The sequence below is a fragment of the Aedes albopictus genome, chromosome 2 (assembly GCF_035046485.1).
Source record: "Aedes albopictus strain Foshan chromosome 2, AalbF5, whole genome shotgun sequence".
NCBI classification, from domain to species: domain Eukaryota; kingdom Metazoa; phylum Arthropoda; class Insecta; order Diptera; family Culicidae; genus Aedes; species Aedes albopictus.
In genome coordinates, this window is record NC_085137.1 from 177,887,443 (window position 1) to 178,319,942 (window position 432,500).

Below are 432,500 nucleotides of genomic sequence, written 5' to 3' on the forward strand. Positions count from 1 at the left end.
TGTCCATTTCGCCCCGTACCTTTCTTGCCAGCCCCAAAAAAACACAAGATTTAAAATTCGTTATTTCTTCACAATTAAGACATTCTACCGGCTGTAAATGATTGAAATACGTAGAAAACAAGCTAAAGTTGTAAGCCAACTGATAATATGTCATGTTTTTCTTCGTTATACAGGTCTAACGTACCCGTTTGCTTAGGGTGTCCATTATGCCCCTAATCCCCCTACCGTGAACTAGGTTCAATCTATGCGAACAAAAATCATAGATATACGAACACAGTTCACGATAATATGATTTCTGATCTTGAGCTGGTCCGTTACTTAGGCGTTACATTTTTGTGGCTGAACAGGGTTCACGAGAACGCGATTTTTATTCATGGTGTATTTTCGTAAACGAAAATCGTGCTTGTTCCGAATAACGTGACTGGTTGTGGACGGTTTTCGGAACGGATTTTTATGCGTGAAGAGATTAGCTGTTCAGAAAAAAATGTTAATGATGTCACTAAGAGAAGCTTTTAATATCTTTAATAAAATGTACGTCAATGTAAAAATAGGGTTTTCATCATTTGCAAGCCTCCGGCCAAGGCAATGTAAACTATTGACTATCACAGGAACACATAATGTTTGCGTTTGCACTACGCATGAAATTGTCAATTTAATTCTACAAAGCTTAAAAAAATACAATGTTTTGAATGATCTAAAAACATTAACGAATAGATTACTTTGCAAAAATAAGACAACTCATTGCCATCTACGAATATGTAAAAACTTCCCAGATACCTCAGTTTTAGAAGACAGTTTATTGAAACAACTGTAAGAAAACTTTGTTGAAAAGCTTTCGTCCGAACAATGGTTTACCACTGACAGATGTGATTTAGAAACTATTGTAAAGCAAACCGATGACTTTGTTACATTTTTCAGCTCAAAATTAGAAAGTTTAATTCCGCATGATTTTGTAAAAACCGAACAATCCAATTTTTTGAAAACTACAAAACAAAACTTGCAAGATGGTGAATTTTTAGCTATTTGTGCGTTTTGCAGGATGAAGTTCAATCACACCATTGGAACGTGCAACAGGCCAAAATCCATCCTTTCGTAATATATTATACTGAAAATATGCAAATTAAACATTTTAGCTTCATTATAATTTCAGAAGAACTAAGACACGATTCAGTCGCTGTTAATTTGTTTATTGATAAAATGATAAACTTTTTACAAATTGATCAAAACAAAAACACGAAAAAAATATATTTTATGTCAGATGATGCTGCTTCACAGTATAAAACCGAAAAAACTTTTCTAGCCTTTGTAAGTTCAAGTCGAAGTATGGTATTGACGCTGAATGGCATTTCTTCGCAACATCGCACGGAAAAGGTCCATGCGATGCTATTGGAGGTACGATAAAACGCATGGCTACCAGAGCAAGTTTAGCCAAAGAACGCGAACACCCGATAAAAACTGCAAGAGAGTTGTTTAATTGGGCAAACAAACGAAAAGAAGAAGAACTTACAGAGTTGTCATTTTGTTATTCTACTACAGAGGAATACGAAAATATGTCTTTGCAGCCAAATAATCAATATAATAATGCAAAAACAATTCAAGGAACTCAAAAATTTCACTCATTTAACAGAAAAATTCTACTCCCCTATCAGAAAATACAATAAAGGCAAAGCTTTATTCAAACTGTGCTGACAATGATACCAAAATATTCGATATTGTTAAGAAAGTTGTGCAAACAATAATTTGATAAAAATACAGGAATAAAAATAAACTGATGGACAACATATAATGTTATTTTTCATTGCGCACAATCACCATTCCTGAAAAATAAGCCTTATTCGCTCTTTTGAATCTTGCTAATTGAGGAGCTTGCGATATGCAAGAGTTGAATGCACATTTTTAACAAAATACACCAAAAACCACTGGAAGAAATCATTGTTCCTGATAGTGGGATTTTGTAACTTGATTTTCAAAATATTTTTAAGGCAGAGAATTTCACTCAAATCTTTAAGCTGTCAGTGTCATTTTAACTCAAAATTTTCCAATCTTTCCGAAAAAAATACTTTTGAAACTGGAGAAACACGGAGTACATCCGAAAAGGGCTAAAACTTATTAAGTAATCAAAAAATCAATATTAAATTAGTAATATCTTCTAAACGGTGCATCTTAGAAAAATGTTACCGAAGTACTTTTTGCTTGCAAATTTGATGTACTTTCATAAAATTAGGGCGACAAACTTTTTTGACTTTTCTTAAAGGCTTTTTTTTGAAAATCGTAATTTTTTATAACATTTTTTTTTTCATTGTAACCTATTTTTCTCCAGAACAACCCACTGTGCACTAGATTGCATTTTCAGTCAGCTATAACATAAGGATAATTAAAAAATATTGACATGCCACTTTTAAGGGAAAATCTATATATTAGTTCAAATCACTAATACTAAACTTTTTTTTTACCGTGCATATTTTCTCCATATAGCATCATCAATTGTCTAAATCTTCGCCGAAAACACCAAACCGATCGGACATACCGTTTTCGAGATTCAATTTTTTGAAGATATCATGTGCATTTTTCATAGGCCTTTCTCATAAGTAAGGCTAGATTCAAAATGGCGAACCAAGTATGCAAAACGGCGTTTTTGTTCCCAAAAAACTTGTATGCAAGGTTTCATACAAATAAAAAAATACAAAAAATAAAAACTGGAACAATTTCCCACTTGTTCGTGGAATCGCTCTATTGTGGCTCATATGGTTAAGGCACCGCACAATGGGAAAAAATAGGTATAAAACGCGAATAAATTCAATATCTCCGCTCGGAGTGGATGGATTTGATTGAAATTTTGACACAAACTGCAAAAAACTCTACAGTTTCAGATAAGGAGGGGGTCATTCGCCGCACGATGCTGGAAATCAGTGTACCGGACCCGTTTTACCCTACTCTCTCTCTTTTTCACCTTTTTGGAAAAATCCTGGAGTACAAAATAAATGATTTTTTTGATTCGTGTTTGTGTTAAGACTTCTGTAGTATCGAATGGAGCAGGTTTGGCCCACCGCACGGCCTTAAAAATTGAAATATCTTCAAATAACCCCGACATCCCCTATTTTAACATGCATCTCCGCCCGGAGTGGAATGCAATCGACAAGAGAAGGAGCAACCTTATGTCAAATTTCCGATACTATGGAAGTTTCTACACAAAAACGAGTTAAATAAGTTATTTATTTTGCACGCCAGTCGGGAATAGATGAGGATTTTCTCAAAAAGGTGTGAAAAAGAGAGCGCGGGGTAAAACGAGCTCAAAACACTGATTTCCAGCATCGTGCGGCGAATGACATCCTCCTTTTATTAAACTATAGAAATTTTTGCCGTTTGTGTCAAAAACTCATTCGAATCCATCCACTCCGAGCAGAGATATTGAATTAATTCGCTTTTCATACATATTTTTTCCCACTGTGCACCGGTCTAACGAATACGGAATCGTTGGTTCGAATCCCACCAGAACGCGATTTGTTTTAAATAGATTTATTTTTTTTTTTACAAGTTGTCAATCAATCAACATTCTGTGTCTTCCAATTTCTGTTTTCTGGTATATGCCTGTGAAGGATATAGACATGAGTTCAATTTTCAGTTAATTGTTTTATGTATAAGCGATGTAATCGCAACACATGCTTCTCTTATATATTGATATTTTGTTTATTATCTTACATCATCGGTTACATAGTTTCAATCAAATTTTATCTATTTCTGAAAGGAAATGTCAAAAAGTATGCTTTCTCATAGTGACCCATAGTGACTTGAGAATGTATGCTAATATGTTCAATTCATCATGATTTTTTTCCTTAGAGTAACGTAGCAATTTTACAGCCCTTGAAGCGCATTTCACTAAAAACGTCCCTTAGCTACATCACGAGACGCAACCATTTCGCATGCTCTCATCCATATCCGCTTTATTCCGATTCCTTAGAACCACCGCTGCCACCATCTTCCAAGCTTAATCGAATCCAAATCCATCATCGATGGAGCCAAAATGGCAGTGGCACCACATAAAATATAATAAACTTTTATCCCTTTTTCTTCCGCCTTCCACCTAGCCCGGGTCTTTTTATTTCCACCGACCACGTGACACCACGAGAGTGCGGTTATCCGGACTGTTGCTAGTACGACGACGACGATACGGTGTGGTGTGGGATCTAATGGCGACGCTTTCGAGCTTGTCCGAGAGGTAATAATATTTCACTCCCGGATATGGACGGGAGGTATATCCGCGTCCTCTCGTCTCTAATGTGGAGTTGCCACACAGTTGCTGTTGTGTCACTGAGTGGCATTTCGAGTGGTTTTCCACTGCCCGTCGTCGTCGTTCGAGTGACCGATGTCCGATACGCTTCCAATTGATAGGGGGATTAGGGGCATAATGGACACCCGGGGCGAAAATGACACCCCTGTTTTTGCCGAAACCATTGACTTTTATGTAAAACTTTCAATGCGTAAGTGTAAAGGAACAAGTCTTTATTCTATTTTTCAAAAGTACCTTATATATTCCTTCAAAATAACCAAAATATCATTGAAATTGAAGTATGTTTTTCGTATGGTGGATTTCTTATTATTTCGAAGCAGCAGCAAATAAGGTATTACGAGTGATTGAGTGTGTCCACCATACAAACAAGTGAATTGTTAGCTTATCTACGTGTATACGTAGATTTAGTAATGCATGAAGTATTATATTTTTATTCAGAACACACTGAAAATAGCAATTTCAATGTTGTAATCTATTCGGGGCGAAATGAACACTGGCAATTATGAATGGATGTACGCGCGTTGCATACTGTTAGGCGTTTAAGAGAGTTTGAAAAAATTCAATCCGATTATTATAGCCTAAAATTTATTTAATTAACTTTGAAGTTATATAAACTCGTCTAAGATGGAGTATTATATCTGTCGTATTGATCTCCGTTGGCAAATTACTTATCTCTTCGATATTCTCAAAGATACAGCATAAGATATGCAGGGGTGTCCATTATGCCCCAATGGGTGTCCATTTCGCCCCGTACCTTTCCTGCCAGCCCCAAAAAACACACGGTTTTCAATTCTTTATTTCTTCACTATAATGACATTCTACCAGCTGTATATGATTGAAATACGTAGGAAACAAGTTAAAGTTGTAAGCCAACTGATAATATGTTAAGTTTTTCTTCGTTATACAGGCCTAACATACTCATTTGCTTAGGGTGTCCATTATGCCCCTAATACCCCTACCTACCAACATACCCCTTGCTTCTGTGGAGTTCGTGTATTGAATTGAATAGGGGTATACCGGACAGACGGTTATTGATATGTATTCGGGGAATGGGTCTGGTGTCTAACCGTAGTGGTTTATTGAATTGTGGCTAAATGTCACCGGTCGGGTTTGTTGGTGGAATTGTGCTAAAGTTCTGCTAGAAAGTGAAAAAAAAAATTCATGGAACTGGATCAGGGATGTGAAGTTTAACGCTAAACGAAAGTGAAATGGTTCCAATGGGATTGGTGGTAAATAATGGCTAGGTGAATCGATTGTCCGCTTTGTGGTCGCAAGTTGATCAATATATAACACTTTTCAGAACTTAATCTATTGGTACCAGCTTTGATGCTTTATATTAATATCAGGTGTTTTTGCAACAATTATCACAAAAGGAATTGCTCAAGAAACTTCTTGACCGGTTCCTGGAAGAAACTTTCTTCTATGAAGGCCATTTGAACTGTCATTCGCAACTTCGTTCTGCGATCGAACAAAAACGGTTTCTTGAGCTATTCAGGCAAGAAATTCCCCATGCATCAAGATAGACTGAAAAATACCTTTGAATCTGCAAATAGCCCTCAACATTATGTATGATACCTATGAGAAAAACCGTTTTTTCTTCTGCGAAAAATATGGCTGGAAAACGGTTTGTTGGATTGAAATATGTAATATCTTCAAAGATGAGTATATTTGAAGGACTTTTAGAAAAATATACATTGCACAGATAAAAATAATGAGATTTACACGTCATGTAAACTTCATTTTAGTCATGTAAACTTAGTGTTATGATGGTTTACATGATATATCATGTAAATTTGTGTTATATGTCATGTAAACTCTCAGAGTTATGCTGAATTACATGACATATAATGGAAGTTTACATGATATTTCATGAACTTTACATTATATGTCATGTAAACTTCTATGATATCCCACGCTCCAATCATGTGCATCATTTGTCACAGAATTTTACACTCTTTTTTTGATCTGTGTGGGAGTAGACCTGTGCGCCGACTATATTTTGCTCAGCGACGGCGTGAGGGCCATTTTTGGCTGGCGGCGGCGGCGGCGTGAATCGACGTGACCATAAATGTAAACATTGGCAAAGCAAAGAAGTTGTCATTACGCTTATGATTTTTAGTCTGAGCTTTTTCATGACCATTGATGACATAAACTATTACGTTTAAATGAATACCTCTTTTTACTTCTGTTCGGGTCCGTCACTGTCACCACATTACCTGCATCCTTAGTGTAGTGCATGTTGCATTACTTCATTTCAAATAAAGGGCAATAAAATATCGGTTTTGCTACAGTTTTTGTTTTGTTTTCATCGAACCTTCAGAAGGTATCACATTTGATAATAAGGTCGCATTATTTACACTGAGGAATCCCCGAATGATTTCAGGGAGGAACCTCAAAACCCAAGTCACACACATGTTATATAAATGTTACGACAGCGCAAGTTTTGGTTGTATATAAGTTTATTTTACGTTATTTCAACACAATGTTAGAATTACGTAAAATAAACTTCTATACAACCAAAACTTGCGCTGTCGTAACTTTTATATAACATGTGTGTTACTTGGGAAGGTATTCCAGAAGGAGTCTTAAAGAAACTCCTGGAGGAAATCATGGAACAAAATTCTGGACTTATCTCTGCAGGAACTGCTCTATTTAACCCTGAAGGAGTGCTGCAGGAATCTCTGCTGGTTTAAAAATCTCTCTTGGAGAGATCCCTGCACTTCTGAAGAAATCCCTGATTTTCGAGGAATTTCAGAAGGAAATCCAGAGAGAATCATCGAAAGAATTCCCGAAGGACTCCCCAATTGAACTCAAGCAGGAATTTCAGGAGAAATCCCCGAAGGAATTCTAGCGGGAATTTCTAAAAGAATCCAAGAAGGATTTTTAGGAGGAATGAATGTAAAATATCCAGGACGAATCTCTGAAGAAAGTCCAAGAGAAATCCCTGAGAGAATCCTGAGAAGAATCCGTGAAGGAATACTAAGAGGAATTCCCAGAGGAATTCCGGTAGGGATCCCCGAAGGAATTTCAGCAGCAATCTCCGAAGAAATTCGTAAAGGGATCACCTAAGGAATTCCAAAAGGGAGTCCCGAAGGAATTCCAGAAGGAATCCCGACGGAATATCTATTTCATGACAAACACCTGAAATAATTCTAGGAGGTATCCCCGCAGGAATTCCAAGAGGAAATCCCGAAAAAATCCAGCACGGATTCCAAAGGAGTTCCAGCTATAATACACAAAGCAATTTCAGCAGGAATCCCCAAAAGAATTCCAAGGGAACTCGAGAAAGAATGCTCAAAGTGTTTTTAGGAGGAATCCACGAAAAATATCCGGATGAAATCTCTGATAGATTTTCAGAAGACAACCTCGAAGGTATTCTAGGAGGAATCCTCGGCAGAATTTCATAAGGAATTCATTGAGGAATTCCACGAGGGATCCCCGAAAAAATTCAAGGAAAGAAATCTCCGAAGAAATTCTAAGAGGAATCACCAATGCAATTCCAAGACAAATGCCCGAAAGAATTCCAGGAGAAATCCTCCAAGGAAATCCAGGCGGCAATCTTGAAGGAAGTCCCGAAAGAATACCCGGCGGAATTCCTGGAGGATTTTTTTTTATCCTTGAAGATAATTCCAGCAGAAATCTTAAAAAAAAACTACATGGGAAATCCCTGCAGGAATCCTAGGGGGAACCCCTGAAGGAATTCTAGGAGGAATCTCCGAAGGAATTCCGAGCGAAATAATCGAAGGATTTTCAAGTGGCAACCCCGAAGGAATTTCAAGAGGAATCCCCAAAGGAAGTCTAGAAAGAATCTCCGAAGGAATTGTGGAATCCTCGTAGGAACTCTAGGAGGAATTCCCGAAGGAATTTCAAGAGAAATCCCCGAACGAATTCCAGGAGGAATCCCCTAAGAAATAGTAGGAAAAATCACCGAAGAAATTCCAGGAGGAAATCCATGAGGAATTCCTGAAGGAAATCTAGAAGGAATCTCCGTAGAAATTCTAAGAGAAATCAGCAATGAAATTGCAGAAGGAAACCCCGAAGAAATTTCAGGAGATACCCACGACAGAATATCAGGAGGAATTCCCGAAAGAATTTCATAAAAATCCATGAAGGAAGTCCAGGTGGAATCCCGAAGAAATTCCAGGAGAAATTCCAGAATAAAGTATAGGATGAATCTCCGGAAGAATATACATATAGAGGAATCCCCGAAGGAATTCCAGGAGAAATCCCTAAATGAAGTCCAGGAAGAATCCCCGCAATAATACCAAGAAAAATCTCCAAAGGAATCACAAAAGGAATTCCAGGAGAAAACCGCGAAGAAATTCCAAGAGGAATCCACGACGGATTATCAGGAGGAATCCCCGAAGTTTTTCAAGAGGAATCCTAAAAGGAAGTTCAGGGGAACCCCCGAAGAAAGTCCAGTTGGAATCCCCGAAAATAATGCAGGATGAATCTCTGCATGAATTACAGAGGAAATTCCCGATGGAATTTCTTTGGTGAACTTGGATTCTTCTATAAGATTTTCTGAGAGACTCCTGTAGCAATCCCTGAAAAAAAATTAAAGGAGGAATCACTGAAGAAACACCCGCAAGAACCTCTGAAACTCCTAGAGGAATCTCTGAAGGAACTCCCGGACGAATTTCTGTAAGAACTCCTGTAGGAATTTCAAGAACTTCAGAATTAATCCCTGCAGGAACCCCTACACTAAGTTCTGAAGACCTCCTGCAGGAATTCCTTTAAAAGCTTCTTACAAAATTCTTGATGGATCTCCAGGAGACATTTAAAAATCCTTCTGAAAGCCTCTGAAGGGACTTCTGGAAGGACACCTAATCGAACTCTTGTTGAAATAGTTCAGGGAGTTTCTGAAGGAATTCCCAATGAACACCTGGTCGAACTCTTGTGAAGATCCTCGAAGGAACTTCTGGAGCAATCCTTGAAAGAACTCTTGTAAGAATCTCTGAAAAATTACATGAGGCATTCCGAAGTCATTCCAAGAGGAATCACTACCCAAGTAACAATTATACTTTTGTGGCAATCCTGAAGTAATTTCTAAGATTGAATAATAAAACTTAGCAATAAAGCTCTTTGCTCTGCAAATCCGAAATAAAAAAGGTATAAACTATCCATAAGACTAATCTGGCCCACTCTTCAGGAGATCTTCAAGACTGGTTTTGAAGACTGCTTTGAAACTAGTTGTATTTATGTATTAACACTGATGATTGGTTATAAGAACTTCATAAAACTTTAACAAGAATAGCTTGAAGCATGTTGATCTTTTTGCTGTCTTTTTCAAAAATTCTAATAGTGCATGATAAATGAAATCTTTTACCTCAGCATTATGCAGATGTGAACTAGTTTTGTTTCATGGATGAAATTTTAATTGGACTGCGAATTAATTTTCATCAAATTGAAATGGCTAATGCATCAAAATTGCCTGACAGATCATTGATGACAAGGAACCAAAATTTTCCGTGCCATACCCACTTTGTTGTTGATATGCCACCCAAAACATACGAAAATAACAAAGCGCCTTAAAAATAATATCATTCATTAATATACGAAGACATAAATTTCCTGTAAAAACAAAAAGCTACGCCACTTTTTCAATTCTTTCTAAACATGGCTGCCGTTCCAAGCGAACAAAACTCATGCAGCCGCCATCAATTGTTATTACCTTTAATCCAAACCACCTCAAAACAATGATGGAACCAAGTCACCTTGCATGAAATCTACAGCATTTATTGAAGATTGTTTTTACTAGTGATGATCTTAAGGCAGATTTGTTCGTCTTAAATGAAACTTATTCGTTTTATTCAAGAGTAACAGCCTTTGACAATTGTTTGTTTACCTTTTTGGAGCTAGAAAGTGGTTTCTGTACATTTTGCTTCAGAAAGTGCCAATTCTATTATAGTTTCGTCTATTTAATAAGTGCATTTCTAAAACTTACTAGTATTACACTATTTAGCATAAGCACGAGAAGAGTCACAGTAAGTACCCATTTCATTTTCGATTCAAGCTGCTGTGGCCTGTGTGAGTAACTGGCTGAAGGTTGGACGACCTCAGCAAGCTACTCGCATTTTTGATTGGCTATAAAATGAATATTTCGTCGATATGATTACTTTTGAGCACCAAAACGGCAAAATTAACAGTGAGCAAAAATGTTTGAGTGTTTATATTTGCATAAAGAAGTCAATTTATTGCATAATTCATTATTTGAATTAATAAGATTTTATTATTCCGCTTAGTTCTTATTCCAGACTAGTGGCTCTAGCTCAAGAATTGAAAGCTTTAAGAAGTTTTTAAAGGAGAATAACACAGATGAATTGTACTTGAATAAACGAAGCATAAACTTTTAATAAAGTTTGTTGATGTTATGTGTTGAAAATAACTTCAAATACGTCTTAAAACTTATAATAAGATCAAATGCCTTAGGGAATCAAGTTGTTTTATGCGGAGTTTTCAAAATTAACTTGAAGAAAACTTAAAAACCGCATACGAACGGAGATTATTTTCTCTTGATAAAAACAACTATAAATGTTTCATGAATTCTTCATGCTATGATAAAGCTTCCATAAAAATAAACAAATCTAAAAGGAATTTAAATTGTTACTTGGGTAAAGCAATTTTAGGAGGGATGCTAGAAGGAATTCCTGTAAGAACCCTTGATATAACTCCCGGAGTGATCCCTGAAGGATCTGTTTTAGGATCCCTACAGAACGTCAGTAGAAATACATTGTTGGAATTCTAGAGTAATTTCAGATGGATCTCCTGGAGGAATCTCTGAGGAAATTCTTTGACTAGTTTCTGAAGAAACTCCTGTAGGAATTCCTGAAGGAGCTTCAGAAGGAATGCCTGAAGGATCTCTCAGACTAATCTCTGAAGGACCTCCTATGAGAATACCTGAAGGACCTTATGGATGAATCTTCGATGTATTCCCAGGAGGCATCCCTGAATCCTATTTAAAAAATCTAAAGGAACTCCTGGAGTTTTCCCTGAAGCTTCTCCTTTCGAAATCTTCCTAAGAGATCGTCTGAAAACAATCAATCCTGGATCAATAGAAAAAACCTGGAGGCATCCCTGAAGGACTTTCTGGAGGAATCCCTGATAAATCTCCTGGCGGTATCACTGAATCATTTTGGAAGAATCTTCGGAGAAACTTCTGGAGAGATGTGAATGATGAATAATGAATGAAATCTAATGTAAAAAAAAAGTTCTAAGAGTTTCGTATTTGAATGGACACCCAGAAATTGCATTAAAATTTCTTCAGGCTTTCTTATAAGAGTCTTGTGCAGAGTTTGTCCAAAACAATAGAAAGACAAAAAATAGACAGACCAAAAATTCAATGACCGGATTTCAAATTGTTAGAACGTATTTTTTTTGCAATTTTAATATTATAAGGGCATAACTTTAGTATGTAATTGAATTTTTTATTGATATTCTCTTAATAGTATTGAGAAAATCGATGATGAGAAATCAATTATTGCAGTCAAATTCTTATGATAGTGACCGTGAGATTTTTTTTATCTCAACTTTATGTTAACTTAATTTTGTTCGTGCACTGATCACCGGCGCGAAAAATGAAAAACGGCGGCGTGACAAACAGCGGCATATGGCGCGCCGCAGATATCTTGATCGGCGTCGGCGTGGGACAAAAAGTGTCGGTGGCGGCGGCGTAGCGCGGCGGCGCACAGGTCTAATTGGGAGCAATATTTAACGTGTATGTTAGTTGTCATACAATTTACCTCTAGCTTTTCATTATTTTTTTCTGTAGAAAGCTGACTTCCAGCTTCAAATTTTCCAAGTAGCTCGGGATGTCAAATGCTTCTAATGATTTTTTTTTAATTTATTAGTTTTGAAAGGATTTTTAAAATCAGAAAAAAAACAAACAATGTTTGAGATTTTCTATATCAAAAATAGATTTAAGGTACAGGTTCAAATGTAAAAAATGTGCACTTTTTTTCTCTAACATAAACTACAACATAAGTTACAGCGAATCAAAAAAAGAAAAAAAAGAAAATAGGAAGAATATGTGGGACTATGTGAAAAGTTTTTCGAGATTTTTTTGCAGTTTTTATTATTTATGTTTTTTCCTCCCCACTGTTAGGAACATTACGCCACTGCCTCCAATGAGCTATACTTTTGTAGCATGGTCGACAGTTTTCATATAAAAAGGATCAATTATTTCTCAGATATGAGATTTTCAGATTCTCAGGCCGTCTAGAATATCATTTAACAACATCCATTTTTTATACACGTTTTTATCATTTGAATTCGCTGTAGCTTAAGTAAAAATAATGTAATACCCTAATGGATTCTTTCAAAAAAAATCTCCAACTTTTTTTTTAAATTTTTATTTTTGTCTATTTTAACTTAGATGCTAATTCTACACTCAAATTCTCCAAAGGTTTGCTAAGTAATTCCTTTAAGCAATTCTTTGGAATTCCTTTTTTAGGATTGCAGCTTTAAGGATTCCTCCAAGGATGCCTTCAGAATCTTTCCCAAGAATCTCACCAGAAATTTTTTCACAAATTTGATTGAGAACTGAGTTAAAAGCTCATTTCGAAACTCAATTCACTTGTTCATAAATATCTACATAGATTCCTTCACATATTTCTCCAAGAAATAATTAAAGAATTTCGGTAAAAGTTTCTTAATGCATTAGTTCAAGTGTTCTCCCGAGAATTCTTCCAAGATTCTAACAAAATTCCTTCATTTGTTTAGTAAATCTATTCGATTTTTTTTTTAAATTTTGAATGTTTCAAAAATATGCAAAAAATCGATCAAGATTTTTTTTAGAAAACTTCTTCGAAATGATATTTTGATTTTTTTTCCAAATACGACTCGATACAATCGGCAAAGACCTACGCTATGAAAAAAGGACTATCTTCCAAAAAAAACGGCTATCCCAGATCATCTTCCGTCGTCTTTCACCTAAAGTAAATGAGTTCGTGGGAAGTTACCAAGCCGATTTCATCGACGGCCGGTCGACAACGGACCAGATCTTCACCGTACGGCAAATCCTCCAGAAATGCCGTGAACACCAGGCTCCAACGTATCACCTGTTCATCGACTTCAAAGCGGCATACGACAGTATCGATCGCACAGAGCTATGGAAAATTATGGACGAGAACAGCTTTCCCGGGAAGCTGACTAGACTGATAAGAGCAACGATGGACGGTGTGCAGAACAACGTAAGGATTTCGGGTGAACTATCCAGTTCATACGAATCTCGACGGGGACTACGACAAGGTGATGGACTTTCTTGCCTACTATTCAACATCGCTCTGGAAGGTGTTATGCGACGAGCCGGGCTCAACAGCCGGGGTACGATCTTCACGAAATCCAGCTAATTTGTCTGTTTTGCGGATGACATGGATATTGTTGCTAGAAAATTTGGAACGGTGGCAGAACTGTACACCCGCCTGAAACGCGAAGCAGCAAAGGTCGGACTGGTGGTGAATGCGGCTAAGACAAAGTACATGCTGGTAGGTGGGACTGAGCGAGACAGGACAAGCCTTGGCAGCAATGTTTCAATAGGCGGGGATACTTTCGACATGGTAGAAGAATTCGTCTACCTCGGTTCCTTGCAAACGGCTGACAATAACGTGAGCCGTAAAATAAGAAGGCGCATCATCAGTGGAAGTTATGCCTACTATGGGCTCCAGAAGAAACTGCGGTCAAAAAAGATACACCCCCGCACCAAGTTTACCATGTACAAGACGCTAATAAGACCGGGTGGTTCTCTTCGGACACGAGACATGGACGATGCTCGAGGAGGACCTGCAAGCACTCGGAGTTTTCGAGCGACGGGTGCTAAGGACGATCTTCGGCGGCGTGCAGGAGAACGGTGTGTGGCGGAGAAGGATGAACCACGAGCTCGCTGCACTTCACGACGAACCCAGCATCCAGAAAGTGGTCAAAGCCGGAAGGATACGATGGGCAGGGCATGTTGCAAGAATGTCGGACAACAACCCTGCAAAGTTGGTGTTTGCTAACCATCCGGTTGGTACAAGAAGGCGTGGAGCGCAGAGAGCACGATGGGCGAACCAGGTGGCGAGTGTTGGGCGTGACCGACGTTGGAGAGCTGCAGCTGCAAATCGAGTATTATGGCGGCAAATTGTTGATTCAGTATTATCATGAATTTGATGTTATCTAAATAAATGACTTGGTTTCGCAGGATGTAACAGGATAATCTACAATGAATTACATCCCCGCAACTTCGACATGTTGGACTGGACAGAAAGTGCGGAAAAGCGGGCATCGAGCGGCTACCTTCTACCAAAGCAGTGACACCACCAATGAACTGGGAACAGGATTTAGTGTTGGGCAAGATGCGACAACGTGTGACCGGGTGGAAGCCGAATCAACGCAAGGATGTGCATGTTGAGAGTAAAGGGCCGTTTCTTCAACTACAGCATCATCAACGTCCACTGCCCACATGAAGTGAGACCTGATGACGAGAAAGAAGCCAGGTAGGAAAGGAGGAAATGTTCAGACCGGTAATCGGGCGAAACAGCCTGCACGCCGTATCGAATGATAACGAGCAGGGATGCGTAAACTTTGCAACCTCCCGTGGTATGATAGTCCGAAGTTCATCAAACAGAAAACCTAATCGACGGTAAATTCTTATCGGATATAACCAGTGCTCGTGTTATGTGCGAATATAGATTCGGATCATTACCTACACTGAAAAAAGTTTTCACATTATTTTCATCTAATTTTCACATGGACTGTTTCCATACGCGTATCCATTGAATTATATGGGAATGTCACATAGATTTTGCGAAGTTATGTGATTTTCCAGTAGAAGTAATGTGATTTCCTAATGTTTTCCATATACCGTATCGATTTCATATGAAATTTCCAAAGAAATTTTCATCGGAAAATTCAATAGCAGTTCTATAGCCAAACTAATGGGAATTTTCCATGTGATATGTGATTTATTTTTTCAGTGTAGTCGCTGTATACATGCGCCCAAAACTTTCGACGATTATTACCACGCGTCGAAGTCGAACGTCGCGGCGCAACATCAAGCAGCTGCGTAACGTATACTTCTATAGAAGTGGATCAAGACTACACGCAGCAGTTAGCAGTGGCCCTACCAACGGAAGAGCAACTTGGCGCAGCTTCACTTGAAGATGGCTTGAGAGACATCCGATCCTCCATAGGTAGTATCTCGGCTGCAGTACTAGGCTTCGTGACTCCAAATCACAGAAACGACTGGTACGACGGTGAATGTGAACAGTTGGAAAATGAAAAAAATGCAGCATGGGCGAGTTGCAACACCGTACGAGGTCGAATGAGGCACGTTACAGACAGGTGTGGAATAGACAGAACTCAATCTTCCAGACTAAGAAGCGGTAGCAGGAAGAACGAGATCGCGAAGCGATGGAAGAGCTGTACCGCGCTAAGGACACATGGAAGCTCTACGAGAAGCTGAACCGCTCGCGCAAAGGCTTTTTGCCACAAGCCGACATGTGCCGAGACAATCACGGGAATCTTCTCACGAGCGAGCGTGAGGTGGTCGAGAGGTGGCGGCAGCATTACGATGAGCACTTCAATGGCGAAGTTGCAAGCACCGAAGGTGGCGTGGTAACAGATCTAGAAGAACGTGTGCAGGACGAATGATTTCCAGCCCCTAACCTTCCAGAAATTGAGGAGGAGGTTGGCCGGTTGAAAAACAACAAAGCCACTGGAGCAGATCAACCACCAAGCGAGCTTCTAAAATATGGTGGAGGAGCACTGGTGAGAGCACTACGCTGGGTCATTACCAAGATTTGGGAGGAGGAAGTATTACCGGAGGAATGGATGGAAGGTATCGTGTGTCCCATCCACAAAAAGGGCGACAAGATGAATTGCGGGAGCTATCGCACGATCACACTACTGAGCGCTGTCTACAAGATACTCTCTCACATTTTTTGACGCCGTTTATCACCGATTGCAAGAGAGTTCGTGTGGCAATATCAAGTTGGATTCATGGGTGAACGTGCTACAACGGACCAGATGTTCGCCATCCGCCAGGTGTTACAGAATCGCCGCGAATACAACGTGCTCACCCATCACTTGTTCATCGATTTCATATCGGCGTATAATACAATCGACCAACACCAGCTATGGAAGATTATGCACGAATACGAATTCCCGGACAAACTGATACGATGGATCGAGTGATGTGCATAGTTCGAGTATCAAGGACACTCTCGAGTCCCTTCGAATCTTGCGGAGGGTTACGGCAAGGTGATGGTATTTCGTGCTTCAGAAGTTGTAATAAGTAGAGCAGGGATAAACACGAGTGGAACGATTCTCACGAAGTCCATTCAGCTGCTTGGTTTCGCTGATGATATTGATATTAGGGTGCCTGTACCAATTATGACACTACCTATGGAAACCCGTTTGTACAAAAATAACGAGAAATCGACCGAAACATCCGGACAGTCTGGCGAATAAGTTTTTAACATCAACATTAACATTAACATATCAAATCGCGGCGATTAAAACAATAATCACATCGGAAATTAAAAATGAACCCCAAAGCCGCAAGTCTCTCAGCAATGTGTGTGCACAATGCTCTTCGCTTCTCAGCGAACGTGAACGTGGCTGACCACCAAGTTGGCCAAAACTAAATTAATACCTAAATAATGGTTATTTCTCCAGCAGTTTTAGACGATAGAAGTCAAAAAGTTCATTTGGAAAGATACATGAATATACCAGGAGTGATTGTTATAAAAACATGTGAGCTCGTGTCCAGTTCAACAAAGAATGGTGTTTATTGAAAATCAAGAAAGAACAAGAGGTACAATATGTAAAGACACAACATGATAGGTTGGCGCATAGGCGCATTGTTCCAAGGTCTGTTACGGGTATAAATATTTGTTACATTAATAAGACAGAATAATTGTTTAATGTGTTCAAAGTTTAATATTCTTGCGTCCTTTGTGTTACATGTTGAATTTTAACTTGTCAATATTCCCCTAGTATTAATTAACATTTATAGGGTTCTGGCAGGATAGAGGCCAATGAAGTGCAATCCTATTTCGATTGCCAACATTCAGGCCATTTCGGGCCGCGATTAAATACTAGAGACGTAAACCTTTCCCTGACACAGACTTCAAGTGATAGAGCTCTAGTATCGAAACCCGAAACGGGATGCCCGATTAGGATTAGTTTTCCTAGACAAAACCAAGCTATGAACACAGCAACAAATGCTGTGAACTAAAAGGCATACTGCCAACTAAAATACAATTCCAGGATGACTGATGGACCTAAACCAATAAATGAAACCTCGTCATCCTGTGATCGGAAGATGTTATCCATCTGGATAACAGGGCACATTTATGTTATATGTTGTGCTGTGTGGATTTGTGATGTCTGTATAATGTGCATTTGTAAGGTTCTCTGTGTATCGTGATACTTTGTAATAATTAATTTCTTTTATTTTTGTAACATGGCGCCCAACTAAAAAACCCCGTGTATGCAAATGAAAGCTAGTTGGATGGATTATAACTACAGTTTTAAGGCCATTTTATTTTTGTGGACCAGAGCTCGTCCATAAAAGTAAAGTTTAGTTGAGGTAAGATTTATTCGTTACAAAATCTGGAGAGCAGTTTGGCTTTCGGGTAACATAAATCTTTTTTGAGTTGAGGTGTTTTTTGGGGACTTGTTAGTCCTGTTCACCGCTACGTTTCTGGAAAGCACTGTGGCTTTCGGGTAGCAAAACTCGTTTTGGTTTCGTTTTGAGTTTAGGTTAAGTTATTTATCTTTATCGTAGTGTTAAGTGTATGGCCTTAACACTATTGTTATGAAGGATATGAAGCATATGGGAGCTGAATTTTTCGTAAATCGGTGAACGATTCACGAAAAATTCTTGCTCAAACGTTGGATTGTGTTACGGGTATAAATATTTGTTACATTAATAAGACAGAATAATTGTTTAATGTGTTCAAAGTTTAATATTCTTGCGTCCTTTGTGTTACATGTTGAATTATAACTTGTCAATATTCCCCTAGTATTAATTAACATTTATAGGGTTCTGGCAGGATAGAGGCCAATGAAGTGCAATCCTATTTCGATTGCCAACATTCAGGCCATTTCGGGCCGCGATTAAATACTAGAGACGTAAACCTTTCCCTGACACAGACTTCAAGTGATAGAGCTCTAGTATCGAAACCCGAAACGGGATGCCCGATTAGGATTAGTTTTCCTAGACAAAACCAAGCTATGAACACAGCAACAAATGCTGTGAACTAAAAGGCATACTGCCAACTAAAATACAATTCCAGGATGACTGATGGACCTAAACCAATAAATGAAACCTCGTCATCCTGTGATCGGAAGATGTTATCCATCTGGATAACAGGGCACATTTATGTTATATGTTGTGCTGTGTGGATTTGTGATGTCTGTATAATGTGCATTTGTAAGGTTCTCTGTGTATCGTGATACTTTGTAATAATTAATTTCTTTTATTTTTGTAACAGGTCCTTTAGAAGTAGGCACGCTAATATAACATCTCCTTTTCAATGAAATTTGAATTGCCCTACCATATTAGTACATTTCGAAATCTTGGAACCGCTTGGGAACCTGGACAGCACGCCTGGGACGTGCGGTCTCCTCCATAGAAGACGCGCTGCCTGGTGTACTGGAATTAGAGGTCGAAACTGCAATATGTGCAGTACCTTCCTCTTGCTTGACTGGAAATGGTGGTTCTTCAAATGCACGCTTTGCTTTGATCAGCGTGTTGTCACGACGATATTCTCGATCCTCTACTGCAACTACTGATGATCGATCTGATACTGGATTGATAACCGTTCCTTTCTTCCACTCCTTGTCAGTTGGTTTCAGCTTAACGAAGACCGGTTGACCAATCTCCAACTCAGGTAGCGAGCGAGATTGGCGATCGTAGTAGGCTTTAGCTCTCCGGCGGTTCAGCGTAATCTTCTCCTTTACTTTCTCCTCAATTTTAGGTGAGTACTTTTCTTCACACATCGGTATTCCAAATCGCGTTCGTCGACTGAACAACCGTTGAGCTGGTGAACTGCCTGTTTTGTTTGGTGTATTTCGCCACTGAAGCAAGAGTTCCCAAAAATCCTGCTTGGACTCATGTGCCTTCCTCAACAGTGTCTTGGTGATTTTGACTGCAGATTCAGCCTTCCCGTTCGCCTGCTGGTGATACGGAGCCGATACGCTGTGCTTAATCCCCCAAGATTGGCAAAACATGTTAAATTCATCGCTCATAAATTGGGGACCTCCATCACTGCTGATTTCCTGTGGTTAACCTAATCTGGCAAAGTTGCGCTTACAAATCTTCACCACCGCTGCTGTCGACTGCGCTGTGAGTTCATCAACGTCAAAATAATCCGAATAGTGGTCGACACTAATTAGGTAAACGGAGTTTCGATTACCCAACGTACACTCGCAAATGTCCAAGGAAACCTTTTGATACGGATACGAAGGAATCTGATGACTCTGCATCGGTTGAGGTTGTTGATTAGACGAAAACTTAGCACACACGTTGCACTGCTGCACACGCTGTCGTATTTGGTCGGTTATTCCGGGCCAGAATACCGTATCTCTGGCAAGTTTGGTGGTAAGCAACAAATTGAAGATCCGTCTTGCTTCTGCACCCAGCGCTGATTTGAAGGTCGCGACTTTCACCCTCTCCTCCAGCTGCTCTACTCCCGATGCGATGATGTAGGTATCAAAGGCATCTTTCCACAGCTCCACGTTCTCCCGTACGTTGCCATCCAGCCGCAACGGTTCTGGGAAGGGAATGCTGCTGTTGATTACCGGGCCGGGCCGAGCAGCTCCTTGCTGATCAATAGACATCCTGACACTTTCTGGCCACTCCGAACAGCCAATAACGCACGGATTCGACGCATACGATTCGAAGTATTCGCGACGAACTTAGTTTAATTAATTACGCAGGTTCTTAAATTTGCTTTTCGAGAGTTCTGACACCATGTTATAAAAACATGTGAGCTCGTGTCCAGTTCAACAAAGAATGGTGTTTATTGAAAATCAAGAAAGAACAAGAGGTACAATATGTAAAGACACAACATGATAGGTTGGCGCATAGGCGCATTGTTCCAAGGTCCTTTAGAAGTAGGCACGCTAATATAACATATTTTTCTTTTATTTAAACAATAGATAAATAGTAAACCTCCTGCTTTTTTGAATAAATAAAAAGAAAAGATATATACTACACTATGTACACATTCAATCCATGAACAATCGCTCAACATAAAAACTTTGCCAGCTTTGCATAAAATAAATCCAGAGTTGAGGGCGCGCCTGCATCCGAACTTGTGAAAAGAATAAAAAAAAATATGCAGTGCACCCTCTCTGAGCACGACTGAAACTGTTTGTGACAGCTGGGGATAAAAAGTTAATTCAGTTTGATATGAAACATTACCATAAAACAATGACGAATTAAGAATGTGTACACACAATATTCGGGATGACGATGCGTGGTTTGGCATCCCATAACCACCATCGGGGTAAATGCCCAGTAGGGTGCTACAAAAATGTAAATGACAATGTAAATATGTGTTTTTCATGTGGAGTTTTTTGATGTGCCCAAAAGCCCTCTGAGGTTGTTGCATAAAAACTAAAGTGGTATCAAAATCCCTAAGAAGTCTTTAAAGTTTGCAAATAGAAAATTTGTATTGTGAAACAGATCAAACGTTTTATTTCATCAAAGATGTAAACATGTACTTTATAATGATACACTTCTGGCGTTTAATTTGAATAGGTCGAATCTACATAGGAAACACAGCAAACTTAGGACCTATTCAAATCAAACGCCTAACTTGTTCATTTGTTTTTGATTGTGGGCATCAAAACTTTAACTGTTTTGCAAACCCATAAAGTTATTACTGCCATAATCGATGAATTCTGGAGAAAATAAAACATAAGCATTGAAAACAATGAAAATCCACACCCTAATACAATGCAATGTGTCGTCGGAGAGAGGAAAAACACAATCGAAACCGTAAACGGGGCAGCGCGGCACATGTGTGGCACAACCACGCCGAGCTCGCGAAAGAGCCAACCACTTTGGCATTTGCGAGTTGTAAAATGGAGGGGTGTAGCTGAAAATGTTAAATGCGAAGAGGAAAAAAAAACAGAAAAACGATGGGAATGAGAAATTTTTCCAACTCTTGGCGTTTTTCCCATCAGTCACCACTACTGACTGCCGGGGCGAGTGGCTGTGAAATTCCATAAAATGTACGTTTGTCACATGTAGAACGCTCCATCCGTCCGTCCGTCCGTCCGTATACGTACATATGTTTAGTTTTGCACTGACTGAGCACTGAGCAATAGCCTTTTGTAGCGGGTGCTTGTGAAGTTCTTTTTTTCGGTTTGTGACAAATTTTCTGCACTTGTCACATAAATATAGCATTGAGAAGGAGGCAGTGGAATGAGAGTGAAAGTTCCTGGCAGTTAACGATAAGTTTTTTTTTTGCAGTTTTGGAGTCATGGAATGAGTGTGCTACTTGGTATGATGTTATCTGTATCAAAAAGGTACATTTTAATTTTTCTTAAACAATAAATAGGCGGTAACATTTCAAAAGAGTATAACTGTTGCTAGACCTCTACTAGAGAGGCACAAGGCTTTCAACAAATACGATCCATAGCTTCAGAGGAAAGTGGTGTTTCGAAAAACAGCTACATCCAATTATTATATTTTGCACGGGTCCCTATATTTCAGTCAATTTTGAGTTAATTGGCTTGTACACGGATAGCATCACGATATATCCAAAGGGAAGTATTATTAAAATCGAATGTACCTCAAATGTTATTCCCTAGGATCGTAGCTTTGGACCTCTAGTTCCAGAATCTGTGCGGTTTAAAATAATCTTGGGTTTCTTGATATTTTTGATTGTTTTCCTATTTTTGCCCATACAAATATCGAAACAAGTCATTTTAAGGTCAATTTCGTCCCATATAAAAATGTATAGGAAAAAAAACCAAAGATGAATAATTTTAAACTACACATTTTCTGAATCTAGAGGTCCAAAAATATGGTTCTAGCGAATAAATTTAGTGAGCATTACATAATCGTGCTTACATTTGTACACAATAGGCCGTACCTAATTTTGTAAAAAAAATAATAATGCAAAACAACCGTTTTAGCTAAAAAACAATCTGGCTAAAGTTTGGAGTCCGTATCTTAAGGCCAAGTGGCCCCCCACAGGGCCCTTCTTCTTCTTCTTCTTTATGGCTCTACGCCCCACTGGGTATCAGGTCTGCCTTGCTTCAACTTAGTGTTCTTTGACTATTTCCACAGTTATTATTTGAAGGGCTTTCTTTGCCAGCAATTGCATGAATTTGTACATTGTGAGGCAAGTACAATGGTACACTATGCCCAGTGGGTCGAGAAAATTTTCCCGATTGCAACGGGAATCGAACCCGCCGTCTCCGGATTGGCGATCCATAGCCTCAACCACTTGGCTAACTGGAGACCCTCAAGGATGTCCTTTGGAAATCCCCTTTACATCAGGGATTTTCTTAGAAACTTCTGCATGATTTCTCCAGAAGTTTCTCATAAAATTCTTCTAGAAATGCCGCTAAAGCCATCTCCAGGAATTTGCAGGGAATTCCTCCAAGAACTCGTCCAACAATTGTTTTTGAAATTGCTTCAATAAAATTTGTTCATGAAAATCTTTAGGCAATTTTCATACATTCCTTTAGAAATTCCTTCAGGTTTCCCTTGCAGATTTTCTTTAACAACTTTATGCAATTTCATTAAATACTTCTGCAAAAATCTGTGTTGAAATATCTAAAAGAATTCCAGGAAACCCTCTGAAGGAATCCCAGCACGAAATTGTCCAAGGGATCCCATGAGGAACCCTTGGAAAAATTTCTAAAGGAGTTGCTGAAAATTTTCTGAAAATTATGAAAATAAAATTAAGTCCACGGAAAAATGTCTGAGGTAATCTTTTGCTGACAATCATGAAAAAATGCTTAAACTACTGAAAGAGTCTTTAGTGATATTTGTAAAGGAATTCTTGAGTAAATTTTAGGGGAATCCATGGAGGAATCTGAAAATCTTTTTATGAATTTTTGCATAAATCTTTGGAAGAATATCGATCAGTCCAATGGCTTCGAAGTAGTACAGGTTATCTATACCCGAACATAAGTGGTTCTTCCTTGAATTTGGATCAAAAACAACTACTGGATGATTATAGCACTGCAGGTCTCGCACAACTTAACGCTGTTTCAAACTCCAATCATCGACTACTTGAACTTTGCTACATCAGTCAAGATCTCTTGCGCGATATTTCTGTAGCTGAGGCTCCTGTTCCTATAGTGAAGCATGTCAGGCACCATCCTCCACTACACATGTTCATTAAGAAATATATTCCATTAGAATTTGTCCCTATTAGAGAGAACACTCGTTACCAATTTTGGAAAACGGATTTCGAGAAAATGAACCGTTTCCTTAGTTCGATTGATTGGACTACCTTGTTACATGATTTAAATACTGACACTTCTGTTGACGTCTTCACCTTTATCGTCAAATTTGCTATCGATCAATGTATTCCTAAAGTTGTCAACAAAATGCCTATAAATCCTCCTTGGTCTAATCACGTTCTGAAAATGTTAAAATCACGTAAAAGATCAGCTCTCAAGAGATATTCTAAACACCGCAGCAACTCTTTGAAATCTTACTACAATACATGCAGTTACAGGTATAGGGCACTGCACTGTTTCGATTTTGTGTGGGATTTTGACGTTTCTTGGCCTTGTTGTTTGCAAAATTCATGTAAGAGTGAAAGAGAAGGAGAGAATTTCATGCAGTGCCCTATAAGAATTTGAACAAAAAACTTTACCACGCCTACAGTGATAGACATTTGTTTAACCGAGACGAAAAAAAGTGTCAGAAAACTCATACAATAGATTTTATGAGAAAACTTTTTTATCGTAGTGATAGTAAGTTAAAGAAAAATCCCCTCGGACGCCGACGCCACAAGTAACCTGCAAGCTGAGACCGGGACCATCACCTACACGGGCGTGCTGACGTAAGCACTCGTGCGACTTGCGCCACCGCCGACGACGGACGGTGACGGACCGTTTGCACCTAACCAGCTGACAGGGCACATCGAAGACTTGGACTTCGACTACCACCTGATCGTGGAATTTGCTGACACAGGAATAATGGAGCGTTAGGTAGGTTTCATTAAATTCAGAAGAGGGAAATAAAGTCAGTCTTGTTTGTGAACCCTTTTTAAAAACATCTTCTTTGTTAGGAAGTATATCTAGTACTGTTTTATAAAAATGTGATACATCACACTTACATATACACTGAAACAAAAACGAGGGTAAAAACCCTTCAAATGTCATTTTTTGCCTAGACATTCGTTTAGCCGAGGTGAATGAAAAATTGGTGTTCAATAGATTTTTTTGCAATTTCGTGAGTATATTTCGAGGATATACTTCATTCATTCATTTTCATTCATTTATTCTCATTTATTCAGTAACATAAGACAAACGTCTTTTAAATCGTTACAATTGTTTAATTTAGATAGAAAAAGTGCCACTGTTTTGAATTCATTTTAATAAACTAACATTTATACAACTAAAATACATATTTTAATTAAAGTGTTCGATACATTTCCTCTTAAAAACTGCCCCCGATGAAATAAGAGTTAATTCATTTGGCAAAGTATTCCAATAAGAAACACCTCGTACGAAAAAGCTTTTACTATATTTAGCAGTATGGTGTCTATGAATGATGAATTTTTTGGATCTTTCACTTCGAAATTGACTAAGTTTATTGTATAGATAGTCTGGACATTTGTTATTGGTAAGCATGAAAACAAGTTGACAGCATCTCAGTTTAGAAAAATTTTCAAACGAACAACCAATTAATTTATTTTGCAAATGTGAGACATGGGAAAACCGGGACAAATTGAACACATATCTTACACAAGCGTTTAAAGCAATTTTCAATCTATTGAAAGCAATAGCAGAGATCTGCATGATTAAGAAGTCGCATGTCAAGAAGTGAGGTAATATGAGAGTCTTAAATAGGCTAAGCTTCATTTCTGTTGACAAAAAATAAGTTTGCAATTGCAGAGATCTTAATTTTCCATACACTTTACCGCATTGCTGTTGTACAAAAGGATCCCAATCTAAACTGGATTGAATTGTGTAACCTAAACTGGTCGCCGATTGAACATATTCAATTACATTACCGTTTATTACAATTACTGGCTTGGAGACGTTGGTATTGTTGGCGGTTATGAACAGAGCGTGAGTTTTATTTACGTTCAATCTTAAGTTGTGTTTCATGGTCCAATTAAACACATTTTTTAAATCTGCATTGATATTATTTGTTATATTTTCCGCATCAGAACTTGTAAACTCATAGTACAACTGCACATCATCTGCGAAAATCTCTATCTTGCAATATTTAAGAACATTTGGCAAATCGTTAACATATAGCGAGAATAATATTGGGCCCAGTATTGATCCCTGCGGTACGCCAGATGAAACAGAAGTGAGTTCAGAGTACTCGTTATTAACATGCACAGCTTGAAAACGATTTGATAGGTACGACTTTATCAAAAGTACGGCATCACACGAAAAACCAAAGTTGTGTTGAAGTTTTCTACATAAGATACCATGCGAGATTGTGTCAAATGCCTTAGAAAAATCTAGTAGCATCAATATGGCAGAATTACCTTTTTCAAGCATTATTCCTATATCGTCAACCACTTTGAGTATCACTGTTTTTGTGCTGTGCTTAGGTCTGTATCCAGACTGATGCGGACTCAATAAGTTGTTTTCGTTAATGTAGAAACACATCTGATTTTTTAAAAGTTTTTCAAACACTTTGGATAGTCCAGGCAATATACTTATTGGGCGCAGATTTTCCAATGAGTTTTCCTTTGACTTTTTCTTTATTGGCAAGATTTTAGCATTTTTCCAAGATCTAGGAAAAGTATTGGTTATAATAATCGAATTGAAAATATGGGTTACAGGTTTAATAATTAGCGGCAACAACAGTTTTAAAAACTTAAGGGGAACACCGTCCAGTCCCACAGCATTGGATTTTATATCAAACAGTGCATTTATTATTTCAGCTTCATCGACAGCGTGAAAACTGAACGAATTCCAATGTTCAAGCTGACATGGAGTGTAGGCAAAGCTTGGCTCTGTAAAATTCATAGAAAAAGATTGATTAATCGCATTAGGACTGAAATCTATATTCGGCTGCTCTATCGATCCACCAACTCCAGTATTTTTCAATCGCTTCCATAGATCCTTCGATGGCAACCTCGGATTTAAATATTCACTGTAATATTGTTCTTTAGCTAAGCGAACCAGATAATTGACTCTATTTCTAAGCCTTTTGAATAGCTCATGGTTATCTAGAGTTCTATGCGCTTTCCACTGCTTGAAGGCAAGATCACGATCTATGATTGCTTTTGCTATATTTTGGTTAAACCACGGATTAGATTTACTTCGTTTATGGACAGTTTTCAATGGTACGAAAGCATCGTGCAAACTAATCATTGCCGAATTAAAAAAGTCTACAAGCAAGTCAGGGTTGCCAATCTGATAAAACTGGAACCAATCAAGTGAATTGAAAGCATTTTGAAGGTCTCTTGCATTAATTTTGTTGTAATCGTGATATTGATAAGAATCGATTTCATTTTGTCTTGAAAAACTCAAGGAAGCGAATATGAGGTCGTGATGAGAAAAAACAGGTGCCTCAATCTGATTAAAACGAAGAACTGTTGATTGATCATTTGTTAAAATAAGGTCTAGCTGAGAATTTCCGTTTTCGTGAAAATAAGTAGGTTCTTTACCGATGCAGTGTAAACCATGGGTCTCTAAAGTACTGATGAGTTTTTTGGTCTTAGGCGCACTACTATTCAGCATATTAGTATTGAAATCCCCAAGGAAATAAATTTGATTATAGTCCATACCATATTCACACAGCAAAGCATCAAGTAGCATGGAACAGTCCAACTCAGGAGGGTTGTAGAAAGCTCCTAGAAGTAATGTTTCCTCATTGATAAAAAGTTCTAGCAATATGAACTCAGTGTTGCCTATTTCATACACAGATTTACGCAAAAATTTCAGCTTGATATCCTTTTTTACGTACACAACGATACCACCCCCCATACGTCCAACTCTATCATTTCTTACAATCTGGTATCCACTGACATTTACAACACTATCATCAATCCTTTCGTTCAGCCACGTCTCACTTATGCAAAATACATCGACATTTGATAAAGATAGAATTTCACGCAACTCACTTAGTTTTTCAAGCTTCCTTGCACAAATGCTCTGACCATTTATACAAGAGATGGACAGTTTTCCGGGCAACAGAGCCGACTTCAAAACAACTCCGGGCATACACAAATTCGCAGAGGTGTTGTTACTGGCAATACTAGCCATAATTGAAAGAGCTTAAGGCAGTAAAAAGAAAGAAATGTATCGTGAACACTACCCCCTCGCAAAATAACATAATATTCATACTAATAATTTTACAAGTGGCGCATAAAAAACAAAGAAATTAGAGTAATCAACGTAAAGGCAGTATTTCGATACAGTGCAATGACTTGTAGAATAAACCTATGGTGCAGCAATAGATGAACGTCCTTCAATCCCAACAGCAAAAACAGCAGCAGACAGCAACAGCCAACAACAGTAGCAACGGTAGCGAACGGTGTAGATTTGACTTTCAGGAGTGGAATCATAGGATAAGTTGATGGGATTGGAAGGATACAGAGAAGCATAATTTGGAAAGGTATCAACGTTACGTTAGCATATTTGACTTTCAGGAAGGAGTCATAGGAGTGCCGGAGAGGATTGGAAGGATTTAGAGTAACATTTTCGGAAAGGTAAATTGATGTTTACCCCAGCGAATTTCCCCAGCGAAGCCTCGGAAGTCACAGCCATCGGTTGTTGTGTTGATGATAGCTTCACGAAGACGATTCCGTTCCGAGAGAACACACTGTGGAAGATTCCATGTTTTTTCAACTTGACAGCCATCGATCGCAGTTTCCTCTCTTCGGGCCCTAGGTCCTCGTTGATAAAAATTCGTCTACTGCTCGAAAACCCGATGCTAGTCAGTGAAAGGTCGCAAGCTCGCAAGTAACGGGAGAAAAACTCATCTCTTTGAGAGCGAATCGCAAATCGTAGAATAATAACAGACGGTCGATTAACAGTAGTGGTCCTTCTCGATAGTCGTTGAGCAACAGCTACAGGAATGTGGTCGTCGTATGAGTACCCCAGAGCACGACACCAAGCATAGTAGTATGTAACAAGATTCTCTTCTCTCGAATAAGGCACTCCAGTTATGATGAGATTGTTTTGGCGACTAAATCTCTCCATGGTTCTCCTGACAAATTCCGAATAGTTGTCGATCACTGCTCTCAGTGTGTTAGCGGCCTGGGCATTCTCTACTCTCATCTTCTTGATATCCGCAGAAACGTTTGAACAAAAAGAGCCCATCTGCAATTTGACAGCAGCCTCGATAGACTCCACATCTACCTGTGCGCGTTGTTGTATATCACCCAGCCGTGACTGTAGCAAAGCTGCTAACTCCGAGATTGCCATATCACTCCGATGACTATTGTGAAGATGTTCGTGAGTTGGCATAGTATGAACGAACACTCTGATGCGAATCAAGCACTTCGAGAACTACTCGAAAAATGGCGTGGTCTCATAAGACGATAACTTCATGCACAGCTTAATCGGTTTTGTAGAGATTATTGATGGTGAAAACAGATAGATAATACCAGCACTGCGAATGTTTTTACAACCACTGCATGATGTAACGTTGGCAATGATTTATTCACGTTGATTACAAGTGATTTCAGAAGATATTGCGCCACCACTCTAACTCTACGTGCACTTCATTCTATCGCAGCCACGTCACTTCAAGGCATTTAGTATATGACGTGTTAGCAAGATAATTGACTTTGAAAGTTCATTTATTTGTGAAATTCGAAGAAATATTATAAAAAAAATGTCCCGATAAGGAGAAGTTTTTTTTTTTTAATTTATTTGTATTAACGAGATTTTTAGCCCTAGGCTAGTTCATCTCGGGACTCACGCTTTACTTCCCTTCCGAAGGAAGAACTCACATTTTGCGAGTTTGTCGGGAGTGGGATTCGATCCCAGGTCCTCGGCGTGATGGTCCTTTATAAGGAGAAGTGACGAAAAACAAATTTATTTAAGAAAAATGATTTCTGTATACACTCAAACGCAAGCTAGATTAGCAGTTTTGAAAATATGGCACAGAATTATTGTTAGAAATGTTCAAATTATTGCATAAAATGTCATAAAAAAATTATGTATATTGGTTTTTGGTTGTTTAAACTTTAAAATGGGATTGATAAAAACTAAAATAAATAGTTCTACATTGAAATAAAGACGTGCCCTAATGCCTGTGGAGTATACCTGTTTGATACTAGCATTACTAAATGAGTTAGAAGACTGCTAAGTGAAAGAACTGCAAGAAGTGTCAGAATTTTTGTACCCTGTTTATTTTAAAGCAGATGCCCATACAAGATGTGGTCAAACAATTGGCTTATTTAATTCAATCTGAAAAAATATGTTATAAATGAGTCTTAGTTGTGAACTACATTCATTTTAAACATGATTTTTTTTGAATAGAATGTCTAAATTATGAAACAAGTAGTTCATGCTAGAAATTTGAATACTTTCGGTGCCATTCCTCGAAATGTGAGCCGTCCAATGTATGTTATTTCAGCCAGAATACAGTCTAGAAGATATTGGGAGCTATTGAAAGACGTATATATTAGTAAACGCTGTAATTTATGCAAGTGAAACTATCATAATTCATCAAAACAATACTTAAATGAGTAATTTTTGATGGTTTGCGTTATTTTTTTCTGATATAAACATTGTTTTTCGTAAATTTTTAACCTGCTTTGGTCATGAAACTTTCATGAGATTCTTTTGAAACACTTCCGATAAAAATAGCTACATCATATCTCAATTTGGAAACATTTACAATATTATGACATATTTTTATGAGATGCACGCAAAATTAATATGGCAATACTTCCAAAAACGTTCTAATTCATGATGTACAAGTGGATCTATAATGCAGGTCATCATACAAAATGATTTTGTTGGATATTTTTCGAAATTTGTTAGTTTTTTATTGAGGAATTAAAATTGTACAATTCGGCTAAACGAATCGCTAGGCAAAAAATTACATTTGAAGGGTTTTTACCCTCGTTTTTGTTTCAGTGTATATGTAAGTGTGATGTATTACATTTTTATAAAACAGTACTAGATATACTATTACTACGATAAAAAAGTTTTATCATAAAATCTGTTGTATGAGTTTCCTGACACTTTTTTGAAAATTTTTTGGCCTCGGCTAAACGAATGTCTATCACTGTACTTACGTCGAATCTAAGGTAATATTAAAAACAATCCCAAAAAATTCTGGTCATATATTGACGATCAACGTAACCCAATGGCTGCCATCAACTATGAGCTTAGGTAACAATCAAGCTCACTCAATTCAAGACATTTGTGAACTTTTCCGTCAACAATTCGCTGCTGTCTTTGTGAATGAGGATCTCACACCAAATCAAGTAAATGATGCTGCTTCGAAAGTTCCTCATCGTCCAGCTGCCGGTCCACATCCATATATAACTGAATCAACAATCGAATCCGCTTGCGCTCAACTTAAGATGTCTACAAATCGTGGGCCTGGTGGCATTCCTGCCATTATACTCAAACGATGTTACACTTCTCTTGCGACGCCATTAGCCGCCATTTTCAACCGCTCCATAATTTCAGGCATTTTCCCAAGTAACTGGAAGGAATCATTCGTGTTTCCTGTCTATAAGAAAGGCAAAAAGGATAATATTGTCAACTACCGAGGAATCGCAGCTTTGTGTGCTACGTCCAAACTTTTCGAACTCGTCGTATTGGGGTTTCTCAAACATTATTGTGCAAACTACGTCTCTCAGACTCAACATGGATTCATCGAAAAACGCTCAACATCCACAAACCTAGTTGCCTATACGTCATTTATTGTGAAATCTATGGAGGATCACAAGCAGGTCGATGCAATTTACACCGACTTCTCGGCTGCTTTTGATTAAGTCAATCACCAAATCATGGTAGCCAAGCTTAAACGCCTTGGGATTAATGGCAGTCTTTTAGACTGGTTTCACTCTTATTTAGTTGGCCGAACTATGTCAGTCAAAATAGGTGATACAACGCCTGTTTTTTTTTTCGTGTCGCTTCCGGTGTACCGCAGGGTAGTTATATTGGACCTTTCTTATTCTTACTTTATTTGAATGATGTAAACGATGAACTCAAATGTTTAAAACTATCATATGCTGACTATTTCGAACTGTATTTTGAAATAAGCTGTTACCGCGACACCACAGTTCTACAGAACGAGCTAGATAAATTCACTTCCTGGTGCTCTCTAAATCGTATGTGCTTGAATCCGTCAAAATGCTCAGTTATTTCGTTTGGAAGGAAGAGATCTCTGGCAAGGATGGGAACACTCACTTGCAAAGAGTTACACTCACTTGCTATTTTCTCAGCTCAGAAGCGTGTAATCAAGAAACGATGTATGGACGACTTTTGCATTGTAGTTTTGTCTAAAACTTTGCCGAATAGAGTAGGGATCGCACACGTATACCGAAGTCATGAGGGAGCTGCGAAGGCAACTCTCCACGAGGTGAATGTAAATTACACTCACCTTGTGGAGAGTCGCTTTTACAACTCTGTCACGACTTTGGTATACGTGTGCGACCCCTACTCTATTCGGCAAAGTTTTAGACAAGACTACAATGCAAAAGTCCTACATGCATCGTTTCTTGACTACACGCTTCTGAGCTGAGAAAATATCAAGTGAGTGTAACTCTTTGAAAGTGAGTGTTCCCATCCCTGGTCTCTGGTACAATACGATTACACCATCGCTGGAGAACAGCTAAATAGGGTTTCGTCGATGAAGGACTTAGGTGTTGTTCTGGACAGTAAGCTTGATTTCAAAGATCATATAGAGTATGTAACTTCCAAAGCGTCTAAATGCCTAGGCTTTATTTTTCGGGCTGCGAAACATTTTACGGACATTTGCTGTCTAAAGGCTTTATACTGCTCTCTAGTCCGTTCCACACTCGAATACGCGGTTGTCGATTGGGCTCCTTACTATAGAAATAGCGTCAACCAAATAGAATCCATCCAACACAGATTCATTCGCTTTGCACTCCGTCACTTACACTGGAACGATTCCCTCAATCTTCCTCGTTGTGAAGATCGGTGTTTACTGATCGACCAACCGATCCTCGAAAACCGACGTAATGTCATTAAGGCTTGTTTCGTGTCTGATGTGCTACAGTCTCGTATTGATTGTCCTAGTATCTTGAATTTGTTTAGTATTGATATTCGTCATCGTAATCTCCGTTAGCACAGTTCCTTCTTCGTCTTCCTACTTCTCGTACCAATTATGGCCACTACGAACCCATTGCCAATATGTCTCGTTTGTTTAATCAGTGCTATCACGTTTTAGATTTTAACTTGTCACGTCCAGTAATAAAAAGATTGTTTAATGAAGTATTTGTACGGAATAGGAAGGCTTGTTAAGTGGTGTATAAATTTAAGTTTAAATTTGAAGTGACGAACCAGCTCAGGGCTGAAAGTCTCAAAAATAAAGAAAAAAAGTTTAAATTTAAGAATATATAAGTGTATATTAGCCGCAAGTAATCATTGTCATCATTTGGATTTGTAATTTCTGTTGATGCGAAAAGATGAGGAGGTTTTGCGCCCATTTGAAAGAGAGTTAAATTGATAGTTCAGCCCAAACGGACTTTTCGCTGCTCCGAATAAAAGATTAAAGATAAAAAAGATAAAAGAATATCTGCTGGAATAACTTAACAAAATCATGAAAGAACTTCTGCTGTTCGCATCGTACTCTTGTGCTGTGCGGACGTAAGCTCTCTCTGCTGCAGGAAGTTTTACTACCTAAAGCAATTCAACAGTACTTCTCAGTACTACCCACAATAGCACTTTTCAGCGCTAAATTTATACCTACTGATTCCTTTTCGATCCTTGCCTGGACCCGTGCCTTCGATTATTCGTTGGACCCGTTTACGGAAGTCAAATTCCGTGAAACGGTGGTAATCCTACTTGGACACCGATTAGGGAAAAAACCTCCTGGAAGGTCGCTTCAAATTAAATCATGGTTGCATCATCGAACAAAAGGAAGGGTGAATCCTTGAATTCACCGCTTCCTTCCAAAAAAGTCGGTTTCAAAACTGTCGCTAAACGCGGCAAAGTTAGAAGGAAAGGAGAACTTTCAGCTTCTCCGCTTCCTTCTACAAAAACAATTGTTTCGGATGAAAATTTCGTTGAAATGAGTAATCCTTATGAAACGCTGAACAATTTTTCGGAACAGCAAATTGAGGATGCCTCTAGCCCAGGTACTTCAATTTCTGCTAAAAAACAACGGGTGCCGCCAATCGTGGTCAGCGTCTGTGAATTTGCTGGTTTTAGGCAGGAGATCTTGAACTCCATAAGGGGAATCAAGGTTTCCTTCCAAATTGCCAGGAAAGGAGACTGCCGCGTATTGCCGGAAACCCTGAAAGATCGGGATCTTCTTCTCAAGTACCTTACTGAGAAGAAGCATAAATTTTTCACATACGACGACAGGTCTGCACGCTTGTTCAAAGTCGTATTAAAAGGTCTCTCTAGTGATGACAAATCACCTGATGAGATCAAAACTGAACTCAACTTATTACTTGGATTCACTCCAGTCCAAGTAATAAAAATGAAAAAGAGAACCCGCTCTGAGAATCCTCGGCAGGGTATCTCTCAAGAATTTTATTTAGTTCACTTCAACAAAAGTGATCTAAATAACTTGAAATATTTGGAAAAGGCGAAGAAAATGTTTCTTGTCCAAGTGACATGGGAACATTTTCGTAAGCCTGGGGGAAATTTCCAGAACCCAACTCAGTGCCGTCAGTGCCAAGGTTGGGGGCACGGAACGAAACATTGCCACATGGATGCTAAATGCATGATTTGTGGAGGTTCTTCTCACGCCAAGGACAACTGTCCGGTAAGGGAAGATACCAGGAAGTTTAAATGTACGAATTGCGGTGGCAACCATAAGTCAAACTTTTGGGATTGCCCTACCCGCAAAAAAGTTGTCGAATCACGTGCCCGGCAGATGAATGGGAACGCTAGTCGTACCCGAAACTCTGCAGGTAGAATTTCTAACAACACAAATTCTTCCATCAACGATCGGTTGAATAATTTTCATACCGCTCGTACCTATTCGCCGGAGGTAGTTAACCACCAAACAAACCTTCGAGCGAATAATCTACCCTCCAGCAGTGGAGTGAGTAATATTTCCAATTTTGTTCAAACGAATCGAGCTACCTATGCCCATGTGGCTGCGGGTAAACAAAATTCAAATAATTCCTATCACCAAACATCAAATACGGAAAATGCACGTGATTCAGGCATGTCTGCTTCCGATTTTGACTTTTTATCTGAACAATTGCAATAAATGATTGATGCAATGTTCAAAACTCAAACTATGGCTGAAGCAGTCCAAGTTGGAGTTAAATTTACAAATAAAATAGTAATTGGATTACGTTTTGGTAATGGATCCAAATAAATTTTTGAACATTTTAAATTGGAATGCTCGTTCTCTAAATGGTAAAGAGGATGAGCTATTCCATTTTTTAACAGTTAATAATGTGCATATTGCAGTTATTACTGAAACTTATCTAAAACCTGGGTCTTCAATCAAACGAAACCCAAACTATTTTATTTATAGAAATGATCGCCTAGATGGAGCATGTGGTGGAGTTGCTATCATCGTCGACAGGCGCATCAAGCACCAAATTTTTTCATCATTCGAAACCAAAGTTTTTGAAACTTTGGGTGTTTCTGTTGAAACAAACTTTGGTAAACATACTTTCATTGCGGCCTACTTGCCTTTTCAATGCACTGGCCAGCAAATAGATTTTCTTGAATCTGATTTGCGAAAATTAACTCGCAACAGGTCCAAATTTTTCATAATTGGTGATTTTAATGCGAAACACCGCTCGTGGAATAATCTTCAGTCCAATTCAAACGGCAGGATTTTATTTGATCAGTGCTCTTCAGGATATTTTTCTATTCTATATCCCGATAGCCCCACTTGTTTTTCTTCTGCTAGAAATCCCTCAACAATTGATTTGGTCTTAACTGACTCAAGTCAGCATTGTAGCCAATTGATTACTCATGCTGACTTTGATTCTGATCATCTTCCTGTAACATTCCAAATTTCCCATGAAGCGATTTTTAATCCCATCAGCTCTACTTTCAATTATCACAGAGCTGACTGGGATACATATAAAACATACATCGATAGCCATTTAGATGTTAATGTTTCATTGGAAACACATTTTGATATTGACAATGCCCTCGAAACTTTGACTAGTACTATAGTCGAAGCTAGAAGCGCATCAATACCAAAGTGTGAAGTCAAATTCGACTCAGTTATTATTGACGACGATCTGAAACTTCTGATCCGTCTTAAAAACGTGAGAAGAAGACAATTCCAACGAACTCGAGATCCTGCTTTGAAAGTAATCTGGCAGGATCTTCAGAAGGAAATTAAAAAACGTTTCACCGAATTGAGAAACAAAAATTTTGCAAATAAAGTTTCTCAATTAAACCCCGGCTCTAAGCCGTTTTGGAAATTGACAAAAATTTTGAAAAAACCTCAGAAGCCTATTCCTGCGCTGAAAGAGGATAACAAAATATTATTAACTAATTCTGAAAAAGCACAAAAACTTGCCAAACAGTTTGAAAGTGCGCATAATTTCAGTATAGGTCTCACTAGTCCAATAGAACATCAGGTTGCCCGCGAATTCGAAAACATTCTCAATCATGAGAACATTTTCGACAATTCATTGGGCACTGATTTGGACGAAGTGAGATCTATTATAAAGAAGTTTAAGAATATGAAAGCTCCGGGTGATGACGGAATTTTCTATATTCTCATCAAAAAACTTCCAGAAAGTTGCTTATCATTTTTGGTTAATATATTTAACAAATGTTTTCAGTTAGCATATTTTCCTGAAAAATGGAAAAATGCTAAAGTTGTTCCAATTTTGAAGCCTGACAAAAATCCTGCCGAAGCTTCTAGTTATCGTCCAATTAGCTTACTGTCATCTATCAGTAAACTTTTTGAAAAACTTATTTTAAATAGAATGATGATTCATATCGATGAAAATTCTATTTTTGCCAATGAGCAGTTCGGATTCCGCCATGGTCATTCGACTACTCATCAACTTTTACGGGTAACGAATTTCATTCGTTCCAATAAATCTGAAGGTTACTCCACTGGTGTAGCACTTCTTGACATAGAAAAAGCATTCGATAGTGTTTGGCACGAAGGCTTGATCGTAAAATTGAAACATTTTAATTTTCCACTATACATTATTAAAATTATTCAAAACTATTTATCGGATCGAACACTTCAGGTAAATTATCAAAATTCCAAGTCAGATAGATTACCTGTAAGAGCTGGTGTTCCACAAGGCAGCATACTGGGACCAATCTTATACAATATTTTTACCTCCGACTTACCTGATTTGCCACAGGGATGTCAAAAATCGTTATTTGCAGATGACACAGGAATCTCAGCCAAGGGGCGAAGTTTGCGTGTCATTTGTAGTAGATTGCAAAAAAGTTTAGATATTTTTTCTTCTTATTTGCAAAAATGGAAGATTTCTCCAAATGCTTCCAAAACTCAACTTATCATATTCCCACATAAGCCAAGAGCTCTTTATTTGAAACCCTCAAGTAGACATGTTGTCACTATGAGGGGAACTCCAATAAATTGGTCGGAAGAAGTTAAGTATCTAGGGCTCTTACTAGATAAAAACTTAACTTTTAAAAACCACATAGAAAGCATTCAAACTAAGTGCAATAAATACATTAAGTGTTTATACCCACTTATTAATAGAAAATCAAAACTTTGTCGCAAAAACAAATTTTTGATTTATAAACAAATTTTCAGACCGGCCATGTTGTACGCTGTCCCAATATGGTCGAGCTGTTGCAATACCAGAAAGAAGCAACTTCAGAGGATTCAAAATAAAATTTTGAAAATGATTCTGAAGTTGCCTCCCTGGTATAGCACTAATGAGTTGCATCAAATTTCTAATATTGAAACATTGGAACAGATGTCAACTAAAATCATTGCCAACTTTCGTCAAAAATCGTTGCAGTCTTCTATTGCTACGATTAGCTCTTTGTATAATTAGTTTAAGGTGGGTTAGGGTTAGGATAAGTTGAAAAAATGTATTTCTGACACGCAGGTGAAAAATAAAGCCTGCAAAAAATCTTAACTGCTACAGCAAATGAAATGTAATATGTTATTAATTAGTATTGATAATAGCTTAAATTTATTTCACCAAATTAGGATGATAGTGTGTTATAATACACAGAACACCTAGATTAAGTTGAAGAATGTAAAAATTGATTGAGATACTAATAAAGATTATTAAATTAAAAAAAAAAAAAAAAAAAAAAATGAAAGAACTTCTGGAGAAATTCCTCGAAACATTCCATAAACAAATTTATTAAAAAAGCCCTGAAAGGTTTTTCAAAGAATTCAGAACTCTTGATTTTCTAAAACTAAAACGCTGATTGAATGTCTTGAATCCGCACTCTTAGAAAAAATCATGTAAATTTAGGTTCACTTGGATGCACATAAAAGGAGCGGCCCGTTTGACACAAATTTACGTCTTCTATCACAAATAAAGTTGTGCTATAGGAATCGCTAGAGCCGAAGCGAGATATAAAACATATGTAAGTAAAATAATGAACTGGATTCGAACTCTGGTCCGCTGATTGAGAGGCACGTACTATACCTCTCGGCTATATCACCGAGTTGTGAGACAAGGGACAAATGTAAAACTGTTTCTACCTATCTGGTCAGATAGGTTTGTTGACATCTTGTGCAACCAACTCGAACTTACATGATGGATGTAAAATTGAGTCACATTTGCCATTCAGTCATGAAATGTTTACGTACGTTGATGGTTTACGTCACGTGTAAATTCCTATTTTTTTAAGAGTGCGTGGATGGTTTTCTAAAATAATCCCCGGAGAAATTTCTGAAATAATCCATGAAAAAATTTCTGAAGCATGGAAGGTTTTCTAGGAAATTTTTTGGTGAAACTTCAGGAGGTTACACAGTTAGAAATAATGAGATTTACACGTCACGTAAACGTCATTTTAGTCATGTTAACTTAGTGTTATGATGGTTTACATGATGTATCATGTAAATTCGTGTTATATGTCATGTAAATTCTCAGAGTCATGCTGAATTACATGACATATAATGGAAGTTTATATGATATTTATTACTTTTACATGATATGTTATGTAAATTTCTGTGATATCCCACGCTCCGCACGGTAAAAAATCTGCACTGTGATATGAACTGATTGGCACTTGAATTCGCACTACTGTTCAATCAGTTTGTTATCAATTACATATCATTTGACAAAGAACATTCAATGCCTCTTCAATTTTAATGGAACATCACATCAATTCGTTGTTGACAATGTTTTGATTTCAAAACTAGAATTAAAAAAATATGTTCAGCCGCAGCCAGATCCGATACCAGGACCTTCAGAGTCCCGATCAACTGTTTTACCACTACACTACTTCACGTCTGTTGGAGAGGTGTGAATCGAAGCGAAGGACTTTCTACCACCTGTCATCTATATTTACTTTTATACCCAAGACAGTCATTACCAAATCAACAATTTTTCACTTTGGATCGTATTGCTTTTTACAGTAGTGCAAATCGAAGGGATTTTCAGTTGATTTCTCCGTTGGGTTTGTTTTGGTCCTCAAATCAACACTGACAGCATTGCGATCTCAAAGGGAAAGCATTTCTGATCATGATGATTAGGACATTGAATAGTTAAGGGATTTTTCCCTTACATCGAGCGTGTAGATTTTTTACCGTGCGGTTATGTGCATCATATGTCACATAAGTTGACATTCCTTTTCAGATCTGTGTACCTCTATTTCTGGAGGAATTTCGGAAGAAAAATTTCATGTAATATATTCCTCAAAAAAAGTTGTTCGTTAAAACTTGTAATTAGAAGGCACGAAATGTTGCTAAGTGAAAAATTGAGAGACGAAATTTCTGAAAAAACGCATTCTGGTGAGATTCGAACCCACGACTCCGTATTTGCTAGACCAGCGCTTTAACAAACTAAACCACAGAACAGGTAATGATCCTGCCGAATAGAAAGCCAAACTGACTACGAGGTCCCACCGTGAACACTCCATCTTCACAAACCCATATCTCTTTCGGCTTAGATGCCAATCCACAACACACTCGCGTTTGTGCCCGTCCACTAACTACAAGTGAGAGCAAATTGTTTTTAAGAAAAAATGATTCCAATAATTTTGTTGACAATTTTTCAAGTTGAAAATGCTTTGACATCCATGTGCACAACAGAACATGTGCTTGATGAACAAATTGAGATTTGAATTATGAAAAGAAATCCACGTACTCCGGGGAGACTCGAACTCACGACTCCCAATTCGTTAGACGGGCGCTTCAATTCCTTCAAGCTACGGAGTCACTCGCAGTCACAGTGTATGTGTCGAGGGGTACAGTTTCCGGTCTTCGAGGTGAATGTGGATTGATTGATTGATTTGTCTTTATTTAAGAGATTTTCACGACCGTGAATGTGGATAATATTCAACCAAGGTTGCGACCATTCATTTGCAAAGATTTACATTTATTTGCTATTATCTCAGTTCAGAAGCATGCTATCGAAAAACAATGTATGGATGAATTTAACCTTGTAGTTTTATCTGAAAGTTTGCCGAATAACATTGGGGTCGCAAACGTATACCAAAGTCGTGAGCGAGCTGTGAAGGCAACTCTCTACGCGGTGAATGTAAATTACATTCATTCTGTGGAAAGTTGCCTTCACAGCTCGCTCACGACTTTGGTATACGTTTGCGACCCCAATGTTATTCGGCAAACTTTCAGATACATTGTATTTCGATAGCATGCTTCTGAACTGAGATAATAGCGAATGAATGTAAATCTTTGCAAATGAATGGTTGCAGCCTTGTATTCAACATTGATTTTGTCAGCTTCTCCCATTGTTTTTCACCTATTCCTTCAGCACTCGAATGCTTTAACGCCATCTGGCGAATAATTTCCTGCTTTTGCTCTGTGGATTCCGTTGTCAACTGTGACTGCATCGCTTTGAGGTATTTTTCTTTCTTCAAATTTCTTTAGCGTGAGCTTCTTACTTATGTTCATTTTTCTTAATCTTCAACTGATTCTTCAAATTACTACTATACAAGATATTTTTTTGTACTTTACCTCTTATGCAGTATTGCAGGAGCTGTGTGAGTTACACACATTCAGTTGGATATACATATACGGATTTTGATTCAAAATAGATTTACAAAAGTTCAACTAACTTAAATTGAAAGGCAGTATATAAATATTTCGTTTACTAATTAATTGAATACATCAGGCTGATGTCATCAGACATCACCGAAATCATTCTAGAAATTCGAATAACAACTACACAAAAACAACGCGCCAATTTTTATGTCATGCCACAATTGGCAACATCACTTTTCCGTTGCAGTAATCTAGCAACAAGCACCAGGATTTCCTGGCATCATACAACAATCCCCCTGAATGGATTGCGCTGTCTGTCAGCTATGATGTCAGTGCGGTGCTTACACACCTTTCGATCCCAATTTCAAGCTGGTTGGTTCGAATAATCCACGTACGTAGTAGGTACCTACAACAACGATCCTGGGTAAACCCAAACCAGGCACACCGACCCCCCACTCCTGAACGTTTAATCTCTTTTATGAGTTATGTACATGGATTCATTTTATGTTGGCCTTGTTTCAATATTTTGCATCATTGTTAAAATCCCATTCCTCTCCATGATCCGTTGCGGATGGCTGGCTGCCTCCACTGCACCCTTTATGTTGCTTACGAATAACTTGCATCGTATGGGGAAGATGGACCGAAGTGCACACAATGTGTTTGTTTATATAAAATAGCGATTTTTGTAATTTTTGATCTTGTTCTTCGATAAATTTTGCTATATCTGATACTTCCAAAAACCTTTCAAAAAAATATTTGCATTTGGTCCGTAGCTCGTAGTATAATATTTTTAGGTGAACTTTTTCAAGTAGTGAATCTACTCCCTGTCAAAAGTTATATGTTATATAATAAGTGAACAACGTAAAAAATAATAAAAGAAAAAAAACTCAAATTAAAAGCTTTTATTTTATTTTTTATTTTGTTTTAGCTCTAATTATGTCTAGACCCAAAGTTCCATAACAAAGTTTCTTAACGATGTTGATATTTTCAGCGGTGGATTTAAGCCACTTAATATCACTTATTCAATTTTACCTCGCTTCCCTTCATTCATAAGTGCAGAGCGGTAAAATTTGTGTCAGAGTTCCCTCCGCTGTCATCGCTGGCGCCAGCACCACCATTCCAATGATGCCTACATTGTACAGTTGATTAACGTCATCAAACTCGGTGCTTGGTTGGTTGGTCGGAACATCATGGTCTTTGTTTGCTTATGGCTTTTCGGTAAATATGGAAGAATTACCGTGATTGTAATTTCAGTGTGTATCTTCTCGACCGGGTGATTTACTGGTGGCAATCGGCGGTGGCGGCATGGCTTACAGTGGCCATATTTTGCAGATTAAAATTGTGTCACTGAACAGTTTGATGACACAGAGTACACTTCAGCTGGTTCGGTTTATGTTGTATGCTGTTCTGTTGATTTTCACAGAAGCTGAAGTTCATTTGTTGAATTCGTTGGAAGTGTTGAAAGGTTGCTATTAAAATCACGAAAGGCTTTTAATCAATTTGACTGGAGCAAATATTGAATTTGGGTGGAAATATCCGAAGCGGTAAAAGTGCGAATATTCAGCAAGACCAGCGGAGCGTCACGGGTACTGAGGCCCGCTGAACATAAATAAGCAAAACGCTGTGCGTCAATATCAATTCGACAGTGTATAAAAGTTATAAAACCTATAAAACTGATCAAGTACCTTCTCCACAGCTTTGAGTATGATGTCTGTTGTATCTTGAGATCGTTCCAAAGAGCTTGGTATACTACCTAACATATAAAAATATTCTGACACATCCTACCGTGTGCCAAGAGGGATTTACTCTTATGCAACTCTGACCACGTAAAGCACGCGGATCTGATTCAATATTCCACACTCAATTTGCGATTATCTTTTGCCTGTATGCATCCATAGGTTGCATAGCTGCTATCGTATCGTACCTACGCCGTCGAACGGAACCAAGAAAGTCGAACTAACAGCAGAACAATGGGAAAAGTGTTCGATTTGTGTGGACAAATTCCATACTTCCAGCATGTGACAAAAATCTCAAAGTGAAATATTTCTTAATAAGATTGATGATTATTAAGTTAGACATTAAGTCACAGGCGTTTGTAGAATCGTGGTATGATTATTCTGCTTGCACCATAAGTTTTGTCCAGCGCATGTGACATTCTACCACAGTGGCATAACGTTGGTGCCGGTGGTGATATGCAAAAGCGATTGATTTTCCGGATTTTCCGAACAATGCTGCAGCTCGATTGCGCTAGCGCGATATCATTTCAATGCTCCTTCTCACAGTAGGTAAGTATAGTGTGGAATCTCGTTGGAGGCATTGGCGTTGGAAGAGCCCGGCTAAACAAGCATTCAACCGGAAATATTCAAATGCGATGCGATGATGCAATGCAATGGTGCCGAAGATGTGAGCATATTTGCTTGGAGTTATTTCCGTCTTATGTTTGCGGGTGTGTGATATGGAGGTACAATACTGGATGCGCAAAATCTTTTGGTGGAGAAGGAACGGTGAAAAAGTGGAATGAGAAAAATAAGATTCATTGAATCATTTTCGGCCGGTCAAGAGAATTGTCGAGCAAAAGAGGCACAAAACTAGCAACAAACAAGACGTGACAGTTCATGACCAACAATTGAAAAGGCCTCATCAATATTGCGTAAACAAAAACGTTTCTGTCGACTTAGGGCCTTCTGAAATCCACCCGCGCATCTCACCACCATTAACCGAAAGTTTTATGTTTGCGCTTTCTGTTAACGGGTGGTGAGGTGTGTGGGTTGAGCTAAGAAGGCCCTAAGTCGACAGAAACATGGTTGCTTACAAAATATTGTTGCGGCCTTTTCAATTGTTGGTCTTGAATTATCTTAATCTAAAAAATGAGCCATTTTACGAAGTAACAACAATGTTGATGATGATATTGATTTTCACTGGTTATTGGACGCTACCTCCTATCAAAATTCATTCATAAACTCGGCTCGTAAAATGGACTATAGAAAATAACTAGAACTTCAATGGCACTGTAGTCACTTTTCCCATTTAATTATGTTAATAATTTTAATTGTTATAGTTGACTATTTTTATGTGTCCATCTTGAAGAGGACCTTTTGTTATGGTAAACAAAATTTGTTTGACACTTCTGGTACCGCTACTGACGTAGTAAGGGAGTGGCAAACTAGATGTTAGTCACACGAACAGTCGCGACATTGGACTTCTGTGGCTAGTTATTCTAATATCTCAAGATTAGAATAACTAGCCACAGAAGTCCAATGTCGCGGCTGTTCGTGTGACTAACATCTAGTTTGCCATGCCCTTACAGCGTCATTAGCGGTCATAGAAGTGCCAAATAAATTTTGTTTACCAAAACAAAATATCCTTTACAAGATGAATACTTAAATACGATGATTTATTACAATTAATTAAATAGGTAAAGTGTCAACAGCGCCATTGGAGTTCTAGTGTATTTCTATTATCTCAAGAGATAGCAGTAAATGACGAGATCTCGAACATTTTTGTTGGTGACAAAACAAAAGCTATACCTACTTGTTGCGTACTTTTGAATTCGTGAATCGATTATTACTAACCAAAAATCGCAACTTTTTGAAGGTAGCTCTTTGGCAGCATTGCATAGGTAACGTGCAACTTTGGTACAAGTTTGGTGCATTTCGCAAAAACTAAAATGCAAATTTTCTCGTCCAAATTTTATTATTCGAATTTGAAAAAACGATCATCGTGTTTCTCTACGCCTCTGGAAATGTTTGATCGTTTTTGTGTTATTTTGAGTTGAATATGAACGAAAAAACTGCATTTTTAATTTTTGGATATGCAGCAATTTGATTTGCTCCTTAATCGATTCGAAGTTTCTCCTTGAAAATCGCAATACAATACTTAAAAATCTCTGATCTTCTGGTGTACGATGTTTATCATTGTTGAGACAAACCGTTTTCGCATTGGGTAGATTGTCGCAGCAAATGCAGGTTGCGACATTGCCATTATTGTTGAGCGATGGTTAAACTTTGCTTCAGTGCTTTCGGATTTGAACTAGACATGCGGAAGACCAGGGCATAGGTTTCCAAACTTTCAGGTTCGTGTCCTCCTTTTGCCAGCAGACGTACTTTTCGCGACCCACCATAGAAATTCCCTCATTTGTTGTCTGTTACAGTAAAATATTCTACTGTCCCTCGCGATTCCCTGGATGAAGCCTGACGACCCCTCTGGAGGGTCGCGTCCCACAGTTTGAGAAACCATGGACCAGGGCAAGATTTAGACAAAACCTTCAATTGATGTTTGTTTTTTACCTATGATTTAGTTTTTTTTTTTCAATAATCAATCATTTACTTGCTACTTATTACGCTACAGTTTGTTTCATTGAACTTTCCCCAATTAGATACCATTATATCTGGTCCTGGCATAATCACTTCAAGGAACTCTAGATTTAGAGTCTAGATGTTTCGCTATCATGGGTCCGCTTTTTCTTCCTTCTTCTTCTTCTTATTGGCGTAATATCCCCACTGGGACAAAGCCTGCTTCTAAGCTGGGCACGAATATACTCTTCTTCTTCTTTTTCTTTATGGCTCTACGTCCCCACTGGGGCTTAGCCTTCAACTTAGTATTCTTTAAGCACTTCCACAGTTATTAATTGAATGGCTTTCTTTGCCTGCCATTGCATGAGTTTTTATATTGTGAGGCAAGTACAATGATACACTATGCCCAGGGAATCGAGAAAATTTTCTCGATCGGAAGGGGAATCGAACCCGCCGTCTGGGGCTGTTCATAAACCACGTAGACCAAAATTTGGTCATCTCAGACCCCCCCTCCCCCCTCGTAGACTTTTGCCCATACAAAAATTTTGATATTTGTATGGAGCGTAGACTTTGATCAGATCCCCCCCTCCCCCCAAAAAGTCTACGTGGTTTATGAATGGCCCCTCCTCCGCATTCGCGATCCATAGCCTTACCCACTAGGCTAACTGGAGACTCGAGCATAAATCTGAACACTTACATATCTAGCGCATTGGTCTGAGAATGCATATACACTACCCGCCATAAATATGGAATCGCATCGCCTAGTATTGCAACACCCCAATTGAATATTGCAGCACTTCCAGAAAGTTTGGCATCACCTGAAGACTTCATCATTTCCTCAAATGTATTTAAAAAATCGTATCCCCTGCATAGTTTAGACCTTCAGCAAAGTGAATCAGAAGGTCTATTCTATGGGTATCGAATGGCGGTAACTTTAGTGCATATTTCCGCCGCTATGTGGCGCCAGTGTGCATTTAAAACGAAGTACTTTGACATGGTTTATCTCATGATTCTGACCAGAAAGTTCATGTCCTCAGCAAAGGTAATCAGAAGGTCTATGGCTATCAAATAATGGTGAGTTTAGTACATAATTCCGCCGCTATGTGGCGCCAGTGTACATTTAAAACGAAGAACTTTGACATGGTTTACGTACGTATGTACGACTTAGAGTGGGTCATCACTTATATGGAAAAATGAAAAATTCAATGGTATCCCATCAGATCAAAGTTTTTTCGATCCTATTTCAGGACTCAAATAAGTGTGCAAAATTTGGGCACGATCGGTTATGTCTACGTTTTGCGCATCGCGTTTGAATTTTGTATGGGGTTTTACATGGGAAAACACACTTTTTTGAATTTCTCTCATAACAAACTCGATTTTTCTCTAAAACCATGTAACCGATAAAGTGAAAACATAGCCTAGGGTGTCCTGAAAAACTTTGTCGAAGACCGCGAAGTGATCTGATGCTTATGAAAAAAGTTATAGCGTTGGCATTGCTTGGCGAAACAGCATGATTTTGTTGTTATTGTTATTCCTTTACATGTTAAAACATAAACACATGCATACGGTTCGTTGGTTATAACTATTTTCACAAGCATCGGATCGCTTTGCGGTCTTCATAAAGTTTTTCAGAACATCCTAAGCTATCATTTTATAGTATCGGTTAAAAAGTTTCAGGCAAACCTTTCCAACTTATGGCAAAAATGCAAATAAGTATGTTTTCCCATACAAAATCCCATACAAATTTCAATTGCAATGCGCAAAGTGTACATGCAACCGATCGTGCTCAAATTTTGCACAGATGCTCAGGACCCGAAACGGAACCAAAAAAGCTTTGATCTGAGAAGACGGTTCCGATGACCCACACTAGCACTGCGTTACAGTACGTGTGTTGGGTAGTACGCTGATCGCAAAAAAAATCATGGCCTATCTCGATGCGTGGAAAGTTCAGGCAAGGAATCGCTCAAGAAATAATAAAGCTTCGCTTTATTCCGGATCCTAGTACGGAGCTGAAACGAAACGTCAAATCAAATGGGGCTTGCTGTGTTAAATTCCTTGACCATTCCGGTCACGGAAAAATAATGCACTGAACGAGAGCGATTCCGTTTGAAGTGCATATCTCCCATATACTGTGAATAAGCAAACTACGGGTAACAATCCCGATTCCAGTCTAGTGCTCAAGAAAATTCGAGTTGAATTATGCCTCCGGCAGAATGTCGTCGGCAAAGTTGTTCAGAACAACAATTGCTTCGTGGTGATGAATTGTATTGCTATAAATTTAATCACCACGTGGCGCTAGTGAGCATAGTTACTTCCGGTACAAGTTTGGTGAGATGCATCAATAAGTTCAAGCCAGATAGGGAGGTACAATCTTCAGCAAATTTGTTAAGGACTTCGATCGCCGGCAGGAGATCAATTACATAGTCTCTAATTTAACCACCACGTGGCACTAGTGTACATAGACACTTTCGAACTTATAAGCGAGTACGATCTTCCACAAAGACAGTCAGGATAACGATCAACGAATATATTGCGTGTTTATTAATTTGTCTACAGTGTTTTTTTTTTCTCATGTGTATGGGTTTTTACATATTCGTAAACCCATACAGATGTTTCATCTCTTCATCTTTAGTTCTGTCGTTTTTATAATATTTGTATGTGTTTATGTTTTTCTCCACATGGTGGAATTTGTATATTGTTTGTCTACCGTGTATCTCAGGTGAACATGCATAACGTAAACATTTAAATAGAGATTCCTTAAAAAAAATCCTCCAGCTATTCCTTAATTTCTTCAAGTAATTCTTTGGAAATTCTTCCAGGGATTACTCCAGGAATCCTTGTATGGATGTCTTCGATGATTTTCCAGCAAGTCCTTCATAGATTCTTCCAAGGCTTGCTTCGGAAATTCCTCCAGAATTTGCTTCGTAATCCTAGGGCTTTTCCAGGAGTTTCTTAGGGTATACCTGCAGAGTGCAGAGATTCCTACATGAGTTTCCTCTGAGTTTCATTCGGAATTTCGATAAAGGGTTTCTCCCCTATGTGAATTCATTCAGGGATTGCTTTGAGTAACCCTTCAAAATTCAGGAAGCATACCCAAGTAACCAGTAAGCATTTAAAATAGCATTCCTGCAGCATTATAGTTGCCTTTATGACAAGGCATTCAATGCTAATTGGCTATAGTGCTACCTAACAGCAGGTTTTGGCAAAATAACGGGCTATCTGAGTGCAACACCTTCAGGAACGTCGTATAAAATGTCAAAGAAGCGCCTCGTCGAGTAAAACAAAACAAAAATAAAGTTACGTCTGCTTCTCGCTCTCTCGACGATCACGCTTCCTCCACACTCCAGCGGATTTAGATGGCACTTTTTTGCTTGTTTTTGGTGTTATCGGGGTTTGAACTTACTCCAATCATATTTTCTGCTCAAGCTGCTGCTCCACGCTCCAGGATATGCTATAGTTGGTCCCATGGCGTGCTCTAATGTTATCCCCTATATAAAGAATGGTTTGAAAACAGCTTCAGTTTCAACACCCGAAACTTACTTCCAAGGAAACATTCCATAGCGTGTAAAGCGTCTAAGTTCCCTCTTAGAACAATTAGATATGATTCCCTCATTCGAATATTCATATGAACCGTCGAAGCATCGACCTATTTGGTGCACATTTTCCGATAAGATGAGGTGTGGTAATTTCTCGATGGAAATGTTTTTAATCCAAAACCAGCTGCAGCAAGATTAGTTTCGAAGCTTTTCGATGAATAAGGGAGAAACGAATAAGCAACTCAGATGCCCAAATTTGTCAACAGAGGCATAGACCATGTAAGAGAGGGACTGCATGTGCTGTTAAATGCATAACATATCTCCCATACTCTTTTCTTTTAGCATTTGAAGAGCAGTTGAAAAGCATTCTGATTGCTTCGAAGCAAAGACACTTCAAGCAGTTAAAATGCTAATTAACAGCCGAAAGCTTTTGAATAGCACAGCTTATGCTGATTCAAGGCAGCTATGCATTCGAAATGCTTATGTAGGGCAGCAAGCAGTCCAAATGCTTAATACGGTCTGCTGTACGGCATATTCTAATACTTAGTGGTTACCTGGGTATCTTAAACGAATTCCTGTTGCACTTTTCGGAAGTAACTCTTAAAACATTCCTCGGAATGAATTTTTGGTAAAGTCGCTGGAATAAATTGCTGGAGGACCCTCCAACAGGAGGAATCTTCTGGATGAATTCCGGGGAAATTCTTTAAAGAGGTTGCGGAGTCCAGGCGCATTCCGGTGGCCACGGGTTGACCACGGGTTGGTCGTGGTGCTCGTTCGTCTTTTTTACGTTTACTAAGATGATGGATATGAAAAATAATTTAAATAGAGCCGTCACATGCCTTGTTTTGGTGCCCTGACCAGGGCCCTGAATGTCCAGCTTCCTGCAGGGACTATTCCGACACCCGCGACAGGACCAAATCGGGTTGGCTGGCTTTACATGTCCACTATCACTACCACACATCCACTGTATCTTTTTTTTGGCGCGACTGATGGAGGGATAAAAACGGATTCCAATTAATATTCTAGAGTAATTTCACTAATAAAATGCCAAAATGGTTACGTGCATTAAGCACAATGTTGGTAAAAAATCAAAATTTCACTTCAGCTGGCTGATTGCTGTGCGATCACAAGTGCCAGACTATTTACTCGAAATGTATCGACAAACTCGTTTTGCATAATGCGGCTACTATCGAGTCACGTGAAATTCCGCTCGCCTCAAATTATCAAATAGCCCGCTATAGTAAGATACACCAGGTGGGGTGAAATGAAACAGCGGGTTAACGTGATGTTATATAAAACTATGATAAACACACATAGTTTTTTATTCAAACAGTTTTATGTTGAAAGGTAATTTTTTCAAATTGTAATGAAATCTTTTTCAAAACTATGCGTTTCATTCTGTCCCTCCCGTTTCAACTTGCCTCGGTGTGTCTTAAACAATCCAGATAGAAAATATTGATTTTTTGGGTCCACCCTACCATAATTTTTAAAAATTGCTCTAGAGCAATGTACAAATGACCTAAATAGTTAGTGTCTTCGGTCAAGCTTCTCCAAATAGATTTAAAAAAAGTAGAACATCACTCTAAGCTATCAAAAAAATCTTTTGATGTTCTGCGGGACCACCCTTATTTGAAGATGCATCAAATTATAGCCCATATTAGTAGTAATAATACTGCCGAAGACACTTAATCTCTAAAACATCATCTTCAAGGTCAAAATATTTTGTTCCTCCTAAATTCGTGATCTGGCCCAGTGTACAATGATGGACGTCAAATACTTGACCTTCTAGACCTTAATTCAAGAATTAATTTGAAACAACGCTTTTGATGACCATATTACATTTTATGACACGCTAATCTACAAGAGAGGTTAAGTATCGTTGAACATTAACGCTCTTAGGATTTTCAGTTTTATATTTTGAGTGATTTAACTTTTATTTTCCTGTTATAAAAAGTGTATCATTTTTATTCTATGCCCTTAAAGTGTCCATAAAATATTTTCAAACATTTCAAACCCAAACACTTTTAATGTTTACGATAAAAGTTATGAACACAGCTAAAATGATTCCAACACTTCCTGGACCACTTCTTCACACCCAGGTCAGTATAAAAACTAAACAAACTATCCATGACATCCATTACCCCCCGCTACGAAGCCGTCACATCTCTATCTGTGTTGCCCTAAATCACGACGCGGTCACCATCGTCCCTACCCTCACTGACCGAGACAATACCTCCCCGCCCCCACCGAATCGAACACACGTACTAGGTAGGTATCCCCGTTCCGCAGCACGTGAAACGAACCATGAAACAAACTTTTGCCAAGATAAACTTTACTGCATGGCCATTTTCTCGCTTCGGTAGTGGATCCTGTTCTCATATCACCTCTCGGTGCCCCACGGTCAACTACTACATGTCGGTCGTTGTCGTCGGTGTCGGCGTGTCGGTTTCATGGGAGAACAAAAAAACCATCGGAGAATCATAGGTAGGAACACCTTCCTGGACAAGAGCTATCGGGAGGGCCACTCATAAAGCAAAGGTCAAACCGAGTTGTTCCGATGGGTGGTGTTACGGCACAAAGGTTACGCCTGCCCCCAGTGGACCAATTAAAGTGGCACCGACCGATAGGGAATGGGAGAGAGGATGGTATTTTGGATCTGGCTAGGGATATGATATTAGTGATACCGTTTTGAAATAGAATCGAATTGGTCTTGCAAATCTCTCGCTTAGTATCATCCCAAGTAACAATTTCATTGCTGATTGGTTTTCTTTGATTTTTATTAGGGTTTTATTACAGAAATAATTAAAACTCACAGTTTCATGAATGCTTTTATGAAAACCATTCATAAAATGTTTTATAGTATACTTGAAGATATCCATAAAGACAGATTTTAAGAGTAAACAAAACTTTCCGATATGTAAACCTTCTGGCAATCATTATTACCACAATAAAACTGTTAAAACTCTCAACAGATGGCGATCCGTTCGATTAGTAACGACATCTGTTGGTGGAAAAGCAGAACTACGACACTGCTAGGTTTATTGCGGTCATCATAAAAGTAAACTTGCTTTCGTTTTATTTTCGCTGATTATGGTTGTCGCCATATTGAAGAATTAGCTAACGTGAATGGAAAATAGTTAATTTTGCTCAAATTAGCAATGAATTGATAGTTTGTCATCATTTCCATAACATGCTCACATAAATAAACTCTCTCTGCTGAGTTTTCTAGTAATTCGAGATAGTTTTACTAAATAAACAAATTGATTTATTTCATTCCAAGATGATAATATTCACTATTTATGAAGCGCATTAATTTTATGTTTCTGCAACTCCAATATTCACGGTAAAATTGAATGCGCATAAGCCTACCAACACAATAACTACTAAAATATTACTTTGAAATTGCTATGACTTCAACTCATGAATGATGTATCGTCCTGAACTTAACGTGCCATCGAAGAAGCTTCTCTACATCTTGAGCTGTCAAAGTTTTTGTTGAAAAAAAAAACAAATTAATCCACCTAGTGGTGATAGTGCCTTTCTCGTCGAATATGTTCTCACATTATATTCTCACAAATATAGCACATTTTAGGCTATATTTTATTGACCGTTGAAAATAAGAACGAAGGGTAGTAAATATAGTGAGACGTTTGTTTGCATGTGGGTTTAATCGCTTGCATTGATTTTATTTACTTTCGTAGTTCCGGCGAAGTACCAAACGCTGGTTGTGCAACCCTACCGGCAGTCTCTAATGTGGTATGAGCCTATTTTTTAGTTAACCGTACCTCAGGTTATTAAAAAGCCGTAATGTAAAATCGCATGGTACATTTGGTTACTTTCGATGCGGTACCCGGTAACCGGAACAGGTTTCGGAGCACTACCGGGTCTCCCAAATATAGTCTGAGACTATTTCATTGCTAACGTGCATTAGGTTACCTAAAACACGATTAATTTTATCTTATACTTGGGTATAGATCACTTTTACATTTGACCATTTCCAATGGGACACCCAGAACTGGTTTCGGGACACTATCGGTTGTCTAAAATATGATCTGAGGCTATTTTCTTACAAATCGATCATTGTGTTATCAAAAAAGCTACCATTTCATGTACTGTCAAACCCTGCGTATTCATTCTCTTTAATACGACATTTTTTTAATTCGACAATGTCACAGTGTAATACACTGTAAATACGAATGATCCGATATTGTGTTGTTACTCACACTCGCAGCGGCTCCTCGTACAGCTGCTACTTCCGGAAGTTCAAATTTGATGCTTTCCGACACCTGATCCTTTTTGTGATCAACCGCAGTGAACTTCGGAAGCCAACAATCGTAGAAGGAACAAGCTAACAATACGTACCACCACAATGTCTGTAGGATTTCTGTCTAAAAACAAATCTTACAAACTAAACAAATGCTAAAATATAGTTAGTTTATCGAATTAAAAGTTTAACCAGGTAATTTCACAACAATTATTGGCATGGTTTTATGGTACCACACGCCTGGGTTTGGTTCAATTTCACATTTTACCACTTTCGGTGTTCATCTTACCACTTACCGATTGTGAGCTATGACTAGTTTCATACAAATTTTTAATCAGTTTTTTTAAAAAGTCGCGAATTGATGTACTGCATGTGGGTGTGGTTCAATTGTGCATTTCGCCGGTTCCGGCGAGACACGCGAAACTGGTTCCGGAACATTACCGTTAAATGTGGCCTGAGACTATTTTCTTGCTGACCGTTGTTCGCGCTATCGAAGAAGCCGTTATTTAATATGCTGCGTGTATGTTTTTGGTTCTGTTCTACATTTGACCACTTTCGTCGGGGCACCTGGAACCGGTTTCGGCACGCTATTGGTATTCCAAAGTATGGTCTATGATTTTTTTTTCTTGTTAACCGTTTATCAGGTTACCTAAAAAGTCATTTAATGTGTCACAATTATGGGTTTAGTTCTCCTTTACATTTGATCACTTTCGATGGGGCACCCGTAATCGGTTGCCGAACACTATATCGGTTGTTCCAAATATGGCCTGAAACTTTTTTTTTGACAAATCGAGATACCTAAAAATCTGCGATTTGATGTGTTGCATGCATGGGTTTTGTTCACTTTTATATTTGGCCATTTCTGGCGGGACAACCAGAACCGGTTCCGGACACTACCGGTTCAAATATGTTCAGAGAAAGTTTTCCTGCTTACTGTTCATCAAAATATTCAAAAAGCTACTATTTGGTATGTCGCATGCATGGGTTTGGTTAATTTTTATACTTGGCCACCTCCGACGGGACATCTGGAACCGGTTCCAATATGGTTTGAGAATGCTTTCCTGCTTACTGTTCATCAGATCATCTAAAAAGCCGCGGTTTGATATGTCGCATGCATGGTTTTGGTTCAATTTTATATTTGGCCACTTCCGGTGGACACCCGGAACCGGTTCAGATATGGTTTGAGAATATTTCCCTGCTTACTGTTCGTCAGGATATCGAGAAAGTCACTATTTGATATGTCGCATGCAAGGGCTTAGTTCACTTTTTTTGATTGGCCACTTCCGGCAGGACACCCGGAACCGGTTCCGGAACACAACCGGTTCAGATATGGTCTGAAACCATTTTCCTGCCTACCGTTCATCAGGTTATCAAAAAAGCCGCGGTTTGATATGTCGCATGCATGGGTTTAGTTCACTTTTTTGTTTGGCCACTTCCGGTGGGACACCAGGAACCGGTTCCGGGACACTACCGGTTCAGATATGGTCTGAGACCATTTTTATGGTTACCATTCATCAAGTTATCGAAAATACCGTAATTTGATGTGTCGCATGGATGGGTTTGTAGCGTTTTCATATCTGGTCCCTTCCTGGGGTACCGGTCCGGAACATGGCTATTTAGGGCCATAACTCCGGAACGGCTGGACCGATCCGAACCATTTTCAATAGGAAACAATGGGACCAGATTACGCGTCGAATGAACCATTGGTCATTAAAATCGGTTGAGGTTTACTGCCAAAAAGTGATGTGAGTTTTTTTGTACACACTCACACATACACACACACACACATACATACACACACACACACACACATACACACATACAGACATCACCCCAATTCGTCGAGCTGAGTCGATTGGTATATGTGTGACGTCGCTCCGAGCCTTCTATCAAAATTTTTTTTTTTTTTTTTTTATCTGTATTAACGAGATTTTAAGCCCTAGGCTAGTTTATCTCGGGACCCACGCTTTACTTCCCATCCGAAGGAAGAACTCACATTTTGCGAGTTTGTCGGGAGTGGGATTCGATCCCAGGTCCTCGGCGTGATGGTCAAGAGTTCTAACCATCACACCAGGTCCGCTCCCTTCTATCAAAATGTCATTTTTGGAGTGAACATATAGCCTTTCCAGTACACTTAGTGTACGAGAAAGGCAAAACAACAACAATCGAGAATGGGAAATTTTTCAACTAGGTTTTCAACGGTTTTATTGCTACTCTTAATGTGATTTACAAAAGCTCTCCGAGAGTGGTCCACTTAGCCGGAAGATGCTCTTAAAGAGGTTATCAAGAGGTTTTGATGTATAAATCATTTTTATTTTTCAAGTTTTATAAAATTAGTCATGAAGATCTCTTATAGAGCCAAACAAAACTTAAAATGTTACTTGGGATACGGGCGTATCTACAATGATCTATTTCTCTTCATCGATTTTCTCTTTGATTAATAAGAAGCCCGGCAAAACATTTTTGGTTGTTTTTTTTTGTCAATTTCTTGATTTTGCTTTGGCTGACCTAGCCATGTGGGAAATAACACTGTTGAAAATGCTTTGACATCCATGTGCACAACAGAACATGTTCTCGATGAACAAATTGAGATTTGAATTATGAAAAGAAATCCACGTACTCCGGTGAGACTCGAACTTACGTACTCATGTATGTACTAGCGATAAAATTGTGAATTTAGATATTGAGGAAGCATTTTGGATTATAAATAGCCATATTAATCCACTTAAAGGCTAGAAATGATTTCTTATAACCTCTCCAAGGACAACGTTTATTTTCACCCCCAAAAATCGCTTGAAGTATCGAACATTTTTATTTGACAACAGAGAACTGAAAAATAATTATATTTCCGTGAAAAATATTGTTTGGAAACAAAGGCCACCTCGTTTCATAGAAACTCTCCTAGAAGTGTGAGAGAAATTCAATTCTTTTATAAGTGTAGATAACGTGTTAATGTCTTCAGCAAAGTTGTAAGGAGTGTCATAATTGGGAAACTTGTTGAACAATTGTTCTATCTTCACAATTTTTGGGAATATGGGCCGTTATTTATGAACGGCCCCTTAAACTTCGTTTAAATGTTGTACCTTTTTCTAGATATTTTGGGAATCACATTTTCATTTTGGGGTAACTTTTATAGTGCCCTGGAAAACACATCAAAACTCAAAAATTAATCATGGATTGAAATTTTAGGAGTTTGAACATGATGATAGAAGCCGTGTGGAATATATCAGTTTGAATATTTCTATTAAAACATGGTATTTTAACACAACTTTATACATAAAAGTAAGTTCGTGGAGTACAGAGTGAAAAACTCAAAAACAATATTTATATGATAATATTTTCTTAACGGTGCATCAACATATGCTTACATGCTACAAATAGTGAGCTCTTTATTTGAGTTGTTTTTGATTTTTTTATAACAAATTTTGAACACAACAGTTCTAGCTACATTAGATTACTACTGCATTGCATACATTTAAGCGTTTATCGGTGTATGGAGATTTCTGCTCAAATTTACTAAATTAATTCCTTTTGACACATTTTGTTAATAGATAGAAGACCAGATTTGTATTCTGCTATGATCTACAGGGGATACTCAAAATAACTGGGACAGGTAAAATTTTCACTTTTCAAAAAATGTTCAACTCGGTGTAACTTTTCGAAAAGGGCATCAAATATTCTCAAATTTTTACTGTAAGTTTATCAACTAATTGTGTATCAGTGGACAAAATTTGGAAAAGATCGGGCCATCCTGCACAAAGTTATGAAGATTCTAGAAAAAGGTATAATTATACGATAGCAAACTTTGGGCTGTTATATCTCCGGATTCAATGAACCGAATGCAATGAATTTTTGATCATTTATGACGTATATAATGGGCTATCAAAAACTTTTGACATAACTTAAAATTCTTTACACAAAAGAAAATTATAACGAATTGATTATTTTTTTGATATAATACTAATTTATCCAAAACTTCATCATCGTTTCAAAATTCGAGATAGTAATTATAGTTCATTTAAATTCCCTCTAATTGACTTGAATATATTTATGTTTCAAAGGAAAGCTACCAAATAGCCGGCATTAAATTGAAAAAGTAATGGGATGCACATGAAAAATAGATAAATTTACTAAAAAATCATAGAATAAATTAAATCTCTATAACTTTTTTTCTTATTAATAATTTCAATTCAAGTCAACTGTTTTTCAAAGACCATTATATTAGTCATAAATGATCAAAATTTCATTGCATTCGGTTCATTGAATCCGGAGATATAACAGCTCAAAGTTGGCTATCGGATAATTATAACTTTTTCTAGAATCTTTATAACTTTGTGCAGAATGGCCCGATCTTTTCCAAATTTTGTCCACTGATACACAATTAGTTGATGAACTTACAGTAAAAATTTGAGAATATTTGATGCCCTTTTCGAAAAGTTACACCGAGTTGAACATTTTTTGAAAAGTGAAAATTTTACCTGTCCCAGTTATTTTGAGTATCCCCTGTATCTACCGAGAATAAGTGGCCGTTCATTGAAAAAGTAGTCTAAACGAAGTTGCTTTTTCGAAATTAAACCTAAATTGTAACTAACAACTAGTCAAAAAGGTGAAAATTTCAAAATTATTTATTTTTTCGTCTGGTACTTTCTAGTACCCGTTCTCTTGCGATTCACAAAGGATATGCCTTATATTTTATTGTAATTTTATCCAGATAGCGGTATGCTGCAGAATCTGAAAACTTTTTGAATGCTGAAAATGGATCAAAATTGACAAAAAACATGATTTTGAAAACTTTTTCGTAAGAGAGCAAAATAGATGAAACCAGGTGAAGTTTTTTGTTTAAATGATACACCCTTATCAGGAGAACTGTGTTACATACTCACTAATTTTTTCAAATTGTCAATATTTCGATAATTGAAGTTCTTCCGATGAGTTATGATGCAAATGAAAAAAAAAACAGTAGAGAAAATCGTCAAATTTCGGCATTTATTCTTTAAAAAAAGTATGCATCCCAAAGTATTTTATTGATTGTCACATGATGAAGCATTACATTATTTATCTTTAAAAAATATTATACTCTGGAAAACCCTGAAAAAAAATTTCGACTTATGGCCAGGAATTTGGCCCATTTACGCATGTGTGGGGCGCTTCTATGTATTCCTTCAAGCTACGGAGCATAAAAATATATTTATGAGGAAGTGTTTGCTAAAATGACAAAAACAGCATATCAAGTTACTATTATGAACTTCTAAGAAAATTCCAATAAAGTTCCGAGTAGCATCTTAAGCAGCTTTCAAACTGCATAGAAGGCTAAAAATGAGCTTTGCTGGAACTTATGTGCAAAGTTTCACCAAGGCTCATTGTTAGCCTCTTAAGCAGTTAGAAATTTTCATTCGGAACTTTTTATGAGCTTCGTGGAACTTGAAAGTGCATTTTGTCATGGTAAGCGGAACTTTTGAATACAGACGTACCTTGATAGTACGTACCCTCGTTAGTGCGTACCCTCGATAGTACGTACCCTCGATAGTACGTATATTTTGCCTCGATAGTACGTACACCAAAATTTAGTTAATTTTTAATCTACAAAAATAAGTTCGAATTATTAGTAGACGTATAGCAGAGACTCTGATACTATGAATTTGTGTTATGCAGACTCCTATAACACGGATTTTCAGTAAAAGCAGTTTTAAAATGTGGCGAAATGAAAGGCATGAACGAATACGTTTGATGTAATGATTGCAGTTTTCTTCGCATTACAGAGATATCTTCTGCCAGTCATAATATCTGGCATAATCATTCTGGCGTTACACCTCGACTGGGGAGGACTGCTTCTCAGCTTAATGGCACTTGCACAGTTATTAACTAAACGCTTTCATTACCAATACGACGTTGTTATAAAATAAAATGACACATGATGGTTTTATTTTGTGTGGTAATAAAAATACTAAATTTCTCGGCGAAGATTACTCTCCAAAACATCAATCAAACCCATCAAGTTACTTATCCAAACCACTGATTTCAGTTCCCTACTTGTTTTTTTTCTCGTTTTCCAACAATTAACGTTTTTTTGCGATAAGTATAAAAAAATTGACAGTTTTCCATGAGTTAGGAAATTTAAACAACTTTGAGTACCGTAGGGCACTGCAAGCCGCGGTAGCTAAGGAAAAGGTTTTTAGATTTGTGACGTTTCGTGGCTTTGTTGTTTACGATTCGGATTTAAAAAAAAATCGCCAGCTCTCGCATTGAAAAAAAATCGTTAGCTTATCATGAGTGGTTGGATTTAATACAAAATGGGGGGTATGCGTGCATGTGCTGTTTTATAACTTGATGGTGGTTTGGTGGCTCACCTCATGGAGTTCCTTCTGGAATTCCACAAGAATTCAATCCGGGACTCCCCTCGTGGTTTGTCCACAAATTTGTTCCAGAGCTTTCTTCTGGGATTCAGTAAGCTCTCACTGAAATTCTTCCGGAAGTTTATTTAGGATTCCTTCAGAAGTTCCCTCTGGGGGTTTCTAGAATTTCTCTAGGAGGGAGCTATAACTAAGTTGTTTTTCCTGTGTTTTTTTCAAGAAAAAAAAGTTCATAATAAACTCCAGGAGGATTTCCATTACAAACATCTGAAAGAATTCCAGAAGAGTCTGCAGGGATTCCTGACGGAGCTCTTGGTAGAAACCAAAAAAAAAACTCTGGATGATTCCTGGAAAAAAATCTCGAAGAAATCCCGGAATAAGTTTCTGAAAGAATTCCTAGAAGAAGCTCTAAGAGGAATCCCGGAAGAAATTCCTGATAAGTAATTCCTGACAGTCACTCAGAAGAAATTCCCGGAAGGAATTTCCGAAAGAATCTTGGAAAAATCCCAGAAAGATTACCTGGTGAAATTATTGTAGGAGTCCCAGAAGAAATATTTGAATCAGAAGTAGCTCCCGAAAAAAAAAAACCGAAAGAAGTTCGTGGAGAGATCTCGGAAAAGCTTTTAGAGTAATACTAAATAAAGTTCTTGTCAGGGATCTTGTAGGATTTCTGGAAGGGTTTCAAGAGGAATTCCTGAAGAATTCCCAGAAGATACTCCGGGAAGAATCTCGTATGAAATTCCAGGAATAAATCCTTACGGATTGATGCAAGGAGTTTTTGAAGGAATCTCGGTAAGAATTTCTGATACGGTTTCCGAAAGAACTCCTAGAGAAATTTTGGGTGAAGTTGCTAGAATTTCCAGGAATACCATCTTGGAATACTTTGAATACTTTGAAGCATTTGTGAGACAAGTTTTTTTTTTGAAACAAAAAAGAAATATTTCGGCTGCACCATTTTTCAGTTTTATTTCTGTATGTGGCTGCATTATTCATTGGTGTTTACGTGAAATTTATAATTGATCATCGAAACCCACCCCCACCTCTCCCACAGAGTTAATTTCTGGATACGCAGCTGTACTGATATAAAGATTATCAATAAAAAAAAAATCAACTCCATAAAATACATTATTTTATAATTTTTCGGCTACGCAATCTTTATTAAACCAATGACGTTTACACATACAATTAATTCAAACATATATTAAATTACATTCTAGTACTCCCTGGGGAAGACACCCCCTAAGTGGCGGAACGTTGGGATCGAATTTCACAATTTTAACAATCCAAACCTGTATTTACAGTTTTAAATAATTAAGTATATACTGCACGTAAATATTACTGGTTTCTCGAAAACAAGTCGCGGTATCAGAAACCCTACAACACACCTGTTATATAGCCATGCACTTTGTTACAGTGCTGACCCGAGTCCGAAAGCATGTTCTCCCAATAGCAACCACCTTCCCTCACTTGATCGGGTGTGTTTTGTGGCTTTTGTGTTCTACTGTTCTACTGTTGAAAACCGAGGAAAATGAAGTTGCGGAGGCACTGCCACACTACAGTGTCAGTGTCATATCATATTTATGGGATTTGGTGCCCTGGTAGCAAAAAGTTCAAGTAGTTTCCCATGCTTCGGATGTTGGTGGATGTGGTTTAAAAATGTTTGAACCATTTTGCTTAACTTTCATGGTTCGTAAAATTGAACTGCATTTGGGTATGAAAGGATGGCAAAAGTCCGAATCCGATCCAAACTCGAGTCGAATAACCACAGACGTAATTTGAAATTCATTTGATTATTCCACTTCGTTACTTCCTGTGTGGGTACGATTTCTTGGTATGGAGTCTGACTTCATTTGCCAAGCAATTTTCCCCATTAGAATTCGTTTTCACACCCAATAGACATTCTAAATGTCCTAGGAGTGCTCTTCTATTGCTTTTACCTTAGACGCTGCTTTTGCAACGAAGACAACTCCTCTTTCCTAGTGAACTGTACAGTTTCTTGGGAGTGCTATCATCCAGTCTCTTCCGATTACCTGCTCCACTAGCTCCGGGTGGAGCGCAATGTACACGGCGACAATAGCAAATTATGGAAATTGAAAAGGAAGCCCATGAAATTTGATTTCCTTAATCAAGTTGTTGTTATTTATTTGCCTTCGCTTCCGGTCTGTTCCCTTCGATCGTGTAGTGCGGTCGTCTAACGATGCACGCCAGCCGCAACGATGCACAGTAGGAATTTGTCACTGTTTTTCACCAATTTTAGGGAAAGCTGATGTGTAGCTGGTTTATCACAACCCCAAAATTCAATGAAGAAACAATCGATTTTCGCCACAGTTTCCATCGAGATTCACCCACCGTGCAGCACTGTCACAGTGCTTTCCCATTTTCCGCCTTATCAATACCGGAGGCTCTTGTCGAACGTGGTGACATCACGATGACACGGGACGGACGGATGAGTCCACGCCGCAACGATGAGTGGCTCACGATAGGTATCATCCTTTTGCTTCCTCGTTCCAAAGCGGGGGGTTTCAATTCCCGCCTCCGGGACGACATTTGTCGTCCGAGGGGAGTTAAAGCACACATAGGTAGAAGGAGTGGCACGGCTTGATGAATGGGACACCTTAGCCTAACCACGTTCATCCGGCCGTTGTCAGTTGGTCAGGTAGCTGTAGCTCCTAGCTAGTTGCTCTTTTCATTGCCGGTCGATTGAACTGTAGAGGTCGTGCGTAAAAGGGATCACCAAGGCCGCGCCGTGATGGGAATGGCATACATCAAGTGTGGCGTATGTTGGTTACCGGTGGTGGCTTAACAACTTCCGTTTCAATTGTGGGCTGCGATGGTGTGGTGTAAGTGTGATAGATTTCCTAATTCCAGGAAGGAATTTATTCAAGTGGGCATTCGCTACGCTTGATATCATAGCTGTCATGTATCGAATAAGCAAACGGATCCTGGAAGTATCATAACGTTTTCGATGCGCACCTTCGAGGATTCCAAATTTTATTAGATAAATAAAGTTCTCGAGGAAAGGTTGTGGGCCAGTAAACTGTAAATTGGAGCCATTTTTAGCCAGCTCGCCTGCCATTTCATTCCATTCTATGCCGCTGTGACCTGTAACCCAGAATAAGTTAACTGAAACGCAGTGAAAAAATGCATTCCCAGATAAGCTTTGGAGTGCATTTGTAAGCGCACAATGCTTTTAGTGCAGCTTGACTGTCTGAGAGAAATCTATATATCTAATATCTGCGTAATTTCAAATAGCATGAATTTTTGTTTGAAATGCTCTAGGGCCTAGGAGAGTGTTTCATCGCCACTACCCTTTTTTCAGGGCCGTGGATTCCTGCTCCTGTTTGTATTGAAACTTTTGAGCCATCTGCATAGAATTTGATTGATCCTTGACGAACAGCGGAACCTCCAACTTCCCAATTTACGCTAATTGTTGCGTGCAACTTGTAGGAAACTTCATGGTTCTCCACAGGTTTCATCCAGTTTAAATTATTTTTATTACTATTTTAAAAGTATTGCTTTTGGCATAAGCGTTTCAATACGTTTAAGTCTCAGGAATTACTTTCTGCTTCTAAATGCACGTACTCATGCAAAGGTAGCAGATTGAGAATCGTATCGCAGACGTTGAATTTTCGCAAGGTTTGATTGAGTGGTAGTCTCTTTTGTTTTTGGCCACCAGGCAAATGCAGCATACATCACTCTTGAGCGGTTTATAACAGTAAAAATCCACATTATCATTTTTGGTTGTAAGCCCCAATAGTTTTGGAGCATAACTAAAACGCACTTGTTGCCGATCGGATCGTGTTTTCGTGTGCATTGGAGGGAGAAGTGATTCGGAAAAGTCGATGCAGAAATCTGATGCTGCTGTAACCGAGTAATAGTCTTTTGGTTCGTCAGGTCGTGAATTCGCGTTTTTGATTTTTCGGGCTCTATCCGTTGTTAGACGACCGGAAACTCGGAAGTAAGTGGTGTGACCGAGGGAACATTCAATATCGTTTGCAGGGCATTCTAAACCTATTGGATAATGACACCGAATGCAAATACAGAAAACCAGCTGAATAGGTTTATCTGGTGAGCTCATTCCTTGTTATTCCCTTTTATATTTTAACATGACATATGCATGGGAATTTCGGAGGGGTAGCCTAAGGAAGCTTAATGAACTGGTTTCCGGGCAAATGTTCGTGGGGTGGCCAGACTTTGTTACGAGATAACAACCACCATGTTGTATTCCGATGGTCTCCAGTGAATTTAGCTTACCCTGCTATAACAAACCATCAGGTAGATCATTCCGTTCTGGTATGACTCTGCAGCCATAGGTAACCCTTGCGCTGGTGGTGGTGGACACAATCATCATCATGATCATCATCATCATGATCATCATCATCATCATCATCATAACCAAAACGCAATTAATTCCTTACCGAGCACGGACTCAATTTGAGCTGGGGGATTGAGATGACCTCTGCAACTCCATGATTGTTATAGGAAGAAGTTTGTTTTTAATGGAGAGCCACATGACCTTGTTTCACTTGTTATATTACATAACTTTATTTTTATTATATTAGTTATAGAGTTTTGACACTTCTCAGCAAAAATTACTGGAAACTTTCACCTATCCCGGGCAATCGGGATGCCAAAAGGGATTAGGCTCTGTGTATCACATTAGCCGGTTTGCTTATATCCTTATGAGTCTGCTTCGGATGTACTGTCAGTTGTGATGATTCAGGAACCACCTAATTATACTACAGGTTCCAAGAATCATCGCTTCCAGGATGCGGTTCAGGTCCTTCTTCAATTCCAGCGCAGCTCATCTATGGACCTTAGGAGAAATTTAGGGACAACTCCGGTTGCCGAGAGGACAACCGGAACTATACGGACGTCCTCCAGATGTCACATCTGCTTAAACTCCTCCGCTAGGTCGTGACTTGGTTATCTTGCCGGAGAATGTTGATTGGACATTATGGTCTAACGGTACAGCGATGTCGATGAGGGTTACCCGCTTCATCGTTTTGTCGTAAACCACAATGTCGGGCCGGTTGGCACGAATGAGGACGTCCGTAATGATCTCGCAATCCCAGTACAGTTGTAATTATTTTCCAGAATCGGGTGTGGCTGGTACTCCCTACAGCGGTCCTCCACGTCTTCGTGCAATGTGTACCGTCGATAGTACTTCGACGCAAATACCCAGTCCTGGGTGGCTACCATGAACTATTTTGTTTCAGAAGAGGTCACCCCACTCCAGCCCCGCGTTCGACGCCGCCTTATCGATGTGCTCGAGCTCCAGTTGATGGAGGTACGTCCCATGCAACTCCTTCTGTTTCTACGTTACGATCATCTCACTAACGGTCTTGATGTCGCTGTTCAGCTGGTAATCCTTCTACACCAGATACAGGGCGCTGTAACCGTGGTCAACTTCATATACAGTGCGATACATTTCATGACGATTCTGGATTTCTACGAAATATGCCCGCAACTGCTTGATGTGGGGGACAAATAGTGCCTGGATATGGGTGACGCCCCTTCCTCCTACTGCGCGTGGCAGGGTGACTCTCTCAATGGACGACTTTGGATGGCGCATGCGGTGCTAGGTGAACGCCACTCGTGCTGCTCGTTATAATGCATCGAGGTCAGTCTTGGTTCACTTTACCACCCTAAAACTGTAGGTCAACTGGGGCACAGCAAACGTGTTGATCACCTTCACCATGTTGCCAGCTAGCAAAAAGCTCCTCAGAACGCAGTTGACACGATGCAAGAACTTGTGCTGCAGTCCCTTCTTGATCACTGTGTGGCGAATACTTCTAAGTTGCATGAAGCCACGAGGTGTTTGTACGCGTCGCCTTCAACCATATTCCGAATCTCCTCCTGTTCGGTGACGCGGAAACAGCTGGCGTCGACTACTTGACCCTGGCGAAGATGGACTGACCGGCATTTACCGGCATTTACCGCATTTGACCGCAGCTGCCAGTATCGAAGTTATGTCTGCAAGATCTGCTAAGAAAAGGGACATATTGCCGTGGTCTGTCCAAAGAAGACGAAGGAAAACCTCGGACGAAAGGATAAAACCGTGAACCACTTGGAGATCAACAACATGGCGTACAGTGACCCTTATTGCGTGAGTATTAGCGTGAATGGAAGGAACACGAAGTTCGAGGTGGACACTGGATCACCAATTACCGTTATCTCGGTGGAATTTCATGAGTCTCAGTTCGGAGAATTTCCCCTACGCCCGTTCCAAGGAAAGCTGGTATTCTATACCGGCGGCGAAGCTATACACCAAGAGGAGCATTCGATGCAGTATTAAGGTATCAAGGCGTACAAGCGATTGGTCAAGTTGTGGTGGTTGAAGGTGGAAGGAACCCTCTGATCGGAAGAGATTTCATTGGTGAGTTACTGAAAATCAAATTTAACAAAATCGATGCTGAACAAACGGAGAATTTGGAAGAGCGGCTGAAACCAGTGCTGAACCGTTATGAAGACCTGTTTGACGATTCATTGGGCTGCTACAAGTATTCGAAAGTTAGTCTGCATCTTAAGCCAGATGTCGTTCCGAAGTTTGTGAAGCCAAGGAAAATTCCGATTTCGTTCCAACCTAAAGTTGAAGAAGAACTGGAAAGGCACGAGAAAATCGGTATTATTTCGAAAGCCTTTGGTTCCGGTATTGAAGAAGGACAATTCGATCCGGTTGTGTGCTGATTACCGTGTAACAGTGAATATGTTTCTGGAAGACAAACGCTACCCTATGCCTGTGGCCGAAGACATTTTTGCCAAACTCAACGGAGGAAAATTCTTTTCGAAACTCGACCTGAAATCAGCATACAATCAACTTTTGCTTGACGAAGAATCGAAGAAGATGTTGGCTTGGAGTACGCATAAAGGAATCTACCATGTGGACAGATTGCCTTTTGGAACAAAACTTGCATGTGCTATTTTTCAAGAGATCCTGGAGCTGTTGCAAGATTGCCCTGGATATGTCAACTTTCTGGATGATGTGCTGGTGATCGGAGCAACTATCGAGGAACACCTTAACAATCTATCGAGAGTATTAGAGAAGCTTTGGGATGCTGGATTCCGGCTCAACAAAGAGAAATGTGAATTCAAGCAACGACTCAAATTTTTGGGACACATCGTGGATGGAGACGGTCTCCATAAAGATCAGGAGAAAGTTCGAGCGATTATGGATGTGGCGAGACCAGGAAACGTGAAACTACTACGAGAATTTCTTGGAATGGTTACGTACTACTCGAAGTTCATTCCGAACGTATCAGCTACACTTAGCCCAATGTATCGGCTGTTGAAGAAGGATGTGAACTATGAATGGACTTCCGACTGCGAGGCTGCGTTCCAGGATATCAAGCTGATGATTTGCTCGGACAACGTGTTGATTCCATACAATCCTGATTGGCCGGTAGTATTAGTTACTGATGCTTCTGGCAAAGGCATTGGTGCTGCGCTGTTTCAAGTGTGTCCAGATGCAAATCAAAGACCAGTGACTTTTATTTCAAGAGTACTGAAAAACCACGAAAAGGAATACTCTCCGCTGGATATGGAAGCTTTGGCTATGTATTACGCTGTTCGGAGGTTAAGCGGTTATTTACTTGGGGGCTGTCCATTTATTACGTAAGGCAATTTTTACGATTTTTCGACACCCCCACCCCCCCTTGTAAGATTTTTTGTATGAAAGCCCAAATATTTTTGTATGACGCGTAAGATTTCTCAAACCCCCCCCTCCCCCCATAAACCCTTACGTAATTAATGGACGGCCCCTTGGACGAAATTTTACAATCTGGACCGATCATCAACCGTTAGTATCACTTTTTGGACGAAAAGGCATTCCGGATATGGTGTTCGGCAAGCTGCAGCGCTGGGCAGTGTTGCTGGCCAATTATGATTACGAGATCAAATACATCAAAGGAGACAGCAACAAGGGGGCCGATTTTCTATCAAGATCTCCGGTATTGTGCTGTGAAGACGACGATATTAACGTTGAAGAAGCGATATACCTGCAGTTCATGGAATTTGAAACAAGATCGTTGGTAGAACGGAAGCAGTTAATTGTTGAAACTCGACGAGATCCTGCCCTGAGTCGTGTTGTGAACTACGTCAAGACTGGATTGTCAACCAATGTACAAGACCCAGAGTTGAAGAAGTTCTTCGTCCGCAGAACAGAGCTAATTGTGGAAGAGGAAGTACTGATGTGGGGTTACCGTATCGTGGCACCTGCGAAACTTCGGACGATCCTGCTTCAAGAATTGCACTCAACGCATATGGGGATCGTGAAGATGAAGTCGTTGGCGAGGAATTACTTCTGGTAGCCTAACATCGAGAAGGATATTGTATATTTGGGTAAGCGATGTAAACAGTGTATCCAGTTCCGACCTGAATCAGGGAATGTGCCGATTTCTCCATGGAAGCTATGTTCCCGGCCATTCGAGCGAGTTCACATAGATCATCTGTTTTTGAAGAATAAGAACTTCCTGATCATAACGGATAGCTACTCCAAATTGGTGGAAGCTTATTTGGTGAGTTCGTTGACGACTAAAGAAACCATTGAGGAGCTGGAGGATTGTTTTGGATGATTCGGAAATTGCGATGTTCTTGTGTCGGGTAATGGAAGATCGTTTACTGCGGCCGATTTTCAAGAATTTTACGGGAGAAAGGAATACGACATCTGACTTCAGCACCTTACAGTCCCTGTTTAAATGGTACGACTGAAAATGCGGTGAAGACTTTAAAGTATGCTTTGAAAAAGATGCTAACTGATAATAATAGCCATATGGCGGCTGAACGGGCTCGTTTAGAAGTTAACCATCACGGTTAACTTCTTTTCCCGATCAGCCTAGATAGCTGTGTAGTGTCGGTAGCGGTTGTCTCAATTGGCTAAGAATAACACCACGGACCATCTGTACCGAGGGTAAAAGTCCCAATCCAAGGTGTCAGGCGACCCGTGCTGATGGATGAACGGCTGAGGGGGTTTAAAATATGCTCGATCTTTAACGGAGCCTGTAACGTAGGTAGATCACTTTTATGTGTTGCGTTACGGTTCAAGATCTACCAAACCGAACCCTAGTGACATCCGGTTTGTCAAGTTGGGGTAATGTGTTTTGGTAATAAGGATTCATGGTACAAAGTCCTTGTTACTGGTGACAGTTTCTAAAATTGCATTTATTCTGCCTTGCTGAAAGTTAAAGAATCGGACTTTGCCCACCCGAGACTACACTTGATGTTAGGAAAACAAACATGCTTTACGTATCTAACTGCGTACTAACCTATCAAGGACTGTTAAGTTCTGGTAATTCAAAAACTCACGTGCATTCTTATTGTAGAACACATTCTCTAATTTGACAGAGTTTTGCAACTAGCATAAAGACCCGGGTTTTTCTTTGTTGTCCTGGGACTAAACTAGAAGCCACCGTTTTGTTTTTCTCAGAATACAAATAGATTGTGTTTGATTAATGGCGCTCTTTCACTGGGATGATAATCTCTATGATAACGGGACCTTTTCATCGCAATCAATTTCTTGCACCTCTGGGATAATAATATAGGAACTGTACAGAAATCGATGCTTCATTGCCTCTCAATGGTAATGGAGTAGTACGACATGCACTAAATACTAACGATACGTGTTGAGAACAGAGATGGGCACCGACCTTTCAGCAGGGCAAATGAAACACCTGGTTGTTTTTGCCGCATGCTATAAAGCTATAAACATTGTATTTAGTACAAATATACATAAAAACATACACAACACTTACATTTTCGGTGTTTTTTCCACAGAGGAATTGGTTGAATTCCAATGCGCCCGTTCTGCCTCTTATTTACACAATTCTGTTTTGTGACTTGGTTGACAGAACGAAACAGAGAAACACGAAGAAACAATACATCTAGCAATACATGCACTAACTCAAATAACTCCGACACTGTACAGGGGTTCGCAAGTCGCATTCTCACGTAACACTCCCCCCCGTAACACTTAGTATTGGAAACATGCCGAAGTTTTACTACATTATCATCGTCAACAACCGATGAGCTTACGTGAGAAGCAGTGGTTTACCGTAGCATGTAGCAAGTAAACAATCGTTAGAATTGAAATAGCACCTATAGAAACTTATGGGACGTGCTATGCGACTAATTCGCGTTCGACCCTACGATGCAAATAATATGACTTGTAGAACGGCCAGTTGCTTCTAGTCTCGCGGTGTCCAGTTTCCAGAAGATGCATCATTCAATGGTGACCTTTGCTGCTACAGTAAACATTCTCCGCTCCGTCGGGTTTGGTTGAAGGTGCCGACTCGGCCATGATGAACGTCGAAAATCTTTATAGTGTTGAGAACAGAGATAGGCACCGACCTTTCAGCAGGGCAAATGAAACACCTGGTTGTTTTTGCCGCATGCCACAAAAGATCTAAATACTGGTCGCAGTGGCTCACCCGAACAGAAAAAATAGCCGTGGTAAGTCACTTTCTTCAATGATGAACCATTACCTTCAAATGTATCGAGCGACGCCGCATTGTACAACGAACTCCAAACTCATGTATGGATGTGAAATGAGGACTAAATTTGATACCTTGCAAAAGGACAACGTTGTGAGACATGCTGTGAAGACATGGAAGCACAACGAAAACAAGAAAGAGACCTGTTTTGCTGTTGGCGAATCGGTTTATGCGAGGGACTATCGAGATCCTGACAGACAGCGATGGATTAAAGCGACGATTTCAAGAAGGAAAAGCCAAAATATTTACGAGTGTGCTGCTGCTGAGCTTGGTACGATTATACGAAGAACCCATCAACTGCTGAAATACGATTATGACGATTATGAGGACGATAACAGCGGGGGGAGAGATCCGGTTGCAGATGACGATCATGAGCCTGTTCCGGATGATGAATATCAATCTGCAGAAGATGATGCATTCGATGATTCCGTTCCAGTTCAACAACAACGCGGCTACTATCGTGATGATGGAATATACGCTTCAAGAAGCAACCGAATGGTTCGCGCTCCAGACCGGTTCTAGCTTACGGAGGAGATGTGCTGTCGCGTGGTTCTCAGCGATACCAACACACGTGGCTCTCAGCGATATCAACGCAACGTGGCAAGCCGTGGACCTATCGGGTGGCAACCTTCTGCTTAGGTACTAAAGTTGTTGATTAGAAATAGAGAGCCATTCTGTATTTTACCGTCATAGAAAAAGGACGTTTTCTTAATTGTTCCAATACAGAACACACAGCACGGCCTTGGTTATTGCTATTGCTGCCGTTTCTGCTCCGCGTTTGTGGTACGGGCCAAGATAAGTAGAAACACCTTGGTACGGGCTGTGCCCGTTGACTGGAAGGCCATTCTTGCACCAAATCTTCTTCCAGTCGCTGGCTGGAAGATAACTTGAATAACTGGAAATAACTTTTTTCAGTGTGCGCACCGAAAATTTGCACACAAAAATATGTGATGAGCGAGAGTGCACTTAGCCGCTTCCAGTGCAAAACTGTGTATACTGCAGGAATATGTAACAACATATAAGGATGGTTTCTTTGGCAAAATTTCAAGAAAGTCAAGGGTTTACAGATGGTGGGCCGATCGTTTCAAGGTTTTGTGACTAGACGGCGGTTAGCCCATGACCTAACCACTTACTTTGCCCAAGACTCCACGTACATATATTAGTGATCGGAATCATGAGAGATATGACATATAAAAGTGACATGCTTACTAACGCCATCTATTTGTGGAGTTTAAAATTAAACAGTACATCATCTGGAAGTATGTACTTGGTCTACACAACAACTTTTCCGAATAATCCATCTTTCTATGCTCAGTAACGCCGTTCCGAAGAGTTCCGAAACAAAAGTCACATCATCTCTTAGTTCTTGACCTACCCAACATCTCTGCTGAAGACACCGATCTTCTAAAAAGTATTAAAAGTTCTTAAAAGGATCATGTGATGCGATCAAATTTAAGATCCAAATGGACCGTAGGTATCCGAAATGTACCATCATTTAGGGTTGCCTGCGCAGGGTTAGTCGTTGATCTACCCAACAATTCTGCTGAAGACTCCGTCTTCCTAAGTGATCAGAATCCTGTGATGTATTAAATATAAAATATTGATGCTCGCTAACGCCACTTATACGTGGAGTTCCGTATCAAACGGCACATCATCTGTAAGTCACTTAGCTACCCAACAAATTTGCCGAAGATGCCATCTTTCTGGGTGATTAGGTTTCTGAGATATATGAACTATGAAATTTACATGCTAAAAGTAAGGATCATGAGATTCAGAAGAACAAATTTGGGGTCCAAATGGACCCCAGGCCCAGGTTTCCGAAATGAAACATCATTTATGGTTTCCTGTAGAAGGTTATCACATGTCGCAACTGAAGATGTCAGACCTTTCAATTGGTTTCATAAATGCGAAAAATAAAGAAAAATAGCATTATTACCACAAAGTGACTCGAAAACTTTGGCCGATATTGGACGTGGGTGGTCTTTTGAGGCCCGTCCAGAGAAAGGGCTACAAGGGAGGGCGGAGTCGCGCCTAGTGGGAACATTGTGAAAGGGCTTGGTCAGATTTGCCGCTATTATTGATGTATAAAATTCCATAAACTTCAATCAGTAGTAGTAATCTTAGATCACTGACGTTTTAATGAGCATAACATCAGACAGCCTTATTTCAGATTAATTGCCAAATTCGAAAAAAAAACTATCCGCCACAGTAACACCTGGGTTAAAAACCGTTTAACCAATCCGACCTGGTCCAACACGCAAAGTTGGCAACGAAGAAAAAACTTCCACCGACAACTCCAACAACTTTTCGTTGAACTCCCCCCGTACCAATAGCCCAGGATATGTATTCTCAATCGAAGCTGAAGAGGAAATAAAGCCAAGGGTACTTAGTGCCCTGCAGTTGACACCTTCCGCCTCTACGCCCCACCATCATCACACTCGGACAATAGAACTGCACTTGGTTTTTTATCGGAAAACTTTCGCCACACCAGTGCTTCCGTAGCCTCCGCCGACGATGCCGAGAAGATTTATTTCCATTTGGCGCTTTTCCTACTTGTTGGTTGGAGCACCTTGCTGGCTTGGCTGGATGGAATTTTACACCTGCACACTTCGTCCGTTCGACAGCGCAGTTTTTCCATTCACTCTATTCATTCCGAAAGTTTTCCGTTTTTACTGAAGCTAGGTGTGAATTGCTTTTTCTGGCGTATACTTAGTTCAGGAACGAGAACCGATTCAGGATCCAGTAAGTAGTACCTCCTGCCAAATGGTGAGCGTGTTGGACTCGAGATAGTAGTTCCTATGCAGTTGATGTAGATTTACCGGAGGGAACGTGCTACAAAAGCCAATCTAACGGGATTTCGATTAGCTGTTCAAGTGATGTTGTTTGTCAACTTACTGGGGCGATAAAAACAAATTCAAAGTCTGGCGAGCAATGAATACGCAATGGGGATTGCATTGTACGTGAGATTTAACTAAGTAAGTTTGAAGCGTAATCAAATGCCATTTCATGTAGTTTCAAATTTCAATTATTCACAGTGAGCAAAAAACCAATCAAAACCGACAAAGATTTCTATATTTTATGTTTCAAGTGGCATCGAATAACGAAAGTCCATTTCAAAATGAAATAAACCTAAAGAATCGACTGAGACTGGTCTTAACCACCGCACTTAACGTCTTGTTAATACCTCTACACAGGTTAAGTTGATTTCTGTACCCAAAGAACAAATTTTGCCTAAATAAAAAGAAAATCGTGTTAAGTACTGTTCCTTTGAATTCCACTAAGAATTTGCATCCTTTGACAGATACGTATTTCGACCTCAACTGTAAGGTCGTCTTCAGTGTCTTGTACTTGACTCGACTCAAGTCCAAGACACTGAAGACGACCTTACAGTTGAGGTCGAAATACGTATCTGTCAAAGGATGCAAATTCTTAGTGGAATTCAAAGGAACAGTACTTAACACGATTTCCTTTTTATTTATAGATATTCCCCTAACAAGCCCAGGTACATCATCATCAAATTTTGTCTCTTTTGTGCGTAAGGAAATTATGAGTTTCAACAAAAACTATCACTCACTAGAAGTTTGCTATACATTTTTGAATGATTTCTTGAAGACGTTTTCCAGGAAATTTATTAAAGATTTATCAACGAAGAAATTCAGAAGTCGCATGCTTGTTCTATGGATATTTCTAAAACTTATAATATACTTTCATGGTTACCACAGGGTTTCCTAATTTCAGTGCTCCATATACTGCTGCACCCCCCCCCCCCTTGGAAGATTCATTCAAAATCGAATGAAATTCCAGTTTTCAGGATGCTGTAAGCCACGTTCTTTGTTGCGTCTTCGTGATGGTGCTCCATCACACACAGCGTGCCACACGAAGAACGAGATAAGCAAGTACACAATTTTCACAATCATCGGTCAATACAAGTGTCTCTTGCTCAAGTATATTGTTTGAACGTTTGAAGAGTTGATCCAACCAGATCTTTATGCAGGATGATGAATGTGTCGTCCACAAACTTTTTGATGAATTCCGGAGGAATATTTGTGTTTTTAGCAGCCCATAGAAACAACCCTTCCAGGAATATATCTGCTAGCATTGGTGAGAGCGAACTCCTCATGGCTGTGCCGTATTTTTGGTGGTAGAACTTCCCGTGGAAGCAAAACTAACTTGCATCGACGCAAAATTCTACAATCTCTAAGAATAGATCTAGATGTATAGCAGTATGTTGTTTTATCTCACCCCACATAGCGATAATTCCTTGTCTCACTAGGTCGACGGGAACGTTCGTGAATGACGACACCACGTCAAAGGATACGATAATGTGATCTAGTGGTACCGTTTGATTATTGACGTATTCGCAAAGCTCGTAGAAGTCCTTGACGTTGAAACTGCTGGTGAAAGCATTCTGCAGTATACTAGCTACGCACTTCGATAGCTGGAGCTGTTACGTTGGGGACTACTGGTCTCAAGGGTAGATTGGGTTTGTGTGCCTTCGGTTGCCCATATATCCTAGGGCAGTATGCTGCATGGTTGCTTAGGCTGCATTTCGTCTTGTAGTCAATGAGTTTGAGATCGAACAGTCTTTTGGCGGAATTGTTGTTGGTCCTTTGATATCTTGTAGTGGGATCGCCTTTTAATTCTTCATAGATAGTCGTATCTCCAATTAGCACGCCCATTTTTGTATTGTAGTCTTGCCTGTCTCCGAAGAAGGTCCGATCCGAGGACCGAAACGTCGGTGAAGATAAGAAACAATCAACACTAAAACCAAAGGCTGCCTAAGCCGAAATCCGAAATTGTAAATTACTACAAACAGTCGTTACACACAAAAACTTGAGAAATTCCTCTAGAGTGTCTTTTTAGAAATCTCTTCAGGGATTTTTCAGAAACTCCTTAGGGATTTTTTTTTGGAAATTCTCTAAACATTCTTCTAGGCATTCCTGCAGAACTATCTCAAGGGGATTCCTTCACGTATTCTCAGAGGTTCCTTCAAAAACTGCTCTAATGATTGCTTCAGATTGTTTTTCTCATAAAATTCTTCTAGGAATTTCTCCAGAATCATCCCAAACCAGTTATTCACTAGAGATTACTGCAGAAACTTCATCAAAGATTACTAAAAAAAAAAATGCATTACAGAATCTTGGTCAGGGATCTCTTCAGGAAATTAAAAAAAAAATCTTGGGATCTCCATTAATATCTCCAGGATTTTAGAAATTCCTCAAATTCTTGAAGAAATCATGACTAAATTCCCAAACTACAGAATGAGTCTCTAAAAAGAAGAAGAAGTTTCAGGAAGAATCCGCGGAGGAACTTCTAAAAGAATGCTGGAAGGATTATTTTTCTATAAATCTTCTATTTATTTTGGTAGAAATTTCTGAAGGTATTATTTTAGAAAATCCCTAGACGAAAACCTGAAAGAATCCCACGGATATTTTTGAAGAAATATATCCTCTCCTCCTCTTCTTGGCGTAACATCCTCACTGGGACAAAGCCTGCTTCTCAGCTTAGTGTTCTATGAGCACTTCCACAGTTATTAACTGAGAGCTTCCTCTGCCAATGACCATTTTGCATGTGTATATCGTGTGGCAGGCACGAAGGAGATGCCCAAGGAAGTCAAGGAAATTTCCTTTACGAAAAGATCCTGGACCGACCGGGAATCGAACCCGTCACCCTCAGCATGGTCATGCTGAATACCCGTGCGTTTACCGCCTCGGCTATATGGGCCCTATATGAAGAAATATATAGTATTTCTATATATAGTACCTTATAGTACCTTATAGTATTCTTGAAGAAATTCCTTAAAAAACTGCTTGATGGAATTGCTTTAGAAATTTATTGAGGAATATTTAGGAAAATTCATAGTGGAATCCCTTATCCAAATTCATGGATTTTCTGAGAGAATATCCGGAGCAATTCGTGAAAGTTTTTTTTGAGGAAATCTTGGAAGAATGTCTAGAGAACCATTTCAACTGCTTAAAAGTATGGTACAAAAATTTCATGAGAAGTTTCTAAAGCTATTTCTGTAGTTATTCTAGACGAGATTTCTAGAGACATATCTGAAGGCAGCTTTAGAAGAGATTCTGGAAGAATTATCGAAAAAAAAACAACGAAGTATACACGGGGGAAGGCAGCTCTATGAATTACCGAAGGAATCTCTTGAAGAATCCCTGTTTGGAGTCGTGGATAAATGAATGCATTTTTGAAGAAACCGGTGAATTCCTGAAAGATTCCTTGGATTAAGTTATAGATTCCTAGGTATATTTCTGAAGAATTCTTCTTATATTGTGTGCTTGAATGTTGTTTGCCTTGTTACCGTAATTGTAACACATATCAAGATCATGGAAGAATGAAATGACAGTTGATCTGAAGTTCCAGTGGTACCGAAAACTGCGGAAGAGTCATGTTGGTAACTCAAGATCCAAAAGTGTAAGAATGTGGGTCATTGATTTTCGGTGCAGGTTTCAGCGGTGTTTTCGGGGGTCTGAGCGGGTTTTCCGGAGGCATTTCTGGAAGTTTCAATGCATTTCAAAAAGTTTCCGAGGATTTTCAGGACCTCTTCACAAAAACCCTTAAACGTCCATGAGATCTCCTTTATCCCATATGAATTCTCTTGAAACCCGTTTGCTTTGAGTGTGTTCCTGAAACCCATTTTGATACAACCCTGACCGTTAATGCCTTAAAACACCCCTGAAACTATCGTAATCCCATTGAAACACTCTTGATATCATCATGATCAATTTTAAGTGCTTATGAAACCCCTTGGAACACCTTTGAAAGGCTCCAGAGACCCCCTTTATAGGCCCCTGAAAATATTTTCAAACACCCCTGTAATTAAATTATGTCTTTCTAAAGCCTCTAGGAATACTCCTAAAGCGTTCCTGAAACACTCTGAAATGCCCTGAAACGCCCTTTTATCCGTAAACATCTGGGACGATTTATTAAAAAAAAAAAAAAAAAAATACTGGAGTCTTTTTTATAGTCAAGGGGAATACTGCCCCTACTCGCATAACATTCCATATGATTAGGAAACCCAGCAAAGATGGGACTGTTATGCGAGTGGGGCAGAATAGTTGTGCTAAGAAATGCATGGCGCTTCCCTCTTTACACCATCCTCCTTTTTGCTGGTAGCCGAAAAATTATATGAATGATAACACAGCGCAACTCTGAAAAATGTTGGTCCGCTGAAGCTAAATCTGGGCTCAGATTTGCTCCAGTTCGTCACAATTTTGAACTATACCTCAATTTGCAGCTTGCAGGGCAAAATTTGCGATTTTGGGCTTTTCTGACTGCAAGACATTAAGCATAAAATATTCCGTTTTACCAAATCAAATTAGATAGATTAAAGAAGTTAATGTTAGTATGTAAACTTGCATGCAACTTTTGGAGGGTGACTTGTATGAGAAATATCGTACCTAACATAAATCGCTTAAAACTAACAAATTCAATTTGGTAAAACGAAATATTTTGCATGAGTCGTTAATTTAGATTTTAACTGACCAATTTATCATTTGATTGCTTGAAAAAAAAAATATGTCCATGGCTAGCAGTCAAAAAAGCCCAAAATCGCATAATTTGCCCTAAAATTGAAATATAGCTCAAAATTGTGACATGCTGGAACAAATCTGAGCCCAGATTTGCATTCAGCGACCCAAAATCTGTCAGAGACACATAAGTTTGCTCTTGAGACAGACCTAAAGTTATTTTTTGTAACGTTATGTAACAGAACAAAGGGTACGGTACTCAAAAAGCATCAAAGTACCACTAGAAAATCCATGGTGCATGAATTGAGTGATCTAGGTCATCCAAACTACACTGGAATTCTTTTGTTTAAGATCTACAACATTTTCCATCATTTCAAGAAATATAGTCAAATTGATGTCCATTAGGCCTCGCAATCCTACGAGCAACTTGATATTGTGGAAGTTGGACACTCCGTGAAATACAAATGGGCTCTAATAAATTTTGAAGTTTGGGTTACAATATCTACAATGTACTGCTCCATCAGCAGTATGTACTACATTCCTCGAATATTTTTTACAAATAAAGTATGATACGATACAGTATGTTGTTTACAATGATTTTGGTACTTTAATGGGATGTTCCAGGCTTTCCAAACCATTCTGGAGGTCTACAGGCTCTACTCTTGTTTCTCTTCACTCTATCGGCATAATTCTTTCCCGATTGTGTCTGTTGCACCTCATAATAAAGGGTGATACGGTCAAAATTTGGTCAAACAATTTTTTTATAACTTTGGACTGCGGACACCAAAACAGCTGATTTTTGGACCAGTAATGCTACATTATATGTAGCTTATACCATAAAATTTTCATCAAAATCGATTAAGTATTGGTTGATATATAGATAAAACCATCGACCTACCTTTTTAAAATTTTGTACAAAGGCGCTCCATAGTAAATTTTCGGAAATTTAAGGTCAGTAATGCACAATTTTGATTATAGAACTATCAATTCTGCTCCGATTTTTATCAAAATTTTACAGTATAATACTATTATGTAAATAACATATTTAGTAAAATTTTGAGCCATTTTGTATGAATACTTTCAAAGTTGTAGCAGTTTGAATATGAAAAAAACTGACCGGGTGTCACTTAAGCAAATATAACTTTGTAACGGCTGGATCAAATTGAATGAAATATTTACATTACATTTTGATATGCATACTACACATACAGAAAAATTTTCATTGAAATCGGTTGAGTATCTCTGGCTCTATAAATAAAACAGTAAAAATGTGTGAATCCTCTTTGCACAAAATTTTAAAATTGCAGATCTCAGGGTTCAATAATATCTCCGCAAATACTAGACCGATTTTGATGAAAATTTTATGGTACAAGCTACATATAATGTACCATTACTGATCCAAAAATCAGCTGTTTTGGTGTACGCAATCTAAAGTTATGAAAAAATTGTGTGACCAAAGATTGATTTGACTTGACAAAATTTGACAAAATTTGACCACTTAAACAAATATAACTTTGTAACGGCTGGATCAAATTGAATGAAATTTTTACACAACATTTTGATATGTATACTTTACATACAGAAAAATTTTCATTGAAATTGGTTCAGTATTTCTGGCTCTATAAACAAAAGAGTAAAAATGTGTTCTTATTTTTTAATCCTCTTTGTACAAAATTTTCAAATTGCAGTTTTTAGGATTCACAATATCTCCGCAAATACTAAACCGATTTTGATGAAAATTTTATGGTATAAGCTACATATAAAGTACCATTACTCGTCCAAAATTCAGCTGTTTTGGTGTACGCAGTTTCAAGTTATGAAACAAATTGTGTGACCAAATTTTGACCGTATCACCCTTTATTACGAATATCTCTATATGTTTCTATTTGGGTGTCCACTGGCATACAAATGGACCCAATGTATTTTTATGTATGGGCAATATCTTCATCATGACGCGAATGCTCGCGGAATATATTCTACGCTACTTATTAGAGCCTCAGAGTGCAATTCTGATAACTTAGCAACATTCACTTGGTGATATAGGTCATCCAAACTACAGTGATAGACATTCGTTTAGCCGAGGCCAAAAAATTAAAAAAAAAGTGTCAGGAAACTCATACAAAAGATTTTATGATAAAACTTTTTTATGTTAGAGATAGTATATCTAGTACGGTTTTATAAAAATGTGATACATCACACTTACATATACACTGAAACAAAAACGAGGGTAAAAACCCTTCAAATGTCATTTTTTGCCTAGACATTCGTTTAGCCGAGGTAAATTAAAAATTTGTTTTCAATAGATTTCTTTGCAATTTCGTGAAAATATTTCGACGATATAGGCAATTTAGTTTATGACGTGTTAGCAAGATAATTGACCTTAAAAGTTTATTTATTTGTGAAATTCAGAGAAATTTTATAAAAAAATGTCTCAATAAGGAGAAGCGATGATAAACAAATTTATTTAAGAAAAATGATTTCTGTAAACACCCAAACGTAAGCTGCATTAGCAGTTTTGGAAATATGGCTCAGAAATATTGTTAGAAATGTTCAAATTATTACATAAAATGTCATGAAAAAAATAAGTATATTGGTTTTTGGTTGGTTAAACATTAAAATGGGATTGATAAAAGCTAAAATAAATAGTTCTGCATTGAAATAAAGACGTGCCCTAATGCCTGTGGAGTATTCCTGTTCGATAAGAGCATTACCAAATGAGCAAATGAGTTAGAAGACTGCTAAGTGAAAGAACTGCAAGAAGTGTCAGAATTTTTGTACCCTGTTTATTTAAAAGCAGCTGCTCATACAAAAATGCAAAATATGGTCTAACAATTGGATTATTTCATTCAATCCGAAGAAATATATTATAAATGAGTCTTAGTTTTGAACCACATTCATTTTTAACATGATTTATTTGAAAAGAACGTCTAAATTATTAAACAAGTAGTTCTTGCTAGAAATTTGATTACTTTCGGTGCCATTTCTCAAATTGTGAGTCATCCAATGTATGTTATTTCAGCCACAATACAGTTTAGAAGATTTTGGGAGCTATGAGAAGACGTAATAGTAGTAAGAGCTCTGATTTATGCAAGTGAAACCATCATATTTCATCAAAACAACACTTAAATACGTGATTTTTTGATGGTTTACTTTATTTTTTTCTGTTAAAAACATTGTTTTTCGTAAATTTTCAACCTGCATTCGTCACGAAACTTTCAATCTCAATTTGGAAACATTTACAATATTATGAAATATTTATATGAGATACATGTAAAATTAATATGGCAACACTTCCGAAAACAATCCAATTCATAATTTACAAGTCGATCTATAATGCAGGTCGCCATACAAAACGACTTTGTTGGATATTTTTAGAAATTTGTTAGTTTTTTATCATGGAATTCTAAAAATTGTACAATTCGGCTAAACGAATGTCTAGGCAAAAAAATTACATTTGAAGGGTTTCTACCCTCGTTTTTGTTTCAGTGTATATGTAAGTGTGATGTATCACTTTTTTATAAAACAGTACTAGATAAACTATCACTGACATAAAAAAGTTTTAGCATAAAATCTTTTGTACGAGTTTCCTGACACTTTTTTGAATTTTTTTTTGGCCTCGGCTAAACGGGTCTATCACTGTATTCTGGGATTAGGACCTTCAAGCTCTACAAGCTTTACTCTTGTGTATTATTACTTTATCGGTGTAGTTCGTCCAAAAAATCCTTTAACGATTCCTCCAAGAATTTCTGCCAATATTTTCTCCAAGAATTCCTCCACACATGTTTTTAAGAAATTCCTCGATATTTTTTTCCAGTTGTTCGACTTGGAATTCTGTGAGCAATTCTTACAAGAATCCCTCGAGAATTTTTTACTGAATACCATGCCATAAGGCGTGGATGAAAGGTAGCAAACCATTTTGCAATGATAGTTTAGATATATGATCTGAGTGCCTGAATAACTTTAGTATATAAAAGATAACACCTGTGATCAATGTTGCCATCCAATGTTAAAAGTTATTTTTTCAACGGTACGCACATCATTCGCTGAAAAATTCGGGAATTCAACAGGTGAAACAACGCTTGTCGGAATAGAAGATCTTCTAGTTGCATTCTCAGCTCAGTAAATAGTCACAGTAAAGAAAGCCACATTCGCAAGCAAAAGCACTACTAAACCGCACTCTTAGAGGTTTCCAGCTCCGCAACATGCAGAGGAACTATTATGTTATCATACATTTGCACAGAAATGGGAGCAAAACACTAAAAAGATCCTTCCGACTCGCAGATGCAGCACTTTGAAATCGAAACGCGTTGCTGCAGTTTTTTGAAAGAAACAAGTTTCTATAATAAATCTGCTGCATGCATTTTTCGTAGAAAAATCCACACAACAAGCACCGTCAGCATTTCCACCCATGAATGGAAATGGAGAAAAACTGCGGTTTAACTCTCATTATTTATATTTGCTCTAAAGCTATTAAAAGTTACACATGGTACCTGTAGCAACTTGGATGTGAGGTAACACCACACACCGCTGGCGCTTGCTGGCTGCTCCCTTCGCGTTGCTCATGGTTGGTGGTGGTTCACCTAAGGTATGGCATGCATACGCTCCATCGTCGCTGCAATGGAAACTAAACATATCCGTTTTGAAAAGCGACACCCACCACCGCACCGCACCGCCCGCCGCCGAGTCGTGGTGGCACCTGTGGAAAGCGCGATAAAGAGCCATAAACGTTAACGTTTATTGATATTTACTCCTGTTGGCTCACATGGCGCATGGTACGTTGCTGCTCCCGTAGCTACCGAATTGTGCTTTGTATGAATGCTGATTTTTTTTCATGGAGTTTGAAATTTTGGCGTTTTGACAGGATTATTTTAGGATGCTTGCAATACTGTTAACATCACAGATATCGTAGGTGATTTGCGTTTATGTGGGTTAAACCTGACCTACTCTTTTTGCATGTAGCTCATTTTACTACGAATGGAAAGTTTATCCCTACTGTTTGTAAATCTTGAGACATTCGTAGTAGTCTTTTCTTATCCGACGAAATCACGAAATAACCACATTCTGATTCCTGAATGGCACATCTTTTAGAATATCGACGTCAGGACCTATGTTAGGGCCACGCTAACATATAATACTACCTGGTCGTCAAACTGTGATCAAAACTCTCCGCGATCAAGCAGCAGACCCATCTCTTCCGAGAGAAAAAAAATGCAGGCTGAAAGAAGTGAATAATGAGGAATTGTTGTACCGGTCTCAAGGGACACGTAACTTCTATCAAAAGCTCAACTCTTGCCGAAAGAGCTTCGTGTCTCGAAATGTGCAAAAATTGAAAGGTGAAAGCAGCATATCAATGAACACCTGAATGGACTGCCAAACGATCACCATTCAGAATGCCGCCTTCAAGGGTTAAGCTAGATAATTACACAGATTGATTGAGTTTATTGTATGTTATAAGGCTCGCAATCAATGCTTCACTTGTTCCGAGCATTTGTAGTGTTCGAGTGACGAGTGCTATGGACGATCTTCGACGGCGTGCAGTAAAACTGTTAACGACCAAAGAACGCACAACGAGCTCGCTTTATTCTACGGTTAACCCAACATCCTTAATGAGGCTTAAACTGCTGGTTGCTTTATGCATGCGCTCAAAACTTTCGACAGTTATTACCACACGTCGAAGTCGAACGCTGCGGTTCAATATCAAGCAGTTGCATAACGTAGAAGTGGCTCAAGACTACGTGTAGCAGCTAGCATTAGCTCTACCAACGGAAGAGCAGCTTGGCGCAGCTACACTTGAAGATGGCTGGAAGGACATCCAATCCGCCATAGGTAGAACCTCTGCTGCAGCACTAGGCTTCGCGACTCCTAATCACAGAAGCGACTAATACGACAGTGAATGTGAAGAGTTGAAAAACGAGAAGAATGCAGCATGGGCGAGAATACGTACGAGAGCGAATGAGGCATGTTATAGACAGGCGCGGAACAGGCAGAACTCAGTCTTCCGGAGGTAGAAGCGCTAGCTGGAAGAACTAGATCGCGAAGCGATGGAAGAGCTGTACCGCGCTAAGGACACACGAAAGTTCTACGTGAAGCTGAACCGCCCGCGCAGAGGCTTTGTGCCACAAGCAGACATGCTCCAAGGCAACCACGGGCAAGCGTCAGGTGGTGGTAGCATTACGATGAGCACCTCAATGGTGACGTTGCAAGCACTGAAAGTGGCGTGGTAACAGGTCTAGGAGTACGTGCGCAGGACGAAAGATTTCCGGCCCCTAACCTCCAAGAGATGGAGGAGGTGGTTGGCTTGTTGAAAAACAACAAAGCCGCTGGAGCAGATCAACTATCAAGTGAGTGAGCGCACTACATTGGGTCATTACCAAGATTTGGAAGAAGGAAGTATTACCGGAGGAATGGATGGATGGTATCGTGTGTCTCGTCTCATCTACCAAAAGGGCGACAAGTTGGATTGCGGGAACTATCGCGCAATCACACTATTGAGCGCTGCCTACAAGGCAGCATCCATTTATTACGTAACGCTAAAATCGACATTTTTCGACACTTCCCCCCCTCCCCCCTCCGTTACGCTTTTTTGTATGAAAATCCGAAAATTTTTGTATGGACCGAAACGCTCGGTCATACTCCCCCCTCCCCATAGAGCGTTACGTAATTTGTGGATGGCGCCCAAGATACTCTCTCAAATTTCATGCCGCTATCTATTATCGAATGCAAGAGAGTACCAGATGTTCGCCATCCGCCAGGTGTTGCAGAAATGCCGCGAATACAACGTGCCCACTAAGGTGGCCCACACTTATATGAAAAACAAAAATTAAAAAAAATGCTAAGTCTTACCTCCTTAATCAGTTGTTTTGGACTCCCAGAGGCTACGTTCAAAATTTGAGCAAAATCAATTATGCCTAAGGGGACGCTCAAAACGCTTGATATTTGTATGGGAAAACTTGACCAAATGTATGCAAAAATTGGAGGTTTTCGAATTTTACCGCTAGGTGGCGCTGTAAGCGTTCAATGAATAAACCCTTTGGTGTTGTTGTAGGTGACTATATGCCAAACAACTTTGTCGAAGACCGCAAAGTAATCCAAAGTCTGTGAAAAAAGTTATACCCTAGGTAATGTGAGGATAAACTTTATTGTTGTTTTACCAATACATGTAGAGGAATAATATCAATAATGAAATCTCAATACTTTGCCTCACTTTGCCTAGGCCTAGGGTATAACTTTTTTCCCAGCTGTCGGATCACTTCGCAGACTTCGACAAAGTTCTTTGGCATATACTCACCTACAATAACACAAAAGGGTTTATTCATTGAACGCTTACAGCGCCACCTAGCGGCAAAATTCGAAAACTTTAAATTTCTGCATACATTTAGCCATGTTTTTCCATACAAACTTTAAGCGTTTTGAGCGCCCCCTTAGACTCAACCGATTTTGCTCAAATTTTGGACGTAGCTTCTGGGAGTCCAAAACAATTGATCTAGGAGGTAAGACTTGGCATTTTTTCGAAATTTTTGTTTTTCATATAAGTGTGGGCCGCCCTAGTGCCCACACATCACTTGTTCATCGATTTCAAATCGGCGTATGATGCAATCGATCGAGACCAGCTATGGCAGATTATGCTCGAGAACGGATTCCCGGATTAATTAATATGATTGATCGAGGCGACGATGGATCGAGTGATGTGCGTAGTGCGAGCCAAGGTATTTACATATTCTAAGGTAGTCTTAGATGTCAAAACTGGCTGAGCGGCCATTATTTTTTCACCGTGAGAAATTCTGAAAACAAATCCCCCGCCTTCTCAAATTCCTTTAAAATTTCGCTTCCTCTGCTTTTCTCCGCAAAATAAACGTCATGCTCAACCTTACAATATATAAAAACCTTGGTGCGAGCATCAGGGATACTCTCGAGCAGGGATGCCAGATGTGAAGACATGTCTTCAATGTGAAGACATTTGAACTTCTGTGAAGACATTTATTTTTGTGAAGACATTTTGAAGTTTAAAATCTATGTGAAGACTTTTGAAGACTTTTGAAAGCTTAAAAATAGTATTTATATTTTTGATCAAACCCAATAATTCAAATATTGGAACAATTTCAGTTGAAATGCGTTTCAATTTTTGTTGATAAAAACATACAGATTCCTACAGTTTCTTGGAAATTCCTCCAGGAGTTTGCCGAGAATTTCTTCGCAAGTGCCTTGGGAACTCCTCTAGTAATTCCTAGGAAATTCCTTCATGTATTCCTCGGAAGGAGGAGAAGTTCCTCCTGGAGTTCCTCGGGAATTGCTCTAGAAGTTCTTCGGGAATTCCTCCAGGAGTACCTCAGGAGATCCTTGTAAATCCCTTCATGAACTTCTCGCGAATACCTCTAGGAGCTCCTCGCAAATTCCCCCATGAATTCCTCGGGAATTCCTCCAGAAGTTTACCGAGAACTTCTTCAGGAGTCCCTCGGGAATTGCTCCATGTATTCCGCGGAATTCCTTCAGGAGTTCCTCGGGAATTCCACTAGGAGTTCCTCGGGAATTCATCCAGGAGTTTCTCAAGAATTCATCCAGGAGTTACTCAGGTATTCTTCCAAGAGTTTCTCGGGAATTTCTCCACTAGCTCCATGGAGATGCTTCGTTCCAGGAGTTCTTCGGGAACCTCTTCAAGGGATTCTTGGCTATACCTCTAAAAGTCCCTCGGGAATTGCTCCAGGAGTTCCCCCAAAAATTCCTCCTGGAGTTCCTCGGGAATTCCTCAAGGAGTTCTTCAGGAATTCCTCAAGGAGATCCACAGGAACCCCTTCAGAAGTTCGTCAAATATTTCTTCAGGATTTCCTCAGAAATTCCTCTAGGAGTTCATCGTAATTCATCCAGGAGTTCCTCAGGAATTCTTTCATGAGTTCTTCGGGAATTCCTCCATAAATTTTCCAAAAAATCCTCCAGGAGTTACTCAGGAATTGCTTCAGGAGTTTGCCGAGAATTTCTTCAGAAGTTCTTCGGGAATTCCTTCAGAGATTATCTGGGAATTCCTTTAAGATCTCCTTTACGAGATACTCGGGAATTCCTCTAAGACTCCTTTACGAGATACTCACGAATTCCTCCAGGAGTACCTAGGGAATTCTTCCGAGACTTTTACGGAAAATCCTCCACGAGTTCCTCGCGACTTCTTCCAGAAGTTCCTCAGGGATTCTTTCATGAGTTCTTCGGGAATTCCTCCATAAATTTTCCAAAAAATCCTCCAGGAGTTACTCAGGAATTACTTCAGGAGTTTGCCGAGAATTTCTTCAGAAGTTCTTTGGGAATTCCTTCAGAGATTATCTGGGAATTTCTTTAAGATCTCTTTTACGAGATATTTGGAAATTCCTCTAAGAACTCCTTTACGAGATACTCGCGAATTCCTCCAGGAGTACCTAGGGAATTCTTCTAGGAGTTTTACGGAAAATCCTCCACGAGTTCCTCGTGACTTCTTCCAGGAGTTCCTCGGAAATCTCTCCAGGAGATTCACGGGTAGACCTCTAGGAGTTTTCCTAAAGAAGGAGAATTCCTAAAGAATATCCTTGGAAATTTCGCCAAGAGCTCCTTGCAAATTTCTCCAGGAGATCCTCGAGAATCCCTCTAGCATTTTCTCGGTAAAACTTTCAAACTTAAACTCTTCGAGGAACTCCTGACGATTTCCAGGAGGAATCCCTAAGGATCTTCTGGAGAATTACCCGAAGATCTTCTTGGAGGATTACCTGAAGATCTTCTTGAATTATTCTCGAGGAACTCCTGAAGGAATTCCCGAGGACCTCCTGGAGGAATTCTTGAATAACTCCTGGAAGAATTCCCGATGAACTCCAGGACGATTTCCCGAGGATGTACTGGAGGAATTTCCGAAAGATTCCGGGAGAAATACCCATGGAACTCCTGGATGACTTTTCGGATTTCTTTATAGAGTTCGTGGAAGTAAATACGAGGAACTTCTTTAGGAATTTTCGAGAAAAAACATGAAAAATACTTGGGAACACCTGGAGAGAACCATGCATTATTGCTGGAGGAGTTCTTGGTGAACTTCTGAAGTAAATTTCATGGAAATTCTGGAGAAATTTTCGAGGACTCTTGGAGAAATTTCCATGAAACTCCTGAAGGAATTTCATGGTAGCTTCAAGATTTACTCTCGGGGACTTCTATAGAAATTGCCGGGAAACTCCTGTTGGAAATCCTGAAGAACTGATGAAGGAATTTCTTGAGATCTTTGAGAGGAATTCCCATGGATCTCCTAGAGGAATTTCCGATGATCTCCAGAAGGAATTCCTGTGGATTTCCTGGAGAAATTTTCCGAAGAACTCATGGCGGAATTCCCGAAGAACTCCTGGAGGAAAGTCCGAGGATCTTCTGGAGGAATTCCTAAGCAACTTCTGGAGGAGTTCCCGAAGAACTCCTGGAGGAATTCCTGAGGATCTCCACTAGGAATTCCCGCGGATCTCCTGGAGGAATTCCCGAGATACTTCTGGAAGAGCTCCCGCAAAATCCTTGGGAGAATTCAAGAAGAACTTGTGGAAGAATTCCCGATAATTTCCTGAAGAATTGCCGAGATACTTCTGGAGGAAATTCCGAGGGACTGCTGGAGGAATTCCCGAGGAACTTCTTAAGGAATTTCCGAGAATCTACTGTAGAGATTCCCAATTATCTTCTGGAGGAATTCCTTATGAGCTTAAGGATGAATTCCCGAGGATCTTCTGGAAGAATTTCCGGATTTTTTTTTGATAAACTCTTGGAAATAAATCCGAGCAACCATGCTGGAGGAGTTTTCGGAAGACTTGTGAAGTAAAGTTGTAGATGGAATTTCCGGATAATTTATGTAGTTAATTAAAAAAAATCGTAGGGAAATTGCCTGAGAAATTCCGGAGGGATTCTAATACAATTACTGCAGCAATACATCGGTTGCTTCTAAGGGGATTCCCGTGATATTCTTGGGGAATCCATGAAGGGATTCTCGGGAAATTTCTGGAGAAATTCTCTGGGACTTGTACAGAAATTTCCATGAAACTCATAAAGGAATTTCCTTGGAGCTCCAAGAAACACTACACTCTCTGGGACTTTTGTAGAAATTGCCTAGAAATTTTTGCAGTAGTTCTTAAGAACTGATGGTGGAATTTCCAAGGAACTATTGAAGAAATTTTCAAGGGATTCCTGGATGAATTCGCAAGGATCTTCTGAAGGAATTTTTGGAGGTTTCCGGTGAGTTTGAGGGGACTTAACAGCTTCGCAGGTGAACTTCACGCAGATTTAATGAGGGTTTCATAGGCGTTTCAAAGCGTTTTAAGGAGGGTTTTAGGGGGCTTCAGAGGTTTGCAGGTGAATTTCTCGCCGGTTTCATAGGGGTTTCATAGGGGTTTCATAGGCGTTTCAAAGCGTTTAAAGGCGTTTCGAGGCGTTTCAATGCGTTTCAAGAATGTTAAGGGGGGGCTCAAAGGCTTATTTTGTTTCATGGGAGTTTTGGAGGCGTTTCAAAGCGTTTCAAGGCGTTTCAGGGCGGTTCAGAAATCGTGCTCACTTTGGACTCCGCAGCACTCTACGATCGAATAAACTTCGCCGTCACACGAAAACTATCTACAAAAGCTGATTAGACTGGTAGTCCACTATGCTTCGTATGAATTCTACGTACAGAGGACCAACGCGCCCTTGGAGTTTTCTAGTGGAAGATGTTGCGTATACCATCTACGGCGGAGTGCAGATGGAAGACGGGACTTGGAGAAGGCGAATGAACCACGAGCTGCATCAGCTGCTGGGAGAACCAACCATCGTCCACACCGCGAAAATCGGGAGGCTACGTTGGGCGGGTCACGTCGTCAGGATGTCGGATAGCAACCCGAATAAAATAGTTCTCGAGAGTCATCCGTTCGGTACAAGAAGATGTGATACGCAGCGAGCTAGGTGGGTTGATCAAGTGGAGAACGATCTATGGACCCTTCGCAGAATGCGGTACTGGTGATACACAGCCATGGACCGAGTAGAATGGAGGTGGCTACTCTGTACAGCAGATTCCACTCAGCCCTTAGTCTGACCGGTAAGGTATGGTAAAGCTATATTTGTCCAGTTTTGTCCAGTTTGGTAGACAGAATATGATACGGGCATTCTGAAAAATTATTCTACAAATTTGGTGTAAGCGGGCGTGGTGCGCAATTGGGCGTGACCGACGTTGGAGAACTGCCATTGACAAACTAAAGCAACATGATAGTTTGACAATTAATTAAAATATAACAATTATTACAATAAGTTTAATGACTATAAAAATAATTTGACGCACATTTCTAAACGTGACTTCGATTTATAATCCTCCGATTCTCATTCCTGTTTCTCTCTTCTTCCTTTTTTTCAGGTCATCAACTGAAGGATTGCCACCATACAGCTCAAGTTCCTACGACACAGTAAGAAACTAAGCCGATTACGGTGTGTCTGTCACATGCGGAAACAGCAGCTGGAGGTCCGGCACGTCATCCTTTCCGGAGTACTTGCTGCTGAACGGGGAGAAAAATCACCACACTCCGGCAGGTAGGTGTGCAATGTGCATAGATTTACCCACACTACCTACTCCTACAACTTATGGCAGCCATGGCATCAGGCCGACAGGATAAGCGTTCGAAAGCTGGCTGAGGTTGAGCTGTTAATCCTTTACTTCTATAGAAGTTGCTAAGCAGTCGGGCTGAGATGGCACTCGTCGTGGATGGGGGCTGGCTGGCTGGAAAGTACAACACATCTTTTCACTGCCGCGCCGCTGGCTGCTGGCAATAGAGGGCTTCATCTGTTTGCTTTGGCAACGTTGACGTCGTAGCTCGTCGAATGGGAAGAAGGTTTTTGAGACATTTAAGTTTTTCTAGTTTATCGACCTTATTAAATTAAATATTATTGGAAACATTTATAGCTTTATCAATTATTTTCTATGTACTCAAACAGCAAGGGAGCACTTGCGTAGCCAGCTAATAGTGGCACATGCCCTCTCTTTCATCCCGCTTATTTTTGTGTTTAGAAATTCCTAGTAAACATTTTGGGATAAATTTACTGATGCATCCCTGGAAGAACCTGAGGGGGTATTGCTACAGGTATCCTCGATGGGAATCCTGGAGGAATGTTTGATAATAAACATCCGGAAGAATCATGAGGGATCTCTGTCAGAAATGGAAGCACTCACTTAGAAAAAATTACACTCACTTGCTATTCTCTCAGCTCAGAAGTATACTATCGAAAAAATAGTCTATATGGAGTATATCAAGCCTAACTTTACCAAACACCGTATGTAACATATGTAAACAAAAAAATAATTTTCACATGTGGCGCTGAATTTCGTTGAGGACTACTTGTATTACTCAGATTTGAGGATGATTTGTAAAAAAATACCCGAATTTTTCACGTTTCCGAAATGCTCAATGTATGTGTTGCTATGGGAACATCGAACTTCCTCTTCGATTTTCTCCGCTCATGGATTTTGTTAGATATGATGTTTCGTAAAGTTAGGCTTGATATATTCAACCGCATATATCCAACCGCCATGGTCGGCGGCTACAGGCTGTTTAAACATTGTAAATACTAGTTCAACAAAGTGTTGGGATGTATATCCTTAAACCAAAACCGCGAGTTAGTATTCTACGCCTGGAAGAAAACGGGAAGGCCTTTTCCACCACACAGGTGGGCTTAGAGCTGCAGAAATAGAACTAGGGAATCGCGCTACTTGGGCGGTGGCTTCTATTTTCGTCTGTTTTCCACTATAACTCAGTCAAATTTGAACAAATTGACACAATTATTGGAATGCAGTGAGATAGGTATAGTATCTACCCGTGTACAACATTTCAAGTCAATTGGTTCAAAATTGACTGAGTTATAGTGGAAAACAGACGAATATAGAAGCCACCGCCCAAGTAGCGCGATACCCTATATGGAACTCCTGGCCCTGTACAACCCCTCAACTACCCAATTTCTGTTGGTGGTTGGCTAAATCACCGTCTCTGCGGATATCGAAGGAGGTCCAAGGCCAACTACCCAATAAATGGGGTTTTAATATAAGTGTCCGTTGTAAATATATGTATAGTGTATAATAAAGGTGTTTAAATACGGTTAACTAGTTTCATGTCGCGAGTTATAATTAGTGAATTCCGGAGAATTATGCCCACTGCTATCCAGGCAGAAAGGGGATTCTACACAGTAAAACCGCTCAGCACTAAAATGTGTAAGCCCTACTCATAAGTGCATAATTTCCAGACCACACAAAAATGTGTTACAGTTACACATTCTCAAAAAACAGCTCGTACGCTCGTCTAGATGCGAAATGTCGATTTTTTATTGTTTTCCAAGGTCACTAGTAAACCTAGCTAGATTGCTGTACAAACATTTTTGCGAATTTAACTATTTTGCGGACACAGGAGCTGATTTTGTGAATGTGCAAGGGTTACACATTTTTGGTGTAGTCTGGAAATTATGCACTTTTGTGCTGAGCGGCGTTAGCGTGTAAGTCATCGCGAGGACGCTCTACTTTGGTTATTTCTGGAAATCCTAAGGAACTTTCTAATCGTGTTGGGGGATTGAAGAACCAACTACAGACCACTCCAAAACCGTCAAGAACTCTCCTCAAACATTTATCTGAAGGTTTTCTGAATAAATATAGTCGTACACGTATATCAAAGTTGTGACAGTGATATGGATACTACTCTCCACGAAATGAGTGTAATTTACACTCATCGTGTGGACAGTCGCCATCATAGTACTCTACCGACTTCGGTCTGTGGTATGACCCAAACTTTGAGATAAAACTACAAGGTAGAAGTCCTCCATTTCTGAGCTGAGAGAATAGCAAGTGAGTGTAACTTTTTTGAAATAAGTGTTCCCATCCATGATCTCTGTATGATTTTTTGCTGAAACCCCTGTTTGAATTAAGTAATAAGCTCTGAAGGAATCCCTTTAGAGATTCCTGGAGATCCTTACCTTCATGAGATAAGATTGTAATCCAAGATGTAATACCTGGATAAATTCCTGGAGTTCCTAGAGGAGCTCATTGTAGCGTATCTGCATGAATTTCTAAAGGAAGCCGTGGAAGAATTTCCAAGAAACCTCTAGAAGAATTTCCATAAGAATCCTTGGATAGTTCTCTGAAAAAAAAAATCAAAACAAATTCCATCATAAATTTCAAAGGGAATCCCTTGGAGATTTTCCGAATGAGTTTTTGAAGCAATCCATTGAAGGCTTTCAAAAGGAGTCCTTTTAGAAATCTGTGAAGAAGGTATCCCACGGTGTCAACATTTCGAATTCAAACTTTCGTGTACTTTTAATTTTTCTTAAAAGAATGCCAGCATTTTCGCTATATTTTAAAAATGGAAACTTTGAAAATATTCCATCGGGAAAATGAGAAAATACAGTTTTAAGCTTAATACGTCATATACAAAATGTATGGAAACAATTTCACCAATGAAAAATTTTCTAGTCTCCCGATTATAAAAATGTAGCAAAAATATTACTCATTTTCGAAGAGAAAATCGAGATACATGAAAGTTCCATAATAACCGAGATTTTGACACCGTGTATCCCTAGAGATTTTTTTTAAGAAAAATTTCTTAAATTTTCTACAGAAATACCGTGAGTTGTTTATTTTTGAAGATTTTCTAAAAGAATTTCTGCAAGAACTTTAAAAGGAATCCATGAAGTAAAACTGGAAGATATTCATGGATGATTTTCTAGAGGAATCCACTATAAAATATAAGAAGGAATTTCAGAAGCTTTCCTTGAAGATTTTTAAAGGAATCCCTGGAAGAATTTATGAAGAAAACTTTAGAGAAATTTTGAAAGGATATCCGAATTTCTGATTTCCTAAAGGAATCATTGGAAGAACTTCTGAAGGTATTCGTGAATGATTTTCCGAGACAATCCTCGAAAAGATTCCTGAGAAAGCCCATGGAATGTTTTCTATGTACTTGAATAGACATCTGGAGGAATGTCTGGAGGAGTTTTAGAGGGCAAATCTGGAGAAATTCACAGAAACATTTTTAAAGCAATTCATGCCAGGCCTTTATAAACAATCCCAGGATGAGTTTCTGAAAAATCCGTGGAAAAATATTTGAAAGCATTTTCTAGAGGATTTTCTAAAGATGTTTATGCAGCATTTTTAGAAGCAATGCACGGAAGATTTTCTGAAGTAGTTGTAGTTAGTAGTTAGAATTTCTCAACCAATTTCCATAGGAATCCTTAAAGCATTTCATGAAATAATGCCCGGAGAATTTTCCCAGTATATCTCTGGAGAAAACTTTGCTAGAAGTTCTAATGGAAACTATGAAAGGCTTTATGAGAAAGAATTCATTGGAAAAAGTCTAAAGGTATACCAATACGAGTGTGTGAAGAAGCCCCTTGAAGAATTTCTTAAAGAATTATTGGAAGATTTCCAAAGAAGTACCTGGAGGAATCTCCAGAAGAATAACTTAGAAAAAATATGGAATGTTTTCTTAAGTAATCTGTGAACAAATTGTTGATGACGACTCTAAAAAAATCTTAAAAAATACTTCTGAAAGCGTGTTGGGAACCCATGACCCATTTCCCTATGATGGTTCTACAAACCTCTTCTAATTTATTTGACAAAAAAATCGGTTAAAGCGTTCATAACTGCTAGTTCGTCACCAAGGGTATCCTAAATACTCCCGGATATGCCATGAAGTTGGCTGGAAGTTTCATATTGCGGACAAACGCAAAGTACATATATGCTCTGACCTCCCATATCCCTTTCGTGACGAACCAACACAATTGTGCTGTGGAGCATTAGGGGCTGTCCATAAACCACGTTGTCATGAGGGGGGGGGGGTTGAAAAGTCCCAAAAAAATGACCACGTGGTTTATGGACAGCCCCTTAACAGTTTTGCTTTTTTTTTTCATCTGTTTAGTCTTTGTTTTATGTAATGTTAACTGCTATAATAATTAACCCATTATGTAAACTTTCATGTGTGTACTTAAACAAACTCTCGTTTACGTTGCATGTGAAATTTACCATAACAAATTAAGCAAAAACTGGACAAAATCCGTAAAACATTAAAAAGTTTTATCTGTCGCATATTTTTCATTTCCAATTCACCAAGGTATACAAAGCTAGAAATAAAAAGTTGAAGAGTAGTTCTTCCAGATAGGGAAGAACAATTGTTGTTTTGTTGGGAAATATAGGAGTTCTGGAGAGTCATACTTGTGCCATTTGTATGGGAATTTCACTTTTCTGCGCTTTGTCCCGAAAGGAAATTGTGTATCAGCTCAAACTAACCTGTCCACATTCGGGAAATGTTTCGCTAATCCTTACGTGAGGAAGTATCCTTCCAATATTTGAATGACCGCTTCACTTTACGTAAATGAAGATTTCTCATTCCATTCCTTTCGGTTTGTCAGAGTTTTTGAAACGTGAAAACATGCCAACGCTTGAGGTCGAGAAAAGGAACTTCAAAAGATTATCGAATGACTTTCCAGTCGCTATACGGAGGACTCAGCCAGCATATCTCTTTGAGAAGGTAGCTCCTATCATCGCCGGTTATCTTCGCGAGAGACTTGTGGATGAGGTTTTGCATCGCCAATCCGGAGACGTCGGGTTCAATGTCCGTTCCGGTCGGGAACTTTTCTCGACTGGGCATAGTATATCATTGAACTCGCCTCACAATTGTGAGGCCACAATAATCAAATTCATGCAATGGCAGGCAAAGACAACCCTTCAATTAATAACTGTGGAAGTGCTCATAGACCACTAAGTTGAAGAGAGGCAGGCTAAGTTCCAGTGGGAACGTAGAGCCATAAAGAAGAATAAGAAGCTGTCCTAAACCGTATCAAAAGGCTGTAGAACTGCAAGTTTTTGGTCCGTAGAAAACCAAAGATCCCACCACCCAGAAAATCCTCCGGTGGCTCAGAATCCAGATTACATAGATGGCTGGTGTCTTCGGTGAAAGTTATCATTTGACTGGGTTGTATTCTACGTGCGTCCCTAACAGGTCACCCCATCGAAGGCGACTATTCGAGCCTCCTGAAGAGAATGCAAAAAGTGAAACATCCCACTCCAGCTAGCGGAGCGGTGCGGTGTTTACTGTCGGCTCATGGCTTACCACTCGGGCGTCTTCCGCCGAAAGCGAATATGTGCTCTTATAGATATTTACGTTTATGCACCCATTTATCAATGGGCTATAAGCGGCAACGGTTTTCCGGTGGTGGCCCAACAGTAACGTAGAAGAAGCATCCTTGCGTTGCGTTGTTGTTGGGGACCTGACCTGACGTGAACACGTGAGAAAAAGATGAATCTGGTGTTACATAAATAAATATATCCCATTCCGGCTGCTGGAAGGACTGCTGCCAAGGTGGGGGTTAGTTGGAAATCCGGTGAAGCTGCCTGTGCTGGATCTTAAGGGATTGTGTGCTGCACAGAGAGGAGAGAGCAGGTGCAGTTGTTGTTGAGATTTAATGCATCACAGGTCGAGTGCACTTTCATGCCCAAGTTTCCGGCTTTAAGTGGTTGGATAATTAATTGTTACTATCGAGGCAAATGCATTCAAGTGAGGATCGATTAATGTGCCTTAGAATTGCGAAACAAAGGAGAAGTTGACTTACGTTTGTAAGAGCATCAAAGCTTTACTAATTGCTGTTTGTTGTCGGATTTGATATAATTACAGACATTCCAGCAAAAGGCTTTGTTGCACGCTTTTAGGATTTTCCTTTTTCCGAACAAAACATAAACCAACACAAAAGTAATTTGCAATGAGTTTGGACCTTGTTAAGTATGTAGTATCTAAAGCGTAGATTTGATGATAAATTTGCTTTTAAGAGATTTAAAGAATTGTTATAAAAACAATATGGTTTTATTCTGGTTTTATGATGGTGCCTTCGATTCTGTTTGACTTAAGAATGTTGTGTGGGATGCTTTGTGTTTTGTACATTATTATTTATTTGAATGTTTATTGATTATTAACTTCTCTAAGCTGCTCAATGTGCAAATTTAACATAGTGGTGAATCTCTTCCATTTTGACACAATAAGCGATGAACGTACAGCTTTTAATGTACATTTTTAAGAATCTCCACTTCTTAAACCAGTATAAAATCGAAACTTAATCGAATTGGAAGCAAAAACGAGTTAGGATGATCGATGCGAGAGTGATTGATTCACCAAAGATAGCGCTATCAGACCATTCATTTATTTGATAGTGACATTCCCCACAAATCACCAACATTTTCCACTCACATCTTCGGCACAATCCCAAAGCCCAATCTCGTCACTGATCCATTCAGACAATTATGGCCAGCAGCAATTAATCTCTCCCTAAGCCCCCCGAGGATCTCCGGAGAATCACTGCTAAGCTTATCAGTGACCTCGAATCTCACCATCAACAAATCCACCCAGCAAGGAGCGTGGCATCACACGACGGGTACATTTACCATTTGTTATGTCGACGAAGAGTGCTTCCAACAGCTCAAGCTGAGTTGAGATGAACTGACAGAGAGGACCGAGCAGGATTCCTCCATCGAAATCCCCAATTCCGTTTCATCCTTCTGCCGTCGGCTCCTGACGCACAGAACAATCATTTATCTGGTCCTTTTAATTCTAGCTTCTTCTCTGTATGGTGGCGGAATCAACATCACGATGTGAATTTGCCATTCCCTAACTGGACCATGACGAGACTGACGATCATGATGATGAGAGTGACGATGATGGGATGGTTTCCCGTATGTTTGTTTGCTGTAAACCCTATGATTGCGATTTTATCTTCATCTGGATGAAATCTATCTTCCGGGTGGTGGTGGAGTGCGCTGTTACTCACGAGTATTAATTATGTCGAACAGTTTTACGCTTTTATGGGTGCCTTTAGGAAATATTCTTTGGGGATAAATGGAATGAAGTCAGTTGTCATATGTTACTGAACTGTCACTGGCTATGACATTCGCACTAGGTGATCAACTCACTGAAATCTGTCGTATTTTATGCGTTAACAACATTCGTTTCTTTAACATTCGATACATCTCGTGGTTCGTGCGTCCTCGTCACACATCATTATCCTCCTTCATATTGAGAATTGTCCGTAGCAGTTTACGCCTACAGCTTTGAAAGTTTACGATCTGCCTTTTTTAACGGCTACGCTTTATGCCCGTTGACGACCACCGGAAAAATCGGTAGTTTATGCTAAACGAATTTTGTTTGAGTTTTTATGTCACGGAATGAAAGCTGGACAAAGTCTGAAAAAAGCCCTATTTCATTTGCACATGTCACAAGGTGCTCCATGTATACTCAAATACTCCAACAACTTCAAACACAATCGTATTAATCACTTCCTCAGCACTAATAACGCTAGGCATGCCTCTGTCTCTATCCACAATCGTGTACTGCGTCTTGATCAAGTTTATTGTTAAGCCTACCAAACTCAGGTATGGAAAACCAAATACCTACAACCTGAATGAGGTATTAGGAAGCCCTTCATAAAAGGTAAAATACCTAAAATAATAACTGTTGCGTATTCTGTGCATAACTCGTGAATAATGACATCAACTATGGTAATAACCTAAACAATAATTGGCATTTTTTTCATACAAATAGTGATTTTTCCATAAATGAATAATAACTCAAGCAGTCGTCAACACCAAACCAATAGCTGGCAATAATCGTAGTGTCGCCAAGTCTTCAGGGGATCTTATGCTCTTCCTAAGTTTTTTTTGCCTCAGTGTACCAGACTCAGGTAAGGAAAACCGAATACCTACACCTGAATTAGGTATTAGGAAGCCCTGCACAAAAGGTAAAATACCTAAAATAATAACTGGTGTAAATTCTATGCATAACACGTGAATAATGACATCAGGTATGGTAATACCTAAATAATAATCGGTAACTTTTCCACACAAATAGTGGTTTTTCCATAATTGAGTAATACCCCAAGCAGTCCTCAACATCAAACCAATAACTCGTTGAGGTATTTTATCAATACCCACAAAATACCAAAATAAATTACTTTCAATACTTGGGTAAGCGACCAATACCTCGTCTTGGTATGATACCGGGCTTTGGTATTCTGCAGTTATTTATTTATTTATTATTAACATCAACAGACATCTTATGCCCCAATGATGACCTCTTATAACTAATACCAGTGAAGAGAATTGTCAGACAAAAGAGGCACAAAACAAGCAACAAAGAAGGTGCGACGATTACTCTTTATCCCTACTGGTAACAGATAATGACATGATCTCGAATTTTTTTGTTGCAGACAAAACGGAAGCTGAATTTGTTGCGTACTTTTCAACTCGTGAATAATCAATTATTGCTAACCCAAAGTCGAAACTGTTTGATGATAGAGCTTTACCAGAGCTGCACTGTTTACCGACTCGAAGTTACCGTTCGAAAATCGCAATGCAAGGCTTAAAAATCTCTAAACTCGTGGTGTACGATGTTAATCCCATTATTTTCAAGTTGGGACAAACTTATGTCGCATGGGTTTGTTTGTCGCAACAAATACAGGTTGCGACATTGTCATTATTGTTGCGCGATGGTTGAATTTTGATTCACTGACTAATACATAACTATAAAAACTAAAAACAAAAAATGCATTTGAAATACAAGACACAAAAGAAACAAAAATGCAAAAAGTTCAAATACCGTAATAAAAAACATATAAAATCACAATTCGTTATTGTTCGTAAAATATCTGCGGAATATTTGGCGCATCGATTGGCGGGGCAAGTGGAAGTCGAGAAGGTGACCAACCAGGGTATGAACAACGGATCACGCCAAGAACAAACGCTTTGTCCTAAGCGGTGCATGTCGATAACAAAGGCACTCCGCAACAAACGCATGTCAAGCGATGAGGGAAATAAAACAAATATAGCTTGCCGTGCGTGCGCCGGTATTTCGTTTTTTTTTGCTGAAATTTTCGACCCACATCATCGAATTCATGAGCATTTGGACGAATTATGACTCTTGCCATCCTCAGAGTCGAATTTTAGTTGTAAAACAATGAGAAAATCACAATGTGAATAGAACGAGACAAATATTCCTACCGTTTTTGTGGTGAACAAACTCGGGAGCGATTTTGTCTAAGTTATCTAAGTTAAGCCAAAGTCTGTACAACCTAGTGTTGAAGATGGAATAAATAAATAAATAAATAAATAAATAAATTATCTGTTAACGAAAAAACAAAGCGTTGTTGTCGTGCCTTCTTTGTTGCCTATTTTTCGCTTGCGGTGGCATATTTTGCGTACACTGTGACCAACTCTATTGAACGCACGTTCCAATCCAATCAGCGACGTGTGTTGACCGTAATTGGTTCGTCGGAAGGGCAATCTAATCATCGCGTTGCTCCGAAGGGCCATAGGACGAACTTTCAAGTCAACTGCATCCAGAATGGCAGGGCAATCAACTCTTCCCTGCAAAGTGTCGGCAATAAGCATAGCCTTTGCCATATCCCTGCGCGATTGGAGAGTTTCGAGTCGAATCAACTGACATCGATTGCTGTAACTTGGTAACCGTAGCGGATCACGCCATGGAAGCAGACGTAGCGCATAGCGGATGAAATTATGCTGCACTGATTCGATTCTGTTAGAACCATTCTGATAATGCGGATACCAAACAGCAGAGCAGTATTCGAGGGTTGAACGGACCAAGGAGCAATGCAGGTATTTTAAACAGTAAACTTCGGTGAAGTCCTTGGCGATGCGAAAAATTAATCCTAAGGTCGTAGACGCTTTGTCAACGATATATGCGACATGGTGCTTAAACGTAAGCTTAGTATCCAGGCTTTTCCAAGATCTTTCACTTGATCGATGCGTTGGATTGTTACGTTGCGGAGCTTGTAGTTGAACTGAATTGGTTGACTTATTCGGGAGAACGAGGTTACCGAACATTTACTTGTGTTCATAGCCATCTGATTTAATGCGCACCATGTTGCGAAGGAATCGATATCTTCTTGAAGTTTCAAGGCGTCAGAGATGGAACGGATTAAAAGGTAAAGCTTCATATCGTCCGCGTATGACCAGCCGAGGACATCGCAGCATGCGGTTTACGTCATTAAAATAGAGTAGGAAAATCAGAGGCCCTAGGTGACTTCCTTGGGGAATTCCGGATGTTGCCAAGAACTCGGTGGATTGGCAATCGCCTACGGAGACGCTTAGTTTACGCACAGTAAGATACGATTCAAACCACCGCAGAAGGTTAATTCAGCAGTTGCGATGGCGTGGTTAATTTTGTCGAAGGACGCGGACAAGTCGGTATAGATGACATCTGTCTGCGATTTTTCGGCAAAACTGTCAGCAATATCAGATGTGAGGCACAAAAGATTAGTAGCGGTGGATCTGCCCGGGATGAATCCGTGTTGCGTTTCGTTCAGGTATTGTTTACAATGAGACAGCAGTGGGTCCATCAAAACTAATTCAAACAGTTTAGAGATCGCGCATAGACACGAAATATCGCGATAGTTGTTGACATTTTGCCGATCGCCTTTCTCGTACACAGGAAACATCGTAGACGTCTTCCAAATAGATGGGAACACTCCATTGGACAACGAGAGATTAAACACGTGCAGTATGGGAATCAGCAAACTTTCAATGTGCTTTTTCAGAAAATCGGAAGGAATTCCATCCGGCCCGGGTTTCGTGGACGTTTTTAATTGCACAGCCGCATCGCAAATCATTGTCGCATCGACAACGAAGTTGGCCCAAGTGTCCTCTACCAAAGGTACATTATTTGCTGCCTCAGCAACACACGCTGCCGGATGAGTTTCATTGCAGAAAATGCTCGAGAATTTTTCTGCAAAAAGCTGACAAATGGTGTCTGGTGTGGATGCCACCTTTTCGCCCAAAGTTACCGTCGTAGGAAGCCCAGATGATTTCCTCTTCTCATTCACGAATCTCCAAAACTCCTGCGGTTTAGACTTCAGATTTTGATGAATTTTGCGCTGATATCGATTGAAACACAGACGACTAGCGATCTTGTACGCCAAGTTCAATCTGGTATAGAGCTCACGGAGAGCGAAGGTCCGGTATTTCGAATAACGCTTAAGTGCTGCTCGTTTCGTTGTCTTCATCCTGCGCAGATCGCGAGTTATCCATGGATGGCTATTGTTGGCGCGAATCTTTTTAGGCACATGCCTATCGACGATATGTCCCAGAATGTGCGAGAGAGTCCGCGCTGCAATGTCCACGTCACGTTCATCGAGAACATCATTCCAGTGAATAGCTGCCAGGTATTCGGTAATGCTCTGATGCTTTACGAAAATCGTAAAAAACCGAACTGATCGATTGCGCCAAGCTAATCTGGTGATCATGGAGTGTGATAACTAACGTTTTATGGTGATTGACATCGTTGACCAAAGGTGACGGAGCCTCGATAATAAGTGGAGCTTCGTCTTGAGCGCTAACGAAACACAAATCCAAATAGCGATTGTTTTCATTAGTCACATGATTAATCTGTCTTAGCGTAGCGGTACTGTAACGATCGAGGAATTTGGAAGTACCGTTATGTATAGAGGAGTTTTCGACGTCGGGATAAAGAAACCCACACTGAAAGATAGCTTGCGGTTGATACTACTATTCTGAGGGTCAATTTAAATACACAACGCCACTAAATTTGTGCAGACTGATTTGCGTTTCATTTCAATAGATTTATGTTTTCAATTTTACCATGGACGCGATTTACAATTAAAAAAAGTTTCTGTTGGCAATTAGATTCGAACCAAGAACCTTGAGATCACTAGGCTCACACGCTACCACTCGGCTCTCGAATCGGTTGATATGGGAGAAAACGAAATGCATACAAGTCCCAGAGCGGTTCTGGTGCTTTAATATGAGGATAATTCAACACTACAACTCAAGAAATTTCAATAATTACCTAAAAAACTGAGCATCACCACCGAAAGGAAGAGAAAAACGCTAATGTTTTACTATTGTTGATGTTTATAAACAACTAAACAAAAGATGTTTACAAATTAGAACCAACAGCAGATGGCGCGCAGGTGGGCATGTTTGGGTGAGCGTAGAGGGTAGGATCTACCACCCCTGTTCCCCATAGGTCGTTTTGGATATTAGTGACCCTACGTGTCTTCTTCACAGTTACGACAGCGCAAGTTTTGGTTGTATAGAAGTTTATTATACGTAATTTCAACATTGTGTTGAAATAACGTAAAATAAACTTCTATACAACCAAAACTTGCGCTGTCGTAGCTTTTATATAACATGTGTGTTACTTGGGTTGGCACTTCTCAAAGATGTGTCAAGAAATAACTCTAGGAGTATCTGAAGATGATTTTTCAGTTTTCCCAGGTATGCCGTTATTAAAAATAATCCTTTTCTTTGGTTTGCACTTTGGTTTTCAAACATTTCAGCACAACTTTTTCTCACATCTTGAAAAGTTGCGCAAGAAGTCTTTCGAAGCATTTCTTCTGCGATATCTCTACGAGTTTTCTCAAAGATTGCTTAAGACACGAGGGATTCCTTCAGAAATTCCTCAAGGATATCCGTTAGAAATCTCCTCAGGAATTCCCTCGGAAACAACTCCAAAAGTTGCTTAAGAAATTTACTCAGAAATTTCTTCAAAAATTTCGCATGAGTTTTTCCTTGAAGTTTATTCCAACAGAAGTATACCATACAATTGTTGTAGGAATTCCTTCAGAGATTTTTCAGGGAATTCCTTCAGGTATTTCCCCAAGGATTATTCCAGGAATTCCTCCAAATTTTACATCAGAAATTGCCTCAATGATTTTAGTACAGGAATGCTTCCAGAGAATTTTCAAGAATTTCTTTTACGGATCTCCATAGCTATTTTCTGGAGTTTTTCCAGGAACTCCTTCAAAATTTTTTATCGGATTGCTTTAGAAATTAAAAAAAAAAACTCATCCTTTGGAGGGATCTTTTAATTAGTCCCAGAAGATAAGTCTGACGGATTCGCAGAAGCATTTTCAAAAAGAACCTTTGAAGGAATGTATGCAAAAATCTCTGAAGGGATTTGTCTTGGATCTCTTGGAGGAAGCCTTGTAGGAATTTTCGCAGCATTTTTAAAAGGACAATTTTATTTCCGATTATTTTTTATTTTAATTTTTGAAAAAAAATCCCTTTCTGATATTTCCAAAAAAAAAATACTGAAAGGGTCATTGAAGATATCTTTGAAGAAATTTCAGGAATACTATTGAAACTCTTAAAAAATCTCTATATGGTTTTTCACAATTTTCTGAAGGAATTCCTGCTACGATCACTGAAGGAAAAATAAAACAAGAATCCCTGGATTAGAAGTTCGCGAAAAATTTCTGTAGGAACCACTGGAATTTCATCCGAAAAAAGAAAAAAATATAAAACATCTGGATTCCCAGAAGAGTTTATAAAAATACCTGGAGACACTTCTTAATCCTCCAAAAGGATTTTCATATATACGCTCTAGAAGAATTTCAAATGTTATCCCAGGAGAAGCCCTGGTGAAATTTCTTAAAGATTCCCTGGACGAACTTTTGAAAGGATGCTCGAAAGATATTATGAATTAATTTTGGATAGAATCTCAAGAAAGAGATAACTAGAGAAATTTCTAAAGGACTCCCTGGAAGAATTTTCAAAGCAAACTTTGGCGAATTTAATATTTAAGAATTTTTGGAATCCTTGCAAAAAATATTGAAGGAAAATGTTCTAATAAAAGCCTTCGCATAAATTCTAAAGGAATACAGAATTTTTGTTTTTGAAAAGTGCAATTTCTCAGGAAACTCATGAAATTCTGAAGGAATCTCTGTAGCAATGCATGGATAATTTTATAGAAAAAGTCCGAAAAAACTTCCTGCAGGAATCCGCGGTAAATCTTCTGAATGACATCCTTGGAGGATTTTCTAAAGAAATCCATGGAACAATATCGGTAGGAACCCATGGTAGAATTCATCAAAGTGTTCTAGGTTTTTTTAGTTGAAAGTTTCTGGATGAGTCTTAAGGAAGCTTTAAAGAAATTCATGCATTCTTGAAGAATTGGGTTTTCAAATTTTGAAAAATGTAGATTTTTTCATATCTACAAAAAAGTACCTTTTGATTTTTTCACATTTACAGAATTTTGTTATGGTACTTAACCCTCTAATACCCAATCCCGCCTTTAGACGGGGTATAGTTTGAGCATTTTTGTAATTTTTGTTTCGTGGAAAATCATTTTTTATATTTTTGGCTGATATTTTGGACTGTTCTGTATATCTCAAAATGGTTTTTGGTGTATTTTAAAGCGTATTTCTGTTTTTTAAAAATCATTGAAAAATCAATGTTTTAGTCACCTTTTAGAAATCATTTTTTATTTTTTATTGAATCGCTTCAATTAAAATATTTTACATTTTTCCCAAATCATTCTATTTTTGTTCAATAGTTTAAGGGAATCGAATACACTCTAAAATTATTTTCCTTAAAATTACACGGAAAATAAAATCTTCTGTGAAAAAAAAAATAAAATAATAATATTTCAACAATAATCATAAAATCTCAAAATGTTTTCATCTCAAAAAATCCGTTCCCTAAATTTGCTTCCAGGAAAAAATATAAAAGTGTGGGGATATTCAAAAATGAAAATTAGAAAAATCAAAAACTGAAATTCACGAAATCGAGAATTGAAAAGAATCATCTTCCAAAACATGTTTAAATCGTTTTTAGACGACGAAATGATGTTTAGATCAAAATCAAAAATTTGGATATTAGAGGGTTGAAATAAATTTCAAAGAGCTCTGCCCAGTAAAAAATGCGACAAAGGGTAATTCTAAAAATGAATCCCATACAAACTTCAAATTGTTTTTAATTAGCACCTAAATTCATGAAAATTTGGGTTTCGGCTCAGTTTGGCGTGTAGATTCAGAATGTGGAATTTTCTCAGCACTGCTCAAAAAGATAATTCTCGGAATAATTTCAGAAGAAATCCTTGGCATATTTTTTTTTTAAATTTCATAAAAGATTTTCTAAAAAAATCACTGGAAGAATTTCAGAATAAATCCCTCATGACCTATCTAAAAAAACCTTCGAGGACGGAAAATTAGAAGAAATTCTTGAAGTATTTCTGATAAATCCCTGAGAAGGCTTATCCTTAATATCAAAATATTTACGTTTATTAAAAAATCTGTAGCAAAATATTGTCGACGACTCTTTCGAAGCTCCATTTAATTTAGTGTAACGTAAACATCAAGTGTTTCGCTCGTCGGCCCCACAGTACAACCGAAAAGCACCCGGAACAGGGCGAAGAAATCCCTTCCTGCCAATTGACTGTCCACTTCTGGATTTACAAGATAATGATAAAGTAATAGAGGACCCATGATCCTTATCGCTCTTCGCAATGCTCTCGGCTCTCGGCCGGCCGGAGGAAAAATGAAAGGGCTTACGGTTGGTTATGCGTAAGGACGACTACGACGACGACGATGGCATATGGATGGAACCAACAAGGGGAGTTGGGGTGAACCGAGAAGAGAGCAACGGAACAAAGGCATTATCCTGACTGATGATGCTTGAGCTGTATCAAAACCAAGGAAACTGCTGTTGGCTGATGGCATACTGTGCGGCACACTCTTCTGCTTTGTAGATCGGTAGGTACTCGGACCGACCAACCGACCGACCGACTGAGAGAGAGCAACGGACACATTCAGGTCAAAGGAGTATCCTGCCGTATGGGGCCGAACCCCAAAGGGCGAACGGAGAAAAATGAATGTAGGTAATCTATTGTTGCTGTCCGGTGGGGCTTTTCCCATCGTACTAATAGAAGAGACACAGCAAGACCGAGGACGACGGAAATGGCAGACGGGGTATTCTCACGTGGATGGAACTGGACTCATGGCAGTGTGCTGGTTGATTAAGGATTACAGCCGGCTAAACGACGTGGAATAATGAGAAAAATAATGCCGGCCTGGTGGTAAATAAGAGATACTCGGGGATTAATCTGGCTTCTCGATGTACGACCGTCCTCGAGCACAGATTAAATGTAAACTGAGGACAGTGTGTCCAACTGTTAGGTAACTAGAGCACCTGTATTCAGCTTGTTAAAGATTGCCTTGTTTAGAGCCGGAATGTGTGTGTCTCCATTAGTAACATTTCTGGAACTCTGACAAAGGCATCTTATCGTAATTTTCCCAGGCAATCCGTAACTTGTCTCACTCAGGCTGCAAAATCTCCACCAGACGGATCTAATTTCCTGTAGTACTGAACCGCACAAAGGGTGAAAAACCACTTTGTTAGCATAAACTACACTCAATCCTAATGTAGCTAAATCCATTCTCCAGACGAAGGACCTCTTCGTTGTCGTCCTCGTCACCGGAAATCTGCCACAAAACGACGTGAACGATGACGGTGGCTTGGTGCAGTGTACCTTCGTACCAAGTCGCTTTCGCTGTAAGTTGAAAAGTTGAAACCCGTCGAAAGTGCTTACACACTTTCTTCTCGGTGGCAGCCATTGCTCCTAGTGGTTCTTCACTTTCGGGTTGAACCCGCTCTGTTTTGAAGTGTTAGCTGGGAAAATGATTCAGTGGCACTATCAGCAATAGGAAGATGCGAAAACAACGGTGGACGAGTGCAGAATAAACAAAATTGCACTTTTATATTATATACTTGGACAATGTAGCAACAACCCTCTGTACACAAAAGAAGAAACCCTTGAAGAGTTGGTTATAATGACTATTAGTTATTTATCAAATACAGTGGTTTTTCGTTTTTATCACGATAAAAGAATAATATACCGTGATATAAATGAAAATGAAAAATAAATATACTTTTAAAAAATTAGAACAATTTTTAATTTAAAAATGACAGTTTATGGACATGCAGTTTTAGATTGCTTTCAATGTTTCAGAAGATGCGTAATAAATATGAAATGAAAACCGTGAATTTGGGCGAGTAGTGAATAAATCGACAAACCACTTTAATTGAATACGAACATGGTCCAAAAAGTACTGGTGGGGTAAAATGGCCGAACACAAAATTAATTTTGAATGAGACTGAATCATTTCTATAGGAAAATGTTTTTTTTTTCAATAGAATGCGAACATCTGCTGATCAGATACCCAAGAAATGATTCCTCGGGTTGTGTGGGATTCGACTCACTATAAACTCATTCTCTCTCTTCCTTACCTTTGAGGTACGCCTGGTAGGGATGACTTCGAGAAAGGGGAGACCGTACATGAGTACTCTCTATTGGTAAGCGTTCCACCAGCTACCGCCTTAAGTTGTCCTCTCTCACCTGGAAGCTTAGGTCCTGGCAGTATTGTAGACTACCCGTTGGACTCAAGCTCAACTTGCTGTTGGTCGGCCCGCCATTGTCTTTGTAGTTCAAGTACGATTTGGCAGACGGTGGAAGTAACGGAATCCCACTTGTCCCGTGCACATGTTTCAACAATATTGTCCGGAGTGATATCTCTGCCGCATATCTTTTGCATACTCAACCATTGATCCACCAAGCGTGGGCATTGAAAGAGTACATGATCCGCGGTCACGTCGCAGTCTGCGTATTCTGAACATGTAGGGAGCCTGCATGTCCGAATCTGTGCAGATACCACCCAAAGCATCCACGGCCTGACAGAAGTAGTGTCAAGTTAAAGTTCACTCCGCCATAGGGCCTTCTCGTCCAGACACGCTCGGTATGAGCATGTGTGTCCATTTACCCTTACTGGAGGATTCCCATTCCCTCTACCACTTCAAGCGACTTCGTTATTGAGATGAGCTCGTCGTTCATCACCAAGGTAACCTCGCTTTGGCCGGCTTGACCATAGGGGACAGGGGCCCATGGTTTTGTATCGTGGCGCGGGAACAACGTTTTCACGATATTCTGCAGCTGAGATGCAGAAGCGTTCACCCCAAGGAGTCATGTTGGCTGCCTGGCAGAGATGTTAGGAGTCATGTTAGTTGCCCTGTACCCTTCGCTCCATTCTATCCTCATCGGTGGAGCTTTTTGCATTATCCTTATAGGTCGTAGGCAGGATGCGCGGAGTGCTGCGATTTTTGGACACCCCCAGAATACCGATTTGCGTTCATTTCTGGGTAAGGATAGCCTTGGCATAACGGCTTAGGGTTCCGACTAGATCATCGCTGGATAGATCGTCAGTGTTAGCCTCCATAAGCAATCGCTCTACAAATGCCGGCTTATCAATGCGCGAAGTTAGCCATCCCCGATGACGGTCAATGACCTTCGGCTTCCTCCGTGTTCCACCCTATATCAATTCGCCAGATGGTCAGTGTGCGTGTATCTATCGCCGAGCCTCCAGTCTGAGCTAGGGTTTAGACTCGGGCTCCAGAAGGTCACATCAATGATGGACTCTAAACCGTTCCTAATGTTGGTTTTTCTGTCGCCTACGTTCGCGACATCCACGTTCAGTCTAGCCATAGCTTCGAACAGAGCTCAGCCTCTCGCGTTAGTCAAGTGGCTACCCCAGTCGATCGCCCAGGCTTTGAAGTCTCCACCGATGACCACGGGGCTCAATCCTACTAGTGCGCTTGATAGCGAATTCAACATAGACGAGAACTGGTCTATCGGGCACCTCCAGGGGAGCATAACAACTGCAGTCGTACACCCCGATGATCTTCGTTATTGCGAAGCCCTCGTGTGACGTGGAAATCATTTCTTGGACCGGAAAATGAATGGTTGTACAGATCACCACTAGCTTGGCCTTAACCGCTACCCAGTTTCCGTTATCGGGAGGGATGCGGCATGGGTCCGATAGTAGGGCGATGTCTGTACTTGACTCCGAGACTGACTGCCACAGCAACTGTTGTGCGGCTTCACAATGATTCAGGTTTAGCTGAGTAACCTGCATTATCATCGGTTGGTTCGACCTCCTCGCATGCCTGGATAATTCGGCTCATACTTCCTGCAGAGCTTGTTCCTCATTTTTTCATTTATTTAGTTTAACATCAAATTCATGATAATACTAAATCAACAATTTGCCGCCATAATACTCGATTTGCAGCTGCAGCTCTCCAACGTCGGTCACACCCAACGCTCGCCAGATCACGCTCCACCTGGTCCGCCCATCGTGCTGTCTGCGCTCCACGCCTTCTTGTACCAACCGGATGGTTAGCAAACACCAACTTTGCAGGGTTGTTGTTCTTCATTCTTGCAACATGCCCTGCCCACCGTATCCCTCCGGCTTTGACCAGTTTCTGGATGCTGGGTTCGCCGTAAAGTGCAGTGAGCTCGTGGTTCATCCTTCTCCGCCACACACCGTTCTCCTGCACGCCGCCGAAGATCGTCCTTAGCACCCGTCGCTTGAAAACTCCGAGTGCTTGCAGGTCCTCCTCGAGCATCGTCCATGTCTCGTGTCCGTAGAGAACCACCGGTCTTATTAGCGTCTTGTACATGGTACATTTGGTGCGGGGGTGAATCTTTTTTGACCGCAGTTTCTTCTGGAGCCCATAGTAGGCACGACTTCAACTGATGATGCGCCTTCGTATTTCACGGCTCACGTTATTGTCAGCCGTTAGCAAGGAACCGAGGTAGACGAATTCTTCTACCACCTCGAATGTATCCCCGTCTATCGTAACATTGCTGCCAAGGCTTGTCCTGTCTCGCTCAGTCCCACCTACCAGCATGTACTTTGTCTTAGCCGCATTCACCACCAGTCCGACCTTGAGCTTGTTCCTGTCGGGGCTTTTACACACCCACGACTTGTCCTTGCTTTAAACACTTGAAGCACGCCACCGGCATCTCGCATATGCTGAGCGGGCACACTGACCAGCCTACCTACCCTGATCTTGCCAACTGCAGTAAAGTTGTTCACCTTCCCTACGGGGAGCTTGATCGTGTCAATCTGCGTGCTTGCGGAGTCCTTTCGCAGGTGGATCGGTGCACTTGATGCATCTACCTCGCAATGCTGTTAAAGCGCGGCTGCAAACTCTTCCGCGTCGGTTATCTCGTTCAGGTTATTACACCGGAGAGTCGCCTCCGCCGTTAGGGCTCTTACCTGCACTTTTTGCCCAATATCTTTTGAGTTAGTGCTTTGTAAAAGGTGCCTTTCGTGGCCGCCTCCTTCTTCAGCACTAGCATCATCTCTCCAATCCTGGTGCGCCGGAAGCTTTTTTCATTCACGCCCAGCGATGAGAGCCGATTCTCGCCTCGCATGGCCCATAGCACCTCGGCGTACGTGTCTACCTCGGTTTTGAAGTCCAGCGCATCGCTCCGTTCACGTTTGAGGGCTGACTTCACTTTTCTTACTACCATCTTCTTTGGCTTTTCCTCCGCCTCTGTCGGACACTTCATAGAACTGTAAAGGCGGTTTTACCTCTCCGCTTCGGTGCCTGTGAGCTTCATGTTTCGTGCTGCATCGTCGCGTTGCCAGCGAAGAGGAAGCTGTTCGTTTGGGTGGACCGCTTCTCCCTGTTCGCATCAGCCGCACTCCGTTTTTCGACCAGGATATCATACTCCTTCATGACCAGAGACAGCGATTTGCGGAGCTTCAGCAGGCCCTGTTTCAGGTCCTTGCTGCTGGTAGAGCGCCCGCTCGTGTTGCCGATAAGCTCGTCCAGCTGTTCGGTAACTATCAACATCTTCGGTAGATCTCCTGTTGCAGTGCAGCGCCCGCGAGAGGCTCACGCTAGTCATCTGCCCTTCCTCGGCCGATGACTCCTGTTGAACCTCCTACCGCGTGATCGCGTAGTGGCCAGTCCTCCTCACGCGAAAGGGTTTAACGCCGTTCCATCTGGCTTTCCACTCTCGATTACATGGTTTATGTATTTAGTAGTCGTTTCTGTTGGGTCCCCCTTAGAACCGCTATCCCTCAATGCCAGCCAATGAAGTAGTTTCCAAATTATCCTGGTGGTTATCTATGCAAGCAAAGAGGCCACACGAAGTTTGGTACAGGCCTTTATGGGGACTGAACTCAGATAATCCGGCTAGGTTCCTCTTAACCTACTTCCAATGAAAGACTACTTCCAGATAGTTGCCAAATCTGAGTACAGGCCAGGAACGTACTTTAAGGCCATGCCACGGTTTCATGGGACGGAAGACAGCGTCGAGATTACCTCGTCTAGAGGTGGGGTTGGGTATTAGATGGTTAAGTGGCATCTTACCCCATGGCAGATGATCTTTTTGTACCATTTCCGTTGAACGAACCAATTTTTAAAAACCCTAAAAGTCTATGAAAATGTATTGAATTTCAAGGATTTTTTCTGGCATTTTTCCAGGTATTCCTTTCAAGATTCATTTAGGGATTCTTACGAAAATTCCCTTGGATTTGGTTAAGGATTCCATCCCATAAACAATCCGAGATTACCATATAGATTTCTCACAGGTTTTTGCGATTTTCCCTGGGAATCATTTCTCGATTTTTCTTGGAATTCCTCAACTGATCCTTCCCAGGGATTCTTAAGGGATTTCTTCAGAGATTTCCTCAGGATTAAAAAGATCCTTAGGGATTCATTAATTGATTGGACGTGGGATTGCTCCCGGAATTTTTGCAGGGAATTCCTCCAGGATTCCTTCAGAGATGCTTTCCGGCAATCCATTAGGGAGTCCTCTAGGGATTCTTCCATTGTTTTTTGGGTTTTCTCCCGGGATTGATTAAGGATTTTTCCGGATTTTTTTCAGAAATTCTTTCTGGGATTTCTTCAGCGATTCTATAAACAATTCATCCTAGGATTACTTCAATGATTTCTTTTTTGATGTTGTTTCCCATGTTTCCTTTAGAGATTTTTCCGAAGATTCATTTAGGGATTCTTGCAGGGATTACTTTTGGGATTTATTATATGATTTTTTTAGGAATTATTTTAGAGTTTTCTTTCAGGATATTCAAAATTATTCTTTTTAATTATTTTTCAGGGATTGCTACAAGATTCTTTGAGAGATTCTTTCAGAACACTTCCATGGTTTTACTTCGGAGTTACTTCATGGATTCCTCCCACGATTCCTTCTTTGAACCCTCTCGGGATTCTTTCGCTGATTCTTCCCGAGGAGTGGACATTCTTTCCAAGAATATTCCAGGGATTCCTTCAGGAATTTCCCCAGGATTCCTTTAGGGATTTTTCCTGTTTTTTTTTTCTGGGATTCCTTCCGGCATTCTGTAAGGTATAACTCCCGGGATTCATGCATATAATCTTCGGGGAGTTCTCCTGGATTGTTACAGGGATTCCTTCATAGATTTCTCTCATGATGCCTTCATTGGTACTTCCCAAGATACCCAAGGGATTTCTCTCTGGATTTTATTTACTGGGAATCCTTTAGAAATTCCTTTGATGATTTCTTCAGGAACTATTTTGGGATTCCTACAGTTATTCCTCTTGGGATTTCTTACTTAACCTTTCCTGTGATTCCTTCCGGGATTCTTTCAGGGATTCTTCAAGGATATCTTAGGGACTCCAGGCTTCTTCCATTGATTTCTGCCGGGATTCCTTCTGGATTCTTTCAGGGGTTTCTTTACGGGAAATGTCCCGGTAACTCCTCCAGAATTTTGCTGGGATTCGTTCAGAGATTTCTCCAGAAATTCTTTAAGCGATTCCCTTAGATATTTCTCCTCGGATTTTTCCTGAGGTTTTCCTGAGTTGTCATTAGAGCTGTCTTTTGTTTATACGGACGAGTATACAACAATAGTTTAAAAGTTGCACTGTAATAGAACGAATTGACCAGATTCCGTGAAAATCGTATCCCAGCTGTTGAGCCCGGCTCGTCGCATTACACCTTCCAGGGAGATATTTGGTAGTCAGCCAATTTGAGACCAATTTTCTGTCTAGTTGTTTGTTATACTATCCCAATTGTGCTTCCAAGTAGACCTGTGCGCCGCCGCGCCACGCCACCGCCGCCGACACTTTTTATCCCACGCCGACGCCGACTGAGGTATCGGCGGCGCGCCATACGCCGCTGTTTGTCACGCCGCCGATTTTCATTTTTCACGCCGATGATCAAGGCACGAACAAAATTAAGTTTACATAAAGTCAAGATAAAAAATTCTTACGATCACTATCACAAGAGTTTGACTACAATAAATGATTTCTCATCACCGATTTCATCATCTGTAAATGTAGTAGGATCATTAGCGAAAGAGAAAATTGATTAAATATATTCGGTTGCTTTTGCAGTTATTGACGCTAGTCGAAACCATTCTCTAGAAGATTACCATGAGATTATCTAAAACCGGATCGTATTTTGGAAATAATACCATTAAGAGAATATCAATAAAAAAAATGTTATCATTTAAGTTGTGCCATTTATCATATTACGCATTGGAACTTTGGTCTGTCTATTTTTTTTTATTGTTCTAGACAAACTCTGTAGAAGACTCTTATTAAGAAATTCTGAAGAAATTCAAATGGAATATCAGGGTGCTCATTCAAATTCAAAACTCTTACATTTTTTCCCCTTTTGCATTAGATTTTATTCGTGATTCATTAATTCAGGAGGATTCAAAGATGCCTCCTAGAGATACATCAGAGGTTCATCCAGAAGATCCTTCACGGATTCTCATAGGAGGTCCTTCAGAGATTAGTCAAATGTTCATTCAAGGATTCCTTCTGTAGTTCCTTCAGGAATTTCTACAGGAGTTCCTTTAGGAACTAGTCCAGGAGTTTTTCCAGAGATTTCTCCAGGAGATCCTTTAGAAATTCCTCAAGAATTCCAACAAGGGATTTCTACTGACGTTCAGTAGGGATCACTCAAGGAGACCTTTCAGTAATCACTTCGGGTGTTTCATCGAGGCTTCCTACAGGAATTTCTTCTAGCATTCCTTCTGGAATTTCTTCAAGAATCCCTTCTGATTTTTTTTGGGGATTCCTCTTGGAATTACATCGGAATGCCCCATTAATTTTTTCAGAAATTCGTTCAGGAGTTCTTTTAAGGATTGCTCTAGAAGTTCCTTCGTTGATCTCTCCAGGATTTCTATCAGGGATCTCCCTAATAACCCAGAAGGGCTGCCTCCAGGTGTTTATTGGGAATTTCTTCAGAAGCTCCCTAAGCTATTTCAACATGAGTTTGCTCAGGTATCCTCGTAGAGATCCCTTCAGAGATTCTTTCAGGAGGATACATAATTTCCTCCTGGAGATCCACCAAGAATTTCGGAAGAAGTTTCTTCAGGAATTCCTGCAAGAGGTCTTATAGTCTAGGAGTACATACAGGGATTCATTCTGAAGTTCCTTCAGAAATTCCTATAGGTTAGTTAGTCCAGTAGCTCCATCAGACATGTTTCTTCAGAGATTCCTTCTGAATTTCTCCAGGGATTCCTTCAGAAGCTCCATTAGAAATCTCTGCAGGAGTTCCTTTAGAAAATTTTATAGGAAGTTCCAAGGACACCTCCGTGAGAATTCAGGGATTCCCTCAGAAGTTTATTCAGGGATTCCTATATAAGAGTTCCTTCCGAGATCCCTTAGCGGATTCCTCGCGAAGTTCATTTAGGGATTATTGCAGGAGTTCTTCTATGGATCGCTCCTGGAGTTCCTTCAGATTGTAGATTGAAATTGAGATTTTTCCAGGAGGATTCACGGATGCCTCCAGGAGTTACATCAGAGGTCTCTCCAGAAGCTCATTCAGGGATTTCTACGGAAGTTCTTCCAGGGAATCATGTAGGAGTTCCATTAATAATTTCCTTAGGGTTATAATCAGGCATGTCTTCAAGACATTCTCGAGGAATATGTCATGGAGTTTCTACAAGAATTACTCCAGAATTTCTTTCTGGTATTCCTCCAGGAATTCTATAGGGAATACTTTCTGCAAACCTCTACCCGGAAAAATTTCCTTTGAGAATTCCGCTTAAAATCCTTCGAGGATTCCGCCTGGCAATAATACTTCGGAAGTTCCTACCGAATTCCTTCGGGAATTCCCCCTGGAGTTCCTGCAGGGATTTCTTCTGTCATTTCTTCGGGGAATCCTCCTGGACTTCTTCATGGGTTCCCCTGGACTTCCTTCAAAGATTCCTCCTGGAGTTCTGTCAAGGATTCATCCTTATATTCCTTTGTGGATTTTTTTCTGGAACTCCTTTGCAGTTTTCTCCTGGAATTCCTTTTCTGATTCCTCATAGAATTTCTTTCGAAGACTCCTTCTGGACTTGATTTAGGAATTCCTACTAAACTTCCTTCGGTGTTTTCTCTCAGATTTTTTCGGGGATTCCTTCTAAAATTCATTCTGGAATTTCTCCTGGAATTCCTTCTGGGATTTTAACTAGACTTCCTTCTTTGATTCCTCCTGAATTTTTTTGGGGATTTCTCCTGATATTCTGTCGTGAATTTCGCTTGACATTCCTTTGGTGATTTTTCCTAGAATTTCTTCGGGGATTCCTTCTGGAATTCATTCAAAGATTGTTCCTAGAATTTCTTCGGGGATTCCTTCTAGAATTACCTCGGAGATTTCTACTGGACTTCTTATAGGGATTCCTCTTGGGGTTGCTTCGGGGCTTTCTCTTGAATTCCTCCCAAAATCCCTTCTGGACTTCCTTATGGGATTCCTTCTGAAATTAATAAGAAGATTCCTCTTAGAATTCTTTCGAAGATAGAATTCCTTTGAGGTTTCCTTGTGGAATTCTTTCAGTGATACCTCCTAGAAATCCCTCAGGATTTTTTCCTAGTATTCCTTTAGAGAATCCTTCTAGATATTTTTGGATTATTCCTCATAGAATTGCTTTGTATATTCTTTATCGAACCCTCTTGGTAATTTTTTCAGGATTTCCTCTTGGAATTCATGCGGGGATTCCTCCAAGAATAATATCAGGGGTTCCACATGATGGAATTGCTACGAGGATACCTCCTGGAAATCCATCCCAATTCGTTCTCAGATTCCTCTTAAAATTCCTTGGGGAAGTCTTGTTGAAATTCATCCTCATGGAATTACTTAGAGGATTTCTCCTGGATATTTTCAATGGTTCCTCCTAGAAATCCTTTGAGGATCCCTTCTCGAATTTCATTTGAAAATTCTTTCTGGAATTGATGGACGAAATAAATAAATTCCTTTGGAGATTCCCCCAGGAGTTCTTTAATGGATTCCTTCTGAAATTCCTTTAGAGATTCTTCTTGATATTCCGTCGTGGATTCCTCTTAGAATTCCTTCTGGGTTTCCCTCTGGAATTCCTTTGGTGATTTCTCGTAGAATTCCTTCGGAAATTCCTTCTGGAATTTGGGGATTTTTCCTAGAGTTCCTTCGAGCATTCCATCTTGAATTTATTCGGAGATTCCTCCTGGACTTCCTATTAAGATTCCTCTTGGATTTCCTTTGGAGTTACCTCTTAAAAAACCTTTGAGGATTCCGCCTGGAATTTATTTGAAGATTCCTCCAGGCCCGGATTTAAGGGGGGGGCAAAGGGGGCAAGTGCCCCGGGCCCCCCGATTAGGGGGGCCCCCAAGAATCCTGAAGCACTATACATTTTCTTCATCAAAACATAAAATACCCTTCAAGAGACGATTGTATTTTATACATGTTCTAGTGTAGTTTTTATTGAGTTCTTTAAGGGTATCCAGATTATTTCATATCTGAATTTTCACTTGAAAATCCAAAGTTTCATAATTTTTGACATCTTCACATCAAAAACCTTAGTTTCGTATTTTTTGGTGCCAAAATATGTTGCTCTTTCGATTAAGTTAAAAAAAAAAACATTATTTTTATTGCTAAGCAATTCAAGGGAGGGATCGGTTTTAATGCTTGGTTGCAGCAAACTCATATCTAGATAGGTATAACAGTATTCAATAATCAGGTAAAATGAAGTATTTTTTTTTTAATTTTGTTCTACGCGAGTTTCTATAAAACCCCATGCAGTTCTTGTTGAATTCAATTGAAAAAATGTTTTAGGACTTAACATTACAACAAAAAAGCGTATCTATCAAATAACTGCTTAATACCCATCTGCATTAGTTCGTTGAGGACAGATGTTATCAAGAGAAAGAGTAGATAACGATTCCTGGAGATGTTCAAGAAATTCGGGGCAGTTTTGGAAAACTAGTTTTTAAAAACATCTCAGAACAATGTTTTTTACAGTGTTATTGCTACAGTTACCCCCTACAATCCTGACTTTGTTCACTCGTAGAATTTTGCAATTCGAACTGAACGCTAATTTGTAAAATTTTCATAAATCTTTTAAGGACAAACGTCTTAAAATCCCGCTTCAACAATGCTTCAAAACTTTAGATGCACAATTCTCAAAAAGCATGCTTGAAACGACAATGCATTTTATTATTCTTTTCTTGCTCACTTGCAATAAGCATAAAATGAGAATCTCAGGTGCGCTGGTTTTGTTTACGAAGAGGTTTGTGTCGAAATCGTGAGTTGGTGCCAAAGTCGGCCATTGTGGCGGCCATTTTGGGATTCTAACAAGTTTGTCCTTAAATTCAGATGAAAGTTTAAAATATACGTACGATTGGAATAAGATTACATTTACAATGTAAGCCTGTATGCGGAATCTTGACATTTTAGCATAAATATTAGAATGCTTGTTTTTTTTTTATTTTTTTGAATCATCGGTCGATATTTTGGAGAATTGCAACTGAAGGTTTTTAATATTCCATCATAAAACGTTGAAAAATAAATGAAACATTCATCATTCGTATGAACAAAACAGTTGAGTGACATACATAGTTTCTTTCCAAACCGCAAAAAAAACAGCAAAAAACGAATAATAAACAATATTGAAAAGAAAAAGTTAATGTACGGTTTACATACTCAAAATCTTGTTTTTGGGGGCCCACTTCATATGGTTTGCCCCGGGCCCCCCGAAGCCTAAATCCGGCACTGCCTCCCGGTATTCCTTCAGTGTTTCCCCCTGTGATTCTTGCAGGGATTTCTACTGCAATTTCTTCGGAGATTTCTCCTAGATTTCCTTCGGAGATTCTTCCTAGAATTCTTTAGGGGATTGCTTTTGGAAATATTTCGGGAATTCCTCCTGGAATTACTACGAGGTTTCCTCTTGGAATTTTATTTTATTTCGAATTCCTAGAGACGAACCAGCCAAGGGCTGAAAGTCTCTTTAATAAAGACAAATCAATCAATAAATATTTCGAATTTCTTCGGAGATTCCTTCTGGAATTCTTTCGGGAATCTCTCACGGAATTCCTCCTGGGATCCCTCTTAGAATTCTTTCGGCGTTTTCGGCGATTCTTCCTAGATTCCCTTCGGGGACTCTTCCTGAAATTCTTTCGAGGATTCCGCGTGGAAATCAGTCGGCAATTCCTCCCAGATTTCTCTCAGGGATTTTTCCTTGAATTCCTGCAGAGATTCCTCTTGGGCAATTTTTGTTGATTCCTCCTAGAAATCATTAGGGGTTTCTTTTTCGAATTTCCTTGGAAAATCCCACTGGAATTCTTTTGAGGATTCGTTCTGGAAATTCTTTGGGGATTCCTGCTTGAATTTCTTTGGGATTCCTTCTGGATATTTTTCGTTGATTCCTCCTAGATATTAGGGGTTTCCTTCTCGAATTCCTTTAGATATTCCCGCTTCCTCCAGGAGTTTCTTTCGAGATTCCTTCCTGAAATCATTCGGGGATTCTTTAGTGTAAATAGTGCGATCTTATTATCAAATTAGATAGCTCCTGAAGGTTCTAAGAAAACAAAACAAAAACTGTGGCAAAATCGAAATATTTTTTTCACGTAATGCGTAATATCATCTTTGCTTTGCCAATGTTGACATAATTGTCAAATTTCTGTCACGCCGATCCACGCCGCCGCCGCCGCCGCCGAAAGCTTCCACCAGCGTGACGCCGATGACGCCGCCGCCGCCGGCTAAAAATAGCCCTCACGCTGCCGCTGAGCAAAATATAGTCGGCGCACAGTGCTTTACAGTGCGAAATATCCATCAAAATTTCAATCCGTATATTTTCACTGGATTTTCATCGTTGATGAAATCGATCGAAAAAATAACAAGGCTAAATGATCTACTGTGGACGCATCATATCCTAGATTTTTCAAAGCTCCGTGCGGTCGACAGTATCGCCACCTGATAGTCGATGAACAAATGGCGCGTTGGAACCGGGTATTCGCGGCATTTTTGGAGGACTTGTCGCACGGTGAAGATCTGATCCGCTGTCGAGCGACCATCGACGAAGCCGGCTTGATAGCTTCCCATAAACGCATTCACTTTGTTTGAAAGACGACGGAAGATGATCTGGGATAGCCCGTTGTAGGTGGCATTCAGAATTGCGTTCGCTCGGAAGTCCTCACACTCCAACTTGTCACCTTGTAGATTGGACGTATGACCCCTTCCTTCCTCCTCTACGGTCTCCCAGATCCGGTGCAGGTAGATGGCCACATTTTCCGGCCCGTCTTGATAAGTTTCGCTCTGATACCATCCTAACCATCTGACTTATTGTGTTTGATCAGCTGGACAGCAGCCCTAACTTTCCTCAACGTATGAGTTAGCTCGTTGTTGCTCCCTGATGTACTGGCGTAGTCATTTCCTACGCTGCCTTGGTCCTCCATATCTGCGCTCCTCGCACCATTCAGTTGTTCGTCAAAGTGTTGCTTCCACCTTTCGATCACCTCACGTCCGTCCGTCAAGGTGCTCCTGCCCTCATCCCTGCACATTAAGGCTCGCGGCACGACGCCTTTACGGGATGCGTTGAGCTTCTGGTAGAATCTTGTTCTTATGAATGACACAGCAAAACCATTTGTTCGCTTCGCACTCCACTTTTTCCAGGAGGCGCTTCTACTCCCGAAAGAGACGGTCTGCTGTTTCCGCGTTCTTTTATATCGCTCCACGTTCTGCTGGGTCTCGTACTGCAGCATGACCGCCCTTGCGGGGCTCTTCTCTTCCAAAATCTCTCTAATCTCATCGTTGAACCAATGCACTAAGGGCCAGAATCGCAATCTAGCGGAACAAAATTAATTACTCCAAAACGAAGCATTTCCGGCACATGGAATCTTCGACAAAGTTGCTTGACATCAGCAGGGGCATCTATTGCTAAGAACGTAGTAGTTCGCAAATCGTCCGCATAGGTGGCGCCACCATCTAACTTCTTTGTTTTACGTCCTAGAGACTTGGCATCTTCGGCAAAGTTGTTCATTTTGGCAAAATAAACAACTCTTTCTCAGACGTCAAAATTCCACAGCCGACTGTTTTCGAGTTATTTTAAAAATAAAATACATTCAATGAAAAACCAGTTTTTTAAGCTTATTTTGACATTTTTACTAGAAACCATGTGAGTTTCATTTTTTTCCCAATGCAAATATGTCAAACCAAACACATTCTATGGAAATATATTCAATATTATCATCAAAAATTTTAAATTAAAATACAAATTCAAAAAAATAGTGTGAATTTCAAGCCTTAATATCTCACAAAGCGCAAAAAATCGCAACTTCAAATTTTCAGCAAATACGAAGCAATACTAAGTGAACATACTGTCAAAAATTTGGAGAGGTATTTTTTTGTGCTTTTGAGATAATAGCTTTTTAGTAACACCATAAATATAAGTAGTGCCAGCGTGTAACTTTTTACTGTTGCACATTAGAGAGTTTATGTCTTCGAGAAAGTTGTTCATTTTGACTAAATAAACAACTGTTTCCTAGACGTCAAAATTCCACGGCCTACTGTTTTCGAATTATTGTATATAAACTAGATTTCATTGATAAAATTTGTCAATAAAACATATTTTGATGCAATAGTATGAACTATTTTTTATTGTTTTAATTTTAACGATACATAGTAGGTCATGAAAATGTTAGTATACTATTGTCAGCATGGCTCAAGGTAACTTTTAATTTTTTGCATGTTATTTTCCAAATGTTTTAAGCTTAACCTTTTTTGTCAATCATTTTAAATTTTAGAGCGCGAAATATCTTGCTGAGAGCTCGTGGATTTGTTCCTGGATGGAAAGGACGTTGATCAATCTCTAGAGATTGTGAAACTGGAGCTCCACGAAACTGACATTTTCATGACCTACTATGTATCGTAAAATCAGAAACAATAAAAAAATAGTTCATACTATTGCATCAAAATGTGTTTTATTGACGAATTTTATCAATAAAATCTAGTCAATACACAATAACTCGAAAACAGTAGGCCGTGGAATTTTGACGTCTAGGAAACAGTTGTTTATTTAGTCAAAATGAACAACTTTCTCGAAGACATAAACTCTCTAATGTGTAACAGTAAAAAGTTACACGCTGGCACTACTTATATTTATGGTGTTACTAAAAAGCTATTATCTCAAAAACACAAAAAAATACCTCTCCAAATTTTTGACAGTATGTTCACCTAGTATTGATTCGTATTTGCTGAAAATTTGAAGTTGCGATTTTTTGCGCTTTGTGAGATATTAAGGCTTGAAATTCACATTATTTTTTCGAATTTGTATTTTAATTTAACATTTTTAATGATAATATTGAACATATTTCCATAGAATGTGTTTGGTTTGACATATTTGCATTGGGAAAAAATTTAAACTCACATGGTTTCTAGTAAAAATGTCAAAATAAGCTTAAAAAACTGTTTTTTCATTGAATGTATTTTAGTTTAAAAATAAATTGAAAACAGTCGGCTGTGGAATTTTGACGTCTGAGAAAGAGTTGTTTATTTTGCCAAAATGAACAACTTTGCTGAAGATGCCAAGTCTCTAGGACGTGAATCAAAGAAGTTAGATGGTGGCGCCACCTATGCGGACGATTTGCGAACTACTACGTTCTTATCAATAGATGCCCCTGCTGATGTCAAGCAACTTTGTCGAAGATACCATGTGTCGGAAATGCTTCGTTTTGGAGTAATTAATTTTGTTCCGCTAGATTGCGATTCTGGCCCTTAGTGCAATGGTTCTTCTGGCACCGTCTCACGTACCCAAAGTTGTTCTCAGCTGCGTTGTTGATCAGGACGTGGTCGATTTAGGAATCCGTCTGCTGTGGTGATCTACAGGAATAAGGGGGCTGTGCTGGAAGTAGGTGATACGTATGCCCATGTCATTACACTACCACCAAGCCAGTTAAAAACAACAAACAACGATACCTGAGTTTTATGGGCAAAACCAAGCAGTCTATTTCTGATCTACATTATTGTATATTAGTCAGATCGGATCTCTTTTATTCTTGTTCCTGAATTTACATTATGCCATTCTTGTTCAACCGGATGTTTCAAATAGGAAGCAAAAAAATATCCAACGCAAAATTGAATACAAAATTGCTACAGATTCCATGGTTCACTGATGGGATGGAAGAGCCGAATACGATGGCATAAAAGTAATAGCCCGCAAAATTAGATTTCCGTTTACCAACAATCTAATTTATTTACATTTTGTTTCAAGTTGATTAAATGTGATATGATTAGCCAAATTGAGCAATTTTGTGCTATCCTAGTTCAAACATTACTATGAATGAGATTTCATTGTCTTATACTGTATTCCAACTATTAATTAAAATATTGAGCTACGAATCTCCTCATTCATGCAAAATACAACATACCGATTAAAATGCCAACTTCGTCGTACAGTTTCTCCCCATCGTGTTATGAAATCAATCAGTCAGTTACTCACCATTTCGTACATAATATTTGTCACCATCCGTCCGGATGAGATCGGAATTTTATTGAAACCAAGTGTGAAAGTTATGGTCCTGATTTCTTCGAATAAGAATACCTATGCTCCCTTCTCTCGGTCGTCGTTATAATAGTTTATCTCCTGACATAGCCATCTGAAGAAGTCGAATACGAAGACACGCTCCGTACAATCCTTTCTATACCCAAAGGTAGGTATTTATGAAAGCACCAATAGGGGAAGCCAATGGGATATCATTATTCGGCGTCATGGCATAATAAAACATCATCATTACCATCGTCGTCATCATCATCGCCATCATTGATTTCAACTTTCCTCCCGTCTCGGTGAGAGCATAGTTTGCGAAATGGAATGGTGCCTTTTCAACAAGAGGTTCTTTGTTGAATTCTCGAAAAGCCAAGGAGCTTGGGTATCGTAGTTGTGCCAGCTTGGTCCTTGAGGCTTCCAGTTAAGTTGCCTAATAGAGAGGATTATACCGAAGCGTGCTGGTTGGTTGGTACGGTGGTGGTCTAACCATGGCTGGGGAAGATGCTCTGCGAAAGGCAGCACGGCGAGGGGCTCTGTCTGTCTTACTTAGCCGTGTTAGGAAGGTTGGGAAAAGTCAAGCTCGTTTTGTTGAGGAGTTTTGTTGTAGAACGGAGAAGGAGGGAAATGATTCATTCGGCTGATTTCCATCCGACATCCTCTTGGAAGAAACCGGTGTACTGTCTGGGTGTGTGATGATGTGAGTGTGTTTGTATGTTGAATGTCGGTTTTCCATTTCCACAGCATCCATTCAGAGTGGAAAGATGCTCTCGGTGTTGAAGGCTTTGTAATAAATTTCTTGCCTGTTGTCGCCAATATAGTCTGACAAGTCACGAAGGAGGTTGGAGAAGAATGTTTTTGCGTTTATTGAAGCATCAAGTTGATATGGAAGAATGGGTAAGATGAACTTCAAGCTGGCACGTCAATTCAACACTAGGCTGAATGGGGGTTTCCCGTTCAGAGTGAAGGATTATTTATCTATTGTGCTGTATTATGATGCCGGAAAAAATGTGAACCAGAATATATTCTTGCTGTTATGAACTTAGCTTACATTGGGTTTATTAACGATAGCTAAACCAACGGTTTATCTCGTGGGATATCGAGTGGGTAGCAGTCAATATCACTTCTTCAATCGGTTCACTGTGGACCCCCAGAGAAATTTCGTCAGCAAAGGCGACGATCTCCATTGCCACCAGAATTTCTAACCTCAACACCTCGTCGTACATGACATTCCATAACACCGGACCTTACAGGACCCCTGAGGTTATGTAAAAAGCACTTCCGACCCACCTCCATGTCGTAAACCAGACCTTGATTCTGGAAGTAACTTCCGAGAATCTTGTACACGTACCCGGGTATCCCCAGACACAGAAGCACAGGCAAAAGCTGGCCAACTGTCGCTATTGAACGCGTTCCTTACATCCTGAGTCACTGCCGCACAGTAGCGAATCCCTCTTCTCTTAAGCTGGCGCCTCAACTGGGTGTGCGTTAGCATTCTATTGTGGATGATCTTTTCGAGCCCCTCTCCGCCGTGTCGGACGAGCATATTGATACGCCAACGGGTCTCCGGGTGGTTTCCCCGCCTTTGGCAATAGAACCAGGCTCTGCTTCTTTCAAACTTCAGGGAAAACTCCGTCCGGACCTGGGACATTACCGACGCTAAGGGACTTTGCTGTTCCCACAAGTTCCTCATCGGTAACCCTCTTTTTATCGCCAACCCCAGTTCCCGGCTGCCCTATGAAAGAAGGCCAAGGACTAGGATCTTGACACGGAATAACCTTCATGATGATCCCCTCCAACATCTCTGGAGATTGCTCTGTAGGAGCCATTACACCTCTCGTCTTAGCCATCACGATTCTGCATCTCCCCACGGATTCGCATTGGCACTCTGACAGAAACCCTCGAAGCAGGCCTTGGGTGGACTCGCCAAGGCATGGTCGCATCGTACGCATGCGAGAGCACCGCTACCAGTTCGTCGCCGTCTAGATCGAGTAGGTTTTACTCACAGTGGAGCGCCTCCCTAAATACCCCTTCGTCGGAGTAGGATGCTAAGGCTTGGCGTTGGCCTAGCCGCCTCTTCCCCCACCCGCTGGCGCTGCCTGCAGTTGTAGTCGATAATGTAGCGAACCGCCAGGTGATCGCTGTGAGTGTAGCTATCGTCTACTCTCCAGTTCAAACTACTTGTTAACCCAGGACTACAAAAGGTCACGTCAATGATTGACTTCGCTCCGTTTTGACTATAGGTACTCTTGGTAACCTGGTAACGACATAGCCAAATCGACATCTAAGATGGCCAATGTTTCTAGCAGGATCTGACCCCGCTGGTTCGTGAAATGGCTTTCCCATTCCACGGCCCAGGCATTAACGTCACCCGCTATTACCACCGGCCTTCGCCCTGTTAGCACAGTCGTTATGCGGTCCAGCGTTTGCGTGAACTGCTCGATCGGCCACCGCAGAGGCACATAATAGCTACAGAAGAAGACCCCGTTTAGTTTGGCGATCACGAAGCCTTCATAGGTAGTAGACACCAACTCCTGGACGGGGTATTTACCCGTCGTCCATATCGCCACCATTTTTATGGACCATCCACGACCCAATTGTCGTTACCAGCGGGTACTCGGTATGGATCCGCTATGATGGCGATATCCGTCTCCCACTCAGAAACCGCCTGACAAAGCAGTTGCTGAGCCGCGTCACAGTGGTTCAGGTTCAGCTGCGTTACCTGCACTGTAATTTGTTGTTCACTGCGGCTTTCTTGAAGGCCAGGCTCCTTGGACCACCCGTCGGATGTCTGTTGTTCACGGATTTCCCGGTACAGATCATACAGATGGGTGGACTCGTGCAGCTTTGGGCTTTATGACCTTCTGCGCCTGTCGGAGCCTTCGCAGTCCCACGATTTGTGTCCTAAAGCAAACCTCTGGTGGCTTGTGGAATGTCAGGTGACATACGCACCAACCCACCTTTATACTACCTACTTTAACGTACTTTTTAACGTCCGCCACAGGTAGCTGACCCAAAGCTATCTGTTTCCCTGCTGGCCCCTTCCGTAGCCTAACGGCTGCGTCGGTCACCTGCACATTGCACTGTTGCCGCAGTGCCGTGACGAGCCCTTCCACTTCAGTGATCTCTTTGACCTTCAGAGTCGCCTCATGTGTAAGAGCCCTCACCTCAACACCCTCACCAAGGACCTCTTCTGCCAGCTTCTTATAGGCGGCGCCCTTGTGATCCTTCTCGCGCTTCAGCTCCAGGATCATTTCGCCTGAACGAGTACGTCTAATATTGCGTACATCGGCTCCCAGACCCTCAAGCTTGGCGTCGCTTCTCATGGCCTTCAAGAGGCCCGAGTACTTGGACTGTTGCGTCTTGATGTCGAGCGCGTCGCTTTTCTCGCGCTTGGCACGTACCCTCCTGCGCCTTGGCTTGGCGTCCAGTACTTCTACCGGCGGACTCGTCTTCTTCTTCCTCTTCCGCTCTACCTTCGTCCAAGGGGGTCCTCCCCTTGGATCGCGCTGTTCTGTGGCTGTTGAGGGCCCACCAGCGGTCGCAACCCCTTGTTCCCATCGTTCCGGGACGGGCCAGCCTTTTCAGGCCCACCCTTCCCAGCTTTCCGGGAACCCTGGCTGGGGTCCGACCTTCCGGCATTATTACCGACTTTCGGGATAATGATTCGCCTGGCCTTTCGGGCACCACCAGACAGCTCCTCGCCTGACGGTTGCCTCGCTCGCTTCTGCGGCTGCTTGTCCCGTTTGTCGCGAGCAGTCGCTTCCGCTTTATTCGGACTTCCTGCGAAGGAGAAGGTCTCCGTTTGGGTGAACTTCGGCACTTTCTAAATTGCAGGCTCGGCTGCTGCAGCAGTCAGCAACGCGAGTGCCGCGTGCTCCTGCTTGGCATCGTCGATCGACACCCTAAGTCGAAGCAAGGCCGGTTGCAGGTCCTTGCTTATGTTCGACTTAGTGGACGCAAAGTCGATGATTTTGCCCAGCTGCTGCTCAGCCACCTCTATTGCGGACCGTCCTTTGGATTCTCGGTTGACGGCCCTTAACAACCACGCACCGTCCATAACCTCCACCGACTGGCTTGCCGGGAAGTGGACTGGAGCACCCACGCTTGAGCTGCGTAAGCAACTCCCAGCGCCTATCTCCGCACTTCTCCTTGTCGGAGACCTCATCAACCCGCTTCTTGCGAAGGGGTTGATCACACCACTACTTCCACCTGAATTTTGATTACTGTTTTTAGTTGATTTCATGATTAAATCCCACGAGTTGCACGGGAAAGAATGTCCACCACGCCAGAGCCCTGCATTAACGCGGTAAGGGACAGCTTACTGGGGGTGCCCAGGTACCCCACAGGCGTTAAAGATCGAGCATCTTTTTCACCCCCTCGATCACTCATTCCTCAGCACGGGTTAGTAGTCCTATTCTTAGCCGGCGACTACGCGGCTGACTCCCAAGCGGGGGGAGGGGGTTGGTGCGTCAGGCCCCAGGACTTTCGTCCCTGCTGCTCCATCGCACCGTCTACTAGCTCCTGACATGACGACTGTCCCACATGCTCCTGCGATTACCTGTCATAAGCAATCGTGTTCGGGGTACTCTTAGGAATACCCGCGAATGCGAGGGCCTACGTCTGGATAGACTTTGAACATCCAGCTTCATAGGCTCTGCTGCTGCCGCAGTCGCCATAAATTTATCATGGTCCTGCTTAGCTGCCATTGTTGACTTTCGAAGTCAAGGCCTGCTTGCCGTTACTGATGCTCGACTTCGAGGACGCAAAGTCAATGGTGGAGTCAAGCTGCTGCGCACCTTCATGGCCCAAATCAGACACGCTCCATCCATGAACTCACCCGACAAGCTACCCGAAGGGGAAACGGGGATCCTTACGCTGGCACAACGTGCACAACTGCCTCCTCCTGTCTCCGCTCTTCTTAACCCTAACAGGATGTTAGGGCCAATATGACCCAGACAGGGTCGCCAAATGTATGTACACCTCGCCATCGTGGTGCACCTAGCTCAACATCTTAGGAAGCTATCCCAGCGAAGGATTGAAGAGAATATACGGTAATAAAGGATTTTATACCGAAACTGATTTGATTGATTGATTTGTCTTTATTAGAGAGACTTTCAGCCCTTGGCTGGTTCATCTCTTTCCTGAGAATATACCGAAACTACCGTCAGTGTTCCAATAGCCGCTCACCGTCATAAAGCTGATGTTTGTTGGCATAATTATGTGCGGTGCTTTCCGTATAAGTATAATTCGGCATTCATATTTTGAATATCCATGGTAAACAGAGTGTATTTTTTACAAGTGTGCCTTATTTCTACACTCGTGAGCGGTTATTGGAGCACGAGCGATTGACTACTGGCACACCGAGGGTATCACTAATCTGTGGTAAAACTTCTTCATGATATCTAGGATTTCAAAAGAAAGCTCCAGCACTTTGTACAACACAAATCCACACTTCTCCACTACCATCTCTAGGTTCAACTAGTTCTAGCTACTCGAACCACAAGAGGGTCTAATTAATTAGTGAACAAACACTTCTCGAAATCCAACGGAAGCTTTGTGGCAGCAATCTCTTCCCATTCTCGAATGACTTTTCCAGTTTCCGGGTGCAATGGGAACCCTGTACTGTATGCGTCTGACCCTGCATGCTGCTGCGGTCTGGTTGCAGTTCGAATTGACCCGGAACGGCTATACCATCCACAACCAGACCACCCGACCGAAGCTAACATTCATCAAAAGCTGTTCGACCGTTTCGCTTTCGGGTCTCCTCTCTTGGGAGGCTGAGGGTTAAGTTGTTCTGTGCGCGGTCGGTGAAGAATTGAGTCCCGAGAAAGGGTAAGTCAAGACTCTCTCCAGCTACCTACAATGCTGAGAGGAAACGAGCGGGGCCGGTGGTGGCGGCGATGGATACCCATTAGGAACAGCAACCGGAAAACATTACCCCGAACTTGTGTTTTATTTCCTTTCTCGGGCAACAAATTAAATTACAAATAGGAATTTTATTGCCAGTGCTATTAGTTGAGCTGAGAGGCTTGGGGCACTTCTGGCTTCGAGCGTCGAAGGAACACAGTCAGTGCTTGGCGAGTAAATCTTGAGAAAATAGTCGTCGTCTAGTTTCAAGTGCTTCCGGGGGTGCGTGGTGACACAGGGAGCAACCAGCCAGAGGCGAGGGATGTTTGTACGGACAACTTTAGTGTGGTTGCTTTTGCTTCTGGAGGACAAGACAAATAAAACACTTGGTGTCGCTTTCCGCTTAGGGAAGTGAGTCTTCCGAAACTAATTTGGAGCAGTAGCTTTTGACTTCCTAGAATAGCTCTGTGCCGAACGAGTTGGATCAGTCTGGCGTGAAAATCAATTTGCAGTTTGATGTTTGATGCTGAACACTAAGCTGCCCGGTTTTCTGCACGGCGGTATCCGTAATCTAGTCGACTTGAGCAGTGGCAGATTGTGGTTTATTGCAAATGAATCACATACACGGTAAAGAAAGTCAACTTGAAATTAAATGCAATTTACTAGTTTATTTGTTTTAGCTAATTGAAGCAAGTTCATAGGTTTTGAATCATATCTGCTATGCGATTTACCTTGCAGAAGAATTTTCTAATGGAATTCCTGGAAGAATTCAAGAGAGAAGCCCAGGAGGAATTCATGAGAGTATCTTCAAAAGAATGATACCAAAAATCACTTGAGGGAAATCTTGAATTTTTGGGGAAACCCTTCAAAGACATTCTGAGATACTCTAAGAAATCCAGAGGACACCCCTTTACAGAAATTTTTGAAAGCAATGAAACATTTCCTGGACAAATTCTTAGGGTCGAGTCACATATACCAATCTACTCAGCTCGACGAATTAAGGTGATGTCTGTGCGTATGTGTATATGTGTGTACAAAAAAAAAACTCATATCCCTTTCTGGCAGTAAACCTCAACCGATTTTAATGACTGACGGTTCATTCGACGCGGAATATGATTCCATATTGGTTTCTATTGAAAATGGTCCGAACTGGTCCTCAGGAAGGGGTCAGATATGAAAATGCAACAAACCCATACTTGCGACACATCAAAACGCGGCATTTTGGAAAACGTGATGAACGGTAAGTAGGAAGATAGTCTCAGACCATATATGAACCAGTAGTGATCGGGTACCGGTTCCAGGTGTCCCGCCGGAAGTGGCTAAATATAAAAGTGAACCAAACCCATGCATGCGACGTATCAAATAGTGGCTTTTTCGATAACCTAATGTACAGAAAGCAGGAAAATATTCTCAGACCATATCTGAACCGGTAGTGCTCCGGAGCCGGTTCCGGGTGTCCCACCGAAAGAGGCAAAATAACAAAGTAAATCCAATCCATATCGCATCAACTGCGAACACAGTTTTTTTCAATCTCCTTTTGCGTCTAGAATTACTGGATAGAATTTTGATACGACTAGTTGCGCCCTCGCGGTCTATAATGAAGCTGCAATTTGTATGGGATTTAGTATGAAACATTTCGCATGCTTGCATTTTTGTGTCAAAATTTTACACGAATCTTGTAACTATGATAATAAAATATATACTAAATTGTGTAGGAAAAACTTTGTCGAAGTCCGATATTTTTAACCTTTACCGATACGTTGAACATAACGTTGAAACATGTGCCATCAATAAGTTTCCTAATTCAATGATGGCTTAGAAAAAAATCTTGATGATTTTCACGAAGTCCGTTCAGCTGCTTGGTTTCGCTGATGATATTGATATTATTGCTCGTAAATTTGAGACGATGGCGGAAACGTACATCCGACTAAAGAGTGAAGCCAGGCGAATTGGATTAGTCATTAATGTGTCGAAGACAAAGTACATGATGGCAAAGGGCTCCAGGGAGGAATCACCGCACCCGCCACCCCGAATTTATATTGACGGTGATGAAATCGAGGTGGTTGAACAATTCGTGTACTTGGGCTTACTGGTGACCGCTGACAACGACACCAGCAGAGAAATTCAGAGGCGCATTGTGCGGGAAATCGTTATTACTTTGGACTCCGCCGAACTCTACGATCGAATACAGTTCGCCGTAACACGAAGTAACCCTACGTGCAGAGGACCAACGCGCCCTTGGAATTTTCGAACGGAAGGTGTTGCGCACCATCTACGGCGGAGTGCAGATGGAAGACGGGACTTGGAGAAGGCGAATGAACTACGAGCTGCATCAGCTGCTGAGAGAATCAACCATCGTCCATACCGCGAAAATCGGGAGGCTACGGTGGACGGGTCACGTCATCAGGATGTCGGATAGCAACCCGACTACGCGACCCTACGCAAAGTGCGGAACTGGAGACAAACAGCCATGGACCGAGTGGAATGGAGACGGCTACTATATACAGCAGAGGCCACCCCGGCCTTAGCCTGATCGGTAAGGTAAGTTAGATAAAATTCTAGATTGTCTAAATAAAGTATTCTCAGGATTCAAGAACATATCGGCTTATGTCGATGGAAAGATCGTGAGAACATATTCGACGAGAAAGACATTGTCAGCACTAGGTGGTTTAATTTGGGGTTTTCTGTCCTATCTCTTGTGACGACGTTCACAAAATATAACAATTTTCCACACTCCCAGAAAACTGTATTTTGTTTTATTTCTGAGAGCGAGTAAAGGCGCTTAAGCTTAGGCATAAGGGCCACGACACAGAGTAAATACCTGTGTTCCAACCCAAAAATCCGAGAACCAAGGAGTGACCCTATCTTTCTTAGCTACGTCACTCCTACCGATTTTTTACTTTATTCTATACAAGTGAGCGATTGGTGCGAGATGTCCCCACTTAATGACTTTGTTGTAAAATCAATGACACTGCGCAGAAGGCCTAGCCACTTAATGCTTGTAATGCATTTCCGATGCACTGCAAACATTAATAATGACAAGAAAAATTATAGAAGCACAGTCCGGAGTCAGATTCTGTAACTTCTGAAACATATATGTGAGGAAGGGTATTCTCTATTAAGCTTAAATTTTGACATTTTTTCGAACCAATATTGATAAGTGACCAGTCAAAGTTTCAACTTCTTATATCATTCCGTTTGCGAGATATTATTTTGGGAAGGCCAGAACTCGACCACGGATAATCGAGTCCGACCTGTAGTCGAATTTATAATTTTCCAGAATTCTTTAATGAATGGCTTTGTATGTGTAGACTAGACTAGACTAGACTAAACAAAACTCATAATTATGAGATATTTATAGAACATATTTTACTAGCAGTTAAGCAGCCGGAATTCTCAACAGTTGCTGTTCCATTCGTCACAACGTTCCAAGTCCAAGTTGCCGTTAAAAAGACCTGCAACATTAGTTTTTTTTTGTTTAAAAACTTTCAATTTCCTAATATTTTCTGCTTCAAAAATTTTCCTTGGAAGAAAACTAGCATAACAAAACAACAACGACCCAAATTGGACGTTCCGTTCGCGAGTTATGCGCGGTCCCACCTGGACCTGGAGAAATTTCAGACGACCATTCTGGATGAGTTACAGAAAGAATTTATTGGCAAACTGTATTGGAACTGTACATATAGTTTATAGATATAGACAACGTAATGAAATTTAATATAAGCAAACATACCATTTGCATTATGACTTACCCTAGATAACAATAAAAAGACACCTGTACCTGGCTACCTGTTCAGTCCTAACCAGACTAATCATGACACCCACGTCGCACCGTTCTTGGTTCTAACGAGTTAAAAGCAGAACAGCACAATACTTAAAAACCCTTAAAACACTTAATCTCATGCAAAATTCTGACACACTGCTCCCTTTCCACATGGCACCCCAACTAGAACAAACTGCTGCTGATTTAAGATCCTTGAAACTTTCAAGCCACTCGAAGTCAAGGGGACGCAACAGCTCTGCTGAGCTCCTTGCTGTGTTGTCAGACAGTCTGCCAGCCGAGCCGGCGGGATTAAAATTTTAATAAATTAAATAACACGCTTGTCACCCATGCGGCACCGTTGTCGACGTCATCGTCAACGGTCGTCGTCTGCAGGTATGTCAACCGCCACGAGCTTCCCACTCACGTACCTATCCTTCTTTTAGACTTACTACACTGACGCCGTCGTCGCCGTCGGATGTGGCACACGAAAACCGGAATCCGTCTGGTCCAGACTAGATAACTACCGTTAGTTAAACGGAGCTCCAGCGCATGTGGTGACGAGAACAGTAGGTGTGAGTGAAGAATGGCTTCCAAAGGTGAAGCGTCGCAACTTAGAGGTTCTCTCTCCCACTTGTTGACACTTGATTTTCTGATGGGGAGTTGTGCTAGTACGTTTTTCACGTGGGGCCATGATTACGGAGCTTTAGGGAATTTCGCGGTAGGTATAGTGAAGTGTGTGACAAGACCTGCGGTTCATAGCTGCTTGAAATATGTACAAACAGGGAATAAACAAAATAATCAAGTTGTTTAGTTAGTTAGTTTTGTCCTTTTTTTGTAAATCACAAATTTAGACTCTTAGCCTGTATACAACAAACGTTTCTCTACGTGTTGTACATAACACAATGCGACTACTGCAGGGTTAATGGATAAGATAGTTGTTTAAACATTGTTCAAGTATGAGCAAGGTTGGATGGTTCATTTTGAACATCTGTGGTCCATTTAAAACTCATATTTCCCATATCTCATGATACTAAATTGTTAGAAAATAGGTGTCTTCAGTTAAGCTCTTCGTGAAGTCTGTAACCGTTCGTCGAATTTGCGATTCTTAAACTCGGTGGCTTTTGCACCACTCTTGCGAACGAGAGAACACCGGTTCACTTTAAAGTTTGTCCGACCATTTCGACGACTCCCATCTCAAGGGCTTTCTCGAACGGTCGCTGGCCGAAATAAAACCCCTAAACGTATCAAATCGAATACACAAATAACTGAAACAATTACGGAAACCTACACAAAAAGAAACTAGAAACTGAATAGACTACAACAACCGAACAACTCAAAGTGTTTGTAATGAATTAATCAATTAACTAATGCTGATACAAATTTTATTTTGCCTTTTTGTCTCCCCCTCCCTTCATAAATTTTTCGCTGGATTTCGCATTTTGAGGGGGCAGGTAAAAAAATATTTATCAAAATTTCGGGTCTTGCTGAAAATTCTTTAACAAATCCGATGAGTTTTTAATATTTTCCAAATTAAATGCTTTATTGTTGTTATCATCTTGCGCAAACTTGCGCAACATATGTTTTAAGTGCCTTGAACATAGAGTATGATACAATACTTAGTACAAAATAATACCGTCCGTGCCTGGACTTGGTATGCATATCATTGTAGTCAGGGTAAAAGCATCTGTTAAAATGTGTTCTTTTATTTATATGTGAGCTGGCGATGATAAAACGATTTCATTGCATTTTTGTGTTATTCACTTGAGCCGTCCAAGCTCACACGTCCTAGAGTTTAACGGAGCCGTACATGCAGTTCGAATGAAGGCAGCGTTCAGTCGTTAACTCTATTAGTATACTAGAGTCAATATGACCAAAATTCGAATTTAAAACAGACATATATCTTAATTATTTATGCACGGAGACTTATTATTCTGGGGTAACATAAAAAAGCATTAACATTTTCGATAAAGTATAAACCTTACGAGCTGAACAAAAAACTTACAAATAGTAAGCTAGTGTCATATATAAACGCGGAAAATCAAACCCTTTCAGCCCAGTGACATTTTAACCAAACAACACCATTTTATATAACATTCGATTGAAAATTTTGTTAAGAACTCTATGTTGAAGTGAAAAAATTATTTGTGTTACAATATGATCACCGGGAATCGACTACAAAGCATATCATGTTGATCATAACACTTACCGCATCATCAACCATTTAGGTTCTATACGAAACCTGGTTTTGAGTAAAGTTAAAAAATATGTTTTGACCCCATAGTGTATTCTGCTGGCTGAAACTCGGATAGATCATTGATAGCGGAAGCTATGCTAGAAAAAATTCGAACGTTTCGTGGTGCCCGGGGATCTTTTGGCAAGAGACATGTATGTAGTAACGCCAAACATGGCGTGTAACAGCTCTTTCGTGTGATGTTTTATGAATGTTTTTTGGGTTGTGCCTGAACGGATGGGCTCTAGGAGAAAAGGTCAAAGTACAGAACGTCTAAAGACAAAAGGTCGAATGGATAGAAGGCAGAATGAACAAAAGGTCGAATGGACAAATTGACAAATGGACGAATGGACAAAAGGCTGAATGGACAAAAGGTCGAATGAATAAAAAAAATAGTAAAATATGCTCTCTGGGGGTTGTATGACAAAAGGACAAAGATCAAAAGGTCGAAGGTCAAAAGGTCGAACGGTCGAAATATATAAAATAACTAGGACAAAAGGTCGAAAGGACAGAAGGACGAATGGACTAAAGGTCGAATGGGAAAAAGGTTGAATGGACAAAAGGTTGAATGGATAAAAGGTCGAAACAAAAAAAAATAGTACAAACGGTTGAAAGGACAGAAGGACGAATATTGAATTGACAACATAAAGAAGAGAAACAATGCCGATGCGACCATCTTTTTTCCTGCTTTATGTTCTCACTGCAACTTGACCTGCATCTCTTCAACTTAGAGTTCTTTTAGCACTTCCACAATTATTAAAAGTAGGGGTTTTTGCTTTTTATTGTATTGTATTTGTATATTGCATAATAAGCATAATACCACACTATATCCAGGAAGTCGACATTTTTTTTATCGGAATCGAACCTCTAATCTGGGCTTATTATAATAGTTGGTGTTTATCTGATATAAGTGTTTTGAAGAACTTATACCTCTTTTCAACGATGGCTGTTCTCTCGAGAACCTTGTTTTTACAGTTATTGGCATGATTACTAATACTTTTTTTCAATAGTTTTCTATATTATTTTGAATAATATTCTTTCTAGTAATGCTAGAAAATAATTAGCGTACCTACGAATAATACATTTGTTTATTATATTTTAAATCTTGAAAAATTCGTCATTCTGTCAAGCTTTATTGTCCCAGAGATTATTTTAATTGGTCTTTCAATATTTCCAAAGAAATTTCCTTGAAAGATCTTCTTAACCCTTCAGAACACACGCATGTGTGCTTCTTAAACTGCACCACGCTCTTGCTGTATACGATGGGCTGAAGGGTTGGATAGATGAGCAGTTCCTCCATATTATACTTTATTACTATATCCGATTTCGTTTTGTTTGTTGATATATCAGCCAGAGATTTATCCTTCTTTGATTCATAGCCTGTTGTACGACATTCTTTTGTCATAGTAATGGTTGGAATATAAAATGGCAATATTTCAATTCTTTCTTTAATCCATAGGCTACCTTTCAAGTAATATGGTTGCTGTTTCGAATTGCAATGTAGTACCTTATGCCTTCTCTACCCTTTGTTCATTATTATTATTATTATTATTATCTTTATTAAAGAGGTTTTCAACTTCACAGTTGGTTCGCCTCTAAATATGTTAGTGGTATTGTTTCATATTTTGTTGTACAATCCAACATGTTCCAGAAATAGTATTAGCTTGTTTTCTTCGTTTGGGTCGTTACTTAGTATATCGCGGATAGAGTGCTTCAATTGGAGCGAGTTTCGTTGCTGTTGATACCGAGGACAATGAGCCAAGATGTGTTCGACAGTTAGATGAACTGAACATGCTTCGCACCGTGGTTGTTGTTCGCTGGAGAAATAATGAGGATGGGTTAATCGAGTATGACCCACTCGTAGGCGGGAGAGAATTCGTTGCTCTTTTTGATTAGGTCTGTCTTTCCACGTTTCCGTTGAATCCTTGATTTTCCGTAGAAAAAGGTTGCGCTCCCTGAACCATCGATTCTCCCACGCTGTTTTAAGGTCGTTCTTTACTTTCTTCTTGATGTCTGCTCCGGGACTAGGAATGATTCGTTGCACCATAGTTCTTCCTGCTGCCGCGAGACGGTCGGCCTCTATGTTCCCACGCACCCCACAGTGCCCCGGTACCCAGCATAGTGTTGCAGTTGTTGGCATTACTTTCTCGATCTCTTGTATCCAAGGGTGTTTGGACTTACCCGCCTCTAATGCTGATAAAACGCTTGCTGAATCCGAGAAAATTACTACTGCTTCGTCCCGTACATTTCTGAGTGCCAAACGAATTGCTGCTGCTTCTGCGGAAAAGATAGAGCACCAATCCGGCAACCTGGATGCAATCGTCGAGTATGGGCTGTATATTCCAATTCCAACTTCACCATTTGCACGAGAACCGTCCGTGTAAATCCGAGTGTGGTCCTTGTACTTTCTGTTTGACAGGGCGTTAAAGTATGATAGAACCTTGGATGACGGGTCTCCAGCTTTTACATGCGCTTTCATTTCCCAATCTATTCTCGGACCGATGGAGTCCCAACTTCTATCTCCCACCCGATGGAGTTCGGCTATCGGAGGGAGTGTTCCGTTGGCATATATCTGTAGGAGGTTCTTCGCCTCTCTCAGGAGGTAGATCTCCTCACTGCCACCGTATGTTTTTTCCAGAAAGCTGACTGTCTTTTCCGCTATCGATTTTGTCGCTACAAACTCAAACGGGAGTACCCCGGCTTCGGAGCATGTAGCCAAGGTTGGAGAACTTGGAAGTAGACCAGATGCGAATCTGATAGAGCGATTGTAAATTGGCGCTAGGGTACTGATGAGAACTTCGGCGGATCGACAAGTAAGTTCGGATCCGTAAAGCAAGCGAGTCGTTATTAGAGCATTAGATACTTGCATAATTGTTTTCCTATTCGATGATTGATGTCGACCGCTGATTGCTCGGATAAGACGCATCCGATTTTCGGTTTCCTTTTTGATGCTAGTGAAGTGATCCGAGAAAGTAAGTTTCCTGTCTATATTTACGCCGAGTACTCGCAGGACTTTTTTGTACGGTATCTCTAAGCCCCTAACGGATAGAGGCATCCTCCAGGGATGATGTCGGTGATTACAGCAGTGAGATATTGCGCTTTTTCCCGGTGCCATGCAGAAACCAGCAAGATCCGCCCAGTTTGCCACGGCACGAACTCCAGCCAACAGTTTTCTCCTTAAGGCTCTCGGATTAGCGCCAACTGCCAACAGGAGGATGTCATCAGCATAAACAAAGATATGAATCCCTTTTGGAAGTCGATCAAACACCCCATTCATGGCAACCAAGAAGAGGGATACGGCTAACACCGAACCTTGAGGTACTCCCGTCTGTTCTTCCATAACATTCGATTTGTCGTTTCCGACAATGACTTGGAAAGTTCTGTTAGAAAGAAAACCTTTTATGAATTTTGCCATATTTCCAGTGATTCCCCACTTGATGAGTTGTTGTAGCACGCCTGGAGACCAAACTCTGTTGTAGGCCTTGGATAAATCCAGAGCCGCAAGGTCTACATGAAGATTCGCTCTGAGAGCATCATCTAGGACTTGTCCCAACACTGCATGGTACGTGCCAGTACCTCTTCCGCGTTGAAAGGCGAATTGGCGGGAGTCCAGACTTTGATTTTCCGTTAAATAGGTTGTGAGACGTCGATTCACCATCCGTTCCATTATTTTGCTGACGCAGCTTGTGAGGGAAATGGGACGATAGTTCTGGGGATCTGCTGAGGCGGCGCCATTCTTAGGAATTGGAACCACTAAGCTCCGTTTCCAGCTTTCTGGGATAATTCCTGAAGACCAAACCTGATTGATGGCATCCAATAATGCGATTTTGGCTCTATAGGGTAATCTTCTTATCATTGGATACCCCACCTCATCTAATCCGGATGACTTGCCAATACTAGCATCTAAAGCGTAGTACAACTCCTGTAGGCTGAATGGTTCATTGTATTTTGTCCCTCCTGGGTCGTTTGGGATTCCAATACTCGAAAGCGCTGTTATTGGATTTTTAGCAATGAAAGAGTCGCTATATGCAGCCGTTGATGATATTCTCTCAAAATATTTGGCCAAGATATTGGCCACTTTGGCTGGATCACGGGTAGTTTCTCCTTCACTCCGAATAGACATTCCACAAGCTCGACGTTTTCCGCTTAGCGCATTCACCCTTCGCCATATTTCGGTTGTCGTATGCGTGGCATTTATTCCGTCGATGAACTCCTCCCATGATTTGTTTTTTGCCTCATTCACGACTTTCCGGCATTCACTTCGTTTCTTCCTCAGGTTCTCCACAGCTATCTGCTTATCCGGGTGATCGGCCGGGAGGCGTTTGAATGTCCTTAGCGCCTTTCGTCTAGCTTTCACTGCGGCTTTTGTTTCAGCATTCCACCAGTGAGTAGATTTTTTCCCTGGAGTTTGATTCGTACGAGGTATGTTCGATTTTGCTGCTTGTAGAATGATGTCCGTCAAGTCTTCAATGCTATATTGCCTATCCGGAACAATGCGAGACAGAACTGTTTCTTCAAAACCGTCCCAATTAGCTTCGTCGTATTTCCAACGCGGTCGTCGTTTTGCCTCTATCGGTGCGTCGGTCCCATAGATTTCAATAGGACAGTGGTCACTACCCATTGAATCGTCTTGGATTTTCCATCTTAATTTCCCAAGAATGGAACTGGAGGCCATTGTCACGTCGATAGCTGATTGTTGATCTCCTCTGAGGAAAGTAAGCGTTCCATCATTCATTACTATCAGGTTCTTTTCTTCAGCTACGCGCAGTACTGCTATGCCTCGGCCGTCTGTTTTTCGGGATCCCCATGCGTAGTGATGTCCATTCATGTCTCCCATAATTAGGAAAGGGCCTTCTAGTTGGTCGATAAGCTCCGTCAGTAAGCTCTCCAGATTCGTGATACCCGCATGCTGAAGGTAAATCGAGATTACAGTAAGCCGAAATGGAACGTTCACTGTAGCCGCAACAGCTGTCAACGTGGTATTGAGATCAACAATGTCGAATGTTGTTGAGCGATGGATCGCCAGAGCTACGTTCTGATATCTGGTTGGTCCATTTTTTGTGACCCAGCTGTATTGCCCTCTGAGGAGGTTATTCAATCCAGAGGGTGTGTAGCGGTGAAGCTCTTGCAAGGCAAGAACGAGTGGAGGATTGTCTTCGGTTAGGACTTGTAAATCTGTTAGATTATTATAGAGCCCATTTATGTTCCATTGCACTGCTATTCTGGTATGTCGAGGCTCGTTGGCGGATGACATCGAACTCGCTAGGCTAGTCGAGGACAAGTTTCTATGGTTGTTGTACAGCGGCACCGCCGGGACAGTTGTGTCAGGCGTCGGTGCGATATTGCTTACCTGAGACTGTTGGTTTGTCGTGTTAATCGAACCTGGGTGACAGTCAGTGTTGGTGTTTGTTGACTGAAATTGGACAATGGATGGCATCGGTTGGTTGACGTTGCTTGGTTGTTGGACCTCGCGATTAGTGAGCGCTCCAGGATAGTTTTGCTGGTGTGATGGGCAGCGTCCAACACTGCTGGCGGTCTCGGTGGGGATGGATCCATCTGAGAACGTTGATTTGAACGGACAGCAAGAGCTCGGTTGGTAATTGAAGCTGGTACTTGCCTGAGTGTTTAGGCAAGCCACATTGACACCCTCACGGAGATAATCAGGGCAAGGATCCCTTGAGACGTTCCGCAGAGGGGTCAACATGGTAGGCCTTGGTCTACGCGACCTGTTGATGGCGAGTGCTTCGTCTATCGCTCCGGATCTCGGGTTTGCGACGTTTGGATCCTGATGTGGGCCTTGGTAGAAGGCAGCGGGGTACTTCGCTGACGGATTCTCCCTGGCGGGTGGCCAGTAGACGGGGGAATGGACTCCAGTTATCGCGTCGTTACGTGGATGTTGGTCGACAGATGGAAGGATACCACTGGCGGCTTGCCAGTGTGCCGGAGAACGGATGTCGACTGGAATCGTAGAGTGATTTGAACAGCATGGCTGCGCTTGATAGCTGACGTTTGTACTTGCCTGAGTGTTTAGGCAAGCCACATTGACACCCTCACGGAGATAATCAGGGCTAGGTTCCCTTGAGACGTTCCGCAGAGGGGTCAACATGGTAGGCCATGGTCTACGCGACCTGTTGATGGTGGATGCTTCGTCTATCGCTTCAGATCTCGAGTAAGAAACGTTTGGATGACTAGACTGTGGTTCCTGATGTGGACCTTGGTAGTATGCGGCGGTATATTTTGATGACGGAGGATTTTCACTAGTGGTTGGCCAGTAGACGGGGGAATGGACTTCGGCTGTCACGTCGTAACGTGGATGTTGGTTGACAGATGGAGGGATCCCACTGGCAGATTGCCAGTGTGCCGGAGAGCGGATTTCGACTGGAATCGTAGATTGATTTGAACAGCATGGCTGCGCTTGATAGCTGACGTTTGTACTTGCCTGAATGTTTAGGCAAGCCACATTGACCACCTCACGGAGATAATCAGGGCTAGGTTCCCTTGAGACGTTCCGCAGAGGGGTCAACATGGTTGGCCATGGTCTACGCGACCTGTTGATGGTGGGTGCTTCGTCTATCGCTTCAGATCTCGAGTAAGAAACGTCTGGATGACTAGACTGTGGTTCCTGATGAGAGCCTTGGTAGTGTGCGGCGGAATACTTCGCTGACGAAGGGTTTCCACTGGCGGTTGGCCAGTAGACGGGGGAATGGACTTCGGCTGTCACGTCGTAACGTGGATGTTGGTCGGCAGATGGAGGGACCCCACTGGCGGGTTGCCAGTGTGCCGGAGAGCGGATTTCGACTGGAATCGTAGAGTGATTTGAACAGCATGGCTGCGCTTGATAGCTAACGTTTGTACTTGCCTGAATGTTTAGGCAAGCCACATTGACCACCTCACGGAGATAATCAGGGCTAGGTTCCCTTGAGACGTTCCGCGGAGGGGTCAACATGGTATGCCTTGGTCTACGCGACCTGTTGTTAGCGCTGATGTCTGGCGATCTCGTATTTCCACTACACACGATGTCCGTAGAATGTGATGCTCTCAGGAGCAGCGGCAGACGTGAGCGTTGGGATTGTGTATGCTTTTCGGGTGTCCTTTGACGTGTGTTGTTTTCATCATGGGCAACATTTGATATTTCGCTGGCTATATTGTTTGCTTGAGATCCGTAATCATAATCCATTGTTGAGCGGTGGTCGGTTATATCCATAGCGAGAGGGTCTTTTTGAGTTTCCGTTTCCATAGCCTTGTGCGTGGCGGGTTCGTCATCGTTATTGGCTGTGTTATTTCTGGTTGGGCTTTGATCCATTGTTAAAGTTGCATTTGGGATTCATCAATGCTGGGAGCCTGTGCCACAAAAGTTTTTGCCCCTCTTAGACCGGGATCTGACTCCGTAGGAGAGGCATGGCACGCTCGTTTATTACTGCGGCTCCGAATTCTGTTTGTCCAAATGTTGGTGGCTGGTTGATCATTTATTTTGTTTGCTTGGGCGTTTTTATTCCTTTTCTCTTTGGGAGGAGATTTGGAGGGTTGATCTTTCCGAGAGATGTGAGACGTTGCTGAAGAGTTAGCATTTTTTACTTTTGGTTGGCTGGATGCTGGCGGTTCTTTGATTTCGGGAGTGGTCTGCTTTTGCTGTTGGTGTGCCTCCTTTCGCAGTAAGCATTGTTGTTGGTGGTCCTGTTGTTGGTGGAGCGACTTCTTGTATAGTTCTTTCAGCTGGTTGAACTCAGCTCTGACGGTTTGAAGCTCGGTTCTAAGGGCTTGTATAATATCGTCCTTTGCTGATTCTTCTGCGGACATTCGGTTTTGTACACAGCTAGCGTATGTTTGGGTTTGGGCCTTTTGCTCCTTGATTTGCTTGCGAGCTTCTCCAAATGTGATTCCTTGGTCAATTCGAAGTTTGATTATTTTCTCCTCTTCTGCGTACACAGGGCAATCCTTAGATACGCACGAATGAGGGCCATGGCAGCTCTTACAGTATGGTGCATTCGGGCATGGAACCCCTTCCACCATATCATGAACCTGTGAGCAATTCAAGCATATTTTCTCTTGTGTGCAGGTTTTCTTCGTATGCATGAAGTTTCCGCAGTTAACCCTCTACTTCCCATGGTTGCTCTAGAGCACCATCGATTTTCGACGAAGTCGAGACAAACGGAATCAGATGAATATGATGCAATAGTTTTTAGAATATGTTTGTAATCTCATAAGGTAAACGCAACTCGAAACTACTTGTTTCAACAGTGAAACTATTGATAAACAATCAAAATCCTAATGATCTGCAACGAAAATTTTTTTCTTTGATTTCGAAAAATTTGGCCAATTTGCAATAACTTTTGTTTGAGCACTTTCTTCGGAAATGCTTTCTTGGCATGGAAATAGTCGTTCAAAGTCGTGGGAAGGAAAGGGTTAAAGCAAACCATTGGAGTTGGATAGTATTGTCGAAGCTCAACTTTCTCCAAGCCAAAATATACGTATTCTGGTAGTTCTGTTCCGTGGAACGTAAGTACAGTAAGCGGAGTGTTTCGGAAACCATTACTTGTCCGCTTCTTAATTCTTCTGACATGCTTGACGCCTTGAGAAGTCAGGTAGGCGAGCGTTGTTTCTTCGTCTACCTCAAAAGTGTCAGTATGATAAGCAATGCCCTGGATTGTATTGAGTGTAGCATGAGGAAAAACTTCGACGTTAGTCCCGTCAGGTAGTGTTTTGATGTTTTGCAATTTCTGATACGTCGATAGGGAGTTCGTTCTTAACAGGCAACGTGCACCCTGTCCTTCACGGATCGCATGTACCGCTCTTGCTTCCTTCAAACCGATGGCCAGTTCGACTGCTCTGCCAACAAGGAATGAATTCGGTAGCTTACATTCACTATTTTCGCTGCTTGTCGAGGCTTGATCATTTGGCTTCTGCTTCACCCGCATCACCAGGATCAGGTTCTGACCCATGTCGTCACCACTGCGGAACCAATTTGGTACCCTTCCACATGCTTGTACAAGTGGATCACCTACATTCCCCCCGAGGGGAGAAGGGGTAGGGTCGGCCATGAGGCCGATTTACTTGTTCACTCGATTCTCCCCTTTTTTTGGTTCCACTGCTGTACAGTAACTTAACACCAGTTTCTTGCTCGGGTGTACAGTGAAACAATGCGTTGTCGCGCGATGTATAGAGATACACTAAAACCCCAATTTACGCTCAAAACGGGGGGAGCGTAAATTGGGGGAGCGTAACTTGGGGGGAGCGCTATTTGGGAATTAGTGCGTAAATCGGGGGAGCGCTATTTGGGAATTAGTGCGTAAATCGGGGCAGTGTTTTTTTTTCAGTTTTATAATTAGTTTATGAAGATCGAAATCACAAAGTTCCTAACCTATTAAAAGGTTATAAGTTATTCAATTACAATTAATAATTTAGCATTTTTGCTAAGTTCAGTGGTTCCCAAACTACGGTCATGGGCCAAGCGAATTTCTCAAGAATCAGAGATGTGAAGATAAGGTGAAAAGGTTTTCCGAATTCTGCACTTCAGGGAGTATGTACTTACCACAATGTAGTTGTATTGCAACAATCAGTGGTTTCCAACCTATGGTCACGGGCCACGTGAATATCTCAAGAACCGAAAGTGCTAGGAAGAAGAGCAAATGTTTTTCGGATTGATCATCTCAAGGCTCAGTATCTCTGTAATAGATATGTTGAAAAATCAGTGGTTTCCAATCTATGCTCACGGGCCACGTGAATATCTCAAGAACCGAAAGTGCTAGGAAGAAGAGCAAATGTTTTTCGGATTGATCATCTCAAGGATCAGTATCTCTGATATAGATATGTTGAAAAATCAGTAGTTTCCAATCTATGCTCACGGGCCACGAGAATATCTCAAGAACCGAAAGTGCTAGGAAGAAGAGCAAATGTTTTTCGGATTGATCATCTCAAGGATCAGTATCTCTGATATAGATATGTTGAAAAATCAGTGGTTTCCAATCTATGCTCACGGGCCACGTGAATATCTCAAGAACCGAAAGTGATAGGAAGAAGAGCAAATGTTTTTCGGATTGATCATCTCAAGGATCAGTATCTCTGTTATTGATATGTTGGAAAATCAGTGGTTTCCAATCTATGCTCACGGGCCACGTGAATATCTCATGAACCGAAAGTGCTAGGAAGAAGAGCAAATGTTTTTCGGATTGATCATCTCAAGGCTCAGTATCTCTGATATAGATATGTTGAAAAATCAGTGGTTTCCAATCTATGCTCACGGGCCACGTGAATATCTCAAGAACCGAAAGTGCTAGGAAGAAGAGCAAATGTTTTTCGGATTGATCATCTCAAGGATCAGTATCTCTGTTATAGATATGTTGGAAAATCAGTGGTTTCCAATCTATGCTCACGGGCCACGTGAATATCTCATGAACCGAAAGTGCTAGGAAGAAGAGCAAATGTTTTTCGGATTGATCATCTCAAGGCTCAGTATCTCTGATATAGATATGGACCGGCAGAGGGGGTGTTTTCGGCCTTGGCAGTCTCTAAACGTTTGCAAAAACGATTATTGCATTTTAACCCGACGGTTTCGGTTATTTATTTAACCTTTTTCAAGGATTAGATGCACGTTTTCTTGTTAGATTTCTGGAAACGTTCAATATACGGAGTCATGGTGTAATGGCGTCCGCTATGGTGCTCTTGTGTCGATCCGTTTGTACCTCACTGTATTTTCAGTGGAGCTTTCTTGACGGCTTTATCGACTTTGATCGCCTACGAGTCGAAGAAAATCGTAGGCGATCAAAGTCGATAAAGCCGTCAAGAAAGCTCCACTGAAAATACAGTGAGGTACAAACGGATCGACACAAGAGCACCATAGCGGACGCCATTACACCATGACTCCGTATATTGAACGTTTCCAGAAATCTAACAAGAAAACGTGCATCTAATCCTTGAAAAAGGTTAAATAAATAACCGAAACCGTCGGGTTAAAATGCAATAATCGTTTTTGCAAACGTTTAGAGACTGCCAAGGCCGAAAACACCCCCTCTGCCGGTTCAAACACCAACAGTCGTAACGAAAATCAAAAAAAAAAAAAAAGATATAGATATGTTGAAAAATCAGTGGTTTCCAATCTATGCTCACGGGCCACGTGAATATCTCAAGAACCGAAAGTGCTAGGAAGAAGAGCAAATGTTTTTCGGATTGATCATCTCAAGGATCAGTATCTCTGATATAGATATGTTGAAAAATCAGTAGTTTCCAATCTATGCTCACGGGCCACGAGAATATCTCAAGAACCGAAAGTGCTAGGAAGAAGAGCAAATGTTTTTCGGATTGATCATCTCAAGGATCAGTATCTCTGATATAGATATGTTGAAAAATCAGTGGTTTCCAATCTATGCTCACGGGCCACGTGAATATCTCAAGAACCGAAAGTGATAGGAAGAAGAGCAAATGTTTTTCGGATTGATCATCTCAAGGATCAGTATCTCTGTTATAGATATGTTGGAAAATCAGTGGTTTCCAATCTATGCTCACGGGCCACGTGAATATCTCATGAACCGAAAGTGCTAGGAAGAAGAGCAAATGTTTTACGGATTGATCATCTCAAGGATCAGTATCTCTGATATAGATATGTTGAAAAATCAGTGGTTTCCAATCTATGCTCACGGGCCACGTGAATATCTCAAGAACCGAAAGTGATAGGAAGAAGAGCAAATGTTTTTCGGATTGATCATCTCAAGGATCAGTATCTCTGTAATAGATATGTTGGAAAATCAGTGGTTTCCAATCTATGCTCACGGGCCACGTGAATATCTCAAGAACCGAAAGTGCTAGGAAGAAGAGCAAATGTTTTTCGGATTGATCATCTCAAGGATCAGTATCTCTGATATAGATATGTTAATCAGTAGTTTCCAATCTATGCTCACGGGCCACGAGAATATCTCAAGAACCGAAAGTGCTAGGAAGAAGAGCAAATGTTTTTTGGATTGATCATCTCAAGGATCAGTATCTCTGATATAGATATGTTGAAAAATCAGTGGTTTCCAATCTATGCTCACGGGCCACGTGAATATCTCAAGAACCGAAAGTGATAGGAAGAAGAGCAAATGTTTTTCGGATTGATCATCTCAAGGATCAGTATCTCTGTTATAGATATGTTGGAAAATCAGTGGTTTCCAATCTATGCTCACGGGCCACGTGAATATCTCAAGAACCGAAAGTGCTAGGAAGAAGAGCAAATGTTTTTCGGATTGATCATCCCAAGGATCAGTATCTCTGATACAGACATGTTGGAAAATCAGTGGTTTCCAATCTATGCTCACGGGCCACGTGAATATCTCAAGAACCTAAAGTGATAGGAAGAAGAGCAAATGTTTTTCGGATTGATCATCTCAAGGATCAGTATCTCTGTTATAGATATGTTGGAAAATCAGTGGTTTCCAATCTATGCTCACGGGCCACGTGAATATCTCAAGAACCAAAAGTGCTAGGAAGAAGAGCAAATGTTTTACGGATTGGCCATCTTAAGGATCAGTATCTCTAATATTGATATGTTGAAAATTAGTGGTTTCCAATCTATGATCACGGGCCACGTGAATATCTCAAGAACCGAAAGTGCTAGGAAGAAGAGCAAATGTTTTTCGGATTGATCATCTCAAGGATCAGTACAGGTCGGACTCGATTATCCGGGTGACTCCAAAATTATTTCACCCCGGATAATTGAATCACCCGGATAATCGAGCCATGCTTCTTTTCTTTTATTTTTGATGTTCTTCAATCAAAAACTGTTCGTTAAACATAGAAGCTAACATATATAACGTTGTAGTGCCTAAACTCAACGTCTAGTATTATTACAACCATGATTTTTGAAAATGAAATTTTAGCTGAAAAATGTGAAAAAATAAAAACAATTTTTAAATAGGCTAAATCCTACTTACAGGTGTTGTATTTGATGTTTATCACATTTGTTGACATATTGTAATCTAAACATTTGTAAACAAAGCAAAAACAAACTTCTCCCCGGATAATCGAGCCATTTTTCCCGGATAATCGAGCCCCGGATAATCGGGCCCCCGGTTAATCGATCCCCCGGATAATCGAGTCCGACCTGTATACCTAATGTAGATATGTTGAAAAATCAGTGGTTTCCAATCTATGATCACGGGCCACGTGAATATCTCAAGATCCGAAAGTGCTAGGAAGAAAAATCAATGTTTTACGGATTGATCATCTTAAGGATCAGTATCTCAGATATTGATGTGTTGAAAATTAGTGGTTTCCAATCTATGCTCAGTGTATCATTGTACTTGCCTCACAATATACAAATTCATGCAATGGCAAGCAAAGAAAGCCCTTCAATTAATAACTGTGGAAGTGCTTAAAGAACACTAAGTTGAAGCGAGGCAGGCCAAGTCCCAGTGGGAACGTAGAGCCACAAAGAAGAAGAAGAAGAAGAATCTATGCTCACGGGCCACGTGAAAATTTCAAGAACCGAAAGTGCTAGGCAGAAGAGCAAATATTTTACGGATTGGTCATCGTAAGGATCAGTATCTCTAATATTGATATGTTGAAAATTAGTGGTTTCCAATCTATGATCACGGGCCACGTGAATATCTCAAGATCCGAAAGAACTAGGAAGAAAAGCCAATGTTTTACGGATTGATCATTCAAAGGATCAGTATCCCTAATATAGATATGTTGAAACATCAGTTATTTCTAATCTATGGTCACGGCCCATGTGAATATCTCAAGAACCGAAAATGCTAGGAAGAAGAGCAAAGTTTAAGTTTAAGTTCATTTGGCCGAATGTCGTTTGGCCGAATGCCATCTGGCCGATAGGGTCTTTTTTTCGAATGCCGTTTGGCCGAATCATGATCAAAAGAATCCAGAGGAAGTTTTTGACATTCTAACTGCCAATATGACCAGCAGAAGTATTTCCTTCTTTCAATCATAGGCTATTCTTTCTAGTTTTGATTCTCATTGACTAGTTGGCGTTGAAACTACAGTAAAACCTCCATGAGTCGATATTGAAGGGACCATCGACTCAAGGAAATATCGAGTAGTGGAACAAAAATCCTTTGGGAAGCTTTTTAGGGGGCCATCATAGTAACCCAGAAATTATTTTTCAGCATGGAAAAATTTACCTCCATGAGTCGATATCGAGTCAAGGAACATCGACTCATGGAGGTTCGACTGTACCGATATTTAATCAAAGTTTTTTCCTTCTTTGAATCATGAACTGTTCTTTTGAGATATACCAATGCCATGGTCACTTTATTTCATCATTCATTTTTCCGCCAAACGGCATTCGGCCAAATGACCTTTTCGTCCAAATGGAGTTCGACCAAACGGCATTCGGCAAAATGACCCGGAACCCTATTGTATAATGCTGCTTGAGATGCATAATTTGAAAAGCCGATTTCACTTTCTCATCGCCTTTGGGATTCTTGAGGATCGAGCTTGGTGGTCTAGTGACTACCGCTTCTGATTCATATGTGCCAAAAATAAACATTTCCCACCAACACACCAACATCCGCATGACCTTGTGCAGGCGCAGAGGATTCAACGGTCTGATGTGGGCAAGCGATTGCAATCATCACTTCCCTCCCCTTCCCCATTGACCTGCAACCTGACGCAGCAGGCGCCATTGTCACCTAAAAATACAAGACCACCAACGCTTACACACTGAAGATACCTGTTAGTCCCAAGCAGCTATCTCATTGGTTTCTTGTGTGAGTGTAGCTGATCTGGCGATACTGGAGTAGCAACTGCGGGCGGTCAATCAAGCTCAAGCTCAAGCCTTTAGGATTCTTGAGGAATTCGCATGGCCCGTAACTCCAGTTTGAAAACCCCAGAGCATTGTAATGCATACCCCTTGAGATGCATAATCCAACAAATATTCACTCTTTCTCCTCACTCTTTAGGTTCCTGCGAAAGCAGCATGACCCGTAACCCCAGCTTGAGAACCACTGTTTCTCATCTCTCGTCTAATCTCACACTTCATCTCTCATCTCATCTCTCATCTCATCTCTCATCTCATCTCTCATCTCATCTCTCATCTCATCTCTCATCTCATCTCTCATCTCATCTCTCATCTCATCTCTCATCTCATCTCTCATCTCATCTATCATCTCATCTATCAGCTCATCTCTCATCTCATCTCTCATCTCATCTCTCATCTCATCTCTCATCTCATCTCTCATCTCATCTCTCATCTCATCTCTCATCTCATCTCTCATCTCATCTCTCATCTCATCTCTCATCTCATCTCTCATCTCATCTCTCATCTCATCTCTCATCTCATCTCTCATCTCATCTCTCATCTCATCTCTCATCTCATCTCTCATCTCATCTCTCATCTCATCTCTCATCTCATCTCTCATCTCATCTCTCATCTCATCTCTCATCTCATCTCTCATCTCATCTCTCATCTCATCTCTCATCTCATTTCTCATCTTATCTCTCATCTCATCACTCTTCTCATATCTCATCTCATCTCTCATCTTATCTCTCATCTCATCTCATCTCTCATCTTATCTCTCATCTCATCTCACATCTCATCTCTCATCTCATCTCTCATCTCTCATCTCTCATCTCTCATCTCTCATCTCTCATCTCTCATCTCTCATCTCTCATCTCTCATCTCTCATCTCTCATCTCTCATCTCTCATCTCTCATCTCTCATCTCTCATCTCTCATCTCTCATCTCTCATCTCTCATCTCTCATCTCTCATCTCTCATCTCTCATCTCTCATCTCTCATCTCTCATCTCTCATCTCTCATCTCTCATCTCTCATCTCTCATCTCTCATCTCTCATCTCTCATCTCTCATCTCTCATCTCTCATCTCATCTCTCATCTCATCTTTCATCTCATCTTTCATCTCATCTCTCATCTCTCATCTCTCATCTCTCATCTCTCATCTCTCATCTCTCATCTCTCATCTCTCATCTCTCATCTCTCATCTCTCATCTCTCATCTCTCATCTCTCATCTCTCATCTCTCATCTCTCATCTCTCATCTCTCATCTCTCATCTCTCATCTCTCATCTCTCATCTATCATCTCTCATCTCTCATCTCTCATCTCTCATCTCTCATCTCATCTCTCATCTCATCTCTCATCTCATCTCTCATCTCATCTCTCATCTCATTTCTCATCTTATCTCTCATCTCATCACTCTTCTCATATCTCATCTCATCTCTCATCTTATCTCTCATCTCATCTCATCTCTCATCTTATCTCTCATCTCATCTCACATCTCATCTCTCATCTCATCTCTCATCTCTCATCTCTCATCTCTCATCTCTCATCTCTGATCTCTCATCTCTCATCTCTCATCTCTCATCTCTCATCTCTCATCTCTCATCTCTCATCTCTCATCTCTCATCTCTCATCTCTCATCTCTCATCTCTCATCTCTAATCTCTCATCTCTCATCTCTCATCTCTCATCTCTCATCTCTCATCTCTCATCTCTCATCTCTCATCTCTCATCTCTCATCTCTCATCTCTCATCTCTCATCTCTCATCTCTCATCTCTCATCTCTCATCTCTCATCTCTCATCTCTCATCTCTCATCTCTCATCTCTCATCTCTCATCTCTCATCTCTCATCTCTCATCTCTCATCTCTCATCTCTCATCTCTCATCTCTCATCTCTCATCTCTCATCTCTCATCTCTCATCTCTCATCTCTCATCTCTCATCTCTCATCTCTCATCTCTCATCTCTCATCTCATCTCTCATCTCATCTTTCATCTCATCTTTCATCTCATCTCTCATCTCTCATCTCTCATCTCTCATCTCTCATCTCTCATCTCTCATCTCTCATCTCTTATCTCTCATCTCTCATCTCTCATCTCTCATCTCTCATCTCTCATCTCTCATCTCTCATCTCTCATCTCTCATCTCTCATCTCTCATCTCTCATCTCTCATCTCTCATCTCTCATCTCTCATCTCTCATCTCTCATCTCTCATCTCTCATCTCTCATCTCTCATCTCTCATCTCTCATCTCTCATCTCTCATCTCTCATCTCTCATCTCTCATCTCTCATCTCTCATCTCTCATCTCTCATCTCTCATCTCTCATCTCTCATCTCTCATCTCTCATCTCTCATCTCTCATCTCTCATCTCTCATATCTCATCTCTCATCTCTCATCTCTCATCTCTCATCTCTCATCTCTCATCTCTCATCTCTCATCTCTCATCTCTCATCTCTCATCTCTCATCTCTCATCTCTCATCTCTCATCTCTCATCTCTCATCTCTCATCTCTCATCTCTCATCTCTCATCTCTCATCTTTCATCTCTCATCTCTCATCTCTCATCTCTCATCTCTCATCTCTCATCTCTCATCTCTCATCTCTCATCTCTCATCTCTCATCTCTCATCTCTCATCTCATCTCTCATCTCATCTATCATATCATCTCATGTCATCCTTCCCTAACCCTCCATCCTTTCCTCTACACTCCCCTCTACCCTACCTTCTACCCTACCCTCTACTCTAACCCTCTACCCTACCCTCAACCCAACCTTCTACTTACCCTACCTTCTACCCTACTCTCTACCCGAACCCTCTAGCCAACCCTCTACCTTAACCCTCTACCCAACCCTCTATCCTACCTTCTACCCTAACCCTCTACCCTACTCTCTACTCTACCTTTTACCCTACCCTCTACCCTACCTTCTACCCTACCATCTTACATTACCCTCTACCCTAACCATCTACCCTACCCTCTACCCTAACCCTCTACCCTAACCCTCTATCATAGTCTCTACCCTACCCTCTACCCTAACCCTATTATAGCCTCTACCCTACACTCTACCCTAACCCTCTACCCTACCCTCTACCCTAACCCTCTATCATAGTCTCTACCCTACCCTCTACCCTAACCCTCTATTATAGCCTCTACCCTACACTCTACCCTAACCCTCTACCCTACCCTCTACCCTACCATCTAACATTACCCTCTACCCTAACCCTCAATGTATCATATGTATCACATGTTACTTGTTCCCGAATACCTAAAACCCCAATTTACGCCTAAGGAGCGTAAATTGGGGGAGCGCTATTTGGGAATTAGTGCGTAAATGGGGGGAGCGTTATTTGGGAATTAGTGCGTAAATCGGGGGGCGCAAATTGAGTTTGGCGCAAAAGAAGTGAGCGTAAATTGGGGTTTTAGTGTATACCTATACCTTTCTCTAACAATAGAACACAGTCACTGGGTGTTGTTTATAATTCACCGCAAAAAGGTATGTTTAACACCGATAATTTGACAAACTTTAATCCACTAATGAAATTGAGGCCGCGGAGGTGATGTCAACGCACTTCGCGAAATTTTAGAGCGTTTTCAACGGTGATAGCAAACGAAAATACGATATAGCACGGATCGCTTTATGTATCGTCACCGGTATCCCGATAAAAACTGCCCTTTGTTCATTTAACCTTTTATCCACTCGACCTTTTGTCCTTCAACCTTTTGTCATTAAAATTTTTGTCATATATTCAACAAGCTTTTTTATAATTATCATCATCGTTAGCAATCGATTAACCCATGGATATCGAATGAGTATTATTCTTATTTTTTGTTGTTTTTATTAGGATAATTCAAAAAGAAAATTTAAAAGTTTGAAAATAATTATTGATCAAACATAACGAAATAATTTTTAATAATCAAGCATAGTTTTTGATCAATTTAACACAAATATTAACAATTGTTTTATAAAGCCGCGATTTAAGAAAATAATCTTAGACGGTTCCGTATACTTGCACATGCTCATTCGTTTGACTTTTGAGTACAGTCTTGTTTTCTAGATGGTCATCTAGTAAAGGTGCTGAACTACTAATGTACATATTTTTTAAAATTCATTAAGAATGGTGTGTCGCAAGATGGGGATTGAAAACATAAAAAAAAAATCCTCTTCTCCGAAGGAACCAGGATTCCGAAACGATCCTGAATGTAGCCAATCTGGCCCAAAACATCGGAAATGACTTCTACTGAACCTATTTTTTTAAATCATGAAAAATAATGTGTCGCAAGATGGGTTTCAAAAGTATCCGTAAATTATCGTCTTCCCCGAGGGAACCAGGATTCCGGAACGGTCCTGGAAGTGACCAATCTCGCCCAAAAGTCCTGAAATGACTTCTACTGGAACGTGTGTGCAAAATCATGAAAAATTGTGTGTCGCAAGATGGGTTTTAAAAACATCAAAATATTGTCCTTTCCCCAAGGGAACCAGGATTCCGGAACGGTCCTGAAAGTGGCCAATCTCGCCCAATAGTCCGGAAATGACATCTACTGGACCTAGTTTTCAAAATCATGAAAAATGGTGTGTCGCAAGATGGGTTCCAAAAATATCCAAAAATTGTCCTCTACCCCGGGGGAACCAGGATTACGGATCAGTCCTAAAAGTGGCCAATGTGACTAATGGGATGTCAAAATGTCTTCTTGGTAACTAATTCTAATAAATAACAAAGTTTGATAAGCTGTGAAGGTATTTAATTCATGTTAAGACTTTTCGCCACTATTTGTATGGAGCTGCATCACTGTGCGCCATCTTGGATGTTTTGGTCGCCACTTATGGACTCTGGTTCGGACATCTTCATCATACCAAAAATACCCATATTGCATGGTTTTAGAGCTTAGAAGTTTATTAAACAGCCGTCATCTTGAATTTTGAGCCGCCATCTTGGATTTAATGCCGCCATCTTTGATATTTTGGTCGTCATTTTTGGACTCCATACATCTTCCTCATTCAAAATATACCCACATTGCATGGTTTTAGTGCCTAAAACTCCATTAAACTGCCACCACCTTAAATTTGAAACCGCCATCTTGGATTTTAAACCACCGTCTTGGATATTCTGGTCGCTATTTTTGGACTCCAGACATCTTCCCTATTCCAATTGCTTTGTTTAAGGGCCCAAAACACCATTGAACTGCGGCCATAATGAATTTAAAGTCGCCATCTTGTATTTAATGTCACCATCTTGGATATTCTGGTCGCCATTTTTGGACTCCAGACAATTCCTCTTACCAAATTTACCCATGTTGCATGGTTTGAGGGCCCAAAGCTCCATAAAACAGCCGCCATATTGAATATTGTGCTGCCATCTTGGATTTTAGACCGCCATCTTGGATTTTAGACCGCCATTTTGGATGTTTTGGTCATCATTTTGGACTCCAAGCATCAGACGCGCCAACTTGGTCAAATTATTGGGGGGGCAAAGCCTGTTTTTTTCTAGTTTTTTGTATGGGAAAATTAAAAAATCGTCAAATATTGGGGGGGGGGCAAACCTATGCTTGCCCCCCCTAAGTTGGCGCCTATGCCAAGCATCTTCCTCATACCAAATATACCATGGTTTAAGCGCCTGAAATTCCATAAAACTGCGGCCATCTTAAATTTGGAGCCGCCATCTTGGATTTTATGCCGTCATCTTGAATATTTTTATCGTCTCTTTTGGACTCCAGACATCTTTCCCATACCAAATTTACCCAAAATGCATGATTTTAGGGCCTAAAACTCCTATTAAACAGTCGCCATCTTGGATTTTGAGCCGCCATCTTGGTTTTTAGCCCGCCATATTGGAAATTCTGCTCACCATTTTTGGACTCCGAACATCTTCCCCATACCAAGCATACCCACATTGCATGGTTTTATAGTCTAAGACTCCATTAATCAGCCGCCGTATTGAAATCAGAGTCGATCTTGAATATGTAGGCTGCCATCTTTAATTTTGGACCTACATCGTGGAATTTGTGGTCTCCAGTGTTGATTTCCACACAGAACTCCGTCAACCATTCTAAACGTTACACAATGCGCCGCAGTTTTATGTGTCGCATGATGGGGTTTGGTTCAGTTTTATTTACGGCCAGTTCTACCGGTGCTGGTCTGGATCACTGAAATGGCCATAACTCCGGAACTCCTTAACCTATCTTAACCATTTTTAATAGCAAACAATGCGGTAAAATTCCAGTTCGATTCGAGCTATAATCCGAAAAATCGGCCAATGCGAAGTGCCTTAAAAGTGAGTGAACTTTTTTGTACACAGACATACATACACACACATACACACACATACATCATCTCATTTCGTCGAACTGAGTTGATTGGTATGTGTGGCATGACCCTTCGAGCCTTCTATCGAAAATTCGTTTCTTGAGTGAACTTAGGTGAACGAAAAAGGCTAAAACATTTTTATCCAAATTTATCGAACTGAATTCAAATTTTATTTTATTTAAAAAGATGAAAAACGCCAAAACTTTACAAGTCCTAGCCTATTCTGAAATAACAACTAAGACTAACCCTCCTAAGGTTTTTGGCACAAATTTCCCAAATGGAGGAGAACGTGCCTCTGGAGCCAATAAATCACGTGGCCATTTCTTACTGAACTTTAGACTCCCCTCCCCCTGCTAAATCGATCAACGCTTTTTGTAGAAAAATCATTTATGAAACTTTCCTTTCAAGACCGCAAAACGATTGGATGCTTGTGGATAAAGTTATTGATTTATTACCGATTAGTGATCCAACGAACGGCTTTTTGTTTTGTTTTATCAGCAGCACTGCTGCTGCCGTTGTTGCTAGGGGTTGCGGGCAGGCTTCCCAAAAGTACCGCATCATGATAGCATTTTGATGGCTGTCACACTCTTATTCCCATGACAGCCTTGTGAATGCATGGTTCATGACAGCCCACAGAATAAAACTCATGCGACCTACAACATCACTGTCGGGAACTGCTCACATTGTCTGCTTTCGCTGTGCGTTCGTTCGCCGATGACAACCTCGGCTCTAGCCCAAACCGTCTCTCGTTGGCTGGAGACGAAGTGACGAAAATCGCTGCGCTCGGCCCGAGTATTTTACTTCTGTTGAACGTGTCGAGTATCGTGATATATCGCACGCTGTTTGTAAAAAAAATATTTATTGAGCACATATTTTGTGAATATCTTTTAGCGTTAAGCCATGTGCTCCCGTGACAGTCTATGACACCCTTTACGCGACAGCCGGCTTGGTTAGCCGAAGATTGTCATCGCCATGCGGCCAACAATACTCACGACATTTCCTACTCGGCTCGATACGACTCGAGTATGCAACTGTCAGGCAAGCAGCCGAAGCAGCGGCTATTTCTATACATCTTTCGCTCATGCGTGTGCGTGCTGTTGGCGATACATTTCTCACTGATGGTGTTGCACACGGTAACGAGAGATGGTCTGCACACATAAGAGAGTGTCGATTCAGCCTTGCACGTGCTGTTGCGAGAAGGATGTACATTTGGAAAGCCTGGTTGCGGGAGGTATCACCACTAGTATGGGACAAACATCAAATTCTCGCTCCGGTCGGCTTTTTTGATTCCATTTAGGTCCCATATGATCTGTACAAAATTTCAGTGCGATCGGTGAAACTATAATTTAGCGCAAGCGGTTCAAAGTTTGCATAGGATTTACTATGGGAAAAGTTACACTTTCAGATAAAAAATCCCAGAGGTCGCCCCTTGTCTCCTTAATTCAAATCGATCAACGTTTCTTGTAGAAAAATCATTTATGAAACTTTCCTTCGAAGACCGCAAAACGATTGGAAGCTTGTGAAAAAAGTTATTAATTTATTACCGATTAGTGATCAAACGAACGGCTTTTTGTTTTGTTTTATTAGCAGCACTGTAGCACTGTTCTACAAGAAACGTTGATTGATTTGAATTAAGGAGACAAAGGGTGACCTCTGGGATTTTTTGTTTGAAAGTGTAACTTTTCCCATAGTAAATCCTATGCAAACTTTGAACCGCTTGCGCTAAATTATAGTTTCACCGATTGCGCTGAAATTTTGTACAGATCATATGGGACCTAAATGGCATCTAAAAAGTCGACTAGAGCGAGGATTTATTTTTTCCATACAAGCGTGTCCCATACTAACCACCACCCCCAGAAACAGCCAAGGCAGCAGCTACGGGGTCGTACACAAATTACGTCACGCTTTTAGGGCGGAGGGGGGTTTGCAGAACGTAACCACCCTTACAAAAAATATTGTGGTCCCACACAAAAAGTATGACAAAGGGGGAGGGGGGGGGTTGAAAAAGGTCGATTTTAGCGTGACATAATTTGTGTATCACCCCTACAGTACAGTGCTGCTAATGAAACAAAACAAAGAGCCGTTCGTTGGATCACTAATAGGTAATAAATCAATGACTTTTTCCACAAGCATCCAATTGTTTTGCGGTCTTCGAAGAAAAGTTTCATAAATGATTTTTCTATAAAAAGCGTTGATCGATTGGAATCAAGGAGACAAGGGGCGACCCCTGGGATTTTTTATCTGAAAGTGTAACTTTTTCCATAGTAAATCATATGCAAACTTTGAACCGTTTGCGCTAAATTATAGTATCACCGATTGCGCTGAAATTTTGCACTGTTCATATGGGACCTAAATGGAATCAAAAAAGTCAACTGAAGCGAGAATTTGATGTTTGTCCCTTACTAATATACATATTACATGGAGCAGAATGCTACATGGAGCTGCTCAAACACGAACGCCGGAGGGCAACAGACGACCGACGCCCCGACTCTACAAGACATCGTGTTCGGATGGATTGTTTCCGGTCCCGTTCCTGAGGGTCTGACTGCTGCATCGTATTCCCTAACCCACGTTTGTTCGACGGCGGAGATCCAGGAACAACTTTACCGGTTCTGGGAAGTAAAGACTTTCCAGCACGCTGTCGGTCGAAGTATCGGCCTGCGAGGAGTTTTCCGACAGGACATCATTCCGGGAGCGGATGATCCAACAGCTAGACAACTCCCGATCTTCAGCAATCAAGCGCTTCTTGGGTGGAACGGCGGCTCGCGATGAATCCAGAACTGAAGAAGCAGTGCGCGGAGCTCATGCGCGAATATCTGTACATACATGGGCCACATGAGCGAGCTTTCCGAAGATGATGCGAGCGCATTGTCGTATCACTTGCCTCACAACGCTGTTCAGAAGCCAGACAGCACGACTACAAAGCTGCGTGTCGTTTTCGATGCTTTCTGCAATGGTGGGACCCGATGATGTTCAGGACATGATTGTGGCCATCACACTCCGGTTCCGTATGCACCGATTCGTCCTGGTAGGATACTTCGCTAAAATGTACCGCATGGTACTGATGAATGCAGCCGATCAGCAGCTGCAAATGATCGTTTGGAGAGATAGCGCTTCTGAGCCGATCCGTACTTTTGCTCTTACCTACGGTACAGCGTCCGCTCCACTCCTCGCAACATTGCAACGCACACTGGGGCAGGATGCCATTATCGACAGACAAAACCTCTAGCGCTCTGGAAATGCATCCTTGAGGTTTGGCGTCTTCTACAAAAAGGCTTGGGGTAATGTTGTCCAAATATTGGTAACTCGATATTTGATCTAGATAAGTTAGAACTGATCTAGATCAGTTCTATCTTTTTACAGAAGCCTCGTATCAAAAAAAATTTCTTCGACAAAGTTGTTTGTTGTTATGTTTTTGACATATCTTCCGAAGACACTAATACTCCACAACTTACGTAGATGGCGCTATCTGATATTTAATCAAAAGTACTCAAAAAAAAAACAATTTTGACAATTTCTCTATGTGTTGATGTTTTATTAATCATGATTTGCATCGAATGTTCAAATATACATACTAATGGTTCTGGCTGATAAAAATTTTGAACATTTTTGAACTATTTTTTCATAAGTTTTCATCAAAGTAGTTGAAAAAGTATGTTCTATAAATTTATGAATAACTCATGAAGCAGCAGGTCCTGGCATGTGGTATTTTGTTCAAGACTAGTCGAGAACCTGTATTATATCGTAAAAAGCAAACAAAAGTGGGGTAATGCTTATTTTGTTATTTGCACACTATTCAAATAATGCATGTTTTTGCCTTTCTCGTACACTAAGTGTACTGGAAAGGCTATATGTTCACTCCAAAAACGACTTTTTGATAGAATGCTCGGAGGGTCGAATCACATATACCAATCAACTCAGATCGACGAATTGAGCACATGTCTGTATGTGTGTATGTGTGTGTATGTGTGTATGTATGTCTGTGTACAAAAAAAGTCACATCACTTTTTTGAACTAAACCTTAACCGATTTTAATGACCGATGGTTCATTCGACGCGGAATGTGATCCCATTGTTTCGTATTGAAAATGGTTCGGATCGATCCAGCCGTTCCGGAGTTATGGTCATTTAGGTGTTCCGGACCGGTACCCCAGGAAGGGGCCAGATATGAAAACGCTACAAACCCATCCATGCGACACATCAAACTACGGCATTTTCGATAACTTGATGAACGGTAAACAGAAAAATGGTCTCAGACCATATCTGAACCGGTAGTGTCCCGGAGCCGGTTCCGGGTGTCCCACCGGGTGCACTAAACCCATGCATGCGGCATATCAAATCGCAGCTTTTTCGATACCCTGATGAACAGTAAGAAGGAATACATTCTCAGACCATATCGGAACCGGTAGTATTCCGAAACCGGTTCCAGATGTCCCGCTGAAGGTGGCCAAGTTTAAAAGTTAACCAAACCCATGCATGCGACAAATCAAATAGTGGCTTTTTTGGCATCCTGATGAAAGATAAGCAGGAAAATATTCTCAGACCACATTTGAACCGGTTGTGTTCCGGAACCGGTTCCGGGTGTCCCACCGGAAGTGGCCAAATATAAAATTGAACTAAAACCATGCATGTGACATATCAAACCGCGGCTTTTTCGATAACCTGATGACCAGTATGCAGGAAAGCATTCTCAGAACATATCGGAACCAGTAGTGTTCCGAAACCGGTTCCAGATGTCCCGCCAGAGGTGGCCAAGTTTCAAAGTTAACCAAACCCATATATGCAACATATCAAATAGTGGCTTTTTTAATGAACAGTCAGCAGGAAAATATTCTCAGACCATATGTATCTGAACCGGTAGTGATCCGGAACCGGTTCCGGGTGTCCCGCCGGAAATGGCCAAACAAAAAAGTGAACCAAGTGAACCAAATCGCGGATTTTTTAGGAATCTTGATTTGGCAAAAAAAAAGTTTCCGGCCATATTTGGAACAACCGGTAGTATTCCTCACCGATTAACGGTGCCCCATCGGAAGTGGTCAAATGTAAAGGAGAACCAACCCCTTAAATAGCTGTTTTGGTAACCTGATGAGCGGTTAACAAGAGAAACAATCATAGACCACACTTTGGAAAACCAATATGTAGTTTACACACCGACGAACCGACGTGGCAGCTAGAACAAATAAATTCAAATTTGTTGTCCGCGACGCCATGATGAAAAATAGCCGAACACTATCGCCACCTCTATAACGGCTCGCGATGATTTGATAGCTCGACACCAAACCCCCGTGTGTTCATATAGGAAACGGTTCGCGTCTGTGCTGATTTGACAGAAGCGATCGCTCGCTTCGCTGGACGACCGTTAAATTAGGGGGGGACAGTTTTGGATCGCCACTGTCACGTCGGTTCGTCGGTGGTTTACAGGCCTTAGTATATAAGCTAAATCTAGGTAGGCATTGATTAATACTAGTGACAGTTACCATTCTGAAATAAACCTTGAAGAAGACAACACCGTTGCAACCGTTGTCTGATTACGTCTTACAACATCAGAAGTGGGATCACCAACGGTCTTCAGAATCAATTCTTTCCTGGAAAATGCAGTGAAGTGAAATCGAAAAAGCGGAATCCAATCTAGGGGTTGGAAATCTCGCCCGATACGGAGGAACTGCAAGAATTCTGCGAAGTCTGATGGACGGAAAGTTTTCAAGCCGATTCAAATCTGCGAATTTCATTCTAGGGGATGGAATTTTCGCCAATGGAGAAGCTTTTGAGAAAAGTCCGCTGCAAAGGAGTGCAAGAGCTTTTGAAAAAAACAACTGTTGCTAAAGAAGTTGGAGTTGGAAGTTTCTTGGAACCGTTACCACGGAGAAAGTTTTCAAGCAAATTTCGATTATGCCGCCATCTTCTAGACACGCTGAAGAGGACGTCAAAATTGATGGCTGTCTCGATGAGGGCATCGAGATTGTCAGGATGGCCGAGCTGTAGTTTACAGGCCTTAGTATATAAGCTAAATATAGGTAGGCATTGATTAATACTAGTGACAGTTACCATTCTGAAATAAACCTTGAAGAAGACAACACCGTTGCAACCGTTGTCTGATTACGTCTTACACAATACTGTGCCGAAACCGGTTCCAGGTGCTCCGCCGGAAGTGGTCAAATGTAGAACGGAACCAAACGCATGCACACCGCGCATTAAATATCGGCATTTTAAATGACGCGCAGAACGGTCAGCAAGAAAAGTCTCAGACCACTTTAAGACTACCGGTAGTGTACCGGAACCACTTTCGAGTGTCTCGCCGGAACTGGCGAAATGCACAAATAAGTGTTTGACAGTTCATCAAATAGCAGCTTTTTTGAATACACGATGATCGATTCGTAAGAACATAGCCTCAGACCATATTTTAGACAACCGGTAGTGTCCCGAAACCAATTCTGGGTGTCCCACTGGAAGTGGTCAAATGTAAAAGTGATCTATACCCACCCATGCATGAGATAAATCAAATCGTGTTTTTTTTTGGGTAACCTAATGAACGTTAGCAATGAAATAGTCTCAGACTATGTGGTTCCGGAGAGACGTAGGGTTTGGCGACCATAGGAATGTGTTTAGTGGGTCGAGGAGAGAGTAGTCCTGGCTCCTATTATTGTAGTAGAAGACGGCCTCAGCCCTACACTATCCTAACCTTCCTGTTAGGGTGTCTGTTTGCAGATTATCCCCCTATGGTTTAGAAGGAAAACAAAGACTATATTTGGGAGACCCGGTGTGCTCCGGAACCTGTTCCGGTACCGCATCGAAAGTAATCAAATGTACCATGCAACATATTACATAACGGCTTTTTGAATAACCCGAGGAACGGTTAACTAGAAAATAGGCTCACACCACATGACAGACTACCGGTAGGGTTGCACAGCCAGCGTTTGGTGCTTCGCCGGAAATACGAAAGTAAATAAAACCAATGCAAGCGATAAATATGTGTAAGAGAACAAAATCTTACAAATTGAACCCACATACAAACAGACGTCGCACTATACTCACTACCTATCGCTCTTGTTTTCAACGGTCAATAAGATACAGCCCAAATGTTCAGAAAAAAAATGTGATCTGTGATTGTGTAAAGAGTTATAGCTTAGCTTGTTAGTATCGTCTTGATATTGATCAACCTCCAGTGTTAGTGAAGGTGCTCAACAAAGTGCTCAAGCAGTTAACTGAGAAGTCTGATATTTTTCAGCCCTGCTTATACGTTGAACATAATGTCGGACTATGTGCAATCAATAAGTTTTAAGTCAATTCAAAGATGTCTGATAAAATGCTTGCTTTTCTATAAAAATATTCGGATTCAGAAACACTTTGACTTACGTTGCCGGAAAGATTGTGAGAACATGTTCGACGAGAAAGGCACTATCACCACTAGGTGGATTAATTTGAGTTTTTTAAGATGATTTTAATACTATTCCTTAGCCAAAAATCTCTAGAATAATTATTACACTAGTTTACAGCATTTCTGAACTCGGTAAGCTGATGATCATTTTTGGTGTAGAATCATGCCCTGAGTTCGAAAACGTGAAGGAAAAAAATACAGTAGAGCGGTAATTTTTTCGACTTTCCATACAAGGTTGATGATTTGAAATCGATTTTCGTTCTATTTTTAAGCAAAGTCGCTCACTTCACACATCTCATTCTCCGTAATCAATGCTCCGATTGAGCTGATTTTTTTACTGTAACTCGCCTACATATGATGTGTCAAATAAACGTTGAGGAAGAATTTGTAAATTGTTTTTTTTTTTATTGAAATAAATACATTTCTTCATATATTTTTGGAAATTGCTAAAATTTAAGGAGATCGTCCCAAAAATCCATATCTTGAATTTTATCAATCTGACGCAAAACCTACATTCAGATGATCGCATGGTATTGTATTTAGCTTTTAATTTATGGAAAAATATTTGAAATTGATTGAACAAAGCACAAGATATTTAAATTTTAGTAAATTCCATATTTACATGATTACTGCAAGATGACATCACAACGCTGTGAGCTGATAGTTTGGCGAGCTGTTTACATAGACTTAGTCGGTGGTGGAGATCCGGCGAAACTGTTTTTCGGTAGAATCTCAGTGAAATGTGATTTTGACGACTGATGTTGTGCTAGTAAAGTTGACTATAAACGATATTTGAATATCACAATGATTCCGGAACGGATAACATGAATTTATTTTCTCGTCGCTCCAGATACTAACACCTTGTAAACAGCTCGCTGAACAAAGTGAGGTTAGATCAGGTGCTTGCAGTACCCTACCATGGCGAATGTTCATAATATGTGAACTGCAGAAATGTTATGGCGAGAAACATAACAATGTATTGGCTCATAGAGTATGCTTCTAACAAAAATATGTAGCTATATATATACAATCAATATATATTTATTTTGTATGGTAATATCCCTTCTTAGCTATCAACTAAATATTATAATTTAGAAAACAAGGCTTTTATAGAAACAATGGATAGAAATTACATTTTATTCAAAAAATCATGCATTATTTGAATAGTGTGCAAATAACAAAATAAGCATTACCCCACTTTCGTTTGCTATTTACGATATAATACAGGCTCTCGACTAGTCATGAACAAAATACCACATGCCAGAACCTGCTGCTTCATGAGTTATTCATTGATTTGTAGAACATACTTTTTCAACTACTTTGATGAAAACTTATGAAAAAATAGTTGAAAAATGTTCAAAATTTTTATCAGCCAAAACCATTAGTATGTATATTTGAACATTCGATGCAAATCATGATTTATAAAACATCAACACATAGAGAAATGGTCAACATTATTTTCAAGGTTGCGACCATTCATTTGCAAAGATTTACACTCATTTGCTATTATCTCAGTTCAGAAGCATGCTATCGAAAAACAATGTATGGATGAATTTAACCTTGTAGTTTTATCTGAAAGTTTGCCGAATAACATTGGGGTCGCAAACGTATACCAAAGTCGTGAGCGAGCTGTGAAGGCAACTCTCCACGCGGTGAATGTAAATTTCATTCACGCTGTGGAAAGTTGCCTTCACAGCTCGCTCACGACTTTGGGATGCGTGTGCGACTCCAATGTTATTCGGCAAACTTTCAGATAAAACTACAAGGGTAAATTCATCCATACATTGTTTTTCGATAGCATGCTTCTGAACTGAGATAATAGCAAATGAATGTAAATCTTTGCAAATGAATGGTCGCAACCTTGATTATTTTTTTGGGGTACTTTTGATTAAATATCAGATACCGCCATCTACGTAAGTTGTGGAGTATTAGTATCTTCGGAAGATATGTCAAAAACATAACAACAAACAACTTTGTCGAAGAAATTTTTTTGATACGAGGCTTCTGTAAAAAGATAAAACTGATCTAGATCAGTTCTAACTTATCTAGATCAAATATCGAGTTACCAAAATTTGGTCCACATTACCCCAAGCCTTTTTGTAGAAGACGCCAAACCTCTAGAATGCATATCCAGAGCGCTAGAGGTTTTGTCTGTCGATAATGGCATCCTGCCCCAGTGTGCAACGGTTCATTGCACGTCGTGGCAAACCATCGCTGATAATGTGCGGCAATGCGACGAGCTTCGTTGGCGCTCGACGAAAGCTGGAAGAGCTAGCACAGCTGTTCACGGATGCAGTGCTACTACAGACGATAGAGCACAGAATCGAATTCCGGTTCATTCCAGTCCGCTCACCGAGCTTTGGTGGACTGTGGGAATCAGCGGTGAAGTCGTTCAAGATCCTGTTCAAGCGATTGGCATCCGCAGCTTGGAATACGACAGGATGCAAACGGTGCTGGCGCAGACAGAGGCAATCTTGAATTCAAGATCACTGACCCCGATCACCAACGGTCCGGACGACTTCGAGGCCCTCACCCCTGGACACTTCTTGATCCAGCGGCCGCTGACGGCCATTCAGGGACCCGATCTGGGTGTAGTTCCGGAGAATAGACTTTCGGCTTGGAAAAGGATGACGGAGTTCATCCAGAGGTTGTGGAAGAAATGGTCGGAGCAGTGTCTGTCCAACCTCCACAATCGGATGCACTTTAAATTGCAACACAAAATCAAAGAACGATGCGATAAGCTACTCGTAGAATTTATGCTTGTTTTCTAAGAGTCAAAGAGTCATGTTATTTATACATATTTAGTTCCGTTTTGACGAATTCTTTTCTGTAACACGCACGTAAAAGTAATTGTTATTAAATTCCAGAAAAATGGAAATATGTTGAATAACTTAACAGAAATTGGAATCTAACGATTTCGGGATAGCTGAGAAAAAACTGTTAAAATCTGACCTCGGACAACAATTCCCAAGAGTTTTCCAATTTCAAAAGAACCCATGTCAGGCGGCATTATTGCTATCATTTTTCCAACAAGTTCATTGGCTTTCGCTTCCAACCGTAACCCAATGCCCGTCCTCCTAAATCTCAGCAAATAATCACCCTTCTTGAGAAATGCTTTCATAAGCTTTCGTTACCTCTGCTCTCTAGGGGGAAAGAAAATTCCAAAAGAAAACTTCTTTCACAGACTGCACCGCAGCAAACGACAACCAAAGGTAAACGGCAAACGGGCAATGCCATGAAAAACACCACAAACAAGAGAAACATTCAACTCCCTCCAGGGCACAAGAAGCAGTCAGCCCCATCCAGCTCAGCCGACTCATCGTTGATCGGTGGCACGATTTTCTTTGTTTTCAGCACCGCAAAACGAGGAAAAGCAGAAGCACTCGGCAGAAGCACAGCTGTTCAAGTTGATATCGATAGCAAGACCGTACGTTTGGCCCTGCTAGGCTATATGTAGCATCCTCATCCGGACCAGCCAATGGAGTTGTTTCCAAATCGAAATGCCTTTTTAATGGAGAGAAAATAGCTGCCAAAGCAATCAACCTGAAGCGTCGAGTCGAGTCTGCTGCAAGGACGTCTGCCACGCCGAAGCCGTAGAGAAAGTAATAAAGAGGGAGCCGTGAAAACGTGATACGATTACAAGCCTCCGGCGGCGCACCGACAAGGACGACGGTGACGACGACCAAGATGAGGATGAGGTCGTCACTATGCTGGAAAAACCAAGGGAAAAACGTGAAGCGATCGCCGTGATTTGATACCACCATCCAGCAGTCGAGGTGGGTTCGATTGATGGGAGATGGGAAAGTGATTGGATTTAGGATTAAAATGACTGGAGAATGTCTACCAGTCAGTGAGCCCACCGTGAGCTTTTGGGGGAATATAAACGATACACAGAGCCCCGGGTGGGGATCAAGTTGGAAAATCACGACCACAAAATTGTTGTTTTTTTTTCTGGTTGAACAAAAACCGAAGAGAGGGAAGGAGCATCGTTTAGGTGAAGAAAAATTGGAAGCGAATGCAGACATTCGTTGAGGTTTAACGAAATAATATTATCAGTGTGAATATTGTTTTCGCTATTCGTTCTTCCAACATTCCCGCTACGTATCCAGACCACTGAAGTTTGCCGTATTTTATACGTTTCACAATACTTGCATCTTTGTACATTTGGTACAACTCGTGATTCATGCGTCTGCGTTGCACTTCATTTTCTTGTATCCCACCGAGAACTGCCCGCAGCACTTTGCACTAATAAACTCCAAAACTATTTCGGTCTACCTCATTTAACATCCACGACTCGTAAAAAGCCCCATTCGCAGCTGCAATGCGCATTTTCACTTCACGGGCGTTTTGATTGATATAGCTGCTCGCTTCTATGCTTCCTTCATGACGACCAGGATCTCGTCCTTCCCAGCAGCCTTGCTGTTTTCAGCTCCTTAAGAGCCTTCTTAGCCTCATCAAGTGTTGGTGTTGACCGTCATCCTGTTCCTGGGCGCTCCTTCAATGCTACCATTCAACAAATCTTCGAAGTGCTCCTTCCACCTGGCTGCCACCATTAATTTGTCTAACATAAAATTTCCTTTCCCGGTTATTGCACATGGTGGGCATTGGCGCATTCGTGACATTCGCACAATTGATAGTTGCATAAAACCTCCGCATTTCGTTTCTGTTCATACTATCCTGCGCTTCAGCAATCACACTCTCTTCGTAATAAAAATAGCACCGCTAAATAATAGCGCCTGGATTCTTGCGACGACACGATAAGAGAGCAATCGGTCTTAATAATTGCAGCTTCTTCTGGAGCCCGTCGTAGGCCCGACTTCCAGTGATGATGCGCCTTCGAATTTCACGACTCTCGTTGTTATCAGCCGCCAGTAACGATTCGAGGTAGACGAATTCCTCCACCACCTCGAAGGTATCCGCGCCTGTTGTAACATTACTACCCAGACGGATCCGGTTCCGCCTACCAGCATGTACTTTGTTTTTGAGGCATTCACCACCAGTCTGACCTTTGCTGCTTCGCGTTTCAGGCGGGTGTACAGCTCTGCCACCGTTTCAAATGTTCTGGCAATAATGTCCATGTCGTCCACAAAGCACACAAATTGACCGGATTTTTGTGAAAATCGTTCCCCGGCTGTTGAGCCCGGCTCGTCGCATCACACCTTCCAAAGCGATGTTGAAGAGTAGGCATGCGAGTTCAACACCTTGTCGCAGTCCTCGGGGATTCGAATGAACTGGATAGTTGATCCGAAACCCTTACGCAGTTTTGCATAAATCAGTCTAGTCAGCTTCCCAGGAAGGCCGTCTTCGTCCATGATTCTCCATAGCTCTGCGCGGTCGATACTGTCGTATGCCGCTTTGAAGTCGATGAACAGGTGATGCGTTGGGACCTGGTTATTCTTCTTCTTTATGGCACGACGTCCCCTCTGGGACTTGGCCTGCCTCGCTTCAGCTTAGTGTTCTTTAAGCACTTCCACAGTTATTAATTGAAGAGCTTTCTTTGCCTGCCATTGCATGAATTTGTATATTGTGAGGCAAGTACAATGATACACTATGCCCAAGGAGTCGAGAAAATTTTTCCGACCGGAACGGGAATCGAACCCGCCGTCTCCGGATTGGCAATCCATAGCCTTAACCACTAGGCTAACTGGAGATCCCATTCCTTTTGACCTGGTATTCACGGTATTTCTGGAGGATTTGCCGTACGGTGAAGCCGTTGTCGACCGGCCGTCGATGAAGCCAGTGTGATAACTTACCACGAACTCACTCGTTTTAAGCAACAGACGACCGAAGACGATCTGGGATAGCACTTTGTAGGCAGCATTCAAAATAGTGATCGCCCTGAAGTTCTCACATTCCAAATGGTCGCCTTTCTTGTGAATGGGGCAGATTACCCCTTCCTTCCACTCCTCCGGTAGCTGTTCGGTTTCCCAGATCCTGACTATCAGCCGATGCAAACAGGTGGCCAACTTTTCTGGGCCCATCTTGATGAGTTCAGCTGCGATACCATCCTTACCAGCTGCTTTGTTGGTTTTGAGCTGGTGAATGGCATCCTTAACTTCCCCCAGCGTGGGAGTTGGTTCATTTCCGTCCTCCGCTGCACTGGCGTCGTCGTTTCCTCCGTTGCCGTGGGCTCCCGTGCCTACGTTCTCCACGCCGTTCAAGTGCTGATCGAAGTGCTGCTTCCACCTTTCGATCACCTCACGTCCGTCCGTCAAGAGGCCTCCATCTTTATCCCTGCATATTTCACCTCGTGGCACGAAGCCGTTGCAGGATGCGTTGAGCTTCTGATAGAACTTCCGTGTTTCTTGGGAACGGCACAGCAGTTCCATTTCTTCACACTCCGCTTCTTCTAGGCGGCGCTTTTTCTCCCGAAAGAGGCAGGTCTGCTGTTTCCGCTTCTGTGTATAACGTTCCACGTTCTGTCGAGTCCCTTGCTGCAGCATTACCGCCCTCGCTGCGTTCTTCTCCTCCAAAACCGTTCTGCACTCTTCGTCGAACCAATCGTTCCGTCGATTCCGTTCCACGTACCCGATGGTGCTCTCGGCTGCGTCGTTGATGGCTGCTTTCACTGTACTCCAGCAGTCCTCTAGAGGGGCCTCATCCAGCTCGCCCTCGTCTGGCAACGCGGCCTCGAGATTCTGCGCGTATGCTGAGGCGACATCCGGTTGCTTCAGTCGCTCTAGGTTGTACCGTGGCGGTCGTCGGTACCGTACATTGTTGAAGACGGAGAGTTTTGGGCGCAGTTTGACCATCACCAGATAGTGGTCGGAGTCGATGTTGGCGCCACGATAGGTCCTGTCGTCAAAAATGTCGGAGAAGTGCCGTCCGTCAATCAGAACGTGGTCGATTTGAGATTCCGTCTGCTGTGGTGATCTCCAGATGTAACGATAAGGGAGGCTGTGTTGGAAAAAGGTGCTATGTATGGCCATATTTTTGGAGGCGGCGAAATCAATGAGTCGTAGGCCGTTTTCGTTCGTCTGCTGGTGGGCGCTGAACTTACCAATCGTCGGTCTGAATTCCTTCTCCTGGCCTACCTGAGCGTTCAAATCACCTATGATGATCTTGACGTCGTGGCTTGGGCAGGGATCGTACTCGCGTTCAAGCTGCGCGTAAAATGCTTCCTTGTCATCATCAGTACTTCCGGAGTGTGGGCTGTGCACGTTTATTATGCTGAAGTTCAAGAATCGGCCTTTGATCCTCAACCTGCACATTCTTTCGTCGATCGGCCACCAACCGATCACGCGCCTCTGCATATCACCCATCACGATGAAAGCTGTTCCCAGCTCGCGTGTGTTGCCGCAGCTCTGGTAGATGCTATGATTACCTCTAAACGCTCGCACCATGGATCCTGTCCAACACACCTCCTGCAGCGCTACGATGCCGAACCCGCGGTCCTTCAGTAGATCGGCGAGTATGCGGGTGCTCCCAATGAAGTTGAGAGATCGGCAGTTCCACGTACCGAGTTTCCAATCGCAAGTCCTTTTTGTTCGCTGGGGTCGTCGCCATTGGTCTCGGTTCGTATTATTCTGTTGCTGATTTTCCGTTACAATGTTTTTTTACGGCTGGCTCGTAGGGCCTGACACCAACCCCCTACTTTCCGGAGGATCATAGTGCACAGTTGAGCTTAGAGTCCTTCCCTGGCACTCGGACGTAGATCAGCCGCCCCTAACATGGGGATCAGACGCTGTTGGGAGCCGCTCCTCCTGGAGAACAGACGCTCAGGTTGGCCGAAGCAAACCCCCCCCCCCCCTTCCCTGTCAGCCTACGACCAAAGTTCCCACCGGGGTTGGTTACCCGATCTTCCCTAAGGTTGCTCATAGTTTACGGCCGGTACCGCCTGGAGGTAGGGATAGGAGTTGCTGGGCAGAGGCTAGTGGATCACAATGGGATCTGAATTGCGCAGCATACCCAGCCTTTACCGTGCCCGAAATCTCATCCGTTAAGTTTGTTTTACAGGAAAAAATCGGTAAAGGTAGCAACTTTTACCGAAGTTCGTTACACACTAAGATCAGCTCGGTATTTTTCCCATCTTTTTACTGAGTTCTCAACAGCAGATTTAACTCGGCACGCTCAGTTGTTTCTTTTGCGGATATTCTGTAAATGAGTTACCGAGCTCAGGTAATAAACTGTCAAAAGTTACTGATACACGGTAAATATCGTTACTGGTGAACGGTAAATACGATAACCGAGTGTACCGAGATAAATCTGCTGTTGCAAACTCAGTAAAAAGATGGAAAAAAATACTGAACTCTGTGAAAAAATTACTGAGCTGGAACATCTGAATCTTAGTGTGTAGAGTTTGACAGATAAACGATAACATTTTACCGAAATTGGTAATTTTTTACAGAATTTCGTTAAAAATCCATTACCGAACGCCCAGCGGTTGAGATTTCGGTAAAAATTACCGAACGCGATCAGCTGTGTGTGGGGAGTAATAGGGTTCTAAACATCACCCTTCTTCCACCGCAATAATAAGGCGATGAATATCGATTGTAAATATATTTCTCTCAAACACAAAAAAAAAACATTTGTAACCAATTTTACGGTTACACAGGGGCATTTTTAAGTCCTACTAAGGCGACGTGAAACGTCGTAGAGGAGACACATGTTGCACTTTCTTCTCGAGAGCCGAATAGCGCTGACGAGCTACGGCTTTGGCTCCTCGTATATTCGCTCGCACTACCGCGGCTTTTGCGTTTCTTCGATTCTCTATCTTCCTCCAGGTATCATCTGTGATCCATTGCTTTCTCCGGGTGCGTAGCTCACCCATTCTCGCCGGTGGCGATGAAGGCGTTCTTGATGGTGCTCTATTGATCTTCTACGCTTCCACCTTCCGGAATGTCCGCAATACGGTTCTCTAGCATCTCGACGAAAGACCGTCAAAACTCTGCAAACAGCTCTCTGTTCTCACTCATTTCTCCGAGACCATGGCGGTCCATGACGTGCTCATAGTCCGAGTTGTCGAAACCAACCTTTGCGTTATAGGTGCCCATGAGGATCTGGATATCACCTTTCAAAATCTTGTCCACGTCAGCATTTGATTAACTGTAAATTTTCTCTTTGTCTTGCCGTGCTCTGAATCTGACTGCAATTAAATATCCTCTCATTAACCCGTAGGCTACGGGGCTTACAACAAAATTTCAAACCGCTGCCAAAGACGCAAACATCAATATTTTTTAATGAAATTTTGAGGTTCACTTCACTATTAGTTGTAGTTTCAGTTATGCTGGGAGCCACAAAAATTGAAGCCACGAGGGCAGTTTTATTCCGGTGGACGTCTGGGTCAGGAGGGGTAAAAATTGCATAACCTTCCTTTTAGCAAGGCCCCATTAGTTGGAATTCAAATGAATTCATCTGAAAAGTTGTTAGTTCTATGTATTATTGTATATTACGTCAGGCCTGGGGGTTAAGATGTATATAGATGGTGTAGAACTTTTTCCAGGCCTCCAAAATATTTTCAATTTTGAGTCTAATTTCTATGCGCTTGTAAAATATTTTGAGGCACGCAAGAAGTAGATTTTTCTGTCCTAAGCAAGGTTTTAAGCATATTGATTTAAACTGTAAGTAAAACTTGATGGTAACATACTGTTTTCGTTAGAAAAATCATTTTTTTCGCAAAAGTAAGACGATTTTATAAGAAATTGCCTACTTTTAGGCGTTGATTGTTTCACAAAAGGTACCGCAGTTTTCGCCTAAAAGTATGCAATTTATTGTAAAATCGCCTTACTTTCGTGGAAAACATGATTTTTCTAACAAAAACAGTATGTTACCATCAAGTTTTACTTATAGTTAAATTCAATATGCTTAAGACCTGCCTTAGGAAAGAAAAATCTACTTCTTGCGTGCCTCAAAATCTTTTACAAGCGCATAGAAATTAGACTCAAAATTGAAAATATTTTGGAGGCCTGGAAAAAGTTCTACACCACCTATACACTTCTTAACCCCCAGGCCTGACGTAATATACAATAATACATAGAACTAACAACTTTTCAGATGAATTTATTTGAATTCCAACTAATGGGGTCTTGCTAGAAGGAAGGTTATGCAATTTTTACCCCTCCTGACCCAGACGTCCACCGGAATAAAACTGCCCTCGTGGCTTTAATTTTTGTGGCTCCCAGCATAACTGAAACTACAACTAATAGTGAAGTGAACCTCAAAATTTCATTAAAAAAATATTGATGTTTGCGTCTTTGGCAGCGGTTTGAAATTTTGTTGTAAGCCCCGTAGCCTACGGGTTAATAGGTTCTCACTTGATGGGCGCAGTGCGGGCTTTAGCGCTAAGCAGGAAACCTCGTAGGCCAGAATATAGCAGAATTTGACCAGACATCAATCTGTGTTTTGCAAAGTTCTGCCAATGAATTTCACTCAGTCCTAGGGTTTCAAGCTTCATACGTCATGCATAGTTGTGCAAGTTTATCCTGCTGGGCTAGGGTTAGTACATTGCAAGTTTCAATTCTTGTCCGTTGTTTTGCGCCAAAAGTCGTTGCTGTTGAATCAGTTCATATACTTCCATTTTCGGTTTCTGTAACGGGTTTCGGGAACAGTAGGTTGTTGGCCTATGGTCCCCTAACCATCGTGGTGGGGCTGCCACCTTAAGAATAGCTTACGGTGGAGGAGCATTTTATACTCAGCCGCTGCCAGAACAGATGCTCAATCTAGCTGAATTCGGAAAGACAGCAGTGCCCAGTCTTAGCACAAAACTCTTTATCATCGTTTGAAAGCTGAAGTAGAGCTATGTTGGACAGTTTCACTCTTCTTATTCACTCACCGTTTTGCAGCCCCTTAAACCCGTTTTGAAACATCTTTGATTCCCCCATAAAACTACCTGAGTCTTCCCTGCTGGAACCCCATGAAACCATTATGAAACCTCTCTGTATCGCCACCCTAAATAAATAAATAAATAAATAAATAACTAAACAAAAATAAATAAATAAAAGTAAATTATATTGAATATTTGAATAATTGAAGTGGAATATTTAATTGGTTTCGATAGTATTTGATAAAGGTTCGATTCTGCTGGTATTTAGCGATGCTGGAACAGATCGAAACGAAATCACCGTCTCTCAAAAATGTATTCTTCATCCACCACAGCATCAGGACAAACCACCCACAAGGACAAAACCCCAAAACCCGACAAGACTTAATTGGATATATCGTCGTTCATGTCCACAGTTTGGCCTGGCCATCAGGCCATCATCATTCGGCAGAGTTTTTATTCAATGTTCCGCCACTTCCTGCCGGTTGGGCGTCAAGCTCCGGAACATGATTCCACAAATGGCTACCACTCATTTCCCGACGGGTTCCGGCCCATCCGTCGTCGTCGAGATCGTCGTCGTCGTCGTCGTCCTCGTCATCATCGCCGTCAACGGTCCCTGGCGCTGCTGGCTGGCTGGCAAGGAAATTAAGCCGCAGCGGATTTTGTCTCTGCTGCCATCGCGCTCCGTCTGAAGTTCCCGAGAGACCACGCGCCCTCGCCGCTCCATATCAGCAGTCTCGACGAAATTAGCTGTGCGAGGAAATTAAATTAAAAATAGGGGTTTTATTTTGCTGCTGTACGCTAATGGTTGACTTGATGTCATATTCTTTTTTATTGTTTTTATTTTCGGTTAGTTGTTTTTTCCTGGCATTTTTCGTCGACCAGTACCAAAAGTTTCGCTTTTGCAGCACTGTCTGGTTGGTCATGGAAATGCACGCTCGAATAGTTTGTTGTAAACTGTTTCGTTTATTAAAAATATTTTCCTTCTGTTCCGAAAGTTGCTTATCGAGATTTTTTCGCGAAGTCATCTCGCGTGATTTTACTAATGTGCCATTGTTATGGCTGGTTATAAGTGTTGTCAGCTTTCCGCTTTCTAGAATAAGGCTGAAATTTCTTCAGTACTTGGGTAATGAAGTTGATTACACTTGCTAACAGGCTTGCTAACGTATCTGATCCACCCACCCATATCAATACCATTTTTAAGAGCTATTTTCACAGGCTTAGATACTTTTCAAACTCTGATTTTACTAGATATTCCATACTGAATAAAGGACACTCATCACAACAAGTTGAAGGAAAAAGAAAGCGCAAAAACTGTATGCATTCACAGCTTCTGCAATGAACGCAGTGTGTATGGAAAGCATTTTCCAGAAAGGGCAACGAAGCATTCCGCCTGAAAAATTAGCATTCTTTTGCATTTCGTTTTGGGTTCATGCCACTTTCCCACGTCGTGGTTGTCAGTTGGGCCAAACGGTCAATTATTCCACTTGGTGCCCCTTTTTTTCTTTCCGAGCGGAAGGAAATAACACAAACTGTGCTTGATAAAGTCTAACTAACATTGGCATAGTCAGCTTTGTATTTTTTCATACACACTCTATCAAGGTGATACGGGACGCCGTGTTATTTTTCCTATCTTCCCTCTTCTTCTAGTAAATGCAAAAATTCACGAACATAAAAGTCTAATAATAATGACAATAATTCCAATTCCAGTGTAGACGTGAAAATTTACAAATGTCAGTTTCTCCTGCTCGGATGACTTCTCACAGATAGACAGACAAACAGCCGTGTAGAACTTGCCTATCACAGGAAGACAAAGAACAATGCAATGGCTGAAGTTGAGTAAGGTCATGCGGAGTCGTGCGTGTACTGACCGTCCGTCGTCGTTGTCGGCCGAAGGAGAAGTCAACTCGGAAAACAATATCCTCGAGGCACTTTATCTCAAGATTTGTTTTTAATGTTTCGACCCAGCTCTGAATGGACGTTCTACAGTTCAGTTGAGCGTAAAACTCTGGAGATGGTGTTCAGGTCAGCTGGGGAGATGTTAGTCACTGCGAAAGAGACGAACCAGCCCACAGTGCAGTGGTTCCGCCATAGGTCATTAATCCAAAAATTTGACCTCAATGAAACTGTGTTATCATTGCGGTAACATCAAGTTTAATGCTTTAATAACTAGGATCAATTATAACCTTTATCAATTGTATGCCGACACTTTTCCGCAGCGCTAATGAAAGTGGATATTCTTGAGTAGACATTTTATTTGATTTTTTTCTAATTTCAATCCTATGCATTCATCACTCTATTTAAAAGTCTCATCCATTCGACATGTATTTAGTTGATTGTGTTCGATTCTTACATAGTTAAAATCGATGTTTATCGAAAATTAAGATGCCATTCTTTATCATTTTATTTGAATAAGTGTGACTGAATAAGATGCTTTTTCCACAAAGTACAAAAAACTGAAAATTTTCAACGAGCTGGAAAAAATGTTTCCCCTTCCGACCCCTTCGGAAGTTCTTCTATAAAACTTCCCTATAATCATAAGCTATGATTTACTGGCTAATTTAGCTGCGACCGTTTGCGACCAGATTGGTGGTAGTCACTTATGTGTCGTACCTTCAATATACTCAAAAACTAACAAATACCTCCTATATTGCTTTGCAGAGATCACTTTTTCCCAACTTTTACAATCTCTATCCATCATACTATGTGTGTTTCCCTATTCTTGAACTGTTTTGACTACCGTGCACCAATTAAACTAATTTAAGTTTATCCAAATGAGCTGGTAACCAGGCCCAGATTTAAGGGGGGGCAAAGGGGGCAAATGTCCCGGCCCTCCCGATTAGTGGGGGCCCCCAAGAATCCCGAAGCATTATCATATTTTTCAACGAAACCATATATGTAAAATGCATTAAAATAGGCGTTCATATTTTACACATGTCAAATATCAGTCATAATTGCATTCCTTTAGGATTTCTAGACTTCATATTTCTAGTCTTTATATATCTTTTCAATTGAGAATGAATCCAAATAAAAAATGGTAACTTTTGTGTGCAGTATTCAATGTTTACATAACACGATGTTTTCTCTTATCTTTGATGTACTCGATTTTCTTTAAAAAAAAGTTGAAAGTTCTTATCGAATAGAAACAGTTCTTCGTGGCTTCAAATTGCTAGACAAAAGTGTTTCTAAATAGAGATTTAAATTCTAAAAACAACTGCACAAAACCCATCTTCATTCAGTTCACTGTAATCATGGGAAAGAGATGATGAAGACTTTTGGAGATATTTGGAAATTAGGAACAGAAACCTAGCCTCCAAAATCATCTCGAAACAGTGGTTTGATATATTTATATTTTGAGTTTTACTAACTTTTTTGAGATATATTGTTACCATTGCCTTCAAGAGCCCTGTCTTAGTTCAATTTGAATCTTGAAATACTCATAGTATTATAGAAACCCAAGTAAAGTTGTTCCAAGTTTCATTATTTCAGATTTAGAACTGAAAGCAAAGATTTAAAACTTGCATAAATGCTATGAATGTGGAATTGTGGCTTCGTGGCCGTTCGGCTGATGTCACCAAGCATTTAGTCACACCGTGCTGAGAAGCGTGGGTTCGATTCCCGCCGCAGCCGTCAGGAAAAACTTTCGGCTGTGCCACTGGGCGTTGCATGCTAGTCCGTTGTCTAGTGTCGTGCATCCTTCAAAGAGCGAAAAGCTCACTGGAAGCATTGAACGTGTCCGTGTCTTTTTAAACTGAACAAAACGATATTTACGCAATAAAACTGAAGGTTCCAGCAGCATCTTGGCAGTTGAGCCATAAATCAAAATGAATGTTCGAATCGTTTGCTATCTGTCGGAAATTTTGGGGATGGCACTGCAAAACGTACTCTTTTTATAGACATCAGAAGTCATATTCAGAAGACGTATTCGGCCTGAACATTTCAAAGAAACAAATGTACTGTATAAAAATATTAACAAATGATTATGAAATAAAATATTTTTAAATAAACTAACAGTTGTATAATATGAAGTTTCTCTAATCCGCAAAAAAAAAAAACAGTAAAAATTTCAAAAAATAGGAAAATTTGGTTTTGGGGGCCCATTTGATAGGGTTTGCCCCGGGTCCCCCGAAGTCTAAATCCGGCACTGCTGGTAACCCAAACTGCAAAATAATGATTTTTGGCTCCGTAAAGCCGAAAACTCGATTGAACCCATTTTCAGTAAACAATAAAAAAAACGCATTTGGAATGCAAATATGCATCAAATTTAGCGGTTTCATCATAAAACTCGAGAAAATTGTGTTTTGTGGGCTTCGTGGCCGTGCAGTTAGCGGCGTCAGTCGTCTAGACGTTTCGTAAGCCTCGGAGTGCGGGTTTGATTCCCGCTCCAGTGGGGGAAAACTTTTCGTCAAACGAAAAATTCTCCATTGGGCCACTGGGTGTTAAGTGTGTTGTCCGTTGTCTCGTGTTAGTGTAATGTTCAGTCTGTGCAGCCTCTGGCTGAAGACGGTGTACTGTCTTTTTTTTAACTCGAGAAAATTATATTTATGGCCGTCCTTATATGGGGCTGGAACCAGTGTGCAGCCAAGGGCTGAAAGTCTCTATAATAAAGATAAATCAATCAATCAATCAATGTTGATCACCTTGACAGGGATGAATTGCTCTATTTATGAAAAAGAAGTAAAAACAACGAAGAATACAAGAAAAAATATCAAAAATCGCGAACAGTAGTCGAAAAGTTAACGGATCAGATGAATTAAAAATGCCGTAAAACGGGGGATAGTCGGCTTGGCACATCTTATGAAAAGTTCAAACCAACATTGTTCATAGAAATCTTTTCTGCTGACGAATGGCATTCTGTAATCTGTTATTGTTTAGCTACTCAAAGACGTAGCGGAATTGAGCCCATATTCAACATAGAGCACGCATTTTCATCCTATCGAAAACAAAGCTAATTAGGGCTATTCGTTTTGTTTTTTTTTCGTATTTTTTTTGTTTTAGGAGTGAGCATGCATGATACCGTGTGTGCTCAGGACTGAAAGTAAAATAAGCAAGTAAATGAAACAAAAAATACTTATTGCTATGCAAGGATGTCAGGAATTCCATCTCCAGGAGCTTTCTTTGAGATTCTTGACCGAGTTTCTTCTGGGATTCCTCCCGGGATTGCTTAAAGTGTTCTCTCTGATTATTTCCAGGAGTTACTTCTGGAATTTCTCCATGAAATTCCACCATGACATGATACATGTGGGATTTTGGATTCCTCCGAGAAAATTGCATTCAAGACTTTTTTTTTCTAAAATTTCTCCAGCATTTCCTTTCGTGTTTCCTCCAAGAGTTTCTTCCGAGATTCGTTCAGAGGTTCCTTCCGGTATTCCTCCTGGAGTTCATTCCATGACTTTGAGCAGGGTTCCTCAAGGATTTCATCCTGAATTCCTCCACAAATTTCTTCAGGGATTCCTCCAGGTGTTCCTTCTGAGATTACTCCAGGATTTTTTCATGGATATTCTCTTCTGGGTTACCTATATGAATGCAATGAATACTCTTAATGAATTTATGAAGAATTGTCGGAACAAATTCCTAGAAGAATCCTAGCAGGAGCTTTTCAAGCACCTCAAAAGAAAGTCTTGAAGAAATCTCGGGAAGTACTTTTGCGAGAGGAACTCCTGAAGGAATTACTGCAGACATTCTGAATCTTCACGCTCAGAAAGCCGTTCTGATAAACGTGAACAAACAAACGCAAATATGAGAACAAGCAAATATACACCGTGAACTGGAACTAGTTCCAGCTGTCAATATGGGCATTCTAGATCACGTGAAATCTAGTTCACGGTGTACATTTCTTATTGTTGTTATCGTTGCTATGCATAGTTCCCGTTTGTTCCCGTTGCCGTGATTGGGAGTTCACGTATATCGGAACGGATTTTTTTGAGTGTTATACCTGGAAACACGGTAAAGGCTGGGTATGCTGCGCAATTCAGATCCCATTGTGATCCACTAGCCTCTGCCCAGCAACTCCTATCCCTACCTCCACGCGGTACCGGCCGGAAACTATGAGCAACCTTAGGGAAGATCGGGTAACCAACCTCGGTGGGAACTTTGGTCGTAGGCTGACAGGGAAGGGGGGTTTGCTTCGGCAAACCTGAGCGTCTGTTCTCCAGGAGGAGCGGCTCACAACAGCGTCTGATCCCCATGTTAGGGGCGGCTGATCACGTCCGAGTGCCAGGGAAGGACTCTAAGCTCAACTGTGCACTATGGACCTCCGGAAATTAGGGGGTTGGTGTCAGGCCCTACGAGCCAGCCGTAAAAAACCATTGTAATGGAAAATCAGCAACAGAATAATACGAACCGAGACCAACGGCAACGACCCCAGCGAACAAAAAGGACTTGCGATTGGAAACTCGGTACGTGGAACTGCCGATCTCTCAACTTCATTGGGAGCACCCGCATACTCGCCGATCTACTGAAGGACCGCGGGTTCGGCATCGTAGCGCTGCAGGAGGTGTGTTGGACAGGATCCATGGTGCGAACGCTTAGAGGTAATCATACCATCTACCAGAGCTGCGGCAACACACGCGAGCTGGGAACAGCTTTCATCGTGATGGGTGATATGCAGAGGCGCGTGATCGGTTGGTGGCCGATCGACGAAAGAATGTGCAGGTTGAGGATCAAAGGCCGATTCTTCAACTTCAGCATAATAAACGTGCACAGCCCAAACTCCGGAAGTACTGATGATGACAAGGACGCATTTTACGCGCAGCTCGAACGCGAGAACGATCGCTGCCCAAGCCACGACGTCAAGATCATCATAGGTGATTTGAACGCTCAGGTAGGCCAGGAGGAGGAATTCAGACCGACGATTGGTAAGTTCAGCGCCCACCAGCAGACGAACGACAACGGCCTACGACTCATTGATTTCACCGCCTCCAAAAATATGGCCATACGTAGCACCTTTTTCCAACACAGCCTCCCTTATCGTTACACCTGGAGTTCACCACAGCAGACGGAATCTCAAATCGACCACGTTCTGATTGACGGACGGCACTTCTCCGACATTATCGACGTCAAGACCTATCGTGGCGCCAACATCGACTCCGACCACTATCTGGTGATGGTCAAACTGCGCCCAAAACTCTCCGTCATCAACAATGTACGAAACCGGCGACCGCCACGGTACAACCTAGAGCGACTGAAGCAACCGGATGTCCCCTCAGCATACGCGCAGAATCTCGAGGCCGCGTTGCCAGACGAGGGCGAGCTCGATGAGGCCCCTCTAGAGGACTGCTGGAGTACAGTGAAAGCAGCCATCAACGACGCAGCCGAGAGCACCATCGGGTACGTGGAACGGAATCGACGGAACGAATGGTTCGACGAAGAGTGCAGAACGGTTTTGGAGGAGAAGAATGCAGCGAGGGCGGTAATGCTGCAGCAAGGGACTCGTGGAACGTTATAAACAGAAACGGAAACAGCAGACCCGCCTCTTTCGGGAGAAAAAGCGCCGCCTGGAAGAAGCGGAGTGTGAAGAAATGGAACTGCTGTGCCGTTCCCAAGAAACACGGAAGTTCTATCAGGAGCTCAAAGCATCCCGCAACGGCTTCGTGCCGCGAGCCGAAATATACAGGGATAAAGACGGAGGCCTCTTGACGGACGGACGTGAGGTGATCGAAAGGTGGAAGCAGAACTTCGATCAGCACCTGAACGGCGTGGAGAACGTAGGCACGGGAGCTCACGGCAACGGAGGAAACGACGACGCCAGTGCAGCGGAGGACGGAAATGAACCAACTCCCACGCTGAGGGAAGTTAAGGATGCCATTCACCAGCTCAAAACCAACAAAGCAGCTGGTAAGGATGGTATTGCAGCTGAACTCATCAAGATGGGCCCAGAAAAGTTGGCCACTTGTCTGCATCGGCTGATAGTCAGGATCTGGGAAACTGAACAGCTACCGGAGGAGTGGAAGGAAGGGGTAATCTGCCCCATTCACAAGAAAGGCGACCATTTGGAATGTGAGAACTTCAGGGCGATCACTATTTTGAATGCTGCCTACAAAGTGCTATCCCAGATCATCTTTCGTCGTCTGTCACCTAAAACAAATGAGTTCGTGGGAAGTTATCAAGCCGGCTTCATCGACGGCCGGTCGACAACGGACCAGATATTTACCGCACGGCAAATCCGCAATGTTAGAATTACGTAAAATAAACTTCTATACAACCAAAACTTGCGCTGTCGTAACTCTATTATAACATGTGTGTTGCTTGGGATCTAGTTCATTCGAATCTCGCCGGGGACTGCAACAAGGTGATGGACTCTCATGCCTACTCTTCAACATCGCTCTGGAAGGTGTGATGCAACGAGCCGGGCTCAACAGCCGGGGAACGATTTTCACAAAATCCGGACAATTTGTGTGCTTTGCGGACGACATTGACATTATTGCTAGAACATTTGGAACGGTGGCAGAGCTGTACACCCGCCTGAAACGCGAAGCAGCAAAGGTCGGACTGGTGGTGAATGCCTCAAAAACAAAGTACATGCTGGTAGGCGGAACCGAAAACGACCGGATCCGTCTGGGTAGTAATGTTACGATAGACGGGGATACTTTCGAGGTGGTGGAGGAATTCGTCTACCTCGGATCCTTACTGACGGCTGACAACAACGTGAGCCGTGTAATTCGGAGGCACATCATCAGCGAAAGTCGGGCCTACTACGGGCTCCAGAAGAAACTGCGGTCAAAAAAGATTCACCCACGCATCAAATGCACCATGTACAAAACGCTAATAAGTCCGGTGGTCCTCTACGGGCACGAGACATGGACCATGCTCGAGGAGGACCAGCAAGCACTCGGAGTTTTTGAGCGACGCGTGCTAAGGACGATCTTCGGCGGTGTACAGGAGAACGGTGTGTGGCGCAGAAGGATGCACCATGTGCTCGCTGCACTTTACGGCGAACCCAACATCCAGAAGGTCGCCAAAGCTGGAAGGATACGGTGGGCAGGGCATGTTGCAAGAATGCCGGACAACAACCCTGCAAAGCTGGTGTTCGCAACTGATACGGTTGGCACAAGGAGACGTGGAGCGCAGAGAGCACGATGGGCGGACCAGGTGGAGCGTGACTTGGCGAGCATTGTACGCGACCGAGGATGGAGAGCGGCAGCCACAAACCGAGTATTGTGGCGTACTATTGTTGATTATGTCTTGTCTTAAATGTGCTGTTGAACAAATAAATGTATGTATGTTTCTATTTATTAATAAACGAGTGGGAGCAGAGAAATTCAAATTTTCCAATAATGTGAGAAATCATATTCCATTTGAACGTCATTTATAAAAGCATTCGATTTTCAAGGCTATGTAAATGAATCAACACCCGAGCAGAAGGGAATAGCAACAGCATAATAAAATGTGTTATTTTGGAAAAATAACTGAGTAGCAGAAAGAGTTATTTTCATGTTATTCACATAACATATTCTGTTATAAACTTGCCTGTCATAAGCGGCAAAATAACAAAAATTATAACAAAAAAATGTTTAACAACTTAATAACAGCGAATTTTTAAAATATGTCAATAACAAATTTTGATATGAATCTGAAAACAAAATTTGCCTTTTTTCTGTTGCGGATAGGAATTCCTCCAAAGTCCAAACCGAGAGAAGCAATAGTTTTCGTTTATTTTCCAAACAACTTACGATGAAAAACTACCGTCGTTTTGAAACCCTTTATTAGGTGGTTCATTGTTTATAAGATTAATAAGATTAATTTACATTATTACCTCATTGATTGACACATTTATCCAAGTGAATCTAAGTGGGCTCGATGCAGTGAAATCAATAAAAATAAAATGTCAAAAAATAATCAATGGAGTTCTTGATGACTTATTTTTTCTACATTTTTGTCGAAAATGTGTTGTTCGTCCTTGAATTCCACCAGTTGATCCAAAATGTTTCATAAAATAGCTAACACTCTATTACACTCTCTATTTTCGTATTCATACCCAACTGAAACTGGGACAAAAAACAGGTATAATTTTCAAAGTGCTTATAAAACAAAAGGCTGATAAGTTGGCTCTGTCACAGTAATGTCAGTAAGAAGAGGAACTGATGACAAAATAATATTTTCTCTTACAGTTCCTCACGGAAGGCTGTGAACAACGAAAATCTCGAATGATGTAGTTTTGATTGCAAAGCTAGTTATGTTGTAATATAATTGATCAAATATTTGTACAGTCTCAATGACACAATAAAAACTGAACTTGTGCTACAACAAAACATGTTATTGAAATGTAATTTAAAGAAAATATACCAAGAGCACGATCATAACAAAATAGGATTGCCCAACAGAACATGTTATGGAACGGTGATGACTTAATAAGTTAATAATAACAAACCGAGATATAAAAACAGGTTTTGTGATTCCGTTGTTATTACTTTGATATTTTCCTCTGCTCGGGCATGCTCCGTGCCTCATAAGATAGTAGCGGTAAGTGAAACCAGCCTAGTTTCCTTAAAGCAAACAACAGACACTTTTTTATTTGGGATCAGGGATCGCAGTACCGACCATTTTTGGTGAATACCGGTATTGGAAAATTTTTCACACAAATGAAGAGTTATTGGAATCTTGTATTGAATTGTACAATAAAATCTGCCATTTACCAGACATTTGTGAATTCCGGCTTTAAGAGATGCCATTAAATCAAACCATGAATTTATAAATAGAACAAAATCTAACAAGTAAAATTCAAAACTAAACTAATCTAACAAGTAAAATTCAATACTAGTAAATCCATTTCCAACATTCGATATTCAATAAACCAATTATTGCTATAATTATCCTGGATTTCCAGAAGGTTTCATATATGAAACGTTTGTTTGTCATAGTACTTGGATTTAAATGTTGTTGTTTATTTCTTTTGCACAATGGCTATACTAATGACCGGATTTCAATACTTCGGGAGAGATTTTCCAGTACCGAAAGTACCGGTACCAAGCCCAAGTAACACAGAAAACATCTTTGAAAAAAATGTTTGAGAAAGATGTTATAATACAGTACTATAGTCGTATTTGAATACATATTGTGTTGAAATCGTGTTTAATTTATGTTTGACAAAAACATGTTTGTACACAGTCTAATCAACCTCATCGCAAGTTAGAATGACGTAAATTTAACGTTGATAACACAAGATTTTGTATCAACATCTGCTTCAATCTTGGCTTCAATTAAAGATGATTTGTAAAACATTAGCAGCACTTAGTTAATACCTTTGCTCCCAAATGTGTTACTAAAACGTTATTTTCAAGTATTAATTACGTAATTTTTTATCACTTCACAGTCTCTTCTTGAATGTCACTGTCTTGATCATTAAATATCTTTTATACAAAAAAATACCCAGAAATTATACTATAATAGCATGCAACATTCACATTTGTTAGCTTTGCCATTTACTCAACAGGTAAACAGAGGTATTGAAATACTGTTTATAACGGTTGGCGACTGTGGAAATCACTCTAGGCGAAGAAGAAAGCGACCACTTTTTTCTTCACCACAATGTCAGTTCTACTACACTTCAGATACTTATTATTCCTTGTTGGGTATTAAAGTCACTACGATACTTACTGGCGGCTCAATCTCACTGAAAAGGCACTAAATTAACCCCACGAAATATTAATAATCAATTTACTGATACTGGCTTCGCAAATTGAACACTGAGTTTGTTATTGTCATACTAATGTTCAAAATAGGTATCCAAAACTTAAATCGCATCCATGTATACTATATGCAAATGGTTGTTTAAAATACGTTGCAATGATGTTTTTTCAATGTATTTTTGAAGGTATTCGAGAAACATGTTATTTAGATGTCCATAAGATGTAATTTGAACGTATTTCTAATATTTTTAAATTTTCTTTATCAGGACAGATGAATTACAGTGCCCGTTAAAAAGTTTCACACTGACACTTCAGCTGTTGATTTATCCACATTTTTTTTCTTCCAATAACTATTTATCTGTGACAATTAAACATTGATTGAAATAATATAATTTCCTTATCAATAATTGATAAAAATTCTACATTCTAAAAGTACATCATTTATACAACATAAATGAAAATGGCATTCCAAAACTTCCTGACGGTACTGTGTCAGGAAGCCACCATGTTGCATGCCTGAAAATTTGTTCCAAATTCTCAAGCAATCCAGAGAAATGGCAAAAACCTTTCTTCTTGTTTCCAACCCGATGAAAAGCGCATGCATTAAGGAAGAGTGAATGTGTTCATTTCACCATAAATTTTAAATGGCATATGAAATTTTCATAGTAATCAAACATTCAGATGGTAAATAACAAATCAAATTAGTGGCTTAATATTTATTTTGAGCCATGCCCAAATAGCACCATAACAGGTGACATATTTATTTACACAGCGTGAGTTTGGTAAGTTATGATTTCCCTGAAAGTAAAAAGTAAGTGTTTACGATGTTTGCAGAAAACATATTCAATACTAGTTTTATGTTATAAGAATGTATTGAAAAACATCTTTGGTAACATCGAAGATGTTTTATAAGCCGCCATTTTTTGCGCTTTTTCGGTGATATAAGTGTACGAAAATACGTTTCCTATATTTGGAACAAAACATTGGTGTTTGTATGGATCATGTATTATTTACATTATTATAACAAATTGTGTGTTACTTGGGAGGCTCAGTCAGTACCGGTATTTCGGTACCAAAATTAGATCGGTAATACCGGGATTTTCGGTACCGGTACTACCGGTACAACATCCCTATTTTGGACCGACTCTATCCGATTAATGTGTGCGGCCTAATATGGAGGCCAAACAACACTGCAATATTCAAGAAGAGAGCTTACTTATGTCACATAAAGTGTTTTAATTGTATAAGGATCATTACTGCAAACTGAATCGTTTGATGAACCCGAGCATGTTACTTGCCTTATACAAGGTGTTAGGTTCCTGAGTGCAAAATTTTTAAAGGGTGATACAGGACCATAAATGGTGAAAAAAATTGATCTACTCATATGGTCAAATCTCAACGTTACGTAGTTATTGAACTTCTCACGTTTTTGACTCTTATTGCCTTAACTGGCTATAACTTTAAAATAGTCAAACTTATCGCAGTTTTTTGACCCTTATTGGAAAGATTATTGAATTTTCTATCAAATGGCATCTTTGAACCGATTGGTTTAATTAAATAACTAAGTTTTCTAGAGCAAAGAGCTCAAAAGTAGTGTGTTTTAATTTGTTTTTGTCAATTATCTTTGAAAATGCGTAATAATTTAAAATTCTTTCTTAGGCAATTGCAAGAAAACGATGATGAGTTTGATGTCAAAGAACGAATTCTAGAGTGGAACAGGGACCACAACTTTGTCTGAGAAAGAATTTTAATTTATTACGCATGTTTCAAAGATAATTGACAAAAACAAATTAAAACACACTACTTTTGAGCTCTTTGCCCTAGAAACTTAGTTATTTAACTAAACTAATCGATTCAAAGATGCCATTTGATAGAAAATTCAATAATCATTCGAATAAGGGTAAAAATCTGCGATAAGTTTGACCATTTTAAAGTTATAGCCAGTTAAAACAATAATAAACAAAAACATGGAAAGTTCAATAACTACGTAACGGTTGAGATTTGGCCATATGCGTAGAACATTTTTTTTCACCATTTATGGTCCTCTATCACCCTTTGAAAAGTTTGCACTCATGAACCTAACACCCTGTTTGTAATATTGTTATAATGATCAACAAAGGAGTCGAGAACAACGCTTACATCTCTAACCAGATTACGCCTTTCAACATTTTTATCACCTAGGGTAACCACTTTATGAGTTATGTTTAATTTTCTTGTGAATGTAATTGAATGGCATATTTTGACGTTAAGTTTCAATAGATTTTTGCTACACCAACTGAATAAAATATCTATTTCATTTTGAAATATGTCGAGGTCAGATGCTTTACATATCTCCATGAAAAGTTCATATCGTCAGCGTATATATGTGTATATATATATAAGATATGTGACAACGTGTTCACCATCATTCACAAACAAAATTAACAACAATGGACCAAGATGTGAGCCTTAAGGAACACCAGATGTCATATTTACAATTTTTGACAAGCTTCCTTTAAATCTTACTCGTTGAGCTCTATCCGTTAAATAAGACTCGATCCATTCAAGTAACCTAGAGTTGAAATCTAATTTAGACAACTTGAAAAGTAACAAACTTATATCCCCTCTATTAAATGCTTTACTAAAATCAGTATATAAAGCTTCAACATAATTTCTTTATCCAACGTTAGCGCGAATGTCACAACATTTTTTAAATTAGTTGCCGTTGACCGAACTCTAACAGAACCGTGATGTTGATTAGTTATTAGTGGCCACTGGCGTAGCCACGGGGGGGGGGGGGTTTAGGGTTAAAACCCCCCCCCAGAGCCAAAATTTTTGGAACAAATTTTCAGTATAAAGCGCTTTGCGACGAAAAAATTTTTCGGCTGCGCCGCTATTTTCAAACTACGAATACAATTGCTCATCACTGTTTACAAAATGTAAGTGTCAAACAAAAAAAGGTATCATTGACCGTTGAAAACCCCTCCCAGACACAATTTCTGGCTACGCCACTGAGTGGCATTACACAGATAAAAATAATGAGTTCTACAAGTCATGTAAATTTCATTTTAGTCATGTAAACTTCATGTTATGATGGTTACCATGATATATCATGTAAATTTGTGGTATATGCCATGTAATTATTCTGAGTCATGCTGAATTACATGACATATAATGGAAGTTTACATGATATTTCATGACATTTACATGATATGTCATGTGAACCTCAGTGATATCCTACGATCCAATTATGTGCATAATATGTCAAAGAATTTTACACTCTTTTTTCGATCTGTGTAGTTGTGAGAATACATTGTCAGTGATACATTTGATGCGACTGTGAATCTTTTCAGATCACAGTCCTTTGTGTTTGCCGCTTCACGTTTCAGTCTGGTGAACTATTGTGTTGGCGTTCAAAATGTCTCGACACAAATGCAGGTATCATCTGCGAAGCAGACAAATAAGTAGAATTTTGTCAAAATGGACCCAGCTGTTAAGCTCGACTCGTCGCATTAAATCTATAGGGTGACGTTGAACGGCAAGCATGAGAGTTTATCACCTTGACCTAAGGACAAACGTCTTGAAATCCCGCTTCAACAGTGCATCAGAACTTCAGACGCACAAATTTTAAGAAGTAAGCTTCAAACAAGCTTTTCTTTTTTTTTTTTTTTTTTTTTTTTTTTTTTTTTTTTTAATAAAAATTAGAAGATCAAGTGCGCCGGTTTTGTTTATGAAGAGATTTGTGCCCTCGAAATCGTGAGTAGGTCGGCCATTGTGGCGGCCATTTTGGGATTCTAACAAGTCTGTCCCTAAACCATGGCGCACTGATTGGTTCACCTAAATCCCTTACGTAGCTTTGAAAAATATCTTTTGTGGCTCTAAACAGCTTCTCAAATCTCAATGAAGTCGCTTTCGCCCAATACAAAAAGTTACAAAAATTAATAGCTAATGACACACAATACAGGACAGATTGTGTTTCCTCTACCCCCACCTTTTTAGTCTCCCCATTTAAATCGTAACAACCAACAATTGAAATGAGCTCAAGTTTAATTGGATTTGACATTTATGATTACGACCCAAGTTTTTTCTTTGCCCAACCTTCAAACTCAAACTACCTATCATCATTTAACATGATGAGATGGCTTCCTCGAAACCATCAGGTCCACACTTCTCCTCAAAAGACCACACAAATCTTGTTCTCCATTTAATTAGATTCATCATTATGGCCCTGCTGCTGCCGTCACCGTCGCACAGTGGCTGATTTCGTCATTTTAGCGCGCTTAATTAATAACTTTTTAACTATGACGTTTAGCGTCATGGTGCCTTCGAGAAAGTTTTTCGCTATAATAAGGAGCTTCTTTTGAACTATTGTAAAAAATGATCAATCCCCCTAAAAGTGAGATAGAAAATATATTTTTTGCATTTTTCAAGATACAAGATTGGTGTCTTCACAAAAGTTGCAGAAAATGTTATTTGGAGCAACTTTGTCAAAGACACCAAGTTTGTAACTCCGTTACTTTTCAAGATACGTTACGTTTTTTATCATCAGCCCCTTGAAAAGAGTTTTTGCGCAATAACTTTCGAAGGATTGATTCTACATTTTTCTGATGTTCTACAAAGTTATAGATAATGGTAAAACACATAACTTCGCCGAACACGATATTCTTCTAATTTTTAAAATAAAATAGTTATAACGGTTTTTATAGTTTTTTGGACCATATTTCAAGCATATATAACCTAGCTATAGGCAATTATATGCAAATTTCCTTTTAAGCATGTGAATATACAAGTAATTGCCTCTCTTAGAAAGCCAAAACCATCAAACTGTAAGAAACTGTAAGATGGTTTTTGTACAGAAACTTTCAACCATCTATGTTACTTTTATATGGGATTTATTCATATCTTCAACATATTTATTTGACAGTTCATGGAAGCTTGCATTTTTATTGTTATTGGACGTGTGTGTGAATATATAGAATGGATTGTGGTGCATTCTGGAGCATTCATGAAGTACGTTACACAAAAACTTACCATCGATTTATATTTTCTTACTAACTCACAGTGCTGCATGTAGTCCATGAAAAGAGCGAACGAAGTGCCATTTCTTCTCAAATTCTAAACTTGCGCGTGACATATTTTGTGAACGCTCCCTCTAGTACATGTACACAATAGTTATAGCTAATTATAAATCTTATTGTACTTTACAGTAAGGTGCTGTTTAATCGTGATCTGACAAAAAAGGAACACTTTATGCGTTTTTTTGGTGGACTACGTGCAGCACTGTCAGTTAGTCAGAAAATAGAAGTAGATGGTAAGTTTTCATGTAACGTACTTCATGAATGTTGCAGAATGCACCACAATCCTTTCTATATATCCACACACTTACAATAACAATAAAAATGCAAGCTGTAATGAACTCTCAAAAAAATACGGTGAAAATATGAATAAATCCCATATAAAAGTAACATAGATGGTTAAAAGTTTCTGTACAAAAACCATCTTACAGTTTCTTACAGTTTGATGGTTTTGGCTTTCCAAGAGAGGCAATTACTTGTATATTTACATGCGTAATAGGAAATTTGCATATAATTGCCTATAGCTAGGTTATATATGCTTGAAATATGGCCCAAAAAACTACAGAAACCGTTATAACTATTTTATTTTTGAAATAAGCGGGATGTCGTGTTCGGCAAAGTTATGTGTTTTACCATTATCTATAACTTTGTAGAACATCAGAAAAATGTAGAATCAATCCTTCGAAAGTTATTGCGCAAAAACCCTTTTCAAGGGGCTGATGTTAAAACACGTAACGTATCTTGAAAAGTAACGGAGTTACAAACTTGGAATCTTCGACAAAGTTGCTCCAAATAACATTTTCTACAATTTTTGTGAAGATACCAACCTTGTATCTTGAAAAATGCAAAAAATATATTTTCTATCTCACTTTTAGGGGGATTGATCATTTTTTACAATAGTTCAAAAGAAGCTCCTTATTATAACGAAAAACTTTCTCGAAGACACCATGACGCTAAACGTCATAGTTAAAAAGTTATTAATTAAGCGCGCTAAAATGACGAAATCAGCCACTGTGCGTCGTCGCACGGTCACTTCCTAAATGCAAACCACGTTCCTCGTCGTCTTTCGAAATGATAGCTTCATAAATTTCACTTTCCACTTTGTCGTAAATCTCCTCACGAAATTGCTTCCATCTGCTTTGGCAAGCCACGGGCGGCCAACTCCCCGCGCGGTTTGTGCCAAAATATGCGTGTTTTTTCGGAAGCCCCACTCCACGAGCACAGGCCTGATCCTGATGCTGTTAAAAGTGAGCCTGGCTGGGATGATACTTGCAGCTCTTCGGGTGGGATTCTTATGACGAGCGCCAATCGAATCGCGGGCGCGTCTATTGAACAAATTGACATGGGAAAGCTCGGTTTCAATTTGGAGTCGTTTCGTTGCCGGTGCGGATGAACATTGGGGCGAAAAAATAGAAACCGAACGGATTTCTCAGAGTAATTCTTTCCGAAAGCAATCAACTGTTTGACGTTTTTCAATTGCGCGCCCCACTCCGTGGCTAAACTGCGGCTCTGTATTGGCTGAGTGCCATTGTACTTCTTAGGGGTGTGGGGTAGCAGCGCAAGCTCATCGGTAGATGGAAATGAATCCAAATCCCCTGTCGATCCATTAGCAATTGACGAAGATGACGACGATGGCTTTCTCCTCGGCAACAGACAACGACGACGACGACAGTGAAGCGCTACACGGGAATGTCATCATCTAATCAAAACTGGAATGGCGACGCAACGCGGGCGCGTGTGGGTTTTATTTGGTGAAGCTTTTGCGCCAGGATTAGACGTCACTTAAAACGGCAAATACAATTTTCAAGCAATTCTTGTTTTTTTTTTCTATGAAGCTGGAATCTTTGTTCAATTGGAATGAGCATAGAGTGTTACATGGAAGTGGCAAATTGTTTGGAAAAACACTTTCGATAATGAGGAAAATAAGGGGATGACGAAGGACTGAAATAGATTTTGATTGTTTTTGAACAAGCTTAGTTTATGCATCTTTTTTTTTTCTCCACTAAGCAACGACGAAAATCAGCTCAAAAGACACTGAGAAAAATTTACTCAAGTAGCGAGAAACTGGCCCTCCTCCGACGCCAACGAAAGAGAAGAGATAACTTTCTCGACCAGCCCACCTCGAGAATTCTTTTGAAATTTCTCCAGGATTTCCTCAGGGATTCCTCGGGAATTGTCCCAGGTTTTTCTCGGCAATGCCTCCGGGTGTTTTTTTGGGAATTCTTCCATGAGTTTCCCGGTAATTCCTACGGGCATGGGCGTAGTCCGAGGGGGGCAGGGGAGGCGTGACCACCCCCCCCCTTGGTTACCATAATTTTTCTTTCAGTTTAAGCCAACTTAAGATTACACAGCGTAACAAAAACTAACTTTTTGTCTGTCTCAAGAGCAAACTTATGTGTCTCCAAAGGATTTTGGGCCGCTGAATCCAAATCCGGGCTCAGATTTGCTCCAACACGTCACAATTTTGAGCTATACCTCATTTTATTGGGCAAAATATGCGATTTTGGGATTTTTTGACTGCAAGCCATTAAGCTTGGAAATACTTTTTTGGGCAATCAAAAGGTTAATTGGTCCATTAACATCTAAATTAACGACTCACGCAAAATATTTCGTTTTACCAAATCGAATTTGATAGTTTTAAGCGATTTATGTTAGGTACCGTAATCAGGGGTAACATTGATCAGAATTTTCTATCTTTCTTGAATAATTCGCTTGTTAAAGCAAACGTTACATGTTTTATATTTTCAAAACAAGTACTGGCCCTTTGAGTATGTGTTAAGCTACTCGAAAAAGTATTGTAAAACTTTAAAACATGTTTAAATAGGCTTTTTAATCTAATTTTTGATTTTGCTGATTTGGGGTAACATTGATCATGTCAGTGATCAATGTTCGTTTGTGTTGAATATACCCTTACTTACTAAATTCGGGGTCGCTGATTTCGAATATGTTGTCCAAATTCTTACAAATTATGTACTTTTTAAGTTTTTCTAGGATTAAAATCCTCTAAACCACGAATAACGCCTAAAGGTAGGCAATAGCTTAAGGAATTGATAGCCAACTTTTAATAAATCGTATATTTTACTGAAAAATAGCATTTTCATAAAAGTTTCGTTTATTGAATCCAACTCTAGGATATCATATTGAAGTAATACAGTGATTTCGAACCTCATATTGTATCTAGTATTCACGCCAAGCATGAATGTTTGACAATGTATCTCATTGCGCTACGAAACACAGTTATGGAAAAATCGATTTAATTCAATGTTTATGAAATTCAATTTTCATAAATTGCATGTCATTTAATAGCTAAATGATAGCAGATTACGATATACCATTCCATAGCAGAAACTGATTCAATGTAAAATGCTTGTTTGAACATTTCATGAGGTCGGTCAAGTCGATCAATGTTACCCCGCTGATCAATGATACCCCGGATTACGGTACGATATTTCTCATACAAGTCACCCTCCAAAAGTTGCATGCAAGTTTTCATACTAACATAAAATGCTTAAATATATGAAATTTGATTAGGTAAAACGAAATATTTTGCATGAGTCGTTAATTTAGATGTTAATGGACCAATTAACCTTTTGATTGCCCAAAAAAGTATTTCCAAGCTTAATGGCTTGCAGTCAAAAAATCCCAAAATCGCATATTTTGCCCAATAAAATTAGGTATAGCTCAAAATTGTGACGTGTTGGAGCAAATCTGAGCCCGGATTTGGATTCAGCGGCCCAAAATCCTTTGGAGACACATAAGTTTGCTCTTGAGACAAAAAAATGTTGCGCTGTGTTATCAGAGTTCCACAACATAATTATTAAACTTTTCTTTCTCAAATACCACAATAAGTTTCGCCAACTATTTCTTTAAGAGCCAATTCAATCTTATCATACAATTTTACCAAATAACAAGATTGGTTGGATTGCTGATTTTTGTGGTATTTATTCATGGAACACAAAAACAACATGTCAAATTTTTTGGATATGCCTAAACCGGAAAGAGAAGGACTCTCTAGAACCATATGCTGCTATTGAGTGTAGTAACTTAAAATGCTCGAATTTTTACTAGTATATCTGGGTAAAACTGTAAAACTGGGATTTCTTTATGAGTTCCTCCAGAGTCACCATCAGAAATTCTTCCAGGTATTTCTTCATGAATTCGTTGTGGAACTTCCCTAGGAATTTCTGATTCGTAAATTCCTTCATGAACGACTTGCGATCCATAGATTCCTTCAAGTATTCCTCTAGGGATTTCACCATTACATTACACAGCGCAACATTTTTTGTCTCAAGAGCAAACTTATGTGTCTCTGACAGATTTTGGGCCGCTGAATCCGAATCCGGGCTCAGATTTGCTCCAGCACGTCACAATTTTGAGCTATACCTCACTTTATAGGGCAAAATATGCGATTTTGGGCTTTTTGGACTGCAAGTCATCAAGCATAGAAATACATTTTTTAAGCAATCAAAGGATAAATTGGTCAATTAACATCTAAATTAACGACTCATGCAAAATATGCCTTTTTTCATATCAAATTTCATAGATTTAAGCAATTTATGTCAGTATGTAAACTTGCATGCAACTTTTGGAGGGTGACTTGTATGGGAAATATCGTACCTATCAGAAGGCCGGCTCCAGAGGCACGTTATCCTCCATTTGGGACATTTGTGCCATCGCTAAAATAACAGCCTATTTCATCATCTACCTGAGGGAAAAGGAAGGAAAAAGGATTTGGATGGGGATAGGGACAGGTAGGGAAATAGGAAAAATACCCTGGAAGAGGGTACTAACGCACAAGCGTACCACAATGGGTTCAAACAGCGCCCTGAAAAGGGCACTGTAATAACGCATAAAGCGAAAGAGAGCCTATAGCTCTTTACCACAGCGGGTTAAGAACAACAGAATATCCTGAAGATTCAGGTTTCTGAAGTCAGTTTCACTTAATAAGTGTTTACCGAATACTCGGAAACGCAGTTGCGCGAAAACTGGACAGTTACATATCAAATGATACGAAGTTCCATAATCGGATTCACAGCTATCACAGGCAAATGAATCAGCTTGCTGAATATTCGCCATGTGATAGCTGAGTCGGCAGTGGCCAGTCAATGCTTTGACCAGCATGCTGCAATTCTGCTTAGACAGATTAGTTAGATACTTCGCCACTCGTAGAGATGGCTCAGCACTATACAATTTGGTTTGACGACATGACTCCAAACTATTCCAATATTGTCTGTGTTGAGTGACAGCCCAGGTGTGAATCTGAAGCTTAATCCAACACTTCGATATCGGAATAGCTGGCTCAGGGCCAATGAAGTCATGTGATGCTCCAGAGCGAGCTAACTCATCAGCCAATTCATTTCCAGCGATGGAAGAATGACCAGGTACCCATAGAAGGTGAACAGCGTTTGCTGAATTCAGCTCCTCGATTTGAGTTCGACAAGCGATAACTATCTTCGACCTGGAGTTGGCCGAAGCAAGTGCTTTAATAGCAGCCTGGCTATCTGAACAGAAGTATATTACTTTGCCCATTACGTGCTGCTGAAGTGCTGATTGCACTCCGCACATAAGAGCAAAGATTTCGGCCTGAAAAACGGTACAGTGTCTACCAAGTGAATAAGACTGATACAGCCTTAGCTCACGAGAATAAACACCAGCACCTGCTCGACCTTCGAGAAGGGAGCCATCAGTGTAACATACGATGCCGTTTGAAATACTTCTTTCCAGATAACCAGATGTCCACTCTTCCCGGGAAGGGAATTTCGTGGAAAATGTCCTATATGGAAAATTACAAGCAATTGTAAGATCACTTGGAGCAAGGACAATTTTGTCCCAATTCACCAAAAGTGGAAACAACGAGGTGTGTGTTGAACTGCGGTTCACAGGAGTTTCCTCTAGTAGACCGAGTACCCGTAACCGGTAAGTGCAAGAAAGGGCTTCTTGTTTGAGATGAATGTGTAGTGGGACAACGTCAAAGAGAACTTCTAGCGCTGCCGTAGGAGTTGAAGAGAACGCTCCAGACATCGCCATTAAGCACATCCTTTGGAGATGGCCTAATTTTGATTGGACCGTTCTCACTTCACCCTTTTGCCACCACACAAGACATCCATAAGCCAGTATTGGCCGAACCACAGTTGTGTAAATCCATTTGATATACTTGGGTTTTAGACCCCAAGTTGTACCAAAAGTACGCCGGCATTGCCCGAAGGCCATACAAGCTTTCTTGATTCTGAACTCAATGTGAGGTGTCCAGGAAAGCTTGGAATCAAGAATGACTCCAACGTACTTTACCTGTTCAGTCACATCGATTTCAGAATCAAAGAGACGCAAAGGTCGAACGCCATTACGGTTTCGCCTTTCCGTGAAAAGAACAATAGATGTTTTACTCGGATTAACCGAAAGGCCATATTGGCGACACCAACCCTCAACTACCTGAAGGGCGTTTTGCATCAGGTCGAAAAGGGTGCTGATGCACATACCAACTAACAATGTTAGGTAGTCGTCGGCAAAACCATAAGTAGGAAAACCGCTATTATTGAGTTGCCTCAATAGCGTATCTGCTACGAGATTCCACAAAAGCGGTGATAAGACTCCCCCTTGGGGGCATCCACAAACACTCAATTTCCTAATCCCTGCTAGACGCAATGTCGAGAAGAGATATCGGTTTTTGAGCATTTGGTGAATCCAATTGGAAATCATTGGAGATATACCATGACTCCGTGCGGCTCCCAATATGGCATCGAAAGGCACGTTGTCAAAGGCACCCTCGATATCTAAGAAAACACCCAAACAAGATTGCTTTTGAGCGAATGCTTTCTCGATATCGTAAACAACCTTGTGTAAAAGAGTCACAGTGGACTTACCAGATTGGTAGGCATGTTGGTTCACATGAAGAGGCACGTTGGCCAGATGAACATCACGGATATAATGATCCACAATGCGTTCTAAGCATTTCAGAAGAAAAGAGGTCAAACTGATAGGTCTGAAACTCTTTGCTTCTTCATACGACGCACGACCCACTTTCGGAATAAACTTTACAGTAATATCCCTCCAGGATTTGGGAATATACCCTGTAGCAAAACTGCAAACAAGTAGTTTTTTCAAAACATGTTTGAAATGATCAAATCCCCTCTGAAGCAAAATAGGATAAATCCCATCTGCCCCAGGAGATTTGAAAGGAGCAAAGCTATTAAGAGCCCACTCAATCGATTCTATAGTTACAATACTCCGAGCCGAAGCTAAAGAATCATAACTACAAGAAAAGACATCAGGATCATCCGAAGATGTAATATCCACACATCCAGGGAAGTGTGTGCTGAATAAGCATTTCAGAACTTCCTCATCAGAGGAAGTCAGATCGCCATTTGGCAAACGAAGTTCGTTCACCCGGAAATCCTTAGATTTCGCAAGGATTTTGTTTAACCGACTGACTTCACTCAAGCTGGAAACATTTGTACAAAGGTTTTTCCAGCCGGATCGTTCAGCAGACCGGAGAGCTTTCCTGTAGGCCTTGCGAGCAGACCTGAAAGCCTCCGAACCAGCCGAACGTCGTCTGTTCCAACTCTTTCTACATTGTTTCCTGAGTTTCGCCAGATCAGAGTTCCACCAAGGGGTTCCTCTTGTGATCTTCACAGACCGTAGAGGGCATGCTTCTTCAAAAGCTTCCATGATAAAGGTCGTTGTAGTATCAACGGCATCATCTAAATCACTTGGAGTGTCAATGGATGGTGAATATCCATGAAATTTGGCTGCAACCAAATCAGTATAAAGATCCCAGTTTGTTGACCGAGGATTCCTGAAACGCAATGTTTGCGAAGTAACATTTAAATGTTCAAAAAAGATATAGCGATGGTCAGATAAAGATTCTTCATCTGACACATGCCAATTGGTCAGCTCGTGACTAATTCTGCTAGAGCAAAGCGTTATATCTAACACTTCCTCTCTAGCAGATACCATGAAGGTTGGGCGGTTGCGTATGTTAAGTAATGCAAGATCTGTACTACTTAAGTACTCCATCAAACTGGAGCCTCTCAAGTTAATGTCTGAGCTGCCCCAGATGATATGGTGAGCATTAGCATCACTGCCAACAATTAGCGGAAGGCCTTTTGAAGTGCAGTATGCGATGACTTGTTTGAAAGCATCCGTAGGGGATGGTTCATCATGTGGTAAATACACAGAACAATAGACGTATTTCCTGTTGAGGTTTCCAACAGATACATCAATTGTGATAGCACATACATCTCTGGTGGTTAGTTCAGAGATGAGTGTAGCAACTATTGCGTTGTTGACAAGCACACAGGCTCGAGGCATGACACGCGAGTTTGCCATTTCATGTTTACTGAAAGTGGCAAACACCGGGTTCACAAGGTTTCCTAGATAGAAATTTCCCTTACGAAAGTAAGGTTCTTGTACCAAGGCCACTTGGGCTGTACCATTTTGCATAAGTCTGCAAAGATTGATCGTTGCTGTTCTTTTATGCTGAAGATTGATCTGAGCTATCCTAACCGTAGCCACTACCCAAACTAGGTAAGATTAAACTCTTCGCAACAGCAGCACAACAAAGAACAGCAACAATAAAACCAAATCGGTATCGATTGGAAAACGCCAAAGGCGAGGATACACAGAATACACTGTGTAAATCGCATAATGCGAAACCATATAGGTGAAAATTTAAACTAATTAACAACATCTTCATAATCCCGCCCTTATTTAGCCTCAAGTGAGACTAAAGAAGGGCAGCTGATTGTCTCGGAGAAACACAAGGTCCACTGCACCATTGCTCCGGTTAGCGCAGTAAGGGCTACATACTGTGGAGGGCGCCCTGGTACTCCACAGGCTCCGTTAGCGGTTAGGTTTTTATTAGACCCCCCTAGCCATTCATTCCTAGGCACGGTAAGCATAAAGCCGCATCACACCATGAATTACGGGTCACCTGTTGGTGGATTCTTACCACCGGAACAGGCGGTCCGTAGTGTTATTCTTAGCCAATTGAGACAATCGCTACCGACACTACACAGCTATCTAGGCTGATCGAGAAAAGAAGTTAATATTGATGATCAACTTCATACGGACTCGAACAGCCGACAAAAAACATAACATAAATCGCTCAAAACTAGCAAATTTGATTTGGTAAAACGAAATATCTTGCATGAGTCGTTAATAAAGATGTTAATTGACCAATTTTTCCTTTGATTGGTTAAAAAGAAATAACTCCATGATTAATGGTTTGCAGTCAAAAAAAACCCAAAATCGCATATTTTGCCCTATAAATTGAGGTATAGCTCAAAATTGTGACGTGTTAGAGCAAATCTGAGCCCGGATTCGGATTCAGCAGCCCAAAATCTGTCAGAGACACAAAGGTTCGCTCTTGAGACAGATCAAAAGCTAAATTTTGTTACGCTTTGCTTTATTTCGTGGATTACTTCAGGTATTTCTGCAGGTATTTTTTCAAAGATTTCTTCAGAGATTTCTTTAATAATCGTATCTAGAATTATTCGAAGCATTCCTGCTGCAATTTCTTTCAGGAATAATTCAAAACGTTTAACCAGATATTATTCAAAATGAATCCAGAAATTCCTTAAACATTTTGTACAAAGTATCTTTAAGAGCCTATCAAAGGATTTCTAAAATAATTTATCCAGAACTTACTGCAGACATAAATTCTTTCAGATTTTTTTCCATGGCTTCCTACAGAAATCCTTCAAGGAGTTCTTTAAGAAAGCTCTCCTAGCATTTCCTAGGAAATTCCTAATAGGATTGCATATGGGGTTTCTTCAAGAATTCCCCCAAGAAATCCACCAGGAACTCTTCTTGGAATTCCTTTACGAATTCCTCCTGCAATTCCTTCGGGAAGTCTTCCCGGAATTAATCTACGATTTCCTCCAGGAATTGCTCAGGGATTCCTTTAATAGAAGGATTACTCTAGGAATTCCTCTAGAGATTCCTCCAGGAATTTCTCGTGTAACTTTTCCAGAAATTCCTCAAGAAATTTCTCTAGGGATTCCTTCAGGTATTCCTCCAGGCATTTTTCCAGGATCTCATCCATGATTTTCTCCAACGACTCCCCAAGGAATTCCTCCAGGAATTACCCCAGGAATTACCCCAGGAATTCATCCAGAAATGGATGCAGGAATTCCTCGAAGAGTTACTTCAAAATTTCTACAACAATTTCTCAAGCAATTCCTCCAGAAATTCTTCAGAGATTCTTTTTAAAAATCTTCTACATATTTCTACAGGATTTCTTCCAGAGATTTCTTCCGGATTTTATCAAGGAATTTCTCCTCTACGGATGAATGAAATAACTCCTGGCATTCATCCAGGAAGTTTTCCATGCATTTTTTTTAGAAATTTCTCCAGGAATACCCCCAAGAATTCACCCAGGAATTCCTCCAGGCGTTCCTCCAGAAATTCCTCCAGAAATTGCTTTAGGGATTACCCCAGGAATTTCTCTATGAATTTCCCTGGAAATTCCTTCAGAAATTCCTCTTGAAGTTCCTCCAAGAATTTTTCAAGGAATTGCTTCAGAGATTCAGGGATTACTCCAGGGCTTTCTCAAAGAATTGCTTCAGGAGTTCCTTCAAGTTTATTTTAGGGATTCCTCTGGGAATTTTCTAGGAATTTTTCTAGGCATTCCCCCAATGGTTTTGTCCAGTATTCCTCCAGAGACTCCTCTAGAGACTCCTCCAGGAATTCCGACAGAAGGTCTTCCCGAGATTCCTCCAGAAATTGCTTCAAACATTCCTCCAGGAATTGCTCCTGGAATTCCTCTAGGGATTCCTCCAAGGTTTTCCCCAAGGATTCTTCCAGACATCTCTCCAGGAAAAGCTTCAGGGATTTCTCCTTGAATTTCTGCAGGGTTTCCTCCAGGGCATGCTTCATGAATTTCTCCAAAGATTCCTCCAGGTATTCCGTCAGAAATTTCTCCCGGGATTCCTCAAAGAATTCCTTTAGGCATTTCTCTTGGAGTTTCTCCAGGGTTTCCTAGCATTGCATCAGGAATTTGTTCAGAAGTTCCTCCAGGCATTCCTGTAGGATTTCCTCCAGGAATTGCTTCACCCAAGTAACATTTTCAGAGCTGATTGAATTTATTTTAGTTTTATGAGAGATTTATAACGGTCGTCGAAAATGCCATCGGTATAAGTTTTATTGAATACTAAGAGCGTCCTATAAAGCACGAAAAAAAATTTCATACGACTCACTCATAAAGTAACCTGTTTGATTTATAAAAGGTTTTATGGCGGTTGGCAAGAGCTCTTTAAAATGAACCTTGCAGGAGTATTCACTGCGTGGATTTCATGCCAGAAGATGCACTATGTTATATTAGGTGGCTAAAACTATCGCCATTCCTAATCATGACTCAAATGCATAAGATATTGAAGTATTCGTTGGTTCATAATACGCCTTTTTCAAAATTTCAACTCAAATAAATGTCTATTCAATAAAATATGATCTATTTGAAGCCGTTCTAATATTACTATTTGCATATTTTGGCCATTCATAGCCGACCTTATTGAAATGCTGTTTATGGTCGATCTGAGCGCCATCTCATAAAGAGTAGTGGAAACCAGAAGTCGGCTTATTACAATCTTAATATGGTAATAACACGACCGATTACACTTATACGGGCTCTGATAAAGAGTTGAAAGATTTATCGCCAAACGCACTTTTTTTTCTGGGAAGCTGCTGCTGCCATATTGAAATTTGTAACTTTTTCCCAGCGCAAAATCAATAATTTCGTCAGAATGATACATACCTTGATAATTTCACCCATATTACTGCAGGGCCAATAAAGGCACAATCGGGAAGGCCGTTTATGGGGGATCAGGTGAATAAAAAAATCATTTCTCGTTTTTCTCAAATGAAAATTTTCTGCAAACAAATAACTATTTTTGAGGCGCGCTGGTTTTTTGCACCTATTCTCACAACTTTCACGGTAAAATTCGTTTCTCACACACTTTTTTACTACGGAAACCACCACCAGAGTCACATATTATTACGAATATCAGTTCGGAATTATCGTGGAACATCGATTCCATGATGGTTTCGATGAGAACGCTAGCTTGTTTACCTTTTCTTGTACAATTGAATGAATACTGAACGTCAAAGTTGTTCGAACAAAAATGAACACCATGTTGGTTTTGTTGCGTTCTTATTGTTGCTCATAATGTTTCTTTGAAAACCTCAATAAGTGTGGTCCACTTAGTCGAAAGGCGTTCTTATAGCGGTTGTCAGAAGGTTGTAATGGAATAGTTAGCTTTATTAGCAGTTTTATAAAATTTGTCATGAAAACTGCTTATAGAACATTTTAAAACTTAAAATGTTACTTGGGCAGGGATTCTTCCAAGATGTCTTCTAGGAATTTTTCCAGAGATTCCTTCCACAATTCCTCCTCTAGAAATTTCTCCAGGATTTTCTCAAGGGATTTCTTCAAAAAATTCGCCAGAGATTCGTTAAAGAATTACTCCAGAGATTTCACCAGGAACTCTCCTAGAAATTCCTCCTAGATTTTATCTACAAATTCCTCCAGGAATTGCACATAGGATGTCTTCAAAAATATCTCCAAGGATTCCTCCAATATCTACAAGATTTTTCCAGGAATTCTTGCAGGGATAGTTTCAAGAATTTCTCCCAGGATTCCTTCAGATATATTTTTAGACATTCATTCAAAGATTCATCCAGGTATTTCTCCAGGAATTCTGACATGCTTCCCTTCGTGGATTTCTCCAGGAACTCCTTCAGGGATTGCTGCAGAAATTCTTCCAGGGTTTGCTCCAGGAATTCCTCTAGTGATTCCATCAGAAATTACTTTCGAGATCTCTTTAAATATTTATTCAGGAGTTCCCTTAGGAATTTCAGAAATTCTTCCATCGCCTTTTCAGAGGAACACCCAAGGAATTCTTTTACAAGTATCTCCAAGAAATCTTTTAGGAGTTCATCCACGGATTTGTTCAGGAATCCATTCATGAATTCCTTCAAGAATATCTTATACACTGTATAATATACAGCTCCTGCATAGAAATTCCTTCAGAAATTCATCCTATGATTCATTCAGGAATATATCCTGAGGTTCGTTTTTTCTTCAAAAATTGCTTCTAGAAATCATCTACTGATTTTTCAAGAACTCATCCAATGATTCCTATAGGAGTTTTTCTAGGGATGTTTCGAGAGATTCCTTCAGAAAGTTCTTCGGAGATTATTACAAAAAATGGTCAAGGTGAGTTCCAGGATTTTCCAAGGAATTCAAATATTTGAGAGTTCCCCAGAAATACCTCAATGAAATTCTTCAAAAATTTCTTCAGGGATTCTCTTCGAGTATTCTTACAGGGCTACCTCGAGGGTTTCCTGCAGTGAAAGTTTAAAAGCGATAATACCTTCAAGAATTATTCCTAGGATCCTTCCGGGAATACATCAATTGACATTTCCATAGGATTATGCTCTGAGATGAGTATATCCAGTAGGTAGATGTGTAAGTGTAGAAATAGCAAATTGTTAAAATACACATAAATAAAACAAAAAAAAGGTAGATGAGTATACAAAATTTTCTTCAGGGAAATTCCGGTAAGGATGGACTCGAAACGAAAGAGAGATCCAGACCATTCCAAGATTTCTAACGAGCATATAGATAAACTGGATGATTATTTACTGAGACATTTTTTTGAAAATCTCCGGACAGGTTTCTTCTGGAGAAAATGTTGAACGAAATCATGAAGAAAATTCTGGGTTAGTCTGGGTTAGTTAGTTAGCTATTATTAATTACGAAAGTTTTGTAGATATTAACAAAAAAAAACTATTATGAGCTCCAGAAGAAATAATTCACGAGTAACAAAAAAATCGTTTATCTTCCAGAAATCGGCCACCACTACCAGCACCATGCTGATTTGTGAAGAACAGTCGAGCTTTTTCCTACAAATTTTACAAAATACGACAACGTAACTGCTGAAGAATCAAATAATGTTTATAGAATTTTATTTATTATATTCCATTTCAACGTGTTACGTTTAGTTATTAAAACTCGCACATGTAAACTTGCTAAGTGTGCTCGCAAACCACCCCCCCCCCCCCATGAGGCTGGCTACGCCCTTGCCTACGGGAAATCATCGGGAAATATTCCTTGGCACTTTCTCAAGGTTTTCCTCTGGGATGCCCTTGGAAGAGTTACTGGAGATTTTCCCGGTAGTTCCTCGGGAAATTTCCCGGGAGTTCCTCAGGAATTACTCTATTTGAAGTAATTTCCGAGAAACTCCTGTAGGAATTTCTGAGGAACTCCTTCAAGAACTTGTAGAAATCGGTTTCCTGATGAACTTATGGAAGAATTTTTGAGAAATTCCTGGAGAAAGTTCAGAGAATCTCCTGCAGATATGCTCAAAGAACTTCTGGAGAAATTTCTGTGGATTTTTGAAGAAATTTCTGAGGAGCTTTCGGAAAAAAATGCGGCAATATCCGGGAACTCCTGGAGAAATTTCTAAGGGAAATGTTAAAGAAACTTCTGTTGCAATTCCCGAGGAACTTCTGGAAGAACTTGAGGAGTTCTCAAGAATATCCTTAAGGAATTCCCGAGAAACTCCATGAGAAATTCTCGAGGGAAACCTGAAAATAAATCTTAAGAATCTGTTGAAGAAACTCCCTGGGAATTCCTTAGGAAATTTCGGGGGAGCTCCTGGAGGAATGTCCAATTTACTTCTGGAAGATTTCCCAACAAATTTGCAAGGAACTCCTGGAGGAATTTCCTAGGAACTCCTGGTGAAATTCTCAAAGAACTCCTAAAGGAATTCCTAAAAAAAATCCTGGACGAATTCCCAAGGAACTCCTGGAAGAATTTCCAAAGAACTCCTAAACGAATATTCAAGGAACATCTAGAGTGATTCCCGAAGATCTCTTGGACGGATTCTCGTGAAACTTCCCGAGGATCTGTTCTACAAATTCCAGAGGAACTCCTTGAGGAATTTACGAAGAAGTCCTGAAGAAATTCCCGAGAAAATACCGCTGCAAATCTAGAAAGCATTTCTGTGGAACTTTCTGGAAATTCTTGGAGGAATTCTCATGGAAAAATTCCTGAGGATCTGCTGAAGAAATTTTTGGGCAAGGATCGGTATATTCGCCTCACTCCATTCATATTCACTCCTCTTTGCTGAAGCGAATCGAGAAAGATGCAGTAAACGGATAGTCATGATCAAACACGCAACCCCATCACCAGTGGGAAGCAATGAGCCAACTGCTTGACATGAATATTCGTTGCCATTCGTCGCAGTTTGGATCGTAAGCGAATGAATGAATGGCGAATGGTGAAGAATGCTGGTGAGCGATCGAAGCGGCTATTATCATAACTAGAAGAAAATTTTTGCATGTAATGCATATATTTTTAGTGTATTGTTGTTGAAATGCTAGATTAGCAAAGAAAATAATAAACTCGTGTCACTCACGAATCGCATCACCACTCGATCGCTTGCGATGCGAATGTGGACGAATGAGTAATTTCCAAGAGTGGCTTCCCTCCGTTCGCCGGAGTTTGCTGTCGTCGCTGACAAGCAAACACACAAACTAAAGCGGAAACCGTTCGCTGCTGACTGTCTTCGAATGTGGAAGAAGATGAAAAGTGGAAATCAGGAACCCTGTTTTTGGGAAACACGTTCAGCAAATTCCCAAGAACTCCTGAAGGAATTCTGAGAAAATCCTGGAGGTATTTTCGAGGTCAGACAAAACATTTGCTGGCCTGCATAACAATGGTTCAGGTTTAGCTGCGTTACTCGCACAGCGACTTATCAGCTGTAGCCATACGCGCCAACTTGAGACGTAGGGAGGGGGGTGGTAGCCCTCTCAAAATAAATGAAATTCGAAAAATACCGCGCAATTCAGCACCTACAAATGGTCGCAAACCCCTGCTCCCTTCAAACCGGGATGGGCTGGTCTTTTCAGGCACACCTTTCTCAGCTTTCTGGAACGCCTGCCTGGCCGGAGTCCGATGCCTCACATGATGGCTGGCTCGCACGTTTCTGCTGTTGCTTGTCGTAAGCAATTGCGTCTGTCGTACGCTTCATGCTGCTCACGAATGTGAATCCCTGATATACACTGATAGAGAACACAATTGCAGTATCATTAAAATTCATCATTCCTTTTTCGGCCAAACGGCATACGGCCAAAAGGCATTCGGCCAAATGACCTGGAACAAAGCTGGAAGGGCTATTGTACTGTCCACAGAATCACTTTGCAGAAGATTGGGAGCAATCGACTACATGATACCTCGCCTACAATCGCATGCAATCAGATCACCCTGCATTGGGTTGGTTTACAGTATGCGGCAGGAAAAAATGCGAAAGTGTTTTTTAACTTCAAACCTCATTTTCGTCCACTTGACGTTAATCAATCTATTTTTCAATGTTGCACGATCTCTAACAGGCTAGTTTTCTGAAAAGTGAATTAAAAATTGTCTCATTGTGGTCACTAATCTTTACAGGACGGCGCCTGAAACTGAAGGCAATCAGAATTTTCAAATCACAGAAAATTACACGGGTCGTTTAATTTCACATCTGATAAAACAAAATTTTTAATTTTCTCTACAATATCAACCATATATATGTACTTATTTCATCTATTATGTAAAATAACATGCCTCTGGATCAGCATGGCCTGGTTTTCCATCAAATTAAAGCTAATTTTTTTACTGTTTTAGCCATTTTGTTTTATGACCATTGGGCGCGCAGTTTATTGATACCCACTTTCTAGGCGTACATTACCACATGTTAAAAATCAAATATGTTCATTTTTATTTTGTAGTGCTGAAATACAGATATTGACTGATCCACTGACATGAAAAAATAGTCATATATAGCCCATAATTGGGGTGTGATAGCGCTATAAACTTTTCGCATTTTTTCCTGCCGCACCCTGTATCGCACAAATTTCCCAAATGGAGGAGAACGTGCCTCTGGAGGCGACCTACTGATATTCTGCCTGGGTACCTTCACTAATAAACCTTTAATACTGTCGGATAGTGGTAGTGAAGCTTGGATAATCCACACAGTGCTGATCTAGAACTTCTGCAGAGCTGCAACTTAACCCTAAAAGGGATACCTTTATGGCCTCAGTTTCGTCACCTCGCTGAGTGTGTTCCATCAAAGACGAGCTCTGAAAGGCGCCTGGGGTCCAATGGACCCCAGGTATCCCTTTTAGGGTTAAGCTGTTCGTGATGTCCTCGATAAATTGTCATCTGTGGTCCATTGTCTTCTCTAGGGAAACCTCACTCAGAATACTCTCGTTATTTTGATTAGTGCTTATGATTAATGCTTACTATTAATTGGGTGATGAAAAGAACAGCTCAAATATAATCAAACGAGAATGGCTTGATAAATGACGTCCCATCAATTTCTTCAATTTTTCGCCCACCGCACTAAGCACTGGTCCAATCCACGAAAGCGTGAAAAAGCAAAAAAAAAATCACCCCTCGAGAAGCCTTGTGTTGACGCCACTTGATTTGGCAAATAAACAATCACCGAAAGCCGTCAAGCGTCCACGAGCGGAAAGTGGAAAAAGAAGGTAATTGAAGCGATTATCTCAATTAGGCGAATAAATTAGCCTCATTCAGCTTTGGCCTGATGTCGGTTGCCTGCCACCACTGACTGACTGCCATCGCATCGTGGTCCATTTGGGATTGACTTGGGGCCGATGGTAAAACAACAACTTGAATCCCCACTTGAACTAATTGGCAGATTATCCCGCAGCATAAAGATAAAGAAGGTTGCCCACTTCGCGGATATGGTTCCCTTCTGCGCTGCTCTGCTCGATGAGGCCGGTTGAAGTGCCACCACGCTGGCTGGCTGCTGCTCTGGTATTAATTGAATCGGCCGTTTTTCCCGGATGCCACTCAACACGGCTGGAGGAGTCATAAACAAACAAAGCTGATTTCTTTTCCAATTGGTTGGCTTTACTTGATAAATGCCCCACGGGAATGCCTAGGTAATCCTGTCTAAGAAGATTATACGTGAATTGGACGGTGGGCAATGGTGAGAGTTTATTAAAAAGCGCGGTGCTTTCCTGTGTGCTTCAAGGTCAAGTCACATATACTAATCAACTCAGTTTGACGAATTGAGGTGATGTCTGTATGTGTGTATGTATGTATGTATGTCTGTGATCAAAAACGGTCACTCACTTTTAAGGCACTTCCCATTGGCAGAATCGAACCGGAATTTTACTGCATTGTTTGCTATTGAAAATGGTTCGGATCAGGGGCCTGCATCGTCGAAACCAAAACATGACGCTGAAAGCGAGTGCCCATCAGCATCGGACGGACGCCAACGACGGGAACATTCAAAACAACATGCATGCGCTATGCTTCATCCGCCCTTCTTGTCACTTTCTTCGACGCAACGACGAGTGGCGGCTCATTTTCACACCGACTGGGATTCAATTGAAATTTTCTAATTGTCTAAAATGTATGTTTGCTTAATATTTTTATGGGTAATAAACTATTTCAGTAAAATATGCATAGCATACATTAACATTACACAGATTTGACGGTTGTTACACTCATTAATTGAGTTATAACAAAGAAATTCATTCGAAGTCGAACGAGCGTGCGTGAGCCTGTGAGTGCGAAACAAAGTGGCATCTGCGACGACGCAGCAGCGTCGGTTCATCGGTGACGATGACAGTCGGGCTGAGCGACGACGACGGCGCCTAGTTTCCATTGACGATTGAAAACATTGTTTACAAACTTCGCCTGAAAATTTCAATGGGGCACGTTCGGTGTAGTACTAGATTTGTAGTAATGAGCTGAATTTTAGTATGGTGAGAAGGTCAGTTCTCTATTTATGTAATGAAATGGTCCAAAAAGCGTGGGTATTATGATTCCTTGCCTAATTTGATGCTGTTTGAGCAAAACTTTGGATAACTATGTTGTTTATGTTGCAAGAAATGGAGGAAACAACAACACTGTTGCCCAAAGTTTTGCTCAAACAGCATCAAATTAGGCAAGGAATCATAATACCCACGCTTTTTGCACCATTTCATTGCAGAAACGGAGAATTGACCTTCTCACCATACTAAAATTCAGCTCATTACTACAAATCTAGTACTTCACCGATCTGTCCTATTGAAATTGAAAATGTAGGGCCCTGGTTCGGATCGGTCAAGGCGTTCCGGAGTTATGGCTATTTTAGTGATCCGGACCAGCGCCGGTAGAACTGACTGTATATAAAACTGATCCGACGCTTGTGAAAAAAGTTATTCGCATGGTAATTTAGGCCAAAAATTGAGATTATATCATTGATGTTATTCCTTTACATGTTAAATGTTGAGCACCACCGGGCAATGTGTACGTTACAGTAGACGTTCGGTCGGTGCAAACGGTTTAACTGCAATGCTTTCTAACTGCAAGTCCGGTAAGTGCAACAAATTTGCAGTTATCGCACCGCCAAACGTCAAAGTGGTGCGCCATGTTAGCCCTCATGAACAGTCGAATGAATTTTTCGTTCATTTTACGTCAATTGACGGCTTGTTGACACTGTCAGGTGTTGCAGTTATCGAATTTTCGTTCGCTAAGTGAAACGTAAACATGTTGCAGTTATCGAACGTCTACTGTATAACTTTTTTTAGAAGGGTCGGATCACTTTGCGGTCTTCGGTAAAGATTTTCGGTATATCCTAGGCTATACTTCAACGTCATTAGTAAGATCGTTTTAGAGGAAAAAAATCAATATATGAGAAAAACGCAATAAAAAGCACGTTTTCTCATACTAAATTCCATACAAATTTCAATCGCAATGCGGAATACGGGGACGCAACCAATCGCTCCCAAATTTTGCACAGTTGTTTTGGACCCTAAAAGGAATCGAAAAAGCTTTGTTCCGAAAAATCGCCTTTATTGACCCAGTCTACTATACAGTTTCTTACCGATTTTGGCAATCGAGGTGGACCTTGCCTTGGGTTGTTGTCAAAATCGGTAAAAAGTTTTTTTTTAATTTATTTTCAGCTTTTGTGCGTAATTTTGGCACATTTTATAATTATAGATCATTTAAAACTTGTAAAACGGTTCACTCAGGTAACGTTAATAAATTACGTCATGACTTAAAAAAAATGTTTTTGGAAAACTTCATGAATTTTGATTCCATTTAGAAAAGTAAGGCTAAAAAAATTGCCGGTACATTTTTTTTTGTCAAAAATATGTGTTTTCAATTCAAACTTCAACTTTCTAGCATACAAAAAGATTATAATTCAGAACGATTGATAATGCGCAATTCAGTGCAAATTAAAAGTAATTGATCAATACGTTTAATATTTGCCTTATTTAAATGTTTTAATTTCTTTTTTGTATTTTTTATAATTTCTGTATAAAACCTAGTGTTTTAATTTCATTTCTTATAGCTTTATTGGCAACCTTATCAATGATGTATTGTGAACTATGCGATTTCTCTTGAAAACATGGTCAACAATTGATTTAATATTAACCGAGTTTTCCAACAATAATTTCGATTTTTCGTTAATTTCACTAGTTTACAGCATTTTTGAACTCGGTAAGCTGATGATCATTTTTGGTGTAGAATCATGCCCTGAGTTCAAAAACGCGAAAGAAAAAAATTACAGTAGAGCGGAAATTTTTTCGACTTTCCATACAAGGTTGATGATTTCAAATCGATTTTTGCTCTATTTTTAAGCAAAGTCGTTCACTTCAAACATCTCATTATCCGTAACCAATGCTCCGATTGAGCTGAAATTTTTACTGTAACTTGCCTGCATATGATATGTCAAATAAATGTCGAGAAAGAATTTTTAAGTTGGTTTTTTCTTATTGAAAAAAATACATTTCTTCAAAAATTTTTGAGACTTTTGCTAAAATTTAAGAAGATCACCTCTAAAATTCGCGAATATCTTGAATTTCATTAATCTGACGTAAAACCTGTATTCAGATGATCGAATGGTATTGTATTCAGCTCTTAATTTATGGAAATATATTTAAAATTGGTTGAACAAAACGCAATATATTTGAATTTTAGTAAATTACATATTTTGAAAAGTTGCAAAACTCGATATTGAGCTATAACTCAAAAACTGTTCTACTTAAAATTTTTTGATGGTCGGTTTCGAAATCAGCACTAAATTGTGCTTCAAAAATTTTGGTCGTTGACAGAAGTTCATGACTTGCGTTTTATTTTGTAAACTTGTGTTTCCAGCTTTGACATTTCATATCTCAGAAACGAAGAGATTCAAAATTTTTTAGTTTTCTTAATTGGAATGTTTACTTAAGACGAAAAATATTACGAAAAGATTTACCCAAGTACCAATAAATGCTGAACAGTAAGAGTATTAGCTGAACAGTGGCTGGTTAATAGTGTCAGTAGCTGAACACAATAACTGCTGAATATTGATCTGAAGTATGACTAGTACAACCTCTTTGATCAGCAATACATAGATGGCTGCATATCAAATTTAATAGAATATTCTTCATCTGTGTTACCAGCTTTATAGCATACACCAACATACAGAATTAATCATTATGTTGTTCAGCCTTTAATCAAATTTTTTTGACAGCTGACACAAGCATGTTTTCGTGAAGTCCACATCACTTGTACAGCCTTAATACAGGTTTAGTTCAACCTACAGGGTGCGGCAGGAAAAATGCGAAATATTCAAGACACTATTACACGCTAAATATGGGATATATATGACTATTTTTTCATGACAGTGTATCAGTCATTGTCTATATTCTAGCACTGAAAAATAAAAATGAACATATTTGATGTTTAACATGTGATAATGTAGGCCTAATAAGCGGATATCAATAAACTGCCCAAGTAACACAGAAAACATCTTTTGAATTAGGATTTAAAAAAGATGTTTTATATATGGATTATAGGTGCAATTCAAAACATCTTTAGTTGAAAACATGTTCTTACTAAGTCCAGCGACAACCAGCGTTTAAATAATGTTATCAATATACTTTTAAGTTTCTTCAACGTTTGAAATACATAAAATAGACATGTCAAAGATACTATCATTTTTCTCTTAATGACATGTTCTGTGAAACTTCAATAGAACATAATTTATACTTGACATACTAAACATGTTATTTTTACGTCGAAAGTACGTTGATGGTACACAAATTTCCAGTCTTTACCACTTCTTAAATTTAGATGTTTCATAACATCTCCCATGATAATTTTAATTTAGTGCCAATTAATGTTCATGCTCGCTCAGTTCCAATATTTGTCGTCAATATAGTTAGCGGACAACATTTCACAATAGCTGATGAAATTATGCACACGTATAGCGCACGAAGAAGAGCTTGGTAACCTGGAGTATTTCGACATCAGCCTTGTAGTATATAACCATCAACCGACACTTTACCAAGCCTAAGTGCAAAACACTCGAGATCAGGAGCTCAATTCAACTAATTCACTTACCTGGAAATACACTTTTTTCGTTCACAACCCCAACGCAAACCGCAAAAATATTCCTAAAACTAAACTCACAGGATTGACAATTGACCTGTTTGTTTTGATTTTACTAGCTGCCTTTCATATATGATTATGTTCAGGGATGGGAACACTCACTTGCAAGGAGTTACACTCACTTGCCATTTTCTCAGCTCAGAAGCGTGTAATCAAGAAAAGATGTATGGACGACTTTTGACTTGTGGTTTTGTCTAAAAGTTTGCCAAACAGAGTAAAGGTCGCCCACGCATACCAAAGTCGTGACAGAGCTATGAAAGCGACTCTCCACGAGGTGAGTGTAATTTACATTCACCTCGTGGAGAGTTGCCTTCGCAGCTCCCTCACGGCTTCGGTATGCGTGTGCGACCCCTACTATATTCGGCAAACTTTTAGACAAAACCACAAGGCAAAAGTCGTCCATACATCGTTTCTTGATTGCACGCTTCTGAGCTGAGAAAATAGCAAGTGAGTGTAACTCTTTGCAAGTGAGTGTTCCCATCCTTGATTATGTTTTATTATTGTTGGAACAAGGTATTCAGCACCAGTCAAAAACAACTTTCAACTACATACTACAACTTCTTTGGGTGGTTGTTTAAAATACGCCGCGAAGATGTTATTTCAAGGTAATTCAATGACAAACAAAATAGCATGTTACAAAGATGTTAAAAAGATGTAGTTTAAACTCATTACAGGATCGTTATTTATTAGGCGATCAATGATCAATTTGAGACTAACTAACAGTGCCTTCTAAAAAATTATACATTTTTATATCAAATTAAAAGTATATTGGAATTTTATACATTATAATTTTGGATAGATAAAATTGGGACATTATTGATGTTTTCTTTATTAAAACTACAACATAAGGAATGCTTCTTTCGAAAATATTTTCTGTTCCAACACTTTTTGACGGCACTGTCATAGAATGCCACCATGTTGCTCTTCATGTAAACTTGATTCCACATTATTCAATATGTAGAAAAACTGACTGTATATTTAAAACATCAAACATCTGATTGAATGCGCTTGAATTTATGGTCAGTGAAATCTTTTATTTCACCATAAATCTGGGCTCGTACAAAAGATTTCATCACGGTACTGGGAAATGACAACATGATTATTAGATCATAATAACTTGGGAACTTCAAAATAATGTTTGGCCATTAGCATTTCGTAGAGGAGAAGCTGAAAGGATAGTTTATTTATGTTTTGAACTGCGGCGGCAAACATCATACAAGGATTTTCATTTGGTAATAACTTAGTCCCTGCTAACATGATCAGAACAAGTAGGTATTGCCAATACTTTTGAATACTTCTCAAATACATATAGCTATGTTCTGACGATGTAATGAAAAACATCTTATATAACATCGAAGATGTTGTATAATCCGCCATTTTTTGCGCTTTTTCGGTGATATAAGTGTATGAATTTAAGTTTTTTGCATTCGTGGCCTAACATGGAGATTTGTATTAAGTGCGTATTTTATACACTTATACAACAAAATGTGTTACTTGGGTGCGCGCCCAATGGTCATTAAACAAACTGACTATAACAGTAACAAAATTAGCTCAAATTCGATGAACAACCAGACCACACTGATCCAGAGCCATGTAGTTTCACATACTAGATGAAATAAGTACATATATTTGATGATATTGTAGAGAAAATCAAAAATTTTGTTTTATCAGATGCGAAATTTAGCGACCTGTGCGATTTTCTGCGGTTTGAAAATTCTGGTTGTCTTCATCTTCAGGCGCCGCCCTGTAAAGGTTAGTGACCAAAATGGGAAATTTTTTAATTAACATTTCAGAAAACTAGCCTCTTATAGATTATGAACGTTGAAACATAGATTGGTTAATGTCAAATGGACGAAAATGAGGTTTGAAGTTGAAAAACACTTTTGCATTTTTTCCTGCCGCATACTGTATGTTCTTGACTATTCTGATACAACAAATAATGCTCTTGTTTTCGAGATTTGTATACGTAACGTATGTGTGTAGTGTACGTGCTTAGGTGAGTGACTGTAAAACAGGAGGTCCGAGTTCAATTCCCAGTTTTCCCACAGATTAATGTATACATTTCGAAACATCTCTTCTGAAGTTAAACAGCTAATGGTAAAAATAGGCTCATGAATGTGTTTTTATTTGTATTTTTACATAATTGATAAAATTAATGCACTTAACTGATTAAGTGCACATTAAGCCTTAAAGCAGCCTTTCGAAGAACCTCAAATCAGCTAAAGGTTGAATAAAATCACCAAAATTAGATGTTTAGGAGTAGAATAAAGGATTGTATCTCTTGTGTACAGCTTTTGTTCCGATAAAAGCTGATTTACAATAGGTGCCGAAACGTCTGTACTTCAAATGTAAGGTCTATATATTCTCTTCATAGAAATCTGAAGTTTCGTTCATGTTACAAAATGAGTTTTTGAGATATTACGTGATAAATAAAGGGCAATTTGTTAAAAAATTGATATTTTTGTCATAAGCTTGAAGCAACGCATCAATTAATCAACAGAAAAACAAGCAAATCAAATTTATCAAACTTTCCAAATCATCATTGAAATCCGAGAGCCCATCAAAACTAAACTACCCCACCTTGCAGCATCCTATCCATCTCATTCAATTAGAAAACTCAAATGATTCAATTTCGCCAGCATTTATTATGGGATCTTCTCTCAGAATCGAGCCGGCTAAGTCCCTTCATCTAGCCAGCCCCGCAGCGGAATGAAACGAACTTTTCCCATAAAAACACAAAGTCCTGGGAAAATGAAAGTTCCACTGTGGAGGAAAAAGATCCCAGATCCTCCACCCACCCTACTTCGCACAATCTTACCAGAATTCGACTCCTATTGACATCTTTACTTGATACCACACCACGTACCTAACACCCACCCGAGCCGGAGTTCTGCGGAAAGAATCCTCCCCCAACCAGTGAACCGCTTCTGTTGGTTTCATGTTTAACATTCAAAGATTTCCGCTTCTGGGTGCCTCCGCTCGTCCGCTCGTCGTCGCGTCGTTCGATGAACACAGCCACGAGCCAACGCCGCCGCCGCCAACGCCACCACCATGGAACCGCGATTATTATTCATTCTTCTTTTCTTTCGCGCGCGCGGAGAGCGCGATTCCTCAAAAGCGGGAGGGAGGTTTGCACGGTCTGGCATCAGATTTACAATGTTTACCTATCGCCTTGTCTTGTTGGGGCTTTAGGGGTGCTGAGTGTCGAACCGACAGAGGAGGGTAAACATACAAACAAGATTTTAGGAAAATTGTACGAGTTTATCCGCTTGTAAGCCGAGAGGCAGCTTTCTTTTTGGATGCGTAATTTTCGTCTGATGGTGCATAGATATTTCAGAATCAGTGGTACCAGCTTGATCTTAAAGGATGTTTCTTTGTAAACTGAATTATTATATCTTCAGAAATTCCTCCTGTAAAAAATCTTATTTGAAATTTCTTCAGCGTTTCCTTCAGAAAATCTTCTGAAGATTTCTCTGAGAATTCCTTCAGGAATGTTTCCAGCGATTTCTTAAGAAATTGCATAGGTTTCTTGAGAATTATCTCTGAAGTTTTTTACCATAGCATAGTATGCATACTTGCACAAATCTTGGATGAAGTTTGCAGTTGTAAGGTTGAATATATCCATTGACATTGCTGATTGCTACACACTCAGCCACACATACCCCGCCAGATCATTACAAGCATTTTCATTAAAAAAATGCAATCGTGAACTCCGAAAGATCCCAGAGCTGAAGCAGCTTCCAATAGTTGAGAAGATGTTAAATAGTTTTTTTTCCACAGTTTTATATCCTAGAAATTTTTTGAAAAATCTTCGTTGGATTCCTTCCGATATTGACCAAAGAATCCTTCCAAGAAATCTTCTAAGGATTTTCTCCAAAAATGATCCATGGGTTTTTTCAAAAATTACTCCAGGAAATCTGTCTCAAAATCTACCAAGTTTTTTTTTCAGAAACTGCTCCAGCGATTCCATGTGAAGATCTTACAAAGCTTCTTCGAGAAATTTCTACAGGGTTTCCTTTAGATACTTCCTCATGAATTTCTCCAGAATTTTCTCCAAGAATTCTTTCAGGTAGATTTCCAGCAACCCTAAAACTCCATCAGAGATTATTTTAGAAGTTTTTCTAGGGATTTAGAAAATCCTTCGGAAATGTCTCCAAAGATTTATTTAAAATGTTCTACAGGGATTCATTCAGAAATTAAGAAAAAATGTTTGATAATTTTTTTCACTGTTTTTTTTTTTCAGAATATCTTCCAGAGATTCAGAAATTTGTACAGGTCCACTAGAGGTTTATCCATGAAAATTTCCACAGGTATGTGTCCAGGATTATTTTCAGAAAAACCAACAGGAAAACCTCCAGAGATTCTTGTATTATTATTTTCAGTGATTTTGGCAGAAATTCCGTGATTTCTGTAGGAGTTCATACAGAGATTTCTTCAGCATTTCCTCACAGATTCTCTACACTTACTCTATAATATACTTTTCTAGGAATCTGACGAAGGGTTTCCTGAGAAGTTTCTCCTAGGAGTTCTTCGGAAATTCCTCCTGGGATTCCTCCAAGAATTATTATGGGTTTATTCTGCAGATTTTTCATAAGTTAATTGTCGGATAGCCAACTTTGAACTGTTATATCTCCAGATTCAATGAACCGAATGCTATGAAATTTTGAGCATGTATGACTTTTGTAATTAGATTCGAAAAATGTTTTACGTAACTTAAAATTATGTATTTAAGAAAATAAGTTATAGCGATATAATTTATTGTATGATTTTTTAGTAAATTAGTCTATTTTTAACATACATCCTATATATTTTTTCAAAGAATAATCTGATATAATGTTACTTCTTTTTAAAACATATTTATATGCAAGTTAATTAGAAGGAATATAACTGAACTATATATAATTATTGGCGTAGCTAGAGGGAGGGCCAGGTGGGCCAGGTCCCCCAGAATTTTCCCATGACTTTATATATATGGAAATACGAAAAAATCTGAAAACCACTGTCTTAAGGAGAAACTTCAGAGAACACAAACATGGCTGCCACAATGGCCGACTTGGTCCCCTACTCATGTTTTCAAGAGCACCAATCTTGAAAATTTGTAAACAAATGCTCTCGAATTGTTAAAGCTGCCTCTTTTTGCAAGTGAGCAAAGCCAGGAAAAACAAGCGTGGCTTGGCTGGATGCTTTGTTCGTCAGATTTGTGCCTCTAAAGTTTGTATGAAAAAATGCAATGAGATTTCTTGATGTTTCACCTTAATGACTAACATAGATCTATAATAGACATTTATTTGCAATAATATGTGTTCAAAATGACAATTATTGTAGAGGCCATGTAGACTATTGTAGACTATTCTCAACTTTACACACTTGTCCAAAATAGTAAATGTGATTTACTCCGTTAGTTTTGTTTCGATATATGATTTCCCTTTCGTGACGGATCGCAAAAAAGTGAAGTCTCCATACAAATTTCTCAACTTTGGCTCTCCAGAACTCTCAGATTTCCCGAAAAAAGCAATAATTATTTTACCTTATTTTAAAGAACTACTCTTTATCTTTTGATTTCTAGCGTTGACTACGTAGATAAATCAGAAATAAAAAATATGCGACAGATAAAACTTTTTCATGTTTTACCGTTTTGCCCCACTTTTTGCCCACACTTGTTGTGGTCCATTTTACAGTCAACGTAAACAAAAGTTTGTTTTCACACATTTAAGTATAAGTAATGACTGAATTATTGAAACAATTTACATCATATAAAACAAAGTCTAAGAAGATGAAAAAATATGTAAAACTGTTACCGCTCAACAGCACAATTGTGTTGATTCGTCACGAAAGGGATATAACCAGAATTATATAAGTAAATAGCAAGGCTTTGTACAACTTCTGTTTTAAATCGTCTAGAAATGAAATCTAAATGATTGTTTTCAAAGGAATTCTTTGATGGGTATTCCAAAGAGCCTCTGAATTTTCTAACAGCTTTATTGCAAAATATTGTAAAAGGCTTGTGGAATTCAATTTATGTTAAGGAATGTTAAAGATTTTTCTTTGCTCGGGCATTGTTTCTTCTGGAGCTTATAATATTGTTTTGTTAATATCTGCAAAACTATCGTAACAAATTATAACTGAACTCTCTTAGAAATAACGAACTCTTTTGAGAACTAACCGAGCATTTTCTTCATGATTTCCTTCATTATTTTCTCAAGTAGAACACAATGAAACCCCATCCGAAGTTTTTTTTTGAAAATGTCTACTTAATGTCTTTTATGACTAACTGGAGTTTTTCAGTAATTAATCATACAATTTGTCTAAGCTGATTAGAAATTTTGAAATAGTCTGGATCTCTATTCCTCTAAGAATAAACCTCCAGTTGTTTGTTGTATTGTATTATTGTTTTGAGTACATTCTTGCTGGAATTTCTTTAAGAACAATTTTATATACTCCTATACTTCATATACTCATCTCAGAACATAATTCTATACAAAAGTTCAATTCACGTATTCCCGGAAAGATTCATGGAAGAATGTTTGAAGGTAGCCTTGTAAAAGCCTTGTAACTTTAACTCGAGGAAACCCTCGAGGTGTCTTTATAAAAATTTTTGAAGGGAATCCCTTAAGACAATCTTGGAGAATTATTTTAAGAGTATTTTCGGGGAATGATGGAATTCTTGGAAAAATCGAATAGCTGTAATGCATTTAAAAAATGCTAGAAGGTATTTAAAAAGCAATTTCAAGAGAAATTCGTGATGCATTTTGTAGATAAATTTCAAGAGGAAACCCTGAGGGAATTCCTAAAGAGTCTTCTGTGGACGAATTCCTGAAAATATTCCTGGAGAAATGTCTAATTGTGCTTCTAGCATGCAAATACTTATATGCTTAAAGTAAATCACAGTAACTGTAAAAGAATAACAGGATACATTTCTTAAAGAATTGCAGGACGAATTTCTGAAGAAACTCCTTTGTAGGAGCTGCATGAGATATTCTCGAAAGAATTCATGGATGGACTCCTGAATATCTAATTTTCTGAATCTGGATGTCTTCTTGGAGAATTTCCTCATTCTTGTATCTTTTTAAATTTATCTTAAAGTATTCCACTGGAGGAATTACTCTAGAATCCTACAAGTAATTCAAAAAATCCTCAGGAAATTCTGGAAAAAAATCTGGGTGAATCCCTGGGTGAGCACCTGAATAAATTTATGGAAAGATCCAGAGAGGAATTTCTGAAGGGAACTCAGGAATCCCTGGAACAATCCCTAAAAGAACTCCTGGAGCAATCTTTGAAGAAATTCCTGAAGAAATCGCTAGAAGAATTTCTGCAGATATGCCTGGAGTAAACCCTGTAAGAATACCTGGAGGATATTCTGAAAGTATACCTGGAGGAATCCCTAAAACCAATATGGGAGGAATCTTTGGAGAAATTTCTGAAAAAATCGCTTGAAGAATCCCGAAAGAATTTCCTAAACAAGGAGGAAACCCTGAAGGAATTCCAGGAGAAACTCCTGGAAAACTTACTGCAGAAAATCCTGGATGAGTTCCTGCAGCAAACTGTGGGAGAAATCCTGAAGGAGTCACCAAATGAATTCCAGGAGGATTCCCTAGAGTAATTCTGGACAGAATCCCTGGAGCAATTTCTGAAGAAACATCTTGAGAAATTCCGGGAGGAATCCTTAGAGAAATTTTTGCAGAAATTCTGGGAAGAATGCTTGAAGGAATCACAGAAGCAATTTCTATAGGAACCTCAGAAAGAATGCCTGGAAGAACTTCTGGTACTGGAGGTACTTCCGAGGAACTATCTCTGGAAGAATTCCTGGAGAAATCTCTGAATGAAATTCTGGAGAAATCTATAGGAATTCTGGGATAAATCCCTGGATAATGCCTGAAGAAATTCCTAGAGGAATTCCTAGAGGAATTCCCAGAGAAATTTTTGTAGGATTTCAGGAAGAATTCTTGGAGGAATACTTGGATGAATTACTGGGGGAATCATCGGAGTAATCGCTGGAAGAATCTTGAGAGGAATCTCTGAAGGAGTTTCTGGTTAACTCCTGGATTAATGCATGAATGAAATTTTGGAGGAATCTCTATAGGAATTTTGAAATGAATCCATGGGAAAAAATACTGATGAAATTTCTTGATAAATACCTAGAGGTAGTCCCAGAATAATTCCAGGAATAATTGGGGGAATATCTGGATGAATAACTAAAGGAATTTTCGGAGGAATTCCTGGAGGAATCTCTGGCAAATTTCTGGCAAATTCCTGCAGGAAGTTCGGAAGGAATCCTTTGAACGAATTCTTGTAGAAATCCTTATAGAAACCCCAGGAGGAAAAGAACCTGGATAAATTCCTCAAGGAAACCCTGGAAAAATTCCCAGAGGAATCCCTGGAAAAACTCTTAGAGGAGTTACTGAAAGAATTTCAAATAGGAATCCCTGAAGGATTTCCTGGAGAAATTCCGTGATGTTCGGAAAGATTTCCGAAAGGTTTCCTGGAGAAATTTTTGGTTCAATTCCTGGAGAAATTCTTGGGGTAATTTTTAGAGAAGTCTTTGGGAAAATGCCTGGATGAAGTCCTGGTGAAATGCATAGAGGAATACCTGGAATAATTCCTGGGGGATTCCTGAAGAAATCCTTGAAGGAATTCCTAGAGGAATCTCAGGAGGAATTCATGCAGGAATCCCTAGAGGATTTTATGGAATAATGCCTGTATAAACTCCGGCAGAATGATGCCCTGGGGAAATTCCTGGATAAATTGCCGTCGTACTTTCTGAAGGAATTCCTGGAAGAATTCCTCAATCAATTCCTGAAGATTTTTTTTCCAGGAATTCCTGCATAAATTCCATTGGGAATCCTTGTAGAAATAGGTGGAGAAATATCTGTAGGATTTTCTTGAAGAATCACTAGAGAACTTTCGAAAAAAAAATCCCTGAAGGAATTCCTTGCTCTAGACTCAAGAGGAATTCCTTGAGTTATATCCAGAGGAATACCTGGAGGAATTTTTAGAGGAATCTCTAGCGGAATTTTTAGAGGAATTCCTGGACGAATTCCTGCCGGAATTTTTAAAACAAATCCCTCAAGGAATTCACAGAAGAATCCTGGAACAATTTCTTAAGGAATTTCTGGAGGAATCGAACCAATTCCTGAAGGAATCTCAGGAAGAATCCTTAGAGGAATCCCTAAAGGGATTTGTGGAGAAATTCCTAGTGAAACTTATTTCTTGAGAAATCTCTGGAGGAATCCTTGAAGGAATCACTGAAGGAGAAATTTCTAGATGAATTCCACAAGGAATTCCTGGAGGAATTCCTGGAAAAGCTCCTGGAGGAATTATTGAAGCAATTCTTGAAAGAATTTCTAAAAGGACTCCCTGGGAGAATTCCTGGAGGATTCGCTGTAGGTATTTGCGAAGGAATTCCTGGAGAAATTTCGGGATCATTTCTTGGAGAAATTTTTGGGGTAATTCCTGGAGGTATTCTTAGTGGCATTCCTGGTGGAGTTCCTGAGGAAATAAAGCCTGCATCCGCAATAATCGGGACACAGATGTACGGCTGTAACTCTGTTATGAATCAGTAAAATTGGCCAAAAAATTAACTGAGAAATCTTTGGTGTACGTTTATTATTTGTGCCAAATTTCATAACATGGAAACATTACTTTTAACTGTGGATGAAAAACAAACAGACGTGGCTTTAAGCATTTTGTACAATCATGACCAGTTTTCATTCGCATAATAGATGGTTCTTTTACGCTACAATTCGAAATTCTGTGATGATAATTATGAAATTTCGTAAGCCGTTATGAAACGTATAGAGACACCTTCTTGCAAAATTTCATAAACTTTGATCAATTGGTTTGAAAGCTACTGGTGTTGATAGGGGTGAGTGTTAGTGAAAATTTTTCTTGTTTTTTATGTGCTATTCATAACTTTTGAATTTCTATGGCTATTTCCATGTAATTCTCACAGAAGGTAGTTGATTATGTGTATATTATGCCTGAAAAATTTGTTGACTATAGTACTTTCAATAGTACAATCAAAACCATAAAGGGTGCTGACTAATTTGCCTATGCAACAAATGTAGATTGAGAGGTTTGTGTTCAAAGTTTCAGCCATTTCCTTCGCCAAATTCAAAAGTTACAGCGCTGACAAGCAAAACTAGGGGCTGTTCCATCGGCCAAAAATTTAGGGTCACTATCTTAAGAGCCAGTTCGCGAGAACCGCGACCCCCTTTCCAAAGGAAGTGGAATCGATGTGCTCCGATTGAGCTGAAATTTTCAGGGTTTGGTTTTCCATATAAAAGATGATATCTGGCCGATTTTCAGATTTTTCCGTTAGGGGGAAGTGGGGTAAAATAGCCCTCAAAGATTTCATGTCTAAAAATAGGTAAAATCACTAAAATCGCAATAACTTCCGCAAAAATTAACGGATTCAGCTGAAATTTTGCATGGACACTCTATTCCTATGGCACTTCCATTTAAGCCAAGCGTCGGATATTCTTTGATATTTAATTTGAAGAAATAGGTTGTTTTCATAATTTTTTTGACTATTTTCAGGGCGCCCGTTTTCGTACCAACAGAACTAGGATGAAAAACTGAGTACTACGTTTTGAAGGATTACCCAAGAGCTTTCATTTGATATGTGACCCAGATGCGCCAACTTAAAAACTTTCGAAAAAAAAATATTTTTTTCTCCGGGTATGCATTTTACCCCATATTTTTTGTCTAAAGAAGTGTTGTCGCAAATTATGACAACGTTATTTAACTTTCAAGGGTTTTTCTTCAAAAATAATTCAACAGAAAAATGATGACTAAGAAATGCAATTATTGGATTTTTTTCATTTGGGGAAAGTAGGGTAAAATGGATTAACTCAACCTCCTTTCGAAATAACGTTGCTACGATGTTCTCTGATCGGACTCGATTTTTCAGAGTTCTTTATTCTACTCAAGAATAGATGCTTTATCACATATTATTTTTTTTCTTGAGAGGATAACGGGGTAAAACAATTATCAGAAAAAAAATGTTGAAAAAAATCAAAATTTCAAAACCTACAAATGCTTTGGTAAAACTTTGGCACCTACTCACGATTTTGAAGGCACAAATCTCTTCGTAAACAAAACCAGCGCATTTTATCTTCATATTTTAAGCTTATTGCAAGTGAGCAAGAACAGAATAATAAAATGCACTGTTGTTTGAAGCTTGCTTCTTGAGATTTGTGCGTTTTAAGTTTTCATGCACTTTTGAAGCGGGATTTCAAGACGTTTGTCCTTAACACAAACAGAGTAAAAGTGGCGCCAAAACGGGCAACTGCATCGCTGTTCTGCGACCCGGATAATTTTTTCGGATATTTTTCGGATATTTTATCCCATCCATCCGCCAGCGGCGGCAGAGTAAGTAAAACCAGACGGAAAGTTTACTTGCGCAGCATGCTTGCCTGGTACTCATGTGAATTCTTGTTGTAGCGATACGTTACGTCTGGGACAAATGTGGCCTATGCTGTGGGCTCATACTGACGACAAAACGGAGCTTAGTTAGTGAGTAGCATAAACACAAACATAAACACAACATAAATCGAACCATTGTCCACAGATTCCCAGAAGAAGGCGCAATATAGCGACCGAAACGTCGGATGAAAGCTTAAGAATCCGTTTTTGAGTTATTCCTCCAAAGACTGAACGCCATCCCCCTTCCAACATAATCACCAACAGTCGAAACTCGAAGAAAATAAAAATTAAGAAATTTCTTTTGATTTCATGAAATTTCGCCAAGTTTTACCAAAGCATTTGTAGGTTTTGAAATTTTGATTATTTTCAACATTTTTTTGTGATAATTGTTTTACCCCGTTATCCTCTCAAGAAAAAAAAATAATATGTGATAAAGCATCTATTCTTGAGTAGAATAAAGAACTCTGAAAAATCGAGTCCGATCAGAGAACATCGTAGCAACGTTATTTCGAAAGGAGGTTGAGTTAATCCATTTTACCCTACTTTCCCCAAATGAAAAAAATCCAATAATTGCATTTCTTAGTCATCATTTTTCTGTTGAATTATTATTGAAGAAAAACCCTTGAAAGTTAAATAACGTTGTCATAATTTGCGACAACACTTCTTTAGACACCAAAAAATATGGGGTAAAATGCATACCCGGAGAAAACATTATTTTTTTTCGAAAGTTTTTAAGTTGGCGCATCTGGGTCACATATCAAATGAAAGCTCTTGGGTAATCCTTCAAAACGTAGTACTCAGTTTTTCATCCTAGTTCTGTTGGTACGAAAACGGGCGCCCTGAAAATAGTCAAAAAAATTATGAAAACAACCTATTTCTTCAAATTAAATATCAAAGAATATCCGACGCTTGGCCTATAGTGCCATAGGAATAGAGTGTCCATGCAAAATTTCAGCTGAATCCGTTAATTTTTGCGGAAGTTATTGCGATTTTAGTGATTTTACCTATTTTTAGACATGAAATCTTTGAGGGCTATTTTACCCCACTTCCCCCTAACGGAAAAATCTAAAAATCGGCCAGATATCATCTTATATATGGAAAACCATACCCTGAAAATTTCAGCTCAATCTGAGCATATCGATACAAGAAGGGGTTGCGGCTCTCGCGAACTGGCTCTTAAAACATGGAAAAGTGATTTGTTGATAACTTTGTCATCTTCCATTCAATTTTAATTCTTCTTGGCATATTTGAAACATAACACAGCGTAACAAAATTTTACTTTTGGTCTGTTTCAAGAGCAAACTTATGTTAGGTTAGGTTAGGTATCTTTATAAGAGAGATTTTCAAGCAAACTTATGTGTCTCTGACAGATTTTGGGCCGCTGAATCCGAATCCGGGCTCAGATTTGCTCCAGTACGTCACAATTTTAAGCTATACCTCAATTTATAGGGCAAAATATACGTTTTTGGGCTTTTTGACTGCAAGCCATTAAGCATAGAAATATTTTTTTAAACAATCAAAAGGTGAATTGATCGATAAACATCTAAATTAACGATTCATGCAAAATAGTTTGTTTTATCAAATCGAATTTGATAGTTTTAAACAATTTATGTTAGGGACGATATTTCCAATACAAGTCACCCTCCGAAAATTGCATGCAAGTTTACATCCCGAATAAAACTGTATCATACATAAGCCATACGGGCTATCATTTTCTTATTAAGGTACACCGGGGCAAGTTGAAACGGGTGGGGCAAGATGAAACAGCGGGTTAACATGATGTTTTCTAATGATAATAAATAGTTTGATCGCCGTAACGCATAGTTTTTGATTCAAACAATCTTTTAACGAAGGATAAATTACCAAATTGTATTGAAATCTGTTTCAAAACTTCGTGTTTCATCTTGCCCCACCCATTTCAACTTGCCCCGGTGTACCTTATTCGTGTTATCATAAACTGGATTATAAATCGATGATACGATGAATCATATTGATGCTACTTGCTATCATATACGGGGTTTTAATGATAGACCGAATGGGTTGTTAAGTATCGTTACCATTCAAAAATGCCATTTTTCTCGAACAAAATTTTAGCACTATTATTCATATTATGATCGCTTTATCGTATTTTTAACGATACTGTGAATCATAAAAACAAAACGGAAATATTTCATGAAATATTCTTTATCGACTATAGAAAAAAATACACCCCTGCGAGCACTTGCTGGGCACTGTCAAGTTTTTGTATCATTAAATGAATCGTTGTTTTCATTCGTGGTGATTTTTTTTTTAAGTTTGCTGTATCTCTGGCTGGATTGGGAATCGAACCGTGTTATTGATGTGCTTAATCCTTCTCGCGCGGTGTCTCCGTACTAGACCAAATTAAATCGTCGGTCGCGAGTGTTTGAAAGTGGTAAAACTGAAAACTCTGTCGAGTTCGTGGAACATCTTCCTTCACACTAGTATTGGCCGCACCGGAAGGTATGTTTTTCAGTGGTCTCCAGTGATTTGCTGGTTGCAACCGGTCGCTGGAAGCATTAACGTCAGCAGTTATAAGCCGTCGTAACAAGAACCTAAAATTGTCTTCACTACAGTTGTGTTTTTTGTGCCTACAAAGTGCCGGATTTCGTTCCCCAACTCTCTCAAATTTTCTGCAATTGGCATGTAACCCCAAAGTGACTGGAACCTGCGACCGCAAGGGCTTTTGTTTTGAAGCTCCGCTCGTGGTCGTACATCCACTCAAGTGAGGTAGATGTGAAGTGTTAAACCCATTTTTGTGCCTAAAATGCCAAACATCGGCATTGAAAATCGGATGACAATGCAGACTATCGTGATGACCTTTTATTCCAACCATTAAATAATAAATATAGTGAAAAAATAGTCAAAGACATTATTTTTGTCGCTGAAATTTTCGGTAACCTTATTATTAAAAATGATTTGATTATTATTCGACGTATAATTATTATATGTTCAATGATACTTGAACAATTTTAAACTGTTGAAATTTTTCAATCTCTATCATTTTATCATTAAACGATAACTTCTTGTATAGTTATTATTGCACCAATGGACATCGTATAATATGAACGATGCCATGAATAGTATTTTTCTATGCGGGATACTAACATAAAATGCTTAAATCTATCAAATTTGATTTGGTAAAACGAAATATTGTGCATGAGTCGTTAATTTAGATGTTAATTGATCAATTAACCTTTTGATTGCTTAAAAAAATATTTCCATGCTTTATGGCTTGCAATAATATTTATTGCTTTTTCGATATTTTTTAATAGTGAATTTTCTGATTTATTATGGAAAAATCGGATTTATTTATTGAAAATTCGAAGTTATTTGGTGGGAAAAATGGCTTTTTTTATTGCAACAGCTGATTTATTCATTGCATTTTTGACGTTTTTAATTGCTCAAGAATCAATTATTTATGGAAACTTTTGATTTATTTATGCATTTATTTATTTGTTTATGGAACTTTTGTTATTTATTACTGCTTACACCCCTGTTTCTTCACTGGGACTTTTCGAATTATTTATGGGAAAATTTGTATTCATTATGGAACTTTAATTGTCTGCCTTTCAGATATAATTCCTAGAGGAATCCGTTAAAGAATTCCTGGAGGAATATACCGAAGAATCCCTGGTTGAACCTCTAATACCTGGAGGAATCTCTGGAAGAATTTCTAGAGAAATCCTTGAGAAATTTCCAGAGGAACTCTTGGAGGAATCGCTGCATAAATTCCATTAGGAATTCTTGTAAAAATCCATGAAGGAATTTCTGGAGGATTTTCTTGAAGAATCAATGGAGAACTTTCAGGTAGAATCCATGGGAAAATTCTTGGAAGAATTCCTGCAGGTAATGCTGGACAAATCTGTGATGGAGTCTCTAGAGGAATTCCTTAAGGTATCTCTAGAGGAATACCTGGAGGGATCGCAAGAGAAATCTCTAGTGGAATTTTTAGAGGAATTCCTGGTCAAATCTCTGCAGGAATTTTTAGACGAATTCCTGAAGCAATTCACGGAGGATTCCTGGAACAATTTCTGCTGGAATTTCTGAAGGATTCCCAAGAAGATTGCTTGGAGGTATTTTAAAATAATCCTGGAAGTTGTTCCTGAAAGAATCATAGAAGCAATTCCCGGGTGAACCCCTGGTGGAATTCTTGGAGGAATTTTTGAAGAAACCCCATGAGGAATCCCAGAAGCAATCCCATGAATAATTCCTTAGGGAATCTCAGGAAAGTCCAAAAAAAAATCTGAAAAAATCCAATTTTTAAGCAATGTCTGGATTAACTTTTGAATAATCTCTAGTAAAATTTTCTGCAAGACATTCCTCTGTAGAAATACTTTGAATAATTCCAGATGGAATTATTGGAGCAATATCTGTTGAAATTCTGGAAGGAATAAATGGGAAAATTTAAGGAAAAATCTCTGAAGGTATACCTACCTTTAAGGATCTCTGAAGAAATTTTTGAAGAAAACGGCGAAAAGAAATGTCTGGTGGAATTCCTAGGTGCAATCTTGAAGGAATCTCTGGAGGAATCCAGTCATTTTGATTCCTCAAAACTGCAATCCCGATTCGCATATTCACATATCGAGCGACCATGCCGCTTAAAAGCCATCCCATGTCAGGCCCCCACTGGGCCCCATCCAGAAAAACAATCCTAGCTACGCCAATGACCGAGCAAAGTCGAATAACTGTTCAATAACAAAATGAAAACTAGAGCTCGCTCTAGATCTCATTAACAGTTTTGTGTTATCATTTTGATAATTCATGGCATGGCATACTCTGAAGCATCATCATCGCCAACAACATATCAATTACCAAGAAAACATCTTTCTGATAACCAGGGATGCCATATATACATATGTATCTGTATTATACAGATTTTTGAGAACCCGTACAGGTTTTATTTTATATAAAATACATATTTTTGAGCCAGAGGGGCTATTTTATTTTTGTATGGGATTAAGATTGTTTACCCACATTTTGTATGGGATACAGATTCATGAATATGTAGTGCGATTCAGATTTTTCAAAAAAAAAAATCTGACATCCTTGCTGATAACAAAATGTGTTTTCAATCAGATCAAATTAATTGATTTACAGAAGCTGTTATCAGGATGCCCCTGATGATAAAATAATGAGTTATCCTGATGATATCATGGGTATAATTAGTTGCTCTCATGTTTATTAAATTGCCTGCTAACCAAACTTAGAACACATTTAGTTCATTATTTTTTATATCACATAACACCAAGGGCGTAGCCAGCTTTTCGGCCAGGGGGGGGCGAGCACCCTTACACTGAAAACCACTTTGCAGTAACAAGGAGTTCAAATACTTCATCATTTAAAAAAAAAAAATAAAAGTGAAGTATGAAATTTGGGTGATTAACAGGAATGGTTCAATGGAAGAATCATATATGATTATAATCCTGAGGAATTCCTCAAGATATTGCTTCAGGAATTTCTTAACAAATGCCATCATGAATTTGAATTTATCCAGCAGTTTCTCCAGAAATTTCTTTAATATTTTCCAGGTTATTTTAATGTTGTTTGTTTGTTAATGTATTTAAGACACTTTACACCTGAAGGGTGCATTCGTGTCGGTTATTTTAATGTAGATATTCCAGAAGAAATTACCTTCGGAAAACTTGCAGTAATTCCGTTGTGAATACCTTCAGAAATTTCTTTAATAATTCCTCCAGAAGCTTTATTACGAATTTCACCATGCATGCTTTTGAGAATTTCCCCAGTAATTCTTTACAAATATCATTCTTAATTCCACCACAAATCCGTTTGAGAAGCTCCAAAAAATACTTTAAGAATTTCTCCGGGAATTCTTCCAAAAATTCCAATCAAACTAAGATTCCTTTCCTTGAGGAATACCCTTAGAAATTTTTGGAGAAATTTCTTCGAAAAATCCTTTAATGAATTCCTTCGAAATTACGGGAAAAATTCCTTTGAAAATTTCTAAAGGAATTCCTTCGGAAATTCCTGGAGGAATATCTTTGGAAGTTGCTAGAGGAATGCATTCGGAAATTTTTAAAGGAATCAATTAAAAAATAATTTTAAGAATTTATTTCGAAAATCCATGAGGAATGCCACCTGAAATTCCTTGACAAATTCTTCAGAAATTTCTTGAGGAATTCGTTCATTTCTAAAGCTCCTTGAGAAATTCCATAAGACATTCCTTCGAGAGTTCTTCTACGATTTCCTTCAGAAGATTCTTCGGGAATTCCTTGAGGAATTTCTTTGAAATAGATTTAGAATATTCCTTGAGGAACTCCTTCGGAGTTTTTGTGAGGAATTCTTCCGAAAATTCCTTGAGGAATGCCTTCAAAAATTCTTGGAGGAATTCATCCGGAAATTTCTGTGAGAATTCCTTCCCAAATTCCTGAAGCAATTCTTTCGAAAATATTGAAAAAAAATCACTAAAAGTCTCTTGAGTCTCTCTTCTGAAATTCAATAAGGAATTTCTTTAAAAATCTTTCAAACTTCCTTGAAAAAAATATTTCGGAAATTCCTGAAGAAATGCTTTTTGTGATTTTTTATTTCCTAGAGGAACTCATTCGGAAATTCTTTAAAAATGTTCCTTTAGGAGTTCCTTTAAAAATGCCTTGATAAGGAAAATTGGAGTTCGTTTGGATTTTTTTGACATATATCTGAAATGTCTTCGGAAATTTTGTGAGAAATTGTTTGATAAGTTCGTTGAGGATTTTTTTTCGGTTTTTTTTTATAAATCTTTACGAAATTCCTCAAGGAATTCCAGTGAAAGATCCTTGAGAAGTTTCTTCGGAAATTCCTCAAGAAATTCCTTCAGAAATGTATTGCGAAACTCCTACGAAAACTTGAGAAACTTCTTCAAACATTCCTTCAGAAACACGTTTGGGGATTATGTGAGAAAATCCTAAGGAATTTTTTTGAGGACAACCGTCAAAAATTTTTGGAGGAATTCATTCGGCAATTTTTGGAGGTATTTCAAAGCAAATCCATAATAAATTTCTTTGAAAGTTCCGGGAGGGATTTCTTTGGAAATTCGTAGAGGAATTCCTTCGGAAATTCAGGAGAAAATCCTTTGAAAATTCCAGGAGAAGTTGCTTTGAAAATTCCTGGAGGAATTCCTACGGAAATTCCTGGACAAGCTCCTCCGGAAACTCATGGAGGAATTCTTCGGGAAAATCCTGGAGGAATTCCCTCGGAAATTCTTGGAGAATTCGTGGAGGATTTCCTTCGGGAATTCCTGGAGGAATTTCTTCGGAAATTCCTGGAGTAATTCCTTCGGAAATACCTGGAGAAATTCCTTCCTGAAATTTCTGGAGGAATTCCTTCGGAAATTCATAGAGGAATTCCTTCGGAAAATCCTTGAGCGATTCCTTCGCAAAAGTCCTGGAGGAATTCCTTCTGAAATTTATGGAGGAACTCCTTCGGAAATTCGTGAAGGAATTCTTGGAGAAATTCTTTCGAAAATTCCTGGTGGAATTCCTTCGGACATTCATGAAAGAATGCCTTCGGAAATTCCAGGTGAAATTCCTTTGAAAATCCCTGGAGGAATTCCACCGGAAATTACTGCAGGAATTCCCTCGGAAATTTCAGGAGGAATTCCTTCAGAAATTGCTGGATGATTTCCTTCGGAAATTCCTGAAGGGAATCCTTCGGAAATTTATGAAGGAATTCCTTCGGAAATTCCAGGAGGAATTCCTTCGGAAATTGCAGAAGGAATTTCTTTGAAAATTCCTGGAGGATCTCCTTCGGAAATTCCTGGAGGAACTCCTCCGGAAATTTCTGAAGAAATTCATCCGGGAATTCATGGAGGAATTTCTCAGGAAATTCCTGGAGGAATTCCTTTGAAAATTCGTGGAGGAATTTCTTCAGAAATTCGTGAATGAATTCTATCGGAAAATTTCTGGAGCGATTCCTTCGGAAATTCATGGAGGAACTCCTTCGGAAAATTCTTTAGGATTTCCTTCGCAAAACTCCTGGAGGAATTCCTTCGGAAATTCATGGAGGAATTTCTTCGGAAATTCGTGGAGGGATTCCGTCGGAAAATTTCTGTAGAAATTCCTTTGGAAATTCATGTAAGAATTCCTTCGGAAAATTCTTTAGAAATTCCTTCGCAAAATTCCTGGAGGAATTCATTCGGAAATTCATGGAGGAATTCATTCGTACATTCATGGAGGAATTCCTTCGGAAATTCCAGGAGGACATCCTTTAAAAATTCCAAGAGGAATTCTTTTGAAAATTCCTAGAAAAATTTCTTCGGAAGTTCTTGGAGGAATTCCTCTGGAAATTCCTCGAGGAATTTCTTCGGAAATTCGTAGAGGAATCCCGTCGGAAAATTTCTGGAGGAATTCCTTCGGAAATTCATGGAGGGATTTCTTCGGACATTCATGAAGGAATTCCATCGGAAATTCCAGGAGGAAATCCTTTGAAAATTCCAAGAGGAATTCCCTTGAAAATTCCTGGAAGAATTCCTTTGGAAATTCCTGGAGGAATTCCTCCGGAAATTCCTAGAGTAATTTCTCCAAAAATTTGTGGAGGAACTTTTCCGAAATTTCCTGGAGGAATTTCTCCTTAAGTTCCTGGAAGATTTCCCTCCGAAATTCCTGGAGGAATTGCCACGGAAATTCCTGGAGGAATTCTCTCGGAAATACATGGATGAACTCATTCGGAAAATCCTGAAGGAATTCCTTCGCAAAATTCCTGGTGGAATTACATCGGAAATTCATGGAGAAATTCCATTGGAAATTTCCAAAGGAATTTCTCCAGGAATTTCCGACAGAATTTCTCCTGGAATTTCTGAAGGAATTCTTCCTGGAATTTCCAAAAATAAACCTTCAGGAATTTCCAAAAGAGTTTCTCCAGGAATTTCCGAAGGAATATCCAAAGGAATTCCTCCAGGAATTTCCAATGGAATTCCTCCGGGAATTTTTAAGAAATTTCTCCAAGAATTTCCGAAGGAATTCCTCCAGGAATTCTCGAAAAAATTGCTCCACGAATTTCAGAAGGAATGCATCCAAGAGATTCCGGAGGGATTTCTCCAGGAATTTTCGAAGAAATTCCGAAAGAATTCCTGCAGGAATTTCCATTAATCTGCAAACGAATTCGTCCAGCAATTTCCGAAGGAATTCCTCCCGAAATTTCCGAAAGAATTCCTCCAGGAATTTTTGAAGGAATTCCTAACGGAATTTGTGGAGAAATTCCTCCATGAATTTTCGAGGGAAATCCTCTTGGAATTTCCAAAAATAAAATCCAAACAGACTTTCCGAAAAAAATTCTCCAGGAATTTCTGAAGGAATACCTCCAAGAATTTCTGGAAATTTAGAATGATTTTTTTCCAGGAATGTCCTAAGGAATTCATCCAAGGATTTTCTCAGGAATTGGTCTATAGATTTCTGAAAAAAATCCTCCAGAAATTTCCGGAGGTGTTCATCCAAGATTTTTTGAGGGAACTCCCTCCAGGAATTTTCGAAGGAATTCTTTCAGGAATTTCCGAACGAATTCCTTCAGGAATTTGCGAAGGGATTCCTCCAAGAATTCTGAAATTTTTTAAGGAATTCCTCCAAGATTTTTTGAAGGAATTGCTTCAAGAATTTCCGAAGCAATTCCTCCCAGAATTTCCGAAAGAATAACTCCAGGAATTCCTAAAGAAATTCATTCTGGAATTTCCAAATGAATTCCTCCAGGAATCTCCAAAGGAATTCGTCCAGCAATTTCCGAAGGAATTCCTCCCGAAATTTCTGAAAGAATTCCTCCAGAAATTTCCGAAAGTATTCATCCAAGGTTTTTCGAAGGACCTCGCCAAGGAATTTTCGATGGCATTCCTCCAGTAAATTCCAAACGAAGCCCTTCACGAATTTCCGATGGAATTTCTCCAGAAATTTCAGAAGGAATTCTTCCAGGATTTTGCGAAGGGATTCCTCCAAGAATTTTGGAAGGAATTCCTCCAGGAATTTCCAACGGAATACCTCCAGCAATTTCCGATGGAATTCCTTCAGGAATTTCCGAAAGAATTCCTCCAGGAATTCCTAAAGGAATTTCTCCTGGAATTTTCGAATAAATTCCTCCAGGAATCTCCAAAGGAACTCGTCCAGCAATTTCCGAAGGAATTCTTCCCGAAATTTCTGAAAGAATTCCTCCAGGAATTTTTAAAGGAATTCCTAATGGAATTTCCGAAGGACTTCCACCCGGAATTTCCGAAAGAATTCCTTCAGGATTTTCCGAAGGAATTCTGCTAGGAATTTCCGACGGTAATTCTCCAGGAATTTCCAAAAAAAAATATAAAAAGAATTTCCGAAAAAGTTCCTCTAGGAATTTCTGAAGGAATTCCTCCAGGAATTTCCGATAGAATTCCTCCAGGAATTTCCAAAAGAATTCGTCCAGCAATTTCCGAAGGAATTCGTCCAATAATTGCCGAAGAAATTATTGCAGGAATTTCCGAAGGAATTTCCAATGAAATTCGCCCAGCAATTTCCGAAGGGATTCCTCCCGGAATTTCCGAAAGAATTCCTCCAGGAATTCCTAAAGGAATTCCTCCTGGAATCCCAAAGGAATTCGTCCAGCAATTTCCGATGGAATCCCTCCTGGAATTTCCGAAGGAATTCGCTAGGAATTTCCGAAGGAATTCCTGCAAGAATTTCAAAAAAAAGTATATCCGAAAAAAATCCTCCACGACTTTCCGAAGGAATTCCTCCAGGACTTTCGGAAGGAATTCCTCCAGGTATTTTCAATGACATTCGTCCAGCAATTTCCGAAGGAATTCCTTCAGGAATTTCCAAAAGCATTCCTCCAGGAAGTTTGGAATTATTTTGTTCAGGAATTTCGTAAGGAATCCACCTAAGGATTTCCTCACGAATTTCTCTATGGATTTCTGAAAGAATTCCTCCAGAAACTTCCGAAGGTATTCATCCAAGATTTTCCCAAGGAACTGCCCAAGGAATTTCCGAAGGAATTGCTCCAGAAATTTCCGAAGGAATTCCTTCAGGAATTTCCGATGGAATTCTTCCAGGAATTTGCGAAGAGAATCCTCCAGGAATTTTAGATGGAATTCCTTCAGGAATTTCTAAAGGAATTCCTCCAGGTTTTTCCGAAGGAATACCCTCAGGAATTTTCGAAGGTATTTCTCCAAGATTTTCCGAAGGAATTCCTGCATACATTAAAAAAATACGAGGATGCAGGAGAATTTTATTTTTACTAGTCAAAAACAGCTCTGATCATCTAAGTTTTTCGGTTAAGTTAGAATATAGTTAATCGGTCAGGGGGGGGCCACGAGCCCCCCCCTGCCCCCCCCCCCCCCCTGGCTACGCCCTTGCATAACACAGTACACACTCAGATCCAGTTTCGTTGTTCGGTAATTATTTTGCCGGAAAAAATCGGTAATGCAAAAAAACAACCGTCCTACGGTAAAGATGATTCATTTTACAAGAGTTCGGTAATATAATTACCGATTGGATTGTAATTTCATACTTTAACAGCATCATCTATCAAATAATTTACAGTATGGACAGTAAAATCGAACAATTACCGTATACTGTAAGAAACATTACCGTACATCTTGTTAAATCACACCGCACTTTACCGAAGTTCGGTACACTTGCCAGCAACATTTGCGAAATGTCAAATTGGAAAAAAATGGACATTTTATTTCAGTTCTGCAGTCAGTTCAGTATTTCAAAGTTAGTTTTCCCTGAAAAATCAGTAAATAAAACATCGTGCCGCCCGATAGTTGTTATTTTGTTAAGCGGAGCATCGCATTTTGTGGAATTGAGTAAGTATTCATACTTATATTTATTATGGCTTTCGCCCAATTAAATAATCAACATTTGCTTCCAGATCTTCCAGGTGTTTACGTGGTGGAATGCAGTGGAAGTGCACTCACGACGTTCTACAAATCGGTGTCGAGGTTGAATAATTATTAGAAAGAGTGACAATATTATTGAACATTCTCGCAAAATTTGGTAAATAAAAACATTCAAACTCTCCAGCCTGCATCTTTAATTTTTGCTTGTACCGAAAATCTGTAAAATATTCATAAGAAAACATTTAACTACCGAAATTCTACGGTAATTTTAAAACGCAGATTACCGAAGAATACGGTAATTTTTGACAGCCTTTGAAAATTTTGTTTTACCGGATGTTCGGTACACGTTTCGATTATCGAACGGATTACCGAACGTTCAGCTGTTGAGAATTCGGTAAAAAATTACCGTATACTGTAAAAAAATCTAAGTGTGTATGTTATCTGTTTATTACTAAATTTTGCTCGGGAATAGTGTCTTCAGCTTCAGGCGCTGTTATTGACCAAAAAAAAACTTTGAATATTTTTTCGGAAAATTAGCCTGTTACATCGATAAAACATGGATTAGTTAACGTCAAATAGACAAAAATGAGTTTTGAAGTTGAAAAACACTTTCGCATTTTTTCCTGCCGCATACTGTATATAAAAACCGCTATGTTCGGTAAGAATATTCTACAGAGGCACCGCGTTGATTGGAACTGCATTGCACTAGGAAAAGGATAAACTCAATTTCAAATGTACTTGGTTATTGCACTAGAAATTTCAAGGGCTTCTAGGTTTTCTCGATCATTTAGGGATTATTTTCCCGTTATTCCCCGTACTCTCATCCTCACTATCGCACTTAATGAATAAAATTATTTTTCATCTCTTCCCTTTCAGACTAAAACGCTCCGCTAACTGCACAACACAATTAGGAAACCATTCAGCCCTAGTGAAGCGCTCCATTACCGTAAAATCCATTATCATCAGCATCATCATTGGAAGAATGGACCAATGCCTGAGGAACCTGCAATCCTGAAAGAAAAAGGACGAGCTGCTGCTGTGGTGAAAATTTTGCATATTCCCAGTAAGGAAGCACCATCTGCCATCATCCCGCGTTGCCCGCGTGCATACATTTCCAATGCAATTTGGAATTGCTTTTCGCCGAAAATATCCCAATCTGGGGCCACGTGACTATTTAGCCCGCTGAAGTGAAGGGGAAAAAATAACAATACGAGATATGGAAGCACCATTCAGGGAAGCGGCCAAATGTGCATAATAGTAGCCGGGGTGGGAAGCCATTGGTCTTGTTGTGTGAAAAAGTGAATCGTTGGTTATGTAGATAGTAAACCGAACGAAAGCCACGTGGAAGAGAGGGTTAGAGCATTAATATCTCAAAGTGGCGCTAGAAATAGTAAAAGTGAAGCCCGCTGCAGAAGCCGAGCTACAGTGCCGAAACGAAGCGTAGAAATGGGACACATAAATTTTGTGGAGCTCAAGCTTTTGTTGAATATATTGTTTGTGGCCATGCTGGTGAATGGTAAGTTTGTGGGCGGGCGTGTGTACCAACTGCATCCTTCTGGTTTTATTCAAATTGTTGGATGAGTGAAAAAATCCCCCTTCTACGATGATAAATTGTCATAATTGTTTCGTTGGTTTAATTTGTTGAATATAATTACGCGAGTTTCCTTTGCGCTTGAGACAGAATGGTGTGGAATGGTACGAGCGGCGTGCATTTTTGAATTGAATTTTTAAAAGGGCGCATAAGCTTTGAGAAGAAAATTTCAGTAACTTTAATTTAGTTTTGGTGGATATATGCTAAAGCAGATTCGCCCTTTCATCAACGCAATCCAGAAACGTTCTTTTTTGCTGCACTTCGTGCAAGCAGATGAATTTAAAGTTGTTATCATTAAATCCACATCTACATTTCCTTTCTCTGCAGGACATGGATCGCAATCAGAGACACAGCCGGAGTTTTTGGCTCCGTTGGACAATCTTACGGTGACACAGGGTCGAGATGTGTCATTCACCTGTGTAGTTAACAATCTTGGACAGTATAGGGTAAGTACCGTAGAGATTTGCAATGGAATCCTTTATATAGAATCACAGACAAACAGATGTTAACATGTACACATTTTTCGATTTAAATCATTATTATTATTATTAATATTTATTAAAGACACTTTACCACTTATGTGCCATTCGTGTCTGAATTTAAATCATAGTCATGGAATCATGTTCGCCCAATGCAAAAATATTGAGTTTGGCCAGCCATCAACTAGGTGGAGGTAGTGAGCAAACGTCAAACTCGAACAAAAACGCCATGGATGGTCCGTTGGCAAACTAGCATACTAGTGGAATACGATGGGAATTATTAGAGTGTTACTTCTGTTTATTTGTGTTAGAGTCTTATACACTGTAGCTTCTTTCTATGCCTTGAGCTGGGAGTGCATAAATTGAAAATGGCAGAAATGAATACTGGGCAAAAAGAGGCGGAGTTCATTGGATAAGCTTGATAAGTGTTTGAAATGAGAGAAATTTGTTCAAGAATAAATTTCTTCTGAGGGCTTGAAATGGGATCGAGAGGTGTTCCTGAAAGTTTCAGGGAAGTCTAAGAACAAGGTGTTTTCGTTCAAAGGTATTCAGAGGGAATTAGGATGGGCGGAGTTTGGTTTAAGGCTGTGGATTGCCAATCAGAAGACGGCGGGTTCGATTCTCGTTCCGGTCGGGAAAAATTTTCGCTTTCACTCCCTGGGCATAGTGTATAATTGTGCTTCCCTCACAATATACACATTCATGTAATAGCAGGCAACGGAAGCCCTTCAATTAATAACTGTGAAAGTTCTCAAAGAACACTAAGTTAAAGAGAGGCAGGCCAAGTTCTAGTGGGAACGAAGAACCATACAGAAGAAGAAGAGGGGGATGGAGTTGGATTCCTTCAGGAGGATTTTCGAAGGTATCAGTAACTTTCCAGGGGATCAAGGAGGCTTCTTGTCGATATGGAACAGTGTGCCAAAAAGAGAGATAAGAAGGCTTCTTGAGGATCCAGGGGCGTTCTAAAGATTGACAGGAAGGAAATGGTTGCTTTCGACTGTGGGAACTTAAGCTGGGAAACGTGATATTCTCGGCCTTTGCATATTCTCTCTACATCCGACGGTTTCGGTAATATATTTTACCTTTTTCAAGGATTCTAAAGTTTTGAAAAATTAATTCTGACTCACCCTATTGCTTACAGAGGTTACGTTCCCTTGTACATGTATAGTAATGTTCTACATCGGATAGTCTAGGTCAGTGGTCACCAAATAGCGGCCCGCGGGCCGCATGCGGCCCTCGAGAAGGTTTTCTGCGGCCCGCGATCTGGTTTTGAAAGATATTAGAAAGATTGCAAAACTAAAGTAAATATTTTTATCACTGCTCTTATAAGAAGTAACGAATTAATTTCCAAGCAAAAGATACAAAAAAAACAAAAGACCTCGCAAAAACTTATTTTGAAGCAGTATAGTTAACTTTTAAAATCATTTTCATCTGCAAAATAATGATGCCCAAAAATTGTGACTTTTTCATTTGACTCTGAATTATTATAATGTAGATTATAAAGGATGACTTGTGTGCCAAAGTTAAATCCTGAAACTCTATTAAAATTTGATCAAAATACATTCTTGAATGCCTTGCGGCCCGCAGCCTTCTTGTAAAATTCAATTGTGGCCCGCGTGGACAGTAAGCCTGAGGACCACTGGTCTAGGTACATGGTTTTCGAGATGGCGCCCGTTGCGGCTGTGGACATTATAACATCTTAAATATAGTTTTGTCTGGTTTTAGTTATTTCCTACTTACTGCATTTGTTGCGAAATTTTTGCGAGCTACTGTATCGTGGGAGGCTTTTTGCTATAAAAATCTAGCTTTTTGGCTCGCGTTCTATGCTATAATCGCACTGTTTTATCGCCTACGCTTTTGACCTAAACAGTTTGTGGCTGTTTTCGCTAACTTTTGCTTGAGTATGTGTTAGTGTTGGATCATCTGGAATTTTGTGTTGTGGTGTGTTGTGTGTTGTTTGTGTATCATGCCTATTTCGTATTTTGTTTTTATATTTCCTATTTCGAAATAGGCATATTTAAGATGTTATAATGTCCACAGCCGCAACGGGCGCCATCTCGAAAACCATGTACCTAGACTATCCGATGTAGAGCATTACTATACATGTACAAGAGAACGCAACCTCTGTAAGCAATAGGGTGAGTCAGAAATCATGAACTGCAAAAAACTGCCCTTTAAGACTGCAAAGGCCGAGAATATCACGTTTCCCAGATTGACAGGCCGTTTTAAGGACTTCTAGGGAAATTTAAGAGCGGTTAGCGCATTACCAATATTAGTATTAGTGGAAGTGAAGCTCCTTCAAGAGCAATTAAAGTATCGCGAGTGCTTAAGGGGCCCATATAGCCGAGGCGGTAAACGCACGGGTATTCAGCATGACCATCCTGAGGGTGACGGGTTCGATTCCCGGTCGGTCCAGGATCTTTTCGTAAGGGAAATTTTCTTGACTTCGTTGGGCATAGAGTATCTTCGTGCCTGCCACACGATATACACATGCAAAATGGTCATTGGCAGAGGAAGCTCTCAGTTAAAAACTGTGGAAGTGCTCATTGAACACAAAGCTGATAAGTAGGCTTTGTCCCAGATAGGACGTTACGCCAAGAAGAGGAGAAGAGGAGTGCTTCAGGAATACGTAGGGAGATCTTAGGAAATGATCTGAACCGCCCCTGATCATCCTGAAGCAACCCATAACCCCCGAAACCTCATAAAACACCTGTAACCCCATGTGTAAACCCTCTTAGATGGCACTGAAATACTCTCCCGAAAAACTCCTTGAAACCCCTTGAAGCAGAATTGGAACTCCCTACAGCCTACTGAGACTCCCTGAAAACCTGTGGGACCCTTCAAAACCTCCTGAGGCCCCCTGAAACACTTCTTGAATACTCTTGAAATCCTCTGAAACCTCCTAAAATCTCACGGAATCCATTCTTTTTGATCTCCCACAAAAATGGCTTTCTGAGTGGCCTCGCCGTAGTTACCGTCATTAATACATTTTCTTATGTTCTTACTACACTGGCACCTCCATTTAGGTGGAATCTATTCAAGTTAAACCAATTTAGATATCTTCTGTTTTCTAAATGGAATTTGATTGTGTTCAGAACAGTATTTTTAAACGCACGGACACGTTCAATGCTTCCAGTGAGCTTATAGCTCTTTGAAGGATGCACGACACTAGACAATGGACTAGCATGCAACGCCCAGTGGCACAGCCGAAAACGTTTCCTGACAGCTGCGGCGGGAATCGAGCCCACGCTCCTCAGCACGATGCGACTTTACGCTTGGTGACACTAGCCACTTGACCACGAATCCACACCTCTTTTGAATACTTAAGATTAGGGATAAAGTTGGTTCACAGGAAAGAAGTAGTGAGTGGAGTTGACGGAAATTTAAGGCATGTTCGGCAGTGAGAGATGAGGGAGGGGGTTAGGATTATTATTCAAGATTACTTAAAAACTTTTTTGAGCATAAGTCATCGAATCTACATGCATAATTTGTGAATTTGAATGAAATTCATGCTTGTACTGCCTCATGCAACTATCTGCTGTCAAGTGGTTCAATGTTTATTTAGGAATCCAAGAGTTTCCTTAAGGCGGAAGCATTTTCTCATTTTTTCGGTTTTAGATTTTTTATTAAATAACGAAGCAATATTTTCAAAATCGGTTTTCGTGCACTTGTAGAGTATGGATCAAGGTACCGTCAAGGCGCCATTCACCGTGGGGGCTCCATTCACCGTGTGCCTTCGAATATTTTTTCATTATTTCCATATTAAGATTGAATGATATGACAATTTCCCTTCTATTTCACCAATACAATGAGGGTGTCCCTGAGAAAATCGTCGGCCTCATTGAAGCACAGTACAGGGCATTTTCGTGCAGAGTACTGCACAGCGATGTCTTGTCCGATCCCATCCGGGTCGTTGTTGGAGTGAGGCAAGGATGTATCCTATCACCGCTACTGTTCCTCATCGCAATCAACGAGTTCCTGATAGGTGTTTTTGATCGTGAACCAAGTCTTGGGTTGCTGATGCAGCCCATTACCATGAAGCACCTAAATGACTTCGAATTAGCTGATGACGTTGCTCTCCTTGCTCAACAGTGCTCTGATATGCAGAGCAAGCTCGATGATCTTGCACATCGCTCTTCGGCGGCAAGTCTTACCGTCAACGTCAACAATACCAAATCGTTGGATGTAAACCCTTCCAGGTTTACGGTACCTGGGCAAGCAGTAGAGAATGTTGTTATCTCTTGTGTCACCATATATATTAGCGTGGGTCTCGGAACCGTTTTCTCAGATCAAAGCTTTTTTGGTTCCGTTTCGGGTCCTGAGTATCTGTGCAAAATTTGAGCACGATCGGTTGCGTCTACACTTTGCGCATTGCAATTGAAATTTGTATGGGATTTTGTATGGGAAAACATACTTTTTACATTTTTGTCATAAGTTGAAAAAGTTTGTCTGAATCTTTTCAACCGATGCTGTAAAATGATAGCCTAGGATGTTCTAAAAAACTTTGTTGAAGACCGCAAAGTGATCCGATGCTTGTGAAAATAGTTATGACCAACGAACCGCATGCATGTGTTTATGTTTTAACATGTAAAGGAATAAGAATAGCAACAAAATCATGCTGTTTCGCCAAGCAATGCCAACGCTATAACTTTTTCCATAAGCATCAGATCACGTCGCGGTCTTTGACAAAGTTTTTCAGGACACCCAAGGCTATGTTTTTCTTTTATCGGTAACATGGTTTCAGACAAATTCGAGCTTATTATGAGAGAAATGCAAAAAGTGTGTTTTCCCATGTAAAACTCCATACAAACTTCAAACGCGATGCGCAAAACGTAGACATAAGCGATCCTGCCCAAATTTTGCACACTTATTTGGGTACTGAAATGGGATCAAAAAAGCTTTGATCTGATGGGATACCACTGAATTTTTCAATTTTCCATATAAACGATGACCCACTCTAAATATCTTGGTAGCCAAATGGCCTGTGCGAGTTCAAGAAATGTGAAATCTGTGCTGCTGTACGCCAGTGAAACTTGGTGTACAGGGGGCGGAAACGAAATCTACAAACAAGCGTTAGATTGGAACCCAGCAGGTCATCGCAGCAGAGGCAGACCCAGAAGCTCATGGCGGCACAACCTCAACAAGGAAAGAAAGAAAGTCTACAGAAATTTGACCTTCCCGCAGTTCAAGGCGATGGCTGGCAATCGCCCAAGATGGAGATCTTTCAATTCGGCCCTCAGCACCACCATGGGTTCTCAGGACTGAAAGGAGGAGAAGGAGTGGTTTCGTCAGCAATACTCCAAGGATTCTGTCAGAGATTTCTGCAGGAATTGTTTTAGATATTTCTGCAAGGGTTTTTTAGAAGATCTTTCCAAAATTGCACAAAAATACTGGAAGAATTAATGAAAGAGTTCCTGAAGGAATTCAAAAAGATAAATCCCTGGAAGATGGTCTGAAGGCATCTCTTAAAATATACCTTTGGAGATTCATATGAGAAATTCTTGACATTTTTCGGGAGGGATTTCTGGTACAATTTCAGAAGTTAATCTCAACACGGCATACCTACAATTTCTCAAGGCAGGCTAGTTAACTATGTTAACATCAATTTTGGACGTAAACATGTAAGGTCGTTCTTATCGTCCTTTTACGTGATTAAATTAATGTGGAGTACTAGGTCGTTTTGTTCACGCCTTTGAACGACTTGTATTACGTCATCAAAAACTCTTAGATTTCCAGAACGTATCACGGAAAGTACTATCTGGAAAAATTTATGAAAGCAATTCTATGGAAAGAAAAACAAAGTCATGGCTGAATTCTTTGCGCATACGCCAAAGAATTAAAAAAAATAAGAAAGATTTTCAGTACGTCTGGAAGAGTTTTAAAATGCTAGAGAAACTTCTGGTGTAATCACTGGAGGAACTTCCAGTAGTATCTCTTGGGAATTTTCTAGAGGACTTTCTGAATACTTACCTGAAAGAATCTCTGAATATATAGAACAACGTGCCGCGAGCCCAAAATGTGGAGGGATAAGGACGGAGGCCTCTTTAGAACGGACGCGAGGTGATTGAAAGGTGGAAGCAGCACTTCGATCAGCACCTAAATGGCGTGGAGAACGTAGGCACGGGAGACCACGGCAACGGAGGAAACGACGACACCAGTGCAGCGGAGGACGGATGAACCAACGCCCACGCTGAGGGAAGTTAAGGATGCCATTCATCTGCTCAAAACTAACAAAGCAGCTGGTAAGGATGGTATTGCAACTAAACTCATCACGATGGGCCCATAAAAGTTGGTCACCTGTCTGCACCAGCTGATAGTCAGGATCTGGTAAATCGAACAGCTACCGGAGGAGTGGAAGGAAGGGGTAAACTGCCCCATTCACATGAAAGGCGACCATTTGGAATGTAAGAACTTCAGAGCGATCACTATTTTGAATGCTTCCTACAAAGCGCTAGTTCATCTTCCATCGTCTGTCACCTGAAACGAATGAGTTCGTGGGATGTTATCAAGCTAGATTTATAGACGGCCGGTCGACAACGGGCCAGATCTTCACCGAACACAATTCGTCCAGAAATGCCGTGAATACAAGGTTCCAACGCATCACCTGTTTATCGACCGCGCAGTGCTATGGAAAATCATGGACGAAAACGGCTTTCCTGGGAAGTTGAAAAAACTGATTAAAGCAACGATGGACGGTATGCAAAACTGCGTAAGGGTTTCGGGTGAACTATCCAGTTCATTCGTATCTCGCCGGGGACTGCGACAAGGTGACGGGCTCTCATGTCTACTCTTCAACATCGCTCTGGAAGGTGTGATGCGACTAGCCGGGCTCAACAGCCGGGGAACGATTTTCAAAAAATCAGGTCAATTTGTGTGCTTTGCAAACGACATGGACATTATCGCCAGATCATTTGGAATAGAGGCAGAGCTGTACACCCACCTGAAATGCGAAGCAGCAAAGGTCGGACTAGTGGTGAATGCCTCAAAAACAAAGTACATGCTGGTAAATGGGCGGAACCGACCACTACTGGATTCGTCTGGGTAGTAATGTTACGATAGACGGGGATACCTTCGAGGTGGTGGAGGAATTCGTCTACCTTGGATCTTTACTGACAGCCACGTGAGTCATGAGTTTTGAAGGCGCATCATCAGCGGAAGTCGTGCCTACGACGGGCTCCAGAAAAAACTGCGGTCTAAAGAGATTCATCCACGCACCAAATACACCATGTACAAAACGCTACTAAGACCGGTGGTCCTCTACGGACACGAGATATGGACCATGCTCGAGGAGGACCTGCAAGCACTTGGAGTCGTCGAGCGACGCGTGCTAAGGACGATCTTTGGTGGTGTGCAGGAGAACGGTGTGTGACGGAGAAGGATAAACCACGAGCTCGCTGCACTTTACGGCGAACCCAGTATCCAGAAAGTGGCCAAAGCCGGAAGGATACGATGGGCCGGGCATGTTGCAAGAATGCCGGATAACAGCCCTGCAAAGTTGGTGTTCGTGACAGATCCGGTTGGCACAAGAATGCGTGGAACGCAGAGAACACGATGGGCGGATCAGGTGGAGCGTGACTTGGCGAGCACCGGGCGTGACCAAGGATGGAGAGCGGCAGCCACAAACCGTGTATTATGGAAAAATTTCGTTGATTCAGTTTTATCTTGAAAAATACGAAGGCAGATCATCAGTGGAAGTCGGGCCTACTATACAGGAGAACGGTGTGTGGCGGAGAAGGATGAACGACGTGTTCACTGTACTCTACGGTGAACTCAGCATCCAGAAGGTGGCCAAAGCCGGAAGGATACGGTGGGCAGGCCATGCTGCAAGAATGCCGGAAAACAGCTCTGCAAAGTTGGTGTTCGCTACTGATCTGGTTGGCACAAGAAGGCGTGGAGTGTAAATAATACAGTCTAGACTCCTACTACATGGTTGGTTCGGGGGTGCAATGGGAATCCGTGTTCTGGGAATCACAGAGCTTATGGGATTTCGCCTAATTGGGGGTTTGAGCGAATATCTCAGGCGTATAGAGGCGTATAGAGGAGAATATCAAAATAATAACAATGGAGTCACAAAATCTGTTTTTATATCTTAGTTTGTTATTATTAACTTATTGAGGTATTACCGTTCCATAACATGGACAATATTATTTTATTATGATCGTGCTATTGGTATATTTTCTTTAAATTACATTTTAATAACATGTTTTGTGGTAGTATTAGTTCAGTTATTATTGTGTTATTGAGACTATACAAATATTTGATCATTGTTAGCACAACAATAACAAGCTTTGCAATCAAAACTAAACCATTAAAGATTGACGTTTTCCACAGCATTTCGCGAGGAACTGATGAGAAAATATTATGTTCTCACCAGTTTCCCTTTCTCTTATTTTTGACATTACATTCTAACTGTAACAGAAGCACTTTGATAAGCATAGTTGTTTTTTTCAGTTTCAGTTGGGTACGATTGCGTATATAGAAAGTGCAATAGAGTGTTAGCTATTTTATGTTTCGTATCAGCTGAATCCAGGATGAAATATGTACACATTTCGGACAAAAATGTAGAAAAATAAGTCTTCTCCACTGCATCGAGGCCACTTCGATTATGATATTATATTATAACTTATTTTGTTTTTTGATTGTTATCAATAACTTCTTCATTTCAAAATTTGTTATTGAAATAGATAGTTTCGGCTTTGCAGTCTTGTTTTAGTGGAACAAACTATTTAATTTTGTCCGACGTTTCGACACCAAGTTCGGCCGAACCCGGTGTCGAAACGTCGGACAAAATTAAATAGTTTGTTCCACTAAAACAAGACTGCAAAGCCGAAACTATTTCTGATCTCCAATGACACTCGAACCAACATAACAGTTATTGAAATATTTTAAAAATTCACTTTTATTAAGTTGTTATTGAAACCAACAAAACGTGTTATTTAACTGGTCTTCAAGGAACATTTTTTTGTTATGATTTTTGTTATTTTGCCGCTTATGACAGACAAGTTTATAACATGATATGTTATGTTAACAACATGAAAATAACTCTTCCCGCTACTCAGATATTTTACCAAAATAACATATTTTGTTATGCTGTTGCTATTCCCTTCTGCTCGGGAAGATAGCGCCTTACTTTCCTTGGCAAAGTTGTAGTACTAGAATAGATCTACCTCGCAATGCCAACTATCATCCAATTAGTTGGCAACTTGGCCGATAGAGGCGCTATGAAGAAGTGGTTGATATGTACACTCGCCAGTAGAAGCACTCATAAGTTATCACATGCGATATCTCGAGATCTACTTTATATGGAAAAATGATGCCTTCGGCAAAGTTGTACAGTAGGTCAAGAACTATCTGGTGATTCAACAATTAGTTTGTGATTTCGACGCTAGGTGGCGCTAGTCGTCAAGTAAAGTTTCAAACTTCTCTATCTCGAGATCCAGAGCAGATAGAAAAGTGACGTCTTCGGCAATGTTCTTCAGGAAGTCAAGAGCAATCTGGTGATTCAACTACTAGTTTACGACTAGGTACGATGGGTTGGCCAGTTTATCTGGCCGTTGGGCCTGATCAACGTTGGAGTGCTGCAGCTGCGAACAGAGTATTTTCATGGTAAATCAGTGTTATCATGAATTTGATGTTGAAACAAAAATTGGAAATCAATGAACTTTGTGATTAACGTATGTCAAATTGCAAAATTTGGGAATCATCCTGTTAGTGGCTTTGTGGTCGTGCGGCTAGTGTCACCAAGCATTTAGTCGCATCGTGCTAGGAGCGCGGGTTCGATTCCTGCCGCAGCTGTCAGGAAAAGTTTTCGGCTGTGCCACTGGGCGTTGCATGCTAGTCCGTTGTCTAGTGTCGTGCTTCCTTCAAAAAGCGAATAGATCACTGGAACGTGTCCGTGTTTTTTAAAGTTGGTTATTCAGTTCCGGCAAATTTATTTATTATCGCTAAATCCGGCCCAGCAATAATGAATTTCGCATATCAAACACGCTCGATATTTCCCAACTACCTCCCCCACTCCGTCCATACTCAACAAAAAGCCACTTGATTGCGTCCGAGTGTTTCAAGAACATGTTCAATGTTATCCCGTTTTTGACCTAGTCACGCCAGATGAATTTTTCAATTGATCCTCACCCTGCCGAAGGCCCACTTCTTGCCTGCAACTGCTGCGGTCACCATCGTAGCGTAGCTAGCCGTAGTCCTAGTCAGTCACCCACACACCAGGTCAACTGCGTGACTCAAGGCTTTCTGGCTTCTTTCGGTGCTGCTGGTGCTGCTACTGTTGGTATCTCGCTTTCGATCGGCTCGAAATTGATTTTAGAAGTTTATTAAAAGCGTTTTCGATTTTTCTCTCTCCCGGTCTGGGTGGAGCTAGTTGGGGGTATAGTTGAAAATGTGCCACAGTTGACTGGGGGGACCGACTCGTGGCAAAACTTGCTCGGAGGATGACTACGCCACATCAGCCAGCAGCAGCAGGGACAGGCAAGCAGTTTTTTTTTTTTTGGAGTTCGTCCTTGCGTGGTCCAAATGAAATCATTAATAACGTATTTTTTGGTGCACAGCACGAGCCAGGGTGAATCGTGATGTTCAACTTTGCGGTTGTTGCGAGCAGATCGTGGACGAAAATAATAAATTCCTCAGCGTTTAAGTTTTTGCATGTCAGCCGGCTATCAGGGATTGAAAATTGTGCACGCTTTTTTTGTCAGCCCAGCGTTAATGGAGTTTTCATGGTCGATGAGCGTCGCGTCGTGCTTAACAAATGGCCGGGTGGTGTTCTGATTATCATTCTGGTTTATTGTGGATAGCGTTGCCTATTGTAGAGGGAAAAATGTACTTAAATCTGGTAACGTACAGGATCAATAAGTTATTTTTTTTTTTCACCGGTGTATTTGTCATTTTGAATGAGATTATTTAAAAATGATTTTAATATCTTGTTTATCTCTAAGTTTTCCGGACGTACTCCGTTGTAGCAAGTACAACACTAACAGAATAACTTCGCTTGTTAGACAAAGCGCAAAGGAGGTGGATTTTAAGGCTTCCAATGACGCGCGTCCTCAAGGGTTAATATATAGGATTGTTGCAAATTTTATATGCCATATGGTGTTTACCACAATCTGTAAAACGGCTTGATGCGATATAGCATGTAAACTAATGGTTATATACAAAAGAAATTCATGAAGGTATAACATCTGGAATTACTGGAGGAATCCCATGAAGATTTTTAAGTAGTTATCTCAGAGGAACTCCTAGAGGAATATTAGCAGGCATTCTTGGGGAAGAGGAATTTCTGCAGGAACCCTTTGATAAATCCCTGCAGAAATCACAGAAAGAACTTTTGCTTGAATGCCAGTGGCGTTCTTGGAAAAATTCTCAGAGGAATTTACGCAGGAAGATATCCCTTGGAGGGTCGAGAGAACAATTTCTGAACGATTTCTCAAGCATTTCCAGTAAGGTCGAAGGTCAAAAGGTCGAAGGTCAAAAGGTCGAGAGGTCAAAAGTTCGAAGGGTCAGAAGGTCGAAATAAAAAAAAATAAATAAAACAAAAGGTCGAATCGACAAGTGGTCAAAAGGTCGAAAGGTAGAAAGAAAAAATACGACCTGAAATGATCTTAAATCCTTCTAATCATCTTCTTTCTTACTTAACGTTATCATTGCAGCTTGACCTGCATCTTTCCAACTTAGTGATCTTTAGTACTTCCACAGTTATAAAATGAGGGCGTTCTTTGCCTGCCATTGCGTTAACTTACACAATGTTACATTATACCCAGGAATCCGACAGCATTTAACGTCCGGAACGGGAATCTATCTTTCAGTTTTGACTTTGTGTAATAACTGGTACTAGTTTATTGTAGAACATATATCATCCTCTTGAACAACAGCAGTTCTTTAGAGTAACATATTTACGACTATATGCGTGATTATCATGACCGTTTTCCATATAATTTTGCCATCTTTGAAAAATAGACTGTTCTTTCTAGTAATGCTTCTTGGCATTTTTCTTGCGAACTTACTTATAATGCAATTGCTCATAATATTTTGCTTTCTTTTAAAATAGGTCGTTCTTTCGAGTTATACTATCACAGCAGTTATAATGAATTTATTGCATATCTAAATTTCTAAAGAGGACTCCCTCAAAGATCTACTAAAATGCCGGGGCCCGTGGCGTAGTAGTTACACGTTTACTTCATAAGTGGATGGTCATGGTTTCGATCCCAGCTCCGACACTTGTAATTTTCTGTTAGTTGTTCAAACAAACAACCCCCCCCCCCTTCCCCTTCAAAGTCGGATGACACCAATCCCTCTTCCGAGCATATGTTGTGCATATGAAAACTTCGATATCGGCTAACGCCAACTTATAATGGAACCCCAATCGGACTGGAAAATTAACAAGAGCCACACTTCAACATCCTCGTGCTTATCATTCTACCATGGGCAAGGTAGAAATTGATAGCAGCATATACCCAGTCAATACATGATCGCATATGATGTTGAACAGCATGTATGCATATTAGGCCTGTCCACCTTTTCAACAATGTCCATATTTTGATTGGCATCCTGAAAGAAGTAACTGGTCAAAATTTCAGCCAAATCCATTGAAATTTGGAGGTGCATCAAATCAATTTTGTGATTTTCGACTATATTTGAACTTCAAAAAATCATAACTACACTAAAACATTTCAAAACTTAATTCTTTCGGCAGAAACTGAAAGCTATACTTGTTTGCTACAATTCCTCCGAACAACGTGTGCCAATAAAATTGAATGAAACATTTGTAATTATCACATTTGTAATCAGAAAAACCTTAAAAAGTTGATTTTTTGATAGATTTTGTTCTGGAACACCCTAATATACGTAATAAGTTTGATTTTTTAAAACGGCATCATATTCTCTCCTGTTTTTTGGTTTTTTGCTTCTTCGACACCGGTGCTGTAGGAGTTGAGCAAAAAATATTAAAATTCGGGAAAGCCAAATGTGGCCTAAAAACTAGCTTTTTGGAGGCAATCACGCTGTGGCGCGAAATTGTACTGAACGTAGTATTTAGCTTTGCTTCCTTGTAGTTTTCCTTGGCTACCCCCTACCACGGGTGATAACAAACAAGCGTGATGACAGGTGTTGGCTATCATATCAGCGCTGACGCGATGCCTATTTTTGCGCGCTAAAGCGTGATTGCACCCGAAAAGCTAGTTTTTAGGCCACATTTGGCTTTGACGAATTTTAGTAATTTTTGCTCAACTCCTACAGCATTTGTGTCAAAGAAGCAAATAAATAAAAAAAAACATTGGAGAATTTGATGCCGTTTAGAAAAATCCAACTTATTACGTATATTAGGGTGTTACAGAACGAAATCTATCAAAAAATCAGCTTTTCAAGGGTTTCTGATTACAGATGTGATAATTACACATGTTTCCTTCAATTTGATTGGCACACGTTCTTCGGAGAAGTTATAGCAAACAAGTATAGCTTTCAATTTCTTCCAAAAGAATTAAGTTTTGACAAGTTTTAGTGTAGTTATGATTTTATGAAGTTCAAATATAGTCGAAAAACACAAAATTGATTTGATGCACCTCTTAATTTCAATGGGTTTGGCTGAAATTTTGACCAGTTACTTCTTTTAGGACGCCAATAAAAATATGGGGGTGGACTTGAGAATCAGAGAACATTGTTGAAAAGCTGGACAGGCCTAATGCATATGGCCTCCACTTTAGCATCTTATTCAACATCATATAAAACTTTGTGGTAGCTGGGTAGCCTACCAGTTCGATATAGTAGAATTAGAATAGAATGTATTTAGGCGCTGTACAAAGTGTAAGTGCAACTGCCAATTGGAATCGCTCACGTAGTGCCCTAGTGGACAAAAGATCTGTAATTAGGTTGAGTGGTTGGAGAATATAAAAAAGAGATCAACGTTGCTTTTTTATCAATCTCTAGTTCAATGTACTTATTAAAAATTGATGTCTTGATTTTCATGCATAATGTTTCTATTCGTTTTGATCATTTGGATGGAATAACCAAATTGTATTCAAATGATTTTATTTTAATTAGGGCACTGCGTGAGCAATCCCAATTGGAAGCTGTACTTACACTTTGTACAGCGCCTAAATGTATTCCATTAGTAAAATTAGTTCTACTATATCGAACTGGGTGCCGTTGCGGTGCTTTCACATTCTACCCTATCATGGTGGAATGATGAGCACGAGGATGTTGATGTGTGGCTGTTGGTGTTTCCTTTTTCCAGTTTGATTGGGGGTCCATTATGGGTTGCCGTTTGCCGATGTCCAAGTATCCAGGTCCATTTGAGTCATGGGCTCAGAAGAGGGTCAGTGTCAGCTGCTCTCAGGGTGAAAAAGCAACTGACGAAAGTGCCGGGGCTGGGATCGAACCAATGACCATCTGCTTATGAAGCAAACGTGTGACCAATTGCGCCACAAGCCCTGGCATTCAAATGATTAAGACTGACGAAAAATATTTATGGCAAACATCATTGCGCTGCAGGTACTTGAATGAATTTGGAATCCACTTCTCGAACCTCATGAATCCTGGTTCTTTCTGTTGTATCACTAACTACAGCCTTTGAGCTTTTGCCCTTTCTAACTGTCCTAGTTATTTTTCTATTACAACCTTTTGACTTTTTGACCCACCGACCTTTCGACCTTTTGTCCTAGTTATATGTTCATTTTGACCTTTCAACCTTTCGACCACTTGCAATTTCGACCTTTTGTCCTAGTTTTTTTTTTTCATATTTCGACCTTTTGACCTACTACCTATTGTCAAAGAACCGCCAGCTAGGATTTGTCCATTAAATACTCTTGAAAGTCATTCGAGAAATCTTGGAGGCTTCCTAGCTAGGATTGCCGGAAAACCCCAACAAGACTTCCTGGAGGATTTCCCCAATATATTTTTTTAAATACTAACAGTATTCCCAGAAATAATTTCTGAATGAATCTCAAGTGGAATTCCGAAAAAAAAAATTCTAAGAAAATAAAAAAAAATCTGGAGGATTCCTGAAAGAAATTTTGCAGTAACCTCTGGAAAAATCACAGCAGAAATTTTAAGAGGAATCTTATCTGTAATTGCTTTAGAAACAATTTTGGTAGGGATCCTAGGAACCCTTCTGAAATTCCTCCATGGTTTATCCAAAGGCTCCTCCATGAATTATTTTTAGATTTTTTAAGATGCAGATTGTATTCAGTCAAGAAGAGGTTTCTTTCATCTAAAAAAACAACTACATACAACAATTAATTAAATTAAATTCCTTGGAATCCATGAAGAAAGTATTAACGAAAAAACTATTTTAGAGGCTGTTTGCAAAAGCTGACACATAACTCTTTAAATTGAGCAAATAAGGTAATAGTTGGTACGGCACACATTCCTACTATACATTTTCTACACCTTTTCCAGAAGACACCAATACTCTATTGGGGTCTCCAGTTAGCCTAGTGGTTAAGGCTATGGATCGTCAATCCGGAGACGGCGGGCTTGATTCCCGTTCCGGTTGGGAAAATTTTCTCGACTCCCTGGGCATAGCGTATCATTGTACTTGCCACACAATGTACAAATTCATGCAATGGCAGGTAAAGAAAGCCCTTCAATTAATAACTGTGGAAGTGCTAAAAAAAAACTAAGTTGAAGCGAGGCAGGCCAAGTTCCAATGCAAACATCGCGCCATAAAAAGAAGAAGAAGAAGAAGAATACTCTGTCTTTATTTATGAAAAAGGTAAATTTCTATCTCACTTCTACGTGGACGAATCACACAGGTAAGAATTTAAGAGTTTAGTACGTAGAGCAACTTCTATTATGGCACCATATCAATCCCTGAAGGGACTCCTGCAAGAATCCCTGAAGGAGTTTCTGAGAGAATCTCTGGGAAAACTCCTTGATCACTGACAGAACTTCAGGAGACACCACATAAGGAACTCCCAGAGGAATCACAGAAGTAACTCCAGAAGAAGCCTCTTGTGCAACTCCTAGAGAAATCATAAATTATATTTCAGTTGATGAATCGTATGATGAAATTTATGACGAAATTCTGAAGTAGATCATGGAAAAAATCTTGGAGAAACCTCTGAAGAAGTTCCTGGAGTGAATTCTTTGAAAAATTTGTGAATAAATTCCCAAAGTACCAGAGCATCTGCAGGTGTTCCTGGAAAAAAAATTCTCCAGCAATTCCAGACAAAAATCCTCAAAGAAAACCAGGGAAACTCTCTTAAGGTATTGAAGAAAGAGTCCCTGAAGAAACATCTTAAGGAACCCTTGAATGAAATCCAGGAAATCTCTCTGACGGAATTCCTAAAGGAAACCTGAAGGAAATAGGTGGTGATTTTCAAGATGAAATTCCCCGAATGGGTTCCTATAGAAATCCCAGTATGCTATTCTGCAGGATCCCTGAAGGAGTTGCTGAAGGAATCCTTGAAGAAGTTCCTGGTAAAATCTTAAGCATTTTAGAAGAAACTCCACAAACTACCTGGGAAAATCTCTGGGGGGCAAGCCCATGCACAAAGGAGGGGTTTCGGGGGTTAAACCCCTCCCATTGCCAAAATTCCACACACTAGGCGCCCTCCGCTCTTGGTTAAAATGAGGAAAACCCCCTCTTTTGTCGCCTTTTCTGTGCACGGACCTGTATGGAGGTACAAATTCGTGTTGGAATCCCTAAAAAAAACCCTTGACGGATTTCTTGGAAGAATTCCTGAAGAAATTCCTGAAGCATTTCAAAGAGAAACTCTAGGAGAAATCCATGAAAAACTTCTTGAATCAATCATAAAAGAAACTCCTGTAGAAATCCATGAAGGAGTTCCTTCAGGGATCCCTCATGGAATTACAGTAGAAATCGCTCAAGGGGCTTCAAGAAAAAGCCTCATTCTATTTTTACAAATCTTTGAAGAAATTTATGGAGAAATAACTCCAGCGATTTCAGGACAAATCCCTGAAGAAATATCCAGGAGGAATTTCCGAAGGTTCCCTTAAAAAATCTATGAAGGAGGAACTCCTGGAAAAATCTCCTTAGCAATTACAGGAGAAACTTTTCCAGAAACTTCAGGAGAAATTTCTCAAAGAATTCCAGGAAGAAAAACTAACCCAAGCTGGAATCCATGTAAAAAATCCTAGAGATTTTATTGAAATACTTCCTGGTGAATCGTTGAAGAAACTCATGGAGAATCTCAGAAAGAGTTTCTGGAGGAGTCTCTCAAGCAATTCGAGAAAAAAAATCCTCAAGGAACTGCAGGTGAAATCCCTCGAAGAATTCAGGAGAAATTTATGGAGGAATTCCTTGAACAATCCATCAAAAAATTCCTGGAAGAATCCCAAAAGAAGTTGCTGATGGAGCTCCTGTAAAAATCCACGAAGGAGTTCCTGGAGAAAACATTGAAGGAGTTTTTGAAGAAATCCTTGAAAGAATTAAGAAAAAATCCCTGCATTAGATTTCGAAAAATCTTCCTGCAGAAATCTCTTAAAGAATTTCAGGAAAATCCCTGGAGAAATTTCTTGAAAAAATCCCCATTAAGTTCCTGATGAATTCTTATGGAAATACGCAGAGGAATCCATGATGTAGTTAACTTATGAAGAAACTAGCTGACCCCGGCAAACTTTGTCTTGCCTACTACGATTTTTGACGTTTCAAGTTCTTAGCCAAGTCCAAGTCCCCGTTCAAAAAGTAAGAAAAATCGATTTTCAAAAACTCTCAGTATGTCCATGTTTTTTGCCTCATAAACCTTCCTTGGGTGAAAACTAATTAGAACAAAACTTTGACGACCCAAATCGGACCCTCCGTTTGCAAGTTATGCGCGGTCCCACGTATGCCACTGAATTTTTATATATGAAGAAATACATCGAGGAATTCCAGACAAAATCCCACTTTGTGTTCTATAAGGAATTCCTGGAGAAATTAATAGAGAAATTCCTCAAAGAACTCCAGAAGAAATCCTTTAATAGACTCCAAGAGAATTGAAGGAGAAATCTCAGCAGAAAACCCTGAAACAATTCCTGGAGGAATCCCTGAAGGAACTGCTGGGGGAATCACTGATAAAACTGATAAAACACTTTTGAAGAAATCTTTGAATAAAATCTTGAAGGAATACCTGCACAATTTTTAGGAGACATCTCTGGAATAAATCTCGAAGCGATACCTGCAGAAATTCCTTGATGAATCCCTGGAAAAATACTGGAGAATAGAAAAATGGACTTCCTGGATGAATACCTGAAGGAATATCTCCTGGAAACTCTAAATGATCTTCTACAGGACCACTTGAATGAACTCCAGATGAAATTACAGAAAGAAATTCTGAAGAAATATCCAAAGCAAATCCTTAATGAATCTCTGAATTAATCACTTAAGGAATTGCCCTGAAGGAGTTTCGGGAAAGATCCCTGGAGAAATTCAAATCAAAATGTTTAAGGATCTCCAGGCGAAATACCTGTAAGAATTCTTGAAGGTTTCAAGCTGATTTCCTGGAAAAATTTCTGGATGATTTCAAGATGGAATTCAAGGAGAAATTCCCGAATACTCCCAGTAGAATATCACAGAATTCCTGGAGGATTTTTATTATCAGAAATTCCTTCACGGATTTATCCATGAATTACTGCAGAAATGTCTTCAGGGGGAATTTTTTCAGAAATTTCTCCCAGAGCTCCTCTAGAGATTCTCCCAGAAATTCATCCAGTAATAGTTGTAAGAATTCCTCCAGGAATTCCTTCAGCATTTTTTTTTTAATTTCTAGGGATTCCTCCAGAATTTTATCCAGGATTTTTTCCAGAAACTCCTACAGGAAATTCTCCACGAATTACCCAAACATTTTTTACAGGAATTTCTCCAGCAATTTTCTAGGATTTTTTCCAGGAACTGCTCCTGGACATTCTTCAGAAATTATGTCAGCAACTTCTTCAGATTTTTTTCAAAAATTTGTTCAGGAAATTCTCCAGGAATACTCCCAGATTTTTTTTAAGGATCTCCAGAAATTTCTGCGGTGATTCATTCACGAATTGCTTTAGGGATTCCACCAGGGATTTATCCACGAATTTCCTTTCCGGGTTTCCTTCGAAGATCTCTTGAAGAAATTCTTTAGAAGTTCCTCTAAAGATTCTTCCAACAAGTCCTCCAGGGATTTCTTCAGACATTCTTTCGAGAATGCCTTAAAGAATATTTCACGAATTCCTCCAGGCATTTCTCCAGGAATTCCTCTACAGATTCTTCCAGGGATTGCTTCACAAACTTCTTCAAGGATTCCCCCATGGATTTCTTCGGGAACTCCTTCGAGGATTTTTCCAGGAATTCCGCCAGAAATTCCAGAAGAAATTCCTCATTTCCAGTAATAGAAACAATGATGCAAATAATCACCTCACGAATGCTCAATCAACTTATCAATTGTATTTTTATCGCTTGCGATTGAACTGTACACTGCTCAGCGATGACCAGAAGCAAAGAGGTGGTAAAACGAACATGATGTAACTCACAAACGATTTTGCACACATCTGTCAGTGCCGCCACATGCTCACCCGAATAGACGACAAACACCGAATGGGTTGGTTTCAGAAGCTACGGCACGAACGCTCGACACGCACACAGCAGCAAAATTCGCATGTACCGACACCACACCAATAACGTTCCCTGCCTACGATGCTTCGCGATAAGCTGATCGAAAAGCATCGAAAGCGATGAAAAGACAGGCTTGGCTGGAACGCAACAGCTCAACGGTGAAAAGGAGCAGCCAACAATGTTGATCAGCGTCGAGTCGGTTCGTGTGCTATTCTTACGGGAGGTTGGTTTGATAAAGCGGGGAAGGGAGAAAACGTATTCGTTGTCGAAAGCGAATCGCATCATTTCGCGAATGTTTTCACCAAATAGCAAGCTTGAATAGAAAAATAATAGAAATAGAAATCTCCCAGAATTCTTCTGGAGATTCCTCTATAAATTCGTCCAGTAATTCATCATGTATTCCTCCAGCAATTCTCTCAGGCAGGCTCGTCCGTACTGAGCGCTTCAAAATTCTGCGCTTTGGATTTACACCACCAAGCACATCATATATTAGATTTTTTCATCTTATCAGATAGAAGGATGCTGAAATTTCCTAAATGTCATATCGAACTATCAAAAAAACTGCACCGCAAAGCCGCACGGCCCGATCAAATTGAGATTAACTGGAGTAATTTCACCCTGGTAAAAATCTCTTTGCGCGCTCCGTGCGGCTCTGCGTAGCGATTTCTTTTTTGACTGTTCGAAATGACATTTAGGATATTTCAACATCCTTCTATCTGATAAGATCAAAAGATGACAAATTTATAATGTGCTTCATGGTGTAAATCCAAAGAGCCGAATTTTCATGCGCTCAGTGAGGACAAGCCTGCTCACAGGAATACTTCTTGGAATTACTCCAGGCATTTCTTCATGATTTTATCCAGAAATTTCTGCAAGAAATTCACCAGGAATTCCTCCAGCGATTATCCCAGGAATTGCTCCTGGACATCCTTCAGAAATTACTGTCAGCAATTCCTTTAAGGATTCCTTTAGGCATTTCTCCAGGCATTTCTCCAGGAATTTCTCCTGAGATTCCATCAGGAATTTTTCGGAGACTCCTACAGAGATTCCTCCACGAATTTTTCTAGGTATTTTCCCAGGAAATCTTTCGAAGATTACTCAAGGAAATCCTCCTGAAGTTCCTCCAAGGATTCTCCCAGGAAATTCTCCAGGAATACCTTCAATGATTTTTCAGGGATTCCTTCGGGTATTCCTCCAGGAATTCCTCCAGATTCCTCCAGAGATTTCTCCACAAATTTCTTCAAGGATTCCCTCATGGATTTCCTCAGGAACTCCTTCGAGAATTTATCCTGGCATTCCTCCAGAAATTCCGCTACAAATTCCTCCAGGAATGGCTAAAAAATAACAGAAATAATAATCTCCCAGAATTCCTCTGGAGATTCCTCTTAAAATTCATCCAATAATTCTTTCAAGAATTCCTCTAGAGATTCCTCCAGCAATTCCCTCAGAAATACCTCTTGGAATTTCTCCAGGCATTCCTCCAGGATTTTATCTAGGAACCTCTTCAGATACTTCCCTAGGAATTTCATCAGGAAGTCCTCCAGGAATTTTTCCAGGAAATCTTTTAGGCTAGCGATTTTTTCAGAGATTCTTCCAGGAAATTCTCCAGGAATACTTTCAGAATTTTTATCAGGGATTCCTCCAGACATTCCTCCAGACATTCCTCCAGACATTCCTCCAGGAATTGCTCCAGGGATTTTTATACGAATTTCTCCAGGGAATCCTCCAGACATTCCTCCAAAGGTTTTCCCAGGAAATCCACCTAAAATTTCTCAAGGACTTTTTTTCAGAAATTTCTCCAGCAATTCCTCCCCGAATTGCTCTGGAGATTTCTACATGATTTCCTCATGAGATCTCTTCAGAAATTTTCTTCAGGTATTCCTCCCATATACAGGAATTCCTCCAGGTATACCTTCAGAAATTCTTCCAGGGATTGCTCCGGGAATTCCTCCAGACATTCCTGTAGGAATTGCTCCAGGTATCATTTAGGTGTTTCCTCAGGGATTTATCCAAGAAGTCTTCTAGAGATTGTTCCGGGAATTCTCCCAAGGATTGCTCCAGGAATTCCTCAAGTGATTTCATCAGAAATTCCTCTCAGGTTCTCTTCAAAAATTCATTCAGGAGTTCCTTCAGAAATCTCAGAAGTTCTTCAATTATCTTTTCAGTGATGTTCCCAAGAACTTCTCCAGGATTACCTCAAGATTTTTTTAATTATTTCAAGAATATCTGGAGAAATTCTTCCAGCGAGTTGTATTGGAACTGGATCATTACTAACATTTGGGAGGAGGAAGTATTATCAGAGGAATTCATGAACCGAGTCTTAATTCCATCGGAACTCAAATCTTTGGTGAACCTATCATGAAATTTATGATCATGGAAGAGGCGGTGCAGCTCGGTGAGCTCGCGTTCTGCCGTGACGAATGTCGTTACGTTGACGGACATCATTAGTTGAGGCTTGCCGCGACGAGCTGTGAATCGTTTTAGCACTGCTAGGAATGCTTCAGTAGTGGTTGGATCCATCACCAGCTCCAGTTGGACGGTTTTGACTACCAGGCAGACAGAAATCGCTTCGTTGCACTTCTACTGGCCTTGATGAATAACTGGGGTAGTTCACCAAGAATGGATCGTAATAGTTGACTGAGGGTGATGTTCTTGAACGATGGCGCTGGATCAACTCTCGCCGATAGAAAGTTGGCCACCAGTTAGTTCAGGCAGAGTGGTGGTCTGGCCAAAGTCTACGATCCATGCAATTAAAAAAAAAAAATATATATATATATACAGGGTGTTAGGTTCCTGAGTGCAAACTTTTTAAAGGGTGATAGAGGACCATAAATGGTGAAAAAAATTGTTCTACGCATATGGCCAAATCTCAACCGTTACGTAGTTATTGAACTTCCCATGTTTTTGACTCTTATTGCCTTAACTGACAATAACTTGAAAATGGTCAAACTTTTCGAAGTTTGTTTACCCTTATTCGAAAGATTATTGAATTTTCTATCAAATGGCATCTTTGAATCGATTGGTTTAGTTAAATAGCTAAGTTTTCTAGAGCAAAATAGCTGAAAATAGTGTATTTTTATTGGTTTTTGTCAATTATCTTTGAAACATGCGTAATAAATTAAAATTCTTTCCTCGACAAAGTTGTGGTCCCTGTTACACTCTACAATTGGTTCTTTGACACCAAACGTCTAGCTCTTATCATTTTCTTGCAATTTTGATTTAAATGTGCGGCACAATGCGCAAAAAAGTGCATTCCATGACAGTTGCAAATTTATGATCTGAAATGCGATGTTAAAATCGAAATTGGAACAAAACGATAAGAGATAAAAGTTTGATGTCAAAGAACGAATTGTAGAGTGGAGCATGGGCCACAACTTTGCCGAAGAAAGAATTTTGATTTACTACGCAGTTTTCAAAGATAATTGACAAAAATGATTTAAAACACACTACTTTTGAGCTATTTGCTTTAGAAAATTTAGTTATTTAACTAAACCAATCGATTCCAAGATGCCATTTGATAGAAAATTCAATAATCTTTCGAATATGGGTCAAAAAACTTCGATAAGTTTAACCATTTTTATGTTATAGCCAGTTAAGGCAGTAAGAGTCAAACACATGGGAAGTTCAATAACTACGTAACGGTTAAGATTTAACCATATGCGTAGAACAATTTTTTGCTCTATTTATGGTCCTCTAACACCCTTTAAAAAGTTTGCACTCAGGAACCTAACACCCTGTATATATATATATATATATATATATATATATATATATATATATATATATATATATATATATATATATATATATATATATATATATATATATATATATATATATATATATATATATATATATATATATGACTAAAAATGTACGAGGCGAAATGGGTGCCCATAGCCAAACATATGTCTACGTAGTTTATGGATAGTGGATGATGACTTAGGGCCCATATAGCCGAGGCGGTAAACGCACGGGTATTCAGCATGACCATGCTGAAGGTGACGGGTTCGATTCCCGGTCGGTCCAGAATCTTTTCGTAAAGGAAATTTCTTTGACTTCCTTGGGCATACAGTATCTTCGTGCCTGCCACACGATATTCACATGCAAAATGGTTATTGGCAGAGGAAGCTCTCAGTTAAAAACTGTGGAAGTGGTCATAGAACACTAAGCTGAGAAGCAGGCTTTGTCCCAATGAGGACGTTACGCCAAGAAGAGAGTGAGAGATGATGACTTAGCTCGAACTGCATGATGACATGACATGACATGATTTAGTTGACCTTGAGAAATATGCCAGTATCGAAGAGTTCGATAAAGCTTCAGATTGTTTTCTCTCCAATGGTGGTGAAGTAGCTTTCCAATCTGTCCCAGCAGAATTGCAGCATCCTGGTCAAAACGTTAACTTGCCACTGTCAAACAATTATCAGAAATTATTGCAGGGAAAGTTGTGTCCATCCGTGGTCGGTTTGTGAATCCGCCCGTTGCTACACGGTAAGAGAAAGGAAAATCTAGAACAATAAAACAATGATTATAATTGCCACCAATTTCTGTAGCAAGCCTTTTTGAACTTCGAAATCACAGGCCAGCAGTTTTGGTCATACCCGAAATAAATATTCCATCGTTACAATCATTACTTCCGCCATTGTCCTGTGTCGACAATTTCACCTACTTTTTTCGCATATCCTGACATGCCTCTCTACATTTTTGTGAATTCGAACAGCTGCCGGTGGTGACGATAAGTGAATGGAAGTGTATCTCATGATTTTATTCATGTTACGTTGTGCTTTTCTCTCTCTCTGGTTTTTTTTTCTGCAGGTAGCATGGATAAAATCCGACACGAAAGCAATTCTGGCCATTCACACTCACATGGTGGCCCTGAATCAGCGGCTGTCGGTCACGCACAACGGACACAATACCTGGAAGCTGCACATCTCGCACGTTCAGCTCAACGACTCGGGAAGTTACATGTGCCAAGTCAACACGGACCCGATGCGGCATCAGGTGGGTGGACATTCGTTTCGGAACTTTTTTTTTTTTGACCGTTGCCTGTCTACTTTTTCCTCAATAGGATGGTGAAATGGGATCGAATGGGCAGGTTGGATGGAACGAAAGTTTGATTTTTTCTAATAGGTTCATGGAGTTTTCTACTCCAAGATGTAAAAACATCTAAAAACTAATTGGATAGACTGTCCAGTTTAACAAAGGGTCATTTTATCCCACACTCCCTCAAACATGTGCGATGTACTTTCCGCGATAACGTGTCAGTATATCATAGAGAGAAGGAGAATTGAAATTCCGAGCACGTAGAGGTGTCTGGTATTGTTGATAATATGACATTTGATGTGGAAATTTTTCCCACCCAAAAGTGGCACGGAAAAGCTTTTCGCGATTCGAAGCTCGTTAATTCGGGGACGTGCCTTAGATATTGTTACTAGCAGCCATTGAACAAACCGGGCAGCGTGTTCTTCAAAGATAATACGTTTCCAGTGAAAATCGCATTGATGGTTACAAAATTTCTACGTTTCTTTCTCTCAACAGTCCGGAAACCTCGAAGTTGTCGTCCCACCGGATATCCTCAACAGTAATGATCCGAACAGTGCCTCGCTCGAGGAAGGCGTTGCCAACGAAAACGGCAACATTCAACTATTGTGCCAAGCGGTCGGAGTTCCACTGCCGAATGTCCAGTGGCGCCGGGAGGATGGAAAGGACATTGTGGTGCGAACGGAAGGGCGAGAGAAACAAGGTGAGTTTTATTGGTTCTAAATGTAAAATTTTTGGAAATTGTGAACTGCTTTTTATAATGATATGGCTACCTTGGAATTTCAAATACACTGTACAGAAACATAAAAAATTCAAAGAGATCTTTTCAAAAATTTTTTTTGCGAGTTTTTTTTTTTGGGTAATGATTACCACAATATTTTTGATTGAATCTTTCTCTGCATTTGTTATAATAAAAATATTACACATAACCTGAAATTAGTAGCGTCCTTCAGTAGGATGTTTCGTAAGTTCTATTTTTCTTGCAGTAATTCATTCAGGATTTTTATTGCAACACATTTTTAATGTATGTATCTAATCAGTGATTTTTTTTTTTAAATCCACCCACTGTTTTCTTCAGGTATTCCGAAAAAAAAAAATTAAAGCAGAAATCCTTATAATAACTCTGCAGAACAACCATGGCATATTCCTGCAAAAGCTCCTATTGGGTTTCATACAAATTCAAACTTCCAACGGTGGATTTTTCTTTCGTAGTTTTTAGAAGCTATCCACCAGAAATTTTCTAGAGAATACTTTAGTTCTACTTAGGGTTTTGCTGTGTATATTTCTTCTTGAAGTTTTTGCCTTTCTCGTGCACCAAGGTGTACCGAAAGGCTATATGTTCACTCCAAAAACGAAAATTTGATAGAGCCTCCGGAGGGGTCAAGTCTTGTATACCAATCGACTCAGCTCGACGAATTGAGGTGATGTCTGTGTGTGTGTATGTGTGTATGTGTGTATGTGTACAAAAAAAACTCACATCACTTGTTGGTAGTAAACCTCAACCGATTTTAATGACCGACGGTTCATTCGACGCGGAATCTGGTCCCATTGTTTCCTATTGAAAATGGTTCAGATCGGTGCAGCCGTTCCGGAGTTATGGCCATTTAGGTGTTCCGGACCGGTACCCCTGGAAAGGGCCAGATATGAAAACGCTACAAAACCATGCATGCGGCACATCAAACTACGGTATTTTTGATAACTTGATGAATGGTAAGCACCAAAATAGTCTCAGACCATATCTGAACCGGTAGTGACCCGTAACCGGTTCCGGGTGTTCCGCCGGAAGTAGCCAAACATAAAAGTGAACTAAACACATGCATGCGAAATATCAAACCGCAGCTTTTTCAATAACGTGATGAACAGTAAGCAGGAAAACATTCTCCGACCATATCGGAACCGGTAGTGTTCCGGAACCGGTTGAAAATGTCCCGCCGGAAGTGGCCAAGTATAAAAGTTAACCAAACCCATGCATGCGACACATCAAATAGTGGCTTTTTTGATATCCTGATGAACAGTAAGCAGGATAATATTCTCAGACCATATCTGAACCGGTTGTGTCCCGGAACCAGTTCCAGGTGTCCCGTCGGAAGTGGCCAAATATAAAATTGAACTAAAACCATGCATGCGACATATCAAACCGCAACTTTTTCGATAACCTCATGAACAGAAAGCAGGAAAGCATTCTCAAACCATATCGGAACCGGTTCCAAATGTCCCGCCGGAGGTAGCAAAATATAAAAGTAAATTAAACCCATGCAAGCGGTATATCAAATAGTGCCTTTTTTGATATCCTGATGAGCAGTGACTTTTTAGAGGTAAGCTGATAAACGGGTAACAAGAAAAATAAAATCATAGACCATACTTTGGAAAACCGGAACCGGTTCCAGGTGCCCCGACGCATACACGCAGCACATTAAATAACGGCTTCTTCGATAACGCGAAGAATGATCAACAAGAAAATAGTCTCAGGCCAGTAGTGTTCAGGAACCAGATTCGAGTGCCTCGCCGGAACTGGCGAAAGGCACAAATGAACCAAATCCATACATGCATTACATCGATTTGCGACTTTTTAGGAAAACTGATTAATAATTTGCATGAAACTAGTCTAAAACCACATCAGGGACAATCGGTAAGTGGTAAAATGTGAACCGAAAGTGGTAAATGTGAAATTGGACCAAACCCATACGTGTCGTACCATAAAACCACGCTAATTCGACAATGATGGCTGTCAAATTACCTGGGTAAACTTTTAATTCGATAAACTAACTATTTTAGTTTTGTTTAGATTGTATGATTTGTTTTTGAACATAAATCTTACAGATATTAACGGTTTCCCTCCTTATCGAACGCGACGATTTGAATCCGTCGCGGATGAAACCGTCGCCAGAGTCGTCGCAGCCAATTAGCAGGCGGGAGTCTGACGTTTCTCCGATCTCACTAACACAAACAGCAGCAGAGGTGGTGCTTGATTCGTTGCGATGATTCAGAAATGCGACTGGAAGTTGGCAGCGCGTTTTGTTATGAAAGCAACATACAATATTGTGGTGGTACGAATTGATAGCTTGTTCATTTTACGATTGTTGGCTTCCGAGGTTCACTGCGGTTGATCACTAAACGGATCAGATGTCGAAAAGCATAAAATTAGAACTTTCGGAAGTAGCAGCTACACGAGGAGCCGCTGCGGATGTGAGTAACATCACAATATCGTATCATTTCTATTTACAGTGTATTACACTGTGACATTTGATCATTTTTTAATTCAACAAATTTCGAATGAGCGGGGTCCAAATTAAAAAGTGTCGTATTAAAGAGTGATGAATATGTGTAAATATGTGTAAGAGAACAAATCTTGTCATATTAAACCCACATACAAAAAGATGTCAAACAGGGCCCATATAGCCGAGGCGGTAAACGCACGGGTATTCAGCATGACCATGCTGAGGGTGACGGGTTCGATTCCCGGTCGGTCCAGGATCTTTTCGTAAAGGAAATTTCCTTGACTTCCTTGGGCATAGAGTATCTTTGTGCCTGCCACACGATATACGAATGCAAAATGGTCATTGGCAGAGGAAGCTCTCAGTTAATAACTGTGGAAGTGCTAATAGAACACTAAGCTGAGAAGCAGGCTTTGTCCCAGTGTGGACGTTACGCCAAGAAGAGAGAGAGAGAGAGAGAGAGAGAGAGAGAGAGAGAGAGAGAGACAAACACATCTGTTCAAACTCGCTATACTCGCTACGTTCTTGTTTTTAATAAAATATAACCTAGAATGTGCAGAAAAATCTTTATCGAAGACCGCAAAGTGATCTGTGAATGTGTAAAAAGTTATATCTTAGCTTGTTAGTATCGTCTTGATATTGATCAGCTCCCAGTGTTAGTAAAGGTATTCAAGCAGTCAACTGAGAAATCTGATATTATTCAGCTCTGCTGATACGCTGAACACAACGTCGGACTATGTGTCATCAATAAGTTTTAAGTTAATTCAATGATGGCTTTGATAAAATGCTTGCTTTTCCTAAAAAAATATCAGGATTCAGGAACACTTTGACTTACGTCAACGGAAAGATCGTGAGAACATATACGACGAGAAAGGCACTTTCACCTCTAGGTGGATTAATTTGGGTTTTTTTTGAAGGATTTTCCAGATTTCTTCTGGATTTTTTTTTCAGGTCATCCTCTCCAGAGATTTTACAGAGTTTTCAGTAGTACTTTATCCAGAAAGTGTGCCTGCAGTTCTCCAGGATTTTTTTATTTCGCATTTTTTACAAAGCTGTAGTTTCTGTGTAGATTCCTTTCTGGAGTTTTTTTTTCAGGACTACCATAAGAATTTCTTTCTGAAACTAGGGGAAATTGTGTATTTTCGGCAGTTTTGTTCTCTTCGTCACGGGGGGTTTTTTGAAAGCTGTTCAGCTCAGAGTTGGCCTAAAATCCTTCTCAACCAAGCTGAGTTGTTCAACCAAGTTTCAGGAAATTTGGACGAAAAAAAACCCCCATGATGAAGAGAACAAACCTGCCGATAATACCCATCGTCACCCTATATCAGGGCGACCCCCGGAATTTTTTTCAGCGATTTTTTTTCTCGACCTTTGTTATGGATTCCTGAAATTTTTCCAATGATTTCTTCTAGAGCTTTCCGGTGATTCCTTCTGGAGTTTCTGTAGATATTTCCTCGGGGTAGTCCAGTATTTCCCTCGTGAGTTTAACTAAAGAAGCCCCTGGAAATTCTTCAAGGCATCCATAGGTTCTCTATAAATTTCTCCCGAAGCATTTCACAGAATTCTTCTTTAGTGATTTTCTTTTGGAAATTATCCAAAAAGTCCTCCTGCAGTTGCAGCAGATTTTGCAAGGATTTTGTTGAGGAATTTTGCCTGAAATTTCTCCAAAAGATTCTCCAGAGATTGCTCCTGATGTTCCTCCAGGGAATATCTTTGGAATTTTCACTGAAATTGTACATATTTTGAAATACACTAGGGATTTTCATTGGAGTTATTCTAGAGATTACTTCAGGACTTTCTCCAAGAATGTGCGATAATACTTAGTCGGCGATTTTTCCTGGAGCTATCTAATTCTGAGATAACCTTCAGACAGAGTTTCTGAAATTCTTATGTAGTTTGAGATTTTATCAGGAGTTTCTCCATAGATTCTATCTAGAAATGTCTGAAATTCAACCCCAATTCTCCATGTTCTTTTTCTTAAAGTTTTTCAAGAAATTTCTCAAATATTTTTTTAAGTTTCCTCGGAAGGTTCTCCAGCAATTCCCCTAAATTTCCCTAGGGATACCTCAGGGAATTTTTTTTATGAAATGCCGATTCATTTTTGTATAGGCCTTTTACCTGGATTGAATCCGGTTTTTTCATCAAATTTATCAACAATTTTCTCTTGGACTTATGATTTCTTAAGGTTTTTTTTTTCTAGAATTTTTATAGGGATTTATTCCAGAGCTGCTCCAAAGACTGCCTTTTAGAGTTTTTCTTTGGGTTCTATGGGTTGTAGATAATACAATACTCAATGAAATGCCTTATGCATATCATTTTCATCAATTTTGTTACTTGGTCCCCTCTGATTTATCGCCGACCTTTTAAACATAGGATATTATTTCTAGTTTCATTATTAAAGTAGTTGTTGCCAATATTTGTAAAAAAAAAAGATAATAATAACAGATCCGTTTTCAGTTTCAAAACTATTTCTTCATCTTCTTTATGACTCGACGTTAGGCCTGCCTCTCTTCAACTTAGTGTTTTTAGAACACTTCCACAGTTATTAATTGAAGGGCTTTCTTTGCCTGCCATTGCATGTATTTGTACATTGTATGACAAGTAATGATACACTATGCCCAAGGAGTCAAGAAAATTTCCCCGACCGTAACGGGAATCGAACCCGCCGTCTCCGAATTGGCGATCCAAAGCTTTAACCACTAGGGCACTAGGCTAACTGGAGACCTCAGTTGTTTCATAACTACTTTATTGCAATTCGTCCTGATGACCATTCAGCCTAATGACTTTCGGCTTAATGATCCTCATCTTTTAATATGCTGGGACTCTGCCAACATTGTTAATTTTGGGACATCCTAGGTTTCATCAGGACTTCTTCTTGAGGTATTTAACCGGGTATGTATGCAAGATTTTCTTCATCTGTTATCCGTTAAGTTACCCTAATGATTCTACTTGATTTTTTCCGCCGTTTCTTCGAGAATTCCCCTGAAAATTCTCCAGCGTTCCCTCTAGAGTTTTGTTTCTTCAAGAATTCTCTGAAGAGGTATTTTTCAGAGATTCATTGTGGAGTTTCCCGAGGAATTCGAAGATATCTTCATAGAATTATTACTGATAAACTCCTACAGCTCTTTAAGAAATTGATTTTGGGGTTGTTCGATTAAGCTTTTTTATTTTCATTCAAATCCTCTCTCTGAAGTTTCTTTAAGTATTGTCATTGATGTCTCTCCATAGACTTTTTTTAAATTTCTTATGAAATTCATTCTAGTGCTTTCCACAGATTTTTTCCTGAAGTTTTACCAAAGATACCGCGTGGAGTTTCCTCAGAGATTTTCTTGAGCTTTTCAGGAAACCATGATGCAGTTGATCAAGTTCTTTTCGAAATCTGCTCTGGGATTTCTTCAGAATTTACTCTTGTAGTTTACCCAAGGAATACTCCTGCAAATTCTTTGGGAATTGCTTCTGGAGTTTTCCCCAAGATTTCCGCTTCTCTGGATTACCCCAAGAGTTTCACTACTGAACGTAAGTTTAAACTTCTTCTAAAGAACTCTTCTTGTTTTTATTTTCAGTGATTTTTTTTAGGAGTGGTAAATTCATCCTAGCATTTTTCCAGGAATTTTTGGTAGATTCTTTGAGGAGGTTCTTCTGGATTTTCTCTAAGGATTTCTCCAAAAGCTTCTCCACAGATTTTTCTTGATGCTTCTTTGGTGGTGATGTTGTTTCGCAAATTCTCCTGGAGAAATAATTTCATTTGCGATATTCGTGCACATTTTGCTCCTACAGCGCATTGAATGTATTCTAGTACTACTGGACTGCGAGAGAATAACATATAAGAATGTTAAAGCATTTTTCTGTAATTCTGAACAAACACACCAGAATTAGATGTTTCAAGCATGTTACATTGTTACATAGCACATTTGATGTAAGCTGACTGTGTTATCACTTGCGAGGAATATGTAAGCTCCGCCTCCACAAATAGTTGTCAAACATGAGGTAACTTTTACGGGAACTTTACGGAACTTTACGAATTTCGGAGTTTAAATTCAACTCAACTGACAAGATGGAAGTATCGTGTGCTTTAAGTGCAACTCATTTAGACCAAAGCATAAAAAGCTACGTTGTGGATGACGTTGTAGGTGCTGCTTGGGTTACCAACCCCTGTGGGAACTTTGGTCGTAGGCTGACAGGGAAGGAGAAGTTTTGCTTTTGCAAACCTGAGTATCTGCTCTCCAGAAGTAGCGGCTCACAACAGCGTCTGATCCCCATGTTAGGGGCGGCTGATCTAAGGAAGGACTCTAAGCTCAACTGTGCACTATGGTCCTCCGGAAAAAGGGGTCTGGCACCCTCATACTGGTCGATGTACTGAAGGACCGCGGGTTCGGCATCGTAGCGCTGCACAGGTGTGTTGGACAGGTTCTATGATGCGAACGTTTAGAGGTAATCATACCAGATACTAGAGTTGCGGCAACACACGCGAGCGGGGAACAGTTTTCATCGTGATGGGTGATATGCAGAGGTACGTAACTGGTTGGTGGCCAGTCGACAAAAGAATGTGCAGGCTAAGGATTAAGGGCCGGTTCTTTAATTTCAGCATAATAAACGCGCACAGCCCTAATTCCGGAAGCACTGATGCTGACAAAGACTCATTTTATGTGCAGCTTGGGCGTGAGTACGATCATTGCACAAGCCACGACGTCAAGATCATCATAGGAGATTCAAACGCTCAGGTAGGCCAGGAGGAGGAATTCAAATCAACGATTGAAAAGTTCAATACCCACCAGCTGACGAACGAAAACGGCCTACGACACATTGATTTCGCTGCCTCCGAAAATATGGCCATACGTAGCACATTTTTTCCAACACAGCCTCCCTTATCGTTACACCTGGAGATCACCACAGCTGGCGGAATCGCAAATCGACCACGTTCTGATTGACGGGCGACACTTCTCCAACATGATCGACGCCGGGACCTCTCGTGGCGCCAACATCGACTCCGACCACTACCTAGTGATGGTCAAATTGCGCCCAAAAGTCTACGTCATCAAGAATGTATGGTACCGGCGACCGCCACGGTACAACGTAGAGCGACTGAAACAACCGGATGTCGCTACCGCATACGCGCAGAATCTCGAGGCCGCGTTGCCAGTTGAGGGCGAGCTCGATGAGGCTGAAGTACAGTGAAAGCAGCCGAGAGCATCCTCAGATACTTGGAATGGAATCGACGGAACGAATGGTGCAGAACGGTTTAGGAGGAGAACAACGCAGCACGGGCGGTAATGCTGCAGCAAGGAACCCGACAGAACGTGGAACGTTACAAACAGTAGCGGAAACAGCAGACCCGTTTCTTTCGGGAGAAATTGCGCCGCCTGGTAGAAGCGGAGTGCGAAGAAATGGAACTGCTGCGCCGTTCCCAAGAAACACGGAAGTTCTACCAGAAGCTTAGCGCATCCCGCAACGGCTTCGCGCCGCGATCCGAAATATGCAGGGATAAGGACGGAAGCCTCTTGACGGACGGACGTGAATTGATCGAAAGGTGGAAGCAGCACTTCGATCTGCACCTGAATGGCGTGGAGAACGTAGGCACGGGAGACTAAGGCAACGGAGGAAACGACGACGCCAGTGCAGCAGAGGACGGAAATGAACAAACTCCCACTCTGAGGGAAGTTAACGATGCCATTCACCAGCTCAAAACCAACAAGCAGCTGGTAAGGATGATAGCGCAGCTGAACCCATCAAGATTGGCTCAGAAAAGTTGTTTGCATCGGTTGATAGTCAGGATCTGGGAAACCGAACAGCTACGGGAGGAGTGGATAGATGGGGTAATCTGTCCCATTCACAAGAAAGGCGACCATTTGGAATGTGAGAACTTCAGAGCGATCACTATTTTGAATGCTGCCTACAAAGTGCTATCCCAGATCGTCTTCCGTCGTTTGTCACCTAAGATAAATTAGTTCGTGGGAAGCTATCAACCGGTCGACAACGGAACAAATATTCACCGTACGGCAAATCCTCCGTCGTGAATACCAGGTCCCAACGCATCTCCTGTTCATCGACTTCAAGGCGGTATACGACAGTATCGACCACGCAGAACTATGGAGAATCATGGACGAAAACGGCTTTCCTGGGAAGCCGACTAGACTGATTAAAGCAACGACGAACGGTGTGCAAAACTGCGTAAGATTTTCGGGTGAACATTCCAGTTTGAATCTCGCCGGGGACTGAAACAAGGTGATGGACTCTCATGCCTACTCTTCAACATCGCTCTAGAAGGTGTAATGCGACGAATCGAGCTCAACAGCTGGGGAACGATTTTCACAAAATCCGGTCGATTTGTGTGCTTTGCGGACGACATGGACATTATTGCCAGAACATTTGTAACGGGGTGGCAGAGCTGTTCACCCGACTGAAGCGCGTAGCAGCAAAGGTCGGACTGTTGGTGAATGCCTCAGAAACAAAGTACATGCTGGTATGTGGAATTGAACACAACCGGATCCGCCTGGGCAGAAATGTTATGGTAGACGGGGATACCTTCGAGATGGTGGAGGAATTCGTCTACCTTGGATCCTTGGTGCACCATGTAAAAGACGCTGATAAGATCGGTTGTTCTCTACGGACAAGAGACATGGACCATGCTCGAAGAGGACCTACAAGCACTCGGAGTTTTCGAGCGACGCGTATTAAGCATGATCTTCGGTGGTGTGCAGGAGAATGGTGTATGGCGGAGAAAGATGAACCACGAGCTCGCTGCACTTTACGGCGAACCCAACATCCAGAATGTTGGAACGTTTCGGACGTTTTCGGAGTGGTTTGTAGCACAACGTTTTTGTGGTTAAGTGAGCTTAAACTGTATTGAAATTTCTTCAATCAATTTAGTGATTCGATATTAAACTTATATCTATTTACAATTGGTCTCCTAGTTGGAATTATCTATTTAGGAAATAGCCCAAGTAGCACCTGCAACTAAAATGGAAGTGATCATCGTTGCAAACATGTTGCAACTGAGTTTTCATGAAACATTTAAAATTAAAACATATTAAAATCCTGTTGTTAATACCAAACTGAGGTGTAACAGTTTTATAACAACTAGCAAAATGAAAACAAACGTCAACATTAGTCGAAACTTGCGAAACCAATTTATAACTGAAGTATAATCTGATTGTTCCTATGAATCTTAGTTACAACCGTTTACAAACCAAATCAACCAAAACATTGATTCTGATTGTTATAAACATGTTGCACCTGGAACTTATTTAGAACATAACGAACAATTTTGACAGGAGAGATAGAAGTTCCAAAATGTGCGGCAAAATGTTTTTGTGATCACGAAAAATATAAAATGCACTGTAAAAATCAAAATGTTTAAAAAATAACGAAATCATGTACAAATAAAATGTCACCTTTTGTTTATAAATTTATCGACATATTCCAAATTTTTTTAAAATTGAAGCAGTAAAATAGAAAAACAAAACTGATTGGAAGTATAATATTGACCCAATAAAAAAAAAAATTCTGCCTCATTTTCGCAGTACCGAACGACAGGTACCCAGCACTACTGGGAAGATTTGAATATATGGGGTTTTGAGAAATCTAACGTAACGTACAAAAATATTAGGAGTTTCCCACGAAAAATTTTACAATGAGTTTTCATTTTTTACAGAAAACGTGAAATTTTCGGTACGTAATAAATGGACAGCCACTGTCGACGTAAATGGGAAGTACACGTCCAAGTGTCTGCTTTTTTAGGTTATTTATGTCCTACACGGAAAATTCAAACTACCTTATTTTGGGTCGATTTTACCCTAAAATGAGTATATCAAATTGATTTGTTACCCAAAACCAGTCTTGCGAATAATCGCGACCATCACGAGACAATCACTTGAACCGCTTTCTGGAGTCACCCTTCCCAAGGTGATACGAACCAGATAGCATGTCATGCCTGGAATGACAAACATGTTGTGGGTTCCACCCTTCGCAGCTTTGCAGCGATAGCAGTTGCCGAGTATGCTTCAGGCGGGTTGCTAGAGAATCAATCTCTCTGAGCAACGATGCATAACGGGCGAAGTGAGAGCGTTTGCCGTAGCCAGGGCGAACTGCGTGGTGCGCTCAATGTGTGCGTTTAAACTGTGCTATGCAAAACGAATAGGATTTATGACGTAGTACCGTGCTTGTGATAATACACATGCATAGTTTTACATGCTGTTGCGCGTGCATCTGCTTGAGGCGACGGAGAGAGTCATGACATTCACATGAGCCGTATCCAAGTCAGTATGATTGTAGCAAAACAAGGGTGACCGGGTGACTATGATGGGATTCTGTCTTTTCTGGTGTTAGCGACTGTAGAGAGAGCGAATCAGAAACCGCAGAGACAGGGTGATATAAGTTTGGTGTTTATCAGCTTTTTTGTGACTTGTACGCTGATGCTTCGCGACACTGCCCAAAACTAGGTTGTTTTTCCTCTCTCACCCACAGATGTTGTCGTAAATAAACAGAGATGCGTCTATCCAATGGGGGTCCTTGAGGCCAATAAGGCAATTTTCGATAAATGTATATTTACCCAAATTTGGGTTGAATGAAGGGGGTCTTGGGTTGAATTTACCTACTCTTGAGTAAAGTTTTAGTTGGAGATGAAGGCAACTTACCTTGCGTCTAATCGATTCACTCAAATGTTGACTTATTGGGCCGAACTATAGGATTGCGTCAAAAGAATCCAATTTTTGGTAGTTTGGCGGTTCCACGTGCAGCATTGTTGTACTTTGTCAATACGGATTCCCATAGACATGATTCAGCAAATAGTATCTTTCTAAATTCTAAAATTATTTTTTAGCATTTTATGGGTGCATTAAATAAGCTGCTGAAATGCACTCCGCCGAAGCAATATGGCGAGTTAATTTTTACCACAAATGCCTAAATTTTCACTCGCAAAATGATAGATAGACTGAGGCGCGTTGAAAATACGGATCTAAAATGCGTAACTTACCGATAAATCTGGAACGGCACACAAATTGACATTCTCGGTCAGCCTTATTTGCGGTATATTTATGCACACAATTTATTAATCACTTGAACGAAACTGTTGATGCATAATAACTGGCAGTAACGAATGTGGTGCCTAGCTGACTAGTTGTCGAATCGGTCACCATTTTTTAAGTCGACATTAAGTTGTATCTTGGTAATAATTCGATTGCGTATCAAAACCGTTTATATTACGAATGGATGTTTTATATTGGCTCCACCTCTTGCGCTTTTTTGGTTGCAATTTAGTCGTTAATAAGACGATTGGTTCAAACGTCATAACTTTCAATATAGTTGCATACAAATTACAGGAACTTATTAATGTCCAAGTGTGTTGCTTGGGAGGATGACGGACTGAATTCTCAAATTAAAGAATCTTACAAAATACTTTTTTGTCGCCTTTTTTGTGTAATGCAAAGAATGGTGTTGAGAATGATAAGAAGGAATTTTGGGAGCGGACCTGGTGGGATGGTTAGAACACTTGACTATCACGCCGAGGACCTGGGATCGAATCCCACTCCCGACATACTGAGTTCTTCCTTCGGAAGGGAAGTAAAGCGTGGGTCCCGAGATGAACTAGCCTAGGGCTAAAAATCTCGTTAATACAGATAAAAAAAAGAAGGAATTTTGGCAACTGACGTCTATTAGCGTTTGACAGCGCTTTGACAGAAAGCAGCGCGAGGTTGTGCGCTATCGGAAGTCAGTGGCGTAGGGTTGCCCCCAACACAGAAGGTGGCCAAAGCCGGAGACATACGGTGGGCAGGGCATGTTGCAAGAATGCCGGATAACAACCCTGCAAAGCTGATGTTTGCTACTGATCCGGTTGGCACAAGAAGGCGTGGAGCGCAGAGAGCACAATGGGTGGACCAGGCGAACATTAGGCGCGACCGACGATGGAGAGCGGCAGCCACGAGCCATGTATTATGGAGAAATATCGTTGATTCAGTTTTATCTTGAATTTGATTTAGTACTAAATAAATCAAAATAAATTATAAATTTAGCGCTGAAAAGTGCTATTGTAGATAGTACTAAGAAGTACTGTTGAATTGCTATAGGTAGTAGAACTTCCTATAGCAGAGACAGCTTACGTCCGCACAGCACAAGAGCACGGTGCGAGCGCCCAATTTGATAAGCATACTTACAACACCACAGTGACCGATTGCTTCCAATTACTCATCGAATTTCTCCAGTGGCTTCATCTTGAGCTTCTTGCACCTTGTTCTACCTGTTTTTTTTTTCAGGGATTCCATGTACTTGTAGTTTCTACAGGGGTTCTAACTTAAGTTTCTCCAGCCCTTTACTCTGGGATTCCCCTGCAGTTTCTCCTGATATTTTGGATAATTCCAAAGTTGACCACAATTCGTATTTCTCCACGGATACCTCAGGATTAGAAAATAATCTATAGCTTTCTCAAATAATTATGAGCACGGAAGATGAAAAATGAACAATAACTACCATTTCATTTAAAAGTCAATACACAATAAGTTGTCATGCCAGACATAGCAAGTCTAATACCTTTGTATTTTTCCTTTCCTCTATTTCAGTTATGAAAGCCGTCGAGGGCGAGAGATTGATCCTGAACCAGGTGCAGCGGACCGACATGGGTGGCTATCTGTGCATCGCTTCCAATGGAATTCCACCCTCTGTCAGTAAACGATACGATGTGCAAGTCAATTGTAAGTTAATTATAATGGAATTATTGTGGTATGGCATACGATGTGATGTGATGGATGCTCGTGGAAATGGCATGTAGTGCAATCATGAAAATTGAACTTCTGAAATATGTGGGGAATTGATTTATCCTGTTCAGATGAACTCGATGCCATAGTTTGGCTGTAAGTCGAAACCGGAATAACAACCAACTTCTGTCAATTAGTAACGTCACTGTTCTGAAGTATCAATAGTTGGATATTCTCAGAGGACATTTGTGGGTCTTCTACAAAATAGAGCGATGTGGCTTATGGCTGTTCAAGATTGCATCGAGCGATATTTGAGTTTGAAGTAGAACGTGAGAGCTTATCTTCATAGTGATTTGAATTCCCATTAGGTTAAAATGAATTGATATTGGATGTCGATTATATTGCTTTGTTTTGAACAATGTGAATTTCGACACTAAATACGAATTGTTTGAACATGTTCGAATTTGAAATCCAAACTCATATTAATTTGAAGCCAAGTGCAAATTAAAGCCAGAATTTTAGTCCCGTTTCAAGGTAAAGTTCAAGTCAACATCGATACAAATATAAATCCGAATCTGATTTAATTCCCACGAATACTGATGGTTTTTAATTACCATCATCTCGTTATATTAATTCTGAATGTTGTCTTATTATGTTACCCGTATCAAATGAATCAAATATGCATGCCAACCTTACGCATTTCCAATGAACTGACCGATTCCCATTAATAACCCTATTTTTAAAATCCCATTTCTCCCATTGAATTTGCAGTCTCACCCAGCGTCAAAGCGGGCAATCAGTTGGTGGCCGCCCCGGTCGAAAGTCACGTCATGCTCCAATGCATCGTGGAGGCTTTCCCAACGCCCCTCAACGGGTGGTACAAAAATGACGGTAAGTACACAACACAACACACTCCAATCCTCCGGAAAATCCACACGAAATAAACATGCATCCTGCTTTCGGGTCGAAATGGTATGGCACTGTGGCGCATGGTTGGGGTTAATGTAATAAAAAATGCTGTTTTTTCGACCACCTCGACATCCATGGCACGGCCGTTTGATCGCCGAACATTTTGCTCTGCTGTGGCTGTGGAGATCCAATAATAATGTTACCGCCGCACTGCATTCCTACTGTGATACTCAGCCTTGATTCTGTTCGAGGCAGGCTGCTGGAGCTTGTTTGTATGGTTATTGATGGCGCACGGTTGGCAGCAGCAGCAGTAGTCGAGCAGAACTCAGTCTGGATCCAGGCAGAACGCGGTGGTACGGCAGCCTGTTCTCGATTTTTCCAATTTCACAAGTCATTTGGCGCGATTTCACATGTAATTTTGATTTATTTTCCTGTGTTGCATTTGAGGGCCGGGACATTTTGGGTTGAATTTCCCACCCAGTGCGATGATTTCCGATGAATGCCATGTTTTGCGGTGGCTCCTGTTGGGTAAAATGGAATTGTTAAGGTTGGACGCTCATATGGAAAATAGCAGGCATACTACTAAGGCACTGTCCATAAACTACGAAGACTAAATTTTAGCAATTTCAGTCCCCCCCCCTTCCCCCTCGTAGACTTTCGTCCATATAAAATTTTCGAAATCTGTGTGGACCGTAGACTTTGGCCAGACCCCCCGTCCCTCCCTCCGAGTCTACGTAGTTTATGGACAGACCCTAAGTGTTACACGCATTTTGTGAAGTTGAAAATAAAAAGAAAACAAAATTTCAACAGTGCATATTACGAAATGGAATAAAAAAATGTGTATTTTCTGCAAATCGACACTAATTCTTCATTAGGGCCTAACTGTAATTTCTCTCTATCGGCCCTGTCTTTGTCTTATTACAGAACGTGTATTGAGGTCCTATGATTTTTTTCTTATGCGTAATGGACGACATGTACATCCTGTTATAGAAACAAGAAGAACAATGGTTTAGTTTGTTTTGATGAAAGTATTAACTAAAAAGAGAATCGACGAAAAGAAATCGATCAAGTCAGTTAGACTCAAATGAAAAATCATTGTCGAATATCTTTGACGGTTTCCACGCCAACTCGACGAAACGAGAAATGGTAGGTAGTTTTTCGATGGCCATGTTCCCAATCCAAAACAGCAGCAGCAATATTTGCGTGGAGCTTTTGGATGAGTAAGGGAAAAGCGAATAAGAAACTTGGATGAACAAATTTGTCAACAGAGACATAGATCCTGTAAGAGAGAGAGACAGCATGCGTTGTTAAACACATGACATATCTCCCATACTTTTTACTCTTGTCATTTGAAGAGGAGTTAAAAAGCATCTGAATGCTCTCAAGCGAAAACATCTGTGGCAGTTGAAATGCTAATTACGGCAGAAAGTTTTTGAGCAGCACTGCTTATGCTTACTTAAGGCAGCTATGCATTCCAACTGCTTATGTATTATTTTCTGATTATATTCTGTATTATATTCTGATAGGATATGCCAAATTTCGCCCCAAATCTCAATACAACTTTGTCAGAATTAATCGAGACTTTTTTTCAGTCCAGGGCACCCACGGTGGTGCAGAGGGCCGAATTGCAAGATTTCCATACTGGGCGATTGCCAGCCATCGCCTTGACCTGTGGCCAGGTCAAATTTCTGTCGACTTGCTTGATTTCGATGTTGAGGCATGAGCCTCTGGGTCTGCATCTGCTGCGATGTCCTGCTGCACGGTAAAAAATCTGCACTCTGATATGAACAGATTGGCACTTGAATTCGCACTACTGTCCAAACAGTTTGTTATCATCTAATTATCATTTGAAAAAGAACATTCAATGCCTCTTCAGTTTTACTGGAAGTGCACTTCAATTCACACGCTATGTCTGAACCAGCAGATTATAAAAATTGAATGTACATCGGGTTTCTTTCCACCAAACATCAGCATTCGAGCTATATATCATTTGCAGAAGGTTTTAAAATATTCTATCGGTGAAAATTTTTCCATACATTTTGTATGTGAGACAAATTGGCCGAAAATGAGAATTTCATGTAAATTTGTATGAAAAACAGCTAAAAAGATGAAAAAATCAAAATTTCCCCGATGAAATATTTTAAAACCTTCTGCAAATAAAAATATAGCTTGAATACTGATGTTTGGTGGAAAGAAACCCGATGTACATTCAATTTTTATAATCAGTTGGTTCAGACATAGCGTGATTCATTGTTGACAATGTTTTGATTTCAAAATAAAAAATAAAAAAATATTCCCTCTGCAACACCAATTTTTGATACCAGGACCTTGAGATTCACGGTCTTCTGATTTACCACTACACTACTTCACATCCGATAATGAGGTGCGAATCGAAGCGAAACACTTTCTACCACCTGTCATTTATAATTACTTTCATGCCCAAAACAGTCATTACCAAATCAACATCTTTTCACTTTGAATTGTATTGTTTTGTACATTAGTGCAAATCGAAGTGATTTTCAGTTGATTTCTTTGGTGGGTTTGTTTTGGTTCTCAAATCAAAACTGGCAGCATTGCGATTTAAATGGAAAAGAATTTCTAATCATGTTGATTGGGACGTTGAATAGTTAAGGGATTTTTCCCTTACATCCAGCGTGCAGAATTTTTACCGTGTGGGTTCCAGTCTAACGCTTGCTAGCAGATTTCGTTTCTGCTCCTGCGTAAAGTGTGGCCGACCCACCTTCACTTTCGCTCCCGAATTTCTGTCGCTATCGGCTTTTGATGACATCGACGATGGAGCTCCACGTTGGAGATCCAATTGTTAGGTCACCATGCATGAATTCTGCACCACAGTCATCTATTGATGATGACCTGCAGCCGTTGCGTGTTCTCCACTTACACACACCAGGTTTCACTGGCGTATAGCAGCACAGATTTTACGTTCGAGTTGAACATGCGGATTTTGGTGCGTCGACTGATTTGGTTGTTTTTCCATACATTTCTCAAACTAGCAAAAGCAGCCCTCGCCTTCTTGCACCTATGTCGATCTTGGTGCTGCCATCGGCCGCCATTTGGCTACCAAGATATTGAAAGCTTTCAGCATTTACCACTGATTGCCCAGCAATCGTAAAGCTGGAAGGGTTGACCGTGTTTATATCCAACGATTTGGTCTTGTTGCCGTTGATGGTAAGACCTGCCGCTGAGGAGCGATTGGCAAGATCATCGAGCCTGCTCTGCATATCAGAGCACCGTTGAGCTGGAAGAGCAACGTCATCAGCCAGTTCTAAGTCATTTGGGTGCTCCATGGTAATGGGCTGCCACGGCAATCCAAGATTTGGTTCACGGTCAATCTCACCTATCAGGATCTCGTCGATTACGCTGAGGAACAGTAGCGGTGATAGTATACATCCTTGCCTCATTCCAGCAACGACCCGGAGGGGTCGGACAGAATGCCGTTGTGCAGTACTCTACATGAAAATGCCCTGTACTGTGCTTCAATGAGGCCGATGATTTTCTCAGGGAGACCCTTGCGCCTAAGGACTTCCCACATGTTTTCGTGATTGAGACGGTCGAAAGCTTTTTCGTAACCAATGAACACCAGATAGAGAGACTCTTGGAATTCATGGATTTGCTCCAGAATGATCCGGAGCGTGACAATATGGTCCACACAGGATCTTTCGGCACGGAATTCCGCTTGCTGTCATCGGAGAGTTGCGTCAATCTTCTCATGTATCTGGCTAAGGATCAATTTGCAGAGGATTTTGAAAACGATACACAGTAACATGTTGCCCCGTCAATTATCGCATACAGTCAGGTCACCCTTTTTGGGAACCTTTACTAAGACGCCCTGCATCCAGTCGGCCGGAAATGTCGCGGTTTCCCATGTGCTGCGGAATAATAGATGCAGTAGTTGGGCGGATACTACGAGGTCAGCTTTGAGAATTTCAGCTGATATGCGATCGACTCATGGGGCCGAAACTGTTTTTTGAAAAAGGCTTAACTTTTTTAACCGATTAAATAAAAACTACTCCTACAAAAGTAGTTTTGGATAATTATCACAAAATAACTCAATTTTTGAGAAAAAAATATTGTAAAAATACGAAATTCAGCTCAATACTGTAAAAACAAAATTAAAATAAAAGTTGATTCAAAAAGAAAACATCATACTTGATTTCAATTATATTTTGTCTCAAGATATTTTTTTATGTTTCCTACCAACCGTCCACACACCATAAGATGGGCATGTATTGAATTTACTCTTGGCAAATTTTGTCCCTTTCAGATTAAAATGAAAATTAGAATTTTTTAAATGTTTTTTTTTTCAGTATACGGCACAATTTGGATTTTTTTCTTCTACATATCCAGAATGTTAAATTGAGGTCTGGAAAGGTGCTGCCAACTTCGAATACGATTTGGGGCGAAATTCTTTCTTAACCAAATTTGGTTTCATATGCATAACTTTTTTCACAGATGTTGGATCACTTTGCGGTCTTCGACAAAGTTATTTCATATTTCATATTTAAACCTGGAATAGTCTTGGAATTATTAACTGTTTTCCCACACAACAGTCGGAAATTGACAGTCATGAAACGAACTCTTCCTTATATGGACTGTTTCAGAAATTAAATAAACTAACGATTTACTGTCATTTTAAATTGAGAGCGATAGCCAGGAAATTCTTACTAGGTCAAGAAATTAACATTCTAATGTCAACTTTGATGCATTTCTTGCAAAATGTGGGAAATTTTGCTCAGTAAACCAAATCTTATAAAATTGAAGTTCCACAAAACGGTCGAACAATATAAAACAGTGAAATATAAAAAACACATAAATAAAATATTTTTTTACGATCATTTTGAAAACTACTGTATCTGTAAGAAAAGATGTTCCTTAATTGGTTAAAGTTATGTTTAAGGAAAATACCCAGACAACCAGTCATCGTATAAGATGTTGCATAAGATGATAAAGTGGAGGCAATATACGTGCATGCCTCCATTTAGGCGCATGTAAAATGTACGCATATCGTCTCCACTTTAACATCTTATACAACATCCTATACGATGGTTGGGTGACTGGGTATTTTCTTTTAATAGGTTTTTGGGCAAATCTTAAGCAAACAAATGGTGCAATCTCATAATTTAAGCACCATAAATCTATTAAAAATACCTTTTGGTAACATTTCAGTCGAAAAAGTGCTCAAATGCCGTTACCGCAACATTAGGTACTACCACAACGATGGGAACAATTACCCTATGTGCGATTTAAAATAATCAATCTTGGGATTTTCCCATACATTTTTATATGGGATGAAATTCACCTGAAATTTTATGGGAAACTAGTAAAAAATCTTAAATATAAAACTGAAACAAGTTTCTGAAACTAGAGGTCCAAATCTACGATCCAAGTGAATAATATTTAGGGTACATTCACTTTTCATAATACTTCCCTTTGGACAAAGCGTGCCCCATTTCAAGTATACCCATATTTCATGGTTTCAGAGCCTAAAACTCTATTCAACAGCCACCAACTTGAATTTTGAGTCGCCAACTAAAATATTAGACCACCGTCTTTAATTTTGGGCCAACATCGTGGAATTTCTAGTCCTCAGTGTTGGTTTTCACACAAAAATCGTCAACCATGCTAAAGGCTACAAAAATCGCCGCAGTTTGATGTGTCGCATAATGGGGTTTGGTTCCGCTTCATATACGGCCATGGCCGTAGTTCTACCGGTGCACTATGGGGAAAGTGGTGGCCAAAAATCGAAAAATTTACCTGCTTTGAATGACATGTCTTATACACCATTTGAGAGCCAGATAGTTCAAACCTAGATTTTCAAAATTTCAGCCCTCTGTGATGGGAACTCATTGCGCCACAGATACAGTGACCCCACAATTTATGAATCGGCAAAAATGACCACAGTTTATGGATCACTCCATTTGATCAGCATGGTAATTCATAAATAGTGTACAAAATTAAGGTGATTCATCGGTGTGGGGTCACTGTATCAGACTTAGAAAAATAGTGAAAATTGTAGAAAAAATGCATTTTAAACAAATTCAATTTTCTCAGTGAAAAAACGGTTTAATTTTAGAATTTAATCCACCGTTGGAAATGTTATTGATTGAACTTTATAATGGGTGTATTGTTGGGGTTACACGGTTAATTGCAATTAGTAAAAAAATGGGTAATTATTGACAAAAACAACATTTTTTGCCTAAGTTGGTCTATATCTAACAAGCAGGGTCGAGCAGTCTCAAAGGACCGCCTCCACAGTTTAGTTTGGGGTCTATACTATCTGCGGAACGCGAATCCAGCTGCGGATAGCTGCGGATGAGCGTCATTTTGACACAAGCCCGAAAATTGGATTTTTGAAGTTATTTTTTTGTTAATTACGATTATTGATTATGCGAGCACATACAAAAGAAATCGTACAATTTTAACAGTGCTTCAAAGATGGAACTGTTAATTGTCTAATTAACTCTTAAAAATCTTACATACTTAATTATTTTTATGTTAAAAATGGGAAAAAAACATCAACCCATCTGGACTGAAATGCTTCTTTTGTTCACGAAAATCTTGTTTATATTATCAATACATATTTACCATCAGGGAAAGAAACACCTCATCTTATATATTAATTTTACTAAAAACTACCTACTTGTATTTAAAAGACGAGAACAATATTTTAAATTCATAAGTTTGTTTTCAACTTAAACGCTAGCAACGTGAATATCGTACAGTAGTTAATTTAACGAAAACAAATATGAAAATAATTGTTTGTGGTTATATGGAACATAGGAGCATCAAGTTTCCACAGACAAACAGACATACCACTTGGAACAAAATGCGAAAAAAATCATCGTTAAATATGGTGAATTTTATTAGCCATGTTCTTAAAAATCGGGAAAGCGAATCTAAAATATTGACAATTCCCAAAAATTTATATGGAATAATGTTACCTGAACAGAAAAATGAGTAGGTATTGCTTGTGAAATTTAAGTTTCAAGAGACAGTTAATTAATAAAATGTATGATGGAAATTTTTCTATGAAAATTATGTTCTACTAGCTATCCCGGCAAACGTTGTCTTAATTGCCAAGCTGTGGTGGTTTAACAACTGTAAAGCTCATAACATCACCGCACTCTAGATTGTTTTCATTTCGATCGTGTTGATTTCCTTCCCAGCTCATGAAAATCAGTAATTTTCCAATTTTCTTACTTTTCTAGTTGATTTTCGTAACTTTTTTTACATATAAACACTGCCACCATGAATACGAATCAAACCATGCAAGAGTCATTCCGATCGGTTCACCCGTTCGTGAGTTTTGTTGCTTCAAAGGGACTTCAAACTCATTTTTATTTAAATAGATTTAGCAGTCATTCCTGCAGTATAAAAAATGAAGACTAATCATCAACTTGGTTAATGATGTTGATATGTGTTGTAAAATAATAGAAGCATAATTAAAAATTATCCTTTCGCGAGATTGAACAAATATTATAGTAGGGGGGGGGGGTGTTGGCAGATAAGTTGGAGGGGGGTGGGCTCTTGATAGATAAACAATTATTTACCAAAATACCTGATTGATAAAACAACACTCTTATATAACATTAAAAATGGTGGGGGGGGGGGGGGGGGCGGGGTTTGTCAGATTTGCCTAGAAAGAGGGGGGGGTGCTTCCACTTCCACCTCTCCTATTTTATCTTATGCATGGCAATCTTATTATAGTTTTGATTTGCATTTGAACTGCCTCAAAAATTAAAAACAAATCAAAAATCAACTTATTGTTCAGGAATAAGTAGTTCCTAACTGGGTTAAGGCCGGACGGGACGGCGGTTGAATCGTCCGCCATTGTTCTGTTGTTAGTAAGATGCAAATCTCAACTTCTACTTCATATTATTGACTAGAAATTTGATCGTTCATTTGCTCACTTGTGGTGCACAATCGACTAAAGTTTCAGCTACGTCAGTGTAGTGGAAATTGATATTTGCTTCTTCAAAATCGCGAGGCAAATTGTTATAAGAGAGGGAAGATAGGAAAAATTAGACGTCGTCCCGTGCGGCCTTAAATACTAGTTAGGTGGGGGGGGGGGGGGGGGTGGGGGTAAGACGGACATGCTTAGGAAACACTCTATTTTGACAGTGTAAACAATGAGATAAATAAAATTTTACTTCCATACTATTTACTTCAACTAAGGTACTTTACAGTCTGCAAGTCGATTTTGCAATAAAATTTGATTTTTCATGACTTTTGAGATAATTAAAAAGTCATCTCCAAATGTATGTTTTTCAACAGTGTTGGTAAGACGGACACGTTTGGAAAATTAGCTAATAAGCCATTATTTGTGTTAAATGATGTTCATGGCCGTTTTTATTCGGTAGATTAATCATAGTAGAATCTAAATTTGGCTTTAAATCTCTTAGCGAAACGTGTTTTTTTGCAAATTAAAGTCCATTTTGTAAATTGGAAACATCTATACACTGTTAAACGCCTAACAGTATGCAATGTTCTGGTAATTTTACGAAGTGCAAACTGTTCCAACCACAAAAATTCAAATATAATAATTTTTTAAACAAAAAATCAATATAAAATGCTTTACACGGCTTCCACAATCATTTTTGTACTCCATAGATTTCAATCTGGGAACAATGTGTGGGTTTTAATGTGTTTCTCATGGCACTACCAAAGTAACCCCAACACTGTCCGTCTTACCCACCCTCAAGGCGGACCGTCTTACCCCCACGCAACGCAAAATATTTATTCCACCACCGTTATCCATAAGCCATGAAATTTACCTGAACTTCGTTGTGTATAGGACGGAACAGTTAAAAACAACTGGGAAACTCAAAATAAATGCGAAAGCCATTTAATGTTAAAAAAGCTTATTTTTTGCCGCCTCAAAATTAGATCCCATCACAAAAGCGTGTAGCCAGGTAAATAATTGTTTATTTTTTGCACTTTTGACATATGTATTCTCTCATGGAGTGGTTCAATAATCATCAACTGATAAGAAGATAGAGTTAATCGTAAAAGAAAACCAAATTTTAGCTCTTAAGTGGCAGAACTAGTCAGTGGTCCGTCTTACCCCCACCCCCCTACACCTTCCAGATGTGATGAAAATACACAAATTGGACTAATGTTTTGCTAATCTTACTAGAATACTTAAAAAAAGCGGAAAAACCAAACAAATATTTTTGGCCACCACTTTGTATGGAGCCGCCCCATAGTGCGGTGCTGGTCCGGATCATAAAGATGGCCATAACTCCGAAACGCCTTGACCGATCCGGATCATTTTCAATAGCAAACAATGTGGTATATAGAGGGAGGGGGGGGGGGGTTTGAGAAATCTTACGCGCCATACAAAAATATTTTGGTTCTCATACAAAAAATCTTACAAAGGGGGTGGGGGTGTCCAAAAATCGTAAAATTTCTCTTACGTAATTAATGGACAGCCCCTTATACATGGGCAACTGAACCGAGTGAGTGAACCATGAATCTTTTTAAAAAGAGTTACGATTCACAGAAGCTCATTACGAGTCCAACAACTTGCCGGACAAGTGACTCGATTCTTTAATGGTAAGAACGAAAATCTGTGTATCTTGCATTTTACCACGCCATGCTAAGATTGTTAATTCGATGTCAACGTCCGTACCAAGATAGCGGATTTTCTCGAAAAGTGGGCACATAAGAAAGGATTTGGCATGGAAAAACGAAATTTTTCATCAAATTCCGGAAATGAGTTACTGAATCGATCAAAAGAGTCGTCTTTTTTTTTTGGGAGTGAATCGGGAGCGATTCGCTCTCAAAATTGAAAGAGTTTTCCCATCTCTAGAACATACAGCCTTTCAGTACACTTTGATGTACGAGAAAGGTAAAAGTCATAACTACTGAACGAAAAGACATACAATAATGATTGTAACTCGAAATCAAAGCATATTCGACAAAAGTCGTTCATAAGGACTGTATCGGAAATTAACTATAAACGTTCACCACTGCCTAAAAAATAATCTATTCGAAATAAACATAATTTTATTTTTAGTGGTACTATATAAATCTTTAAAATAAAGAATGGCAGTTCTGATTTTCAAAAAATAATCTTTCAACTTGGACTTTTATCTCAAAGATTGCACATATGTTTTTAAAATTTTGGACACCCCCTAAAAATTTAGAATAGCGAAAACTGTGGAAAAATATTCAATTTTTTCTCTTATTTTTGCGTCAATATATTCTTTTCCAGAATGCTCATGATATAGGAAAATTATTTTTATCAAGAAAAATTTCCTCCGTGGTTTCCCAGCCAACCACATATCGTAAATCATTGTGTGGAAAAAATCGTATATTTTCATATATTGAATCAGAATTGTATAATAATATGTATAGTTGTTGACAATGATTGCGTAAAATTGCATTTGATGCCAAATTAAATTTCAATTGCGATTTTGTTTCATATAGTCGTTTCCGATCATAAAAAGTGCGAGATACTATCGGTAGGATCGCACTGAATCGGATAGAATCGTGAAAAAAACATACATTCTTAGTGTCAAGCTGCAAGTTCGCTAGCATCGTATATATGATTTCTTTGATTCGTGGAAATCGTTTCTTCACATCGTATATGAATCTGCTAAATCAACCTTGCTACCTAAAGGTATGATGGAAATCGGTGAAATCGTATACAACTATAACAATGTTGTATATTGATCGTTTGCGTCACACTTGCGTCGTATACTAAGTGAATGAAATCGTTGAAATCGTATATTCATTTTTACAGTCGCATATGATTGTTACTGCACTTTTAATAGTCGAAACTTAATCTCGGAAATCGTAAATGGGTTTGTTTACAAATTTGTATGATGGAGAAAAAAATGGTATTCATCACAAATTTGCATTTTGTTGTTGACACATTCCAACCATGGTAGCAATAATTTCAGCCAAATATATAGATTTTCAATTTTTCATACTAGCAGATGACTTACAATGAGTGATGTATAGATTCCAACAACATGTGAATTCCGGGCCTCTTGCAGGGTACCACTTTTGGTGCCACTCAATGCACAACAACAACGCTCCCACCACAAGTATCGCACAGTATCATGCTAATTTTTATTCGTTTCATGCCATTCACTTTGAACTCTCTATCAGTCTTGTTAGAGATCATAGATATTTGAACTTTTTCGTTGATATTCGGCCTCCTTTGTCTCCGAAATTCGCCACACAAGCAATCAAACTACTGTACGAAACAAAAAGTCAAACGAATGCGCTTCACCACGATAGCGTCTTCGGGAGACGGTCCGGTTTTTGTTATTCCTGTCTTCTTCCATAATGAGAGCTGTGTTGGCCAAATGTGTGACGTATTCAATGCATCATGCAAGAATAAACTAATACTAACATTCATAATAGGATTTAGCTGAAAATATTTACGAAAAGCTAGAATTAGACAAATGTCATCATGTCAGACCACAATGATTTGACGCTTTCTTATGTTTATTGAACTTCATTTTACCGCTCGTGTTGTATGTAAGAGGTAACGGTAGCGTACGAATGTAACAAAGCAAGCTGACACTCGACTGCGGCAACGAAATGAAGGTAGTGAAAAATGTCGAATGTTTACAAGACTGCTCTCTATTTTCAACTTGGCAATATAGCCAATAGAGATAACGCTCAGTTTTCAATCAAAGGACCTAAGTTCGATTCTCACCGAACACCAGTTGTTTATTTTATGTTTGAAAATCTTGAGTCGTATATTGGTATTCTCAATCGTAATAAGATCATGCACAATCGTATATTTAGACGAATAAAATCGGCGAAATCGTAGATTTTTTTTCGAGAAATCGTAAAATATGTGTATACGATTCCACAGAAATCGTATATAAGTTTCGATACGGCCTCCACTTTAGTATGTATATGCCTGTTTCGTGCATTGAATACGATTTCTTTGGTGCTATATATGTGTGACTATTTAAGTTTCAATTTCGATATAGCAACCAAATTGCTGGCTGGGTTAGCGCAATTCCTAAAAATGAAAAATGGCCATTTTTTGAGGAACTCTTTTTTATGCGACTTTAAAGAACAATTACGCAAATAAAAAATACATAAAGTTAAAAATTCGCATTTTTTTCAATAGGAAGCAAGCAGCTGCGGTTTTGCTAAAGTGCCGATAGTGGCGCTTTTCTGATAAATGCGGTAAACGTGATAACAGTGTAAACAAGCAGAGAAGCTTGCGCTACGGAATCATAGTCGGCGCTCGTGTTCCATGTGTTTTTCACATATACAGCGGCGCCGCCTGGCACCTATCCACTCGAAACATCATGCGCAACACGGGTGCAAAATGCCAGTCAGAAAAAAAGAAGTAAACAACTTGAAATTTGTATGGTGATGTAATCAATTCTCTGTTACTGCAATGAATCCAGAAGAAACGCGTAAGGATAATGATTTTGTTTCTAATTTGCAACTTTTTGCCCCAAGGCACAAATCACTGCGATGCGAAACAAGTGCAAGCCAGCGATTTGTCCATACAAGAAAAATGATTTTACTTTTAATGTGGTGGCGCCATCTCTGAGAAAATCAAGCTTTGATTCCTTACTATTGGGCATGTATTTAAATTTATTGAAGAGGTAGTTTTACCAGAGAACGGAATTTTATAACCTCTGAAGATATTTAAAACAGAGTGGCAAAGTTCGACCAAAAAGTAGGTGTTTTTTGGGTTAAATCATTTCCTACATGATGGAGGGTTTTCTATCCAAAATAAGAATTTTAAAAGTCGGTATTGAGTGATATGTTATGTGTACATAACTGCTAGTAATAATCATCATTTTCCAGATTTTTCCCCGTACAAATTTGTTTCACTGCAAATTATTGAAACGTTAAAAAGATTTTAGAAAATTGCCTTTTGTACAGATTGTTATTTTGTGTGGTGTACTCATAGAACCGTATTTTTAATAATACTAAACGTTTTCCAAATTTCTTCAAGCTGTTTTGAACTAAACTATATTGTGAAGATTTCATAGAAGAACCGAAATTAAAAGACCAACCATGCTTCGAGATAGAGCATTTTGAACGTTTATAGTTAATTTCCGATACAGTCCTTACATACTGGTACCGAGAAATCTGAATTTTGGAATTAAAATGGCCAAGGAAGCATGAATTGATGAAAATCTCGAAGTTGAATTACCCAGGTGATTATTTTTTTTATATATATTCTCCCCTGTTAAGGAAATTAAGCCACAGCGTCCAATAAGCTGACCTTTTGTGGCATAGTAATACCCAGGTGATAGTCATGTTATATCTCTAAAGGCGAACACCAGAACGCCCAGAAAACAGACTTCAAGCCTCAAATTTTTCCAGGTAGACAATGATGGTCAAATGCTAATTACATATTCTTATTATTTTTTGTCTAAAAAAGTTTTTTAACCGAAAACAGATTTTATTAATACAATTTACAAAACCTTTACACATTTTACAACCATTCAGACAGAAAATTCAAAACACCTAAAAAAATGAAGAAACAAGAAAACTGGACTTAGTGAAATGGCTTTCTGAAAATTCACCTATGTGAAAATTAATTGAACATTTTTGAAAAAAAAAGTAAAACAAAATCTCAAATAATACCTACTTCACAGTTTTTATTTTTATTTTTTCAATTTATTGTTTTTTTTTTTTGTGTTCGCTGTAACTTTAGAACGGTAGGATCTAGGAAAAACCCAGATTAATCCACCTAGTGGTGATAGTGCCTTTCTCATCGAATATGTACTCATGATCTTTCCTTCGACGTTAGCCGAAATGTTCGAAATCCTGGGAACACTTTACATATACATATAGAAAAGCAAAATTTTTAACAAAGCCCCCATCGATTTGTGAAACTTATTGATGGCATATATTCCGATGTTATGTTCAACGACAAAACAGAGCTGAACAATATCAGACCTCTCAGTTGACTGCTTGACCAGCTTAACATCATTCACAACCACAGACCACTTTACGATCTTCGACAAAGTTTTCTTTAGTTTTATAGCAGCTATATTGTATTATCCTTGGTAACACGATTCATGTAAAAATTTACCTCCTTGTGAGAAAAATGCAAAAAACTAAATTTTCCATTCAAATTTCAATCGCAATGAGAAGAGCGAGGGCTCATCCAGCCGCACCCAAATTTTGCGCAGTAAGTATAGACGCAAGAGAAATTGAAAAAAAAATATTCGGTGTTGATGGGATCAAATTATAATTTTCCCATTAAACGTTGTTCCATCCTACTATATATTAACACCGCAGGAATCTGAAATGGTGTGATTTGATGAGCTCGCCTTGGTCACAATTTTGTTTTCTTGCATATATGAAGACTTCGACCATTTCTTCACTTTTAATCTTATCCAAAGTTTATCAGGCTATCAAAAAGCCACGATTTGAACAATCGCTAGAATTGTTTTTGTTCACTTTTATTATTCCGCAATTTGATGTACCGCAGGCTTTTGACATGCCGCATGCACCCGGAACCAGTTTCGAATCACTGAGGCTGTTTTCTTGATAATCGTTTGGCAAGTTATTGAAAAAAGCCGCGATTTTATGTGTCGCATGCATGATTTTGGTTCACTTCCATATTTAACCACTTTCAGTGGAACACTCGCAAACACTATTAACAGTCACAGATGTGGACTTGCCGACCTTTCATCAGATTATCAAACAGCCGCTATGGTTTGGTTCCATTCTATATTTTACCCCCTTTTGGGGGTTGGGGGTGGGGGTTTTTGTTGCTGGTGAGTAGGGGGTGATTGTGGAAATAGTTTCCAGTTCTGGAACACTACCGGTTCTCCCAAATATGGTCTGAGACTTTCTGCTGGCTAACTGTTTAGTAGATTATTGAAAATGCCGCGATTTGATGTGTCACATGCATAGGTTCGGTTCACTTCTATATTTGACCACATACGACGGAACACTCAAAATCGGTTCCCGGACACGACCTGTTGTCTCGAATATGATCTGAGGCTATTTTATTGCTAGCTTTTCACCAGATCACAAAATAAATCATTTGATCTGTTAGAGAACGTCCATAAATTACGTCACGCTTTTGGGGGGGGGAGGGGGGGTTCAGTAAAGTGTGACAACACATACAAAAATTTCAAAGGTCGCATACAAAAAGTGTGACATAGGGGGGAGGGGGGGGTTGAAAATGGACAATTTTTGCGTGACGTGATTTATGGACGCTCCCTTACATGTATTGGTTTACATTTGACCTTTTCCGGTGGATACCCGGAATCGGTTCCAACACACTGATATGGTCTGAGTCTATTTTCTTGCCAACTATTTATCATGTTATCTGAAAAACCGTGATTTGAGGTGTCGCATGCATGGGTTTGGTTCACTATTTTATTTGACCACTCTCGGTGGGACACCCGGAACCGGTTCCGGTACACTACCGGTTTAGATATGGTTTGAGACTATTTTCTTGATAACCTTTCATCAAGTTATCAAAAAAGCCACGGTTTGATATGCCGCATGCATGGGTTTGGTCAGGCCCGGATTAAGGATTGTGGGGGCCCGGGGCCCGAGCGGATGTGGAGGCCCCTCGGAGAGATGACCAAAAATGTTTTTCCATATTTTCGAACAGTACTTGAGCAATATGAATAATTAAGTTAATGTTAGCAACCGAAAAAGGTTTTTGTGGGGGCCCCTAAAATGTGGGGGCCCGGGGCCGGGCCCCCCGCCCCCCCCCTTAGATCCGGCCCTTGGTTTGGTTCACTTTTATATTTACCCACTTCCGCCGGGGCACCTGGACCCGGTTCTGGAACACTACTGGTTCAGATATGGTTTGAGACTATTTTCTTGTTAGCCAATCATTAGGTTATCAAAAAAGTCGTGTTTTTTATGTCGCACGCATGGGTTTGGTTCACTTTTATATTTGGCCACTTCCGGCGGGACACTCAGAACCGGTTCTGGAACACTACCGGTTCAGATATGGTTTGAGACTATTTTAATGGTAACCGTTCATCAAGTTATCGAATATGCCGCAATTTGATGTGTCGCATGTATGGGTTTGTTGCATTTTCATGTCTGACCCCTTCCAGGGGTATTGGTCCTGAACACCTATATGACCATAACTCCGGAACGACTGGACCGATCTGAACCATTTTCAATAGGAAACAATGGGACCAGATTCCGCGTCGAATGAGCCGTCGATCGTTAAAATCGATTGATATTTACTATCTAAAAGTGAGGTGACTTTTTTTGTACATATACACACACACATACATACACACACACAGACATAATCTCAACTCGTTGAGCTGAGTCGATTGGTATATGAAACTTGGTCCATTGGGGGCTCTATCAAAATTTCATTTTTGGAGTGAACATATAGCCTTTCGGTACACCTTGGTGTACGAGAAAGGCAAGAAACATATTCAACACGTTAATATATTGTTGGTACCAAAAATTGTTTCTATTTACTATTTAAATTATGCATTTATTTAAGCACTAAGCAATTCCCAAATTAAACAAGGTAATAAAAAAAGGAGGAGAAGATACAGGGGATACTCAAAATAACTGGGATAGGTAAAATTTTCACTTTTCAAAAAATGTTCAACTCGCTGTAACTTTTCGAAAAGGGCATCAAATATTCTTAAATTTTTACTGTAAGTTCATCAACTAGTGTACCAGTGGTCAAAATTTGGAAAAGATCGAGCCATTCTACACGAAGTTATAAAGGTTCTGGAAAAAGTATAATTATCCGATAGTCAACTTTGAGCTGTTACATCTCCGGATTCAATGAACCGAATGCAATGAAATTTTGATCATTTATGACTATTTGAGAATATTTGATGCCCTTTTCGAAAAGTTACAGCGATTTGAACATTTTTTGAAAATTGAAAATTTTACCTATCCCAGTTATTTTGAGTATCCCCTGTATATGTGATGTACAATTGCTACGATCGATTCATAATTCTGGATAATCCCTTTATATTACTTTCCATTGTTTTACACTTTCTGCTGGAACTCTACCAGAGCAACAGCGTTAATCGAAACAAACAGCCATCGGGTCCAGTCGTCTGTTGTTGAAAGGAGGTTTCAATTTTCCAGCTTTCGTTCGACATTCCACCGTTCTGCCTGCTGGTCGTTAACAACAGTCCCATAGCTTTCCACCAAACCATACCATCCATTCCGTGGATTTCAGTTTCAAACCCACAACGCTGCTTCTGCGATTAATTTGTTACACACGATTTAAACCACATTCCGACCGCATGACCAGGCAAATTCGTCCGAGATTTTTTTTAAACAGATGCTTGATTGTCGTTCTTTATGCTTTCCATTCTACAGGGGTAAAGCTGTATCAGGGAGAAAAATACGTTATCGTGGAGGAGAAGATCAACGCTTTCACTTGGCAGCTAAACCTGACAATAAGGCACCTGCAGAAGACGGACTTTGCTCCGTACGTGTGCTCCAGCATCAACGCCCTGGGAAAGGCCGATGCCCGGATTCGGTTACAAGGTGAGTTGTGGTTGAATATTCGTCCGTCTAAATATCGATATGATGCCCGTAAAATAGATTGAAGCCCCTGTTTAGGTGACATGCTTCTAACGTAGATTGATTGGTTATTTGATGGAAAATGTTACACATAGTTTGTGTTACTGCGATTTCCACATTTTAAACTGTCATGAAACCTTTTACCGCTTATTATTCATACAAAATATATAATAATGAAATAAAAACGGAACTTCCCCCTGCCTTCCTCCACATCAAGTTCCCTGAATCACCCGGAATAATGTGACTGACAGTTAAATTGATGGAAAATTACTACGGTCGAGTGGATTGCCCTAAATGTGCCGGACCGTGATCCTTTCATCCTTCCGGCGCTTGCAATGCAATGTGACTAACATGATTTTGGGGTATCCTGGCATGACTTTTTGCCGCTCGCTTTCTGAATTGATTGATTCATTTTTGATCAGCCCCATTCATTGTGTGTTCCTTTTCGAGCCCCTCGGGCGACCTGTGATGCCAGTTTGTTTTATTTATTTATTTTTTTCATTAACTGAAACAGGCGTAACTTTCATGTTACCCGAAAGTTACCTCGAAGTTGTTGGTTAATCATCTTTAAACTTACAGGTTTTAAACTCAATCATGACATGAAACCTATATATCTGGCATCTCTGCTCCCCATTCATCGACGTATTTCACGGTGCGCCCATCGAGCTCAAAGAGTGTGCAATCGCCAAATTAATTGCATGTAAATTTGTTTTAATAATTTTGCTCTCCATTGACTGGGCGGGACAGGACGGTTCTCGTTTCCTGCTCTGAATGTTCTGTATTTTTCGTTTTTCCTGCAGAGCTCCGGCTGCCGCCGAAACCGACCACAACCCCAACGCCGTACGTGCCACCGACACCGAAGCAACCTCGCCGGAAGCAGCATCATCAAAGCCACGGCAAAGGCGGCCACGAGGGCACCGGCAAGGGCTCCGGCCTGGGTGGCGGCAATGGCTTTAACCGGGACAGCTACATAATCAATCACATCCAGGAGAACGACATGCTCGGAGGGTTCGCCTCGGAAGGTGAGTTTTTGGTGGGGGGTGGTGGTAAGGAATGGGTATCTACCTACTGACTGGGCACTGACCTAGCCCAAGCTCCAGTAAATGGTCTCCTATTCGGTATTATTGGTACGATGAGACGGCTTTGCTCCAACCTGTCTGTGGATGCTTTGCGTGTCGATGCAATCGAAATGGGGCCAACAAGGTTGTTGATTAATGGGGATTCCAATTGAAGTGCTTATCTGTTTTGCTTGTGATAGGAGCTCGTATTGCTGGGCTGCAGTTCAGTAGTAGAGAACGATCTAAAATATTATGATATGGGTCAAATGATTTCACCAATTCAATTTCATTTTGTCTGCTTACCCTCATAAATGACTACTCAATAAACTGTGGCATTAGGTCGTTTTCAGCGGTGGTAAATTTTTTCGTCCAAAATAATAACAGTACTAAACATTTAGAATGCTAAAAAAAGATCAAATTTTGATTGTTTCCACCGGTATTTGTTTCAAATATCATTATTTTTAAGTTGAAGAATGTCTCCTCTGAAATGAACCAGGTTCTTGAACATGTCGTAGGTTCTTGAAGAGAGTTCATCGCTTTGGGAATAATCCAAGGATTCTGGAGAAAACAACCTATTTCGGGTATTCTAGAAATTCAAGAAAAAAAAATAGTTCATTCGAAAACAAAAAAAAAACAGAAAATCGATCTTTAGAATTGGGGGTTCCAATTGATCTTGCTTTGTGAAATACTCCAGAAGTGCCACTAGGATTTTTCAAGAAGTTTGAAAAATAACGTTGGATATCTACCAAAAAATCCTCACAGAGTTCCACCGGATAATTCTACAGTCGTTTTGCCGGAAACTCTTTCAAAAGATTAAATCAGAAATCATGCACTATCAAATCTAGGAATTACGCAGTAAATTCATTTAGAGACTCCCGAGATAAACCAGCCCTGGGCTGAAAATCTCGTTAATAAAGATAATAATAAAAATTTAGGGACTTCACACACTAAGATCAGCTCGGTATTTTCCCCATCTTTTTACTGAGTTCTCAACAGCAGATTTAACTCGGTACGATCGGTTGTTTATTTTGCGGATATTCTGTAAATTAGTTACTGAGCTCAGCTAATAAACTGTCAAAAATTACTGATGCACAGTAAGAATCGTTACTGGTGAACGGTAAATACGATTACCGAGTGTACCGAGATAAATCTGCTGTTGAAAACTCAGTAAAAAGATGGAAAAAATACTGAACTCAGTGAAAAAACTATTTAGCTGGAACATCTGAATCTTAGTGTGCATCTAAAATAACTGCATCAGTTATAACAGAAAGACCAAAGCACTTCAAGGAGTTTCACATGGGATTTTTTCAATGTTCCTCTCGAGATTACTCTAGAAGTTTTACCGGAAATTTTCGTAGAACTTTCGCTGGAATTTTACTGAGAGTTCTACCGAGAACTCCTCTAAGAATTCCACCGGAATTTCTTCTAGGAGATCCACCAGGAATATCTCCAGTAGTTCCAGCAGAAATTCCTTTAGTAGAATCACCAGATTTTTTTTTCTGCTGTTACGCCTGAAGTTTTGCTAGAAGGTTCATAAGAGATTTGTATAGATGTTTCTGTGAGAGTTCCACCGGAAACCAAAAGCTACTGTAGAAGTTTCACCTGGGATTCTTCTAGAAGTTGAGCCATGAATTGATTGATTTGTCTTTATTTAAGAGACTTTCAGAGCTTCAGCCACGAAGATTTTCAGCATGTACATCAAATACAAATTCCCTGGGAACTACACTTCACCTATTCTTGAGGAATTCATTAAATAATTTCTAAAACAGTTTACAAGAATTTGCAAATTTTCAAAAACTAGAGCACCACAAATATTATGGTGCATGCTTCAGGGACTGCAATTTTTAATATTCTCAAAGCATCACAAATACCAAAACAATCTCTAAGAAGCTTCTAAAAGAACTCGTCGTCAGACTGCTGAATGAATTCTTTAAAAGACTGCTGGAGGAATTCCCAGAAAAACTTATTCTTCTTTATGGCTCGACGTTCGCATTGAAACTTGGCCTGTCTCTCTTTAACTTAGTGTTCTTTTGAGCGCTTCCACAGTTATTAATTGAAGGGCTTTCTTTGCCTGCCATTGCATGAATTTGTACATTGTGTGGCAAGTACAATGATACGCTATGCCCAGGGAGTCGAGAAAATTTTCCTGACCAGAACGGGAATCGAACCCGCCGTCTCCGGATTGGTGATCCATAGCCTTAACCACTAGGCTAACTGGAGACCCCTTAAACTCTTAAAAACATTCAAAGTAAATTTCGTGGAACTTCTTAAAGAATTTTTGAGGAACTCCATTAAAACTTTTTGGTAAGTTTCTCGATAATATTTATGAGAAAATTTTTCGGTGGAAAATCTTGAAAATCCGTAGTTTTTTGTATGATACGCTTGAGGTAAAATTCCGGAGGTTCTTCTTCAAAAATTTGAAAAAATCCAGAAATAATTCTTCGAGAATTTCCAGACTTCAACTTGTGGAGAAATTCCAGGAGAAAATTTTTGAAATATTTCCAGAGGAACTTCTGAAGAAAATCCCAGAGTTACTTAAGAAGGTGTTACCATAGAAGAATCAGAAAGAATTTACGAAGAACTCTTAAACCATATTATTATGGCAATTATCGGAGGGATTTCTACAGGAATCATCAAAGAAGCTCCTAACAGAAGTCGTAGAGGCACTTATGAAAGAATTTTCGGAAAAAAAAATCTTAAAAACCAGAAAACAAATTGATTGATTTATCTTTATTTTAGATGCTTTCAGCCTTTGGCTAGTTCGTCTCTAGAAAACAAAATTGTAGGGATAATTTGTGGATGAAATATTGTGTTCGATCACTCGGGAGATCAGTGTACTGAAAGTGCTCCAGTGGACGACGACGACGACGGCGATAATAGAAACAAAACGGTTTCAACTATTTTACTTTTATTGCTCTTCCCCAAACAGGCAGCGTGCCTGCTGGGGAGACGACTATTGCTATGACTCTATCTACATGCATGATTCTGGCCTGCTTTTATAAAAGCGAGTACGGATAATATTGATTGCCGTGCGCAAGCCTATCCTGCCGTTATACGCATAATTGTCCCATGTTATATGGGATTCCCATATAACATGGGACAATAGGGCGTAGAACGGCAGTATCTAGCTACCTACCCAAGTAACAAAATTAATTTTATAATGCTTTTGAAGTATTCTTCAACGCCTGTTCTTTAAAACCATGCATAAACCAAACTGCTCTGCAAAACGACATCAACTCAACCATAAACCCGCCATAAGACCAAAGAGGCCCATCCTAAGATGCTCTTGGAGAGTTGTTTTTAAATTTCTCTTAAAACTTGTTGTACTTCCCAAGTTGTCCTCAAGGCGAATTGCTCTCTCCTTGTAGAATTATTCAAGTGCACGATAAAACGATAATAAATTTGTCAGTGTTGTTTCTATTGCAGCTTTTATGTCGACATAAAAGTTTGATGAATTAAATTGAAATTAAAAACACAATGGAAGTGACACAATATTGTAATCGGGGTTAATTTATTACACAAATTGGAAATATTTCCGTGGTGTAACAAGGATGCCAAATGCCAAGCAAAATTCATCGTATATATGTTGCAAGATACTTCCAAAAATTGCAACGCGCTTCCATTATAACGCACTAATAAAATATTTAAACTTATTATTCCTGGTCATGAGAACATTGTTTATGAGTTTTCTCAACATGGCATCCATTGAAATCCAGGCCGGTGGTCGGTTCATCATCGATGGTTTTAATCAACATCACCATAAGATCGTCTTAAATTTCTTTCAACTCATGCCAGAGCTAAAAGCATAACTCAAGAATACTATTATTTATAACGTTCTCAATGCAGCCTGGTTGGCCTCCATCAAGAACGTCATAAATTTATTTCATCTTATGCAAGGGTAAGAAGTATTACTCAAGACAATTCAGGTTTATAACGTTCTTGATGTAGGCTTATGCAAACTTCGCCGAGAACGTCATAAATCGGTATGTCAAATTGTAAACAAAAAATAAATTATCGCACCGCGGTGGATTTTGTGACTCTCGTCCGATGAATTTAATTATCAGACCGGTACCGTTGCCAACCAGGCAGACCTTTTCCGATAACCGGCCTTGATGCGGTGCAGTGCCTCATTCCTCCGGTCAGCACTTCCATCAGGTAAGTAGTTGTTGATTTTGAAGATCGATGATTGGAACCCCGATTGCACGGGAATCGACGTCCTGGATGACCATACCCACCTCATTTCGGATGCTGAAACCAGAGGAACTTGGCACTGCACCGCGTCGCGGTTGAGTTTCCGGCTAGGTGTTCTTGATTGGCAGCAATAATGGAACGATGAGAATCACAATCTAATGCTTAAGTTTTTCTTGTATTTTTCATGTACCAAACTGTTCTTATGCGAGAACAGTTGCTCTTGATCAAGAACGAATGATTGAAGATAGCTACAAGATTCATATAAAACTGAAAATAAGTTCAACAGTTCTTGTTGTGCTTATGGTTTTATGAACTGAACCTCAAGTATTCTTGGAGGTGTTTTTAAAACCACATATTGACGAAGAATAGTTGTGCTCAGCTGAAACTGCCATAAGACCAACTAGAATATGCAATGTTCCGATAAAACTATCATAAAAACAAATAAAACCAAATAGAATTAGGATTGTTACTTGGGTACTACTCTGCATCAAAGAACACAAAGCAAAGTAGGCAAGCATTGCGCTAGCTCTTTGCTTACGCTGCCTACTACAGCGTGATGAATACCAGCAGCAGGCTGTTGATGCTGCGTCAAGGCGATAGCGTGGAAAGAACAAAGCACGTGAATGAATCGGTGATGTCCACACAGCCAGTGTGAGCGCCTTTTGCGTGTTGCTTTGTGCGATGCTTCGGTACGGCTTACACAGCCACTGTAGGCGCCGTTTGTGGTGCTGGTTTTGCTGAGCATGCGTTGGATGAATGATTCCGAGGTGGTGAATTATTTGCGTGCTTTTCGGAGAGCAGTTCGTAACCGAACATATTGGAATAACCACAGAGAACAGACATCCAAGTCCAGTTCCAAAACTGTGTAAGGAATTTAACGGCCATTTGAAATCGGCAACTCAAGTGGCAATAGCGTGGCGCTGCAATCGGTTAATTTCCCATACTAACTTATTTCACCACTTGAAATGTTTCAATTCACCACTGACTGTGGCAATATGGTGTTTGGTGGCGTTAGTGTTGTCATCGTGTATTGGTTTGCAACCTTACTCAAGTAAAGATTCAAATCCTTACACAACTTTCCGAATGAAATTTGTTCTAGCCTGGACGTCTGTTCTCTGTGGAATAACCTCCGAAGAAACTTTCATAGTGAACGAAGAAATTCTAGTTGATGTTCTGAACGTATCCCTGAAGGATGAACTTCTAAAGGAAGAAAATCCCGAAAAAACTTTTGAAGAAATTCTTGAAAAATAACTCCAGAAAGAATTATTGGGGAAATCCTCAAAGAATTTCAAGAATAACTCCTGCGTACAAAATACTGAAGGAATTAACGGAGAACTTCTATGTTTTGTACCTTATAGAATTGCAAGTAGGGTAACGGTTGAATTTTGGACCCCTAGAGGACATTGGTTTGAATTTAATTCAAAATCAAACAGATTCAGAGGGTATTTACACATAATGATGATGTTAGTATGTTCTTAAAAGCCTCCACTGTTCGTTAAAAATAGCTACAAGGTCATTTCTGACTGAAAATTTGATGAAAATAAATGATTTTCGAAGCATCAGTTTTCATTGTTTTGGACACCCTAATATATGTTGGACCCTCTTCAGTATATATTTTGGACACCCGGTGTTTAAACTCGTTTGAAACTATTTTGGAAGAATTTGCCGCTTGAATATGCTGTATCACATCCTAATTACTTGATTGACAAAGGCTGATTAGACGAACTTTGCGAATTTAATGCGCTAGAATGATAAACGTTTTTGTTTACATCTGCAAGTTTCCTCAGCACCGCAATCTCTTTTTGTAAACATGATGCGAAACTCGCACGGATGACGAGATTGGCAAAAATAATTTCAAGGCAAATAAGGATATTTCCAGTGAGGAAATTATTGCTGCCCGTGCCGAACGATCTTATTTAGCGAATGATTATAAAAATTTCCGCCATCTCATCATTAAACCTGTGTAAGTTGTGATAATAGGACACAGGGGGTCCAAAATATATGGGGGTCCAAATTATATTGGTTACCCTAATTATCGAGTGATTCTGTCTGAAAGAATTCTTCTTTTTCTTCCTGAAAGCATTTTCAAAGCAACTCCTGGAGAAATTCACGTAAGAAACACTGAAGAAATTCACGTAGAATATCCAGGAAGAACTCATGGGAGGGTTGGACCCATATAATTGATGCGGTAAGTGCCCATATGTTCAGTACGATTGCCGGTCAGTACAGGAACTTGAAAGAAATTCCTTTGACTACTTTGGTCATATAGAATATCTACATGCCTACCACGTGGAAGAACTCAAAGGAAAATTCACGGAGCTCCCTGTGGTGCTTATGAAAGAGTTTTCGAAGGATTTCTGTGAGGGTGCTTGAAGGCACTCTTGAATGAATTTTCGGAACAACTGCTGAAAAAACTGCTGGATGGTTACCTTAAGGAATTTTCTGAGAAATTATTGGAAGAATTCCCCGAGAGATTACTTGTGGAGATCCCACTCCAAAGAGTTCTTTAAGGAATTCCCAGAGGAAGTTCCTAAAGGGCTCTTGGAAGAATTTCCGGTGTAACTCCTGGTGAAATTTTTGGTGATACTCCAAGATGAATGCGGACCCTAATGAACTCCTTAAGAAACTTTTTGTGGCCGTTTTTGGAAGGATTTCTTAGCAAATCTTGCAGAAATCTCCTAAACAATTCCTGAAAGCACTTTTGTAAGAATTTCTAGGAAAACTTGAGAGAAATATAAAAAATAAAAAGAATACATAAGCAATCTGTAACGAGGTTACAAAATAACATCCCACCCATCCAAGATGATCATGACCCTTAAAAAAATATCAGTCATATAAGCTCCGTTTCGACTAGGGACCCAACGGGAGTGTCAAAATTGAACATGTAGGCAATGTTTGCCCCCGGAAGAAAACTTCCGAAGTTGAGCCTTACCGATGAATGGCCTCGCGTTCGGGTGTAATACGAGCTCCAAAAGAATAGAGCCTTTACGTTTTGCATAGCGTGGGACCCAAAACCAATCCAACCGCGAAGCAGTGAAAACGTGCCAAGAGAGCAGAGTAGTTAAAAAGGTGGATAGAAAAGTTATAGAAGAAAAGTAGACGTAAGTAGTGAACTTGGGTTGAAGAAGTAATTTTAGAATAATTTGAGTTATTTTAGTGGTGAATTTTTGGATTTGTTTGAGTAACTGGAATCAAAGTATTCTATTAAATGCTCTCGTAATAATACAAAGTTTATTTGAAAAATTGAATTAAATACATTAGAATAATAAAATTGGAATTCAGTTGAAAAGACGTTGAATCTCCAAGAAGCCAGTCGGCATCGTTACCTGAAAATAGAAAACAATCATTTAATCAAATGAGTAACCAATCAACAAATCGTTTTGTGTACTTTATTAACCCAAACGATTTGTTAAGTGACGAAGTTGACTACGAGGTAAAATTGAGGTATCTTCCGGTGGATGGTTCGTTACAAGAAAAGAGACAAATATTAAAGAAAGCGTTATTGAATGAAATCAAAAAACCTAGACAATTAGTATCAAAAAAATCGCTCAACCAAGAGTACCCAATCGTATTACAAAAATTGCAAGACCTACAGCATACCTTGGAAACTGGTTCTCTTGAACCGAAACACATTTCAAGATTACGTCACTATAGAGCCAGAATATATAGAATCAACGCGATTACCAGAGAGCAGCAACGGGTAAGAACGGAACTAATTGCTTCTGTTGAGGAACTTCTGGACAGATACGGTAACCCGGAAGATCGACGAACTAATTTTCCACCCTCCAACGTGAGATTGCACTTTTCTAGTGATCGGAGGCAAGAGTCAATCGAGAGAATGGAACAGGATCCAACGTTGAACTTTCCAGAATTACTGGGAGACAACGGAGATACAGAAGAGCAGCAAGACCTACTGGATATTGCAGCGGGACCGATTACACAACGAACCAGTTTTGAAGACTGGGCTTCTAGTACAACAGTCCCAAGTAACCAACGAGCAGAAGGACAGCAGGGTCCAAACGCGAATCGGCTCTATCTACGAAATCAGCAGGAGAGAACGAATAGTTCGACAATGCTTGGGGAAGAATTGAAGACGCAGATGTCAGAGATGATGGCACAACTGAGAGTGACGGTTCAACAACTTCAGCAGCCACAACATCGGTCACAAACACCGTCAAGAAGCACACGACACGGCCCATTTCGGACAGTTCAAGACCCTCCGGAAACTACAGGAGCGCTACTATTGGCCTCAGATGCAGGATGACGTCCGGAAGTACTGTTTAGGCTGTGAGGTGTGTAAGTGCATCAAGCATCCGAGCACGAATCGACAACCACTCATGGGACGACAAAAACTGGCCTCGCGACCCTGGCAGGTCATATCCGTGGATTTTGTTGGACCGTTCCCTCGGTCAAAAAACGGGAACACCGTGTTACTCGTCGTAACGGATTGGTTTTCCAAGTTCGTCGTTATCCAGCCACTCAGAGAAGCAAAAACAGGACCAATGATTACATTCCTGGAAAATATGATATTTCTATTATTTGGGGTCCCCGAAGTGATAATATCGGACAATGGAGTTCAATTCAAATCCAAGGATTTTGAGCGATTATTGAAACGCTATCACGTGAATCATTGGAGGAATGCGAACTACCATCCTTCCAACAATCCGACGGAAAGAGTCAACAGAGTAATTGTTGCAACCATTCGAGCCCACCTGCAAGGAGACCATACTGAATGGGACAAGGAGATCCACAAAGTAGCCATGTCCATTCGAACGGCTGTACACGAGTCGACCAACTTTACACCGTATTTCATCAACCACGGTCGAAATTATATCAGCTCTGGCGAGGATTACCGACAAATTCGTGAATGTGGAAGCGATACCGATTGCGATCCAAAAATGATCAATGAAAATCTTAAACAGGTGTTTGAAGCAGTGAAAGAAAATTTAAAAAAAGCCTACAACAGGTACGCGAAACACTATAACTTACGGTCGAATCAAAATGCACCAGTATACGATATTGGGGAAATTGTCATGAAGAAAAATTTCTTCCTGTCAAATAAACAAAAGAAATTTTCAGCAAAATTAGCAGATACTTACGCCCCGGCTAGAGTAATAGGGAGAATAGGTAATTCATGTTATGATTTGGAGGACATGAATGGAAATAGATTAGGTGTGTTTCATTCATCTGATCTACAGAAGAAATGAAAATAAAATAAAGCGTTTAAGCTATGTCTCTTGTCAAAGTGCACAGTAACTAAGGAGTCAATCCAGAAAAACACAAATTTTGGTACCAATTTATCAGTGCGGGTGAGATTGTCTCTAAAAACATGTTTCACTACGAGCAATCTTCACTTCGCCACAATTTTCCTCCAAAACAGCCAGATTGATCAAATTAATTAATGGCAGGTTTTGTTGAATGAACTACAGCTATGTAGAATCGTCTTTGCAACTATTTTCCGCCTTGGCATGTCAGTCAGCTTAACCACCTTGGCCCGGAGCTTGCGTGGTCAAGCAGAGAAGGGAGTGTACGATGGAAATCAGTGGGAGTCTGCGCAGGCACAGATGATGATCAGACTGACATGTAGAAAACAGGTGCATATGAGGTTTCGACAATGTTGTAAAACGTTCAAACACTTGGAACCGGTCAATGGTTCACTTCAATTAGATCGTTTTACCGCGTAGCATTATCTAGGCTTTTAACTACTCACTGGTGATTATATCACTCCGTTTTGATTGATGATGTATAAGTTAAGTTGAATGAGACAAACACTTGTACATATTGTAAATAGTAGGATAAATTAAGTATTGTGCTTGAAATTAGAATAGGAACAGTTAAGTACTAGCTGATAAACACAATTCACATGTTAGATTCCGTCACTTTTGATTGTTTACGAACCGTTCGCCAGAATTCTTGAATAAACATCTTAAACCATCAATAATGTCACTTCTCGGTGGTAAACGCACTGTAAGCCATCCTAAAACGTAGAAAGAATACACAAATCATTAGAATTCACATTACTTACCATCTAAATGCATTGCTTTTCTCATGAAATAGCCCGGTTTGATTTCATTTCGGAATTGTTGTTGCAAAAGATTCGTCATGTAGAAGAAAAACAATGATAAACGTCATATTAGAGCTTGTTTTTGAAGTCTGCATGAAGCAGGCTGCGATTGGTCCATCGGTTGACAGCTACGAATGGAAAGTCGATAAAGCGGTCGATATAAATAGGAAAGCACGGAAAAAAATATTTGAGATTTTTCGGAGGTTTCCGAAGTAAAAAAAAAATGTTTAATTTAAATGAATTTGTTGAGTGGTTACTTGACGTAGTTGAATGTTTTGTTTTCTTGATGATAGTCAAGGGCGGTGTAAGGAGGGTATCATAGCTGAATTGTTATTCGGCGAAGCGCATAAATGCGAACTAGTAGTTTTGAGATTTCGCCTTAGTGAAGGCGGTAAACATCATTGAGTGCAAGAAATGGAGCAGGAGATTGAGTATGGAGGTAGAGGAGTATTGAGAGTAAGATGGGCCAAACAGTTTGAATTCACCATTAAAATACATATATCATGTTTAGTTGGATTAAAGAATACAATGAACTTGAATAGAATAAATACCTAAAGCAAATATAAAAGAAAAACATATTAGCCGTAATTAAAAAAAAAGTAATTTCTTCCTTTATTTTTTTCCGTTAGTGGGGGGTAGTGTAACGAGGTTACAAAATAACATCCCACCCATCCAAGATGATCATGACCCTTAAAAAAATATATCAGTCATATAAGCTCCGTTTCGACTAGGGACCCAACGGGAGTGTCAAAATTGAACATGTAGGCAATGTTTGCCCCCGGAAGAAAACTTCCGAAGTTGAGCCTTACCGATGAATGGCCTCGCGTTCGGGTGTAATACGAGCTCCAAAAGAATAGAGCCTTTACGTTTTGCATAGCGTGGGACCCAAAACCAATCCAACCGCGAAGCAGTGAAAACGTGCCAAGAGAGCAGAGTAGTTAAAAAGGTGGATAGAAAAGTTATAGAAGAAAAGTAGGTGAAAAGTGAAGACAGGCAGAAATAGAAGAGAGTGGAATTAAACAGTCGAGGTTAGTAGAATGACCAATTTGTCTAGAAATTGTAAAATTAAACGGTCGGGATAATTGCAGGAAAGATATTACCCGACAACGTTGACAACCTAACCTACAGTGTGCCGACAGTGAAAAACTCGAAAGGTATTAAACAGTGAATCGTTTTGGGCACAAATTAACTGTTCTATTCGTTTGAAGATAAAACCTTCAAACGAAGGTTCCACTCTAGGGCGTGAACACCGGCTGGAAACCCCTCGATCAGCTGATCGGGCCTACACGTGTCGACCAAAGACGTCCCATTATCGAGTCCGTTTCGACCCTCGCGGTCCGAGCCCAACTCAAAAGCTCGCCGCCCGGCTGGTCTCGGATAAACCGCCGCCGCCGTCCGTTTAGTGACGGAGCAAACCGCCGCCGCCGTCCACCTAGCCACGTAACAAACCACCGTCGCCGCCCGTCCAGCGACGGAGCGCATTCTTGTCGCCGCCGTCAGACACAAACGCACCGCTGTCTGAGGCCGCACGCCATCTAGCAGCCGATAGGCCACGAACGCTTACCGGCCAACGGTTCGAGGAGAGGAATCACCCACCAGGATCATGCAACAAACGCGCGCAACGAGGAAAGCCCTGACTGCAGCTGCATGTCGAAGACAGTGACGTACACAGTAAGCGAAAACCGATACTAACCCCTCGCTAGGAATAAACATGTAGAATTCCAAAACGTTCCTCAATTAAACTGCATGCTTGAATGAAAGGTCGAATTGTGTAGTGCGAGGTTGGATCAGAAACACGCTATATAAACCGATTATTTCTTTCGATTGCGATTATGATTTTTTCTTGAATTTTGGTCTCCGTCTGTTGGGTTCAGTACTAATGATTTGCAAACCCGCCCTGAGGTCTCAAGCCGGAACGGGAAAAATATAAACTGATAAACCGCACCATCACGGTAACTTTTAGTTACCTGGCGCATAAGTGAGGGTCGTGAATTCCTTAAACCCAAAAAACAGTCCTGCCCGTTACAAATCTTAAAAAAAAATGCTGAAAGAAAGATGAAGGAATTTACAAAGGAATTGTGTTGACAATTCTTAGTGAAATTTGCAGAAAGAATTTTCAAACGGATCTCCGAAGAAATTAAAAAAAAATCTGATTAAAAATTCCCAAAAGAATGGCAGAAAAAAACCCCCGCAGGTATTTCTGACGGAATTTCCAAAACATCCGAAGAAATGCATGTATTAATTGCGGAAGAAAATGTGGTGCTTTTGAAATAACTCTAGTGTAAACGTACCAATAGTGGTGCTATTAGTAACTGCTTGTGGTAAAATAATTTAATAAAATTCATAATACCATAAAATAAAAAGTCTGAAAACGTTAATCGGTAGATTTTTATTTGAACTTTCTAGGAAAAATGTAAAGACTTAAATAAACGATTTAAGTTTTTTCTCAAAAACCACTTGTACCAACTATAGGGACACGGTTCCACTATTGGTACTACCTTCACTAAAGGAGCGTTTACCCTAGAAAATTTACTATAAGGATCGATGTGTTTTCGGAAGAACTGCTAGAAAACTCTTCAGAAAGATCTTTTGGGAATTATCGGCCGTTCTCGGAGGAATTTCGAAAGAAATCTCACAGAAATTCCTAAAAGAATTCTTGGTGGCTCTTGCGTAAGAATTTTCGGATCTCCTAACGAAATTCTTGTAAAGTTCAAGAAAAAGCTCTTCGAAAAATTCCCAAAACAAGTATTGGAAAAGTCCTCCAAGAAACTCCTGGAAGAATTTCTGGTAGAACTTCTGAACGGATTCCTAGAGGACTAACTTTTATAAAAGTTCTCGAAGAAACTTCTGAAAGAATTCATGAATTAACTTCAGAAAAAATTAGAGAAACTCCAGAATAAATCCCGAATAAACTGAAGGAATTCGCGGAGAAACTCGTGGAGGTATTCACGGAGGAACTCTTATCTGTCACACTCATAGAGTCGTAAATATCAGAAATAACTAGGCAGAAGGTACGCCTGAACGAATTCTTCGAGGTATTCCTGAAATAATTTTCAAAGGAACTCCTGGAAAAAATCCCGTAAAAAATCACGTGGAACGTCCTGGAAGAGGCAAATCAGTAAAAAATTGTCAGAGGGACTTCTGAAGGAACACTCGAAAATAGATATAGATATATAGATATCTTTATTTTAAAGATTTGCAGCCTGTGGTTCATTTTGAAATCAAAAAAAAAAACTCCTGGAAGGAGCGAAAATCTTCAATTTCATGATAGAACTTCCGAAAGAACTTCGAACTCCTAAAAACAAGGTTATGCTCTTCACGAAATTCCCAGAGGAGCAACTGGAATAAACTAGAGAAATGTTCTGAGAAATTTTGAATAAGCTACCAGTTAAACCAATACAGAAAATTCTACCAGAGGGCTTCGGTAGAAATTCTAGAACAAATTTTGGAAGTTATTCATGACGAAATTTACCGGAGGAGTTGAAGGAAGGAACTTTTAGGTCCATTAATTGACGCACGTACTTTAATCAATTGACAATCTCAGAAAAAAAAAACTAATGGAAAATGCGTCGATGAAAAGCAAATTAACAATTTTACGTATCTTTTAATCCAATCGTTCGTGAATTCATTTTTAATCGCAACGATAGAGCAACGGCCATATTTTATAAAACGTAAAAAAAATCCCTAACATGGAATGCACTAAACTCCAATTTGACATAAAAAATATCAAACAGCGAAAAAAAAGAGCTTATCCAATAACACACCATCAACATGCTCTGTTCCGATCAGCAGCAAAATCACAGCATGTTCGGACGTCCCACGGCTGCCAGCCGCCGTACCGTGTCCCCGACAGTGAGAAATTCCGATGTTTGGTCATCGCCGGAAAAGAGCTGATAATCGCATTAATTAATTTATTGTATTCACGCGGGCACACACTGCTCTACTACTGTACATGACCACCCAAAATCCCGTCGCGTCGCACGCATTTCCCCCACTTGCACCACCGTTCCCGATGAAAACCCGATGCGACCCGAATGCAATAAAAATTAATTGAACCTTCATTTTCGACGCTATTTTAAATTAATAATGCAGACCTTTTTCCATCGTTTCCCGCTCCCGTCGCTTAACGAGTTCGATTTGGAGCAAAAATGCATTCCGAAACAGAGGAAGGAAAGTGTGGTAAAAAAAATGAACAGCTGAATGGGACTATGCTTCATCTTGTTCCAGTTATGGGGCCTATTTTTTTTATTGAAGTAGGCAAAGTGTTTTGATGCATTGATGAAATTGATCGCCGTGACGCCGTGTTCTGTTTTCGGACAACCTCAAAAATTTAAAAAAATTAAGCTCATAAAATTACCAAAATGTGAAATGTTTGTCTGCAAATTGAACTGAATGATAATAAGAAGCGAGACGTCACAATTTCTGAGTTTACAATAGCAGCTCAAATCCCTTCATTTATGTTTACTACAATTGATTATTGGAGCATTAATCTTATTTTCGTGGACCTACTTCTTCCCATACATTCAATGGTGTACGGTGTAGCATTTCATGCAACTGATTATTACCGTGATTGAAAAATTCAGCTGGGAGCTCATTCTTTACAACATCCATATGATTCATCAGCTCTCTGATTGCTTTTTTAACATCATCTAGCGTCAAGGGCTGCTTAACATGTTCATAGACGTGCATTTATGGCGGGATTTACGAATAGATCTTAAGTTAAATTGCCGTAGAAACTTCTGGAGCAGGGGTTCCCAACCTTTTTGAGGTGGCGACCCCCTTTAAGAAATGTCAGAACATCTGCGGCCCAATGTTTTTACAACAACAAAAAAATGAAATAAATAAACGAAATTGAGTTACTTGGGTACAGTGGCGAAGACATAAATTTACTGTGGGAGGGATTTTCGAGATCAATGATACTTTTTTTTTATTTGACACTCACATTTTGTAAATAATGATGTACATTTAATTTGAGTTGTAGCTTAAAAATAGCGGCGCAGCCGAAATTTTTTTCTTCTGAAAGCGATTTACACTGAAAATTTGTCCCTCAAATTGTGACTTTTGGGGGTAGTGATTGGTTGTTTGGTAGTGGTTAACCCTAGAAACATTAAATAGAATAAAAATTTCAATTTTTTTCAGTAACTTCGCGGCCCCCCTGGACTGGCTTCACGGCCCCCCAGGGGGCCGCGGACCACCGGTTGGGAACCCGTGTTCTAGATGGAGTCACAGGTATGCGGAATTCGTGAGGGAGAACTCAAAAACGTTCATCGCCAAACGAATTAGGGAAAAAAATCTTTGAAAGAATGTAGATATTTGTGGAGGTATTTCTGATGAAAATTTATGGATGATTTGGTTTAGGATAATCCTTGAAAATTTCCTTAAACCCTTCTTGGAAGCATTTCTGAAGAAATTCCTGTTTCCACGAAAGAACTGCTGGAAAACATCCATGAAAGATTATTAAAAATAATAATTGAAGAACTTTCTGAAGCAATCCATCCAAGCACATGTTACATAGGAGTGTAGACAGCGCAGATTTTTGGTCGAACACGTGTCATTTTTAAGTTATTTTGCCTTTGGGTTAGAACCACATGAATGTAGCTACTAGCGTGGTTCAAAAAATCGTTTTTGCTCCACACCGCTTATTCGATTCGTAACCAGATTCTAAGCCTTCTCCCAAAAATTGAGCTGATTTGGTTGAAAATTGAGAGTGCACAAGCTCGTCAAAGTTTGTATGGGAATTACTATGGGAAAAGGACGTTTTTCATTCAATTGTCCGTATCATTTCCCGAAGTGCCCTAGAGTGTTAGTGGATCCTTGGTACTCCTAGGCTTCTTTATCAGCTACAACTTTGCCGAAGACCACATTCAAATCGGACGCCTCATTAATTAGTTATCGATTTTTATCCAGAGTGAAAATGTGCAGCAATGTTGCCTGCTGGGAAGCTGAACGATCACTGTTAAAGTTTCTGCAGTTGTATGAAAATCGATAACTAATTAATGAGGAGTCTGATTTAAATGTGGTCTTCGGCAAAGTTGTAGCTGATAGAGTAACCTAGGAGAACCAAGGGTCAACTAACACTCTAGGGCACTTGGGGAAATGCTACGGTCAATTGAATGAAAAACGTCCTTTTCCCATAGTAATTCCCATACAAACTTTGAAGAGCTTGTGCACTCTCAATTTTCAACCAAATCAGCTCAATTTTTGGGAGAAGGCTTAGAATCTGATTACGAATCGAATAAGCGGTGTGGAGCAAAAACGATTTTTTGAACCACGCTAGTAGCTACTGTACAACCAAAAATGTGCACCGTCGATACTTCTTTGTGACATGTGTGCTGCTTTGGCATGTAAGATTTTCTTGAATAATTCTATGAGACATTTCTGGAGAATTATTTGTGGGTTTTCTGGAGGCATCCCTGCCTGGAAGAATTTTTAAGAATATTCTGAAATTCCTGGAGAAATTTCTGAAGAATTCTTAAAAAAGATTTTCATGAAACCGCCGGAAAATTCTCCTTAGGAATTTCTGGAGAAATTTTCACATAAATATCTGGATGAACTTCTCCGTCGAATTTCTTAAAGAGTCTCTTGATGAATTTCTGGAAAAATACATGGGAAAATTTCCGGGGCAATACATGAAAGATGTTCTAAAATAATTCTTCAAGATATTTCTGAGGCAATCCCTGGAGGAATTCCTAAAGCAGATCCTAAAAATTTCCGAGTGAATTCTTGAAAGAGTTCGTTTTTCATTCGTGAATATTTTCTATGGAATTTCTGGAGGAATTCTTGTATATAATTCCAAAGGAATCCCTAGAAATACTTCTTAAGAACCCTGGAAAAAATTCTGAAGGATTTTTAAGAGAAATATTTTAAAAGTTGTAGAGAAAAATTTTTGAAAGTATTTCTGGTACAATTCTTGAACGAATTTCTAAACAAACTCATGAAAAAATTTTGAAAACCATCCATGTATGATTTTCTGAAAGAATCTTTAAAGAAATTTTACAAAAGCACCCTTTGAAGATTTTAAAATAAATTCTGAGGAACAACTCCTTACAAAAACCTTATCGAAATTTCAAAAAAAAAACCTTCGAGAAACGTTGTAAGTTTTTCTGTAGCAATCTTTGAAGAATTATCGAGAAAATTCTGAATAAATATTTATGTAGAGGTATTTTTAGAGTATCCCAGTTTAAATTTCTGAAAGAATCTCTGGAGCAATTTTGAAAACAATTTCTCAGAAAATTTTCATTTGAACCCATTGAAGCTAAATTAAAATCAATCCGTGATGCGTGAGGAAATTGCAGGTGCTGGGATAAACCTGAAAAAATGTCGAAAGGAATTTTTGAAAGATGTTTTGGAAAGATGTTCAAAAAATAAACAAAAATTCTATCGCATAGTGAATCTCCCTAATTGTTTACATTTTGGAGAAAAAGTTTAATACCTTAAAAAAGATTTTTCTTACATGTACAGGCACAAAAACTTGTGATGCTTACATGACTTACAATTATGGTTCTTAGGTTTTAAGAGCGCAAGAAATCGACAATTCACAAAGGCGTTTTTCCATGATGGAGAAGTATATGTTTTGAAATGGATAACCAGAAATGCAGATTTATTAAACAGCGTAAACTGAAGATTAGAGGAGGAAATCCCCGGAATCATTTAAAGAATCATTGGAGTGGTTTCTAATAAATTTCATTGTATGTTTTCCAGAGGATTACTTTGAAAAAAAAAAATCAAAAGGAATCTCTTGATGAATTTCAGATTGAAACTCAATAGACATTTCTGCAGAAATTCATTCTGGAAATTTTCTTGAGATCAAGGTATTTTAGAGAAGTCTCTAGTGGAATTTATGAAAGAATCCTTGTAGCTCTTTCTAAATAAATCCCTGAGAGATTTTATGGAAGAATCTTTGACAGTCTCTTAAGGAACATCAGGAAGAACTGAGGAAACATATGGAATGTTTTATCATGAAATCGTTGAGAAAGCTTCTGGTGAAATCCCTAGAGGAAATTCTAGAATTATTTATGGAGGAATTTCTGAAGAAAATTCTTGGAGAAATCTCATTGAGAAATTTCTGAAGCAACATATGGAAAATTTTCTGGAAACATATGGAAAAAACCCTTGAAAAATTTCTGTTTGAATTCCTAAAAAAATTTGAAGGATTCCCTAGAGGAATTTCTGAACGAATTTTGAAAATTTTCTATAGGAACCCAATCATGATTTTTTTTAAGAAATTAATAGGGAATTTTCTGATGGAATAGTTGAACAAAGTTCCAAAACAATTTTTTCTTCAAGGATTTCTTTTGAACTCCTTCCATAGTTTTTTTTTCCGCAATTCTTGTATGGAAAATCGAACAGGAATTATGTAGTTCAGAAATTCTTCCAGGGAGGCCTTCAGGAAGTTTTCGGAGATTTGTTTAAATAATTCTAAAATTTTCTGGAGAAATATCTGAAGAAACTCATAGAGGAATCCCTGAAGCAATCCATGCAAGAATTACTTAAATATTTATATAATACGTTTCTAAAGGAATCATTAGTGAATTTTCTGGAGGAATGCCTGGAAAATATCAAAGAATAGCTTTAAAGATTATTTCCATATGAATCCTAGGAAGGTTTTTTTCGGAATCATCCGTGAAAAAAATTGTAGAGGAATTTCCAAAGGAAATTGCTAAAAATATTTCTGAAGGATTTTGAAAATTTTTGAAAATATTTTCCTGGAACCGTCGTATTTTCTTGAGGAATTTTTTGAAAAAATAACCAATTAAATATCTAGAGGAACTTCCCTGTCGAATTTCCTAAAGAGTCTCTGGAAACATTTCCGGAGCAATCTTTCAAAATTTTCCAGAAGAATTCCATTTAAAATTTCTGAAGCAACCTCTGGAGGAATTCCTAAAGAGGTTTCTGAAGAAAATTTATAAATGTATCCCATACATAGAAATTTTTAAGTGCCCTAATCTGGGGAGTAATGTTGCACTATGGGATCCACATCCTTCAACTCAGCCGTTACAATTCTGTTTCAATGAAAGAACTTTTGACGTCAATCAATTGTGTGAATATATTTGAAAAATGTTTGAAGGTTGTTCCAGATTTTACATAAAAAATAGTTATCATAATCATAAAAAATGTCTTTCAAAAATCGCCTCCGATCAACGCCTTGTATATCAGATGACTCACAAAACACTTTTTTTTCATTCGTGTTGGGTTATTGTACTTTAATATGAGCATATATTTTAGAAAGTAAAAAATATATACCGTTAGATGTTTGAAGTGAGTCATTCTGTAACTTACATTGTTTTAATATACAGAATACACCAGTTATAAGTATTCCTAAAAAAAATTATTCAGATTCACCATCATCAAATTTAGTTTGTTCAATAATTTTCCAATATTAGAACATTGTATCATGAGTTGATCAACTTCACCCCTTCAAGCTTTGCAAACATGGCCATCTGAACATTTTTCATATTATGTAGCAGTTTCTAGTAAGAATTTCGTTTACGGAACTTGATACAGGTCCACTCAGTACATTTTTCTTAAAATAATTGTTTGGAATCATATGTATTGTAATAATAGAAGAGAACTGATCAACTTCCCCTCAGATAAAGGTTTTTCTGATATAGTATCTGGACAAGTTTCTGATTAAGTCAAAAAGAAATTTCTTGAACAATTCAGGCAAGATGTTCTGTTCGAAATTTCCGAATGGATCTTTGAAAAAAACTTACAAATGCATTCATTGAAGATTTTTTAAAACATATTTGAGAAATATTTGTTTTAGAAATCTTGTCGACATTTTCGAAAAAAAAATCTATGCAGGAATATTTGAAAGATTGTCTGAATTTTTGAGGATTTATCCAAATCAATCTCTGAAGAAAATTCTGAAAATATATCTAGAGGAATTTTTCAACGTATCGCAGGTTAAATTTCTGAAAGAATCCTTAGAGGAATTTTGAAAGCAATCGCTGAAGAAAATGACTGAATAAAACCATTCAGTTAAGAAGTTAATGATCCTTTTGAGAGCGTAACGAATTCGTTAAGATTTAGCAAAACTAAGAATTTAAATAATGGCGTATTCTGAGAGTTATATCATAGTGTTGATCTGCAGAGCTGGTTTCTCAGTGAGGAGCTTGGAGTTACCACGATGAAGCCACTGCAATTGTACATTTCTTTATTAACTGAAACTTGCGGCTTCAGTTTAATTTAAAGCATAGTCTGTTCTCAGCAAATAAAATGTTGACTATAATTGGTTGGATTAAAAATGCTCTACTTTCTGCATCATGCTCAAAGACAAAACAATAGAAACAGTTAATACCAACTGTATTCACCTACGCGGCTACAGTAAAACTGTTACATTCTGCATTCACATGTTGCGCATATTACACATTATAAAAAAAAACCAACACGCAAAACTAACCGATCGTATTATTCTTCCCCTCCTCACTTTCAGTGCCCCCGAAGGGAGCCTACGGCATCGGCCCGGGCTATGGTTCCGGTGCCGGTGGAATGTACGGCCCGGGATCAAACCTCGGCACGGGTCCGGGCGGAAACGGCCTGGAAAAAGTGCGCAACACCCAGATGCCGGCATCGATTCCCTCGCGGCAGCCACCCCACTGGATACTGAACAGCAACGGTGCCACAACACCGAGGAGCAGTAGTCGAACAGCGGGGTCGCTCGTTTTGGGGGCGGTCGCCCTGCTAGTAACGCTGCTTCCCCGGTGGTGGACGACTGGGGCGACGGTGAGCCCTCGGTGGAGCGGGTTGATGGTGACATCGCTTGTGAGCAGCAGTTGTTCGCTGATGATTTATAGTCTGTTGATGTTGCTGACATTTACATGAAATTATGTCTACTGCTGTTGGGTGTTATCATTACACTGCTGTTAGGATGCGTGTGTGCATATTATCATCATTATAAATACATCTATAACTCTCTTCCTAAACGAATAACGGTAAGTATGGTAACATGGTTGCGTTGCACAATTGCACATGGAAACACACATGCACTCATCATATATGAAATTGTAGTTTAAAGGTTGTCAAAGGCGTTATTTGATGGGGCGGAGTTTTCACGTTGACTGTTGCTGGGGAGGTGATCCATTGGTATGTTTGCGGTGAGGTCAAACTTGTGCTGGAATGTTGATATGGAGGTCAGTGTGGCAGCGCTTGAAATTGAGTGAATATGAAGAAAACGACCAGTTATCAGCGCCAGCAACCACTACGAACGAATGCGCAAAGGGAGCGAAGAAAACCCGAACCAACTGCGACTGCTGTTCCTCATCGGTCGGTTTGGTTGTGAAGCAAACTGACTGGCGATGGTTCATCCTCACTGTCGTATCCGAAAGCTTATTTCGGATCAGTCAAGAATACTCACCGCATGTACATCTTCGCATAAAAATCGGGAGTCCATCACTTCACCACAAAAAGTTTCTTCACAGCAAACACAAACTTACCCAGCTTTCTATCACACATCCTGATTCCCTCTTTCAAAAAACCCGATAAAAAGTCCAACACTTGAACTCATTTGTTTTCAAATTAATTTATTAAATAATTTTATGCAATTCAATATCATAATTTCTATTTTATATTACTCATTTCGGTATCATAATGGCCCATTTTTCCACACTGATTCATTATGCAACTGAAATGAGTTGCATAATGAAAAATAGTTGCAAAATGTTCATTATGCAACTCATTTGAGTTGCATTTTGAACATTATGCAACCCAAATGAGTTGTATAATGAAAAAATCATTGCATAAAATTTTGTATGGAACTCGTTGCAAAACTCGATTTTTCAGCACTCTTCGTATTTATCCAACTCGGCATGCCTCGTTGGATAAATGTACGACTCGTGCTGAAAAAATCAACTTTTTGCAACTCGTTACATAAATAACTATACTAAAACTAAATTCAGTTAAATAATTTCACACAATCACACCATCCGTTCGCGTCAAACATCGTTTACAAACTGCCGTCATCCGTCCGCTGTGCAGTGCATGCCCGTTCAAGCCATCCTGCTCATTCATTCGTTCCATTCATAATCGCCTTTCTTTTCTCCGCATCGACTCGTCCGCAGCGCGAAATCCCATTCCGAGTACCGCCTCGGTCGAAACAAAGCTCATATTCGAAAGATAGGTAGAGCTGTGCGCTGTTGTTTTCCATTTAGGTACACTGAGTAAAATAAGAGTGTGCATCTCAAATGAATTCAAATTAAAACATTTTCTTTAATCCATCCAAGTCACTACACTCACTTGCTGCGGTGAGTGTGAAGATGGGGAAATGATTCAGTGGTTTTATTTGCTGCTCAAAATTTGTAAAAACAATCATTCTGTTGGTATGGGAATGTTGTATGTGACTATTGTAATCGATTTAATTTGAATTTATGTTATTTGCACTGTAATAACTGGATAAAAACTAAGTATATTCATTGCCGTATACGCCGGCGAAGAGAAAGATTCAGAGAGCGACCACGCATATGAACCACCGTTTCTCACTCTCAGTAATAAAATTGATTGCTCATGCTCCCACTTGCTTCTGAACCATGTTAGCCAATGAAGGTATACTGCTACCGCTTTGGGTTGAACAGCGTCGGTCAAAGAGGAGCAAATTTTGCTTCGTCCAGGGGAAAATGCTTCATTTTGCAAGCACTGCAGTGTGGCAATTGGTTACAGCGATTTTTGCGTTACAGAATTAACTTTTTATTCGTTCTCCCTGTATATAGAAACAACACATATCAAGCAGTTTCAAACCCTCAATTGCTCATTCATATTATCGTCAAAGGCAGTTTTCTCGTACAAAGTTCAAATAATTGCAATGAAAATGTTTCCATTGTGTTCCTAAGGCCAAAGTACATGAGGTCAAATCTTTGACAAGGAATGAACTAAAGAAAACACATCTGTTTGAGCATTGATTGGTTTTGATCAAATATTTGACCCTAAAGACTCCAGTACGTCTTAAGGACAAACGTCATGAAATCCCGCTTCAACATTGCATCGAAACTTCAGACGCACAAATCTCAAGAAGCAAGCTTCAAACAACAATGTATTTCATTATTCTGTTCTTGCTCACTTGTAATTAGCTTAAAATTAAAAGCTCAGGTGCTCTGGTTTTGTTTACGAAGACATTTGTGCCCTCGAACTATGGAATACTTGAATGATTTCAGGGAGGAACCGCAGAAGGAATTCCAGGAGGAATCCATGAAGATACTTCTGGGCTTATCTCTGCAGGATCTGCTCGGAAGCAACTTCTGCAGGAATATCTGGTGGGTCATAAATCGTTCTTAGAGAGATCCCTGCAAAAACTTCTAAATAAATCCCTGATTAGAAATTCCGAAGAGTTCTATGAAAGGAAATCCAGGAGGAATCACCGAAGGAATTCCAGAAAGATTCCTCAAATGAGTTCAAACAGGAATTCCAAGGAAATTTTAGTAGACATCCCCAAAGAATTTCCAACAGGAGTCCTCAAAAGAATTTCAGTGGGAATTTTCAAGATAATTCGAAAATTAATCTCCAAAGCAGAGGTTCCCAAACTTTTTGCTATCACGGCGCCCTTTGAAATTTCCAAAAATGTCACGGCGCACCAAAGATTTAAACAAAGTTATTTTTTTAATTTCAAACAACTTTTACTTTAAAATGCCAAAGACAAAATCGTGAAACACTTCTTATATAATATTTTCTTAGAGATTAGATAAAATTTGGAAAACAAGCAATTTTTTTGTTTAATAAATTTCTCAAATATAATTTGAATATTTGTGAAATTTCAAAATTCATGTTGATTTCATCATAGAAGCTTTATAAATAAGGAAAAACTCAGATGTGGAGCGGACCTGGTGTGATGGTTAGAACACTTGACTATCACGCCGAGGACCTGGAATCGAATCCCTCTCCCAACAAACTCGCAGAAAATGTGAGTTCTTCCTTCGGAAGGGAAGTAAAACGTGGGTCCCGAGATGAACTAGCGTAGAGCTAAAAATCTCGTTAATACAGATAAAAAAAAAATAAAATAAAAAAATAAAATAAAAATAAGCTCAGGTGTACAGGTAAAACAAGCTGCTGATTTTTAATAATTCAGCCAAACATTCTAAAGCGTTTGCAATAATTAAAGAGTTCTAATTGATTTAAAATGACTCCACAGAGCTTGACCAGCATTTTTTCGCGGAAATTGCAAAGCAACACTTTAGAACAAAGTTTTGGCAAACTGAGTCATTGTAAAGAACCTACCAGGTGGGCTTTGATTGAACTTTTTATTTTCATAAATTTCAACTTAACCCTTTGGAGCTAGAGTGGCCATATATAACCCCGGTGATGAAACCGAGCATAACAAACTTGTTCCAGTTCAGCGAGGTTGCGGCAGTATTGATGAAACAGTCTGGTTCAAAAAGGTTAAAGCTAGGTCTTTTAACTTTCAGAACGGCAAACCTTCATGCCGCTAAGCTGTTCCGAAGACCTTGTAATTATTCTGAAAGTAAATAAGGTTCTTGAAATAAAAACTTTGGACTATTTATAGTAAAATCAAAAGCTAAGAATAGAGACGAACCAGCCAAGGGCTGAAAGTCTCTTTAATAAAGACAAATCAATCAAAAGCTAAGCTACAGCTTAAGAGGTCAAAAAACTTAAAATTTTGATTTTTTTTTTTTCACTCGATATGTTTAAAAAGGGTAGGTACCGGAAATCCTATGGAACAATCGAAGACTCAGGGAAAGATTTAAAAAAGTGTGAAGCGACTATAATGTTACTAAACAAATAAAAAAAAAAACAAATTAAAGGTGTTGCGCAAAACAAATAAAGAATTTGTTCTTTTTGTTTCGTCACAACACAAAAGCCTGCGGCGCACCTGGGAAAGATTCGCGGCGCACCAGGGCGCCGCGGCGCACAGTTTGGGAAGCACTGCTTTACATGTATTGGAAAAATAACAATAAAGTTTATCCTCACTTTTCCTAGGGTATAACTTTTCTCACAGACGTTGGATCACTTTGCGGGGTCTTCGACAAAGTTGTTTGGCATATAGTCACCTACAATGATACCAAAGGGTTTGATTATTGAACGCTTACAGCGCCACCTAGCGGCAAAATTCGGAAACTCAAAATTTCTGCATACATTTCGCCAAGTTTTCCCATACAAACTTCAAGCGTTTTGAGCGCCCCCTTAGGCTCAACCGATTTTGCTCAAATTTTGAACGTAGCTTCTGGGAGTCCAAAATAACTGGTTGAGGAGGTAAGACTTGGCATTTTTCGAAATTTTTGTTTTTCATATAAGTGTGGGCCACCTTACTCTACATATCAGGCCAAACATGTCTAAAGGTCCAATCTGCAGAAGAGAGGCTCTCTTTGGTTTCCCTCTCTTTCGTTAATATCTCAGCTATTTATTTGTATTATGATTGTCTCCTTGCATTGAACGATGGTCAAAACAATCGTCTTTTGATTTGTACTGCAAAAATAGTTGAAAAGTGTACCATTACATTGCAATAATTGAAAGAGAAAGTGAACAAAGAGAGCCTCTCAAATGCAGATAGGACCTATTGAAATGTTTGGCCTGATATACAACTCATGATAGCCATCGCTAGAAGCAGAAACGAATTGCAAAAATTCGTTTCCCTTCCTTCCAACTTCCACAGCACAGTGTGTATAATGCCTAAAAGTTATGCAACTAAAGCGAACTGTGCCGCTTGTCCTTCATAGTAATCACCACACAATCTATCTGCTTACGAACATCCCCAATCCATGGATCGCATCACTGACCCAACGGTGACTCCCAGATCTCCCATACTTTCCCTCTAACAAATACCCCAGTCCGTGCTGGTTGTGGGGATGCAGAGGTGGTTTCGGTCTTTAGTAGCAACAACCAACACACTATAACATTCCTTTCCCTTCCCAACTGACTATAAGGACGTGGTCGGCGCCGTTATTGATCAAAAATGTATGAGCTGCTTAAATTGCACTTTGAGAATAAGTGGAGTATGCCAGCCCTTATTCATTTGGATCTCAGTGCAATTGGTACCAGCACAGATCAATCACGGAGGAGCAACCATTGACATGTATAGTCAGATTTGATCGATATGAATACTACTCGAAGTAAGGAAAGTAATGAAAAAATATGGTAGATAGATAACATCTATCTACTATTACCTAGCCGTTCAACTCGATAACGCATGGCAAGAAGATCGTTGTTGTGATTGTGTTGCTCAAAAATGGCCCTCTGTTAATTTCAATTTCTGTTCAATTCTCTTATTGCTCGCTTGCGTATCTATCCACCGTATTCTTTCATTACTTTCCTTACTCCCTCTCACTTCGAGTAGTATTCATATCACCGAAAAAAGCCAATTAAAATTAATTATGATAAAGTCATGCGGTGATTAAACTTAGTTAATAAAGATAGTCTACATCGTTTTGCTTGCACATGATGAGGTAACGGTAAGTTGGAATATTTGTAATTATTGGCTATTTTTCACCTGATAAGACGGGAACGAGTGCAAATGACGAAGTAGATTTTAACCCTATAAGGAAACTGAAGAGGAGTTACATACAGAGTTTCAATTGAAAATGATAAAATCTTTTATGCAATTCAGTATCATAATTTATATTTTATCTAACTCATTTTGGTATCATAATGGCCATTTTTTCCGTTCTCGTTCATTATGCAACTGAAATGAGTTGCATAATGAAAAATAGTTGTATAATGTTCATAATGCAACTCATTTGAGTTGCATTATGAACATTATGTAACTCAAATGAGTTGCATTATGAAAAAATCATTGCATTAAATTTTGTATGGAACTCGTTGCAAAATTCGATTTTTTCAGCACTCTTCGTATTTATCCAACTCGGCAAGCCTCGTTGGATAAATGTACGACTCGTGCTGAAAAAATCAACTTTTTGCAACTCGTTTCATAAATAACTATTCCCAGCTATTCCCAAAGGATTCAAGTATTCCAGTTAAAAGTCCTTTTTCCTATCTGGGGTAATTTCCGTTGGTTCTTTTTGACACGCTTGTGCAACAGATACCTTCACCGGCACCGCTCAAACGAGCCGTTCATAATTCCTAACATACTCTCAATGGCCGGGGTAGGTAACTCGATTTTCATGGTTGCTTGTATCCCACCTGCGTCCATGTAGTTGCTGGGTAAGAGGCCTAGGGCATCAAATAGATCTATTGTATTATACCCCACACTTTTTGTATATTTTTTTTTTCTTCATAGGCAAGGCTTGAAAAATATTTTAATAAGTGATAACTGTTGATTGTAATACAAGATTTTACGACAAAAGTATCATATTTGCATTTTACAGCAATGATGAAGAGCGATAATAATTAGGAATCCTGCAACTGTATCCTCGGACCTTGTTGCAATAATATAATTCAAAGGTAAATCAAGCGACAGCTATCTCGTGACACAGCCCAACCAAATGTACCCCATAAATTTATTCACTAGTTGATTGGTGAACGCGTGGCAATTAGCTAATCTAAAACTAATGGGGTTTTGTTCAACGCTGCAGGAATGGGCAGCATGCGCTCACCGTCGCAACAAAAAAGGCGTTAATGCACGAAGCGTGATTGCAAAATAAACCATCCAGCTGATAATATTTTTTCTATGTGCACTTAAAGATTATTCATTGATGCCGGTTGCTGCACAGGGGGGTAGGAGCAGCCAAGCCAGGGAAAAATGACAAGCCTGTAAATTACGATTAAATATTCATTCGAGAACAATTGATAACACTCGGTGCCTGCGTGGGATGAGAAATTGCTTCTGGTTTTTCATTCATAGATCGTTGGAACCCCGGTCCCATTGAAAGGTTTTTGCATGAAAACTTATCCCTTTCCTAAACTGCCAGCCAACACCCCTCCTGCACGCAAGTTTCCGCTTGGAATCTATTTTCATTCGGAGCTACTAGCAGGCTTCATCGCGGGAACAATGATTCATCAAAATTCTGCCCCGTTGAAGGTTGGTATGCACAGCCAGTCGGGGGTGGTGGTGGAGATACAGGGCTCCGCTGACTTAATTGCCGAAATGCTCCAGGGACAACTTTGTGCGGCCGAAAGCCGAGAGGGAAGCAAAATGGAATGGAAATCTTAATTAAAATTATACCATGAAATTGCAAACAGGAAAATTAAGCGCGGGAACGGTGTAAAAATAATACCCTCATTTGGCCTAGATGATGGTGCCAAATGGCAGGTAGCTTGGAATGTGGGAAAAACTTTCTGACAAAAAGTTTCCCCAGAACACTGTGAGAAAAATTTATCTCGAAATTTGTGAAGTAATATGAACGCCTCGACGGGAAGCCAATTCCGCTTAAATCTTTAAATGACCTGCATTCCCATAAAAACTTCCATCAGACGGCTTCTTGCAACTGTTGTGGTGCCGGTTAATTACTTCATCGCCATCATAGCAGCAGCGCCGTCATCATCGTCATTCTCCGCGATTATAGAGAAGCAACTGAATTTCCTCGCTCGGTAGGTACTTGCTAAATGCTGGTTCGTCATGATTCTTGAGGATATCCGTTGCGCACCGCACCGTAATGAACCATTATTGTAAAGGGCAACGGTCTCATTGCGCGATGCCTTTTCTCTCTCCCATCAGATTTGCATTTTCGCGCAAGCCGTCTAGTGGTGATGGGATGGCATACCAGCAGAGACTGAGGAAGTTGGTGAAGGCAAATCCTTCCACGGAAGCCAACTGACAGACGACGATGACGACGGCGGCGGTTGACGCCCGCCCACGTTTGCGGGAATCAGTGTGGAATGCACCGTTTTGTAATAAACTTTTACTTTCCAACTCCCTGGAGGCGCGTCCATAAATGACGTATCAATTTTGCTAATTTGTTGACACCTCCGTGCCTTCTCGGAACATGTTTCGTTCAGAACACTCAAGGATCAGCAGAATAATAAGTCTCTAATCTGGCTGTCCATTAGCGAGAGCATTAGCGTAGCTAGAGGAGGGGGGCAGTTTTCGATGCCGGAGACATGGGTGCCTGGTCCACATGGTTCCGGAGTTATTCCGGATTGTCTTGGGGTACCAAAATTGGCCACATACTTTGCGCAAAGTATATCTCAAGATCCCGATGAGATAGAAGTATAGTGTCTTCGGCGAATTTGTTCAGCAGGTTAAGAACTAACTGGCAACGGCGACTTTGGTTCGTGATTCGGCCGCTAGGCGGCGCCAGTGTCAAAAATTTTCAAACCCTCATATCTCAGAAACCTGATAAGATAGAATGATGCTGTCTTCGGCAAAATTCTTCAGCAAGCTCAGAACTACCTGACAGTAAAGTCTTTGGTTTGGGATTTATCCGCTAGGTGTCGCCTTGTGTCTGAAAAATTCAAACACGTATATCTCGATACCCTAATGAGGTACAGGCATGCCGTATTCAGCAAAGTTGATCAGCAGGCTAAGAACTATCTGGAAATGACGTCTTTGGTTCGAGAATCGTCCGCTAGGTGGCGCCAGGGTAAAAAATGTTCAAACTTCTATATCTCAGAATCCTGATAAGATAGAATGATGCCGTCTTCAACAAAGTTCTTCAGCAAGCTAAAAACTGTCTGATAGTTGAGTCTTTGATTCGTGATTTATTCGTTAGGTTATTCGCTACACCATCTTTGACCCCCTGTAGACAAATTTTGTCACCTCACAATATTGCTCCGTTTAGTTCCGGGAATGTCTCCGGGAATTTCTACAGGAACTCTTCCAGGTTTTTTTCCAAGAATTTCTCCTGGAATTTCTCTAGGAATTAATCTGAAAATTGCTCCGGGAATTCTTCTGGAAAATTTTCCGGGATGTCCTCTAGGACCCACATCAGGAACTCCTTCTGGGAATTTCTCCAGGAGTTTTCCAGGAATTCCTCCGGATTTCCTCCGAGAATTTCCACAGGAATACCTCGATGAGTTCCTCCGGAAATTACTCCATGAATTCGGAATTTTCTTCAGAAATTCCTTCAAAAATTTCTCCAGACTGGATTTCTCCGAGAATTTTTCTAGGAGTTCCTCTAGGAATATCTCCGAGAATGCTTCCGGGAATTGCTTCGGAAATTTCTTCAAGAAATTGTCCGGGAAATCCTCCTAAAATTCTTCCAGAAATTCCTTCGGTAATTTCTTCAGAGACACTTCCGTTTTTTTTTTCAAAAAAAATCCACAGAAAATTTCTCCAGGAAGTCTTTCTTCAGGAAGTCTTCCGTGACTTTTTTTCAGAAAACGCTCTGAGAACTTCTCCAGGAATTCCTCTGGGAATTTCTCCAGAAATTCCTTCTTTGTTTTCTTCAGGAATTCCGCCGGGAATTTCTCTGGAAATTCCTCCGCGGATGTCTCTAGAAATTTTCCCTGGAATTTCTCCAGAAATTCCACTTGGAATTTCTTCAGGAAATCCTTCCAAAATTTTTCCTGGAATTCCACTAGGAATTTCTTTACGACTTCCTCTAGGAATTTCTCCGGGAATTCTTCAATGACTCCCATCAGCAATTTCTCCGGTGATTCCTTCAGTTATTTCTCCAGAACTTTTTCCGGGATTATTTCCAGAAATTCTTTTGGATATTTCTCCATGATTTCTCCCGGGGATTCCTCCAGAGATTCGTCCAGGAATTTCCGTCGGGGAATCCACCAGGAAGGAGGATTCCCTGAAGAGTTTTCCTGAGGAATTGCTGTAGAAATTACTGGAGGAATTCCTAGAGAAATTTCCTGAGGAATTCCTGGACGAAATCCTAGAGGCATTCTCTGTGGAATACTTTGAGAAATTCCTGGAGGATTTCTTGAGAAAATCCCGAAGATTTCATTTAAAAAATCCCGGAGGTATTTCAGAACAGTCCCCGGAGGAATTCCTGGAGGATTTTCGGGAAGATTTGCAGAAGAAATTCCTAAAAGAATTCCTGGAGGATTTCCTGGAGAAATTGCGGGGGAATTACAGGATGATTTCTCGGAGGTATTCGTGAAAGAAGTCCTAGAGGAATTTTGGGAGGAATTCTCAGAGGGATTTGTGAGAAAATAAAATCACGGAAGACTTCCGGAAGAGATTCCTGGAGAAATTCCCAGAGAATTTTCTTGAAAAAAACCGAAAGTTTTCCTTAGAAAATTCCCAGACATATTCCGGAAAATTCCCGAAGGAGTTCGTGGAGGAATTCCCGGAGGCACTCATGGACGAATTCTTGTGGAAATTCTCAGTGAAATTTCCGGAGAAAATCTTGGAAAAAAAAAATCCGGAGGAAATCCTGGAAAAATTCTCCGGAGAATTCCTGCAGAAATTGCCGACTCCTGATGGGAGTCCTAGAGGAAATCCTGGGGAAATTTCCGGAGGAATTCCTGGAGGAACTTCTGGAGGATGTCCTAGAGGAATTTCCGAAAGATTTTCAGAAGAAATTGCTGGAGGAAGTTCTTGGGGAATTCTCAGTGGAATTCTTGGATAAATTCCTGGAGGAATTCCCGGAGAAATTCCTGTAGAAATTACCGGAGACATTCCCGGATGAAAAAACGGAGCAAAAGAAGCAATATTGTAGGGTGACAAAACTTGCCTGCAGGGGGTCAAAGACGGTGTTAGAGTATTGCTTCTTGTACCACCGTACTCGACCGTCTACTATCCTGCCAAATGGTTCTTAGCTTGCTGAGCAACTATGCGGGAAATGGAATATTTTTTGTTCTATAGGGTGCTCATACAAGTATTTTCTTAATATTAGACGGAACCTATCGAATAATATCAGAACCAAGGACGCTAGATACGTCTTACTTCCTCTTAACTTTCGGAACAATTTGCTGGACGTTTTCCGATTTTTGAGATAAAATTGTTTGAATGTTTTGATTGCTAGTGTCCCCTAGCGTCACCATTCTCGGATAGTTCTCAACCTGCCGAACAATTTTACAGAACACGCCATGTTTTTAGCATATAACAGTAACAAGACATACGTGTTTAAATATTATACACACTGTGCCACCTAACGAATAAATCACAAATCAAAGACTCAATTATCAGACAGTTTTTAGCTTGCTGAAGAACTTTGTTGAAGACGGCATCATTCTATCTTATCAGGATCCTGAGATATAGAAGTTTGAACATTTTTTACCCTGGCGCCACCTAGCGGACGATTCTTGAACCAAAGACGCCATTGCCAGATAGTTCTTAGCCTGCTGATCAACTTTGCTGAAAACGGCATGCTTGTACCTCATTAGGGTATCGAGATATACGTGTTTGAATTTTTCAGACACAAGGCGACACCTAGCGGATAAATCCCAAACCAAAGACTTTACTGTCAGATAGTTCTGAGCTTGCTGAAGAATTTTGCCGAAGACAGCATCATTCTGTCTTATCAGGTTTCTGAGATATGAGGGTTTGAACTTTTTTGACACTGGCGCCGCCTAGCGGCCGAATCACGAACCAAAGTCGCCGTATCTTTTATTTCATGGGCCAGGGGTATTTGTGCGTCTATCAAACAATGCACACATTCAAAAGGCCATTGATGAAATTTTAATATATTTAAAAGCTTTTGCTGCAAGAGGCAATCTTGAAAGTATTCATGATTGGATTCCTTAAAGATTTCTCGGAGATAATTATTAAAGAATTCCTGGATGACTACTTGGAAAATTTCTTGGCTTCTGTGTCCCTCTAAAATTATCTAAAAGAATTACAATACAAATAGCTGGAGGAATTCCTCTAGAAATCCTTCAAATTATTCAAAAAATCTAGGAACCCCTGAAGAAATTTCTGAAAGTATACCTGGAGGAATTCCTGGATGAATTCCTGAATGAATTCCTAGAGGAATCCAAAGAGCAATTATGCGATAATTTCAGGAAAAATAGAAGAATCCGCATCGAAAACCCTGTAGAAATTACTAGAAAAAAATTAGATGAATCCTTGGAGGAATTTCTGGACGCATTCCTGGAGGAATCTCTGGAGGAATTTTTCGAGAAATCACAGGAGGAATGCCTAGATGTATATCTGGAGGAAATCCTGGACAATCTTCTGGACAAATTCCATGCGGAATCCCTGAAGAAGTTCCTGAACTAATGCCTGGAGCATTAGGGGATTTTTTTTATTATCGTGCAAATTGGTACGAAATCCTGGAGAATTTTCTGGACAAATTCCTGGCGGAATCCCTGGAGAAGTTAATGGATAATTTTTTTGAAGGAGGCATCCCTGGAGAAGTTCCTGGAGTAGAGAAAGAATTCCTAGAGGAATTTCTGGAGGAATTCCAATAGGAATTCCATGAGGAATTCTTGGAGGAATTTCTGGAAGAATAACTGGAGGAATTTCACGGAAGAATCCTTAAAGGAATCCCTGAAGGAATTTCAGATATATTCCTGGAGCAATTCTTGGTGGAATTTCTGGAGGAATCCGTGAAATAACTCCTGGACGGATTTCTAGAGGAATCTCTCTCTCTTCTTGGTGTAACGTCCTCATTGGGGCAAAGCCTGCATCTCAGCTTAGTGTTCTATGAGCACTTTCACAGTTATTAACTGAGAGCTTCCTCTGCCAATAACCATTTTGCATGCGTATATCGTGTGTCAGGCACGAAGATACTTTATGCCCAAGGAAGTCAAGGAAATTTCCTTTACGAAAAGATCCTGGACCGACCGGGAATCGAACCCGTCACCCTCAGCATGGTCATACTGAATACCCGTGCGTTTACTGCCTCGGCTATATGGACCCTTTCTAGAGGAATCTCTGGAGTTGAAATTCATGGATTAATTGCTGGAGGAAACCTGCAAGAATTTTCGGAGGAATCCCTTGGAAAAAATCCCATAAAATTTCCTAAAGAATCTCGTGAAAAAATATCTAAAGTAATCTCTGAAGGATTTCGTGCAGAAATTCTATAAGGAATGCTGTAGGAATATCCGAAGAAATTCCTGGAGCGATTCCTGGATCAAATTCTGAAGAAATTCCTGTAGGAATTTCTGAAGAGGTACCTGGGGTAGATCTTCGTCGAATTCCTGGAGGAGTCCCTGGAGAAATGCCTGGATGAAATCCTGGAGGATTACCTGGAATAATTCCTGGATCAATTCGCAGAGAAATTTCTGGAGGAATTTCTGAAGGAATTATTGGACGATTTCCTAGAGAATTTCCGAAGAAATCCTTGAAAGAATTCCTAGAGGAATCTCAGAAGGAATTCATGCAGGAACCCCTGGAGGAATTCTTGGGATAATTCCTAGAAAAACTCCGGGAGGAATTTCTGGGGGAATTTCTTAAGAAGCCCCTGGAGAAATTCCTGGAGAAATTGCTGTAATAATTTTTGAAGGCATTCCTTTAGGAATTCCTGAAAGAATTCCTATATGAATTCCTGGAGGACTTTCTGAAGGGCATTTCTGAAGAAACCTCTTAAGGAATTCCTGGAAAAATTTTAAGAGAAATTTCTACAGAATTTCTTGAACGAATCCCTGGGGGAATTCTTGGAAAGAATCCTGAAGGAATCCCTGAAACAAACTTCTGAAGGAACCTCAGAAGGCATTCCTGGAGGAACTTCCGGACAACTTCCAGGCGGAATCCCAGGAGGAATTCCTGGAGAAATCTCTATAGGAAATCTTGGGGAAATTCCATGGAACTATTCATGGAAGAATTCCAGGAGGAATCCCTAAATCAATTCTTTGAAAAATCCTTCAATGAATTCCTGGAAGAATCTGTAGAGGAATTCTGGAAGGAATCTGAAGAAATTCCTAGAGGAATTCTGAGAGGAATTTCGGGTGGAGTTCCAGGAGAAATTTGAAGAGTAATTTCTGGAGGAATTCCAGGAGCAATTTCAGAACGAATTTCTGGAAGAATTACTGAAGAGAAAGCATCAGTGGAATTTCTGGAGGAATCCATGAAATAATTCCTGGAGGAATGTGTAGAGGAAACCGAGGAGAAGAAATTCCTGGATTAAATCTTGAAGGAAAGGATTTCTGGAGGAATTCCTGGAAGAATTCCTGAAGCAATTGCTGTACGAATGTCCGAAGAAATTCCTGGAGGAATTCCTGGATCCATTCCTGAATAAATTCCTGGATGTGTTCCTGAAAAAATGCCTGGGGTAATTCCGGTGAAATTCGTGGTAGAAATGCCTGGATGAAAATCTGCAAGAATGCCTGGGGCAATACTGGGAATAATTCTTGAATGAATTCCTGAAAGAATTTTTGGGGAAATTTTTAAAAGAATCCCTTGAGGATTTCCTGGAGGATTCCTGAAAAAATATTTGAAGGAATTCCTAGAGAAATCTCAGGAGGAATTCATGCAGGAATCCCAGGAGAAATTATTGGAATAATTCTTGGATAAACTTTGGGAGGAATTCTTGAGAAAATTTCTTAATGAATTCCTGGAGGATTTTATAGATAAATTCTTGGGGAAATTGCGGTAGTAATTTCTGACAGAATCTTGGAATGCCTGGAGAAATCCCTCTAGAAATCTCTGGAGGAACTTCTGAAGGAATGCCTGGAGGAACTCCTGGATAAATTCCTGGAGACATTCCTGTATCAATTGCTGGAGGAGTATCTCGAGAAATTCCTTAAGAAATCCTTTGAAGAAACCCTGGAGAATTTCCTTCTAGAATCCCTGAAGAAATTCCTGGACTAATGCCTGGAGCAATCTCTGGATAAATTCCTAGATGCATTCCTGGTGGAATTTTTAGAAGAATTCTGGGAGGGACCTTTAGAAGAACTCCCGGAGCAATCTCTAGATGAATTCCTGGAGAAATCCTGGGATGAGTCCATGGAAAAACTCCCAGGAGAAATTTCTAAAGGAACCTCTTGAAAAACTCCTAGAGGAATCCTTAGAGAAATTTCTAGAGAAATTCTTGGAAGAATTCCCGGGAAATTTCTTGGAAAAATCCCTGGAGGAATCCCTGAAGCAATTTCTGGAGGAACCTCAGGAAGTTCTGGACAAATTCCATGCGGAATCCCAGGAAGAATTCCTGGATAAATTTGTAAAGGAATTTTCGGGGAAATTCCGATGAACTATTCCTGGAATGAATTCCTGGAGGAATCTCGAGAGAAATTCTGGAAGCAATTACTGGAGGAATTTCAGAAGAAATTCCAAGATAAAATTCTGAAGAAATTCCAAGATAAATTTCTGAAGAAATTCCAAGATAAATTTCTAAAGAAATTCCAAGAGAAATTTCTGAATAAATTTCAATAGAATTTTGTAGAGTAATTCCCAGAGCTATTTTTGGAAGAATTCCTGGAGGAATTGCGGTGGTAATTTATGAAGGGATTCCTATGGGAATTCCTGGATCAATTCCTGGAGGACTTTCTGAAGAGATTCTTGGGGTATTTCTAAAGAAACCTCTTGAGGAATTCCTGGAGGCATCCTTAAAGGAATTTCTAGAGAATTACTTGAAAGAATCCCTAGGGGAATTCTTGGAAATAAACCTGGAGGAATCCCTGAAACAATTTCTGGAGGAACCTCAGGAGGAATTCATGAACAAATCTCTATAGGAAATCTTGAAGAAATTCCGTGGAACTACTAATGGAAGAACTCCAGGAGGAATCCCTAAACGAATACCTTGAGGAATCCCTGAATGAATTCCTTGAAGAATCTCTAGAGGAATTCTGGTAGAAATCGATGGAGAAATTTCTGAAAGAACTCCTGGAGAAATTTTTAGAGAAATTCTGAAAGGAGTTTCTGGTGGAGTGCCAGGAGGAATTTCCAGAGGAATTTCTGGAGGAATTCCAGGAGGAATTCCAGAAGGATTTTCAGGAGGAATTACTGCAGGAATCATCGGTGGAATTTCTGGAGGGATCCATAAAATAATTCCTGGAGGAATGTGTAGATGAAACCCTAGAGAACAAATTCCTGGATTATTTCTTGGAGGAAACCCTGGAAGAATTCCTGGATCCATTCTAGAATAAATTCCCGGAGGAATTCCTGAGGAAATACCTGGGGTAATTCCTGTAGAAATTCTTGGTAGAACTCTTGCAGAAGTCCCTTAAGAAATGCCTGAATAAAACCCTAGAGGATTTGCAGGAGGAATACCTGGAATAGTTCTTGAAAAAAAATCTGGGAGGAATTTCCGAAGGAATCCCTTGAGGAGTTTCTGGAGGAATCTCAAGATTTATGATGAAATACAGAGTTCGATTGCTGAGAGAATTTCAGGAGGAGTTTCTGATGAATTCTTAGAGGAAATACTGAAGAAACCGCTAAAATTCCTGAGGAAATCCTGAAGTCCTGGATCCTGGAAAGTTCTGGACAAATTCCTGCAGGAAGTTCTGGACAAATTCCTTGCGGAATCCCAGGAATAATTCCTGCATAAATTTGTAAAGGAATTTTCGGGGAAATTCCGATGAACTATTCCTGGAGGAATCTCGAGAGAAATTCTGGATGCAATTACTGGAGGAATTTCTGAAGAAATTCCAAGATAAATTTTCTAAAGAAATTCCAAGAGAAATTTCTAAAGAAATTCCAAGAGAAATTTCTGAATAAATTCCAATAGAAATTTGTAGAGTAATTCCCAGAGCTATTTTTGGAGGAATTCCTGGAGGAATTGCGGTGGTAATTTATGAAGGGATTCCTATGGGAGTTCCTGGATCAATTCCTGGAGGACTTTCTCTAGAGATTCTTGGGGTAATTCTAAAGAAACCACTTGAGGAATTCCTGGAGGCATCCTTAAAGGAATTTCTAGAGAATTACTTGGAAGAATCCCTGGGGGAATTCTTGGAAATAAACCTGGAGGAATCCCTGAAACAATTTCTGGAGGAACCTCAGGAGGAATTCATGAACAAATCTCTATAGGAAATCTTGGGGAAATTCCGTGGAACTATTAATGGAAGAACTCCAGGAGGAATCCCTAAACGAATACCTTGAGGAATCCCTGAATGAATCCCTTGAAGAATCTCTAGAGGAATTCTGGTAGAAATCCATGGAGAAATTTGTGAAGGAATTCCTGGAGAAATTTTTAGAGGAATTCTGAAAGAAATTTCTGGTGGAGTTCCAGGAGGAATTTCCAGAGGAATTTCCAGAGGAATTTCTGGAGGAATTCCAGGAGGAATTCCAGAAGGATTTTCAGGAGGAATTACTGCAGGAATCATCGGTGGAATTTCTGGAGGGATCCATAAAATAATTCCTGGAGGAATGTGTAGATGAAACCCTAGAGAACAAATTCCTGGATTATTTCTTGGAGGAAACCCTGGAAGAATTCCTGGATCCATTCTAGAATAAATTCCCGGAGGAATTCCTGAGGAAATACCTGGGGTAATTCCTGTAGAAATTCTTGGTAGAACTCTTGCAGAAGTCCCTTAAGAAATGCCTGAATAAAACCCTAGAGGATTTGCAGGAGGAATACCTGGAATAGTTCTTGAAAAAAAATCTGGGAGGAATTTCCGAAGGAATCCCTTGAGGAGTTTCTGGAGGAATCTCAAGATTTATGATGAAATACAAAGTTCGATTGCTGAGAGAATTTCAGGAGGAGTTTCTGATGAATTCTTAGAGGAAATACTGAAGAAACCGCTAAAATTCCTGAGGAAATCCTGAAATCCTGAAATCCTGGATTAATTCCTGGGGGAGTTTCTGAAGGAATCCCAACAAGAGTTCTTGCAGGCATTTTTGAAATAATCCCAGAATTCGTTTTTGAAAGAATAACAGAAGAAATTTCCGGTGAATCCCTGGAGGAACTCGAAGTAATTTCTGAAGAAACCCGATGAGCAATCCCGGAAGCAACCCCATGAGGAACTCTAAGGAATCTCAGGAGAGCTTTCTTAGCGAATACCTGGAAGAATTTTTGTAGGAATATTCCTGGATAAAAAAATTGAAGAAATCAATGTCTGCAGTAATTGTTGAAGGAATACTAATATCCCTAAAGGTTTTTTTTTGTACAATTTTTTCAAACCATTTTTGGAGTATTTTTTTTAATAATCTGTAAGTAAAATTTTCTCAAAGATTTTCTGGAATACATTCCTGCAGAAATTCTTCGAATCATTTCAGATGTTATTATTGGAGCAATCTCTAGTGGAATTCTGGAAGGCATATATGGAGAAATCCCTGTAGAAATGTCTGAATACCTGCAGAAATACCTTAAAGAATCTCTGGATAAATTCCTAAAGGAAACCTCGAAAAAACACTGGAACAATTGCTGGAGGATCCTCTGAAGATATCCCAAAACAAATCCCCGAAAAAAGTCTAGTGGAATCCCTAGATGAATTCATGATTGAATTTCTGGAAGAAGCCATGATGGAATCACTGAAGCAAGCTATGGAAAAAAAAATCTTGGAGGAATTGTTCGTACTCATAAAGTTTACGAAGCTTTGAACAAATCTAAAACAGTCATTTTGATTACTCAAAACTACAATACCAATTTGCATATTCACATATCGGGCGCCACTCCAGCTTAAAATTCATCTCAAGTCAAAATCCTAGCTGCCAATGAGCGAGAGATTTTCACATGTCAACCGAGCTAACAAGAAGCATTTTATACCGCTCTCCCAACCGTTTCAGAAGACTGCTACTTCTGACGCTTCTGATGCTAACTGAAACCCTCCAGCGAACAAACACGGGAGGAAAATCCCTTGGAATTCGCATCCGGTTGAACCCCAGTCGTTCGTTGCTCAGTTAGTATCTACTAGCCAGTCTGATCCATGACCCAAAGGCCACGAGGCGAATGAGGGAAAATTGAATTAAAAACTTCTGGGTGTCGCCTGGTCCCGCGGAGAGTAGATACGAAGGCAAAACAAAGCCGGGGCGGGCGTCAGCCAACAGTTGATTCGTCAGTTCGGGACGACACCGACGAACACGGCGACCTGGGCACACGGTCGACTCGATGAAGTGAGTGGGTTATATTTCACTTTGGTTGATTCAATTTTTCACTTTTACCCTCTGCTGGCTGCCGGCAGGAGCGTTCTGGTGGTAGCTGAGATTCTGGTGAAACTGAAACTATGCTAAGCTATGGGGGAATGTTGGTTGAACCTTCCGCAGATGCAGATTGCGCGAGCGTGGATGATTCAGAGAATTTGGAGCAGGTTCCGACGCATGAAATTGGGTTAGTCAACAATGAAAATTTGGAGTTACGTGCTCAAAAGTTTTTCGGAGAATTTATGGTCCTAATCCTGAGCAGGTTTGGGAAATTTTGGATGCAGTTTATTGATTTATCGGTTTATGCATCTGGATGCAATTTTCCGGCATTTGACTCAATCATGGAGATGATCAATGAGATTTACTTATCATAGCGTATCCACCGTTACTCATACTAAAAGCACATTTGCAATAATTGTGAACGAATACAAGGGTGCTTCAAGAAATTATGTTTACTCCAACCTGAATTATGAAAATGTTATTATTTTAAATTTTCCCCTATATGGTTTCGCATTTTGTGATTTACACAGTGCATTCTGTGTATCCTCGCCCTTGACGTTTTGCAATCGTTACCGATCTGATTTTATTTCTGCTGTTCTTTTTTGTGCTGTGATTGTAAATAGTTTATTTCTATCTAGTTTAGGTAGTGCAACGGTTAGTATAGCTGAGATCAATCTTCAGCCTAAAAGAACAGCAACGATCATGCTTTACAAGCTTATGCCAAATGGTATAACCCAATTGGCTCTAGTCCAAGAACCTTACTTTTGTATGGGGATTTTTATCTAAGAAAGCATAAGCATAAAATGAAATGACAAACTCGTGTGTCATGCCTCGATCATGTGTGCTTGTCAACAACGCAATCGTTACTCATCTTCACCAGAGATGAATGTGCTGTATCAATGTATGTATCTGTCATAAACCTCAACAGGAAATACGTCTGTTGTTCAGTTTATTTACTGCATAATGTATCATCCCCTATGGATGCTTTTAAGCTTGTCTCGATCACCATATATCATCTGGGACAACTTAGACAATAACTTGAGAGGCTTCAGCTTGCTGGAGTACTTAAGTAGTACAGATCTTAGATTACTTAACATAGGCAACCGTCCAATGGCATCTGCTAGAGAGAAAGTGTAAGACAAAAAAAAAACACTTTGCTCAAGCAGCATTAGTCATAAGTTGACCAATTGGCGTGTGACACATGAAGAATCTTCATCTGACCATTGCTTCATCTTTTGTATGTACTTCGCAAACTTTGCGTTTTAGGAATAGCCGGTCAACCAGCTGGGATCTTGTTACTGATCCCGGGTAGAGGTGAAGTACTGACGATCCCAAAGTGATATTGGTTTGATTGACATAAGACATAAAAGATCTGAAAATAATATCTGAAAAATGTCCCTGGAACATCTGAACAATATCAAAATTTGATATTTCAATATCAAAAGAATAGCTTGCTGGTATTGGTTAGATCTTACAAGATCTAAAGATGATGTAACGATGATGTTTCAGGAGTAAGTTTTAGATATTATTTTTAGATCTTTTATCTCTTATATCAATCAAACCAATATCACATTTTGATCTCAATATCAAAATATGCTATTATTGAGCTCTCTTCCTCTACCTGGGATGCAGTAGCGACCAAATTTCATGGATGCTCACCATCTATTGACACTCCAAGTGATTTAAGTAATGCCGTCGATACAAAACGACATTCATCATGGAATCTTTCGAAGAAGCTTGTCCTCTGGAGTAGACATGTGCGCCGAAGCAGATTGCACCGGTGGCAGCGTTTACAGTAATTTGAGGCAGCGGGGGCGGCGACGCTGGCGTCACACCATTCGCCCTATTCGGCAATGCCGAAAACGGCTTGAGTTTGTTTTTTTTTAATTTTGTTTTTGTGAATTTCTACTGCTTGTCTACGTCCAAACAGAATAATTTTCTTTCCGAACCCAAGGGACAGTTTCTTCCTACTTCTTAAGAATTTTGCTTCAGATTTTTGAAAGAATTCCTCAAAAAAATCCTCTAGGTAGAAATTCATAAAGTCGCATGTCTTTTCTAGATTAATTACTGTTCTCACTGTCAGGTGCAATGGAATTGATAAACTCCAAGACCTTCCCAGGTTCTGCAGACCAGATCTCACTGGGTTGCAAGCAACCACTATTTAGAAATCTTTGCCTGCGCGTGTATAAAGCGACAGATATCACTCTGATGTCTGTCGTTTCTGTAATACGGAACGTGAAACCTCGGAGCATCTGCCTTGCAATTGTGGTGCTTTATATACACGCGCAGGCAATGATTTCTAAATAGTAGTTGTTTGAAACCCAGTCAGTGAGATCTGGTCTGCAGAAACTGGGAAGGACTTGGAGTTTATCAATTCCATTGCACCTAACTGGGAGACGACGCGTCGTGGCAGTAGCCGATTACTTGGTACATGGTAATGAGCTGGCTAGATGCGAATATCAAAACGGGACATGCCACAAAAGTTCAGCCTATTGGACGCAGTGGCTTAATTTTCCGAACAGGGGAGGAAAAAAAAACTATTCTAAAACCCGTTTTAGACCAGTAAGTGTTATCATAGCAGAATCAGAGCTGGTTACTCAAGGTTTGGGGCGATCCATAAACCACGTGGTCTTTGGGGGGGGGGGTCTGGTTCGGCCAATGACCATTTTGTATGGACAAATAAAAAAATTTGTATGGACTAATGACCACGCGGGGGGGGGGGAGGTAGAAAAGTCCCACAAAAATGACCACGTGGTTTATGGACAGCCCCTTTCCAAATTCCAGCGCCCCTAAGGAAATTGTTTTAAAATTGAACCTTATTTATGTGCATTGTTTGTATGATTTTTCCTAATCAGGGCGATAATTATATGGAAGAGAATTTCTTCGATTCCTTGAGAAATTAAGATTTCTGTTTTTTTTGTTGGAGTTCTTCGAGAGGTTCCTAAATGGTTTTCTCTACATATTGTACCCTTTGAGTTCTTTTCTGGATTTTCTCCAGGGATTGTTTTAGGCGTTTCTTCAGGAATTTTCCAGAAAATCCAGGCGTGGGATCGTAAACTTCTCGTGAAATTTATAGACATTTTTTTTCAGGGATACTTTCAGAAATTTTCCGGGGAAATTTTATCAACTCCTTCAAAAACCGCTTCAGTATTTATTTCTAGGCATTTCTCCTGGAATATCAAAAGAAATTCTTCTTATAATAACTGCACAACATTCTCCAGTTGAAATGAGATTTCTTAAAAAAAGTATTTGTTCATGAAATTTCTTTTGGTGAGTGCTTTAAGAATTCTTTCATTTAAATAAAATTTGCTCTAAAAATTCCTCTAGGAAAATTGCTCTATGGCTTTCTATCCACTAATATCTTTCAGACACATGTTGCAAGAAATTCTTTCACGAATTTCTCCAGAAGTATCTCCGGGAGCTCTTTCAGGGTTTGTTCCAAACCACTTCAAGAATCTTCTTTAACATTTAATTCAGATATTATTTTTTTATCTGTGTTAACGAGATATTTAGCCTTAGGCTAGTTCATCTTGGGACCCACGTTTTACTTCCATTCCGAAAGAAGAACTCATATTTTGTGAGTTTGTCGGGAGTGATATTTGATCCTAGGTTCAATCCCACTCTCGACAAATTCAGATATTCCTCAAGGTTTTCCTTAAGAAATTTCTTCATGGATCTCAAGGTATACCTCCAGAAATTCCTTCAGCAAATGTCCCAGGATTCCTCTGGGAATTCCTGTAAGGATTCCTGTAAAAAGTCCTACAGGGATTTGTCCTCTAGAGATTCCTCCATGGATTCCTCCAGAAATTCATCCAGGGATTCTTCCTAAAAGTTTCCCAGTGATGCTTCAAGAAAATCCTCCAGGATTTCCTCCAGGGATTTCTCTAGGGATCCCTCATTGAATTTATGCAGGGATTCCTCCAGGAATTTCTCTGGAGATTTCTCAAGGAATATCTCTAGAGATTCCTCCAGGAATACTTACAGACATGTCTCCATGTATTTATCCAGGGGTTTCTCCAGGCATTTTTTTGAGAATTATTTAAAGGAATTCTCTAGAAATTGCTCTAGGAATTCCTCCACGAATTATTTTAGGATCACCTCCAAGAATTCCACCTGTAGATCCTCCAAGGAGTTCTATACGAATTCCTCCAGGGATTCATCCAGGCATTCCTCCAGGATTTCATTCAGGGACTCCTCATGGCATACCTTTAGGAACTCCACCAGGAATTACCCCAGGAATTTCTTCAAAAATTCCCCAGGTATTTCTTCAAGAATTCCTCCAGGAAATTTCTCCAGAAATTGATCCAGAAATTCCCTTGCAAATTCTCACAGCAATTCCTCCAAGAATTTCTATAGTTCCGGCATTTTTTCAGAAATTCTCTCAGCATTTCTTTAAGGAATTCCTTCAGGATTTTTTCTAGTGTTTCCTCCAGGAATTTATCCAGGAATTTCTCCGCCAACGATTCCTCCAGGGATTTCTCGAGAGATTCCTCCAGGAATTATTTTACGGATTCCTCCAGAAATTTCACCAGGAAATAACCAAGGAATCCTCTAAAGATTTTTCCAGAGATTCGTTCAGGAATACTACCCATGATTTCTTCAGAAATAACTATGAGAATTCTTCTAGGAATTTCACCAGGAATTCCACTAGACACTCCTCTAGGAATTCATTCAGAAATTTCTCAAGGAATTTCTCCAGGGATACCGCCAGGAGTTTGTTCAGAAGTTCCCCCAGACATTCCACCTCAGGTTCTTTCAGGAATACCTCCAGGCATTCCTCCAGCGATTTTATTCAGGAAATCCCCCCAGATTACTTTTAAGAGTTCCATCAGGAATGACCCCCGGAAATTCTTCATAAAATCTTTCAGGAATTAACTCAAAACTTTTCCAGGAGTCCTCCAGGGATTTCTTCAGAAATTTCCTCAAGAATTTCTCCCAAAATTTATCAAGGAATTTTTCAAGGTATTCCTCCAGGATTTCATCCAGGGACTGCTCCAGGAATTCCACCAAGAATACCTTTAGGAACTACTCCAGGTACTTCTTCGTGAATTCTTCTAGGAATTCTAGGATCCACGAATTCCTCCAGGAAGTCCTCCAGGGGTTCCTTCTGAAATTCTTTCAGGGTTTTTTCCAAGGATTCCCCCGGAAATTCTTCCAGGATTTCCTCGAGTAATTTATCCAGGAATATCAGAGAGTTCCTCCTGGGATTCGGCCAGGATTTATCTAGAAGTTCCTCCATGCATTCTTCTTGAAGTTCATCCAGAAATTACTTCGGGAATTTTTCCAGAGATTTCTTCCAGAGCTTCTCTAGGTAATCAATCGTCCAGGAATTCATCCAGGAATATCTCAAGGGATTCCTTCAGAGTTCCATCCAGGTATTCCCGCAGGAATTCCTCCAAGGATTACTCCAGAAATTTATCTAGGAATCCCACCGGGATTTCTTCAGAATCTTCTCCAGGAATTCCTCCCGTAATTGCTCTAAGGATATCTCCAGGTATACTTTCTGAAATTTCTTCAGGAATTTCTTCAGAGAATGCTCCAAGAGTTCTTTCAGGGATTGCTTCAGAAAATCCTGTGATTATACCCTCAGAAATTCCTCTCGGCATCTATTCAAAAAAATATTAATTTAACCCTTCAGCGCGCGCGCGCGGTTGTAAAAAGTACAACACTACCAAAAAACATCGCTTTTCGTATACAACGCGAGCGCGGTGCAGTTTCGGTAGCTTGATGGCGCGCGTCCTGGAAGGTTGAACACATATTATGCCAAATAAATGTCTACTATAGATTTATGTATATTTTTCATTGAGACAGTGGTTTTCAGATTTTTTTTCTTATTTTTCATATATAAAGACATGAAAAATTTGCCGGGGTGGCGGGGATTTGCCTGGCCAATTCTGAAGGGGCCTTTTAGGTCCCTCCATTTAGGTAACAGCACCTAAATGAAATTTGATGGTGTTAAGACCAGTTGGAGTACTTATGATTAGATATAATGTTGGTTTACGGGAAGTGGATTGAGAGTGAAGTTACGGGGAAAATGAGGGAAAAGGGAGGCTTTTCAGTGTTGAGAGGTGCTCTGCTGCCTCAACACCCCCTGCTGTGTTGCGAGTGTCAGTGTCAACCGACATTTCCAGCTGCAATCGAGATATTAGGCAATTGTTTTGTTGTAGGTTTGTAGTAGTTTACGCAATAAGGTGCAGAATAAAGATTTTTACAGCACAGTCGTATGACGAGTGGTGTAAACATCGAGTTCTGCACCGGGTTGCGTACAATGTTTTTTTTGTTGCAATTTCATAAATTACCGAGGATAGTTTTTAACGAAACTTTTTCATCAAACTGCAAACTGATGTTCATAGCCATATTCAAGAAAGTTTGTCCATATGTATAAGGTGCATACTGTGCAGTTTCAAAACTGCGTCCAGAAAGCATCAATAAGTTGATCAAAACTGAAAACATACTCGACAGCAACCTATTCATAGACCTGTTTTTATAGACCCTACAGATGTCCATAAAAATTGACACGACTTTGATCCGACATTTGATAATTTTTCAGTCTGGCGATATTTTGCAGGGTTTTTAATGATTCGTTCCCCTTCCCTGAAACTCCGCATGACCTCCTTTAAACCTCCGGTTATGGAATGTTTTCCAGAGTTTGCCCACGCTTCCCAATTCTTTTGATCAGAATTCGGCCAAATGACCTTTTCGGCTAAATGGCGTTCGGTCAAACAACATTCGGCTAAATTGCCGAACACCTAAATCTCCTAGTCACTCTCCTTTTTTAAACTTCTTTGCAACATTGTACTCCATTTACAGGGTGCGTGCGATATTTTTGCACTAAATCATATCGTAATCATAAAACACGTTTTAAAAATAATTCAACAATAGATCTATACTAAATGATTTTTTCGCGAACAATTGTGATTATTTCAATGATTTAGGAAGAAAAAAGTGGCCCAAATATCGATAACCTTTTTTGAACGATCCTGAGAACCGCTGCAAGTCCGTTTTAGCGTTGTTCTCTATATTTTGGTCAACAATTGTGTTATTTTAGGTAAAACTAAAATATTTTTTTGTTCGAGGAGCTCCAATGGTATCATCGTTATGTGTGCCGTTCAAAAAATACCCTATGAATTTGAAAAAGAGGTTTCTAGAAGACGAAAATGCGAACAATTTGAGTATAAATATATGGAGCAGCTGAATATTATCTGCATTTTCTCAGCTGTCAAGAACGCTATGAAGCTGATTTTTTCAGTGTAGTTGGGGGATTCCATAGGCTTGTTACCTACAAAAACTACATTGCTGGAATGGAAGATAGCGGAGAAATAACTGGAAGAAGTCGGAAATTCTAATTTGAGCAATGGTATTCTACTAGGGCTGCTCAAAAAATTATGAGAAAATTTAAAACTAAAATATTCTAAGTCTGACCATCTCAATTTGCTGTTTTAGACTCCCATAAGCTACAGCACAAATTTGAGCTGAATTGATAAGGTCTTAGGTATCGCTCGACTAGTCTGAAGTTTATATGGTAAAACTGGTACAAATATGTGCATGAATGGCATAGTTTTAGTTTTCTGCCATTAGATGGCACTGGAAGCGTTCAATAACCCTTATTTTTAGTATTATTATAGGGAATTCTATGCGGAACATCTTTGTTGAAGACCGCTAAGTGATCCGATGCTTGCTAAAAAAAAGTTGTACCCTAGACTTAGTGTATCGAAAAAACAATCAGTTTTTATTGATGCTATTCGATAATGTGTTAAAATCACCATGTCAAAATTATTTATATTATGTTTTTTTGAAGCATATCTGTATCTTTACGTCTCGTGTATCATTATCGGGCTTTTACACATTACATTTGACTGATTTCGTCTTATTTACACAACAAATAGTAGAACCCGAAATGTTATAGGGGGCGCTAGTGTAAAACATAGGATCTGAAAATATTTTCTCATACCACCACGTTTTTGATTATTAATGGTTTTATATTTTTCACATTTCACTAGAAATATGGCGCATTTGATGATGTGGGATTTATATTTTTATTGCAACCCTTTGATGAAATATTCCTGTTTGAAGGTTAGTGCAAATTTACCGCACGCACCCTGTAGATAATAGACTATATATACAGTTAGGTAATGAATCCATTTAGGTAAAAATTCTCATTACCTAAATGGAGGTTTGAGTGAAAGTTGATATGTGAATAGTTTAGTGGACAAGTCAGTTGTACTCACAAACTGGTGGGCTGGTGACTGAGTGAATTTGATAAGATGATTAAAAAGGAAGTTGCTTGATGTGTGCGTTTATGGGTGAGTTAGTTGAAACCTTGGTGAGCGTTTAGGTGAATGTGTTGGTAAACAACTGAGATTGTAATTAGTAAACTGACGAGTAGGCGAATCAATAATTTAGTGATTTTCTCTAGGCTGAGTAATCAAGGTTACTGAGTGATAAATAGTTAAGTTAGAAAGTCAGTGAGTATGAGTTTGCGAGTGAACTAATGGATTTGTAGATTAACAAGAATCTCCAAACTCAACAGTATCTACCGTTTTTCACGCTGCAAAAAGTCAAAGTCACCCAGTTGCACCTCACACTTCAGTGAGAATCCCTCCCTCTGTGTTCAATCTGTTCAAACACCCCGACTACCACGTATCTCCTCTTCGTCATCATCATCCTCGTCGCCGAAGCCTAACCAAAGTCAAATACTTTAATTTCCTCCATTTAACGAGCATAATGTGCGCGTTGCTCCAACCGCAACATCGTTGGGGCTACACACCCCTCGGACTGGATGTATATTTTTACTTTTTACTGCTCTCTCGGTGGTAGGTGGGTGGGTACGGAATGTCGGGATGTGCTTGTCCTTGCTCAGCAGCCCGCAGTATGTATAGTGCCCGTCCAACTGAACGAATGAGCCGTTTGGGACACGGACGGTCGACAGCGAGAAGTCTCGTTAAAAAGTTTGCACGTTTATTATTATGAGCACATTTTCGTTTGGTTGGTCGGTGAGTTTGGTCTGGTGCGTTTTGGGTACTGCTGCTTTTGCTGATACTCACCATAAGCCATCTTCCCATTCATTGTGCAAGTGTGCTTACTGTTTTGTATGGCAGGGAGGGGAGAAAAGGCGTTTGACAATCTGGCACATCGCACCCACGTCGACGTATGAGATTGGCACACTGGTTTTCAAAATGATGTGACATTTTTCCGAGTTTGGCAGATTTATACTAATAAGGAATAAAAGGTTATCATCAAATAATCTACAATAATTCTGCAGAAGTTGCTGCAAGCCGATTTTTCCAGAATCCTGTAAAGAATTCCATAGAATTCTTGTTGAGGTTTTCCGTCCGAATTTTTTCTGCATTACCCTGACAGAGGACTCCTCTCGAATCCTGGTAGGGCATTTTGGAGGAATCAAGGCATAGGATTTATACAGAACCTTGAAGTGAATTCCTTCAGATATTTAAAAAGATTATCTCTAAAATATTGAAATGGTTTCCTCCAAAATCCATGCAGAAAATTTATCTGCCAGGAACATTGCAGAGGATTCCTTCAAACATTATCAATGATGATTCAACATGCTTACCGAATACAATCCTGTATTCAATACATCAAAGAAGTCATTTTATTATCAAAAACAGTGTACAAATTTGTCCATCAAACTACTCGCATAGGTTATTGATTTTCTGTCGACTCACGTTAAGGAAAATACCCTCGCTCACAAAAGCAGCTGACACATACGATTTAGTTTTTCCACTCAATAACCCAACAGAAAATTATAAATCACAAATGCCACCATGTCACACCCACACAAACTTGATTGTAAGTAATTTGAAGCACGTTCGCTAGAAATCGGAACTGGCTGAAATCGCGCTCGCGCGCGCCTGTCTTCATCCTAAAGCTACTAGCAGCTACTCGATTACGATGTCGACTCTAATCGGCGTCACATATGTGTCAAGCAATTAATTGAGTTATAATGAGTTTCAAAATAACTTCTAAATTGCTTTTCAAAAGTGACACACACTCAACGAGCACTCACCTCAGCTTGAGCGAGCTGGGGCGGAAGCTGAGTAAATCCTTCCTGCTGCTGCCTCTAGTGTTTGGCATCGAATCTTGAGCGTGGACTGTGGGGACCATTCATCGCGACGACCGGTGTCACGGAGGAATGATTGGAGGCAATCTTTGGTGAAATGTCCATTAACGTTGGAATGTTCTTCCGTTTTGGATAAAACTGCGAAAAGAAACATTCTATTGCTCAGAATATATTTCGAACATAGAAAAGAAAATGTGCTTTTGGCTGATCGGTTACCTCCAATAGCTGAAGAGTACAGTAAGATCAGTTATAGGGTCGGAACTATTTTTTTTTTTTTTTTTTTTAAGCAATGGGATATAATCTGCTCAACAGACACCTGAACAGGGTGTTTCAGGTGGTGCGGGTTTAAGCGCCGTCTTCTACAAACAAAGTAGAAGCCACGACTACCATTTCCCCGAACCACTTCCCGAGCAGAAGAGAATAGCAAAATAATTACTACAAAATAACATAACCTGTTTTTATATCTTGTTTTGTTATTATTAACTTATCTAGAAATTACTTTTCCATAACATGTTTTGTTGGACAATCTTATTTTGTTATTACCCAGCTATTGATATGCACCCATTAAACAACATTTAAATAACATGTTTTGTTATGGAGCAAACTAAGTTATTATTGTGATATTGAGAGTGTATACACATATTGGATAAACAATATCACAACAATAACAAGTTTTTAAATTGTAACTACAACATTGAAGATTTACGTTCTTTACAGCATTCCGTACATATTATCCAATAATTCTAATTACCTATTATTCTTGTCAGCTTATTATTTTATGAACACTTCGAAAATTATGTCCTGTTTTTTTTTCATCATTTTATGTAGCCAGTTACATATAGTCGTATCCATGCCATAGAAAATCTCAGAATGTTGTAATACTTGGTGGATTAGTAGTTCCTCGGAAATAGTTAGACTCATATGTTATGATTTGCAATTAGGATAACTCTATCCAAAAAAATTTGCTTTTGGTTTGTTATCAATAACTTTTGAAGATCAAAATTTGTTATTGAAATATTTTCTAAATTCATTGTTATTAAGTTGTTATTGACACAAGCAAAACATGTTATTAAATTGGTCTTCCAGGAACATTTTTTTGTTATGATATTTGTTATTTTGCCGCTTATGACGCGCAAGTTTATAACAAAATATGTTATGTTAATAACATTAACATAACTGATTTCATCACTCAGTTATTTTGCCAAAATAACGCATTTTGTTATGCGACTGTTATTTTCTTCTGCTCGGGTTTAAACAACATTCCCACTGCTGCCAAACCCTTCGTCTCTCCGGAACCACCAAGTAGACATTATTTCAGAGGGGGATGCACCCTCAAGGTTAGCGGCGTAGCCTGCAACTACGAACATCGGTGACACGTTTTGGGGAGTTCACCAAGGTAGAATGCTGGCGCTTAAGGACTGTATGGGAAATTAACCATAAACGTTCACAATTAGCTTTACGTCGTAGCTGTTTACATTCCACCGAGACCAAACCCTGATTTATACGCCGCCCATTCATTAACGGTTCAGCAGATTGCTAACAACATGTCTGGTCAGAATATCATGATGTCGCTAGGAGACTACAATCTCCCTAATCTCAGTTGGCAGCTGGACGAAGATATCAACGGCTACGTCCCATCGAACGCATCGTCCGAACAAGAAATCACACTTGTTGAATCGGTATTAGTTACAGGCCTGCAGCAAATCAACAACATAGTCAACGTAGACGGTCACCTTCTGGGCTTAGCGTTCGTTAATCAACCGGATCATTTCGAGCTCATCGAGTCGCAAGTTCCATTAATGAAGGTTGATAATTTTCACAAGCCGCTCGTTGTGCTTTTCAGTGCTATGAGTGATATGCCAGCAGTAATCGACGAAACAGCATCTGCCAGCTTCAACTTCCACCGCTGTGACTTTGCTATGCTGAACGCTTCTTTATCCTCTGTCACATGGGAGGTACATATTGATAATTCAGTTTATGAAGCGCTAACGTCTTTCTACGACAAGCTTCACGAGATCCTTGACAATTTCGTTCCACGCACACGACAATCATTTTACAGCAAACCGTTGTAGACTCCTGAGCTGCGTAATCCCCGCAACGTTCTACGGAAGGCACGTACGCGCTACTTTACCTCTAAATATGCCGATGACAGAAGCTTCCTCCGTGACGTGGAGGGCAGGTACAGTTCTCTTCTGCAATTCTCGTACAATAGTTATTTGCAAAGATACAATCCCGCGTGAAGCAGGATCCCTTATCCTTCTGGAGCTTCATTCAGCGGCAGCGATCCAATAATCGCATACCTACGAATGTGGAATACAAAGGATGCAAAGCCTATACTAGCGCAGAGGCAGCCGACCTTTTCCCAACATTTTTTGAATCTGTGTTCTCCCGTGTATCGCCAGTGTCACGTCACGACAGATTTGCGAACCTACCGTCTTTTGACATCCGCCTTCCAGCTATGCGGGTTTCTGTTGAAGAAGTTATCAGCGCTCTCGAAGATCTTGACGTCAAAAAGAAACAGGCGCTGACGGTCTTCCTCCTTTATTGCTTAGGAACTGCGCTAGTACGCTTGCGGTCCCAATTACGGACATTTTCAACCGCTCGCTTTCCCAAATGAAGTTCCCGTCCGCGTGGGAAAACGGTGTTATAGTGCCAATCCACAAATCAGGAAGTTCCAATCGTATCGAGAATTATCATGGGGTCACACTATTATGCTGCTTGAGTAAAGTCCTCAAAAAACTGGTCCACAACGTGCTATTCACTGCCGCCTTGCCACTCGTGTCCGATTGCCAGCATTTGTACGGAACCGGTCGACCACCACAAACTTGATGTGTTATTATGTTTCCAGTTCAAAACCGAATTAGCGACATTTTTTCTTTTACTTCCGCTGCTTTTGCCTTACGTGAAACACAATGTCGGAAGTGGGGCGCTGTATTGTACACCTGGTACTGTATACAGCGCCCCACTTCCGACATAGTGTTTAACGCAAGGCAAAAGCAGCGGAAGTAAAAGAAAAAATGTCGCTAATTCGGTTTTGAACTGGAAACATAATATGTCACTCAACTGTCGCGCGAGATGGAGTCCTATCACCAAGTCGATTCGATCTACATCGATTTTGCGAAGGCTTTCGACATGGTTCCCCATTGCTTAATCGTGGAAAAGATGACCTGCCTTGGATTTCCCGACTGGGTGACAAAATGGCTGTTTTCTTATCTATCTGATCGTTCAGCATGCGTTTCTGTCAATTCAGTGCGCTCCTGCAAATTTGGTATCCCCTCTGGAGTGCCTCAAGGCAGCGGTTTAGGCCCTTTATTGTTTATTTTTTTTTTGTGAATGACCTGTACCAGGTGATTTCATCGGGTAAGTTGTCTTTTGCCGATGACCTGAAACTGTTCCGTGTTATCACGTCACAGTTATACTGTGTGGCAATGCAGGCGGATTTAGACGCGCTACTTGTGTGGTGCGGTGACAACGGAATGCTCATCAATGAAAGCAAATGCAAAGTTATATCGCAGACAGACGTTCAAGCTCGAACAAATTTATTCAAATTTTCTATGTAAATTTTCACTAGCGACACCTAGGCGACCGATTGCCACAGTGCAGTCGCGTGCAGTTGACAGTTTGAAAAACCACGTGCTTCTAGCCGCTTACTTTCCACCCAATTCACCACCCACCGAAAAATAAAATCAAAACAAACACTGTCAAAATCATTCCTACATTTGCGTCACATTCACAAAGATTTCCCAATGCGAGTGAAGTTCATCCAAATGCAGTTTTATTCAAGCAAATCTATGTAAAATAAAAGTAATAATGTGTAAAATATTTTACAAGAGTCCTGCGCTGATTTGTGCAAAAGATTTTAGACATTAAATAAAAGTCATTTACTCTGCACAAATTATGTGGAAGCATTATTAGCGTGCAACACGTGCGGTCTTTTCCCGCCATTCGGCTGGAAGACGACCGTGGTGACAGTTGTTGTTGGTCGCAACGCACATGTGAGGCAGCGATTGAATATGAACGTCGCTAACGCCATCTGTTCGCTGATTGCCACTTGGCAATTTGTGGCGGCCATGTTTTTTACACAAGCTGCTGAGTCAAACTTGAACGTCTGTCTGCGGTTATATCCTTCACTCGCCGCCACGCTTCGGTTACTAATCAGTATTCCATTGGATCGACCCCAGTAGTGCGTGTTCATTGATTCAAAAGTCAGGTTCAACGAGCACATCTCAATAGTCACTGCTAAAGCATGGGGGCTGTCCATAAACCACGTGGTAATTTTTTTGGGACTTATCACCCCCCCCCCCCCCCCCCCCCCCCCCGCGTGGTCATAAGTCCATACAAATTTTTTTATTCGTCCATACAAAATGGTCATTGGCCGAACCCCCCCCTCATGGCCACGTGGTTTATGGACAGCCCCATGGTCAGCGCTAGGCATCATTCGTCGACATGCATCGGAGTTCACTGATGTCTACGCACTTAAAACTGTTGTTCTGTGCATTGGTTCGAAGCATTCTGGAGTACGCGGCTCCTGTATGGACACCGACATCTTCCATGGACAGATCCAGCTAGCCTCCCAAGTTATCCGGAGCGTTGTCAGCTCATAAATTTGGAAATGTTAGCGGCGCGAAGAGTGAAGCTTCAGCGGCTATTTGTCTTCGACTTCTTCAGTGGAAATATTGATTGTCCAGCTTTTGTTGGTGATATTCCGTTGAACGTCCCACCACGACGATTCCGTAGCTCATCTCTTTTGCAATTTCTCTGCATAGGACAAATTATGGTCAAAATAGTACTTTTTGTGCGTGCTTAATTGCTTTTAATGTGGTTAGTGTTAACTTTGATTTCAACATGTCAGAATTAGAATTTAAGAATATTATTAGGAATAAAGGATAATCAAACAATCTGTGTGTCCATGGCGAAGATAGTGATCAAATAAATAAATGAAAAAATTGCCTAAAAAATAATCTGCTCGACATAGACATAACTTTATTTTTGAAGATACTATATAAATCTTTCAAATAAAGAATGGCAGTTCTGATTTTCAAAAAAATAATCATTTAACTTGGACTTTTATCTCAAAGGTTGCACATATGTTTTTAAAATTTTGGACACCTCCTAAAATTTTAAAATTGCGAAAATTGTGGGAAAACATTCTATTTTTTTCTCTTATTTTTGCGCAAATATTTATATTCTTTTCAAGAATGCTCATGATATGAGAAAATTATTTTTATCAAGAAAAATTGCCTCCGCAGTTTAGGGAATTTCTTAAAATTGGAAAAAGGCAATTTTTCGAGGAACTCTTTTTTTATGCGTCTTCAAAGAACAATTACGCAAATAAAAACCCTAATTAATCCACCTAGCGGTGATGGTGCCTTTCTCGTGCCATAAAGTATCCTTTCAACAAAACACAAGTGATAAATGAAGTCCACTCAATATGGATATATTTTATATGAGCATGATCGAAATTCCAATTGTGGATTTTTTATTATTCCGAATATCTTCCCCAACTATCCAAGGAGAACAATTTTACTTGGTTTCAGAGAATAAATTCTAGAAAACAATCGCCGTATTTAATATTGAGGCATCATATAGATATTCAAGTAATATTTTTTTAAATCTTGACATATTTTCCATGCAAAATATACACAGCAGATAAATTTGTAATATCCTCTGACGTAATTTTTGGCATTTCCGAACGTAATTTTACCTGTTTATATCCCTTTTGTGACGAACCAGCACAATTGTGCTGTTGAGCAATAACAGTTTTGTGTAATATTTTCAACTGTTTAGTCTTTGGTTTACCTGATGTAAATTGTTTTGATAATTGAGCCATTACTTATACTTACATGTGTGCAAACAAACTTTTGTTTATGTTGTATGTGAAATTGGCCACAACGAGTGAGCAAAAATTGTAAAACATGAAAAAGTTTTATCTGTCGCAAATTTTTAATTTTCGATTTATCTAGGTGGACAAAGCTACGAATCGAAAGACAAGGAGTAGTTCTAGCGAATGCCAAAGAAAAAATGTTGATGTGTTAAAAGGTCTGAGAGTTCTGGAGTGCCAAATTTGAGCAATTTGTATGGAAATTTCACTTTTTTGAGCTCCGTCACGAAAGGGATATCGTCGGTTTCCAACATATATCACACTCATCATGTACACCGTGTTTAGCACCGGAAAATGTCAACGAACCTGTTCCAGAAGATAGGGTAGTGGAGATAATTTGGCCCACCCTGGGTTTTTATTACATTTATCATAATTATCTCTACCAAATCTTGGCAACTGATTATTGGAAGTTCCAATAATCATTTGCCAAGATTTGGTAGAGATTATATGATAAATGTAATAAAAACCCAGGGTGGGCCAAAACACATACCCAGGCCAAAATACCTCCACTACCCTACTCGCTTATTTTCGAATAGGATGAATATGGGAGCGAAAGATTACTAATGATGGAACCAGTCTTGTTAGCGATCACAGTTTTTGACATCTTTTCGTCGATATTCGGCTGCCTTTGTCTCCAACATTCGCAACACAAGCGATCAAACTACTGTACGGAACAAAAATGTCAAATGAATGCGCTTGACCACGATTGCATCTTCGAGGGATGGTTCGGTTTTTGTTATTCCTGTCTTACCCATAAAGAGAGCTGTTTTGGCTAAATCACAGATAACAGACGTTTATGCTTATATTGGCAATGTGTGTAATAATGCTCAACAGCCATTTTGTATGTAACGAGCAGCTGAAACTCATGTGGCAATCATTTAGAGATGACGCAGTGATCGATAGTCAGTCATCGCTTTCAAGATTGCATGCACTACGCAATTTTACATTCAAGATTGTATTCGATCTTGAATGAAAGTGGAACTTTGAACTATTCTTGCATTCAAGTTAGATGTAATGTCGCAATCAGTTGAGTAGATGGCGGTAGTGAGCCAACGTATATCGTTTTGAACATTTACACAGGATTCTGCGAAACATCTGTTATCTGTGGCTAAATGTATGTGTCGTAATCGATTTATCACACACGAATAAACTAATATTATACCAATCTTAATCAAAATTGGCTGAAATCTTGCAAAAAGCTGGAATTAGACAAATGTCATCGTGTCAGACGACGTTGATTTGATCCACTTTTTTGTTTATTGATCTTCGTTCTGCCGCTCGTGTTGTTTGTAAGAGGTAGCAGTCGCGCTCGAATGAAACAAGGCAAGCTGACACCCGACCGCGGCAACGAAACGAAGGTAGTGAAAAGTGTCGAATGTTTACAAGCCTGGATGGAACACACATCCTATATGAATTGTCTGTCGGTTTCATTCTAGCGATTGCTAGAACGCGACTTAAGAGTGTACCATCAAACTCGGTGAAATATGTAGCTAAACGGCGGCGGCTAATTTGCTGCATTGAATGTAATTTTTTCATCACTACGTGAGTGATGTACAGCTTAAATAATGTGGTATCTTAAGAATATTTTTGTAACAATATTACCTGGTTTACCACTCCTTTGGCATTAGGGTCAATTTGACCCAAACCGTACACCACGCCAGCGACTTGTTCCCAACGTGATGCAAAAGAAAGGTTAAGAGCTTAACAAGGGAAGGTTACGATGGTGTCCCGCGGGGATTTCAACCGGACTATTTTTGTTGCAATCTACATCTGGAAATATGAATAAATCCAAAGCCTTTCGGGTGATGGGCCAGTGGTGTAGTCAGGAGGGGCCCTGATAGGGGCAAGTTAGGCAAAATATAACATTATTGAAAATGCCTAAACGTCATCAAAATGTAAATTTCACAATGTATTGAAGTATAGACAGGTAGAATATGCATGACTACATGATTTCGTATCAAATTCAATTTACCATAGGCGTTGCCAGGGTAAGAACCAGTTGAAGTTATTTTAATAAAAATGTATCACCTTGTTTATCACCCATCTCACCCTGGCAACGCCTATGGTAAATTAAATTTACATATTATGAAATCATGTATTTATGCATATTCTGCTTGTGTCTACTGCATTACATTTTGAAATTTGCATTTTGATGACCTTTGGGCTTTTTCAATAGTGTTATATTTTGCCTAATTTGGCTCTTTGAGGGCCCCTGCTGACTACACCACTGGCCCATCACCCGAAAGGCTTTGGATTTATTCATATTTCCACATGTAGAATGCAACAAAAATAGTCCGGTTGAAATCCCCGGGGGACACCATCGTAACCTTCCCTTGTAAGATCAGTTTAATACGCGCTACCGAGGTACAAAGACCCACCTTAATATCTCCCTGATAACATAATTTTTCATATGACATGTTTACATTAATCGATAGCATTTTTAATTTTCTATCTTCTCAACCAATAAAACTTGAAATTTTACCAACTAATAAAATATTAAAATTAAAAACCGATTTCAGCCATTTCTGATATACACTCCCGTTCAAAAGTTTGGGGTCACCCCCTCAAAAACATGTCATTTTTTTAGGCCCATATCTCCGCCAATTTGCGTCCGATTTCAAAACCCTAGGTTTCATTCAAAAGATAATAAGTCAAAGAAACTTTGAACATGATTTAAAAGTAACTTTTTCAAAAAAATTTGTATGTAAACTTAACCCAAAGTTGCCAAATTTTCTAAAAAATGAATATAAACTTACGGCAGTGTCGCTGGAAATTGGGTCGACCAAATTTTAAGATGAGAGCGGCAATATGACCCATTTTCTATTAGCTTTCAACTGCGTTTTGCAGAACTTAGCTAAAAAATCTAGAAAAAAAGTTATTAAGTAAATTAATCCTTGATGTCATCGACCAAAAGTTTGGGGTCACCCCTCAAAATGCTGTATCGGCCAAAAGTTTGGGGTCACTATCGTAAAACATGGAAAAGTGATTTGTTGATATCTTTGTCATCTTTCATTCAATTTTAATTCTTCTTGGCTTATTTGAAACAAAATGAATGATACTTACTGCATAGACATTGAACCACACATATTTGTTGAAATTTACATACTAAAACTTAACGTAAAGTTGCCTCATTTTTTGAAGCGTGGTAAAATGTGCTAACTTTACATAACATTTTTATATACAAAAATCGTTAAATACGTTAAGTTGAAGACATCAAACGTAAATTTAGTTAATTATCTTTGAAATGAGCCAAAAATAATTAAAATTGAACTATAGATGACGAAGATATCACCAAATCACTTTTCCGTGTTTTACGAAAGTGACCCCAAACTTTTGGCCGATACATCATATTGAGGGGTGACCCCAAACTTTTGGTCGATGACATCAAGGATTAATTTACTTAATAACTTTTTTTCTAGATTTTTAAGCTAAGTTCTGTAAAAAGCAGTTGAAAGCTAAAAGAAAATGGGTCATATTGCCGCTCTCATCTTAAAATTTGGTCGACCCAATTTCCAGCGACACTGCCGTAAGTTTATATTCATTTTTTAGAAAATTTGGCAACTTTGGGTTAAGTTTACATACAAAATTTTTTGAAAAAGTTACTTTTAAATCATGTTCAAAGTTTCTTTGACTTATTATCTTTTGAATGAAACCTAGGGTTTTGAAATCGGACGCAAATTGGCGGAGATATGGGCCTAAAAAAATGACATGTTTTTGAGGGGGTGACCCCAAACTTTTGAACGGGAGTGTAAGAATGCGAAAAGTTTTTCCGCAGATTTGCAGATCGAAATGGAGCAAAGTTGTAAAACTTGATGTGAAAATCTCTTTGCTTACTCGCAAAATTTATGATTTGTGCAAGAAGGGCCGTTTTAAGTGTAAGAATGCGTATTTTGTAGTCCAAATTCGCGAGTACTTTTGGGGCAAAATGCGCCGGCCTTCGCCGTAACTCCAAAACAGCCGCTGGCGTTTGAATTATGACTACAGTAACACAAAGACGAAAATCAGAACCTTTCAAATGTGCATTAATTGTGTTATTAGCTGCAGCAATAACGTCGAGTAAACGCCGTGATGCATGCAACACTCAAACCACGTTATTTCTTGGCGTGTTACATTTCGTGGCGCATTTTTCCCGTAACACGCCTACCCCGAAAAACTGAAAAACACGAATTTTGTTTGTCTAGTGCATAGCAGAAAGTTGGAATGTACTTTCTGCAACAGTCGTTGAAAAATTCGCAACAATAAATATTTGATACCTAAAACGTATGCGACTCACTGAAAGCTGCGCGAATGCTATCGATCGCGGTCACCAAGACAATCTTTGTTTGTTATTTTGCTCGTATTTTATTTATATGGTATAAATTATATCCATCAATCTAATTTATTCGTTTCGGTCCATCCGAATGGCGCGGCACCACCTAACAACCACCCACAGCCACCCGAACCGAAACCCAACCCAACCAGTCAGCTGTCCGGTCCGCGCATCACCGCTGGCTGTGTGCGTGATCCTGATCCTGCCCGCGCGCACCAGACTTTCGGTGGGCAAACAACATCATTCGCGAGTGACAACCCTTTCGCTCGCACTATCCCAGCATTGATGTTGCATTGGTGCCGGTAGTGGGATGCAAGGTTTATATATATTGTAAGGTTGAACATGACGTTTAGTTTGTGGAGAAAAGCAGAGGAAGCGAAATTTCAAAGGAATTTGAGGTGGCGGGGGATTTGTTTTCAGAATTTCTCACGGTGAAAAAATAATGGCCGCTCAGCCAGTTTTGACATCTAAGACTACCTTAGAATATGTAAATACCTTGGTGGGATGCACTTCAAAACTAGGCCCAGTTTCGCGACGAAACGCGGAAAGGCAGTATCCGCGATCAACTATAGTAAATATGCTATAGGAACGTAATTTAAAACGAAAACCTTCGGCTGCCTCTCGTCCGTCACTTAGCATCGCCATCGCTATCGAACCATGAATGGCCGTGAGGTGGGGTGCTATGCTCGGTCAGCCTCCTCCACCCAGAACCAGCCCATGCACTCGGGTGGGTTTGGGTCGGCGTCGAAGCGCTGGGCAGCGTTACCAGATCTACGGAAATTTCCGTAGATCTACGGAATTGCGCTTATTTTACGGAACTACGGATCCGTAGAATAAATCTACAGAAAACCCGGTTTTTATACGGAAACCTACGGGAAGCTACGGGAAATCTACGGATTTTCAACCTGAATCTACGGAATAAAAATTCTGAAATTCTCCCCCCGCTCATCAATTTTCATCTACGGAAGCACTTGTGAAAAAATCTGACATCACTGGCGCTGGGTATCCATGCCAGTTGTCCCATTTCGATGACGTATTACTTTAGGGGGAGGGGGGCAATCGGTCGTACGACTGATTCGTCATTTCGAAGGGGCTGTTCATAAACCACGTATACCAAAATTTGACCATTTTAGACTCCCTCCCCCCTCGTAGACTTTTGTCCATACAAAAATTTTGAAATTTGTATGGAGCGTAGACTTTGGCTAGACCCCCCCCTTCACGTTGTTTATGAACGGTCCCAAAACACGATTTTTGAGAATTTGGGACGGGCTGGATCCTGGATGATCTCCCTAATGGTTCCCCTGTTAAAAAGGAAGCTTTGAAATATCAGGACATGTTGCCACCATCACACTCATACGTGGTTCGTTAGTGATGGGTGACAACTCTAGGCTTTTTTTTTGCATATATGTATAGTACGTTCACGCCGCTCTTTCGTCGTCGTCGTTTTCTCTCACATTCTCTCTTACTTTCGTTCTCATGGTGTGCTGCGAGCTGCGGCGTCCGTCGTCGCGATCGTCGCGCACCAACTTAAGCAGGCTGTTACACCTGTCGCTCGGGTGAAAAATGCTGGTCCGGATCACTTAATTGGCCATAACTTCGAAACGCCTTGACCGATCCGAATCATTTTCAATAGCAAACAATGCGGTAAAATTCCGGTTCGATTCGAGCTATAATCCGAAAAATCGGCCAATGGGAAGTGCCTAAAAAGTGAGTGAACTTATTTTGTTCACAGACACACATACATACACACATACAGACATCATCTCAATTCGTCGAACTGAGTTGATTGGTATATGTGACTTGACCCTCCGAGCCTCCTATCGAAAAAAAATTTTTTGAGTGAACATATAGCCTTTCAGTTCACTTAGGTGAACGAGAAAGGCAAAAATACATAAAGTTGAAAATTTGCATTTTTTTTTCAATTGTTTATGTATTTTGATCTATTGAAGAGGTAGTTTAACCAAAGAACGGAATTTTATAACCTGTGAAGATATTTAAAACAGAGCGTCAAAGTTCGACCATTAAGTAGGTGTTTTTTGGAATAGACCATATTATAAATGTTGGAGGTTTTTCTATCCAAAATAAGATTTTTAAAAGTCAGTATTGAGTGATATGTTATGTGTACATAACTGCTAGTAATAATCATTATTTTCCAGATTTTTTCCCTTACAATTTTTTTTTGGTACAAATTATTGAAACGTAAAAAAATTTAAAAAGATACAGTTTGTACAGATTGTTTCCATCTCCGTATGTCGATATTTTTAATTTAAAAAAAATTCCATCTCCGTATGTCGATATTTTACTCGGCAAAGTCGCGGGAATTTTGGGAATCACTAAGTACCATAGTGCAATTGTGGAACTATCCACACGCGATCAAACACTTTCATTTCATTTATTTAGTTCACATCAAATTCATGATAATACTGAATCAACAATTTGCCGCCATAATACTCGATTTGCAGCTGCAGCTCTCCAACATCGGTCACGCCCAACACTCGCCAGATCACGCTCCACCTGGTCCGCCCATCGTGCTCTCTGCGCTCCACGCCTTCTTGTACCAACCGGATGGTTAGCAAACACCAACTTTGCAGGGTTGTTGTCCGGCATTCTTGCAACATGCCCTGCCCACCGTATACTTCCAGCTTTGGCCACTTTCTGGATACTGTGTTCGCCGTAAAGTGCAGCGAGCTCGTGGTTCATCCGATCAAACACTTATCATCATCATTTCCCCTTACCGATACCGACGACTTCCGTGTTGGTCTTAGGCCTTGTTAGGCTGACCATACGTCCCGTATTTAACGGGACAGTACCGTTTTTATGACCTTCCAGGGGTGTCCCGTCATAGTGTGGAAAAAGGCCAAAATGTCCCGTATTCTACGGAAAATGAGCATTTCAGTTTTAACAAAAAAAAAAATAAGTTAACCCTTCAGCGCGCGCGCTGTTGTAAAAAGTACAACACTACCAAAAAACCTCGCTTTTCGTATACAGCGCGAGCGCGGTGCAGTTTCGGTTGCTTGATGGCGCGCGTCCTGGAAGGTTAAATTTGTTTTTTTTTTTCAAATACTGTTTTATATTGTTTTAACAGAATAGATATTCCTTGATTTGTAAATATTAATATTTACTTAAGTAAAATCTGGTTGAAGAACTGACTGCAACTTACAGTTTAATAAGTTCTTTGTGACTTTATTTAAATTTTCAACAAATTTAAAATGTAATTTGTGAAGTTTTAACCCATGAAATAACATGGTATTAGTAAACCTTTAATTAGACATTATCTAGTCATGCCAAATGGATCTAAAACTAATCAAATTGTCAATCAATATGATTCACTGGAAGCTTATATGGTGAAATCAAAAAAGTTTATGTTATATAGAAATTCAAAACTAATATGCAGAAAATAAAAATTATAGAAGAATCTCTATTATATTTCTTGATCAAGTTATCCATAAATGTGGCGAAAAATAAAAAAAAGAACTAAATTATGACTCGTTTAAACTAAGTGCATCGAAATCACAACATAAATAAATTTTAAAGCTTTTTTAGACGTAAAAACTTGAAGTATTTTTAGGCAAAGTACGTTTAATTGGCAAATTGAGAGATAAATTTGTGAAAAAATTACCACTTGTTTTGGTGGGATTCGAACCCGAGCAGGAGAAAATAGCTGAAGAATAACAAACTCAGGTATGGTAAACCGAATATGTACCTACAACCTGGATGAGGTATTAAGAAGCCCTGCATAAGAGGTAAAATACCTAAAATAATAACTGGTGTGTATTCTGTGCATAACGCATGAATAATGACATTAGGTATGGCAATACCTGAATAATAATCGGCGATTTGTCCATACAAATAGTAATTTTTCCATAATTGGATAATACCTCAAGCAGTCCTCAATACCAATCCAATAACTCGTTGAGGTATTTTATCAATACCTACAAAATACCAAAGTAAGTTATTTTCAATACCATGATAACCGACCAATACCTTGTCCTGGTATGATACCTGATTTTGGTATGCTGCAGTTATGTGTCAGTTATTCGTTCCTGCTCGGGAACCCACGACTCCGTTATCGCTAGTCCTTCGCTTTACCCGAGCAGGAATGAATAACTGTCACATAACTAGAGCATACCAAAGTCAGGTATCATACCAAGACAAGGTATTGGTCGGTTGTCCAGGTATTGAAAATAACTTATTTTGGTATTTTGTAGGTATTGATACAATACCTCAACGAGTTATTGGTTTGGTGTTGAGGACTGCTTGAGGTATTATTCAATTATGGGAAAATCGCTATTTGTATGGAAATATTGCCGATTATTATTTAGGTATTGCCATACCTGATATCATTATTTACGCGTTATGCACAGAATACACACCAGTTATTATTTTAGGTATTTTACCTCTTATGCAAGGCTACTTAATACCTCATGCAGGTTGTAGGTATTCGGTTTTCCATACCTGAGTTAGTTATTCTTCAGCTATTTTCTCCTGCTCGGGTAACCAACTAAGCTACAGAACACGTTACAACTCTGCAGAATAGAAAGTTAAACTTGATTCGAAGCACCACCCTAAACCGGGTCCGTCTTTCACAACTTCCCAAGCAACACACATGTTATAAAAGAATTACGACAGCGCAAGTTTTGGTTGTATAGAGATTTATTTTACGTAATTCTAACATTGTGTTGAAATAACGTAAAATAAACTTCTATACAACCAAAACTTGCGCTGTCATAACTTTTATATAACATGTATGTTACTTGGGTTGATCTCTCTTTCGGCTCTTAGATGCCAATCTCCCACACTCTCGCGGCCTACGAACAACAAGTGTGCGCGTATTGTTTTTAGAATGTTGATATTGAAGCTCGACTGACACATACTTCGTCACCAACCATACCAACCTGACGAAGAATTTTAGCCAATAAAAATTAGATGTGATGAATAAAATGTGACTTTGAGTCCAATTAAGAAAATTTTTGATTTCAACCGATTTGGAATCTTACAGGGCAGTTTTTTTAAATAAGGTTTCTTAGAATTTGTTAGAACATCGGTTTTTAGCAGTTTGAAAACTTTAACTGAAACGTCTAATTTATTTGATTTATTTATTTTTTTTTACTTGTGAGCTGTGTTGCTTTTTGACCACTTGACTGATTCCTAATCTTGGTAATCATTTCAAAAATAATTCAATTGTCTCAAAATGTAATTAACACTTGTAAGTTTCTCTACTTTATTTCATTTACAGTTAGAACAGTTGTAAACCATTGAACTTTTGAAATATATTCGCATCCTAATGTGTATTGAAACAATAAGGGTATTCACTAAGCAAATCAAATGACTGCGTAAGCCATGATTATCTTATTATTGAAATGTTCCATGAAATTCTGAATGAAATAATCAAAGATTGCCTTAGTTATTGCGAAGTTTAATCAGTTTACGCTGGCAAGTGGATCCCTCTAGTATATAATTTCACTCATATGCCCCGTATTTTCAGTTCAAATGTCCCGTTTTTATCTTGTTACTATCTGGTCAGCCTAGGCCTTGTCGACCCGATTTTATTCGTAAGACTCTCGGACATGAAATTACACCGAGATCAACTGTCCAATACAACCCGGGAGCTTCTTGACAGCTGCCAAACAACGTCAGCGTACCTAAAAATTTTGGTCCGGGTGGTACTGTCAGATTCAAAGCGGAAAGCACTACTTTTGAAAATGATGAAAACCAAGAATAACAAACCGCACAAAACATATTAAAATAATGAACAAGAATCTTAATGTGTTGTTTCTGCTTCTCTGGCACAGGAAAATGCAATTTAAGTGCGGTATGATGAATTTGTTTACTAGAAGTGAAAATTATATCTATAAAACGGGTGAAGGCAAAATAGTCGACTTTCATACTATTAATCAGAAACTCATGTTTTCCTCTGGTGCGTTTATTATGCACATGCCAGTAATAAATTATAACTTATGCTAACATTTCACAGCTCTATATCTGGTGGCAAATGGAAGTTAAAAATTATCAGATCAGTTGTTTTTTTTTAGTTTGATCCTCGGTTTAATCTATAGCATGCGCAGTTACAAATTAATATGCAATACCGTTTAAACAAGAATACGTCCTTTTGATACGAAACGCTAGCCTCTTGTTGACATCCACTCATCACGAAACAAAAAGATGTTTTCGCATGGACAAAAATTGTTGCGTCAGTGAAGGATGGACCCGTTGTTTATGTACAGTAGCGGCATATGCGATTTGCAAGTAGGTACGCGAAACTGAGCTCATCTGTCAAGTAGTGGGGGGGGGTTGGTCCAATAAGGCAATCCATGAGACAGATGCGATTAGCTGATTTTCTTTGTTTACCATGTATTTTTGACATTCGGCGATCGGGGTGACAGTTGAACACAAAGGATATTGTTAAGCTGCACGTACACTATGTTTACAATTTCAGCTGTCACCCCCATCGCGATATGTCGTCATGGATTGCCTTATACGACGCGAGTGAAATGTACGTTCCCGTTCAAGTCCTTGACCCGCAATGGACTTATCCACCGATGAACCGAATTCATCGCGGTCCGAGAATTTTGACACTAGAGTGGGGCCATTCCTAATCAGAATCGTCAAATTCTGATTGGAAATCTTTCAGTTCTGATTGGACCGGCCCCGCTCTAGTGTCAAAATTCTCGGACCGCGATGAATTCGGTTCATCGGTGGATAAGTCCATACTGCCGTAGCAAGAAAAACTTTTGTGATACAACGCTGACGTGCGGAGTTATGCCTGGTTTACATTGTTCAACTGAAACGATCATTTCATTTGCTAACTTCTCAAAGATGTTCAATCCAATGGAATGATGTGTTTAGATTGAGCAAATGACTTGAGTGTTCACTTGAATGCTTTTGAATGCATCTCAGTTGAAGCAAGTGTTTACATTGTTCAACTCGTGCGGAGCGTAAGCAAACTGAATTGAATTCATCTCACTGACAGATGACTTGAATTCAGCTCACATGAATCGCGGGTTAAGACGGGGCAAGTACACTCAGCCAAATAACCTTAAGATTTCCATAAGGCCCAACTTATGAAACGGCCTTTAAATAATTCATAACGATTCGGATGAATTTCATAAGGTCACTCTATGACGTAAAATCGTCTCACAGCTTGGCTTTTATTCATGTTTAGCAACATGATATTCTCAAGCGTCGGTAGCCGTGTAGATAAAATACGGGCTCGGTGATCCCGACGTTCATGGATCGAATCCAGTCTGCATCATTTTAAGATTTTTTTGTTCTTTTCATAAGTCTATCTTATGAGATTTGTCATAGCAAGCACAATTAATTTTCATAAGGTATTCTTATGGCATCCATAAGAATTAGTTATAGCAAATTTTCATAAGGTATTTCGATGAATTTCGCTAGTTTTTTTCGCTGAGTGTAAGACGATTTCGTTTGACTTGAATGAAAAAGTTCAACATGTTCAACTTTCGTTCAAGTCAAGTGACTTGCTCATGTGAGATGAATGGTGGTGTTTACACGTTCAATTCGCATTCAATTAGGCATTTTCCATTGACTTGAATCAAGTCACTTGCACTGTCTAAACCAGGCATTAGTCTCTTTGAGAGGGCCGTTCATCTGTGTCGCGTACACCCTAAAACATAAGTACACAGCGAATGAGTAACTTGCGAAAAGACAAAGGATTTTTCACTCATATTTGCGTACGACTGGATCAGCACAAAAAATGTGCTGATCCGGTGTTACACAAATTTGCGTGAAATTTCACACAAGTTTGCATGAAATCTTTTGTCTTTTCGATCGCTGCGTGAAACTTACTCCTTGCTCTGTGTACATCGATCTTTCCGTGTACCTAAATCATCTCGCTCCCGTGTTGCTGATTGGAAAGCAACAATGAGAGGAAAACCAAAACGGAGAAAATGAAAAAAGCAAAAAAACCGCTATCATAAAGGCCTGTCGAAAAATTGCAGCACTGCTTCTCACATTACTTTAGCGTAATCGAATTCTACCAAGAGAATTCCAATGGTGATCCGCTGTTTCTAGTAGATTCAATACACACACGTGACGGTCAAGCGAATCCATTAACTCGACTCTCAGCTGTGACGGTTTTCTCTCTTCGCACTCACTTAGGGCCGATTTCTTCACCCTGGCTTAGGCGTTAAGCCAGGTTTAACTATATGGGTAAGCCTGGCTTACGAGTTAAGCCGAGGTGAAGAAATCGGCCCTTAGGCACACTTCCGAAAACGGTCGTTCGTTTATATGCTAGAAGCTGCTTAACTTTGACTGTCAGAATTTCAACATGCTGAGATAGCTGCGATCGAGTAGACTGCAGTTAAACCCACTTCTTTGATCGATTCGCCGTACTGTAGTTCTAGGCCCAATTGTCCCATGTTATATGGGAATCCCATATAACATGGGACAATTATGCATAGAACGGCAGCGTACACCTCCAGAGTAATGTCGTCAGCGAAACCGACGATAACCACTACCACCGGGAACTTTAACCTCAACACCTCGTCGTACATGACATTTCATAACACCGGGCCCAAGATGGAACCTTGCGAGACTCCTGAGGTTATGTGAAAGCACTTCTCACCCACCTCTGTGTCGTAAACTAGTACATACTCGATGCTGGAAGTAACTCCCAAGAATCTCGTACATGTACCCGGTTATCCCCAGACGCAGGAGCACATCGGCATTAACCGCTAACTGGCGCTATTTTACACGTCCCACATCCAGAGTCACTACTGCACAGTAACTCTTCTAACGCAGCAGGGCTATCTCGTCGTTAACCGTCGGTTACTCGAGAGACCATTTACACCGTCGGTGTGCCCCGCGGTGTCGTTCAAGCATATTGATCTATGTGCCGACGGGCCTTCGGGTGGTTTCCCCACCTTTGACAATAGTAGTAGGATCTGCCACTTCCGAACTTCTGGAAAGACTCCCTCATCCAGGCATTTCTGCACATTAGACCTGAACATCCCGGGAGCCTCTGCAATTGCCACTTTAAAGGCCAGCTTCGGAACTCCGTCCGTGCCTAATGCCTTGCCTACGCTAAAGAACTTTGTTATCCCCTCAAATTCCTCTTCGGTGACAATCTCATCATCAGCTCCAGTACTCAGCTGCTCTACGAAAAAGTCCCTCGATGATCCTCTCCAACATGTCTGGAGACTGACTCTGTAAGAGCCATTAGAGCGATTCCAAGCAACAGCATCAAAATTAAGGAAATTTTTTAATTCATGATTTTCTATTGAACTGAAACTTTGCACAGTTTTTCAGTTCCATCTAAATCGCCATTTTTCGATATCAAATTTTTATTTTGAATCACGACTAACTTTTCGAAAGGGTGTATGTGAAAATGGTTCAATAATATTCAAAAATCTGTACAGCCAAAATGGTTCGTTCGATTGCTATGAATTTTTCAGCAAAGTTAGATAACTAAATGGTGATTCCTATGAAAATATACACTGTGAAAAAACATCTTTTTTAACATTAAAAATATAATTTTTGTCACAAAAACTCAAATATCTCAAAACCCTATCTTTTTACCAACGCAATTTTTTTAGGGAAGACGGTCCATTGTATTAGCAATCTACCATAAAAATTTGGTGATGGTAAACTAATAAACAAAAAAGTTATAACATTTCAAACATTTCACAATTTTCACATTTGGTAAATATTTTTTTCTGTGTAAATTATTTCGGTCAGAAATCGCAGTTTGATGCTGATTTTATTGTTCAGCAAAGTTAGATAACTAAATGGTGATTCCTAAGAAAATATACACTGTGAAAAAAAATCTTTTTTAACATTAAAAAATATCATTTTTGTCACAAAAACTCAAATATTTCAAAACCCTATCTTTTTACCAACACAATTTTTTTAGGGAAAACGGTCCATTGTATTAGCAATCTACCATAAAAATTTGGTGATGATAAACTAATAAACAAAAAAGTTATGACAATTCAAACATTTCACAATTTTCACATTTAGTAATAATTTTTTTTTAGTGTAAATTAGGCTAATACAAATTTCGATTTTCTCTTATGTCACCGCCCCCTCGGAAAATTTTGGTCGGAATTCAACATTTTGAGGGGGCACAAATAAAATGTTCAAGAAAATCAACAAATTTAAGGTGTAATTCGAGTTCCACAGATACTTTCTTAATAAATCCGATGAGTTTATCTATGTTGCCTAATTGTTTGGATATTTTTCCATCGAATACATTTATTATTTATCATCCTCCCCCTTAACGAGTCAACGAGCGCTGTGACAAAAGAAGAAAATGAGATTTGTTCCTGCCTTTATTTCGGCCGGAAATCGCAGTTTGATGCTGATTTTATTGTTAATGGCCTTGCGAGAGTAAAACAAGCTGTTTTTATTATGTATTATGTATATTATATGTACAGTAATGTTCCGATTTTATCACGCCCTCCGCGCATTAGTCGTTTATTCATTATTTGCTGTTACATTTGAGGACAAGTGTTTTCCCTCTTCTTCAAAATGAATGTTGAAAGCGTGTTTTGCAACGTTAAAAATATTGAAATGGGTATAGATGTTGAAGTATATATCAAAGCATTTTTGAAAAGGGGCGTGATTAATTGTTTAAACTGATGTCGCTGATGGTACGGTGACATGACTCTCTGCACTTAGCACTTCTGGCAATTTCTCAGTTGTTGTCGTTTTCGAACTTCCTACGCCCTGCTTTACCGATGATATACAGATGGCTCGTTTGTCAAAGTCTAGACGGCAGGACGTGCAAATGCGTAAATTTGGATTCAATTTGGGCATAACCAGTCTCTTTCAGATTATCTATGGTGCTTTCGGTGAGATTTCGTAACTCCTTTGATCATTTTTTTTTTCATCAAACGGTCTACAAGAGAGAGTTGAGTTGAAGACCTTTGAGAAAGCGACTGTTCATGTTGTTCGTTAGATTATAATAAACAAAATCACTTATTAGTTTTAACTGACTAGTTTGGTGTTGTTTGCTTGGCTGAAGAAAAAATTTACTATTTAATATGCATAGCGGTAGTATTTTTTTTTTGCTTTTTCATTGACCACGCCTTTAACGATCATTTTGAATCTTGGTTGTGGCTTTCATAACCAGAAGAGTGCCCATCATTTTTCTTTGCGTTTGACGTTTCACACTAGCGCCTTCTGATGACGATATTGCACATCGCAGTATTTCGTGAAACATTTCCACCAGGTGGGGGTAGTGTGAACTGGGCGATGGATTTTCACGTGGTAGGTAACTCTCATGCATTTGTTGTTGTTGAAGTTACTCGCATTCTTCCGATCATAAAGTCTGTTCTCTAAGAGGTATTTTTTTGAAGATAAACTAGACGTATACGCGTATATAAAACTTTTATTATACAGCTTTTGTCTTAAAAATAAGTTTTATTCCATTTTTCTTATAATCAACAGCTTTTCAACACTATCAAGGGATTTTTTCACCAGTCACGTACAATAAAAAGTATGACACTCTCAATATTTTTGATCAAAACACTGGATCGCGTCTAAGTTTCAAATAGATACTATAGAAATTATGAATAATCAAACAAAAGTATCATGAAAACAACTTGTTTAATTCAGGCGGTAGCCTTTACAATAAAATCAGCATCAAAAAATAATTCTCAAAATAATTTACACAGAAAAAAAATTTTTTTTGTTACTAAATGTAAAAATTGTGAAATGTTTGAAATGTCATAACTTTTTTGTTTATCAGTTTACCATCACCAAAATTTTATGGTAGATAGCTGATATAAAGGGCCATTTCCCCTAAAAAATTAACGTTGGTAAAAAGATAGGGTTTTGAGATATTTGAGTTTTTGTGACAAAAATCATATTTTTTTTAAGTAAAAAAATAATTTTTTTACAGTGTATATTTTCTAAGGAATCATCATTTAGTTATCTAACTTTGCTGAAAAATTCATAACAATCGAAAAATCCGTTTTTGCTGTACAGCTTTTAGAATATTTTTGAGCTGTTTTAGCATACACCCTTCTGAAAAGTTAGTCGTGAGTGAATATGAAGGTTTGATATCGAAAAATGACGATTTAGATGAAATTGAAAAACTGTGCAAAGTTTCAGATATTTTTGAAATGGTCGCTCAGGATCGACTGACATGACTCCGTGGAATTCCTCATTACACCTCTCGTCTTGGCCATCACGATCCTGTAGGCATCATATCACGGAATCGCATTGAAATTCTGACAGAGATCCTCAAAGCAGGCCTTTTTGCTTGCCCTTATTTCGATCTTAAGCGTGACTTTAGCAGCGGCGAATCCTTTGTTCGTACTCAGCTGCTTCCGCTGCCTAGCACACTGTTGCGGATGGCCCAAAAACGTGATCGAAATTGTTTTGACCATGAAAACATGATTTTTGATCTTTGGTGTCTTCGGCAAAGTTTTTCTATAAAATAAGCCCTAATTTATGGAAATATCAGTTTTGTGATCAATCCCCCTAAAAGTGAGAAACGGTTTCTAACTTTTTTATTTGTAAACTAAAAAAATATGTTTGTTCAGAGAAGTTGTAGGCAATTTCACTAGAAACAACTTTGCCGAACATACGAAATTTCTATCTTTTGATTTGTATGTACATTTGAGGCGTTTTTTATGAAGCACCCCTAAAAATCAGTTTTTTGCTTATAACTTTTTCTATGAATTTTTCACGATTTCCAAATGTTCTAGCAAATGTTTTGCCTTATTAAAACGCGTAACTTTTGCGAAGAAAGTATATATCTATCTCTCATATTTATCATGTTATTGGAAATTTCACTTTAAAAAATGCTTATGTTTGACATCAGGTATCAGAACATTGGCTCAGGCGGCACGTTCTCCGACTGATGGGAGATTTGTGCCTCGCACTTCATTGCCATTCATCACTTACCTGATGGGAGAAGGGAGAGGGAGAGGAAAAGGAGGAAAACAGGAAAGGATATTTGGGAAAGGAGTGAAAAATTTGTACGGTAAGGGATGATAACGTTCAACAAGCCTCCCAAAAGATACTTGAAGAAAATATATATGAAGGATTAGAAAAAAGCATTCAGTATGAAAACTTTAATCCAATCCTACATACAGATCAATAAATTCCATTTCTGCACCCCCGAAGGGATACTGAATAGGATTAAGAGAAAACTCATATATTCTGATATGCTATCACTCATCCTGCCGTAGTAGGAGTAATGCCAACCAGAATACGTGAAGTATATAGTTCTATACAATTTCAATTTTTTGACAGAACACGAGCAAAAACTTTCTGAAAACCGTAGTTAAGCATAAAGTTTTGTTTTTTGAGGAGGTTGAGAGAGTCGTCACATATGCTGAGAAAGAACAAACGATGCTCTTTTTCAGGCGGTGCGACATTAATAATCCTCCAGAAATTCGCCAGAATATCAGGATTCTGGAAAACCAATCTATTCAAAACGGAGTTTTGATCCAACCCTTCAATTGCATTCCAAGGGATACGCAAACAAACGGAATTCTGATGTAGATTGTATTGTTCAATGATGAACTTGAAATCAATCGGCACCTTTTCATTTATCATCGTCAGGCTATTTCTCAACCAGTTATGGCTTTCTTGGTTTTCCGGAGAAAACCAAATTTTGCCATACCTGAGCCCAGAGCCGTAGAATGACGGGACAAATGAATTAGGTGGCGTTTGATATAGCAGGACGTGTAGGTCCTTCAACAGCTCATCCTTCAGCGCGTTTGTAAAGAAACCCTTTTCAAGTTTTATTTGCAAACGCAGTGAAGAAATTAAACTGTTTGCTTCCCCAGAGGAAGAAGCTTTACCGGATAATGCAATTTTTCGGTTCTTCTTCTTCCTCTGGTTTTTCGCATAGTTTTTGCCCTTTACCGAAGCACCAGAATTACCATCGTTTGTGGCAGGCAGCTTCACATTCTGCGGTTTTTTCGCAACATTCTGGGTATCTCCTTCAGCACGTCCAGAAAATGCTTCCACAGAGGACCCTGAATGTTGTACAGAACCACCAGAAGTTTTACCCGAATGATCAGCCATGTTGATGAAACGAGATCGCTCAGCAAGAAAAATCGAACATCAATCGACGAAGTCCAAAGCCAAAAATAAAAGAGCATCTGGCACAGATTGTTTCTAATGGCTCCACAACAATTACTGACGTTCCAACACATAAACACGTAAGTAAAACAAATAGTTACCACACATAGTAAGTAGAATGCAATACAGGGATATCTTCCTAATGCAAAATATATACACTCGTAGATACCCCATGTAATGCAAAAGAGAAAACTCACTACATGTGTTGTACTCTTCTACTCATTTTGAGTTCGAGACCCATTTATTTGAAATACAACTGAAGCTTCTATTATAATTCAAAACAGCTACAGCTACACGCTCGGGTGAGGTAGAGAACGTCTTCCCTAAAATACATGCAACTGAAACTACAGTAGAAATACAGTTTATGGATACCTGAATCAACAGCACAGGGATATTTTCTAGCGCACATTTGTACTAAATAACACCCCAATGATGCCAGGTATCCAAAAGAGTTTGCCTTTTCAGCTCCCAAAACAGAAGTAAATTGATTGGCAATAAAAATCGATTGACATGTACGTATTATCATCGATTTACAGACATCCGCTGCTGTTCGTTTTGTTATGTATCCGGCTGATTGAAACTCGGTCATTTCGGTATGCGAAAATCACTTTATTCCTAATTACATGCATAGATTTAAATGTCAAACATAGCACGCTGCGTATTACATTTAATGTTTTACCCAGTGCACCTTGCCCAACATCTACTCCTAAGCACAGATTTTAAGATAAAATATCGACTTTCATTTACCGAAAAGGGTTTTTTTTCGCGCCGATAACACATGCAGTCATGTGATGAACTGAAGAACATACAGAGGAACACAGTCCAGTAGCTCGTCAGTTAATTATCTCATCACAGTGTTAACATATCAACAGATTTCTGTTGTTGTACAATGTGGTAGTTGTTGACTTACCGATGGCTGCGACGAATATTCAATAATACGGATTGTATTAGTGAACCCTCACATCAAGAGTAACTCATAAGGTACTCACCATACCTTTACAAACCATGATCATAAGGAACGTGAGATGAAACCACACACGCAAGGCTCGGTCATACCCTGCCTACATGTATAAGAGATTGAGGCAATTAATCACTAATGGAAAAAATCACTTCACAGATAAGAAATATGATTTTCATCATATTCCTCTTAAGACGAATCAAACTAGAATCACTTCACTTTGCCCGCCAACACATTGCTCTTCTACACTAATAAATTAGTAGCCTGAAGGGCAATTGTAGGGATAACAGTACAATAAAATTAATTAAAGTTGGTCATCCCACTGGTCGTCCACTACCCAAAAGACTACCACCACTAAACTAAATATCAGTTTTGTGATCAATCCCCCTAAAAGTGAGAAACGGTTTCTAACTTTTTTATTTGTAAACTAAAAAAATATGTTTGTTCAGAGAAGTTGTAGGAAATTTCACTAGAAACAACTTTGCCGAACATACGAAATTTCTATCTTTTGATTTGTATGTACATTTGAGGCGTTTTTTATGAAGCACCCCTAAAAATCAGTTTTTTGCTTATAACTTTTTCTATGAATTTTTCACGATTTCCAAATGTTCTAGCAAATGTTTTGCCTTATTGAAACGCGTAACTTTTGCGAAGAAAGTATATATCTATCTCTCATATTTATCATGTTATTGGAAATTTCACTTTAAAAAATGCTTATGTTTGACATACCCATTTGTTAACTTTCGCACGTTTTCGCAGACCAGGATTTTCACATTTGAAAATATGGAACGAGTTTTATCTATTGCAAATATAGCCAGTTTTAGCCTGATTTCGCCTGCATATTTAAATTTACGTACTAGAAATGACTATCATTATAAAATGTGTTATTATAAAATGATCAACATATCAAAAAAATGTACTTAGTGCTTTTCTTACATGATTTTCCCACATGAACACGCAAAAACGTTTTCATAGAATCACTTGGAACTGCATCAGATGACTTTCCCATAAAATTTAGGTTTTTTTTTTCAGATAAACAGTGGCTCTCATTGTAGTACGATAAGTCTCTTCCACAAAATAATCGATATTTTTAAATGCTCTTGCTAATGTTCATACAAATTTTCGTGTTCATGTACACTTTGCGAAAATGTTAATTTGCAGAAGGTTCAAATAACAACAACTGATGTTTCGATTAATACTGATTTTTAATTTGTTTACTTGAAAAATGAAACTTATCTGTTAATATTAACACATATCATTGATTACTGTCATCATTAAATGTATTGCTTCCAGTTACTGTATGTATGTTTTTCTGTCCGAGAAAGCACAAGAGTCACGCAACAAAGACACCAGGAATTACAGAGAGGATCATAGACGTAAGTTTCCAAAAATCTAAACTAACACAGATCTCCTACATCGTCTGCTTGAAACATCTGATCCCATAATAAGGAATATTGGACTATTTCCTAAAAAAAACTAGAACACCATAAACGTAGGATGCGAACTACCTTTTGCTCTAAACATATGACGAGATAGTAACTGGAAGCAATGAAATAAGTGATGACGTTAATCAATTATATGCGTTAATAATAACAGATATGTAATAATTTTCAAGTAAACAAATTGAAACCCAATTTTAATCGCATCATTAGATGCTGTTATTTAAACATTCTAAAAATTTACATTTCTACAAAGTGTACATGAACTCGAAAAATTTTATGAGCATTAGCAAGATCATTCAACAATATCGTTTATTTTGTGGAAGAGACTTATCGTACTACTATGAGAGCCACTGTTAATCTGAAAAAAAAACTTAAATTTTATGGGAAAGTCATCTGATGCAGTTCCAAGTGATTCTGTGAAAACATTTTTGCGTGTTCATGTGGGAAAATCATGTAAAAAAAGCACTGAGTACATTTTTTGACATGTTGATCATTTTACAATAACACATTTTATAATGATAGTCATTTCTAGTACACTAAATTCTTTTTTTACACGATCTTTTTTTACGCGGTTTTATTTTACACGATTTTTTTTACACGATTTTCTCGAAATTACGCGATGTGTTTTTGGAAAGATTCTTCTCTCCTGGTCGCAATTTACTTCCGATGGGGCTCAAATTTCTACCAGAGATCTCTCTTATCATCCTTGATACCCTGTCAAAATTTTAGGATGATCCGATAAAAAAAGTTTTGAAAACTTTTTTTACACGATTTTTTTTACGCGGAACAAAAAATCGCGTAAAAACAGAATTTAGTGTATGTGAATTTAAATATGCAGGCGAAATCAGGCTAAAACTGGCTATGTTTGCAATAGATAAAACTTGTTCCATATTTTCAAACATAAGCATTTTTTATAGTGATATTTCCAATAACATGATAAATATGAGAGATAGATATATACTTTCTTCGCAAAAGTTACGCGTTTTAATAAGGCAAAACATTTGCTAGAACATTTGGAAATCGTGAAAAATTTATAGAAAAAGTTATAAGCAAAAAACTGATTTTTAGGGGTGCTTCATAAAAAACGCCTCAAATGTACATACAAATCAAAAGATAGAAATTTTGTATGTTCGGCAAAGTTGTTTCTAGTGAAATTGCCTACAACTTCTCTGAACAATCATATTTTTTTGGTTTACAAATGAAAAAGGTAGAAATCGTTTCTCACTTTTAGGGGGATTGATCGCAAAACTGATTTTTCCATAAATTAGGGCTTATTTTATAGAAAAACTTTGCCGAAGACACCAAAGATCAAAAATCATGTTTTCATGGTCAAAACAATTCCGATCACGTTTTTATGCCATCCACAACAGTGTGCCTAGCCGGCAGGCAGGCGCGGCTTAGGTCCGCATTCGCTTGAATCCACCAGTAAGCCGGTGGTTGCCCCTTTCTAGGGTCATGCCTGGGCATGGTCGCATCGCACGCACACGAGAACACTCACATGGCTTCCCCATTCCACGGCCCATACATTGAAGTCACCCGCTATTACCACCGGCCTTTGCCCTGATAGAACGGTCGTCATACAGTCCATCATCTGCATGAACTGCTCGATCGGCCTACGCGCAGGCACATAACAGCTACAGAAGAAGAACCCCTTTACTTTGGTGACCACGATGCCCTCATAGGTAGTAGACATATCGCCGTCGTCCCTATCGCCACCATTTTTCTGGACCCATCCACGACCCAATTGCCGTTTCCAGTGGGTACTCGGTATGGGTCCGCTATGATGGCGAAATCAGCCCCCACTCAAAAACTGCCTGATAAAGCAGTTACTGAGCTGCGCCACAGTGGTTCAGGTTCAGCTGCGTTACCTGCACTGTGATTTGTCAGTTGTGGCTCTCCTGAAGGCCGGGCACCTTGGACCTCTCGTTGGGTGCTTGCTGTTCACAATTTTCCCGGAACATATCAAACACTTCAGTGGACTCGTGCAGCCTTGTGTCTTGTGGTCATCACTACCGCATCCCCTATATAGCTTTCTCATGTCAGGCCCTTTACGGTCCCATGATTTGTGTCCTGGTTCCGGTGGTGGCCCGTGCAAGGTTGGCATACTGACCAACCGAACTTGATCTTCCTACTACACCATCTGGAATATAGTGAATACATATTAGGCCGTCCCTATTTTTGCAAAAGTTGGAAATGTTAAAAGTTCAATATTGCAAAACGATCGTTTTAGCTAAAAAACCATCATGACAAAATTTGAAGTCCGTATCTCATGGCTAAGTGGTCCCCCACGGGGCCTAAAGTTCTAAAAAATTGTATGGGGTCAAAAAAATCATGAATTTTTTTCGACGAAAAAATTACACTATTCTACTAGAATCGGTGATTTTAGGACCCTAAAGGGCCAAAAATGTGCTCAGAATTGCGATATCTCTTTTCGTTTTTGAGTTATCGTACAAAATATGGGAGGTTTACTCAGGGATTTCAAAAAATGGTCAAAATGTTCAATTTTAGGTAGGTTTTCGTCAATAACTCAGAAACGAAAAGAGATATCGCAATTCTGAGCACATTTTTAGCCTTAGGGTCCTAAAATCACCGATTCTAGTAGAATAGTGTAATTTTTTTGTCGAAAAAATTTCATGTTTTTTTTTTTGACTACATACAATTTTTGAGAACTTTAGGCCCCGTGGGGGACCACTTAGCCTTGAGATACGGACTTCAAATTTTGTCATGATGGTTTTTTAGCTAAAACGATCGTTTTGCAATATTGAACTTTTAACATTTCCAACTTTTGCAAAAATAGGGACGGCCTAATACATATTCATTACAGATATTAGCTTCTAGAGGGAAAACTCCTTTCGAAATTTCAATGATTATATCTGCAACTGTTCAATGAACAATTTCTTCAACTATAACGATCGAGCATCTTTTCCACCCCCTCGATCACGCTTGATACCTTGTATTGGGATTATTCCGATGGGTGGACTCTTACCAACGGATCAGGTCATTCTTAGCCAGCAACTACACGGCAGACTCGCTAAAGAGGGGAGGGGGGAGGTGGGTTAATCAAGCCCCAGGACTCTTGTCTCTGCTGCCCCAGCGGATTCGTGGTAGTTCATATTTAAGTTTATCGCTTTTTGTTACTAAAACAAACAAAAATCCATGAACAAATTAAACATTTTTTAATTCCGCTCCAAAATTTGACCCAGTTACTCCTCCGTGCCCCGATGCCGAACTTTCGCACTGTTGACTCGATTCAGTCGGAAAGAGTTCAAGATGCTGTGCACTCCGTCAACGTGGAGAGTAAGCAATTTTACGTCGAAATCCCGCTGGCACACTGACTGGTCTCCGGTTGCCCTCCGAAGATGATTGAAAGTTTTACGAGGGCACAAAACTTTGAGCCATCATCATCATCAGCCAGTGCCAGTGACGAGAGCAAGCACTCTCCAATGTCGTCGTCGTCCTCGTCCGCGTCGTCGTCAGCTTCGTGTGATTCGGGCAGTTTACAAAAGTGTTACTCCGGGGCGTGATTCGTACCTAAGTTTAATCATCTCAATAAAAGGAAAACTTTCTATTTCACTGACAGAGCACTCCGAATGGGGCGACACAGCACTTGGGAATGAATTACATTTTCATTATGCTGAGCAGCGATTGTGCGAAAGACTGTTTGTACCTAGAAATCGCTGGCTGGCTGTCGTTCTGGAGAACTTTTCAATTAAATTGCCAAGACTGATTGCGGGGGAAAGCGAGTTGATGGGCGGTAGGGCGAAATGGGGAGGTTGTTTTTCGTGTCACGATGTGACAAGGGACAGAACGGATTGATGTAGCTTTTTTCCCTGCATTTGGTGCGACACATGCGATGGGTGTAATGTCGAAGCAGATGACACTCGATTTACGGCGGTTGTCAAGCGTGACAATGGAATAAACTACACGTTTATCAATCGCATCCGTTTTCGGTTACACGTGACTGATTGAGGAAGTTTTTGAATCAGATCGATGGTATAAATGCGCTCTGTTCGGGCAAGATTGAGGAATTAGGAACTGCATTGCTATTTCAGAGGATTATGGGATTTGTAACTTTTTTTTGCAGATTATGTAGCTCCTCCTCTTCTCTCCTCTTCATGGCGTATCGTCTCAACTAGGAAAATGCTTCCTTTTCAACTTAGTATTCTATGAACACTTTCACAGATATTATTTCCGAAGCGACCTGGATTCGAACCCGTCACCCTCAGCATAGCTTTGCTGGATAACACTGGGCTTGCCGCATCGACTACATGGTCCCTTGGCTGTGCTGATTAACATCGAAGCTATAAATTAGCTGTGATGATGTTGTTTCAAATGTTCACTGTTGCTCATATACCATATCTAAAAATTTCCCAGCCTAAATTTTCCACCATTCACAAAGACCATGCCATCCGAGATAACCTTCGACATACGAGGTGAAAATGGACAAACTTTCCTCCGGGTGCACCCGAACCGCAACAGCGACGACGCATCCCAGCGAACGCAATTGAATTTATCGTAATTGCTCATAAAACTGCAGTTATCAGTTGTTTTTGGGCAAACTTTGTCTATTAATTATCTTTTCACCCCGTTGTTGCCCTCTTCCCGGTGTTGAATGGAACTTTCGAGGATAGGAGCCTACCCAATGTCATCGGTTGTCGGTGCATCTTGTGTCGTCGTCGGAACTTGCCTACGAGGAACTAGCAACGAGGAACACAAACACGATTCTGCTGCAGCACTTCTGGCTCACATGTTGGAACAACAAACAAGAAGAGGTGTCGAAATAATAGTCCATTATCAGGGAACAACTTTCTGGAAAACTGTTTCGGTACCTACGTATGTACGAAGGACGTTGTCGTTCTCATATTTTGGTTTGGCAAACGCTCGTGTTGTTGGAAGTGGCTGGCGGCGGCGGTTTGCATCGAACAACGCGTTACAGTACATGACCTTCTTGAATTTCGTGGTGGCGCAATATGGGAATGGTTGAGAAATTCAGTCATTTTTCATACCCTCATCATTTCAATTTCCTTAAGGTCACATTCAGGGCAGAGCTCGTATCTTAATTTAAGGATCCATGAGCACATACAAACTTAACATTATTTGCACTACATCACATTTAAGTCAACATGCAATAACACATGGTTTACGGTTGCTGGTGTCCATCCTCAAACACGCGAGATGCTCGCCAGATCACGCTCTTCCTGGTCCACCCATCTTATCCGCTGTGCTATATACTCGCCTTCCGTTATTGTCTGGAATTCTTAAAACATGTTCTGACGGCTTTGGCCATCTTCTGGATGCTGGGGTTGCCATAGAGTAAGTCAAGTGGGGTAAGATGCCATTTTTCAAACTTCCATAGTTTTCAATGATTGTTAGCCATGTTAGCCTAACAAGAAAGCGTAGACATCAACAACCATGCGCCTCCATGTGTGTCTCAATCTAGTTGGAAACACTTGGCTGGTAATACAATCACCAGAAAATCTTAATTGCAAACACGAAAAACCAGAAGTTGCCAATTTTCATTGGGAAATCAAAAGATTTATCGTGGGTTTGGTGGCCTAGCTTCTAGAAGAATGTTCGATGCAAACATATCTTGACACCATTCACCTATAGTAATGATCAAGTCCCATTCAGGAATGATTTTATGAGTTGAGCCATTTTACCCCATCTAGGCATTTTGGACTTTGTTCCCATACAGCGTGGTCCAAACTTCGCCGCGTACTATTCTCCTGCACACCGACGAAGACTGTTCTAAGCTAGCGTCAATCGAGAACTCCGCATCGACATCCTTTTCGGGGAGATGCTTGAGTGCTTCGAAATGCACGACAAAAACGGCAAACGAAGGACTGCCAGATTGGCCTCTATGATCAAATGGCAGCGTGTGCAGGACAGTTCCACCTAAGTGCAGCAGGGATCACAGCCCCGGGGCCTTAAGACCCCCCCCCCCCCTTCCCACTTGCATGTCAGCCGCGTAGTCGCTTCATCAGAATTGGACTAATAACCCCAATTCAAGGTGTCAAGCGACCCGTGCCGAGGAATGAGTGATCGAGGGGATGAAAAAGGTGCTCGATCATTAACGGAGCCTGTGGGGTACCTGGGCGGGCAACCCCACAGTATTTCGTCCTTTACAGCGTTAATGCAGGGCTCTGGCGTGGAGGACCGCCTTTCCCTTGCGACTCGTGAGATCTATAATGAGTTTTATCAAATCTAAAGAAAATCAAACGGTAGTAGTGGTGAGGCTATTCCTTTTGCGATGAGTGGGTTGGCTAGGTCTCCGTTAAGAAGAGGTGATGAATCAGCAGGAAGCTGCATGGGAGCTCCGATTCATTCCCCGGCTAGCCTACCGGTGAAGGTATTGGACGAAGCGTGGTTCATCAGGGCCATCAATCAAAACCGAGACGGACTGTCTGCAATGGAGGTGGCTGGGCAGCAGCTTGACAAGACCATCGACTTTGGGTGCATGAAATCCAACATAAGCAAGGACTTTAAAACGCCCCTGTTGCGACTTCGCACGATGGACGATGCCAAGCAAGATCACGAGAGACTCGTGAAAACTGCAGCAGCGGCAGAATCGATGAAAGCCAAGGTTACGAAGTCTACCCAGATGGAGGTTTTCGCTTTCGCAGGAAGCCCAAAAGGTGTGACAGATGCGACTGGTTTTGATAAGCACTCACAGAAGCGGGTGAAGAGCCGTTAGGTGAGGAGCTGTTTGGCGGTGTCCGCAAAGCTAGGCAGATACTAACCCGAAGGTCGGCAGTAATGTCGGCAAGTCCCCAGCAGCTAGGCGTCTCGGAAAGCTGGGAAGGGTGGGCCTGAAGAGGCTGGCCCGTCCCGGGTGGAAGAGAACAGAGGGTTACGACTATTGTTTGGCTCTCAGCAACCACAGAGTAGGGTGAACCAAGGAGAGGACCCTCTTGGACGAAAGAAAAGCGAAAAAGAAGAAAATACCGCTAGATGAGGAGGTTAGGGACACCAAACCAAGAAGTTGTAAGAGGGTATGTGCCAAGCGAGTTGATCCTGGAGCTGAAGCGTGATACGGAGCGCAAGGGCGCCGCCTACAAGAGGTTGGCAGAAGAGGTCCTTGGCGAAGGAGTAGAGGAGAGGTGAAGGCTCTCACACAAGAGGCGACTCTGAAGGTCAAAGACATAGACGAGGTCACCGAAGTGGAAGAGCTCGTCACGACGCTGCGGAAATAGTGCGATGTGCAGGTGGTCGCCGCTGCCATTAGGCTACGGAAGGGGCCAGCAGGGACACAGATAGCTTTGGTTCAGCTACCTGCGATGGACGTCAAAAAGTCCGGAGGGAGTAGGGAAGATAAAGGTAGGCTGGTGTGTATGTCACCTGACATTCCACGAGCCACCAGAGGTTTGCTTCAGGTGTCTGGAACCAGGACACAAGTCGTGGGACTGCAAAGGCCCCGACCGGCGCAAACTGTGCAGGCGATGCGGCGCTGAAGGTCATAAGGCCCAAAGCTGCACGAGTCCGCCCATCTGCATGATCTGTACCGGGAAATCCTCGAACAACAGACATCCGATGGGTGGTCCAGGGTGCCCGGCCTTCAAGAAAGCTACAGTGAACAACAAATCACAGCGCATGTAACGCAGCTGAACCTGAACCACTGTGATGCGACTCAGCAACTGCCTTGTCAGGCGGTTTCTGAGTGGGAGACGGATATCGCCATCATATCGGACCCATACCGAGTACTCGCCTGCAACGGCAACTGGGTCGCGGATGGGACCAGAAAAATGGCGGCGTTATGGACGACGGATAAATACCCCGTCCAGGAGTTGGTGTCTACTACCTATAAGGGCGTCGTGGTCGCCAAAGTAAACGGGGTCTTCTTCTGTAGCTGTTACGCGCTTCTGCGACGGCCGATCGAGCGGTTCACGCAAATGCTGGACCGCTTAACGACCGTGCTAACAGGGCGAAGGCCGGTGGTAATAGCGGGTGACTTTAATGCCTGGGGCGTGGAATGGGGAAGTCGTTTCACGAACCGGCGGGGTCAGATCCTACTAGAAACACTGGATATCTTAGATGTCGACTTGGCTAATGTCGGTACCAAGAGTACCTATAGTCAAAACGGAGCGGAGTCAATTATTGACGTGACCTTTTGTGCTCCTGGCTTAACAAGTAGTTCGAACTGGAGAGTAGATGATGGCTACACTCACAGCGACCACCTGGCGGTTCGCTACAGTATCGACTACAACAACAGCAGACAGCGGATAGAAGAAGAGGCGGCTAGGCCAAGGCCAAGCCCTCGCAGGTGGAAGACATCATACTTCGACGAAGGGGTATTCAGGGAGGCGCTCCGCCGTGGCTCAGTTTAGACGGCGACGAGCTGGTACCGGTGCTCTCACGCGCGTATGATGTGGCCATGCCAAGGCGAGTCCACCCTAGAAATGGGATGCCACCCTAGGCGAGTCCACCCTAGAAATGGGATGCCACCTGCTTACTGGTGGACCGACGCGATTGCGGATCTGCGCCGCGCCTGCCTACGGGCTAGGTGGCGGATACAGCGAGCACGATGAGAGGAAGAGCGAAACGAACGGCGGATGGTGTTCGCCGCTGCAAAAGCCGCGCTTAAGACCGAGATAAGAGCAAGCAAAAAGGCCTGCTTTGAGGGTCTCTGTCAGAGTGCCAATACGAACCCGTGGGGTGATGCCTACAGGATCGTTATGGCCAAGACGAGAGGTGTGATGGCTCCTACAGAGCAATCTCCAGAGATGTTGGAGGGGATCATTGGAGGACTTTTTCCGCGTCATGATCCTAGTCCTTGGCTTCCTTTCGTAGGACAGCCGGGGACTGGGGCTGGTGATGAGGAGAGGGTCACCGATGTGAAACTTGCGGGGATAGTTAAGTCCCTTAGCGTAGGTAAGGCCCCAGGTCCGGACGAAGTTCCGAACCTGGCCTTAAAAGTAGCTGTTGCAGAGGCTCACGAGATGTTCAGGTCTGCTATGCAGAAATGCTTGGACGAGGGAGTTTTCCCAAAGGTTTGGAAGAGGCAGAGCCTGGTTCTATGCTTGATTGACACGGCGGAGAAGATGTGGAAAGATCATCCTCAATAGAATATTGACGCACACCGAGGGTCAATGGTCCCACGAGGAACCGGTTCGGCCTCAAAGACCCGAGATAGCCCTCCAGCGTAGGAAGAGGGGAATTCGCTACTATGAAGTAGTGACTCTGGATGTAAAGAACGCGTTCAATAGCACCAGTTTGGTGACTACTGCCGATGCGCTCCTGGGTCTGAGCCATGGCCATTTTTATTAACGTCACTTCTGCGTCACGGTCTGGGGATACCCGGGTACCTGTACAAGATTTTTGTTTGTTACTTCCAGAATCGGTTACTAGTTCACCACACAGAGGTGGGTCAGAAGTGCTTTCATATAACCTCAGGAGTCCGGTAAAGTTTCATCCTGGTTCCAGTGCTATGGTACGCCATGTACGACGAGATGTTGAGGTTAAAGTTCCCGGTGGGAGTGGAGATTGTCGGCTTCGCTGATGATATTACGCTGGAGATCAACGGTGTATCGATCGATGAAGTGGAACTGACTGCAGCTAACTCGATCGCAGTTGTAGAGGAATGGATGAGCTCAAGGACGCTGGAATTGGCTAATCGGATAGCCGGAGCAGCAAACGGTGATCAGTGTAGGCGATTGCACTATCACGTCGAAGCGCTCTGTCATTTACTTATGGTTGATGATCGATGAAAAGCTTATCTTAGGCAGCCACGTTGATTAAGTCTGCAAAAGTGGCACTTTTCCGGATGGTGTTCAATAGCTCCGCGGGGTATACCAGCAAGCGCAAGTTTCTGGCTAGTGTCGCGTCGGCCATACTAAGATATGGTAGCCCGGCTATGGACACGGCGCTAAGTACTGAAAGCTACCGTGGTAAGCTGGAAAGTACTTATAGGCTAATGCGCCTGAGGGTTGCGCGTACCGTACCGTGTCACACGACGCGCTCTGCGTCATCACTGGTATGGTGCCTATCGGCATCCTTATCAGAAATGGACATGGAGTGCTTCGAAATGCGCGGCACAAGAGGCATACGCAGGACTGTCAGATTGGCCTTCATGGTCAAATGCCAGTGCGTGGGACAGTTCCACCAAAAGAAGGTGGACCCCTAGGTTGAAACCGAGGTTAGATAGTTGGGTTAACAGACGCTATCAGGTCATTTCAGGTCATGATTGCTTCCGACAGTATCTGCATCGTTTTGGTCATGCGGGTTCTCCCGAATGTCCGATTTGTGCTGGTTTAGAGGAAACGGCGGAACACGTTTTGTTCGTGTGTCCGCGCTTTCGCGCTATGCGTGATCGATGCTTGCTACATGCGGGGAGGACACAACTCCGGATAATCTTGTTCAGGGGATGCATAGAGATAAGTTAGTTCGAAAGCCATTTCAACTGCTGGAGTCGAAATCGACCCTTACATCGATTGGCCGCAGGGAGAACACACTACTACGGCAAGTACGGCGCAGATGAAGGCACGTCCTTCTGTACTACTGGGAGGTCAAATCGCTGGGTACGCGGCACCAGTTCTTGATTCTTGCTGTGCAGTTTGATGCGTACTAACTCCTCTCTAAAGCAAGGCCTTCTTGGTGGTTCCGGAGAGACGAAAGGTTTGGCGATTATGAGAATGCTGTTGAGTGGGTCGAATCAGTTCTTGATACCTGCAGAGCAGTGGGAAAAAGGCTTGGTATCGACCTTGTCCAACTTACGAGGACAAAGGATGTGATCAGGCCTCCCGGGAATCTGGCAAAACGTCAGCATGCTACCTTGATGGTCTCCCCGAAGAGCATGCCATCGGTGTGCGTTGATGTACGGCTACATAGCTAACCTTGAGGGTGCGATGTGGATTATCCCCTCTCCGAAGCAATGCCTCCCAGGTGGTTCTGGAGAGATGTAGGGTTTTACGGCAATGGGTATATGTTTAGTAGGTCGAGATGTAGTCCCGCCTTGTTCGTTGGCGTAAGAGATAGTCCCTAACCCCTAAAGCAAAAAAGCATAGACTATGTAGGTTGCTATGCAAATATCACCCTTCAGGTTTTAAACTTTTCTTCAAAAAGTTTCCTTTAGTTTAAACAATAAAAGATTCTACATTGGGATGCCAATTTTCTATTACTATTAGCCCTACCAATGGATACCATTTCTTGTTGAATTGATATTCCAAACCAACAAATATCCACGCCTTTGACAAATCACTATCAACTATCAACATATTTAAACCACAACTCATACTCATTATCTGCTCTCCGGTAAACTCAAAACATACCAAAACCAATAACAGACAAATTTTGCTTTCTCTCCCCGTGCAACAGCGATGGTATGAACCGCCAGCCGTGTCGTTTCCCAACGTGAATCAGCGGCGCTGCTCGATCAGTGGATGTCCTATCATCATCGATTGGGAACTCTCCTGTTTGTTGTAAATAGTGCAAATATAAGAGCAAATATACAAGTGGAAACGAATCGCTTCGACAGGATGACGTTGACCCGGCCTCTGATATTTCGAAAAAAAAAACAGCGGCAGATTGCGGAATGTAACAAACACACTGTTGAACTGTTTATACTAATCACAACACAAATATTGTACGTTCCGGTGATAATCGATGACATCAAAGTAGAAAATGTGTGTGTATTTACCCATGCAAATAGCACACCGAGTGAAGTAGATTTTTTTTTAATGCGACCCTCTGGATAGCGGCATTGGTCTCTAGGAAAATGTGTAATTTATCTCTGTTGATGGCATGTGTAAAGGTAGAAAATGTAGACGAAATTACCTGTGGGAGGAGGATGTACATAAAAGGTTGTTGAGCAGAATCAGTCTTAGCTAAATTAACATACTTATAAACCGAAATCAAACATGTTCAAAATACAAACTATTGAATTATATCATTTGGAATTAAGGTATTGTGACATAAAAGTGGTTTTCTACAAAAATAACAAATTTTAAGCAACATTATGAGGAGCTGTTTGAGTGAGACAGATGGATGAGTGAGAAAGTTTATAAATAAAACAGAAAAATCCAATGACAATAAATAATTTAATTATGAGAATTGCTACAGATATGCATTAACTACACAACTATCAGACGTGAGAAGATATTAAAATATATAAACATCCATTGACTATGTAATCAAAGTATTCAGATCAAAATAGTTAAACATCTAAAAGAACAGGTCATACAAAGGGTAACCGATTAATAATAAAAGTGATTGAAAATGTTAATCGACAAGCAAGTTGTACTGTAGCGAGTGATAAAATCACATTCCATGTAAATATACATTATGTTTTAGTTCAGATTTAAGACACAAAAAAAGCTTAATTTGACGTCAAAGTGCTCTAAAAATGTTCCCGACTTTCTTCACATTCCGACCATGTCCACATTCCATAGCAGTTTTTGACAGCAACCGACAACTTGTCTTCCGGTTCTTTCTTTTTCTCACGAGGCATCCTTACCGCAGCGGAAAGCAGGCCGGATGTTGGCCACCACCCATCCGTGCAAGATTTTGCGTCCCTTGTCCCTATTCGTTGACTCTCTTCCCCGACTCTCTTTTATGTTCCTCACCACCTATCACGGCAGAGGGCGCAATCTTTTTAAAACTGTTGCTATTTAACCGAATCACCGACTCCGGTTGGCAGACTCGTGCTGTGAATGGGAAATTAGTTCCGAAAAATAGCATCATTATCCTTTTCCACTCGCTGCTGTAGTCGTCGTCCCGGCACCCTTGTCGGGAGAAGCTTTTCCTGCTTTCTTGTCAAAGGCACATCAAATCCATCCGGTTGCCAGTTCTAGGCTACCTTTGTGGGCATGGCGGTCACGGCTGGGTGCGACTTCTCAATGCTGCGGACAACCGAGGTACCTGACTGCGGCGTTATGTTGGTCGCAGTGATTGGAGGTTAAAGGAACTGCTACTTGGAGGGTGCGGCTTTTAGCGACGGGTTTTCATTGGCTGTGGTCTGGGAGCCATGGATGTTTTTTGTTTACTCCATCCGACTATGGGAATTATGGGAATAGTGGGAAATCCTGGACGGCAGTGGAAATTGTAGTCGGACACTCTTAGCATGGTCTTGGGATTCCTCAGTATTAGCTATTACCGTCCGGGATTTTTCGTAATGCAATCGTCTTTAATTTCTCAGGACACACAGTATTTTTATACCAGGCAAGTCTCGGTTTTTCGGGCCTGTATGAAGTTGATCATCAATATTAACACTTTTTTCCGTTACGACCGACTAAGAAGAGCACCACGGATTACCTGTTCCAGTAATTGGAGTCCGGGTACATAACATAAGTTAAACTACATAGTCAGAGCTAAAGAAAAAGTTGTATCCAGCACGCGAAACTGTTATATTTTATTATAAAAGGCGTCGAACTGTCATTTATTTTGCTAAACAAAAAAAATCTTATCCAACCAGTACTCCAGTTTTGGCAAAGATTACAGGAACGAAGATTGGCAACTGAGATATGTACAAAACTAGCAATTGGAAATCCACTTATCCGTTTTGTCATGAATTCATTGAAATCTTCGAAATAGCACATCCACGTTTCACAGATCGATCTCTCTTTTTTATTTAAAGCTAGAAAGCGTATTTTTTACTTGAGTTTACAAAGTTTCATTACAATTTATGGCCTATTTTAGATCTCCACGTGTTGTCAGTCTAGATCTATGAGGTCTTTGTTTCACTTCACAGCAATGGAAAATAGTACACTGAAATAAATTTTGTTGTAGAAACTACCGATTCCATAGTTAAATTAATAACACTAGTTTACAAAATAAAACGAAAGTCGTAAACTTCTATCAACGACCAAAATTTTCGAAGCATAATTTAGCACTGATTTCGAAACCGTGCTTCAAAAAAATTTTAAGTAGAACAGTTTTTGAGTTTTAGCTCAATATCGAGTTTTACAACTTTTCAAAATATGGAATTTAATAAAATTCAAATATCTTGCGTTTTGATCAACCAATTTTAAATCTTTTTACATAAATAAATAGCTGAATATAATACCATTCGATCATCTGAATGCAGGTTTTGCGTCAGATTGATGAAATTTTAGCAAATTTTCCAAAAATTTATGAAGAAATGTAATTTTTTCAATAAGAAAAAAAACAATTTAAAAATTCTTTCTCGACGTTTATTTGACATATCATATGTAGGCGAGTTACAGTAAATAATTCAGCTTAATCGGAGCATTGATTACGGAGAATGAGATGTGTGAAGTGAGCGACTTTGCTTTAAAATAGAACAAAAATCGATTTCAAATCATCAACCTTGTATGGAAAGTCGAAAAAATGTCCGCTCCACTGTAATTTTTTTCCTTCGCGTTTTAGAACTCAGGGTATGATTCTACACCAAAAACGATCATCAGCTTACCGAGTTCAAAAATGCTGTAAACTAGTGTAACCGTACCGATGATTCTCAACCGACAATAATTTCCAGTTAAATCCACTAAAACACTGTCAGTTTGACTAACAGTGCAGTTAACACTACCAAAAATAATTTTAATTCAACAGTTGAGCATTGTATGTTTAACTACACTGTGTTGTTAGATGCGTGTCCAGGAAAAATTGACAATGTTTTGTTGTTGAGGTGACTACGCTTTTAGTCAAATTTACTGCAATGCGTTGTAACTTCAGTCATATTTCAGTTTACTTCACAGATTTCGTTGTCGGTTGAGAATCATAGGTACGGTTAATAATTTTACCATGGAATCGGTAGTTTCCACAACAAGATTTATTTCAGTGTATACATGCTGAAAAATGATAGGGCAATAATGTTATAACGCATTTGACATTTCGATGCCCTGTATACCAGCGTACGAACTCGGAAAGGCATCAACTTTTTGAGCCAGAGTTCCACTTATGTTATGTTATGTGGTCCGGGTGTTACCCAACTAACAAATCACTCATTTAACAGGCACCATTATGACGAATTAATTCAGCATAATGTTGAATAACATTTGAATTATTTTCACGTACAACCTATGTTCGGGTTTTGTTCACACAAATTTGGAGAAGTTATAAAGCATCATGTTGTGCACCAACTTAATTTTTTGTTGCTAAAAGCGTTTAACAAATATACAGGATAGCTGTTATTAAACTTTGGCAAAAAATACTGAAAATAAATAAAAAGGAACCTCTCACGAGAGTAGTTATTAACTCTCATGTTGAGAACACTAGAGATCCTAGAGATGGTGAGTTGCAGCACTCAAAGCAAAACACCATCTTCCCTTAACTCAATAATGATCACTCCTGAACTAGTGTTCAGCAGTGGTGAATTAGCACAGCACGTGGTTATCAACTGAACAACGCCTTATACTTCAACTGCTGTTCTGCCCAAAACACGTGTTTTCCATTCTGTTCGCTGTCAGTATTTTTATCGTACGGTGAGAAAACTTGTATCGAATACGGCCATAAAGTGTTAGTACTTATTGAATATATTGTTTTCAGACGTACTAATAGCGAAATGAATATGTTTTTTATTTTCATTATTAAATATCAATCTTTATAAATGTATGCCAATATGTGGTGCGGTATGGTCTTGGACATGGTTCATTCACAACAGCTGTTCAGGTAATCTACTAATACTCAGTCGAATATCCGTTAAGCAATTTTTTCATTTATGTTTTCGTCATGGAATCTTGATATTATTTTAAAAAAAGACACTACACCGCCTTCAACCAGAGGTTGTACAGACTGAACAAGCACTAACATATGACAACGGACAACACACATAACACCCAGTGGCCCAGTGGAGAATTTTCCGTTTGACGAAAAGTTTCCCCCGACTGGAGCGGGAATCGAACCCACACTCCGAGGCTTACGAAACGTCTAGATGACTGACACCTCTAGCCGCACGGTCACGAAGCCCACAAATATTATGTTCAACAAATAGTACACAAGAATGTTTAGGGAAGCTTGAAATGTGTCAATTTCCGAATGCTGTTTGGTTATCTAGGTGACCGTGGGAACAATATTCAGTTAACAGACAGCACTTAAATGTCAAATGCATCGATAAAAGCGTCTCGTACAATCGAACTGCTGCGGAAGATAGAAAATATAATATTCAAGGTATTTCTTATCCCAACTAATAACACTAGTTTACAGCATTTTTGAACTCGGTAAGCTGATGATCATTTTTGGTGTAGAATCATACCCTGAGTTCGAAAACGCGAAGGAAAAAAATTACAGTAGAGCGGAAAATTTTTCGACTTTCCATACAAGGTTGATGATTTGAAATCGATTTTTGTTCTATTTTTAAGCAACGTCACTCACTTCACACACCTCATTCTCCGTAATCAATGCTCCGATTGAGCTGAATTTTTTACTGTAACTCGCCTACATATGATATGTCAAATAAACGTCGAGAAAGAATTTTTAAGTTGGTTTTTTCTCATTGAAAAAAATACATTTCTTCAAAAAAATTAGGGAATTTTGCTAAAATTTAAGAAGATCGTCCCTAAAACTCGACAATATCTTGAATTTCATCAATCTGACGCAAAACCTGTATTCAGATGACCGAATGGTATTGTATTCAGCTTTTAATTTATGGAAAAAGATTTAAAATTGGTTGAACAAAACGCAATATATTTGAATTTTAGTAAATTACATATTTTGAAAAGTTGCAAAACTCGATATTGAGCTAAATCTCAAAAACTGTTCTACTTTAAATTTTTTGAAGGTCGGTTTCGAAATCAGCACTAAATTGTGCTTCAAAAATTTTGGTCGTTGACAGAAGTTCACGACTTTCGTTTTATTTTGTAAACTTGTGTAATAAATAAATGCCTCATTTTTACGTTGATTACGTCTCTTGGCAATCAATGTTGAGCCACATAATTCTATTCTGTTCGATGTTATGTGATTTATTTAAAATATTCGTTCTTTTATAACTTGGTTGTCTAAACAGTTTTAGCCATGATTTATCCTATTATCCGAACAAAGTTCCAAGTCAAACCATGACGGGTTGAAGGCGTTTATTTGACAAGTGAAAAGCACATTGTACAGGAACATATGCTTATCGATACATCAGCTTAATAAGATGCAGAAAAATGTTTTGTAAAACTTTCAATGCTGCCGAATAAATTTTTTGTTAAACTTTTAATAAAGTGTTTGAATTTATCATTGTTGATACCGATGAGGACAGTCGAACATTGACTACTTTCTCAATTGAAAAATCATTTAAACAGCAATGTGTAGAGCATAATTTTAGTTCAGCTATCATTACCATTATCAAGCAACAATTCAGCAAGCTTGCTTGTTTGTGACTTGCAATTGTTAGTTGGGTAGGTGACCCCTAATTCATGGTATTGTGTGGCTAAATGCTGACCGTGCCTAGGAAAGAATGGCTAGTGGGGTCTAATAAAAACCTTAACGCTATCGGAGCCTGAGGAGCACCAGGGCATCCTCCACAACATTTTGCCCATACTTTGCTAACCAGAGCAATATAGCGTAATAGACCTTGTGTGTCTCGGAGGATGAATATTTCATTGATTAGTTTAAATTTTCACCTAGATGGTCTCGGATTATTCGATTAACACAGCGTATTCTGTGTATCATCGCTTTTGGCGTTTCCCAACGATATCGATCTAGTTTTATTGTTGCTGTTTTTGTTGTGCTTTTATTGTAAAGAATTTAATCTTGCCTATAGTTTGGGTAGTAGCTACTGTTAGGATAGTTCAGATCAATCTTTACATAGAATAAAAGTACAACAACGATCAATCTTTGCAGACTTATACAAAATTATGCCCAAGTGGCTGGCTTTAGTTCAAGAACCTTCCTTTCGTTAGAGAATTTGTATCTAGGAAACCTTGTGAATCCAGTGTTTCAGGTATCAGAAGGTCGGCTTCAGAGGCACGTTCTCCTCCATTTGGGTAATTTGGTAACCCAGTGTTTGCTACTTTCAGTAAAAATGATATGACAAACTCGCATGTTATGACTCGAGCCTGTTTGCTTGTGAACAACACAATCGTTACTGTAGTATCTAGGTAACTTTTATAGCATTAGCTACTCAAAATTACAATCTAGGTTGGGTGTTTCCTTAGATATCGAGGATGCTTTGGAAACGTTCCTTTTTATTCAATAATTTATTTATTTATATCTCCAATGACTTCCAATCCCAAGTAACATTTTAAGATTTATGATGCTCTATAAGCGAATTTCCCGACCAATTTTATAAAACTGCTAATAAAGCCAACCATTCCATCAAAACCTTCTGATAACCGCTATAACAACGTATACCGACCAAGTGAACCACACTTATTGAGGTTCTCAAATAAACATTAAAAGCAACAATAAGTTTGCAATAAAACTTTCATGTTGCTTATTTCTGCTCGAAAACTTTGACAGCCATTTTTTTATCCGTGCGAGAAAAATAAACAAACTTCGGTCGGGATCGCAGTCATAATATAATTTACTTTCTTCGGTAAGCAGAAGTGAATATCATTAGAAAAGTGTGACTCTGGCGATCTTTATAGTGATTAAATGTATGTGCAAGATCAGTTTTACAGTGAATGTTATAAAAATAGGTACATAACACAAACATGCCTCTAAAAAAGTGCAATTTCCAGCCAATGCATGGATTTAAAGTGTATATTTAGTGACTCATTTTTTCTTGAATTTCGCCTAAAATGACTTCCCTGGTAGTGCTTTTAATCATGCTTCCCATAATAAGCCGCAAATTTTCAAGGTATGTGGTATTTTGTTGAGTTTATTGATTCCGATGTGAGGAAAACATCAACTTCAAATGTATCTTCGTTTTCGTCACAATAAGCTGTAATCGTTCTAAAACTCGCACGAGGGTTTGGTAAACCTGGTGGCTTAAGAGACCACCAGTCTGTTGTTTGCCCGACTTTGTTGAGACAAGTTCCTCAGGGCTTTTGAACGGTCGTTTGACTCCAAAAAAAACACCGAAAACTCTTCGAATCTAGATTCACGCCAACTTCTTTGCTTCTGATCCCAACCCCTTTTTTAAAGAAAGAACCCAACAATGACTTAAGCTCATCCAACCGTAAACGCAATACCGAATTTGAAAAGTGGAAGTCCGATCCTCAATTAGCTTGAACGAAACGGAAACTAAAACCTTAAGAAAAGCGAAAAATCTTTCAGAAGCGCTGAAAACGGAACGTAGTCAAGTTTCGATACTTCTACTCTAACAATCTCTTTATTGCAAAACAATCATTCGGGTTGGACGGAAAGTTTGGTTAACGGGAACTACTCTAAAGGAAGCTAATCATGGCCATGAACAAAACACTTCCACCTGCGCAGGATTTTGGACGTTGACTCGATGCGATGCTCGTAGACAGCACGAACCACGACGATGGCGGTGAAAACCTTCGGGGTAATGGCGCCGAAGAGATTCCGCCTTTGCTGCAGGATGGCGGGCAGCGTAGCGAGTCCGTGCGGGTATGGCCGAAACTAAAGATGCGGGGTGAGTGGTGGCTGGACGGAAGACTTCCGATTTTGCGACCCTTGAACGTCCGGATTGAAACTTCCCTTCCAAACAGAAACCCGCTTGCCCAACGACCAGGCTCCGCGTACTTACATTCCTACTAGGCCGAGCGGGGCGAAGTTGGTTACCATGAGGAAGTTCCGATGCGCTTCGTTCTTTCGGGCGGTCCACACGGGTTGTAACTTGGTGGACTGTTCCGGGTGGTTGATTGGCGACCACCGGTAATTTCGCTTCGCTTGGCTAAGCGACCTCACTTACTCTCCGTCGACGCTCAACGTTACTCCAGCCCGTACCAAAAAGCGCCAGAGCGCTGGAATGTCCAACGCGAATGACATTAGTTTCACTTTTAAATACTTCAAACAATTACTATTAATAATTACCTTTTTGTACCGATAATTCACTAAAATTTTCAGTAGTAATCGCGTAGACGGAGACTACGTCACTAAACTATAAATAAAATTATCATTAGCCGTTTCGAGCACTTCACTTCAAACATTCCACTTTTCTTAAATTACCTTCTGAACGATAGTCAACTAACACAATTCAAATATTCAACTAGATCAAAAAACTTTAACTCGATAGCGCGAAGACTACTACTTTCCAGCCGATATGCGAGCGAAATGAACGAGCTCAAGTCATTTTCCCAACATGAAACCTATCTAAACAATTAACATATTATCTCTAGAAATTGCGCCAACGACAAATTCGAATGGCGAATTAAGAATTTAGCACCGGTCTAGATTCGTCAAGATGGTGTAACTGAGATACATATATTCAGGAGCCATTGCTGCACTCACTACGTCTTTTTATTGCATTTCTATAGCCGAGACACAAACCATACACCGACAAATTATTTACATTTACAAAACGAACAGTCATAAGCAAAGTCCGGTTATGTTACGAATGCAAATACAATCATATATTTTCGTCAGTTTCTACAAATTCAATTAATTAATGAAACTTCACACTTAAAAATTCTTAATTTTGATGGAGACGTACTGGAAAAAACTGACGTAATCAACGATGACACAAACGAAAAAATGTTTTATTTTTAAGTTTTTGGTGACACAAACACAAAACATATCATCGGCGGATTCGTTTAAGACATTTGAGACATTTTTTTAAGTGTGCGCCAGCAACATTAAAACATTAGATTTATTTTTCAGTTTCATGTGCCAAAAAATTACACGAACTGTAACGCAATTGAACCATGCAATGTTTGTTTACAACAAAACGTCAAACGACGGCTGTGATTTGTGAAACCTTTTCCATTCGCGTTACGGTTTGCGTTAGCAATAAGTGAATTCATTACCAATTAGTGCAGTGATTCAAGTAAATAAACAAAGATACACGAAAGAGGGTTGGCGGCCAGTACAGATGCGTGAAGTTACGACTTTTACGGATGCAGCTGGCAACGGCGTGGAAGTGTCCAAGAGAATGATGTGTCCAAGCGCAGTAAGGAAACTTCCGGGTAAAACGATTTTCCAGAGTGCAAAACAGTTTTGTAACCAAATGTTTATATCTAAATTGATGATAATTGAATAAAATATATTTGACGAGAGATTTGTACCTAGTCTTTATTAAACTTATAAGAAAAAACCCTGGGGAGTCTAATCAAGAAATTGAGGTTAGGTTCATAACAAAAGGCACATGCAGTAAAATTACAAATCCGCTTGAATCGGTCTCTTGTAAAAATAAAACCAAACTTAATATTGTGTCATTTTACTCGCTGTAATATGTCGGGGTAAAATGACACAAAATTACATGATTTTTTCGAAGTGTGTTGATTAAACAAATTATTTACATAATTTTACTTAAAAAGAGAAAAACGTCACAACCGTTTCTCTCGAACTGTTTCGTCATCTCAAATTCAATCTGCAATTCAATTATCAAATTTAATTACTGCTATTTCATTCAAACCGACTAAAATAAACTAAATTTACAAATCTAAAGCAAAAATTATTTTGCTTAAAAAGAAAAAAAAAAAACGTCAAAACGTTACAAAGTGTAATTTAGCATCATGCCATCATGTTACCATATCAAGCTTTCAGTAAATCCACCTATAGTTACCGCTACTCACTATGAGATGGCGCTCAGATCGATCATGAAGAGTATTTCACAATGGTCGGCTAAGGATGGACAAAAATGTTTAACCCTTTCGTGACGGACCATAAAAGTATGATTATCTCAAATTTTCTCTTATAAACTTAACGTCTAGAATAAAACTTTCTTTACTTCGGCTACTTTATCCACCTATGCACTTTTTGGGGTCAAATTAGGACCAGCACAATTGTGCTGGTCCGTCCTCAAGCCGGTCGATCTGCTCTAAGTAATTGCTAAAAATTGCCTACTTTTGGGCGTTTTTTGGTACAGAAGATTTATTGTAATTATCAAATCACTGCAAAGTGTTGGTTTGTAGAAATTTAGTGGTATAATTTTAAATCTAGGAACACGAGATCAGCTTGACAGGGTATTCAAATCATAGAAGTGAAAAAAAAGAAAATAATAAGAACAACAAATCCCTGTTCCAATCTAATTCATGGTTTCGATAATATGGAGTAATATTTTTCACCAAAGTATTCAAAGTTCCTTGAAAACTCGTACAGCTGATATCGTGTCCCTTGAGTTGAAATTATACGCAGTGTTGGTAAAATCACACTCAAAGCACACTCATGAACCGCTCCTACGTGAGCAAAATCGCGCGCGAGTCTGAATCATTTTCTCACGCGCGAGATTTTCATGCAAAATCTCGCTCTCACGAGTCAAGCGCCGAAACCTCGTTCGCTTGTAAAACGAATCCAAATTAATTTAAACGACATCCAATGTTGTTGTACGATAAGTTTGCTTTTGTTCTATCATATATTCCCAAAAACTTCGATGTAAATAATAAGAACACCAAGAAATAACGCAATGAGTGAAATCGCGAGTCAACTCATGCATGATTTTTTCGGCGGTGAGTTTGGGGAGTCAAGAATCGCGCGTGAAACAACTCAAGCATGAGTTTTGAGAATTTGAGATTTTACCAACACTGATTATACGTCTAAGTTTTCACAAACTAACACTTCGTAGTGATTTAATAATTGAATCTTGTGCAGAAATCTTGTGCTTTTCAACATAGAACCACGTTTTCTTCACCGTTTTGCAGAACTACTCTTTTTCTATCGATTTTTATCTCTGCATACCTGGATTAAACAAATATTTATAAAAATACGACAGATTTCAACTTCTAGGATTGGAATTGTTTATAAAAAAACGCCACGATAAGCTAAACAAAAAGTAACCAATCACACTTTTTGTTTAGCTTATCGTGGCGTTTTTTTATAAACAATTCCAATCAAAACTGAAGCTCAGAAATACAAGTTAGAGTAATAACTCGATCATAAAAATTATTTACATCACATATATTGTGGAAAAAACAATAGAAAAAATGTGTAAAACTAATGCCGAAAAACAGCACGATTGTGCTGGTTCGTCACGAAAGGGTTAAAGGAATGCTAAACGAATTACTTTTGATTATATTTTTTGAAGGAACATTTTTTCGAGGTAGAATGTTTCAATCGGTTTATTATAAATTGAATAATATTTCAATATCTTATGCATTTGAGCCACGGTTATATTCGGCGATAGTTTTGGCCACCAAATATGACATAGTGCATCTGTCGACATGATAAACTTGCAATAATTGTTTATTTTAAGGCACTCTCTACGACCACTATAAAACCTTGAATAAATCAAACAGGTTGGAGCGCTGATGAGTTTTGTTATAATTTTATTGATGCTTCTTAGGACGCTTTTAGTGCTAAATAAAACTTCAACCGATGGCATTGTCGATGACCGTTATAAACCTTCAATAAAACCAAAATAAATCCAATGAGCTCTGAAAATGTTACTTGGGATTGGATTTACCAAATGCTCAAAAAACCGTCGTCTTTCTCGAAATTGCGTCAAGCGGCGATTAGGAAACTGAATGGTTGTTGATGCCCCAAGGGGGAGTCTTGCCGCTACTTTTACGGGATCTCGTAGCAGAAACGCTTTGAGGCAACACAAAAAATGCTGTTTTCCTACTTATGGTTTTACATGTGCCAATACCTAACATTGCTATTTTGAATGCGCATCAGCACCTTTTTTGACCTGATGCTAAACGCTCCTCAGATAGATGAGGGTTGGTGCCGCCAAGATGGCGTTTCGGTAAATCCGAGTAAAACATATATTTAACTTTTCACGGGAAGGTAAAACCGTAATGGCGTTCGACCTTTGCATCTCTTTGATTCTGAAATCGAAGTGACTGAACAGGTAAAGTACGTTGGAGTTCAATGGACTACCCGCTTGGCACACACCCACAGTTGATCAGCAGGAGTAAATCCATTTTATTTTGTATGGTGAAAAGCATCTTAACTTGAATTACTTGAAATAGAAAGCTTTTACTGAAAAAATATTTGGTAGGCTTAATAGTAGTCACCATTGTGCACAACCACTACCAAATATTTTTTCGAATAATGTATTCCACTCCGATAAATTTGCCTTTAGATGCTATTCGCCATACAATATTTTTGAGATTTACTTTAAGCGATTTTTCGCGCATAGAAGCTAGCACCACATTGGTCGATGCGGAGACTAGGAAAACAGCCGATGTAGTTAATTCATTGCCCATTTCTGGCATTCTACCAAATTTGCTGGTATGTCTGAAACATACTGAAAAAAATGTAAATAAAAGGGACGAAATGTTACTTGATTAAAAAATTGAGAGATGAAATTTCTGAAGAAAATCGCGTTTTTATGGGATTTGAATCCACGACTCAGTATTCGCTAGACCAACGCTTCAACCAACTAAGCCACATAGCAGGTATTGATTCTGTGGAAAAGAAAGAAAAACTGACTCCGAAACTACTCCATGAACTCTCCTTTTTCACAAACCCATCTATCTTTCGGCTTAGATGCCAATCTACAACACACTCGCGTTTAGTGGTATAGGTTCTCTTTACGCTCTATGCGTTGTTACAGTGCCCCATTCAGGGGGCTGTTTAAACCCATTTTGGTACGCTTATGCGGAAAATAGTACCATCTAAAGGTATGCGGTATGGGATTTTTTCAAAGCGAAACGAAACGAAACGATATGTGAAATTTCTGACGCAATGTGGTACGAAACGAAACGAAATTCAAAAATGTTTCGTGAGATCGATACGAAATCCGAATTCACTCGGTATTTTTCGAAACGAAACGAAATTTTCGAAAAAGTTCCACGGAATTTTGCAGTTATATCAAATTAATCAGGAAATGGATGCTGCGTGTTTGAATTTTTTTTCTAGCGTTGGCGTGGCGGTGTTTCAGTTTAGTCTCATCTTCAAGACTTCATTTGCTACAGTTCCATTTATAGGTTTGTTGCTGGGGCTGCCGTTTTTCTACTGTTTCTCACATCAAACCCGACATTGGATTTGTCTTCGGTAAGCTAAAATGCTAAAATAATACATTTATTAGAACAAACATACACATGAAAAATAAAACTACTCACAAATTTGGTGATCTATATGGGAAACACCTCATGCATTTTATGCAGAATGAATGACTAGGGGTGTTCAAATATAATTTGATATGTCTAAACATTTCAGATAAGTACCCATCTTTGCCTAACAAGGGTGGAGGACCATTTGGGCCCTGGACCGATTTTGACCACTTTGAGTTGTAAGTCAGCCAATATTGTAGCAATTTACTTGGAGTTTTGCACATCTCACTGCGTAAAAAAAATCAAGTCATTCGTACAGATGTTTCTTTTTCAATGAGTATTCAAGTATTTGGAGCAACTTGCTAGTGGAATCTAAGTAGAATATAGTGGGAATTTGAAGTTAAAGTCCTAATGGAGTTTGGAGATAAATACTTGGAAAGGTATCTTGGGTATCTAAACTCTAACAATATCTTAAATACAAAAAAAAAAATAAAAATAAAACTTTTGGATTCATTTCTCGTGCAGCTTGTTGATGATTATTACTCCTCTACTTCCCACGATTGCTCTAGAGCACCATCGATTTTCGACGAACTCCAGACAAGCGGAATTAGATAAATATGATGCAATACTTTGTAGAATATGATTGTAATCTCATTAAGTAAGGCCAAACTACTTTTTTCAAAAGTGTAACTGCTGATGAACAATCAAAATACTATTTTCGTTGATTTTGAAAAATTTTGCCAATTTGCAATAACTTTTGTTCAAACACTTTTTTTCGGAAACGCTTTCTTGGCATAGGAATAGCCGTTCAAAGTTGTGGGAAGGAAAGGGTTAAGATAAGTTTAAAAAGACAGAGGAAAATCTCAATAAATTTAAACATTAATTATAAAAATTTCGTTGAATCTTCAACGATAGAGGTAAGTTAATAAAAAAATAAAAAACTAGTATTGATTTGCGAAGATCAAATTGATAAAGAAGTCAAAATCATGGCCACGCTGATTCACGCCGACGCCGCCGAAAGTGCTCTCGGCGTCACGCCGATTACGCCGCGGCCGAATTAAAAAGCGCCAAATGCCGCCGCCGACAGATTTAAAATTGGCGCACACCTCTACTGTAAGATGCTCTAATATCGATTGTTTATCAGAAACATGAATCATATGATGTGGAAACATCAACTACTAGATGTTTACCAATCAAGCTAAAGAAAGATTGAAATCTACAACCTTCAAAGAAATGATAGATGATTGAATTTATCAGAAAATACCCTGTAAAACTCACCGAGGACCTGGGATCAAAAAACCACTCCCAGAAAAATTTAAAAAATGTTTTCTACCTTCAGGTCATTTGATTCGGGACTAGCCTAGAGTTATAGCTTTATGGATCGTACATGTATAAATTGGCCAGAAAATTCTACGGGATTATTATTAACGAAAGAAATAAGAGTTTAACCGTGAATAGCGTTTCGTCATACACAGGCCCTGATCAAGGATTGCCCGAGGCTCGAGCGGATGCGAAGGTCCCTTGGTGATAAGCATACAAAAATTTCTTTGTTTTCAAACAGTATTTGAGCAATATGAAACATAAAGTTGATGTGTAATAACCAAAAAAGGTATTTGTAGGAGGGCCTAAAATGTGGGGGCCCGGAGCCCGGATAACCACCCCCGGTCACCCCCATTCCACCCGTGCATACAGCCCTGGTCATACAGATGTAATGGTAATTCCCTTTCAAGAATTCCACTAAAAAATTAAACTCTTTCAAAAAGGGCATTTACACAATGAACGTGTTTTCGAAATTAATTAGACATTCCGCGGAATTCCGTTTAATTTCGTCAAAATCTATTTTTTGAAGGCGAAATTTTTAGAATTTGACGGAACGAAACGAAATTCAAAATCATAAGTTTCGCCTGGTTGAATTCCGTGGAATTCCGCGGAATTTCGTTTCGAGGTGCATTTGGCGAAACTTTTCGGTATACCGCATACCCTTAGTACCATCTTCCAGGGTATCTTTTCCTATTTCCCTACTTGTTCCTAAGGTACACCGGGGCAAGTTGAAACGGGTGGGGCAAGATGAAACAGTGGGTTAACATGATGTTTTCTAATGATCATAAACAGTTTGATCGCCATAACGCATAGTTTTTGATTCAAATAATCTTTTAACGAAGGATAGATTACTAAAATGCTTGACATCTGTTTCAAAACCTCGTATTTCATTTTGCCCCACCCGTTTCAACTTGCCCCAGTGTAGCTTATCCCAATCCTTATCCCTCAGGTAGATGATGAAATGATGAAATAGAGGCTTTTATTATAGCAATGGCACAAATGTCCCAAATGAAGGATAGCGTGCCTCTGGAGCCGGCTTTCTGATACCTAATACCCCTTACGTGAGGAACAGTTGCTCAGGTTTAACTATCAATGATAGCAAAACATCAAGTGTTCAAGTGACCTTTCCAACAATCAATACAGACGGTTAATTTAAAAAAAAAACTATACTAAAAACGGACATTAAATTGTCTTCCCTGCGAGTGTTTCGAATGGACCGGGGACCCACATGGCTGACGTGCCAACATTTGCCATACATATTCGTTAACAATGCAGTACTCCAAACCCTAAAAACAGTATCCAAAAGGGTGAGCGAGCAGTCATAATCCTCGTCATGCAAAGTTTGTCAGAACATAAATCAAATTATCGCTTTAGCGTATTGACCTTCCATTGAATGCCATTGTTTGTTTCATACCTTTCTATCGAATATTGTTACCTGTCTGATCCCTCTTCACAAGCCGTACAAAAAACATCATTCGGTATTTATCAGCACTTGATGCAGTTTCCCCCTGTCGAATCTCTTCGTGGAACTATTGAAATAAAAGCCCCCGCCATTTCTTGTCTGTGCTTCAGCCTGACGCAGTCAGCTATCAATTTCCGACCGAAAAAGCTAAATGCTCCACTTGACTCCACAGTGGAAGCCTCTCGCACTGAAAACTCGGAGCCCGTGGACAGCAGCGGCGAGGTTGCGTTGCGGTGGAGCAGGTAGGTACGAAGAGTCCCAGAGGCACTTTTGAAATTGGACGGCTTCCCGTGTGTGAACCAAAACCAAAAACCCAAAAAAAAAAACACTGGATCCGGAACAAAATCGGCCATACGGATCAGTGGCATGATTGTGCGGAATGGCCGGAGTCGTTCCGGTGTGGTCCTCGTCGTCGTCGTTGTCGTTGTTCTCTCGTCACGTGCCGCACCTCGTCCTATTGTGACTCTCGATTTCATGTGCGGATACGCTTCAAGTACGTTTCAATTTCTGTACTTGACAGCCCGAGTGGATGAATTACAGCTCTATTAAAGTGATTGTTTTTCCAAATGGGTCGGTTTTTTTTCCTGAGCGGACGGATGTTTTCCGGCGGAAGGCAGAGGGCCTCCAAATAATTGGATGGAGTCAATTGTGGGCTTAATTGACCATTGACTAAATAAGCTGAACGTTGAGAAGCTGCTCCAGGAATGATAGAGATTGCGTTTGCAAACAACACTGTGTAATGTTGTAATAGAAAAGGCGTTGATTTTTTTTGAAAACCATAATCTAAAAATACTATATTTTCATATGGACTTTACTAGAAATTCCTAAAAAAGTCGAGCCGATTATAAATGAAGTGCTGACCAGTTTATGGATATAATGAGGATCGACTTTTGAAATGAATCAGAATAAATTCGCAATACATTTCAATTTTATCCAGCCAGGATAGATTTAAAACTAGAAACTAGTTCATCAATTCTAGGGAACAATCAGAACCGATGATAAATAAAAAATGTGCATAAATTAAAATAGGCACAAAAACAGTGAATTAAGTCATGGCTTCAATGAGGGAATCTAGTTCATAAGAACCAGTGAATCAAAATTCAATCATCGCGCAACAATAATGACAATGTCCCAACCTGTATTTGTTGCGACAATCCACCCAATGCGACATAAGTTCGTCCCAACTTAAAAATAATAGGATAAACATCGTACACCACGAATTTAGACATTTTTAAGCCTTGCATTACGATTTTTGAACGGTAACTTCGAGTCGATCAACACTGCAACTCTGCTGAAGATCTATCATCAAACATTTCCGACTTTGGGTTAGTAATAATTGATTTTTATTCACGAGTTGAAAAGAACGCAACAAATTCAGCTTCCATTTTGTCTGCAACAAACATTTTCGAGATCATGTCGTTATCTGTTACCAGTAGGGATAAAGAGTAATCGTCGCGTCTTCTTTGTTGCTTGTTTTGTGCCTCTTTTGTCTAACAATTCTCTTCACTGATAAGAACAGATCTCCTGGGCATTTAAGATGGGGCCACGGGGGTTTGAATTCCCAGAGAGCCAAGAAGGGCATTCCCAGGGGCTTCTGGAGCATTTCAGGGGACTTTCGGAGCCTTTCAACCCTAGTAAGATGCTGGAGACAATATGAACCAGTCAGTCTCACTGAGCGTGCTCTACACCATCGTTGTGCGCCTAGCTTGAAATTCTAAGAGGGTTTAAGGCGTTCCATCAGGTTTCGATGGTTTTTTAATGAAATCACGAAGATTTCAGGGGCGTTTTAATGGGCAATTCATTTTTATTTTATTTTGGTGAATTATAATCTTGTTGGGCTGTTTGCAGCTCAAGAGGAAATTCTCGGTCCATCTTGATGTATGGGAAATTCCTTGCCAAGAAAACCGATGTTCTTCTTCGATCGCAGTACGTAGTTTTTAAGAAATGATAGTTCAAATGGCAGTCACCGTAGAAAGTTTCTGACAGGAATGCCGTTGGTAATAAATTCTGAAATTATTCTCCGTATATTTAATTAAAAATTCCTTCGACAATTATCGTGGTATTCCCTCGGTTTTTGATTTGGGGATTTCTTTATGAATACAATTCAAAATTCCGTCGACGATTTCTAAGAGCAATCTTTTGGATATTCTTTTAAAAAATCCTTCGGCAATTCTTTTGTCAATTTCTTCCAATATTCCTATTAGAAAGGCAGTTCGGGAATGACTATGGAAATTATTTTAAAACTTGCTTCGAGAACTGCTCTAGAAATTTCATCAAACATTCCTTTGTCAAGCAATTCTTTTGAGAACCTCTTCGACAAAGCTTTTAGAAAATCCTTTGACATCTCCTTTGAGGATTCCTTCAGCAATACCTTAGATAATTACTGTGACATGGTCTTTGGTTTCTCGATCAGTGATTCCTTTGAAAATTCCTCAAGCTATTCTCTTGGGGATTTCTTCCCATATACCCATATGACATCTTAGTGAATGTTCGTGCAAAGCAAATTCTTTCGCAATTTCTTCTTGGTTTAGAAGTTTTAAGACAATTTTTGGGGCATTGAGTGGGCCAATTCCTTTAAAAATGTTGCACTTTACTATGGAATTCCTTCGAACATTTCTTGAAAAATGGTACATGTTACCCCTGGGAACAATGCAAGTGCCTTGGGCGGTACAGAGCTTCTAGCGATGACAAGAGCTGACAGCGCGCTTGACAGGGGCTAAATTGTAGATAGATAAGAAAAGAAGGTTGAAATAAGGGAATACATACAGGGGATGGCCATAATGTTTGGGATAGGCAACTTTTTTTCTCCCACAAAAAAATTCAACATGCTGTAACTATTCATAGAGTGCATCAAAAAATCTCAAATTTTGACTGTTTGTCAACCTATTATATGTGCATCATTGGTACAAATTAATTATTTTTTCGCGAAGTTTGAACCGTTCGGGTAAAACACTATTATTTAGACAACTAATGTTTGAACTGTCATATCTCGGAAACCAGTGAACCGAATTGAATGACTTTTTTTACGTTTATCAACAATATATTGATACTTAATACGACGTTATAAAATGTAATATTTTCTCACGGCGAATTAAGCTATTCCGGATTGAAATTTTTACCCATATAGAGGAAAATATGTCAAATTTTCAATACCACACAAAAATTACTAAATGTGTTCTTCCTTCAATCTAAATAGGCTATAATATATCTGATTAAAGATAACTTGAGAACAGAAGTGGAAAATCTTTGGATATCAACACTAAAATTTATTGACATTGATGTAAAAAAATCCATTTTTTTTTCAAGAAAAATCCAAAAAGTGTCAATCTATGATAACTTTTTTCAACGTATAAAAAGTACCTATGTTTTAATAGTTTGTGAAGCATTTGCATATTGTTAGTGTACGTTCAAAAATTCATTCAATTCGGTTCACTGGTTTCCGAGATGTGACACCTCAAAAATGAGTTGTCTGCAAAATAGTGTTTTACCCGAACGGTTCTAACTTTGCGAAATATTAATCAATCGAGCCCAAATTTGTATTAATGATGCACACATAATAGGTTGACAAACAGTCAAAATTTGAGATTTTTTGATGCGCTCTATGAAAAGTTAAAGCTTGTTGAACTTTTTTGTGAGAGAAAAAAAATTGGCCTATCCCAAACATTATGGCCATCCCCTGTAGTAGTTCTACCTATCAAATTGATTGTTCTACTTAAAACTAGTTTATTTGTTTATTCAACTTAACAATAAGTCATGCAATTATTCAATACTCGAGAAACTATAGTGCTAATTAATATGAATTACTTACAGTGTCTAAAAGATGTGAATTTTCTATAATCTACATAGGGAATCGCGCCACTTGGGCGGTGGCTTCTATGTTCGTCTGTTTTCCACTATAACTCAGTCAACTTTGAACCAATTGACACAACTTTTGGAATGTGGTGAAATAGGTATAGTATCTACCCGTGTACAACATTTTAAATCAATTGGTTCAAAATTGACTGAGTTATAGTGGAAAACAGACGAATATAGAAGCCACCGCCCAAGTGGCGCGATACCCTACATGCAATGTTAAACCTATCTAGAGCATGAAATGTTAGCTACTTGGAAAGGGGAAATCTCAGTGAAATACGTTAAAGCACCGAAAGTGTAGGTAAATGAAATATTGTATTCTGAATTGCTAATAATAAATATCAATTTGCAGTTTAAAGCTGCACCTAACCGCAAACTTGGCGGCGACATTGTTGTGCTGCTAACAACCCAGTGACCCACTGGATTTCGTGACGCTTTCCTCGCTAACATATACATTTATGCAATTCAGTATCATAATTTTAATTTTATACTACTCATTTCAGTATCATAATGAACTACTTTTCCGTGTCGGTTCATTTCTCGTGCATACGACTCGTGCTGAAAAAAAAAACATTTTTTTGCAACTCGTCACATAAATAACTATTATTTGTTCAACATCATCTCTCTCTCTTCTTGGCGTAACGTCCTCGTTGAGACAAAGCCTGTTTCTCAGCTTAGTGTTCTATGAGCACTTCCACAGTTATTAACTGAGAACTTCCTCTGTCAATGACCATTTTGCATGCGTATATCGTGTGGCAGGCACGAAGATACTCTATGCCCAAGGAAGTCAAGGAAATTTCCTTTACGAAAAGATCCTGGACCGACCAGGAATCGAACCCGTCACCCTCAGCATGGTCATGCTGAATACCCGTGCGTTTACCGCCTCGGCTATATGGGCCCTTATTCAACATCATATATTGCATTTAGTTCACCACTGGACTATCGCACTAGTTTTCAAGAGTGCGAAAACGCAAATAAAAGTGCGCGTTCAAAGCACTTATTCAGCATACATCGAAGAATTAGTGCGCCGAAGACATCAATTTGATTTGATGCAATCGCGCAGTTTTATTTACGTTTTCGCACTTATGGAGACTCAGTGAGCAGTCCAGTGGTGGACTAAATGTGGTATATTTAAGACAAGACACGGCGCACGTTGTTGTCAGCCGTCAGTAAGGATCCGAGGTAGACGAATTCCTCCATCACCTCGAAAGTATTCCCGTCTATCGTATTTAACATTACTACCCAGACGGATCCGATCGTGTTCGGTTTCGCCTACCAGCATGTACTTTGTTTTTGAGGCATTCACCACCAGTCCGACCTTTGCTACTTCGCGTTTCAGGCGGGTGTACAGCTCTGCCACCGTTCCAAATGTTCTGGCGATAATGTCCATGTCGTCCGCAAAGCACACAAATTGTCCGGATTTTGTGAAAATCGTTCCCCGGCTCGTCGCATCACACCTTCCAGAGCGATGTTGAAGAGTAGGCATGAGAGTCCATCACCTTGTCGCAGTCCCCGGCGAGATTCGAATGACCTGGATAGTTCACCCGAAACCCTTACGCAGTTTTGCACACCGTTCATCGTTGCTTTAATCAGTCTAGTCAGCTTCCCAGGAAAGCCGTTTTCGTCTATGATTCTTCATAGCTCTGCGCGGTCGATACTGTCGTATGCTGCCTTGAAGCCGATGAACAGGTGATGCGTTGGGATCTGGTATTCACGGCATTTCTGGAGGATTTTTTTAATAATTTCGAATTTTTTAATAATAATAATAATTTTAATGGAGACGGCTCGATAATTTCCCACGAACTCATTTAGGTAACAGACGACAGAAGATGATCTGGGATAGGCAGCATTCAAAATAGTGGTCGCCCTGAAGTTCTCACATTCCAAATGGTCGCCTTTTTTGTGAATGGGGCAGATTACCCCTTTCTTCCACTCCTTCGGTAGCTGTTCGGTTTCATAGATCCTGAATATATTCTTCGCACTCCGCTTCTTCCAGGCGGCGCTTTTTCTCCCGAAAGAATCGGGTCTGCTGCTTCCGCTTCTGTTTGTAACGTTCCACGTTCTGTCGGGTTCCTTGCTGCAGCATTACCGCCCTCGCTGCGTTTTTCTCCTCCAAAACCGCTCTGCACTCTTCGTCGAACCATTCGTTCTGTCGATTCCGTTCCACGTTCCCGATGATGCTCTCGGCTGCGTCGTTGAGTGCTGCTTTCACTGCACTCCAGCAGTCCTCTAGATGGGCCTCATCGAGCTCGCCCTTGTCTGGCAACGCGGTCTCGAGATTCTACGGGTATGCTGAGGCGACATCCGGTTGTTTCAGTCGCTCTAGGTTGTACCGTGGCGGTCGCCATTACCGTACATTGTTGATGACGGAGAGTTTTGGGCGAAGTTTGACCATCACCAGATAGTGGTCGGAGTCGATGTTGGCGCCACGATAGGTCCTGACGTCGATAATGTCGGAGAAGTGCCGTCCGTCAATCAGAACGTGGTCGATTTGAGATTCCGTCTGCTGTGGTGATCTCCAGGCGTAACAATAAGGGAGACTGTGTTGGAAAAAGGTGCTACGTATGGCCACATTTTTGGAGGCGGCGAAATCAATGAGTCGTAGGCCGTTTTCGTTCGTCTGCTGGTGGCCACTTACTTACCAATTGTCGGTCTGAATTCCTCCTCCTGGCCTACCTGAGCATTCAAATCTCCTATGATGATCTTGACGTCGTGCCTTGGGCAGCGATCGTACTCGTGTTCGAGCTGCGCGTAAAAAGCGTCCTTGTCATCATCATAGTGCTTCCGCAGTGTGGGCTGTGCATGTTTATTATGCTGAAGTTGAAGAATCGGCCTTTGATACTCAACCTGCACATTCTTTCGTCGATCGGCCACCAAGTGATCATGCGCCTCTGCTTATCACCCATCACGATGAAAGCTGTTCCCAGCTCGCGTGTGTTGCCGCAGCTCTGGTAGATGGTAGTTCCACGTACCGAATTTCCAATCGCAAATCCTTTTTGTTCGCTGGGGTCGTTGCCGCGCCATAGGCCTTGGTTCGTATTATTCTGTAGCTGATTTTCCGCTAAAATGTTTTTTTTTGCGGGCTCATAGAGCTGACACCAACCCCATACTTTCTGGAAGACCATGCACAGTTGAACTTGGAGTCCTTCCCTGGCAATCGAACGTTGATCAGCCACTCCTAGCATGGGGATTAGACGCTGTTATGAGCCGCTCCTTCTGGAGAACAGACGCTTAGGTTTGCAGAAGCAACCCCCCCCCCCCCCTTCTCTGTCAGCCTACGACCAAAGTTCCCACCAGGGTTGGGTACCCGCTCTTCCCTAAGGTTGCTCGTAGTTTCCAGCCGGTACCACGCGGAGGTTGGGATAGGAGTTGTTGGGCAGAGGCTAGTGGATCACAATGAGATCTGAATTGTGCAACATTCCCAGCCTTTGCCGTGCCAAAATCATTGGACATCAAAACTAAAATTTAATGACGTTTAAAAAGTACCGTAATCCGGGGTAACATTGATAAGAAATGTCTATCTTTCTTGAATAATTCTCTTGTTAAAGCAAACGTTACATGTTTTATATTTTTAAAACAAGTACTGGCCCTCTGAGTATGTGTTAAGCTACTCGAAAAAGTATTGTGAAACTTTAAAACATGTTTTAATAAGATATTTAATCAAATTTTTGATTGTGTTGATTTGGGGTAACATTGATCATGTCAGTGATCAATGTTCATTTGTGTTGAAAATACACTTATTTACTAAATTCAGGGTCGCTGATTTCGAATATGTTGTCCAAATTCTCACAAATTATGTACTTTTTAAGTTATTTTAGGATTAAAATCCTCTAAATCACGAATAACGCCTAAAGGTAGGCAATGGCTTGAGGAATTGATAGCCTACTTTTAATAAATCTTATTTTTTACTGAAAAATAGCAATTTCATAAAAGTTTCATTAATTAAATCCAACTCTAGGATATCATATTGAAGTAATACAGTGATTTTGAACCTCATATTGTATCTAGTATTCACGCCAAGCATGAATGTTTGACAATGCATCTCATTGCGCTACGAAACACAGTTATGGAAAAATCGATTTAATTCAATGCATATGAAATTCAATTTTCATAAATTGCATGTCATTTAATAGCTAAATGATAGCAGATTACGATAAACCATTCCATAGCAGAAACTGATTCAATATAAAATGCTTGTTTGAACATTTCATGAGATGGGTCCAGCTGATCAATGTTACCCCGCTGATCAATGATACCCCGGATTACGGTACCTATGTTTTAAAGATTTTTCAAGCATTGATATATTGTTGATAAACGTTCAAAATTTGATTTAATTTGGTTCACTGGTTTCTGAGATATAACAGTTTGAAAAAAAAATTTCTAAAAATAGTGTTTTACGAGAATGGTTCTAGCTCCGCGAGAGATCAACTAATCGAGCTCAAATTTGTACTAATGAGGCACATATAATAGGTTGACAAACAGTCAAAATTTGTGCACTCTATGAAAAGTTACAGCATGTTTAACTTTTTTGTAAAAGAAAAACAATTTGCCTGTCTCAAACATTTTGGCCACCCCCTGTACATGCAGCTGAACCACATCCTAACTCACTCATTGAATTTCCCGTACCAACCAAAACCGGACTATTAGGTTGCCCTTTCCCATGACCAAGAGCCGAAGAAGAATGGTTATATGCGGACTAGGAACTCTGTGTGCTGTGTTCTGCTCCGCTTCAAACGACCAATAAAGCGCATGAAAAAGTACCGACGTCTGCAGAAGGGCAAGACTGCGCTGCGGTTGGAGCTACCTACATAAGCTGCTTTGCTTTCGGACTGCTGATGCTGGCTTGGCTGCTTGCTAGTGGACTGGACAACCAACGTCTTTGCTGCTTTTAATGCTATTTGACGATTATTAGAATTATAAAACCGCTAAGAAATGATTGGATGAGATTTGTTGTGACACTTTACGTTTAATGCGGGGTTCATGGTGCTCCCAAGTCCGGAAAAGGAAACGGAAAAGTACTTTTCGGAAGAGCGGGGTAAAATGAATGATTTTGGTTTTGACCTTTTCTGTTTTGCGTGACGTAATTATCCCAAAGGTAAATGTTTTGTCTAGATTCTGGTAGGGAAACGGGCTTGCAGCCTAGTTCAAATCAGGGATGCCAGTTGATTTGTTTTAATCTGTATCGCATACAAAAACAAACAATCCCGTTATTCCAACACTCTGTATTTCATGTAAAACACAATTTCTACGGATGTTTCAAAGTTTGTATAATACATATAAATCTGTATATATGTCATCTCTGCTGCAATTACAAATACGAACCATCTTCATAATGTAATTGAAATGAGTTGCATTAAGAACATGCACCTCCTTTTCATTATGCAACAAATTGCAGGAAGAAAAATAGTTCATTATGGTACTAAAACAAGTGGTGCTTATTATAACACTTCTATTATGCTTATTTATTTGGTTAACAGAAGGCTTTAGTGAGGGTCGTTCCTAATGCACATTTTACACCAATTCCCCAAGATTTTTTCTTTTTCCACATGAGTGCATTACCCACATTCTGGGAGAAACGCCACATGATGGCCGGAATCCAGCTTGTAGTGTACAAGCATTTCAACGCGGAACAAAATGGACTGCCATTTACGGATTTAGTTCGTCATGTGTGGTCCACCAACATAGGATTGTGCTGTTGTTGGACTTTATCCAGTACTACGTAGAGCGGTGGAAAGAAAATTGCTTCTTGAACTATGAAATTGAAGAGCTGAGAGTGATGTGTTGTTATTGCGGAGGTGTACAAAATAGGATATTACGGCGGTATTGGACTGGACGTGTCGTTAAGGGCTTAGTACTTAGTTTTGATGAAGGTGCTGTTTTGGTTTCGTCGGAATTCCGGATGTTTCAAAGTGGTATGCTCTGGATGTTATAAGAGGATATGGACTGTCTTATTGGCAAATTGTTCAAGATTTGGGTTGAAACCATGTTTGAAATATTTTCAGGAATATTTTGAACAAAAAATCTTCAATAAATCATCGCAACATTTCCACAATCCTTTGAAATATATTTTGAAGTATTTATCAATTTTCCTCAAGTAAACGGTTCTTATATCTTGACCGACGACAACGACACCAGCAGAGAAATTCAGAGGCGCATTGTGGCAGGAAATCGTGCCTACTTTGGACTCCGCAGAACTCTACGATCGAATAAAGTTCGCCGTAACACGAAGTTAACCATCTACAAAACGTTGATTAGACCGGTCGTCCTCTATGGGCACGAAACATGGACCCTACGTGCAGAGGACCAACGCGCCCTTGGAGTATTCGAACGGAAGGTGTTGCGTACCATCTACGGCGGAGTGCAGATGGAAGACGGGACTTGGAGAAGGCGAATGAACCACGAGCTGCATCAGCTGCTGGGAGAACCAACCATCGTCCATACCGCGAAAATCGGGAGGCTACGGTGGGCGGGTCACGTCATCAGGATGTCGGATAGCAACCCGACTAAAATGGTTCTCGAGAGTCATCCGACCGGTACAAGAAGACGTGGAGCGCAGCGAGCTAGGTGGGTCGACCAAGTGGAGGACGATCTGCGGACCCTACGCAGAGTGCGGAACTGGAGACAAACAGCCATGGACCGAGTGGAATGGAGGCGGCTACTATGTACAGCAGAGGCCATCCCGGCCTTAGCCTGACCGGTAAGGTAAGTATATCTTGAAGCAGGCTCGCACACAGAAAAGGCGGAAAGGAAGGGGTTTTCCCAGATTTCGGCAAAAAGCGGAGGGGCGCCTAATATATTAGACATCGCTAATGAGAGGGGTAAGGACAAGGTATTTGGAGTACATTGCTCAAAATTCCTAGAGCACCGTTTTTTAGAACCATTGAACGGATTTGGATTAAAATGCATCACGCTGTTGACAACCACTGAACAATTAGCGTGATGCATTTTCATCCAAATCCGTTCAACGGTTCTAAAAAACGGTGCTCTAGAAATTTTGAGCTATGTACTCCAAATACCTTGTCCTTAACTCCCAAAACCCCTCCCATGGGCACGGACTTGCTTTGAAGAATCGGTTATAATGGTTGTGCGTAGCTGCAAGTAACTTCCAAAAAGCAACCGGCAAATAATTCAATATCAAAGTAATCATTGTAACTATGGATATTTTAAGAAGTTCATATCCCTTCAGTGAAGGAAATTACATTTTATCAGATAGTTTAATAAATGATTTATGATGATGATGAACGTTCGTTTCAATATTTTGTTTCTGAATCAAACTCAGCATTTTTTTCAGAATGGGTTCGACTTCTGTTAATTCCTCTATATTTCGGGCATTGATTCGATAAATACTGTGCCATTTTAATTAGGAATTGTTTTGATATATGCATATATTTTTTTGAGTGTTTTTGACAATTTCTTTGTGAATTTCTCAGGCAATACCTTTGAAATTTGTTCGTGAATTCCTTTGACAACTTTTCAGCAAGCCGGGGCTCGTGGCGCGATTGGTCACACGTTTGCTTCATAAGCGAATGGTCATGGGTTCGATCCCAGCCCCGGCACATATAGCTCTAACGGACCCGCCCAGACAACCAATTTACAAAGTTTATGTTCATGTTATACGTACTTTTATGCGGTAAAGTTACATCGCATAAGATGCAGTAAAAGTGCCTTATGCGTACAAAGTGGAGGCGCTATACGTGCATTGACGGAAAAATAGTAACGCTATATGACTTCAGGCGATATCTTATGCGATGTACGGTGTGCACTATTGCGACGTAATATATCATCTTATGCGATCGAATAATATTCGAAAAAAAAAAATTCTTGTCACCTCAGTATCAAACTAAGAACCTTTGGATTTTCGAGCCACACTTCACACTGAACACCAAACACTACTTATGAATCACACTGATTAAATGTCATGACCTTCTAACTCACCTCAGTGTTGGAATGCACTTGCCGTGTGCTATCTAGAGCTCAAAATGACGAAACGTGATTTCCCGCACAGTTATCATTGCCTCTCTCTTGCTAGCACCCATTATAAATTATCAGGTCATTAAAACAAAAATGATGACTTTATAACTTATTTTGTAACCATAAATTGGGCATATATTATTTTTCTTTTATGTCCGAGACTTCTCATCGGGTACGAGGGGGAGAGGACAAAAATGAATAAGGAACAAACGAAAAAAAACTATTGAAAAATTACAAATTTTACCAACTATTGAAAAAATATTTTTCCACTATTGAAAAATAGTTGCTTGTAAACATTTTTTCTATTGAAAATGGAGTCATGGGACGTCATGTTTTTTTTTTCGCCCCTTCAATATTTTGGAATTTTTGAAGGGGGGGGGCGACATAAAACAAATTAAATATTTGCATCGGCCTTATGACTGTTAAATTTCTTGTAGCTTTTTGGCACTCCAACAGCTTCTCTTTCATTGTTATCACATATCACATCGCAATATACCAACGATAACGATTCTAGCTTATGCGAGTTTGTATGTACATTTTAACGAGTTTATTTTTACTTTTATACGATTTAGTTTGTACACCAATGCGAGTTTCACTGAGATAATAAGAAAAAAACCAAGCGAAATCGTATAATCATCGCAGTGCGCAATTATGCGAATTCAATTGACACTTTACGAGTCCGCTCGTACTCTTTTGTGAATAAGTAAAGTTCGTCGCAATAAAACATCAGAATATCGTCTACTACGATGAAGTTATACATTATAAAAGTTAATTTGCACTCGCATCGCAATAAGTTAAAAAAATAACATCATATGCGATGAAAATTGTCATTCAGCCGTATATATATATAGTATTTTATACGATGTACAGCGTACATCCTTATGCGATTTCTGGTTGTCTGGGCGGAACCTTGGACATCGGCGAACGGCAACCCCAATCGGACTGGAAACAGGAACAACCAACAGCCACATATCAACATCCTCGTGCTCATCGTTCTACACTATGGTAGAAAGTGAAAGCAGCGCAACGGCAACCAGTTCGATACATGCAGTATAATTAGAATTGAATGCATTTAGGCGCTGTACAAAATGTAAGTACAGCTTCCAATTGGAATCGCTCACGCAGTGCCCTTGTGAACAAAAGAGCTGTAAATTAGGTTAAGGACAAACGTCATGGAATCCCGCTTCAACCGTACATCAGAACTTCAGACACACAAATCGACGCAATTTATCTGAAATTCATTCTGCAAATTCTATGATAATTTCTTTCTTCATAATTCTTCCTCAATAAATTCCTGCGGCAATGCCCTTGACAGTTCCTTTTTAATTTTATTGAGATCTCTTCGTTATGGAAGGAATTATTACATTCAAGATTCCATTCTATTATTTTTATCTCTTTGGAAACTGCTTTGGTGATTTCTTTGGGTCTCAAAGATATCCTATTGAAATTCCTCCTGAAACTGCATTCCCTGAAGAAATTTTGAAATTAATTTTTGGAGGAACCCAGAAAAAAGTCCGGAACAAATTCCGGAAGCTTACTCCTGGAGAAATTGTCAAATAATTAATTGGAGGAACTACCTGAAGGGTTAAACACAGGTGATATTTGAGAAATTTCTGAAATAAATGCTTCAGATACTTCCGTATTAACTCCTAAAAGGGATTCCTGAAGAAAATCTAGGAGTAATTCTTAGATGAATGCTGAGAAAAATCAAGAGATAATTTTAATTAAATGTTTTGATGTACTGCTAAGGATACTATTGGAAGAATTCACGTATGTACTTTTTGAGAATACACAAAAGAATATTTCGAAGGATAAAATTTCGTTCAAAGGAAATATGAATGTTTTTTTTTTTTTCAAAGAAGCTCTTGGAGAAGTTTCTGACGAAATGCTTTGAGAAATTTACAAATAAATACCCCGAAGAATTTCCAAATTGAATCGACAAATTCCCGACGATACTTCTGAAGTTACTTCTTACCAAAAAGACTTTTGCAAGAAATGCCAGAGAAAAAATCTTCCTTTTTTTTCGAAACCAGAGCTCCTAAGGCGTAGTAAGTCATATAAGAAGGCCTTGTGGCGGAAATGATTGAATTTCTGCAATGTTTTACAAATAGTGTCTTAAAAAAATCAAAAATATTTCCAACAACTCCTTCGGAAAAAAAATAAAAATGATTTCGTCTATGTTGAGCCAATAAGTAAAAAAAAAGCTTCATTGGAAAATTGTGCAACAGTTCGTTGGAAAATTTTCCAGGAATTCCTTCAGCAATTTCTGAAAAAACGTGTCTATCGAAATATACTCCTGAGGGATCCTGCAAATTCGGAACTTTATCCAGTTTTTTTTTTAATCTGAGATACCCAGCCAACCACATATCGTAAATCATTGTGTGAAAAAAATCGTATATTTTCATATATTTAATCATAATTGTATAATAATATGTATATTTGTTGACAATGATTGCGTAAAATCGCATTTCATGCCAAATTAAATTTCAATTGCGATTTTGTTTCATAAAGTCGTCTCCGATCATTAAAGGTGCGAGATACTATCGGTAGGAGCGCACAGAATCGGATAGAATTGTGAAAAAGCATACATTCTTAGTGTCAAGCCGCAAGTTCGCTAGCATCGTATATATGATTTCTTTGAATCGTGGAAATCGTCGCTTCATATCGTATAAGAATCTGCTACATCGAGCTTGCTACCTGAAGGTATGATGAAAATCGGTGAAATCGTATACAACTTTAACAATGTTGTATATTAATCGTTTGCGTCACATTTGCGTCATATACGAAGTGAATGAAATCGTAGCAATCGTATATTCATTTTTACAGACGCATATGATTGTTTCTGCATTTTTTATAGTCGAATATTAATCTCGGAAATCGTAAATGGTTTTGTTTACATACAGGGGATAGACAAAATGATCGGGACAGGCAAAATTTTCACTTTCCAAAAAATGTTCAACTAGCTGTAACTTTTCGAAAAGTGCATCAAATATTCTCAAATTTTTACTGTAAGTAGTTGTGTATCAGTGGACAAAATTTGGAAAATATCGGACAATTCTTCACGAAGTTATAAAGATTTTTGAAAAAGGTAAAATTATCCGATAGCCAACTTTGAGCTGTTATATCTCCGGATTCAATGAACCGATTGCAATGAAATTTTGACCATTCATGACTGATATAATGAACTCTGGAAAACATTTAATTTAACTTGACATTTTTAACAAGCGAAAAAGTTATAGCGATTTTATTTTTTTCATGATTTTTTAGTAAATTGGTCTATTTTTAATATGCATCCCATTACTTTTTCAATTTATTGGCGGCTATGTTGTTATTTTTCTTCAAAGCGCATTTATATATAAGTCAATTAGAGGGAAACTAAATGAACTATAATTTGCATCTTGAATTTTGAAACGATGTTGATGTTTTGGATAATTTGGTGTTTTTTTTAGAAAAATAATCTAATCGTTATAACTTGCTTCCGTGTTAAGAATATTAAGTTAAGTCAATGGTTTTTCATAGCTCATTATATAAGTCATAAATGGACAAAACTTCATTGCATTCGGTTCATTGAATCCGGAGATATAACAGCTCAAAGTTGGCTATCGGATAATTTTACCTTTTTCAAAAATCTTTATAACTTCGTGAATAATTGTCCGATCTTTTCCAAATTTTGTCCACTGATAAACAACTAGTTGAGGAACTTACAGTGAAAATTTGAGAGTATTTGATGCACTTTTAGAAAAGTTACAGCTAATTGAACATTTTTTGGAAAGTGAAAATTTTGCCTGTCCCGATCATTTTGTCTATCCCCTGTATTTGTATGATGGAGAAAAAGAAAAAAAATGGTATTCATCACAAAACTGTATTTATGTTGTTGTTGTTGACACATTCCAACCATGGTAGCAATAATTTAAACCAAATATATAGGTTTTCATACTAGCAGATAACTTACAATAAGTGATGTATAGATTCCAGCAACTCTATCGACTAATGCAATAATGGTATTCTTTTTGTGAGTAAAGGGGCTCACAGATTGATAGTCGAGATACCTTCCTTTTAGTCCTTGAGGGTCCATTCTAACGTTATTCCTACCTCGGTTCGTCTCATAATTGTGTCCAGGAATTTCAGGCGGCCATTTTCCTCAATTTCCACCGTGAATTGGAGTCTCGGATGGTAGCTGTTGAAGACTTCTACAATCCTGCTGATGTTCTGATGTCGTATGGCCATTAAACAGTCATCAACGTGTTTCAACTTTAATAGAACTAATATCTTAGATGAATTATCTAGAACAGACACTCGTCTAATAGCTGAAACATTTTACATAAAAATCAAAGAGGACGACAACACTGTAAATTTGCAAAGGGACTCACTTAAGTTCAGGTCCGCATACAACGACCTGATTGAAAAACTGAAAACACAAAGCACTAACACCAATATAACACCGAACGAATGAACAGAAAACAGAAACAGAAGTAAACAAATGGGCAATGGTGATAGCTCTGTCCTATAGCATGTAAGTTTTTGATATTATTTTATATAAATTACTAATTAAATACACATTTAAGGCGAAACTGGATCCGTTTCCTCACTTTTTGGTTTTTGATGTTTTATAAAATAACGAAACAATATTTTCAAAATCGGTTTTCGTGCACATGTAGAGTATGGATTAAGGTATCTCCTGATTTTTTTTCGTGGTGGAAAATGTTTTTCGTTTTTGCGGAAACCATTTTTGAATATAAACCCGTAACGTGGGTAGATCACCTTGGAATGGTGCGTTACGGTGTAAGATCTACCATTTCAAGTTTTGATCTTGCTATTTTCCAGCCTGGTTTATTTAAATGCAGGAACATTCCAGGATCAAGATTTGGTGTACTTTTTTACACTATTTATTTATTTATTTTTTATTCTGTTTATTTTTCACTGCTAATATACCGTTTGTTTCAGAGGGATGGAGGTAAATTTAACCTATAAATAAATATCAATTTACAAAAATATAACAGTGGAGAACGTATCACAATTTAATACTTTTTTCTATTTCAGATTTACAAGCAGGCAATCAGCGATCAAAACGGCGAAGTATCTCTTTCTGTAGAAAGGTCAAGATTACCGTACGATACAGTGACAAGTAGACCACGTTTACTGCCTCGATTTATTCGTGCCGAGTTCCATAATTTCGATTTATTTTTCGAACATTTACGATCACCACACCTTCAACTTATATTACGCGTTGCGAACATTCGCGGATAATAAATATATACAACGGTTTTATTATCCGCAATCTTATTAACACGGGAACGCGAAAAAAAAAGTATCACAAGAACATAGGCGAAACTCAAAAGCAACGATTCTAGTTGTTTAGTTGTCCAGTTTTCTTGTAAAGCTACGGCGCGGGTTTCGGTTTTTCAGCATTGGCAGTAACTCTAAACGGAATTGCATACAGCTTATTTTCTGACTGAGAAACGCTAAGCTTCAAACGTGCGTTATTACGAGTTGATCCGACATAAGCGTGGTTTAAAAATTATTCATACCGTATATAATTAAATTTAATACACAAACATACAATAAAATTATTGTATTCTTCCGACAGCCGGCTGGCGGAAGACTAAATCATATCAAGGGTTGCATAGTTCATATCACATACCAATGTGAATCCAGATCTATGTAACTTTCTATCCCTTCCCTTCCCACTAACAAACTTCCTTCCTGTGACAACCGTGGGGATGCGGAGGTACACACGGTCTCTAGTAGCAACGGATGTCACACCAACATTCCTTCCCTTCCCCGATGACCGTAAGGACGTGGCCGGCGCCGGTACTGACAATATAAAGTTTTGAACCTTCAAAATTGCACATTGAGGATGGAAAGCTACACCCAGGCCCCATCCTTTTGGTTCCCTGTGCAATGTTGACTGTTCTGGTCAGTAACGGAGTAGCAACTACGAATTGTACGGTCATCTCATGCTCATGCTCATGCTTTGCGGAAACCATTTTTGAATATAATTTCACAAAAAAATGGTTTCTGCAAAAATGGAAAACATTTTCCACCACAAAAAAATTCAGAAGACACCTTGATTCAAGCGCTACATGTGCACGAAAACCGATTTTGAAAATATTGCTTCGATATTTAATAAAAAATGAAAAACCAATAAAATGAGGAAATGCTTCCAGTTTCGCCTTAAGGAACCGCTGAAGATGACCGAAAATGGTAGTAGGTCGAAACGTCCGGTAAATGCTGAATTTTAATTATTTTCACCGAAAAAGCCGATGAACAAACCCGCAAAATAATCAGCAACGGTGATGATCCATACAGAACAATAAAAGTTTTCTGGTGATTTTATTACCAGCCATGTGTTTCCAAGGAGATTGAGGCACATATGGAGGCGCATGGTTGCTGATGTCTACGCTATCCATGTTAGGGGTCATTCAAATATGACGACCATCGTTTAGCGGGGACGGGGGTGACACTCCATGTACTAAGTATACGAAAAAAGCGCGACATAGGAGGAAAAGGGAGTCGAAAATGCTTAAAAACAGATGAACGTAATTTTTGAATGTTTTCATGAAGTGGAATCTTAACCCATGACTTATGGTCTTTTTGCACTACTTCTATTTTATGAACCAGTTTTTTTAAATCGTCAAAAATCGATTAAGTGCATTTGTTTAGTGAATATTTTCAACAACAAATGAGGCTATTTATCACTGAAAACGATGAAGGTTTGAAAAATGTCATCTTACCCCACTTTCCCCTACGCCTGTCTTTCGTCAACAATGTATTTCTTTGTTCTCCATTTCATAAATTAGTATATTGGGTGACTATGCTCAGGAAGCCGAGAAAATGTCTCCCTCGGAACGGGATTTGAACACTCCTTCTTTGAGTTGACGATCTAAATCCTTATCCGCTAAGCTAACGGGAAACCTTTCAACATATTATTGTTGAATACTCGCGCGTTTATCGCTTTGGTTAGATAATCTTCAAACCTATTAAAATTGGTTTCCACAAAACTCCAGAACCTCATGTAAGCCACTACAATTCGCAGCTGCTAACAGAAAATTATCAAATTCCAAATAGAGCGATGTAGCTACATCACTTTGGCAAGGAATGGCATTGTGCAGATAAAACTCAGTTTCACATCCTGCAGGCATTGCGTCGTCGCTGGCATCGGCCACATTGACGAAGAATTCCAACCATCAACCAACTCCCGGTGGATGTTTTCCCCCGAACGGAGAAACAATGGCATCTCACAACGACGACGAACTCTAAGCTTCCACAGCCAGCGCGGCGGTGTGGTGTCAACCTAGTTCACATTCACATTTCTTCCATCATCGGCAGCTCCTCCGGGGAGAGGACGCGAAATTCCTTCTTTCCAAGCAACAAAAGACCAAAAGTGCCATCTCGGTCACGACAACGCAACAAATGAGAAAGCGAACCCTCCCTGATGCCTGCCTGCCTGCCTAGCTGGTCGGGGTGAGAATGAGCAAATTATGACAAATTTTCGCAAGCACACACAAACTGCCGGGGGCGCTTTTAGCGAAACATGCTTTTGAGTAGGGAAATTCTGTTTCGCAAAAATGCTGCGCTGAATGCCATTTCGAGTGGCTTCGGGTTTACTGCCTCCTCTGTCTACTACGTGTAGAAAGTGGCGGGTGAATCCTTTAGCTAAGGCATCACGCTAAGGAACAACGACACAAAGCAATGTTTTTTTTTTGCAACTCTGCACCACAATTCAAAAATGACAAAACCTACAAAAATTGTAGTTTAATGGACTATCTGAAATTCTATAAACTGTTATAAGAAAATCCTAGAATCTCCTGGCAGGAAAATTTCTAGAAGTTTCCTTGAAGGCTAATGTGTCAATACATATGTGAAATATTTCACTCAGCATAAAACATTTCTTTGGAAAGCGCCAGAAGGAATACTATGATGTATCCAATTGCTGGATTAATTACATCAAGAATAAATGGAGGAAACCCAGCAAGAATTTCTAGGGATAGTCCCAGAGGAGTTCTTGAATAAATTCCAAGAGGAATTCCTGGAGAAATTCTTGGGATAATCTCTGTTGGAACCACATGAGTATTTTTTTGAGGATACCTCTAAGGCTTTCTTTGGGAATTTCCTAAAGGAATTTGTGGAGGATTTTTTTTGAAAAATCCCTGTAGAAGTTATAGAACTTCTGCTGAAATTCCAGTGAGCATTCTTAGAAGATCACCTGAAGGAATTTTTAAATGAAAAATCCACGGAAAAGAACACTTGAAGGAATCCAAAGACAAATCTTTGGAAAATCGTCTTGTAATTCCTTTACATATGCCTAATGAGTTTTCCCATAAGGACTATTCATTAAAGAAAGTGGACACCTGTTTTTCAATAGAAAAGATTTATTTTCGAACAAATTCATAAGTTTATTTTTTGTATAAGACAATCAACATACATGTGGCCGAATTCACGTGAGTTTGACCATTTACTTCGCATTTCTGAAGAACACTTGAACTTTCCTCTTGACACCTCCCATTAGATTCTGCACAACTTTCTCCGTAAGCTTTCGTTGTGCCGCAGACCAAATTTTGTTGAAGCAATCAACAGAACTTGCTTCTCTTACATCTTTCTTGAGATGCCGCTTAATTATAGTCCAGTATCTTTTCACAGGACGCAGTTCAGGGGAGTTCGATGGATTTTGCCATTTTTCGACAAAATCGACTTTTTCCGTCTTGAGCATCTCTAGTGTAGAAGAAACGTAATGAGCGGATGCCAGATCCGGTCAAAACAATGAAGGATCCGTATGTTTTCGATAGATGGGTAGAAGTCGTTTTTTAATGCATTCCTTTATGTTATTTTCACCGTTGATCGTTCCTGTTATGAAATACGAAGAACTGTTTAAGCCGCATGAACAATTTGCTAGCCACGCCTAAAACTTTTTCTCAAATTTTTCGGTTCTGATGTACTCTATATCATCCAGCACATCTGTCCCTTGCTCAGCGTTGAAAAATTGCGGTACTGGAGGTGTACAAGTATGCCAATTCTCGAAACGACAACTTTTTGGAACACCATTTGTGCAGAATTTATCTGCTAGTCGCTAAGCTAATCCAACCCATCGCTCAAAATTTCTCACTTTTTTCCGTTTTCTTTGAATGTGTTGCCGAAGTGAACAATGTTTTTACACACTGAGCAAATTTTCACAATTTTTTGTTTAGTTTTAACTCTAAACTATTGATAAACAGATGTCCACTTTCTTTAATGAACAGTCCTTATACACATCCGGCTCCGGGTTATTTGGCCGAAAGCCATTTGGCCAAATGCCGTTTGGCCGAATGCCGTTTGGTCGAAAAATGAATGATGAACTTAAGGTGTCTTAAGTGACCATGGCACTGTTCCCCGCATCAGTATTACTCGAAAGAACAGCCTATGATTCAAAGAAGGAAAAATCTTTGATAAAATATTGACAGTTTCAACGCCAACTAACCCCTGAATTACAAAACTAGGAAAAATAGTCAATGAGGATCACATTAGTAGCTGGAATGTCAAAAACATCCTCTGAATTCATTTCATCACGATTCGGTCAAACGAACCATTCGGCCAGGTGGCATTCGGCCAAATGGCGTTCGGCCAAATGGCCGGACACCGACAAATCCATCTTGTCACAAGTTACATACATATTGATGGCAATAAACAGTCCTGTAGAGGTTTTAAGACCCGACATGAAACGTAATACCTTTTATTTTATTTTTTTAATGTTTTTTAACGTTGAACCATTCGTCATTGAAATCATTGCCATCATCAAGAATTTAAAAGCTGTTTTCTCGTTCAAAACAAAAGATTTTGCCATGAAAATGTATTCACTGCATTCCACATGAGGAATGGAATACAGTGAATATATTTCCATGGTCATTGATTTGATTTACAGTGAAAAAACTGCTTTCGGAAAATGATGACGGATTAGGGTTACCAGACGTACTCTTTTTAGAGTACATGTACTCTTTTTCAGCAAAAAATTTAGCGTACTATTCTTTTTGGCAAAATGGGCCCAATTGTACTCTTTTTTGCATAATCACATTTTTCTGATATAATATACATATCAATCAAAATATCGTTAGCAAAAGAATCAGTATGCTACAAATTAGAATCACCTAACGATAGGTCTTATTTGCAGAAGAAAGGCCATCTTTATTTTCTTCCATCGAAATCACACATAATCATTCAGAACATGATTTGCTCCCGGCTGAAAAATGTTGTCAAAACTGTCGTTTATCAATTTGTTTTGCAAAAATGACTTCACTTTGACGTGCAATAATCGGAAGGGTAAATAATACCGAAAGTATTTTGTTTCTGTAATATGTTAGCATTTGAAAGCAGGCTCAATTTTTAAAACTGTCTTGAACAAAGCAGTGAGTTACATTTTCCATTGAGTTCTTAAAAAATGTTTGTAATTTGTATTAACGAAGTGAGTGAACGAACTTACATTTTGCGAGTTTGTCGGGATTGTGTTTCGATCCTAGGTCCTCGGCGTAAGCGACACGTGTTTTAAACATCACACTAGGTCCGTTTCACAAAAAAAGTCTTGCGAAACCTATCGCAAGAAATCCGTTTACGGGAGAACAAAAAAAAAATGACAGTTCTCGCTAATTCTTAACGAAAGGAATTGGAAAACAAACCACTAGCACACGTATTTGGATTGTTCAACAGCTGGCATGAATACTGAAACAATGTGAGTTCAGAAACTGATGTAATAACTATCCAGTGATACATGAAGTAGACACAACTTTAGTTTTTCACTTCGTTAGAAAACTTATTTACCTTTTGGTGTCAAGTATAGTTTACAGAATTTAAATATTAAAAGCTTCAAGAGTGTCAAACAGTATTTAATCGAAAAAAAAATCAATATTTACTCGATTACTGTACTCTTTAATACTCTTTTATCAGAATTCCTGAATGTACTCTTTTCATGTGTGAACAATATGGTAACCCTATGACGGATGCTTGACCCTTAAAACCTCTTCTAGTATATTTGATCAAAATATGTTACTTGTGGTAATTCCTTCAAAAATTGCTAAAAAAATTCCTTTCGTGATTTTTTTAGATTTTACTATTTAGCAGTTTCTTGTGAAATACCAACAAAAAATACTGCAAGGATTTCTCCAGATATTTCTATATGGATTTCGCCAGAAATTCCTGAATGAATACCATCAGCATTCCTGGAGCAATGCCCGCAAGCATTCTTGAAGAATTATCAAAGGGACTACCAGCTGAAATTATTGAGTAAATTCTGAGAAGGATTTCTGAAGAAATCTTTGGAAAAATCCCTAAAGGAATCACAACAGCAAATTATGAAAAAATATCTGAAGGATTTGCATGGAAATTCAAGCAAAAAAAATCTGGAGAAGTCATAGTATCATCTCAAGAATTTCTCTAAACTTCCTCGTGGAACTCCTCCTGGAATTCCTCCTGGAATTTCTTCAAGGATTCTACCATAAAACATTCTTGGGATATCTCCTGTTAAGATGCAGGCTCTGTTACACTTTGAGCGTAATCCCAATAAAAAAAACCTAATTAATCCACCTAGCGGTGATGGTGCCTTTCTCGTGCCATAAAATATCCTTTCAACAAAACACAAGTGACAAATTAAGTCCACTCAATATTGCACACTACATCCCAAATTGGACTACCACACTTTTTTTGGTACCTACGCCTAAAAAGTGTGATAAAAGTGCACATTTGCCTCGGAACAATTTTTCTTGGTTTCAGAGAATAAACTCTGAGAAACAATCGCCGTATTAAATATTGAGGCATAATCATATAGATGTTCTAGGCATCATTTTGTAAATCTCGACATATTTCCCATGCGAAATATACACAGCAAATAAATTTACTGGTTTACCTCTCCTTTGGCATTAGGATCATTTTTGACCCAAACCGTACACTACGCCAGCGAGCTGTTTCCAACGTGATGCAAAAGGAAGCTTAAGGTGAATATAGAACAAAGCCACACCTTGAATTTTCGAAAGCACAAATCTGAAGAACCAAGTATCGCACTAAGCTGAAAAGTTAATCGTGGTCATCACCAGCGGGTGACCAATTAATCAACTTTTCAGTTCAGTGCTATGTTTAGTTCCTCAGATTTGTGATTTCGAAAATTCAAGTCGTGGCTTCGTTTTATACTCGCCTTCACGTTATTTCTTGGCGTGTTACATTGTAACCTGGGGCCTGGTCGAATCCTGCTTGGAAATCGTTTTATGTTTCCGATGGGGATGGCCCGCTAAATCGCATTGTGTTGTTTGGAAAGGCCCGCTCGATGCATGTTAGGTAGGCGTACCCTGTAGCCCGCTAGCGCCGCTCTTTCGTCGTCGTTTTCTCTCACATTCTCACTTATTCTCGTTCTTTTGGTGTGCTGCGGCGTCCGTCGTCGCGGTCGTCACCCACCAAGAGACTGCTTAACCAAATTACACCTGTCGCTCGGTTGAAAAATTGTGGTCCGGATCACTAAATTCGCCATAACTCCGAAACGCCTTGACCGATCCGAACCATTTTCAATAGCAAATAATGCTGTAAAATTCCGGTTCGAATCGAGCTATAATCCGAAAAATCGGCCAATGGGAAGTGCCTTAAAAGTGAGTGACCTTTTTTTTGTACACAGACATACATACACACATACACACATACATACATCATCTCAATTCGTCGAACTGAGTTGATTGGTATATGTGACTTGACCCTCCGAGCCTTTTATCGAAAATTCGTTTTTTGAGTAAACATACAGCCTTTCAGTACACTTTGGTGTACGAGAAAGGCAAAAAGCAATAGGAGGTGTATCGCCAAGAGACACTTTGTAGCACACATGAAAATTCCTAAAAATCCAGAAAAAAAATGAAGCAAAACAATGATTTGAATGGATCGTCTATGAAAAATGACACATAACTCCCAAAGTTGAGCAAATAAGGTAATATTTTGTACGGAAAACTTTCCAGCAATATTTTTCTGCAACTTTGCCACAGACTTGAATACCTTATCTTCTTTATACAAAAGCGAATTTCAATTGCTTTTTAGGTGGATTAATCACAAAGGCGAAAATTTTCCAAAAAAAAATACTTTTAATATGGCACTTGCTGGCTTTGTTTAGCGAGCCCAACAGACCCATGTTATTTTGCAAAGCGTTACCAGCAAAATCAAATGGTCTGTTGGGCACACTAAACAAAGCCAGCAAGTGCCCTAATAACGGTTCTTTGGACGGATTGGTTCAGTCGTTCCGCAATTATGGCCATTTTTGTGTTCCGGACCGATGTAAAAGAAGATGCTAGCACAGACAAACAGACGTAACTCTTAGGGTAAAATCATCAAAAACTTTTCCCTGGTGTCATTTTCGTGAGCACACTGCCACCTGTTGGTAGAACCGCGCCAGACACTGTCGGCCATGCCTAACACGCACACTACTGCATAAATCACCTGTTATTTTCGTTTGTATTATTCAGCAACGTGTACACTGGCAAACGTGAAAGCGATCGAAAACTAGCGCCTCTGGTGGAAGGATAGCGGAAATTAAACGAAATTTGAATTGATCGTTAAATGCATGTGCCAAGCCGTTTTGAAGAGTATTACATTATTACATTCGATAATTTGAGGAACAGTGGGCAAGAACATATACTGAGGTCAAATTTGAAACTACCCGTAGTGTTCCGGAACCGGTTCAGGTGTCCCGCCGGATGTGGTCAAATGAAAAAGTAAAGCCAACCCATACATAACAACAACACACAACAAATCGTGGCTTTTTCGATAACCTGATGAACAGATATCAAGAATATAGGACCAGACCACCTTCGAGAATACCGGTAATATTTCGGAACCGGCTCCCGCCGGTAGTGCTCCTGGATTGGTTCCGGATGACCCGTATGAAGCAGACAAGCATGAAAGCGTACCAAACTCGTGATACATCAAAGAGCAGCTTTTTCGAAGAACATAGGTTGTGGCAAAATAAAGTAGCAACGCAACCCTTCCCCTGATCCAACGAACGTCTAACCGTTTGACTGAGGTAACAGGAACACCGCTCCCCGGTGTTGGTCAGATCGTAAGACCGGGGAATCGTGCGTGGCATACACGAATACCATCGATCGTGTGGCATGTTAAAAAAAAGTCCGAGCCGGCGGTCCACCGGAAAGAGTCCGCCCGGTCGTCCTTTCGACACGAACCGGTCCGGTTCTTTCGACACGCTTCCAAGGATCTACTACCGATGGATCCAAAATGAATGACACGGTAGGAGCCGTATTGCATGCTAATGGTCTGGCAGGTTCATATAGTCTCCCAAAAGATTGCAGCGTTTTTTCTGCGAAGGCATACGCCGTAAAAATGACGGTACCCATTCCTAATACGAGAAGAGAGTTAGCGATTTTTACGGATTCTGCGAGCTGCCTGCAAGCCTTGGAATCTGGAAAGTCAAAACATTCGTGGATTCAGGAGATCGAAAATATAGTGAGAAACAAATCTGTTCGATTCTGCTGGATCCCCGGACACGCCGGCATCACCGGAAACGTAGAAGCTGACCTGACCGACTAGCAGACGAGGCTAGAAACCAACCTATCAACGATACACCAATTCCAGGGGAGGATGCGTTGAGAACAGTGAAACGAGCGATAACACATTGATAAGATATCCAGTGGCACAGAAGTAGAGATGCAAAGCTACGTGAGGTTAAATGCGACATGCACCTGTACAGACCAGAGTAACACAGCTGATCAACAGGCTTTAACAAGGCTAAGAATCGGCCACACGTGGTTAACCCAAACCTTTATATTGAAGAACGAACCCGCATCAACCTGTGAATATTGTGGAGTTGTTATGGACGTGTGGCATTTGATATTGCACTGTAGAAAGTTCAATGAAGAAGGAGCGCATAGCGACATCAGCACAACAAGTCTACAAGACGCTCTGAACAACTCTAAAAAAACGACAAAACTGTTGAATTTCCTGCGCGAAACAGGATTATTCAAGCAACTCTTATTTTCCATGATTGTTTTCGTTTAGAACAATCATGGAAAATAAGAATTGTAGTGTGGTAGATGAGGAGATAACTTTCAAACGCATTAATAGAAACAATGATTGTATAATGAAATAATAGTATATAAGATGCGACACAAATGTACTCTGGTGTCAAGAGCCGAAAATAAACAAATAAACAAACAAACACATTTGTTACTACCGGCAGTCAACTTGATAACCGAGCAGTGATAAATTAAGAATATTTAATGATTATAAAAAGTTACAGCTGATTGAAAATTTTTGTGACAGAGAACCTCAGCAACACATTGTTACAAAACAGTAACGCTAGCGTATGCAAGGGTTGCACAGAAGTCACTTACATACGCTGCCGTCACTGTTTTGTAACCATGTGTGTTGCTTGGGAAAAACATGTTGTCTATCTCTTGCGGTTTTTGAAGTGTTTCAAAACATAATTTTATGACAAATCAATAGTATCGATCCTGCCGTAAAGAATTTTGTTAATATGTAAGTTTATTCTCTTAATGTTTTGACAAATGTTTAGGCTAGGGACTTTCAAGAACATGAATTACCTACTACAAAGAAAAATACCCTTAAAATTTATACGTTTATTCTTCGCTCAAGTGTGGATTTACCAACCTTGGTCATGCTCTAAAAGTGGTTTGATTTGTCTGTGTTTTCTTAACATATGACCATAGAAACACATGTTTCCCGTGATCCATTTTAAGGTCTGAGGTCAAGCTCGTCCGTTAAAAATTTGAAATTACCACGTGTTGCCGTTGGAGAAGCACGTTTTAGCTCTCTCGGAGAGGCAATTTGTCCCGCCCGTTCGAGGTTGGCAGTGTGGCCAGGATTATTTTGAAATGAGTTTATGGTTAGTTTTGTGTAATATTCTTAACATTTGAATGTTTTTCCATAACATTTTTACAAGCTTTATACTCATGAAGAATCAAATTAAAAAGAATATTATTAGAATAAATATACTATTGAAAGATGCAACCTAACTAAATCGGTAAAAGCACGAGAATTCATCAAGACCATGTTGAGGTTTGGAATGAGTGTATGGTCCAATATCGCCAGAGATTTTCATTTTGTTTTCAGCTACCAAGTTTGTTTTGGCATGGAAATAGTACAAGATTTGCACTGAGAAAGGAAATAATTGGAACAAATATAATAATGAAAGATGTCAACATAACCGACTCAATAAAAGTGCGGATATTCATCAAGAATATAGTGAAAGTGTCTGAGATCGATCAGTACGTAAGCTTCTTACATAAAATATCGTTGTTATCCAAGGAGAAAAGGAAAGCTTTAGTTATTTGTTGTGCAATTGCTTATGGAACACTAAGCTGAGAAGCCTGTGAGTCCAAGTTGGGATGCTCCGAAGAAGTTGAATCAGAATATGTATAAGATGTTATATGCACTGATATACTTACATACTAGCAATAAAATGCATGGCTAATTATATATAAAAAGCAATGTTTATACTTGTAATGCTTGACGTCTGAGAAAATTCCCGCTATTGTTTCATCAAGCATTTTATTGTGTTGTGATAACATTTATATCAAAACTATATGATTTCACTTCATGGAATCATATATGTGGGGCACATCAAACCCCTGTTATCTAATGATAGAAGCCGTACCATTGGCAACCATGAAAACGGTGATCTACAGCGATCTCAATTTTATTTTTTCTCTCATATATACCAACGCAGCAGAAGAGAAAAAAATGACGCTCCCGGCTAAACCCAGTGGATGCACGCGAATGAGAGAACAATAGATCACGGTATCAACAAATGCCGTCCTGGCAGGTTGGGTGCGTTTGGTAGCTGCTGAACTACCTAGTTGTTATGAAAATGAGTTCGTGCTGTTCGAGCAAGTTGCTCGAATACTCTATCGATGATTAGCAGCAATGCATTGATTTGCATTCATTACACTGTATTTATTGCATGAATTTGCATGAAGAACTTAATTAAAAATTAAGAGAAAGTGAACTAAATCTTCACAATACTTAAACAAAACACAAACAAATTTAACATTTTTTTTTAATTAAAATTCATACAACATATTTCATCGAAGCATATATAGAAAATAAAAACTGCTCAAAAGCTCTATAGTCGTCCGTAAGTGTCAATTCTTAGGAAGGCTCCAAATTCCTTAAGAATCTTTTATGCCATACCCGGCGATTCTGGAAGGATCGGTGAATATTTCTTGATTCTTAGGAATATTTGTAACTTCTGAAGAATATTTGAGTTTTCTATGAAAATGTTTGAAACATTTGTGAAAAATTCTTTGTTTTTTAGGTGGTTCGACGGTTTTTGAAAAGTCAAGGAATAATGTTTGATTTTTAGAAATACTAGAAATTCCTCGCACACATCTGGGTCAGCTAAGGTTAGTTTGAGGACATTCAAAAAGTCTAGGAAAAATCCTTGATTTTTTTAAATACTTGGAATTCCTTGTCCACATCTAGGTCCGCTAAGGTAACTCAAGGATTTTCGAAGAATCTATGTGAAATTTTTGAGTGTCAGACATAGTAGGAATTTCTTGTCCACATCTGGGTCCGCTTAGGTCGTTTTCACTTAGCAGTGATCCATTTTTTTTTGGTAAAAATTTATAACAGTTCCAAAAATTTGGAACGGCTCAGCTCCACCGGTGATTGTCTCAAACACGATGTTTTGAAAGTGAAGAAGTTTGTCCTCGTAAATAAATCGAACTCTCGAAGATCCACTTGAAGACTATCGTGAAGATAGCTAATGGTTATGGAAAGAATCAAGGGATTCTGGAAAAAGAAATTCCTTCAAACGTTACCCCTGGAATTTCTTTAGAAGTTCCACTAGGAGGCTTTCTAAGAGTTCCTCTAGGCTATCCTCCAAGAGTTCTTCCGGGAATCCTTTTAGAAGTTTCTTGAAGAATTCGTCAGGAGTTCCTCCGGGAATTTCTCTAGAAGTTCCTGCTGGTATTCCTCTAGGGAGTCCTCCGGGAATTCCTTGAGAAGTTCCTCCGGAAATTCCTCAAGACGTTCTCCTAAAAAATACTCTAGGATCTCCTCTAGGAGTTCTTCTAGAAGTTCCTCCGGGGATCTCTCTAGGCGGTCCTTTGGGGATCCTCTGGGAGTAGTTTCATTGGGAATTTTTCTATGGGATTTTTCTACAAGTTCCTCCGGGAATTCCTCTAAGAGTTCCTCCAAAAAATCCTACAGAACCACCGGGTATTTATCTAGAGGTGCCTTCAGGAATTTCTTTAGTAGTCCCAAAGGAAATTTCTCTAGAAGTTTTAAAGGATTTTTTTCTAGGTGTTCCTCTATGATGTCCTTCAGGAGTTCCCCTCAAAATTCTTCCAGAAGTTCCTCTACAAATTCCACTAGCAGTTCCCCTGGGAATTCATCTTAGAATTCCTTCAGGAATTTCTTTAGGAGTTCCTCTAGAAGTTACTACGGGAATTCTCGTAGGATTTCCAATGGGATTTTTTCCTTGGAGTTCCTCCAGGATTTCATTGAATTCCTTCGAAAATTCCTATAGGAGTTCTCCGATAATTCCTCAAGTGGTTCCTCCGGAAATTTCTCCAGAAATTCCTCCGGATTTCCTCTAGGAGTATTCCTTGGAATTTCTCTGGGAGTTCCTGCAGAAATTCCCCTAGGAGTTGCTCCGGGAATTCCTCGAGTGATTTATCCGCGAATTCCTCTAGGCGGTCCTGCGGGGATTCCTCTAGGTGTTCCAGGAGGGTTTTTGTTTCTAGAAGTCTCTCCGGGAATTCTTCTCTAGAAGTCTTTCCGGGAGTTCCTCTAGGAGTTCTTCTAGGTGGTCCTCCAGAAATTCCTCTAGGAGTACCTCCAGAAATTTCTCTAGGAGTCCCTCGGGAATTCCTTTAGGAATCCCTCCGGGAATTCCTCTAGGTTGTCCTCTAGGAGTCCCCCGGGAATTCCTTTAGGAATCCCTCCGGGAATTCCTCTAGGTTGTCCTCTATGAATTCCTCTAGGAGTTCGGATTCTTTTAGAAGTTGCTTCAAGAATTCTTCAGGAGCTCCTCCGGAAATTTATCCAGAAACTCCTGCAGGAATTTCTCTAGAAGGTCCTCCGGTTATTCCTTGAGAAATTCCTCAAGAAGTTCCTCCAAAAAATCCTCAAGGATCTCTCTGAGAGTTCCTCTAGGAGTTCCGCCAGGAATCCTTCTAGGCGGTCCTCCGGGGATTTCTCTGGAAGATTCCATTTTTTTTTCTACGAGTTCCGCCAGGATGTTCTCCAGGAGTTCCTCCGGGAATTCCTCCAGAAGTTTCTCTAAAAATTCCTCTAACAGTTCCCCTGGGAATTCCTCTAGGAATTCCTCCAGGAGTTTTTCTAAGAGTTTCTCTAGAAGTTCCTACGGGAATTCTTCTACGAGTTCTAATGTAATTTTTTGTAGAAGTTCTTCCGGAAATTCCTTTAGGAGTTCCTCAGAGAATTCCTCAAGGAGTTCCTCCGGAAAATTCTCCAAGAATTTTTCCAGGTGATTCTCTAGGAGTACCCCTGAAAATTTCTCTGGGAGTTCCTCCAGGAGTTTTTTTAGGAATTTCTCTAGAAGTTCCTACGGGAATTCTTCTACAAGTTCTACTGGATTTTTTTGTGGGAGTTCTTCCGGAAATTCCTTTAGGAGTTCCTCCGAGAATTCCTCCGGAAATTTCTCCAAGAATTCCTCCAGGTGATTCTCTAGGAGTACCCCTAAAAATTTCTCTGGGAGTTCCTCCGAAAATTCCTCTTGGAATTCTTCCAGGAATTTCTCTAGAAGCACCCCCAGGAATTGCTCTAGAAGTTTTTCCGGAAATTCCCCTAGGAGTTGCTCCGCGAATTCCTCCAGGCGGTCCTCCGGGAATTCCTCTAGGTATTCCAAGAGGGTTTTTGCTTCTAGAAGTTTCTCCGGGAATTCTTCTAGTAGTTCTTCCGGGAGTTCCTCTAGGAGTTCCTCAGGGAAGTTCTCTGGGAGTTTCTCTGGGAATTCCGCTAGGAGTCCCACCGGGAATTTCTATAAAAGTTCCTCGTTGAATTCCTCAAGGAGTTTATTCACCGGGTTTTCAAGAAGTTCTTCCAACTAATATTATATGAATTCCGAACGAAATTCTTCTTGGAGTTCCTCCAAAAATTCCTACGAGTTCCAATGGATTTCTTTCTGGAAGTTCCTCCGCGAATTCCTCGGGGAGTTCCCCGGAAATTTCGCTAGGTGGGCTCCGGGAAATTCTCTAGGAGTTTCAATGGGATTTTTTTTTCTAAGAGTTCTTACAGGAATTCATAGAGGAATTCTCCCGGAAATTCCTCCAGGAATTTCTCTGGAAGTTCTTCCTGGAATTCCTTCTGGTGGTCACCTGGCAGTTCTTCTAGGAGTTCCTCCGGAAATTTCCTCGTGGAATTCCAGACCTCGTGGTCCTCCAGAATTCCCTCCAGAAGTTCTTTAAGAAATTCCTTTTATGAGTTCCTTCAAGATTTCCTCTAGGAGTTCCTCCAGAAATTGCTCTACTAGTTCCAATGGGATTTCTTCCTAGGAATTTTCCGGAAATTA

The 432,500-nt window shown here is 39.7% G+C and overlaps 3 protein-coding genes across 3 annotated transcripts; 2 read left to right on the top strand and 1 right to left on the bottom strand.

The window, feature by feature from the left end:
• Nucleotides 1-18,832: 18,832 nt before the first annotated feature.
• Nucleotides 18,833-19,504, bottom strand: LOC134286278 (uncharacterized). The gene has a single exon (XM_062847868.1). The coding sequence runs from the start codon at nucleotides 19,502-19,504 to the stop codon at nucleotides 18,833-18,835; it is 672 nt and encodes a 223-aa protein (XP_062703852.1).
• Nucleotides 19,505-65,860: 46,356 nt separating this feature from the next.
• Nucleotides 65,861-67,460, top strand: LOC134286279 (uncharacterized protein K02A2.6-like). Its single transcript, XM_062847869.1, has 3 exons — nucleotides 65,861-66,011; nucleotides 66,084-66,590; nucleotides 66,976-67,460. Exons 1-3 carry the CDS (start codon nucleotides 65,861-65,863, stop codon nucleotides 67,458-67,460), a joined length of 1,143 nt encoding a protein of 380 aa, XP_062703853.1.
• Nucleotides 67,461-89,471: 22,011 nt separating this feature from the next.
• On the top strand, nucleotides 89,472-384,748 carry LOC109397556 (protein amalgam). The gene is made up of 11 exons (XM_062850781.1): nucleotides 89,472-89,641; nucleotides 236,714-237,353; nucleotides 237,756-237,874; nucleotides 262,248-262,433; nucleotides 262,971-263,175; nucleotides 276,235-276,366; nucleotides 277,141-277,260; nucleotides 294,580-294,750; nucleotides 295,587-295,808; nucleotides 316,535-317,033; nucleotides 383,831-384,748. The coding sequence occupies exons 2-10, from the start codon at nucleotides 237,284-237,286 to the stop codon at nucleotides 316,921-316,923; spliced, it is 1,614 nt and encodes a 537-aa protein (XP_062706765.1). The 5' UTR covers nucleotides 89,472-89,641; nucleotides 236,714-237,283; the 3' UTR covers nucleotides 316,924-317,033; nucleotides 383,831-384,748.
• The last annotated feature ends 47,752 nt before the right edge of the window (nucleotides 384,749-432,500 follow it).

Bases quoted from the DNA above. Each gene is read 5' to 3' on its own strand.
- LOC134286278 (XM_062847868.1), bottom strand. From the start codon at position 19,504: ATGTTTTGCCAATCTTGGGGGATTAAGCACAGCGTATCGGCTCCGTAT.
- LOC134286279 (XM_062847869.1), top strand. From the start codon at position 65,861: ATGTTTCTGGAAGACAAACGCTACCCTATGCCTGTGGCCGAAGACATT. The intron at 66,012-66,083 runs GTACGCATAAAG...CTATTTTTCAAG, and splicing joins GAAGAAGATGTTGGCTTGGA to AGATCCTGGAGCTGTTGCAA. The intron at 66,591-66,975 runs GTGCTGCGCTGT...TTGGACGAAAAG, and splicing joins TGCTTCTGGCAAAGGCATTG to GCATTCCGGATATGGTGTTC.
- LOC109397556 (XM_062850781.1), top strand. From the start codon at position 237,284: ATGGGACACATAAATTTTGTGGAGCTCAAGCTTTTGTTGAATATATTG. The intron at 237,354-237,755 runs GTAAGTTTGTGG...CTTTCTCTGCAG, and splicing joins TGTGGCCATGCTGGTGAATG to GACATGGATCGCAATCAGAG. The intron at 237,875-262,247 runs GTAAGTACCGTA...TTTTTTCTGCAG, and splicing joins ACAATCTTGGACAGTATAGG to GTAGCATGGATAAAATCCGA.